Source organism: Dasypus novemcinctus, chromosome 10, assembly GCF_030445035.2.
Source record: "Dasypus novemcinctus isolate mDasNov1 chromosome 10, mDasNov1.1.hap2, whole genome shotgun sequence".
NCBI classification, from domain to species: Eukaryota; Metazoa; Chordata; class Mammalia; order Cingulata; family Dasypodidae; genus Dasypus; species Dasypus novemcinctus.
In genome coordinates, this window is record NC_080682.1 from 88,257,185 (window position 1) to 88,833,900 (window position 576,716).

The 576,716-nt window shown below is 42.3% G+C and overlaps 5 protein-coding genes and 1 non-coding gene across 13 annotated transcripts; 2 read left to right on the top strand and 4 right to left on the bottom strand.

Moving 5' to 3' along the window:
- The first annotated feature begins 4,200 nt into the window (after positions 1-4,200).
- Positions 4,201-47,731, top strand: OVCH2 (ovochymase 2). The gene is made up of 20 exons (XM_004455323.2): positions 4,201-4,288; positions 6,358-6,467; positions 17,531-17,622; positions 19,059-19,231; positions 19,573-19,668; positions 19,907-20,058; positions 20,689-20,878; positions 22,045-22,068; positions 23,800-23,890; positions 24,013-24,137; positions 24,904-25,044; positions 25,337-25,467; positions 29,047-29,140; positions 29,658-29,789; positions 30,332-30,436; positions 33,205-33,391; positions 42,861-42,927; positions 43,486-43,681; positions 46,631-46,782; positions 47,552-47,731. The coding sequence occupies exons 1-20, from the start codon at positions 4,201-4,203 to the stop codon at positions 47,729-47,731; spliced, it is 2,526 nt and encodes an 841-aa protein (XP_004455380.2).
- On the bottom strand, positions 31,309-31,415 carry LOC111763380 (U6 spliceosomal RNA). The gene has a single exon (XR_002796255.1). It is a non-coding gene; the product is annotated as a U6 spliceosomal RNA (small nuclear RNA).
- Positions 47,732-64,513: 16,782 nt separating the features above from the next.
- On the top strand, positions 64,514-87,993 carry CYB5R2 (cytochrome b5 reductase 2). Its single transcript, XM_023587904.3, has 9 exons — positions 64,514-64,571; positions 65,496-65,753; positions 66,034-66,106; positions 68,413-68,519; positions 68,826-68,955; positions 85,060-85,143; positions 85,866-85,951; positions 86,811-86,910; positions 87,738-87,993. Exons 2-9 carry the CDS (start codon positions 65,679-65,681, stop codon positions 87,908-87,910), a joined length of 828 nt encoding a protein of 275 aa, XP_023443672.2. The 5' UTR covers positions 64,514-64,571; positions 65,496-65,678; the 3' UTR covers positions 87,911-87,993.
- A 2,373-nt stretch (positions 87,994-90,366) lies between these two features.
- PPFIBP2 (PPFIA binding protein 2) lies at positions 90,367-243,547 on the bottom strand. Of its 7 annotated transcripts, XM_058305794.2 has the most exons (27): positions 243,245-243,547; positions 210,981-211,079; positions 186,161-186,372; positions 158,148-158,240; positions 153,832-153,945; positions 142,833-142,964; positions 128,766-128,858; positions 123,754-123,862; positions 121,539-121,600; positions 120,338-120,413; positions 119,146-119,249; positions 116,256-116,323; positions 114,639-114,696; positions 113,616-113,675; positions 109,385-109,523; positions 108,178-108,210; positions 107,608-107,749; positions 106,615-106,743; positions 98,414-98,564; positions 98,074-98,185; positions 97,734-97,822; positions 97,298-97,420; positions 95,942-96,067; positions 95,068-95,256; positions 93,704-93,880; positions 91,370-91,435; positions 90,367-90,554 (listed from the first exon to the last, which is right to left on the bottom strand). In XM_058305794.2, exons 2-27 carry the CDS (start codon positions 211,042-211,044, stop codon positions 90,483-90,485), a joined length of 2,793 nt encoding a protein of 930 aa, XP_058161777.1. In that variant the 5' UTR covers positions 211,045-211,079; positions 243,245-243,547; the 3' UTR covers positions 90,367-90,482. The 7 variants fall into 7 exon arrangements, with proteins under 7 accessions (XP_058161777.1, XP_058161778.1, XP_058161781.1 ...); XM_058305795.2 differs by lacking the exon at positions 108,178-108,210; XM_058305798.2 differs by lacking the exons at positions 186,161-186,372; positions 210,981-211,079; positions 243,245-243,547 and adding an exon at positions 171,524-171,686.
- Positions 243,548-246,063: 2,516 nt separating this feature from the next.
- On the bottom strand, positions 246,064-272,866 carry OLFML1 (olfactomedin like 1). The gene is made up of 3 exons (XM_004455317.5): positions 272,232-272,866; positions 269,155-269,443; positions 246,064-247,852 (listed from the first exon to the last, which is right to left on the bottom strand). The coding sequence occupies exons 1-3, from the start codon at positions 272,355-272,357 to the stop codon at positions 247,026-247,028; spliced, it is 1,242 nt and encodes a 413-aa protein (XP_004455374.1). The 5' UTR covers positions 272,358-272,866; the 3' UTR covers positions 246,064-247,025.
- A 15,750-nt stretch (positions 272,867-288,616) lies between these two features.
- On the bottom strand, positions 288,617-485,289 carry SYT9 (synaptotagmin 9). Of its 2 annotated transcripts, none has more exons than XR_011649946.1 (7): positions 484,678-485,144; positions 430,430-430,781; positions 420,687-421,233; positions 348,913-349,033; positions 347,327-347,498; positions 345,121-345,245; positions 288,617-291,111 (listed from the first exon to the last, which is right to left on the bottom strand). XR_011649946.1 is itself a non-coding variant. In XM_058305802.2 (7 exons), exons 1-7 carry the CDS (start codon positions 484,820-484,822, stop codon positions 291,103-291,105), a joined length of 1,476 nt encoding a protein of 491 aa, XP_058161785.1. In that variant the 5' UTR covers positions 484,823-485,289; the 3' UTR covers positions 288,617-291,102. The 2 variants fall into 2 exon arrangements, 1 of the variants encoding a protein (XP_058161785.1); XM_058305802.2 differs by having other exon boundaries at positions 345,121-345,250; positions 484,678-485,289.
- Positions 485,290-576,716: the final 91,427 nt, after the last annotated feature.

Below are 576,716 nucleotides of genomic sequence, written 5' to 3' on the forward strand. Positions count from 1 at the left end.
AACAACTGGGAATCCTCACCTTAGCATTAGCAAGGGGAGGAATAATTAATAGCTTAAAAGGGAACCACACAAGCCAAAGTCTGCTCTCTCTGCCTGGAAAAGCCCGCATCAAATCTCAGTGCATATTTCCATCCTTCCCTCCCATTTCTCAGCAAGCATTGATTTTTTTCCCCCATTTTCCAATAAACTATTCTTACTGGCCTACCTAAACTGGCATGTTCTTAAATTCTTTTATGCAACATAGCCAAGAACCTAGAGGAATCCAACCCTTCCCTAGCTTCAGTGTTATGATTTTTCCTTTGCCTCAGGTTCCAATATGGCTTGGAAGAAAGCTGTTACTGATTCTCAGTGGATTCACTCTAGTTCTGGGCTTCTCTCATGGAGTTAGAAACAGCTGGAAGCTCACTCCCTAGTGCCAGGTGCCTACCCTAGCAAAACTCAAGCAGCTGGGGTCTGGCACATTGGAGGCTCCTCTGTCATCTCTCTCTGTCTCTCTGTGGTTCCTCCACATAGTCTCCAGATGGCAGCTTCAGGATAGCCAGACTTATTAAAGTCTCCAAGGTGAGTACCCCAAAAGAGAGAACCCAATGCAAACTGTCTATCTTTTACAATCCAGCCTTGGAAGTCATATAGCATCACTTCTGCAGCCTACTGCTGTTAGAAGCAAATCACAAAGTCCAGCCCATATTTAAAGGGAGGGGACATAGGCTCCACCTATAGAACTGATACATGTTATAAAGCCACCAGTCTCTTATCCCTTCACTCTTTCTCTCTGTACTGGAGACTGCAGTAAGAAGCTGCTGCCAAGGTTCCATGTCATTTATGTGTCTGCATATGTCTGTGTCAACAATTGTGTCCATCACTGGGAGTTTGCCACACATGTGAACCCCTGGCCCAGAAGATAAAAATCCAAATTTCATAGTGTGGCATTAAAGACCTTTCCAGGCTATCTATACCCCCTGGAAATACCCTGCTCTCTTCCTAGCCACAAGGTCAGTTTAGAAAGTGCCAGCAAATTTTTCCAGTGAATGTTGGTGGAGAAGGGCAGTTGAGAGTGGCTTTGAATTTGTACAAGCCTTGTTGTTCTCTGTCTCTTCCAGAAAGGTGGCCTGGAGCTGACACCAATCTTTTACCTTTCTTCAATATCTTATTTATTCATCTGTCAAATGGGAATAATAAATGCCAATTTCATTTCTTCATGTTGTAAAGATGAAATGAGCCAAGCCTGAAATGAGGTAAAAAGGGGAGTGAGAATATGTAGCAGGTGCTCAATAATTGTTGGGAATTCTCCTCCATCACCTCAAGCTCATTTTTCCCACACCTGCTCTGTCCAAAGCCAATGTGTCAAACACAAGTGCTTCTGCAGTGGGAGTAGCAAGATCTATCAGATGATGGAAATGGCACTGCTGTTTTGAAGGTGCTTCTATCAGTCAGGGCCATTTTCACTTAGTCTACTGGTGGATCCATCTGTGAAAACTACAAATCCTTTCCAAGGCAGAAAGAGGACTAGAGTTTCAAGAACCCTGCAGCTGCACTGGACAGATCCCAAACACTAGAAGGCTTCTACCTCAAGCACCTGTATCTTCTCTATCTTTCTGTTGGAGGTCACTTTCTGGCTGGGAATTAGGCTTGGTCAGTGTGGGGGACAGTCCAGAAACTCAGGCAACACCAGGCAGGTAATGCAACAAGGCACAGCCCTCCACCCATGAGGGTCAGGAACACGTAGTAAATGCCCCAGCCTCCTTGCCCCTGGGCAGGAAGGGGTTCCCCAGCATAACTGAGCCCTGGGTGCCCCCAGCAATAACCTGTCAAGAACACACCCTCTGATGACCCCTTACCCTTCCCTCCTCCCTCACTTAACCATATTTCCTGGGATATCATCCCAAATAAACCACCTGCCCCCAAGCCCTTGTCTCAGTGTCTCAAAGATGAAAGATTTTAATAGCAAAGGGATCACAGTCTATACCCTCAAGAGATGATAGCACCAAACCTTCAATGAACAACTTCAAGCTGTGAATGAGTGTGTTGATATGTGTTGCTAATTGTTTTGTGTTATGTGTTGTCTGTTTTGATACAAGAAACTTGAAGGAAATGTTTTCTGCTGAACTGAAGCAAGATCCCAACACATTTCTATGGGGAAGTCAATAAAAATGTCCCACTCTTGCTTGACAGGGGAAAACATTCCATTTTTCAACTTAAGACTATAATTTCTCTATCCTATGAAAAGAGAAACCAAAAGCTCAAACAATTTTTTTGAAAACCCTCAAAAAAGGTCAAAAGCTCAAATGACTAAATTATATACTTAAAATGGTTAAAATGGGGGGTGGGGACTTTCTATGGCTTTAACAATTATCTTTTAAAATGCCCAGAATGTTCTATGATTTGAACAAGTCTCTCTGCCCATTAGGCTTGTAAACCCTGGCACATTCCAGACTCATGCTGAGTCCTTATGCAATTTTATCAGCACCCAATATTTAGGCAGGATAAAATGAATTTGGAGAGAGGAGAACTATATTTCCAGTCAAGCTAATTTGGAAAGTGATTTATAAAATATAATAGGGGAAGTGGACTTGGCCCAGTGGTTAGGGCATCTGTTTACCACAAGGGAGGTCCGCAGTTCAAACCCCAGGCCTCCTTGACCCATGTGGAGCTGGCCCATGCACAGTGCTGATGCACGCCAGGAGTGCCATGCCACACAGGGGTGTCCCCACATAGGGGAGCCCCACACGCAAGAAGTGCGCCCTGTAAGGAGAGCCACCCAGCGTGAAAGAAAGTTCAGCCTGCCCAGGAATGATGCTGGACACACGGAGAGCTCACGCAACAAGATGATGCAACAAAAAGAAACACAGATTCCCATGCCACTGACAACAACAGAAGCGGACAAAGAAGAACAGGCAGCAAATAGTCACAGAGAACAGACAACTGGGGCAGGAGGAGGGAAGGGGAGAGAAATTTTTTTAAAAACCTAGAAAAAAAATATATAATAGAATCTTCAAGTGTACTTGCTGTCTAGCAGAATGGCATCCTTAGTGTGGTACAAAATTATCTTTCCTCTCCTCTCTTTCTCTGACTCATGGCTGTAATTGCCACCAAGTTACATTTGAAAAATAAGAGAAAGAAAAAGTTGAAAAAGTTTTAGAATATTCTGATGAGTTGTTTTGTTACTGAACAGGTGGGTTCCCTGTACCACCACATACACAAGAACCAATTCTGTGACACCAGGGTTTCAAAGACAGAAAGAAATTTATTACATGGCTGCCAATAAGGAGACAGGAGCAAGCTCAAATCTGTCTCCCAGAATTGGTTTTAAGGTTAATTTGAGGTTAATTGGCTTTAAGGTTAATTTGAGGTTAATTTGAGATGATCTCTAGCCGGGGCATGATTATAGCTAATTGGTTACTTTTTCTGAGGAGTGGGTTGTGATTATTTCAGGAACTTATTTTCACAGGACCTCTCATTCTTTATTAAGGTCTGATGCTCCTCCTTCCTTCTATCCCCATTTACTTTGATTCCACCTTCAGAATACTTTAAGTTCCAGGGTTACTTTTGGTCACTATTGGGGGGAATGTATAAGCGACACCGAGCAAGTCCTTAAGAACAGATGAAAGCTAGCTGGGGCAATCACACACTGACTGGAAAGGAGCAGTAAGGGAAGCATCTAGTCATATCTGTTATAAATCATTCTGTTAATAAAAAATAACAACTACATAAAAAATAAAGGAGATACATTGTTGGCAGTGGCTTCCACAGAAATAGCATGGCTCGTTTCAACCACTGTAGTCAGCAGTTACAGTTTGCAAGCATATAGGAAAGTCTATCCTTGAAAACAAGGACAATTTTAATCCTCTTGTAGAAAGAGGTACATGTACAAAGGAGAAGCAATTTTTGCAAATGGAAATCTCAGACACCAACCTCTTTGCTAACCAGGTATATACTGGCAGTAGCAACTTACTGATGTAGGTGTAACAGGACATATAAATCTGATATTTAAAGACTCTGCTTCTGTAGGTTATTCTCCATATCTTCCAAAGATCTTCACAAGAAGCCACATTCAGAAACATCACATGGACATGGCTGAATGCCTCAAGTCTTGGTTAATGAATAACCTTCTAAATTGACTCACTTTTAGTCTCCCAGTCCTTTCTACTTTTGTTCCTTTTTGCTTCTCTAAAATTTCAGGAGAAAATTCTGAGTCTCAAAATGCTTATAAGCAGGAACAAGCTGATTTTACTACTAGGAATGATCTGTTTGGAACACCGGAAATCTACAACTCTTTCTCTTCCCAAAGGTAAGCTCCAAATTAATTCTATAATTACCTTTGTCTGGCAATGGGCACCACAATTCTACTCCATATTCCTTTGGAAAAATAATAGGAGAAGCGAAGATATTTTGAAGATCTAAATGTTTAACATGTAATTATACTGGGCTTCTTTCCTTCAATCTGCAAATGAAATGGTGTGAAACATTTATGAATGGTAGCTTGGAAATGAGCTGGAGAAAAGCTGCTGGATTGTTCTTTTATTTGGACACAGTACCCAATTCCATCCTTTTTCACTGAGAAAATTATGGAAATAATCATGGATTTGGAAGTATTTGTAATTTTTTTGAAAATTATTTTCCTGAGAAATAAGAAGCATGTTCACTGTAATAATTGGTAAATGATACTTTTTCTTTTATTTTCTTGAAGTAACATCATCTGAAAATAGTTCTTGGCAGGCTTCTCCATGGTCACACTTATGCCAACTCTGGGAATCATTATGTCTTCTGCCTTTGCTCCAGTGAATTCAGGAAACAGTACTTTTTTTAACTGAAAAATGTATGATTCATCCATTTTAAACAGTTAGAAATAAGCTTTTAATTCAAACGTCAAAACTACACAGGACTGAGAATTAAAAGACTTAGTGTTACATATATGATCTGCCAGTAGTAAGCTGGGGATCTCTTTGATTCTTAATTTTCTCATCTATAATATTAGAATAATACTTTTGATTTGCAGGGGTAAAATGAGGACTAAATGAGAAGTTATGTGAAAAAACTTTCTACATTTTAAGATGTTAATCAAAATGACTATGTTCTCAAGGATATGTTCTCAAGAAAACATCATTTTCTTCATCCATCTAATTTATATAAGTGCCTATTATATGAGAGAAATTATACTAAACCTTGGAAATGTACAGGTGAATAAGACATAGGTTTTTTTTCCCATCAAGAGTTCATAGTACAGAGAAGGAGACAGACAAACAATTCACTATCACAAAACGGCATGACAAAAACTATAAAAGAGTCAAGGAAAGGATAACACAGCACAAAGGAGAGATATTTAACACAGTTTGGGGAGATCAAGGAAGACTTATCAGTTGAGGTGATCTCTAAGCGAAGGCATAAGGATTAAAGCATTCAGCTAGGCAAAAAAAGTAGAATAAGAATGAAGTAGGTCTTTCTAGCCTCCCCTACCCATGAGAAAACATGTGGAAAAGAATGACCTGCGGTAGGGACAGAAGATACAAATTGAATTGCCAGACAGTCATAAACACTTTGAGCTAGACTATCTCTTAGCTAGGGAGTCAAAAAACTCATCTAAGGGAAGTAAACAAATGCATTTTTTTTTTCAGGGATAAAGTCTGTTCCACAAAGAGGAAGGAGTTTGATTACCTGACAAGCCTATCCTAACCCACCATGGTGCATGAATCAGTACACTTTTCTCTACTCTTATTCTTGAGCTCTCTGACAATTTCCACCTTCAAACAGAATTAAAAGCAAAAAGATTTATTAATACTGACATGTGCTAGGTACAATAGATCATGCTCTCAGACTGGGTTTCCAGGTGGAACAGGGGAGAAGATGTACATGTAAACAATTATAATCTAAGGTAGACCATGGCATCATCCTCTCAACAAATTAACTGAACAACTTCCATGTGTCAGGAGCTGTGCTAGATATTGTGAATATAAATATTTCTAAGGATCAGTTCTTGTCTTTGGGAGCCCACAGTCTAGTTGGAGAGAAAAACATAGAAATAATCATAATGGCCTGTGATAAATGTCACTGAAGTACAGACTGCTATGAGGACCCTCTAAGGGGCCAGAGAGCTCAGAATCAAAGGAGGCACATTCCTGTAGACAACCATCTCTGGTGTCTTTAATCCTTACACCATAAAAGTAGATCTCGTCATGATATTCCCGTTCCATGTCACAAGAGCTACGAATCCGTCTGTACTGAAAATCATAGCAAAAACGAGGATGAACTTAAAGACGGTAACCCTTCTATGTACCCCATGTCCTACAAGTTTTTCTTGCTCAGAAAAGTTTTCATAGGAGCTATCTAATCATCAATTTTTTTCCTTATCTTTTTTCCCAGCTCCCACTTGTGGGCAGAGTCTGATTAAGCCAGGACCCTGGAATTACTTTAACATTTTCAGTCGCATTGTTGGGGGAAACCAAGTGGAAAGGGGTTCCTACCCCTGGCAGGTGAGTCCTAGGCAACATTCTCTGGTGGATGGGCTGTGAATTGTCTCAGATTTGGATCTCCCAAATAGCATGCTATTCATCAGTGTGCTGCCTCCTGCAAAGCTCTTCATCAGAGACTTCATGAGTATCTACAAAGATCCAAGTCTCTTGTGATGTGCACCAGCTGAGTTCCAGAAAAGGTGTGTCCAAAACAGTTATGTACACTACTGACTTGTTCCACCAATTGGAAATGCTGCTCCAAACCTCCAGTCCATAAGACATAAATATCACTTCAAGGAGCTAGAAAAATTTTGAATTTGTAATTTGAAAAATAATTTTCTGGCTCAATGGGTATATTCAGAATATATTTATTTTGTAATAGTTGAGGACAGGGAAGTCAAAGGTTTGGTATCCGCAAACCTAATCTGTGCTTGAAGTAGACGGTTTGTATCTATACATTCTAGTGCTCCTCAGAGAACAGTCAACAGCTTCCTCAAGAGCTAATGTCCTAGGAATGTTGCCTCAATCTGATCTCCAGATCCATCCATCCCATGGAAATGCATTTATGTTTCTGGCCCCTCCCCCAGTTCATAGTGTTTGTCTTTATTGCTTTGGATAATCTACCATCTTTACCCATGTTGTAGCCATATTATATTCTTTACTCTTATTTTTTAATTAGAGTGATCCCTCTATTTTTATTTTTCCTTAGGTCAGTGAACTCTCAGTATGGTTGACTGTGTGTTCAGGTGGTTGATTGAATGGCTACATCATTATCATTTGACTAGTTGATAAAGTAATTAATTACTTTGTTAAATATTTGATTGATAATTTAGTTGCTTGGTCAATTGGCTGGCTGGTCAATTCAGTAGTCCACATTCTGGTCAATTCAGTAGTCAAGGGTGGCTCACTGACTTATACTTATTTGCTCTTTGCTCTATTCATAGCCTCCTCTCTGTATTATATTCTGTTTTTCTATTTCTTACTAAATAATTTAGATTCAAAAGAGAAACAATTCTAATAAATCACTTTTTTTCCTAATCCAAAAAAATGTTAGTATATTCATTAAAATGATTCACTTATATATTGTAGGTCATTTTAGAGACAAATCAAATATCATGAACAGGATAAACCAAAGATATATGTTGGTGAGGTGGATTAAGGGACAAGCTTGAGGGCGGGGCAAGATGGTGGCTGAGTGAGCTTACCTGATAATATCTCCTGCAAAGAAGCGGATGGGCAGTGTTGGAGGCTCTTCAGGACCAGGCTGTTTCAGGATTTTTTCACAACAGGAGGTATCTGGACATCGATTTGGTGGGAAGGTAACAGAGAAAATACGTCTATAAAATATACATGGAGGTCCCCGCTGGACGCGGAAAGCTCCCTCCTTGGGTGGGCAGCGCCATGGCACCGGGCGCTGCCATGGCACTAGGCGCTGCCGTGGCATTTTTTTTTTTTTTGGAGGCTCTGCAGTACTGGGGAATTCATAAGCCCTGAGCACCCTATTGGGGGGTTAATAGGACAGGAGGTGCTTGCAGACCGATTTGGGGAGACAAACGGGAGTTTTATTGCGAAGCGGGGAAATTTTTGATTGCGGACACAAACAATAGCGCTTCCGCCTAGAGCCCCACGCCCCCCAAACCCAGCTGCCGATCTACAATGGACTTAAATTGATAGCAATAGATGCCACCAGGGTCTGGCAGGGTGGGAGACGTTTGGAAGCTGATTAGGAGAATATTCTGCAAAGCATGGGACTTTTGGGTCTGGACTCTGTTATTAGCGTTTCCGGCTGGAGCCCAACCCCCGGGCCTGGCTATTGATCTGCGTCATTAAATTGGCTGCAGTCTAGAGGCACCCCCAGGTGGCCATTCTGGGGGATCACAGGGTGGGAGGGGTCCTGAAGTCATTTGGTGATACATCCACAGAATAGATCCCAGTGAGTGAGTGAATTGTGGGGTACAGAACACAGGATAGAGCTTGCGGATGTGACCTCACCCATAGGGCTGGCACCCAGCTGCGGGGATCCCTGAAGGCTGTGATGCACTGTGGTGCTCCCAGGCTCCCTGTTAACTGGACTTGAGGTTGCCAGGTCTGAGTCCCCGAAACCCTGGTGACCCACAACCCAGAGACTCACACCTCTTGAGTCTTCAATATCTCAGACTTTCCATCCCTGAATCCATCACACCCGGAGGTCCATCTGAGGTCACTGAATGTCCTAGCCCTCAACGTTTGCATTTTTTCACTTTTGTTTTGTTTTGTTTTGTTTTGATTTTTATCCTATTTTATTTTTTATTTTATTTTTTTAATGTTCTGATTGCTAACATTGCATTATCCTCTAGTCTTTTCTCCCAGCGTATCGCCCAAAGTCTTTTTTCTTCAGTTATTTAGGGTTTTTTTTTAATTGGTATTGTGGCTGTGGTGGTTGCTGTATATCTTTTTTCTCTTTTCCCTATCTGTTCCCTGCCCTTTACCCACCCTCCTTTTCTTTCTTCCTTTCTTCTCTCTTTTTTTTCTCTCTCTCTCTCATCCCTCATCTTCTTCTTATTTTATTTAAACTATACAATAGGTGCTGCAGGGAACACCTCACAATTGCTGGGTTTCCTCATCCTCCACTGCCTCATTTCTATGTGAATATATTTTGGCTATATACACTATCCACTTTCCCCTACATCTTGATAGCCTCCATCATCTACTGTCTCTCCTATATTCCACCTCCCTTTCTTTGATCCACAAAGTGTCTAACTCTTAATTTCTAATACCTTTGTTTTGTTTTCTGTCTGTTATCCACTCTTGAAACTATTGCCTTTCTTTTCTCTTTCCTCTCTCACAAAAACAATAGCTTTTTAATTCATACCATATTCCTCCCATATTCAGTCGATGACTTCATTATAGGTACTCTACCTACTGCTATAACTCTACACAATTTACATGAATCTAACCTCCATCCACCCAGATCTCATATTGTTGCAACAAAAATCTACAAACCAAACCAGTAATCAGGAAAACATGGCTGAATCTAATCAACAAACTAAAAATCAGGAAGGGGAGCAGAACTTTGCACAAGCAATGAAAGATATCAGAACATTTATCACCGACAAATTTAATGAAGTAAAGGAAGAGGTCAACAACATGAAGACAACACTTGGAGGGGAAATTGCAGATATACGCAAAAAGATAACAGATATGATGGGAATGAACACCACAGTTCAAGAAATCAAAAATACACTTGCAGCAAATATCAGCAGACTAGAAGAGGCAGAGCAGAGAATTAGTGATGTGGAAGACAGTACATTGGAAGTCAAACAGATAGTAGAATTGATCGATAAAAAGACAGAAAAAATCCAGCTAGGACTTAGGGACCTGAATGAGAATGCAAAACGCTCAAACATACATATTATAGGCATTCCAGAAGGAGAAGAGAAGGGAAAGGGGTCAGAAGGAGTATTGCAGGAAATAATGGCTGAAAACTTACCAAATCTACTGAAAGAGACAGATGTACATATCCAAGAAGCACAGCACACCCCACTGGTCATAAACCCCAACAGGACCACCCCAAGACATATATTTGTCAAATTATCCAATGCTCAAGACAAAGAGAAAATTCTAAAAGCAGCAAGGGAAAAGAAAACCATCACATACAAGAAAAGCTCCATAACATTAAGTGCTGATTTCTCATCTGAAACCATGGAGGCAAGAAGGCAGTGGTATGATATAGTCAAGGTCCTAAAGGAAAAAATTTTCCAACCAAGACTACTCTATCCAGCTAAACTAGCATTCAAAAATGATGGAGAGTTCAAAATATTCACATATAAGCAGAAACTGAAAGAGTATGCCAACAAGAAACCTCCCCTTCAAGAAATTCTAAAGGGAGTTCTGCAGGAAGAAAGGAAAAAACAGGACAGGCAGAGTGGGAAGAGAGTGTAAGAGCAAAAAAAAAATAGAAGGAAAAAAAGGCAAACAAAATATAAGAAACACAAAAAATATGGCTAACACAAATAATTCCTTGAAAGTAATAACACTGAATGTCAATGGATTAAACTAACCTATCAAAAGATTCAGACTGGGACATTGGATAAGGAAATATGACCCATCTATATGCTGTCTACAAGAGACACATCTTAGACCCAGAGACTCATGGAGGTTGAAAGTGAATGGCTGGAAAACAATCATACAAGCAAACAATAACCAAAAAAAAAGGCAGGAGTAGCTATATTAATATCAGACAAAATAGACTTTAAATGCGAAACAATTGTGAGAGACAAAGAAGGATACTACATTTTAGTAAAAGGGACAATCCATCAAGAAGATCGAACAATCATAAATATTTATGCTCCTAACAAGGGTGCCTTAAATACGTGAGGCAAAAGCTGGAAAAACTAAGTGAAAAAATAGATGCATCTACAATTATAGTGGGGGATTTTAATACACCACTATCAATTCTTGACAGAACATCTCAAAAGAGAATCACTAAAGAAACAAAACATTTGAACAGTATATTAGAGGAGCTGGATCTAATAGACATATATACATCACTACACCCAAACACAGCAGGATATACATTTTTCTCAAGTGCACATGGATCATTCTCCAAGATAGACCATATGCTAGGCCTCAAAGAAAGGCTTAATGAATTCAGAAAGATCGAAATCATACAAAATAATATCTCTGACCACAGGGGAGTGAAGCTGGAAATTTGCAAGGGACAGAGGCCCAGATTTCACACCAAGATTTGGAAATTAAACAGCACACTCTTAGAAAAACAGTGGATCAAAAAGGAAATCTCAAAAGAAATCAATGACTACCTTGAAAGAAATGAAAATGATAATAAAACATACCAAAATTTATGGGATGCAGCAAAAGCAGTACTGAGAGGGAAATTTATAGCCATAAATTCATATATTAAAAAAGAAGAAAGAGAAAAAATTGAAGAACTAACTGCACATTTGAAGGAATTAGAAAAACAACAACAAAGTAACCCAACTGGAAGAAGAAGCAAGGAAATAACAAAGATAAGAGAAGAACTAAATGAAATAGAAAATAAGAAAGCACTTGAAAAGATAAACAAGACCAAGAGCTGGTTTTTTGAGAAGATCAACAAATTTGACAAACCTTTAGTGAGACTAACAAAGAAAAAAAGAGAGAAGATGTAAATACACAAAATAAGAAATGAGAAAGGCAATATCACCACTGACCACACAGAAATAAAGACTATCATAAGAGGATACTTTGAAAAACTATATTCCAACAAAAATGACAATTCAGAGGAAATGGACAAATTCCTAGAAACACATAAGCAGCCCATATTGATGAAAGAAGAAATTGATGATCTTAACAAACCAATCACAAGCAAAGAGATAGAATCAGTCATTAAAAACCTCCCAACTAAGAAGAGCCCAGGGCCAGATGGCTTCACAGGTGAATTCTACAAAACATTCCGGAAAGAACACCAATCCTGCTGAAACTCTTCCAAAAAATTGAAACAGAATGAACATTGCTGAACTCCTTCTATGATGCCAACATTACCCTAGTACCAAAGCCAAACAAAGACACCACAAGAAAGGAAAATTACAGACCAATTTCTCTAATGAACCTAGACGCAAAAATACTTAACAAAATACTTGCTAATCGTATTCAACAACACATTAAATGAATTATGCACCATGATCAAGTGGGATTTATTCCAGGTATGCAAGGATGTTTCAACATAAGAAAATCAATCAATGTAATACACCATGTAAACAGACTGAAGCAAAAAAATCACATGATTTTATCTATAGATGCAGAAAAAGCATTTGACAAAATGCAGCACCCTTTCTTGATAAAAACACTCCAAAAGATCAGAATACAAGGAAATTTTTTGAACATGATAAAGAGTATATATGAAAAACCTACAGCCAACATTGTTTACAATGGAGAAATCCTAAAATCCTTCCCTCTAAATTAGGAACAAGACAAGGATGCCCATTGTCTCCCCTTCTATTTAACATTGTCTTAGAAGTACTTGCTCGAGCACTGAGGCAAGAACCAGATATAAAAGGCATTCCAATTGGAAAGGAAGAGGTCAAAATTTCATTATTTGCAGAAGACATGATCCTATACATAGAAAACACTGAGAGATCTACAACAAAGCTTCTAGAACTCATAAATGAGTTTAGTAAGTCGCAGGTTATAAGATCAATGCGCAAAAATCAGTAGCATTTCTGTACACTAATAATGAGCAAGATCAGGAGGAAATCAAGAAACAAATACCATGCACAATAGTAAATAAAAAAATCAAATACTTAGGAATAAATTTAACTAAAGAGGAAAAAACTTATACACTGAGAACTATACAAGACTGTTCAAGGAAATCAAAGAAGACCTAAATAAATGGAAGACTATTCCTTGTTCATGGATAGGAAGACTGAATATTATTAAGATGTCTATCCTACCAAAACTGATCTACACATTCAATGCAATCCCAATAAAAATCAACACAGCATTCTTTAAGGAACTAGAAAAACTAACTATGAAATTTATTTGGAAAGGAAAGAGGCCCCGAATAGCCAAAGACATATTGAAAAAGAAAAACGAAATTGGAGGAATCACACTTCTTGACTTCAAAACATACTACAAAGCTACAGTAGTGAAAATAGCATGGTATTGGCATAAGGAGAGACACACAGACCAATGGAATCGAATTGAAAGTTCTGATATAGAACCTCAAGTATATAGCCATATAATATTCGATTAAGTCACCAAACCCTCTCAACTGGGAGAGAATGGCCTATTCAACAAATGGTGCCTGGAGAACTGGATAGCCATATGTAGAAGAATGAAAGAGGATTACCATCTCATACCTTATACAAAGATCAACTCAAGATGGATCAAAGACCTAAATATAAGAGCCAAGACCATAAAGATCTTGGAAAGCAGTGTAGGGAAACATCTACAGGACCTTGAAATAGGAAATGGCTTCATGAATATCACACCAAAAGCACGAGCAGCAAAAGAACAAATAGATAAATGGTACTTCCTCAAAATTAAAGCCTTCTGCACCTCAAAGGAGTTTGTCAAGAAAGTAAAAAGGGAACCCACACAATGAGAGAAAATATTTGGCAACCATATATCTGATAAGAGACTTATAACTTGCGTATATAAAGAACTCCTATATCTTGAAAATTAAAAGATAAACAACCCATTTTAAAAATGGGAAAAAGATTTAAACAGACACTTCTCCAAAGAAGAAATACAAATGGCTAAAAAGTACATGAAAAAATGCTCCAAATCTCTAGCTATCAGGGAAATGCAAATCAAAACTACAATGAGATACCATCTTACTCCCATAAGATTGGCAGCTATGAAAAAAACAGAAGAATACAAATACTGGAGAGAATGTGAAGAAAGGGGAACACTCATCCACTGCTGGTGGGAATGCAGAAGGATCCAACCATTCTGGAGGACAGTTTGGCGGTTCCTCAAAAAACTAACCACAGTTTTGCCATATGATCCAGCAATACCACTGCTAGGTATATACCCAGCAGAACTGAAAACAAGGACACAAACTGATACATGTACACCAATGTTCATAGCAGCATTGTTCACTATTGCCAAAAGTTGGAATCAACCCAAATGCCCATCAACAGATGAGTGGATCAATAAAATGTGGTATATACACACAATGGAATACTACTCGGCTGTAAGAACAAATACACTACAAACACATGTGATAACATGGATGAATCTTGAGAACCTTATGTTGAGTGAAGCAACCCAGGCATTGAAGGACAAATACTACATGACCTCAGTGATATGAAATAAGCAAGCTGCCTCAGAGAGCTAGAGACTGGAAAATAGGCTTACAGGAAATTGGGGGGTGGAGGAAGGATGTGAGCTGACGTCTGCAGGGGTGGAATCTATGATGAGCTGGTGGTAAGTATGAGCACAAAGAAGAGATAAAATGGGGGCAAGGGGTTGCCTTTGGGTGGGGCTTTGCGGGTTTGAGGGGGCTGGGGATGGGCAGATGGGTAATATTGCCCACAAAATTGGGGGGAGGGAGAGGCAACATATGAACATAGGAGAGTGTCAGGTGTTGGTTGAGAGTAAAATACTGAGAAAATCGTATCAAAATATAATTTGGAGGGTTACCTGTTTAGGATGCTCGGAGGGGATGGTCTGATGCGGGATGGACTCCTGGGGAATGTCTGAATGCTCATTTTGCCAGGATGGGTTGTACCATTGGGTAGAGACCCAAGTAGTGAGAGTTGGGGTGGACCCACATCCTGGAGAGGACTAATGCCATCAAATAGAGGGAACCGTATCTCTCGAGAGAAAGGGTGGCTCCCAGGGCATTAGGGCAGTTGAGCAAGTCAGGCCCTGAACACTGTTGCAAGTATCTCTGGACATGGCTCCTCGGGAAATGGAGATTGGCTGTCACTGTGGGCCCCAAGGGGAGGGGAAAATGGATGTTGAATGAATGGAACCAAGGTAAATGTGGGGGCAAGAGAGGAGTTTCGTGAGAGTACACGAGGATGAATATAAAACATGTAATATTACACCAAAAGCATATAGGGGACAACAGACTAATAATGTAAACCATAATGTAAAACATAGGACAACTAAAAAATTTAGAAAACTGTATATCCTAAAGTATGGACCACAATGTAAGCACAGATGTCACCTTGTTTGAAAGCTATTGTTTTGGATTCTGTACATCAGTTTCAGTAAATATGATATGAATAAGTTAAAAGATTTTCGCTGTGGAAGGGAAAAGGTTTTATGGTGGATATGTGGGAGTACTGTATATTGTATATATGAATTACTGTGATCTAAGACTCTTGTGAAGAGAAACTCAATAATTAGGAAAAAAGAAAAGAAAAAGATAGGATGTAGAATTTTTCCAAATCAATACGTACTCTAGATCTAACCTTTAAACTCATCGCTATATTCCATTTTACTAGTAAGGGAACCTGACATTATATTGGGCTTTGCTTTACAGGAAGTTTTGGATCACAGAGTGGTTCAACAATGGTGGCGGAGGAATACTGGTATGGGATGTTATTGACAGGCTATATATGGTTGACAGGGAGTTATACAGGGCATATGTCCAGGGTGCATGGTAATGTTTGGATATACTCATAGTGGAAACAATTAAAAACAACAGCTGGGGGGGGTACCCGGTTCCTGGCCAGGGGTGCTCTGTCGTGGTCCCTAGGGGAGCAGCGGCAGTCCCCCAGGTGTAACGGTAAGAACCAGGAAGGAATGAGGGTCCAACAGTGGGCTCCTGATACTAATGACTATGCTTGTGAGCCTATATGCCTGAAATAAGAACAAGGCCTAGAGCAGCATTGTGCCTGGGAGTTTTCTCCTGACAGCCTTCATGTTACTCAAATGTGGCCAGTCTCATAGCCAAACTCAGCATGTAGATGCAGTGCATTCCCCCAGCGTGGGACATGACACCCAGGGATGAGCCTCCCTGGCACCGAGGGATCACTACAAAATACCAGCTGAAGACGCAACTAGAAAATGACCTTGAATTAAAGGTTCAACGCGGACGAGCAGAATATGCCTGTCTACATATAATAACATGACTTTAAAATGCTGTTTGACCTAATGTAAGGGGGAAATGGAAAGGAGAAATGAGTTTATATGGCTATGAGTTTCTAAAAAAGAGTCTGGAGGTTGTCAGAAGGATTGCCCTTATGCACATCTGAGCAGTCCCAGAGACAGATGAAGTAGATACAACCCCAGGTATTGGTTCTTTTGAAGGCTAAATAGACCCACAGGTTCTATGGTCATGGCAGATGGGTTCACTGCCCTGTCAGTTGGCCCTTCTTTGGAGTTGGTGTTTCTGCATGATGGAACTGGACTCAGATGGGATCTCTTTTCACAAGATTTTCATGCTACTTTACTGGAATTGTAGTTGGTGTTGGGGTTTAAGGTATATTTAGGGGATTTGAATCTCTGGACTGACAATATGATAGCCAGGCCCTGAACCTCAACAGAATTCAACTCCTACACTCTGATTTATTGGACTTACCCCACTCAGTTAACATGGAGTTGAAGAATGTCAACCACCACACCATGGAGCCTAGAGAGCCTACAACTGAAAGCAGGAGGATTGCATCCAGTATCCATGTGGAATCTAAGCTCCCTCTTGACATAGATGTGCAATGGACACAACCAATCCAATGTCCACAGAGAAAATGTGGCATTGGTTTGGGAAGGGTGGCCATAGTGGCTGCTGGGTGTGGGAATGGGAGGAAGAGATGAGATGTGGAGGCGTTTTCGGGACTTGGAGTTGTCCTGGGTGGTGCTTCACGGACAATTACGGGACATTGTAGATCCCCCCAGGGCCCACTGGATGGAACGTGGGAGAGTGTGGGCTATGATGTGGACCATTAACTATGAGGTGCAGCGATGCCCAGAGATGTACTCACCAGATGCAATGGATGTGTCAGGGTGATGGGAGAGAGTGTTGCTGTGGTGGGAGTGGGGGGTGGGAGCGGTGGGGTTGAATGGGACTTTATATTTTTTGAATGTAATATTTTTTTAAAAATGAATTTAAAAAAAAAGGGACAAGCTTGAAGAAGTTTTATTAATCTTATAGCTAAAAGTATGAGAATAAGGACAGCAGCTCCAGATTATTTCCCTGAGAGGCTTGGTAGAACTGGAGCATGTGTTGAGAGATCCCTTAATTCTTACCTTACCTTTCTCCCAAATCTCTTCAGCAGTATTGTGCTTTATCTAATACTCCTTTTTCTTCATTCAAAGATATTGCTCATATTGTTAGAACAACAGTCTAACAATATGAGTACTATAAAAATAAATAAATAACAACCGTATTGACTGCCAACTAAACTAAAACCCCAATAACCAATTATCTCATTTAACTCCCTCCCTTCCAGGTCAGTGGGGGAATTGTTCTGGTTCCAGCACTGCTCTTCTTTCAGAGCTAAAGTGAGATGCATTTTGCTCCTTCACAGTCAATGATTCCTGATATTTATGAGGAAGATATCTGGATCTGTGTTTCAGAACGTGCTCAGCCTCCAGGTTTTAAGGGTTCCCAGGGCATTAACTTGCTCCCATTTAAGGTCTTTGTGATTTAGGTGTCTCTGAAACGAAAGCAGAAGCACATCTGTGGTGGAACCATCATCTCTCCACAGTGGGTGATCACAGCTGCTCACTGCGTAGTAAAAAGGTAGGGAAGACCTGTCCCATGAATGAAGGTCAGCTCACTTTTCCCCCTCCCTTGGTATCAGCTGCAATCCTCAAAACATGGTCCTGTGTGAAGAACATCCTAAATGCATAACACAAACAAGACTCAGTGACATTGTCAAAAAGTACTCCACTTAGTAGAAAACATACAATACCTGAAGGAACAGAATACTCTGCTTACTTAAATATGACTGGAAGTTAGTAAAGAATAATAGTTACCCATTATCCAAGTGAGAAAAAAAAATCACTAAAGAAGGATTTTTCAAAGTTCCTCTCCTAGCTTTCTTCAATTTCAGCCAAAAAATAAAAATGAAAATCCAGTTCATTACACATCTTAAGAAGGAGATAAAATAAAACAAGGAGAGGCCAGTGAAACATAGACTCCAATATCTTCCTTCCTATTGATCCTGCCTCTCTGATAGTCTCACCTTAACAACTTCCATCCTTTATACACGTGCATGTATGTTCCAAATATTCTATTGTCGTCAGTATTCTTGGGACACACTAGGTTACAATCAAAATCATGTCCCCATATCTTCCCTCTTTCATTTAAATTCTGCAAAATATTTCCTGGATGCTGACTTGATATCAGACACTAGTAGGACTAGGAGGACTAAGACCTGATTCCTGCCCCCGGATGGTCTAAAGAAGATTCAACTGATAATTTCACTACAACGTGGCAGGTGGCTAGGCTAGAGAGATGCTATGTGTTATGTTAGATATCTAATATAGCCAAGGGTCAGGGAAGACTACTAAGAGAATTTGATGCCCTTTCCAATTTTGTATAAAAGAATAACTTTTGTACAAAATCCAGCAGGATGGCACACCCAAAGTTCTGATTCCATCTCCAATGCATTCTACCAAGCTCCTCTCAAATAGCAATGCCCCAGGAAGAAGGGGAATAGAATGGCCTAAATTATAAAACATAAGGGGAAGGTAAGGAGAAGATCCCCTTCTCCCATTGCTGTAATCAGTCCCAAAGCCCTGAGTGTGCATGCTCTCCAGGACACATAAGATCTCTGACATTGAAACAGTATACTTAGTGGGGTTCACAGATCATTCTGAAATGATCCGACTGATACCGAGGCCAGGCTAACCTCTGGGGTAGCTAAACAAAGTCTCCTGAAGCTTAGGAGCTCTGAATTACTATACACACACACATACATACATATACACACACACACACAAATATTCATACATATAATACATCTTTAGGCCTTTTTCCTGAGTCCTCCATGGAACTGGAAATCTCTGCATTTTTTTCTAGTAGTGTTAGAATCATTCTTGCTTTCTCTGCTTAACAGCCACATATCCCAGATGACCCATCTGTATCATGTTGAAGAAGCCAAGTTGTCAACCACTACAACTGTACTCAAAAGCTCCATGAAACCCACCCACTTTACTGCTTCCTCTTTACAGAAAAAGTGCATCAACTTTGAATGTTACTGCTGGAGAACATGACTTGAAACAAAGAGAGCCAGAAGAGCAAACTCTTACCATTGAAACCATCATCATACATCCATATTTCACCACCAAGAAACCAATGGACTATGATATCGCCCTTTTGAAGATGGCTGGAGCTTTCCATTTTGGTAAACATTTGAAACCCATAGCTCACCCTAAATAATGGCACATTACCTGCAGTATATGTTAAGTAATATATGTCAAACAGTTCTGAGTCATGAGCTCTGATACAAGAATTTGGGGGTAAAGAGTCCCCTATCTAACACTTAATTTGCTTGTAGATCTGGATATAGGATTATGTGGAGTCAGGGGAGGGTCAGGTGTGACAAGTGGCCCATGGAGATGCCAGGCAGAGATGTCACAACTCTGACAAGGCCTTTGGAAGAATATCTGGATGCTGTTTGGTAAGTTGCTTATAATATCTTTTCCTCCATCGATGAAACAAGCCCTGCCTTGTTCTTATCTTCAGGTGAATTTGTGGGACCTGTGTGTCTTCCAGAGTCAGGAGAGCGATTTGAGGCTGGATTTATTTGTACAACAGCAGGCTGGGGCCGCTTGACTGAAGGTAAGAACTTCCATGCCACACCTCCCAATGAGTGATAAGAACTTTTTGGTGCATAAGCAGAAAATAAAAGTTTTAATCTATTTCTAAGAACAATGTGCAAACATTTTTAAAGACAGGGAACATCATATTATACATAGAAATTCAGGTATTTCTAAAAAACACAAACCTGAATAGGGCATCTTCAGCTCAGAAGGATGAAAGAGCACCTGACTAGGGCTCCTGCCTCTGTGTTTTCCAGATGGCCTCCTCCCGCAAGTCTTGCAGGAAGTGAACCTACCCATTTTAACCCAGGAGGAGTGTGCAGCAGCCATGTTAACTCTAAAGAAGCCCATCAGTGGGCAGACCTTTCTCTGCACAGGCTTCCCAGATGGAGGAAGAGATGCATGTCAGGTATGTGGTAGCTGCTGGGCTGCCAGGCCCTAAGCAAGGCTTCTTTAGCTTTATAACACAGTGAGGGGCTGAAAAAAGACTGGAAGGAAGACTGGACTGTAGAAAGAAGGATGACAGGAAAGGTCAAGTCAAAATAAAAGACCAACTTAAACAACCTATATTTACCAGAGAATATGAATTCAGAGAAGGTATTTCACCTTTTCCAAAAGACCACATGACAGAGAACCACTAATTCTTTCCTACTTAGAGACTGCCCAGTTTAAGGATAATGGGAACCTTACTTTCCCTCCGTCCTTCTTGCTGACTGAGAGACCTGAGGTCAGTTTTAATGCTAGGCATAACTTCTCGAGAGTGTAGGATGACACTGGGGAAGGAAGAAAGTCTAATGCTTTGATGAAAGCCTATGATGGGGAAGAAGGAGAAGGAATTGATGGACTGAAATGACATTTAAGGATCATATGGGAATGAACTTTGGCTGTTCTCTCAAGTTCCTAAATCTATTAGAAGCTATAAGAAGGGAAGGAATTTCAATGATCTTCATCTAGCACCCTTGTAGGAGGAAAAGAATAGGCACTCTGGCTTAGCTTAGACACCAAGCAATGATGGTAACAGAGGCTTTTCCCCCTGCAGGGTGATTCAGGAGGTTCCCTTATGTGCCGAAATAAGAAAGGAACCTGGACTCTGGCTGGCGTGACTTCTTGGGGCTTGGGTTGTGGTCGAGGCTGGAGAAACAATACGCAGAACAATGATCAAGGATCCCCTGGGATCTTCACAGACCTTAGTAAAGTGCTTCCTTGGATCCACAGACATGTTCAAACTGGTAATGAAGCCAGCACACAAGGTTAAGAAGCTGTCATTCTGCTAGGGTCATAGAGAATATCAGCAGAGTCTGAGCAAGGCAAAGCCACTGAGGAGAGAGGCTCTGCTTCTGTTCTCAGTGTGGCACATAAGGATTGTAATATTTATTAAGTCTAAAACGAGAGTAAAATATGGTATGTGCTATAGCATGCAAATCCTCAATGAAATATAAATCCTTCCATCCTAGACTTTCTCAAATTTGTTTTTAATTGAAACTTTATCAGTTGGTGGTACGTTTTCACCACTTACTTCTCAATTGTGCTAGCAAGTTTCAGCAAGCTATAGCACAGATCAGTAGCTGTCAATCAGGGCAATTTTGTCCCCCAAAGGAATATATCAGGAGACACATTTGGCTGTCACAACTCAGAGGGTAAGGGGTGCCACTGGCATCTAGTGGGAAGAGGCCAAGGAGGCTGTTAAACATCCTATGTAATACAAAGGATAGCCCTCCACAACAAAGAATGATTGAACCCCAAACATCAACAGAACCCAAACTGAGAGGCCCTGGTATAGACCCAGGTCCCATGAGTCTGAAAAAGCCAGGGTCCATTTATAGCCTTCTACCAGACTGACAAATGAGTTCATTACAATTTGTTTCTGGTTCCAAACCCAACTTAATTGTTTTCTTAATTAGCTGTTGCCTTCCTGACTCAATAAAGCTCCTAGCCTTTCCCAAAAGCATTTATTTAAATTAATTTAGTAAGAACTATTCCTAATTTCAATAATATGATATAGCAGCAGGTATCTTAGTCCTCAGTTCAAGCTGTACCTACCCCAGCAATTCATTTGTGGTTGTGGGAAGCTTATTTCCATCTCCAGTCTCTTGTTTTCATGTAAAATGAGGGGGTAAACCAGATGGCCTCCTCCGATTCTGTGTAATTTTCAAGCCAATAATTGCCTGCTTCTTAATTAGTTTAATAAAGAGAGTAAAAGTATCCCCTCGAAACACTGTGGACCCCTTTCCTGCTTTATTAAGTTAATCCCTTCTGTTCTTTCCACAGACTAAACTTTCATTAGTTGCATGTTAACTTAAAAATATCTGCAGGGATATCAGGGAGATGCTGACTTCTCAAAAGTTTGTTCAGGATACCAACAGACTTGAGTTGCATCTTTTTCTTTTTTTCTCAGGGAAACAGAGAAAGATCTCCAGAGGTAGGTATTCTTCACATCATGAATGAATAACTAACATTTTTTAAATATAAAAGTTTTAAAAATCAAAAGTTTCCCCCTACAAGTACTCTTTATGCTCACCAGGTATAAAACCACCCTTGGTGCATCCACAGCCATTCCCTGCCCATCTCTTCCCTCACTGTACCCAGAAGGAGCCCTTGCTTTCCTCCCATTTCCTTTCTCATCATTCCAGAGCTCTACCTCAATTCAAGCAAACATGTCATATCAAGCCCTAACTTTGGATCAGGGCCTCAAGGGAGGAGGGAGAAGCAGTGGAGACATGGCAAATTAGCCATGTCCCTTGCCCTGAAAGTGCCCTGTTTATAAAGGGGACTCACCCTCGGCGTTAACATTGAATTTACTCCACAATGGACTTCCTCTGTGACTTTGGGCAAGCTCCTAACATCAGGAAGAGTTTGGACAAGATGGTCTCTAAGATACCTTTCTCAAGTGTTCAGTGGTTCTGTAAGTCTGTGGAACTATTAACAAAGAGCAAAGTGGGGGAAAAGTACCTTGATAGTTCAAAAGGAATGACAGACTGCTTCCAGCTGAAGAAACAGAGGAGGCTTTGAAGCACAATTAGCTTTTAAGCTGAACCCTGAAGGATGAGAAGAGTTTTGTCAGATGAAAATGGGATATGGGGAAAGAAAAGTATTCTCGCTCAAGGACTCATCCTTATTAAAGGATGAACAGTAAAGGACAGAGAGAGGAAAATGTAGAGCATAACAGAGACCAGTTAGTCAGCAAGAGCAGCTGAAGGGTAGGATGAATGACAGGGTGTTATAAAGGAGAATATTAGAAAGATAACTTGAAACCAAATTACGAAAATTTTGAATGCAGTCCAAAGAGTTGGACATTATTGAGTAACAGGAGTGGATTAATTAGATAAATAGATTAGAGCTTAACTTTAGTGGTATAACAGCAGCAAGTAGGGGAAGGATTGGAGGGGAAAATAATTCAAGGTGGCCTCACAAGATGATGCCTTAGTTCAAGAGATAAGAAGAGAAGCCTTGAATGAGGGCAATGGCTGGAGAATAGGAAGGATGGAATAGAAACAAGATGAATTAGGATTTACAGCCAATTAGATGAAGGGCACTGAGGGAGAGAGAGGAGTCAAGAATGATACCAAAGTTTTGAGCTTGAGAGACTAGAAGGGCATATAAAAGTATGAAATCAGCGCGAAAGCAGTTTTGCAGACTTAAAGGGAAGACTATATGGGACATGTTAATTTTCAGGGTGGAGATATCTGGTACAGTTGTAACATCAAGTCTAAAGTTCAGAACTGTAGAAAAAATAGTTGAAATTGTGAGTATGAATGAAACTGGCCGGAGGGTTCACATAGAGAGAAAAACCGATAAGTAAAGATAGAACCTGCGGAATACTTATATTTATAGGATGGAGTAATAGGGTCAAAGAAAAAGAGTTAAGAAATTACAGAATATCAAGATTAAGCAGGATCTAAAAGGAAGAAAGGAAAAGAAAAGAAAAGAAAGAAAAAAAAAAAGATAGGAAAAGGCATCACACAAGTCAAGCCAGGAAAAGATTTCAGAAAGAAAAGGAGCATGCATAAAGTGTTCAAAGAGGTAGGAGAAGAATCAGAAGACCACAGTCTTTGTACAGCTTCTAGGTGTGTGTGTGTGTGGGGGGGTGCCCTGTGGATATTGTGGCTAGCCATCACCATTAGCCCTGATTCTCTGTGGTTTTCCCTCCCAGCCTCATGCAGTGAGCAGGATGCTACAGTCAGCAAGTCTGAGGGGGAGCTGCACTTCCCAGAAAGTCCCCACCTGTATTATGAAAGCAACCAGTGAGTAGCCCCACCCTGCCTCCACCCCTTACTCCCACCTCAGGTATGGCTGTGCGCATTATTGGACTGTGATAGTCCCTTTCTGGCTAAAAATAACACCCTCTCAATATATCTACCTGCAGACTATGTGTTTGGACCCTGAGGGTGCCAGAGAAAATGCATGTGTTACTCAACTTTTCCAGCTTAGATATGGAGTCTTGTTACCACAATTACATGTCAATATATTCTTTAGAAGACAGACTTATTGGTGAGTGGATTTTCACATTGTCAAATGGAAACAAGTGCTAAGTAGGTTTCATGGGGCCTGGTTTCAGCCGACTGGCACTGAGACACCGATAAATACCATATATCCTGTCTCTAAGAGACTCAGAACTGGGAGTAAGAAAGAACTGAATCCAAGTATGGGGTAACAGCTTTGTTAATGGCTGCAGGACCACAGAGTATTTTACTTGCTGCATCTGCTTACCATCAAACCAGGCTTACTCAACCCATTTGCCCTGCCTAGAGCATATCAGAAATTTAAAAAAACAGATACATTTTAGGGCTTCCCAGGCAGAATGCTGCTTTCCTAAGCATGGGAATGACCTTTACCTGTCTCATCAAGCTAAGAGGAAAAAATTCTAATAGGCAACCATGAGACGGAGATAAGGGTTACTTATACTAAAAACAGAAATGGAGTAAGATTTCTTTATGGTTCTCAACTGGGGTCAATTTAACCTCCCAGGACACATTTGACAACACCTTGGAAACATTTTTGGTTGTCACAACTGGGGAGGTTTTGCAAGTATCTAGTGTATAGAGGTCAAGGATCCTGCCAAGCATCCTACAACATGCAAGACAATCTGAACACAAAGAATATTCTGGCTCAAAATGTAATAGTGCTGAGAAGTTGAAAAAGCCTGGTTTAGACAATCCAGAAGTATCATGACAAGTTCAGTTCAGTTCTCCTTAAGCTTTTTAATGGGTAGTGTTTCCTGGACCCTGAACAAGGAATCTTCATTCTCCTGTTGCAGGAAAATTCTGTGGAGAAGCCCTCGCCTCATCTGTTCTCATTGGCACCAACTCTATAAGGCTGAAGTTCCTCGCTGATGCCACAGATTATGCCACTGGGTTTAATCTTACCTACAAAGCTCTAAAACCAAACTATCTTCCTGGTAAAACCATTTACTTGTATCACATACTATCTAGGTCTTTTGTAAAACTTTAGGTCCCATCCCATGGTCCATTTGGCTCCACAACAGAGAGGAGCACAAGGTTAGCTGGGGAGTAAGGGGAAGTCTCTCCTTCTCCAGCTACTAATGCAAACCCACTGCACACCCAAGAGGACTCAGGCTCTGCCTGAGGATTCATTTCATATACCATTTGTGGGAGATAGGAAGGAGAATAAAAAGCATTCCTTTTTGCTTGGATGGTACCATTTGTTTTCATGCTTTTCCTATGTTTCAGATTCAGGTTGCAGTTTCTTAACTGTCCTTTTTGAAGAAGGCCTCATACAGAGTCTTCACTATCCTGCGAAGTACAGTGACATGACTGACTGTAACTGGATTTTTCAAGCTCCAAAACATTACCTAATTAAGGTACTGACTTCGGTTACTCTTACTTTGCTATGGTATCTACATATACTAGTCAACATAAGCATCACGAAGGCAGAAGTTTTTATCTGATTTGTTCACAGCTATATCCCGAGTACCTGGAACATAAAATCCCAATAAATATTTCTTGAAAAATGGACCAACCTATTTTCCCCTGCAACTGCCCACATTCACCACTAGATGGCACTTGTGCTCTACATTTTGTTGAAGTGCCGGGTGACTATTTCATCTCTACTCCCTTCTGGAAACAACCTTTACTTCCTCGTCAATTAAATTGCTAGCAATAATACTTTGTTTTGACAATGGCTAACAAAAGTCAATGACAGGCTAAAAATTATCAAACTTTCCAAGCAGAGGGAACAGAATGAGCAAAAAGGAGTTAGTGGGGAAGCAGCTGTGGCTCAATCAGTTGGGCTCCCATCTACCATATGGGAGGCCCTGGGTTCACAAGGAGGGGCCTCCTTGTGAAGGCAGGCTGGCCCACATGCTGCGGAGAGCCTGGGGGCTGCAGGCGCTGTGGAGAGCTGACTCAGCAAGGTGATGAAAAAAAACACAGAAGAGTGTAGAGCAAATGGACAGAGAGCAAACAGCAAGCGAGCTGCAAGGGGGGAGGGGAAATAAAATTAATAAATACAGACACAGAAGAACGCACAGCGAATGGACACAGAGAGCAGACAGCATGCAAAAAGCCACAGGAGGGGGGGAGATACAAAAAAATAATAATAATCAAAAAACTTAAAAAAAAGAGTTAGTGTAGAGCAAACTCGGGGAATGGCTGGTTGAACTAAGTCTTAAGGCAAATAGACTTAGTTTGGCCTCAACCAAACTAAGGTTGAGGCCAAAGTATTTGAATGCCAGGATAAGGAGTTTATTCCGCATTTAATTAGTAGCCTTTATTTCTGTTGCCATTTGTTTGCTCATTAAGCACTAGTGGGACATCTGTAGAGAGGTGTCTCCACACAGTTGAAGGTGAGACTGCAGTTAGGGTGAGATTGGGCTAGATAGTAATTTGTGTCTTTTTCTTATAATAATAATAATCAAAAGCAAGAGAGTATATGAAGGAGAGAAAGATTAGAAAATAAAGTGGAGAGGAGTAAGGGCAGAGACGACCTCAAAGTTCTGAGGAATTTAAGAGGCAGAAAGAAATCTGAGAAGAGGAGAACCCAACTGGTGTGGTACTATGACAGTCCAGAGAAGGGATTCTTTAATTTAAAAAACAAAACAAAGCAAAAACAGTGTGGCAAATTATTTGGATTTACCACATGAAATTAAGAGTTTAAAGAAAATGAGAAGGAAGGATTAATGGGGCAGCCCCTCCCCACTTCCCATTAAAAGGCAGGTTAATTGGATTAACAATTTGGGGAGGAGAAAGGTAAATTGGGGAGTAAAGGGCAGTATCTGAAATACCAAGTTAAGTTGGTTGTTACGGGCAGAAACAAGATCATGCAAGTTTTAGAAATGAGTAGGAGAAGATAATGAGAAAGTAATATAGATCTTCTACTTCTAAAAGTTTCTGAAATACAAAAAGACTGAAAATTCAGGAGGAAGCAGAATTAAGGGAATTTTATTTAGTGGTGGAAGATAAAGATTTAGGCATGGGCATATTTCTGGAAGGAGAAGGAAGAAGAAATTTAGTTGAAAATATGATAATAACAGAGCTAGATGTGATTCAAAAACATCCCTTCAACAAATGTATGCTGAGTGCTGTGCAAGGGTGAAATGAGGCTCTCATACCCTGCCAATGACAGGCTCATCTTGCAGGGCCCATAGGAGATAGTAATTAACCAACAATGTGCCTACTATTTGCCTTGAATAGAAAAGGGTCCTCCAGAAAGTATCCTAGGAAAGGTTTAACAAATATTTGAATGACTCCTGCTTCTGAAATATGTACTCTTCTCCCCATCCCTACAGTCACCATTAATGATCATTTTGCCTCCTATTTTGTTCCATCCATGGTCTTCTACATAGCTCTTGCTGGGGCTCAGGCTCCACTGAATCCCCATTATATCTCCCACCATTCCTCGCTTCAAACTTCTCACTTCAAACTCAGATGGCCAGTGACACCAAACTGCTTGAAGACTGCTAGATGCTGTTCCCTTCCCCTTTTTCACACCGTTTCCTCTGTCCAGTTATTCCCTACCCTTTGCCTAGCACAAAAGCAGTGCCCCATAAAGGAAATAATATGAGAAGGGGGGAAAATACACAAAGAAACTCACCAGCACATTGTTAGGATAACAAAAAAATTGGAGCTATCATAATTGCCCAAGGACAGAGATGAATGGGATATTATGCAGCCATAAAACATTATGATTATAGAAACTATGGAAATGAAGTTTGTCATGATTCATGCTTGGTTAATCAAGGTTGCTCCCAAGTGATCATCTTTTCTTTCTAGGGCATCACACACCATATGTTTGATAGTCTACTCTAAAATTTTGCTGAGGTTTACATTTAAGCCTAGTATATAAAATCAACTCTCACCCATACCAGGGTTTCTGTTTTTAGGCACAGCCACAATTTCTCAAGGTCCACTGCATTAAATTACCTTTGCAAGTACTTTCAGTAGCTTAGATACTACTTTGTTTTATATCAGCATTTAAACTTACTCATATCTGTACCATAACTCAGAATTTTTCAGGGAGGCACAGAAATTTATAGGCAGTATGACAAGGCACATGGGAATTGAAGGCAGATGTGTCCTGCCAGTGGATGCAGCTGGAAAGACACAGTCTCCAAGGGGTACAGCCACCTTCGGTCTTGATCCAGGAGAACTGAAAACTCAAGATGAAGTATAAGGAACCAGTTGCAAAACATGAAAAAGTTCAGGAAAGCAGTTGTGTGACCATGGAGTTCTAGCAAAACTCAAAAGCTAGCTGCCTCTAATGAAAAATTTTTCTAGGGTGGCTCTTCTGGTCTCTCAAGAGTTGTGAACAAGTTTAAATATTTGCACATTTTCCCACCTTGCCAAAGGAATGAAAGATTCACACATCAAAACTCATATGCAGGGAGGGCTTTGTCTGGTTTATTTCTCTTGTTTATATACCATGTATTTTTGGATTCAGCTAAGGGCTGTGGTTAAAGTTAAATTTCTCAAGGATGTTTTGTCTTGGAATAAAAAATCTTGTCTCTAGACTCATATCCTATTTAGCGGCAGAAAAGGCAAGAGGAAGCCATTTTCAAACTTCAAGCAAGAAGAGATAGCTTGTGCAGAGATAAGCAAGGACAGAGCTATTTTTGCTCGGAAGCAAAAACAGATGAGCTTTAATAAATCATTTAACCATGCCCTTGCTGAGGTGGTGGAACTAATCCCCACACCACCATAAACTCAACTTACTTTTGGTAGCTTAGACTATATCGGAACCTATGATATAGTATTTTTTCCTAAGTACTTTACCCTACTCATGGATCAAAGATGTTTGAGGAGGAGCTGGGACACAGATTAACTTTCTCATCTAAGGCCACACTCCAGAGAAAGTTGAGCAATCCAAAATCTCTCTCTACTTTACCGAAATTAGGTAACACATTCATATTTTTTACTCTATGTATAACAGCGAATCTTCTCAGCTTTCATTTCAGAGTCTGGAAATAGAAGAAAGTGGAGACTGCACTTCTGACTATGTAATAGTGTACAAGGATATAGAAAGGAAGAAGGAAATAGGTTTGTGTTCCCTTGGAGACCCAGTTTCTTTTGGTTTGCATCTGTAGCTAGTCTTAAGATGGAAATATAAAGGAATTAGATCAATTTTCTGTCTCTCCTCTGTACTCCCTCCACCCCTCCCTTTTCTTTCACCCTCAATCTTCTCCTACATGAGAGGGCAGGAATAAAAAGAGGGAGGGAGAATTGAAAAACAAATTAAACAGAAAATGAGGAAGGCCCACAAAAATAGGAAAGGGAAAGTGCCACTGAAATAAATCCTGTGGCTAGAACCAATTCCCTCAGCAGTTTTTCCAGTAGGAGTGTTTAAGAAATGAAACAGAATTGTAATGTTGATGAGGCTAAAAATACAATTAAAAGGAGCAAACTGCTCCTTTCTGTTTTGAAAATGCATTGTGATATCTATCAGAAAAGCTTATTTCTCAACAACTACCTAACGGACAAAATTCTTTCTCCTATCCAATGCATGTCCATTTGCCTGGCCCTTGGCAATGTCTTGTCTGGGCTGGGCCTGAACCAGCTAGGTTGTGTGGCTTTGTTGTCCCTGACCCTGTGCTGAGCTCTTCCAGTGTAATGCTCATCGATTTCCAGTCAGATGAAAATGTGACCTTCCGAGGCTTTCAGGCCACAGTATCCTTCATTCCTGAAGCAGGTAAGATGATGGGGACACCACATCCTAGGTTCCCAGGTCTATCCTCATGTGGTTGTAAAGGGTAGGCTTTAGGGTCCAACATGGATAGTCCGAATCTCAGCCTATCCTTACCACGTGTTTGCTCCTAGGAAAGAGACATCTAAAACTCATTTCCCTTGACTTTAAATGGGAAAGTAATATATGCCTTGTAAAAATGTAGTGAGAAATAAGTCAGATAATGCATGCAGAGGCTCAGAATGTTAGATATCTTTACCAACCCTCAGTCCCTGGGCACCTGAATGACCCAGCTTCCTTCCAAGTACTCACACCCATGAAACCTCTGTCCACATCCCACAGAGCCAATCATCTCCTTTGCAAGCTGCCCTTTCTTATAAGGCATTAAGCAGGTACTGATGGCAAAGTCAGGGTATCATTAAAAATAGTCCACATTTTAGTTAAAGTACCCAAAGACTCCAGATGGCTGAGGTGCCCCAGATCTCTAACAAATTCTCCACAAATCATTTTCTGATGTTGCAAACCCTGCCTTCTTCACGAGAGCTGAGCAATTGTACTCTGCTTATACTCAGATTTAAACATTTCCATATCAGCAGATGAGGAAATGTTTATGGAGACATGGAATATACTACCTGAAGAGACCAATGTTCCTGGTAAGCTCCTTTGAACAATGTTGGTGTGGGGTTCAATCCTGGAAGATTTATTACCAGGATTTGGCTTACATGATCATGGGGGCTAAGCAACTCTGAAATCAACAGGGTAGACAATCCAAAAGGGAAGATCATAGGAAGGCTGGAATTCCAAAGACATGGGCTGAAGTTGTTGTTCACAGGCAGAACTGATTTCTTTTGGAGAAGCCTCAGTACAGCTTTAAAGGCCTTCCAACTGATTAAGTCAAACCCAGCCAGATTATCCACAATAACCTTTCTTACCTAAATCCAACTGATTAGAGTCTTTAATTACATTTGCAAAATCTCCTCACAGAAATGCCTAAAGTATAATTCAATTGTAGCTCAGCCAAAATAATGCATTAAAAAAGCCATCAAACAGAGCTGTATGAGATGTAGTCAATTGTCTCCTTTTGCTTAAAGCAACACAAGAATCAAAATCCCCATCTCAACTGGTAATTCACTTGAGGGGAATGGCTAAGTCATGGGCCAATTTGTTGTCTGACTCACAAGATCTCTCCACTGAAAAACAGCAAGTACATCACCATGTTTTTATGCCAATGGGCTTCAAGAAGTGCTAAGCTTTCCCTTTTCCTTGATTTTTCCATAATATTGATTGACCTACAATGCAACATTCTGATCCATGTGGAAAATGTCATGGTGAGGGAAGTGGGCAGAAGATACAAGTGGGGAATAGTTTAAATAGTTTGTCATTTTGTACTTTGTCAAGAGAAAAGTCAAGTGTTTCATTTTCTGGTTGTTTTAGTTTTATAAATTATATGGCACATAGAACCTAGAATAACAGAGGATGTAGAAAGTGAATATTCTTTTTGTTTGTTTTGTTTTTGCTTTTGTTTTTAAATATGGAATGCTTCACGAATTTGCATGTAATTCTTGTGCAGGGGCCATGCTAATCTTCTCTGTATCGTTCCAATTTTAGTATATGTGCTGCTGAAGTGAGCACTGAATATTCTCTCTTTTTTGTTGTGTTTTTTTTTGCTGTCATGTGCAAAGCACATTTTTTTGTCTTTATTTATTTTTTTAATATTACATTCAAAAAATATGAGGTCCCATATACCCCCCACCCCCTCACCCCACTCCTCCCCCATAGCAACAATCTCGTCCATCATCATGAGACATTCATTACATTTGGTGAATACATCTCTGAGCACTGCTGCACCTCGTGGTCAGTGGGCTACTTTGATGAGAAGGGGTGGAAATAGTCTGAAAGTCTAAGTTGGGATTCCCTCACTCCCAGCTTCCTGGATAATAAACTCATGCTGCATAGATACCCCAGGTAGAAAAATCTTTGTAAAATGTGGTTGCATGGATCCTTCTCTTAGTCTCCATGCAGGTACATTCCCCAAAGCTATTTTTCTCAGCCTAAACAAAGTACAATATTACTTTAAAAGGTTTATTACAACACTTGGCAAGACTCATTCACCATTTTATCCCCAGCACCTACAAAATGCTCAGGATCCATTAGGTGCTATACAAATGTTTGGTGAATAAAATTAAATAATTAAAAAAAATCTCTTGAGGTTAAACCTCAATAATAGAAGCTTTCCTGATTCTCTGTCACTGAACTCACCCCTAAGTTAGGGTCTTCTATAACTTGAGAAGGGCAAGAAAAAAGAGTTTACACATGTTCTATTTTAAATAGCACACCTACTCAGATTACAAAAGTGTTTCAACAGCTATTTTGTCCCTAGCGTTTTGAAATTCTGAAAATGTATGAAAGGTAAAAGAATAAAACAATGAATACTTATTTATCCCTCATTTAGATTTACCAACTGTTGGCATCCCACCATGTTGGCTTAATAAGTATTTGGTGTCTTTTCTGAATGAATTTCCATAACAGGACGCAGGGCATGGGGGAAGGTACAAAGAAGAACAAGATATAGTATCTATCTTCAAGGAACTTAAATTCTAGTAATTCAAATTAACAGTGTACAGATAAAGAGTAGATACTGTATGATTTCCATTTATATAAAATTAAAATCATTCAAAACTAATATATGGTGTTAGAAATCAGGATAGCATTATTTGAGGATGGTGACTGGAAGGGCTCATGATGGGTCTTCTGTGACTGTGCTAGTTATTCCATTCCTTGATCTGGGCTCTGGTTACACTTTTTGAAAATTCAGGGGGCTGTATTACTTATGTACTTTTCAACAATTTACAACAAAACAAAAAGTGCACAGAAAAACGTAATACACAAAAAATTAAGATAGCTTTTGAATGACGTGAATGGTAAATTGGTATATAATTTGGACCCACCAGGATAAGTAGGATGTCAGTATTATTCTCTACACTGTGTGAAGCCCTTGGATAGTTTTGATCAGGTGAATAAGCCCTGATCAGGAGCATTTTTTGGTGGTTAATTTAGAAGTGAGAGGAGGATAAGGAGGAATTAACTGCAGAGAGTAATCCAGGTAGGTAATATTAAGGATCCAAAAGCAAAAGTAGGAAATAGATGCAAGGGATCTTGTGGAGATAGTATCTAAAGTGTTTGGAGACTTGATAGCTGGAGCAAAAAAGAGAGAGGAATCAAAGTTGAGACTGATGGTTCACTCCTGGGTAAGGCTTCCACTAATGTCCATCAGCGTAGTTTTCTAGTTCCTTATCTCTCTAAAATACATGTTTCTCATTATTCCCAGATGTGTAATCATGTACCTGGCACAAAGGAGTTGCTCAGAGATTGTTGTTCTGGGCTTGAGGGTGAGGAGATGCATTTCCATGTCCCTTCCTAGGTAGCCTCTATGAAGCCACATCCCGAGCTCCCAGGTTTCACTCCAGCAATACTGCTAGCGAGAAGGAAACCACAGCCAGCTTCTGGCCATGGCAGGTCAGCCTGCAGATTACCACCAAGCATCTCTGTGGAGGAACCATCATCAGGAAGACGTGGGTAATCACTGCTGCTCATTGCTTCATCAATAAGTAAGTAAACCTGGAGAATGGAACGAGGTGGGGGCTGATGGTTTAACTTGATCATTAATCTTTCAGCCACAACTTCTGATCACCCTAAGTGTCTGCTGTGAGTTACCATTCACTTCCCCATCTGTTGCCATCATGGACAACTCATCTCCCCATGTAGACCCTGACCTCCCTGAGTATTCGGTTGAGTTCTGCCCCATCACATTGCTTCATGGCTTGGAGAGCACCAGGCTGAGACTATAGTATTTTTAAAGAGAGACAAACCTTTCTTCATGTGTCCATTGATTGATAAGGTAAAATCCAGAATAAATTTAGACAAGGGTTACTTCCTGAGAGATGATGACATTAGGGCAGACAGAAATTCTGTCGCATAAAAACTTCCTGAAACAACTAATAGAATAAAAAATGAACGGGAAGTCACTTTTGGCTCTAGAAAATAGTAACGGTGCTTTTCAAATACTACAAAAACTAGGGAGTTTTACTAGATGTGCAGTTCGCACCAGACTGAATGCAGCCATTTAGGTGTTGTCCCATAATTCTCTATTCTGAGAAAATGTCAAGGAAAGTACATAGCGAAGAACCTAATGGAATGCCCAGCATTCCCTTACTTAACGGAGAAAGGGCTAAAAAAATTTTAACACTCTGGAACTACTAGGAGATAGCCATAAGAATAATTTTCTTTTTTTCCAACTATGCTTTGCCAAATCTCCTGAATGACCTCTTGGAGATCCCACAGCATGACCCCCAGAGGTAAATTTAACGTGAAATTTCCTGCTCATGGAGTATAAACATAGGCCCATCCAAGGCCTGAACCCAATTTTGTAATAAAAATCTTGTATTCTTTTTCTTAAAGAAAGCCCCTAAAAGTGCATATGCTTAAGGCTGCACAAAACCTCAACCCAATTCTGATGATACCCTGCAAATAAAGTTTATACATATGCAATACTCAAGAATATATTGTCTGATACATAGAGATATGATAAAACTTTAAGGAAAAGCAAAGAATGACAAATACAAAAATCCAGATAACCAAGTAGGGTATGCAATCAAGGAGGGAACAAGAGGCCTTAGTAATGTTCTATTCCTTAATATGATGTAGACACATGGATGTTCTTTTAAATTTACATATATGTCATAAATGATATTTTATATGTATAGTATATCGCATCACTTTAAAAATTCAAAAGCAGCAACCAATATAAAAAAATGTTCTCATTTAAGGTAGAACAAGCAATATACTATCTATCATATTATTTAACATTGCTTTGGCAGTTCCAGGCAACGCAGCAGTTAGAAAATAATATGATCGCATAAAGGGGAAATTAAAAATTAAAAGTGCATGACAATAAAAGAATTGTCATGTCAGTTTCAAAAGAAATAAAATTTATCAGCCATATGCATTTAGAGTGTTAATTGAGCCAATGGTTAAAATCATGGACTCTGGAAGCTGCCTGGGTTTAAGCCCTTTCTGAAACCTCTGTTGAGTTACTTAGTCTCTCTGTCATTCGTTTCCTCATTTGTGAGATGGGTATAACAATGTTGTAAGGATTAGTTAATAAATGTAAAACACTTAAAATAGAGCCTAAGAGTGTACATGTTTTAAGTGTTTTCTATTGCTGTTAAACGTAATGAAACAAAAATCCCATTCAAAACAGAACAAAAAGTAACTAGTAATGTACATCATAAGAAATGATCAAGATCATTATGAGATTATGAAACTTTATTAATAAATAAAGAGAATTTGGAAAAAAATGGGAAGTTCTACACTTTCCTAAATGGAAAAAATTAACTTTGTGACTCTACCAAGTATTCCCAGTAAATTTATAAGTTTAAATCAAAATTCCAAAGGGATTTTTTTTTAAGAACCTTACAAAAATGAATCCAAAGTTATCCTGGAAGTCTAGTTAAATATTTCCAGGAAGTTAATAATAATAATATCAATAATATGTGGGAGGACTGCACTACCAAATACATCATTATACTATAATAATTAGAAATAATATAGTACATCAGAATAGACAGATTAATGTAACAGAATAGAAATCCCAGTAAGACTCGAGTATATTTGACACATATAAATAAGTATAGCAATCAATGATTAATAATGAAAAATCACTCTTATATTTTTTAATGTAACATTTTGTGTGATCTATGTATCTCTTAAAAATAAATAAAAAATATATTTTAAAAATAATAATGAATAATCAATGAATTATAATAATTGACCCCAGAAAACAAAGGAGGACCCTTATCTCTTCTTCATATCTAAATTAATTCTAAAGTAAATAGCTATAATTTTTAAGAAAGTCATAGAGGGAGCAGAAAAAAAAAGGTAGAAAACTTAAAATAAATCTGAGGAATGGAAATTTTCAAAGTCTAATATCAAAATTAGAATTAACCTTTTCCTAACCTCAACTATTTTAAAACCTTGGATTTAAATCATAGCTGATGGACAGAGGTCTCCATGACTGTAGCTAGATTACATTGAGGACAACTGGGAACTACCAGCAGAGTTTGGGAAATATTGCTTCTGGGTTAAGTATATGGCTAGATGTGAAGTCACAATCTGTTAAATTTGATTGGTACATTTCTCTTGGCTTTAATGTGAATTAAGAGAGCTATATCACTAAAAACTGCATCACTCTGAGCCTCAAGCAACCTTGTTGTAGGACCCCCTCTTCCACCCAACTAAATGTAATACAGAAAGAACACTCCAGTTCTCATTTTGCAAAAATACCAATTTGGGGCCACAGGCACCAGCATCAAGGTTTGGTTGAGTTCTAGCTCAACTGGCTTGGAAGAAAGACCTGGCGCTACAGGCATTAAGTCACAGCTCTGGTTTAACTGGAATAGCCTCTCTATCAATAAAAACAAAATTTCAACTTGGAATGGGACTTCAGCAGGGCTGTCAGGGCTGGAGTTTTGAGTCACAAATTAAATTACCTAGAATAAAGAGTATAGAACTGTACTATGTAACATTCTTGAACTTGCTACTGGATACACAAACATAGATATTAGCACTGAGGCTCAGTATAACATGCCAATTAGAATAAATCAGGATTTATTGGGTTTCTAGCCACATCCACACCCAAAGTTGTTCCAGGGGTGAGAAGAGCAAAAGGTTCAGGAACAGAGTTCAAGTTCATGCAGTGTGTCTGTGAAGTGGTGGGGCCTGATGGGGCCAAATCTTTGACCTTCTCATTGTGGCCTCAAAGGTGACCAGGACTGGTTTGGATCACAGGAAAGCACAAAAAAAGACAAGAACGTAAGTCCCCTGCACTCCCAGCAGATGGCTGTTGCTCACAGCTTGGGATAAAGCCTTCCAGGGTTGTTTTGGTAATCCAGTTGTCAGGCTTCACAAGCCAACAAGTACATGGGGGTAAGGTGGGAGGAAAGTGTGTTTATTCAGAAATTGATGCAAGTCGTTTTAATAAATACAAATAAAATGAATAACCCACTGGTAATGTCTTTACATGAGGAATACCCTGAAGTGGGGTGGAGAAAGCCTGGGTCTTGTCCTGGTATGCAGATCTGATTGTGCAACTTTGGAAAAATAACTACATGTGCCTGAGCTCAGATTCCTCAAGTGCAAGTAAGCATAGAAATACCTGCTTTGTCCATTTCATAGGATTGTTGTGATGATCTAGAGCATAAAGGACACAAAAAGGCTTTGTAAATTATAAAGTGCCATACAAATATGATACACTTTGTTGGTAGCAATAAAAATACTGGTCATGATGAGACCAAATAAATACCAGGCAATGTACAAACATTTACACATATTATCTCCTTCAATCTTCAAAACAAATCTATTAGCTAAGTCATAGTAGTTGTATTATTACACATCCATAGAGAGAAAAATAGTTTAGAAAGGTAAAGTTCATAAGCCTCAGCTCAGTGAGTCTCAGGTAGGACCTCACCAGTGATGAAAGCGCTTAAATTTGGAATAGCATGAATGAATACTAAATAAAGGGAAGGGCACCAATTGGGGAAATGGTAGTTGCTGTATTTGTATATACTAATGAAGACTTAAAGAACTGTTCAGGAAGCATATGTGACTCAGGTAACTGAAATTCCGCTTACCATATGGGAAGTCCATGGTTCATCTCCTGGTGCCTCCTAAAGAAGACAGCAAGCTGGTGTGACAGGCAGGAACAGCAAGATGATGCAACAAGATGATGCAACAAGAGATACAAGAAGAAAAACGTAATGAGAAATAGAACAAAGCAGGGAGCAGAAGCACCCAGTGTCTCCTAAAGAAAAACAAGCAAGACCACAGGCTGACATGATGGGCAGGCACATTATGCTAATGCAACAAGACAATGCAACAAGAGACACAAGAAGCGAAAACAGAATGAGAGACACAACAAAGTAGGGAACAGAGGTGGCTCAGGCAATTAGGTGGCTCCCTCCTACATTGGTGGTGCCAGGTTCAGTTCCCAGTGCCTCTGCAAAACACAGCACACAGCAAGTGCAAACAATGAGGGTATGGGGAGAAATAAAAATAAATAAATCTTTATAGAAAAAAGAATTGTTAATTAATATAAAATAAAAGAATGAAAAAATTAGCAATATGGATCAACAAGTACTTCACAGGAGAGGAAACAAAGAGGGCAAATAAACGTATTAAAAGATAAGAAGGGAAGCAGACTTGGCCCAATGATTAGTGCATTCACCTACTACATGGGAGGTCTGCGGTTCAAACCCCAGGGCTCCTTGACCCGTGTGGAGCTGGTCCATGCACAGTGCTGATGCGCGCAAGGAGTGCCCTGCCATGCAGGGGTGTCCCCCGCGTAGGGGAGCCCCACGCACAAGGAATGCGCCCCGTAAGGAGAGCCACCCAGCACAAAAAAAAGGGCAGCCACACACACAGAGAGCTGACACAACAAGATGACGCAACAAAAAGAAACACAGATTCCCGGTGCCTCTGATAAGGATAGAAGAGGTCACAGAAGAATACACAGTGAATAGACACAGAGAGCAAATAACTGGGGTGGGGGGTGTGGGAGAAGGGGAGAGAAATAAATAAAAATAAATATTTAAAAAAAAAGATAAGAAGATGTAATTTTATCCTCACTAAATTAGCAAGAATTTCAAAGTTAGTCAGTTTCAGGCAGCAGCTGTAGCTCAATCGATTGGGCTTCCATCTACCATATGGGAGGCCTGGGTGCACATCCCAGTGCTTCCTTGTGAAGGCAAGCTGGCCCACACCTCCGGAGAGCTGACAGCCCACCCCTGTGGAGAACTGGTGCAGCAAGATGACGCAACAAAGGGAGACAAGCAGACAAGCAGAAGAATGTGCAGCGAATGGACACAGAGAGCAGAGAACAAGCCAGCCACAAGGGGGGAGTAGGGTAAATAAAAATAAAAATAAATCTTTAAAAATAATTTTTTAAAAAGTTAAAGTGTTAGAAATATGTGGACCAAAAGCATTTTTAAACACAGCTGATAAGAGTGTGAACTGTTGTAACCATTTTTGTAAACAATCCAGCATCCTATAGTAAAGATGAAGATACCTTAAGATGTAGCAATTCTATTTCTAGGCATAAATCCTAGAGAAACTCTGGCATATACGCATCAGGCATCTCTAGGGATGAGGGTAGCAATCCTGCTTTAAGAGCAAAACAAACAAACAAACAAAAACTGTAAACAACCCATTCACAGGAGATGGATTTTTTTAATTAGGGTGTTTTCATCCTGTAGAATACTATACATCAATAAATATTAAGGTACCTCATGAAGCTGACATCAACATGGATGCATTTTGCAATCATAATAAGGAGAGGCAAAAAGTAAGGCAACATTGTGCCTGGGAATTTCCTCCTGTCAGCCTTCATGTTACTCAAATGTGGCCAGTCTCGAAGCCAAATTCAGCATGTAATTGCAATGCCTTCCCTCCAGCGTGGGACATGACACCCGGGGATGAGCCTCCCTGGCAACGAGGGACCACTATCAAATACCAACTGATGATGCAACTGGAAAAGGACCTTATACGGAAGGTTCAATGCGGATCAACAGAATATCCATGTCTACATAAAACAACATGACTTTAAAATGCTGTTTGACCTAAAGTAAGGGGGAAATGGAAAGGAGAAATGAGTTTATATGGCTACGAGTTTCTAAAAAAGAGTCTGGAGGCTGGCAGAAGGATTGCCCTCATGCACAACTGAGCAGAGTCAGAGAGACAGATAAAGCAGATACAACCCCCAGATATTGGTTCCTATGAAGGCTAAAGAGACCCATGAGAGTTATGGTCATGGCCGATGGGGTTTACTACCAGGGCAGATGGCCCCTCTCTGGAAATGGTGTTTATGTGTGATGAATCTGGACTCAGATGGGATCTCCCTTCATAAGACTTTCATACTAATCTGCTGGAGGTGCAGTTAACGTTGGGGTTTAAGATATATTTAGGGGATTTGAATCTCTGGACTGATAATGTGATAGCCAGGTCCTGAGCCTCAACAGACTCCAGCACCTACAATCTGATTTATTGGACTTACCACACTCAGCTAAGATGGAGTTAAAGAAGGACAATCACCACACCATGGAGCCTAGAGTGATTACAACTGAAAATGGGAGGATGGCAGCCAACATCCATGTGGAATCTGAGCCTCCTCTCGACATAGAGGTGCAATGGACACAACCAATCCAATGTCCACATAGAAGAGGTGGCATTGGATTGGGAAAAGTGGACATGGTGGACGATGGGTATGGGGAAGGGCAGGAAGAGATGAGAGGTGGGGGCGTATTTGGGACGTGGAGCTGCCCTGGATGGCACCTCGGGGGTGATCACCGGACATCGTGGATCCTCACAGGGCCCACTGGATGGAATGGAGGAGAGTATGGGCCATGATGTGGACCATTGTCTATGAGGTGCAGAGGTGCCCAAAGATGTACTTACCAAATCCAATGGATGTGTCATGATGATGGGAACGAGTGTTGTTGGGGGGGGAGAGGGGGGGTGGGGGGGTGGGGTTGAATGGGACCTCACATATATATTTTTAATGTAATATTATTACAAAGTCAATAAAAAAAAATCAAAAAAAAATCAAAAAAAAAAAAAAAGAATGTATAGTATGTTCCACTTACATAAATCTTAAAAGAATGCTAACCCAATTGAGTTCTTGTTCAGGGTTGCATTCATGTAAAACTGAAAAGAAAAACAAGATGCTCAATTTAGTGGGGAAGAGGATCAAATCAAAGCAGAATATATTATGGCCTTCTAAAAGACTGTCAGTGTTCTCTCTCTTCAGGTGTATGGTGGATCTATGGGTGACCTTTATAGCATGTTAAACATATTTTGTATGTATTCATCATTCAATGAAAATGAGAAAATAATTTTAAGGTATAAACACACATGCATGCACATACATACATGTGTATGTGTGTGTGTGTGTGTGTATATATATATATATATATATATCCTAATAGATGAATAGATTTATTTAGGGAGATGTGGCATCTTTACAAAATTGCATATTCCATGCATGAAGAAGATATACTTCTCCATTTATCAGAACTTCTGTGTTCCCTAGTGGTTTCAGATTTATTCTAATTGGATTTAGTTTGACTTTTTATTGCTATTCTGAATGGTATCTTTTCCCATTATATCTTAAATGGTTATTATTGGTATAGAATCCAAAAATTATTGTTTATGTTTTGTGACTAGCCACTTAATGAACTATCTTTTTAGTTCTAATACTTTTTTTGTTTTGGTTTGTTTTTTTGTTTGTTTGTTTCTCTTGGGTTTTTCAGGTGTGCAGTCATATCACTGCAAATAATAATTTTGCAGCCTCCTTTCTGATGTTTATATCTCTTTATTTTCTCTTCTCTAATATTAGCTTGTTCTTTCATTAGAATAGTGCTAAATAGCATTGGTGGGGAAGCATTCTTGTTTCAGACTTCCATGGGAATGCTTCTGGTATCACTGTTAAGCATGACTGTTGAATAGAGAAATATTTATTTTATCATAACTTCCTTCCTATGATTTTTAAACCATAAATTAATATTGAATTTTATTAAACACTTGTTAGCCTCTATTGAAACAAACGTTTTTCTCCTTTGACTTATTAATATATTAAATCTAGATTAATAGATTTCCTAACAGTCCTACATTCTTGAAATGAATTCCACTTGGACATGGTACATTCATCTCTCAGCATAATGCTGGGTTTTGTTTACTAATACTTCACTTAGATATCTGCTTCAACACTCATAACTGAAACTGACCTATACCAGAGTTTCCCACTGTGTGGTCTGGAGACCTCTGGGAAAATCTCTAAGATACTTTTAGAGTGTCTGCAAGATAAAAATTATGTTCATAGTAGTAGTAAGACATTATTTTCCATTTTTGCCCTCATTCTCTCACAAATGTCTGTGTTTTCCAAAGGTTATGTAACGTGCTATTTCAGCAAATGGAATGTAAAAAGCAGATACAAAAATCCAGCTGTTTGCTATTGAGCCAGACATTAAAGAGATTTGCAAAAATGTAAAACAGTGCTAATATTCTTATTAAAAACATTGTTTTGGAAAGTATAGTTATATGCAAAAATGTTCCTTAATACCTAATAGTTTTATTAGAGTTACCTTACATAAATTAAACAAATTTTTAAAATTTCTACTTTAATTTTTAATATGGTAAATGTGGATAAATGTAACTCAAATAAACAAAAGCTCTTTAGGGTTCACAATAGTTTTTCAAAATGTAAAGGTATCCCAAGACCAAAAAGTATGAGAACCATTAGGCTATGGTTTTCATTTTATCTTCTATTTTCGTCCAACTTTGGTATTAATGTCCATGAAAAGAACTGGAATGCTTTCCTTCTTTTTCTATGATTAATATGCATTTTATAACATGAAAATAATAAATAATGGCATGCAATTACACATAATAAACATATATTCCTTGAAAGTTTGAAGATAAGTTTTTCAATTTCCTTCATAGTTAATGGTTTATTAGGTTTAAAAATATCTTTCTCAATTTTTCCTATTCATTTCTTTGAATTGTGCAAAACATTCCTTTATAATTAATACTTTGTGTGATATTTTCTCCTTCACATTCCTAATTTTGTGTATTTTTTATTTTTTCTTAATTAGACTTGCTAGAATTTTGCCATTTATAGAGATTTTGTTTTTATTTCAGAAAAGAGTTTAAAAATTTTAATGAATCTATTTCCTCTTATTGTACCTTATTAAGTAACTTCAGCTGATAACAGGTTGAACCGAGGCCAGGCACAGCTATCATCCACGCTGCCATTGTCTTCATGTTTCTGAGCCCTGTGTCTTTTATTTATGTAGAAGAAAGAACATCCCCCAATACCTTGCTCAGCTGCTGGAAGGAACAGCAGCTGCTTTCACTACAATGGGAAAGATGACCAGGCTTGCTGTCCCTCAGACCCCAGGCCCCCGGTCACTTTCTAACCCCACATATTTTAATGGGCCAATCTGAGATTCCTTTCCTTTCACTACCTAGGGAACAGCACGCAGCTGCCTGGGTGGTGAATGCTGGCATCCATGATTTGACCACAGGATCCCCTCAGGTAAGAAAGAGGCTTCTGAGCCTCCAGCCTGCCCTGGCCACCTGTGGTCCCTGTGACTCCTGAGCCCCACTAGATGGTACAGCTTCCAATACTGGCCAGGCTATGTCATAGATGTTTCTGTCCTGGAGTGTAGAATTTGGACCAAATTTTCATTCCCTTTATATAAGCAGAGAAATAGGGGAGGCCTCAAGAGCCAACTCTAAGTGTGTCTCTTATGTCCATTCCACCAGAAGACAGCCTTACAATAAGGGCCCTCTTCTTCCACCAGATACCTATCCATGAGGAGGATATGTCTGTAGGCCAGCCTTGCCTTGTTTCCATTTCCAACAAGACTATAAAACTAGCAACAGTCATTTAATAAGCCCACCCTGAGGCCCACTCCCTGCCTGGTGCTATGTTGGGCACTTACAACAAACACAGCGGTGAATTATATACCATCCCACCTGATGACACCAGGCCTGGGAACTTCAAAGTGTCTCCTCTTATAGGGGAACCCTCCAAGTTCCAAATGCCTTCCCTCTCCAATGGGTATGTTTAATGTTCCTTTTGTTATATCAGAGAAAGTCTATCAGACGCATAATAATCCACCCTGCCTTCAACACCACTGCTATGGACTATGACTTGGCGCTGTTGCAGCTGGCAGAACCACTTCAGTTCAATCAGCACGTCCAACCTGCCTATTTGCCTGAGAGAGGTCAAGGGCCACCTGCTTCTACAGTGTGCACAGTCACAGGATGGGGGGCCTGTGATCCAGGTCTGTCATCTCACAACTGTCCTTGGTACCTTACATCTCTGCAGCACTTCACAGACCCCAACATCTTCACATATTTTCTCTCAGTTCCTTATTGAAAGTGGTACATTGAAGTCTCCTACCATTCATGTAGAACTGTCTGTTTCTCCCTTCAAATCTGTCAATATTTGCTTCATATATCGTGGGGATCTTTTGCTAGGTGCATATATTTATAATTGGTTTATCTTCTGATTGAAATGACAGTGATCATATATAATGTCTTTCTTTGTCTCTTGTAGCAATTATTGACTTAAAGTTTATTAACGTGGTATTAGTATAGCTACCCCAGCTCTCTTTTGGCTACTATTTGCATGGGATATTTTTTTTTTTTCATCCTTTCATTTTCAACCTCCTCATGTCTTTGAATTTAAGATGAGTCTCTGGTAAACAACATATAGTTGGGATATGCTTTTTTACCCATTCTACCAAATTCTGCCTTTTTACTGGAAAGTTTAATACATTTACTGATAAAGGACTTTCTTCTGCCATTTTGCAATTTGGTCTTTGTAAGTTTTATAACCACTTTTGGTTCTTCAATTCTTCCATTACTATCTATTTTCATATTTATTTGATTTTTTATAGTGAAACATTCTGAGTCCCTTCTCATTTCCTGCTATGTATATTTTTAGATATTTCCTTTGTGGTTACCCTCAAACTATAATAATCATATTTGATTTGATATCAACTTAACTTCAATTACACAAAGTATGTTCCTATAATCCCTCCATTCCCCTACCTTTTTGCTGTAATTGTTAGTTATATCTATATACATTTTTTGTCCAAAACCATACCTTTATCATTACTTTTTGTGCATTTGAATTTTAGAAACTGTAAGAAGTAAAAAGTAGAGTTACATACCAAAAATGCATAGTACTGGCACTTATATATACCAATATGGTTCCCATTTCCTGAGATCTTTATTTCTTTATGCCATTTCAGCCTACTACCTAGTGTTCTTTCCTATCAATCTAAAGACCTCCCTTTGGCATTGTTAGTAGGGCAGATCTAGTGATGATGAACTCTCTCTCAGCTTTTGTTTATCTGGGAATAAACAAATAATCTCTCCATTTTTCTCAGCCTTAATCATTTCACTTGTCTTATCTTCATGTTCAATTCTTTTTTCCTGCCAGCTCCAATTTGCTGTTAAAACCACCTAAGGAATTTTTAATTTTAGTTATTGTGGTCTCCAACTCTAGTATTTCCATTTGATTTCTTATTATAGTCTCTCTTTATTGAGATTCTCATTGTACTCATTCATCATTCTCCTGATACCTTTTAGTTCTTTCTACATGTTTTCCTTTATTTCTTTGAGTATAATGAAGATCAATTTTAAAAGTCTTTGTCAGGTATGTCCGAAGTCTGGTTTTCTTCATTGATGGTTTCTGGATTCTTACCTTGTTCTTTCAGATGGGTCATCATTTCCTGCTTTTTTTGCTTATAATCTTTTGTTGTATACTGCACATTTTAATATTTTAATGTGTTGACTCTGGAATTTAGTCCCTAAGCTATCTGTTCCTTAAGTTTGTATCCAGCTAGTGAGATGACAGAGATATGTTTGAATGCCAGTAGCTAACCAAAACAACTCAATGCAAAAAATGCCATTCATAGTCTTTGCAGACTGGTTCTGCATCATACGATGCTCTCCTTCAGAGTATAGCCCTCCTACCAAGAAGATCATCCTGAGACAAAAGCACAGGATCCTCTTCGAATTTTATCTGAGCGCGTGTCCTATCCTGGACTTGCATGCCACCTGTGGCCTTAGGAATTCCTCTGGGATTGGAACCCCTCCATTATTCTTTTTGAAATAGGCTTCCCCCTCTCCCAGGTGCTTTATGGTATGTCTTGAAGGCAGTAATACTTTTCCCCAGGCCACTTCGATTATAACTTGCTATACTATACTGCCTTTACTTCTACTCTGGATTAAAGACAATATCATAGGAGTAGTAGCTTTTGTTGAGTTAACATGAGTGAACCTGAATTCAGTTTGTATCTGTTAAATTTAGAGCTGGAATTTCCAGCTATGGATTCCAGAGATTAAAAATGCAGCTTGACATAGGGGCCTTTGGGAGGTAGCAGGATTGCAGCCCAAAGGAAAGCCACTTTTAGAGGTGGAGGAGAGAAGAAACTCAAAAAAGAGGCTTAAAAGAACAAGAAGGGTAGGAGAAGAACCAGGACAGAGCATGGAAGTCAGGAGGGGGAAGTTTAAGTTTCAAGAAGAAGGTGGTAAAAAATGTAAGTTACTGGGCTAAATCAAGTAATATAAGAACTGGAAAAGAGGCTTTTGGATTTGGCAATTGGACATCATAGTAAGTCAAGATTCCAAACCTGATTCGTAAAGATGAAGAATGAATGGGCAGTGAGAGAGACAACAGAGATAGGTTTCATTTTCACAAAGAATGGTACCCACATATAGTTTGGAGCTTACTGGCTCTGCTGCCTGACACGCTTGGGTTTCAAGAGTTACAGAAGCAGGTATTGATATATTAGCATGATCCCAATAACAATTTATTTCTCAGACATAGCCTTTACTACATTTTCTTGAAATAATGCTGCCTGACACTCTTGGGTTTCAAAAGTTACAGAAGCAGGTATTGATATATTAGCATGATCCCAATAACAATTTATTTCTCAGACATAGCCTTTACTACATTTTCTTGAAATAATGTACTAGGTTCATCTTTCTTATTTCCACAATCATCACTTCTTATAAATGTTTTGGGCAATATAATTTTCTTTGGCAGCTTGCATAGAAACATCACATGCCTTTTAAGCCACACAGTAGAAATCCACTTTCCTTACAAAATACTTCTGTCTGTATGAATAACATGCCCAAGATATTCTCTGCTCAGAAAATATATTCTGCTTTGTTTCTGGGTCTCAATTGATCTTAACAAGATATTCATTGCCTTTAAGGTGGAGAGAAGTCTAACAAACTGCAGCAGCTTAAGGTTCCCATCCTTGACTCTGAAGCATGCCAAGAGTATTACACGTTCCTCTCTCCAGGGATGTCCCAGAGAGTGCTGTGTGCTGGCTTCCCTTCTGAAGGAGGAAAGGATTACTGCTTTGTAAGTTCTCCACCCCCATTCCTCTCCTCTCCCACAATGGTCGTGGGGGATAGGGGAGCTGACAGTCTCTGGGAATGAGTCTCGTTGTTACCACTGGTTTGACAAGATGACCTCTAGGTGGAGCTATAAGAATCAATATCCTAAGAGTCCTACTATGGGTAATTTTAAGGACCTTCTTTCGAGCATTGAATAGTTATTTTTCCTATGGATTTCCAGAAATTTTCTACTGATAGGAAGTAAGGGAAAGAGTCTTCCTTTTATATTATCAGGATTTTGGTTTCCTTTCTTCCTGCCTCCAGAACTAGTCACTTTTGGCTGTGATTCTATAAGACACAGCTCATCATATTTCAGGAAGTGGGTTATATTTTTAAAAATCATACATTTTTTACTGCTTCTCAACCCTCACCCTATATTATTATTATATTATTAAAATAAAGTTAAATTAGTCAAAATATATCATAAGATGTAATCTACAGCTTACATATCAATGCTGATGGCCCACAAATCCCTAACACTTATTACAGATTCTTGCCAGTTTAAGGTGAGAGGGCTCTGGAATGATCATCTGCTTCAAGTGGATTCCCATGGAAATACCCTCTTGCCTTTCCCAGCACCTCTTTCTCTGCCTTTTCTGATTCATCAACAACTAGTCCTGTTTTTCTCCCTTCATCCCCAAAGGATTAACCCAAGCATCTGAGGAGTGCTGTGTACTTCACCGTGGTGTGCATTTAGAAATGCTGCTTGACTGAGCCCTTTTATATTCCTCTAGGGTGACTCCGGGAGCCCTTTGGTGTGTCCTCTGCCTGATTCTGCAAGCTATGCCATCTTTGGGATAACAAGCTGGGGCCTGGGCTATGGAAAAGCCCATCAACCAGGCATATACACAAGCATCAGTGCCTTCATTGACTGGATCAGTCTGCACATCCAAGACAATGAAACTTCAAAATAACAAGTTTTCTGAGTTGATAAAACTCCTCCCTTTAAAGTTCTCCTCAAGGCAGCACTACACCATCTCCACAGGTCTCAAAGGAAGCTGTGAAGACTTCCTTCTTCAAAGATGCCACCCAGAACTCATCTCTTTTCATGTTAGTAAGGACGTACAATACTTTGCAGCTAGGGACCTGATCGGTCTATACAAATTCATTTGCAGGGATGAAGGTGTTTCTTTTTCTTTATTTTTTAAATAATTAAAAAATGTATATTAGTATTTGTTTGTTTGTCATGAGGAAATGGAAACTAACATATAGTAAATTTTAATTACTCTCATGTGTACTTTACATTCACTTTTTAAATCAAAACTTCTCTAAGAATAATAATAGCTTTATAACTTATTATGTGTTAGTCTCTGTTCTATACATTTTATATAAATTAAATGATAGAATCATCATACAGCCCTATGAAATAAGCATCATCATCATCATCATCCTGTTTTAAAGATGGAGAAACTGAGGCATGGAAATGTTCAGAAATATCCCCCAGATTAAATCATTTGTAAACTAGTAAAGAAGGGATTTGAATCTAGGCAATCTGTGTCAGAGATCTATCCTGCCTCTCAGGTAGGCAGATTTGGTATAATTATACCCAGTCTACAAAGAACAAATCTGAAAAATACTGTTAGCAAGTAGGTCCTACATTCAGTTCAAATCTTAAACTTATTTTTTTAATTAGGATCTGATTTCTAGTGAATTCCTTTCTCCAAGGATATTGGAATCGAATTAAACATCCAAGAATTTCCTTCTTCATCCACACTGAATATTTTCAGAAAACCAGGTCTGGAAAATAAGAAAATAATCAGCACATATTTATATATACTATATACATATAAATACCAGTTATATTGCCCATCCAAACTGGATAGGTTCAAGAGAAGCCTGAGATACATCCTTACCCTCAAGAACCTCTGGTCTCATTGGGGAGATAAGGTAAATGAATCTTGCAACTAGGGAGTAATTAAGGGGCAGAAACTGGGGCTAGTACATTTGGTGGGAGTTGTTCCAGAGGAGGCAGAACAGAAATTAGAGTTATCTGAGAATGTTGTCTGGGGGGCAACCAGAGGATAATTTTCTAAAAACATGTTTGTTTTATGTACTTGTTAATATTTAAGAAATTCATTATGCAAGGAAAAAACTTTCATAAGTATATAAGTTAACCTGAATTTCCTCAGGCTTCAACAGCCTAAGGGTAGAAACAGAATCACTTTAATAACTTAAATTCCATTTATTTCTGTTCCCACCTGTCAAAAAGGAGCCCAGCCCTTGTGAAATGCACCTAAAGTATCCTCTAGTCCTGAGGGGATGTCTCACTTGTAGTTGGGAACAACTCTGTTCCCCTCAGGCAGCTCAGCTACTTCCAAACTGTAGACCTACCAGGAACTACATTCTCCTGCTCAGCCACCAGCTCTCCTCAGGGTCCCTGCTGCAATACTCCTCTGTGTGCCACCACTCCTCCACCAGCTCCTCCACCAAGTTACTGGAGCACCAGCAGTGTCAAACTGTCATGTTTCTTGGTGAATGACGGAGAATGTCCCTCTGCTTAGTGCGACCCTCCACAAGTATTCCTATTATACAATGTCCCATTGTACAATAGGAACTTCAATGAAACAGTTCTTTCAGTTTTAGTTTAAGGACCATGCAAGGTCTATAGCGGTAGGCAAATGCAAGCAACAGATACCATGATGTTCTCAGAATTGCCACCTTAAGATGACTACGGCTTCGTCGCCTCCTCAGACTCCCTGTGCCTGGATCATTCTTCCCCTGTATGAATTTTTTCTCAGGAAACTACTTAGTCCCCAGCAAATGGATGTTTGCCCATTCTTCCTCACCAGTTCAAACGTCACTGGATACATCTGATACCCACTTAAACTCAAGCCGAGACCCACTACTCAATAAGCAAATTAATTATATTCTAAAAACAGACTATAAACCCTATTTGTTAGGGTTAGTTTCTATGCTATGCTTAAGATTTTAGGCATGAGAACCAAAAGTAAGAAATATTCTCTTAATGCGCTTTGTTGGGACTGGATTTTAAGAGCCAATGATGAATGTTCTGTTTCAGGGAGGGCAGGTAGCTTCTCAGACAGTCCTGGAGGTGCCCTTCAGGAAGCAGCTCTGTAGGCCCAGAAATGTAACTTGCCAAGTGGCTTGCAGTGAGGAGGATCACAGGATGTGAGCCTCTGACTCAACAAGAGGATGTATAAACACAAAGTCTAATGTATTAACATATAACAGGTGCTACTTCTTTCTAGTGACTGGAGTATGTGATCTTGGATACATATATCCACCCACTCCTAACTTCTGCTGCCAGATTTTTTAATGCACAACAAAGGCTAGTGATGATTCTCAAGGGTATCTCATCCAGGTATTGGGGAGGTCTGAGGAAACATTCCACAAGGCAAAATGCTCATGACCCATGGGCAGGATAGCAAACACCAGTATTAGGTCCTGCTTCCTGATTTCACTTCTCTCAGGTTCCATGCAGACTACTCATATATTAACACTACCTTCCTGACAGACTCTAATACAGTGGCTCAGATCATAAGTTTTTTAATTATATAGACACATGGTGGTCAGATCTGCAAAGTACTGCACCCTAAACAAAGTGATTAGACTTGGGTGTTCCCTAAGATTCTCGATCATGTATTTATAAGTCATGGCTTGGGAGTTGGACTTCCATCCTGGGGAGGCCCGATATGTTCTCAAACATAGGGGAGGGTGTCTCTTGAGATCATGGGTGCTTCCTAATAGGGCAGGAAAGATTAGTGTGTCAAGACCTCAGCATTGTTTCAAGTATCTATGAATGCTGTGCTTCAAAGAGTAAAGCCTGGTGGTTGCTGTGGGCCTCAAGGGGAGGGGGAGGGAGGAATAGACTAGATGGAACAGGGGTATTCAGAGGGCAATAGAAGTGTTCTGTATGATCTTACAACGATGGATACAGACCATGTTAAATTTCATAAAAAATTTATAAAAGTGTATGGTCTAAAACATAAACCATAATATAAACCATTACCATGATTAGTAGCTATGTTTCAATATTTGTACATCTGTTATAACAAATGTACTATCCACATGTAAGAAGGTTATTAATAGGAAAGGGGGAAAAGGGGAGAATGTTGGGTATATGGGAATCCCCTACATTCTGAAAGTGACTTTACTGTGACCTAAAACTTCTTTGAAGACAAAATGAAAAAAATTAAGACACTGGAGAAGAAATGAAAGAAAATGCCATGTACACACAGGACAATAGATATTACAGTGATAAAAAGAAAACATCGAAAAAGAATTTTTTTAATATCATTCATTTTTAATACCTCATTTTTTACTTCATTTTAGTTTTAGTTTTTCTAAATTATTACCTATTTTATTTCTAATGCTTAAACCTATCATTATTTCATTTTCCTATTAATCAAATTTGGCAATATTCTTGGCTTCATTTTGTTTACTCTACTTTTTTAAATGTTACGTCATCTCTGATATGAAATAAGTGAACTACACTGTCTCAGAGAGCTAGAGACTGGATAATTGGCTTCATTTTTTAAGAAGTTTTGGGTCACAGAAGGGTTTCAACTATGGCAGGGGAGGATCATTGGTGTGGGGTGTAAGTGATGGGTGATACATGGGAGGAAGTTCACCTCGGCATACATCTAAGGTATATAAATTTGTTCAAATGTTCATGGGGCATTGCCACAGTGGGTAGAGATTCACACAACAACTGAGGGAATATTAAATTCCCATCCTGGGAGCTCTGCCACATTCTCTAATGGAAAGGCAATAATGCCCCAAGGGGCAATGATTAGTGAAGAAGAATGGTCCATTGATGAACCATCAATGGGCATTGATGGGCCCTTGATATTGACGACTATGCTTATGAGACTTTTGCTCTTTAATTTGCAACTCAGCCTAGTATTGTAGGGTGCCAAAGGGTTACCTCCTGAGAGCCTCCATGTTGCTCAAATGTGGCCTCCCCCTAAGCTGAACTCAGCATATTCCCCTCAGCGTGGGACATGACTCCTGGGGATGAGCTTCCCTGGACTAAGGGATTACTACCAAAACCAGCTGGTGATGTGAGTGGAAAAAGACCTTGAATAAAAGGGGGAAAGGTAAAGACAACTGAATTTATATGGCTAAGAGACTTTACAGTGAGTAGGGAGGTCATCAGAGAGTAACACTTATGCATGTCTTAGCAGGATCTCATAGACAGTCAAAGTAGGTACTACCCCAAATAGCAGGGCTTCTGAGGGATCTGAAGACACCCAGGCCCTACAGTCACAGCAGATAGCTCTGGAGTTTGGTGCTTTGCCAGTGGGCCCTACCTTGGAGTTTGTACTCCCAAGTGTGGCAGAGTTGGACTCAGTTGTGACTTCTCTACACATGCCTCTTTTGTTCCTTTTTATTTGAACATATAGTTGGTGCTGGGCTATCCATGTGCCAGCTGGGCCCTGAGCCTCAACAGAGTTGCAACACCTACTCTCCAGTTCATTGGACTTACCCAGGACAACTAACAAGGAGGTAAGGATGGACAACCACCACACCAAGGAACTGAGAGAGTCTACAACTGCAAGCAAGAGAATCCCAACCGTCAGTCATACGGGATTGAAGACCCCTCTCAATTGGAGGTGGAGTGGGCATCACCATCCCAGAATCCTCAGGACTGGGGAATAAAATATGGACAAAAGTAGACTTACTGGTATTCTACTCTAGCCTTATTGTGATTCTAGTATTGGAAGAAATTATATCGTTGATGTGGAGACTGTGGCCACTGGAGGTGCTGAAGGCAGGGAGAAGGAAAAAAAGGTGTAATATGGGGGCATTTTCAGGATGTGGAATTGTCCTGAATGACAACGCAATGACAGATACAGGCCATCATATATCTTGCCATATCCCACAGAATTGAGTGGGAGAGAGTGTAAACTACAGTGTAAACTATAATCCATGCTTAGCAGCAATGCTCCAAAATGTGTTCATCATTACAATGAATATACCACTTTAATGAAAGAAGTTGTTAATGTGGGAAAGAGTGGGATGTGTGGGGAGTGGGGCATATGGGAATCCCTTATTTTTTTAATGTAACATTTGATGTAATCTAGGTATCTTTTAAAAATAAATAAAAAATTTATTTAAAAAATAATAAGTCATGGCTTGACTTGTGATGAGCCTAGGCCAACATATGAAGCACTCAATAAGTTAAAGGCTAGTTTCATTCATTATCCTCTGATATTTGATGACTCCCAGGAACTCTGGGGTTATATGAATTTTCCCCTAGACACCATTAACACAAATAATAGACATTCTAATTTTCTTAGAACAGCGCATTCATTTTGAACAATGCACATTAGCAAAAGTGGCATAGAGAAGAACTTAACTACTAACATACAAATACATTAATCACAGGGGATCTCTTCCTGAAACCCATTCTAACAAGACCATGGGTCCAAATTGATTTTACTGAATCCATTTTGGCTTGAAACCAGATGATGCTTGTAACAATTAAGTTTAAATGATAATTTTAATGAAAAATGAATACCCCCACCATTGCCTTTTCAGATAATGATAATTTTAATACATGTGGGGGTATTTTATATCTCTTTCTGCGTCTTGAAAAAATTTTTGTTCATTTTTCCTAATTGGGGGGAGGGGCTGACTCGCTTTGCTACTCTTTTTTCTCAGCAGCACAGAATATAAATATTCAAAAATTAGGGGCCTGGAAGTATTATTCTAAGGCTCCAAGAAGGATTTTCTTTGGGTTGATGACATATGGGTATTCTTTAGGTCTTTCTTAAGCTTGTTTATTTATTTATTCAACAAATACTTATAAGTACCTTTATCTGTGTCATGCACTGTTCTAGGCATAAAGGATATTATAATGTGAAAAAAAAAGGACAAAAATCTAGTGTGAATGGGGAGATAGGTAATAAGCAAAGAAGTAAAATATATAGTATACCAGTTGGTGATCAATGATAGTATGAAACATAACACAGGCATGTGGAGTAGTGACTGCTGGAGAAGGAGTTATTTGCAATTTAATTAAAAAGTATTATCAGGGAAGAACTGATAAGGTGACACCAGGAAAAGACCTAAAAAGGGGAAAAGCTGCAAATATTTGGGGGTTAGAGGATTCCAGGCACAGAGAACAGTAAGTGCAAAAGACCTGAGGTAGGAATGTGCCTTATATGTTCAAATACAGCAAGATGGCCAGTATATCTGGAGAGGTGTGATCATGGGAGAGATCACAGAAGGTAGATGAGGTGGGCAGTATGTACAGTACCTTACAATTTTATTCCAAGTAAAATGAAAACGGATCCAGTGGACTAACAAAGCCTAAGCACATTTAACAAGAGCACTCTTGCTACTGTTCCAAAATTAGAAAAGAGCAGGACAAGGGAGAAAGCAGGGATATAATATTAATAGGAGGCTATTGCAATAATCAAAGCAAGAAACTGAAAGCTGAATGGCAACAGTGGAATTGGTGACAAGTCAGATTCTGGATATATACTGAAATAAGAGTCAGCAGGATTTCTGGATAGACTGGATATAAGATGTGAAAGAGAGAAATCAGAAATGACCCCCAGTAGGCATCTGAGCCATGAAATATAATACTGCAAGCTGTGTTTATTCAAGAAATAGGGGAGAGATTCAAATCATAGAGATTCCTACTCCAAAATCATCATATCTGACTTTACAGGATATGCATTTTCCTATGTAGACAAGTCTTCTCTCAGTTTCTTCAGTTAAGTCAAAACTTTTTTTTAGTGTTCCTCTTTCTCCATATATTTTTGCTCATTAGTTTATTTCTTGAGCTATTTCATATTATTTCTTTCCTTTCTGTGAAATGATTGTTTTTCAAACTTGGGAACACCAAATTATAAAAATGTATGATTTTACCTGACAGTTTTACCACAGGCAGACTGTCCAGTTAAGTTGAGAAGAGTGAATCAACAGTTGATATTTGTTTTTGAAATTAAATTAATCCTGGATAAGAGTTTGCTTTTTTGGTTTGTTTGGTTTGTTTGTTTGTTTGTTTGTTTGTTTTTTTAGGAGTTAGCCCTTGACTACTAGTTTGATACCAAGTGACCCCCCCTATATTCATGGATTAGAGATGTAACATTGTTAAGATGTCAAGGTGATCTACAGATTCAGTGCAATCCCTACCAAAATTCCAGCAGCCTTTTTGCAAAATGGAAAAGTAGATCCTCAAAGTCACGTGGAATTGCAAGGGGTCCCAAACAGCCAAAAAATTTTGAAAAAGAACAAAGTTAGAGGACTCAAACTCCCCTATTTAAAAACTTATTCATGGAAAAGCTACAATAATCAAAACAGTATGGAACTGGCATACAGATAGACATATAGAACAATAGAACATAATGAAAGTCCAGAAATAAACCTACATATCAGTGGTCAATTGATTTTCAACAAGGGTACCAAGAACATTAAATGGGGAAAGAGAAGGATCATCTCTTTAACAAATGGTGATTGGAAACTGGATAGCCACAAACAAAAGAATGTGTCTATCTTATACCATCTACAAAATTCAACTAAAAATGAATCAAGAACCTAACTATAAGAGCTAAAACCATAAAACTCTCAGAAGATGGCATAGGGGCAAATCATGACCATGGATTTGGCAATGTCTTAGACATGACACCAAAAACACTAGCAATAAAAGAAACAATAAATTTAAAACAGAATTTTAAAATGTTCATACTTTAAAGACATTTCCAAGAAAGTGAAAAAACAATCCACAGAGTGGGAGAAAATAGTTGCAAATCATGTACTGTATCTGATAAGGGATTAATATTCCAAATATACAAAGAACTCTTACAACTCAACAATAAAAAACAAGTACCCAATTTTAAAATGGGCAAAGAACTTGAAAAGACATATTTCCAAAGAGGCTATACAAATGGCCAATATGAACATGAAAAGATGCTCAGCATCATTAGCTGTTAAAGAAATGCAAATCAAAACCACAATGAAATACATTTCACATCCAAAGAAATGGCTGTTATAAAAACAAACGAACAAACAAAACAAAACAGAAAATAACAAGTGCTGACAAGGATGCAGAGAAATAGGAACACTCACATATTGCTGCTAGGAATATAATATGGTACCATCATTGTGGAAAGCAGTATGGCAGTTTATCAAAAAGTTAAACATAAAATTACCAATAATCCAGTAATTTCACTCCTAGGAATATACCCCAAAGAGCTGAAAACAGGAACTCAAATAGATACTTGTACACCAATGTTCACAGCACCATTATTCACAAGAGTCAAAAATTACAAACAACCGAAGTACCCATCAATGAAAGACTGGATAAACAAATTTGGTACATACACACAATTTAATATTATTTGATCATAAGAAGGAATATAATTTTAAGATATGTTGCAACATGAAAACATTATGCTGAGTGAGATAAACAAGGCACATAAAGGTAAATACTATATGATTTCTCTTATATGAAATATTAAGAAATAGCAAATGCATAGAGACAGAAAGCAGATTAGAATGCCTCAGCAGGGTCCCAGAGACAGCCAAAGTAGATACAAGGCCAGGTATTGATTCTTCTGAGGACTACAGAGACCCACAGGTTCTAAGGTCATGGCAGATGGAGTTCAGTGCCATGTCAGTTGGCCCTACTTTGGAGTTTGTGTTCCTGAGTGTGATGGAATTGAACTCAGATGTGATCTTTGTTCACAAGCCTTTCCTGTTACTTTTACTGGACCTGTGGTTGGCACTGGGGTTTGGTGTATGCTAAGGGGACCTGAATCTCTGGACTGTCCATATGATAGCCAGGCCCTGAGCCTCAACAGATCTGAAATTCCTACCCTCTGGTTTATTGTACTTACCCCAGCCGGCTAAAAGGGAGGTGAAGAAGGTCAACCACCACACCAGGGAGCCAAGAGTGCCTACAACTGCAAGCAGGAGAATTGCATCCAGCATCCATGTGATTAGTAATGGAAGAAAATGTAGCACTGATGTAGAGAAAGTGGCCATGGTAGCTGCTGAGGTTAGGGAGAGGGAAGAATGCGGTCACCCCTCAGGCTGAAGTGTGGTTTGCTGGCTTGGCAGGGGAGCGGCCGCGGTAGGCCTAATTCCGCTGCCCCCATAATAGGGTGGTTGGTCGGGCCCACCGCCACCCCTGAAGGAAGCTCGGCATGGGTGCAGAGTGCCCTCGGGTCTCCCCTTCTCGGCAGCCATGCTTCCGCGGCCGCCCCTCCTCCCGGATGGTGCCACACGATGCCTTGTGGGGCGGCACCCTTCTTCTTCTTTCTCCCTGGGCAGGCGCAGGGCAGAAAAATCCAGTCTGCCCTTTTCCCTCCCCCCGACAGCAGCAACAGCCAGGCGTGGGCGGAAAAATCCAGTCTGCCCTTTTCCCCTCCCCCGACAGCAGCAACAGCCAGGCGTGGGCGGAAAACTCCAGTCTGCCCTCTACCCCAGCAACAGCAGCCACCAATCACTAAACCCTGCCACTTCCCCCAGCAACAGCAACAGCCAATCCCTAATCACCACCCCTCCTCCGTCCAGTACTGCCCACTGACCTTTCTCCGGCAACCAATCAGAACAGGGCATGGCTTCGACCAATCAGCCTTCCCCAGCCCCTATAAAACTGTTGCCTCTCCCTCAATAAAGTGGACTTGCGTGTTTACCTTGTCTCCGCAGTAGTTCTTCTGCCGTGCGCCCTCCAGTCCTGAGAGCCCCCGACAAGGGCCTGGCCTCCCTTGTCCCCAGTTCGTCGCCTGCTTCTCCGGGAGACCCCCTCGTCGCCGGCTTCGCCGGGCGACCCCGTCAGCCGAACCGCGCAACCCCTGTGAGACCGACCCCTCGTCTGCTGCCGGACCGACCCCTCGTCCCAAGCGGGACCGACCCCTCGTCCGCAGCCAGACCCCACCTCTACCAACCGAGCAAGCCGCCGCAGAAGAAGACATGTGATGGGGGCATTTTTGGGACTTAGGTTGTCCTGGGTGGTACTGCAGGGACAGTTGCTGGACATTGTGCATCCTGCCATGGCCCACTGAGTGAACTGGGGGAGAGTATAAACTACAATGTAAACCACTATCCATGTGGAGCAGCAGTGCTCCAAAATGTATTCACCAAATACAATGAATGTGCCATGATGATGAAAGTGGTTGTTGATGTGGGAGGAGTAGGGTGAAGGGGTGGGAGCTATATGGAGACCTCATATTTTTTTAATGTAACATTAAAAAAAAAGAAAGAAAGCAGATTAGAGGCTACCAGGAGATAGAGAAAGTAGGGAAGGGGGAGTTGTTGTTGGTGGTTATAGAGTGTATGTAAATTTTGAAAATTTTTAAATAAAATTAAATGGATATAAATCATTATTCACACACCAAAAAAAAAAAAAAAAAGATCCCAAGAGTTTTGGCCTGGGTAAGTGGAAGCATGATATTACCATTTCCTGAAATGAGTAAGACCCAGATAGCTGAAGTCTAGTGGTGGGGGCGGGGAACCATGAGTTTGCATTTGATCATGTTAATTTTCACTTACCTATGGTCGTATCAAGTGGCCAGTTGGATATATGAATGTGGAGTTCAGAAAAAAAATCCAGCCTGGATATGTAAATTTGAGAACCATCAGCATATTGATATTTAAACCTGTAAAACAGAATTAGATCACCAAAGCTGTCCTGAGATTTGAGACATGAGAGGCACTCCAACATTTACAAGGGGTAGAAATGAGGGGAAATTAACTAAGAATTGACCATTACATTTAACAATGTGGAGATTATTGGTGATATTGAACAAATGCAGTTTAAAAGGAGTGGATTCTAAAGAGAATGGGAGGAAAGGAATTCGAGAAAGTAAGGACTTCAAGAATTTCATTGCAACCAGGGAGACAGAAATAGAATAGTAAGTAGAAGGGGATGTGAGTCAAAAGAAAACAAGTTGCCTTTTTTTTAACATGGAAGAAATTACAGCATATATGTGCACTGAATGGAATGATCAAGGACAGAAAAGGAATTGATGATGACACAGTGGGAAGAATTAATGGGATGATGTCCTTGAGCAGATGACAAGGGAAGAGAACCTGCCTACAAGGGAAACATTTACTTAGATGGGAATATAGCAGGTGATACACAGTAATGGGAGGGAAGACAGAGAAGAGGGGCACATTTTCTATACATCTATACCTTCTAAATTCTCTTCCACCAGGGAAGAAATTTATACTTGCTCTTAATCAAACTGTTGGCTGTACAAGGCTAGGACCTTGTTGCAAATGGCCTAAACACAGCCCTTTCTCCAAATGCAGCCTTTAACATTTCTTGACCTCAGTTTTGTCAGTTGAATAATAGGGGACCCTCTTTCAATCTGAAATCAGGGAATGAGTTTAAGTTTGAGTGGTATCAAAGCCAAAATGTTCTTCATGAATTTACTATACCACAGGTTGCCATGGTATAAGAGAAGAAAGTTAGGTTAGATTCAGAAACATAGATTTGATTTCCAGCTTTGCTACTTCCAAGCTGTGTGATCTTGGACAAGGCATGGAATCTGTCTAAGAGTCTCTTTCTAAACTAAAGTGATTGTAAAATGATAGCAATTTCATTGGTATGTGTTTGGTTGTGGGAAAATGCCTTGTAAACTTTATAGCTCTGTGAAACAGAAGGTTTTAAAATTACTCTCAAAATAGAGGCTTTAGCCCAGTTTGCTCTATCTTCACTTTCCTCACTTATCCCTCCTTTCCTAAAATAAAAATAAAAATAAAATAAAAACAGACATTTTTCTCAGTAAAAAAACTTTTCTGGAAAGACCCTGCCTTTATCCCTATAAAAGACAAGGAAGCAGAGCCTGGGGCAATTTTATGAGTAACAAAAGTCCTGGTTGTGTTTAAGTAGGAATTGGGAACACTTCCCTTATTTCTCTTCTTGTGGACATTTTCCCTTCTTGAAGGCCAGCCTTTCTCTTATTGTAGGTCTGAGGCTCACAGCCCAGAATGGCAGCCATACCCTGGCCATGCTGATAGAACTCTCCACCAGAAACTGCATTTACGTCCCCATTTACTTCTTGTTTTCTCCACAGCCCTAGCTGTGAACTCACAATCACTACTTTCTGGAGGCTCTAACCAGCCCCTGACAGAACAGATGCCATTTGGGAAAAGCAGAAGTAAATGCTGTAAACACTGGTACAGGGACTTGATTAGAACCACTGGTATAGCTCTGCAGAGATAGCTACTCAGGAAGGATTCCTCTGGATGTGAGAGAGAAGACAGGAACAGGACTCTGCAAGTTATTCTTTTGATCTGCCCCCATCACACCATTTCTGGAAAACTCTAGTCATTCCCAGTGTCTTAAGACTCTTTATAAGAGTCTGGCCTGATCAAGTCAATATCAGCTCCACATTGCCAGGAAGATGCAACGTTTTCCAAGGCCACGTTTCTGTTGGGGAAGTCAAGGTTGAAAACATTCCAGAATGCAAAGTGCTACAATTGCTTTATGACCATCTGCACTGCTCAGAGGGGTATTTAATTAAGTGCCAGTTTCAACATACCTTAGTTTAAAATCTTTGAAGTGGAAAACCCAGAAAATTCCAACTCAAGAAATATTCTGCTTTGGTTGCTGCATTGGATACTTGGCCACCAATGGGCTGTTGCTCCATCAGGAGTCTCTCTTGAAGCTCACCAGTCAACTATATTTGTCTCCTGAGCTTCCTTCTTTGGTATGACAGTTTTGCAAAATGCAGGAAGGACAGGCAGGGTAAGAGAAATGGACAGAATGGGTAGGCTGCTCCTATGGCCTGGCAGAGGCAACAAGTCAAATATGTGGCCAGACAGCAGGAGAATGCTGAAGAAGGTCATTCACATTAGAAAAAGGACCCACATTTAGAGTAATGAGAACAACAAAACCATAAGAACCTCCTGGCTCCTCTGGTCCAAGTCACATGAAATATTTTTTGGTGGGAACAAATCCAAGTAAAAACAAATAAGCCATAAGATACAAAAAATAATAGTTCATTTTGTGTATTAGTTTCCTTTTGCTGCTATAATAAAACCACCATAAATTTAGTGACTCAAAACAACAAAGATTTATTCTCTTATTGTTCTGGAGGTCAGAAGTCTAAAATCAATTTCAAGGTGTTAGGAAGGCTTTTTCCTTCTGGAGGCACTGAAGGGAGAATCTATTTCCTAGCTGTTTTCATTTTCTAGTAGCCACCTATATTCCTTGGTATATGGTCTCTTCCTCCATCTTCAAAGTGCATTACTCCAGTCTCTGCTTCTATCAGCACATCCCCTTCTCCTCTAACTCCGACTTCTGCATCCTTCTTACAAAGACTCTTGTCATTACATTGGATCCACCCTGATAATCCAGGATAATCTCCCCACCTCAAAAGCCTTAATTTAATCATATCTACAAAATCCCTTTTGCCATATAAGGTAGCATTCACAGATTCTATGGATTAAGATGTTGACATATTTGGGGAGTCATTCAACCTCCCACAATTTCGGCTTAACAATTATGATTTAAGAAAGTAGACGCTAAAATGATGGCTATCAAAAAAAAAAAAAGTAGTCATTTGGAGAGAAAAAAATGGAAAAAAATCATTCTCAAAGTTAAAAATCTAAGGAAAAGTCCACAACAGCTTGGACATCACTGAAAGAGCAAACACTCATTGAGCATCAACTTGGGCAGGGCATCAGTTTCCCCAGAGAAGACTCAGCAGTGGAGGAGGTGTGGTTCCTGAACAACAGAAGCTGTCTGGCAGGGCAGAGTCTCCTGTACGTGCAGTGACAAGAAAGGGTCATTCCATTTTTTTTCAGCAAACACTTGCTGAGGGTCTGCTCTCTGCCAGGCCCTGTTACCAAACTGGGGATTTAGAGATGTGAGACAAGAGCTCGTGGTCTATTTAAGAAGACAGGAAAGAATACTACAGGATGAGCTGAAATCCAGGCAGTTCATGAGCATGTGAGGCAGGTACATAAAATGTGTAGAAGAGCTGAGGGGACGGGGGGAGTTGCTGCCTTCCCAAAATTGGAGGATTTGCTGACTGCCCTCTGGAACCACTCAGGGTCCAGGAAGGTAAAATGAGAAAGGGAAAACAGAAGTTAGAGGCAACCTATTAAGAAAGCCATCAAAGAAAGAAAGAAAACATTTTTAAAATAATTTAAAAAAACAGAAAGTCACGGAGAAAGTGAGGTGCCTCTGGATTCCAAAGCCAAAAATAAAGGCTTTTTAATTAAATCAAAAAGTTTATCTAGGGAAACGGACTTGGCCCAGTGGTTAGGGCGACCGTCTACCACATGGGAAGTCCGCGGTTCAAACCCCGGGCCTCCTTGACCCGTGTGGAGCTGGCCCATGCGCAGTGCTGATGCGCGCAAGGAGTGCCCTGCCACACAGGGGTGTCCCCCGTGTAGGGGAGCCCCACGCGCAAGGAGTGCACCCGTGAGGAGAGCCGCCCAGCGTGAACAGAAAGTGCAGCCTGCCCAGGATTGGCGCCGCCCACACTTCCCATGCCGCTGACAACAACAGAAGCGGACAAAGAAACAAGATGCAGCAAATAGACACCGAGAACAGACAACTGGGGGAGGGGGGGGAAATTAAATAAATAAATCTTAAAAAAAAAAAAAAGTTTATCTATTCATTCATTCTTGCAATAAATATTTATCGAGCATCTACTATATTGCTTAGCACTTTTCCAGGTCTGAGGATACAGAAGGAGTTAGGACAATTCCTGCACTCTTACAGCTTATATTCTAAGGGAGACAGACAATAAACATATAGGCAAAATATGAAGTATGTATGTCATTTGATGATGTGCCTTACGGAGAAAAATGAAGCAAGGAAAGTACTGTCCCTTTTCGGCAGATCAGTTAGTATTTTTGAGTACCTACCTCAGGCCCAGCAGTGTAGAAGATGCTACAGAGCAGAATTTATTATTTTTTTCATTAATTTGTTAAATATTTGTTGATTTTGTCTACGTGAAAGTCACTGTGCTGAACCCTGGAAAAACAAGACTATTGTGAGAATCAGTCATTTAATAATTAAATATTCATAATATATCATTACAAATTGCAGTAAAAGCTATGAATAGAATTAATGGGTATATGCCATTAAAATTGGGGGATTGGAGAAGGCATCTCTAAAGAAGGTATATTTGAACTGAGACCTGAAGAATAAGAGTGAAAGATACAAACACTTGTTATAAACTATTGTAATTAGGATAGTGTGGTATTGGCACAGCACTAGGCAACTAAATCAGTACAAGAGAACAGGGAAGCCAGAACCTTATACATATATAAAAACTGATATATGACAGATTAGTGGCTAGATATAAGCAATTCAATAAATGTTATTGAGACAATACATTATCCATTCTTAAGCCAATATATTATAAAAAATTAAATTGGATCCCTGCCGCACATCATACACAGAAATCAATTCCAGGTAGTTGAGAGACTTAAATGTGAAAAGAAAAACTTTACATTTTTTCAAAGAAAATTTACACTCAAAATCACTAGCCAAAAAGGCAAAAGATGATAAATTTGACTATATTTTACAATGACAAATTTATATTCATTAAGACATCACAAAAAAAAAAAAAAAAAAGACAAGACAGAAAAAGAAAGGATAAGTTACAAACTGGGAGAAAACATTTGTAACCCATATAACTGACAAAGGAGTGGTATCTAAAATATATGTAAAAGACTCCCTAAAAACCAGAAAGAGAAAAACAACTCAAAACAAAAATGGGCAAAAGTCATAAGCAAGCATTTTTTCACAAAACTACATTGGAAATAAACAGAAAAGATGTTCAACCCCCTTAACAATTAGGTCATGCAAATTAGACTCATGAGACATCATTTACACTTAGAAGATTGTCAAAATTTAAGATATCTGACCATATGCGGGCACCTGCAGGTTTTAGGGGAGGTGCCCACCACTCATGTGCCTGTGTGGTGTGTGTCTGCGGGGCTGCTGGGTGAGGTAGGAATCTGCTTCTTGGCTTCAAGGTATGGGAGGACTGTTGGGGAGGGAGGGGATGGTACCTCTCATGGCTGACATTCTGCTTTCCATCCTGTCAAACCCGAGTACTTGTCACCTCTCTCCCCTAGGAGTGAAAGAATAAACTCGGAGTGAATATCTTCCATAACTTGATTACCCACTCTACTCCAGCCCCAAACACCTGGCTCAGGACCCGGCTCAAAGCAGGAGATCACTACGTGTTAAATGACTATATTCCTGTACTCCTTGAATTGGCCCGAGTTCCCGCTTCCTTTACCAGCCTCCGCTTCCTCCCTGTCACTCAGATGCCCTCTCCCCAGCCTTACCAGGCTTCCAACAAGGTGAGGAGCCGATCAGCCATGGCTGCTCGAGGTGTGCAGGGCGAGGACCAGGATGCACATGGGGCATGGGATACGGGGTGCTTCACCAGGATTGAGGAAACCCCCAAGTCTCCACCGGGCCTTCAGGAGGCAGTGGGAAGTCAAGGAAAGGAGCTGGGGGACAGGGCTGGACAGGGCCAGAGGCACAGAACAAAGAACCTTCCGACGCCGCCGCACTCCGGCAGGTGCGTCATCCGCAGAGAAGGTGTGCCGCCGCAGGTCTTGGGGCGGCCGGGAGTCTGCAGGCCGGGGGTGCGGCTGCCCGGTGTCCACCCCGTGCCTCCGCCGGGTCCTTAGCAAGCTTATCCGAGTCTTGACCTGCACGGAAGTCTTCGAGGCTCTCCCGTCCGCCAGGCGGCGCTGCAGAGCGGCGTTCACAAGGCGGCGGGCCCGCGGGCGGAGACGCGCAGCGCCCTCCCGCGCCCCCAGCTCCACAACAGGTTCGGCGTCACAGTCCGGGTAGGTTCCGCAGAAGCCACGTCGGGGCGAGAAGGCCGGGCGGGAAGAGGAGGGGGTGCGCACGCGGGCCGGAGCCGGGGAAAGCTCGACCAGGCCTCCTTTAGCCGAAGAAAGCCAAGCCCGCCGTCGAGAGCCGCAGGGGGTACGGGAGAAGGCTAAGAGCCGCGGCGACGTGAGGGGACGCGCTGGACCCTGAGAGGAATTTGGAGAAGCGAGTGGTGCGGCGCGTGGCGGCGGGGAATCTGGGCCCCCTTGCGTGAGAAGAGAACTGGGGATGTCTTTCCCCAATCTTTGGAGGTCTAGCTTGCGGCGAGAAATAAGGTGGCCCGCCCTAGGGGGTGGTGTGGTGTGGTTTGAGGGCGGATGCGGGGAGGCAGGTTGAAACTCTGGCAGATGCATGCCCAGGCCTCCTTCACGCCTTGGAGAGTGTTGGTGTGTTCCGAGGCGCTGAGGTCATGGAGCGCCCCTTGGTAAGAGCTTCCCTCATCCCTACCCTGACCCTGGGCGGTCATGAATTGGGGCAGAAGAGGGGTGAGCCCGTCTCCAGGCCTGCTTTCAGCCACAACCACCTTGGGAGGAAGTGGCGACCATCTCACAGCCCTCCTCTTTAGTTCTGTTCTTGGGGATTGCAGCGTCCCTTCTAGATTATGTGTATAAAGGAATGTCGACAGAGCAAAAATTGACCTTCATTATATCTGTCCACCTTAAGGTGGGGACGTCCAGGATTTGCTCTCTTTAAAGTAGCCAGGATGAAGGCTGATGGGCAGAAGTGGCCTGGTGACACTAGCCTCCCTGGGTCATCTGCCTTTGGTCCAGGGAGTCTAATATGTCCATCCAGGCTGACCCATAGCTGACCCCTCCCTACCCTCTGATCTACAACACACTCAGCCTGCCTTCTGTTTTCGTATTTTTCTTTCTGCCTAGTTTCTTTCAGACATAGCCCAGTGTCTTCTGTGGTGGGGAGGAGCCACCTGAGAACTAGTTGCCCTGCTAAGGGGCAGGCAAGACCTGAGGTGCTGTGCTCACATTGTGTCTGGCCAGGACCCATCCCTGTTCCTCGCCCTCACTGTCATTGGACTCACGGCGCTCCTGGTGGCCCTGAAGAACATGAGCTCTAGGAGAACTCTTATCACCTTACAGGACCCTGAAACCAAGTACCCACTGCCTTTGATTGAGAAAGAGGTCATTGGCCAACCCACCCCCTTTCCTGTCAGTGGGTGAAAGAGAGGAGAACAATAGCCATGGGGAAGGTGCTGGCTGTTAAGGCAGGGAAGTCAGCTTGGCAGTTCATGGCCTTTGGTTTGCTCCCACTTCGTGTATGTGTGCATGTGTGTGTGCATGCACTGGGGTAGCCTAAATGGAACTCCTTTCACAGATATCTGAATTGTCCAGCATCTGGAGGCTTCTAGATTTTTAGAAACCTGACAGAGCCTGCCTCTGTGATTTTTGTTTTTTTTTTTAGCAAATCAATCACAACACCCGAAGATTCCGCTTTGGACTGCCCTCGCCAGACCATGTCTTGGGTCTCCCTATAGGTGAGTGCAGTTTGGTCTCATCACTAGGTTGGGGGCTTTGCAGGGCTAGGCACTCAGCTCCTATCAGAAACACAGCTGAGATATGGAGGTGGCCCAGAAACCCTTCCTGAGCTCGATGGATATGAGCTCAGGGAATGGGGAGATGGTCTTGGGGGGACCACATTCCCTTTCTTCATCACTGATTTGTGGCCAGCACAAAAGTGATACCTCAGTAAATACTGAAAAGAGTAGAGCCTCCAGTCAGGTCTAAGATCTCCCTGCAGTCTCCTTCTTGGATGACCTTAGGCAAGTTTCTCCACCTCTCTGAGCTTCACTCTATGAAATGAGGTTTCCCAAGTTTGCCTGTCTGCCTCTCTTGAGTAGTTATGAGGATAAGGTGATTTACAGATGTGAAAATTCAGAACCTGCAAAGTCCTGTGCATGTGGGTGGGATGGAGGAACTGATGTTCCCCTTAGTCAGGTAAAGGCCAAGAATGTGTGGGAATGCAGGAGGAAGGCAGGTGCCATGCCACTGCCCCACCCCCAACACACATATCATTTGGCTTTTCTGCAGGGACCTCAGACCCCACAGAAGTTGAAGGACCCTTAGTGGGATACCAACCCAGAAGTCCTACAGCTCAGTTTTCTTATTTCTAGTTTTTAGCGCCACCAGATGTCTGTCAGTCTTAGTGAGGTGGAAAACCTCTACTAGGCCCAATGCCCACTTGGTCCAGGAAGCTTTGTATAAGCTGCTAGTGCAGCTTGCCTGCCTGATGGAGATCATAATCTACAACCTACTTGTCCTGTTTTACAGGATAAAACCTTGACCTCACCTATGTGGGGTGATGAAATTATACACGAGGCAGCCAGCTGGGTCCCTGAGCCTTCTTGCTGCTCCCTCTTGGCTTTTCCACGAGAGCTCATGTCAGGCTGCTGTCCAGCCCTCTGGCCAAGGGGCCAGTGCTGTTGACAAGAAGCCTAAAAGAATGAAAAACTCTAGGAAATCTAATTTTTTAAACCTGACTCAACCCACTCTTTCTTTAGCCCTGCTGTAGGCAGTGCAAAGTTAGTGGGACAGGGTAATTAAGAAATTTCTGAAAGAGTCTGCTATGAGGTCTCAGATTGCTGATGCTTCCCAGTTGGTTGAGGTGAAGCCTGAGAAATCAGCTGGGGCAGCCTCATTTTCACTAGGGAAGCTGCCAGGCTGAACCCAGGTTGGCTACATCTAAAAGAGCATTTCCAGGTTTCAAGTTTCAGATTAATTCTCAGAAGGAAATTACCTCAGGCAGCCATCTCTGGTGCCCAGCCAGAGTCAGAGAACCTGTCCTTTCTTAACCCACAGCATTTGCACCTTAGGCTTCAGGGCCTCTTGAAAGATTTTGACTTATGCCTCTGAAGCAATTTGAAGGATGTATCCTCCTACACCCTCCCCTTCATCCTTCCTTCCCTTCTCTTTTCCTCCTCTCTCTCTCTCTCTCTGTTGCTTCTTTTTTCTGTGTATCTCTTCCATCTTTATATGTCAACTAATTTCCTGTACTTATACAGTTTCTATTCCATCAGAAACTCTAGCACAGGGCTTTTTCTTGCCTCCTGCTCTTATCTCTTGTTTGCAGCCTCTGCCATTGCTACAAACTACTAACTACTTTATCAATTTAAGTCTCCCATTTTTGTTCCAGCAGAAATCTGAGCAGCCCAGCCCATCACTTGACCCTGAGATGTTGTCTTAATTCACAGATCTCTCACCAAACCTGGTCCAGTCAATTCTGACCTGGATGGGGCAGAATTACATGGTTCAGAGATTCCTTGCTGCCCCTTAGCAGAGCCATGGGCCAGGAAGACACAATGCTATTGCTAGAACTCCTGGTACAAGTGTGTCCAAACCCAGTGAGTCCGTGTCTGCTTCTAGGATTCAGATGAGGTATCTGATTCATTCAGACCCCAGTGTCACAGTCAGTTTAGGGAAAAATGAGTTCAAGGCTATATACCTTACTCTAATAAGGAAACCATCCTTTTGGCAATTTTTAATACTTACCTTCTTACTTTAATTAGCTCTTCCTGCTCCACAAAGCAGTTGGACATAGTACATTGCATTGAGAGTATGCTATCTGCATGAGATGCTCACGTCTACACTCTGATCAAAGCAGGGCAGGTACATCATCCCCATTTAAGAACAGGGGAGAGACTTAGACCAAGAGAGCTGAAGTGACTTGCCCAGGGTAGCACACTGAGTGGAAGGGCAGGCCTAGAATCCAGGCAAGCTTGCCTCCCCTTATCATGTACCCACCTTACAGCAATTGAGTGTCTAATGAGATTTCTCTGTCCTGTAGGTAACTATGTCCATCTCTTGGCCAAAATTGACGATGATTTGGTGATTAGGGCTTACACACCTGTCTCCAGTGCTGATGACCGAGGCTTTGTGGACTTAATTATAAAGGTACAGCATGCTCACCATGTCCCAGCTGCCTCAAGCTCACAAAGCCTGTTGAGGATTGAGAGGTGGAGGGGTGGAAAAGCAGTGCCTCTTCTCTGAAGAGACACATGCCCTGGACAGGCTTTCTAGCAATGAAATGTAACAGTGAAGCTACAAATAGCCTTGTGTTGTCTTCAGGGATTTCATATAGAACTGTGAGAGTAAAGGGTTTTCTAGGCATAGTTTCCAATGACAAATGCATTTTTGAATTTTATATGGCTGTGGCCTCAGAGCTGGTTGGTGTGAACACTATGCTGCCTTGTTTTTCAGATCTACTTCAAAAATGTACACCCCAAGCATCCTGAAGGAGGGAAGATGACTCAGTACTTGGAGAACATGGAAATAGGGGAGACCATCCTTTTTCGAGGGCCAACAGGACACTTGTTCTATCAGGGACCAGGTACTGGGGGATTTGCACTGCTCCTCCATCTGTGAGGAAGAAGATTCCTGGGATGATTCCATTGTTCTAGAAAACGCCTCAGAATTGGAGGAGCTTGACTTTAAAGACCTGGGCTTGTCTTTAAAGTCTTCATTCATTCACACATTCATGTACATGTCATCTACAACCACATCTCACTTCCCAGAATTGTAAGCTTCATTAGAACAGGGGAATGATTTAGTGATTCTTCATCACTGTATCTCCAGCACAATGCCTGAAACTTAAGCGGTAATTGATAATACTAAATAAAGATTGGGTGGTATATTAGTCAGCCAAAAGGGTGCTGGTGCAAAGCACCAAAAATCTGTTGGATTTTTTTTATTTCTTTCTTTCCCCTTCCCCCCTCCCCACTCCAGTTGTCTGTTCTCTGTGTCTATTTGCTGCATGTTCTTCTTTGTCCACTTCTGTTGTTGCCAGTGGCACGGGAATCTGTGTTTCTTTTTATTGCGTTATCTTGCTGCGTCAGCTCTCCATGTGTGCGGCGCCATTTCTGGGCAGGCTGCACTTTCTTTCGCGCTGGGCAGCTCCTTATGGGGTGCACTCTTTATGTGTGGGCCTCCCCTACACGGGGGACACCCCAGCGTGGCACGGCACTCCTTGCGCGCATAAGCACTGTGCGTGGGCCAGCTCCACACAGGTCAAGGAGGCCCAGGGTTTGAACCGTAGACTTCCCATGTGGTAGACGGATGCCCTAACCACTGGGCCAAGTCTGCTTCCCTGTTGGATTTTATAAAGGGTGTTTATTTGGGGTAGAAACTTAAATTTACCAGGCCATAAAGTAAGTTACTTCCCTCACCAAAGTGTTTTGCCACATGTTGGAGCACCATGACCGCTGACATCTGCAAGGGTTCAGGCTTTCTCTTCCTCTTAAGGTTCTGTGTTCCCACCTTCTTCCAATTCCAGCTGTAGGGTGGGGTAAGTCTTGTCTCTCTCCTGGGGCTTGTTTCACTTGGGCCTCACCTGAGCTGCTTGCTCCACAAGGCCAGCTGTAGACTATTAGGCTAATGGCTCGTATCTTTTCCCAGGGCCTCTGCTGTGTTAATGGAGTCGTCTTTCCTCTCTCATGTATCTGCTTCTCTGTGTGTTTACTTCCCGGGCTCTAATATGAAAATTCCAACCAACTCCTCTGCTTTGTCATTTTTCTCTGAGAGTCCCTGCCCACTCAATGTCCACCTGACATGGCCCAAACAAAGCCTTAATCATAATTTAATCAAGTAAGAGTGAAACCTCTGAATCCAATAAATCTAAAGTATCCAGAGGAACAGACCAATTAACAAACATAATCCAATATCTATTTTTGGAATTCATAAATAATACCAAACTACTACAGATGTATAGATGTACAACAGAGTACACACTCATTCATTTACTCATATAATTATGCATTTACACACTCATTCACTGCTGTGAGTGATTTGGAGTGTCCTATGAAGTTCCATATTAACTTTTTAAAAATGTGCATGCTAATAACATACATTATTTCTAAAATGTTATATTCTAAAATTTCCCCTTTTAACCACATTCCGATATACAATTCAGTGCTGTTGATTGCATTCACAATGTTGTGCTACCATCATCACCATCCATTAGCAATACTTTATAATCAACCCAAATAGAAACTCTGTAAAATTTAAGCATTAACTCCCCATTCTCTACTCCCAACTAAGCCCCCAGTCACCTATATTCTAGATTGTGACTCTACAAATTCACTTATTCTAATTTATTTCATATCAATGATCTCAAAAAATATTCAACCTCCTCTGTCTGGTTTATTTCACTCAGCATGATGTCTTTAAGGTTCTGTTTCTCCACATCCTCTCCAACACTCGTATTTTTTAATAGTAGCCATTTTAGATGGTGTAAAATGATAATTGTGATTTTAATTTGCATTTCCCTAATAATGATATTGAGCATCTTTTCATGTGTTTTTTAGCCATTTGTATATCCTCTTTGGACAAATGTCTATTCAAGTCTTTTGCCCATATTTTAATTGGGTCTTTTGTCTTCTTGTTGAGTTATAGGGTTTCTTTATATATACTGGATATTAAACTTGTGAGCTATGTGGTTTCCAAATATTTTCTCCCATTGAGTTGGCTGCCTTTTCTCTTTCATTATCAAGTCCCTTAATACCCCAAAAGTTTTTAATTTTGATGAGGTCCCATTTATCTATTTTTTCTTTGTTGTTTGTGCTTTGGGTGTAAAGTCTAAGAAACCATTGTCTAACACAATGATTCCATTGGCCTATATATCTATCCTTAAGCTAGTGCCATGATGATTTTTTTCTTTGTAAATCAATTTTATTGATTCATAAAGTATATAATCCATCCAATGTGAACAATCAGTGGTATCTGGTATAATCACATAGTTGTGCATTCATCACTTCAAACATTATTAGAGCATTTTCATTACTTCACTACTACTACTAATAAAGAATAGACAAACCAAAAAACCTCTACTCATTAATAATTATCTCTCAATTTCTCTATCCTTCCCCTGCCATATATAGCTGCTATTCTGTTTCTAATTTATTTGTATGACTTTCCCTTTCAAACACTGTCATACACATATATTAGCATTACTAGTTACAAACGTGATGATGCACTTTCACCATTTCTATTCATTTCCAAAGATTTACAAACAACCTTTTTACCAGTTCTTCACAAGTTAACCCTCATCTTTCCATTTTCTAACCTCATTCATTTTCTGGTGACCTATATTCTAGTTATTAACTCCATGAGTTCACACAGTATATTTAGTTCATAATAGCAAAATCATACACTCTTTGTCCTTTTGTGTCTGGCCTACTACACTCAAAATAATGTCCTCTATGTTCATCCATGTTGCCATATGCTTCATGGCATCATTTCTTACAGCCATATAGTATTCCATCATATGTATACACCACAATTTGTTTATCCATTTGCTGGTTGATGGACACCTGGGCTGTTTCCATCTTTTGGCAATTGTAAATAATACCACTATGAACATCGGTGTGCAGATGTCTCTTCATGTCACTGCATTCAGTTCTGGGTATTTACTTAGTGGTATTGCCAGGTTACCTGGCAAATCTATGTTCACCTTCCTTAAGAACTGCCAAACAGTCTGCTACAGTGGCTATACCATTCTATAGTCCCACCAACAGTGAATAAGCATTCCTATCTCTCCATGTCCTTTCCAATACTTGTAGTTCTCTCTGTTTTTAATAGTGGCCATACTAATAGGTGTGACATATCTCATTGTAGCTTTGATTTGCATTTCCCTAGTCACTAGTGATGTTGAACATTTTTTTATATGTTTTGGCACCATTTGTATTTTTTCTTTGGACAAATGTCTACTCAAGTCTTTTTCCTACTTTTGAATTGTGTCATTCGTCTTTTTATTTTTGAATTGTAAAATCTCTTTCTATATGTGGATATTAAACACTTACTGGATGTGTGATTTCCAAATATTTTCTTACATTGAGTTGGCTGCCTTTTCACCCTTTTGACAAAGTCCTTTGAGGTAAAAAAGTGTTTGCTTTTGAGGAGATCCCATTTCTCTGTTTTTTCTTTTGTTGCTCATGCTTTAGGTGTAAGGCCCAAAAAACCACCAACTACCACAAGATCTTCAATATGCTTGCCTACATTTTCTTCTATTAGTTTTATAGACCTGCCTTTTATTTTTAGATTTTTGGTACATTTTGAATTTATTTTTTGTATAGAGAATTAGAGAGTCAACCTCTTCCAATCTTTTGTTTATGGATATCCAGTTCTCCTAGCACCATTTGTTGAAGAGATTGCTTTGTCCCAGTAATGTTGACTTAGTAGGTTTGTCAAAAATAGTTGGTCATAGAGGTGGGGGTCTATTTTTAGACTCTCAGTTCTATTCCACTGTTCAATATTCTACCTTTATGGCAGCATCATGCTGTTTTGATCACTGTAGCTTTGTAATATGTTTCAAGATCATTCAATGAGACTCCTCCCACATTGCTCTTCTTTTTTGGATGTTTTTGGCTATTTGGGTGCCCTTTCCCTTCCAAATAAATTTGCTAATTGGCTTTTCTATTTCTGTAAAGTAGGCTATTGGGAATTTTATTGGTATTGCATTGAATCTATAAATCAGTTTGGGTAAGTGTGATACCTTCACAATATTCAGTTTTCCATTCCATGAACACAGAATGTCTTTTCATTGATTTAGGTCTTCTTTTATTTATTTTAGTAGTGTTTTGTAGTTTTCTGAATACAGGTTCTTTATCTCTTTGGTTAAATTGATTCCTAGGTACTTGCATCTCTTTATTGCTATGGTAAATGGATTTTTCCCCCTGATTTTTTCCTCAGATTGTTCAGTACTAGAGTACAGCAACATTACTGATTTTTGCATGTTAATATTATATCCTACCAATTTGCTGAACTCATTTATTAGCTCAAGTAACTTTGTAGTAGACATTTCAAAATGTTCTAAATATAGTATCATGTCATCTACAAATAGAGTTTTACTTCCTCTTTTCCTCTTTGGATGCCTTTTATTTTTTTCTATTGTCTAATTGCTCTAGCCAGAACTTCTCACACAATATTGAATAACAGGGGTGACAGTGGCATCCTCATTTTGTTCCCAGTCTTAGAGAGAAAGTTTTCAACCTTTCCCCATTGAGTACAATGGTATAAGTGGGGTTTTCATATATGCCAAGTATCATGTTGAAGAACTTTCCTTCTATTCCTATCTGTCAGAGTGTTTTTATCAAGAAAAGATGCTGGATTTTGTTGAATTCCTTTTCTGCATTGGTCAAGATGATCATTTGTTTTTTTTCCTTCAAATTGTTGATGTGGTGTATTACATTAGTTGATTTTCTTATGTTGAACCACCCTTGCATACTAGGAATAAGTTCCACTTGGTTGTGGTGTATAATTCTTTTAATATGATGTTGGATTCTATTATAAAGTATTTTGTTTAGAATTTTTTCATATATGTTCTTTGGAGGGATTGGTTTGTAATTTTCTCTTCTTGTAGTATCTTTATCTGCCTTTGGTATTAGGGTGATGTTGACTTCATAAAATATGTTGATTAATTTTCCTTCCTCTTCAACTTTTTGGAAGAGTTTAAAACAGGATTGGGGGAGGTGGACTTGGCTCAATGGATAGAGCATCTGCCTACCAGATGAGAAGTCCACAGTTCAAACCCAGGGCCTCTGTGACCTGTGTGGAGCTGGCCCACACACAGTGCTGATGTACACAAGGAGTGCTGTGAGTGCACCCCATAAGGAGAGCCACCCAGCACAAAAGAAAGTTCAGCCTGCCCAGGAGTGGTGGCCATACACATGAAGAGCTGACGCAGTAAGATGACGCAACAAAAAGAGACACAGATTCCCAGTGCCACTGACAAGAATAGAAGCGGACACAGAAGAACACACAGCGAATGGACACAGAGAACAGACAACTGGGGCGGGAGGAAGGGGAGCGAAATAAATTTTAAAAATTAAAAAAAAAAAAACCAAACAGGATTGGTGTTAATTCTTCTCGAAGTGCTTGGTAAAATTCACCTGTGAAGCCATCTGGTCCTGGACTTTTCTTTGTCAGGAGATTTTTGATGACTGATTCAATCTTTTTTAATGTGATTGATTTGTTAAGTTCCTGTATTTCTTGTAGAGTCAGTGTAAGTTGTGTATTTCTAAGAATTTGTCCATTTCCTCTGGGTTGTCTAGTTTTTGGCCTACAGTTTCTCATAATATATTTTTAGGATCCATTTCATTTATGTGGGTTGTAATGTCCCCCCTTTAATTTTTTATTTTATTTATTTGCAGCTTCCTTTTTTATTACTGTAGGCTAAGGGGTTGTCAACTTTATTGATCTTCTCAAACATCCACCTTTTGGTTTTGTTGATTTTCTCTATTGTTTTCTTTTGTTGTTGTTCTCAATTTCATGTATTTCTACTCTAATCTTTCTTCTTTCCTTCTCCTTGATTTAGGATTGGTTTGTTGTTGTTTTTCTAGTTTCTTCAGATGTCCATTTAGGGCTTTGATTTTAGTTTGTTCTTCTTTTTTAATGTAGGCATTTAGGGCTATAAATTTCCCTCTCAGCATTGCCTTCACTGTATCCCATAAGTTTTGATAAGTTGTGTTCTCATTTTCATTTGTCTCTAGATATTTATTAATTTCTCTTACACTTTCTTCTTTGACCCTCTTTGGGGTCCTCTTTAGGAGTGTTGTTTAGTCTCCACACATTTGTGTATTCTTCCCTTTCCCATCTATTATTGATTTCCAGCTTCATTCCATTATGATCTGAGAAGGTGCTTTGATTAATTGTTATATTTATTGAGACCTTCTTTGTGACCCAACATAGTCTACCCTGGTGAAAGATCCAAGAACACTTGAGGAGAATGTATAACCCACTGATTTGGGATGCAAAGTTCTCTATACGTCTGTTAGGTCTAGCTCATTTATAATATTGTTCAAGTTCTGTTTTCTTTGTTGATCTTCTGTTTAGTTCTATCCAGTGATGTGAGTGGTGTGTTGAAGTCTCAAGCATTGTAGAGATGTCTTTTTCTTCCTTCACTTTTGCCAGCGTTTGCCTTATGTATTTTGGGGCACCCTGGTTAGGTGCATAGATATTTATAACTATTACTTCTTCTTGGTGGACTGTCCCTTTTATTATTAATATAAAATGGCCTTCTACATAACTTTTTTTTTATTGTGTTTTGTCTGATATTAGTATAACTACCCTTGCTCTTTTTTTGGTTACTGTTTGTGTAGAATATTATTTTTGAAACTTTCATTTTCAGCCAATTTGTATCCTTCGAACTAAGTTGAGTCCCTTGAAGGCAGCATATGGATGGCTCATGTTTTTTACCCATTGTGTAAACAAATATCTTTTATTTTTTTTCTTTTTTCTTTTATTTTTAAAGAATAAATGATACATCAAAAATACAGGGGGATACCCATATACCCCACCCCCTCTCCCACCAACACATTTCCCCACGAATAATATCTTTCACCAGTATGGTACATTTTCTACAATTAATGAACATAATTGAAGCATTGCTACAATTGGTCAGTAGTTTACATCATAGTTTCCACTTTGCACTGTACAGCATGTATCTTTTAATTGGGAAATTTAGCCAATTCGTATTCAGTGATTTCATTGTAAATGCATTATTTACTTCTACTATTTTATTCTCTTGCTTTCCTATGTCATATCTTATTTTTCTCTGTCTTCTTACTCTTATCTTTATCCTTTCTTCCCTTCTACACTCTCCCAAGCCTCTCTTTCCTGTCATTTCCTTTTGGGCTGTGGGGCTCCCTTTAGTGCTTCCTGCAAAGCCAGATTCTTTTTTATGAACTCTCTTGTTTCAGTTTGTGAATTATTTAAACTCACCTTCATATTTGAAGGATAGTTTTGATGGATAAAGAATTTTTTACTGGCAGTTTTTCTCTTTCAGTATAGTTGCAGACTGCTTCCAAGGGCCTTGGGGAGGAAGGCTATAAAGGCTGGAAAAGGCTACTCTTATTTACTTTTAGTTACCTCACATGCACTTCCTTGGTCCATGAGTAGATGGCACTCTTCAGCAGACCTCTCAGTTCAAATTCTGGTTGGAATCAATTCACAGCAACAATGTGACAGAGGTTCCTGCTTCAGGGCTATTCAGAGCCTCAGAAATCAAAACTTTCTCGGAAACTGTTCTCCAACCTTTACCAGCAGCCCCCTACCTTTTCCTGGTTAGGAAATAATTACACTCCCTCTGTGTCCTCAACAACCAGTCCTGGTCAGTAGGGAGGGTGCTTGAAAGAGTTAGATCTCTTTATCCTCATGCCAGCTCCCAGGGCAAGCAATGGTGTGGTATAACCTGGTCTGGAAGGGCTCATGGGACACAGATCAAATGTGTTGGCCTTTCTTGGGGAAGTGGACCCCTGAAGCCCCTTTGGTCTGTAGCTGCTAGCCAGAGGCTGGAGGGCTCAGTGCTGTCCACTCTGAGGGTAAGGGTATGGGTACTGGCAGCTGCAGCTACAGCTTTTACCTCACAGAGTTTTCCCAACAAGAATCTTTTCCTTTGCCCCTCTCTTCTGGATGGTATCCAGCCTTCCCCTGGTGTTATAAACCCTAGATCATTTTTTTTCCAGGTAATTTTTGTCTGTCCTCTAGCTGTTTTTTTCTGGGAGAGAAGTGAATCCTGTGTCTCTAATCCTCCATCTTCCCAGATGTCCCCAGTACCATGCTCCTTTGACCACAGCAGCATTGTAATAAGATTTAAAGTCAGGGAATGTGAGTCCTCCAACTTCATTCTTCTTTTTCAAGATGTTTTCAGCTATTCAGAGCCCATTCCCTTCCAAATAAATATGAGGATTGGTTTTTCTATTTCTGCAAAGCAGGCTGTTGGAATTTTTATTGGGATTGCACTGAATCTGTTAATCATTTTGGGTAGAATTGACATTTTAACAGAATTTAATCTTCCAATCCATGAACATGATTGCCCTTCCATTTATTTTGGTTGTCTTTGATTTCTTTTAGCAATATTTTGTAGTTTTCTACATACAATCCTTTACATTCTTGGTTAATTTATTCCTAGATTTTTTATTCTTTTAGTTGCTATTGTAAATGGAATTTTTTTTTTATTTCATCCTCAGATTGCTCATTACTCACTCATATATAGAAACACTACCGGTTTTCCCTGGTTGACCTTGTACCCTACCACTTTGCTGTATTCATGTACTAGGTCTAGTAGCTTTGTTGTGGTTTTTCAGGAGTTTCTCTATATAAGATCATGCCATCTGAAAATAGTGAAAGTTCTAATCTTACTTTCCAATTTGGAAGACTTTTTCTTGCCTGATTGCTCTGGCTAGAACTTCAGTACATTGTTGAATAACTGTGGTGACAGTGTACATCCTTTTCTTGTTCTAGATCTTAGAGGGAAAGTTTTCAGTCTTTCAACATTGACTACGATGTTAGCTGTGGTTTTTCTTATATGGCTTTTATCATGTTAGAAAAATATTCCTATTTCTGTAAGTGCTTTTACCAGTAAGGATGCTGGATTTTGTCAAATGCCTTTTCTGTGTCAATTGAGATGATGTGTTTTTTCCCTTTGTTTTGTTAATGTGATTTATTACATAAAATGATTTTCTTATATCAAACATTCTTCCATACCTGCAAAAAATCCCACATGATCCTGATGTGTAATTCTTTTAATATGCTGTAAGACTTGATTTGCTAGTGTTTTGTTGAGGATTGTTACGTCTATATTAATTAAAGGAATTGGTCTGTAATTTTCTTTTTCCATATCTTTTTCTGGTTTTGGTATTAGGGTGATACTGGCTATATTGAATGAGTTTGATAGTGTTCTTCCCTGTTCAAGTTTTTGGAAAAGCTTGAGCAAGATTGGTATTAGATTGTCTTTGAATCATTGGTAGAATTCACCTGTGAAGCTTTCTGGTCCTGGGCTTTTCATCTTTGGGAGATTTTTGATGACTGTTCCAATCTATTCACTTGTGATTGGTTTGTCGAGATCTTCTATTTCTTCAAGGGTCAGTTTAGATTATTTGTGTATGTAGCAGTTTGATATAGTTATGAATTCCAAAAATAGATATTGGATTATGTTTGTAATCTGGTCTATTCCTTGGCCTGATTGAGTTATGATTAAGGCTTTAATTGGGCCATGTCATTAAGGCATTGAGTCCCTGCCCCCTGGTGGGTGGGAACTCATAGATAAAAGGCATCACAAAGAACAGAGCTGAGGGTTTCTAAAGTTGGAGTTTTCATGTTGGAATTTGATGCTGAAGTCTTAAGCTGGAGCCCCAGGGAAAGAGACAGAGCTGTTCACCTGATAGTCTACAGCTGACCTTGTGGAGAGAGGCAAAGCCTAGAGAGCCTCCTAGTCTACAGCTGACCCTGTGGAGGAAACAGAGGAGCTGAGCCCAGAGGAACCCAGAAAGCCTGAACCCTCACAGACGTCAGCAGCCATCTTGCTCCAACATGTGGAAATAAAGTTTGTTGAGGGAAGTAACTTATGCTTTATGGCCTGGTAACTGTAAGCTCCTACCCCAAATAAATACCCGTTATAACACCCAGCAGATTTCTGGTATTTTGCATCAGCACCCCTTTGGCTTACTAATACAGTGTGTTTCTAGGAATTTGTCCATCTTGTCTATGTTTTCTAGTTTTTTGGTGTACAACTGTTCATAGTATCCTCTTATGATCTTTATTTCTGTGAGGTCAGTGGTCATGTCCCCCCTCTCATTTGTGATTTTATTTATTTGCATCTTCTCTCATTTTTCTTTGTCAGTCTAGCTAAGGGTTTATCAATTTTCTTGATCTTCTCAAAGAACCAGTTTTTGGTTTTGTTGATTCTCCATTGCATTTTGTTCTCAATTTATTTCTGCTCTGATCTTTATTATTTCTTTCCTTTAGCTTGGTTTGGGATTAGTTTGCTTTTTTTGTCTAGTTCCTCCAGATGTGCAGTTAGGTCTTGATTTTAGCTCTTCTTTTTTAATGTAGGCAGTGAGGGCTATAAATTTCCCTCTCATCTTTGCCCATAGGTTTTGATATGCTGTGTTCTCATTTTTATTTCTCTCAAGAACTCAATTCTCTTGCTATTTCATCTTTGACTCACTGATTATTTAAGAGTATGTTGTTTAATCTCCATATATTTGAGTTTTCCCTTTTTCTATCCATTATTGATTTCCAGCTTTATTCCATTATGATCAGAGAAAGTATTTTGTATACTTTCAGTCTTTTCAAATTTATTGAGACTGGTTTTGTGTTCCAACATATGGTCTATCCTGGAGAAGGATTCATGAACTCTTAAAAAGAATGTATATCCTGCTGTTTTGGGGTATAATGCTCTATAAATGACTGTTAGGTCTAGTTCATTTATCATATTATTCAAGCTCTCTGTTCTTTATTTATCTTCTGTCCAGATTTTCTATCCAATACTAAGAGTGGTATATTGAAGTCTCCAGCTATTACTGTGGATACATTTATTTCTCCCTTCAGTTTTGCCAATGTATGCCTCATATATCTTGGGGCACCCAGGTTAGGTACATAAATATTACAGTTTTTTTTTCTTGGTGAATTTCCCCTTTTATTAATATATAATGACCTTCTTCATCCTTTCTTACAGTTGTACATTTAAAATCAATTTTATTCAATATTAGCATCGCTACTCCACATCATTCTTAGTTAGTATTTGCGTGGAATATCTTTTTCCAACCATTCACTTTCAATTTGGTTGTGCCCTTATGTCTGAACTGAGTCTCTTGTAGATTGCATATGCATAGCTCTTTTTTTTTTTTGTCCATTCTTTGTCTTTTGATTGGGAAGTTGAAGCCATTAATATTCAGTGTTATTACTGTGAAGGTATTACTTCATCCATTTTGTCATTTGCCTTTCTGTTGTCATCTCTTACTATTGTTTGTCTTTTTACCCTTTAACTTACCCTCCTAATAATCTTCCATTTCTACATGCTTCTTCAAGTCTCTTGCCCTTGTTTTTTTTCTTTTCAGGCTGCAGTACTCCCTTTAGTATCTCTTGTAATTCTGGTCTTCTGGTAACATGCTCTCTCTGTTTTTGTTTGTCTGTGAAGATGTTAAACTTACCCTCATTTTTGAAGGAGAGTTTTACTGGATACAGAATTCTTGGCAGGCAATTTCTCTTTCAGGACCTTAAATACATCATACCACTTTTCTTTTACCTCTATGGCTTCCAATGAGAGGTCAGCACATAATCTTATTGAGGTTCCCTTGTAGGTGATGCTTTGCTTTTCTCTTGATGCTTTCAGAATCCTCTCTCTATCTCTGGTGTTTATCATTCTGAATAGTAGTTGTCTCTGAATAGGTATGTTCTGATTTATTGTTTGGAGTGTATCGTCCCTCTTGGATACTGATATTTATGTCTTTCGTAAGTTTTGGGAAATTTTTTATCATTATTTCCTCAGATATTGTGTCTGCCCCTTTTCCATTCATTTCTTCTTCTGGGACAATGATAATGTGTATTTTTGTGCATTTTGCGTTGCCATTCAATTCCCTGAGACTCTGTTCCGTTTTTCCCATCTTTTCTCTTTCTGTTCTCCTGTCTTTTCCAGCTTTGATGTTATGGCATTGATATCACCAATTCTGTGTTTGATCAACTCAAATCTGTTATTATGTGCCTCTCATGTATTTTTTATCTCCCCCCCCCCCGCCCCGAGATGGCTCTCTAGTCTTGTTTGCTCACTGTTTTTGCTCATTTTTCATACTTGTTGCCTGCTCATTGTCTTTTGCTCATTGTCTGCTTATTGTTTTTTGCTTATTGTCTGTTTTTTCTTTAGGAGGCACCGGGAACCAAACCCAGGACCTCTCACGTGGGAGATGGGAACTCAGCTGCTTGAGCCACATTTACTCCCTGATCATTTTGTTTCTGTTCAGTGTCTGCTCATTGTTCTTGTTTTTTTGCTCATTGTCTGCTCATTGTTGCTGGTTTTGCTTGTTGTCTGCTCATTTTTTTCTCATTGTCTGCTTATTGTTTTTTGCTTGATATCTGCTCATTGTTTTTGCTCATTGTCTTCTTTAGAAGGCACCAGGGACCGAATCCAGGACCTTCCGCATAGGAGGTGGGCGTGCAACTGCTTGAACCCCATCTCATGTATTTTTTATCTCATCTATTTTGTGTTTGATTCCCATAAGCTCTGTTACTTTTCATTGCAGGTTTTCAAATTGTTCTTTATGTTCACCCAGTGTTTTCCTAATATCCTTTATATCTTTAGTCATATTTTCTTGCAATTCTTTGAATTGATTTAGGAGATTTGTTTGATTATCACTGATTAGTCATCTTTTTTTTTTTTTCCTCAAGAATAATTTTATTGCTTGTTTTCTTAATTATGATTAGTCATCTTAAATCCTTTATCTATCTCATCAGGATATTTGGTTTGTTCCTTTGGCTGGGCCATGTCTTCCTGTATCCTAGTAAGGCTTGTAATTAATTGTTGATATCTAGGCATCTGAATATGTTCATGAATTTACCCTGACAATCAATTTCTCCTGCTTGCCTAGTGTTTTTTTTTTTTAATTTTTCATTGCTCTTCTTTGATTTTTGGTTCAACTTATTATAAGTCTTTAAAATTCCCTGGCTTAAATTACCAAAATTGGGGCAAGGACTCACTAACAGGACTCAGATTTCCTACCAGGAGTGGTCTAAGACCAAAAGCAGCTTTTCTCCTAGCAGTTTCCTGGATGGCCAGCAGATGGTGCCCATCAGGAACTTTTCCACAGAGGTGTTTCTTGCAGTCTCTGCTTACCCCTGTTTGTAGTCTGGCCAGAGCCAAGATTCAAAGCAGACGCTTCTGGCCAAATTCACTGAACAGAAACCACTCTCCACCCTCTGCCACACCCTCTCTCTTCCCAGGAAATAAGACATATGTTCTCCTCTCAGTCAGCTGCAGAGAGTCATTGGCTTTGTCCAGGCTGCATGCCTTGAGGGTAGGGGATGGGTGGCCATCTGACCACCACAGGGGTTTAGTAACTCATGGTTGTCATTTCAGGTTGTCTCTCTGTCCCTAGCTCTCTTGGGTTTTGTGCAGCACTGTCCTGTATGAGGTCCTGGGTTCAAGCCCCAGTACCTCCTAAGGAAAAACAACAACAACAAAAAGTAGAGTTGCATATTGAGGATATAGTACTATTGGGTTTTATTTACCCATTTAGTTACCTTCACTGAAGATCTCCACTTCTTCACACCGCTCCAAGCTACTTTCTCCTGTCTTTTCCTTTCAACCTGAAGAACTCACTTTAGCAATTCTTGTATGGCAGGTCTTTTTTTTTTTTTTTTCATGAACTCTCTCAGAACCTGAGAGAGTGAATTATTTGTGAATTATTAATTCTCCCTCAATTTTGAAGAACAATTTTGCCAGATATCGTATTTTAGATTTGGAGTTTTTCTCTTTCTGTACCTTATATATATCATACCATTGCTTTCTCACCTCCATGGTTTCTGATGAGAAATCAGAGGATCCCTTGTGTGTAATAAATCACTTTGATCTTGCTGCTATCCAAAATCTCTTTATCTTTCATATTTGACATTCTGTTTAGTATGTGTCTCAGAATAGGTCTGTTAAGGTTTATTCTTGTTTGGAGTAAGTTGCACTTCTTGGACATGTACAGTTATATCTTTCATAAGATCTGGGAAATTTGGGGTAATTATTTCCTTAAATACTCTTTCTGTCCCCTTTCCCTTCTCTTCTTCTGGGATACCCATTATGCATGTTTGTACACTTCATTCTGTCACTTAAATCCGAGTCACTGCTCAATTTTTCCTATTCTTTTTTTTATCTGTTCTTCTTATATGAATTTGATTGTCCTGTTTTCTAGTTCACGGATTCCTTCTTCTGCCTGTTCAAATTTGCTGTTGTATGCCTGTTGTGTATTTTCAATCTCCATAAGTCTTCATGCTTGCACATTTTCTTCTTAATATCATTTAGCTCTGCATCCATATTTTTCTTCATTGCCTTGAATTGATTTAGCTTTGTTTTAACTTCTTTGATTGGTTGTCCCAAAATCTTTTGTCTCTTCTGAAGTTTTCATTTTTCCCCTCAACTGAGCTGTATCTTCCTATTTCTCAATAAGGCTTGTAATTTTTTGCTGATGTCTGGGCTTTGATTATTTTGATATGTTAACCCTGAAGTTAGTTTCTCCTTCTTACCTAAGGTTTTATTGTTCATTGGCTTTGCTAAAAGCTCTTCTTTGACTCTTGGTCCAACTTATTCTGGACATTTAGAGTAGCCCATACTTAACATTTCAGATTTTCTCAGCTTTTCTACATGATTCTTGCCCTGGTATACAGTACAATTTTTAAGATTGCCCTTTTTTGTGCAATTGTTTCACCTTCAGGAGAAAGCTTCCTTTCCTGTTCCTTCTTTTGGAATTCTGTTTGTTTCTGTGCAGCAATTTTTCCCCACCTTCTATGATTTGTTTAAATTCTTTCCCTAATGCAGAGCCCCCTTTTAATTACACTTTTCAGTTCTGGGACCTATCCTGTCTTACAGCAGTTCACTGTTGCCTCCTTTTTTTTTCTAGGAGGCTTTTCTGCCTCCAGTTTCTTCCCATTAAGGTATTCCATGCCAGGGAGCCAGATTGGGTCAATCCAGAAATGTCTGTTTTGTGTTTCTTGGTCCAGACAACACTAGATTGTGTTTGGGCAGCTCTTACCCACATTTGTCCCATGGTCTTTTTTTCCCCCTGGGGGGCTCTTTTGTATGTGGTACACTTCAGCCACTTGTGTTCCATCCTGAGTCTCTACAGACTTGGGTCTCTGTGCCTAGATATGTGTAGGATTCTAACTCACTGACATGAGTGGCTCTGTGGTCTGCATCTCTGGCAGGAGGGGCTCAGGCTGAGCTGCCTCTGACTCTTAAGCATGGGACCAGTGAGGGGGAGGTGTGCTGACTGGTGGGACTGGGATGTAAATCTCCTACCTGATTAGTGTTTTTTTCTTCTTCAGTTCAGCATTTGTGGAGTCCTCCTCCAGTCCCTATCATACTCCAAAGTTACAAGCAAGTAGGATTTTTCCCTTTTATTAGTTGATCCTGATGGGGAGACTTTTTAAGCAGATGTCTTATGTCACCATGTTAATGGTATCACCTCCATTAACTTAATCTTGCTTTACTCCTTCTCATGAGAAAAGGTTTAATGATTTCCTGAAGATGCTCAGTTCCTATTTCTACTTGTGTACTAGTGCACTGGAGCTGGCCAAGGAAGCCATCCTGGCCTGTTTCTCTGGCTTAAAATAGGTAGAGCCTATCCCTTTGGTGGACTTGCCTCCTGAGATTGCTGAGTCTCCTGAGTCTCTCTGAGACCACTCTTGGGACTGGAAAGTGGTTGGGTACCTGCTTACCATACAAGAATGAACCAATGTTAACAGCCACTGGCATGTCTGAGAAGCATGTGGTCACTTTCGTGTCTCTCCCTAACCTGAAAACCCCAGGGGGCAGCACCCTCAGGGCCTGACCCCAGGGAAGTATAGAGTGTTTGCTCCTCTGGGTGAATAAAGTTGCCCTCTCTGAAAAACAAAGTCAGTGATCTTTTGCAGGCTGACTGGCAAGGGCTGCAAAAGTCAGAAGCATCCTCTCTGTTTCCAGGGAATCTTGCAGTCAGACCAGACAAAACAAGTGAGCCTGAAAAAAAACTGGTCAGCCACCTGGGGATGATTGCCGGGGGCACAGGTAAGAGGAATCTAGGGAGCTTCATCCACTGGGCGAGCCCTGAGTCCTTTCTGACTTTGAAGTCATTTAATCCTAAAAGGGATGAGATTCTCCCCTGGCTGTTGTGGATGGGAACTCAGGGTCAGTGGAACTGACCCCACATGCCCTGTTCCCCTCAGCCAACATGGTGGCTGCCCAGGGCCAAGTGGAGCCTGTAAGGTCTTGATGGGAAACAGAGCAGTCTGCGGGGCAGCCGGGCAAGCCCACTCCATGTCCCCAAAGGACTCCTGGGCCCACCACATCCTGACTCTCCCCACCCCTGTAAATGCCTGAAAGCAGAGAATAAACATTTAAAGAGCACCTATGATATGCCAGACACTTATAAAATGATCACTCTTAGTCCTCATTAAGTCTGTTCTAGAAATGAGAAGCCTAAGGAGACCAGGCAGGTAACTGACTCTCCCCATGTCAGTTAGAGAGCTGGGAGTGAAACCCAGTTCTGAATCCAAAGCCAACGCTCTTTCGATTTTGCCATGTTAAAATGAGAAAGGGCTTTGATTTATTGTTGCATTAGAAGGGAAAACTAAATGAAAGATTGTTTCCCACTTTGAATTTGGGGGACAGGGGACAAGAATGAGAGACATGTAATTGGAGCCAAGGAAAACAAACTGGTAAGCTGCTACAGGGCAGGGACTGTGGGCAGGGGGAAGGGGGAAGCTGGCCTGCCCCTACCTGTGTTCCAGGGATTACACCCATGCTGCAGCTCATACGCCACATCACCAGCAACCCCAGGGACAAGACCAGGCTGTCCCTCATCTTTGCCAACCAGGTCAGTTCTCCTGAGTCAGCCTTGAGCTTGCTGTGGGAGGATGGAATGTTTGCTGAGCAGGGGCCCCTGCATTGATGGAATGCTCTTTGGCTGTCTGCAGCTGTGGGAGTGCTTAGTGGGCTCTAGAAGAGCTGCTGGTAGCCAAAGAAGCTGAATCCAGGCCTGTTGGAGGCTTGCTTTTCTGTTTTTAACTCTTCTTTCTCTCTCCAGCTAATCCTGAATCCTGAGTCTTCTTTCCTTCCTTTCCTTCACACATATTTTTTATTTTTTCCTGATTATAAAATAATAGACACCCCTCAGTAGAATTTTTGAAAATACAGAAAAACATAAGGAAAATAATTTATAATTCTATTTCTGAAAAGTTACCTATTTTTCGGAGTTTTTTCCACCCAACTTTACCATACACAGGTATTTTCTTATTATGAGAAATTTTCTGTAATTTCATCATAGTCTACATCAATTTGCACTATAATTTACTGAAAATTCTACATTCAGGTTGTTTTCAATTGTCACAATTATAAATAGTAATTTGACGAGTAGTTTTGTGCCTAGGCTTGATCTGTTTTAGAGTATTTTCTTAACTAGAATCCCAGAAATAGAATTAATGGGACAAGAATCATGAAAAGTTTTAAGAACATCTAGGTTTTCTGTGCAGTATCTCTGTGCCTGAAGCATGTTACTCGGGGCTTCGGCTCCTCCTTCATCAAATCCCTGGCTCTCCAGTGCTACTCTACCACATCACCTCCTCTCAAGCTAGAGTTGGGGCAGCTTGGACAGGAATGTGCTGGAAGATTTGCTGGGTCTGGAGAATAAACAGGAAGCCCCTGGAGGGGCTTTTCTAATTCAGCTTCTTTTCTAGACTGAGCAGGATATCCTGGTGAGAAAGGAGCTTGAAGAAACTTCTACAAGTTACCCCAACTGGTTCAACCTGTGGTACACCCTAGACAAGCCTCCCCCTGGTATGATCCACCTTGCCCCCACCGTGGGTCAGCTCCAATGCTTCACTCCTGTGGAGATGCTGGGTTTTTCATTTGTTTGGTTGGTTTGTTAGAACTATGCTTGGTGGCTCAGGACTTGGGGTCTGCCTCCATAAGGAAATGTAGGAATTGGAGGAATGGAGGACTTGGGATAGTGTTGGTATGGGTACTCAAGGGCGGTGGCTGTTATCCCAGTGGCACTCTGCACACTGCCCTGAACCTGCACACCATTCCACACTGTAGCACACAACCACTGACCCCCCTTCACCACTCAGGCTGCTGCTCGTGGCCCTCCTCATTAGACAGCAGTCCTCACATGCTGAGCCTCAGGCAGCCACTGCAGCCCCAGCTAGCACCCAGAAACCAGCATTCACATGGCCCCCACGGCCTCCACACCCCCCAGCTGCACCTCTTCCCTACTGTATTGAGTTGTGCCTGTCTTGTCACACAGCTTACTGCTCAGTAGAGGGCGTCACCGACTTGGGCGAGTCCACCAGCCCCACACCACGCCTTGGCCCATCCCACCTCACTGTCATGTTTCCATCATTGCCAATGCTTTCAGCAGGCAGAGGCCAGCCAGGGGCCTCAGACTCCCAACAGTGAGCCTTGGATCTGGAATAAATGCTGCAGAGAGCTACCTGAAACCCAATATCCTCTACTTCATGAGATTTCAGCAGCGAACAGTAGTGCAGAGACTCTTCAGCCTTTGTAGAGAAGTCTGGCATCACTGCCTGGCTTTAAGGAGGACAGGGGGTTTGGGATCAGGGATTTGACCTGGCAACCTCCAACTCTTTTCTGCTTCCTTTCAGACTGGAAGTACAGCTCAGGCTTCATTACTGCTGACATGATCAAGGAGCACCTGCCTCCCCCCGGGAGGTCCACCCTCATCCTGGTGTGTGGCCCACCACCCCTGATCCAGACAGCTGCTCACCCTAACCTGGAGAAACTGGGCTATACCAAGGACATGATTTTCACCTACTAATACCTCTCATGCTCTTAGCAAATTTGAGTCGTCCCTTTCATCTGTTTCAAAGTAAGTTCATTTTCACCACATTAAATTGGGATGTTTTCAAAAGGTCTTTTAACATACCCTTGGGGATATACCCATGTCCCTGTCTTTTGTGTGAGGCCTAAGAAGGTGGGTTCAAGGGGCTGGAGACAAAATGCCTTCTGAGGACTCCTTGTTTGAGAAGGCTTGAAGGAGCTCCACTTCAGTATCTTTTTGTGATTCAGTGAAATAAACTTAAGTACAAAGCAGAGAGCCCATGATGTATGGTTTTGCAGGGTACCTGGTAAACAGTCAGGAGCCCTTGGCCTGCACTGCTTATGTGGTAGCTTCTGTACATCTACAGGGGTCAGAACTGGTAAAAGTGCCAAACAGAATTCCAGAAAAACCAGGTGAGGATTGCTCTTGAACCCACCCCCTCCAAAGAGTTCTGTTTTTAAAGTCAGACCTACTAGGATTCGGGTACATTTTGTGTACACTCTTCCTTCTCTGTGGGAGAGCCTTGGAATGAGAATGGTATAAAAAACACACACATCAGGGCAGTAATAAATCTGCAGAGTAGGTGGGCACCAGGAATTCCTCCTAGACTCTGTACTGTACACAGCAAATGGAGGCAAGTGCATTTTTTAAAAAGATCCCTCTGAACACCAGGCCTTGTACTAGATTGGAAAGTAGGGGTGGCTGAATACAGAAGCCTCTCAACATATGTCCCAGCAGTTGTTTCTTAAATCCTTTATGATGCTAAACCCAAATGATAGAAGTGACCATAATTGTCATGTGCTATTTATGACTAGGTTGGCACACTTTCCTCTACTATGTTATCTGTGAATGAGTAGAGCTGCTTCTGTACTTTATTTCATCTAAACCTCATAACAAACAAGGATTCTGTCAGAAGTCTGTTCTCTAAGTTTAGATAAGGAAACTGAGGCTCAAAGACTAAGCAATTTCCCCTAAGTCATTCAGCCAGTAGGTGGCAGAGCTGGGCTTCAAATCTGCGTTTGTTTGGTTCCAGGTCAGTCCCTTTTCACAAAAACTGGCATAATGGCAGCAATGCAGAACCTTGATGTAGCTGGATTGGGTACTCAGTGTATGGAGGGGGCGGCAGATATAACTACAGTCCTAGGGATAGATGTGTCTTGTCCACAGGATGGCCAAACACTAGGATGGTCTCTCAGGAAGGAGATTATATTCATCCATCTATCTGTTCAGCATATCCTCAGTGAATACCCTAGTAGTCAAAGAAATATACTCTGCTGAGTGTTGCACAATGAATAAGACCCAGATCCAGTCCTTTGAGATGCTTTTGTGAAACAGAAACCTGGCCATGCTTGTCCCCCTGCTTTAAATTCTTCACTGCTTTCACCCTGGTCCCCACCCAAGCAATCCTCTTTCTCCAGGAGAAAGTCCAGTGACTTGGCTTAAGGCCTTTCTTGGTCTGACCTCTGCTGACCTTACAAGATTTTTTCCTTTCTTGGACCTACTTTAACCTCATTCTCTAATCCTGTGGTTCTCAACCAGGGGTGATTTTGCTTCCCAGGGAACATTTAGCAATGTCTGGAGATAATTGAGAGGAGAGGAGATGCTACTGACATCTAGAGGGTGAAGCCAAGGATGCCTCTGAACATCCTACAATGCAGAGGACAGCCCCCTCCAGCCCAAAATGACAAGAGTGTAGAGATTGAGAATCCCTACTCTAGTCTTACACACTATTGGAAGTTCCCACTATGTGCTACGATATATCAAGCCCATCTGCCTGGAATGTTCTTCCCCTCTGGCATATCACAAGTCATCCTTCAAAATCCAAGTATCTTCATGGAGGCTTTTCAGTCCCAACCTCGAGGCCTCTATTAGAAATGACAACTTGCCCTTTTGGGCTTTTGAGATTTATATTGGAGCACCGCTAACATTTTAGCACACTCCTGTTTTAAACAGGTCTGTACTTCCCACTAGACTATACTGTAAGAACCACTTAGGCATGGACCTTGGCCCCTCCCTAGCCCAGGCATGGAAGGTCCTTAATATGCACATGTGACACCCTCACCAGACCAGACTCCTGTGAATGGAATTGCATGCTTCTGTGAAGCAGCCCAGAAGGGGCCTCCCTCTTATCATTTCACCCAGCTCAGTACTACAGACCATTCAGAACATTTTTTCAGAAATTTTTTTCCCAGCAGTTTTATGAACAAGCCCATCCCCACTGGTCAAAGAGCCTCTCCGCTGTCCCCAGGAACAGTAGGCACCATTGAGTCTGTGCCCTGATACCTCACTGCCGCCCCACAGAAGTGGTCTACAGTCCACGTATAAAAATACAAAAGTTTTAAAGGCTGTGATGAAGAGCACAGCACAGTCAAAAACTCATAGGACGCGGGGACCAGCTCTTAGACATCTGTTCCGCAGTTCTGCTTCGTGCCTGTCAGCGCCCGTGTCGGAGATGTCCTGCCCTTCCCAGTCTGGGCTCTGAGAAGGCAGTGTGCCAGCTCCCCATCGAAGCAAAGACTCAGCCCCCTCCCCAACACGTGCTTCTCTGGGCTCTCAGCCACGAAGTCCATCATCTCCAGTCATCAGAGTCAGGAGTGGCCAGGCAAGAGTCATTCAGCAGCTGGTCCTGGCTCAGCAGAGTCTGAAAGGACACAGTCAGTGGGGCAGTTTACCAATTGTGGTCCAGGCTGCCCTGTGGCAGTTGTGTGCGAGCACTGGACTTTTTGGTTCCTTGTGTAACACCAGTGCCTCTGAGTTCATGGTATCCCAAGAAGCAGAGTTTTGGGTCAGAATAGACAACACTATTAAGAATAAACTGTTCATACTTTAGAGCCCTGGGACTTACCGGCCTTAAAAACATGAATCCATGCTCTGTGGCTGGCCTTTTACCACCAACTCTAGTCTCCATGCAAGGCTTACAAGGCAAATATTATTAGCCTGCTTTACAGATCTCTTTACAGATGCTTTACAGATCTCTTGAGCCAAGGCTCAAAGAGATGATGACTTGCTCAACATCCCAGAGCTAGTAAGAGGTAGTGCAGGTATTTCAATCAGGTCTGCCAAACTCCAGAACTGCTCCTCTTCTGAGACCAACCTGCCTCCCCTGAAAAGGTTTGTCCTCATTGGGTGCTGACATGCCTATGGTATCTGCAAAGTCAGAGGTACGATAGGAAATGCCTGGGCTTTGGGCTGACTCAACAGGTGACCCAGAGCTGCTAAGCATCTTGGAGTCCTTGCCAGCTCCTAGACCAGGCAGAGGAGATGAGAGCTCACACACTTCAGCCAGGACCCCTCCCAGTGCCCAGCGCCATCCCTTGGCTCTCCCTCAGTGTAGGCCCCGATGACACAGGCTCGCTATTAGGGGTGGGGGGCTGCCCCAGGCCTTGGACACCACCACACCACACTCACTGGGGTTCCCCAGCCTGTCCTACCATGGAGCAAGGGTCAGAGTCCTACCGTGAGGCGGTGAATGTCCTGGGAGAGGAGCCCTATCTGTGTCACAGTGCCTTCTGAAGGTGCCATCTGTAAAATGGGCAGCAGTCCTGTCAGCACAGGTGGCCTTGGCTCACGATTCGCAGAGGCGACATGCAAATCCTCTTCTGCTCAGTCCTGGCTTCTCCAGGGCATGCTTCCCCAGGGGAGGGAGCCCAAGAGTGGAGTGACAGATGGGCAGAGCACATGCTGCTTCTGACCCTGGAGATAGGCAGAGCTTCCACTGACAAGCACATGAGCATCCCACACAGACAGGCACTCATTCCCAGGGCCTCACCCAGGCACCAGCACTCAGGGGCCTGGGAGCGCGGCAAGGCAGGGACTTCAAAAGCAGCCTTGCTGCACATGTTCAGGGCCCAGCTATTTCCTGGAGCAGAGCCGAGCAGAGCCCAGCAGGGGTGAAGGCTTTTAGGATGGTGAATTGATGGACAATTCCCAGACACCGACAGGACCCCAGGCACCAATGCCCAGGTATAGGTGAGCATCCTCAGGGAGCTGCTGATAGAGCTGCCTCACTACCCAGGAGCCTCCCTCCTGCCAGTCCTCCTCAGGAAATGCCAGCCTGCCCCTCCTCACCTGTCTCTCCTCACCTAAACCTATGTAGATGTTGTAGACATGGTAGCATCCTCTGAGGTCATCAAGTATAACCCCTACATTTTACAGGTGGGAAATTTGAGCCCCACAAAGGGAACAGGTCTTGTTTGAGGCTGCACAGAGAAATTAGTGGCAAACAGTTCCATGCAGGGTTTGAAAACAGGCGCATGCAGAGACACTCTCACCAGGACATGACAGGAAATAAGGGGCAAAGCCTGCCCTGACTGTGGCTCTACAGCTGCAATGCCCAGGTGTCAGCCTTGCAGAGCACCTGCCATCCAGTGATCCCAGGTACCAGGATCAAATGACAGCCATGCCAGCCCCCTGCCCACATCCTTTGCTGGCAGGACTGCAGGAGAGGCTGTGGCCTCCACTGTACCTAAGGTTGCCAGTGTCTAAGAAGCAAAACTTAGGTAGCCTCCACTTGGGACAGAAGCAGTGTGCCCATAATGGGGTCATTAGGCCCTGGCTTGGCCATCACACAGTTGTAGCCCTGCTCTTATTCTTCTGCAGATGAGACCAATGGGCCAACTAGAGCCAAAAGCTTCCCTGGGGTAGATGAAACCACAGGCAGGAGGCTAGACTGGCAAGGCGTGCCTCTCCCTTAGTTCCTGGCTATGCAAGGTCCATCTGGAGTACCCATCATTAGTCAGTCGGCCTCTCAATCAGGACAGGCCTGCTCCAGCTCTCCCAATGCAGACAGACCAGCCCCCACATGGCTGCAGGCCCAACTAGGTCAGTAACAGAAACACTGGGAGAATACTTGAAAGAACACATCCTTCCAATAAGCCTGCCCTCTTGTCTCCCCACCACTTCCTCACAAGGTAGCTCATGTGGCTGAAACAGAGACCAACTCTGGTGTCCTCACGACAGATGTGATCTACAGTCAGGGTGTGCGTGAGGCCTGAGAGAGGTAGGGCGTGAAACAGCGGGTCTCAGCCTCGCTCTGAAGGATACGGGGGTGGGGGTGTCCCCTTTCTTCATCCCCCTTGTCCATGACTCTTGGCAAATCCCAAGTGAGCACCTGACCGAGGACCAGGCTTGGGACCACCAGCTTGCAAGCTACCCAATAAACAGGACTCCATTTCTAGCTGTGCCCAGCTCTCATCCTCCAACAAGATTAAGGATATGCTGCAGTGTTTGCTGTCTATATAAATATCATTTTTATTACCAGAAAGACAACCACCTCAGAAAGGCACGATACAGTTATACTGCCACTGGCAGAAATCCCTGCTGCTTGTCCCTCCAATTTCAGTAAGACTCTGTGGGCTCCAGGCTGAAAGGCACTTGAGATTTTCCCTTAGCTGATGTACAGGGAAGGCACCTGAGAGCTGAGCCTCTTGGGACTGTCCATGGTCTTTGGACCTGTTTCCAAGTTCATGTGTTTCCACTGGTGGTGAAGATAGACATTAAGAATTACCAAAATTGTAAAAGCATCTCTTTTATGTCTTTCCTCCTGAATCCACCTTTGGCAACAATCCTCAAAGTCTGACCCCTTAGCAAAGGTACAACTCCATAACCTGGCCACCTGAAGGATTCAAAAGGAGAATGGCCCCGGGATACACAATTGCTTGAATGTTCTCGGCGAGCCATGCACATGTGCAGGGTGAGGTGAGGTTACATGGTGGCACACGCAGTGTTACTGTGAGCTCTCAGGATGCAGAGAGAGGGCAGGTGACAAGGGCATCAGCTCATCTGTCCCACCTGGTCCAGTCCATCCAGTTCAGGGCCATCAAGGGTCCTGAGGCCCTGGTAGCCACTGTAGACCCTGTGACTGTCCCTGGCACTGCTACTTGGCTCTGTTGGGCAAATGTAGTCCGTCGATTCATCGAACTTCTTTTTTCTTATGTTTCCAAAATGTGAAAATCCTAGTTTCCTTGGCTACAACACAGCAAGCACAAGATTATGAGAAGATTAGCAAACCCGTGTGCAGATATGGCTGGCAATACATTTAAGAGCGGGCCCACAAGGTAAGGAATAAGGCAATCTGCTTCTGGAGAAACTATTAACAAAATAGAGATCCCTGTCAGCAATTTCTGTGCTGGGGACAAGCCAAGAAATAAATAATCTTGAACAAGAAGAGTTGCTCCTGCAAGCTTCTGTCCTGAAACTCACACCCTCCTGCCTCACCAGTGAGCAGCTTCTTTCCCCAGGCAGACCAGGAGTTCCTAGGTGACGCACGGTCTGCACAGAGGACTTGCCTCACCAGTGTTGGCACCGCATGGGGGCAAGGAGCTCTCTTCCCCTGGCAGTGCCTAGTGCCTGTGGGAAGCCACACTGGACGGCCCTTCCTCCGTGTCTTATCTGTGGCCAGCACTCCTCTACTGTGTCCCCTGACACACTTCCTGTCCTGCTCCCTTGGAGCATGACTTGTAGCTGGGCCTGAGGTATCTAGGGACAGCCAGCCTGGTCTCCAGAGATTCTGCCAAAGGGCTGGTGGCTCTAAAGAGGTCAGAGCAGAGCCCTGAGGGAGACCTGGCCTGGGAGCCTGCAGGCTGGGAAGGACACAGCCTAGGGCTGGTGTGGCTCAAGCATGTCTGATGGGTTTTGTGAAATCCAGAGCCCCACAAGCAGTGCTGCTGCTGGGATGACCTCCAGACTTCTAGACAGCTGCACGCTGACCACCACCTCAGCACAAGACAAACTGGACAGGCTTCCAGGGGAGTGCCCCCTGTGATGGCAGGGCAGCTTTTGACCAAGGCCCCATGCCACTGGGGGATTCATCTGCTTTGCAAAATGAGTCACAGCATCATTGGGATGAAGAGTGACCTCCCAGTCACCTGAGAATAGATGCAGTTTCTCAACTGACAGACATCAGTGGTGCTTCCTGCTTATAGTTTCTGTGTAAAGAAACCGAACTTTCTTCCTTGGACCCAAGACTGGCAGGGAACTTGCCCAACAAAGACTAAGAGACAAGAGGACCGAAGTCCCACAGCAAAAGCTGAGAGTGCCCCCTGGTCCAGGCTGCCCCGAGTGGTTTGGCTCCAGGCACAGGGCCGGCTGCTGTACAGCCAAGGCCCAGAAGGCAGGCCCCTGTGGCCCGGCCCAGGCAGGGTCTGGCAACTCACCCGGACTTTGGCTGTGGTGGTCAGTGGGGTGTAAGCTGGAGATGCCATTTTCTCTCGCTTTTCCTGCTCAGCCTCAGGACCAATGAGGGCACTGAACTTGGTGGTTAGGTGGCGTCTGAGAAGTGTCTTTTGTGGTGGGATATTAAGCAGCATAGCCAGAGTGTCCCCAGTGAAACGTGGCTCCAGGATCTAAGAAAAAAATGGACAATGCAATCAAGTTACAACCGGAAATGGCTCCAGCTGAGTGATGCTGAGAAGCTGGCCCCATGGGCCAGGGGTGCTTCCAGGACAGAGGCTGATGCTCATCCACTGTTCTGTGTCCCATTCCCCTCCCTTTACCTGGTCCAAGGCCTGGCTCTGAGCAGACACCAGCACATTTGTTGAACCACCTCAATTTCATAAACCAGCAGAGAACTATGACCTCTTTGACAAGGCTGACTCCCAGAGCCACCCACCTCCTCATTTCCCTTCTGGCTCTGCCATTAACAGACCTGAATGCTGATAATCATATCATATCAAGAAGGAAGTTACATTTTAAGGTCTCCCCCCTCACTTCCTGAGACTCCATGTTCCCCTAGTAACAGGTGGAGCTGCTCGTTAAGGACTGATCCTTATGCAATCCCATTGGCCTAGAATCTCTGGCTCAACTGCCATGTAAGTCCTTCCAGAAGCCATACAGTTTTCATGTGGTATATTAGTTCTCAATCATAGATTACCAAAATACTTTCTTTGAAACTTCAATTTATATAAGGGTTTCAGATGCTCTATCACTATTTTTCATTAGGATTTATGTGGAGACCTTAAGAAATCAGTCTCTGAATAGCCCAGTTTGCACCGAATGTGAGCAGGTGGGCTAGCCCGGAGCGCCACTCACAATGAGACCTCCATGGACGCCACTCCCGCGGAGGTTGGGTGCATACTCTGCCAGGTCCACAGATCGCAGCCACTCCATCACTCTGTGGTTGGACCATTGCACAACTTCTGAAGGAGAAGGGTTACTCTGTGAAAGGAAGGAAAGTGAAGAAATTAGGCTTAAGAGGTTCTAATATGGTCCTCTGTAGTCAGCCCCTGTCAATAAACCTTCCCCATGAGGGTGGCTCAGGCAGTGTAGACGCCAGATGCCTCAGAAGAGAAGTGACCCTGGGGCCCTCATGCCCAGTGACCCCGGCTAGCCAGGACCTTCTGCCCGAGAGCCTCTCCAGTTTCTAGGAAATAGCACTCTTGTGGAATCTGGCAGGATCTTCTATAGCAATATATCCGATTCCAGAATCCTTTTCACTCCCTAATCCTCAGAAAAATTTGGGATTAACAAATGGAGACATATAATCATCCATTCATTGATTCAACAGAACTTTAAAGATGACCGTCAATTATGAGCTGAGTGTTTTCTGGTCATAAGATCTCTTGGTGCGTGCACCTAAGTGCATTGAGGTGGCATTTTGGTCCTCAAAATGCCCAGCACTGGGCCTGGCAGGCAAAAGCCATTCAAATATATTTGATGAATAGGAAAAAATGGAAGGTGGAAGGCAGAGGTAAGAGTTTGAGACCCTCAGGAAGTTGAATTAACCTTATAACAGGGTTAAACATGGTTTCCAGGAACAGAGGAGATGTAGTTTGACTGAAACCCTTCAGCTTCAAGGCCCATAAAGAATTCCAAGGTTCATGGAACATTTATCAGAGATTTTACCAGGATTTTTGTTGCTGTGTTTAACTACAGTATTTCTTCTCCAACAAAACTAGCTCATAAATCTCTAATGAAACTAGGACTAGAGGTAGGTTAATTTTGTATTTACAAACAGACAAATCTCTTCTGGAATGTCTGGTTTTTTATGGCCTCTTCTTCACTCCTTCCGCCCTGGCATTTCTCTCCTCTGTCCACTTTAACACCATCCTTCTATTTTGACTTTCTCCTCCCTCTCCTTTGCACCATCTCCTCATTTCCTTTAATCATTACAATGGCTTTGAAAGACTTGCTGCCACTGTGCTCTGGCCTATAGCATGTGTACCCCCAAAGAAGGGTAGGAACTTGTGGATCTAGTGGCTATTCCTGTGACAGAAAGTGAAAGTAACAGGAAGATTTGGGACACCATCGGTCACTAGCAAAGAGAATCCCAAGCACCATGGCCCAGAGCGCAGCCATTTCTGTGATGATGCCATTCTTGTTTTCTCACATACAGTATTTTGGGTATCCTGGTTCAGGCTACATGGTTAGGTACTGTCCTGTCCTCACCTCATCAGCCGGCCGCCGGTGTAGGCAGTGGGGGTTGAACTTGTTGACATGTAGCACATGAATGGCACATTTGATACTGAGATGATGTAGTTGGCTGGTAACTTTTAAGAAGAGTAGATCATTCTGGAAGAGGAAGAGTCTAGGTTGATGAACCAGAGCTACCAGAGTGACAAAAGAACCCTAAGGATCCTTCCCACACCAAACAGAGACATGTTTACCACATCCTAAGAAGTTGCACGTTAACAGACCAACAGCTTCTTTTATGACGGTAATTTGTACTCTGCTACTTGGGACTTCTTATATGATAAATGATACTATCTTAAGACGTTAAGAATATGGAGGAGGAAGTGGAATCAGGCTTAAAATGACCACCATAGGTACTCCTGAGCTGAGTGCTCAGAGAGACAACTGAAATATTTAAAGGGAAAATCCTCACCACAGTTAGGTATTGCAGCATTCGTCCGTCAACTCTGGATTCATGAAATTGGTCTTTGTATTGGGGTAAGCCAATATCATCAAGCCACCCTACAGTAACGGGAAGAATAGGTGTGTCAGGATTCATGAGAATGGGAGAATGTAGAGGCCAAAAAAAAAAAAAAAGAAAAGAAGCAAATTACCATTTTAAGGTCCCAGTTTTATTCTCCCAAAAGGTTTAGTAACCCATCTGCCTTTCACATGGAGATAGCTGTCTATGATGCATGCATTCAACAGGGAAACTCACTCTGCCTTACAGGAGCTGCCAGAAAAACCCTTAAGCCATATTTGCCTATACTTACGTGTCACCCAAACGTGGTCTAGCAGGGCAGACTTCTCCTCCTGCTTGGTGTTGATGGCTTTCACTGCTAAAATCAGTTTCTTCCTGTGTAGAGGATGCTTAATTCCTAGCTCCTGAAATTGACAGAAGATGAGATGTGAAATTTCAGCAGTTTGGCCCTCAGAAGATGCCAGGTGTGGGTGGAGAATGACAGAAGAGGGGGAATCTGCCTCCTCTATCCTTCTTTACTCCATCTTTCAGTGTTTTGCGGGACAGGAGCAGGGGGAGGCATGAGGGGCTTATCTCCCATGTACGGGGTTGGGAAGCCATGGGAGCCATCTTGCCTGGAGCTTGGCCCTTACCTTTTCCATATCCTGAGGGGTAGCTGTCAGTAAAGTGTGGCCAGAGGCCACCCACTGCCTGGCAAAGATCACGTACTGACCCAGGCCAAAGTCGTCTAGCCACGTACACACACGCTCGGTGCTCCACTGGGCAAAGGGAGCATTGGAGTCACTAGGGAGCAGGAAAACAGCACATTCCTATTAGCATGAGAGTCTGACTTCCCATCTGAATATAACAAAGCCTCACCAAAATAGAATAATTTTTAAAATCCTGGTTGTGGAATTTAGTTGAACAAAATTCCATTGCAGTATACTCATTTGGGGTAAACACTAGAGTTTCCTATGATAGGTCATGGCCTGAATTTCAAATCTCCAGGTATTTAGAGCATGAGCAGCCTATAGGATCCTCAGGAGGCCTTGTTTACTTGTGTCATAGGGCCATATGCAATGTCCATGTGCCACAAGCCCAGAAGTGTGGCCAGTAGGACAAGATCCAGAATGGAATCATGATTTCAGCAAGGTTCAATACCATTCTTAGGAAAACATTTAGAAAACTAAAAAAGCGGAGTTTTCTGATATTAAAACCTTCAATTAACAGTTAATACCTTATTTATAATGAAATACTAGGGAAAGCCACGTTAATAATTAATGGGAGACAATAACTTTAAAAGTCAGTGCTAATAACAGTGGTGGGAGATTTGCAGCCAATAAAAGAAGATATTTTTAAAAATATATGGAGGGAAGTGGACTTGGCCCAATAGATAGGGTGTCCATCTACCACACAGGAGGTCTGCGGTTCAAACCCCAGGCCTTCTTGACCCGTGTGGAGCTGGCCCACGTGCAGTGCTGATGTGCGCAAGGAGTGCTATGCCACACAGGTGTCCCCACGTAAGGGAGCCCCATGTGCAAGGAGTGCGCCCCGTAAGGAGAGCCGTCCACCGTGAAAGAAAGTTCAGCCTGCCCAGGAATGGTGCCGCACACACGAAGAGCTAACAGCATGAGATGATGCAACCAAAAGAAAACACAGATTCCCATGCCACTGACAACAACAGAAGTGGACAAAGAAGAACATGTGGCAAAATGGACACAGAGCAGGGGGGTTGGGGAGAGAAATAAAAATAAATAAGAAAGTGGATATTCTCAAAACAAATTAACATATTTAAAAATATATATATGGAGAAGCAGATTTGGTTCAGCCAGTTGGGTGCCTGCCTATCACACAGGAGGCCCCAGGTTCAGGTCCCAGTGCCTCTTAAAAAAGACAAGCAGACACCACACCCGCCACAATGAGCAAGACCCCATACCCTGCCACAACAAGCAGATGCCACAAACCAGCAGACGTCACAGCCCGCTGGGAGCGGATGTGGCTCAGGCTGTTGGGCATTCGCCTCCCACGTTGGGGATCCTGGGTTTGGTTCCCAGTGGCTTCTGGAGAAGGTAAGCAAACAATGAACAGACAGACAAGCGAAACATCTAGGGAAAGGGGGGGATAAATGAAAAATAGATAAAATAAATCTTTTATATTATATATGGAGTATAGTTATTTGAAAGGCAGAAATAAAAGAAAGCCATTATTTTCAGATATTATGACTGTCTACCTAGAACCTAGAAGAACAAGAGTGATTAGTAAGATGGGTCATTATGTGTGTGAGCACGCATGGGTACATATGCACATATGATATATAATACATATTTTATATACACACACACAACTCAAATTTCCTAGATGCCATCAATACACAGATACTAACATTTTTATTAAAACCATTGAAAAATCCCATTCATAATAACCAAAAATATAAAATGTCTAGGAGTTGCCTTAACAAGGCATGTGTGGGTCCCATGTGATTGTGTATGTGAGGATGGGATGGTGGGGGCAGTGACTATGACACTCCATTGAGCAGCATAAAAAAAAGACATGAATAAATGAAGAGCCAGGTCATGTTCCCAGGCAGGCTAAGTATTACAAAGCCATCAATTCTTAAAGATGGCAACTTTTCATTTAAAGTGTGAATGTAATGGCACACTAGAACCCTTTTTGGGGTGAGCAGGAGGTTTGACAGAGCAATTCTATATTCATTTTTAAAAATAAGTGGGGATTTATGAAATATAGAAACCTAGAGAAAGAACATTCTACCCAGGAAAGTACCTCTAACACACTAGATAAAAACAATTTTTGAATGTATGACTGAACTGTTCTTAAAGTAAGGGAATCCTTGGAGAACCAAAAATGACAAGAAAAAGCATGAATCTAGAACAAGTGCTGGAGATGACGTGGGCCCTGGGACAGATGCTGATCACTCGTGACCTCAAGTCTGGGTTTTAACAGGCTACGAATGGGTGCAGATCCAGGTTTTTGAGGTCTGAAGCTGATAAAATTTGAACCATTATTTATAATGAAATCACCAAAAAATTAAAGCTGAAAATCACAAAATGCAGAAAATTAATATTTTTTATTAATTCGCCCTGGATATAGCTCTCTAATACTTTATCTTCCCATTTTGGCTTCATTCTCTTTTGATTCCTTCTTCACTTTTCAGCAATTCTATAATATTTTCTATGAGAACAGGATGATTCAGTCTTTTAGCATGATGGACCAAAATTTATTTTTTATTATGTTAGCTAAGTTTCAGATTTAGTAATCAGTATTGTCATGTGCATTTTTAGAACTGTTGTTGAATTTAGGAAATCCTCAATCAAATTTCTATTATATACAAGGAGTTAAAAATGCTTTTTGACCTGAATAAAAGGGGGAAATGGAAAGGACAAATTAGTTTATATGGCTATGAGTCTCCAAAAAGAGCCGGGAGCTTATCAGAGGAGTTGCCCTTATGCACACCTGAGCAGAGTCCCAGAGACAGATAAAAGTAGATGCAACCCCAGGTTTTCGTTCTTCTGACGGCTGCAGAGACCCACAGGTTCTATGGTCATGGCAGATGGAGTTCAGTGCCATGTCAGTTGGCACTACTTTGGAGTTTGTGTTTCTGTGTGATTCAGCTGGACTCAGATGTGATCTTTGTCCACAAGCCTCTCCTGTTACTTTTACCGGAACTGTAGTTGGTGCTGGGGTTTAATGTATACCCAGGGGACCTGAATCTCTGGACTGACCATGTGATAGCCAGGCCCTTGGCCTCAACAGACTTGCAGCTCCTACAGTCTGGTTTATTGGACTTACTCCACTCAGCTAACATGGAGGTGAAGGTCAACCACCATACCAGGGAGCCAAGAGTGCCTACAACTGAAAGCAGGAGAACTGCATCTAGCATCCATGTGGAATCTAAGCCCCCTCTCAATATAGATGTGGAGTGGACACAACCATTCCAAAGTCCACAGGATGAAGGAATAGAGTATATGGATTAGAGTGGACTTACTGATATTCTATTCATGAACTATTGTGATTAGTAATCAAAGAAAATGTGGCATTGGTGTGGAGAAAGTGGCCATGGTGGCTGCTGGGAGTAGGGAGTGGGAGGAAGAGATGTGATGTGGGGGCAATTTTTGGGGATTGGAATTGTCCTGGGTGGTGCTGCAGGGACAGTTACAAGACATTGTATGTCCTTCCATGGCCCACTGGGTGGACTGTGGGAGAGTGTGGGCTATGGTGTGGACCACTGACCATGAGGTGCAGCGGTGCTCAGAGATGTATTCACCAAATGCAATGAATGTCTCATAATGATGGAGGAGGTTGTTGTTATGGGTGGAGGAGTGGGGTGAGAGGGGTGGGGGGTATATGGGGACCTCATATTTTCTAAATGTAACATTAAAAAAAATAGAAAAAAAAATTTCTATTATATGTGAGCTGTACAATTTTAGAGCTTACAAGTTATTTAGTGCTGTGCCGTTAAATATTCTTTGAATCGACAACATTCATTAACTGGCATGTTGTCTATGTCCTTATGGTGGTGACAGAGTATGAGTTTTAGGTAATCTTTGTCAATCATTTCAAAACAGCAAGAAATTTCAATCTTCTAATGATTTGCTTTATGTAAACAACAATCTAGGAGCCTATTATATGCATTTAAAATTTATCTCTTGCTCTTAGTGAATTAATGCTTTTGGTATGAGTTGGATTTTTTTGTTTGTTTATAATGTTTATTAATGTCAAAAAATTCAATTTTAATGCCTCTATCACTTTTGTTTCACATTCTATTAAATTTTTTTTTTATTTCATTCGCTTTTACTGGAAATTAGGAAAAAATATTCTCCATGTCAGAGGGATCTTTTTGTTCTGAAGGGGGATGTTTTTAAGATTATTTGAAACTCTCTGTCCTGTAGACCTTTTAAACAAAATCTCCAGCTTTAGCCCTCATCTATAACAGTCTTCTTATTACACGTTTTGTGAATTCTCTCCATCCTCCACAGTGTAGTGTTGTTCTCACAGCATCAGACCCAGTCTCTGGACCCCCTCAGACTCTCTCAGTGCCAGGGTCTCCTGTACCTTCCACCGGTGCCATGGCTGAACACACTATTAAATAGTTTAGAGACGTCAGAGAAGGTACATTTTATGCGCAGTGAAACCACTTGTTTTACTGACACATTCCAAACCATCTTTCCAAATTTGCAAATAAAATGATGAAACTGAGGCTTCTCAGATACACCACCCCAATGGTAGGGGGAGAACACAGGTACATTTACAATTGTATTTACTTAATTAGTAAGTATATTCCCGACAGGAGGAAACTTTGGTTTTGACTAAGTATCTATGAAAATCAAATCTCCTGTCTATGATTTTGTAAATCTGCTGATTGGGAAGAATTTTCCACAGACTAGTTTCTGATCTTGTACCCTTCAAATGTTGTTTCTCCTCCACTCCCCTATACTTCTGGTCTCAAGAGCTAGAGGACACATTCATGTTACAATATGACTTCTCACAATGCTGCATCTTTGTATCACAGTGCCCAGCGCACTGGCACAATGGGAGGTAGGAGTTACCCTGGAAGCCATTTTTACATAAGGACTGCTGGCACTAACGTATGTACCAATTCACGTACATATAGGCTATTAAACCCAAACTAAAAGGATCCCCAACTCAACTTCCTCTCAGCCAGATCTGAAAAATGGCCATGGCCACTCCAACATCATCCGATATAAGAAGAATAAACAGAGGAGGATTTGGAGTAAAAACAGCCAGCTATCTCAAAACTGGATGTGTTTAAAATATTTTACTTATGTATATTTTTCAAAACACATGGCCCTGTCAACATGCTGACTGGGGCCCTTCTGGACCTTGGAAAGGGCCCATGCAAGTAAGGGGCCTTGAAGCTTAAACCTCGTTACATGCATGATAAATCTGACTGTGGTCCTGAGGATGAGGACGAGGCAATAAAAGGACCCGAAGCAGAAAGGTGGTGTGACCGGGACCCTTTGTGAAGCTGGAGCCCAGAAGGGCCCAACTCAGAAAACCCCTCCACCTGGATGGGACCCAGTCACAGGACTCTAGAGCCCATCCTCGTCAACATTATAGCACGCTGCCTTTTCCTGGAAGATATACCTCAACCCATATAGCAAAATAAATCCCTAAATGGATGAGTTAATCAGTCACTCAGGAAAAGCTGACGAACTTCATCACAGAAAATCATAAAAATCCCATGTAAAGAACATCAAATGAAAAGTGAAATTCTTCACTAAACCCAAAGCTAATATGTCCCAATTATCACAGACAAGGCCTAGAGAACAGATTTCACATTAATAATTATATAGAAAGGGGCAAAACTTGCAGGCAATTAATGAAAGAAGAAATAAAGGGACAAAATATAAAAATTAAATTGACTTTCTAAGTTTAAACAAAGAAAATTGTTAACTGCTTCATGCTGGTAAGGGTGTAGGTGTGACGGGCACTCCCTCAACTGTAAGGCCTACTGGAATGTAAATCATTAAAATCTTACCTGGGGAAAAAGTCAATAAAATTTGTTCTTTCATAAGATGAGAGTGAGTTCCTATCAAATGTTATCAAACATCATGTTTAATTGGAAAAATAGGGATTGAGGCTGGAGAGTTTCAGTAATAAAGTACTATTTCTATAGGGATATTAGTAACAAAACCTTTTTAAAGTTTTACCTAAATATTTATAAATATCAGAGAAAATTAGCATATACCAAACTTCTGCTTATGATTAACAAAGGTATTTCTTTTCCACCAGCAATCTCATTTTTGTTACCACAAGCATTGTTACGATAAACAATTTCTTTAGGACTTCTTCATTCTTATTCCTTTCATCATCCTTTGTTATGTGTAACAAAGCACAAAGCCATTCAATCAAAGCAGCTGTGTGGCTAGAACCGTAGCTTTCTTCCTTTGGCAGAGAAAGCTGCTAACCCCCAAGCCAGTTCCAGATGCAAACAGGCTTCCCTAACATGCAGTCCTACTCAGAGAAATATGCCAAAAGGTCTTAGACAAGTTCTTATACCCTGACACATGACTCTCCTTCCAAGAATCAATCCTAAAGAAATAGTCAGAATTGGGGCAAAAATTAGTCGTTCAAGGACATTTACTACAGCTTTTGTTTGTCATCAGAGAAAAAAATAAAAAACATCCGGAATGTCTAAATTAAGAGAATTGTTAAATTAGAAAACTTTTATTACGGAATATGTGCATCAGCTTTCCTTGGCTCACTTTCTAATGGTTCTAGAATGGTCTCTACCTTTTCAAACCAGATTATCTTACCCCTAAAAGTGAACATGTGCTGAGCATTTACATTGGCAATTAGAAGAGTACCACCCTCTCCTTGATCCCTAGAGGAGCCACACCCAGGAGGTCCCTGCATCCTCACATTTCTTTTCAAGGCTCCTGGAGGGGCTGAGTGTACCATCAAAGCATAAAAGGATCGGAAGGCTCCTTTGTCTCATATACAGGGGATCAACTAGCAAAGCCTAGAAACATGGGGGGGACGACAAGCTGAGGAAAATGAGTATCACATCCTTGTACAAAATAATATAACCTCCCATTTCCACATGGGATGCAGCTTGGTGAATAATATCATGCTCTAAGGGAAATGGCCTTCCCCCTTATTTGGGATTTAGACTATATTAATGCTGATATTTAATATCTGACTTAATATTGAGCGTATGTGTGTGCATCTTATTCAATATCTGGACTTTATGCTGGTGTATAGTGACCTCCACGTAGCCTGAACTTAACAGAGTTATTACATTTTATTTTTGACTGTTTGGCTAGATTTAAAATGTTTAAATCCAGTAAAATGGATTGTCTTACAGAAGGCCTCCAGAAGTACTTATCTCGACTGAATTGATCTTGACTAACTCACACTTGAATACAAAATCTGCTGGAAATGTGTTCTAGGGATTGCGTGGTAGGAAGAACAGAAATGAAAAGCAATTTCCCAAAACACAGGACTAAAGATTCATACTGTGCAGGTTTGAAAGGAGACTCTAAGAAGAGGGGGTAAACTAGTACCTGGAGGGTGTCTACCACACATTCCTCAGGAAAATGTAAATGTTTTTTGTGCTTTTTCATTAAGGCATGATGAGAACAGTCATGTGAAACTTACCATTTTCACTGCAGCTCCACATAACCCTTTACAACCTCCTGTAGTTACTCACCCTTCAGTAAAGTGTGGCACAATGGCATTATGAGGGAGAAAGGCAGGCACAGCCTACTCCACCAACACCCATCCATGGAAGTCTGTGTGGAAGGACGGGGCTGACCCAAAAGCCGGTAAGAGATGACTCTCTCTCTCCAATGTTCTAGAAGAAGCTTACCCTTGAATGGTGGAAGGCTGCTGTCTGAGTTTGTCACGCAGTAGCTCATGTAATCCTCTTAAGAACTTTAATAAAATACTTGTTTTTAAAGACCATTTTACAAATGAGAATATGGAGGCAGAGAAACATATATCTTGGCTTGGGTCTCCCAGCTGGAAAGGGGCTGAGCAGAGATCCCAACCCAGGCCTGGAGTTGTAGAACCTATGCTCTTGATGGCTGCACCAGAGCCTCTCAATCCAGTGTGCAGAGGCACAACCGAGAAGGGTGCACAGACATGCAGAGCTGGTGAGCCAGAGGCCCCTGCTCCCAAACCCAGCCTTTCTGGCTGCCGGGCCTCTTGTACTCACCTCTGTGTACTTATAAACATGAGCAATTTCTACGAGTGCCAGATGGAAAGGCTGGGGAGCAATGCACAATGTGGTCCTGCCTCCCCGCCTGCCCCCACACTCCATTCTGGGCCAGGATTTCAAACAGCTCCTTGCAGCAGACTGAGGGAGCCTTACCTTTTCTGACCCTTGGAGTCTTTGGTTCTGGAGAGCCTTGGCCCTGCTGTCGCCCGGAGACCACCTCGTCGGAATTCTGCCAACCCCGGTGCATCAGTGTTGAAATTTCCTGACTGAGTTCTTCGGATTCTGTGTGGAAGGTAATCCATTGGGACTGTTGGGCGTCAGTCTGAAATTGTGGGGTCAGTGCCTACCCTAACCAAGGTTCCAGGCAGCACCGCCCCCAGTACCTCCCTTCAGGTCAAGGATCACAACCTGTTTCAGCTCCTTGACCAGACCCAAGCCTCAATCCTATTCTGCCTCTGCAATTTGGGCCACTCCCCTTGGGGGTCAAGGAGAAGGGTGATACCAGGTAGGAGGCCCAAGTTCCTGCCTCAATTCACAGACTGGGTTGACTGAGCCAGCAAGTACTCAGCTAACTGTACTAAAAGATTTCTTCTTAACAAGATATGGACTGACCCCCAAGACAGAAGAATCTGGTTTTGTTCACACATCTCCCAGAGCACATGTAAAGTGAGCTGTAGAGCATGTGCTCAGTGTGCAGGATGGATGGGTGCCTAAAAGGAATGACATTTAAGACAGCTGGCTAAAAGTAATAGGTGACTTTCATAGTTCTAGTTCTCTGGACCTTACAAAACAGCTCAAGGAAGCAGATGTACTCAAATGGCTGAGCACCTGCTTCCCATGTATGAAGTCCCAGGTTCGATCACTGGTGCCTCCCAAAAACAAACAAACAAATGAAAAAACCAACTCTCACTGGGGAGCAGATATAGCTCAGTGGTTGAGTACCTGCTTCCCATGTATGAGGTCCTGGGTTCAATCCCTGGTACCTCCTAAAAGAAACAAAACAAAAACCCTCAAATTCATCTCTCTAAACATGACTGCTCTGTTTTCATTGCTGTTCTAACATCTGATGGACCAGAGGCTAAGGTAGACTCTTTGTCCGTTCAAGAAAACCATGTAATACAATTATGATCATCACCACCAACTTACTTTCCCCAGAATTTCTTGATGCCTTTGGGGTTCCGTTTACCCTCTGGCATCAGAGGAGACTGAGGACCTGACTCAGCTCCTGATGACGTGGATGAGAGGTCGTTGGCCATGGCACTGTCATCCCAACTACTTTCTGTTTCTCCTGGGATTGAAAGAATGAAATGATGTGTGAGTGAGTGGAAGTGATGTGACCTTTGGAAACCTTCTCCATCAAGCCTGGGCCTTCTTTTAGTAGGAGCCGGGAAGAATTTTCCCAGTTCTGCCTTTAGCGCAGAACTCAGTACCAAGATCTCAGAGACCTGAAGGGGTTCAAGCAACTATGGGTTTTCTCTCTGAGGAGGTAGTTAGCTTAATGTTTCAAAGTTGGATGAGCTAATAGTCCTCAAATTCTAAGGTGTGGGGTCTAAGTACTTGTGGATTGCTCCAACAATGAGCTTATTCTCTTTTCCCCAAGGGACATGAAGGGATGCAGGCAGAAAGGGGAATGTGGCTGAATGTTTGGGGGTTGGTGTTAGGGTGGGGAAACAAGGGCATTCTCAACCTCCACCTCACCTGGAACAGGTACAGTACCTAATACGGGAGCACTGACACTCCGGCCACGATCTCCAGCCAACCAAGAAGCAGAGAAGCCACAGGAAGAAGCAAGAAAGGCCAAAGTCCAGGCCAAAAGAGTTACAGGGAAGCAAAGAAATAAAAGAGTGTCATCAAGCAAGAGAGAAAAACTCAAACAGAAAGAAATCATACCATGAGGAGGACAGGGTGAACGGTAACTGAACTCAACCCACAGTGTTAGCTCAGTGAGAGGCAGCCTCACATCAGGGGACCAAACACTCCTGGCACCACTTCCTGTCAGGCCAAGGTAACCACGCATGGGGAAAGGGAGGGAGAGCAGCGAGGGCTGACTACTCCAGGCCATACGGCGCTTGTGCAATTGCCAGGGCTCCCTCAGCTTGGACTGGAAAGATCTGAAGCTGCTGCTTCGAGTCCATTCAAGGGCCTATTTAGAGGCTCCTGCGGCCAAGGGCAGAACTGGTCTTTATGATGCCAACACATGGGCTGGCTCGGGGAACAGCCAGGGCTGAGGCAGGGGTGGGGCAAGTTTGGCCAGGATGAGGATATTCCCTCATGGGTGCCACTGAATCTGCTGCTGACACTTTTAGGGAAAGACAGCCCATTATGGATGAAAAACACCAATGACCTCCATGATTTCAGGCCCTAATCATCAAAAGGACACCTGAGGACAGACACCCTGGCCCATTGGCCATGGGCTCCATTTCCCTAAGAAGAATTCCTCCCCTCATTTGGAAGTGCACATAATATAATGGTTATAGGGAGGCTGCAGCAAAGAAGGTAGACAGAGGAGAGAAAAGATTAGGATGACAGAAGAAGGAAGAGTGAGGAATGGGAAGGGTGGAAAGGGGTGACTAAGGGGAGGGGGTAGGAATGCTAGGAAAGAGGACAGGAAGGAGTTGAAGAGAGGAGGAATTAAAAAAAAAGGAAAAACAATGGGGGTGGGGGGGAATCATCAGTGGAAAGAAATATGGGGGTACAGCCTCACGTTTTCTGTGATTCTAAAGGTTTTGCCCAAGGACACAACTTACCCAGACAGCCACTGTCTTAGAAGTGGGACGACCATGAGGTACAACTTGTCCCAGCTACCCACCCCACCATTCTCCAACTGCGGGCTGCAGTGGAAAGTGCAGGGATCTTGCATGGTAAATAGATGTGCCAAGGACACTGCTCCTGAGGCCACCAGCCCTGGGGCCTGGACACTCACTCAGCCCCAGCAGGCTGCTCTCCGTGGCATCAGGCTGGGAGGCAGTGGGAGTAGATTTGGCAGCTTCTCCATTGGGTGTGGCTCCTGAAAGCTTCCCAGGTAATGTGGGATACTTATGTTCCACCCGGAAAGGACTATCCTATTGGAAGGAGAAAAAGATACTGGATTAGCCCTCAATCTCAGACTTAAACCCAATCTTTGTACACAGGAAAAAGTCCCTGTTCCTCCTCCAAGAGCTATTTTTCACTTAGGCCAATCCAAAAGCCTGTCCAAAGATCACTGGGCCTGGCCCAGAAAGGAGGACCAGAGTCAAGACCAAATCCAGGGCTCAGGACACCTGCCTCTAAGCAGGAAGTAGAGTTGCAAATAGAGCCTTTGTCATGTGACCTAGGGCTCAGGAGCTCAATAAATTAAAAGCTGTGAATTACTCTTAGCATTCTTTGAATAGACTGTAAGCCAGAATTCTAATACAAGCTGCATATTGTTTTACCATACATATTTTATAACAATCCTCCAAGGTATTATTAAACCCAATTTAGCAGATGAAGACAATAGTCCAGAACAAAGTAGTTAAATAATTGGGTCATTCCAGGTCACCCAGGTATTAGTGGGGTTGCAACAGTAGGAATCTACATCTTCTCCCTGGCAGGAAAGGAGACTAAGTTCTGTCTAGCTATGGGTTTCCCAGCTCTTCCAAACTCGCTTTCCTGTGGACAGTAGGAAAGTGTTTGCTGAGTGCTCCCCTCACAGACCTCTGCTAGGGCTTGACCAGGTGAACACATTACACAGCTCTGTCTGAGAGAAGCTACGCTGTGGCAGGAAGGACTGGAATTTAAAATTGAAGCAGCAGAAGAAAAACCCTGTAGCATGGTAATAGTTATTCTGAAAAAACATGAGGTTAAGGCAAAGCAAGGTGTCCACATGCTCAGGAGAGATAACTACAAGAGGGCCAGAGGGCTACATGCCAACAGAGAGATCTGTTAGGGACTTGGCGTCACAGCCTGCATGAGATACAGGCTCGGTGCAGTGGGCCTTGGGCTTGGGTCCCAGCAATGGAAAGGCTCCCAAAGAAACAAGTTTACTAAAAGGGGATGAAGGACAACACTTATTTTGGTGAAGAACAAAGGATAAAATGGTCCTCAAAATCCACAAACCTGAGTGAAATACAGTGGAATGCCTCTGAATGAGAATAAAACAGAGAAGTAGAAGCAACATTATTAAGGGAATGAACTGTGGATCACTGGACTGGAGACAAGAAAAGTAATGTGGAAGACAAAACAGATTTTTGAAACTGGCAAGTCAGAACAGTTATGGGGACCGCAATGGCTGAGACATCTTTTAAAGTTTCAGATAACTAAAAACCAAGCACCCAATACATTTCTGAATTCATTTGGCTTATAAATTTATGTCCTGGAAGTTGTTCAGTTCATTCACTGAACTTTTGATACTAGGACCTATAATACTCAGAAAGGAGAGAGATGAGAAGAGTGCACTAAATTCTCAAAGAATTCTGAAAAGAACTGGCTGGTAAGGTGTAAGTATTTAGAACCTCAAGAGATAGAAACGATGAGATTTTTGAGTTCTTGATGACCCATGAGGTAGAGGTTAGATGTGGTCAGACACGTAGCCAGGACCAACAGTTCCAAATGTGAGTCCAGGCGCTAGTTGCTTTGTGATCACTTGGGGCACATGTAGGGCAATGGCAAGTCCTTTAGACTCCACCTGGTCCCACTGAATCAGCCCCTGTGGAAGTGTACCTCAGGGGTCCCTTTTTAACAAGCACCTCAGATATTGATGCACAGTCAGACTTGGGAACCTGTGAGAATCAAGTTTGGAGAACTGAAAGGCATGACTCTAAGGCTCCATATTATATGGGGACTATGAGAAGGGGACGAGCTCTCCTGGGAGCCCACAAAATAAATTGACTCTTCTGGTTTCATCATCATACATGCTCCTCCAAGACAGGGCAGAGACAGCCAAGCACACCAATGCAGGCTTCCCTGAGAGCCCCCTGAAGAGCCTAGATGTAACTGATGTTTGGGGTCCAAGAGGTGGTCCAGACCTGCAGGAAAGACAACAAAGGAGCTGAGAGCAACAGAAAGGGCTCTCTGATCTGTCTTCGGACCAAGAAGAAAAGGAAAGAAGAAATAACTCACTGCTGGGGAATGTAGTACAAGGTTAAGAGATGATATGGAGGAGATGGAAATGCTCAACTGAGTTCTGCTTCTGCTGTCTCCTAGAAGAATAGCCCTGATATGCAGGAGCAGGAACCCCAGCCAGGAAAGCAGCATATAAATGATTACCCAGCTGGTCCAAATTAGAACAGAGATGCAGCACACTGGAGTGAAAGAGCCCAGACTTTGAGTCAGACTGACTCAGGGAAAGCTCTTTAACCTCTTGGAGCCTCTGTTTTATCATTGCTGAATAGGGTATAACAACTCCTACCTCAGGATTGCTGTGAAATAATATATGCTCAGGGCCCAAAACAAAGTGGGCAATAGATAAACAGAAGCACAGAAAGTATCACATGCCTGGATCCTAGAGTGACAGCAACAGCCAGAACAGACTCAGACCGAGGAAGGCAGAGGCCAGACTCTATCTGGACTATGATGCCCTGGCTGGCCCAGGGAACCATTTAAGGATACATAGGGACACGGGTGCTGATCCTAAGGAGAGTGAATAGGACTTTTTGCAATCTGTGCACATGAGAAGAACAGTTTCAGTCCAGAGACCTGAGCACTCAGGGAGGGCATGAGGGATTTAAATTCTGGAGATGTTGGGAGCAGGGAAGGTTGACTTATTGTGGGCTCCAAGGAGAGCCAGACCCCAGATCAATGGATGTGGTTACCAGGGAGGTCCAGAAGACATTTTTAAAAGACAGAGCTGGGAAAGAATACAAGGGATATCTTACAGTCATGAGCTTATTCACAGAAAGCATTTAAGCAAGGGCCAGGCACCAATGTTAGGAGATGTTGCAGAAAGATTCTTTCACCTGTGGCACTAGTGATCCTGGAGAAGGGTATGGGGGGACAGGAGTGGCTTGGTGGACTAAATAAGATTGCACAAGATTGTGACTATGGTCAACATTATATAAGCAGTACTCATATTTCTTGGAAATCAAATCGGTATCTTAAAGCTTGAGCATATACAACCTGGCTGCGCTTCCAAAAGGGCAGGTGGTCACTTATAGATGTGCTTTGGAAACATCTGTGAAAGGCCTAATTGAAGCTGAGGTGGGGAGGGAAGGGGAACCGCTGAGTGAAACAATGTCACAGAGCAGTCACAGTGTTTCAAGGAACACACAAGACGACCACGAAGGGACCACCCACATCCCAGTTTAAGGTACAGTGTCTCCAGAGTCCCTGGACAGGGGAACAGGCTGCAGACTTTTGCTCTACAATTCAAATGGCCCAAAGAATGGCTGCCCATGTGAGGCACCAACTGCTACAAATATGGAAGTGTGGAGAAGCTCTTAATATAGATGTACAGAAAGGATCTTCCTCTTACAGATTTGGAAAAGTAGAGATGCCGCATTCTATCATACTGATGTGAAAATATAAAAAAGGTCATTTTAGGCAGAAGTTGACATGCAGTGATACCCCACATCTCAGAGATGTGGTGGCAGAAGACACTGAGAACGGATGTTTTGTTGACCTCACAATACATGTCCCATATAATATTTCAAATGGTCATTAGCTATGGCTGAAACCATGCTAATTATGCTGATCTTCAATGCATCATGGATTCAATATTTGTATACCAATCTGGAAACGTAATCATCTTGCACAACAGGTTTCCTAGGAGAAAATCAGTTCTAATAGAACTTTTATAACATGACGTATTCATAAATGGGGGGCTAAAGGTACTCATGTGTTGTAACTATGACATGGCACAGGAAGGATGAGAGCTGTCACACTGTCCTAAACATGTGCTGGAATCACAACATCCTCCTCCCAGTGATTATATCTAGATTGTTTAGTTAAAGATTAATTTCTCTGAGCATATAAAATGAAGGTGATAATAATAACCACTCCAGGTAACAAAAGTTAAAGCACATTATACAGCTGGGTGCACACAAAAAGAAAATGGAGAAGGAAGCATTGTTTTTCCCTCACCCGCTTTCCCCTTACTGGTAACATATTTTAAGGTTTACACCTTTAACCTGCTAAATGAAAACACTCTTGAAAATAGTGTAACCACAACAAGTGATAGAAAAATGCAGTTCACATACCTTGGGTTCCATCTCAGGGGAAAGAAGGTTCCCATCAATGCACTGTTCAAATGGCAAGGACTTCAATTTATGTGGAGAAAAAGTAAGAGACCCATGTTAGTCATAAACAATAAAAATGCAGAATCACCTGCCTGCCTCCATCTGCAAAGCATATCCCCTCCCTCTCTACCTTCAAGTCAGGTAATCACTGTCCCTGGCAGGAAACCCAGGTCACTGTCCAACCCCATGAAATCCTGTGTAGCTGCCAGCACTAACAGCTGAGTGAGAGGCGCATGACCAGGGGGGCAAAGCCAATGAATGGGCACATGGCTTCTGCCAGCAACAGCCTTTACTGCTCTTCACCAGGGAGGCTGGCACACTGCTAGAGACCAAGGGCTCTTCTGTAGAGTGGGCTCGCTGAAGGCACTCTAACAGGAGATGATCCCTCAGTCACCAACGACTGAACTCGACAGCCTGGGACCTTCCTCCCTAGCATAGGGGTCACCCACATGGTCAAGGGCTACCCCATGTAAGGGGCCACAAACCCTCCTCATCTCTTCCTAGACTCTCACAACAGTCTCCTCTCCAATCTCAATGATAGAATACCCTCCTCCTGGAACCATCTTCTTCACCCACATACTCATTCAAAAAACCTGCAGTGCACCCAACTGCCTTTTGGTTATAGGATCAGTATTTAAGATCTTCTTTGGCTTGATCCCACTCATGGCTTCAACCTTACCTCTTCCTGCTCCCCATCATTTTCCAAAGTTATCTGTGCTCACCAAACTCTAACCAAGGCTTTCCCCTCCTTAACATCTTTTGTTCCAGGCAGCATTTCCTGGCTTGTCCTGCCTCTGGGGACTTGCCCTGGCCCTGGGCCATACTTGTCTGGTTTCCTCAAAGTGATCATGTAAGTGCTGCCTCCCTGGCACTCTATAGAAACCTCCATGAGGTAGGCACCAGGAGCTCATCTGTATATCCCAGTACTGTGCCGGGCACAAAGAAGTCACTAGGTAATCTTTACAGATTGATTGATCAGCTGACCTTTTTCATGGATTCACTTCTCAAGTCCTCTAGACTACAGGAGAGTTTTTTCTGAGCCCTGGAAAAATGCAAAAGAAAATGAAACAGGAAATTGTTAGTGGAGGAGGTATGTGGTGTCATTTGTGTAGAAGACATCTCAAATGCTTGACCAATAATGTGTCTTGGGCTTAGGGCCAAGGGCAGCAAAAAGTCTTCCTCTAGTAATAACCATTATACCCTGTAGGATAGACTGGTTTGCCAGTGTCTTGGTGGGATATCAGGGTTAAATCCAAATTAAAAAAACACTGGGCATTCCTAAAAAACTAGAATACATTCAATTGTATGTGATGCATCAATGGGAGGTGACTGATATGGCCATAAGAGAAGACTAATATCTCTTGATTCAAAAGAGAGGAAAGATAATGACAATGCCTTGTCTGTGAGTCTCTAGAACAATCCATGGAGGGATGAGCTGGTGCCTTTTTAGAGTTAAGATGAGCACACCAGGCCACCATAGCTCACAGCACCACCTGTGGTTCTCCAAGCTTCTACGCTGTACAGTATGCTCAAAGGAATTTTATTTTCCTTAGGGGCTATTTCACAGAGGACACCAACTGGACAAAGAAGAGGCAACACTATCAGTGGTCACAAGCATTACCTTGTGCCAGGTCTCCTTGGCAGTCATTATTTTTCAGTGTGAATGAATGAATTAGCATCTGTTTACATAATAGTCTCTTTTGAGTCTGGTCAGTGTGAGTTGCTCAGTGTTGCTTTCCTGAGAGAACTCATAAACAAAGTACCTGATTTTGCAAAACTAAGACTGGTCAATCACTCAGTCTGACTTTGCCAGTTTCCTGTAGGGCTAAAGTCTCAGGGGAACAACAGGTCTCTTTGAGCCTCAGAAATGGAATCTATGAACACAGGCAGGGGTGTGCAGCCCCAATCACATAAGCTCTGGAGACTCAGCAACATTCTAGGGAAGCTTCTGCTGAAAGACAGCCTGTCCTTGGCAGAGAAGCAGCCACATCTCCTCTCCATGGAACCCAAAATGGAAATGTGTTCTAAAGAGCTGACATGGGGAAGTAGAAAGAGGTTCCTTTTAGAGGGAACAAGACAGTCAAGTGACCCCACAGGCCAGTTCATCATAAGCTCCTTCTTATGAGAAGCTTCCTCAAAGCAACTGTACCAACTTCCCTGGGAGGGGAAATGATACTCCTTAGAGAGCCTGGATGATAAAAGGGCTAGATTCACTCTGAGACTGTGAAGTTCATTCCAGAGAGACTGATGGAAATGACAGACACACAGCACAGAATGCTGTCTCAGCCCCAAAGAGTCACTGGAAGACATGGATGAGTTGCAGCCACCTCTCCTCTGAAGCTCCAAGCTCTGGCCAGGTCTTTGCTCAGTGACAATGACTCTCACTTGTGGGTAGGAAAGTCACAAGCCAGGAAGGTAGGCCTGGTTCATGACTGCCCCATGGCTTTGGCTCCCCTGTGGCCACTGTTGGGACTTGGAGAGCTGCCCTGCCAATGGGCATGGTGGCCATGGTCCCTGTGCATGGCCAGTCACCACCCATCTGAGGAGTTCCAGGAGGGTCTGAGAGCACAGCAGCTCTGGGAAAATGTTCAGGCATCCTACCTGTTTTCCAGGGATTTCTGCGGGAGTGGAGGTGGCCCCACTACGGGAGAGCTACATCTCGGAGGCATCTGCACCAGAAACAGAAGTCACTGTAGAAAAGAACTGCTGTTTACCCCCCCGTTCCCCTTCTTTGAACTGCTCCTTTCCTCTCCCTTCACTTCCCTCCACCTAGGTACAGCCATGGCGGATACATCAATATGGGTCCCTTCCTTTGCTCTTTTAAGATGCCAAGCAATAGGCATAATGATCAAGCTGGGCCAATTTACCTGTCCTTCCTGGTCCCCAAGTCTTAGCCAAAGCATATATCCCAGGATTGGAATCCTGACAAGAGTCCTGAGACCTGGCTCCCTCAGGGTTTTCTGCCCCTGCTCTTTCTGAGCTTGGTTCTTTAGCTTTTGCTTTCAATGAGTGAGACTCCCTGCACACCCTTTCAAAAACATTCCGTTTTGGCTTAGGTTAGCAAAGGTCCATTTCTGTTGCTTATAATGAGAGAACCCTAATTGATACAGTCACTCAACAAACATTATCAACACCTGCCGTCTGTCAGACCCTCTGTTAGGCAAGGAGCAAGCACTTTACACATCAGGGAGGCTGGTAAGTAAATTAGAATAGGGGTAAAATGTAATTCATCCTTATGGAACCCATGCTTATAAAATGATATGGGAATAGAGGGGACCTTTCCTGGTGGAAAGATCAGAGGAGAGAACTTGAGCTGAGTTTTGAGAAATGGGAAGGGGATAACCAAAACGGGAAGAGATCAAAGAATATCACAGGGGGAGTGAACCACATGAGCTAACGGTGGTATAAAAGAACACAGTTATATGTCCTAATATTGCACTGTCTGCAAGGATCGCTTCTTTTCTCTAGGGCCTGGTATCTCTTTTGTCTACTATAGGAAGAATGCTGGCCACATGGTATAATCATTAAAACCTGGGCGTTTTCGGGACGTGGAGTTGTCCTGGGTGGTGCTTCACGGACAATTACAGGACATTGTAGACCCCCCCAGGGCCCACTGGATGGAATGGGGTAGAGTGTGGGCTATGATGTGGACCATTGACTACGGGGTGCAGTGATGTTCAGAGATGTACTTACTGGGTGCAATGGATGTCTCACGATGATGGGAGAGAGTGTTGCTGTGGGGGGAGTGGGGGGTGGGGGCGGTGGGGTTGATTGGGACCTCGTATTTTTTTAATGTAATTCGTAAAAATAAATAATTTTAATTAAAAAAAAATGAAAAAATGAAAAAAAAAACCTGGGCTTTATGGTCAGATAGCCTTGGGTTCAAGCGTGAGGTCTGCTGTCTGCTTGCCATGTGACCTGGAGCAAATTACCCTTTCTGAGCCTCCTCTGCATCATAATAAAAGAAGGATCCCAAAAGGGGTGTGCAGCATAATAAAATCTTGGCTGGTCTTTGTCCCTAGTTGCTGGCAAGGCAACCTCCACATCTTTGGAATTTGGAAATTAAGTTTGACCATGCAGGTTATACACTGAGTTCAACCATGTGGGCACTGAGTCCACCAATCATACCTATATCATCAGACCCCATATCAGCTTGGGGCACTATGATCTTGAGCGGGCTTCCATGATTGAAAAGATACATCACTGTGCTGGGAGAGTGATGTGGTCTGACTCCAAGAGGAGAGGACAGGAAGCTTGTGTTTGAGACCCTCCTAGACCTCCCCCATGCATATCTTCTTTTAGCTTCTTATTTGTATACTTTTACTAATATAACACTTTCAGTGAGTTCTGTGAGTTGTTCTAGTGAATTTATCCAACCCATGAGGGTGGTAGGAATTCCTGAATTTGTAGCCAGGTGGTCAGAAGTGCGGGTGGCCAGGGACTGGAGCCTCAAGGGCCCTCTTGAGGAGGATGCCTTCCCCTGTGGCATTTGGCTCAACTCTGGGGGGTTAGAGTCAGAACTGAATTGAATTGAATTGAGTTACAGCAGTTTTTGTACCTCACTTCCTCAGAAATGAATTGAATTGAGTTGAGTTACTGCAGTTCTAATAGCCAATGAAGTTTTGTAGTTCACCTCTGGTGTAACAAGGAATAAGGGAGATGAGCTATGCAGTGTCTACCGAGTTAAGAGTTAGTTCCTGTACTGCTATTGCCAGTGATCTGGGGTGCTTGTTCTGACTTGGTAACTTGGTCACTAGGTAACACTTTTTTATCCTACCCTAATTAAAAGGCTGGGACTGGATTGTGAAGGCCCTTTCCAGTTGGATCATTCTGGAGTTTCATGAATCTTTTAGGCCCTCGGCTGAAGCCCTTCCTCCACCCGAGGTCTGTATCTATGGGTTTGTCTGCTTATCTGTATTTAGCCTAAGTTCACAGAGATACATATCATAGGGCCAGATTTTAAACAAACAAAATGAATGTGGTGCTTGGGAAGGAAAGAGAAGAAAATCAGTGTGTGTTTATAGAGGCGGGAGGGGATGTCTGTGAAGCAGGAAGGCATCACTTTGGAAGTTACAGTTATCCCTTTAAACGAACAGGACTCATTCATTCCTTCAGAAAGTATTTGTTAAATTTAACTGGGTATCAAGCATTATTGCAGACCCTGGAAAAACAATGATACATAAAATAAACAATGCTTTTTGGACTCTGCTTACATTTCAGAGAGGGAAGGCAAACATAAACAAGAAACCAAAATATAAAAGGAAATTCCTATCCTCTAGTCCCAGCACCCACCATGCCGTCCCTCCAAACCAGAACACAGGCCTGGGCTGTGGCCCCTTGCTCACCTCCGTGTTCTCCCCAAGGCCTCCGGGGCCACTCCACTGATTTAATTTTTCACCTGTCAAGAGGTATACCTGGCATGCACCTCACTAGATCCTTGCCCGAGCAGAGGGCCTACTGAAAGCCCAAGTCATAGATGGAAACACAGTACCTCTGGTTTAAATAATTCTTCAGGGCCTTTATTTGCAGTGCCCCACTTTCTGGAACTCCCTTCCAGTTCCTCTTCATTGATTGCAAGTGTCCTTTCTGAAGGCCCTGGAAGCATGAAAGCAGAAGGGATTGTGAGCACTTTGTGTGATTTGTTTAGAAATCTTTAATTGAACTACAAAATCCTTACACAGTTTCTCCTTCATTAAAAAAGCCTAATGTAGCAGATAAAGGGACACCAAGTAGATGCAGAAGGTACTTCAGGGCATCTGAGCAGGAGCTTTTAGGAGGTGTCTCAAGGTCAGAACTCATCTGTAGGAACAGAGGGAAGGCACACCGGCCTCTAGCTTTTGCATTCCTTAGCCACAGGCAATCAAGTCCTGAGAGTGCCTTGACCCAGGGCTGCCTCTGCCAAGCTTCCAAAGGATTAGAGAAAACAGGGTTGTGCAATGTACATAGGTTGGCAGAGGTTCTGGGCAACAGCCAGTCAGCCACTACTGGTGCTGGGCTTGGCATCATGCCAAGAAAAGGCAGGCAGTCAGCCAGAATCAAAGGTTCCTGAATACCCTCAAAGCAGCCCTCTCCTCTGGAAAAGGTGCACCTTCAGTATGTGTGATGGGAGCCCACGTCAATGAACAAGGAAGGCAGCCCGCCGTAAGCACCACCATGCCCATAAGAACACCACATTGACTGCATGTTGCATTTATTCTGAACAGGAAATAAGAAAAACAAACAGCTCTCCCTTCCTGTGACTTCTTGAGGGCACCCAGATGTCCAGCAGCTCAAGGAAGGCTCCCAAAGTACCCTCTGAGTCTGCTGGGGGAGCTTTTAGATTCTCCAGGAGGTGGACAAGCTCTAATCCCTAATGAAGGCACTGAATTAATTTTCGTTCCAGGTTAGACTCCACTCACTGCCTCTGTGGGGTATCCTGGGAGAAGCAGAGGAGGCCTTCCAAGGGTGGAGATGCCAAAGCGCTAAAGATTGTAGCCTTATTTCTTTCGGGGTCTGGAATTTTCTAGCAGCTCAGAACTGCCATTTGATAAAATTTCTGGAAATCAACAGCTGCCAATTTCTTACCATTCATGGCAGTCTTAACAGCCCCATTCTCCAGTTGGGGATCTTCTCTAAATGGAGGATTTAACACAGTGGATGGACTCTCTTTTGGAGAATATTGTAGGATGACCACTTGCTCTTACCTTGAGTCGCCATCACGATCTCTTTCACTTTCCGGTACTGGCTTAACAGCCCAGTAAGCTCCTCTATCCGACGGTCCTGCCACAGTGTAAAAGCAGATGTAGAGGTGAACATAACTGGCACTTGAGAAGATTTCATTTAGGGGCTAAGGCTTTGTTCTGGGGCACACTGAGAAGAAACTGCAGGTGGAACCTATAGAGCACTCCAATGGGAAAAACAGTGTCCAGGTCTCTTCCCACAGAACCTGATTGTCAATTGTCTGCCTCAAGTGTCTGCACTTATGGCTCTACACGAAGTCCAATCTCTATCCAAAATGTCCCTCCCTGACATGGCCTTTGTGAGGCTTGAATGTTGCCAGAAACATAAAACTCATTGTCTTCCCACCCTCTTGAGGTAGCCATTGAAATCTGCCTCCTGCTCCAAGTGTTGCCCTCTGGAGCTACACAAAAAAAATGACTAAAGTAAACCGTCATGTATTCCCACAAATCCTCTTCTGTTCCCTAGGAGTCTGAGATTCCTTACACAACTGAGGAAATTTCCAGATGATCTCATTTCTTTCAAGCGAAAGACATAGTAACTTGGGAAGCCACAGAGATTCTGGAGTTAGACAAACCTGGGTTTGAACCCTACATCTGCTATCTACTAGTTACCTGACTATGGGCAAAATTAAACACTTTGAATCTGTTTCTTCATCTGTTAAATGCAGGGTTGGGATCCTCAGGGCTAATGTTTGTGCCAGGTAAGTGCTCTATAAATAGTGTCTAATTTATGGTTGTGCAGGAATCAGATATGGAGGATATAAAAAGACAGGGTAAACTGAGGCATTGCTTGCTGCCTACTGTCTCTGTGTTGTCCTATCACCAGATCGTGCACATGAGAGGTTGGTGGGACTGTTCCTGAGGTTTGCTAAGAGTCTAAGTAGTAGCTATGATACTGGCAGTTACCACACTCATATATTTTTTTCCCACACCAACATGGTCAGGCAGGACGTTAGTCTGTCTTTGAGAAATTTCATTTAGGCAAAGTTCTCAGGCCTCAAAGCCAGTGACAAGTGGCTGAGGTCTAGTCTCTTGGAGGCAGAAGCCATTCTCCTGACACCATTCCTGAATCAATAGCCTGATGTGCATGGCCCTGTCCAGAATACCAGAGACCAGCTAGGAAGTCAGCAGGGAAAGAAGAGGGTCACCTAAATGTCCGTCTCACCTTATCTTCATTGGCAATAAGCAAAGTTTCCATTCCCATTTTCAGACGTTGAATTTCTTGGTCTAAAAGAATTTTGGGAAAAAAAGAATTATTTATGTAAATGCAAACAGCTATCCCCACACCTTAATATGCTTTTCAAGAGCAAGCCTGAATACTTTATATGTAAACAAACTACACATGGGCTTCTTTATTTCTTTAAAGAGCCCAAGATGGTGCATGACATACAGTCAGTCTCATTAAATATTTGTTGAGCTACTAAATGAATAAATTTAGTAGTTGGCTTTCTCTTTGTAGACGTTTGTGGACAAAGCTAAATACCATTTACTCAAAGGTGACCCAGAGAGAACCAAATATCTTTTACAACAAACATCTCATAGGAATGAAAACATCTTTATCCTTGATATGTCAAGTAGGTATGTACCTGGGCTGCTAACAGGTTTTAAAGAAAAATCATACAGTCCCATGGATTGCAGCAGAGGAGAATTAAAAAAAAAAATTCTACAGCTGAATGAAGAACTGGGACAAAGGCCAATGCCTGAAAGGGCTGGAGGTCATCCCTCCAGATACTCAGAGATCTAAGAACTGGCATAAAGTTACAAGGACCTACACCCATCCCCAAAGTGGGTAATTGCAAACAGAACAGCAATGTCTATAAAAGTAGAGAGAGCATAGAACAGAACTATAGACATCCCATTTCCTTTTGGAATGCTTGCTCGCTTCCAACAAGAATAGGGACAGTGAGTCTAAGGACTTTGTGCAAAGAATTGTGGGGATCATTTTCAGAGTCAAGAGAAGGGTTCTTGATCATCGTCTTAGGCTCCTGGCAGCCAATAAACTCTGTACTCCGGGTTATGGGGTAAGCTCCAGATAAGGACTGGCAAACCTTGATCTTTGGGAAGGACCAGCAAAAGGTGAAAAGACCAGCTCTAGGTAGTATGTGAAGTTGGGATGGCATAGAGCCTAGAAGGCTTAGACTGTGAAGCACAGGGTGGAGAGGGGGAGGGCTGCCTGGCCTAGAATTCATGGCAAAGGGAGCTCCCTGTCCAGGCTTGGAATTACAGGTAGTTCAGGGTATCTTAGGAGGACCTAGCCTCTCTATACTAGGCCTTAGTGGGTAGGTGACACACCCAATTGTTTGGGAAGACACTGAGAAAGTCTGGGAAAGGAGTGAGTATGTTGGTCACTAATTCCCTTCTCCAGCCTAAGCTATTGTTCCATGGCTCCATGGCTTCCCCATCCCAGGGATCTAAACTAAGCAATGTCCAGGCTGACATAAGACTCAGAATTGGTGCCAATCCAAAGGACTATATGATCTCTCCCAGCATTGCATAGTCACCTGGGTGATAAATGGAGAAGTTGGGAGGTTCATGATGATTTTGTATACATGACAAATAGCCATAAATATAAAATATGAGCTAAGAAGAGTATTTGAAGATTTACCCTCTCTTTTTTATTCAGCAAGATTGGGACTCCTCAAGAACCATTGACCATCCTTTTGCTCATTCAACAAAGGAATACTATGCTAAGCTCTGCATATATAACTTTGAGCAAGATGGACACAGCCCTGCCCCATAGAGGGGAAAACAAGTCTATACATAAGAGACCTCCCAAAATACAAGACTGATATGTTGTAGTAAGTGCTATGAAGGAAACAAAAAGAATGCTGTGTTAGAGTATAATAGGACTGGGACCACCTACCGATGTAGGGTGCGCAGGAAAGACCTTTCTAAGAGGTAACGGCTGAAATCTAAAGGATAAGAAAGAGCCTTCCCTGGGCCTGGTACAAGTGTCAGGCAGGTATCCACACACAGACATGGGCAGACTGAATGAACGGCTAAAGCCCTCCCTTTGGTGATGACAACCATCAATCAAGTGAAAGAGTATTTCCTACATGCTGAGTAAAAGCTCTGGTGGTAGCTGCACAGAGCTTCAATTAACACTGTACATCTGAGGAAAGTCTTCAGAGCTGAGTCTCCTGGGCAGGAGAGAGGTTCATGGCAATGATTCCACCACTGAGCCATGCCTTTTAGGCATATGCGCGCACACACACATAACTGTTCACTAAGGTATTCTGGTGGACCTATATGCACATACGTACATATTAGCACACCTACTCACACAGCTCTACACATTCATTCATAGGCATGTATGCCTCCATATGAGAGATGGTGCGGAGACCAAGGGCAACTGCATCACCCACAGTCAAGCCAGTTACCTCTCTCTGTATGGTCGCTGTGAGCTGTGGTCCGGGAGAGCTGGCTGTGCAGACGCTCAATTTCTGCATCCTTCAGGGCCACCTGCTCCTGCAGCTGGGCTACCTCAGCCTAGAAGAGCAACAGAAAATCCCCACCAAGTCAGAGGGACAACTGAGCCATGACGATGGGCCTCAAGTCAGAGCTCAGAGCCCATCAGGTTCTAGGACGTGTCAGAAAGTTAGGAGCAAAGGTGCCAGTGACTCCACTGCCAAATGAATCCACTCTCCCTGGCCATTCCAGCCCTGCTCACGGATTGGGTTGTCGATCTGTTCCTTCCCCTGCATCCCTCCTACCCCAACCAGGCTCATTCTCTCTCTTGCCTTCGGAGGTCCAGACACTGTTGGCCCAAGGAGCTGGGATTGTGTGCAACGGAAAGGCTGCTCTTGGTCCAGAGGTGGACATTCTCTTTATGGGTGTGGTCATCCTTCTCTCAAGATATTCATGCAATAGTGTGTATGTACACAAGTATAACAAGCATATGCATCTTTCATCTTTCCACCTCATCTTTCCACAGGAAATGCAGTGGAAATCACACTACGACTGGTAGATAAAGGAAAAGCAAAGAGCTCCCTCCCTCAATACTCTCCCATCTCTGTACACAGCCACTGCCTCTGTCAGCCTCCAGGCATGTGTGCATGCTCACCCACATACACATATGTACAAGCATTTAGGTACATTTACCATACATACTTTTGTATACACACAAAAAGCGAGTGAACATAGCCACCTGAGAACACACATATATTCACACACGCATTCACAAGCACAGCTGCATCCAATGGTTCCCATGTCTCTCCTAAGTATAGCAGCTTAAACTTCACACACCACAATAGGTATGGGTGTCCAGTGCCTTTATACACTCATTAGCAGATCAGAAGTGTGCAGGTTCCATCCCAAGGGGGCCCTTTGGCTTAGGAGTCAAGATAAACCTGGATTCCCTCACTTCCTTAGATGGATGATCTTGGCAAGGGAGTTAAACTTTAGATGAGTCTTAGCTCATCTAAAAAATGGGGCAAATACTTACTTCACAGGATTGCAGTGAGAATTAACAGTTATGAACATCTTAGCCTGATGCTTGGCACATAGCAAGCATGCAAAAATTGCTCCTACTATTACTCTTCTCATCCTATTCTTTTCCTTATGGCTAACCATTCAGTCCTCTGAGCATTAAACCAAACTAAAACAGGGTTTGAGCCCTGACTCCTGAGACAGCCAATGAGAAGACACAGTAAAGGCTTCTCCCCTGACACGTTCTTCTCCATGCTATGGGTCAGTTGCACACTGAGCTTCAGTCCTCAAGGTATGGGTCGCTCTTTCCTGCAGTAGCCCAAGTTACTCTTTGAGCCACCCCAGATAACTGGATGTGCACTGGTCCTACTGCCAAACAGTGCACTGGCTCTTCTGCCAAACACAGGCCTTGTGTTCTATTTCAAGACATATTGACTGAGCTCATACTTAGTGTTGGCCCCTGTGCTCATCACTTTGTTACATCAAACCTCTCTCAAGTCTCACAAGAAACCAAGGCAGGAAGCAGGATCCCTGTACATATAGGGTAGAAAGTAGCACTGTGCTACTGTGTGGTCAGACCAGGATGCAAACCTTATGCAGCCTGCTCCACTTCCTGGGCTGCAGCCACCCCAGGTGAGTTAATAGGAAAGATGAGGATCACTCTTCTCACTCCAACTCAAGGGTTTTCTCTCAGTAAACATTCCCTAATATCCCTAAAATGGGACTGAGAGTACCATACAAGGCATAAGAGGGTAGTAAGGAGTAGGATTTCCTTAGACTAAAGTTCAACTATGGAACACTACCCCTCTTCTCTGGTTTCCACCCACAGAGTCCAGAGAGCCAAGACCGGCTGTGCTGAACTGCCTGAGACTTGTGGCCACAGAGCAGTTCTTCACAACTCCACAGCTTCACAGCCAGGTGCACAAAAATCAACTCAAAATGGATCAGAGACCTCCACGTAACAGCTAGAACCATCAAACTGCCTAGAAGAAAATGTGCAGAATCATCTTCAGGATCTTGTGTAAGGCAATGGTTTCTTAGTTTTACACCCAAAGCACAAGCCACTAAAGAGAAAATAAATAAATGGGACCTCACTAAAATAAAAAACTGTAAGACTGTGTGACCTTAGAGCATCTGAGCCCTGGGACTCTCAATCCAATGCCTCTAATTTCTATGCGGGCCCGACTATTCTTGGAAGGTATTCCCTTAGCCCTTCTTGCACATCTCCATGGTCATCTCCCCCTTTCTTTGTAGAGAAGAATGGGTGCTGGTCTTTGTTAGGAAACTGGATGCTTGCTGCTTGCCCGTAGGTGCCGTAATGGACTTCAGTGACCTGGGCTGCTCAGAGAGAGCACAGCCCCTGCCAGCACGATGCCTCTTCCCTCTGAGTCCTGCCTCTGGGCGAGGTCATTTACTTAAAATCTACAGAGCAATTAACTGGACCCAACCCACTTTGTGTCAGTATCCACAGAACAGGCCAGAAACTATAAGTGCTTGTTACCTTAGATCAGCAGCTGTCTCACAGCTGGGAAAGCCAACAACCCAGATGCCCTCTACCTGACCACGAGGACAAGGTGTGCTGTTGCCTCCAGTGCCACAGCCATCAAGCCTAGGGCCATGTGGCAAGAGGCCTGAGACAAAGACATGCAGCCCGACAGCCAGGCAGACATGAGCGCTCTGGCTTCCTGCAAGTGCCGTGCCTCGTTAAACCCAGGGACCATGCCCTACTGCTGCTGAATTGGAAGATGAATCACCTTTAGAAACTGAGAAGCTTTAAGCAGAAAAATGAAGAACTTCCCAAAATTACTGTGGGTCTTTACTGCAGGAAAGCAGGACAAGATAGGGAAGAGAAATGAGTTTTGGAGCAACAAAGACCCAGATCTGAACCCTATCTCGGGCACTTTGAACCTCACTTTCCTTAACAGTAAAATAAGGATAATATGCCTCACTGGGTTATTTTATGGACTAAATAAGAAAATGTATGCAAAGAGCCTGGTACATTCCAGCTCACAGTAGATACTCAGCAACTGGGGCTTATTAAACAACGCTTAGCATTTCCAAGGTCTACATGCCAAGGCAAAAAGCTTAAATAATTGAAAAAGAAAAAAAAATGATGTTTTTATAACAGAATGTGGAATGTACAACTTTAAAGGTTTCACTAAGACAGGACTCGCTTGAGTGGAGCACTATGGTGGAGCGACTTGAAAAAAATAGCTGTCCAAAAATGAGTGACTGTGAAAGGAGGTATAAACAAGGCTACACTCAGGTAAAAAGACCAGTAGATCCATGGATCTGCTGGAGGGCTGTTACTGACAGCTGTAAGATCTTGGGAGTCACTAGCCTCTCTGTGCCTCAGTTTCCTCATGTGTAAAACATGAATATACTACCTACCCACTTGGATTGTTATAAAGACAAATCAGTTAATACTTGCAAAATACTTAAGATATTACGTGATAATGCTGAATAATGCTTGTCAGTGGGAAGGTAAAATATACATCAATTGAATTATAGTAAGATTATTAACCTGCTAATTGGGGTTAAAATTCAATTTATATCCTCATCTTATATTAAAATAAGTTGTAGATTGACCAAAGAATGTAAATATCAAACTTCAGGGAAAAATGCTAAAAGAAAATTCAGGTCAACATTTATGTGAACTCAGTTGGGAAAGGACTTTGTTAGGTGATAAGAGATAGATTTAATTACATAACAATGTATATCAAAATTACATAAGATGTACTCAAAGACAAAGAAACATTTATAAGAAATTTAACAAAAATTTAATGTTTCTTTGTATTTAATAAAATGCAAGAACACTAAAACCAAAATAGAAAACTAAGCAAAGAATATGAATAAACAATCCAGAGGAAGAATTCTATGGCTAATTAACAGACATAAAGGTCCAACCTAACCAACAGTCAAAAAAATGTAAATTAAAATAATATGGTGATATCATCCTCCTCTAGGCATCAAATAAGCAATTGTTTTTTCTAAAGGATGCTGCAGCTGGTGGCTCAAAGATGATGTGTGTATACTCAGGTACTGCAGATAGTACTATACAGAAATAAAATTCTCTGGGAAACAACTTGGCAGTATGACTCACAGGCCTTAAAATATACATATATTTTGACCAAGTAATTCTACCTCTGAGAATCAATCCTAAGGAAATAGAGGGAATAAAATCTCCAAGCATAAAAATCTTAACTAAAACATTAATTAAACTACTTAAAAATCATGGTGGGGTCTTAGAAGTAACCAATATACTTAACCACAGGGGATGTTTAGCAAATTATTTTATATTTATTCAACAGGATATTAACTTGTTCACAGAGTTTATTTTAATAATATAGGAAATCATAATACAACTTTAAATGAAAAAAAAGCATGATATAAAATTATAGGTAAGTTACCAACACCAGAACTTTAGAGTGAGAGTTACCTAAAAGGAGAAATACCTGGATAGGGATATTAACCATGGTAGTTCCTGGACAGTATGAATGATCTTTATTTCTTTACTTTTTATGATTTGAAAATTCTCTATAAAGAATCCTTTCAATATATACTATAAAGAGTACATACTGTTTTTATAATGGATTAAACAATTATTAAATTGTGGAAAAACTAAAACTACAAACTCAACGTTAAGAGTCATACAGGACTTTGGAAACATTAATAAAAAGTAGAAATTAAAATGTCTATAGGGGTCACCAAGTAACATCAGTGGTGCAGAAATGAAATGGCAGTGCCTCCCCTGCCCCACAGGTATGTGGAGTGGGCTGGAAGCAGGAATACAGCCCCAGGATTGCTAAGACCTTCCTTTTCTCTCTTTTCTTCTTCTTTTTTTTTTTTTTGTTTTGTACGGTCAATTTGCATATTTCAAGTTTAGGCTACAGACAAGTCCAAGTTCACGCACAGGCTCTCCCTCTTCAATGGCCTCTCTTTAACCACCAGAAACACCTTTTACCTTAGTGGTCTTCAACTTCCATTCATACTGATTCCGTTCATTTTCCAACTCTTCCACTTTGATTTTGAGGTGCCTGAGTTCTTGCAGTAATTCCTAGACGAGGAGGGGAGAAAGTCAAAGTTCAGATGATTAAAGAGCAGGAGTGTGTACAAACAAGAGCAGCTGGGTGTGCAAACCTCCTAAAGTTCATGCACAGAAGGCCAGGGGAAGGTGCAACCACGTCAAGCTTAGCGCTGAGATTTTAAACTTCAAACGTGATCCTCATTTCAGTGCGACCATTTAAAAATGAAGGCATTTCTTAGGTCATTGAGTTTCTCAGACATAAGAAAGAAAAGTGGGCTCTTATTTTAAAAAGGGTTTGCCTGCCCCTTTCTCTTTCATGTTCCCTGTGGGCCACATGGGTCTTGGGCTTGTGTGTAGGGGGCCAGACAGGTAGGGCTTAGGAGCAGAAGGAAGAGAAATGCTGAAATGGAACAGCTGCTCTTGTGAAAAGTAGCAGAAAGCAGGCTAAATGAGAGCATCACCCTGGCCAGGAGACGGGGAACTCAGAGTGGGTGACGGGTGATCCCTAAAGGCTTCACTGAATAAATGACCATTGAGTGGGACAGAAATAAAACACCAAGGCAACAATGCAAAGCGCCAAATGTAGAGGCCAGTGTGGTTATTCCAGTTCAGAGAAGGGGACTGGTTTGAAGAAAGAAGGCAGGGAGAGGGCATCCGGGGAGCAGAAGAAAAATGAGGCAGAAAGGGAGATAAGCTGTTGGACTAGAGCAGAGGATGGCTGTAGACAATTAGTGGGAAATGAGTCTGGGAAGATAAAGTGGGACTCTATTGTGAAGGCTTCTGGATGAGGAAATGAATTCTGATACCATATTTCAGACAGTAGGGAGCCACTGAAGGTTGCTGAATGGGGCAATGATAGTTAAACAACTTGCCTGTGTTCCTGTAGTAAGTGGTAGACCTAGAATACAAGCCTGTACCTTCAATCCAGAGGCCCTGCTTTTAGAACTACCATTGAATAAACAGACCAATGATAACTGGTCCTGCTGACTAGTTTCTATCAGAAAAATTAGCATAAAGGCAATTATTTACGTGTACTTTCTGAACTCAGCCTCACACAAAAAACTTCTTCTTAATATGTCCATGTGGATGTACATAGGCTGCTCTTGGTTGTCATGGGAACTCTGAATCCCCCCCTGTTAGTCACCTGGGTCTCACTACATGGTATATCTACCTATCTAGTCCCTTGTGCAGAAACCTGAGACCCACCCTCAGCAGCTCTTTCTCCCTCTTGACCTACATATGCAATCCATTCCCAAACCTTGTTGATCCTATGTCCAAGAAAATAACTAGAAGCTCTCATTTCTCTCCAATGCTATCACCTCCATCCTGCTCTAGCAACTACTGCTGGTGGCTGGGACAGTCTCTTCGTTGGTTGCTCCTCTATTTTCATGCCCTTCTCCAATCCTCTGACCCCACGGCTTCCAGAGGAACAATAAGATTAAAAGACAATTCTCATCATGCCACTCCCCTGCTTCTTGAAGCTCATAAACTGATCAACACAGCCTGGATGACCTCTTGTATACCTCTCTCCCCATGGCCCTATTCTGGACACTTTTTAGTTAATTCTGATTTGGGCCTTCACACATCCTAGTCACTCTGTCTGGAACCGTCCAATGGATTAACCCATCTACGGGCCTTCCTGAGAAAAGCTGTCCCTTACCTGCACACTACAGCAGGCACCCCACTGTACTCTCTTGTGGCACCCTGTGTCTCCTGCATGATTCACAATTAAACATTTACTTATACAACTGCTGATGGTTAGTTCTCCTCCTACACTGTAAACCCCATGAGGAATTTTGCTAACAGCCAAGTCTGTTTTGCTAACCTCTGATTATCCAGCAGTGCTTGGCATGCAACACACACACACACACACACACACACAATAATAATAGGTCTGTATCATGTTGAATGAATAAACACATGAAACTCAAGTCATCATTTAACAAATGCTGCATACCATCAGCAAGGCTACCAGGAAGTTACATGGCTTCCATTTGAGTTGTGTATAGTAGTTTATTAAGATTTCCTAATAGCTGAGGCAAATACTGATGCCCTCTTAAAATAATGTCTGCCAGGCTAAAGTTATTGTGTCCGTGATCTGCATCATCTCATCAAGGCTTGGTCGCCTGTTTTGACATGCAGCAGATTCTGTTCAGGTCTGTATCTCAGTTAAGCTACTCATTTACCCTGAGAGGGCATCAGACCTGCTGCTGGCAGAATTGGAGGCTGCAGGCTGCTATCTGAGGGTCTGCCACTACGAGGACACAGAGCATTATGCTGATCAGACTTTGTGACCTCCTCCTTTTTCTATGCTATTTGTTGCCCACCATACCCTACAACCACTGGTACAAATTTTATCTTCCCTTAGAAGTATTCCTGGAGTGACCCACTCAACATAGGACATGCACCAATGCCCACTAAAGGCTTCTCTAGTCAATCTATACTAACACCTTGACTTTCGTTTTCACCCTTGTCCTTTAGGAGGAATCCTGCCTCACCAAGCCCTCCCCCAATGTCTAAGTCTGGGTAGAGATTTTCAACCCATTTCTTAATTGAGTATGGATCATGGTAACTTTCTACAAAGCCACCGCAGTACCTTCTGCTGGTGTTCGTTGTTACTGTGACCCCAGCCTTTTCCTTGGGCTGCTAAGTCCTTCAGAAGTAGCCTCAGAGGCTCAGGCCCAGCCTGGCTCTGCTGCCTTCAGCAGCCCTCAGCAGCAGCACAGAGCACCAGGTCACACTAGTGCCAGGGCCAAGTCCAGAATCCCAGCCAGACGCATCCCACGTGGCTCAGCAGTTATGAAAGCACTCGGGCGCTATTATGAGGGGGGCTTCTTCCCAGAAATTCAAATGATGACTCATTTGTTCATGGCAAATGGAAAACTGTTCTATTTTCTCACAGGGGGTAAACCTCTTTAACAAATAAAATTGAATGGATTCTTTCATTCTTTCATGATAATTGTTTTCTCTAGGAAAAAGAACTACATGAGATGAAGTCTGATTTAATCTCCCAGCCCAGAAGAAGGGGTCAGTATCTGAATCATATACCTGAGGAAGAGAATCCTGAAGCTCCCATGTGCACAAATGTCTCACTGCTCAGAGCCTCTGGCATACCTTATTCCCAGCCCTAAGGGTGATGCGTGGAGCTGCCTGCTCAGGCCCTGTTCAGTGAGGGTCATAGAGTTCCCCTCATTTCCTGAGTGAGTGAGTCCCAAGTTCTATGCAGAGGCCAACAACAGAACCGTGCTAAGCCACCCACACTCTGCCGTGGTTAGAAAATCCCCAGGCCTTCCACCAGTGAGAGGTGCCCCCCCACACGCATGCTCTGATATACTTAAGCGTGGTTCCTACAGGTGACCCCTCCCAACAGGCACAGTCCTGGCTGTGGGGCTGGGGCTCGGCCGCATCGCCGCTGGCCGCCACCTCCTCAGGGTGGTCCCTACTGAGCAACAGACGCTCTTGAATCTGCCTGTGGATGTCCAGCTGCAGCCTACACATCTGCTCCTGCAGCTCACTGATCACATTCAGAACCGACTGTAGAGAGAAAAAGGAGAGAAAAGCAGGCAGGGTCAGTCAGCTCTCGGTCACAAGACCCCCTAAGAGAGCAGCAGCACAGAAGGAAGGACGTGCAGAGGGTGGGAGCGAGTGGCACCCAGCAGGCACCATCTATGACCATCCCCTTTCTTCACAGGAACCAAAAGACAGGGCACTTTTCCTGAGACTTGCCCCATCCATGGACCTGTGCCACACTACCCTGCAGTTTAAACAAGCCCCAACAGTAAGTGGCTCCTCTGTACCATCTTTGCATGCCAACACTGGAGGCACAGAGCGCAGAAGAAACCCTTCATCAAAGCAGAAACAGCAGGAGAGGCGGGTGCACAAGCAGCAGCAAACACACAGACACGTCCTCTTTTTATATGTGTCCATGCCACACATGCCAGCGCCCCCGCACAAACTCCCACCCATGGTAACACCCCATGCACAGGTGACGTATACCACCTGTGTACAAGCTGATATATCCCCAACCCTGAACTCTAGGCTGCCCATTCCCCAGTGGTGACAGTGTAGTCTAAAAGAAGAGGAACTCCTAACCCATAACTTGGTGGGTTTTTTTTTTTTTAATATATTTTTAAATTTTTTTTAAAGGTATTTAGATTACATAAACATTACATAAAAATTATATGGGATTCCCATATGCCTCACTCCCTACACCTCCCACATTAACAACATCTTCATTAATGTGGTACATTTGTTATAACTGAGGAACGCATTTTGGAGCATTGCCATTAAGCGTGGATTATAGTTTACATTGTAGTTTACACTCTCTCCTGCACAATCTTGTAAGCTATGGCAAGATATATAATGGCTTGTATCTGTCATTGCAATGTCATTCTTGGTGTTTTTTTTTTTTAAATCCCCTTTTTTACTGTAGAAAGGAAACTGAGGATCTGGGTAGCAGCATGGGCTGAAAGGGCACTGACTGAGCTGAGGCCCCTCTACCAGCCTCCTCTCCTCTCCAGTGATGTCGTTTGGATGAGGGGCACTGCAATGCAGACATCACTGTCATAAGCCAGATTCTGGCCTCCCTGTCACTCTCCCCTTGAACTACATCACCTATGGGCTTAGCCTATAGGCAGACCCAGCCTGTCTTCTCCCAGGACTATGTATGTCCAACAAGGCATTTCCCCACTGAGACAAGAGGATTAGGTTGAAAAAACCAGGTGACCTGGGCTTCAGACCTTCTCCCAGATCCACTGCTGCTGTTTCTCTGAACCCCGATAGGACTCTGACCTCCTGCTTTCTTTGGCTGGTACCATTCCAGCCTTCTGAGTTATCATCTGCAACCTCATTCTGTATATCCCTGGATTCTGAACCTCTTGCTCAGATGCCTGATGAGGGTAGAGGATCCCTGCCTGCCTGCTACCAGTCATGTGAGTCACGGTCTAAATCTGCCTCTACCATTCATGGACTTGGCCATTGCTGAAATGCTAAATGGGAAAAAAGACTAAGTTTCAGTCTGTTCATGTTCTTTCTTCTGAGAAGCCTCAAAGACTTTCAGTGCTTTAACTGTTCATCAGGTAGGTCCTGGATGATGAGTGAATGAAGAATGAGAAGATAGATATAGAGGAATTAAAGAGAGATGAGGGTCTGCAATCAGCAGCCCAAGGTGGAAGAATTAACTGAGCTCTGAGGGAAAGTGAATTAGGGACCCACAGAGGCTTCTAGGTAAGAGTCAGGAAGTGGAGGGAATGCCTGCCTAATGGCCTTGATGTTCTCTGTAAAGGAGGGTAGAGGGTCTCCAGCTAAGATAAGAGGAAAAGATTTAGAATAGTCACTGTGATACATAAAACGAGAGGCCAGCTATAAATAGATAAAAACATTACCATGGAGAGGATGCAGCCCCAATTAGCAAAGAATTAAACTTTCTGGCTTCTATTCCTCTAACCAAGAACCCTGGAGCACAAGGAAAGGTGTTAGGGTAATCAAAGATGGAGTCATAAGGTATTCATTAAATGGATATCCAGTTCTCCAGGCACCATTTGTTCAAGAGGCCATTCTCTCCCAGCTGACTGGGTTTGGTGGCCTTGTTAAATATCATATGACTTTACATATGAGGATCTATATCAGAACTCTCAATTCGGTTCCATTGTAAAAGCCAGGCCCTGAGCATCAGGAGACTTACAACTCCTGCCCTCTGGATTATTGGACTTACCCCGGCCAGCTAACAGGGAGGTGAAGAAGGTCAACCACCACACCAGGGAACCAAGAGTACCTACAACTGCAAGCAGGAGAATTGCATCCCTCATCCATGTGGAATCTAAGTCCCCTCTCGATATAGAGATGGAGTGGACATAACCATCCCAGGGTCCACAGGATGGAGGAATAGAGTATGGATTAGAGTGGACTTACTGATATTCTACTATGGAACTATTGTGATTAGTAATGGAAGAAACTGTAGCATCGATGTGGAGACAGTGGCTATGGTAGCTGTTGAGGGTAGAGAGAGGGAAGCAGAGATATGCTGTGGGCATATTTTCAGGACTTGAGTTGTCCTGGGTGGTACTGCAGGGACAGATGCTGAACATCATATGTTCTGCCATAGCCCACTGGGTGGACTGGGGGAGAGTGTAAACTACAATGTAAACTATTATCCATGTGGTGCATCAGTGATCCAAAATATATTCACCAAATACAATGAATGTGTCATGATGATGAAAAAGGTTGTTGACGTGGGAGGAGTGGGGTGAGGTGGGTGGGGGTATATGGGGACCTCTTATATTTTTTAAATGTAACACTTTAAAAAAATAGAGGGAAAAAAAAAAGGTATTCATTAAATTAAGGATCAACCTTCAGCTGTCCAAAGAGAGGGAGCCACCCTCTCACTAGTGTCTGAACTATGATGAGTGACAATTAAAAGCACACAGGCTTCAGACCCACAAAGATCTCAATTTAACCCCAGTTCTATGACTTTCTTCCTGTGTGAACCTAGGCAAATTACAGAACTTTTTTGAACTTAGTTTTCAATTTGTACAATAAGGGTATCGCTACATCATGGGGATGTTGGGAAGACTGAATGAAGTGAGACTTACATAAAATACCTGGCATGATGCCTTCGATAAATGTGAATTCACTTTCTCACACTGCTTCTCCTTTTGTCATCAAAGTTTGATTCATAAGAAATGAAGAACAGAAATTAATAAAGCAATAGAAAACACCTAAAAGTCTTCAGGCATAATTAAAGCCAATGTGGTATCCACTGTTGACAACAGAAGCCCAGCTGCCCTGCACTTCCCTGGCACGATCACATTATTTGATCAGAGTTGTCAGAGTCTTTAGTCTCTCCTAGTCTGCCAGTCCTTCAGGTCTTCAGAACTGCTCTTCTCTCCCTTTCCTTCAAGAATCTTCACTGCCATCTTCTTTTCTTGTTGTTGCCATTATTAAACTTCTCAAATGAGAAGCCTAGACCTGCTGCCCTTGCTTTCCATTATCTCATTCCCTCTAGGCAGATAAGCTTCTGTCTTCACTATATTATAGGTACCACTCTTCATCTGTGACTTCCTCCTGGTCAAATCTATGGGCTTGTTCTTGGTCCTCAAGTAGCTTGGCTCCTTCTTTAAGTGCTTTCTTACGGATTGAATCATGTCCCCCACAAAAAACAACAACAACAACACATGCTCAGGTTCCAACCCCTGATCCTGTGGGTGTGAACTCATTTGTAAGTAGGACTTTTGAAGATGTTATTAGTTAAGGCATGCCAAACTGAATGAAGGTGAGCCAATATGGCTGAAGTCCTCATGAGCAAAGGAACTTGGACATGGAAGGAGAAGCCATAAAGAGAAGACAGAAGGTGGAAGCCAATGGAACATGGAAGAGAAAGGAGAAGACTCTACCAGGTACATCACCATCTGACAAAAAAGCCAAAGAACCCAAGATTGTCAGCCAGCACAAAGATACTGACCTGGGAGGAAGCAAGACTCTAGCAACTGAAATTAATTCTTCCTGTTAAGCCAATTCATTGAATGGTACTAATTTTAGCAGCTGGTAACTAATATATGCCTCATTCCTTACTGTCAACAATATAGGACTATTCAGGTTCTTCTGACCTCTTTATTACTTTTTTTTTTTTTTTTTGCAACGTATCACTCTAGTCTATCTAGGTCTTATGAATCTTAATGTCAACCAATTCACTTTGTTTTTATTTGACTTCCAATCATCACAACTTCAAGGCCTTCTATATCAAATCCAAATTTGGATTAAAATTGTTAAATAGGCAGGAGGGCTTAGGGCAGATTACTGTGACCCTCTACCAAAAAATCTTATAGATAACCTTTGGCTACTATTATTATTCAGGTACCAACATCCTTTTTTTTTTAATTTTTATTTTTTAAAGATTTATTTTTATTTCTCTCCCCTTCCCCCTGCCATTGTCTGCTCTCATGTCCACTCGCTGTGTGCTCCTGTGTGTCTGCCAGCATCCTCGGTGGGAATCTGCATCTCCTTTTGCTGCGTCAGCTCTCCATGTACGTGGCGCCACTCCGGGGCAGGGCTGTGCTTTTTCATGTAGGGTGGCTCTCCTTGCAGGGTGCACTCCTTGCGCGTGGGGCTCCCCTACACGGGGGACACCCCTGCGTGGCATGGCACTCACTGCACACAGTAGCACTGTGCGTGGGCCAGCTCACCACATGGGCCAGGAGGCCTTGGGTTTGAACCCTGGACCTCCTATATGGTAAGCAGATGCTCTATCAGTTGAGCCATATCCACTTCCCAATACACTTATTTTAACATCCACCCTATATTCCTCCAATTATCCAAAAGACTAGCCCCAGCAAAACTTTGGTAATGCCTCACTGAAATGTGGCTTTACCAGGTTTACTAGTCAAACCAATGAGGTCGATCTGTTGTGACTCACTCTTGGTGGATATAGACCCCTACACTTTACCTCCTCACTTCTCACAACCCATGACAGGATTGACACCAAACTCAATAGATTATACTTTAAGGAATTTGTCTTTCTCTCCCATTTTGAAAATCAAGAAGAAGTTCGTTTCCTGCTTTCCTAGCAACTCACTTGGTTTTCCTGACTCCTTAAAATTCACTTACAGCAAGCAGTTTGGGGATTGCTCTTCTAAGTTCTTTGCATCTATCTGACATCAGTGGAATCAAGTCCATTCTTTATTTCATCTTCTTACTGAGAAGATAACTAAAAGAAAAGCTTTCAGTTGTTCTCAGCATTGTCCTTTTGTTTGGAGCTTGCCTGTCCTAATACTGTTTGTGAAGGTATACTTCTATTTTTCTTTATTATATGTCCTTTTTATCTTTTGTATAAGCCCTTTTGAAAACTGGTTTTTGTCATGGTACCTCCAAGCATTTCCTTTTTATTGGTATCATTTATGAGAAGGCATAGTCAGAATCACATTATTTTTAAGCCATTTGATCTCAGGTCATCTGCCCTTCCAGAGCTTTATTTCTACACTTTCCAAGTTATGATGTACTAAAGTCTACAGTGCATGTTTCTCTATGCCTAATTTTTCCCTGGTTCACTTTCAAGAAATCTGAAATAAACAATGATCACTTCCTCTCAAGGTGCCTATCACTTTTACTTCATAAAATAGTTTCTCTTTTTGCTTCAATAGTAGAGCAAGAATGGCAGTCTTCCCAGTTTCTTCTACTCTCTGGGTAGAAATTATAAACCAATGGAGGGGAGGTAGAGGAGGAGGGTAGGACAGGATGAGACTGTCGAATACCTAGGGCTTAACTGGAGATTTTTAGGAGCCATGCAAATAGTTGCTTGATCCCTCCATTACTGCTCCTGGTCTCTGCACTAGTTGTGGGGTTTGTATCAGGAATGCCTCAGTCGTCCCTCCCACTGCTCAGTGTGACTATGTGGCGTGCCCCAACACCTCTGTGCCACTTTCATTTCATTATCCTTACCCATGTTTTGTTTTTGTTTTCCAGTATGTGTCTAACCTCAGGCATGGGAATTCAACTTCAATCTATAATTCTTTATCTTCAGAGCTAGGTCATCTTCTCTCTTAAGGCAGAGTCTTTTGTACTCTTTTCCATTCTTGGGTCCCACATCATAAAGTCTAGGTGAATTTATGGGGTTATAATTGCTGCTCTGCATCATGATATTAGCCCACTTTGTTTACTCCTCCTGCTTCACTACCATCAAAGTTCTTTGTGGTTCTTTCCCATGTACACCTACCTGGGAGCCTGCCATAATCATACATTTGCCCACCCCATCCCTCCTGTTCAACTTGTTCATAGTTGTCTTTAGTTCTTCCTCTCCCTCTTCCTTTATGCTAACTCTAGTATTTTCCTGGAACTCCTATACATTGTTGGAAGGAAAATAACCTCTATATATTATAAAGGGTAATTTGAAAATAGCTGTCAAAATTTCAAGTGCATGTACTCTTTCACCCATCAATTCCACTATAGTATTCTTAACACATGTACAAGGTTATTCACTGCAGCATTATTTGTAATTGCAAAAACTTGGAAACAACCTGATGTACATCAACCTGATGTATATTATGATTTACATAAATGAGTATAGAATCAGTGGAAGAATATGCAGGCATAAATGGAATGAGAAAGTTTTTATTCTTAACTCCAAGACTTAAATTTAAGAAAGAAAGCTCCAGAATAATGTGCATTTGTACTAAAACAAGGGAAAGAAAAAAACATGTCCATATGAATTTGCTTGTCTATGCATACAACTCTGTAAGGATATAAAACAAACTGTTAACACTGGTTCCTGACTGGCTGGAGGACAGGCATGGAAGAAGGCTTTTTGTTGTATACCCTTTTGAACTTCTAATTTTTGAATAGCACAAATCTATTTCCTATAATAATGAAATAAAATAAAGCAAAATAAATAAAATGAAAATAACAATAGAACCTTTTCAGTCAGGCCAGCTCAACCCTGAGCAAACACAATGTTCTCAGCCCTTGCTCTGTAGCACAAGTCCATCAATCTGGTTGCCCTAGTTCAGCAACCAGAATCCCTCCCTTCCAAAGCCCTAACCATAGGAATAAAGATGGGAATGGAACACATGCCAGTGTTGTAAGACATTCCATATTCTGCCAGAAAATCTTAAAGAACCTTTCCAGTTCTGTTTATGCTTGTGTACACTCCTGATCAGCTGGGCTCACTCCACTTCCTTGCATGTCCTAGATCCCTGCTCATCTCCTAACAGGCTGTTCTGGTACAACTAATAGAACTCCTTTGAATCCCACAACAGGATCCAATTGCAGACCTCCCTCCAACCCCAGTGCTCAGGAAAGCCAGACTTCCTTCTCCCAGCAAGAGTCTTCTTTGATCTGGTGTGCCACCCAGAGGTCTTCCGTTGCCTCCAAATCTTTGTCTGTCATGTTCCAGCCTCCTAATTCTGGTATTTACTTCTGTTGACAGTCATTCTTTTCTATTGTGCTTTTGAGAAGTAAATCTAACTCATTCAGTTAATCTTGGGGGTTCCCTAAAATGGTCCATTAACATTGCAAGCAGATGAAAGTAAACAGGAAACTGAGCTTTCACCCCCATCTCACTGGGCCATCACTGACTTACTCCTAAGCAAGGCTGGCCATCAGGATTCTCTCCATCTGATAACAAGCCTGCACCCCAAAGTCCTCGGGTCTTACAGAAAGACCATCAGCATGCACTTCTGCAACTTACTGCAGGCAGCAGGATGCTGGGTGAGTGTGTGATCAGGAGCAGAATAGACGGAACAGTCTGCAATGCTCCCATTAACAGCATCCTCTTTATTTCACTGAAACATAAATGGGAATTGGAGGATAAGGCCTGAGCTACACTAAGGAAGTTTATTTCAGATCGGGCTACCTTAAAAAAAAAAAAAAAAAAAAAAAAAAGTCCTGACTTTTCCAAGCCACAAACCATTAGTCCTTGGATTAAGTACATTCACTGGAAAAAAAAAAAACCCTGCAGAATGGGAGCTGCATGCCCCTTATTCATGGAATCCCCTGTGACCTTATCTAGCTAAATGTCTCACTCAAAATATACATGTCTAGGTGCATGACAGTGGTGCAGCTTAAGCATTCTGATGATTAAGGATGATTTTAAGCCTCCCGGTGCTCCAGACAGCTACAAATAGAGGAAGAGGTTCTAGGCATACCAGCGAGGATTATATTCAGCTGTAAGAATGGGGTATTGGTTTCAGGTCATGAGGTTGCTAGTTGATTATCACAGGTTTGAATAGCCTAAAATATTCCTCCACGTGGAAACCTAATATTTGTGCTAGCAACTGGGAAAGGCTGTTATCTGGTAGGCTGAGGCCAGAAACTCACAGCCTATATTGTCTCATGCATGAAGAGCTTAATGGAAAATTTTTTAAAAACTCAAAGTTTAAAAGCAATCCTTCAAAAAGAAAGAAATACGCATAAAAGCAAACAGTAAAATGACTGCTTTAGTTACACTTGTCCCAGAAGTGGGAGTTCTTCTTTCCCTTCTTCCCCATAAAGGAACCGACTTGGCCCGTTTTGGCACTAACCCTGCATTTTTCCATAGACAGATTGACTTTCACACTCATACATACCTATGCCTGGGTCCAGTGACTGGTTCAGATCCAGGCATGTGACCCAAACTGACAGAATGAGATGCAAACCTGAGGCTTTTGCTGGAAACTCTGAGAAAGAGAATCTCTCTCTTTGTAGGGGCTACCTGGCTGATGGGATGTAAATCTAGACCTGCTGATGCCTCATCTTTGTCACCACTTGAGGAGATCCCTTCTGAGAATGAGGCTAAAATAGGGCCAAGTGACAGAGGAAGGTTGATTTCTAAGGACCCATGAGATAACTGAGATCTAGTTATAGATCTCATATTGGACTTTTTAAGCCCTGGACTTTTCAAGTTGTCTTACCTAAGCCCTCCCCCCTCCTTTTTAATTAAGTGGCTTTAAGTTGAGTTTCTACCACATTAAATCTTTTCACAAACTTCATTGAATTCTGCTCCCAAAGCCCCAAAGCACATCCACATGTAATCCCACACTTTGAAACACTGGTAAAATAACTCTAAACCAGGAAAAATTTCAATGGCTTCTCTGACCATTACAGAAACCATTTAACCAACACTTCACACAACCAAGCAGTATTTAAATAATGCATCAAAGTCACATTTCCATTACTAACATGCTTATCCACACTATTAGTAAATGATTAATAAATGCTTGCCATTATTATGTGTGCAGCACTATGCTAAGGGCTGTTTGTACATTATCTCAAATACTTCTCACAACCATCCAGAAAGTAGGAAGTATTATCATCTCCATGTTACAGAAGAGGAAGCAGAAGTTTGGGGACTTGAGTTACTTCCCCAAGATCACAAAGCTACTAAGTAGCAGAGCTTGGATTAAAGCCAGAGAATCTGATTCAAGAGCCTGTACTTTTAATCACTAGAATATACTGTCCTCTGACTAATGCAGTTATCTTCTTTTGGCAACCATACTTCTTATTAATGAACATATTCTCGAAAGCAATTCAAGGACTATGCCCCATTATTAGAAGTGTTTCAATCACCAGTGTTTTGATCATATAGCAAACACAGAAAGAAGTATGGCAGGGTTTTGTGGACAATAACGTTTGTACTTTTCAGAATTATCTGTCTTTAAATTTTGATAATGCTAAGTGGGAAAAGACATTAACATAAATGAAGTACCTACAAAATGCCAGATACTATGACAGGTACTTAATCTTCATGATTTTATTTAGTCTTCAGAGAGACTAAGTAGCTAACCTGTAGAGCTAGTTCAGTAATTGAGCCAAGGTGTTTGTAAAACTAAACTCTATCTTCTTTCCATGCCTCATACTGCCAGATGTGCATCAGGGACTGGTAGGTAGAGGTATCGAGAAGTTCCTTATCTAAAACAGGCTGTCTTCTCTCAAATAAAGGAGCTCTGAGTCCAAAATTCAATTCCCCAAATGTTTATCCAAAAAGGATGGCGTAAAGCCTGGGGAGAGAAGGGGAGGAGGGGAAGGAAAGCATTCTCCAAGAGAAGGCCTGTGCATGGGCTTACCTGTGTGAGACAGGAGGAGAAAAGAAACACATAATCTAAGGGCTCCACTTGGGTCAGTGAAATGTACATCAAAAAATGTCTGCAGACTTCTTAGATACAGTGATGGTGGCCTGCTGGGAAACTGATACCACTCCAGTACATCACCACTACCTCGGCTCTCACAGATGATATCTTGTGCCCCTCCACGTCTTGTTTGGTCCTCCCCCACTACTGCTTCCCTTTCCATCCTTGTCAGCAGCTTGAGGGGAAATAAAGCCTTAGAGCCAAAACCGGGTGGTTTGGGCATTGCTGAAATTTGCAGCCACAGCAAAACCTGATAACTTGGTATTTACAGATCACTGCTTCCTCTGGTGCATAGCCGTTCCTGGCACCCGAAGACTGGCAGGCTTGGGGTGGATCAGATGGCCTGGGTCCACATTAGCAAAGCCTCCCATGTCAGAGCTTAGATCTCCCGGATTTGGCACATCTCACTCACCTCTGCTTTTCTCTGCTTCTCCTCCTGTTCTCTCTGCTCCTTCTCCATGCTGACCAGCTTGAGCTTCAAGTCAGACACTTCAGTCATCAGATCGAGTTTCTGGGTCTCAAGAGATGTACGACTTAGCAGCTCCTGCAGGCACAAACAGACCCCAGAATCATAAGCCACCATGGCAGGAAGGACATCCAGAGCCCAGAAAGTGCTCTCTAAGTTGTGCGCTGGACAGCACAGAGTTGAGACTTTGCATGTGAGCCACAGGCCTATTCAGGGCAGGGAGAGGCTGACACTGGGTCATTCTGGGATAGCATAGCCCCAGCCACCACCCACTCTGCTCTAAAAGAAGATGAGAACTACATTTCTTAAAAAACATGTTTGCCTGTGGAAACCATTATTCATTTTTTCCACATAGAGAAAACTGAAGTGGTACTCTCAAAGAACCAAATTTCTCAATCCTTATTTTTAAAGCAAAGCAGCAGGTCCTATCCACCAAAACAAACAAAAATCAAGCTTCCATTAATAATATATTTTTCAAAACCAAAGATTCTAGATCACCACTTGGGCTCAATCAACATTTAGCCCAGTCTCCAACAACACCCCCTTGTAAGACATCACCTCTGTGAAACTAGAAGAGAACCAGAACATAAAGTAAATGCCCAATGAGTATTTACTGGATGATTATATTGAAATCTTAATATATGACATGGGTCTTTCCTGGACTTTACCAAAATTACCATTTGGCCATTGTGTGATATAAGCAGGAAGACTGTTGTTCTCTGCTTGTGAGGACAGACTAAGGGAGGTTTTTACTAGTCCTGCCATCACTAGAGCAGTGGCAGAACAAAGCAGGTGCCTCAGGTCCTTGACAACCTGCCATGAATACATACACTTCATAAATATCAACAAAATAAAAAGCAAAGGTGATGGGCAACACGCCTGCTCCGGACTATGAGCAATTATGAAGGGCCTCAAGACAAGAGGAACATTTCCCAAAGTCCCAATCAACACATTTTCTCCTTTGACAAAATGTCTTAAAGTCCAAAATTGGCACATGGTAGACCTGGCTTCACTGGTTTGACAGCTTCTATCAAGGACAGCATAGATGGCAGCTGGGAGAGCAAGAGCCCAAAGGAGCAGCTAGAAAAGATAGTATACTTTGCCATAATCTGAATGTTTTATATCATCTGGGGCAACCCAACCATGTTACAAGACTGGCAATCTCAACATTCTGGCCCAATAGCTCTGTTCCCTTTATGTTCTGAATTGCCCTCAGATCATAAACAGGACAAGAATTCTGACTTGGAATACATGATTCCCCAGGCCAAAGATCCCCAGCACCTCAGAAAGCCAGGCTACAAACTGTCCATATGGTAATCTGAGGGGATGGGTATCTAGCAGCCAGAATGCTCAGCAAAATGAGCTCACTGAGCACGATGTGAAGGAGGCCAGGTCTTTCTGGGCTGGGCAGATGTGAAGCTGCTTACAGAACAGAGATAGCACTGCAGTGCCAGAAGCTGGAGTTACTTGCCACACAGGAGTCATCTGGATGAGTGTGTCTGATGGAATGAGGGGAGAGATTTGCTGAGTGCTTCCTCTGTGACAGACACTATTTGGGTGCTTTGCATACATCCTCTTAAGAAACCCGCCCAGGTGATTTGTCAGTAAAAATTAAAATCCTGATTTTACTGATGAGGAAACAGGTCTAGAAATTGTAAGTAAATTTCTTGGACGTGGACACAAGCCCATCAGCAACAGAGTTAGTTTTCAAACCATGGTCTGTTAGACTCAAAACTCATTTCTGTCTAATACATCACATTGTTTCCCAAACAGGGTAAGAAGTCTAAATTTAAAGGCTATACAAAATATATGCTTAAAAAAACAACAATCAATCAACAGCTATTCAAAGGGCCCAGGGAAAATCCACTCAAATCAATTTCTTTGAGCACATACTGGTGCTAAGGTTTTGCAATTAATAAATGAAGCCCTAAGGGGTCCTTCTCTGGGTGTGAGAGCCCACAGAAATGATGAGCTCCCTGGGTCTTCAGTATTTGAGTATCTTAAGATGTAATCTTCCTACACTCCCTGCTCTTCCCCACCTCTCTCTCTCCCTTCCTCAGTTCCCTCGCTTCCTCCACTACCTTGTTCTGTCTGCCTCTCCAACCATTAATTATCTGCCTTGTTCCAAAAATGATTTGAGGCTGTTTATCTCAGGTTAAAACATGAATCATAAAAATTAAAGTGGGGAGCAAAAGAAGTTGAAGCCATAGTTACAGCTGGCATAAAATCACACCTAAAAAGTTCTTTACATTATAGTCTATTTCTAGCAGTGTATCTGTGAGCTCCCAACCAGCTAATACAAAGAGGAGAAAAGGAGCAATTATACAAATCAAGGTCTGTAAGATAAAAAACAATTTTATCTTGGAGTGCTGGATCTGAGAAAAACTTTTTCCATGAGACCCCATTCATTTATTCAACAAGTTTTGGGGTTTTTTTTCTTTTTCTTTTTTTTCTACACTGTGCAACCCGCTTCAGTGCTGAGGCCTGTGGACAAGGCCAGACAATGGTTTGCAGGGGGGCGGGCCTGCCATAAATCCAAGCCCATGCATTCAACAAATACTTTGTAAAAATAGCTGCCAGATACCAAGGACTAGGTAGTGACAATTGAAGACACAGTCCCTGTTGACTACTTGAATATATTAAGAGGCTACTTATGCACTCTAGTGACCAGTATTTGAGACTCTACTTTGGTGTGGTTCAATAAAAAGTCTCAAAATTCCTGTCTTAAAATCTTAGTGTCTACTATTATTGACCCAAAATCTCACTAGCCAGGGTACAACTGGTCACACCAATGGTCCAGATTATGAGGCTAATATTCGAACTGATCTTATTACATTTCTAATAGCCATTCCAAATGGTCACACTAACATTCAAACTGGACATTCCAGTTGGATGTAACGTTTTCATTGGAAACCTGGGGCTGCTTAGTTACATGCAATATACTAATTACTTTTACTTCCTCTTTTTACTTACTCTCCCCTACTTTATATTTATTAGCATGTGCCTCTACCTTTCATTACCATCTCTTTTGTCCTTGTCATTAATAATTAATGCCTTAATCCCTGAACTCAAAATCTGCCTTCAGTAAACTTATCCCAATCCAGTTCTACTTATACATGTCCAGGAACAGCATGGCTCCCTCTGCTACCAGCCAGTCTTATCCACTATAACTTCTAAGATGCTTGTCCTAACAGAAATAATCTACTCTGCATCCTTACTTGCTTCTTCTATTTCCATCATAACGAAATTGTGGCTTTTGCATGACATGACATACCTGCTAGCCATGTCAAGGGGGACCATCTTGCTTCCACAGACCCAATTTATAGACACTTCTGTTTATTACTTCCAGACCACAGTTCGTCCTGATTGCCCGTGCACCTCTGCCCTCCTCTTCTAAGACAATTCCATTCAGTTATATCACATTCTCCCCAGATATCCAGAACCCAAGGTAGTCTCTCATTTTTCCTGATCAACAGCTTCTCTATCCACTTCTTAATTTCCTTGGACTTTTGTCTTTTGATCAACAGTTTCTCCTTAGTATCTTGAGCATCCTTGTAATGGAACTTCCATTCAGTGTCCACTCTGGTTTCACATTCACAACCGGCTTTGCTTCCACTTCATTTCTGCGTCTCAGCTGCATGACCATACTTGGCTCTTATCTTTACCCGGAATATGTTTACTTGGCTTCTAAAATCTTCAACTCTGAAATTCTCTTCTCTGGCCACAATCTTCTGACCTTTCAACTGCCCATTTGCACACTCAGTCTCTCATCTTTTCATTTAGCCAATACTTACTTAATGACTCCATTTTCCCCAAGGTTATCACTTCCTTTAGGCGGCATTTGCCTCCTTATCCACTCCAAGCCTTGAGGTTAGTCATTTCAATGGTAAACATAACACCAGAAATTCCTTATCCAGCTCATACCTGCTCCAGACCTGATGAGCTCTGATCCGTTTCTCCCTCTAGCTGGTAACTCAGAATGACTCCCTCATCTCTGTGCTGCCTTTGAGGACGCTCCCACCAAGCACTGTGCTACCCTAAGGTAGGAACATCAGTCACCCACACTCACAGACATTTCATCTCTCCCTCATCATCAGCTCCCATTCTTCAGACTATAAACATAATCAAATTTCTGACATTCTAAAGAACATTCCCTGTTGACTCTGCCTTCCCCTCAAGGTTCTGCCCATCAAATCCCCTGTGCTCTCAACAAGGCAAGTACATGCTGTGTGTGTGTACGTGTGTGTAAGTACTGTCTCTGTCTCCTCTCCCCCCCATTTCATAGCTAAACTCGTAAAGAGAATAATCTACCCCTACTTCTCTTCTTCCTCATCTTCCAGTCACTCTTCAACAATAAATCTGCAACCTAACTTTTTGCTTTAACTTATTTTACAGGTAAGGGGACTGTAAACAGAAGTACAGGAACAGTCTGATTCTGGGGTCCAATGTTCAAAATTCCAGAGTTAACTTATACTTCTCAGCCCATCAGAACCCATCAGTGTCAGTTACTCCTTCCCACTCCATCCTTCCCTTTGGTTTTCCTGGCATTTCTTTTTTCTCCTCCATCTCCTTTGCTGGCACCTTCAATCCTGTCTACCTCTTGAGCAAACTATTCTTGGATCCCTAGCTCTCATCCCCAAGAATGGAATCAGCTCTGGATCTAGCCTATTTATGTGGGACACCAAAATCCTTGCCAGGCAAGGCTTGCCCACCTGCTGATGGCATCCTGGATTCTGCTGGAAATCTCTGGGAATCATGCAGTTACTGCAATGTGTGGGGAGGAGACGTGTGGGAGAGGAGGAGGTTAGAAATAAGAGGAGAAAGTTTCATAAGCAGCATTCTGCTTCTGCTCCTAATTGTTTCAAGGTTGCCTGTATAACTAAGAGAGGGCAGGGGATGATGAGGGAGGTGATATGGAAGCTGTGTGGTTTGTTTTTCTTACTGCGAATGACTATAAAACAGGGAAATGAAGCACTAGGAAAAACCAAAGGACAGAATTATCATTGACCCCTCCACTTCACCACTACCACTAACCTCTTAGAGGGACAAATACGTCTCCATTTTGGGGATGAAAGAAAGCTTTTATCTCAAAACAACCCCACATTTCCTTTTTCCAGAGCTTAGTTTCTGATTGGAACTGATAAAAATAATTTGCCTTTCAAGTTATCCTTTTCTTAAAGGGCCACATCTTGAAGCAATTATCTCCCTCTTTAAGTACGGAATATGACCCAGGGAATCATTGACCAATGGCAGAGGAGTGCAGCCAGACTGGCAATCTGAAACCAGGATTAAAGAATGGGCCAGGGAAAGACATGAAAGGAAAAATGTGTCCCTTTGCCCTTTGAAGTAAGAGACTTAGGCCTTGCTGGGAAACCTCTGTCATGAATAACACTGTGCAGAGACAAGGCGCTTGCAGACAAGCTGGGCTTGAGTCCAGACTCAGTCCCACTGACTAAACCCTCTCTCTGAACCTGTCTCTATAGCTGTGAAAAAGGGTTAAAGTACCTACTTCATACTGTGGTCTGGAGCTACAACATTGAATGAAACAAATTTGAGAAAAGCAGCTATTTCTGTCTTATAAATCTCCCAGATGGAGCTTTAGGAATTATCTGGAAAATCTCTATTTTTCTTCACTCATGACTCAGTGTCTCGCCTCCTCATATGGATTTGTGCTCCTAGAGGATCATGTACATAGAGCTCTTTCTAATATTCTTTTCAAGACAGAAATACCTCCTTAAAGAGCTCCTTAAAGGTGCTTCTGGGAAATTCATCAGTCAGGTACTGATGATATTTGTTGAGCTCAGAGCCCTAGGCATATTGTTCCCTCCACTGAGCTTGAGGGAGGAACATGGCCTGCCTTAGACCCTCAGTTCAGTGCCCTGACTAACATTTCCAATTGATGTGACTTCATAGTTTCAACAACACTGTAATAAATTTACGACAGTTCTAAAAGGTGGCCAAGGTAGAATCCATACTGACATCCTCATTTTCTACAAGCAAGGAAACAAGTCTACAGACTTGCTTAGATCACCACCAAGTGCAGGATGAATAGACAGAAACTCAGGTCCACTGATGTCAAATTCCTTAAACCAGTCACCCTCCACTGCTCATCTACGAAGCAGACACAAAGTGAAGCTGCCTTCAACCATGGAGTTCTGAGGCAGGGGGTGTGCTGAAATGCAGGCTGGTCTGGTTCAAGGTTTCCCAAAAGCAGGGCTACATCCTCACAAAGAGGTTTGTATCCTTTCTGCCTCCCCACTCTGCTCCTCTCTCCCATCTTTTGTAACTGAAAATCTTTCCTGCTCTTGATATTGATTGTGTCTCCAAATAGCCAGTCTCCAGAAATGCTCCCTCTGGTTGCCAGCTCTGTGTAAAGCCTCTTACACAGTGAGTGGCACCATCTTCTTCCCGGAAACCATCACCCTCTGGAGAAAGGGCAGGGATTGGAGGCAGAAGAGCAGGAGCCTGTACAGCAGCCGATTGGACTCAGGGAGACCAATGAGCCCACGTTAGAAAAAGCCACCAGGGCCCTCAAATACACATATAGACCATGGTGGACCCCCTGGACACAGAGTTTTAGATACCAGCATGGTCTGAGCCAGCTTCCAAGAGGAGGTTGCTGGTGCATTCCTATAATCTTGGGGTGCTATTCCCAGCCCTGGGCTCTGACAGTCTAGTTTGCAGTCATCAAAGATGAAGCTGGGCAGTAGCCTGACCCAATTAAGGACCAGAGAGGGGCAGTACTCAGCGCTGAGAGCTCTACACCCAAGTTCAGACTATGCCAGAACAATGAACACTGACTCAGTCTGTTCCTCTCCTTAACGACCCATTTAAACTTTTCTTGGAAAATATCTCTCCCTAATGGGAAAGGCTTCCAGGGAAATCCAGACTGCTCTTTGAGTCTGAGACCACAGCTGAGCAGGTGTTTCCACGGTCAGTCCCAAAGATAAGTCTCAGCTGCACTCTTTCCATCCTATCCTACATCCTACAGAGGACTAGACCCAACAGATATTATTTTGTCCTCAGATTTGTTTATAACTCACATGCTGCTCATGAGCTCCCCCCTCCCGCCCCACTCCCACCCCCACCCTGATCCTGTTTGGTGCTGGTTTGCCTATCTAATCCCAATGATCTTCATGCTCTCTCTCTCCAGAAACTGGATGGATTAATGTACAGAAGAAAACAGATGGGAGCTAGGGGCAGGTGAGGTTTAGGGTACATGGCTCATGAGCTGGGCAAGTAACTAATTTTTTCCATCTTGAGCTCCTAGAACAGAGGTTGGCAGTTGCTGAGAGAGACAGCTTGTGGCATTGTAGGAGCCCATGTAAACATGGGTTTGGGCTTTACTGGTTGGATCTGGGGTCACCCAAATCTCCTTAGTGCTATTCCAGCCAGACGGCTGGGAAAGGTAGAAAAGCTTAGTGCAGAGTTGCAGACTAGGTCTATATGTATGTATTATATGTGGGACTTTAAATTAGTTGCCAATATTTTAAAAACAAACTTTAAAAAAAAGTCTGGATTTCTAACTTACTGTAAAAAATGGAAAGATCTAGCAATACAGAGCCTACATGTACAACCAGTCAGAGTTGAATTTAGCAGCTTCCTTAGAGAGGGCATGTGTTCAGCATGCAGGGTGGTCAGGGTGGTCAGGGAGGCCCTGCGTTTACAGGCAGTCAGAAGGCCCCACAGTGAGACAGTGAGAGGACCTTGCTCAGAGCTCCTCAGGCCTTGAGCACTAGCCCAGGCTTGGCCCGGTGCAGGACAAGTCTCTGAGGGCTGGCAGAAAAAGGCAATTGTTTGCCTCAGTTCTCTGCCTCTAGGCCATGAGCCATTCCTGCTCCTGAAGTCTAGGATATCTCAAACAGGACAAGTCTCTGCCTGATCCCAGTTCAAAGAACACCTACTCTGAGCTATACATGGCATTGCATCAGTGCTGGGGTGAAAGAATTGAATGTTCTTTACAAAGAGCATCAAGCGGATTTCTAGAAAGCAATCTCATATGCACCAGAACCTGTAGCTTGGAGTGGGAACCTAAAGTTCCCAAGGTCAGGACCCCTCAAGCCCAGCAAACACATGGGCAGGTACTGAGGCTCAAATGCATCCCATGAAATAAATTCAGAACTTGCCAAGAAAGGAGTATTACACACTCCAGTCATTTCACCTTTTGAAAGACTGAGAGAACACAGTGAAAGCTTAAGGGCATAAAAGTAAATTGGTTAAGTTTAGGAAGATCTTTAAAACCCAGAAGTGGCAAATAAAGAGGTACATACTCCAAAATACACAAGGATACAAAATACGTTTACCTCTATGCCTATGTAAATAACATGCCTGCCACCTCACCCATCACACAGAAGCAAGAGGACTCAGGAGAAAAAGGAGGCAATTGAGCTTAAGACTTTAAAGTATCAAAAATGTAGCCCATATGACGAAGCTTAGAGGAGCAAGATGGTCTCTCCCCAGGTGGTGCTGGGCACCGACATCAGACTCCTTGATACAGACACTCTGACAAGGGGCGGAAACCTTGCTAGAACAGTCCTGGAAGAGAAGCCAGAAGGATGGTCAGAGAACTTGGTAGTAAAATACAGCCATTCTGTAACCTCCTGTTATGTGGATTCTTTGTCTGGCACTGCCTTCCTCAAACACCAGCCTTCTGACATTTTTCTGACGCATGCCCTCCACATTCAAACTTTCTTGGTTTCTTTTCGGATTCTTTAAACACTCCATCATTTCCTCTCTCATCCCCACCCCCAAACCATATCTCGTGTAGACTTGAAAATATAATTTAGCAGGGTGTATTCTGCACTCTTTGTGAAAATGCTTTCCTGCCATTTGAGATTTTTCCCATCAGGTTGTTTTTTCTCCTGATTCTTAAAAATAAAAACTCAACCCCTACTGCTACACTGATTTTCAGGGACTATATAAAGAGCAAGAGAAGCACATAATTTAAATGGAAAATCAAATAAAGCCAAGAATGTGGTACCTTATTAATCAGCAAAGAAAAGATAAACTAGAAAATACTGACTTGTCTTTTTTTTTAAGTTCTTCAAATGCACTCAAGCAAAACTGAGAAACATCTGGGACCAACATGTTCATTCTATGACCAAAGATCAAATTTAAAGCCTGTGTTCATTATTATATTGTCAAGAAACAATTTAAATCTTATGCTGGTCAAGTCAATAAAAAATATTAGAACTTTAGGAAAAAAAAGATTATAAGCAGTCATCTAATTGAAACTACTCATTTTAAAAGACTTTCATTCTTTAATTAGTGAGCATCTTTTATGTGCCAAGTACTATATTAGGAGCTACAAAATACACACATAAACTTCAATAATGGTAGATTTTCAAAATAACCAAGGAAGAGGCAAGAATGACTTGTTAAGGAAACCTATTAAATAGATATATCATATTACTAGATTTTATAAAATTTTTAAAAATTAATTAGGTTCTTAACAGATTCTGAAAAGACTTTTCATAAAAATTCAACAGTCCTTCCTAAAATCAACTTTAAAAACAGAAAGAGGAGAGCCATTTCTTGATTTGGTACATCACATCTATTTTAACCCACAGCAACCATTAGACCTAATGAAGAAACATCAGTGACATCTTATTAAATCATGAAGGAGATAAAATATACAGTATTACCACTGTCATTACTATTGTTCTAGAATATTTGACCAGTGCAACTAGCCATGACACAGAAATAACAGTCATTGACCTATTTCTACTACTTTAAACATAGGCTATTATTTACAGATGACATGACTTTTTTCCTAATAAATACTGCTACTTATCCACTGCTGGCAAAAGTTATTTAGCAACCTGTATCAAGGGCCATAAGCTACTCACACATTTCCATGCCCTGCTGGTAATCTATCATGAAAAAATTATTCTAAAAATAAAGGCCTCTTGCACCTCATTATATATAATAAAATAAAAGTATTCAAGAGTAGAAGAATGGTTAAATTGATTATGATATTTTGACTTACAAAAATATCTTTATAAGTGGTAGTAAAGATTACCAAATAACAAAATTAATAAAATGAGGGAAAAACTCTATGACATTAAGCATATAAAACCTGAGGACTAAATTTTATCACTGGTGTGAACTGAGCTTTGTAAACTATACGTACATATAAGGACTAGGGCCAAAAGAAAACAAGGAACAGACATTTAAGATTTTTTTTTTTTTTTGAGGTACTGGGGGCCAGAGATTGAACCCAGGACCTCATAAATGGGAAGCCGGAACTCAACCTCTGAGCCACATTGGCTCATTTGAGTTGTTTTTTTCATTCGTTCTGCTTGTTGTTTGTTTTGTGTGTGTGTGTGTGTGTGTGTGTGTGTTTAGAAGACATGGGGAACCAAACCCGGGACCTCTCATGTGGGAAGCAATTGTTCAAACTGCTTAAGCCACATCCACTGCCCAGAAATTTATTTTAATAAGCCTGGAAGGATAAGCAGGAAAATCTTCCCACTCACCCCCCATTTCATGTCTATTTAATTATACTAAAATATTTATGCTATAAGTTTTATCAGTGAAAACTATACTGACTGGGAGGGGGCAGAGTGAGACTGGGAAGGGAGAAGCCAAAATAAGCTGACTTTCTAAAACCCTAGATGCCACCCACAGGCAAATGTGTTCATGTGATAGGAGGCTGGAATTGCCAGCAGGGCAAGGAGAGCCTCCTTCCTGCCCCAGGCCTGGAGAAAGTGCCCCCTGGTGAGTCAGTCGAACCAGCTCAACAGGTTACAGTCTCAGGCGGGCCTCGCCCCCACCCCCACTCTCAGCACTCAGGCTGGTTTCACCTTCTGTACACTGTGGCCAATCCCACCTCCAGGTGAATGGGAGAGTAAGCAGCGAAAGCTGTAACCTGGTCACAGAGAGGGACTTGAACACGCGCTGCTTCAGAACCCAGCGGCCTCCCTCCAGCCCCACCCACACTTACCTGTTGAAGCATCTCTTCAGCAGCATTGAGTTTCACCTGGTGCCCTTCCAGACATACTTCCAGGTCCCGAATCTTCTCTCCTTGAGCTTCTACTTGGTCTGTGAGGACACTCACCTGTCCCAGGAGATAAGGCAACAGTGGAGGAGCAGGGACTCTGCATGGGGCAGGAAACCCTCCTCACTGTAGGTGAACCGTGAAGCCACTCTACTGATTCCTATGTACAAAGAATAGCTTTTCTTTTTTTCAGGGTGGGGAAAGTGACCTGGATAAAGGAAGCTCTTCTTGGATCCTTACCTTGCCAGGGAGTCTTGGCCACTGCCTGAAAGATGTTGATTCAGTTTCAAATCCTTGACAGGCTGAAGAGAAAAACACCCAACAGCCACAAGAGCTACCTCTAGGCTGGACTCCTGTTCCTCATTCCTCGTACAAAGTTTTCTCTGCCCAGACCCCAAGGCATAGCTTGGCTGGCTTGCCAGGGCTCTTGCCACCTCATGTGGAAGAGCAATCCAAACTTTTGTGGAAACGAACCAATGGCCTTACCTCTCTCATCAGGGAGTGAGGACTACTCACCTATCAGGCAAGTGTTTTAAAGCAATTAAGGGAAGTGGGACGTAAAGGGCATGTGTTAGCACTGACAAAACTTGGCTCCAGAAAGGTTTTGTGATTCACAGGCCAAAACATGACTCTAAGTCATACCGCATTGCATGTATAGTGGCAAAAAAAAAAAAAAAAAAAGTCATCTTTTTGAAAAATCTCTACTAGAGAATCTTTAGAAACTCTACTGGAATTATTAAACAATAAAACATATTTGTCATTTAAAATACATCTTTCATACATACTGAGGGGGTTTTCACAGCCTTCTCTATTAGAAAAGGCCTCAAGACTTTTTCTGTTTTAAAAAAATGCCACAGGGAAGGAAGATGAAGAGAATAGGTGGCCTCCCAAAAACAATCAACTACTGGTAAATTGACATCCTTTAGACCCTTTTGATTTTTAACCAATGATCAAGTCACCGCCATTTACATATAGATTATTCTTATTTCTCCTGTATTATTTCCTGTAAAGGAATAACACATAAAATAACATAAAATAACTATGTGAATTCATTTATGAGTCTTTAAATCAACTTTATGAATTATAAAACTCCCTGTTTTCAAAGGAACTAAGCTAAATTAATATGGCTACATAAAGCTTTCCATTTTTAAATTCCCAAATGATTAATGAATTTTTGAAATATATTCCTGGAGTTGGCGCAATGCTGGGTGCTAAGATTTTTATTATAATCCAAAATGGGCTTCTTTTGTCAACTAGGCCCATCCTAAATGCAAACTTACGTGTGTGTGTGTGATTGCTTGTTTTTTTTTTTTTACAATAAGAAGCTCAGAATATATTCTAAAAATCAACAGAGAGTTTGTGGTATTTGGGTTATGTGAAGTCTCAGTGAATTTTTTTTTTAATTTTTTAAAAAAGATATTTAGATTACATAAATGTTACACAAAAAATATAGGGGATTCCCATATGCCCTGCTCCCCACACTGCCCACATTTATCCCCATTAACAACATCCTTCATTAATGTGGTAGATTCATTGCAATTGATGAACACATTTTGGATTACGTGTTTTTAATCCTTCTTGCTCAACACTGTCAGCAGCCTTGCCCCTTTCAAGTAGTAGTAACTCCACTTTTCAAGAAGTAGAATTCAAGGCTTTACTCCCTGGGTTCCAGCACATCTGACTGGGAAGGCTGTTTCATGGTTAATCTTCTCATGGGGATTAGCACTTTTATGGTCTGTGCCATACCTTGGGGACATGAGCAGGCAAATACCCAGAGGACACTATGTGGTCTCTGGCATTCTACAGCTCATAGCTCAGCTGCATATAAGACTCAAGATACCCAGGATGGCATGGGCCTTACTGACCTCAATATATTAAATATGGGTGAAGAGGTGTGGAAAATTGGGACAAACTGTATTACCACACCCTAGAACATGAATATTCAATGGAAAAAAAAAAAAAAAAGGACTGAGCCTTACCATGTGCCAGGGATAATTTTAGACACTGGAGGATAGAACAGTGGACCAAACAAACGAACATCCTTGCCTTAAGAAGGAACAGTGTAATGAAGATATTTTAAAACTTTGATTCTGTTTGTTTGTAACTAATCTTGGAATCAAAGTATTTTAGTTATATGTGGCTTGCCTTGTTCTTCTAGTAGACCCAGAAAAACGTTCTGGACCAAGGGTTCCAATTAATTCAGTCTGGGCGAGATGCTGGGAGCATTAAGCAAGAAGCATTACCATGCTGGGCATCTGTCTAACCAGCTCCACAGGGCCACTGGGGAACCGGGGCAACCACGTCACCACGACTCTGAGAGTCCACAAACTCCTGGCAGAAGAGCCACCAGGGTCAGCTTCTGACTTTTCACCTACGTAGTGTCCAAATTGTCATGGATGATTTCAAAGAAGGATTACTCAAGAATTCAGAGTTTAAAAACAAAAACTCACAAATATCAAAGAAAACGCTCATCACACAGGACTTTGTTAAAGTGTAATTCTCTCTAAAGAGGAATGTTATTTCAATCATGAAGGGTCCTGGTTCAACAATTTGCAATTCCATATTGTTGGCTGCAGAATTTTAAAACTGGACACTCTTTCATTAATCACACCATTGGGATGGAGTTTCAAATTACACATCCCTCGAAATGTCTGCACTATAATGGGCTGTAAAATCTGTCCCTGCTACCTCTCTGACCACACAGCTCCTGCCAGCTTCTCCGAGAGCATCAGCTCCAGCCGCGATGGCCATTGCCATTCTCCCCACACAGGAGCACGTGCCTGCCTCAGGGCCTCTTCCCTCACTGCCTCCTCTGCTGTCACCGGCTTCTCCAGATCCCTGCGTGGCTCTCCTCCTCTCCTATGCAAACCCTACCCTGCTTTATTTTTCTCCACAGCACTTATCACTCCCTGAATTATTTTATGTATGTCTTGGTTCACTGTCTCCATCCTCAGTTCGACACGCATACACACACACATATATACATGTGCACACATGTGGAAGAATGAAAGTGCTGTAAAAACAGGGACTTAATCCATTCACTGCTGTATCCTCAGCACCTAAAACGAGTGTCTGGCAAGTCATGGCACTCAAATTAATTTTAGTTGAAAAAAAAAATCAGTGAAATAGGAACAACAATGACAATAAAACACTGGGATGCACAACTGTATTATTTGGTATGAGTCCAATTATTTTAAAAAGGGGCAGGAGTGAAATGCACACACCTACCTGGGAAAAAAGACCAATATGTTAATCTGCTTCTTTAAACTTTTTTACTATTCCCAAAGTTTCTAAAATTATTGTTTACTACTCCTATATTCATAAAATAAAGTGAAAAAAAAATAAAAGGTAAAAGGAAAAAGAAGAAAAAAGGAACAAAAACAAACAGATTTATTATTACAGCTTCAAAAACTTAGTGCTCCAAGCTGAAGTCCAGAGCCTGGGAAGAGTTCCAGGACTATCTGCCCCTTCCTTTATTCTACTAACAATCTTATCCACCATCCTTCAAGCTCTCTTAAGCAGCTGGGATTGGGATATTAATCTTCATATTCTCCAAATTGCCCATTACAGTGTCTGATGCATGCCAGATCTTGAGAAAATGCTTGCTAAATAAATCAAGATATACATGGGAGAGCCTGTGCTTCAGCAATAGGCCTCTCATAAGAATGCTAACTCCATGTCCCACCGGTAAATCTGAGCTTTGAGAAGTGAAAAAAATACCTTCGACTGTACTTCTCCAAGAGAAGCAAGAAAGTCATCAGAAGTTTTAGTCCATGTTAACAGCTCCAGGGGATTTGGCCTCACAGTGATCAGTTTAGATCCAGCGCTAGACAATTTTAGGCCTGATCCCATTAGAATTCACCCTTAGGACCATATCACATGGTTCACTTTTATTAGTGACACGAAGACATATTTCCCTTATAAGATTCCCAGGATCCTGGAAGACAGAGCTCTCATCTTGTTCATTCTCAGCACCCAGTAATCTACCTGGCCACTAATCTTCCAGTTTGAGGAAGCATGTTTTTAGAAGTGCATGACAAATAAATGACTGAATGAATTTGCAGGCCCCAAAGTCAAGTACAGAGTTAAACTGTGCCCCCAATTATTTTCCGCTTTGTTTCAGCGAGAGTCTTTTTAAAACACACATGTTTGGAAGGCAGAATAAATCCAACAAAGAAAAGCCCTTGTGCTTCCCTCCCACTTAGGGGATTTATAGAGCTGGAAGTAACAAGATAAGCTGGTTCCGACCAAAAAGGACGCACCTGTAATATGAGGGACTCCTTATCTCCTTCTAGACGTGCCAAGCGTTCCTGGTAGGTTTCATTGCTAGCAGCACCATGGTGGTTTGCCTGGGACTAAAGAGGGGGGAAAAAAAAAGAATACACTTAAGAGGTTGGAAAAAACCTCTTACCAACTTCCAAATGGAGTATGCAATTTGTGAGGACAGTTTGGCTGATTACATGTGCAAAACCACCCATCAAAACAGGAAAACAACAGGATTTCAAAACTACTACAAGGAGGAACAGACCAGATGCCGAAGAAAGGTGTGCCTTGAAAGTTGGCAAAACCATCCCTCGGATGACCTCACACTTGGCCAGGATGGCTCGACAGAGCTCCAGATACAGGGGTGCTTGACTTGACTTCACGTGTTGGGTCTCGTTTAGCCGGATGCACAGCCAGCAAGAGACACCCATAGGAATAAGGGTCTACTACTTGGGAGAATTGGGAGCTGGTACCATTCACAAAGGAACTGTGTGAGAACCACTCCTTGGTACCTCTGTCAAGTACAGAGTTAAATTGTGCCTTCAGTTCCATAGATAATGGTATCTCTTCAACTCCCACGCTAGGATTCTCCAGAAGCAAGGAACATCCTGCAGCTTGGAGTCCTGTCGTGACACTTCAGTGTGCACAGAAGGTGGGGGACATCAACTGCAAGGCCCTTCACCTACTCTCACATCCCCTCCAGATGTAGCCAGGCCCACCACCCCTGGACAAGATGACTGGCAGCGAGGCTGGCATGCCAAGTTTCCACATTGGGAGAGCTGAGAGAAGCAACCTAAGATGAAATATCTTGAGAAAAACCTAAATAACAGCCAAAGGGATTTCAAAGGGCTGAGCAGAGGGAACACATAGGAACTGGAAAGTAGTCAGAACCTATAAAAACAGAGGACAGGGAGAAGGTTTAAAATGGCAGGCGAGAGGAGACAGGAGCTGCAGTCACTTTTCAGGGCATGTTTGTCCAGGTATGGGCAGAAGGTTTAAAATGGCAGGCGAGAGGAGACAGGAGCTGCAGTCACTTTTCAGGGCATGTTTGTCCACGTATGGGCATCCAGGGAGGAGGGTGGGGACTGCTGATGGCATTGAGCTGGCCCACCTCCTCCACGTCACCATCACTGCCCCCTCTTCTGCACCAAATGAAAGCTGAAAACCAGGGGCCTGCAGTAGGCCATGGTGGTGGGGGGTGGGGGGGTGGGGCTTGGTAGCCTAAAAAAGGTAGATCTTATTGTTAAAAGGGAAAGTGATGATCAAGATAATCTAGGCTGGTCCAGAGGAATGAACAGCCCAATGTTCATGAGGCAGGTGTCCACCACTCCAGAGAAAAGTGATGACTGTGTAAAGAGGGAGGTCAGGGAGAACCCAGGCACAGAGGCCCACCTTCTCCTGAGCCCGTTTCCCCACAGACCAACCTCCAGAATTGGTTCTCCAACCCCCGTCCACAAGAGGGCACCTCCTTCCTCCCCTTGGCCCACCACTCGCCAACACGCCCTGGTGAGAACGGGTGACAGAGCCAGGCCCGAGGACCAAGCATTCAGTATTCAACTGCTGGACTCTCACTAGGAGAACAGTACTGGCCATTTGTTAAAGGCCCAGCAGGAGGGTGAGGCCAGGGGCCACTTCCCAGGGCGGCTGTGCCAGGCACAGTCCAGGGATGGTGTCCAGCGCCTGCCGCCACACCACTGCCTTCTACTCCAGACTCCAGAGCATGCTTCTTGTTCGTGGTTGTGGAAGCTCTTTCATACCATAGACAAAGGGCCTTAACAATCACGAATGACTTCTCTGTGGATGTCAGTTTATTGTTGTTAATTAATATTCCGTTTCTCACATGGTCCGAACAGCATCCAAGGATATAACTACAACCAACATTTTCTCACAGCCCGATAGGAGAAGAGAGGAAAATAATTCCTAAGGGCAGGTCAAATGCTTCTCTCTCAAAGAACTCACATGGTGGTGATTTTCAGGGGACAAGGTGATAAAAAGGACCCAAGTGCAGTGCTACGCCTTGGACCCCAGTGCCAACATCAGCATTTACGTGGGGTCACCTGCTGGGCTGACTGCCGTCTCTCCCGCTGGAGAGATCAAGGAGAAGATTCCTTTCCCAGATTCCAGCAAGCCAGCACATCAGTGTGTGCCTCACTGGGTCACTGGGATCCTGCAGTCACCCACGGAGGCAACTATTTTAATTGGCTGACAAAAAAATAAAGGTAAAAAAGTAAAATGGGGAGCTGATGTGTCTTGGTGGTTGAGTGCCCACCTCCCACACGGGAGGTCCCAGGTTAAGTTTTATCTCCTGAAAAAAAACAAAAACAAACAACAAGCAAAACAAATGAAAAACCAATTCAAGGAAACAGACATAGCTCAGTGTTCGGGTGGAAGCTTCCCACATACTAGAATCTGCTCTAGCAATCAACAGAAAAAAGCACAGCCAGTTAAAAGATGCATAGATCCATATGATAAAACCAAAATGACTGCCTAGGAAAAGTAGAACTATTCCTGAGGCTAAGACCAGGAAGAAATTTCTCTTGTTTTTAAAGCAGGACCGTCTATAATGAGATGAACATCTATGACAATATCCTTACAGTAAACAGTACCCAGTAGAACTCTGCTTTCCTGTGATGCTCTAAAAATAGGTCAAAGGTTAAGGAACAATATGGGCCAAAGGCCAAAGCAACTCTCTGAAGACCAACACAAGGTGGTCCAATCACAACACTGTAAATAAACAGCAAAAACACAGCACTGGTCACGGGCCAGGCACCATTTGGCCCACTTTTCATGTTTTGACTCATTTAATCTTTCCCACAACTCCATGAGATGGGTACTATTTTTATTACTATTTTGTAGATAAAGGAACTGAGGCACAAAGCATATGAACAAGGTACAAATGGATAATTTATCCAAGATACTAAGTAGTAAATTAATAAGCTTTCCATTCTTAGCTTAATAGATAACCAGCTCAGTTCAAATTTTATTTGTTTTACATAGTGGGATTGCATATCAAAATTCCCTTCAATAAGATTTGCTGCTAAAAACAGGTTTGAAAACACCATCTGAACCTAAACATACATAAATAGAGGAGTGGCTAAATAGACTATGGTTCGTCTACACTATGGACAATTTACAGAATTTTAAAACATGACAAGGATATTTATGTACCAGCATAGAAATATAAGATATATGAGGTAGTGAAAAAACAAGATGCAAACGAATCACATAATGTGCTATAAGAAAACAATACAATGCAAAATGAAAATGAATAGAAAAGGTGTCTGGAAGGTTATACAGCAAATCTTCAACAGAGCTCCCTTCTGGGGAAGTGTCCTATGAAAAGTTGGGAGTGGGAGGTTTGGTCAAGGGGGATTTTTACTTCAACCATAACATTTGGGTTTCTTACAAAAGTATGTTCCTTTCCTTGACTAATTAAAACATATTTTACTGTCTGAGTATCTATGGTACCTGGTATTTTTTTTCCTACCTTCTGCAACAGACCTGAGGGACACACTCTTCTCCCAGCAGTCCCTGGCCCATAAAGCTATGATGCTTCTGAGAGAAGGGGTCCCTTCTCCACCCCAAACCTCTCACCTAGAACAACAGGGTACCTCTCTCTCATTCAGTCCTCCAAAATCACTGCTGTTCTCTAACAAGCTTTGGAGAGGTATAAACAGCAGTGAAGTCAAGACAAAAGCCTGCAGTACAGCCGTCTTTTACTTTTGGTGATGTGTAGAGCCATGTGCTTTAACAATCTAGATTAGAAAATTGCAGCCCCTCAGAAAGGCACAGGCCAGAACAAAATGCCATCTCCTCTTGGAGAAGAACCTGGAAAGTGCCTGAGAACAGGGCCAAGAGGATTACTTTAGAATTATCTTGTTGAATGCCAATATTCATCAAAGGTGAGGATTTGAGTTTGGGTGAATGAATGTATACTTATTCCAGTAATTGGGCAACAAGTTCAGTCACTTCCTGAAGCTATTCTTGAATTATAAAGCGGTGCATCATCATGGCTTAGAGGCCCATGTAGTTATCCAATTATTCAGAAAAGAGTTGAGACATGGCTCTTTAAAAATAACTTGCTTTGTTGGAGGATATACCTGCTTCCTAAATTATAATAGTGGAATTGCAATAGAAGGCTATGATCCACACTGAGATCATACAGCTGTGTCCCTGAGTGATTCTAGGTTTATGGAGTCTCTGAAGAGTCTTGTCTATAATCTCTGTTAGATAAATCAGAGAGAGAACAGTTGTCAAGCTCTCCATTCATGAAGTGAGATTAAAAAACCCATACCCATACTCCATTGAGGATAAAAGTAAGTCAAATAGAGTTATGCACAATGCACTTCCATATCCATTTACAGAATCTCTAGAGCATCCTCATCCCCAAAGAACTGCCTTCTCTGCAGACAGAGGACGAGCTAGGAATGATTAGGAGTCCGGGCTATAGCTAACCATGCGTAATCTCAACTAGGTACCTTATCTCAGACTCCTCATCCTTTAGAAATTATACTTTGCAGAGCAACAAAATATGTCAATTAGGCCATATGCATGAAAATGTGTGTGTAGGGGAGTACAGAATGCTCTTTATAATGGGATGCTCTAATAAGTCCTCTGTGTGATATAAATGGTATTGAATGACTGTGGGAAGTAGAAATCATTTAAATGGCTTTGCTGAAGCTAAAAAGATCAAAGTACAATTAGAAGCAGTTCATCCCTTCTCCTGAAAGGTTTAACTCACCCTTTTTGTGCAAGAGAACAAAAGAGACAAAGTTTTTGATCAGCACACCTAAGAAATATCTGTAAAGATTTGTAAATAAACCAAAGGGAGCAATAACCAAATACTCGCAGGCTGGAAAGAAAAAAATGTCTAAGCAACCACAGGGAACCCACTGTTAGCTAATTGCTCTGGTATCATGCCTTTGGCAAAAACAACCAAAGATATGTTCACTTTTCCATTGTCCCTGAAGAGATGCCCACATTTTAAGACAAATCTGCATGGTCACGAAGTTTATCCTTCTTAAAAGCATTTTACTACATACCATACGTACGATGTGCTACATACATGTTCACAATGAGTACACTGTTACACTCAATAGTTAATAATGACCAATAAAAGCATAAAAATTTGAATTTTTACTTCTCTTCCAATCTGGAAGTCAGGTCAAATTTAATTTAAACATCAGCTTTCCGAGTCAACACCATGGCAGCCTCAACAAAGCCATCACCCTCTGGTTCTAGTGGCTGGTCAGATTCCACAACGCTTGCTCACTCTTGGCCTGGTCCCTCCACAGTAGCATGGTCATTGTAGTGGGGCCACGTTGAGCCCTCCTCACAATTCTGGAAGGGGTATGGGTGCCTGTTGACATGGCTGGAAGCCGTGCAGTATTCCAGGAGCATGACGCCTTAACAGCCTGGCTGGCCTCTGCCAGAAGAGCAGGACCCTCACTTATGCTCCAGTACATTCGGGGATGCTGGGTGAGGGCAATTCTGCAGCATTCTCCAAGAGGCATATCCCAGATCTCCTGTCTGCATTGTACTTCCCTGAACATGGGACAGAGCTGGTTCCAGAGCAGTCAAAGGGAGCAGGCAGGAGATCACAATGGGGTGCTTTTTGGTATGCAAGCATGGAGAATGGGAAAATCTTAGGACAGCTCCAATGAGACAAGTCTAACCACTGCATTGTTGTTCTTCAGAGCTGAAAACTGTTCCTCAGAGTTCCTGCCTTGGGGTCCTCAAAATAAATCTGTCCTCCTTTTTCTGATATCAAGGTCTTTAAGTCTTCACTAGGTAAAGGGCCACATTTCCTACAGTGCTTCTAATAAGCTATCAATTCCTCTGCTTCAGGATCCTGGCCACTGTATACAGACCATTCCAAGTGGTCAGAACACGTTAAATTTTATGATGACTACTTGCCTCTGAAGATGCTAAGATTGCCAGCACAATGGCCTGGCTAAGTCTTGGCCCTGGGTAAGTCTTGGGATGGTTCCCTTTTCTTTAGCCACTAAAAACTTAGATGACGTGCTTTTAACTGAGTAAAGAAAACAAGAGAAAATGTATAGTATTTCCAGGCTGTTGCTCAAGGGTACCAAATGCGGGTGAGCAATGGAGGTTTCAGGAGAGATATCAAGCTCAGAAGCACCACTCACATGCCCTCTAAGCTTCAAGCTCAGAAGCTTTAAGCTCAAGTTTCAAATTCAGAAGCACCCTCACATGCCTGTATAAGCCTTTCAGAAATGTGGAAAATGTAGATCTTAAAATTAACAGGACAAAACAAATAAAAAAATAAAAATAAGGGGATCACAGAGGCTACAGTCAAATCCCAGTACGTAGCTCAGGTTAGCATCACCAAGGGAACAGAGCAGTATGAGTATAGGCAAGTGTTAGTAAATAGAAAACCTTCCCTAGCTTTTTTGGCTAAAGGAGTTTTAGAGCTTTCTGGTAGTCATTATAAAACCAACTGACCCCAGGACCAGTTCCATTTTTCCTATGTGAGGAAAAGTTAAGTCAATGTACAATCATTGGCACAAAGCTAAAGAAGTTTCTTCCAAAGGCAGTGTGAATGGAGTGCGATCCTGACTTTGACCTCCTTATGCCCTCTACCTCTTGGGTTCCAATGATACTTAAGGGGAGGTTAAATGTTGGTGGTAGGGCTATCACTAGCAAATGATCTAAATGTCTACCTTTAGGGAAGAACAAAGCAGGGTTCATAAATATCTACTTAAATAGCTTCTCGGTACACCAATGTTCAGTAGTCATGGCTCATTCATTCATCTATTCAATGGTTCATTCCTAAGGACCTATTAGGAGCTACCCTCTATGCTAAGTAAATGATTAAGTCCAAGTCCTCACAAAGCTCTGTTGTATTACAAGGAGGAAAGACAATACAAGGAGGAAGGACAGAGGGAAAATCAACCTTTACAGCAGGATGTGATAAATACTCTTTTAGAGCGCATATGCAAACCAACAGCAGTGAAATAGGGAAGGGACTAATCCATTTTACCTTCAAGAGATAGGTCAGGGAAGCAGATGTGGCTGAAGTGATTGGGCTCCTGTCTACCACATGAGAGGTCCAGGGTTCAATTCCCAGTGCCTCCAAGTGAAAATGAGCTGGCCCAAACAGAGAACTGGCCCATGCAGAGCGCTGACCTGAGTGGAGAGCTGACCCAGGATGAGTGCTGGCCTGAGCAGGAGTGCTGGTCTGCACAGGAGTGCTGGCCTGAGTGGAGAGATGGTGCAGCAAGATGATACAACAAAAAGAGACACAGGAGAGACAATAAGAGATGCAGCAGACCAGGGAACTGAGGTGGCGCAAGAGATTGAGCATCTCTCTCCTACTCTGGAAGGTCCCAGGATTGGTTCCTGGTGTCACCTAAAGAGAAGACAAACAGCAGACACAGAATACACAGCAAATGGACAAGGAGAGCAGACATTGGAGGGAAGGGGGGAGAATAAATAAATAAATCTTAAAAAAAAAAAAAAGATAGGAGACTTTATAGTGGAAGTACAACTTTAATGATTGCATTATGAAGACTTTGAAGGAATTCCCACAGGGAAATGGGAGAACAGCACCTTTGGAAATGGTCTTCCCAATATGAATAGGCTACCCATGAAGCCCTGACAATCACTAACCTTCAGACATTTTGGCCTCCCAGAAGTAACACAGCAAACAAAGGATACCTTGAAGACAGAAGGGGTTGATATAGGGACATGAAGGCTCCTAAATGATCATCCTGGGGGCTAGGTTCAGATTAAGAGAAATGTATTCAATTTACCAACACCTTTTGCCTCAGCTAAGCTTGGTTCACTACTAAACTCTTTTCTTTCATTAGGTGGCTGGACACAGGGGACCTACAGCACTGTGCTGTAGGAGAAGTATTTGCAAGTGTCCTGGAATGCTGTGGAGGGATGATACTAAAGTCAGAAGGAGAATAAAGGAGTAGATTCATTGAGGTCATTTCTCATCTCACCAACTCCAATAGATACACTGACTCATTATTATTGGAAACACCTTCATAGACAGTGAAGCAGCCTGAGGTGCTAGAGTTGGGGGTGTGTGGATACAATGTGACTGTTTTAGCTCATCTGGAGTTAATTTGAAGTAAACTTGCCAGTGCCTCTTGGACTGCCCAAACAACCAAATAGGCATGAGAGAAAGATCCATAGCTGGAGAACAGGGGAGTAAGCAAGGATTAAAGTGAGGAGCTATTTCTTGGTTCACAGGAAAGCTATTGTCCCTAAAAAAATTCCCAAACAGGAATAAATCCAGGGGAAATGGATGGAGAGATTGCTTGGGAATCAAAGGGATTTTAGAGATGACTGTAGGGACAAAGCCAGAGTTAAGATGACATGTTTTAGCCTGCTCTTTCAAGAACCCTGGTGGTGAGAGGAAAATAAATTATAAGGCAGTACAGAGAGGCAAGTGCAGAGTCAAAGACAGATTTGTTCGCACCTCCCTTCTTCCCACTCCAAGAAGTGAGGAGAAGTATTTTCAGTCAAGAGCAAGGAACAGACAGGCAGGGAAGAGTTGAACGAAGGAACAATCAGAGGAGCGAGAGGAGGAAGAACAGGACTGGGTCCAGAGGAGAGGCTACTGAGATAGCCTTGACTAAGGGAGAAGACTCTCAGCCTGAGAAACAGAAGGATGACGATAAATGATAGCAGCGAGCATAATTACATTTGTTGGTGAAGGGAAGGGAGGATAAGAGATTCATCTGAGGTTTGATGACTTCAGTTGAGAGGGGAGTTTAATGTTGGGGAAAATGGGAAGGTGTAAAAGAGCTTCTATGAAGTATGGGAGAGAGAGAGAGAGGAGCACAGCAGAGTCCAAGGGCCTCCCAGCACTGTTGCTGCGAGCACCCACAAGGCTTTCTGCACACGACCCTGGTATGATGCCACTTTAGGAATCCTGCTGGGTAAAAGACATCCAAGGGCCTCTTTTCAAGGAGCTGGCAGACAGCATTGACAGATGCTGGGGGTTAGAGATGTCAGAATTCTAGCTCCTAAAGTATATCAGGAACATGAAGGGTGGACATCTAGGCTGAAAATGGGATGTACCCATTGGAAGCTCCTGACAGCTACTGCCCTTGAGTAGCCATGCCCACTGTCACCCTCGCCATCCTCTTTAAAAACAGATCTGTCCAAAATCAAGATAGGGTACACAGCTCTGGAGTAACCAGAGGTTGTCACTGTAACCAATGCCATCATCCCCATAGTGACACTTACAGAGTGTTTTCTGAGCACTTTACATGTATTAAATCATCTATCTGTATTTCACAGTCAAGGAAACTGAGTCCCAGGAGGTTAAATCAATCGCCCAAGGTCTACAAAGAACTGAACCCAGGATGTGTGAATTCAGGGTCCATGCTCACAACCAGTCGGAGCAGCTCTCACAGAAGATGCTGCCTACTTTTCCAACTTTCACTGCTGTCTGACCTAAGTGCAAGAAAGGCGAATGTCTGGAACTAGGATGCCTGTGCATGTTTGTCTTTGCAGCTCTTCCGGCTCCAGCAGCCAGGTTACTGGATCAACCATTTGAGTACAAGATGACATAGAGTAAAGTGTCACATTTGCATTCTACTATAGACCCCAAGCCAATTGCTTTGGGAGGAGAGGGGGTGGAGAGCCATGGTGATTCCATTTTGTGACGTTGGGTTGGAATTTGGCTGAACATTGAGAGTGCTGGAAGCCAGGGAGCAGTGTGGAGATGCTGACAGTCCTGGGAAAATGAAATCCTCAGAGGGTGATGGGTGGGCTCCACAGACCCTGCTTGGAGCTATTTTAGAGGCCCATTCAGGGACTATAAGCATTGGTGCCACCAATGCAGGACGGGTGTGAGCTGTTTGCGAATTATTCAGGAACTAGCAGCTGAGGGGCAGAGCCCTCAAGATTCTTACGGCAGGAGATTACTCTGTCCCTCAGCCTTGCCAATAAAGAAGGAATTGGAGGATTGGCCCTGGAGGGTCTGGTCAGCCTTGGCCCAGCCAAGGCCAAAGCCAGCAGCCAGCTACCTCTTCTGGCTGTTCAGTATGCTTTGGCTTTGGCTTGAGATGTCAGTCTGGAATCTGGGAAGGGGCTGAGAGCTAAAGGCTGAATGGCTAGGAGAGAACCAGCTGGTCCCGATAGCAGTTAACTTTAATTGAATATTTCCTACATGCATAGTACTACATTAAGCATTTACATGCATTATCTTACTTGATCCTTATTATTTTGGATATGAGGAAATCCAGGGTTTTTTTCCCAGTGGTCCCAGGGTCAGGATTGAACCGGGAACCGCATATGTGGGAAGCCGGCGCTCAACCACTGAGCCACATAGGCTCCCGAGTTGGTTTTTTCATTTGTTTTGCTTGTTTATTTTTGTTGTTGTTGTTGTTGTTGTTGATTTTTAGGTGGCGCCAGGAACTGAGACTGCTTGAGCCACATCTGCCCCCCAAAATCCAGGTTTTTGAAGTAATCTGCCTAAGATCACACAACCAGTGAGTGTGGCAAAGCCAGGTTTCCAATCCAGGTTTGACTCTGATATTACACAGTGTCCCATCAACCAAAGGCCAGGGAGCAACCTTTCTTTTCTGAATACATGTTTCCCCCCGGCTCTGTGCCACCCTGACTATGGGCATCTCCTCACCTGCTCCAAAAATCCAAAGACAGTGCCTTGCTCCTGAGGCATTACCCACTGGGACAGGTCAGAGAGCAAAGGCCCCTAGCCTGTGAGACAGACCACCCCTCACCCAAGCACCCAGCCCTTCTGCATTGGACAATGGAAGACACAAAAACCTGGGTTCAGGGAAACCTGCTCTCTAAACCACCTCAGCACGAGGAAGCCCAAGAAGGGGTGAGTGAGCTGGGCTGCTGAGAAGTGCTGGAGACCTGGGCTGGAGGGAAGTCAGCAAAGGGCTCATGGGAAAACAGGGGCTTGATGGGGCCAGATGAAGTGGGTGGGAATCAGAGAGGAGTTAAAACTCAAGAGAAGGGAGGGAGTATCGTGTGCGTGGGGGTAGATACAAAAGGTGAAACTACAAAGGTAAGTTGAGGCTGAGTTGCAAAGGGTCTCAAAGGCCAACCAAGCTGAAGAGCCTGGGCTTTCTCTTCCAGACAAACCATAAGCCCTGAGGGCTTATGATCAGGGCCACAGGGTGAACGAGAATTATTTTTTTAAAGGGGATTTAAAAATCCACTTAGTAATGTTTAGGGTACAGATGAGGGAAGATGCCCTTATCATACTGCATATGACATGTCCAATACTTGGTGTTTTGCTTTTTTAAGGTTCCTTAAAACCCTAAAAGGAGAAAAATATCTGTTTGGCTATGAGTCATCCCGGGGGTACAGAAGTCTCCTTGCTTAGAGCTTCCCTCAGTAAACTTCCAACTGTGCAGAGGAGCCAGAGCTTGTGCCCTGGTCTCAGGACAGAAAGGCCTTCTAACTTCCTCCAGAGACAAAACTTCCCCTGCGAGAGATACAGTCCACATCTGCCCCAGAGGCTGGGACACGGCACAAAGGAGTCGAGGCACATCGTGCCTAGGGGGACCTCCTAGTAAAAAGCATTATTTTTTAATGTGGGGAAATAAAGACCAAAGAGACTTGTACTCCTTACCTCCCCCAACCCCTAGTATCTCCCCAATAAGGCTTTTAAAAATTCAACATGATGCAAACCTTTGCTAAGATGTCTGTCCATCCTGGCATGTTTTCTGGTAGCTGTAAGGCCCCATAGCTAGACGGTGCCTGAGCAGAGACAGGATTTCTGCTGGGCTCTAAACCAGCAATTTTCTACATATTTGGCAGAAGAGATGAGGAGACAGAACTGGACTGGGAGGGAGAGAACAGGGTTCAAGACCGGGCTCCACCACTAATAGCTCTGGCCCTAATAAGCATGAGGTTCTTAGCCTCTCTCCGGCTTTGTTAAATGAGGGGTTTGTACTAGTTGAGGCCTACAGCCCTCAAGCTCTCCAGTATTGCTCGACTGCCTCACTTTTCCCAACACAGCTAACCCTGAACCACATCACAGTCAGAGTAATTTTCTTAAAATATAGATCATATCCCCCAGTGTATCCCATGTCACTTCCCTGCTACATGTCCCTCATTACACGAACCGCATTGCCCACCAGCGGCCCCCACGGTCCTGTGTGAGCTGGCATCCGCCTGCTTCTCCCCTCCAAGCTGACTACAGCTGCACTGACTTCGCTCTTTCTTGAAACTTGGCCTGGTTCCTATTTGCTTAAAGACCATTGTAAACACTATCTCCTTTGGCTGGAATGTTCTTCACCCCATTTTCACCTGACTAGCTCCTACTTCTCTTTCAGGTTTCAATTAAGTACCACGTCTTCAAGGGGAGACCCCTTGATTTCTCCTTCTCAATCATCAAGCTCCCCCATGGCTTTCTGTTCTTCTGCACTTAGTTTGCAGTTCAGGGGTTACTTACGAGGATTGTGTAAACCTCCTTCCCCCACATTAGATGGAAGGTACACAAGAGCAGAGACTGGCTGTACTTGGCTCACCACCGCATACCCAGTGCCTGAACTCAACAAATATTTGCTGACTGAGTGACTGCAGAGGGCACACGCAAAAGCCTGTCAGCCCAGGGCCCAGGGACTTGCAAGCGCCTTCCAAGTGGGATACTTCCTGCCCCTCCTGTCCTTCCACAGTTACAATGTCGAATCTCTTATCTGTCAGTAGCTTTTGCCCTTCCTGCCTCTGAAAAAAAAAATTAAACCTAAAATTCCTCAGTGTGAAAATAAATGTGCACCCATCTTAGCCAATATAAAGGTAGTCACAAAAGAAGACAGTGAGTCTGAGGTCATTCATTCCTAGCTCACACCAAACATGCACCTTCCTGCCCTAAATAAAGGGCACCGAAAACTTGCAATCCGAGCCCTGGGCTTCAGAGCATTCACAAGAGGACTCCCAAAGAGCCTTCCTCCGGAAACTCAGCAGCTCATTCGGTTGACAGCAGACATACTCTCCACACCGGATAACATCAGAGTGGAGAATAAGTTAAACAACTTCCGAATTCAGTGCATTTAAAAGGCAGCAGCTTCCTCTCTGCATTCTGGAACTGAAAAGCAGAGGACACATTCTCTGGTCATGGTGCTTGGAGCCTCCAACTGTTTCAGTGCCAAAGTTAAAATAACTAACTCCCCCACTCAATTCTTGCCTTTCTGTACAGAGGCTCATTCACCAGAATGTCAGAGGAGAAACAAAGACAGCTGGCTGTTTTCTCCTCTAGGGTCTATAATTAGATTCTCATGAAGAACTTGGCCATGACAGGGCTTTGCCAGACAAATACCTCCCCCTACAACACACACACACACAACTAAAGTGCACCAAAGTGTCTCTCCCCTCACCCATCTCAGAGACCCAGAGAAAGTGGCCAGTCACTTACCCTCTTGAGCCACGCGAAATGCTTGTAAACATCAATGTCCCCATCCATGCTGGGCACCCATGGCAGCAGCTAGATTCCTTGGTTGAAAAAGCCCTTTTTCTGGCAGGAGACCAAGTTCTCTCCCCTCCCTTGCCTCTGCCCCCACCTCCCTAAGGAACGCCAAGCTGTGTTCAAATTTCCCTACTTCCCTGGCCTGCGTCCTTCAGCCTGCCCCTAAACAGTCTCAGATACACAACTACTCGGAGCAGACTGTGCTGCTCCAGTATCCTCCCCCACCGCCCCCGCAGGCACACACAGTGGCAGCCCAAGGCACCAGCGCTGGATTCGGAGCCCTGCGGGGCAGCAAACCTAACAAAACGGGAGGGGGAGCAGGCAGCCTGGACTGGAGCTGTACACACACACACACAAGTACGGGGGCTCTTTTCAGTGATAATACCAGAGCCTGCCAGAGGGAAACAGTCTTGAAGAAAATTCCTTGTCTGGCTTCCCCCTTCTGGAGTGGCTGGAACTCATTAGAGAGAGACCCCGACTTCCTGTCTCTGCTTCACTCTGCATTTACCCACAGGCTCCCAGCTGCTCAGAGTTTATTTGGGACTGGGGAGAAGACTAAAAATAAGTGCTGCTCTCAGAGGAGCTTGCTGGTTCCCACACACAGCCTGACCCCCACCCCAAGCCCACGCCTACCCCTTTTTCAGGCCAGCAATGGAAAGCCTGTCGTTCCCAAAAAAACAGATTCAGAACCAGCTCCGGTCTGGGCTCCTGGCTGCTCTGGACGCCAGGCCCCAAGCGAGATGCTCTCCGTCCTTGGCACTGGCAGCTCTGTCCGTCAGAGCGGCACTGCTGCAGCCGTGGAGACTTGGTAGCTCGGGGGGAGCCTGGCTCCAGCTGAGGTCGGTCCCCACCACGGGGCTCTCTGGGGCCACCTGCTTCCCCTGAGGCAGGGGTGGGGGTGTCGGGACTGCTCCTGTCAAACCCTAGACCTGCCTCACTGGCTCCCCCATCCCCGACAACCTGCTTCCCACACCCAGGAGGTGGAAAGGGTGAGGCTGGCTCACAGGTGTTTCCATGAGACTGAGCGGCAGCCCCGGCTGGGCGGGAGCCCTGGGAAGGCTGTGGCTGGGGGAGCACTAGAGCGGTGCTGCGTGTTCCCACTGGCAGGTCACAGGCTGGCTTTCCAGTGTGGTCCCTCCAGTGCTCCCCAGACGTCACACACCCCCTTCTCACACTCCCATGCCCTTGGAGAGCTCCCCTAAAAACAGCATTTCTCCCTGGCTCAGGCCTTACTGTACAGCCTTTGGCTATGACTGATCATGAAAGTGATCTCTGATGTGGGCGCAGCAGCAACTGTGGTTACGAGCAGAGGCCCTGAGCTTTGCGGACGCGCATCTCGTGACTGTGTGTGGGCCTTCCCGGGGCGGGGGTTGCCAGCGTCTTTCCTGGAACTCGCATGCGGATGAGAAGACTCTACTGCAGATCTGCAGGACCCTCAGCACAGCAGCAGCCTTCACTGTGGCCCAGAGCAGGGCCCAAGGGACAGCACGGAAACTATGACTGGTAGCAGAGCCCTGGCAGGCTGGCCCCGCCCTCAGATTAGGGGCAGGCGGAGGAGAGCTGGCCAGCCGCTGGCACACTGGAGCGAATTCCTGGAGACACACCCAGATCGGAGGTCAGGAAGGAGAAGCGCACTCCTGCCTTGCCCTGGCTCAGTGCCAGAGTGCAGACCAGGCCCTGCCAGGCCCAGGTCCCTGCCGAGGGCCAGGATAGGATGTGCTAATGAAGAACACCTCTAACACTGCGAAGGTGGATAGGCCTTTTCCCCCCTTTTACTTTTTTTATTTTTCAGTCCAAAGGCCTGGGAAAGTCAAATGAAGAAATTCATCTTGTCAACACACATTTGCCTAAGGTGAATGATACGGACTTCCTGCCCTGGGTAAATCAAGAATCACCACATGGAAAGTAATGAAGATGTATCTGAGGCTTCAGGGAGGAAAAGCTGGGGAGCTGATCTTGGGGCTAGATGGGGACAGTTCTGACAGAGTCCAAGCCCCTGTTCCCCACGGAGGGAGGCTCAGTTCCCTTCTTTAGATTACGAAAGAGAAGAGGTGACAAGAAGGCCACACAGCTGCCTCATCAGCCTTGCTGTCTCCCACCTGCCATGGGGATGTGGCTCAGGGGAGAGCTCCTCTAGGAAACTTGCCAACCGCCCCTCCTCTCATTCCTCCTTAAGCACCCCCGCTCCCCTCAAGTCTACCGCTGGTCCCACTGCACCGAACCACAACTGGACTGATTACATGTCTGTCCACTGCACCAGCTGTAGGAAGTGTGTTATTTTTGATTCATTTTTCCAACTTCCATGCCTAGCATACTTCTTGGTACACAGTAGGAACTTAAGCATTCTTTGAATGAAAGAATGACGCTCAACTGGTAAGACTGGCAATATAAGAGGACATTTTTACTTAGAGAAAATAGACTTGAAGGTCTGTTTCCCTGGGATAAAGATGCTCGACTCAAAGAGGAAACAACAGAGCCAGTTTCATGTATTAGCTTAACTTATTTGTGATAGAGGGAGGGATGGAGGGAATCCAGACAAGCTGTAGCTAAATCCTTTACATATGTTTATGGTATCGTCAAGTAGCAATACTCAGCCTTTTTTTTAAAAAAAAGCACCATAATACATTTTACTTATATTGTAATTCAACCCAAAGATTCACAAAATAACTGAAAGGATCTAGCAACTAGGGACATGTGTGTGCCTGGCAGCGGAGCATGGGGTGAGGCTCAGTGGATTCAGCGAGCACATGCAGCTTTCCACTCACTCATCTCCCGGCTGGCAGGTGGGCCTGACATTAGCTCAGCCCTCATCCCGTTGGCAAAGCACACCCTGGGCTGCATCACTATCACCCAAAGGCTCTCCAGGCCAGGGTCGCCTCTTGATAGGCCACAGCTGAGCTTCAGAGAATCAAATAAGCCCCTGAATATGTTCATAAAATGTGTAAAAAGTTACTACGCATATGTATATAGAGTATCACTATTTCTATTTCTCTGAAAATTGAGTTTTCATCAGATTATCACAATGGTCTGTGACCCCCACAAGGTTAAAGACCTGGGTGTCACCTGCCTAAGCTGTTACTCTCAAAGGTTGAGGCTGCCCAGAGTACGGATGAGCCTGGGCTCCCTGCTCCCACTTCACTGCCCCTGGGAGGGTGCAGTCATAGGGTCATAGGAATGCCCTGGGCCCATAGTGGAAGAAGGAAGTACCCCAGAATCAGGGAAGGTACACAAGAGAGGGGTCGTTACAGTGACCTTGACAGTCCTCACTCAGGCACAACCAGACCCACCTCCTTCCTGTCCACAACATGAGGCAGCCAGCTGAGGGCAAAGGGCCGGAGATGGCCAGCCAGAGTCCTGGGAGTAAAATCAGGACCACGAGGCCAGAGTGGTCAGGTCTGAGTAAAAGGAACTCATCACAGCTTATCCCCCTCCTGTCCCAGGATTGTCACCTACCTGGTGGGAATTCCAGTACTTGTGGGAATGGCTGAGTGGGGGGTCCCCAAGGCTGCCCTCCTCCTGCCAGCTACAAGGAGTCAGCATCTTATCCAGCAGCCTTGTGGAATGAAAGAAGTCTCATGGGTCCCATGCCACTCGAACCCATCACCTACATCCTGAGCTCTGGCTCAGCCCTGTGCCCTGGCCTCTGGGGCCATGCGTGACAGATGCCAGGACCCCCTTGTAAGCAGATTCAGGCTGGTATCCTTCACCAGGCAGCCCTGCACAGAGCACCTCCCACCAGAAGAGGTGTGAGAAGAGGAGGCTGGGGGAGGAGAGCACGGTCCTGAGAACACTGTTCCTTCGGGCTGAAGAGCAGTACTGCCCAGGAAGAGAACCCTGCCCAGCACAATCTGAGTGCCCACACTGCACAGCATGGAGGACCCTGTCTCCAAAATGGGCTAGGACAAGGGTCAGCAAACATTTCACATAAAGGGCCAGAGGGTAAGTGTCAGGCTTTGCGGGATTAGTTAACTCTGCCGTTAGCAGAGCAAAAGAAGCCACAGACAATATGTTAATGAGTGAGGGTGGCTGTGTTCTGATAAAACTTCTTTTATGGACACAGAAATATGAATTTCGCATTTTCACATGTCACAAAATATCCTTCTTGGGATTTCCCCCCAAACAATTAGAAACGTAAAAACCATGCTTAGCTCATGGGCTATAAGAAATAGGCGGCAGGCCAGATGGAGGCCGTGGTTTGCATAGTTAGGACGCCACTTCCCCACGCATCATCGACCACCTGGCTGAGGAGATTCTCGTAGAAATGCAGATTCTGATCCAGTAGGACCAGAGTGGGGCCTGAGAGTATAACAAGCTCCCAGTAATGCTGATACGGCGGGTCTGAGGACCATGCTTTGAATAGCAAGAGGCTGAAAAACTCACTTTCACAAGTTCCTTGAGGCGTGGGGCACTGAGCAAGTTTACCTGGGAGCCTGAATTCCCTGGATCCTGTCTGCTGCCAAACTGCTAGCGGGTGCCTGAAGGGCAGAAGGCTCCTGGTGGTGTGGCTCTGGCAAGCCTTCTTTGTAGGTAGAAGGGTCGGTGCCCACATGCTCATACCTCAAGTTAAGCTCACCTGGCAACATCTCCCACCACGTCCCCTAGGCCTAAAGCAGGAAATTTAGTGGAGAAGGAGGTATTTGCTTTTTCACCAATGTTTGCACACTCTTGGTCATTTATAAACATTGGTTCTTAGGGGCTGAAATAGTCTCCTCGGGTCAGGTCTGAAAAGAGCCAGATGTCTAGAATTTAGATTGGTACAATTTACTTTGGGGGGAAAAAATCCAGGAAAATTAAAACTGCTAAATTTTTAGTGCCTGAAGGCTGCCAGCCTGGGATACTGTGCCAGGAAAAATGCATTCAAAATCCCCCAAGGTACAGAAGTCCACTGGTTTCCAAGGAAGAGGCAAAAAGACTCTTTGCCAGCTGATGCAGGTGTACTGTCCAGCAGCTTGAAAAAGAGAGGTGCTTATGTCATTTTTCTGATTTAAAAAAGAAAAAAAAAGCCATTTTACTTGCTTGTTTATAAAATCCTTGGATTTTCTAAATCTAAGCTAAATCTTCTTCCCTGGGATTTAGATATCCAGGGATTTGTCCCTGACTCCCACCTAGTGGCTTCTTCCAGTACTGCACAAGGACAAAAATGTCTCCCCACCCCTTGAAATGAAAAACTTTTAAAATGTAATCACAGTCCTGGATTAGCTGTCTTTGGGTCAGATGTCCACTAGGAAGGATTGTGTGGTAGAAAGTGTGGTCTTCTCTCATTGCCTCTTCTTTGGGAATTGTGGCTCTGCAGGCACAGGTGTTGACACCTGTGGTTCCTAAGGAACACAGGGGCTGCTCAAAGGCAGTGGGGAGCGGGAAGGATTGGTGGTTAGAAGAGGACAAACAGCAGAGTAGTCCTGGGCACCTCCTTTTATGGCTCAAATGGAGAGGGAGCTCCTGGTCTTAGTGCATTGTAGTCAGAAAGACTGCCAGCATCAGTGTTTCTCTGGAGTGGGGTCAGTTCCTCCTCTGGCAGGAGCCCTTGGGAGCCAAGTGCATGACAGGAAGTGCTCACACCCACACTACTTATGAGCGCTCACACAAGTGCACACCTGCCATTGGGGAAGGTAGGAAATTGGCCTTTGGAAATTGGCTCACATAAGCTCTACTTTTTTTACTTGAAAAATAAGCATCACGATTCCCTTTCTCTTTTTTAAGATCCAGAGGGAAAATTTTTCCCACAAAACTTCTGTCTGTAACTTTCCAAAATTAAAATGTTCAACAAGCATATATACCCTGACCCATCTTTTGTTCAAGACTCTGGGTGGAGAATGGAGATACAGTGATGAATCACACAGCATGAGAAATTCAAACTCACATTTTATAATTCATAAAACAGCTTTTTTTTCCTCACCTTTTTTTAACAACTCCTCTGGCTTTTCAATATGATAAACAAATTTACTTCTTTGGCCAGAATAAAAGATTTCACGCTGAATCTGGTAGGAAATCATGGGCTTTGTTTGAGGAGCGAGAAGCCGAAGAAGCCATCTGTGGCAAGGTGGTTTGGAGCTCAAGGAAGATGGCTGTGCCCTCTGCCGGGACTGGGTCCCTCTGTTTTTCCCTCTTTCTTTTTAACTTTATTTTGAAATAATTTAAAATGACAGGGAAGTTGCAAACATAATACAAAAATGATACAGAACTCCAATATACTTCTTACCCAGATACTCAGATTAACCTTCTATCATTTTACCACATTTATTATATCATTCTTTCTATATTCTAAACATTTGAGACTAGGTTGCAAACATCATACTTTTTTTTAAAACTATTTAATACTTTCACATATATTTTCTACAAACAAGGATATTCACTTATATAACCGCATTTACCTGAACTGACCAGTGGGATGTCAGAGGTGGGCACACACCCTGAGTGGGGCCTCCCTTAGCCCAGCTCGGCTGGGCCAGCAGAGGCTGCCCATTCAGGACAGCCCTCCTGAGATGTCAGCCTCAGCCAAGTCCAGACACAGGGGTGGGTGCTTTCAGAGCAGCTCCCTGAACTAACTCCACTTTGGAAACTAAGACACCTGGACTGAGGGTAGCAAAGGTTAGCACTTATCAGGAGGCCACTCGATACAGCTCCTAGACCAAACTGCAAGCTTGGAATACTTGGCCAGTTCTTGCTGACTGTCAAACCCTGCTGTCATTTCCAGAGGGGAAATTCATTACCAGAGTCCCAGAGAAGGGAAGAAGAGGTTTGCCTAAAGCCACATACAAATCAGTGACTGAGCCCTGGCCTTTTGACTCCTCCTCTGGGGCTCTTCTAACCTCCCAAACTGCTTCACCCTGGATCAGTGTGCTTCCATCTGCTCGAGGAGGCTGACCAGAACACCTCCAACCCTGCAGAAACAATAAGTTCCTGCTAAGTGGCCCAGTTACAAAGAGGGGTCCTAAACACAAACTCTCTTTTGGTTTTCTACCAACTACTCCCCTCACCCTGGAAGCAGAGCTCGGCACTGACTTACCTTGTTCTGATGCTTTGGGGTTTCCTGACATTCCTCTGACTTCATCTTGAGCCCCTGAACCCTCAGGCCTCCACCAGGGATCCCACTGGCCCACATCCAACGCCCACTAAATGTCAGGACATAACGACTGCCTGACTTGGGGGCAGGTGTGTTACAGACTACTTGGAAACTCTGCTGGCTCTAGTATCTCTCTCAGGTATAGACCCAGGAACCCTGGGCAATAGTCTACAGTCTGTGCACCAGGCTGGGTCCACTCACCCAGCTACCTGGCTATTCCAGCCCTGAGGGCCCACCTGAATCTGGTGAGCTTGCTCCTCTTTGGGCTCTTCTACGCCTCTTAGCTCTGGATCTACCCAACCAACCTCCACAAGCCAAGCCAATGAAAATACAGTCCAAATCTTGTCTGTGGCACATGCCATTAAAGAGCCGGCAATGCCCAGGGCCAATGATGACCACCTCTCTCCTTTCCTGCCTTCAGGCCCAGTCTGAAGGGGTTCAGTGCCTCTTGCCTGGAAATGGCCATACCCTCCTGGCAGGCATCCTCCTTAATTTCACCACAGTCAAAAGGGAGAAGGCACGTGACTGGGAGGAGGCCACAGGAAGCGGAAAGAGGCTGCTCCTTTCTGGAACTCAGCTCCATTCCAGCTATAACACAGCTCCCTCAGCCTTCTAGCCCGAGCCTCGGCTTCATCCTCTGTGAACTTCTGACCCTGAGCTTGCCCTGTCTGCCAAACATCCAGGAGGCCTTTCTGTCTCCTGAGGGCAACACTGCTCTGCTGTACCCCTGGACAGTCTCACTGTAGCACCTCTGAGAGCTAGGCCCCAGCTTGCCTTGGTCTCCAGGACACTTTCCCTATACCAGATCCTCACCCAAAGCACCCTGATGCTCCACCAGCTTCCCAGGGACTGGATCAGAATACAGATACAGATACTGGTGACAGAACTGCAAACCCAGACCTTTTTCTCCTTGCCTCATTGAAGCCCCAGAGAGTGAGGCCCAGCTCAGAGAGCCCCGCACATATCCTTCCCTGGCCTGGCCGCCCAGAGGCTGGAAGGCTGCTGCTTCTCACTGTAACTGGCTATGGGGTAGGGCAGGGCCCTGTTTTAGGTCCCAGAACCCATTCCCTTTTAAAACTTGTTCAGAACCCATAGCCACTGAATACTGGACACATCTGCTCTCCTTGGCCTTTCAGGGAAGTCTGATCATCCCAGGCCAAGGGGTCTGGCCCAACAGGGTTCCTGCTGTTGCTGAACATGCTGGCCGAGCTGTGCCTCTGCCCTGCCAGGTCCCAGCAGGGGAGGAACTGACCCCCCTCCAAAGAAACACTGCTGCTGGTGGTCTTTCCAACTATGATGCACTAAGACCACGAGCTCCCTCTCCATTTGAGCCATAAAGGGAGGTGCCCGGGACTATTCTGCTGTTTGTCCTCTTCTAACCACCAATCCCTCCCCCTCCCCACTGCCTCTTAGCAGCCACTGTGTTTCCTACAAACCATAGGTGTCAACACCTGTGCCTACAGAGCCACAATTCCTGAAGAAGAGGCAACAAGAGAAGACCACACGATCCGGGTCACCATGGATGGGCTCTTGGGTGGACACCTGACCCAAAGACAGCTAATCCATAACTGTGATCAAATTTTTTACAGTTTTTCATTTCTATTTCTTTTGCACTTAACAGGCCTGGAGGACAAAGCTCAAAAAATAAGAGTTAGGCCAATCAGATTTTCTCCTGCAGGAATTTGAGCTTTAAAAAAAAAAAAAAAAAAAAAAGCAGGGGCAATGAATGGTAAGAATTTCTCAGTTAACAATAAAAATAAACGCAAACACGAGGATGTGGGGCAGTCACTTGGAGCTGTCTTCCTAAGGGCCATTCATCCGCACCCTCTACTCCACCACTGTTCCTTACTAACAGAGGCTATACTGATACTTTCCCAGCTTCCCTTGCAATTAGACCATGTGTGTGTGAACAAATCCAGGCCATTGGGACCAAATGGGAATTCTGCTGGAGGGTTTCAGAGAAAGCTGTTTTTATTGTTGTGGTGGTGCTTGTTTTTTAATCAGGAAGGAAAACAAGACATTCTAAAGAAACTATTCCTTATCTCTAGACATGGCTGTTCCTCTGTACCTATGTGAGGATGTGCTGCCTGGAGCTGCAGCAGTTAGGGGGCAAACATGAGGAAAAACTAACACCCTCAGGATGGTGGATCAAAACGATGCAAAGTAGCAGAGTCCTTGAGGTCATCGCAGAGCCCCACTTAACCCTGGCACCACCCGTCCTCTGGCTATCTTGTTGGTGATATACAAACCCTACTCATGGTTTAACTTATTTTTCCTGAAGAAAGGATCCCAACTGATAGAGATGTCATGAGGCAGGCTAATGATATGACCAATATGCCAGGCTAATGATGCGACAAAGCAGTGACTCTGAGACTATGAGAAAGCCGATTGTGTCTAGAGAGGATTATGGAGCAAATGTGCAAGGAGATGCGGAGCTACCACGCATGGGAGGGCACTAGTCAGTCACGGCCAGTCCCTCCAGCTGCCTTACTAGTTCCAATGCCAATCCACACGTGTTCTGTTTGTCTTTTTAATAATTCAAGTGAGTTTCTGCGGTTTAAAGTAGTGCTTCTCCAACTTTAGTGTACCAATGGGAGCTTAGTAGGTATAGGGTGGGGGGCCCACATTCTGTTTTTTGTTTTTCTTAAAAAGCTACAGAGGATGCCAATGCTGCTGGTCCACAGACAATAATTTGAGTAGCAAGGGCTTCTAACACCCTGTGGGTTTGTTCACTGTTTAAATGCTAGGTACATATAGATAAGACCAAGGATGGAATGTGCATATGGCCAGATTATAAAATGACTTTAGGTCTGTGAGACCTAAAAAACAGACAGGCTATCTCTGTCTAGAATCAAAACCTTAACATCCGCCCTGCTATCTTGGAATGTTTATACGAACTTCTGACCCCCTAAAAGTACACATTCATAGGTTGCTGATGTCCATAATTACTCTAAAAGATTTATGTAAGCAACAACTTTTAGGAGCTTTCTCTGTAACACATTTTGCAAAAACGAACAGCCACGTCAACTGACTTCAGATCAAAAATAGGTTTTTCTTTTAAAAAAAAAATATTTTTAGAAAATTATTAAAGTTAGACCCATGTTTCACATCACACATTAAAAAATATTGCAGATGGGTTAGAGTAAACTATAAGATAAAAATCAAACATAAACATACCAAAGGAAAATTTAAGTGAATAGTTCTTTGATCTGAATTTGGGGAAGGCCTTTCTAAAGATAAGTGCAAAAGAAAAGCCAAAACAGGTGAATTACAATCTTTTTAACTTTTATGCCTCAAAAAGTACTAAAAACATTTAAGAACAAAGTGAAAAAAATATATGCCACAGATAGAGCAAAGGGTTAATAAAAGACTATTTAGTATGAAAGACATGACAATTCTAATATAAAAAGAGCAGACTATGAACAGACCAGCCGACTCCAGAGTGGGATAGGAAGATCAAGGGAGTTCAATGTGAACTCTGGGGTGTGGGAAGAAAATATAAAATTATTTTTTAATTCATCATTTTAAAATTCATGTTTTATTATTTTAAATATATTAGTATAATAATGTGTATGTAAATATGATTATATGGGGAAATAATTTTTTTTCAGATATAGGTATAAAATCAAAATGTTGGAAACCATATAGAAGAATCAATACTAATAAACTAATGAAAAAATATTCAGTTTTCCCACTCATCAAAGAAATATAAAAACAAGAAGAAGAAATCATTTCTCTTTTTGAAACGAGTAAAGCTGTTGTTTTAATCTTAGTGATCTTTTTAAAAATGGATTGACTCATCTCAAGGCCTGCCAATGAAAATAAAAATGTGCAAATCTTTCTGTAAAGGGATTTGGAAAAATGTCAAAAGGCTCAGAGATATTAATACCTCTGGACTAGCATTGCCAGGTTTAGAAAGCTGCAAATTACTTATTGATTATCTAAAATTCAAATCTAACTGGATGTCCTGTACTTTATCTGGCACCCCTTCTTTTTTTTCTTTTTTGATTTTTTTTTTAATTGATTTTGTAAAAATATTACATTAAAAAATATGAGGTCCCATTCGACCCTACCACCCCCACCGCACCCCTCCCCCCCCCCCCCAGCAACACTCACTCCCATCATCATGACACATCCATTGCATTTGGTAAGTACATCTCTGGGTATCTCTGCACCTCATGGTCATTGGTCCACATCATGGCCCACACTCTCCCCCATTCCATCCAGTGAGCCCTGGGAGGATTTACAATGTCCGGTGATTGCCCCTGAAGCACCATCCAGGGCAACTCCAAGTCCCAAAGGCGCCTCCACATCTCATCTCTTCCTGCCATTCCCCATACCCAACAGCCACCATGTCCACTTTTCCCACTCCATTGGCACCCCTTCTTGAACTCTTTAATTCTTCTTTTAGGAATCCGTCTTAAGGAAATACCTAGAGGTAAGGCCAAAAATCTCTGGGCAGAGATAGTCACTGAAGCAATTCCACATATTAGGGAATGATTTTAAATAATCTGAATGTCAGTATTAGAGAAATGGTCACATAAATCAAGGGTACTTCTGTACGAGGTAAAGGTATATAGTCATTGTAAACCATACAGCAAAGGATAAAAGCCAACTCTTCTCTGTCCAATGGGCAGGTGGCACCTTTGTTTGGAGAGTCTCTTGGTTACGTGAGGGTAATGTCCTAAGCATAGGTGAGAGGAAGAGGTTGAACTAAGGAGATGCTAAACTCTCTGTAGCCTAATGAGAGGGCGAAGGAAGAGCAGAGAAGACTGTCTGAGTAACCAAGGGGTCCCAGCCACCAGGGTGACAGGCCATCCCCAACAACAAAGTCAAAAAGTGATTCCTGGAAAGAATTTTGGACCATGGCCCTTGGGAGTGGTGACATCCACTACCCAATATTAGGTAATGAGTTTTCTTTTCTGCATTGGGAAATCCCTTATATAAGTTTGACATCCTTTAGCTGAAATTCTGAAACCTAAGAAGGTTGTTTGTATGTGTGTTTATGTATGTGCTTAATAAAGTTGGTGCCAAAGCTATTTGGCAGTGAAACCTAATCAGAGAATATTTATAGTCTTTCATTATTCTACTTCATGTGGATAGTCATAAACTTCCCTAAAGAAATGTTAAATGTATTTACTGCCCTGTACCCTGCTGGAGATGTTAAATATTATATGACATATGTGTGCTGTGTCACCTTTCTAAAGTCCAGTAAATTCCGAAGAACATCTCAATCCAAGGGTCTCAGATGGAGGGACTATGGATCTGCAAAAGCCTTTAGCCTTTATAAAATTTTCTTAGCACTGCAGCCTGAAGTCAGTAGTGCTAGCAGAAATGGAGGGAGGGACCAGTGGCCATGCCAGGGGTAAACTGGGCCACTGAGAGCAGCAGCTGTATAGAGCTTGGAAAAGATGGTCAGAGACAACTGGAGAAAAGCCAGGATTAGTATTATAGAGCTGGAAGTACAGTAACAGCCAAAGGGTTATGGTGGAGCTCTATTATACCAAGGCAGAACCCTTCTGCTCTGGGGAGGAGAGAGAGAACAGAACCACTGAGGCCAGCCCCCACCCTTGGCTTCCAATTATGGTTAAATGAGTAAGTGGAGGGCAAATGGGGACTTCTGTTATCAGCACTAGCCTGAGAGAACCACCAAGAACTGTCTTCATTTGGCGGTAGAGAGGAATAGATTTTCATACCTGGTTAAATAAGCATAACACTTGAGACTTGCCAATCACCTTTGTTCACCTTCCTCTCTAGTCAGTACCTGGTATAGGTAAATTACACGGAACATCAGGCGGATAGCCTATGTAATGAATACATGGAATAACACGTATAACATAATGAAGTATTCTTCAGTGTTCCAAGGAAGGTATGGGGGACTAGACCGTGTTGACAGAGGCCTCCTCAACAGAGAGTAGGCTAGGATTCTGGGACATAGCCTGCCCACTCACAGATGGCTCAACCTCTCGACAAAGAATGTCTCAGCCTCTTTGTCAGGTCTCCAGCCCCTTCCTCCAGGTTTAATGAACCTATTCCTGGAATCTGCCCTTTTACCTCTAGGTACTCTTTACAATTTTGAATCAACTCTGCAAGACACTAGCTTTAGGAGTCTACATGCCAGCTTTCACCCTTAGACTCAGCTTTGTAACCACATGCTTTCTCTGGCTTCCAGTTTCCTCCTTCCTGCCCTGGAATGGTTGCATCCCAGCTCACCTCATCATTGGGCTAGCTCCCAGACTTCCCCACTACCAGATATTATTGATCTCAAAGCTGACCTGCTGATCTACACAGAGAAGCAAGTGTGGGATAAAGGTGGGATAAAGGACAAACAATTTTAGAAAGGCTTTCCCTAAGGTCTATTAGTATATATTGTAGATGCTGTTGAGCTGTTTACCCACCATTCATTTTATCCTTTTTTCCTTCTGAATGCTATCTGCCTCACCCCAGGCTCCAGAGGAAGGCCTGATTGGTCTAAATATTATCCTATAGCTCCCTTTGTCAGGAATGGGTGGTGGTCCATTTTTGGTCAATGTAATATGAAAAGCCTAATAAGGTGATTTGGGGAAAACAGTCTGTCTCCCAGAAAGCATCAGAAGAAAGTCTTTCCTCTGATTCTAGCCATTGTTGTTTCTGTATATGCTGAGTAGAACTGCAACAGCCACCTGCACCTTGAGGATGAAGTTCAAAAGGGAAGATGGCAGAGTAGAAAATTGGGAAACACATCCTTCATGGCATCACTGAACATCATTGTGCTATTGTCAACCAACCCTGAAGCCTGCCCTACCTCCAGCCTAACTGGTATATGAAATAATACATTTCCTTATAGTTTAAGCCAGTTGTTCTTAGATGACTCTATCTTCCTGATATAATCCATGACTTATTTTTATACCTACATGGTATGGATGAGACAGGTCTGGTTCCATTTCTTCTCCAATTGGAGAGTTATCTTTATCCTGCCCACTTACATCTCTGGTTACCCATATGATTCCTCTTAAAGACTAGCAGGTCCATGGCCTTAATCTAGATCCAGCAGGAGAAAGAGAGTTAGGAAATCTGCTTCCCACTCTAGGGACAGGAAGTAGTTCAAGAGCAAGGAGGTCTGAAAAGTACTGGCAGAAGTAAAATGAAGAAGGCGACCAGGCTCTAGTTTGTGGTAAGAAACAGGGTCAGGAGGAGAGATTCCAACTAAGGGAGAAACCATAGCCAGGGTTAACTGGTAATACATGTCATCTCTGGAAAAAAATCTTCCATGTTTACCCTTCTCAGGACCTAGGGTAGATTCCCCTTCTCAAGAGAGAAGGATTATAGAGGTGAGGCAGGCAGAGTATGTAGCTTAAGATGCTAAACCAAGCTCTACACTTCTGCTGGGAAGGTCTCCTCAATGGGACCTGGCCAAACCTGGATGGGAAGGAAAAGCTGAAAGCTGCACAGATGAAGCAATAGTCCCAATCTGTGGTGACAGCCCATGGACTACCTGTTTCTGCTTTCCAGGGGTTCCCCAAACAGGTCATAGGCCTACTCACCAAACTGTCTTCAAACCACTTCTTTATGTAGGCAGCCGTTGGGCCCGGGATCTGGCTCTGGAGGGCTGCTCTTTCCTGAGGATGCTCCATCTCCAGGGCCAGCTTCAAGTCCTCAACGAGATGGAGAACTGGGAAGGGGTTCTTGTAGGAGGCCGGGGAAGACAGTCCAGGCTCACAGGTACCATCGCTAATATCTGCACCTGATTTAGTGCCTGGAACAAGAAAGAGGTGGGAACCTCAGTATGAAAAGTAGACACCATGGGTAAGGTAGCCAAGAGTAAAGGCAGTAAAAAGAGAGGAGAAAGGGAAGGATAAGAAGCCTGGAAGACCACTCCTGCCTCAGCAGAATCATTTACAATGTAAACTTTCCAGGAATTAGCTTTATATAGTCTTGGGCTGGAAAGAGACATGTCAGATGTAGATAACAGGGCCCATGAGGACTGACATAGGGAAACTCACACACTTAAACAACTGAGGAAAACACAGGCCAGCCCCTGCCAGTAACCAAAGTATACAAGTTAGAACAGTGAGGTACTTCTCTTCATTTATGAGATTAAGAAAGCATTAATACAGATGGCCACCAAAAAAATTCCTCTCATCCCTGTACAGGTATTCTGCTCTCCCTATCAAGAGGTGGACCTTGGGAAGTGGATATGGCTCATGTGATAGAGCTTCTGCCTACCATGTGGGAGGACCCGGGTTCAATCCCTGGGGCCTCCTGGTGAAAAAGAAGAGAAGATGTGCCTCCACGGCAAGCCAGTGCCTGTGTGAGTGCCTACGTGGTGAGCCAGTGCCCGCATGAGTGCCCACATGGTGAACACAAGCACCTGCACGAGTGCCCATGTGATGAGCCAGTGCCCATGCAAGTGAGTCACACAGCAAGATGATGATGCATCAAAAGAGAGACAATGGGAGAGTCAAGGTGAAGTACAGCAGAAACCAGGAACTGAGGTGGCACAATTGACAGGGAACCTCTCCACATCAGAGGTCCCAGGATCGAATCCCAGTGAATCCTAGAGGAGAGAAAATGAGAAGACGACACAGATAGCAAAAAAAAAACCTAGCAGGGTAGGAGGAGGGGAAGGGGGAAAAATAAATAAATCTTTAAAAAAAAAAGAAAAAAATGAGGTGGACCTTGACTTGGGGCTGGCCTAGTGACTTGGTCTCATCAATAGAATGCAGAAGTGATGCTGCACCACTTTGGCACCTGACCTTTGAGAGGTCTGACAGCTTTCTCCTTTGCTCTCTTGATGTCCTAAACCATCACGTAAAAAAGTCCCTGCTAGGGAGATGGCTCTCACTGTTCCACCCATCCCAGCTGTCCTGACAGACATCTAAGAGAAGCCATCTTGTATCCGCCTGCCCCAGATGAACTGCCCCAACTGACACCACATGGAAAAGGGATGAGCCATCCCTGCTGAGGACTGCCCCAATCATGAAATTAAAGCAACCTCCACCACTGACTTGTATTAGAAATAGACAACACTTTTTGGTGAGGATTTAATGAATTGAAATCTTTCTAGGTCTTCCTAAATGAGAGATCTCTACATTCCTTGATGTATGCTTTTAAACTGCATTACCTGTTACACATATCCCTATCTCATCTGCACATTGTGGTTGTGAGGTCTCTGAGGGTAGGGTCCGAGTCACATTTAGCAGAGTTCCCAGCATCCTGCCCTGAACCCAGTAGATGTTGAAGAGGCATCAGACTGAATGCCTGCATGTATGCATGGATGAATAAAGAGGAAGAAACTAGAGTTTACATTTCCTCAGAGACCTGGGCCATTGGATCAACTCTAATTTAGACTTTTTGCCTTTCTAAAACCTACCATTAAAAAAAAAAAAATCTTCTTTGCATAAGTACAGGGATATATTTTTCAAACTAAAACTGGGGTAACATAGTCTAAAGGATTTCTGTGCTTCTTTCAGCAGTAAGAAACACTTTGGAAAATAGAGTTTAGATGGTAGAATTTCTAGGACATTTGGATTGTTTATAAGGCAAGTAGGATAAAATATTTGAAATCAGGACTCTGTTGGAAAATGTGGGCTGTAGGGTCACCACAGACATGGTCACACTGCAGGCCTGACATCTAATGCCAGGTCCCTTTACACTTCCAAGAGCCAACTTCCTATTTGCCATGGCAGCCTTTTGGAATGAAAAATCTACACAGAAGGAAACAATTACTATTTGCTAGCTGGTTTGCTTTCTGAAAGTGCATGAAAGAGGGAATCGTGGGTCACAATCTGTAGGCAAGTTAGTGGCTCTGGGGAGCTAGGAAACTGCCTGATAGGACACACTCTGATGTGTGCTCAGCAGTTTCTGGCTCCCACACATCCAACTTCCTTCTGGGAAGGGTCACAGCCAAACTTCAGAGATGAAAATGGACAGAAGCAGAAGAAGACCCCAAATCTCCAAACATCTGCCAGGTAATCCATCTTCATTCTAGACACACTCTAATTTATAGATATGCATTCAGTTTCATTATATTAATACACTTTTGCATCTGCTGCTTTATAAATATAGGATGAATTAGGATAGAGAGTGAAGGGGAAGACCAAAGTTTTCATTAACTTTTTATTACTGTGCAATATTGAAAAGTCTCTTTCCCCTTCTGGGACCCTCCATGCTACCCTAAAATTTTAGGGTCCTACTATTTCCCTACCATTCACAGAGTAAATGTCTGTGTACATGTATCTGCATATTTTTACATGTGTATAGATAAAATCCTTTAATTTCTATTTCTTTTGTAATTTACATTTTTATTACTTTATCAAAACCAATAACCAATAAATGCTAGATGACAGAAGTGAAAAAATAGCACCAATATGAGTAATGATTTGCCCTAGAGCTAGTTTTCACAGCAGTTACAGCAAAAAGTCATATAGATAATAAATTCTACTTGATTTTAAGTCTAACAATCACATATAGTCATAGCACAGAAAACTAAGGGAAGAAGAAATTTCCAAATGCTACCCTGGGGCTTGGGGATGTAAATGATATTGAATAGAAAGTTATACAAACAAAGGGAGATATGATTCTAAATTTATTCTCCTAGGAGAAGAGTGTGGTGACCAGCCTCCAAATGGCCCCCAGTGATGATTGTCTCTTTGTATTCATGCCCTTATGTGGTTCCCTCTCACAATATATTAAGGTTTTTATCTATGTGACCAGAAGAATATGGCACAAGTGTTGGAATGTCACTTCCAAGGCAAGGTCATAAAAAGCATTGTGACTTTTACCTTGCTCTCTCTTTTCTCTTTTGGAGAAAGCCATCTACTGTGTTGTGAGAACACTCAAGCAACCCAATGGAGAAGCCCATGTAGCAAGGAATTCTTCTGGTCACCTGCCAACAGCCAGGAAGGAACAGAGGCCTCTGGCCAGCAGCCACATGAGTGAACCATCCTGGAAGTGGATCCACCAGCCCCAGTCAAACCTTCAGCTGACTGTACACCCAGCTGACACCTCATGAGAGACCCTGGGCCAGAACCACCCTACAAGACCATTCCTGAATGCTTGGACCACAGAAAGAGGAAGATGATAAATGTTATTTTAAGCTGCTATGCTTTGGGGTAATTTGTTACACAGCAACAGATAAATACAAATAGCTAAGAACATTCTGAGAATGGTAATCAAGGAAACTTGCCCATGAAATATTAAAATATTATTCTTTAGGAAAAAAATAAAATCTTTACTTTACATCATATACAAAATTTAGACAGATAAGGATTATATGTGCAAAATAAAAGCACAAAAACTAAAAGAGCTGAGAGTACAAAATTGGGTAACTGAAGGATTTTACAAACTCAAAAGCAATTGCTGTTAAGAGAACAATAACTCTAACTACATAAAACTTCTTAAACATAAAAAAAAAAAACACAAAAAATTACAGCCTGGAAATCCTACTTGTAATAATTATAACAAAATACCAGTATCTCCTTATATAAAAAGAGATCTTGTATATCTATGACAAAGATGCCCCAATACACTATTCATATACAAAATTGGAATAAGGCATTTATGGACCATTCTCAAAGAAAAAATAAAAATAGACAGTAAAAATATGGAAAGAAAATGTTTTCACTAATAAATAGAATACCTTAAAATGACATTCAGTTTTTTACCAATGAAAATGCTGTAGTTAATACAGTAACCTTCAGTGTTGGCAAGTGTACAGTGAGAAGGGCACCTTCTTATGCTGTTAATGGACACAAAATTTGCCCTAAGGGAGCAAGATGTAGCTCAGTGGTTGAGCGCTTGCTTCCCACGTACAAGGTAACAGTTTAAATTCCCAGTAACTCCTCAAAAAAAAAAAAATTAACCAAACCTTGCAGAGAAGTAATTTGCCAAGATATGGTAAAAAATGTCCAATTTTGACATATCAATACCAATTCTAGAAATCCATCCTAAGGAACTATAATCAAATATGTGGTCAAATATTAATATACAAGGATTATCTCAACAGTGTCTTAATTGTGAAAAATCAGGAAAATGCCTCCGAATTGGTGAATTTTTAAATAACTTCTGGGACTTTCAAAGAATATAATTCATATTGCCATACAAAAAACAACTGTTCAAAAACCCAGTAACATGGGAAAATACTTGCCTTATACTATTAGTAAAAGAAATTTAAAACCATACATGTGCATGCACGTGTTTAGAGAGATAGAGGCAAGAAACACACAGATGTTGATTGACAATGATTAATTATATCTAGGGGTAAATTTGTAGGTAATTTTTATTACTTTTATAACCATTTTTTAAACTAACTAATGAAAAGAAAGGTGAGAGATTCAAGTCTGACATTCTGCTTGCACAGGTGTTTTATTACACTTTCAAAGTCCCTGTATGATGCCACAGAAAATGTAGAATTCAGGTACTCCTTTGGTTAGAGGAAAAAAAAAAAAAAGAACACAGGTTTCCTCTCTGGGCTTTTGATCAGCTTTCCTTCTCCCAGTAATTGCATAAGTGAAGGTGAGAATAAAAAGCACCATAGTATTTTCACAGAACAGTCATTTCAGAAAATCTCACAGCAAACCATCCGACACACAAGGAAAAACATACACTGAGTAAAGGGAAAACTTCTGGCAACAAAGTGGACCCAACTAACAGAAGGCCTCTTCATCAATAATGAACACACAGCAAAGATGAAAAAGAAAACACCTTTGTTTTCGTTGTTGTTTTAAATACCGAAGCAAACTCTAAATGAAACCCTTCAGATGCCAAAAGCAAAGAAGGAACTTTGTCAAAGTGCAATAAGCTCAAGATCACTCAGGAGCTGCCCAAGGGCAAAACCCCTGATACAGGACCTGAGATTAGGGCTGGGATTTTTATGGGGCTGGAATTTTTATGCACTCACAGAGTGGAAAAAAAAATTTTTTAATTAAAAATTAGCTTGTGAAACCAGAAAACTGGAATGAGATCCCTATAGAAAGTGCCTCCAAGGCAGGGATTCTTAACCAGGGGTCCGTGGAAAGATTTCAGGGGGTCTGTGAGCTTGAATTGAAAAACATCAATTTATTATCTTTATTTTCTCTGACCTCTAACTGAAATCAAGAATTTCCTTCACTTAGGAATATATGTAATAAATAAATTACAGTAGTATTCATTGCATCTGACTGGCAAGGGGGGTTCGTGGAACAAAAAAGGTTAAGAAGCCCTGCTCCAAGAGCACCTGGTTCATGAAAAGGGGCCAGAGAATATTCGTTCATTGGCAGAGAAGACTGCAATTTGCTTGGGGCCCCTAACCCTTTATTAAAAAAAAAAACACACACACAAATAGCCCAGAGGATCAATTCCACTCCACACACTAACACTGGATAAACCAAAACATAAGGCCAAATTTCCCCCCAAATTATTTCTCAGAAGACCATTATACTCAAGGCCCAGTAAAGTTTCTTTCTAGGAGCATTCTCTCCATTACTGTATTTTGAACAGAAAGCACTCTTTAGGGAATATACAGTAGCACAAGGGTTTTCAACCTTAGATGTACATTGGAATCACACACCCCTCCCCAGGGGGGGTGTTTTAAAAACCACTGATTCTGGTCATTTCCAGATGGTCTAATTCAGAGGTACTCAACCAGGAGTCTGTGGGCTTGAATTGAAATTCAAAAAAAACATTATTCTGGGGAGGACCTGTTGGTGCAGGTGTGATAATTTTATTAAATAATCACAGTATAGTATGGACTCAGTAAGGGGTCTGTGGTTTTCATGTGACTGGCAAAGGGGTCTGTGGAACAAAAAAGGTTAAGAATCCCTGCAAGTCTAATTTAATTGGTCTGAAGTATGACCAAGGGTAACAAAAGGCTCTCGGGTGAATAGAACGTACAGCCATCTTTGAAACCATGGCATTAGCAACTTGCCTCAATTATTATTTTTTAAGAAGACCAAAGCAAAACAATATAGGATTAGTAATTATTTGCGGGGACAGGACCACATAAAACACAATATGTGATTTTATTGAAAACCCTGTAATAATTTTTTATTTTACATAAATGATTATAAATATGTCATAATTGATAAATTAATATTATGAGTAAATATTTTTCTGGGAATATATTTGGACATATATGATATGTTTTATGTAACTAAAAGGAAAAATGAAGAAATAGAGGCCTTAATGAAAGAATAGAAAAGCATGAGAAAGAATAGGAAAATTTAAAAAAGCATCGAATATGAATCAAAATAAAGAATTCAGCTACTGAAGTTAAAAATTAAGCGGACAAGTTAAATAATAGACCAAAAAATTACTGAAGTGGAAGATGGATCTGAAGAAATCATCTAGAATGCTGCATGGAGAGATATAAGAAATAGAAAATATGAAAGAGGGATCAAGAGACACAAAAGACAGAATGACAGAGTCCAATAAAATTCTTCAGTGGTTCCAGAAGAAGAGCATAGAGAACAAAGTAGCAGCAACCAAACATAGAATTGAAAACACGAGTCCCCTCAGTTGAAGACATGCATGGGGTCTCAAGGAGAATAAATAAAAACTAATATATGCTAGAAACAACAAAGTGAAACTGAAGAATGCTAAAGATAATGAGAAAATTTAAAAGCAACCAGACATGGTAGATATTCTACAACTAGACTGTCAATAGACTTCTCATTAGCAGTAAGTCCAAAAGACTACAAAATAATGTCTACAAATAGCTACTGACCTAAAAATCTATACAAGATAAACTATCATTTAAGATTAAAAATAAAATACGAACATTTTCCAGATGACTAACGTAATTTAGTACTGCAAACTATTACTGAAAAAATTTTAAAGAACGTACTTTAGAAAGAAAGGAAACTGAACCAAGCAAAAAGGAGTGAGCATCAGTTACAGTTGGAGAAGCTGTTAAAATCGTTGTTAAATGAAATAAATATTTTCACTTTTAAAAATATTCACTGATTTGGGGTATAAAAATCTAGATAATACAAAATATCAAACAAAAATAATATAGAGGATGGGGCAGTGATGGGAATCAAAGCATTCTGAGATTCATGTATTATTTAAGAAAACAGATATTGTTAATTTTTAGACTTTATGCTAAAGATGCATGTTAAAAATATAAGACTGACCATTGAAAGATATTGAATTTCCCAACAAGCAGAGTAAGAAAAAACAAAACAAAAACCTTAATGACCATCAGTAAAGCTGAAGCAAAAATAAGAAAAAAAAAAAACCTTAAAAAAAAAATAAGATGGAGAAATAGGCACATACATCAGTATATTAGACTATAATAATTATAAGTGCATTAAATTCAGCTGATTAAACTCAAAAATTTGAATAATAGAGACCGAGCTCTTTGATGTTATCAAGAGAGACATGAGAAAATTATGATACCATATGATTGAAATATGAAGTGCTCAAAAAGAGAAAAACCAAGAATTCCATAAATTGAAGTAGTTACTTTGCTCAAACTGTGAAAAACAGCCACAGACATATCCTCAAAAACCACCACTAGATAAAATTACAAACACAAACAAACAAACAAAAAACCACTTGAATATGCCTTTAAAGAAACTGAATCATAGTTTAAAATTTTTTCCACAAAGAAAACACCTAGTCAAATAGTTTTACAAGTTAGTTCCATCAAACATTCAAGAAATGCATAATTCTCATAAAAACAAACTATTTTGTTTAGTATAGGCAGAGAGGAAATGCCCACTAACTCTTTTCAGAAGGAAAGCCAACCAGTAACAACTTTTAGATCAGTGTCAATGGTGTCCCTGGAAATGGCAACTCCACAGTCCTGAGCATTACACAGGAAAATTACAGGCCATCTCACTGGTGTGTCAGGTATACAAATCCTAACAAATATTAACAAAACCAAATCCCACAATATTTTTAAAATATGACACATCACGACCATCTATCTTGGTAAATGATAGATCAAGAAAACCAATTTCTTTAAAATTTTTTTAAAAAGTGATGATATATCAGAACAACTAAGTTCAAATAGAGAACTATGTCCCAACAACTAGAAAAGGCACATTTTGTTCAACCACACACGGTACATTTTTTTCCAAACTGACTGTAGACGAGACCATACAGGAAGTCTCAACAAAAGTCAAGAATCTATTGATAGAGGGAACTATTCCTGTAATCTTATTTCCCTGAAAGGAGAGGGTGGTTTCCACTGAGGTGACATTTGTGGCAGATCCCTTTATTCCCCTCCCTTGCTTTTCGGAGGAATGCCTTTTTTTTTCCTACTTAAAATTTTTATTCTGGTAATATAAACAACCAAAAATTTCCCATTTTAATCACTGCCTCTTTTAATTATTGTATTAGAAGGAAGAATTCTCTTTCAAATTGTCTGTCCCCTAGATGCAGACATGGCCTACTTTATCCTGGGTAAGCTTTCTGAGATTGACCCTTCCCCAAGAAGGTGAGGTCTATAGTTTGGGGTTGCTAAATTCAATTTGGTAACTGGAGGGCAGGGGTAGAGTTGGAGACAGGAGTTACTCATATCCCAAATATGGCTTCAGGCCAAGCTAACTTTTCTAATCAGTAAAACTAGTAATAAACCTGATATTTTCGTCTTGATCTGTATGACCCCTTTGACTATTGGTACAAAACTAAGGAGAGGAATTAAGAGATGTTATTTATTCCCTTTCCTGATAGGCAGAAGATGTGGAGGTCCTAATTCCTGGAACCTATGAATGTTACCTGACATGGCAAAAAGGGATTTTGCAGAACTGATTAAGGTTACAGCCTTGAGAGGGGGAGATTATCCAGGACGGCTCAAGACAGAGGTAGGGGGGGAAGGGGGACACAGGCCAAGGAAAGTAGGAGCATCTAGAAGCTGCAAATGACCCTCAGCTTATAGCCAGCAAGGAAACGGGGACTTCCATCCCCTGAGAACAATGCAATGAAAAATTAGTAACAATAATAATGTTTCCAGCAATATGACAGGCAGTGGCAGACTGGCTGCACAGAGGAAACCTCTCTACGAATATCCAAAAATGCAGATGTGCACAGACATGTACACAGAGACAAAAAAAAATGATCTGAAGGAAACCTTCAGAGCTCAGAAACTCAGGGTAAGTGAGCAACTGAGTTGGCATTTGCCCTGTGGGACACTGCCAATTGCCCTAGTTTTTTCAGGCTACTCGAAGGGATTAAGAGACAAAACTTCTGCAGAGGTCAGCTGAGAGATGTCCACATAAAAGCAGAAGGTGAAAGGACAATACTCTTAGCATGTCAACTACAAAGACGCACCCCTCAAAAGGAAGCATGCCCGTGTTGGCCTTGGATCTGAAATAAGAACACACACAATTTTTAAAAACAATAAAGGAGGAGGAAAGAAGATGGTAAGAGGAGGATAAATAGAAATTTTAAAAATGGTTGAAATATATTAAAATGAATTGGTAATCAAAATAAATGTAACGGACTTAACTGGCTAGTTAAAGACAGTCAAATTTGTTAAAAAGTAAAAACATATCTCTACTCTATTGGCAAACGATATGCCTAAAACAAAAGGACACAGAAAGCTTGAGAGAAATAGGAGAATAATACCAAGAAAACACTAACCAAAAGAAAGGTGCAGCAGGCTAGATTAACATTAGGTAAAATAATCCTTCAGGCAGAAAAATATTATTAGTGATGAAGAGTGTCACCATATAGGAATAAAAACTTTCATTCACAAGGAAGATATAATTCTAAACTTGTATTCATGTAGTGAAAAGTACAGCTTCAAAATATATAAGGCAAAAATATACAGAATTATGAGGCAAAATTCACCATCTAATAGAATAATTTTGACATGCATTTTTCAGAAACTGCTAAGATCAAGCAGACAAAAAAATATCAGTAATGGAGAAGAGTCAAACCAGTTCACTAGCAATTTGGATGCTATAGACAAAAACAGAATAGTGTACCTAACAAGGAGAAAGATGTACATACCTTTCGAGCACACATGGAACATTCATGTAAACTGCAATGTTCTAGTTTAGGCCATAAAGCAAGTGGCAACAAATTTTAAAGTATAAATATCGCAGACACCACTTTAACCACAATGCAATTAAATTAGAAGTCAATAAAAAGTATGTTTTGTTTGATTTCTTCATTGTGGTAATATTTATATGTTTCCAACTCAGTGGCATTAATTACATCTACAATGTTGTGCGACCAGCATTGCCATCCACTACCAAAACTTTTTCGTTATCCAAATCAGAAACTCTGTACCCAGTAAGCAATAATTCTCCTTCCTTTTCTCTTTCTCCAAGTCCCTGGTAAACTCTAATCTACTTTCTATTTCTATGAATCTGCTTATTCTAGATATTTCACATAAGTAGAATCACACAATATTATCCTTTTGTCTGGCTTTTCACTTAGCATAATGTTTTCAAGGTTCATCCATGTGGTAGCATGTATCAGTTCTTCATTCCCTTTTATGGCTTAATGATATTCCATTGTGTGTTTTATATATATTTATCACTATTGTGAATAATGCACATTGGTGTACAAGTATATGAGCCCCTGCTTTCAAATCTTTTAGGGTATATACCTAAGAGTGGAATTGCCAAGTCATACAATGACTCAGCTTTTTTGAGGAACCACCAAACTATTTTCTGTAGTGGCTGCACCATTCTACATTCCCATCAGCAATACCTGAGAGTTCTAATTTCTCCACATCCTCACCAACACTTACTTTCAATTTTTTTAATAGCCATCCTTGTGGGTGTAAAGTGGTATCTCATTGTGGTTTGGGGGTGTTACCCTGATAATAATATTGGGCATCTTCATGTGGCCTACTGGTCATTTGTATATCATCTTCTTTGGAGAAATAGCTATTCAAGACTTTTTACCTGTTTTTAAATTGGGTTGTTTCTCTTTCTGTTGTTGACTTGTAGGAGTGCTTTATATATTCTATATAGTAAACCCTATTAGATATATGATTTCCAAATACTTTCTCCCATTCTGTGAGTTGTCTTTTAACATTTTTGATAGTCTTTTGATGCACAAAAGTTTTTAATTTTTATAAAGCTCAATTTATGTTTTGTTTTGTTGCTTGCATTTTTGGTGTCATATTTAAGAATTCATTGACAAATACAAGTCCTAAAGATTTCCTCCTCTGTTTTCTTCTAAGAGTTTTTGGCTTCAGCTTTTATATTTAAGTTGTTGATGCATTCTGATGTAAATTTTTGTATATGGTACAAGGTAGCGATTCAATTTCATTCTTTTTCATGTGGCTATTTGGTGTTCACAGTACCATTTATTGAAGAGACTATTATTTCCCCATTGAGTGGACTTGGCACCCTTGATGAAAATTAACCGATTCTATGTGTATTGGTTTATCTCTGGACTGTCAATTCTATTTCAGTGGTCTGTATGTCTATTCTAAGGTCAGCGCCACACTGTTTTTTGAGTACTGCAACTTTGTATAAGCCCTCCAACTTTTTTTTTCAAGATTATTTGGCTATTTCGAACCCCTTGCAACTCCATATGAATTTGAGGGTTGGCCCTTCCATTTCTGCAAAAAAGCTGCTGGAATTTTGATAGGGATGGCATTGAATCTGTAGATCACTTTAGGGTCAATTAACATGTTAAGTTAGTTTTAAAAAAGAAAAAGTACATTCAGGAAAGTACAGAAAACACGATAAATATCGACTATTGAAAAAATGAAATATAAATATACATATATTAGGTATAAATACATAACACTTATCTATAATCTCTCCTTAAATATATATTTATGGAAGAAATAATATACACAAAAATACATACAATGGAGACTGAACAATAATGCTAAATGTCAGTTCTTTGCAAATAGCAATAAAAAAGAATCTCTGAGGGGAGGGGCAAAATGGAAGGAGAAGACTACCCATCTGCAGAGAAGATTTGTGAGAACACTACATACCATGGAGACTGGTGCCCATCCTCCACTGGTGGAGCAAGAAACCTCAGGAGATATTCCCTGGCCAAAGTTAGAAGGTTCCCAAAAATGGTGGAGGAAGAGACTGTCTGGCACTGACTTCAGTTACTGATTAGTAAATTCAACTGACTAAAGTCTAGTCCTAAGTACAGCTAAAGTTTGTATCTATCCAAGTTGTAAACAGGCTTGTAGACTCCACTTTAACTCTGCCCCTGGCATGAAGGGAAGTAGGGCTGATTGAAAATCACAGTGATGGTAGGAACTGGCTTCTTTCCACCCAATTCAGATTGCCACCTTAACCTGGGCTCTAGCCCCACCTCTGGCAGGGAAGAAACTGGAGACACCTGTACCAGCCTCTCCAAGCAACTGTAGTTGCTTTTGGCCCACATGGACTAGACTGTTGGGCACATCAGTGGCTGCATCCCTGCTCCCAATAGAACAGGAGGGGAGGTGTTTCCTCAGTCTCTCCAGGCAACTGCAGGCACTTTCAACCCACATGGACTAGATCAGTGGCTCTATCTCTGCCATCACAGGGCAGGAAAAGGAAGAGGACTCCCTCAGCCTCTCTGAGTAACTGCAGTCACTTTCAGCTTGCATAGACAAGACTGCTGCACAAACCTGTAGCTCCACACCCACCCATGGTAGGGAAGGAGGAGGGCTGGTACTTTGTCAGTCTATCTGGGCAACTGTTGTCAGTTTTGGCCCATATGACTTAGTTTACTGTCTAGACCTGTGGCTCCATGCCCCCCCCAGGCAGTGGAGGAAGGAGCATAGAGAAGAGCTTCAGCAGTCTTTCCAGACAACTACAGATGGTCTTGGCCTGCACAGTTTGGATTATGGCACACAGCTGTGGGTCCATCACTACCCCAGGTAGGGGAGAAAGATGGGAGTAGCTTTACCATTTCCTGGGGCAACACAGGCAGCTTCAGCCTCCACAGTTTATAGTACCAACCTCACCCTCAGCTCCTACTCTGTCATCAGCAAGAGAGAAAGGACAAGAAACAGATGAAAAAGAGCTAAAAAACAAAAACAAACAAGAAAAAAAAAACAAACTCAGATTGACTAACCACAAGCCACTATAAAGTCCCAAAATAAGTTAAACCAAGTACTAAAGAGGGGTTATAACATAAAGCTAATAAAATAGAAAGCCCTAAAGAGAGAAACTGAGCCCAGAATAAACACATCAAGTAAATCAGATGCCAAGATACCAACAAAAATTATAAGCCAAACCAAGAAACAGGAAGATAAGGCCCAAAGGAACATGCTAAACCTTCAGGTGACATAAAGGAGTTGAGGCAAGTAAACACAGAAATACAAACAAATCTCCTTAAAAAATTCAAAGAGATGGCTAAAGAGATTAAGGATATTAAAAAGATACTGGGTGAGCACAAAGAATTTGAAAGCATACATAGAAAAATAGCAGATCTTATGGGAATGAAAGGTACAATAAATGAAATTAAAAATACACAGATTTGAAGGCAAGGAAAGGGAAAAAGAGTTGTACTCAATGATATTGCAGGGACAGATGCAGGACATTATATACCCTGCCATAACCCACTGAATGGACTGGGAGAGAGTGTAAACTACTATGTAAACTATAATCCATGCTGTGTAGCAGTGCCCCAAAATGTACTCATCAAATGCAATTAATGTACCACACTAATGAAAGAAGTTGTCGATGTGGGAGGACTGCAGGGTGTAGGGAGTGGGTTATATGGGAACCTCCTATATTTTTTAATATAACATTTTGTGTGATCTATGTATATTTTTTAAAAAATACACAGATTTGAAGAGGCATGTAACAGCAGATTTGAAGAGGCAGAAGAAAGGAACAGTGAGCTTGAAGACATGGCCTCTGAAAGTGACACACAAAAGAATGGATGGAAAAAATTGAGCAGGGTCTCAGGGAACTAAATGATGGCAAGAAATGTGCAAGCATACATGCCACGGGTGTCCCAGAAGGAGAAGAGAAGTGGTAAGGGCTAGAAGTAATATTTGAAGAAATAATGGTAGAAAATTTCCCAGTTCTATTGAAGGACATAGATATCCATGCCCAAGAAGCATAATGTACTCCCATCTGAATGAAATCTGAATAGACCTACTCTGACATAGGTACTAATCAGAATATCAAATGCCAAGGATAAGAGAGAATCCTGAGAGCAGCAAGAGAAAGCAATCCATCACATACAAAGGATGCCCAATAAGATTAAGTGCTGGTTTCTCATCAGAAACCATGGACACAAGAAGAGGGTAGAATGATATCTTTAAGATACTGCAAGAGAAAAATTGCCATCCAAGAATCTTATCTCCAGCAAGGCCCTCCTTCAAAATGAGGCAAGATTAGAATATTCACAGATAAACAGAAAGACTGAAAGTTTGTAACCAAGAGGCTTGTTTTGCAGGAAATACTAAAGGGAGTGGTCCAGGATGAAAAGAAAAGACAGAAGAGAAAGGCTTGGAAGATAGTCTGGAAATGAAGATTATATCAGCAAAAGTAATTAAGTGTAAAAAGAGTGGTGAAAATAAGATGACAGAAAAAACTCAAAGGTCATAATATGTGGAGTAAGAACTGCCTTTACAGTAAAAACATTGAATGTTAATGGATTAAACTCCCCAATCAGAAGACATAAACTGGCAGAATGGATAAGAAAATTAGAAAATATGAGCCATCTATATGCTATCTATAAGAGACTTGCCTTTGTCCCAAGGATACAAACAGATTGATTGAAAGTAAGAGGCTGGAAAAAGACATTTCATACAGGCAGTAAAAAAAAAAAAAAGCTGGAGTAGCTATACTTACATCAGATGAAATAGACTTTAAAAGCAAAGCAATTATTAAAGACAAGGAAGGACATTATATATTAATAAAAGAGGCAATTCACCAAGAAGAAAAAATAATCATATGCACCTAACCAGGTTGCCCCCAAATTACCCAAGGCAAACATTGGCAAAACTGAAGGGAGAAATAGATGTCTCTACAGTAATAGCTGGAGACTTCAATACTTCAATATACTACTCACATCAATAAAAAGAACAACTACAGAGAACTTGAACAATATGATAAATGAGCTGGACCTGACAGACATATACAGAACAATGCACCCCAAATCAGTAGATTATACAATCTTCAAAAATGCCCATGGATTTTTTTCCAGCATGGACCAAATATTGGGTCATACAACATCTTAATAACTTTAAGATTGAAAGCATACAAAGCACCTTCTCTGATTATAATGTAATGAAGCTGGAAACAAAACAACAGGCAAAAAAAAAGGGAAAATTCACAAATATATGGAGATTAAGCAACACATTCAAATAATCAGTGGGTCAAAGAAGAAACTGCAAGAGAAATGAATAAATATCTTGAGACAAATGAAAACAATAACACAACATATCAAAACCTATGGGAGGCAGTGAAGGCAGTGCTGAGAGGGAAATTTATAGCCCTCAGTGCTTGCATTAAAAAAGAACTAAAGGGCGGCGGACTTGGCCCAGTGGTTAGGGCATCGTCTACTACATGGGAGGTCCGCGGTTCAAACCCTGGGCCTCCTTGACCTGTGTGGAGCTGGCTCATGTGCAGTGCTGATGCACCCAAGCAGTGGCCTGCCACGCAGGGGTGTCCCCGCGTAGGAGAGCCCTATGCGCAAGGAGTGTGTCCAGTAAGGAGAGCCACCCAGCGCAAAAGAAAGTGCAGCCTGCCCAGGAATGGTGCTGCTCACACGGAGAGCTGACACAACAAGATGACTCAACAAAAAAGAAACACAGATTCCTGTGCTGCTGACAACAACAGAGGCAGACAGAGAAGATGCAGCAAATAGACACAGAGAACAGACAACCAGGGGAGGGGGGAGGGGAGAGAAATAAATAAATAAATCTGAAAAAAAAAAAAAGAACTAAAATTGAAGATCTAACTGTACACCTGGAGGACCTAGAAAAAGAACAGCATTTTTCCAAAGATGAAATACAAATAGTGAAAAAAAAACATGAAAAAATGTTCAATATCACAAGCTATTAGGGAAATGCAAATCAAAATGACAATGAGATATCATCTCACACTTCATAGAATGGTCATTAAAAAAAAAAAAAAAACGAAACAGAAAACTACAAGTGCTGGAGAGGATGTGAAGAAATCTGCTGGGGTGGGGACATAGAATGGTGCAGCCTCAATGGCAGACAGTTTGGTGGTTCCTCAGGAATCTAAATATATAACTGCCATGTGATCCAGCAATCCTTCTACAAGGAATATATCCAGAAGAACTGAAAATGAATGTAAACAGATATTTTCACACTAATGTTCACAGTGGCGTTATTCACAATTGCCAAAGATGGAAACAACCCAAGTGTCCATCAGCTGATGAATGGATAAACAAATGTGATATATGCATACTATGAAATAATATGCTACAGTAAAGAGAAGTGAAATTGGGATACGTATGGCAACATGGATGAACCTTGAGGACATTATGCTGAGTGAAATAAGCCAGAGAGTAAAGGACAAATACTGTATGGTCTCTCTAATACAAACTAAATACAAAGAATAAGCACAGGCGGCGGACTTGGCCCAGTGGTTAGGGCCTCCGTCTACCAAATGGGAGGTCTGCGGTTCAAACCCCAGGCCTCCTTGACCCGTGTGGAGCTGGCCCATGCGCAGTGCTGATGCGTGCAAGGAGTGCCATGCCACACAGGGGTGTCCCCCACATAGGGGACCCCCACGCGCAAGGAGTGCGCCCCGTAAGGAGAGCCACCCAGCACGAAGGAAAGAGCAGCCTGCCCAAGAATGGCGCCGCACACACTGAGAACTGACACAACAAGATGATGCAACGAAAAGAAACACAGATCCCCATGCCGCTGACAACAGAAGCGGACAAATAAGACACAGCAAATAGACACAGAGAAGAGACAACCGGGGTGGAGGGGGGGGGAAGATAAATAAATAAATCTTTAAAAAAAAAAGAAGAAGAAGCACAGAGTTAAAATCAAGTGTATACGTTACCAGGAGATAGGATGAGGCTAAGAAGGGGTGCTGATGCTTAATGTATGCAGAATTTTTAATTAGCTTGACTGTAGAAGTATGGAAATGGAGAGACTTGATGGTAACACATTATAGTGAGTATAACTAACATGGCAGGTTTATAAATGAGACTGTGGTTGAACAAAGTAATCTAGGGACATAAATGTCAACTGAAAGAGAGCTAGAGAATAATCTAGGGACTGAATAACGTAGTGAACCTGGAGGTGGAGGAGGATTGTGGTTAAGGGTACAAATACAAGAATGTTCATCTATTAACTAGAACAAATATATGTTACTATTATAAGGTGGTAAGAATATAGTGATGCATGGGAAAAATACAATTAATGTAACTCATGACTATATTTAACAGCAATATTATAATATTCTTGCATCAATGTCAAAGAAGTTACTACTACTATATCAATGCTAAGGTTAATAATAGGGAGCTATGAGATTTTTTCTTTTGGACTAAGGGAAACATTCAAAAATTTACTTAGGCAATGACTACACAACTCTAATGAAAGTGAGAGCCACTGAATGTATACTTTGGATAGAATGTACAAAGCATGGGACTGTATAAATGAACCATGTGGTAGAAGATAGACTGGTTAACAGCACAAACATGAGAGTGTTCTCTCATGAACTGTAAGAAATGTACAATACTAATACATAGGGTTAATAATAGCAAGATGTATGAAAAAAAACAAAAAATGTAAACCATGGACCATAGCTAGTATTAATATTTTGATGATGTTCTTTCATAATCTGTTACAAATGTTCCACAACATGCAAGGTATTGGTGGAGGGATGATGTATGGGAATTCTGCACATTCTGCATGATTGTTTTGTAAGCTCACAACTTCTCTAATAAATAAATAAATAAATAAATATATAAACACATAAAGAATCTCTGGCAAGAGTGATCAAAAAATAGAAAGAAGGCAGGGATAAACAATATTAGGAATAAAAACAGAGCCATAACTACAAACAAAGCACATATTAAAAAGATGGAATATGATGGCCAATTTAATGCAATCAAAATTGAAAACCTCAGGACAAATTTCTAAAAAAATATACCTGCCATGAAGAAGTCAAAACCCATAACCATTAAAATGGGAAAAGTCCAAAAAGAGTCCGTATATGGTTTCGGAGGCAAGTTCCTATACATATAATTATAGGATGAATTTAAGGAAAAAGTAATCATTCCAATCTCACTCCATTCTTTAAAAAATAGGGAACAAAGCTCCACTCCCATAAATGAAAGGGAGATATGGGCTCTCCTAGGGAGGGAGGGAGGAAGGAAAGAAGGAAGGAAGAAAGATGGCTGTTGAACAGTGGTTGCCAAGAGGGTCATTCTGACATCTTTACACAAAGGGCAGACTTTTACATCTCAGACCCTCTAGACATACCCAAACCTCCACTCTGACTTTCTTCTGAATAAAATATTACCTGGGTTCTCTTAGCCTAAATCCTGAATGGGCAACCAACAAGTTTAGATCCCACTGCTCCATAATTGATGACTGCTATATGCTGATCCACCTCAGAGAGAAAGTGGACAAGACCAATTAAGGGCTGTTCAGAGCATGGACACGTCAGTCTTTAACACCACAGCTGAAACCATCTGTGGGTCAAGGCAAACAATCTCAGTTTTGATCAGAAGTTTTTCTTCCCTTGCACAATCTTTATTACAAACCTAGATACTATTCAGGGTTGGCAGAAAGACCCAAATAGAGCAAGCTCTTTTTTAACTGTTATAAAAGAGAATCCTTTTAACAATTCCTCATCAATGGGTAGAGCTTGTAGATAACTGCATGAGTAACCTCCTGCCTCAGCAGAAAGAAGTGGCCCTCTGTGTCCCCACCACATGGTTTTCTGGTTCTCTTCCAGAAATGGCCTCAAAGCAGCCACTGAACCTGCTAGTCTACAAATGAAGGCCTTATGCAAAATGGTGGCAGTTGTTCTGGGCTGGCCAAAGGGATGTAATTAAGCAATATATAGTTCAATCTGAATTGTCAACAGCATAATTCAAAATTACAGGCAGAATCACAATACTAATCAGGAGGAAGAACAAAGGTCAATGTCCTCCTGGAGGTTCCAACAATGGTCTTTTGTGTAAGAAACAAATCATTGTTCACATGGATCCAGGGGTCTTTGAGGAAACAATCACTTCTTCCCACCTGTCTGGTGTAAAACCCGAGGGTTCCCATCAAGTACAGTCATACATGGGATATGCTTATTCGGGTTTCAAGATTCAGCTTTCCAAGAAGGCACATTTATAATTCCTACTTTTGCTAACAAGGTATTTCTTCCTGCTTTACAAGAACCAAATTCTAGTTCTTGAACCAAATTCTAGCTTCTGTGTGCCTTGAAGATGCATATTTGGTACCTGTTATGTTAGGTTTTCCTCCCAGAATACTCCTTACCTGCTTGTTAATAGGAATGTTAATCTCCTACATAGTTTGAAATGTTTGCATTATTTTTTTCTTCACTGGTATTTTATTGCATTAAGATTAATTACATAAACATTGACATCACATGCCATAAGTGCACAATATTGGGCAGCTTTAGGTAACAGTAGCCTACCATATCAGACTAATAAAGGGAAATACCTTGCCATATTGTGCTGTGATTATTAATAATTACTACTGAAATAACTTTGTCCATTTAACTAAGAATTTGTGTTGGTTTCCCACATACAGTTATTTGGGGACAGCAGGAAGTCCATAAAAATTCCTGGTAATTGTGTTTTCACAAGATGAAACATAAGGTGAAACAACTGAATACTTGTTCTAGAACTTTAACAGATGCAAAAGCAGTTGTGTTTTGGTGTTGGTGGCATCACAACTCAATCTCATTCTACTTCAAATTAATAAGAGAATATAAATAAAGATTTAAATGTTCTCATAAAACATCATTTCTGCAGATTATATATCTACTCTCTATGGTTTTGTGATGTGGTGTCACAGTTTTCAAAACTTCCTTTTAGTTCTTTCCTTTGCTTAAAGGGTGGCACCTTACTTGGAAATCTAATGCATAAGCCAGATGAGAGGAAAGCTGCTCTGGATGAGGGGCTGGAAGCAAAAGCAGAACTGTACCCTCCTCCCAGTTAACTTATTTTTGTTTCCTTCTTTATTTTCTTTTAAATGTTACATTAAAAAAAATGAGGTCCCCATATACCCCCCAACCCACCCACCCCAACCCTCCTGCATCAACAACCTCTTCCATCACTGCACCACATCCACTGCACCTGGCAAATACATTCTGGAGCACCGCTGTACCACATGAACAGTGGTCCACATTGTAGTCAACACTCTCCCCCAGTCCACCCAGTAGGCCACGACAAGACACACAACACCTTGCATCCATCCCTGCAGCACCACCTAGAACAACTCCAAATCCTGAAGATGCCCCCACACCATATCTCTTCTTTCATCTCCCTGCCATCAGCAGTCACCGTGGAAACACACTACTACAATTTCTTCCCTTACTAATCACAATAGTTCCCCAGTAGAACACCAGTGAGTCCACTCTAATCTGTACTCTATGCCTCCATCCTGTGGACCAAGGGATGGTTATGTCCAGTCCCCCTCTACATCAAGAGGGGTCTTAGATTCCACATGGATGATGGATGCAATTCTCCTGCTGCAGCTGTAAGCACTCTTGGCTCCCTGGTGTGGTGGTTGACCCTCTTCACCTCCCTGTCAGCTGGTCAGGGTAAGTCCAAGAAACCAGAGGGTAGGAGCTGCAAGTCTGCTGAGGCCAGGGCCTGGCCATCACATGGACAGTCCAGAGATTCAGGTCTCCTGAGTATACACCAACCCAAATGCCAAGCACAGGTCTGGTAAAAGTAACAGAAGAGGCATGTGTGGAAAGGTCATATCTGAGTCCAACTCCATCACTCTCAGGAACAGAAACTCCAAAGTAGGGCCAACTGACATGGCCCTGAACTCCAGAGCCATCTGCCATGACCATAGCACCTGTGGGTCTCTGCAACCCTCAGGAGAACCAGCACTTGGGTTTCCATCTACCTTGGCTGTCTTGACTCCTACAGACTGCCTCATAGAGCACCCAGGGCTCTACTACACACACATCATCAGAAAACCAGGGTTCATGAAAGGAGCCCAAAGGAGAGTTAGGTGCCTCTAGACTCAAATCTTAGTTCTGCCATTTACAAGTATGATGACCTTGAATGATAAAAAATACTACTAATAATACAAATATCAACAAAACAATAACTTACACCTACTGAGCACTCACTAAGTGACAGGAACTGTTCTAAAGGCTTTATTTGCATTAATTTAATCCACCACAATAATATGAGGTAAATACTACTACTATTTTATATATGAGGAAACTGAGGCTCAGAAGGATTAAGCAACTTGCCCCAAAATCCCACAGCCAGTAGTAAGTGGCTGAGTTAGAACTCAAACCCCAATGGTCTAACTCCACAGACCACATTAAAAACCACAAAAGTAACCAAACCTCTTTGACCCAAATTGGCCAGTCTATCTTGAAAATGAGGATGATATTAAGAATCTTGAGGAAAAGCACCCTGTACAAAAGCATTCAATAATTATCATTCACTTCATCAACAGCATAGAATACATGCCCTCCAGAAGCTCCCAAACAACTGTGAGGTCAATTACTATTTAAGAGATGCTTCATAGGGCATGCCAACCACTGAGTGCTCAAAAAAATTAGTGCTTTATTTCAAAAGAATAACCACACAAAAGCACAAATAAAGAATGTAATAAATTAAGTTCAGTATGCAGCCAGATAGAGGGCATGCATGGAAGCCAATAACATTGCCTCCTAACTAATGGACAGGAGATCCTTGTCACAAATAAAATACATATGTGACAAATATTTATCAAGCATCTGGTATGTGCCATGGACCAATCAAGGAACTAGAGCTACAGTGGCAGAGCCCCTGTCCTCACAGAACTTACATTCTGTTGAAGGAGGCAGACAAACAAAGACAAATATGAATGTAAAGGTTCAAGTGGTGGTAAGTGCTATGAGGAAATATTAGCAGCATAGGAGGACACAGAGTGATGGGGGAGTGCTATTTTGGGTAGGGTCAGGGAAGCCTCCTGCTATGGCTGAGTTTCAGCAGAGCCCTGTGTTTATCTGGGGAGGAGTATTCCCACAGAGGGGACCCCACATACGAAGGCCCTGAGATAGCCCAGTGAGTGTGGCTCTAGAGAAATAAGTCAGGAGGGGTGATAGTGATGGAAGACAAGGTCATAAAGGCAGCCAGAGGCCAGATCACACAAGACACCTACTAATATTGCTGAAAAGGACTTCAGATTTCACCCCAATTGAGGTGGGAAACCACTGAAGAATTTTGGAAAGACGGGTGACAGGAATTGACTTACAGTTTAAGAATTTTGAAGGATTACTTTGCTGCTCTGTGGAAGGCAATAAGAAGACTATGTTAATCTTGAAAACCCCAGGAGGCTAGAGTGCCATATGGGAGACTGATGTATACAATGAAAACTACAAAACACAAACAGGGGAAATAAGGACTTGAATAAATGAGAACTCTACTAGGCTTTGTAGAGAAGACTCAGCATGCTTTTATTCATTTCTTTCTTGTATCAAGATCTAACTTTATCAAGTGCTTACTATGTGCCAGTCACTGTTGAAAATGCCTTATATATGTTAACAGAACTCTCTAAGTAGGTACTATTATTATGCCTAGTTTATATACAAGGAAACTAGGCACAGATCATGCAAGTAAGTTGCAGAGCCAGGAGTTGAACTGGGTAGTTTGCTCCAGGCATTCCTCACCACCAATTGGCAAAGGACCAATCCACAAAGAACACCTAGGACTGTCTTAGACTTTCTTGCTGCAAAACTCTCACACCTGTTCTAAGCAGAGAAAAACTCAGACAGATCTTCCAGAAGGAAGCTGCCATTACAGAAAACTGAGGAAATGTAGGGAGGAGCAAGTGTCAAGTGCTTAAAAGGGCAGAAGGATGGGTTTCCCAGGTTCCCTCCAAGGGCCTCTCTCCAAATTCATCCCAGATCCCCACCTGCAGACCCTGGGCCAAGGCAAGGCCTTAAGGAACCAGTCACATAATCTCTCAGAGACAGGGGGGTTTCTGCCAGAGGCTCTGTCATTTTAGGAGTTTAGGTGTGTAGAAATTAGGAGGAAGTGACCTCACAAAGTCTGCCTTCTTTAGAAGGTGTTTCGTTCATCTCTCACAACCATGCCTGAGAGCTCTGTGCTCTTACAGAAGCTCTGTCAGAGACCCCTCCCTGTTCCTTGGCTGGGAATCAGGAGTGCTGATGACCCAAGGTTGTCTGAGCCTCTCTCCTCAAAACATGTGAACACTTTGGAGTTTCCAGATCAGACTCCCTAAAAAGATGGTAGGAAATCTACTCTCTCAACTGTTTCAGCTCAGTAAGGTTTCACAGACCCTAACCTAGAATAGGACATCTTAACCTGTAGAGCCTCTGAAAAGCAGGATGTTAGTCTTTTTGGCTCCTGTGAAATTAAGAACCTAATAGATAAGAGGTTGAGACATTACATGAAGAAGCTTTGAGACACAGACAATCTCCCCTATCCCAGGATCAAATACCTGGAACCACCAGGGAGTCAAATGTATAATTGCAAGATGGAAGGAAAAGCATATGCCTGAAAAAAGGCAGTGTCACATACCCCATATATACTTCCCACTTGGCCCAAGACATTCCTCTTCCATCTCCTCCACTCATAGCCCCATACAATGGGAACCAAAGTCCCAAAGAAGTACACGAAGTCAGCAAACAAGGTCCACTGAACTGTGTCAGCTAAGAAAGCAAAGAAGACGTGGGACTTCACTGAAAGATTTTCAACAAATTTGTTGTAAACAATAGGAGTTTTCAGTTGTCCCCATCAAGGAGTCCAACAGCTCATTGGCAGTCCATCCCAACTAACCAAAGTTTTGCTAGATCCTTTCTAGAGAATGTCCCTAGCTGGCTAATGCAAACATTAAACCCAACAAGTTGAGACAGATAAAAAACAATATGGCATAAACAACATTCTAATCATTAGGTGAATCAATACCAAACTGCCTCCTGATTGCCAAGCACGCTGGAGTCTAGCTGGTGAATTGAGCAGACACTTGCATTAGCCTGCTAGATTTTGAGTTTCAGCTCGACTATAATAAGCTATGATGTGCTCTGAAAAGTTTACAATATCACCCACCTCACTGCATGCAAACTTCCTTGTGGCCAGGATCCAAGCTGTGACACAGTCAAGCAGATGCTAACATATGGTACATGCAAACCATCTCACCAGAGGCCTAAATACAATCATACCCAGATATGAAAGTGTTCTACAAGTCTGTGCTCTTAAATAAGAAACATCTTATTAATGTAAAATGGGAGAAAATAGTTTTTCAAATGTGGAAAACAAGACATCAGTTGCTGGGATTCCAAGTCCTGACCATACCTGCAATGATCCCGTCCATTTGCTCCAGGGCAGCTTCCAGCGCATGACTAGCATCAGAATCCATGACTTCGTTGCCTGCTTAGTCCCCTCCTCCTCTTACTGGAAATCCAAATAAAAAAACAAAGAAAAAATTAGAGAATTCCAGATAGTATATACAAGACCACAAAACCCTGTGATTCTATCATGATACAATACACTTTCTTGAGCATTCTGAGAGCCAGTGTGTGGTTTCTGCAGACTCTATGCCTCTCCCTACTAGCATGAGTGCTCTTTTCCACAATTTAGCACATGATCCCATTCACTTCTGCAACTGCAAGGCCACCAGGGTTCTCCAGAGTCACCTGTAGCAGCAGCAAGACAGCAATTGCCACACCTCACCATGATCACAGTCCTGGCCTCCAAGTACTTCAAGCACCATCTAGGGAAGGTTCTGCTGAGTATCTGGGAAAAGCAGCATGGGTGGCTAGGACTCTTCTACAGCAGCATGGATGAAGATGGCCCCAGAAAGCCTGTAGCTAGCTGCACTTGCTCCACACCTGCAACACTTTGCTTAGGTGGGTGTGATCCAAGCCTGAGGGGCCTCAACTGCCACTTTCACCCCAGGCATACTGTCATGGAGAGAGTACTGTCCAAGAAACCAGGTGCACCATAACTTACCACCTCAGTTTACTCTACCTAGCACGATTCAAGGTGCAGAATTCCATACTCTCAGGGCTGAAGTACATCTCAAAGGATACACAGGCCAGCCCCTATTGCTGAATCTCTCCTCCAAGAGCCCTATCTGTAGTGATGTGGAGCTGCCCCCCAATGTGGGTAACTGGTTTCATCTCTGGACAACTCAGCCTCTTAGAAAGATCTTCAAGCTCACCTGTCTGCAGCTGCTTCTCATTTTCCATATTTCCCATCTTCTCCATGGGGTCAGAGAGGGACTTACAAGGAATCTTTAATTCCTCTCCCACATTAAATTTTACAAGAAGGGGGGACAGCATTTGTAATCCTAAGAAGAGTCTTAGCTCACTTCTCTGAACCAGAGGCCAGAATCATCATTTGTCTGTACATTTGGCAAAACCTTCACATGTGCCTAATGGGCATCAGGACTGTGGAGCACAGAGGCAGTCCCCACACCCAGTGTGCTGGTCAGGAAATGGAAAGGTCATCTAAAGGTCTCTGCTTATTGTCCCTGAGAATCCAGACCTTTGCAGTGAAGCAAAAAATGCAAGCAACATAAACCACAGAAAGTGGCTTTGAAGATAGTAAGGATGACAGAATCACAAAGAACCATAGTGAAGTGTACTGCTTAGTAGGAGTTAAACTCACAGGCTCCAGAGCCAGCTCTGCCATTTACTATGTGATCCCTGAGCCTTGGTTTCCTCATTTGTAAAATGGGGATGAAAACAGCACCTAACTCATAGTTAATATCATGATCAAAAGAGTAATTAATATTTCAGAGAGAGCTTCATACATTGTCCTGCATGGAGTAAGTGCTCAAATAATTGTGCTATTTTCCTTTTTTCCAGGGAGGCAATAATCTCAGCAGTATAGCAAAAAGCACCTTTGTGCAACAGCTCCCTGGATGATGTAGTTTAAACTAAAGCTGGGTGGGTTCAAGGAGGAGATCCTGGCTCATTTGGAGGAGGACTGGCACAGGAAAATAAGCAACTGTGTGCATGGGGTGGGGAGGGGTAGCTCCTTCACAGGTGCAGAGGCCAAGGAAGGTTCAGAAACAGGCATTCAGCCACAGAGAGCCGAGGGCCACTGCATAGACAGCTCAGAGAGTGAGAGTGGCAGCTCGTGGGGCACCCTGGCAGGAGTCAGGCAAGGCCAAAACAAGGAACAGAGCTTCTCAGAGGCGACAAGAGCAGCCCAGACAGCCTCTCTGAATAGACGCAAGCTTGTGTCAGGATAAAAAAGGAAGTAGCAGGAAAAGAGATGGTAGCAGAAGTAGGGCTGATACCAGAAGATTCATACCTCTTCAGGTAAATGGGATATTAAAATTTTGAAATATTTCCCTTCAAAGATTTCCCATTGCTCTTAGGGAAAAAAATTAAAAACAAAAAAAAACAAAAAAAAAACAACTACCCTCCATTGCATTGCTCTCCCCCTTGCTCCTTAGGCTTCAACAGCATTGGTCTCTTGCCCATTCCCCAGACCTGTCAAGGCCTTGTTAGCTTCTGCACATTTACACCTGCTCTCCCCTCTGCCTGGAGCTTACTTTCCCGAGCTTCCTGCAAGGCTCATCTGTCTTCATTCTTTAGGTGTCAGCTCCAAAGTCATCTTCTAGACAGGCCTTCCTGCCTGCCCCATCTTAAGCAGCCACTTCACCTTCGAAGCCTAGCAATTCCAAAGCATCCTGTCCCTATGGTTTCTTCCTTGTTAACTGGCTACCTTTTCCTTATAGGCAGGAGTTCACCGTTGTCCACTCCTATGTTCCCAGCATCTAACAGAGTACCTGGCACAAAGAAGTTTTACAGACTTCTAATAAATGTATTGATCCATGCAGCCAACATTCCCTGAATCCTTGCTGTGTGCGGTCCCTTGCTGCCCACTGAGAGAATACTGATAAATCTGACTCAGTCCCTGTGCCCCACAAGGACCCCACAGTCTAGTAGAGAAGACACAGTGTGTGGTGTATTAGGATAATGGCGGGTATACAGTTTCCTGGAAGACCCAGGTCTTGAAGGAGCAGTATGAACGTTCTGAGAAGGGGGAGGTGGCTATTCCCGGCATAGGGGACAGTGCATAAAAAGCAGGGAAGTATGTAAGGGCCGGACATAGGTTGGCAATGGTCAAAATGGTTGGCAAGATTACACAGGCACATCCAGCTTCTCAAGATGAGTCAAAACCTTCCATGGAATTCACACAAACATGACAATGACAATTAATGTGAGGATCTTGGGAATCACACACACTACTTCAGACATACCAATGCATAACAATATGGCCTCCGATGCAAACACAACGGATTAAAAAAAAAAAAGATTTCATATTTCAATAGACTTTAAACTTTTACTGTACAGGGTGAAAGGCAGAAGGGCAATTAGAGGGTACCAAGCTTGGAGGGCTCGGGCTATGTCCCCCTGGCAAGAGAAGGGCCATGAAAGAGGACCCATGGGCCCTCTGCTCAGTGATGACTTTCTACTTGGCAAATAGTAAATTGGGTGGACCCGTGGGAGCTGGCTTGAAGTGAAACATGAGTCAAAAGGTGTATCATATTTAAAACCCAGGAGCGTGGGCCAGTAAGACTGGGAGGGTTCAAGATCCGGGAACCTGCTTTGGACAGAGCTGATGAACTCAGTTCCAGGCCTCCTGGGTCTGAGGTGATGACATGACATCTGGGTAAGCAGGGGTGGGTGTGAGGTGTCCATGCTGTGGGGTATGGAAGAAATCTCTGAAGGGCTGAATGTGCCACAGGTGTGAGGCCTCCCGCCCCCAACTGTGAAGACAAAAAATCCTGTTGGAACAAGGAAGCCATATTCCCATTCTGGCAGTGGACAGCCATTTTCTCCCCTCAGCAGTCTCAACTAGGGGTCCTCATCAATGATGTGCATTGGGACCACCCCTGCCCTCCAGGAATTTGGGGTCTCTGAGGCAAACACATCACCTGACAACACGCAGTGTGTCTGGCATCTTCAGTGCCTGCGCCTCCCCACAGCAACACCATCTCCCTTCTGGAATCTAGGCTCAGAGACATGGGGCTTAGGCACACAAGGAGAGGTTAAGAAGTCAGACAAAAGTAGAGGCAAAAATCCAAAAGGGCTGTTAAGAGAGCCAGAGTCGAGGTCAAAGTCAAAAGGGAGAAGTGAAAACCAGGATAACCTCCAAAGAGATGGTGGGAGTTGGAACTTAAATCATTTTCCCCACCAATAAGAGGAGAGCAGCCATGAGGAATCTGACAGAAGACCAAGCAGCATGCTGTGGGGACTTTAGGAGGGACATCCAACCAGCTCTGGCAGGAGAGGAGCAGGCACAGACAGAGGTACCACTCTCTACATGCCCCAAGACCGCTGCTAGAATAGCTTTCTTTCTCTCTACCCTTGCAATATTAACATAGTCCTGCATTTGACCCTGATGAGCATGCAGGCTTCTGATACCAAGACGCTGGCTCATTTCTAGCCGCCAAGAGAAGGGAGAGTGTTGTTTAAGAACAGGTGTGGTTCACTCATCATTCATCATTCCCTTCACCCACATGCCTCTCTCTATGCTGCCGTCTGCCTACCTGTAATGGTATCCGGGTCAAGCCTGTGCCATACAGGACTTTTCCACCTCCTCTTTGCCACCAGTGAGAGAAAATGATCCCAGTAGCTCTAAAGTCAGCCAGTGAGGAAGGAATGATAATATCTGGTGAAAGATGTCTTAGTGCCAAGAACTGCACCAAAGAAAAGCCAGTTTGGCACCTCAAGTTTGATTAGGGTACAGAATCTGTATGTGTCCTGAATTTAGAAAGCAGCCCACAACTGACTGCCCTTCACCTGGTGTAGTCTGAGACAAGCTGTGAATTAGATACTATATTAACTACTTTCCTAAGAAAGCTTTCTCCCGCCAAGCTACCATTTCATTTTATAAACCGCTTTTGTCTCAGTAAGAGTGGTTACCATCTGAATTTTTGTTTGGGGCAGGCTTACACGACCTGGGCTGGAGGAAGAAACTAGAACAGATCTAGGGGTTCCCAATCCCTCTGCTCCTCCACAGCCTCCTATGCCTAGAAACAGCAGAGCCGGAGCCAGAGCCTGCCTCCTTAGGAGCTGCATCCGCATCCCTACAGGGGCCAACATGCCTGTGCAGAAGGTAAAGCCTGGGGAAGAAACCATCACTGAACTTGGATTCATCTCACACCTAAATGGCCAACAGGTTATAAAAAGGCCTTTCCCCACAGTTCGCAGACCTCCCATAAACTAGAAGACAGCCTCTTTTCTCTTTAGAATAGTGGGGCAAGAAGCCATTTGTGTTATACACACAAAACAATAATAATAATAATAAAGATGGAGGAAGGCAAGTATGAAGGAAATTTGATGACAGTGCCTAAACTCTCAACCATACCCCACATCATTACCAACTTTCTTTTTAAAGGACAAAGAATGAACACAGGATTTGTAGTCAGATAGTCTTGAGTTAAAAGCTCATAATTTGCTACATAATGGGTGTGGGTCCCTGAGCAAGTTATATAACCTGAGCCTCAGTTATCCCATGTATAAAATCAGCATAAAACCCATCTATTGTTATGGGGAAAGTAAACAAGACAGACCACAGGCAAACATGGCAGATTGACCCCAAACATCTAATTTAAACAATACAGGAATTAATTTTGGAAGACAAACCCACAGAGACATAGAGAACATGAAAGGAGACAAAAGGGAGCTCCTAGGGTGGGTTATGCACAAGCATAAAAGGGCAGCCAGTCCATGGCTGAGTGCATCCTGGGAGAGATTTTTTCCAGTAATCTGAAACTGATAGAACATCTGGAGAGATTTACACAACTGGTGAAAAGTTTGATTGAGTGATAAGAAAATGGAAAACCAAGCAAATAAAAGAACTACAGGGAAATCATGAAGTTATGCAGTAAAGAAAAAGTAATCAGTCTTTACAGTGAAATACCATATACTGATCTAACTGCAATTTCACTGATAGAATAAGGGAATAGAAAGCTGCTGTGAATGGTAGGGGGAGGAATGGAAAGAGGCCTAAATCCTCATGTTCTACAGTGGGAACTCATAAGTCATTAGATAATGAAAAATTGGAAAAAAATAAATGAAGTGGCAGAAAAAGCATGTTCAGCAGTATTTAGAGAGAAAAATACTCAAATCACAGAAAATGGCTGCATCTGAGGAAGGGCAAGGGAATGGATAAGTGGAAACATGGCTATTTTTCTTACACAACATTTAATTATTTGACTCTTTAAATTGTGTGGATATATAATAGTAATAAAATAAAAATAATCAAAAAGTGAAAGATATAATGTGGTACACCTGGCATATAGTTGACATTCAATGTGAGCTCCTTTCTCCTTTTCAGATTCCATTTACTCAGCATGTATCTACAAGCTTCTTGTTAAGGATTTATCTAACATCTCAGTCCTAATACACAAGTGCAGAATTATTCTTTCCCTTTTACAGATGAGCAAACAGATTAGGCAACAAAGCTGATGCACACCCTTCACACTCTTCCACTTTCCCTCTGAGGCAAGAAGCCATTGGTGGATTTTCAGCATAGGGCTAACATGATCTGACTTACTTATTTTTTTTCTCCCCTTCCCCACCCCCAGTTGTCTGCTCTCTATGACCATTTGCTGTGTGTTGTTCTGCGTCCACTTGCGTTCCTGTCAGCGGCACCCAGAATCTGTGTCTCTTTTTGTTGCATCATCTTGCTGTGTCAGCTCTCCATGTGTGCGGTGCCATTCCTGGGCAGGCTGCACTTTCGTGGCGCTAGGCAGCTTTCCTTACGGGGTGCACTCCTTGTGTGTGGGGCTCCCCTACATGGGAGACCCTCCTGCATGGCAGAGCACTCCTTGCGCATATCAGCACTGTCTGTGGGCCAGCTCATCACATGGGTCAGGAGGCCCTGGGTTTGAACCTTGAACCTCCCAAGTGGTAAGCAGACATCCTATCCATTGAGCCAAATCTGCTTCCCTGACTTACTTTTGAAAAGGATTTCTTTGGTTGCTGCTTCAAAACTAATCGGATATGGGAATCCCCTATATTTTTTATGCAACGTTTATGTAAGCTAAATATTTTTTTTAAAGCAAGAAAAAAGAAAACATATTTTACCACTGTGTACAATATATATACAGTATAGTACAAAGACGAATTTTTAAAAAATCTCATGCAAAAAAAAAATTTTTTTTTAACTAGTGGGGGTGGGGTATAGTAAATGCAAGAAAACCGGACAGGAGATAAAGGTTGTTTGGACCAGAAGGAGAATGACAGATGTTTCCATTCTTGATATCCATTGAGGGTAAAGCCAGTAAGATTTACTGATAGATTGACATGAGCACAAGAGAGAAGGGGTCAAGCATGACTGGAAGGGTTTTTCCCTGAGCTACTGGAAGAACAGGGAGAACTGCAGGACCAACAACTTGGGGCATGTGAGAATGAAATCAGAAGATTGGTTTGGGGAGAATTATTTTAGTTTAAGATGCCTAAGGATACCTAGGAAGATATGCTAAGTAGGTACTTGGAAATATGAGCCTGATGTCCAGAGAGATCAGGGCTGGAGAGCTCAATTTGGGAGCAGTCTGCAGCATTTAAAGCAACTGCATGAGGTGACTTAAGAAGTGAGATAAATAAAGAAGAGACCCTAGGACTTTCTGGAACACCCAAGGTGCAAATATCAGGTAAAAGAGGAACTGACTAAGGAGAGTGAAAAGCAGTGCCAGGAGGACTGAGAATGCTGTCCCAGAAGCCAAATGGAGAGTTTCAGGAAGGAAGACCGAGGTCAGATATGCCCATTCCTGCTGAGTAAGCCAAGAGACCATCTTCCCTCCAGACTCACAGAAGTGATCTCACCTGCTCCCACGGCCTCACCTGTCCCCTCATTACCTCATCCTAGATGACTGCAACAGCCTCCTGACTGGTTGCTCTACCTCCAGGCAGCACCTCTCATTTACCAAGAACCCAGCTGGTTCTCAAACTCTGGTGTTCATCAGAATCACCTGAAGAACTGATCAAGTGCCCCAGCCTTTGTTCAAATAAGAGAGGGCCTGGGCCCTGGTATATTGACCTAGCTCCCCAGGTGACTTTGATACTGACCAACGTTTGAAAACCAGTGATGGGATGCAAATGCAGCTCTGAGCCAAGGACTCCTCCCATTAGAAAGCCTCAGGGATGGCCACCAGCCACAAAACGGAATTCCTGGGCTTTTATCATATGGACCCAAACTACTTACTGGGTTGCAACCACAACATTGATCATGCCCCTTGGCAAACCTCTGCCTCATCCCAACCAAATGACTTATCTAATTGATCCCACTTAGTTAGCTTACTCCACCCATTAGATATCTGCTTTTAGGCCCAGGCGTGCAGCTGCCCCTGCTAAGCTCCCACCTGGGCTTCAAGCCAACTCTTCCAGGAAACCATACTATATCCTACCCACCTAGATGTGACCTCCCCATCTTCTTGGTTTTGCATGAAAAGTGAAAGTAACTTGTGCATAACCATCTCCCCTGTGACACGTCCCCTTAGGGATGTGCCTCCCTAAGGCATCACCCATTCTGTGGGCCCTTAAGAAACTTTTACAAATTTACTGACAAAATTAAAACTATTCATTTTCTGTGGGAAACTAAACACCCACCTCTCTCCCCAGTGTCCTCACCCTGGGCAGGCCCCAATAGATCATCTTCCCCAAACTGCTCCCCATGCCACCTAAGTGAGGCTACCACAGTTATCATGGTCACTAAACCAGAAACCTGGGTGTCTTCCTGGGTCTTCCCATTTCTCCTTTCACCTCCAATTGGTCGCACCAGGTCTGGGAAAGTCTCCCACAACCCTTCTCAGATCTGTCCCCTCATCCTCAAGCCCCATGCCACAGCCCTGCTCAGGCTGCATCATCCCAACCAGCATTTTTACCCTCTTCACCAGCTTCCTATCACCCAGGAAACAAAGGGATGCCCAAGGACCTGGAGGGGAAGTGAAGGACCCATGGGACAGTTAAGAGACACATTTGGATCAAGTTCTTCCCTTCACAAGCTGTACCCTTAACATCACTGAGCCTCATTTCCCCTCTTTATCAAATTCAGGTGAAAACGCATACATTGTGGGATTCAAGAACCATGTATGGAGAAGCCATTGTACACAGCTGGGTGGAAGTTCACAACGACTGCGGTCAGGATTCTCCCAGCCACACCCTGCTCTCCTCCCTGAGCACCTACCACTGGACACAACAGCCAAGCTGTTTTCAACCTGCCTGCTTTACTTCTGCACGTGATTCTTTACCCCAAGACTCCCACCTCATAGTCTTAAATCCCCCTCCTACTTCAAGACCCAATTCCAGGATCATATTCCCCAGGGACCCTCTCGCAGGTGGAAGTTACTTCTCCCGTCCATCTGAAGCCCAGCCCTGTACTCCCATGACTGACCCACCTTGGAGCACAGAGGACCCAAACTCCATTAAGTGTTCAGCCTGTAGCTGCTGTAAGTTAAAGGTTAAAAACCCTCCCCAAGGGGAGAGAATGTATAGGCGGGTTATTGTAAACACTAATCTTCCCAAACAGTAAACATCCTGGGTAAGCGTCCCTCCTAATGAAAACACCACCAGGCCCTGTGTGTGCGCTTCATGAGGCCCTATCAGAAACTCTGTTCTCATAGACTATGGAGTGTCCTTGTGCTGAAACCCCTTATACATCACCCCTCATGTTCTCATCTCTTTGTGGAGCACTATCTTCCTCCTCTGAGCCATCGCCATCAGAGATTCTCTCCTGTCCGTAAGTCCCAAAAAAGCTTATGCCTGACTAAAGGTCAGGTATGTTCTTTGACCTCGAGGCCACCAACTTGTGCCCTCCAGGAGTTGGGTTGTAACAGCTGGTCACTCCTTTATTTAAGGAGTAAGCCCCTTGTGAGAAGGGCCTATGTCTTTGATCCCACAGCTATTCCAGGGCCTGGCCCAGAGCAAGTCCCCAGCTTATCAATGCTGAATAAATACACAGAACCAAACTGCTGCCTCCCTCAGACTGAGATGCTGCCATCTCAGACACCCAGGAGGAGTAGGCCAAGTGGTTCCCACCTTCCACGGTGGGGGTGAAGTGCGGGGGTGGCACAGGCGTCTCCTGGGTCCTCAGGACTGAGGTCCTGGACAGTGGTCCTCCCTCAGGGAATAGCCTAGGGGTGAAGAGGAGAACACCTGGCCTGAGGTGGCAGCACCTCACAGCAAGAGCAGAGCCCACAAACCCTGACTTTGTGACAGGACAGAAGGATACGGCATGAGCAATACCTTTCCATCAGTTAAGAGGAGCCAGGCACAGGCATTCAGTATGACAGAGGGGAGTCATATCAGGACAGAGGGGCCAAGATGCTGAGAAAGCTGCTCTCAGAATTGGTGAATGCCTGTAAGGGAATATCTGAGTTTAATACAACTGAAGAGGTAGAGCAGTGATTTCTTTTGCCAATGAATAGAAGGAAGCTTAAGCAGCCTGAGAAAAGTAAATAGGAGAAAATAAAAGAATGCCACTGAAGGTTAATAAGCATGCTTAACTGGGCTCCATCTAATCATGGTATCAGTAACTCATAATAACAAGCCGTTTGTTTAAAGCTACAGGGCTTCACAAATGCTTCTCATGTAAAGGCTTCTCGCTCCCACTAAATATCCCAGATCAACTATTCTGATTCTGATGGGGGCCAAGAACTGTCAGAATTGCTGAAAGGGCCCGAAACAGAGGTATAAGCTCATACATCTGGGTGGAGGCAGGGGACTAATGCAGTATTTCTTGCTTGGCGTCTTTTTCCCGCTGTACCAGGTTAGTGAGCTGTAAGCACTGGGCATTCCCAGCCACTCCCTGCTGGGTGGGTTCCAGTGGATCCCTAAGAACATTTGTGCTGGAGCCCAGCTCTGCCAGTCCTGGTAAATGGAATCCTTTTGCTTTCTGGCCTTGCCATTTAAAACCCAAACCAAGCCCTGCCACATGTCAGTGCTCCTCTACCAGCCTCCCCTGGCACATCCAAACCCAGAAGTTTCCACTTAAGCACTTACCCAAAAAGCACAAGCCCTTCTCACCAAACCACAGTCCTTGAAACGAGGCTCCACGATCCCAAACAGCCCTTCCACCAACATGTCACAATAGCAAAGGGCACGGTCACAGTGCTAAATGGTGCCCTCCTCTAAAGAATACAAGGAGTGGCACAAAGCACCTGCTCTCACCTTCAGGCTCCATGAGGCCAGGCTGCCTCCCAGCCTAGCTGTCCCACAGACTCAGGCGCAGGAGCGGCAACCTCCCTGTACTTGAAATGACAAACTTCTTCGGAGAAACACCAGCCCTGAGACACAAGCATGAGACACCACGAGCCCAGCCCACGAGGAGGAGCGCCGGGTCTGGACAGGAAACGCAGGTGCTGAGTGAGTCTGAGATCGGGATGGCTCACACCGAGACAGTACAGCTGACCTTCTGGGCTGAAAGAACAACTGAAAAGCTGATGTCGAGCTTCCTTCGAAGCCTTCGTTTAATATTTTTAAACACTTGCTTCACCTTCTTCTGTTCCCATCTCCCATTTCCGCTCTTAACATTCCACCCCCAAGTGGGTCCTTTTCACCAATCCAAGGGCTAACTGTAGTAAAGAGGCCACAGCAATCCAAGTGACCAAGGCCACAGGCCTTACCCCGGGCTTGCTGAGGGTTTGGGCAGATCTGAAAGGACCGAAGAATGTAAGTACTCCAGTAAGGAAAGGGACGGGGGTTAGCAAGGCAGGAATCTGTGCTTTTGGAAATAGTGGGATGGGGATCCAGAGCAGACCACCACCGAGTCCACCCATGTAAGTTTCCCCCTTAACAATGTAAGACAAGTACATCTGTGTCCTCACTGGGGTGGGACCCAAGAGAGCCACTTAGAGAACCTGGAATGGAAGGTTCTTTCCCTTCCTCCTGAAAGGCTCAGGGAATGCAATATGAAGGACCTGGCCTGGGCACACAAACAACTCATTCTAAGATATGGGTTATCCACCCTCGGCCACACAGTCATTTAGAATACATCACAATTAAGACGAACTACTTCCTGTCCATGCAATTTCCACCTGTCTGCAAATATGGCTCAAGAAGTTCCTGCAGGAAACACTGTGAACTTCTCGAGCATTTCACGTGAAAAAGACTTTGACCTCATTATCTCATTTAATCTTCAAGGCAACCCTGGAAGGGATATAATTATCAGCGTCATTTCACAAATGAGGCAACTGAGACATAAAGATGGTAAGAAACTGCCCAAGGTCTCACAGCTGCTGAAAATTCTCAAGTGGAGTCCAGGTTCAAGTCTGCCCTTGCCTGCTTTCCCCACTTTACTACCTTGCCTGCAGATTTGCTCAAGGTGAAGAGCTGAAAGAAGGTGAAAATGGTTTCCATGTTCAAACCAAAGAGGGCTCAAAACCCCTAGGGCCAAGAGACATTTTGCTATCTGATCCCCTTCACATTTATTATTATTATTTTTAAAGATTTACTTTTTATTTACTTATCCCCCTCCCCCATACCATTCCCCCTGTTTTCTGCTCTCTGTGTGCATTCACTGTGTGTTCTTCTGTGTCTATTTGTGTTTTCATTAGGCGGCTCTGGGAATGGATCCTGGGACCTTCTGGAGTGAGAGAGAGGCAATTACTCTTCTGTGCCACCACATCTTCCTATTCTTCTATGTCTTTTAATTTTCTCTCCTCTGTGTCTCTTGTTGCATCACCTTGCTGAGCCAGCTCTCCACATTGGCTGGCACTCCTTGCAGGGCAACATTCCCATACAGGGCAACACTCCTGTGCGGGGCTGGCACTCCACGTGGGCCAGCTTGCCCTCACCAGGGCATTGAACCCTGGACCTCCTATATGGTAGAAGGGAGCCCAATTGGTTAAGACACATCTATTTCCTGACATATTATTTTTATGGAGACTTTGCCCCCTGCCCCCACCCCCCTTCAACTGTTTCAAAATATTTTACTTGAAAAAAGATGCACAGAACAGCAGAAAACATGTCATGAAAAATCCATGTCCCACAAAATCAATATTATCTTTTAGATTCATTTATCCATTTAACAACTACTCTTTGCCTCCTATTATCCATAAAGCCCTGTAGGAGACGTTATGAGGGGGAAAAATACAAGTTAAGACTAAGTTATTTACCTATCAAGGGCCAAAAATCTTTCATCCCACATCCAAGTCAATTAGAATGTCAAGGTTTCGGGTAGAATTGGGCCTTTCTCCGGAACCCAGTAGCCAAAGTCAACAAACTCTGGCTTTTGTCAACTTAGACTTCAGAGATTCATAGATTAAGTAATGGTTTCATTTCAAAGCAGTCATGATATTCCTTTGTGAAAAGAAAAACAAGTTCCCTGAAATTCCCATCATTTCTGAAACTAAGGTTTGGCAGAAATTAACTGCTAATGTCAATTCTGCTCAAAAGGAAAAGAATATGAAAAATAAAGGCTCAAATTCTCACCCATTCATTCAAGCTGATTAAAATTCAAGACCTCCTAGGTTCCTGACACTATAGTGGGTCCTGGGGATTCTGAGGGAGATAGCACAGGCACACAATAACACCCCAGAACCATCGGCCCTCCCCCCCCCCGACCCCTGCATGAGAGGGAAGCTCAGCGTGCTCACAGCATTGGGCAGCAGGGGAAGGAGTAACCAGTGCAGTGTGGGCAACTCTAGAAGGCTTCATGGAGCACATCACACTCTCTAGACGGAGAGCAGGCAGACATGCATTCCAAGCAAAGAATGGATCCTAAGGTATGAAAGACTCATGTGCATTTGGGGGAAATGCAGAGCTCTGTGTGGCTAGGAAATGGCGGAAGCAAATAAGACTAGGATTAGCTTGGGAGGGGCCTCACATCTCATCTGATCCCCAGCCTTGATCTTTACCTCAGGCGAAAAGAACCACCAAGGGACAGCACCCCAGGGAAGGATCCTTCTCAGAGACACTCACTGGGCATTCTGGATCCAGCCCTCCCAAGTGTACGAAGTGTAGCCAGCCTAGAGCACCCTGCCCCCTCCACCTGCCCCTACCAGCTCCCGTCCTAGACTGTCCACACTTCTTTGACTCAACTTGACCTTTCACTGTCCCCTTATTCTGGACAACATGGAGGTTGTCGAATGCATGGCAGCAGGAAGCACAGAGGCTCATCACTTGAAACTCTTCCTCTTTCCAACCATTGCCTTGGGTCAATTCAGCTTCTCTTGTCAAAACCTACCCTGATACTTCCTCCACCTGCAGAAGGAAATTCAGGAGCCTCTTCTTTCTGCTTCTGGATGCTGAGCAATGCATATGGCTCCATCAGATACTCTCATCTAGATTCACCCTCAGCAAGCTACCATGAGTCCTCTTTGATAAGAAAATTCCCTCTCTGTCCACTTCAAACTTCTCCTCCAAATGGTGGAAGAGCTGTTCCTCCTCCCTATGATCTCCAATCTCCTGTCATCACCAAGGCCCAACCCCTCCATTACTTCCTTCTCAGCTGAATCTTAGCGTCTCCTGCTTCACAAATGTTAAAGTCCTTGCCATCCTAAAAGACATCCTATGACTCCAAACTCTCTCACTGTTTCATGTTCCTTCTTCACTTCATAGACAAACTACTCACTCCCCATTCTCCTTAACACCCACTGCAATGAAATATTGATTTACATTTCTGCATCTTCACTCCTCTCTCAACTGAGCTATTTCATCTCTTCTTTCCTTGAGAGGCAATACTGGGTGGGAGCTAAAAGTGTAAGCTTGGGAAGCGGACTTGGCCCAGTGGTTAGGGCATCTGTCTACCACATGGGAGGTCCGCGGTTCAAACCCTGGGCCTCCCTGACCCATGTGCAGCTGGCCCACTCGCAGTGCTGATGCGTGCAAGGAGTGCCCTGCCACGCAGGGGTGTCCCCACACAGGGGAACCCTATGTGCAAGGAGTGCGCCCTGTAAGGAGAGCTGCCCAGCATGAAAGAAAGTGCAGCCTGCCCGAGAATGGTGCTGCACACACGGAGAGCTGACACAACAAAATGATGCAACAAAAAGAAACACAGATCCCTGTGCCGCTGACAACAACAGAGGCAGACAAAGAAGAACACGCAGCAGACAGAGAACAGACAACTGGGTGGGGTGGGGGGGGTGGGATAAATAAATCTTTAAAAAAAATAAAAAATAAATAAAAATCAATAAAAAGTATAAGCTTGAGTCAGACTGCCTGTATTAGAATCCCATTTCTGACACTCATCCTATGGCAAGATGCTTAACCTGTGTGCCTCAGTTTCCTCATCCATAAAATGGGAATAATAAAAGTACCTACTTCAAAGGGTGGTGGTGAAGGTTTAATGAGTTAATAAAGCACTTAGACCAGTAATCAGATAGCTGGATGGCTTTCTTTGGCATCTGTGATTGCTAATTTTACCTGTCAACTTGGCTAGTTTACTGTGTCCGGTTGTTTGATTCAAACACTAGCCTAGATATTGCTGGGGAGATACTCAGTAGATGGGATTAACATCTATAACCAGATGACTTTAAGCAAAGGAGATTACCTTTGATAATGTAGGTGAGTCTCATTCAATCAGTTAAATGCAAAGAATTGAGGTTTCTGGGAAGAAGAAAGAATTCTGCCTCAGGTATACCTTGCACACCTTCTTAAGATTCCAGCTTAAGGAATTCAGACTCAAGACTTCAACATCACGTACCAGAATTTCCAGCCTTCTGCTTGCCTGCCTTACAGAATCTCTTCTAATAACCTCTGAACACACACACACACTCACACACACACACCTCACTCATCTTGTCCGTCCTTTCTCTCTGGAGAACCCTGACAAATACAGCATCTCATCAGTGCCTTCAGGTCTGAGGCCATCTCCTCTCTGAGTTCTTCCAGGCTCTCCTCCTTCATTACTAAATGTCCTATCTCAACTTCCACTCACTGTCCCTGAACAGATTCTGTCCTCAGGTCTTTTCTCTCTCTAGTCTCTCCCTGGATAATCCATATTCCATCTCCATGTTCATGACTCACAAACATTACAGACAGGGAAACTGAGGCTTGTAAAGGATAAGCAATTTGGCCAAGTCACACAGCCAAGAAGCCGTAGAGGTGGAATTTGAACCCAGGCAGCCTAAGTCCAGGATTATATTCTTAACCACTGTGTACACTGCCTTCTTGAGTCTTACCACCTCCTAATGCATTGCTCTAAGTACTGCTATTCCAGAGCAGTCTCATGTTCCCATGTCTTTTACATGCTGTTCCCTTTCCTGAAATATCCTTCCCATCTCTTTCCAAACTCATTTCTCAATCATTTCTCAAGGCCCAGAGAATTCTCCTTCCTTTACGTCAACCTGTCCACCCCTACCTGTCCAAAAGAGCCTCTGCTGAGACTCGCAGCACATGCTCACACCTTCATTAGTTTCTGTTTCCTGTTGCCATGGGGATATCCAATGGGAGGACACTGACATCCTCTCTTTCTAGGCTCTCCTCCCTGGTGGGGCAGCTAAGTAACTGATTGGTGGGGCTGAGAGAAGGAACTGAGCATGTGCAGGATGTCTTCATCCTTTCCCTCTTTCCCTAGAACTGCCTTGATCAAGAGAAATGGCTTACCCAGAAGGGAAGGGCTGCAGTTGTCTAGGTCCCCACTAGAGCTGGGTACATTAATTCAGCAAAGAGATGCATTAGGATCCCTATTGGCCACATTTTTCTCTAAACACCTATATTAGCCATAAAGCTGATGTCTTGGTTTCTATCTGTCTGACCTCTGGTCTTATTTTTCAATTGGTGCCTAATTCAGAGGGCATTTAAACAATACAAACAGTTATCAAGCCCCAAACCAACATAGGTCACTCTCGATAAAGGTCAAAGCAACAGTGCCCACTGAAGGGCAGGAGAGGATCAGTTCATGTGGCATAGGTACAACCAAGGGTACAAGCACTGACCACTGGTGAGAAGGCTGCATCTCGGCCTGAACTGATGCCCTTCAATCCACACAGTGCCCTGACTGGGAGCCTGGCTCCCAAGAACCTGCAGGTAACCCTGTAATTCACTTTTCCAGGTGGGGTAATGCCAGGAAGGTGGTCTGGGAGGGCAGGCACTTGTGAAATGGCCACAGGACAATGCCTGCCAAAGTAAATTAGTACAGTGGTGCCTGGTTTCTAGACTAGTCTTGTCAGTCTGATCAGTGTAAATCAGGCCCCAAGCAGCAAGTATCTGCCAGTGAATGGATAAAGCTGGCTGACTCTGCAAGCCTGCCCTCCCAGAAGCCCTTAGATCCATTCTCTCTCCCATCCACACCCCACAGCTGTCCTGATGGCAGATGGAACTTTACCCTACTGAGAGGAACCTGCTGGCAATGTGTCTCCCCCAGAGCACACCCTGCAAAGAAAGCTACCATCGTGCCCCTTCTCACCGCAGAGAACACACACACAAATTTACCTCCAGGGAAGAACAAATGGGTATCAAGTCATTTCGTTGCCTCAGACTGATAATACACAGATTCAGAGAAATGCTCCAAATGCAACATCAAACTGAATACTTCTAAAAAGCTTCATCACAAAAACCATCACCTAAAACATATAACCAGCAAGGTGTTAATGTTGAAACTGAGGGATGGTTTAAGAGATTCATTATACTATTCCTTCTAGTTTTGTATAAGTTTTAAATTTTTATAATAAAACACAAAAACCTCCTAGGGATCCAAAGGGGCACAGGATTTCACCTCCTCCTCCTGGGGACCAGCAAAACTGAGGTGGGGACCCATGTTCCTGACTACTCATTCGACAGTGCCATTTAGACAGGCTCCAATGTCAGACCAGCTCTCAAGCATGCCTCTTGTTCTCATCTCGTCACAGTTTAGACTCTCGTCATCTTTTACCTGAATTGCAAAAACTGCTTCCCCTGGCCTTCGTCTCTCTGACCAACTCTCCTTCAATCCATCTTCCCCTGGGGGGACGGGATAGGTTTCATAGAGCAGATGATGTTAGTCTCCTACTCCAAAACTTCTGCAGCTTCCACATCAGGAGAAAAGTCATATTCTGCAGCTCAGCCATCAAGGTCCTCCAGTACAACCCCATCCCGGCTGCACTTCTTCCCATACACATTGGATCACCTACTACCCCCAATACAGAAGGATTTTCCTGTCTCTGTTCATTCTATTTCTTCTACTTGTGATGCCTTTCTCATCTGTATTTTCCCAAATCCCACCCATTTCAAGGCCTTATCCAAATGTATCACCCTCTGTACAGTCCCAGAAGGTCCCAGATGCCTCTACTCTGCTCCCATCAAAGCTGGACAACCACTTTAATCATCTTACTTACAGCTCTTTTTTATCCTATTTCTCAGTGTTTCTGTGTTCCCTTCTAAATTCAGCTGCTTGAGGGTAAGGAGTGTGCTCTGCTCATATTTTTATCCATAGAGCCCAGCAAAGAACCTGACAAAGGGAGAACCTAGTAGATGTTTGCTGACATACAATGCTAAACGTGTATCTAGCTGAGTGGAGAGAGAAGAGAGAAGGGGCTTGTGAGAGAGACTCTGGACAGCCTTCTCAGATAAGGGTGGGGGGCTGTCCCTGGCAGCCTCCCCTGTCTCACTTTTCTCTATATCTAAGGGCCCTCTCTCTAGAAGCCTGATATTTAGAGGCAAAGACAGCGCTACTTAAGTGGACCTTGGCCATGCGTGGGCCTGGCATGAGCAAGAGACATAAATGATGGATGCAATTATAGTCCCAAAGGTCTGATGGGAGAAGAGGATGTAACTTTCCCCAATGGAGGATAAAAACATCCATTATTTCACAATGCTAAGTGAAAAGAAAAAAAACTGTATCTGAATTAGCAAGTTTTCTCTCCCATCTAGATTGTTCAGGGACCTCAAGCCTAACTAGCCTACAGCCAGCTGCCTCCTACAAGCCTTCCAAGCTGCTTGGGATGGGGGTGGAGAGGGACAGGCCCTAGAATTTGGCAGAGCATTTCTCTGGCAGTAATTAGTTAATCACTAATTGAATTAACCAAAATTTATTCTTTATTTTGAAACTTCATTTCAACATTTGTTCAATAATTTCATTTTGATTTGATAATATGGATTTTCTTCTGTATTAATTTTTTTTAAAAAACAGACAAGATGAAAGAATTTAAAGACCAGCCTTTGTGCACTGGCAACAGCATGGCTCCAGCCTCTGTCAGAGGGGAAGATGAAGGGGACTTCTTGCCTTGGGAGCACTTGGCCTCCCAGTGAGTGGCTGCAGGCCTGGGCTGAAGGGTATTAGCAGAGTATTAGCAGTTCTGTCTTCTCTGGAGGTCTGAAGGCCACATGGGGCCCAGATGAAGACACTGCACAGAACTGAGAACCCACTATTGCCTAAGAACCCAGGCTACAAGTGAACAGCTAGGCCTGGAGCTTTTCAGGGCTCAGCCTGTGGACAAGGTCGATCAAGCTTCCTCCACTGTGGCTGAGCCCACAGCAGAGGCTTAGGCTTATCTTCCTCTCCTGGTCCCTTGGAAGCACCAGCAGAGTGCTTCTCCATCCTTCACCAGGATACAGCCTTGTTCATTGAGGATTTTGGAAATGCTCCCACCTGCTTCTGGACACACAGCTAGGCTAACCTACTGGAAGGAGGAATCCTCCTCTCCAGAGATGTTGGTCTCTATTCTGATCCACTGGTGTTTCCCTACCCTCTCAGACTAAGGGAGACTTTGCTTCATACCCTCAGACATTAAGCATCCAGGTACAGGCAGTTACTAGTACTCCTTTATTGACAATCTTTTCAAGTTGGCTCTGAGTTGAGTCAGGCCTGGAGACCAATACCATTTAGTGATGCCAGACTCTGGGATGCTTCAGGAGGAAATCCTAAAACTCCACAGCCTGACAAGCTGTAATCCTGCATTCAAGAAGCCAAGAGCCCTGGACCCAGCCCTCTTCTCTTCAACCCAATTCGACTCTTCCAGAACGTAAAATGGAGGTAGGGAGGTGGGGGCAGGCCGGGTTCCCTAACCTCAGCTTACAAGCCACAAGACACTCACTACTCAGATCACTTTCCTCCCAGAGCCCTGAGGCCACACAGTGGTTGAGGAGCTCTCCATGGAAAAGTGATCCAGGAATGAGCCACTTGCACATGGGCCCCTATAGAACAAAGACAAGCCAGCTGCAGGGCTGCATGGCACACTATGGCGCCCCCTCCCTCTCCTACTGCTGAAAGTCTGTCAGTCTCACCCCAAGGAGTAGGAATGTTTACAAAACCTCCTGGGGGGGGTCTCTCCATCTTTCCTCGTCTCCTTTTTACAATAAAGCAAGGCCATTATTCTCTCATAGAAGACATCCAAATGGTTCCTCAGACTCTGAGGATGAAAATGTAGAGGACTGCATGACTCAAAAGGGCCACAGAATGGGGACAGCAGAATCCAAGATTTGGAGTCAGACTGACCAGGTTTCCTGTGAACCATGTGTCCACTCTCCCAGCCCCACAGCAGCTTCCCCAGCCACTCCACCAGTCTCACCAGGTAGTCCTGCAAGGGACAAGGAGCAGGCCAAGCTTATGATGCTCATCTGATGGAGACCCCCTGGCAGAGAAGTCAGACAGGGAGATGGATTTGGGAAACCTCAGTCCTGGAGGTTAAAGCTGAAGCTGGGCTCTAGTGGACGAGAGAGGAGAAATGTCCAAATCCTGACCACATTCATGGCTGACTTCAACCTCAGAGAAGGAGGTCCCCATCCCCACACACTGTCATCAGGGGAGCCTGTATTAACTCCAGAGATGGACTTAAGAGAAGGCCAAGATGCCCTGGTATCCCAGAGAAGCCCCACAATTACTCTTAGAGGACAGCACACTCTCGCAGGAAACCTATAGCCCAATAGGCAATCATCCCAGGGAGTTAATTAGGAAAGGTTTCTATGCATGATGCATAACAGTAATGAAATGAGCTGCATTTCTTGTACAGCTTTCATGATCCTCTTCATTAACACCATTCCTCGTTTAATTGTTGCTTGATTTATTTAAAATTCTCTTCTAAATATAAGTAATCATGCCACACAAAGACCAGATTTGTGACACTAGAACAGCAAATAACAGCTTTCAAGGAGCTCACTATTAAAGGCAGGACATGGAGGTCGACCCAACACCCCATATTGGACCCTTTCTCCCACCTAAAGTCTCCGATTAGCATGAGACCCAGAGTCATAACAACATAGACATTATCCTGACCTGGATCCTAGGTGCCCCAGGTGATCTTCTGAGGCGTTCTCCTCTCAGAATGAACGGACGCTTCCCATTAGGAAGCCTGAAAGATCCTGTCCACCCTCAGGTCAGAGGCAGAGGGTGACTGCCTGGGATGGACCTGGGCTCCAGGGGGAAGGCCAAGGTGACAGAGGATCAGACTTGTTCAGTAATAAGGACTAGCTGGCATTTCACTTGGGCTTTCTAGAGGATACACAACAAAAAAGAACAGCAACTTACACAGGTAGGGCCCACTAACACCCACCTGCTCAGAGCCTGAACATGCAACCTGTGGAAACAATGCTCTCCTTTCACACACACAGGTATTCCAGCACCCACTCCACACCCGCGCAGGGGCAGGCTCTCAGCAAATGCTTACTGAACTGTTTCAGCCCTGCCTCTCCCCCACCACAGCCTCATCTGAGTTACTGTGCAGGTTTCTCTGACTCTCAACCCTAACCCCACCCTGCCAGCTCACTCGGGAACACCACTCTTGCTTTCCATCCTTCTGCAGCTGATCCTCAGGGTCCCAAATAAGCAAGGTGAGTTGTACATAATTTGCTACCAATGATAAAATAGCTAAGGTTGAAAATCTTTTTGTATAAATTAGAACAGATGCCAGGTTATCTTGCTCCCATTCTAATAAACTTTTTTCTGAGTGGGAGAGAAAACAGAAGAATTCATCTAGGAATTCAGAAATTGCCTACAGTGCTCAGTGAGTAGCAGTTTCTATGGCACCAGGAAAATAAGTTTGCAACCTACTGTTTTAGAGATATATTTCCCATATGTGTATGTGTGTGTGTGCGCAGTTATCTTTATTGGGGGGAGTTGCTTCATGAAAATTTGGCCATGACCACCTAGTGCCTCTCAAAGGTAAACATCATGACACGTGCCACCTCAATCTGATAAACAGTCTTCACTAGAAATTTAAGACCCTGCATAATTTGGATTCTAAATATGGTAGCAAGAAAGTGGAAAGAACATGAGTTTTGGAGTCAGGTAGAACTCGTCATAAATCTTCTTTCACTCCCTCACCAGTTAAGGGATCTTGGGAAAGTCTCTTATCCTCTCTGAGCCTGAGTTTCCTCCTCAGTTAAAGTCCTGAAAGGCTGCTATTAGATTTAAATGAACAGCTCTGCTCAGTGCCTGATGCATGGTGGGTATTGAATAAATGATAATTTCCAATCCCTAGTTCCCTGTTTAACCTCATTTACTCCTCAGTTCAAGCCAAACAGAACCATTGGCTATTTTCCACACATGGAGTTCATTTACCACTCCCACACTTTTCTTTGTGCATGCCATTTCTATGTCTCCAGTCCCTGGAGTCTGTTCTTCAAGATGCATCTCAAATGCCAGATGCCCACTTCTTTCTGGATTTTCACTGTATTTTCTCTTCAGTTATTACTGTTTTAAGGAAAGGGTATATTCCTGAAGCTCCATGCAGGCTGGGGGCACATCTTATTCATCTCAGGTTCCCACCATCAAAGTTCTCAGCCCAGAGGATGGTCAAAAAATGTTTGGTGAATGAAATAATAAATGAGAATACAAGGCTATTGACCCCTGAATACAACTTAAGGATTATGCTTTATGTCTGCTCCTAAAAGGGTGGCAGATTCCCCAGATCTGGTGAGCCAATTAGCAAGTGAGGAGCCAATTCTGACTTTGGAGCTTCCATGGCCAGACTGCAAAATACCATAGCCCCTCAGGCTTCCACGATGCTTAACCACAGCACTTACCCTCCCATCCACTGAGCCCCACCCTAAACCTCAGCCTACTTGAGTAAGGCCCTGGTGCCCACAGTCCTTCCCTGCCTCCTCTTGGGCTGGTGCCTTGTCCTGTGGTACAGGCTGCAGTCAGACTTCCCAGTGCTGTGGCCATTGCCCTCTTGGGTCCTCCCTTCGACATCCTACCTAGCTTCTTGGATTCTGTGAGGCCAATATCTCAGCCCACAAGGCCACTGTTCTCCAGGTTCCAGGACGCTGTGCTGAAAAGAGCTTCAAGGGGTGACCCAGAAGTCTGCAAGAGCCTTCATGCCTTCATGCCTCTATACAAGTGGTTAGGCCAAAGTAGGCATCAGCAGAGAATACACACCCGACTTTCTTGGAATCACAGCCTCAGAGTTTCAGCCCACAAAGACATTTCCTCAGGGCCCTTCCCCTCTCCCACCCTGAGTGGGACGTTCAGCCTGTGACCTGGGATAGAGGAGCATCTGCACAACTTTGTTAAGGACCCTCCTTTCCCAGCCTTCTGTCCTCATTCTACCCTATATGACTGCAAATCATCTCTACTGAGAAGCCACCAATTATCTCCTACTACCAATAGGATGTAGTCTAACTTCTTAGTTCAGCATTTAAGGTCTTTTGCCCTTATAGTCCCAACTTCTTTGTTAAAAAAATTACTTCCCTATGGGGAAGAGTCTACCTAGGTTGGTTTCCTCACTATTTCTTGATCCCACTTTGCTCACTCCTGCTTCTTGTCCTTTATCACTGTTTCATTGACCAGGGATCCCTGCCTACTCTCCTCTTCTCCCACATAAAGCCCCACCCACCCTGGCAGGCTCCGCTCTAGTTCCAGTCAGGACCCAGACATGATTGGGTTACCCATAAAGCCTTCTCTTCACCAAATTCCTACCCAGTACTTTGAGGCAGACCCATCATCTTTCAGCAAACCCTGCCTCCCCTGTTATTTCATAAACTCTCTCTAGTCAATACCGCTTAGACAACACCTTCTTCCAGTAGAACCCAATCCTTGCTCCAATGCAGCCATCTGGCCCAAGAGCTAGGCCTGAGTTCTTTGGCATTTTTTACATCATGTTGAAATAAAAGCTGTCTCTCTAATTCTCCTTACCATCATCACCATAGATCCTGCTGGACCAATGCAGAGCATGGTGGTTCCTCCACCCATGCAAAAACAGTGATCACAGCCCACATCCTCCTGCCTTCCCCAGGTCCTTCCAGAGCTTGAAGGACAGGGACCCCAGCTTTGTACCATCTGGCATCCCTTCTCCATCTGATCCCTCCATGGGCTTTCCAGTGTACCATATCCAAGTGTGACCAGTCTTGGACAGTGCAGGGAAAAGTGGGATGATCCAAACCTGGATTTCCAGTAAGGCAGCTAGGCTAAACCAATTTCTGTGGGCTTTCCAGGTAGATGGTAGGAAACACACACTATTGATTTTTGGAGCCTAAGGGCAGGAGTTTGCACTCACCCCTGCCATGTCTCATCTAGATAGTTTGGGCTCTGAGTTCTCTCTGTCTGTCTTGCCCTATACAGTGCTGACCAGCCATCTGAAACCAAGCTGTTACTGACCCTGCCATGTACCTTTGCCTCCTGGGTTTCATGCTCACTCCAACCCCAGCTCTCCTTTCTATATCATACCTGCAGGCCCAGAGAATAATACTTCCTCCTGAAACTTTTGGGTAAGCCCTCCAGATGATGTAAATCGCTTCCCCTAACAAATTATTTTTCCTAGGCTTCCTGAGAAGAAGATAATAATACCATTTATTGACAACTTATACTATGCCAAGCACTGCAATCAACATTTTCTGGTATCATCTCATTTAATCTTCATGACAACACTATGAAGTAGGTCTATTGCTGATACCATCAAACAGATGAAGAATTAAAGCTCAGAAAGACAAAGAGACTTGCTCTTTACAGCAAGGATTTAAATGGAGGCCTGACTGATTCAAAGTCCACGCTCTATTGTTTCAAGGGTCCTCAGGGATCGGGGAAGCCAGGTTCTCATGATGGTGAAAACTGCTGCCTGCCAGCAGGATGGAATGAGCTGGGAGGTTGGGGGAACAAGGGGGGAGTCAGTTTCCTCATCTGCAGAAGCAGAATAACAATCCCTGCTGGCTAGGTTGCAGGGCATTGTGCAGCAGCAGTGAGCCGGCACGGTGAAAACCTAGATGGGCATGCAGGATTGTTGTGGTTACAGGGTGAGCCTTTCATCGAAGAACCAGATGTCTTGGCAGGTTGCAGGAAAAGCTTACATAATAAAACTTTTTCATGACATCCAGTCAAGGTTAGGTGTCAAAGCCAAGAATAACTATTCCTTTGCCTTGATCAAATGTTGATTTAGAAGAATCTGCCTCTCCTACCCAAATTCAAGTTCTAACTTCTCCCCTCCTCCCACTCTAACCCATTGTCCCCAATCCCCACCACCACCACCACCACTTATCTCCACTGCTCACAGAATTTGGAGTTTTCACCAGGAAGTTTGGGTCCACACATCCAATATGCCTGGGGCAGTCCTGAATTATGGCTTTTGTCCCAGGGCCGCATTCACTTAAAAATTTGGCTGCCACCTGTCACTCTGAAGTGTCCCAGATTGGACAATTTATTAAATTAAATCTAATACTTTGGGACCTTAAAAAATAATTTCACTTCTCTGGGTCCTGATTCCCTCCCATAAGAAGGTAATAACACTATCCACCTCACCCTACCAAAGCCAGAAGTTCCACTCTAGCCTTCCCACTGGAGGCAGCTTTCAATGGGGCCAGTCTACACTTCCATTGACTCCATGAAGCAGTCCAGCACTGAGCCAGCTGTTCATGCAGCTAGCTTTGATTCAGGGAGAACAAGGTCTTGGTTTGGAGAAAGGAAATGGTTGCCACTGAGGAAAGCAGAGTTGGTTGCCAAGGACAGAGGAAACCCATTTCTGTTCCTTCTAGTCTGTACTGTGATCCCCTCTCCTCTTTTCCTTCTTTCCCTTAATCTTTATCACGGATTTTTTGGTTCCTACACAACCAGTGCCTGTGCCTGTCCACTCACACACACACACAGGCTTGACATCCTGAGGAGCCTATCACCCAAGGGGTTCCTTTTGCCGGGTTTTCTGGGCCTTTCTGCCAAGAGTAAGTTGGAGAAGTTTGCTAAGACCTCTTGGAGACACCCCAGCATGGTCATGGGATTGAACCTCCTGGTCACAGGGAGTCCCTTCTCAGCCTGGGAGGCAGACGCATCTGACTGGGACATCCCAACCATGCACACATGTCACTGTGGAATTAAACTTTCCCTGGAGACTTGAGGCAGGAGTTATGACTATCCCCACTAAATAGTCCCCCAATGGCAACTGACAAGCCCTGGCTACCCATAAAGGCAGAGCAACCCCAAGATTTTGATCACCTCCTTCCCTCTCCCTGCCCTCATCCTCAGCAGGTAACAGATATACCCAAAGCAGATCCACCTGGGAACGGCACAGTAGCCACAGGCAGCATGGTGGGGGGCACACAACATGATAGAATCTATTCCCTAAGGCCTCACCTCCTCATTTGGCCTAACAAAGCAATCCAGAGATTTGTTAGCGGCCCTCTACTCTCTAAAAGTCATTTCTGAAACTCAGACACTCAAATTTCAAGTCTGCAATCTATGGCTTTCCCTGACCCTTTACCATGGTGCAAAGGCTCATGCACATTTTGGTCTCAGAAAAGAAAAGGAAAAACAAACAAACAAAAAATGGTTAGAAAAGCTCAAAATAGGATGAAGTAGAGACTTGCCAGGTAGCTCAAAACAGCCAGAAGTCAAGAAGCTTGATGAATTTTCCCTCAAAGTTGAATCCTAATATTCTTTGTGGCTTTGTTTTTATTCAGCACTTACCATATGCCAAGCAATTACCTAAGTTAACCCAGCCTCGCTTCAGCAAATTGAGCTGACCCCTGTGCCAGGACACATGGCAAAGGCAGGACTTGATCCTGAGAGGCCGGAAGCTGAGCAGCTTGGCCGAAGGGTCAGAGAAGAAGTATGGGGGGGGGGGGGTGGTGGGGAGAGGTAGGGAGGGGAGCAGGCCCTCCAGCCTCAGGGCCACTGAGTCTCTTGGCAGCTGTGCATATTCTACATAAGATCCTCTCTCCTCTTTTGACAGCTATGGCCCTCACCCAGCCAGCTGAATTCCTGACACTGGCCCTACACACAGGCCTCCGCTTGGAGAAGGTCCTCAGGCTTGGGGAAGGTCATCAGGGCTAACTGACTTCCCTAGTTAGCCCTCTTCTCCTGAGCTGGCTGTGTCCCTAAAGCTTGCCAGGGGCAAAAAAAAAAAAAAAAAGATGTTTAGGTTTTGGGTCTTGAAATATCTCTTTCCATGGAATTGATAAATGGTTGGTGGTTGCATTCCCAGGAAAGTCCATTAAAACACAGGTACCTACACTGAACACTAACAAATAGGAGACTGTCAACCCCATAAAAGCACTCCCTTCTCCCTATCAGCCCCAAACATAGCTAGCCATAGGACAAAAAGGAGGACTCATAAACTTCTAATTAGGATCTCCAGACTCCCAGTGGCCTTGACTCCCAGAAAATACTTCCCTTCTGGGTCTGTTCTGCAGACTGAGTTCACTCCAAACCTGGTCTCTTTCTCATGTCTCATTGCCTAATGGAATCTCCATCTGGATCTTTTGTCAGTTCTCTGGGCCAAACTCACTGTGCCATAAAGAATAGAGCCTCAGGCAAGAGGACAAAGAGGCCTGGGTTCTGCCACCAACAACTGACCCCGGGTAGGTTTCTTTGGGTTTGACCATTCTCATAGGTAAAAATGTAAGGGGCAAGCAAGGAACTACTCAAGGCAAGGCTCCCTTCCAAGAACTTCAAAAGAATCAACTATATTTTTCTTCCCTCTTTGAAGAAGCTTCTCTATGCTCTCACGCTACTAACAATTGCCTCATTCTTCTCCCACTAAACCAGCACAAAATGTCAGTGTCCAATTTGACTCTTTCCTCTCCCTCAAATCCAAGCAGTCACCAAATCCTGTTGGATTTCTTGTCGAGCTCGTTCACCTCTGTTCTCTTCCCGCCATCCCTATTTCGATAGCCTTGTTGTAGGTCCTAATCTACGTCTGTGGGTTATTCCAACAGTCTATTCCAATAAGTTCCTCCCTAGCCCTTTAATCTGTGCTGAGTCCTTCTGAAAACACAGCTTTGCTGTTTTGTTTTTTTCCATGCTCAAAAACCTTCAACATCATTGGAATAAAATTTAAATTCTTTAGCTCCAACTTTCAAGGCTTCTATGATCTCTTCCCAGCCTGAGACTCATGCCCCATCCTTCCAGGGTCCCCACCCCACCACAACTCATCATGTGGTCCTACTCCCAATTCGGTCTGTCCTTCCCAGCCTTTCAGGTTCTGCTCATGCTCATGCTCCTTCCTTCATCAAAATAAGCCACCACTTTCCCTCTTTACTGAAGTAAACCTCACGAAGTCAGCCAGATCAAGGCCCATGTCTCACACATCTGCCAAGTATGGAGTCCCACAGAGGGCTATGTGGGATATGGCTAAGACAGGAGAATAAGATCGCCTGGCAGCATAGCAGAGATTTGCATATAATACAGTAGGTATACAATACTGGAAAAGAAGAGTAAAAAGACTGGGGATGAGAGAGTGGGGGAGTGAGGGGGGGAGTTGTTTAAAGACATCATGTTTGATCTGCATCCTGAAGGATTAGTAAGAGTTCATCCAAATCTTGCAGAGTAGAGACAAAAGGGGTTTTTTAGGAAAAGGCAGAGAAATACAAAAGAACAGACACTGTCAAGCTACTCAGTTTGGAGAGCTAAATTAGGGGTAACTTCTGAAGAGTCTTGAATGCTATATAAGGATGTTATACTTATCCTATCATACAGGCAATCCCATTACATCTCCAACTAGGTTTCCCATCTACATATGTGTCACAGAAGCTAAGACTTCTACACAACATGAACAGGGTGATTAAAAGCATTCTGTACAACAAATTCTCAGTTCTCAGTATGAATGAATGTTTATGTATAAATATGGTAGTGATAGACAAAGGAAATGAAGGTAAGAATTACCAAAGACCACCAAACCAATGACATTAAGGCCAACAGTGGGGAAGCAGATATGGCTTCTACAATATACAATATACATATACAATATGTCCAGGGTTTGATTCCCGGAGCCTCCTGGTAAAGGCGAGCTGGCCCATGCAGTGAGCTGGCCCAAGGGGAGAGTTGGCCTGTGCAGGAGTGCTGTCTCACGCAGGAGTGCTGGCCCATACAGAGAGCTGGCCCACCCAGAGAGCAGGTGCAGCAAGGTGACACAACAATAAGAGACAGAGGAGAGACAAAAAGAGACACAGCAGATCAGGGAGCTGAAGTGGCGCAAGAGATTGAGCACCTCTCTCCTACTCCAGAAGGTCCCAGAATTGGTTCCTGCTGGCGCCTAAATAATAAATAAATAATCTTTGAAAAATAAAAATAAATTGCAACAAAGATATAATCCACATACAATAAAGATCACCCTTTGGAAAAAAAAAAGACCAATAGTGGTGGTAGGGTGAGAATTCTGTATGATGTTATATATGTTTGTTTTGTAAGTTCACAACTATTATTTTATTACTATACCCTTATTGTTACCAATCTTTTTTTTTTTTTTTTTTTTTTTTTAATGTACCGGAGCTGGGGATTGAACCCAGGACCTCATATGTGGGAAGCTCGTGCTCAACCACTGCCACTAGCCACACTGGCTCTTTGCTTGTTGTTTATATATTTTTATGTATGAGTGATATACAACAATAAATTTTAAAAAAAACAAAAAACAGAAAGCATAAATATCCTGAAGACAAAGCTGACAGTCAGAGCAAACTTGGCACTCCAAGGTCTTATGATCTGGGTCTAAAGTTAAACTTATTATTCTAGGACAACATCTCTTGGGAGATTATTTACCAGGTGTTTGATAAGAATGGACTACCTATAGATTCATAAGGCTGAAGGAAGAAGACCTGGCTTTGAGAGTCTTTCAGAGACTCAGCTCCTCTTTCTGGATTCTAAGAAAACAGCGCCAAAGAGGTGCCAGCAAGCACTAAAACCAGAGAATGACACTGGGAAACATAAAGGCCAAGGAAAGTGGAGCTTCCCTGAGGAAGGAGGAAGCAGGAAAAATAGTGATTCAGGGAGGAAAAAAAAAAAAAAAGCTTCCAAGAGTTTCAGATTAGTTGTACTCATACCAAGTGATGACTGAGCATTGTCACATCTTGAATGGGGGAGCAAAGACTGTGGAACATAATAAATGTTTAAGTGCCTTGTCAGTTGTATATATATAATCTCTTTCTCCTCACATGTTGCAACAAGGGTTCCACCAAAGGATTTGAGCAGGAGAGTATCATGAACAGATTTGTATTTCAGAATAAAGAGTTCTGATGGTCAAGTGAAAAATGACTTCCAAATTTTACCCCAAACATTGTCTAAAGGACACCATTCTTTAAGTCCAAAGGTGAATTCTCCTAAAATTGTTTCTTCTTCCTTAGTTCTCATCCTGTCCATTCTAAAGACTGACACTGTCCACTCCCTGGCTCTCCTACCTGTCCCATTCTCACCACCCTCTCACCCCCAAACGAATGCCTCATCACTTCTGCCCTTGATTCATCTTCCAGCCTCCTGACCTCCCTGCCCTCATATAAGATCCCAAGGTCTTTTCCCTGGGGCCATTTCTTCACACAGCACTGCCTGAGTCTACTATAGCAATTCCCACTGGGATGGCATTACACCTGTCATCCACCTGCAGGAAACTCTGTAAAAACATCCCAGACCTACTTAATCTCAGTGGTTGACAAAGCTCCCCAGGCAGTCCTGCGGTTTAGCCAAGTTTGGAAACTATTGCTCTAAAACTTTATACGGTTGATAGTGAAATCATCTGCTCCACAGGAAACTTGTTAGAAATGTGGAATGTCATGTCTCACCCCTGATTTAGAGAATCAGAACCTGCATTTTAACAAGATCCCCAGGTGTTCCTTGGACTTGTTAAAAGTTTTAGACTGCTCTAAAGTGTTATCTGACCATTCAGTCTACAAATATTTACCAGATTTTCTCCCTATCAGGCTAGAAGTATGAGGGTCACAGAGCCAAGGTCCCTGGCTTTGAGAAGTTCACGTAAACCATCAATCAATGTTGTCCAGCTGAAAACCTGCTATTGGCTCCCATGCCTTCAAAGTACAGGCTTCCGTACCCAGCCCTCAAGTTTCATCCTTGTCACCAGCATTATTGTCTACTATTCCCAATAAGAGCTAAGCTGGACCACTCGCCACTTCTCAGAGCTAATCTGCACTTCCCTGCCTTCACAGCTCACACAGCTCTATCCACCCTCTGCCTGGAAAAGTCCTTTGAGGTTCATCTCACATGTCATCATGTCTCCTTAAAATTATCCCAGATTTTTACTGCTTGGATGAAAGACAGGAATTCCCACAACACTTTGTTCCTTTCGTGGTATTTCTCTCATTCCACTTGGTTTTAAAATCATACGGCATCTTTCTTCGTTAACCATGTAAAGAAGACGTGATGATGATACTCAGCGTCTCTCTCCAGTGGCAATAAACTAATAACTGGCACATATCATCAAAGCTCAAAACAACATGTTACATGAAATCAAGAATGAATGCAGTAAGTGAAAAACATCAATCTTCACCCCTTCCATTTCAAAGCCACTTAAATATGAATTGAAATACAATGCAAATAGGTTTCCTCTCAATCTCAAAAGAGGAATAATTTCTAAATCATTAACATTTTGTTTTCCATGTACCAAGAATAATGAAAGACTGAACATGCCGAAGATGAATTATGTCTCCAGTCCACTGTAGTTGAGCATATAACTTCACAAAATACAACATAAAATTTGGGCACTCTGATTCGTATAATTAAGGAAAGGGAGGGGAAGCGATGAGAAAGAGGAAGCAGACCCATATAAAGAAAGGGAGACAGATCTATACCAAATTCCCAGCTGCTCTAAAAGTAAAGTAAAATACAATGGATGCTTAAAGAGTATTAAACAATGCTAGAACGTCTGCTCAGTCCTATCCAAACCTCGTAGGTTCTGGTCTTATAACCTTATTTTCACGTGAGAAAAACTCAGGCTCTGGAGTAGGGATTTCATATATGGAGTAGGGATAGACTGGGAGGGGGCGCCTGCTTTCAAACAGGACCATCTCCATCTTATAGTCTACTGGGAGGCAGGGGTTTGAGATTTTTAAAAGCATGTGGCATTTTGGTAATTACGGTATAGAAATGGTTTCGACTGAAATGTTGCATCTGGATACACGCTCGGCCGAAGAGAGGCTGCGTGGGCAAATAAGACTGCAAGCCTCCGGACCACCTTGGGCTACGACATCGCTGCTCCGGCTGGGTGGGCAGAGCTGGCACACCCGCACGGAATTCTGCGAGGACCGCCACCCTCCGCATCTCCACACATCCCGGCAGCCGTAGCAGAGCGGACTGTGAGGGGAACGGCTGGAGATTGGGAGCAAAGCGACAGGAGTTAGACCCTCCTGCCAGTCTCCTCGCCAGAGGAACTCGGGCAGTCCGGAACTCGCGCCTGGCCCAAACTGACACTGCCCTCCACGCCCGGAGAGGTTCTTGGACCTGGGGAATCTCTCCCCCAGGCAATGCTTCTGCTGGGACCCCAGTGCAGAGCGCGCTGCGGCCCGGGGACGTGGAGCGGAGGGGAGCCCACTGACCTGGGTGCTGGGCCGCGGCTCCTCTACGGGCAGCTCAGGTACGCGGCGGCTCCCGCGTCCCTCCCACTTCGGAACCCGAGAGCCGAGAACCGAGCGGCAGGCCACTGACCCACCGACCAACTGACCCACCGACCAGCCGACCGACCGGCCGCGGCCAGGTCCGGCGCCCACGTGACGGGGGCGGGGCCGGGCGAGAGGCTCGTCCCGGAGCGCCCGCTCCCCCACCCCCTGGGGGAAGGGGACTTTCCCCTGGGACCGCCCTTCTACCACCCGGCTCCCTCCAGGGCACGGACAACGCCCTCTGGGACCCGCCCCCCGGGGCCAGCCGGTCAACCCCGCCCCTTCGAACCTTCCACCCGCTCCGCCCGCCCAGCCCTTGCCCCGCCCCCTCGGCTGTGAGCAGAGTCCAGGCCCCAAGCCCCGCCTCTTCGGGCAGGCCACGCCCCTCCCTGGGCCCCGCCCCGCTCGTGCGTCGCCTCCTCCTGCACTTTTCCGGCCCTATGGAGGCTCCCGGGAGGCGTCCCCCTGGTGTGCTCCTATACCTGTGGGCTTCTCCTGCCCCCTTAGCTCCGCTCTCCGGTCTCAGGGAATGAACCTAAGGAACCTGAGAGGAAACTTGTGTGGAGAATTGCGAGGAGAGAAGCAGCAAGAGAAAACCCAGCGCAGCAGTCCTTTGGGCTCTCGGTCTTCCCCGGCCCCCTGCGACGGCGTCTAAAATGAGGTTGGCCTGAGGACATCCTCCTTCCTTCCTCTGAGCCTCACAGTTTGGAAGACTCCCGGTCACCCTAAGGCCCGGCCGCACTCGATCCCCACTATCTTATCTAGGTGGCGGTTCCCTCTAGTGGTCGGCGACAACCAGAGGCGCTGCCACCTGGCCTGGGAGCAGCTAGCTGACAAGCAGCATCTCCCCTACCAGCAGAGATCTCAGAGAAAAGTTCTGGCGATGTCTGACGCAGGATGGATTCAAGAATCGGGGCAGTAGTGGACCCCAGAGATATAGTCCAATGCTTACCCCCGGTCTGTGACCTGAATCCCCTTTGGTTGTAATGTTAAGATTGTTACGCTGCTTGGGCCTCCGGGAACTGGTTGTTCAGTTGAGCCGATTAAAATCCCAATGGGCCACAGATGGCAGCTACACCGGGGACTCTGACATAGCCCTCACCTGTTTTATCTACTTCTCCACAGGCTGCAGCGCTGGCCAACTCCACAGGTCACATCTTTTTTTCCGAACAAAATGGGCCCTCATGATCTGAAATTACCAGTGCACCCAGGAGACTACATATGAACAGAACTTAAGCCACACTTGCAAATAAGGGACTTGTGGTTACTACAGGAACCTGGCCAACAGCAGACCAAGGGCAAAGCCAATGAGGAAGGCTGGGGCCCAGGAGAGATGTGTTACAACAGGACACCCTTCAGTTCTCTTTCACTTCCTTAAAATAGCAGCAAAGAAGCTTTTGTAGACCAAGGTTGCCACAGTTCACACGAGTTCATCAGGGTTTCCAAATCCCACATTGCCCCAGCTAACCCACTGCCTTGATCGCAGCCACTGGAAAATGCTAGCTTATGCTTAGAACTGTAACAATTACTTTTTAAAGAAAATACAAAGGAAAAAAAAAAGTGTAAGTCACTAGTTCTCAGTCTTATGGTCCTGTGGGAGTGGGGGGGTGGGGGGAGAGGCTGCTACTATCTCGGCCCTGCCCCCAGAGGTTTTAATTTAATGGTCTGAGGGCAAGCCCTAGGCAATAGATTTTTAAAGTCTCCCAGGGAGACTCTTCTGTATAGCAAAGTTTAAGAACTGGCGAAGATCACAGGGAATTAAGTCATCACTTAAATTCAAGTGATCTCAGAGCTGAAGTTTAGTTTACCTAAAATAAATCCAAGAAGATCTCCTTAAGGCCTGCATAGTGTACTGCCCTGTTTCACAGGAAACAAGGTGGCACATTAACAGAGGCTTTCTGGAGAAAATGTCTTGACCCTTAACCCAAAAGAGTGAGTCTGGCTTCAGGAATTTAAGGCACCAGAGTGGGTTATTAGGGGCAGGTGTGCCTTGCAATTCTTGCAAATCGAAACACTTTACACGCTACCTCTTTTGTGCCTTTGAAGGAATTACATGTGCAGGACTTGCTCTTTACTGATAATTCCACTTCACCCTCATCTGTGAGACAGGCAACATTCCTTATCCCTGTGAAATTTTACCCATGAGGCAGGTAATATCTCTGAACCCATGGAGTAGGTAATGTCACCAAGTTTATTTATTCATACCTTCCTCATTCCACAAAGCATTTGGGCTCTCTATCATTCTAATAGAACAGTGGGTAATTATGCTATATCCAATGGGTGAGAGGGCATTTAATTCCATTCTGCCCAAAGTTTTTCTCAAATGCTATGGGTAAAAAATTTCCCTTCACTGCCTATGATCTGGCTTGAATTTGGCAGAGATGAATGAACAGCTGCAAGCACACAAAACAAACCCTCTCATGTGACCAACCTGGAAACACAGAGGCCTCAGCACCTGACAGAGACTGGCACACAGCCTGTGCTTGTGACCCAAACGGGCTGAGTGGGGCAAACTCATGGAAAACGTTTGGAAGAAGTCCCTTCTCAGAAGACCTAGCTATGGTCTGCCCTGTGTGCCACAATGGAATGCTTGCTGTAGCAAGAAGCGCAGTCAACTGCTACCTGGCTTTCATCCAGATTCCAGAATGTTTACCAAGGACCTCACTGTGCTGGGGATTGTTCACGTAAACCCAAACACAACCAGCTTGTCCTGAGAGCTTTTATGCTGAGGGTAAGTAGGCAAATATAACCTGAGAAGGTTAATTTGCTTAGTGTCAATTTTATTGTATTTAAGCAAGAAGAAAGAAACCAGAAGGTAGCCTAGATGAGGCTAAAGAGAAGGTCCTTACCCTTAGGCTAGCTAATGTTTTGAAAGTCCTGTAAGGTCTCGTGCAGACGTGAAAACTCGCTAAAGGGGCAGACCATTATTTTTGGGCTGAAATGGTGAATACATTTTTTATAAAAGGTTAGGAAAACCATCATATATATTTAAGGTTTCATTAGCAATGGGAAGACAGGTTTGCAGTATTTTCTAGCTCTTTCACTCTGTACTGTGTTACTTTAAATGACTTGCCTAAATTCTCCTCTAAAATAGCTGTAAGATTTTTTTTGCATAACTCAAAAGAATGAGGTGAGAATTAAATGATGTGACATATAGGCAAATACTTTGTAACTGGAAAATAGTATTCAAATGCTAACGTTATTACTCTATTATCACATCAGCCTGGCTGGTTGGAGAGGCAGAGCTAGGGGAAATCGAGATTAAATATCAGTAAGAAATAATACTTTAGTTGCGCAATGAAAAATGGAAGAATATCAACGGGCATTTGAGAAGGAGAGAGGTCAAAGGAGAGAAAAGCCAGTGAGTGTTAGAGAGGTGGCATACAATTATGATAGCTGGGGCCAGGGCAGCAGTGAATAGTTCAAGTAAATGCTGGAGAGCAGTAAAGGAGTACACTGGAAGTAAACTGGATCAGAATGTGGAAAGCCTTGAACTAGGAGGTTTGTATAAGTAATAGAAGTTGTTGAATTTTTCTGAATGAAAAAGACTGTCATCTAAGCTTCTGGAAGATACCTGTGAGACTGACATCTGGGAAAGGATAATATGCATTTCCACTTCTAGAACCTATTCCTGTATGTGTTTAAAGGGATAATATATGATGTGCTCCTTTCAGAGTGGCTGTGTCCTCAGTGGCTTGGAGAGCAGCTTCCAGGTTCAGGGTCACTGCTGTGTTCTCTCCCTGTTAACTGTAAAACCTTTCTCCAGAGGCAGCTTTCTCTTTGTCTGGAGTTTGTAAATGATCTGGTTTCCATCATTCCAGGCATAGAGCTGCTTATCTCTGGGGTTGTAATGGATCATGGAGTGACTCCTCTGCCGCCTGGGGAAGAACAAGTTGGGCAGATTCTCTTCAGTGATAGTGCCCAGGGGATCATAGACACAGGTGACACGATGAGGGCCATGACCACCAGTACTGTAGACCACATAGAGAACCCCACACAACAGGAAGGAGGCTTCAGCATCCTGGCTTGTACACGGAGTGTCCCACGAGTGCTCCACACTCAGTGTGCCAGGCTCAATCTTCGTGAGGACCAAATGGCCATAGATGCCTGGCCCTGCATGGATAGCCCAGAGTCCATGCTCATCTACTGCCAGGTCAATGTAAGTTGAGGGGGAGTGTTGGTAGACCAGTGCTCTGCCTGCCCCTCCTGGGAGTTGCATTCGATCTTCCACAATCCTCTTCTGCAGATTATATTTGATTATCTCATTGGGAGTCCCTTGATTGTGAAAAAATAGGAAACCTTTGTGGATCACTTGGCCTGTTCCCTGCCAGGAAAGTGTTAGGATTAGTTTCCGGGGGGCTGGCTTGGTGCTGTCTTCCATGAATGTCCGTATGTTTGTAAATTCCCAAACAGTGTTGTTTCTGGATCCAATTAAAAGATATACCTTTGGAGAATCATTGGCAGCATCTTTCATCCAAGAACCATCTGTATCCACAGTTTTCTTTACTATTTTCAGAGACTTTATGCCCACCAGCATGTTGTCACAGCCTGGCCAAGGAGGAGAAAAAGGGGGAGGTTACTTTATAAACATGAGATATCTGCTTTCTGGAAAGGCTCACCATGCTTGATAAATCCTGTTTCCTACCAGCTCTAATACTAGTTAGTAGGCAATATTCTCAATTCTGCTGTGGAATGGTGGCCCTCAAGAAGAGTTTCAGAAAATCCTAGAGCAGAAATGGGACATAGGCATGTACTTCATTTTCTAAAGTGTTTAGAGTTACCACATAGTTAATGATCAATCACAATTTATGGTATTATCAGTGGATCAAATAATAAATGAATAAATGATTCTGTCTCTTTAGAGAGTGGCAGTCCAGGTACAAGAGACAGCATTTTATTCAAATCAAGACATAAACAGTTTTTTGCTATGTCAGAGACTCTGTTCACTCTCTAGAGCACTTAGGATTGACATAGAATGAAACAGGCTAATAAGATAGGGATATAATTGATGGATCTGAAACCTGGCAAGAAGTCCACATGGACATCAGCAACCCCAAGATGGCTGCTGGAAGAACCTCCCCAGGATTCTGCCACTCAGAAGAAGACTTTCTCTGAAAGCCAGGAGAAGCCCTGGATAATCCCTAAGGACTTTATCATTGGGTACTCCTGGGAGATTGATGGGGGAAATAAGGAACAGTAAACAGCTGGAACTCCTCCACTGCCATTAGCAAAGGGGTGGGATAATTAACAGTTCAAAAGCCAGGTACAAGGCCTGAACAAGCTCTCTTGCTCTCTCATGCACTCTTTTGCCTGTGGACCCAGACTCCAGCTGCCTTCTCCCCGGCTTGAATTACCAAGCAAGTAAAGCCTGGGCATTATAACCTATAATGGGACATTGTAGCCTGTAAATCAGCCCTCTTTATCACTTTTCAGCCCCTTCCTCTCTACCTAGAACCCCTGCTGTTATTTTCTCCCATTTCTCTTCCCTCCCTACCTGAATAAATTACTGGCCTAACTCATTCGGCATGCTATTGAAATTCATTTCTGCAGCATAGCCAAGAACCTAAACAAAATCAGGTAACAAGAATGACCTACGTGCAAGACCAACTAATTCAATTCCAATTACCAAGATTTTATTGGGTATCTGCTGTGTACTTAGCTTCTAGTGTTCTTGGAACAGTTCCAAGTATTGAGTATATAAAATGTAATATCAACCCTAAACCTTGAGGGGATCATCTTCTACTGAAAGATTCTGACCCTTAACGCTACTACCAGATTGTAAGAGCTATACACATCCATTCATTTATTTATGAATGCATGTATATGTGCTTAGTCAACAGATGTTGGATACCTACAAAGGGCAAAATACTGAGCTAGGTCCTGTGAGCTAGGGTGTGATGGGCTAAGGTATCATGATAAATTAGGCATGGTTCTTGCTTAAGTAGGTATATGACTAGCTAGTAGGACTTAAGGTCAAATTTTTACCAAAAAAGGGGACAGAGAAGGGAGAGGCCATTTGAGGTAGAGAAATACCTGCATTTGAATTGGCCGTTGAAGGACACATGGAGTGGAAAATTCAGAGATGTGTAGGAAGAATATTCCAGACAGTGTAGCAAACCCACAGATGGGAAAGCCCTCCAAGACTGTAGAGTACTTTAGAATTTATGACAATACAAGTTAAATACGTGAAATTGCCTCAAACTAGATAGATAAAACAAAGTAGTATAGGAAGCAGATTTCACTCAACTGATAGAACATCTGCTTACCACATAGGAGGTCCAGGGTTCAAACGCAGGGCCTCCTGGTCCATGTGGTGAGCTGGCCCACACGCAGTGCTGATGCACGCAAGGAGTGCCATGCCATGCAGGGGTGTCCCCCGTGTAGGGGAGCTCCACACGCAAGGAGTACGCCCCGTAGGAGTGGCGCCACACACACAGGGAGCTGACGCAGCAAGATGATGCAACAAAAAGAGACAGATTCCTGATGCTGCTGACAAGAATACAAGCAGACACAGAAGAACACACAGCAAATGGACACAGAGAGCAGACAACTGGGGGGTAGCTCAATAAGGGGAGAGTAATAAATAAATCTTAATAAAAAAAAAAAAAAAACACAAAGTAGTAGGTTGAGGCCATCTTGAAGGCAGGACCAAAAAATTTGGATTGTGTTCTACAGGCAAGTAAGGAGCTACCAAAACTTTTGAGCAGGAGTGAAATACAGTGAGGACTCTTCTACAAGATTAAGTTGGCAGCAGTGTGTGTGATAGACACATGGAAGAGAGACCAAAATAATGTAGACCAAATAGAATTTGCTTCTATAGTCCAAACAGGATTATAAGGGTCTCAATGAGGTGGAGGAAGATGAAGTGTAAAGTAGGGGTTTACACTTTTCTAACTTGCTCAGAACAACTTCAGACTATTATTCTCCCTCACTCATGCAAAAACTTCCTTTCTTTGTTTTTCACCAGTACCTCATCCCCTAGAGCCCTAGTTATTTCACATTACCCAACTTACAAAACCCCTGGTCCTGGGTCAGTTCAAACATCTGCCTCTGCCCTGGGGACCTGAGTGTTGGTGGTGAAAATCTCACAATGGAGCATATTTCAGCCCCTTCACATAAGGGTCTCCAACCTTAGCTCAGTCCTGAATACTGTACTGCTCTCCATGGTTAGCCCCCATCTTCCTGACAGCAGCAGGCTTAAGTCTTCCTCCCCTCACCAAGTCCCTACCCCACCAGTGCCTTTGCTAACAGATTAACCCTTTTGAGAAAATAAACACCATTAGACATAAATTTCTTCAACTTCCTGTTCCTCACTTATAACCTTTCCTTCAGTTGTCTATACCCTTGCCAACTTCCACACATTTTAGAAGAGACCAGGACATTCCTCCTGTCCAAGACTAATAGATTCACTTATGCTCTGATCTCATCCTTTCCCAGCTTCTTTTAGACTTCCTTGATGAATGATTCCCTTTCTATTATCTTTAATCGCTCCTTCACTATCAGCTCCTTAGCTTTTGATAATAAGCATTTTTACCTATATATGAAAAAACAATTCTCCCTCAATTAGGTACCCCTTTCTAGTTTTTCCAATATCTCTATCATTTTTATAGTCCATTTCTCCTATATACTCTATGTAGCTATGTGTTTATGTCTCATTCTTTCGCTTCACCATAACTACATGGAAACGGCCCTTCATAATGTTGTCAATGACTGCCTAACTAAAAAAACTCATATAGACTTTTTATAATCATATCTTCGTTGATCTTTCTATAGCAGGATAGGATTGATCAGTTCCTTCTTACGGATTTCTTCTCCCTTGACTTCTCTGACATCACTGACTTATGCCTTCTACTTGTTACTCTTCTGACTGCTTGAAGCAGAGACAATGCCATTTCATTTTCCTCTTCCTGAATACACATGAAAATGACATTTCCCAGCCTCATTTGTAATTATACTAAGCCCATTAAACTATGGATATGGACAGAAGTGATGTAAGCCATTTATACTGGCCCTTAAGTATACTATCTTCCAGGCCTCTCCTCCCCTGCTTGGAAGTCACATATTATAGAGAGAGGATATATACCGTGGAAGAGCTTCCACTGGCCTGGGTCTCTGGGTTCCTGTATAGAACCACTGAGCTGTGTTAGACATGTAATGTGAACCAGAAGTAAACCTCTGTTGGATTAAGCCACTGAGATTTCAGAATGTATTTGTTAGCTTCAGTAAAACATAATTGTTTTGTTGAACACACTGTCCTTCACAGTCTTCTTGGTCTCTTTTTCCTCTACTACTAAAATATTTACTAGGGTTCTTTCATAATCCTGTAACTGACACTGAAGTCCCGAAAGTAGATGCGATTGTTCTACAGTGTAGAGTGAGAAGAGGATGATATCAACCGTGCCAGGGCCTTAACTTTCACCTGTATGCTGATGAATCCCAATTCCATTTCTAGGTGAGAATTCTCTCTTGAGATCTAGACCTCTCAAATTCAGATGTTGAAAATGAATTTCTTTCCCTTCAAACTTGCTCCTCTTCTTCCTTCTGCATTTCCTGCCTCAGTGACTAGCACTACCCTCTCCCCTCCCCAAGTCAGATATGAAGAAAGTATAAACTAAATTGCTCCTCTTTCTAATCTCTTTTACTCAATTACCAAGTCTTCATTATTCTACCTGCTAAATAACTCATCTGTCATCTCTCCTTTTGTCACTGCATTAGTTCAGGCCTCATAATTTTTCTCTTCTTAAATTACAGTAGGTAGGTTTATAGTAGGTAAATAAAAATTTTATTGTGCAGGCCCTATGTTAGACTTCTCTCCCTGTACTCCTCATCTGGGTTAATATCACCCTCAACTCAGAAAGAAACCTAGCTCATCCTTCACTTCTCCCTTTCCCTCACCCGCATGCTAAGTACTTTCAACTCTGTCTCCTTAATGTCTCTCAAATCCATCCCCGGTATTACATTCTCACTCTCACTACCCAGTTGCTTTTTGTTTTTTATTTTTGGTGTTTTTTTTTTTTTTAATTGCTATAACTTCTTAACTAGTCTTCCAATTTTGATTTCAAATTTACATGAAGCCAGGATGATTTTCCCAAAATGCAAATCTGATCACGTTACTAGTCTTCATTAGTTTCCCCTGGACCTCAGAATGGCTTGTCCTTGGTGATCCTGAACACCTTTCAGATTTCCCCTCCCCACATTGACCCTATGCTGCAACCATACCAAATATCAAGTCATTGCCAGAAATGGAGGACCTTTCCGTATCTCTATGCTTTGGGAAACAGTGTAACTTTTGTTTAAAATGCCCTTAGTCCACTTGGAAAATGCCTTTCATTCTTCAACACTCACCCCTTCTCCTCCCCTAACACCACCTCTATGCTTTATCATTGCTGATCTGTTAGTCTTCTTTCTAAAACGTCATCTTCCCTGAGGCAAAGACAATTTCTTATGTATATATATTTCTCTAGTAAATTTCTCTAGCACAGGACTTGGTGTAGAGTAAAAGCTTCATGTATATTTGCTGAGGTCTCACTTGTGATATTTAATTATAAATTAAAAGTGATACAGACCAGAACTGTGTCTTTATATACATACATTTATTGCCTGGATGTGAAAAAATAGAATCTGGGTTTGGGAATTTACCAGATGAGCATGACAGAGGAAGAGAGGGAAAAGGAATTGAGGGTACATGCAAAGGATTGCTATGGTTATGGGAGTGAAGACATGAGAAGGCAAATAAACAGTAGAAAGTGCTAGTGTTAAATTGGAGCTCCCAAAGGTCAAAGAAAGGCTAAAGTGGAGATTTTAGGAAAAAAAATCAACTAAAAAGGCAGGAGATGTTTATTAGAGAATGAGATGCATGAAGTAAAAGTTCTACAAGAAATGCAGTTATTTGTAATAAGGTTTAACGTGGGTAGCTAAGGTTATGATGGACAAAACAATAATTGGCCAGAAGAAGAGGAACTAACAGAGGAGCCCATTAGATGGGTCATCTGAGAGGAACAGCGATGCAGCAAAGTGGTAGAGATGGAGCCAGTGAGCCAGAAACTACCATACTCCATGAATGAGCAGTGGGCAGGAGTTGAATAGAGGAGTGAAATAAGAAGAGTAGTGGTTGGTACAGCTTGATGACATGAAGTTCAGGGTTGCTGAGGCTTGTTAGAGAGGAGGGAAGCAAAATGGCTTAGAACTGGTAATAAAGAGCAAAGAGAATACCTACTCCATTTATAGTCTCATAAAAGAAAAAAACTGTACCCTTTAAGAGAGTCTCAGGAAAATATGGGCTCTCAGGGGATGGTCATGTATCTATTATAACAAGAAGTTCACAGAGAGGGAGAGAACACAGAGAATTATGCTGTTGATGCACCATGAGTTCCAGAGGGCACAGAGGAAGAGTTTTGCTAGGATGTGGTAGGGGAGTAGTGGGGGTCATTTTGGGGTAGTCTTGGAGACTGAGCAATAAGAGATGACCTTGTCTTACTTCCAAGACCTTGCTCACTTCAGTGCACTTATCCTCACTTACAAAACACTGTTTAAAGGAAATGTTTTCTTAGAAAGCTGTAGATGACGTATATTTGTTTCAAAAACTACGCAAAACACGTTTCACTCTATTCCATGCATTTGTCTTCACTTACAAAGCACTATTTAAATGAACTTGAACCTAGATACAGTCTACCCCTAATCCTATTCCCTTACCTAAACTGTAACCCAGACCTGACCCTATCCCTAAATGACAGTTTCTCCTAACAAAGAATCTTGGAATTGTCCAGTGACCAAGTTAAAGAGGGATATGGGACAGGGACAGATTAATTCCACTGGTCATTTAGGGGAAAATGGAACATCAGTTCTAATTATGGACTTACTGGGACTCCTCTGTTAGGCAGTTTATTGTCGAGGAGAGTGGTGTCCTGGAGGAAGGGAGTGGTGGCGGTGGCCTTACTAGGAGCTCCAGGAACCCTCCAGGCCTTCCTCTTAACTGCTGGTGGAATGACCACAGGGGATCAGCAGTCCTCCAGGAGAACTGAGCACTCTGAGGGCCTCCCTTAAATTCTCCCAAAGACCTTGGCATAAGCCAGATATACCAAAAGGTTGTCTGTCAGTCGTTTTCTTCTTAAGAAATGCTTGGATTCTCTAGATCAACTGGTGGCCGACTCAACTCAGAGGACAAGAAACAAGGTGAGGAGAGAAAGTATAGACACAAGGAAGAGAGGTGCAGCAAGGGAGAGGTCCCAGCAGTTGTGAGGTAAGGAAGCATTTTAGCAAACACTTCATGTCAGCTGGTTGGACCACAGCCCTACCTTGTTTTCTTTACCAATTCACTAGCCGCTATTATCCACACCTTTTCTTCTCTCCTCAAGCCTCCATCACACCCTCTCATATATTCTTGTCTCATTTCACTGAGAAAATAGAAGGAATCAATGGAGAATAGGTCATCTCCTGCCTGGATTACTGCAGTGGTTTCCTAATGGTGTCCAAATTTCCATCCCTGACTCCCTCAGTTCATTCCCCACAGCAGCCAAAGTCAGTCATGTCATATCACATCTCTGCTCAAAACACACCAGGGGCTTCCGTCTCAGAGTAAAGCTCGAGTCTTGACCTTGGAGGCTGTAAGTGAACTGTTCTCCCACTGCCTCTCTGGGCTTGTCTCCTACAACCTCTCCCCCCCTCCTTTAATTTTGCCTCAGCCACTCCAGCCTCCTTGCTGTTCCTCACATTGTGCCAAGAACACATCTTGGCCCTTTTAGTTCCCTTTGCTTAGAACCGTCGCTCCCCAGATATCTACATGACTCTCACCCTTACTTCTTCTAAGCCTGTTCTCAAATATTATCCTATCATTGAGGCCTTTTCTGACCTTCCCTATATAAAATGGAAATCCCTTCTCCAACTCTCCAAAATTCCCTTAACCTGGTTCATTTTTCTCCATAGTGCTTACTATCTTCTGACATATTATAAATTTTTCTATTAATATATTTATTGTTGGACTCCCCTCAAAAGAATCTAAGCTCCATGAAGGCAGGGGCTTTGTCTAACGTGTTTTTTTTTTTCACCACTGTGTGTCCTGCCCCTAAAATAGCATTTGGTACATAGTAGGCACTTCATAAGTATTTGCTGAATAAATGAATGTATTTTCCAACTACTGCAGCTACCAACCAACTGTACCTGAGCCCAAATGCTCTGCTTTCTCTCCCACTCTGCAGTGGAGCTCATCCTCTCTCACCTACTCAAGGATTTAGTACTGAAATTATCACCCCTTCTCCTATATCATTGGCCTCTTCCTCCCTACTGGATCATTCCTATCAACAAATAGGCTATAATATCACCCATCTTGAAAAAAAAAAACAATTTCTCTGCTCTACTTTATAGTAAAACTCCTTAGAAGAGTTGACTTTATATATTTGCCCTCTCCCCTTCCTCCCCTCCTGTTATCTCTCAGCTGCTCTATTTGGGTTTCAGTTCTCCTCTTTTCTAAACTCCTGTTCCACTCCACTGTAATTGCTCTTGTAAATGTCACCAACAACTTCCAGGTTGCCAAATTGCCAAATCTGACTACTTGATCATTAACCACTCCCCACCCCACCCCCACCCCTACCTTGAAACACTGATTCTGGGCCACCATTCCTCATGTTTGTTCTCCCACTTTCTGGATGTTTTTTTTCCTCAGCATCCATTACTGGTTTGTCCACAACTTCTCCCTGTAAATACCAGAATGCCTCAGGACTCCATCTCTGACCTTTTTTATATATCTTTCTATAATCACTTATTTTTTTTAAAGCTTTATTTTATTTATTTATCTCCTCTTCTCCCCCATTGTCTGCTCTCTGTGCCCATTTGCTGTATGTTCTTCTGCCTCTGCATGTATTATCCAGCAGCACTGGGAAACCACATCTCTTTTTGTTGTTGTTGTATTATGTTGCTGCGTATGTGGTGCCACTCCTGGGCAGGCTGTGCTTTTTTCACCTGGGGTGGCTCTCCTTTCAGGGCTCACTCCTTGTGCATTGGGCACTTCTCGCAGGGGTGGCCCTGCATGGCAGGGCACTCCCTGCGCATCACAGCACTGCAGGTGGGCCAGTTTACCACACGGGTTAGGAGGCCCGGGGGATTGAACCCTGGACCCTCCATATGGTTGAGTCACGTCTGCTTCCCTATAATCACTTTCTAATGATCTCATTCCATCTCCTGACTCTGCATATCTTGTAAATTCTAAATATTAATGACTTAAAATTTGCATATGTAGCTCCAATCCAGGTATCTCCTTAGCCCCAAACTCATTTTTCCAATGGCCTCCCCAGGATATCTGCTGGGATATCTTCAAACTTAACCTGCCCAAAACAGAACTCTTACTTTTATCCCCCAAACTCACTCTATGGTCTTCCCACAGCAAGCAAGAACCATAAATTAAGTTTCTAACAGCCTTTTTTTTTTTAAGTCATTCTTGAGTCCTTTCCTTCTGTCCCCATCATTAGCAAGTACTCATAGTAAAATTTACTTTCATAGTATGTTATACTTCAATTAAAATACTTACATATATAAATGCGTATGTATATTTATCTTACTGCCCATCACCTTCCCTATCCACTACACTCCATAAATCATCTCTTGCCTAGACCACTGCGAAAGTCTAATTTGTCTCCCAGGTTTTACTCTTTCTCACCTATATTTTCCACATAACAATGGGAGTGGTCTGTTTAAAAACATAAATTATTTCACTGCCATGCTAAACCCTCTTTCTTATCACCCTTCACTCCAGCTTACAGGACCTACAGGATATATCCTCTGGCTATTTTTGGGACTTTATTTTCTATTCCTCTTCTGGCTCACTGTATTGCCATTTCATTGGCTTTCTTGGTATTCTGTGAGCATGCCAAGATTGTTTCTGCCTCAGGGCTCTTGCACTTGCTACTCTTTTTGCCTGAAGTACTCTTTCCCTTTATCTCTCCATAGCTGATTTCTACTCATCCTTCAAGTCTCTGTTTAATGTCATCTCCTTAAGAGGCTTCCCTCTGAACACTCAATCTAAGTATATCCACTCTAAAATTATCTGCTATGGGATCTTTCTTATTTCCTTGAGACCACCTTTCATACTTTTTTTTCTGTTTTATTTACTAGCTTATTGTCTATCTTCCCCACTAGACTATAAGCTTCACAAGAGCAGAGACTTTATCTTCGTGTATAGTATTGTGCACTCAGCGCCAAACTCAGTGCCTTGTGGGTTCAGTAAATATTTACGGAATGAATGAAGAATGGAGATTCATTTAAGCAGATGATTTTATAGGTCTAAATAGTGTTGCACAGCCAGAGTTCTGGCTGTAGGTTTATCTTAATTCATTAATGCTTTTTAAAGTACTTTAAAGCTTTTAAGATACTTTCCAATCCATTATTTCATTTAAAAATCGGACACAAGGTTCTCATCAGGGGAATACATAGCAGGAATGGGAGGTGGGAAGAGCCAGGTCTAGGAAAGTCAGTCCATTCGGTGGTCATGTCATCACTGACTGTTCCCAGAGGCACAGAGGCTTTATTTGGTCCACATTTTGGCCAAGGCCAGGCTTAGGGGAGAGCCATAGAAGTCTCTCAGCCAGCAGTTGCCACCATATGCCATTGCTGACATGCTCTACCAGCCTGAGAGATTGCTTCTCTATGGCCTCTGGGTCAACATTGTCCTGGTTGGCCTGGGTTGTAGGAAGCCAACCCCTGGGGAAGGCAGAGGAACTTGAGGCCAGCTGGGACTCTTATGCATTGCAGGAGCAGCTGACAGAAGGTGGGGGCTATAGGTTACGGTGTGGGAGAAGGAGGGGTGAGATGACTTGTTTACTTCTCTAGCGCTGCCTGGGCCCAGGATACCTTTTTCAGTTTCACAAGCTGAATCTGTCTCAGGTAAATGCGTAATCCTCCCAGATGCTGTTGTGATCACAGTGGATGAATGAATGAGGACTTAAGCCTATAAGGAACCACAGATGCCTTTTATGGGAGAGGCGGGCTTTGGGCCAAAAGAGAAATTTAGAAGTTCCTCCCTATTAAGGGAGAAGCATAAGAGCTAGAGAAGTTAAAAATTATCTGACAAATCTTTGGTATTGTGCTAGGTGCTTTATTTACATTAACTCATCTAATTCTTAAAATGAACCTTAGAGGTAGATATTTTAATGCCCAAATGAAAAGAAAGATGTGGAGAATTTATGGCTCTAAAGTGATGAGGATGGGGTTCTCTGAGCTAGTCTCAGAGGGCAGGGCCAGCCAGGACACAGCCAGCCAGCCCAGGGCCATGATGGGTGGGTGTGTACATGTATGATGGGAAGGGATGGAGAGCTGGAGAGCAGGGGAGTCCTGGTGGGCCCTGGTGAGGCAGTGGGCTCTCTGGACCTAAGCACAAGGTGATAATCTTATTTGTCATGAATAGGAAGCCCCCCAGTTACCCCACTGCACTTGCCTGGTATTAAAGCTGTCAGGCTTGCAGCCCAGCTACAGAGTTTTGGGGGGAAGGAGGGATGAAACACAGACTTTTTCTATGTCTTCCATTCTGTTTCTCCTACCCCTTCATTTAGAGGAGTCTAAGACCTGGGTGATCTGACCGCTGTCTCTAACTCTCTATATATCCCCCTAAAAGTCCCTTTGTCAATCCAGCCATAGTTTTCCCAGCTGTAAAATGAGGGGTTTAGGCTGGATGCTCTCTATTGCTTATTCAGAACCAATATTCTGTAATTTTTATACATTTCTCTTCTCACTAAATGATTATGAAATTTAGGAAGAATATACTTCCAGTGTTGGAGTAAAGGAGCAAAATAAAAACTCCCTGCTATGCTTCTCTTGAGAAAAAGTTTGCAGAGTAATAGAAAATAAATGTAAAACCTTTGAGTCCAGCCAAGATGCAAATTATTTAACAGAGACAATGACATGCAAAGTTCCACCTGCAAACCAGAGAAGGAAAAGGTATGGTTTCTTCCCCCAGGCAGAGTTGCAATAAGGATAGAATTTGGCCCAGGGCCTCACAGTGAATTAATACACAAATATCATTTGTTTGAATCTTTTTAATACTTTCTCCCTTATTTAATAGCAACAATCTCCAGACCTGATGAGCTTTTTCTCTATATAGGGAAGTGACTCAATCAGTTATATTTTAGAATATCAGTTTGGCTGCTGGTAGGAAATAAATTGGGAGGTGGGGGTGAGATGGGTTACAGGAAACCAGGTAGAGAGTCTGTAAGAGGAACCCAAATGAGAGAAAGCCTAATAGTGATGGGCATAGAAGTGAAGGGTTTGGATTCAAAAAATAGAAAAAGAAAGGCAAGGACTTTATAACTGATTAGATTGAGTGAGTAGGGTGTTAAAGAAAAAACATTCAAGAATGAGAGGATGGATGAGATTGGAACAGAGGAAGAAGAGCAGGTTTGCCTGGGAAGAATAATGAATTCATTTTTAGAAAAGAGAATTCCAGTAAAACCATGACTATTCTGATTGGTTCTTGAAGTTCTCTGTTACAAAACTTTACGTTTTCAACCACCTATTTCTATTCAAACAAGTGTCAGTTATGATGATAGGCACTGGTATGAAAAAGATGATAGCTCTTGGCCTAGTAGTCGTTTATAAAGCTTCAAGTTATTCCAATAAAATTGTCAAGGTGGGCTTAATTGTTCTAGAAATTAGGGCCATTCAGTGTTTCTCACCCACAAAGGATGTTTTAGATATCTCAGCACAACAGTCAAAGTCTACCACGACTTTCTCTCATCACTCCTCTGCCACAACAATTGGTCACTAGTCACCAACTTTACTATGACCTCCCACAACTTTTAGACTTTGCCCATACTTTTCCTGAGTTTACCTTTGCAAACTTAGAATATATCTACTCAACCTTAAAAACAAAATTCTCCAACTTTAGAGAATTTAGTTGTTACTTATTGTATGCTCAACTCATTCTGTGCAGCCCCTTCCAGGGCAGTTTTTGGGCTGATTTGGAATTGCTAATTCTTTTTTTTTAATTTTTTTTATTTTTCAGTTTTTTAGTTGTTTTTTATCCTCCCTCCCTACCGCCACTTGCATTCGCTTCTATCCTGTGTCCATTTGCTGCACGTTCTTCTGTGTCTGCTTGTCTTCTCTTCTCATCTTCTCTTTAGGAGGCACTGGGAACCAATTCTGGGACCTTCCAACATAGGAGAGAGGCACTGAATCACTTGAGCCACCTCACCTCCTGGTTTGCTGTGTCTCTCATTATCTTTCTTCTGTGTCTCTTTTTTGTTGCATCATCTTGTTACATCAGCTATCTGTGAGGGCCAGCTCTCTAAGAGGGCCAGCTTTCCATGCAGACCAGCTCGCCTTCACCAGGAGGCCTCGGGGACCAAACCCAGAACCTCCCACAAGGTAGATGGGAGCCCAATCAGTTGAATCACACCTGCTTCCCTGCTAATTCACTTTTGCTATTTCCATACAAGTACTATAGACAGGGGTCATCTTAGTATCCCAGAGCTGCTATAACAAACACCACAAACTTGTTGTCTTAACAGGAATTTGTTGGCTGGCAGCTTTAGAGGCTAAAAGGCCAAAAAATCAAGATGTTGGCAAGGTCATACCTTTTTCAAAGTCTGTCGTGTTCTGGCAGTGGCTTGCCCACAATCCTCTATCACATGGTGGTCTATCTCCTTTGTCTCGTCTGGCTTCTATGATTGACTGCATCCAATTTTCCTCTGCTCGTAAGGATTTCAGTCATATTGGATTAAAGTCCACCATGATCTAATTTGACCTTAACCCAATAGGATCTTCAAAGATCCCACTTACAAATGAGGCCACACCCAGGACAAGGGGTCAGGACTTGAACATGTCTTATGGGGGACACGATTTAATCAACCACATGGACCATATCTCATTTGTCTTTTATGAATACTGTCATACACTACATCTCTCTCTCACTATTCAAACACTTGCTGTTCACTACTCAAACTCAGGAACCAATTAGATTCAGATAATGCCATATTCGTGTGTGTCCAAATTTGCTATCCTAACTCACACTATGCCAGCTTATAAGCCAAACAGATTCAAATACCCAGCAGTATGTGTGGTTGTTAGAAGGTGCTATTTCACTGACTGACTCTCTACCTAGATAAACGGATGGCAGGATGTTAGGCAAACTGGCTTGTTAAGAAATAAGACTTAGCATTGAAGAAGGGCTGAGTCCAAGGTTAGACCTTAAACAGGTCCTAGTCTACAATAAGCATTCTATGCACTGGGTTTTGTGAGTTACCCAGTAAATCCTTATCAGGGGTTTTCCTAGGTAGCTAAGACTAAATTCAAACTATTCCATGACACCTAGTAGCAAGCTTCCCTTTATCGGTGATTAGTAACAGATTCTGAAAAAGAAGACAGACGGTGCATAGTTATTCATTTATCTGGCTATGTGTCACTCAGAAACATCAGGTTTAGAGCTCCAGGTGAGTGCTTGGAAGCTGGGAAAATGTGTAAGATAAGTGTGAGTCCAGCCTGCTTCCATCCTGGGGTCCCTGTAGCTGGATCCAAACTAGCAAACCTCCCTCAGATGCCTCCTTTTGAAAAAGGCCAGCTTCCCATCACCCCTTTATACTAGATTATTGTCTCCATAGTATTTATTATCTTCTATCTGACATATTACAAATATACCTGCTAATGTATTTATTCTTTGACTCCTCAATAGAATGTAAGCTCCATGGGATCAGGGACTTTGTCTCTTCTATTTTATGCACTGTTGCATGTCCTTCCCCTAGAACAGCATCTGGCACATATTAAAATGGGTAAATATCAATAGATGTAACTCACATCCACAAAATCTCTTTGGAGTTCTCAATGATTTTTAAGAATGAGAAAGGGTTCTGAGAAAAAAAAGTTTGAGAACTGCTGTCCTAGAGCATCCGTGCAATCAGGATTTATGTGAAGTGAAACACAGAAATGGCCAGTCTTCTGGGAATTTCTGGTGAAATAGCCTCATTTTGCATCAATTATCTGACTGTTGCAACATCTTAATCATTCCAAAGTTGTGATGATGAACTTACTTTTGTTTATTTCTCCTTTAAAAAAAAAGCTAGATGTTTAATTTTTTTTCTTTCTGTAATGCTCTTACCAAAGTAAAGTAAATGGAAATGTATTCAATTTCCAACCAGAGTACTGCCATGCTCCTACTTGTCTAGTTATAAAACACAGCATCATTTTGGGTATTCTACCTGGATTATTCCTGTGAAACAAAATCTCACTTTATCCCATTCTCGTCATCCTTTCTTTTAGTGTCATGATCTAGAGCCTGCTTGTCTGAACGTGGACTAATTTGCAGTGGCCTTCTCAGTAGCTCTTCAACTTTACCTTATCAAAACCAGCACTCACATGAATGCCAGTATCACTGCTTTCACATAAGAATGTGTGAACTTAAAAACTGATCCCGGGAAGCAGATGTAGCTCAAGCAGTTGGGCACCCACCTACCACATGCAAGCTTCCAGCTTCAGGACACAGCAAAAAGACACAAAGAGGAAACACAGTGAGAGATACAACAAGCAGAGAGTAGAGGTAACTCAAGCAATTGGACCCCTCCCTCCCACATGGGAGGTCCAGGTTTGGTTCCCTGTACCTACTAAAAAGAAGATGAGCACACAATGAACAGACACAAAGAGCAGACAATGAATGTGAAAAATGAGGGGGAGGTGAGAAATTAAAAAAAAAAAAAAGATCCTGATCACTGCCTGTTTCATGACTTGCCCTTTTATCAAAGCTATATGGAATAACTTGCTCTACAAACTGAGCCCGAGTATGTCTTTGTGCCTTCATATGTTGTTCCATTTGTTTGCAATGCTCTTTATTTTCCACAATTAAAACTCAGTTCAGGAGTTACCTCCTCTAAGATGTGTTTCTAGATTCCACATGTACCTCATCCCATGGCAAGTTTGACCTTATCTACTTAACTTCCTGCCCTTCATGCTTTCATAACCCTCCGTCAGCACAGCCATCACTCTGGGCTGTCCGCCTGGGTTTTTCTCCACTTGATTGTAAGCTTGCTTAGGACAAGAATGTTATCCTAGTCAACAGTCCATCTCCAAGGCATGCACAATGCCAACATATATCTGGAATTCAGTTAGACTTTCATTGAATAAATAAACAAATGAATGTGTTATTGAGAGAATGAATGGATATACAGATCACCAGGAATCAAAAGCCACCAGCTAATATGATTTGGACCTTCTGTTAGTATCTGTGGTGATGGAACTGGAGATATTCTCATAGACCATGGGCCTTCCAGATGGATAAACAAATGAAGTGCTGGGTCCACAGAGCTTTTTGGACCTAGCACACTGACCCATGGACACAGACTCTCCAAGAGACAGCAGTGGAGAAGGTGTGCACACACCTCTAGTGTTGCTAACCTGGTGAAGACAGCATTTCTGAGTGGAAAGTGTGTGTGTTACACACGTACACAGATGGCCTCCCACAAATGCCTGCACTGACACCTGTGTGTATGCACTCAAGACACACCCTTGTGGTAAATACATCAGTTGCAAATTAAAATCTTTTAATGTGTTGTTCCACACTTCACAACCGAATGGGTCTTGGAACTTGGCTCACAGATGTGTTTTATTTGGCTTGCAGTGTGTTTTATGTGTTTTTTGTGGTTTTCTGTTTGTTTTCAAGGTTTTGAATATGGGATATGCATATTTATAGTTCCTGGGTGGATCCCAGAGGCATTTAAATATGCAGAAGACTTTTTTCTTTGAACCATCATCTTATAAAAGATAAATGTTATTTTATTCAGCAGGGAGAGGGTTTTTTGAGGTAGCATTGCAATAAAATGAGCCAGACTAAATGGGAAATAAAGTAAAATCTGCTTATAACGGCTTGTTTTGACCACTTTGAGAATTTTTCTTCACAAGTTTTAAAGAGGTTAATACTCTTATCAACACAAGAATGTAGTCCATAGAATCTTCCAAAGACAGTCAGTTGGATAAATTCCTAATCTGGGTGTTTGTGGCAATGGTGCTTTGCATAAATTGCCAAGTATGATGCAATTAAAAAAAAATTATAACAGTTATAGTAGAAAAGAATTGGGATGATTTAAAAACAATGAGTATGCTGCAATGATGAAGGAGGTTGTTGGTGTGGGAGGAGTGGGGTGGAGGAGGTGGGAGTATACAGGAACCTCTTATATTTTTTAGTGTAACTTTTTTTGTGTGATGTATATATCTTCAAAAAAATACAATTTACAAAAATGATGTAGTGGGGGGTGGGGAGTGGGATATATGGGAACCTCTTATGTTTTTAGTTTTTTTATGTTTTTTAATGTAACATTCCTTGTGATCTATTAACTTTCATTAAAAAATAAATGCTAGAATGCATTTAAGTTGCTTTCATTCACTTGCATTCTAAATAGTGTATATGTATGAAGATACATATATATATAGAGAGAGAAAGTTGAAGAAGAGAGTTAGAGCTAGGATTCTAAGAATTTTGCCTACCACCAAAACATCTCTGTGAGTGTTGCCTTCATGAACATTATTTGGGGATATCTCTAAATAAAGGCTGAAGACTTGAGAATAGCTCTAAGGGGAATGGCTTAATTATAGTACAATTCTATCTTATTTATTATGCCCAATGCCCGTCTCTTACCTAGGAAAGAGTTCAAGAGTAAGTGAGAACCATTTAGGCTGGTGTTAGAATATCCTGACAGTATCCCAAGAAACAAGCTGAATTTCTAAGGAAGTTGCCTTGTCCTCTAGAGGTTTTCCAAATAAACTGTCTTTCTAAGATGGTGTGTATGTGCAAATGGGACTTTGTGCCCTGACCTCCAGTGACCCCTCCCTAGCCAACCAGGTGTTGACTTGAGTCTTTAGGATTTTAGTGGAGGTTCTGTAACTGGTACAGGCCCTGCAGGCTAAGGTTAGATGATAGGAAAATGTGAGCCCTCAAAGAAGGTGGGCACAGGTAATTGGCAGCACCAGCTGGGTCTAGCAGACCAGGGCATTGTGGTAGGCAGAATTCTTCTAAGATGGGCCCTAAGATTTTCACCTCTTAGTATATACAGCCTATAAAATGCCTTCCCTTTGAGTGTGGCGGGACCAGTGAATATGATGGGATATCAATTTAGTTATGCTATAGGGCAAAGGTGAGGTGATTTTGCAGATGGATTAAGATCCTAAGTCTGTTGATTTTGAGTTAATCAAAGGGAGATTTTTGTGGGTGGGCCTGACTTAATTAGATGAAAGCTCCTAAAAGAAGGACCAGGCCCTCCCTGAAAAGAGGCTCTATCATCTAGCCTTGAAGAAGTAAACGGTAATGCCGTGAACCGCCCATGGAAAGGTTGGCCTCTAGAATCTGAAGACCTCAGTCCTACAGCCATGAGGAACACAGTTCTACCAACAACATTGGTAAGTGTGGATGAGATTGTAGCCTGGCCAGCACCTGGGCTACAGCCTCGTGAGACCCTGAGCAGAGAACCCAGCTAAACTGTGCCAGAACTCCATATCCACAGAAACTCTGAGCCAAGGATGTTTGTTGTTTCGAGCTGGTAAATGTGTGGTATTAATAATTTGTTGTGATGGACCACTAGTATAGGCATAGTCACTAACAGAAATGATAAAATAAAGAAATGGGGGTGCATGGCACATAAAATACAAAACAGCATGTGAGGGGTGTGTGATAAATGTGACATTCCAAAATTTACACTTGGGCAGAAAACTTATGAGTTATAGCAGGTCAGGAAAGCACTAACCATGCAGCTGTGATTGCTTATGGGTTTGTCTCTCCCTGGACTAGCTCCGAGTGGCCTCTGCCATTAGTGTCCCTTCTATAAACAACTTTCACGGTCTCCTCCCCAGGAGACACTGACTTAGACTCTGTGAATGTGGAAATGAAGACATCAGAATGCTCAAGGTCTGGTTGAGGAGTTCAGGAGCAATAGGAGCTGATCTGTCTGACCAGGGAGGTCTGGGGTGACAGAGGAGGTGTCTTCACAGAGGAAACATTTTTGAGTCATAAAGGATGAGAAGAAAATTTCTTTTAATTACAATTGCATGCTGGTATGTTTCAGAGGTAAAGTGGCTGAAGGTCAGTGTAGACTGCTTGGTGAACAGCCTTCCCTACAGAAAAGTCTAAGGCATTTGAAAGGACATTCTTGTTGTTGATAAGTGGTGGTGAATGACAACAACCTCTACACGGAGGAGTAATAATAGTATCTGTTTTGAGTTGTGGGAAGGACTACATGACAGCAGATGGGTAGGAGAAGGCCAAACCAAAGGCAGAAGGATGAATCGGAGAGCTGATACAGGAGGCCACCCTGCAGGCTGCCCTTCTCACTCCTCGGTCCCTACCATGTAGTACCGGGTCCCTCCAACAGCAGGGGTTAACTAATGTGTATTGGCTCATCAATGGGCAAATCATCAAGGGAGAGCTCCATAAGCAACAGGCATGGAAGCAGAAATCTCTGAGAGGTTGAAAAAGAGGTTTTCACTCACCATATTGCTGGGAGAGGAGCTATCTCTAGCCTCCAGGTTCTACAGGAGGAGGCAGAAAGGATGGGAGTTGAAAAACCAGGAAGCCCAGATTCAGGATTTCTTCTGTATTCTTGCTAGAGTGGAAAGGGAAGACCTCAAGGCTGTCCCTGCTGAGGGATTTAGAGTTCAAGGTGATTGAGAAAGGATACCAATGGTATAGGGAGCAAGTGCAGATGCAAAGGGACCAGCCTGAGGATCCACCTGCCTGAGCAACTGAGGGATCCACTCCAGTACCACAGTTCAGGCTTAGGATCCTGCATGACTTCTGGGACAATGTGGCTCAGGCCACATTAGCTCCCTATCCTCCCCATCAGCTTTTTAGGCCACCTCCCCTCATCCTCTGCTCCTCCATCCTTGTCCCTTTTCTTCCCTCACCCCACTCTTATGCTTGCCTGCTCCTTTGCAGATGAGGGTTCATCTTGAGACTCAGTCAGACATTGTCAAGTCTGGAATGGATCACCCGGATTACTTTGGCCAACTGCTTTGTAATATATATAAGGCACCCTTCTCACTTCTAACTCATAGGATAAGATGTCCTCTTTTCTGTCAAAGGGTAAATAACCCCTCTGTCTGTGCTGGCAGTTTATCCATTCATTTATTTGTTTACTTAATTACTCACTGACAAATATTTATTGAAGCAGATACTGTTCTAGGCACTGGGATACTGCATTGAACACAAAAGGCAGAGTCCAAGCTCTCATAGAGCTGACATTCTAGAGGGGAGGTTGAGAATAAGTGTGGACAAATAAATGAATAAGACAGCATCAGAGTAACAAGTGCTCTGAAAAAAAATTTAAAAATCTGCCCTTCCTTGGTTTCCTATCTCAACATATTTCACACCAACAACACAATCACTCAAGCCAAAAACCTGGAAAGCATCCTGCACTCATTCTTTTTTTTTTAAAGATTTATTTATTTATTCCCACACCCCATTGTTTGCACTTGCTGTGTGCTCTCTGTGTCTGTTCATTGTCCTGCACTCATTCTTTTCACTCATCTTTCACATTTATTTAACAGTCACCAAGCCAAATGGATCCCAACTCTAAAATGCTCCTAAGGTGATTTGCTCTTCTCCATTCCACTGGCACTCAATGCAGATACCTTCGCTTGTTGCCTAAACTACTATAGCATTTCCCTGACTGGTCTCTTCTCTTTAGTCTTACCCTCTTTCATCATATCATGCCCCTACTTATAATCCTTCAGTGGTTCTCTATCACTTCTCCAGTGAAGTTCAAGCCCCTTATCTTAGCATTCAAGGGCCTACATTATCTGGTTGCTACTAAACTCTTCACCCTTGCTTCCTTGTACTCCTTGCCCCATGTTTTACTCACCATGTTTGCAGGTCTACAAACACATCAAGATGTTACTTACCCTCATGCCATTAATGTGTTGTACCCTCACTTGAAGTGCCTTCTGCCTCCTCATCTTCAACCTAACTTCTTTGTTCAAAACTCAGATCAAGTGTCACCACTTTCAGGAAGATACTTCTTATATGGCCTTATTGATTATATAAGGATTATAAGGATTACATGAGAACATATGTGAAACTCTTAGGACAACAGTGGTATTCAGTTTATACTTGGTCCTCTGATGGAGTTTCTTGCATTTGGGGCAGAAATAACTAGCATATAAATAAAGTTTTCCTACTTTCAATGAAATTATATCAGAATACAGACTCTGAGGTGGGGGCTTAACACCCTCATTGTTTTAATGAAATGGACTCATGTACAGGTTTATTTGCTGTCTCGTTTATGTTACTAGGTGCTTTTATTATAATTTGAGCTCCTAAACATTATTTTCTATGGTCTGTTCAATGGAACACAAAATTGGAGACAAAACCCCAAGATACCACTATTTCAGATAGCACACGACAATAATAATTCACAACAGTCCCCAGCCCTGAGGGTTGACAGTTGTCATTTTTCAATTTCAGGCTGTGGTTGGCACATTTGCTGCAGCCCCCTACTTCCAGGGCCCCGGGTATAGAACTCACCAAACTGCCACTCTCCCTGGAAGGATCTGGGAGCGCACAACTCCACCAAACAATGGTCCATGAGGAGGTGGCCTCTCTGGGCTGACTTCTGATACTCGTAGCCCTGACTCTCCACGAGGTCTCTGGGAACTCTCCATGAAAGGAAATGTTTCTTTCTGAAAATGGATTTTCCTTCTAACACTTGGTCCCTAATAAGTTTTCTCTCCCAGTACAAGCACACAAGAGCACACATCCAATTCTTATTCCCAGACTCAGTCTGATCACCTAACTGCATGGAGTCTGATCTCTGAGTGTGATAGTCCCTAGCTGAAGTAGTCATAGTTAAAGATTTAGTTTTAATTTTAAAAAGTAGTAAGAAAAGATGCAATATTCTTACTTGCATTTAGCAGAGTCTGGATCCTTATCTCTTCGTCAGCTTCTTGGAGGAGTTTTTCTGCCAGGATCTTGCTCTCTGATTCTACGCACATGTCAGCTTCTCGAAGGTACTCTAGGTAGTCAATCTCCCGTTGGGCACGTTCGACCTTCAGGACCAGGTTATTGACCGCGCTCTTGTACTCTCTTGTGTAGGTCTGACATCTTCCCAGCATACTGGATATGTTTTTTGAGAATTCTCGGAATTCTTGAATGTATGCCCTTGTTGCTTCTGTACATTTTTCCAGCCCTTGCTTTGGTCAGAAAATAAATTCCCAAGTCAATTTTCTCTAGCTATTTAAATTATGCCAGTAATATAAGTAACTATCATTCATAGAAAAAGGTGAAAAAAATACAAATAATCCAAAAGGGGGAAATAAAAAGCACCCATAATTCCTCCATTCAGAGACTCTATCTATATTTGGTATATAAACTTAAAATTTTCCCATGCATTTAGGTCTACATATGTAAATATATATTTTACAAAATGTGACGTTGCTATCTGTATGTTTTAAAATGTTTTTAACTTGCTGATAAATTGCAAAAAAATTTCAATACCACTAACATATACCTATACCATAATTTTAATGACCATGCAGCATTCCATTGAATTAATATCACGTTATTTATTCTACTAAATTCTTTCTATCCATTCATATAGTTCTCAATTGTTTGCTACACACACAATAATGGAAAAAACAACTTTGCATTTACAACTTCATGTACTCATCTCATCTTCATGTATTTAGCTATTCTTTTCTTAGGACAGATTTCTAGAAGTAAGCTCCATTCCTTGCATCTAGCACAAGGTCTAGCACATAGGAGGTACTCGATAAATATTTGTTGGGAAAAATTAATGAAGAATGGAAATGGGATTTCTGGGTCAAAGAGATGTATACCTACAGCTCATTTGACAGTTTACCAAAACGTTCTCCACAAGTTGTAAAAATGTATACACTAAACAGCAGCATGTAAGATTGCTCATTTTCATTGCAATGACAGATACAGTCATTTATATATACTACCATAACGTACAGAATTGCATGGGAGAGAGTATAATCTACAATGTAAACTATAATCCATGCTTAGTGGCAATGCTCCAAGATGTGTTCATCAATTGCAATGAATGTACCACACTAATGAAAGAGGTTGTTAATGGGGGAAAAGTGGGAGGTGTGGGGAGTGGGACATATGGGTATCCCTTATATTTTTTTATGTAACATTTTATGTAATCTTTTTTTTTCTCTCCCCCCCCCCCCCCAGTTGTCTGTCCTCTGTGTCCACTCGCTGCGTGTCCTTCTTTGTCCGCTTATGTTGTTGTCAGCGGCACGGGAATCTGTGTTTCTTTTTTTGGTTGTTGCATCATCTGGTTGTGTCAGCTCTCCATGTGTGCAGTGCCATTCCTGGGCAGGCTGCACTTTCTTTCGTGCTGGATGGCTCTCCCTACGGGGCGCACTCCTTGTGCTTGGGGCTCCCCTGCGTGGGGATATCTCTGCATGGCGCGGCACTCCTTGCGCGCATCAGCACTGCACATGGGCCAGCTCCACAAGGGGGGAGGGGGCCCGGGGTTTGAACCGTGGACCTCACATGTGGTAGACAGATGCCATAACCACTGGGCCAAGTCCGCTTCCCCATTTTATGTAATCTAAGTACCTTCTAAAAATAAATAAAATAAATAAATAAAAATTGCTCAATTTGAAGCCAAATGGAGAAATAGGGAGAGAATAACTCCCTAAGTCTGTTCCCTTTCTCACTCCTCCGACATATACCTTTCAGGGTGGGATTGTTATCACTTGTCTGCAATGGTCAATAGCTAGTGAGGCCTAGGCCTCAGCTTCACCTCCAGGTCAGGGCAGAAAAAAAATCATCTGTCTTTTTCAAATCCACATTCATATCCATGAACATATTAGTCGGCACTTTATACCCTTGTCTGCAGACATCTATGCAGGAAACAGACTCTTAGGGTCTTGAGGAAAACTTGCAGGGATTTGGTTGGCTCTAATCCCAGGGCAAGTCAGTGCTAACGCAGAGGGATCCTGGTCTCCGTTCTGGCACTTTTCTGGAAGTTGGGGAGGGGGTGGGAAGCAGGAGAGAGCAAGGGAAGAGGCAACGGGAGGCCACTGCTCTGGGAACACTTCATCCACTGCCTCCAGACCTCGGTCTGTTGGCTGGACGACATTAGGAAATGCACTTTGCCTGCTCTGTGGAAGTGTTTTTACCCTGACTGTAACAAATGATTAAACATTTTAGAGTTGATGATTTTTTTCAGGAAAACATAGAAAATGAATATTGAAGATAAGAGTGTCTCTGAAAGAAGAGAAATAACTTACTAAAATTTAACACATACGAAAGTAAGGCATTAAGTATGAAATAGTAAAAAGTCAATGCCAGAGGTGTGGCAAAGACTAGGGCGGAAGATTACATTTGTGCCTGGGAGCCTCTCCATCTGCAAAAATGTTGGGTTTTGCAAATGTTTGGGAGAGGGCCCAAATGCTCTCTAACACCACTGAAATTTATTTCTAAATCCAAGACCGGTTTGGCAAAAGAAGACTTAGCTTCTCAGGACACAGATATGATTTTTTTTACACTGACCTAGCAGTTTATTATAAAAAGAAAAAGAAAAAGAAAAACTGAAACCCATTATCATTCTGATATAGTAAAGTATGAAGAAAAGTGACACAGATTTTTAATTTTCCCATTTTTAAAAAAAGAATAACAATATTTTAGACATGCACACCTTGTCAGGCAATGTTTTAAGTATGAATTAACTTAATAAATCTATTATCAGCTCCATTTTACAGATAAGGAAACTGCTGGATTAGCACCCAGAGCGAAGCTGTCTGCTCCAGGTCTGGGGCAGGAGATCTGAATTTGAGTTGGTGCTCTCAACCACTACACTATGAAAGAATATTAAAGGGTCATTTAGCAATGTATTTATCATTTACTATGAGGGAAAGCTGCATCCCACAGGCTAGAGAAGCATGGGTAAAATAAGGCAACCTCCAGAGGCCACGTCCCTTAAGGTGCACGGATGCCACCTACCTCCAAGACTCGAAAGCGCTGGTAGATGTAGTGCACCATGCCTGGGTCTTGGGCACACTGTGGTGGAAGCACAAAAGCCGCGAGGAACAGAACCAGGAAAATAAAGACTCGCCGTAAGGCCACCATTGTCTGCAAACCGCCCAGGAGGGGGATCTGTTTGGCCGTGGTTCTCAAGGAAAGACCCGGGGGTCCTGGTGGTGGTAACTCCTGCTTTCTGTCTGCCGCTGTGGCAAGTCCTTTCAAAACAACGTCTTGCTCAGCTGGAGAGCAATGTCCGCTTGTTATTCCACCAAACACATGACCTCAGTTTGCAAGCTGGGGATTAAGTCCAGCTGTTGGCTGGTCGGTCCCAGAGGCCTAGCAGACAGCCTTGATGCAGGCAGCAACTTGGCCCAGCATCTTTTGCCATCACCCTTGACACATACTGGTCCTCCCCAGGCTGCTGGCTGCAGCCTTAGTCCAGGCCTGTGTGTCCCCGGAGGTAGGGCCTGGGAGGTCCTTCCTGCCTCTTGCCCTACCCCTTCCCCAGCTGCTTCCTCTTTACTTCTGCTTTCCTCCTCTCTAACAGGCTCTGCAGTCCAACCACAGGCCTGGCCCAACACTAACCATCCCCAACTTCTCTCAGTTGGAATCTCAGTTTAGTTTCTGGAAAAATTCCCAGGATCCTTTTCCCAGAAGTCTTGTTGGGAGATGCCACCCCTCCTCCCTTTGCAATCCTGCAGCTCTTAAAGGCATAGCAAGAAAAAATGAAAACTGATACCTTCCTATCTCTGAACAGCCACTGGATAGGGAGAGAGGTAGAGTGTGCCTCAGGCCTGGCTGCCCAGGCTGTCAGGTGAAAATTCTCAGGGAAGTTTTATGAAGAGGAAGATAGCCAGCAATTACAGATACAGTGATTCATCCAGAGCCAACCCATCAGGAAATGAAGTTCTTTATAAGGAAGTTCTTGAGTTTTCTCAATCACTAGTAGTAGAATTCCCTTCACTTACAGCTGAATCAGAAATGCCTAGGACCAACTCCTGTAGCCCATCTTCCACCTCCAACCAAAAAAAAAAAGAAGTTAAATCATATCCTAGAGTAAGGGAGTAAGGTGGTAAAGTCTTCCAATTTTCATTTTGTTGTCGAGGCCTCCACTTATTCCAAACTCCAACCAAAAAAAAAAGAAGTTAAATCATATCCTAGAGTAAGGGAGTAAGGTGGTAAAGTCTTCCAATTTTCATTTTGTTGTCGAGGCCTCCACTTATTCCAAACTCTTCTTTCATGGGTGGGCCAAGAACTACCGAAGTAGGAAAGGTTTGAGGCATCTAAGGGATGTGGAAAGCATTTTGAGCAGGAAGCAGAAGACCTGAGCTTGCATTAGGTCTCTGGAAAAGAGACTAGAAGACTGAGATTTTCCCACTGTGGCCCTTGCATATTCTTATTCTCCACAACTGTCCTCACCCTGCTTCTACGTGGCCTCAGCCCCTAACTCTTCCTTCACCTCCTTTGGCAAAATTCCCAATAGCAATGGCTATTTACCCTTAAGAACAATTCCTCCTACTTCCAAGAACCATCTTTAAACCATTCTCAAACCAGCTGAACTTTAGCTGACTCCTCCTTCTAAAACCTTATAAAAAATTCCACCTGACTTGGCTCTTTCCCCAATTTAAAACATTCTTTCAGAACTGTCTCACACTTGGCATTTTCACATAAAGCCTTATGCTAAAGGTGCGCTGGCTGATTTTCTTCCACAAGCATCTGTGTCCTCACTTTAAGACTATGAACCAAGATGGATAAGGTCCAGTGGAGGAAAACTCTGACTGTATTGAAATTAACTTTTGAGTGTGTTATTGTGACCAATCTTTTCCTCAATTGCCTATAGGCTTACAGTATTTTTACAATGAACAATATATTCAATACTAATGAAGCCTAAAAAATTAGTGGAGAGTTGATCTGGTCAAAAGATAATGTAATGTGAGCTTCGGTTGAAACACAAGTCCTTAGGGTACTTCCTGGGCTGCTGCTGTCCCCATCTCTGTGAAGTGGAGTCCAAAGAGCTTGGCGTCAAAGCCCTTCAGCCCAGCCCTGGCAGGGACGCTCATCCCGCTGGCCCGTGACTCAAGCCCCACAACTCTCTCTCTGAAGACACCAGCTTCACAGGTATAACCTTGGCTGCTCTGCTCCAATTGGCCACACCTGGTCTTAGCTGGAGAGCTTTCCTTTTTGCAGTCCCAAACAGAGCTAGCAAATATCACAGCTGGCACTCTAACCAATTAGGAGAGATGAGTCACAGGGCAGACCCAGAATGGAAATTATCATATTTTTGTGACCAGTGATTTCATAAAGAAAAATCAAACTTGTTTTGAAGATAGTCACAGCTTTGACTACATACAGCGGGCCAGCTGTGGCCATCTTTATTTAGAGCAGGCTTTACTCAATGGATACTATGGTAGTAAAGATGAAAAAGTGGCTTGCTGCACGTTAGCCTGCAGTTGGGAGAAAATTGTCTGCTTTGCTCTGCTTTGCTCTGCTGCTTTCCTTCCATTTAACTTCTGACCCTGACCACTGCTATTAGCTGGTGAGGACAGTGACCAAGTACAATCACCCCTCATTTCTCCTCTACACATATGTGATCCTTCGCTTTGCTGCCCAGCTTCCTGAGAGGGGAACTTAAGCCCTTTGATACCCACTGCTATTTCCTCAGTGTGGCTTGATCCAGGTCACCAGTTCTCGATTCAGAAGTCCATCCCTTGGTTGACTATTTTCCCTAAGTAACCAGTTAGAACCTGGCACATCAACATCCAGCCCAATTGGCCTACTGAGGCTGATTTCATCTGCCTCTTGTAATTCTTTACCACCTTTATCACTGGTAGCTCCTTTTGCTTCTGTGCTTCCATATTAACTGGCCCTCTAATTTCTAGTGCCTTCCCTGGTCCCAGCACATGCCACTCTACTGAGAGCTGGCCAAATCCAGGAAAGTCTGTGAGGTGGGGACATTCTGCCTTCCTGGGGAGGAAGCACCCATCCCACTACAGAATCCCATCTGGGATACTAGAATCCATCATTCTGATCTGAACAGGATGTCTCTTCTTTTTTCTCTCTCTCTTCTCCTCTCTTTTTTCTCCAGCTTTTCCCCTCTATTTTTTACTCTCCATTCCTCCCCCTGCCTAATTGCTATTTGCTGTAATACAATTCTCAAATCTTCCAACCTTTTATTATACAAGTAATTGCATTGTCTCTTGCATGAGTGATTGGTGCAGCCTCTAATTCCCTATCTACATCCCTTTAGATAAAGAATTGGCTGCTTTTATGCCCAAATGAAATTCCTTTACAATGTGACCTCAGTTAACTTTCTTGCTTCCTCTCTTTCCATCTGCCAAACTTAACCTGCACAAGAACCTCATCTAATGGTTTCCAAACTCTCCAAGAAATTTAACATCCTGGTGTCTTTGCTTATACAGGTCCCTCAGGCAAGATTTCTCTTCCTTCTGTAACTAGTGAACTTTTACTCATCTCCCAAGCTGACATACCACCTTCTCAGCCCTGTCCCAGACAGAATATCCCCATGTTTCCATAACACCTTGGAGTCTTCTTGGAAATTTGAGGAGACGGCATACCTGCTCATTGGTACTCAGGTGGAGAGGTGTGGGCTGGCTGCCTCTGGGGCAGTGGCATGATGGGAGGAAGAGAAGAAAGGTAGCATCCACCTGAGTTGCAGACAAAACACAATTCCAATGGGGGTTTCCAGGATGTTATTGGCAAGAAGGAAAATATGAGATTTTCTGGAATTATCAAACTCAGGCCTATGTCCTGAGCTCCAAACTTTATTTCCCCCTACCAACTGCATATTTCCATTTGAATATAGAAAAAGGCATCTCAAAGTTGGCCTGTTTCTATTCTTCTTTCTACTCACACTTCCTTCCATGTCTTTGTCTCAGCAAATAAGAGTATCTTCTACTTATGCAGAAATAAAGGAATCATTTTAGACATCTTCCTCACTTTTATTCCTATATTCAGTCAATTAATCAGTCACCAAGACCTGTTAATTTTATTACCCAAATATAATTTCAAATCTGCCCTCTTCTTTTTTATCCCCCTGCTACTTCCTTCCTTATGGCTTCTTCATTTCCTACTTTTTTTCATTTATTCAACAAAAATCGGGGGGTAACTGTTACGTTCCGGGTATTGGGTTGTGCACTAGTGATTCAATTATACAAGTAGACACGGAAGACATTGTCTAGTAAGGGACACAACCACATGGACACATAATCATAATAAATTACATATATATATATATTTTTTGGAGGTACAGGATGCCATTATTGAACCTGGGACCTCATAGTTAGAAAGCCAGTGCTCAACCGCTGAGCCCCAGCAGTTCCCTGGAGTTGGTTTTTGTTTGTTTGTTTGTTTTGCTTGTTGTTCATTTGTTTTGCTTGTTGTTTGTTTGTTTAGGAGGCACCAGAAACTGAACCCAGGCCCTCCTATGTGGGAAGCAGGTGCTCAACTGCTTGAGTCACATCTACTTCCCATACTTATTTTAATTATGCAGTGATAGGGGTAGTACTGGATATCATCACAACCCAAAGGTGGGGCATTTGTGCTCAGGAAATCAGGGAAGACTGCTTAGAGGAGGTGACATCTAAGCTGAGACATAAAGCATAAATTAGCTCTTAGAATTAGAGGAGAGGAAAGGTGAGACATTCTCTAGGTAGAATAAAGACCCATAAATCAGAGAGAGCATAGTGGAATCAAGGAACTGATAAAAGTTCTGCATGAACTTTCTATGAGTGAGCAATGGGGTTGGGAGGATGTCAGAGGTCAGGCACCATGTGAAGAAGTAAAGGAAGCATGATTGGGTAAAGAAAGGCTAAACTGCAGTGCAATTACAACAGAGGCCTCAGCCGGTCTGCGGGGAGCTTTGGAGGTGGGAGGGCCCTCCAAATACATCCCAAATTGAGGCAGGGGGACAGGGCCTTGACCCTGGATCAGGGCTGCTCCCGAGGAAGGAGGGTATATGATCTTGGGTTAGGCAGCTTCCTGCCTGAGGGCAATGCCTGGAGAGGGACTCAGCTGTGCCGGAGCACTTCCACAGCTAAGAGAATGCATATCCTTGTCCTAGATGGGAGATTTGGGCAGCAAACCACAGCGACTACTACAGTAGGATAAGCAGAGGCCAGACTTGTCAGGTTTGTAGGACACACCAAACAATTTAGGTTGGATGGTAAGAACAATGGGAGAACAATGAAGGAGTTTCAAGTAAGAGAGTAAGAGAAATCAGTTTGTATTTTAGAGAGACTGCTATGCGTGCTATGTAAAGGAGAGCTTGGAGGGCTACAGACTAAATTCAAGGTGGGAGATGGGTTAAGAGGCTCTTCCAGTGATCTGGGGAGAGATGAGGAGGGCCAGAACTAGGGTAGTGCCAGTGGAGAGAGAGCTGGATGGAGGTCTTGGAGAAGTATTTAGGATGTAGACTTGAGAGCACTTTGGTTATTGATTAAATGGGAGACACAGGGAGAAGTCAAGTTTGATAGTGAGATTCCTGCATTGTTGACAGCAGCCTCCATTCTGACTCTTTCTAGCCTCTCCTGCACACTGCAGCCAGCATGATGGAGCCAACCTGCCACCTGTGTAATTCCCCCGCCCAGGAGCCTCGGTGATCTGCCAATCCCTCCCCAATGAAGTCTAGCTTCCTCAGGCTCAGGGAAGTTTTCCAGTAAGCTACATTTACACTAAGCTCTGAAGCACAGGTGAGAGGAGGGCAAAAGGGTAGGGTGCATGCATGAGGTGCATTCCCAGTGGAGGGGGTTGGCACCCAGACAGCCCTTTAAATGTACTTGCAGGGAAGTAGACTTGGCTCAACGAGTGTCCGCCTACCACATGGGAGGTCCACGGTTCAAACCCAGGGCCTCCTGACCCGTGTGGAGCTGGACCATGCACAGCGCTGGTGCGCGCAAGGAGTGCCCTGCCACGCAGGGGTATCCACTGCATAGGGGAGCCCCACACGCAAGGAGTGCGCCCTGTAAGGAGAGCTGCTCAGTGCGAAACAAAGTCTAGCCTGCCCAAGAGTGGTGCCATACACACAGAGAGCTGATGCAAAAAAAAGAGGCACAGATTCCTGGTTACTTGCAGCCAGCAAAACTGCCTGGCAGAGTGAGCATACCTTTTCCAGACCCAGTCTCTGCCACCCTGCTTGCTTTTGCCTTCTTCCATTCAGCTCTTAGTGTCTCCCACTGAACCCTTGGCTAGAATAAGTCCCATTGGGCATCTTTCCTCACGGTCTGGGCTCATATTGGCTTCCAAAACTGGCTCCCTGTCTCCATCACACTCTCTTCCACTTGCACGCAGGGTGTATTGCCTCTCTGAAAGATTCGGGATTTCTTTCGGATGCATGTAAACCTCGCAGCTTCACTGCAGCGCCTTTGGAATGCATTTCAGCATAGAGCACAAATCTTGCATTATTTTTAGGGGCTCAGTGCCTTCTAGACTTTAGCAACCTGGGCAGATCTGAGATGGTTTCACTATGGTTCCAACTACTCTGACATACTTATAAAGACAGAACTCTCAGAAACATCATTTATAAGTCATGCAAAACTGTATACCTGACTCCTCCTTTTTCTATCATTACTGGGGAATGAGGCATTCTTCACAGAACAATATTTAGAAAACACAAATTTTCTCTTCCCCTGGGCGGTGCCAAAAACATTTTTTAAAGCTTAAATATTATTATGGACCTCTTCCCAAATGTATTTACTTTTTAAAGCCAATTTATTCTATTCTCAAGCTGATCATTATGAACATCAGCTATCAAATCATGGATAGGGAACTGTCAGAGATTAAGGAATGTAGAGATGTTTGCCATGGTACTTCTGGGTGTGGAAAGCTAGGGATATTTTAGTTCCTGGGTTTGAATTTTTATTTTCTCTTTCCTCTCCTCTCTTGTCTCTGCCGAACCCTTTAAAAATTAAACCCTTTCTCCTGCTGGTAGCTTCAGGGCTGTAAAATAACCCATTTGGGCTTAGGTTTAGGTACAGCCTTCAGGAATTACTCCAGGCTGCCTCCTATTTCCTTGCTCAGGTGCTTAGTGCCCCCCCCCCCATCTCCTGGCATCATGACCTGTTTGACTAAGTTTCCCCAGCTCTCCTCTGTAACGGGGTCTACGACTGGGTTTGGGCTCACCATCCTGACCCCAGTCATCAGCATTCTTCCAGCCGGTGATCCCTGGCTTTGCCCTCCAGGTCCATGAGCATTGCCAGTGCGTAGGGGATACCCCACCCTGTGTCCCTGGGGGAGCACTGTGGGAGCTGTGCAGACAGGCCAGGAGCAGATGCTGGACGTCCCTCTGCTGGAAGCCTCGCTGCTCCACTGCTCTCTTCAGGTCTGACCTCTGCCCCAAGGCTGTCTCTGCTTCCCACAGGCCTCTGCATCCCTTACGGGGCCCTGTCCTAAGGCAGAGAAGATTGGGAAACATTTTCAGGCTTTGTGTGTTGTCTCATTTCTTCTTAGGTGGTAAAGATTTCCTCTTTCCTGAACATTGAACACATTTTAATCACATGGAATCCCAGAGACCCTTTCCACATTTCATGGAAGAAATCATCACTCTTCCTTTTTCCCCACCCCAGAGAGATAGTGAAAGATAAATCTGGTCCCTCCAACCTCTATGACAGGGAGAACCTGGTAAGGACAATCAAACTTCACAAATTCAGACCACTAGGGGTGAAAGAGAGGGCATTAAGTGAAGAGGGGCCAGCGTGAAATACTGCATTCGCTGTAAGAAGCTTCAGGGTTAGTGCCTTTAAGTACACAGGAAAGCCCGGGCTAGAGTCCTTAGGGAACTGGTTTTAATGCTAGAAGATGATAAAAATGGTTTGTAATAAGTATGCCAAGTTATTGCTGTGTCTTTATGGAAGTGTTGAGCTAATGTGCTGTGAAAATAAGAGGTCACCCTCCACCCTCACCAGCCCCCAATACACACACACACACACACAATTACAGGACAATATAATAGCATCCAGTTGCCAGGGTTGGGATTGTTTGAGAGAGAGAGGTGCTCAGGGGACTTGAGGTGGCCTCCCTTCTGAAATGCTACAATATTCCCCTAGATGTTTCTTATTAATTTGCTTCTTTTGTCTTTTCAAGTCTCTGAATTCTGTGGAAAGGAAGGAGGTAGAAGTGAGGAAATAGGGAATGGTCTATGGGATTTCACAGGGATTATTTGCTGTTTCAGGATTAATGAAAAAGAATAAACACCTGGTAAGAAAGATTTAACTTAGATATTAAGAAGAATTTTCTGACTGAGAATTTTGGGGGAAGAGGTGATTAAAGAGATCGATATTCTTCTTTTCGATAATGAGAATTTTGGGAATGACGTTAAAATCTTCAGAGACTTGTGTAAGGATGTAGGGTATCAGGAACCCTGGAAAGCCCCATAAAACCAAAAATGACAGTCACATGTGAACGCTTGCAATATCACCAATCATTGTCATCTATATCTTTAGTTACCTTCTGTAGCAGTTTGATATAATTGGTGAATTCCAAAAAAGAAATATTGGATTATGTTTGTAATCTGATCTGTACCCAGGCATGATTTAGTTATCATTAGGGCGTGGAGTCCCCACACAGTTCCCACCCCTTGGTGGGTGGAGACTCACAGATAAAAGGCATGACAAAGGACAGAGTTGGAGCTTTTGATGCAAAGGTTTCTGATGTTGAAGTTTGATGCTGAAGACTTAAGCTGGAGCTCCAGGAAGTAAGCTCACAGAGGAAAGAGAAGCCAGCCCCAGGAAGAAAGGAACCTTCAACCCAGAGAAAAGCAAGCCCAGGAACCCAGGAACCCAGGAAGCCTGATCCCTTGAGGATGTTGGCAGCCATCTTGCTCCAAATAGACTTTGGTGAGGGAAGTAACTTAAGTTGTATTGCCTGGTACCTGTAAGCTTCTACCCCGAATAAATACCCTTTATAAAAACCAACCAGTTTCTGGTATTTTGCATCAGTACCCTTTGACTGACTAAAACACTTTGTCGGCTATCCTCTTTGCTGTGTCACCAACATTTCTGTTTTTCAATAACATCATGATGTGACATGACTGAGAAGTTTCCCAGATGCTCCCTTCATCCCCATTCACTTCTTCCCTCCCCCTTCCCTCACTGATTGCCTGAGTCTACTCAGAGCTCAGTCTTCTCAGTTTGCACATTCTTCTCCAACTCCCCTGCCTTTAGTGAAAATGCCTTCTGACTAGAATCCTCTCGAGCTGCCCTGCTGAGGTGGTGGTGTTCCCTGTCTCCTGGCAGCCCCAGGATAGGCAAACCTGCCTTTCCAGCATCTACCTGGCACACTCTGCACAGTCTTGCTCTGCTCTTAGATATAAAAACCATGTGCACCAGCTCCCAGGGGCCCTAGGACACTCCAAACCTCTTATTGTGAGCATTCAGCTTTGCCTTTGGAAACTCACCTGGGCAGTTTCCTATGAACTGGTTCTTCCTGGAAGCCCAGAGCCTGGTCTAACTAGTCATCTGCTGCATGCCAGATGTGGTTGATTGGGCTCCAGTAGCCCATTCTGAGTCTCTGCTCCTTCAGCTCCTGGTAACCATCTCTCCATCAAGGGTTTTTGAACTCTTGACTATGGCCATGCTGTTCATAGAGGGCTTGGGGTGGGCTGAATGTGTGAAAGGGCTGATTAGTGAGAGCTGCTGATGGGAGTGGGATGTTGATCAGTGACTTCCAGCAGAAGGTGTGGCTGCAGCTGGAGTAGGCTTCGTGGCCCAGATGACATCATCAGTTGGGTGGTCCCCTGCACAGGGAGGGCTCTTTCCTAAGTTGGTTCCAGGGCCAGGGCTGGTTGGCACAGGCAGAGAAGCTGGATCTCACACAGGCTCTATGTCTCCCTCAGGCAGAGAAGCTGGATCTCACACAGGCTCTATGTCTCCCTCAGCTTAGACCCTACTCTTGGTCTCTACTGAGCAGGCTCTGGGATCTATGAAAATTTAGCTCACTGGGGACAGAGCCCCAGGACTTAAGGTCAAGGGGTAACCTGCTGTCCCCAGAGATTGCCTCTTTGGGTGTCTCAGTTCAGAGTCCGTGGCCCAAACATTGGGATAATTTTGTGCCAACTATTTGTTTGGAGACTTTAGTTTCAAGAGGGCAGACACATTTCGGTCTGTTATCTTACTATCGCAAAAGTAGTAGTCCTCTTTCTTTTCAGACTGAATGGGAATATATTCTGTTTATAAAGGATACCCACAAATCATCTTCCTTCTCCCCTTTTCCCCCCAATAAATCTGATTAATGTTCTTGGCAGAAAGTAAAGGATGGACTGGGTGGTTTTATTTTCAAAAGCACAGCCTGAAGCACAAGGATGACTGTTCTTGCCATCAAGAGAGCATCTGGGGTGGCAGACTTCGCCCAGTGGTTAGGGCATCCGTCTATCACACGGGAGGTCCGCGGTTCAAACCCCGGGCCTCCTTGACTCGTGTGGAGCTGGCCCATGTGCAGTGCTTATGCGTGCAAGGAGTGCCCTGACATATGGGTGTCCCCCATGTAGGGGAGCCCGATGTGCAAGGAGTGCGCCCTGTAAGGAGAGCAGCCCAGCACGAAAGAAAGTGCAGCCTGCTCAGGAATGGGGCCGCACACACGGACAGCTGACACAGCAAGATGATGCAACAAAAAGAAACACAGATTCCTGTGCCACTGACAACAGAAGTGGACAAAGAAGACGCAGCAAATAAACACAGAGAACAGACAACTGGGGTGGGTGGGGAGGGGAGAGAAATAAATAAATAAATACATCTTTCAAAAAAAAAAAAGAGCGAGCATCTGGCCCTAGATGCATCCCAAACTGCACAGCCAGGCCTGGGGAGGGGGTGGCGCTGCCTTGTGTGAAAGAAGTTGGTGAAAGAAGGTTCTTGCTCTTGGTTCTCCCAGACATCTCTGCCTTGATGTTATCAGGAGCACAGAGCTGAGCGGCATGAACCTTGGAAAAATTCATGAATTTCTGGGATCAAGATTTCTATCACAAACCCCGGCAAGGGATTTCAGGCCATTGTGTGAAGAAGCAGGCCTGGGAAGGAAGCAGCTCTGCATCCTTCCTCTTTCCCACTCCTAACTACGAACCCACAACACAGACTTCCCTCTCTTTCTCCATCTTACACTTTGTAAGAAGCCTTCCTTCCAGGGAACTTTCTTTACCACTGCCCCCTTCCCTTTTTCCAATTCACTCACAGGACTGTGATGAGTTCTTTGGGGCATAAGGTGAGAACCTGTATTTGTGTTTAATTCAAAATGAAATTTTCTCTGCTGGTCATTAAAATGGTTTTCAGGAAATTCTCAAAATCAAATTAATGTCAGATCACTTGAAAAGGGAACTGAGAAACACTGGAGGGTGTGGGGAGAGAGCCAACGATCTCTGGAAATCATAAAAAACAAAACAAAACAAAACAAAACCCTCCTCCAGAGTTAGCCTGCACTTTGTTTGCAGTATACATCCAGGGTTGCCTACCCCAGTTACACAGCCTTCCCAGTGAAGGTACAAACAGTTCCCTAGACTCAGAGACATGCATACACCAGAGGCAGAAGAGCAGAGAACACGTTGGGCCAACCCTCTGTCATGTGAGAAGAAAATGGGGCCAGCAGAGGTGGCCTCAGCATCAGAGGCAGAGCAGATGTCTGGGCTCCAGCTCCACTCCATGGCTCCATCCACTGGTGTTTGCTCAGTGTTGCTCAGGTCACCGATCCAGTTGCAAACACGTGAAGAGCAGCCTCTCAACAGCAGCCTTTCAACAGCAATGGGCAGTCCAGAGAAACCGAACCCATCGATGCTTTGGTCTCTGACGATATCCTTTCTTGAACACACATCTCATGGCCATGGAGAGGCAGTGTCACCCCTAGTGAAATCTTTTCTGGCTGCAGATCAGCATATGGAGGTGTCACGTGGGATCTTGCATAAAATGGTGGAGGCTCATATTATCAAAGGAAAGAGGAGGCTTCTGAGAGAACTAGGCTAACTGTGTCAGGTGGGCTGGTAGACTCGAAGCCTTGCCATCTCTGACATTCACAGCAGCATTGTCTATAAGACCCAGAGAACTCCTCACTGCAAATAGATGTACAAGGTCAAGGCTTTCAGTTCTGAATGGTGCCATGCTCTTTTCAATCATTTTCCTCTGCCTAGGAGGGATATAAATCTCCTGCATAATAATTGCACTCATTCTTTTGTGTGTGCAGAAACACAAAATGGTCTCTGTGGATAATGTACAGTGGCCTGGGGATCCCTAGGACCACAAAGTAAAATCAGTGAGAGGTGGGGTCAGGGCAAGGAGTTCTAGGCAGGGGCTTCCCCTGGCCACCTTGCTGTGTGTATTTGAGTCCCTGGGGAATTGCTGAAGGCCTCTTAAGCCTGGAAGGGTGGGAGCCAAATACAGCCACAGGTACTGTGCTGTTTCTCTCACAGATACACTTGTGATCTGGTGGCACTAAGTACTGGCAAGGGGCTGGGCAGGGACCCCCAATGGCCAGGATTGTAGTAGGAAGGTGAAGCCTGGAGGTCATAATTGGTCAGTGATGGAGAAGGTCCTTAGCCATACCATAGGGCAAGACTCCAACCATCACTCTGCTTGGAGGTAATGGGTTTGAGTTCCTTTGCATTTTCTAGGGGCAAGCTTGTCTCCACCACTACTTAAAATTAAAAAAAAAAAAAAAAGATTTTATGATTAGACCCTAAAGCAGAGAGATCATGGACTAGATTAGTTTTAAGTGGAGTGTAAAAGATTAGTTAATCTTTCCTCTCAGTCTTTAACCCCTATAAAATTACCACTTCAAGCCTGTAATCTGCCTTTCCCAAACTAGTGGTTTACTTTGCCCCCTGGAGTCAAAGAAGGTTATGAGTTGAAGGTAGATGGAGAATCATTCTTCATTTACATAAACACCTTCTTCTCCATGGATATGCCAAAAGACTGAAGTTCCCTGATGGTTTCTAGAATCTGGTCTTTTCTAAGCCAGAAAATGTTGTAATGGGGCTGTGGTCCCACTGAGGCATCACCCATGGGAAGAGTCCTTAGGAGGCCAATTGCTGACAGTTCTGCTATGAGGGTTTGGAAAAAGGACTAATGGAAACATTCAGCGAAATGTCAATATCTGGTCTATCATATATAATAACCATTTGAACAATCTACTCAACTTTTTTGTTTCTTTGGGACTTTCTAAAGTCACACACGTACCCCTTGGGTTTCCTTTGAGTTATTTACATATTTAGAATTTCCATCTTTATTTCCTCTAATATGAAGGAAAAAAATAGGGATGCTGCATTTGATCATACAATAAGTGTCTGTGTTCTTACTCTGGTGACAAGGACATATTCTACTTGGCTCTGATTTCAGTGAAGACATATCAAAACCAAGTGGCAGGGAAGCGGATTTGGACCAGTGGTTAGGGTGTCCGTCTACCACATGGGAGGACCGAGGTTCAAACCCCGGGCCTCCTTGACCCACGTGGAGCTGGCCCACGCGCAGTGCTGATGCGCGCAAGGAGTGCCGTGCCACGCAGGGGTGTCCCCTGCGTAGGGGAGCCCCACACGCAAGGAGTGCGCCCTGTAAGGATGGCCACCCAGCGTGAAAGAAAGTTCAGCCTGCCCAAGAATGGCGCCACACACATGGAGAGCTGACACAAGATGACGCAACAAAAAGAAACACAGATTCCTGTGCCGCTGACAACAATAGAAGCAGACAAAGAACACACAGCAAATAGACACAGAGAAGAGACAACTGGGGTGGGGGGAGAAGGGGAGAGAAATAAAGAAATAAATCTTTAAAAAAAAAAACAAAAAAAAACGAAGTGGCAATTGCTGCCCAAATGGCATTCCCTTGGTCCAGAAGCCCCAGCTGGTTTGCCTCAACTGCCAAGTGGACTGCTGCAGCAAAGACAGCCTCATGGGGCTGGGGAGTCCCTGGGAAGAGGGCCAGCCTGTTAACAGCACTAGTGCCAGCCAAAGGACTCACTGCAGCAAGGTGGACAGGCCGCTTGGTCTTGCAAACCCTCTGGGACCAGCTGCACATCACACAGAAGTGTCATTGGCTCCTCAAGGGGGTATTTCAAGCATGGAAGACACTGGAAAGTTTAAATGTCTAATTTTATGTAAACAAATCCAATTCTTTCAAAACCTATGAACGCTGTTCAAGATAGTATGACAATTTTGCAGAGAATGAGATAAACCAAACTTCAACCCCAGGTGTTCTAATTGAGAAACTAGCTCCTCTTCCTTTTTTTCTGTGGTTGGCAAGACACTTCCTTTCCTCCCTGGGTCGCATTCTCAATAAAACATTTTTTTTTTTTAAATAATGCTTTCCATCTAGAAAATAAAAGTAGAAAATGCTGACCATAATGTTGGGCCATAACTCAGATTTGCTGCTTGGCTAAAGCAAGCCTGTGAGTCTTGCTAGGGCCCACAGGCTCTACAAGTCCTTAGCAGATTTCCATTCTGCATTTGAAAATAAGCAGGCAGGGATACAGCATTTGCTTACCATTAAAAAAAAAATGTACTGTTTGTGGCCATGCCTTTCTTTCTTTCTTTTAAAATTTATCCCTGCCCCCCCCCCCCGCCTTTGCGGCTTGCTTACTGTCTGCTCTCTGTGTCCATTCACTGTGCGCTCTTCTGTGTTTTAATTTTTTATTTTTTATCTTGTCTCCCTTTTTGTTGCATCACTTTGCTGAGTCAGCTCTCTGCAGCACTTGCAGGCTGGTGGCACTCCGTGGCACCCAGGCCAGCGGCTCTCTGCAGCACGCAGGTGAATCTGCCTTCACAAGGAGGCTTCAGGACACGGACCCAGGGCCTCCCATATGGTAGACGGGAGCCCAACTGATTGAGCCACAGCCACTTCCCCACCCTGCTGTTTTTGAGAAATAGATACAGAAGATCACACAGTGAATGGATACAGGCAGCAAAAACAGCAGGGCAGGGGTGGGGAAAAATCTTAAAAACAAACAAACAAAAAACAACAAATGAGACAAAAAGAAAAAGCACATTCAACTCAAGCTTTGGGGCTGTCAGAAAAATAAAAATCATGTTTTTCTCAAGGGTTTCTTGTGGTATTGCAAAGTCTGCCTCAATCATAATCAGTTGCTTTCCTATGCTGTTTAACTGTCCATGGATAGCCCTTCTCCCTTCCTCTCCTCCATATTATGCCTCTTCCCATGTGCATGTTGAGCATATTATGTGATTTTAAAGTCTAGGAAGTTTTGATTGGGTGACCCCTCCAACCGTACTTGTGCCCCCACTGTCTCCAAAGATGGCCCTGGTAAACCACATCTTCTGGTATTCCATTCTTGAGCAATCTCTTCCCCTTGAATCTGGGCTGGTCCTATGACTTGTTCTTGACCAAGAAAATGTGATAGAAATGACTCTGGGTTACTAGAGAGGGCATTTAGAAGAAGGTTTGAAGCATCTACCTGGGCTTCGTACAGTGCTTGCTCTGGGGGAAGCCAGCTGCTATGTGAGAAGTCTGATTGCTTTGAGACCTCCATGTTGTGAGGAAGCTCAAGCTAACCTTGTGGCAAGATATGTGGAGACACCCAGCCAACCTCCCTCCAGCTCGAGCCATCCCAGATAAGGAGCCAGATGTGAGTAAAGAAGCCGTTATTAACATCCAACCCAGTCAGACATAAGATGATGCAAGCCTTAGCTGCCATCTGACTGCAACCACAAGCCTCCAAGAAAGAACATTCACCTAAGTGCAGTCAACCCAAAGAATCATGAGAGATAATACATCACTACTTAAACTACTTAAGCTTTGTTATGCAGCAACAGGCAATTGAAATACCCACCACTGCGGGACAGGATAGCCATGAAGACAGCAAGACATTTTTCATTTCTATCTTTTGTCAGTCTTCTTGGCTTAAGTGTTAGTGTATAACTTTTGTCTCTTCATATGAGACATAGTTCTATTGATGGTCCTGAAGTCTTATTCCATTTTGAGTCATGATGATTAGTGTATTTTTAAAACACCCACATGGTTGGTGGGTGTTTTATTCCCTTTCCCTGGTCCCAAATCCCTTTCCCTGATTTTCCCTCCAGTCATTCCCCAGTGTACTTCCAGGACATCACCTTGCCTGCTAAATTTGCCCAGTTCACTGGCTGGGAAAATACTTTGGCAGCAACACACATCCAGGGTAGACCTCCATGAAGGCAAAGACAGCAAGAGGAAGGGCTGAGAGTCTGGGCAGGTGGGTGGGAAACACACCTGGCCTCTCCTGATCTTTTTGCATCAGCTTTCCCCAAGGTCTTTTTCTAGGATCTCCCTGGAAGTTTCCCTTTCCAATGTCATTTCCATTTTTCCTCCCAAAGTATTTCAATTTCCTTCTCTCTCCAGGAAAAGATGTTTGAGAATCCCCTTTCCCCCAAGTTTAATGAGACAAGGTTGGAATTTTTCAAAAGAACATTTACTAGGAAACTAAAGGGAAACCAAACAATGCAAGAGAACAGAGGCAGATACAGATGGGCTCAAGGAGTTCAAATTTATAACCAGCCTTTGCACATAGCTGGATTGGCTAGGCAAAGCTTTCCAGACATAAAGCTGCCTGTCTGCCATGTGGGGAGGCCTCTTTGCCTGTTGGTCCCTACAAAGCCACTTTCTGTTTCATACCAACAAGCCAGTAGTGCACTCAATTCTTAGTACTCCAGGGCTGCTAGCTATCTGGACAAGAAGATCCTGAGGTGGGGAACAATAGGCACAGCTGGCCCCAGCATCTCCTACACTGGCTCCCTTTGCCAAGGACATGTCAAAGACTAACTATTGGGATGGCTGTCTGATATCTATGGGGCCAGTCTGGTCTCTCTGGGGCCATTTTTCTGGGCTCATATGCCTGGCTCTGGAGCCAATATTTCCACTGACTCTCCTGCTGACACTAGCCCTTCATGCTTTGGTTCTAAACACTGGTGTGGTGGAGAATGTCTTAATGGGAGGGGTGGGTAGAGGAGAACCTTGGGTTAAGAAAGTTGAATTCTTCTCAAGTCATCAGGCTTAGGCAGAATTTTGGGTTCCTTATGGTTCTGGGCGATTGAAAGCCAATCAGAGACGGAAATGGTTAAGAGGGCTAGGGAACAGGTGAAGCTTGAGTGTAATAACACTGCCCTCACACCACTAAAACCTCCCATTCTTTTTAGATCTGACATCAGAGTAGAGCTTCTTGTATCAGGTAGCATATCAGAAGATATGCAATGATTCTGCCTTCAACCAGTTAGTCCCACATTGAAATGTTAATTCCAGTGAAGATGGTGAGGTAAGCGGGTGTGGCTCAAGTGGTTGAGCTCCAGCCTCCCACATGGGAGGTCCTGGGTGCTGTTCGAGTGCCTCCTGAAAAAACAAAAACAAGCAACAAGCAAAACAAGTAAAAAAACAAACTCAATGGAGCTAATGTGGCTCAGTGGTTGAGTGCCAGCTTCCCACACATGAGGTTCAGGGTTCAATCGCTGGCCCCTGGTACCTCAAAAAAAAAAAAAGAAAAAAAAGATGGCAAGTTTCCTAAGAAAGTAAACTATAACCCAACTCTGGGTTCTTTTGCAAAGAGAATGTATGAAGAGGGAAATGGTATCTGGGAGAAGTGGCGCAAATGTGTGGATGAGGGTGCCTTACACCCATAATGGAAAAGTGAGGACTACACTAGGTGGCAGCCCCCAGGCTCCCCCAGGTAGTGCTGAGGCCTTTGGTTTCATCTTTCTGGAGGCAGAAGCAAGGAGGAGGAGGAGACAGCTGGCAGTGAGTTAGTGAACATGGACATGAAGGAAGAATGGATGAGATACCGGGGAGAGCCCTTCACCCTCACTCTTGTAGGCATTTCCATTCCTCAAGTGCTAGGAAAGTGATATATGTGTCTGGAAGTGAAAGGAAACCTTTGCCTGTGGTTGCCCAAGGCTGTGCCTCTGGGCTGTTGCATATGGAAATATCCCAGAAGGCACTCAGGCCAAGAAGGCCCAAAATGCAGTGCCTTCCCTCCGGGGATGGCTGTGTTATCTCTTGGTGACTTCATTTCACACAATACTATACCCATTTCTGAGGTTGCCCCCTTGACAGACAAATGTCCCTGGGAAAGGACAAAACAGATGGGATATAGGCCTCTCTACCAGAGATGAAACTAACCTTCATTCTAATGCCAACACCAGTTGAAAGGAAATGGCTGTTGGCTAGCTAGAATCTTGTGTTGGGGATTCTGACTTCTTAGAACCTGGGTTTGGCAGAAAAGAGGGTCATGTTCAACTGGTACTCTCTGCTGTGTACACTGGGGGGCAGTGAGTTTGCTGTGAACCTGACTTCCTTGTACTAGTTTTTTCCCCCCAGGAGAACAGATTGCTTGTCCTATTACTCTTCTGGGGTCATTCCTTGCAAAGCTGGAGCACTTGTTGGGGTGAAACTATTTTCTGGAGACAGTTATGAGCTCAAAGTTAGTCCAGTGTGAATTGAGATCTGCTGCCTATTTAGCACCTGGATATATTTTTAAATATTCAACCTTCCAGGGCATTCAGGCAAATAACATCATGTCAGAGTAACTGTTGTCAGGACAGTGCTGTGTCTCCAACACCAAGGGCCTTTGCATTAATCACTGAGTCCTGCTACTCCCAATATTCTTGGTAGTCTCACTATATTGGGTGGTTTCTTCCATAGACCATCTCGGTTCTTGACAATGAGATGTGCTTCCCTTGAAGCATACCACCTTGAACCACCTGAAGAATGTGGCTGGACTGTTTGTGTTCACCAAACCCAATCTGGATAGAGGGCCAGTTACTGCTGTGGTGACAGCCAGACATTTGGTCACGGAGTCGTCCAAATATTGTTGGATGGGAAAAGTTACTTAAGATCTTTGTAAGATGGTTGTCCACTGTGTCCTTGGCACAAGCAGTCCTCTTAACCCGTAGTCATCGTTTCTGTAGGAAGAAGGAACAAAAAGAATGCTATGGTTTTCATTCATTTCACAAACTTTACATGTGCACCAAACAAGTGCCAGGCACCGTGACAGATGCTGAAGATGCAGAGACCATGAGTAAGACTCAGGCTTTGCTTTCAAAGGACTCACAGAGGGAGAAAGTACAATGAGAAAAGCTGCTGAATAATAGTCTTATTAGGCTGGCCATTTAGGTTGAAGAGGGATCCATCGGGGAGAGAAAGTCTATTTTTGGCAGAGGAAAGAGCCTGTGCAAAGGCACGAAGGCAGGAAAGTGCATGGTGGACTGGAGGAACCAGTAGAGTCTGGTGTGCCTGGGCTGTAGTGTGAGGAGAGGAGTGGCGGGAAGTGAGGCTGGGGAGGAGGGCGGGCGTCCTGGTTCCCAAGCTGTGACTGATGTATTCTTTTTCCATGGAGTCCCAGGCTTTGAGTGGCAAGAGTGCTCATGTTTCAGACTCAGTCTAGAATAAAACTGAATTTGAACTCAGGGCATCTTTCGGTACAGATTGAGAGTATGAATGCTGCAGCCACAGAGAAAAAGAACACTGGAGTCACGCCATAGATAGATTAATAACAAAAAATATACGTATAAACTATGGGAGAGTGGCAAACATTCTCAAATTGAAATATAGGGGCTGACTTCAGAGATCAAAGGCTCACATGTGAGACTATACTTTGGGGAAAGAAATAAAAGCCAGAGTGTACACCGTAGAGGGCAGCCACTTTGGCTTACTGGCGTCTTACTCTGTTTCTTGGACTTCCCTGTCAGTGGCCGGCATGTCTCATCTGTCCACTCAGTTCTATGCACAGTCTCATTCTTCCCTGTCGTGATCTCAGTTTCAGTCTCCACATCAGCAGTTCCTTCACAGTCTGCTTTGGGTACAGCTCTCCCACAGTATCCAGCCATAGGGACCACCTCTGTACCTAGCTTGTTATGGTCTCATCCGAGGTCTGCTTGGAGGGCTCGGCTATGACCTTGGCCATTATTGCCAGTCCCCATACCCGTGGATACCAACAATCCAGGCCATGCTGCCATGGGATATCATGGTGCAGCTCTGACCTGTGCTCAAGGTAGCAGGGCTTTGCCCACTTGGGTGTATACAATTAGCTAGAATCAAGTCCATCCCCAGGGAATACTGTGGAGGGACTGACCTCCTCCTCCTTCAGGGGAAGCCCCTCAGCTGGGCGAGTTTCTTTGGCTCTGATCCTGCCTGGTTCAATATCTTTTGCTTTCCTCCTCTGAACAGTGATACTAAGTCCTCAGAATACTTCTGATCTGCCAGTCCACAAGGTAAAGCAGTTTTAGTATTGTGTGATGGGGTCATCTCTACCAGGGGTCTTGCAAGGGAAACCTTTTGGAAACAAACTCATTGCGGAGGAAGTCAGGCACAGACGTCAGTTTTGTAACAAGTAGTTTGGTTGACCCAAGAGAAGGCAACCCTGAATACGGCATGGATGAATGTCCTGGGGCCCAGCCCGCTTTGTCTGTCTTTTGTGGGAGGAGACTAGAAAAACTCAGCCAAATAAACCCAAACTCCTTTAATCAACAGAGCTATTTCTCAACTAAGATTTCTATAAAATGACGTGTAATTTTGGTGGGGGATTTTGGTGGGGGGCTGGGATTTTGGTGGGGGGCTGGGATGGAGGACTGTGGCATCAACCCCAGGGACAACGACTGTGTTGCAAGCACTGGCGGTTCTCAGGCTGGCCTAGCTGGTTCCGGTGCCAGTGAGGCCCATTTCAGGGGCAGAAGCAGCCGTCCCATTATCAGACTCAGTGGCTTCCCAGGCAGCACCCGGGGTTTAAAAGGTGCCAGCAATGTCAGCAGCAGCAGGAAGTAGTGGTTACAGTTTTATCTGAGCAAAGGGGATAAGTGAATTCAACTGTCCTGAGACATATGCTTCTGATTTGAATTAAATTGAGTTGAAACCAAAGATGGAACTGTCTCAATGAAAACCAGAATGCAAAGTGACATTTCGATCACGGAAATGACAGCTGATATGAGACAGGCCACTGAAACCGGCCCCAAGTTAAGAACATGAAAAGACTGAGTAGAGCATTGGATGGCATCTTCCTGTGAATTTGAAAATAGGTTTTGATTGCAGGAAGTGTTTAAGGGCTTTGAACCAAGAAACTTGTCAAAAATTGAAGTGATTCATTACATGATTCAATCTTCTACGTACTTGATATTGTTACACTTGTATTTCAAAATTTTATTTAAAAAGCATAAAAATCTCTGGATTTTGCTCATTATTTATTGCTCAGCACACCTTTATAAATATAAAGAAACATCAGGCCCTGCCTGCTTAGAATCTGATTAGCCTTCCTCTTTCCCCAAGAGGGCAGTCTTCTTTCCTCACTCCTCCACTCTCCATTAAGTATCTCTGTGTTAAGGAAATAAAGAACCGTGACGGTAACTACACTTACCAGTCAGGAGACTGGGGAAGTGACATGGGTGATCAAAGAGTCCACCTAGCTAATGATTTGTTTGTTGGGCATTTCAGCACCTAGCTCTATCCTGAGAGCTTTGCATACTTGTTTCTTTTAATCCTTGCACAACCCTCTGTGATATATATTAAATTACATTTTTTACAGATGAAATAACTGAGTCTGCAAAAGGCCAAATAACAAAGGTGATAAATGGCAGAATCTGTCATCATTCCTTTATGGATCCAAATGTATGTATATAAATACTGTTCCTAGAATGGCAAATGATTGCACTTTGAATGCCAACTTCACTCAGTTGTGAGTGGCTGCCTTGAACACCATTCTAAAAAGGACTCTGAGACCAGAAAGGTACTCTGAATAGCCCAGACTTCATAGGAAAGTTTGTTAGGACCCATTATCAAGCTGACGTCCAGGGGGAAAGCAGCAAGTGGGAGCATGTGTGACATGGAGACTGCTGTTGCTGAGAGGGGTTCATTAGAACAAGCAAGGGAAGCAGATTTGGCTCAATGGATAGAGCGTCTGCCTACCACATGGGAGGTCCAGGGTTCAAACCCAGGGCCTCCTGACCCATGTGGTAAGCCAGCCCATGCGCAGTGCTGATGGGTGCAAGGAATGCCATGCCACACAGGGGTATCTCCTGCATAGGGGAACCCCACGTGAAAGGAGTGCACCCCATAAGGAGAGCCACCCAGCACAAAAAAAGTGCAGCCTGCCCAAGGGTGGTGCCACATACATGGAGAGCTGACACAACAAGATGACGCAACAAAAAGATTCCCAGTGCTGCTGGTAAGGATAGAAGTGGCCACAGAAGAACACACAGAGAATGGACACAGAGAACAGACAACGGGGGGGGGGGGGGGGGGGGAGGGGGGCAGGCGGGGAAGGGGGAGGTGGGGAAGAGGAGAGAAATAAATAAAAACTAAATCTTAAAAAAAAAAAAGAAATAAGCAAGAAAGCAAGGGCTGGCGAGAGGACCCCTCTCAGAAGGTAAGAAGAGTACAGTCATTTTTTTCAGAAGATAGGGCAGGTTTGGAAATTACTTCAAGGAAAAACAAAGTAACTGACAAAGTTAAGTGGGGGATTTTGGAATTTGTTACTCCAGGTTTACATTCATTCATTCATGGATTCATTCATTTATTTATTCAACAAACACCCACTGAGCATCAGGCAAATGTTTTGAGTGCTAGGAACATGGTGATGAACAGCACGTGCCTATGCCCTACTTCTGAAGAGCTCACAGTTGCCAGTAAATGATTCTAGAATCAAGGGCGGTGGGAAAGAAAAGAGAGTAAAATGAAGTCTAATTAGGAAGCAATGAGAGTAACAACTACCTGTGAGTGTAAATATGGGAGAATTCTATCTATTCAAATCAGGGGTGAAAAAAGGAAAAAGGTTATGATAAAAAATTGGGTAAAGGGAGAGTGTAAACTACAATGTAAACTATAATCCATGTGCTGCAGCAGTGCTCCAAAACATATTCACCAAATGCAATAAATGTGCCACAAAGATGAAAGAGGTTGATGATGTGGGAGGAGTGGGGGGGTTGGGGTGTGGGGTATAAGGGAGCCTCTTATATTTTTAATGTAACATTTTTTTTAAAGATTTATTTATTTTATTTATTTTTCTCCCCTTCTCCCCCTGCCCCAGTTGTCTGTTCTCTATGTCTATTTGCTGTGTGTTCTTTGTCCGCTTCTGTTGTCAGCAGCACAGGCATTTGTGTTTCTTTTTGTTGCATCATCTTGTTGTGTCAGCTCTCCATGTGTGCGGCTCCATTCCTGGGCAGGCTGAACTTTCTTTTGCATTGGGCGGCTCTCTTTATGGGGTGCACTCCTTGTGCATGAGGTTCCCCTGCACGGGGACACCCCTGCGTGGCACAGCACTCCTTGCGTGCATCAGTACTGTGCGTGGGCCAGCTCCACATGGGTCAAGGAGGCCCTGGGTTTGAACCACAGATCTCCCATGTGGTAGACGGACACCCTAACCCCTGGGCCAAGTCCACTTCCCTAATGTAACATTTTTTGTGATCTATGTATCTTTAAAATAAAACCCGACAACTAAAAAAAAATTGGGTAAGGGTGAGAGTTGAAAGATCCCGAGGATATATGTGATGCATTGGATTGTGAAATGACATTCCTTTAAAAAACAGCATGTGTTGTCTCCCACTAACAACAGTGGAAGAAGCAGCTAACCCTTGGAAGGGATTCGCCTTGTTAATTTTCAACTCTGGTGAAGTTCCTCCAGGAGGCAACCCCATGCCCTGTCTCATGTATGTGCATAATTATCCTTCTTCCACAATTTGGGACTGAAATCTCCGAATAGCCATCTGCAATCTGAGTTGCTATAGAGTGCCTGAGCTGATAATTCTGTTCCTGTTAACTGGGAAAAGTAACTGCAACCACAGAAAATTATAACAAATAAGAATTATAAAAGATGAAGTAATGATGCTTGTGTGTAAGATACACCTACCTCTCAAATGCTATTATTTTGCTATCATGCTTATGCTTTGTTTATGCTTTGTTTTTAAGGCAGATGCTTAAAATCAGATAATAGAAAACTACTAGATTTATGATTTTAATGGATATATTAAAGATAACTAGTAAGCTGCTTAGGAAAATCAAGTTTACTAAATTTATAAATTTAAGTTTTAAGATGTTGAAAGGCTTAATATAATTCAGTATAAATGTATCAGAAGTTATTTCATAGACTTATAAGAGTTGTTAAGTGCCTGAGAAAAATTTAGATTGCTAACATCTACTGTGTTAGTGGTTTGAAGTATTTGACATAATCATTTTAAATTTGTGATTTTAGCTTGAAATGTTTAAGGAATGTAGTTAATCAATTGTTTAAATGGTGTTTTTTCCTTTAATTTGAAATGTTTAAGAGAAAGTGTAAAATTGGTGTTTAGAAGTTTAGGGAAACAATCTGTCAAATTAATGAACTAATTGAAAAGTAACTAAAGAACAAATGAAAATGAGTGTTTTAATTTCAAAACAGGATGATTAGATTTATGATAATGATAATAGTTAGTATATATTAGTATTTAGTATGTACTGTTCTAAAAATATTTCATATACATTAATTCATTTATTCCTTATCGTAACTCTCTGGAGTTATTATCAATATCCCCATTTTACACATAAGAAAACAGAGGCATAGAGATGTTAAATGACTTGTTAAATGTTAAATAATAAATATTCTTGGTTTACTAAGAACATTAGTATCCAGCACTGCCAATTTTCAGTCTTTACCTTATTTGATCCTATTGGCAGCTTTTAACACATCTGACCATTCCTGCCTCCTGGAAACAGTGTCTTCTCTACCTTCCAGGATATCTCACTCTCTTAAATGACTTTCTCCCTTCTCAGTGTCTGCTAGTTTCTCTTCTTTCCATACCTTTAAATGTTAGAATGCCCTACTGCTTAGTCCTTGGATCTCTTCTCTTCTCCATTTACATCTCAGTCATCTCCAGATTGTTCTAACTGCTATTTGATGTTTCTGTGTAGTCAGCCAATAAATGCTTCAAACTTAGTATGTCCAACTCCTGATCACCCCGCATAGCTCACTTGATGGCAATTTCATTCTTCCAGCTGCTCAGGCCCCAAACCTTGGAATCATCTATCACTTCTCTTTCTCAAACCCTACATCTTGTTGCACCTGCCTCCAAAATAAATCCATAGTTTAACCACTTCTTGCCACTTCCCCTGCTTCTACCCTGGTCCAAGTCTCCACCACTTCCATCTGGATCTTCCCACTTTCATAGAGCCTATAGAGTCTATTCTCAACACAGCACAAAGGGATGCCTGTAGATCTAAAAATATGATTGCAGAGTCTAAGAACTCAATGATCATTTTCCAAGATATAAGATAGAAGAAATTGGAATTCTATCCTGCAATAATCTATTTAATGCTGATGCTGACATTGTATAGGCATTTTGCAAGGTAATGGTGATACAGTGATGAATAACAGTCTCAATCCTGAAAGAGCAGCTGAATGTGCTATGGATGACATATCACTGGTCATATCAAGTAGCATCAAATGATATCTTAGGAATTGTAGCAGTTTGATATAATTGATGAATTCCAAAAAGAAATATTGGATTATGTTTGTAAACTGTTTTTTTCTTCTGGGCATATGAGATTATATTGGATTCAGAGGTTTACTTGATTACTTAATCAAGTAAGCCTCTTGTGTCACCAGGGCATTGAGTACCTGCCCCTTGGTGAGTGGGGACTCACAGATAAAAGGCATGGCAAAGGACAGAGTTGAGGGTTTTTGATGATGGAGTTTGATGCTGAAGCCTTAAACTGGAACCCAGAGAGAAGCAAGACCCTGGAAGGGAGGAACCCAGGAAGTCTGAACCCACACAGATGTTGGCAGCCATCTTGCTCCAACACGTGAAAATAGACTTTGGTGAGGGAAGTAACTTACACTTTATGGCCTGGTAGCTGTAAGCTCCTACCCCCAAATAAATACCCTTTATAAAAACCAACCAATTTCTGGTATTTTGCATCAGTACCCCTTTGTCTGACTATTAGAGAATTTGGTACCAGGAGTGGGGTAGTGCTTTTGCAATTACCGAAATGCTGGAACAGTTTTATAAATGGTTAAGGGGTATTTTTTGAAGGAATTGTGAGATATTTGATGGAAAAGGTCTAGATTGCTTTGAAGAGACTGTTGATAGCAATATGGATGCTAAAGAGACTTTTTATGATGCATTAGAAGTAATGATGAAACTATTATTGGAAACTGGAGGAAAGGTGATCTGTGTTATAAAGTTGCAGAGAACTTTGCAAGATTAACTCCTGGTGTTTTATGGAAGGCAGAATTTGAAAATGGCAAGCCTGGGCATTTAGCTGAAGAAATTTCCAAAGTAAATCCAGAGAATGTGGCTTGGCTTCTGCCTGCATTTATATCAAAATGGTAGATCAGAGAGATATGCTGAGGACTGAACTGTTGGGCACAAAGAAAACAGAAACTGATTCTGGAAAGTCCAAGTCTCTGGAAATCAAGCTCCCAGATGAAAGTGCCCCATTGGAGGACTTAACTAATTTTGGCACTTTTAAATCAGGATTAAAGACACAGTTATTTGGGGAAGACTTGTGGAAAGTCTTACAGTCTGATGATTTGGACCCCACTTCATATTAAACCAACAAGGTTTTTGAGAGAGTTGTATAAACAAAACCACTGCCAGCTTGGAATAAAAGGGACATGGAAAGGAGAGATTGAAGGAGAAAGAGATTTAAGAAGAAAATCATGCAAGCTGAGATCTGGAATTAGGACATCACCTTGGGCCAAGAGAGGAACCCTACCCATGTGTACAGAGGAGGTGAGTTTGTCTCAGCAGTTGAAGAATGTAGATGCTCCTGCCAGATGTTCTGGGAGAGTTTTGCTGCCCCAGGGTACAGAGAGGGTGGAGCACATTCCCCAAGGATTAGGGCAGTTAAAATCAGTACCCCACAAGTCTGAGAGAAGTGGACCTGTTCCCCAAAGGTTAGGGAAGGCCAGGTGCTCAACTCATTGCCCTGAGAGGGTTGAGCCTGTATGCCAAAGTTTAGGTGGGATGTTGTCTCCACATCACTGTAATAGGAGGGTTAAGATTCTAACCCAAAGATTGGGTAAGGTGTGGCAATTACCCCAAAACTCTTGGAGGGTGATGTCTGGAGCTTGGTTGACACCCAGATGCTTGATGAGGGTAGCAATCAAGAAAATGGCTGTTGGGCAAGCATGTGGAAAGGGTGGGTTCCTATAAGGCACCAAGGAGAAGAAACCATAATTTTAAGAATGACTCAGGGATGCGGACTTGGCTTAGTGGATAGGGCATTGTCTACCACATGGGAGGTCCGCAGTTCAAATTCTGCGCCTCCTTGACCTGTGTGGAGCTTGCCCACGTGCAGTGCTGATGCACGCAAGGAGTGCAGTGCCATGCAGGGGTTTCCCCGCGTAGGGGAGACCCACGCGCAAGGAGTGCACCCCGTAAGGAAAGCCACCCAGTGTGAAAGAAAGTGCAGCCTGCCCAGGAATGGTGCCACACACATGAAGAGCTGACACATAAGATGACACAACAAAAAGAAACTCAGATTCCCGTGCTGCTGACAACAACAGAAGCAGACGAAGAACACACAGCAAATGGACACAGAGAGCAGACAATGGGGGAGTGGGGGGGAAGGGGAAAGAAATAAAAATAAAAAATAAATCTTAAAGCAAGTTTGTCTTTTAAAAAAAGAAAGAAAGAAAAAAAAAAAGGAATGACTCAGACTGAAATCCAATGGAGGATGCCCTGCAGGTTTACTGAACTGTAGAGGACCCATGACTCATGTTTCCCTCCCAATTTCTCCTTACTGTAATGAAAATGTTTATCCTTTGTCTGTCCAGTTGTGTTTTGGAAACAGAGAAATTGTTTTGTAAGTTTCAGAGGTCTATAGCAGATAGGACTTTGCCCTAGCACAAACTGTATTTCTTTAAACTGATTGTAATATAATTTAGTATGTGCATTGTAACTGATTTAAGGTTTTTTTGAATATTGGAATGTCTTTTTGGAATTCAGAGGGTCGATTATAGCAGTTTGATATTACTGATGAATTCTAAAAAGAATATTGGATTATGTTTGTAAACTGATTTTCTTCCTCTGGGCATATGAGTTTACATTGGATTCAGAGTTTTACTTGATTACTTAATCAAATAATCCTCTTGTGTCACCAGGGTGTTGAGTACCTGCCCCTTGGTGGGTGGGGACTCACAGATAAAAAGCATGGCAAAGGACAGAGTTGAGGGTTTTTGATGTTGGAGTTTGTTTTTTATTAAATTGTCTTTTTTTTTTTAAGATACATATATCATAAAAAAATGTTACATTAAAATATATAAGAGGTTCCCACATACACCCTCCCCCTACTCCTCCCACATCAACAACCTCTTTCATCATTGTGGCACATCCATTGCATTTGGTGAATACATTTTGGAGCACTGCTACCCCACATGGATTATAGTTTACATTGTAGTTTACACTCTCCCCCAGTCTATTCAGTGGATTATGGCAGGATATATAATGTTGGAGTTTGATGCTGAAGCCTTGAGCTGGAGCCCAGAGGAAGTAAGATCCTGGAAGGGAGGAACACAGGAAGCCTGAACCCTGGAAGATGTCTGCAGCCATCTTGCTCCAACACATGAAAATAGACTTTGGTGAGGGAAGTAACTTACGCTTTATGGCCTGGTATCTCTAAGCTCCTATCCCAAATAAATAACTTTTATAAAAACCAACCAATTTCTGGTATTTTGCATCAGTGCCCCGTTGGTTGACTAATACAGGGATATACACAGGGTAGTAGGATAAAAGAGAACAGACAAGAGACCACTAATTTACACTAGGAGGATCCTCAGAATACTTCCTTAAGAGAATGACTCTTAAAAGATGAGCTGGATCTAGGCAAGCAAGGAAGATGTAGAAAGGACAGCACAAGAAGTTAAAACACAGACAAGGGCATGAGGAAGAAATAAAAAGCACGGTGCGAATCACCTGTGATTAGGCATGGCCCAACACAAAGTGCAAGGAGGATGGAGGCAGGAGATAAAGTGCACAGAGAGCCCTGAATGCCAAGGCAGGAAAGCTAATCTTGATCTTGTTCAAGATAAAGGGCAGTTACTGAAGGATTTGAGACAAAGAGGAACATGGACATATTTGTCTTTTAGGACTTGGACTTTGGAAGCAGTGTAGAGATTAAATTGGAGAGCACATAGGTGAGCAGGGAAACCAGAGTTGACAAAGTAAGAACAGTTAAAACTTCCTTTTGCCTTGGAAGACTCCGATTACTCTAGCTATGGAGAAGTATTGGTGAGTGATGATGGGAAGGAGTTGGCTTTGGCTCCTGTGAGCACTACATGGCTGGTCCCACAACACAACCAGAGACGTTTTCATTTCCTGAAAAGTGACAAATGGAGCCCTGAAAAATACCAAACAGCCACAAATAGAGAGGGGAGAGAGAAGCCTTTGAATGTGTTTGTAATTTGAAAAGAGGGTATAAAAGCTTTCTTTTCCCCCAACAGTTTAGAGGCTTATATTGATTCTTTAAAAAAAAAGTCAATAAAAAAAATTTGCCAAAAAAGAAAACTATCAGCATATCATCAGAACAATTAATTTTCTCCTGAGTATCAGCTCTCCTCTAAAAAATATAGCTGATAGTAGGCCACGAAATATGTGTCTCCACAATGCCATTAGCATTGTGCCTTTGTGTGAATTAGAAACAGGAGCCCCCTCCAGGCAAACTTATCACTTGGCGAGTGGAGAGGAAACTGGACTCAGCATCATGCCTGCTACCAGCCTGGTACCCTAGTGAAGGAAATATAAGCACAACAGTTTGCCGCGGCCCTGAGGAAGAAGCTCTTTGCAGGGCTACTGGGGGTTTTGGGTTATGCAAAGATAAAGGCCAGGTCCAGCTTGAAGAGGCTGAGCTCTGAGAGGCTGTTCTGTTTTTCTGCAGAGCAACATAAAATGTGTTTCGTGTAGACAGGGACAATTCTATTAATAGATGTTTCTTTCCCTGGCTACAGAATTTTCAGTTTCACATGACCTGTTTTGTCTTATAACTCACTCATGTTGTCCCTAACTTTGAGGAGAGTTTTATTAAATGCTATAGCCTGGCATTAGCTGTACTTTGGGGAACTGAGAACAGGGCTGTGTCCATGCTTGGGATAAGTAGGATAAGGAGAGGATGGCAGCTTGAAGAAGAGTTCCGAGTCCCCTAAAGATGCTAAAAGAGAAGCTGGGAGTGCAGATGAGTGAGCAGAGTTGTGAGGCACATAAACAAACAATCTTCACAGAATGACAGAGCCATACTGGGGAGAATAAATTGACTTAGGGCTAGCCAGAAAGGGTAGAGGTTCAGATAAGGTATCTGTGCATTAAATGAAGGGCGGTTCTCAGATGCTGGAGAATCCAAGTACCATGAATTCTCATCAAGAAAGCTGGGAGCAAAGGTGGGTGATAAGGGGAAGAGAGAAAAGTGACAGAGGATATAGCAATGACTAGGAAAGGGACAGCTCATCTTGGATTAATTAGAGTTTGGCTTATTACCTGCAGGGAAGCTGAGCTCACTTGCAACAAGGTGAGCCCTCAGCAGGGCCTGGCTGAATTCTCCTTCACCTCCTCTTGCCTGGTGCTCCTGATGAGGGGGGATGCCATCAGAACCTTAGGGACAGTTGAGCTTCTTACCTGGCCCCAACTCTCTGTTCCTCCTTGTCTCCCATGGCTCCCACCCCACCTCACTCGTGCAGCCCAGCAACCCACCTCCTCTCTGCTTCTGGGCATGCCAACTCATTCTCACTTTGCACTAGCCATCTCCTCTGTGATGGAGGCTCCTCCCAGGCCTTTGCTTGGCTGTTTGTCTCTTATTAATGGGGTCCTGCTCAGTGTCCCCTTCTTAAAGAGGCCTTCTCAATCACCCAACACAAAAGTAGCTCCCGGTCATCCCATCACATCTCCCTATTGTGTTTTCATCCTTGAACTTAGCACGACCTGTTTTCCTGCTTCACTGTTAGTGATTTGTCTGGCCCCTTTCAGAAGCAGCAGGGATCTGGCCAGCTGTGCTCAACACTGTCTTCCTAGCATGGGTTCAATAAATGTTTGCTGAATAGATGCATGACTGGTAGAGCTCAGGACAACTGAAGACTATGGTGGGAACTGATGATAAAAATGAAATGCCAACTGCCAGTCCTTGGGGTTAGAAGAACCCATTTTAGAGTGTCTTCCCAGCTCTCACTGACCACACCCCCTAGTAAGGTCCCCCCTCCCAGCAATAAGTCCATAGCTCTGTTCTCTATATTCCACTCCCCCCGCCCCTCACCCCCATATCCCACTGCCTCAGCTGTCTGGAAAAAGGTGGGCACCCAATCCAGGATGGGTGAATGAGAGGACCTTCTCCAAGAACATAGGGCAAGGGGAAGAAAGGGAAAAAAGAGACAGAAAAATGAGAATATCAAGGTGGCACTGGGGTGGGATAGGTGGAGGTTAAGGGAGAAGAGAGCAGAGTCAGGGGACAAGTAAAAATATCTGGCTTCCCAAAAATTTCTAGTTACTAGTCCCAAGTCCTTCCTGGAACCTAGATGCATTTCTGTCCTCATATTCCACCAAAATTTCCTATATCCCTACAAAAAATCCTGAGCTAGTTCCATTTGGTTTTTATTACTTATAATTAAAATAACTTAAGCTAAAAGAGGAGGCAGTGGAATCAATGCCATTCTATGCCTCCTGAGAGCCTGAGGCTTCCTTGGCTCCTCATAGGACTGAATGCTGCACATTCTTAGTCAGAAACTATTGAGTCAAGTTCAGCAGGAGCCTCAGTCTGACAGGCGTGTGGCCTAGCATTATTCTTGCAGCCCCTGGAACCAGAGGAGGCTTGTCACCTGTAGGCCGCACAGGATCGGCCCTGTCCTTACTGGTCTCAGTTTCTAGTTCCAGCCCCATGCTGCAGCTTCTTCAGAACTTGATTTGGTAGAAACCTGTCACTGGGAAAGGCCCCTTGGCCAGTGCCCTGTCAGTCAATTCATCCTGAACAGCTATCCAAGGCTCCCCAGTTGCATCAGTCTGCTCTCTCTTCCTCTCTCTTCAAAGCTTTTTTTGTTCAAATGCTGGCCAGTTCTACCCTGAACTCTCCAAAAGTGACAACCTCAATGCTACAATCTCTAGTTAGTCTATAGTCTCTCCACTTTCTTCTCTCTCTCCTACTGTGTGAATATATCTAGTGAGTCAATTCAAATACTTGAGCAAACCCTAGGTGTCAGGGACTTTGCTAATTGATTCACATACAGTATTTCTGGTAATTTCATCAATAGCCCTGTGGTTAAGTATTATTAAGCCTATCTTGCAAGTGAGAAAAAATAGTTTGAGTAAGGTGAAAGGACTTGGGACAGTCACATAGACTAGAAAGTTGCAAAGCTAGGGTTAGATAGCAGGTTCAGAGCTGTCTCTGATTCTCTCTCTCTCTGTTTGACCCTTACACTGACTCTCTTGTATCTCCCTAGCTCAAGGAGGCCTCAAGTATACTGTGGTTCTGGTTGGCATCAGGTATAGAGATGAGGTATGGATTGGCTCCAGTTATTTATTATAAATTTATAATATAGGGGTTTTCAACATACACATGTACTCATCACTCAAAATTCAACAGTTATCATCATTTCAGCTGCCTCTTCCCCATGCTGGAATATTTTAAATCAAATCTCATTTCATCTGTCAATAGGTAAGTATACATGTCCAATAGAAGACTTCAAAAATATGTAACCATAAAACAAAATTAACAATAATTCCTGAACATCATCTAATACCTGTCTGTGTTCAAATTTTCCCAATTGTTTCAAATAAGCTTTTAACAGGTGGTTTGTTTGAATCAGGATCCATAAAACATTGAATATGGCTGATCTGTCTCATATCTTGCAATCTCTACACACCCCTTTATTATGCTATTTATTCTGTAAAATTCTCTGTATCCTCAGTTTGGCCATCTGTGTTCTGGTTTAATGTATCCTTCTACCCCCGTGTTTTCTGTAAACTGGTAGGTGGATTCAGAGGCTTGATTCAAGTCAAATTAAAACAATTTTCAAAGAATACTTTATAGGTAGGGAAGTGTATTAAAGCAAGTAGCATGTCTGGATGTCCCATTTTTAGTTATTTTATGATGGATCAGAGGGTTTGGATTTGTGCCAGTCTAAACCATCCATTGCAAAGTTCCCCATTATGTTTCCCTAATTATTTTTGCAGCTATTTATGATATTTGCTTAGATGTTGCCCTGAAGAGGGAAGAGTCAAGAGAATCCCAGAGAACTGAAATCTTAATGACACAGTAAATCTGTGGATTAAAATGCAACTCCTGTCTTTGGATTTAGGCAAAATAAATTCCTTTTATTGTTTAAACCAGTTTGAGCTGGATTTTCTATTCCTAGAATCCCAAAGCATCCTACCTGACTCATGTGACTCTTTCTGATAGTTCCAGTACAATTCCATGGCCTAGGTTGGGTCATGGGCTCATCCTGAACCAATCCCTGAATGTGCCAGTTTGACTCAGGTCTGGGACACACAGACACTTCCGGAACTAAGGGTTTGGTAACCTCTACCCCAACCCCCTGGACAAAGAAAGGAGAAGGCATGGGTCCTCTTACTAGAAGAGAGGAGAAGGATCATAGCATAAGCAAAATCCTAACTTCTCACTTCAGGGCTTGTCAAACTAAGATTGCTGGGCAAATCATATTCTGTTCAAAGGAATCAAATCTTTGCAGCTACAAAGTTTATTCTTTTAAAATACAAAATTAAAAAACACATTTGTGGCAAAAACTCACAGACCATAAAATGACTATTCAAATTTTAAAAGTACTCCATTAACTTAGGATTTCAAAAAAATAAGTTCACAGTTAATCAGTTTTACTGCATATTGTTCACTGTGCATCATACTGGTTTTGAAAATTATGGTTATATACTGAAACAGATGATTAGGTGGGGGAGAAAGCAGAAGTAAAACAACTAAAAGTAAATGAGCAAAAACTTTATCACAAATCATTTGGATATGTGGAGTCATAAGGGATAGTGAATTGGTGCCAGCGGGAGGGAAACAAAAGAATTTTCTTGAAAATTCTTAGGCATTGCTTTAGTTTCACACTCTTCAGTGAGCTGGATAATCAACAAACAGAAGGGAAAAATCATTTGGAATCAACATATAGCTGTGTGATCCATAAACTGAATATGAAAGAAACTGGTTGTTCTCTGGCTAATATAGCTATGTCTTTTCAGAGCTGCCTGGCCTTCAGAGAAGCAGTGCTGAGATTTGCTGAAATATGTAATTTTTTCCCTAAGAAGATAGCAGGGGAAGAAAAAGTAAGGTACTATCGGAACACCTAAAGGTTGCCCAATTCACACTGATGATAAAGTGATAGAGAGAGAGTCTTTCCTAAAGGGATGAAGACAGACATACCTGGATCCAAGCTGAATAACCTGGGTATCCATGCCCAAGGGGCACTGTAGCTTTTGGAAGAACACTGTGATGTTTAAAAGAACAATATGGAATCAGAAAGATTTCAGTTCAAGTCTGTATTAGTTAACTTTTTCAGTAATAACAATCAACCCCAATGGATATTTATTATAACAATAAATATTTCTTGTTCATGGCTTCATGGGTTGGTTGCAAGTCTGCTGGGCTCAGCTGGACTTGGGTCCAGCCAGACACAGGTTTACTTCCCTGTCTTCTCATTCCAGGACCCAAGCTGAAGGGGAGCTCTTATCCCGGGTATGTTGTTCCCATGGCAGATGTTAAAAGCTCAAGGGGTGAGTAGAGACACGTAATGCTTCCTAAAGCCCTCATTTAGAACTAGTGGGTAGTCACTCCCAGTCATATTCTATTAGTCAAAGCAAGTCACAGGATGAAGCCCAAAGTCATTGGGGGTGCAAGACCCTAACAAGTGTGTGGAGGTGACAAATAACTATGAACAAATAATACAAGCTACTTCAATATGCTAGCTTTACCACTTACTTGTCTTATGATGCTGGATAAGTTAGTTAAGTCTCAGGTTTTTTCATATGTGAGGTGGAGAAAATATTCACAAGGTAAGGGTTACATTAGATAATGCATGCAAAGCACTTAGCACAATGCCCTGGGATAGAGTAGCTATTTGATGAAGGAAATCTAACATGATATTATTAACCTGAGAAATGGTTTAGAAGGCAATATGTACCAGCCTTCAAAGGACATGGCTGGCACTGTAAAGAAGGTAGGACACATTGACTGACAGTTTAGATGGGCACAGTCAGGGTGACAGAAGAGGAGGTGGTGGCCAAGCATACAAGTAAGGATGTAAAGGTGGTGGGAAGGCCACGGACACATTAGACCCAATGTTCATACTGGGCAATGGATGAATGGATGGATGGATAGGCAAGAGAAGGCTCAAGCCTTAACTCTGAGAGTGCAGTTCATCTGAGGTACCTGTGCCTTTATTGTCCCAACCATAACTTTGCTCTTGGAGCCCAAACCCACCACCAGGCCTCAAGCTCTTGTTTTCCTCATCCTCTGCCTTGTCCAGTCTCCTCTTTCTCCCGTCATCTGCATCCTTCCCTGTGCTTCATCTTCCCTGAACATTCTCCTCCTTTCCACAGTCTCCAACTCCTCTGTGCCACAGATAGGCCATCTACTACCTTCCCTTCCTCCTTAACCCTTTATTAAAACTCCTCACCTTACCTGAATTCTGGTTCTCCTTTGATGTCACAGCTCTCTCTGCAACCCTCTCAAAAGGCTATTTAACCCCTCACACTCGGTGTATCTCAGGGACACTCATGGTAGGGCCTTTGCTCCTCTGCCTTCTAATAAAACCCTCAATCAGCCTTCTACCTTCTTCATTGCTATAGTCAGTAACATCCTGGGCCATCCTTCTTTCATTCTATGAAGGATGAGGTCCCTGGCTGCTCCTGGTTTCCCCTATCACTCCACATTAATAAGCCAGGCTTTGCAACTCTCTCAATCTTGGTGCCAACTCATCAGGCCATGAAATCAGTCAGGCATTATGGGGGAGGATTCAGCTTCTGGGGAAGCTGTGGAGGCACAGCCTCTAACTCAGGGCATCCATCGAAGAATTATTTTGAAGGCCTATGAAAGGTGAGTTTATTTGTAAGGATTCTTTGTGCGCTGTAGTACAGGACATTTTGCCACTCTATCCAACTATTCCACTGATGCTGGCAAACAAAACCATGTGGTACACAACTGGAGACACAGTGGGTAGAGTTGTCACTTTCAGAATAAGTTGAAGTGGAACAATGGTGGCATGAGATTGCAATAAAGGAAGCACAGTCATCATGGCAAAGCCAGCATATTTGCCACAGTGGATGCTTTCTTCTTCAGAGAAGAAGGTATGTGTGTGTGTTACCTGATCTTCCACCTTGGGGCCAGCCGCCTCAGGGATGTGGAGTCCTGAGCTGTGAAAATAAGATCCGCAGGAAGAGTCTGGGTAGGTTCTGCCCATTTAGCAGGAGCCATCAAAGGCAATGAAAATGCGCCCTCATCCCCCCCCTCCCCCAAGCTTCAAGTCAGGTGCCTGGAACCGATGATGACCCTCACGCTGCTAAGGTTGATTTCAGCATCCATCAGAGAAAAAGCAGACAGCTCTGGATCCCTTCTGGAGACCCCAGCCTTCTCTGTCCCTGTCCTCATTTCCTGCTCTCTCTGTCTTTCTATTTCACAAGCTAAGCCACTACATCATCTTGAAATGTGAAATATCCCACAGTCGACATGACCTAGAAATCCAGCAGTATTTCTTTTTTTGTTGACCTTACAGACTTCCTAAAAGCCCCTCTGGTTAGGCAAAGCAAGAAATGTTGTCAGTGAGGTTTTTTTAACATGTTCTGCTTTATAGCGGGCAGAACTTTAAACATGCAAGTCTCCTGAAACTGTACAATGACTGTCAATGAAGAGAGTTTGTAGGTCCCCGAAGAGTTCATTTGTGAATCAGGAAAAGGAGTTGCTTATGCTGAGCACAAGGGAATCTGGGCACTGAGAAGGCAGGTTCTTCCCTCCTTCCCTCTTCCTCTCTTCCTCTCATTCAGCCACTACTGAGCACCTACATGTTCTGCAGCCTGTGCAAATGTCTAGGGATTCAGAGACAGAAGAGATACAATCCTCAGGAAACTCAGTTTATTTAGGAAAAAAAACATAGTCTTACAAAATGGCATTATGGGAGCTATCTCTAAGATATATAGACAGAAAGAGGGTTTGCTTGCATTGAATCCTTAAGAAGCACACATTGGAAAGGCAGCTGTGGGATGGTATCCCAGCAGAGGGAAGAGAATGTATGAAAGCAAAGAGGCATCACAGCACAGTGGGTTCCAGGGTCCCAGGAGTAGCTCGTGTGTGTGGCTGATGCATAAAACGCCAAGACGAAGTGAGGAGCTAGGACTCAAGACAGATGCGAACGGGCAAGGCCATGAAGGGCTCTGTGTGCCACTCCAAGGAATTTGGTTCTACCCTGTGAACTGAAGCCAGGAAGAGTCGGGAGAAAGACAGAATTGGGGTGCCAGAGTAAGACCTCTCACAGGTGTATCTACTGTGGCCCTGGAGACCTGGCAGCGTCTCCTGCTCAGAGGGGCTCTGATACACTGTTCTTTTTTTTTTTAAGATTTATTTTTATTTATTTCTCTCCCCTTCCCCCCACCCCAGTTGTCTGTTCTCTGTGTTCATTCGCTGTGTGTTCTTTTGTCTGCTTCTGCTGTTGTCAGCAGCATGAGAATCTGTGTCTCTTTTTATTGTGTCATCTTGCTGCGTCAGCTCTCCGTGTGTGCAGCGCCATTCCTGGGCAGGCTGCACTTTCTTTTGCACTGGGTAGCTCTCCTTATGGGGCGCACTTCTTGCACGGGGGACATCCCTGCATGGTGCAGCACTCCTTGCACACATCAGCACTGCACATGGGCCAGCTCCACACGGGTCAAGGAGACCCGGGGTTTGAACTGCAGACCTCCCATATGGTAGGCAGACGCCCTATCCATTGGGCCAAGTCAATTTCCCTGATACACTGTTGAGACTTGTCAGACCCCAAACCCTACTGGCCAACAGCCTTGGAAAGCTCTAGCAGTCCCTCAGAGTGACCTCTCCTGCCCTGCGGACTCCCACATTTCTGTGTCACCAAACCCTGTGTGCCCAAACAAAAGGGCACCAGGATGTGTTGGTCCTGGGCCTCAGGAGGGAAAGCCAAGCTGCAGTGAGGCCAGGTTCTGCAGGGACCCAGGGCGGGCACCATAGGTGGTGCTGGAGCCAAGGTGTGCCCTGGGCTTCCCTGCCAAGCACCTCCCAAAGACTGGGTCCTTTCTGCCCACTGGAGGGTCATCATTTGATTATTCAGGAGACACTGCAAGAGGCCTGGGGGCAGTGAGCAGGGCCAAGTCTGGCTCCGAGACAGAAAGACGGGGCAGGAATCTGCCTGCCCACTTTTTCCAGGAGGAGAAGGTGAGGAGCCAGGTGGGGTATGAGGCAGGCCACAGAGGGTAGGGGCAGCAGCCAGAGCTGGGTGTCACATGGCAGTGGCTGCCCCTTGACAATGGGACCCAGCCAAGGACAATGAAAGAGAAAGGCAGCAAGGTCCCTGCTTCTGAGCTGGGAAGCTGGGAGGAACTTAGAGTCTACACACTGGACCAATGTGGGCTGGAGACCTGATGGTGATGAGCTGAGGTGCTGAAGGGCTGCACAGGCACCTGCTGCTTCTCCTGCTGGCACCACGTCCAGATGGGACTGGTAGACAATGGAATGGGGGTTTTTCAGTCAGGTTAGAGAGAGCCCCAGGATCCAGGGCCAAGCGGACGACTTCACTCTGAATTCCATGGAGCAGAGTAAGATGGTTAGGGTTGTAAAGTGGACGGGTAATACAACGGCACAGCATGGCATTGCTGTTGAGGGTTAAATGTGTTAATCCACACAAGGTGTTAAGAACAGCGCTGGTCACATTAAAAACATCAAATAAGTGCTAGCAATTATTATTATTGCCACTATTACTATGATTACTGTCATCACCACCACCATCATCATCAGGCCCATCCATGAGGAGACAGTCAGGTGAGAGGCCTGCGACCAAGGCAGGTGAGAACCTCCTCATTCCTCCGTCTGGCTTGAGAATGGACCCCTCTGCCAACATCACTAACAGGCAGTTTGGAAGGCACAGTGCAAGCAGCTCTAGATTCAGGTATTTCACATTGGGCAGCTCTCCAAGGTAGGCATCTATGTTAACTAACCCCCAGCTGACACCAAGCCCTGTGCAGGCAGGATAGGCTTTCATCAGCTTTGTAATCCAGTGCCTGGTAGAAGACCCAGCACAGAGGAGTCCCCTAAATATTTGCCGAATTAAATTTTTAAAGGAATGTCACCTCCCAGAAATCACCCAGACTAAAGTTTTTGATGGGACTGCATCTCTGCCTCTTTCCCAGGCCTCTCTCCCAGTCCAGCAAAGGTTACTGCCCCCTGGCCTCTATTTGCCTTACAAGTGTACCAGCCTTGTCCCTCTGGAGAGAGCTTGGGAGTATCACCTCCTGCTTCCATGTGGCTGGTGGGTACTGGGGGCAGAGAGGATGGTGGGGAAGACTTTTTCTTTCCTGCTCTGGGCTGTGCCAGGACCCTGTGGCTCCTGTGGCACCAAATACTAAGTTTAGGGGTCAGGAAGTTGTCATGATGCTACAGGACCTGGAGATCACTGCGCAGGAGGAACAGCGCAAGAGCAGGCCCTCCTGGGAGTTCCCAAATCAGGAGAAGGAGCCCTGTGAAACCTGGCTTCTCCTTAATAACAAAAATGATGATAATAATAGCTAATGTTATTGAGTACTATAGCAGGTTGACATAGTTATGAATTCCAAAAATAGATATTGGATTATGTTTGTAGTCTGCTCTGTACCTGGGCCTGACTGAGTTATGATTAGGGCTTTAATTCAGCCTCATCATTATGGCATTGAGTCCCCACCCCTTGGTGGGTAGGGACTCACAGATAAAAGGATGGCAAAGGATGGAGTTGAGGGTTCTCAATTTTGGAGTCTATATGTTGGAGTTTTGATGTTGGAGTTTGCTGCTGAGGCCTTAAGCTGGAGCCCTGGGAAGTAAGCTCACAGAGGAAAGAGAAACAAGCCCCAGGAAGAGAGGAACCCTGAGCCCAGGAAGAAGCAAGCACTGGGAATAAAGGAAGCTTGAACTCAGAGAAAAGCAAGACCCTGGAAGGGAGGAACCCAGGAAGCCTGAACCCTCACAGACGTCAGCAGCCATCTTGCTCCAAATAGACTTTGGTGAGGGAAGTAACTTATGCTTTATAACCTGGTATCTGTAAGCTCCTATCCCAAATAAATACCCTTTATGAAAACCGACCAATTTCTGGTATTTTGCATCAGCACCCCTTTGGCTGACTTATACAAGGACATACTATGTACAATGTGCTATTCTAGGTGATTTACATTTATTCATTTAATTCATACAACTCCATGAAGTAGACAAAAAATAATTTTTACTTTATATGATAACATAATTATTCATGAGTGTAGGGATTAGACATTCCAGATCCATGAACTTCACTGATTGGAAGCATCTTATTTCCTCTGCAGCCCTCTGCTCAGGGTTGGGTACCCTCCGGGCTAGTCTGGCACCTGCACTTGCTGTGCTTGGGGCTCATTCCCATCCTGGGGTTTCAACAAAGTAGCTGCTCACGCTGGGACAAAAGGAGGTCCTGTGGCCTTTTCATGGTGGCTACAAGAAGTGATCTTTTTAGTAACCTCGGCAGGAGCCACTACTGTGGGCAGGGGAGCAGGCTGGAAGAAGGGGACCTCCCCAGGGCTCCACTGGTGGAGACAGTGCCTTTGGGATCCCGGCAACAGGTATAGAGTCTGAAGGGCTGCTCAGCCAAGAGCCTTGCATGTCAGAAGAATTTTCCCTGTGATATCGGGATGTCAGGAAGCAACTGCATCCCTGTGGGCTGCCACTTTCTTTTCCCCAAAAGCTGCTTTGTGTGGTGCAGAAAGAATAGAAAGTGGTTAAAGATAGGAGCTGCCCACAAAAGTCCATGGTAGACTGAAAAGGGCAGTCAGAGGTGCAGGGGGGGAGGCAGGTTGTTCAGGAAGTAGCAGAGCACTGAGCTTCCTGAAGAAGCATCAGGAGCAGGGCAGAGTGAGGGCAAGGTCAGCAAGGAAGGGGTGCAGAGCTGAGGCTGCAGCCAGGGACATGTTTTATGTTTTCTTCTCTTCATTAGAGAATCTGTGGGTTTACAGAACAATTGTGCATGAAATATACAATTCCCACACACCACCCCACGACCAACACTTTGCCTTGGTGTGGAACATTTGTTACAATTAATGATAGCACTTTTTAATAATTGTACTATTAAAGTCTATGGTTTAACATAGGGTTCACTGTTTGTGCAGAGTAATACTATGGCTTTTAAATTTTTTTATTCTATTACCATATATACAATCTATCTTTTTAATCACCTTCAGATAAATATTTCAGTGCCATCAATTGCTTTCACAATGTTGTACTGCCCTAACCTCTGTCCATTAACAAAGCTTTTCCATCATTCCAAATAGAAAACCTGTACCTTTTAAGCTTCTACTTCCCATTTTTATCCCCACCCTTTCTCTGGTAACCTGTACTCTAGATTCTCACTCTTATGAGTTTGCTTATTCTAATTATTTCACATTAGTGAGATTATATATTTGTCCTTCTGTGTCTGGCTTATTTCACTCAACATGATGTCTTCAAGGTATATCCGTGTTGTCACATGTATCAAGACTTCATTCATTTTTACAACTGTATAATATTCCACTGTATGTATATATATTTTATTTATCCATTCATCAGTTGACAAACACTTGGGTTGCTTCCATCTTTTGGCAAATGTGAATAATGCCACTATGAACATTGGTGTGCAAATATCTGTTTGAGTCCCTGGTTTCACTTCTGGATATTTACTTAGTGAGATTGCCAGGTCATATGGTAGTTCTATAGTTAGCTTTCTGAGGAACTTTCAAACCGTTTACTTTGCCACCAGCCTTGAACGAGTGCTCCTACTACTTCACATCCTGTCCAACACTTATTTTCTGTTGTTTTTTTTTTTTAATAGCAGCCATTCTGGTGGGTGTGAAATGGTGTCTTGTGGTTTTGATTTGCATTCCCCTGAGGGCTAATGATGTTGAGCATCTTTCCCTGTGCTTTCTGGCCATTTGTATACCTTCTTTGGAGAGATGCCTATTCAAGGTTTTGCCCACTTTTTCAGTGGGCTGTTCATCTTTTTGTGGGTAAGTAGAAGGATTTATTTATATATTCTGGATATTAAACTTTATTAGATTGTGGTTTCCAATATTTTCTTCCATTGTGCAGGTTGTCATCTTACTTTCATGATAAAATCCTTTGTGGTACAAAAGTTTTTAATTTTGATGAGGTCCCAGTTAGGTTTTTTATTTTGTTGCTTGTGCTTTGGGTGTAAAGTCTAAGAAACCATTGCCTAACACAAGGTCCTGAAGATGCTTCCCTGTGTTTTCTTCTCAAAATTTGGCAACTCTGGATCTTATATTAAAACCTTTGATATTTAGAGTTGATTTTTATGTATGGTGTGAGGCACTGGTCTTCCTTCTTTGTTTTGCAAATGGAGATCCAGGTTTCCCAGCACCATTTCACTGATTCTTTTTTTCTGTCAGCAACAATCTGTTCTTGAAACCCTCCTGGGCATTTCTCATTTCAGTTATTGCAGTTTTCCATCCCAGTAGTTCTGTTTGGTTCCTTTTTAAAATTTCTATCTCTTTACTTAGTCACTTATATTATTCATTCATTGTTTTCCTGATATCCTTTAGTTCTTTCTCTGCACTTTCCTTCATGTCCTTGAGCATTTTTAAGATCATTTTTAAATGCTTTGTTTTGTATGTCCATATTCTCTTCTTTTTTATTGGTGCTTTCGGTATTTTTATCCTCTTCCTTTGGGTGGAGCACCATTTCCTATTTCTTTGTTTGTCTTGTAAACTTTTGTTCCACACTATACATTTGAATATTTTAAAATTTTAACTTTGCAATTTATTCCCTGAGATGTCTTTCTTGGTATTTACCATCTAGTGATGAGACAGAGATTTTCTTGAGCTTCAGCCCTTCTATCAGGAACGTCTGCCCAAGGCACTGTCAGAGTTTTCCCTGTCTTTTTGGGCCTCTATATTCTCCTGGGCTTTTGTTTATTAGTTGTTTTGGAGTTTCCCTGTCTATAGGAGTTTGGTTGCCCCTCTGTTTCCCAGGAGCCAGCCTCCCTCTCCTGGGTGTTTGAAGCTGGTAGGCCTTTGTGTGAGACTGTCCACCTCCACAGTTTCTTACATTTCTTTCATTGGTTTGGCTGCTTCTGGCCTGGAGGGCAGTTCTGGGAGGAGGGTCACCCCAGAGAGGACTCTCCTAAGCCAGTCTTTTCCAGCCAAAACAGGGTCATGGACCCACGAAGGTGCACAGACTGGCTCCAAAGTGCCCGGGGGAGGGGATCAGGAGGGACCAAGAGTTCTCTCACCAGCCAGGAACTTTTGCGGGTCTGAGATAGCCAAGGATGGAGAGTGATGCCTGAGGCATGGTGTCCAGCAGCCATACCAGCCTGTGGTTCCACCTGCTTTCAGAGGCTGCTGGCTCTCGTGGCAGCAGATATTGGACACTCCTATTCTCCCTCCTTTGTACATACTTGCATGTTAACATCAATTATTAAAATAAGCCTAGAAAACATTAAGTGCAGAAATAGTGTTGGACATGTTACATTTGTTTTCTCACCTAAGTCTTGTGTCAGCTCTATTAGGTAGGATCTATTATTGTGCCATTAGAGAGTTGAATAACCTGAGAGGTTTAGAGAGATTAAGAAATCTGCTCAAGGACACACTGCTTGTAAATGGTACAGTCAACATGAACCCAAGCAGCTTGGCTCCATCTCAAGCTTTTAAATGCCACACTCTCTGGGTACCCAAGGTGAAAAGGCCCCTGCATTGGCTTTGAGTTACTGGAGGTGGACCAGGGTCCCTGCAGAATCTCAGCAGAGAGCTCTCCTGGAAGTTGCATGGCAAAAACAAGTCTACCTCCAGGCAGTCCACAGCCACTGACCTTTAAGTCCCGGCATTAATCCTGTTTTGGAAAATCGTGAACTCCATGGAAGATCAAAGGCGAAGACCAGATTCCTGCCTGTCAATCTGTTCTTGCTTGGCCCTTCAGGTGGTGGAGACCTCCAGGGAGGCAGCAGCCACAGACACAAAATGCTCCTTGGCTCTGCCTTGGAGGGGAAAGAACACCTGTGGCTTCCATTTGCTATGGAAATTGGACAATTGTTCACTTAAAACCATCTGAAAACAAACTGCAGTGACTTCAAAATTATGTATTCACAGAACATTTCTAGACTCTGGAATAGGCATAGATGGTAATGATTTAATTGATGGTTAAGTGAGTAGATAAAATGAACGTGCTGAATCCTTCCCGTAATTATCTCTCCAAGGAGCCCCAGCAGCTGTAATTACTGTCTGGGGCCGAAATTACAAACCAGCAATAGTTTTAAGCAAAATGAGTTGCAGTCGCAGCTCAATTTCTGAGGAAAAGTTGGTCACTTTTGTTTTTTTTAGGAGGTACTGGGGATTGAACTTGGGACCTTGTGCATGCAAAGCAGGCATCAACTACTGAACTACACCTGCTCCCCAGGAGCATGGCTCCTGAAGAGGTTCATTGCCCAAACCTCAGGGAATAGGCTTTTGCAGTGTTGTTCTTCATCCCTGGCCCTCACCATCACTGTACACTGCACACTGTTCTGCTCTCTTTCTTGCTTCTGGCTGACCTTCCTCCTGCCCCTTCCTTCCAGGAATTTTTCTCAGACTAGCTAGAACACATGGATCTCTCCCACTGGGGGGCTAGAGAACAAAGGGGCACTTAAATCTCAGTTCAGGGATGATCACAGAGCCTGGAGGTAGACTGGTGGTGTCCCTACAACTCAGTGTCTACACTGTTAGTGGCCAACACACCAAATCAGGTTGTAAATCCATTTCTGGTTACAATTAACCAGAATCACATGATCAAACAAGTTCAATCATGATGATCTAGATCTTCCTCTGGAGGTGACGTGGGTGGGAAGAAGAGACTTTTGGGGATGAAGTAGACATGGTGCAGTGAGGATAGAGTACATGACTGCAGATTCTAGCAGAGCTGGCTGAAGATACTCACCTTGTCTCAGGGCCTTTTGGGCTATAGCCTCTTTTATCCATCAGCACTTCTAAAGATGCCTACTATGTGCATAAGCTGTGTTCCACTATGGATAATTCCTTCTATCCCCAAACATGAATCCTGTGTCCTATCCTTGCTGTGAGTGGTTCTTACTAGGTGTGAATAGATAGAACACAGAACCCGCTATCTTCCTTTGCAATACCTTTCACAATTTATCATGCTGTTATTAAACAATCTATTTATTTTTTTCCTTCTCAGTCAGATTGCAAATTTTCATAGGGAATGGGACCAGCTTCTCTCCACTATATCTCCAGTGCCTGGCAGAGTAGTTGGTAAATTTGGTTTATTCGAATGAAAACAAGTCCTAAAATGTTAGAGAGGAAGAGGGCAGATGTGACTGCCACACTCCACCCTAGAAAGAGGTCAAAAGTCCCCAACTAAACCCCCAAAGGGGAAGGGCTCAATTCCAAGGTGCTAGGTGGTGGAATCTGTAGAATGATGAGCAAATCAAGGCTTCCACATGGGTACAATAGCATTAACTCTCATTCTTGCTCTCTCCATCATTAGTTCTCCTCATTAGGCTGTGCTCCTGAATGGTAAGCATGTCTTTGTATGTATGAATCCTCAGTGTCACTGTGTGGAAGAGACTGGCCCTCAGTAAGTGTTTATTCAATGAACATCAATGAACCCATCAGCAAGCAGATGGGTTATCTGCAGTGACGTCGATGGCCAGTGGAGGGCAGCAAAGGGCAGCAGAGCTGATGGCAGAGGGCTCCAGGAAAAGGCTGTTTGCTTTTCAGGGGATGCCTGGCACTGGGGCAACGGTCCTATTACTTTCAAGTGAGTATTTGGGGATATGAAGAGCACCCAGACTGGAAAAAATGGCTGACAGGAGTTTAGTGAAGCCCAGGGTCATAGAGAAGGGAGAGTAATGTGAGTGGGGAGTACAGCAGTTGGTGGCCAGTGCTGGAGGTGGGGGTGAATATGGAAGAGCAGAAGCCCAGGATCCCGGCGTGTGTAGTCCAGTCACAGTGCTGACCACACAAGCCCTGTGCAGAGCAGCTCTGGGAACCCCCAACTCACCCTTGGAGCTTTGACTATCTCTGGTTTAAAGTGACAAGTGCCCTAAGAATCAGGCCTGACACCACCTTCCAATCTGAACTAGGTTGAGGAATCGGTGGGATGAGAGAGGCAAGGCTAGACGAGGGATGTGGGCAGAGGGATGCTCTCAAGCCCCTTCCTCAGGTTCTACCACAGGGTGGGACTTAGCAGGGTTCTGGGTCTTCTCAGCTACAAAATCTACATCAAACGCTTGTTATGAACATGTCAGGGAAGACTTAAAGAAGGCCTTTCTGGGTTATTAAAAAAACATCGATTTAGGTATAATTGACATATCTTCAAAGAAAAATTTTTTTACCAAGGTTTTAATGGAAATAAATCAGCTGCACGAAGCCCCATATTGTTCCAGTTGTGGGAAACGTGTGGGCCTTTGGTCACGCACATGGTCCTTTGCGCCGACGAGCAGGGGAGGCAAACGTGACAGGCGCTAAGAGTAACACGTTCAGGCTCAGTGCGATTCCAGGGCTGGGCTCTGGCTCCAGTCTGCTGTGTCTCATCCCTGCTTCATTTTCCTGACAGCCCATTTGCTTCTACCTGATCTCCAGCTCTGAAGTCTCTCTGCTCCACTTCTCCAGTCGCAGCTCCCAGCTTCACCTCCCACCACCTGGCCGGTCTTCTCACATGGTGCTGCTTCGTGGTGACTCCCGCGGCCTGGCCTGGGCTCCTCTTAGGTGAGGGCTTCTCCGGGCAGCCTGGGGGCCGTGAGCCGTGCTCTGAGCCCTGGCTGTCTCCTTGGTACCACGTGGACTACTTGAGATTGGACATGCTCCTCCTCCTTCCTGTCAGTCCAGCTTGTGCTCCGACACGGACACTCCTCTTCTCCTGTCCCTTGTTTTCTGGGGCAAGTTTACAGGTTTCCCAAGAGTTCAAATTCACGTTCTCGATGGAGGCCTTATGCCATCACGAGCAGCTGTGAATCGAGCAGCCTCTCCTGCTCCTCTTTGCGTGTGCTGCCACTAACCAGATTGTATAATTCCAGTTTATATAATTTCTTGCATTCCCTCCTGGAACTTTGTCCACTCTGATAAGCTGACTTTTTGGAAACACTTTCCAGGCTGCTTCAGTCCTGTGACTATCTTGAGTTTGTATGACTGAAGTCAAAAAGGCACAGTGAGTGTTTGTAATCTGAGTGGTAAGAGGCGGCTTCTTCTGTCAGCACAGGGCCCTTTAGAGACTTTAGAACAAATGCCCAGGCAAAAACCACCCACAGCTGGACTTGCTGGCATCAATGGGGCAGGAGGGAATGGGGTGCTGCCCATCAGAACTGGGAGGAAAGAATGTCATGGGAAGAAACTTCTGCATCAAAAGATGCTGAGATCAGAGAGGAGGTCTAAGCAGCGGTGTAACGCATCCACTCAAGTGTTCCGGGGCAGGACACGGCAGGGAGCACAGGTGACGGGGAGTGGGGCTGTGAACAGAGGGGTGCAGCTTCAAAGTGCAGGGCAGAGCATAAGGAAGAGGCCGGGGCATTCCTGAGCATTTGCTCAAAGTGAAAGAATAAAAGCACGGTCTGGGCACTGGCAAAAGGCCCAGCGGGTGGGGAAACAGTCTGGCAGAGCCAGTTTGGAAGAGGGTGGGCTTCTTCCAGGACTCCAGAGTGCGGTAAGCACACGGAGAACACCTGGTACCAAGAGACCCTGTGGGAGGAGGCGGGTGCTTTCTGCTGCTTGGGGGAAAGGTGGGGTGGGGCCCCTGCTCAGGAGCCACAGTGTGCCTGTTACGGAGGGGTGGGGCCTGCGTGTGCTGTGGGAAGAGCTGGGCCTGGGTCCAATACCCAAGCCCCTCATCAGCTACCCCCCCTTCTGTCTTCAATCCTTCCTCCCCTTGGGCTCTTTTTCAGCCAATAAAAGCGCCCACCTTTCTGGCTTCGAAGAAAGTAAACTCTTCTCTGGTAGCCCTTCATCCTTTTCTAGCTTCTGGCCTATCCATTTCCTTCCCCATTTCTGCCAAGCACCTAGAACGAAGGCCTCACTTCCAGATTCCTCGCTACTGTCTCCTTCCAAGCAGGGGCCATCAGAATCCACCACTCCACTGAGACCACTGTCCTGGAGAGGAGGGAACGGAGAGGCCACAGACCTCAAGTCCTCGGGCCAACCCACGTGCACGCACAAGAGTGCACTCTCTTTCTTATGAAATTGGTGGGGAAACAGAGGGGTGGAGCACAGTGCTGAGTCGTGATCTTACTAAGTTTAATTTGAAAGAGATGTGAACAGATTTCACTGAGCTGGCTGGCCAGCGCCCTGACAATGATGTCTCCTGCCTCTTCCAGGCCTTGGTCCCTCCCCTGCTCCTTGTAGGAAGGCATCTTCTTTTGTCGCAGCTTCCTTGCTGACTGTTGTTCTAGGATTTGTTTATGTTTTTAGTCTCTCACTCTAGGCCTCTGCAAGCAGAGGGCTGCAATGCAAAGACTCTGCCTGACGCACGCTCCCTTCTCTCCACGCTAGGGTCACAGGTGAGTTTAGGAGTTCTGGGCTAACGCTGATACATTGGCCACTTGGGCAAAACCACAGCTCCCTTAACTGGGAAAAACTTTTGTCAGGAAAGTTCAGAGCTTCCTGGCATGCACTTCCCCCAAGGGATTTAGGGCTTAAAATGCAGGTGAATTAGCTTTTTGTCAGCAGATGACAGGTATAGGCATTTTCACTGCAAAATGGGTGAACCAGTTTTCACAGGTTCACGTGAACAAAGCCCAGAATAGAACCTGACTGGTTGTCAGCTAAAAGGGAAGGAGATAAAGCACAGTGCATGTGTGTGCATCTGTGTATGAGGGTAGTATGGTCAAAATCTAAATAACTTAGTTGTGAACTCATGTATCTTTTAGAAGAGCGTCTCTCAGGTGAATGTGAATGGGTGCATTTTGTCAGATACCACTGTTCTAAGAACATACTACATTTCCTTCACCTCCCCTCTGCCCTCACCAGCTCTCCCTCTTCCTCAGCCCTTCAGCCCAAATGCCCTGTTTCTCCTTTCCCATTCTGTAGCTCAGTAAATGGCACAGCCATCCATCTGGTCAACACAGAGGCCTGGATGTCATCCCAGACTCCTTTTCTCCCTGGCCTCTCACTCGATTTTAGGTGGTCCATTCTTTCGAGTCCACCCCCTCTACTGCTGTGCTCCTCTGGCCTGAGCCCAGCTCATCTTGGCCCCTGCAGTTCTCTCTGTCTCCAGTCTCAACCCCTCTAGTCCATGACCAGGTCTTCAGCGGGATCCTTTTAAAACACAAATTTGAACATGTATCAGCTCTTCTGAGAATCATTCCCAAGCTCCCACATGGCCCCAGCAGAAAGTCCAAACTCCTTAGATGGCTTCGCAAGCCTTTCCCTCCCTCCTAGGCTCATTTCCTTCCTGTGTAGCCTGCGTTTCAGTTTCAGTCACACTGGACTTCCGGGGCCCCAGGCACCTGTCCTTCTCTGTCACATCTTTGTGCCTTCGAACAGGTTGCTCTTTCTTCTCAAAACTTCCCTTTTCTTCTCTGCCCAAGGGGGGAATTCCTACTCATCCTTTACAAGCCTGCTTAAGAGGGGTCACCTTGTCCCTCTTGTTCACTGCTCCCTGTCCTGTGACTGCTTGGGAAGTGTTGCGATTGAATTGTGCTCCCCAAAAGACACGTGCAAGTATTGAACATGTCTGTAAACAGGACCTCTGAGGTTACCGGTTAAGGTGGGCCAGATGGGGCAGGTGGGCTCTTAGCCCAGTATGACTGGTGTCCTTATAAGCAGAGGAAAGAGGGGTGGCCACGTGTTGGGGACAGAGAACGAGTTCCATCAAAAGCCAAGAACAACATGGATTGCAGGCCACGCACCAGAAGCCAGAGGAGAAGCATGGAAGCATGGACTAGACTCTCCTGTTCAGGAGGAACCATGGCCCTGCTGACACCTTCATTTCAGACTTCTAGTTTCCAGAACCATCAGATAATAAATTTCGGTTGTTCCTTCCAACTAGTCTGTGATATTTTGTTACATTAGTCCTGACAAACTACGCCAGTGCACTTTTTAAAAACCACTATACAATGTGTTATATTACACTGCAACAATTTACTTGTCAGATTCCCTCAGAGACCCCCAGACTCCGTGAGGGAGGTACTCTGTCTTCATCTGTGTGTCCTCAGCTCACAGTACCTGGCACCCAGGTGCAGCAGTAACCTCCTGGGGAGAGTGAACGAGTCAGCGGGTGGCCAGTTACCTCTGAGGGCTTTGTCAACGCTGTGACATTGTACATGCACATTAGACAAGAAGTGCCTCTTCCTTCCTTCTGGGGCTTTAGACAATATTTTTCTTCAGTTATAAACACACAGTTGGTGTGTGTGCTGTTCCACATTGCACGGCTAAGCACAGCTCAAAACCAGAAAGCTAAATCATCTATTTGTGCTCATGCAAATGTGACAACACAATTTCAGGCATGTGGCATCCTAGGCAGAAAAGCTAAAGGATGAGGAAATTTACTGGTGAATGTACATGGACTTATGGAGAAAAAGCACTCTGGATGGCCCTAAAAATGTGTGTAGTTTCGTAATTCCCTAATACCTCTTATTACTCCCACTCTGGATCAAGATTACTGGCCCTTTTTGAAAGTGCATCTTGTATGTCAGTGTTTTTCAGAGTGTAGATTGTGACCCATTATTGGGTTTTTGGAAGTAACTTAATGATTGTCGCCATTCTTTTTTTTTAATGAAATAAAAACAACTGAGTGCATCACATGTACGGAGAAGTATTATTTCATGAAATTTTTGTTTTATATCTGTGTGTCAAGATATAAAATGCATGTCTTACTGTGAATCACAGCAACGATCATTGAGGCACACTGTTCTACATACAATTGGGAACTTACTGAAATACTGACACTAAAGTCTGTGAAGCATGGGAAATTCCAACAGCCACAGAATGACAGTCTCAGAATATCCCTGGAAAAGTTATCATTTGAGCACTGCAGTACACCATCAAAAGTCAGCTGCCAAAAACCCTGGATGAGGTCATATTTTACCAAGGTTCTAGCTGGCTGCAACACCTAGGGAGCATCTCTCACTGCCTTTTACTGTATTAGGTACCTTCATATACTTCACATATTTAATCATCACAACAGGTACTTAAAACTAGGTATGGACTTCCCCATTTGATGGAGGAAGAAATGATCTTCATAAGATTAAGTCATTGCTCCAGCTCGGACAGCTCAGCAAGTGTCCGCATCAGGTTCTCCTGGACAACTGTAGCAGCAGAACAAGGGTAGTGTGCCAGGAAGTTTAACTGGGGCAGGCCTTTTTCCTTGATTAAATGATTTTGCTCTTCCTCAATTTTTGTCTGCTTCAACCAAACTAGCTCCTGTCTTTACTTGCTTTGTATCTTCAATTTTATTTGTTTTCAAGAAAAAGTTGATTAAAAAACAAAACCAAATAAAACAAAAAACAAAAACAAAACAACCTGGAAACCATGGGAACTACACAATTGATTTCTTTATAAGCATGCTTAAATTTGCTGAGAACTAATCAAAACTAATACGTATATATGTACATAAGTAACACATTACAAATAATCTAGAATCAGCTGGGGCTGCCACAGACCCTCCAGTCTGGAAGACAGATGCAACAAGTTCTTATATTTAAATGTAAACCCATGTAAATTTTCCTGAAGATTTCCTAGAGCTGTGAAGGTTACCTTGTCTCCTGCTTATTAGCAAAACTCACTCAAAATCTCCTTTAAACTTCTTTTTTTTTAAATTTCCTTTTCCCCACTCCTCTCCATACCTACCTCTGCTCTACCATTTCTCTCTTTCCTAAACCTACCTTTCCTTCAGTGTCTTTAAACTCAGGGCAGGTCCGTCAAAAGCCTCCTACCCTATCCCATTCAGCAGCTCTTCAGGAGGCATGTCCCACCCAGGAACACAAAGTCCCCAACCTAGAGGGTAGCTAAATTCTCTGAGCAAGATGGGAATGGGAGAAGCTCCAGTCCCATCCAGGTCTGCTCCTTCTTTAGTAGGCTTGCTTCTCCATTATTTCCTGGTTCATGGAGTCCCTGGCTGGTGTTTGCAGCTGATTTCCTACCCAAAGAGTTCTATCACCTTCAATCTGCAATTGTTCAAGGACTCTTTTAAAGTTCAGAGACCATCCACCTCAACAACAACTCTGGTCTCAGCCCTGTGTTTCCAGTGCTACTGCTCTTATTATTAATTTTGTTCCTAGTTCCTGCTACTGAGGAAGTCCATATCCAGAAAGACAGTCTCTTAGGCTCCCATGAATTCAAACACAATCTGTAAAGGCAGTGAATGCAGCTACAGCTGCGCTTGGGGGCTTTAGAGAATTAATGGCTTGAAATCGTAAGAGGAACATCTTTTGGGTTGAGTAGTCCTTGAAGACTCCCATGTGATTCAAAAGTCCTTTTCTTCCTATTATTCCCTCTCTTGCTTTCAAGCATCTCTTGCAGCAGCAGCTGAGGCTAAAAGCTATTTCCCTATTACAAAGCACAGCTTTCTCAAAGCTTTTGCTATTAACTCTTTCATGCCCACATACATGGGGGAGCAGCAGAGGCACTGGAGGGGGAGCTTAAGGTGTGGTGCACTGTGTGTGATGCTCCATTCCACCTGGCCTCAAACAGCATGGCTGATGGCGGTATCCCTGACTTCCCCTTATTATTCTGAGTGTGCAGGGTTTCTTTGAGTTACTATTTCTTTCTCTGCAAAATCCCTGGATCCTCCTCCTGATTGAAGATGGGATTCTGGGTGAGCCCATATCCACATGGTATTTTGTTCTATAATTGAAGAGTACGGGAGGACCATATTATTTTTAAGCAGTAGGATAAGAGACACGGACACTCGTTCTGGGAGTGGACATTCTATACCTTTACAGAAAATAAAAGTTTAATTGCAAGTGTAAAATCAGATACTGTCACCTCCAACTACTCCTCCATGAATAGCAATGTTGACTTCCTCACTGCGGTCCAGCAGCTGCCCTGCCCTTGCGTTGGGGTCCTGTGATACAATCTTCTTTAGCCAAGGGGCCTTGGTAGAAAACTCAATCCTGGACCCTTTGTGCTATAAAGAGCCCTGCTACCTTCACCCCTGCACCCCCGGCCTGCCATGAGTAGTCTTCCCACTGCTCTAAAACCAGAAGCCCAGTGAGCAGGTGGTAGCTGCTCCAACTCATCTTGACCCCAGACAAGGAGGAGGGAGAAAGCAGACATGGCCCAGCAAAGGGCACCCTATTTGGATCCCCTTCTTGGTGATCCCTTCCAGGACTTCATTAAGCATTCATAATAGGAAGGAAAAACCCAAAATGTTTACTTTCTTTTATTTGTAGTTTGTTTACTTTCAGGATGGACTTTAAGATCTTTTCTCCAGTAAATGTCTTCAATCTGAACCCTTACTACCTTTATGTACACAGACTATTCAGCTCCTCAGCTATGCAGGGGAAAAAAAATCATGCCTTTGTTTACCTGCCTCCTCATTTATATCTGCTTCTGTTTCTGACAATCTGAGCACCACTCCATATAGAATATCATATACCTAAAAGCTAAGATTGCACTCTGTAACTGCTAAATGAATTGTAAATTACCCCTTGCTTTATTTTCAAACCCATTTCTTTATTTTAAGCACATCAATTTTCAATTTTCAATGTTGTTACATCTCATGTTCTGAATTTTATTTAAATTGCAGAAAATATGCAATTCTACCACTACTGACCACAAAACTTAAACATACAATTGATATAAAATAAATTAAAATAAACATAGCAGTAAAAGATGTTAGGGTTGCTAAAACATTGATATTAAAAGAGTATGGATTTTCATTTTCATTCTAAAGAGATGAATGGCTCTGTATGATTGGAGATGTTGATGCACAAGGGTAATTAGGTGACAGATAATCACCCCTGAGGATCCGTGCCTTCATCAAACCAAGGGGGTGAGCTTAAGGTGGAGAGCTTCCCATCTCACCAGCCCCTTCAAGGCCATGTAGGATTCGAATTACCCTCTGAGTAAAAAAAAAAAACGCAATGAAGAAAACAGTTTTTGTCCCCTCTAATTATATATAGTGTTTACATGTCTTTGGGAAGGAAGTGTCTCTCTTTTGATCATGACTGTTTCAACATGCAAGCTATTTAACCACTTAGAAATTAATTTATTTCATCAGGAAAACTTTTTGAGAGTGTACATATGCCAGGTATACACCTTAGTGAGCATGTCAGCTTTGGGAGTGGTTTTTTGCAGCCTGAGAGAAAATCAACCTGGATGAGGGGCGGGCAGTGTCCCAGATAAGATGTTTTCAGTTCCAAGTAACAGAAATTCTACCTCATACTGCTTATGTAACAAAGGGGATTTAGAGGCTCACATAGCCATAAAGACCAGAGGTAACGCCATGTTCAGGAGAGGCTTGATCCAGCAGCTCAACCCTATGTACAAGGGTCTGATTTCTTCTCCTCTCTCTACTCTGCCTCCATGGGGTTAGCACCACCAGGCCACAGCAGCTCCCATGGTACAAGCATTTTTGTTTACATCCAACAAGAAAGAGAGAACATCCTTGTCCAAGCATTCTAACCAGGAGCTCTTGAACATTCTCTGACGGGATCAGCTTATGTGATGCTCATCTCCATGGACGGCTGACTTGTTTAGCCTGGGATTAAGTCCTATGTTCTGCCTCTGCAGCCGAGGATGGAGTTGGGCTCCCTAGAATCCCCAAGCAGAAATCAGGGCCCATCAGGAAGGTGGGTCTGATACTGTGGAGGCAACTACCAAATGTTCACCCTGCCTATGTGAGGGCCCACAGAACCATGCAGGGTCCTTGGTGAGTGTTCCTTCTTTTTGTTGGGGCATGAAAACTAATGCCATCTACCCCTCTACTGTCTAATAAGGGAGGTGCTACTTTAACTTGACTTTACTAGTGTATTGTCTTCAATAGTACCACTCTACTATTCCAGGAGGCTCTTGCCAAGAAACAGAAAAGTTGCAAATAACATTATTGTTCATAACAGGGACCTCTCCAAAGACTATCAGCTCTTTCTTAGACAGCATCAGTAGTTTACTCCCCGAGACTCTTTAACCGCAACAAGACTTAGTTTGCTGTGCCCACCCAAGCTATAACATCATGTTCCATACCCAATCCTAGCTAGCTCCACATTCCTGTGGTCTTTCCCACACTGAAAGACCCAGCTTAACTGACTTCAAAATGTCCACAAATCCCATCTTGCCCTTTCCCATCTGTAGCAGTTTGATATGGTTATGAATTCCAAAATTAGATATTGGATTATGTTTGTAATCTGTTCTGTACCTGGGCATGACTGAGTTATGATTGGGGCTTTGATTGGGCCACGGCATTAGGGCATTGAGTCCACCACCTTTGGTAGGTGGGGACTCACAGATAAAAGACATGGCAAAGGACAGAGTTGAGGGTTCTTAATTTTGGAGTTTTGAGGTTAGAGTTGGATGCTGGTCTTAAGCTGGAGCCCCGGGGAGAGAGACAGAGCCATTCAGCTAACCTTGTGGAGAGAGGCAAGCTTCATATCTACAGCTGACTTTGTGGAAAAAACAGAGGAGCTAAGCCCAGGAAGCCTGAACCCTCACAGACATTGGCAGCCATCTTGCTCCAACACATGAAAATAGACTTTGGTGAGGGAAGTAACTTACGTCTATGGCCTGGTATCTGTAAGCTCCTACCCAAATAAATACCCTTTAAAAAAACCAACCAATTTCTGATATTTTGCATCAGCACCCCTTTGGATGACTAATATACTATCCACTCCTGGAGAAAGCAATAAACTCAGCTTTGCCTTATCGGTGGGTCATTCTGGTGATATCTGGGAGGTAGCAATCAACAGACACTTCTCTAGAAAGACTCATTTCCAGGAGCAGTGGCCACCCTCGATGCCCTCCACCAGTGCTGCACCCTTGCCCCAGGGCACTTGCTCCAGACTATCAGGTCAGGGTTTGGTCCTTTCAGAGGGTGGCATGAATCATTCTGGTTCATTTCATTAGACCAACACATTAGCAGTTGTCTCTCAATGCCATTCTTGGATATGGAGAGAGGTGAAGGCTCAAGCCCATTGTCATCCAACTTCCTATTTAATCACTAATCAAGTGTGCACATGAACACTGCAGGGCAGTCCTGCTGGGGCAAGGTCAAGGTGGATAAGAGGGAGAGTGAAGATGCAGTTGACTTTCTGTTCAGGCAGAAATGTTGTTTTCTACCACGCAGGTGTTATCTTTTATACTTCTAGTGTTTACCCTAAATGCTCCCATGTATCATATGATTACTACCTCTATAGACCTTTGGAAGAGCCTCTGGTTTTGTATCTAAAGTGAAGCTGAGACAATGGCTAGCATTCTACCCCCCCCCCCCCCCCGCCATATAGACAATGCAATTCAAGAAAGAAGACTTACTTGGGAAATGCTGAATGATCTTAGCTTTGTTTGCTGACCATTTCTCCACCAGCCAGAAACACAGTGGCCCATTAACACTAACCATGCCTGCATTCTAGCCAATACATCAATTGCACAGATTCTAATGAGGCGGACTAGCAAATTAGGGAATCAATAGACAGATCTGGAACATGGCAGGAAGCCCACGTGGCCACGGATACCCCACAAGATGGCTGCTGGAAGACCCTTGCGAGAACTCCCATTTGGAACGAGATTTCCTCCGGAATTAAGGAGAAGCCCTGGATATTCTCCAGGGGGCCTTATCATTGAGCCCTTCCCTCCCGGGGGATTGAGGAGTTGGGAAATCAATCAAAACAGCAAACAACTGGGATTCTTCCCCCTACATTAGCAAAGGGGTGGGATAATTAATGGTTTAAAAGGCAAGTGCAAAGGCCAAATATCCCCTGCTCTTGCCTTCTTCCCCCTGCCTGGATCAGCACACAAGTAAACCTAGGCATTTTGTAAGCTCTAATGGGGAATTGAAGTCTGTAAATCAGCCCTCTTTATCACTTTTCAGCCCTTTCCTCTCTACCTGGGACCCTTAATCTGTTATCTCTCCCATATCTCTTCCCTCCCTACCTTAATAAATTACTGGCCTAACTAATTTGGCTTGCTCTTAAAATTAACTTTTTGTAGTTTAGCCAAGAACCTAGAGAGAATCCAGCAACACTGAGAGATTTGCTGTTTTTCAGATCCCATGCATGTCGCACATTCTTATGCTCTTCGCAATCAGTTTCGCCTCAATGGCTTTGCAAGTGTGAATAGATATTGGCATGTAAATACCACCAATAAAAATACTTTAATTTTGTGAATGAAAAAAAACCCTAAAAAGTAAGTCCTTCATTTTGTCTAAAAACTACTTTCCCGCTACCTTTCTCTTCTCTGTCCTCACAGGCAGCTGGAGCTAATCATTGCCTTGTATAAAACTTCTTCTGAAATGTCTCCTTGGTGAGTGAAGTCAGCCTGTGGACTACTATCCTTGTCACCCCCGACCAGTTCTGATTCAGGGTGCAGCAGTTTGCCAGCCACCACAGGTACCTCCGTGGCACTCCTTCTTCCTCCCCCTCTTATGAAAGAAGATGCTGAGGATCTAGGATGTGGGTACTGCCCCAGCTCAAGGGAGACCGGCACTATTTCTAAGGTGTCTCAGTTTTGAATATTTCTCAACTGTACTCAAAATACAAAGCCACTCCCATCAGAAGGCCATTCATGGGAACCAAGAGAAGAAATGATCTCTTAGCATGTCCTCTTTCTAAATGGAGAAAAGGGAATCAAAGCTTGTGGCCTGAGGGTCACCTCCAGGTGAAGAGCCCATTGCAAATTCACTCTCAAAACCTTCTTCCCCTTGTCCCAAACTGATCTCTAATTTGGACTTCTCTGAATGAATGTGAATTTATGGAACTTTAGAGTTACAGAACGCCAATTTCTTTCATTATATATCACATTCACTCATCAAATATTAATTCAATACCCATGTAACGAATAGGATGGCATTTTCATTCTCTGTATGTTGTCCCACACCCACAGCTCCCCCATGCCCTGTATTCTTGAAGCTGAGGGCAGATGGCACAGAGGCCAATGATCAGCTAGTCCCTAGTGAAACAATACTCTTGCAAGCCAGACCTTGTTGAGAGAAAAAAGACACTCCTAAAGTCCAAATGTTTCCTTTGAAAATTGAGAGGAAATCTTGGCGATCTGAACAAAAGCCACAGGTGTAGAGAAATCATGCTATGATCTAAAGGAAGTTTGGGATGGGAAGAAGAGAGCTGTGGGTAGAAGAGACAGGGAGAGGGGATGAGGAGGGGCTCTGAGGTGAGGGTCCTGGCTTCACACCTCAGGCTTGAAATCTCAAGCTTCTGATGCATTGAGGGGGAAGCTGAAGGCAGATGTGGCCCCTGTGCTGACACGGGGCTACAGGACCAAAGTAGAAAAGGCCACGTAACTCTGTGGGTAGAGAGAGGGCACCTGTCATGGCACTGAGTCTCCCACTGTGCCTAGGTGTCCTGAATGACTAGAGGATGTGGAAAGGGGGTGAAAGTATTTGATGGCAGGTGTCAGGCGGTTCCAGCAAGGAGGGAAGTGACCCTGCACCAAGACCTGCGAAGACCATCTCTCAGGCCAGGACCCAGTGGAGGTACTGCCAAATCTCAGAGATCCAGGGGGTGGCAAGAGCAATGCAGGGCCTCGTCAGCCTGCAAGGTGGCCAGGTTCTCAAGGGGCAATCTTCTTGCCTGGCTGTGTTGAGGGAACAGGCCACAAGTTAGACCAGCTGAGACCTGGCGGCAGCAGAAGCAGTGACAACAGAGTCTGATCCCAATACAAGCGGCACAGCAGCCCCAGGTGGAGGCAAGCCCTAGACCACCCCCTCACAGGAAGGTCTTTGTGCTTTCCCCTCCACCTCAACTCCATCTTGTGAAGGAGGAAAAAACGAGGAACCCCTAGGAAGAAGGGAAAACAGTTCTAGTAGGGAATTTTAACCTTACATTCACTGAATATTTACCCAGAATAAACTGGGATGACCTGGAAAATACTGAGAAGCACTTAATTAGCAAATTCAAGTTTATTTTTTTCCCCTCATGTTTCTTACCAGTATGGTATCAGTTTTAAAAATAAATGTAGCTTTTCTTATATAGGCATAACTCGTTTTATTGTGCTTTGCAGTTACTGCAATTTTTACAAATTGAAGGTTTGTGGCAACTCTGCATTAAGCAAATCTATGGGCACCATTTTCCCAATAGCATGTGCTCACTTTATGTCTGTGTGTCACATTTTGGCAAATCTTGTAATATTTTGGCAAATCTTGTAATATTTCAAGCTTTTTCATTATTACATCTGTTATGGTGATCTATGACCAGTGATCTCTGATGTCACTATTGCAAGGGTTTGGAGCACTGTGAACTGTGCGCATAAAAGATGGCAAACTCAACCAATAAATGCTATGTGTGTCCTGACAGCTCAACCAAGCTGCCATTTCCCCACATCTTTCCCTCTCCTTGGGCCATCCTATTCCTTGAGACATAACAATAGTGAAATTAGGCCAACTAATAACCGTACAATGGTCTCTAAGTATTCAAGTGAAAGGAAGAGCTGCACATCTCTCACTTGAAATCAAAAGCTAGAAATGATTAAGCTTAGTGAGGAAGGCATGTCAGAAGCCGAGATGGGCTGAAAGCCAGGCCTCTTGAGCCAAACAGTTAGCCAAGTTGTGAATGTGAAGGAACAGTTCTTGGAAGAAATTAAAAGCACTACTCCAATAAACATATGAATGATAAGAAAGTGAAACAGCCTTATTGTGCATATGGAGAAAGTTTTAGTGATCTGGATAGAAGATCAAACCAACCATGGCATTCAATTAAGCCAAAAACTAATCCAGAGCAAGGCCCAAACTCTCCTCAATTCTATGAAGGCTGAAAGAGGTGAGAAAGCTGAGGAACAAACGTTTTAAGTTAGCAGAGGTTGGTTCAGAGGCTTAAGGAAAGAAGCCACCTTCATAACATCAAACTGCAAGGTGAAGCAGGAAGTACTAATGTAGATGCTGCAGCAAGCTACCCAGATGATCAGGCTAAGATAATTGATGAAGGTGGCTACGCCAAACAACAGATTCTCAATGCAGATGAAACAGCCTTCTACTGGAAGAAGATGCCATTTAGGATTTTCATACCTAAAGAGAAGTCAATGCCTAGCTTTAAAGCTTCAAAGGACAGGCTGACTCTCTTAATAGAGGGTAATGCAGCTGGTGACTTGAAGTTGAAGCCAATGGTCATTTACCATTCTGGAAATCCTAGAGCCCTTAAGAATTATGCTAAATCTACTCTGCGCTTTATAAATGGAACAACAAAGCCTGGATGATAACATGCCTATTTATAACATGGCTTACTAAATATTTTAAGCCTACAGATCTATTGCTCAGAAAAAAGATTCTTTTCAACATATTACTGTTCATTGATAAAGTACCTGGTCACCCAAGAGCTCTAAAGATGGAGATGAGGGGGAAAGGATAAAGACAAATGATTTATATGGCTAAGAGACTTCAAATGAGTCGGAAGGTCATCAGAAGGGTCATGCTTATGCACATCTCAGCAGGGTCTCAGAGACAAAGTAGATAAAACACCAGGCAGTGGTTCTCCTGAGGGCTACAGAGACACCCAGGCCCTATGGTCATGACAGATGGCTCTGGAGTTCAGTGCCTTGCCAGTGGGTCCTACTTTGGAATTTGTGCTCCTGAGTGTGATGGAGTTGGACTCAGATGTGACTTCTCTACACATGCCTCTTCTGTTACTTTTACTGAACCTGCGGTTGGTGCTGGGGTGGGTGTATGCTCAGGAGACTTGAATCTTTGGACTATTTATATGCCAACTGAGCTCTGAGCCTCAGCAGAGATGCAACACCTACTCTCCGGTTTGTTGGACTTACCCAGGTCAGCTAACAGTGAAGTAAGGATGGTAAACCACCATAACAGGGAATGGGAAGCAAGAGAGTCTACAGCTTCAAGCAGGAGAACTGCATCCATCAGCCATGTGGAATCTAAGCCCCCTCTCGATTTAGAGGTGTAGTGGACATCGCCATCCCAGTGTCTTCAGGATGGAGGAATAAAATATGGATTAGAGTAGACTTACTGGTATTCTACTATAGAAATATTGTGACTCTAGCAATGGAAGAAATTATATCATTCATGTGGAGACAGTGGCCATGGGAGTGGCTGAAAGCAGGGAGAGGGTAAAAGAGGTGTGATATTAGGGCATTTTTGGGACTTGGAGTTGTCCTCAATGATATTGCAGGGACAGATGCAGGACATTATATATCCTGCCATAACCTACTGAATGGACTGGGAGAGAGTGTAAACTACAACATAAGCTATAATCCATGCTGTATAGCAATGCTCCAAAATGTACTGATCAACTGCAATGAATATACCACACTAATGAAATAAATTGTTGATGTGGGAGGAGTGGGGGGTATGGGGAGTGAGGTATATGGGAACCTCTTATATTTTTTAATGTAACATTTTGTGTGATCCATGAATCTTTAAAAAAAAAGATGGAGATGTACCATGAGTTGAATGCTGTTTTCAAGCTTGCTAATGAAATGCAGCACATGGATCAAGGAGTCATTTTGACTTTCAAGTCTTAATATTTAAGAAATACATTTTGTAAAGCTTTAGTTGTCATTGACAGTGATTCCTCTGATGGCTCTTTAACTGAAAACCTTCTGGAGAGTAAGTATTTGTAATCACTGTTCTAGACTATGAACACTTATGATTCATGGGAGGAGGTCAAAATATCAATATTAACAGGAATTTGGAAGAAATTGAATCCAACCATCAGATAGGACCTTGAGGGGTTTAAGACTTCCAGTGAAGGAAGTAACTGAATTGCTGCCAATTCGTGAAAAAACTTTAACAGATGAAGAGTTGCTTCGTACGGATGAGCAAAGAAAGTGGTGTTATTTTTTTGAGATAGAATCTACTTCTGATCAAGATTCTGTGAACATTGTTGAAATGACAATGGATTTAGAATATTCCATAAACTTAGTTGGTAAAGCAGCAGCAGGATTTGAGGGGGTGACTTCAATTTTGAAAGAAATTCTATTGTGGGTAAAATACCATCAAACAGCATTGCATGTTACAGAGAAATCTTTTGTGAAATGAAGTCCATCGATGTGGGAAACTTCACTGTTGCCTTATTTTAAGAAATTGTCACAGCTAACCCAACCTTTAGCAACCACCACTCTGATCAGCATCAAGGCAAGACCCTCTACCAGCAAAAAGATTATGATTCACTCAGATTATGATTAGCATTTTTTAGTAATAAAGCATTTTACGTTAAGGCATGTACACTCTTTTAAAAGACATAATGCTATTGTACACTTAATAGACTATAGGATAGTGTAAACATAACTTTCACATGCAATGGGAAACCAAAAAATTTATGCATCTTGCTTTATTGCGGTATTTGCCTAATTATGGAGGTCTGGAACTGAAACGGAAATATCTCTGAAGTTGGTATGTACCATTTTAATGCACTTTAATGTTTCATGGTCCCTACATTCCCAGTCAGAAAAAAATACTTTGTTTTCTGAGATACTGAGTCATTATGTTGGACCATATATGTGGGGAGCCTGTTAAAACATAGGGGAAGAGGGTGCAGCAACAGCAGGTGGCCCTCCAGGTATCAACTACTCATCTCCTCCATCAGCATCCCCACCCACACACATTAGGCTCATGCTCAGCGTATGTGCCCAGTTTTTGAGCTACTCCTTCAGAGGGAAAAGTATGTGTTCACCAGCCTCAGCTCACCACTGCCTGGGAACTGAATTCACATTGTTTCCAAAGACCTGCTATCTGGGGGGCCTGTGGGCACCTCCAGTCTCTCACTGCTTGATGAGTGGCAGCACCCTCAAGGGACTTTCCAGCCTGTGCCTCAGTCCAAGCCTTGTTTCCATCTTGATGCCTTCCTTGGTGGTCCATTTGTCTCCAGGACCCAAGTTGTGCACCATATCCAAACCCACTGGATGGGAACCCAACCTCCTGTGTGGCTTTTCCAGTCCCCACTGTTTCTCAGAGAATGGGTCCTATGTCCTAAATCTGAATAAATAAATAACAAGTTGCCCAGAATGTTGAAGCCTCTGGCTTTCTCACTTCAAAATATTCTGGATAGCAGCTGTGTTAGTTTTAGTCAATGTCCCCAGTTTTAGAAAATTTCTCAGGGAGTGTACTCCCAAACTCCTGCTGGAGTGGGCACTGGACACACAGGCAACCCAACCTGGGCAGTCAGTTGTCTTCTCCTGGGGATTGTGGAGTTCAGAGACTCCAGGCAGGCTCTGCTGGGCACTTGATGGATAATGTCAAGAGCTGGCTTAAAGGGCTTGTTAGCATAACTGCCAGCCATGTCTGGGTAACTGATGTCTTTTTTTAACTCCATAGCTTTATATTTATATCCAGCTGAGGGTAATAAATGAGGACTCTGTTCTTGCCAGGGCATACTTATCATACCTCACTTCAAAAATCTTCCTGAAAGTAGTTGTGTTATCCAGACAACTAGTTATGTTGGGAATTGTATAATCCTGCATTAAAGAGAGGCAGCAGACTCAATGAGGTGGTCCCAGCAGACAACCAAACTAGCCAGGTGCAGAACTTCAGCCTTATATACATACAAGTATGAAAGGCTGAGTTTGAGAGAAGAAGCTGACTCCTACTCACTGAGACTTGTCCACAACTGAGCACCTTTTGAAGAGGACTTTGGGGTTTACAATCTTGTTCCTTTGTCAATCAGGATAACGTTGCTGATGTTTATTGTCTATTCTGATCAGGCTATCTTTCTTCCATTCTCTTTTAGAAAATTAAAAATTTTTTTCTCTCCCTTTATTTTTTTTTAAATGTTACATTAAAAAAATATATGAGGTCCCCATATACCCACACCCCCCCTCACCCCACTCCTCCCACATCAACAACCTCTTTCATCATCATGGGACATTCATCGCATTTGGTGAATACATTTTGGAGCACTGCTGCACCACATGGATAATGGTTTACATTATAGTTTACACTCTCCCCCAGTCCACCCAGTGGGCCATGGCAGAACATACATTTTTGATTTAACCAAATGGTGCCCGCATCTGGTCTTCCCATCTGTAGCAGTTTGATATAACTGATGAATTCTAAAAAGAAATATTGGATTATGCTTGTAATCTAATCTGTACCTGGGCATGACTGAGTTATGATTAGGGCATTGTGTCCCTACCCTTTGGTGGGTGGGGACTCACAGATAAAAAGCATGGTGAAGAACAGAGTTGGGGATTTCTGTCATTAGAGTTTGATGCTGAAGACCTGGGAAGTCAGCACCCAGAGGACAAAGAAGACAGTCCCAGGAAGGAAGGAACCTTGAACCCAGAGAAAAGCAAGCCCCAGGAACATAAAAACCTAGGAAGCCCAAACCCTCACAGATGTCGTCAGCCATCTTGCTCCAAATAGACTTTGGTGAGGAAAGTAACTTATGCTTTATGGCCTGGTGTCTGTAAACTCCTACCCCAAATAAATAGGCTTTAAAAAAACCAACCAATTTCTGGTATTTTGCATCAGCACTCCTTTAACTAACAAATACAGAATTTGGTACCAGAAGTAGGGTAGTGCTTTTGCAATTACTGAAATGCTGGAATGGCTTTATAAATTGGTAAGTGGTATTTTTTTGGAGGAATTGTGAGATGCTTGATGAAAAAGGCCTAGAAAGTTTTGAAGAGACTGTTGATAGCAATATGGATGCTAAAGTGACTTTTTATGATGTCTTAAACGTAAATGATGAAACTATTATTGGAAACTGGAGGAAAGACGATCTGTGTTATAAAAGTTGCAGAGAACTTTGCAAGATTAACTCCTGGTGTTGTACGGAAGGCAAAATTTGAAAATGGCAAGCCTGGGCATTTAGCTGAAAAACTTTCTAAAGTAAACCCAGAAAATGTGGCTTGGCTTCTGCTTGCAGCTTATAGCAAAATGCTAGACAAGCGAGATAAGCTAAGAACTGAATTGTTGGGCACAAAGAAAACAGAAACTGATTCTGGAAACTCTAAGCCTCTAGAAATTAAGCTCCCAGATGAAAGTGTCCCATTGGAGGATTTGACTAAACTTGGAACTTGTAAATCAGGATTGAAGATGCAGTTATGTTGGAAAGACTTGTGGAACGTCTTACTGTCTGATGTCTTGGACCCCTGCTTCCTGCATGCTAAAACAACAGACTTTTTCAGAGAGCTGTATGAACAGAACCACTGTCAGCCTGGAATAAAAGGGACATGGAAAGGAGAGATTGAAGAAGAAAGAGCTTTAAGAGGAAAACCATGGAAGCTGAGATCTGGAATTAAGACTTCACCTTGGGCCAAGAGAGGAACCCCACCCATGTGTACAGAGAGGGTGAGTTTCCCACACCAATCGAAGAGGGTGGATATTCCTGTCCAATGTTCTGGCAGAGTTCTGCCACCCCAGGGTGCAAAGAGAGTAGAGCACATTCCCCAAAGATTAGGGCAGTTAAGGTCTGCACCCCACAGGTCTGAGAGGGAATGCCAGGTGGTCAAATTGTTGTTCTGAGAGGGCTGAGCCTCTATGCCAAAGGTTAGGGGGAATGTTGTCTTCACAACACTGTCCTGGGGGGGTTAAGACTCTAACCCAAAGATTGGGTAAGATACCTACCACATGGGAGGTTCACAGTTCAAACCCCGGGCCTCCTTAACCCATGTGGAGCTGGCCCATGCGCAGTGCTGATGTGTGCAAGGAGTGCTGTGCCACGTAGGGGTGTCCCCCACATAGGGGAGCCCCACGCACAAGGAGTGCTCCCCGTAAGGAGAGCCGCCCAGCAGAAAAAAAGTGCAGCCTGCCCAAGAATGGTGCTGCACACATGGAGAACTGACATAACAAGATGAAGCAACAAAAAGAAGCACAGATTCCCGGTGCTACTGATAAGGATAGAAACAGTCACAGAAGAACACACAGCGAATGGACACAGAGAGCAGACAACTGGGGGGGGGGCACGGAGGAGAGAGAAATAAACAAAAACAAAAAAAGATTGGGTAAGGTGTGGCAATCACCCCAACACTCTTGGAGGGAGAGGTCTGGAGTTTGGTCAACACCCAGATGCTTGATGAGGGTAGAACCAAGAAAATGGCCATTGGTCAAGCATGTGGAAAGGGTGGGTTCCCATAAGGCCCTAAGGAGAAGAAACCGTCATCTTAAGAATGACTCTCAGACTTTGAAATCGATTAAAGGATGCCCTGCAGCTCTACTGAACTGTAGGGAAACTGTAATTTATGTTTCCCTCCCAATTTCTTCTTATTGTAATGAAAATGTTTATCCTTTTTCTATCCATTTGTGTATTGGAAGCAGATAAATTGTTTTGTAAGTTTCAAAGCAGACTGGGCTTTGCCCCAAGACAAACTGTATTTCTTTAAATTGATTATGATATGATTTAGTACTTGCATTGTAACCAATTTAAGGCTTTTTTGAATATTGTGATGACTTTTTGGAATTCAGAGGGGGAAGTGTAACAGGTTGATATAATTGTTGAATTCCAAGAAGAAATATTGGATTATGCTTATAATCTGATCTGTACTTGGGCATAACTGAGTTGTGATTAGGGTGTTGCATCCCCACCCCTTGGTGGGTGGGGACTAACAGATAAAAGGCATGGTGAAGAACAGAGTTGGGGATTTCTGACATTAGAGTTTGATGCTGAAGACCTGGGAAGTCAGCATCCAGAGGACAAAGAAGCCAGTCCCAGAAAGGAAGGAATCTTGAACCCAGAGAAAAGCAAGCCCCAGGAACATAAAAACCTAGGAAGCCTAAACCCTCACAGACATTGTCAGCCAAATAAACTTTGGTGAGGAAAGTAACTTATGCTTTACGGCCTAGTATCTGTAAACTCCTAGGCCAAATAAATACCCTTTATAAAAATGAACTAATTTCTAGTATTTTGCATCAGCACCCCTTTAACTAACAAATACACCATCCAACCAAGCTCTCTCCTTGTGAACATGGAAGTCACACAGCACCATGCAGGGAAGCAACATAAACCTGGAACTATTTCCTATTATTCTCCTGGAGGCTCATGAAGTAGGTCAGCTCCACATCCACGAGAGGGGGAAAGGTGCTGGGATATGGTCAGGCCCAACAGCATCTTTTGGATACAGGGAGTTCGGCGGTAAGGGAACCCTGGGAGAGCTCTGTTACCCGCTCAGTCCCCATGGACAGGATGCCCCTTGCCCCAGTCACAGGTAGCCTGCTCTGGAGAGTTTACACGGCTTTACATGCTGTTAGAGAGAGCAGTGCTGGCTGACCTTTGAGTGTGCAGTGAAGCCATCCAGAATCCCTGAGAGAGGATGGATATTTGAACTCATTGGCTTCAAAAACCCCATCTGCCACCTGCCCTGGCAAGGTCAGGGTGTATTGGATGCAGCCTTAAGCAGGCTGCCAGATCTCCGTGGGGTTCAGGGCTCAGTCCTAAGCTGGTCCCTTGGTCCCCAGCAGTGAAGAGCTTCTGCAGGGCTTGTCTCTCTTATATGCTAATCCCAGCTCATTAATGCAACCATGTTTATGTGTACACACACATCACCCATACACACCAACTTATGGAGAGGACTGGAATTTGTGTTTTGTTTTTAAATAGAAATGTAAAAGGCTCTTAGAGAGTGTAACACCAACATATCTCAGGCCAAGGAAAAGAACTTAAATATAGACATCTCTCTCCAGCCGAGTCCTGAATGGTCTCTTTCCCCAGTCTAACAGGAGAGAGGGGTTGAGGATCCTCAACTTTTCTTTTATCATCCATGACAAAATGATGGATGATAATCCCTTGTGTGCCACAGTGCCACAAGGACACATGGCAATCCCTCAGAATGTGGGACATATAATGATCAAAACTGAGTACTTAGCAGGGCATTTATTAGGTGCCACCATTGTTTTGTATTTCACAAATGTTCGACTATTTAATCCTCATAAGCACCCTTGTGCTATAGGCATTGTTATGGGCACTTTACAGATGAGGAGGCTGAGGTTCAGAAGGTGATAACAAACAACTAGTAAGAGACAGCATTAAAATTTGAATCTAGGTCCACCCTGCTCCCAAGTGCAAGCTTCTAACCACTCTGCCTGCTGCCTCTACCCTTGTGGCTGGTAGCAAAGCATTCTGACCTCTCTAAAATACTGCTTTTCATCTCATCTGGTGCCACTGCCCCAATTCTTCCAGCTACACGTTTATTTTTAAAAGGGAGAGAACTGCTTCCTCTCCCTCTCAGGGTAGAATGGAGTCCTAGGCTTGTACTTCAAACAGACAGAATGTAACTGGGAAGGAGCAGCCTCCCCGGGTCTGCTCTGCATATAAGGGATGCGGACATTTCATTTCCTTAGGCCTGTTGAGAAAGGACCATTGAAACAGTGGAAGAAATTCTAGCTGCTGTAACAAATGATCTCCCAAATTTCAGTAGTTTAACCCTATAGACATTTCTTACTTGCTTAACTGTCGAACACAGATGTGCAAAAAGCCTGGTGCTCAGGGCTTAAGGGCTATGTCCCAGGTGGCCAAAATCAGACAGGACTTCTTCCTCCCAGTGAAGGAGGCCCCAAGGCCTGCGTGGCACAATTTCCTCCATCTAACATGCATGTACTGCCACTCAGGGCACAGTGCATGGCATGCACCTGTGGCTATTCCCCTGTCAAGGTCACAGAGAAAGAACTACCTGTCCACAGAACCAGGGCTCATTTCTCACTCTCACATGGCACCCCCAGTCCTTGCTCTTTTCCTATTTCCTGAGTGACACAGAGCTTCAACACCACTACTAATAAGAATTAAAGTCAACCATGACTTGTAAGGGTGCAAAAAGCCTATTTTAACTGCTCTAACAGCCACTGCTGGTGACAGGCACAGACAATTTAATGAGCCCACAGAGGGACTCCTTTGAGAATTCCATCAGGCGCCCAAGAAGAGAGGTTCAGTTCAGTAAGCTCAAGGTCCCCAGCTAGTACTCAAATGGTTCACAGGCCCCATGTGTCTCCCATAGGGAGTAAGTTTGAGCCCAGGAAAGAAAGAGTCTTGGCTTCTATGGCCTATGGGCAAAGATGCCCATAGGGAGCTGCAAATTGGAGGGCCCTAGGCTCGCCTTGAATGTACCCAGAGGGCTGGATCTTAAGATCTGTCCATAAACCTTGCCTTGACCTCCTCCCTACTGGACCATCTTTAACAAAAGAAGACTGTCCTTTTGTCCTCGGTCTGGGTCTGGGGCCTCTCTCCCTCTTCACAGCTGCCTTGCATGTTTATTTTAATCAAATATACCTATCGATGGCAGAGGAAGGCACACTGGGGTTGGCCCTGGTCTTGCCTCTCAGGATAGCTTTGCAGGGACCAGAGCTGCTGTACTGGAGAAGAAGAAGGAAGTTCTCCACCTAGAGCCCATGCTCCCGCCATAAACAACAGCTGCCTGCTTCCTGGAGTTCTAGTTCCCAGGAGAGAGAAATGCTTCATGGATAATCTCCCCTAAGCACAGTAAACATGTTCCTCCTTAGTGCTCCTGTAGCACTTCATATGTATGATAATGCTCATGAGCTTCCCGTTAATGATTTGTTTACACATCATCTTCTATCTCACAGTCTCTTAAAGTTCCTCAAGGGATGGGGTGATTTCTTATTCACATCTATATTTTCCATGTGTAATATGGTGTTTGACCCTCAGAAGATGTTACTTAGTGAATGCAATTTATTTTTGATAGAAAGAATTAGTAAATGAATAAAAAAGTAAATCAGTGAATGAATAAGAAATAAATGAAAGAGGGAAGCGGATGTGGCTCAAGCAATTGGGCTCCTGTCTACCATATAGGAAGTCCAGTGTTTGATTCCCAAGGCATCCTGGTGAAGGTAAGCTGGCCCATGCAGGAGTGCTGGCTTGCACAGGAGTGCTGGCCCGTGTAGGAGTGCTGGTACAGCAATATGTTGCCAAAAAAAGACACAGAGGAGAGACAATAAAAGACACAGCAAAGCGGACAAAGAAACAAGACGCAGCAAAAAGACACAGAGAACAGACAACTGGGGGAGGGGAGGGGAATTAAATAAATAAAAATAAATCTTTAAAAAAAAAAAAAAAAGACAGCAGACTACGGAGCTGAGGTGGTGTGAGAAACTGAGCATCTCTCTCCCACACCAGAAAGTCCCAGGATCAGTTCTTGGTGTTGCCTAAAGACAAGACAAGTGGACATGGAAGAGCACACAGCGAATGGACACAGAAAGCAGACAGAGAGCAAAAAACAATGAGGGTAGGGGTAGAAATGAATAAATAAATCTTTTAAATAAACAAATAAATAAATGAATGAAAGAAAGGGGAGTGAGTGAATGAATGAGAATGTGAGTGGCAGAAAAGGGCCAGTTACCTCTACGTATCCACTCTTCCCTTGTTCCTTGGTAGCAGATCTCTGGTTTTAGTTAGGTACATTGCTACTTAACAAAAAGAGTATACTCTCTAGCCCTCCTTGTAATTAGACATGGCCACGGGACTAACTTTTGCCCAGGGAAATGTAAGTAGCAGCATTGCATGAGACTACAAAGAAGAATCCTTAAAAAAGAGGGTGTGCATGCCTCTTCTGTCCCTTTAATTTGAACCTATAGTTGGTGCTGGAGTTGGTAGGTGTATGGAGACTTGAATCTTTGTGCCATCCATGTGCCAGCTGGACCCTGAGCCTCAGCGGAGTTGCAGCACCTACTCTTCAGTTCATTGGATTCACCCAGGACAATTAACAAGGAGGTGAAAATGGACAACCACCACACCAAGGAACTGAGAGAGTCTACAACTGAAAGCAAGAAAGTCCCATCCACAGGCATATGGGATTGAGGGCTCTTCTCAATTAGAGGTGGAGAGGTTATCACCATCCCAGAATCCTCAAGACTGGGGAACAAAATATGAACTAGAGTGGACTTACTGGTATCCTAATATAGACTTATTGTGATTCTTGCAATGAAAGAAATTGTATCCTTGATGTGGAGACAGTAGCCCCCGGAGGTGCTGAAGGCAGGGAAAGGAAAAAAGAGGTGTAATATGGGGGCATTTTCGGGACTTGGAATTGTCCTGAATGACATTACAACAATGGATACAGGACATTATCCTGCCATAACCTACAGAATTAAGTGGAAGAGAGTATAAAATACAATGTAAACTATAATCTATGCTTAATGGTAATGCTCCAAATGCATTCATCAATTGCAATGAATGTGCCACACTAATGAAAGAAGTTGTTAATGTGGGGAAGGGTGGGAGGTATGGGGAGTGGGGCATATGGGAATCCCTTATACTTTTGTGTGTAACATTTTGTGTATTCTAAGTATCTTTTAAAAAAATAAAAAATGTATTAAAAAAAAAAAAAAAGGAGTAGAGTGTGCCCATTTGGTTCTTGCCCTTTTCCTCCTTTCTCTGGCCTGGAAGATATGTGATGGCTGGAGTTAAGCAGCCATATTTTACAAGGTGACTTTAAGGAAGAAACTCATGCTGAGATAGTAAAGCAGAATGACAGAAGAAGCCTAGAACTCTCTGTTGATCATGGAGCCACTCTAATACCCTGATGTTTTCCTCTGGACCTTTTTTATGTGTGAGAGAAATAAATTTCCATTTCATTTGTTGTTATTTTTGTGTTGTTTTGGGTTTGGGGTTTTTACCATCTGTAATTGAACCTGACCCTAATTAACCATAGTAAATGAATGAATGCAGAAATGATGAGGGAGAAAATTAGGAAATAAATAAGCAAGTGTGCAAATGTCACTAAGTGGTACCTGGAGAGATACTTCAATTACATTTTTTCTGGGTCTTCACGAGACAGGCTCTTCCCAGGAGCAAGCTGGAGAATGTAAGCCTCTCTGAACTGTTTTCCATCTTTATCTCAAGGGAGAGGGGAAGCTGCATGGTAGGGCAGGACATTCGTGCACTGCTGGCTTTGCTTACAGGACCCTCCTTCAGGGACTATCTTCCCAGAAAGAGTCACTAACGACCAACTCTGAACTCCAGTACAGCCTCGCTTGGGAACAAAGTGGGAAGGTCCTGCTCAGGGACAATGTACTAGAAAGGGGGCACACCATTTAGGACTGGGAGCAGGCTCAGTCCCATTTCTCCACAGAGATTAAACAGTGGACTGGAGCAATTACAAAGGTCTTGAATTATGAAAGAAGCGCTGCAGTAGACCTTTTAAAATGATGTTTGAAAACAAATTCTGACTTTATCATCACTCTTTTCGATGAGACTAAAAAATAGCAATGGGCACTCCCACGACTTTACTCTATTTAGGACCTACCACATTTCAGGTATGCTATATACTTTATTTCATTCTCACAACAATCCCATGAGGCTGGTTCTATTGTCTTTACTTTACACGGGTGGAAAGTGAGACTCAGGGTAATAAACAACTTGGTTGGAAAGATAGGTTCGTGCCAGAGCCAGTCCTGAATCCAGGCCTCCTCTCTTCCAGCCTGGGTCCTGCCCGATGTCAGCCTGGGTGAATGTCTGAAAGTCCGCACTCGCCCAGGTCCTGAGATGCCCTCCCAAGGTCACCCCAAACCCCGAGCATGGAATTGGAGAATCTTGGCTCATCTTTTTGTTGTTGTTAAGACCGTCACAATGAGGGGTGGCCTCCTGTTCTATGTTCAAAACCTACCAGGCTGGCAGTGCACACACTCAGCCACAGATGGAAGGCAAGTCCTCAGGGCCCCAGGAAACGCAGCCAGGGAAGCCCATCTATGACTGTGGATCTTGGGGCACTCACATTTTGGGTGGCTTCTGGATTTCAACAGTGAAACGTTTACTTTTCTGCAAAGCAGAGCCTGCAGGGGTGGGGTCTTACCTCCACCAAGGAATGCCAGTGTGCAATGGGTTTCCGAGGATACGACAACATTTCACTCCAGTGGTCTCTGCCCAGTCTCTCAGCCTCGTTGCCTACTTGACACACGCCGATGATCTCGTTGTGACCTACACTGTGAAAATGGCCCACAATAGTTTTTTCTTAAAATTTTTATATGTAAGAGCAACAGCAATTCAGTTAAACTGATGAAGGAACTGGGAATTCCCTTAAAACTTTAAGCCAAGCTTAACAGCCTATAGGAGTTGGGGTCCAATATTGTACTCAGTGGCGCAAGAGAGGAAGCGCAGAGTCTGGTCCTTACATGCTCCACTTTTCGTAACGTGGGCATGGGTTAGCTTGCTCTGAAGGACCCCCTACTCCAAGAACCCCCCAACGTAAGCGAATGAGGTCACCTCTATTCTGGAACTACGGTGACCTCCAGGCCTCCCAATCTGGGTAATGTGAAGGTGTTTCTCTCACTAATGGCTGTTCAAGTTCCTGCAGGAGGCAACCAAGGATGTGGTAAGGGAGCAGCTCTGATCAGGAGCCTTAGTGCTGAGCCCACACGGGGCAGAGTGGAGGGAGCTGCGGGGCCCTCTTTCTCCTGTTCTCTTTAGAGAGCATTTGGTGGTCTCATGGTCTCCCCTCTTCCTTTCAAGCTCAGCTTGGCTTCTTTGACCCAACGTGATGTCCCAATTATAGAAAGATACTTAGCTCCTTTACACTTAGGGCCCCTATTTCTGAAACTTGCCTTGCGTGTGTCCCTGCCTTGGGCCATTGTTTTCATTAATAAGTGGTTTTTTGGTTAAATGTCATTGCATAACTGGATGATATGCTAATACTTTGGGATTCAAATTCACACACTTTCTGTTTATTTTTTCTTCCTGCAAAGAAAAGTGTTTTTTTCCTTTCTATCTGTGTGTGGGGCAATGAGGGGGAGGCCAGGGTAGGGAGGTAGTGTGAAAGATATTTGATTCTATGCTCATTAAAATCAGTGGCATGCAGAAGAAGCCCCATGAATTCTGTTATGGATTTTTTCCAGGCCACAGTCATGAGTTTACTGAGAATTAAATTGAAGCACAGCTCCCATCATTAGATATGTCAATGCAGGAAACTTGGCAATAGCTTGAAAAATACTGGCCCAGCCTTCCACAGTTGGTGGGAAACGTCCCCTCCTGTGGCCTGACACTGCTGGTGTTGTGTGCTACCCAGAGGAGACAGGACAAGGTCCTGGACAGCATGGGCTGTCCACCCATGGGCAGTTGAGCCAACCCACGTGCTCCTTGTGTTGTAGACAGTCCTGGTCTACCCAGGCATCTGCTGGAAAGAGTGTTCAGGGCACTAAAGCTGCCTTATGACAACATTGCAGATGCATATGGGCAAATTTTTAGCTACAAATAATATTTGTAAGATTATATTAGAAGTCAGAATGATTTTTTTTATAATTGTGCCCAGACCACGTGGGAGGTTTCCAATTAAAAAGAGACTTTGAATTTCAGTCTAATGACTGGTTTAACATGTATAATTCCCCATTGGTACTTCCTTTGCATATTAAAATGACTGTTTCTCAAATCCATCCTTTAAATACACAATCAGCTACAATGCAAGCTATAAATATCTCCTCTGTGCTGTATTAATTAAAAAGTCGAGCATCTTATACATTTTAATGTACCCTGCCATCCATACTGATTCTAGCATTTCCAAGAGAACATTTCTGTGTTTGCTTTCAGACTTAAGTAGATGGAAATGATCTTTATTAAAAACTTTGGGAGAAGAAAAAAAAGATTGAAGTTATGTATTTTAAAATGGTGATGGTCTGGCTAAAGTAAGCTTCTGCTGTTTTGAGTGGAATCTTTTCAGTGCAGGGCAGGTCTGAGAGAAGATAAGCCCCATGGGGTGACAGTTCTCAAGGCTGAGATTCTAGGGGGTGTGCAGAGATGGAAGGGGGGAAGCCATGAGGGTGCAGGGAAGATGGAGGAGAAAGAATGAAGAAAGAGAAGGAAGAGGATGGGTGAACCAGGCACACTTCGATAATCTGACTCTGCAGCATCGTTCAGAAAATGTGATTTCTTTTGTCCTGCTTTTGGACATGCTGCTGGTTCAACTCCTTTCCAGAGCATGGGACCCTAGCTGAGACCCTGGCTGCGCTCTGCCCTCCCTGCCCCAAGCACAGGACACTTGCACTAAGAAAGAGCCACAGGCATCTCACCGGTCGTAATCCATGACCGCTATGGACAAGTGGATTTGGTCAATGTTCTCGGGAGGGACGTCAAAGACTATGGCTTCGTTATAGACAGGGTTCAGTGTGTTCCTCTTGGTGGACGTTTTCCTCTTCTTCAGGCGTCTGCCATCACACATCAGCGAGACTTTCACATAGGGATCTGCACAGACCACGGGAAGCAGGGGACTGTGAGAATAAGCATAGATTTAGGCTGGCAGCTACGTCGCTGCAGGGTGTGCTTGCAGGACTCCCCTACCAGCCTGTGGACTGGAGTTTGAGAGTTCTAATTAACAAGATGCATGGGCAATGACTAGAGTTGAGATAATTAAGTCATTCATTCAAGGAAAAGCACAGGACACTGTCTCCTCAAAAAGCGTGAAATTTAAAAATAGCGTGAAAACATCTGTTGCCAAATCAGAAAACATTTCAGCTAGCATTCCCGATCTTCCTGGCTGTGATAGGAAGAGATATACACAGGCATTGTCAAGGCATGGGGAAACAGGTTGCAGACCCCTAAAGACCACAGTTCTTTAGGAGAGGGGAAAGCTGAATTTCTAGAGCACAGGGGGAAAGTCTGGGGGTCAATCTTCTTGCAGTACTGGGGCCTAGAGCCCCCAGCGCAGCTGCTGTCGGCTGCAAAGAGGAAGCACACCTAGGGGAGAAAGGACACAGGCTTCTTCACGGGGAAAGGCGGTGCTGGGGGCAGGTGGTAAAGGCTGGCCTCTACTCTGGAAGAGGCTCTCCTGGTCTCTCCGCCTTGTCCTGACTCCTATGCCACTGTCCAGGAAGGACTTAGTGGGCCACAGGAGCCACATCTTTTTTGTTTTGTTTCATTTGGAAAAACACTGGAGTGGAGGAAGCAGAATATATAGCATGTGTTGTGCTTTGATTTCAATGACTGCGGGCCTGTTCCCTGGGCGATTTTGACCACATTTGGGGCACCCCTACAGAGGATGCTTTTGAATTTGTATGGCAGGAACTACATATGGGCCATTTTTATGGAAGGGAAGCAGGCTTTTGTTACGGTTTAGAATTTAAATGTACACGCTCGATTCACTGGAAAAGCCAAACTGCACAATTCATTGATGAGCCTTTTATAAGGAGATAGGATTGCCTTCAGTGTAACCCTGGGATAGCAATTGCTTATATCTGAGGAAAGCCCCAATCTGATAAGCTTTGCCAGCATGTGCAAACTGCAGGTGCAGTTCACAATCATGGTGAGGTAGAAGACCAAGAAAGAATAATAACAAAAACAGCAACAATAATGATAGCTAACATTATGTAGCTTTCAGTATGTGCCATGCACTATTCTTATGGCTTTATATGAATTAACTCAATCTTACTTAACCCAATGAGCCTAATATAAATACTACATCATCTTTACAGATAGGGAATCTGAAGCCCGGAGAAGCTAAGTGACTTGCCCAAGATCACACAGCTAGTAGGTGACAGGACTGGGATTAACACCCAAGCAATCCGGTTCCAGAGTCCACACACTTTATTCCTATACTAGTAACTTCATAAGGTACTATGTTAGAAATGCGGGAGGAAAGCTCAATGGGAGAGTGCCCCACCTGATGCTCCTGTTATGTCCATTGCCTTCAAATTCCGTGCTTTTATAATGGTAATGGTCAGCCTGCCCGCTGTTGGCAGATAGCAGAGGGAAAACATCAGCTCTCCGAGATCCACGTTGTCCTGTGGGGAAAGCACAAGCTGCGCGTTAGAGTGCCTTCAGCCTGGTGCACAAAACCTTCAGAGGCAGAGACCATCCTGCCCCTTTTGCTGATCCCATGAACCCCTGGAGCCTCTTCTTGTCAAGTCAGTCACATGGAAAAGAAGGAGTCTCTGCACTTTGGGAGCTCCTAATCCCAAGGAAGCATGGTCTATCTTTAGCCGGCAAAGCTGTGGAGGCTGTCCACGGCCTCTGCCACCTCCCTCCAGCCCCACGCGGTCCGCACAGCTTTGCATAGATTCTCTTAGCCAGAACCCAGCCCTTGTGCTGAGGCCCCGGCCCTGGCCTTACACAGTCCACGCAGAGCCCCCAGGACAAAGGGACACAGAGAGGTGGTGCCCCACAGCACCGACAGCCCCACATACCCCACACATTTCTGCATACGCCCCCTCCCACTGTGCTTCCCAACCCTGCACTCCCCCGAAGCACACGCACAACTGCTCAGACCCGGGATGGCCCCACCAGCCCTGGAAACAACCAGTCCCTGCCATAGTTCTGTAGGAAGACGCCACAGGAGGCTGAGAGCAGACACCTCGTGACCCCACACTGCCACGGCCCTGAACGCACCAACACGGGCCTGGTCCCTCCCAGCCACCTAGCGGCCATGCACCCTCTCGAGGAGAGCTGAGCAGAGGCCCAGGCCCGACAGGCACCCCTGCTGCCTGCCTCTTGGGGTTCCCACTTTGCTGCATTTCTCGCCTTCCCTTGGTTCTAAGGAGCCCATTTCCTTCTGTAAGAAAAGACATCTCAGGCAGTCTGCAGCCCTTCAAATAGGTCAGAAGACTCTTCTTCTGCCTTTTAGCTCAGGGAGAGTATAACCAGAAAGGAGGAAAAAATTCAGTTCATTTAGTTTCAATTTCTGAGAGCTATGTGAGGTTATCGAGCTGGGTGCCTGCGTCTAATTAATACAGTTTCATACTGACAATGCTCTCGGGAGTCAGGTTTTTGCCCTTAACATCCACAGCCTTGCCTCCCCTCCCCTCCGAGGATGTTTCTATTTTTAGAAGTACGGATTCAGTTCTGGAAGGTCACCTCGCACAACCTTCCTGCCTTGACTGCATCCACAGGAGGATGAGGCACAGGGAATCTATTTGGTCGCTAAGACAGATGGATTGCTCTCTATCTTCATGCATCCCTTGCATTCGGTAAATAAATTACCTCACCTTACAAGCCAGGCTCTCCTGGTTCCTGGAACCTGGCCCACAAGAGACCCAGGTGGCTGGGCCGTTCCCTTCGGGGGCAGGTGGAGGGGTGGCAGGACTGGAGTTCTACTGGCCTGGGGGTCTCAGATGGGGCAGGACTTGGGTTGCCTTGTGGTGCTAGGTTCCCAGTTGGAGGAGGCGTGTCTGCCTTCACTGAAAAGGAAAGATGGTCCAGCTTCCTGCTGGTGGCTGAGGGGAGAGAGAAACAATGGCTGTCCCCACAAAGGGTCTTTTTCTTTTCCTACTCCCGGGCTCATTCCTTTGCCATTTAACTTCTCCTGTCGGCTTTTAAGCAGAAATGCCCAGACACCTTGTGCTTCCCTTAGATGGCTTAGCACCATACTTAGCCCTGTTCTTTTCTTTCCTCTTGCCTCCCGAAAGAGCTTGATTTGACAAAACAAACTTAAGAGTGACCAAAATCATTTCTACATAGCTTTATAAGCATCAGTTCTTTCAACATACTTTTTCTAAGGGCTCCCAACATACAAACATTCTGGAAGCGTTGGATTTAAAAATAGAGTGTAGTCCTTGCCCTCAAGGTTGATGCATGGAATTAAATGTGCTCTGTGAGATTACTTTTGTGCTAAGTATGTCTTCTTTTTCCCCCCATCATAAACCTCAATCACAAATATTTATAATGGGTGGCTGCTTGCTTGTTAAAAGAACAAGCTTTTTTCCAGGTGCTATCCTAGGAGTCGAGTCTGCAGTGGTGAACGAGATGTGGTCCCTTGAGGGGAGATAGGCTTTCTGGGATACAGCACCTGATGCTAATTCTACTTTCCCACCATCAGCTGATGCTGATTTTGGAACAAGAACCTGTAGATCCCTAGGTTTGTAAACATTCCCTTTAAACCAGTGGTTCTCAGGAGAAATTTTCCTCTCCCAGGGGACATTTGGCAATAACTGGGGACATTTTCAATTGTCACAATGGAGCATATGGTACTGACATAAAGTGGATAGAGGTCAGGAATGCTGCCACACAACTTGCAATGTCAGGGAAGCTACTCACGGCAATAAATTAACCAGTCCAAAATGTCAATAGTGTCAAGGTTGAGAAACTCTGCCTTACAAAAAAGTGCTTAGATTGCTAGTAAAAGTTTTTCTGGAATGCTCATCAAAGTCAAATATGAAATGGTAGTCTAGTGTTTGGCCTCTTTTTCAGCTTGACAGGAATCAGTTAAGCAGAAGTGCCACTGGCAGCTGATGCTCTTGACAATACAAGGGAAAGGAAAATGGCATACAAAGAAATTCTTCATTTGTTCCTCCTTTGTGAGGTCAAGTTCAGTAGTGGTGACAGGTTATGAACTACAGCAAACATCTTTATATGCCAACCTGTAATTCTTTCTGTGACATATTTACCAGAAAGTAGCCTACAGTAGCTGCAGTTTTTGTCCTGTCTAGTGTACTTTTACATTCTTCTTGTATTCTTCTGGTGAACACCTTCCCAAATTTCTGCTACAGGAATTCAGGCTGACCAAATCATCCATGGCCCTGTTTACTGTTGTTTGAATAGGCATGGGCATGTAATCCAAGGCAGGCCACTTAGATACCTCCCTGGGATTGGCATGTAGATATCAGAAGAGAAAATTTTGTTCTCACTAGATAGATATGAAAGAATTCTTGTAAAGTTCTTACACTAAATATTAAGTGTTATAATAGGACTTGAAGTTAGATTGTGTAAGCTAAAGATGAATACTATAAATTAGAAAAGATGACTTAAATAAGACAAGAGATATAAACAAAGGAAATAAAATGGATTCTTCTAATATACTCAATCTAAAAGAATGCAGATGAAGAGGAAAAGGAAATAAGATCAGATGAGACAATTATTATTCTACTATAGACTTATTATTCTAGCAATGGAAGAACTCTTATCATTGATGTAAAGGCAGTGGCCATCAGAGGTTCTAAAGGATGGGGAAGGGAAGAATAGGTATAATATGGGGGCATTTTCAGGACATTGCGTTTGTTCTGAATGACATTGCAGTGATGGATACCTGCCATTGTATATTTTGTCATAACTTACAAAATTGTGAGGGACAGAGTGTAAACTATAATGTAAACTATAGTCCACGGTTAGTAGCAATGTTTCAATATGGGTTCATCAATTTTAACAAATGTACCACTCTAATGAAGGATGTTGTTAATGTGGGAAAGTGTGGGAGAGGGAGGGAGTAGGGCACATGGGAATCCCTTATATTTTTTTATGTAGCACTTATGTAATCTAAAGCTTCTTTAAAAAAAATTAAAAAGAAAATCAGATGAGACAAGAATAAAGCAAATAGCAAGATGATAAATTTAAACCCATCTATTTAAATAATTACATTAAATGTAAATTATGTAAATGGTCTAAACATACAAATAGAAGGCAAAGATGGTCCAATTCAAAAAAAGAGTAAGATGGGAAGTGGATGTGGCACAACTGATAGAGCATCCACCTACCATTTAGGAGGTCCAGGGTTTGGTACCCAGGGCCTCCTGGCCCATGCGGTGAGCTGGCCCACATGCAGTGCTGCCGCATGCAAGGAGTGCCCTGAAATGCAGGGGTGTCCGCTGCATAGGGGTGTCCCCTGCATAGGAGTGCCCCCTGCGTAAGGAGTACACTCCGCGCGAAAAAAGTGCAGCCCACCCAGAGTGGTGCCATTCACACAGAAAGCTGACACAGCAAGATGACACAACAAAAAAGAGATTCAGATTCCCTGTGCTGCCTGACAAGAATGAAAGTGGACACAGAAGAACAGCGAATGGACACAGAGAGCAGACAATGGTGGGAGAGGGGGAGGGGAGAGACGTAAATAAATCTTAAACAAAGAGAAAGACCCTATTATATGCTGCCTATAAGAAATATACTTTAAATATATATGAATAGATTAAAAATAAATATATGCTATATTAACCCTAGGAAAAAAGAACTCTGAGGTGGCTAAATTAATGGCAGACAAAAGCAGATGTCAGGGCATGAATACTACCAGGAATAAAGAAGGTCATTTCAAGATAAAGTGATCAATTCACCAAAAAGCACACAACAATTCTAAATGTCTATGTAACAAATAACATACCCTCAAAATACATGAAGCAAAACCTGATAGAACTAAGTGAAAAGACAAATTTCCCATTATATTTAAAAGATTTCAATACCCCTTTCTCCATAGTACATAAAATAAATATGGAGAAAATCATTAAGAATGTTTAATAATTGAAAAACGGCATCAACCAACTTTACCTGTCATGTAAAAAACATTCCATGCCAAAGCAGTAGAATACACATTTTTTCAAGTGCACACAAAATACTGAACAAGATAAATTATATTCTGGACCATAAAAACAAGTCTTGATGAAATTTAAGAAGTTTCAAATAATGCAAAGTATCCTTTCTAACCACAATGAAAATGAATAAAAATCAATAACAAAAAGAAACTTTGAAAATCTCCAAATATTTGGAAACTAATTACAACACTTCTAAATAGTCAGTGGGTCAAAGAAGAAATCAAAAGGAAAATTAGAAGTTATTTTGAGCTGATTGAAAATGAAAACATCACATTAAAATGTGTTGAATGCAACTAAAGCAGGGACATTTATGGCACTAAAATGCTTATATTACATGAGAAGAAAGATCTCAAATCAATGATCTCAGCTTCTACATTAAGAAATCAGAAAAATAAGGGCAAATTAAACCAAAAGTGAGCAGAAGAAAGGAAATAATAAATATTATAGCAGAAATAAATTAAATAGAAAAGAGAAAAACTGAGAATATCAATGAAACAAAAAGCTTATTATTCATGAAGATAATTAAAATTAATAAACTTGAGCCAGACTAATCACAAGAAAAATAGAGAAGACATAAATAACCAAAATAAGGATTTAGAGAAGAAACATCACTACTGATTCTATAGTTATTAAAATGATATTAAAGGGAGCCAAGAGTGCCTACAACCGAAAGCAGGAGAATTGCATCCAGCATCCATGTGGAATCTAAGCACCCTCTTGACATAGATCTGGAGTAGACACAACCATTCTAAGGTCCACAGGATGGAGGAATAGAGTATGGATTAGAGTGGACTTATTGGTATTCTATACACGAACTATTGTCATTAGTAATAGAAGAAAATGTGGCATTGGTGTGGAGAAAGTGGCCATGGTGGCTGCTGAGGGTAGGGAGTGGGAGGAAGAGATGTGATGTGGGGGCATTTTCAGGGGTTGGAGTTGTCCTGGGTGGTGCTGCAAGGACAGTTCCCGGACATTGTATGTCCTCCCATGGCCCACTGGGTGGACTGTGGGAGAGTGTGGCTATGGTGTGGACCACTGACCATGAGGTGCAGCAGTGCTCAGAGATGTATTCACCAAGTGCAATGGATGTCTCATGATGATGAAGGAGATTGTTGTTATGGGGGGAGGAGAAGGGGGTATATGGGGACCTCATATTTTTTTAATGTAACATTAAAAAAATAAAGACAAAAAAATTAAAGATACAAAAAAAATGATATTAAGGAAACATTGTGTAAAACTTTTGCCAACGTGTATGACAACCTAGATGAAATGGAAAAATTCCTTGAAAGGCACAAGCTAGGGAATCTTGCTCATTAAGAAACAAATAAATTGAATATCCCAATATTTATTAAAGAAACAAAATCTATAGATTAAACCTCCCCCTACCTACAGGTCCAAATGACTGCTCTGATTAATTCCAGCAAAAACTGAAGAAAGAAATAAGACTAATACTATACTAAATCTTTTAGAAAACGGAAGGGGAGGGACTACATCCTAATTCTTTCATTGGTTGTCTGGGGATTGGGTGGGGTGAAAGGATGGGAAGGAGGGATTACAAACAACATGCAGAAATTTTGGGGGGTGTTGGATATACTCAATATCTTGATTGTGTGATGGTATCAGGAATTTTTATATAAATCAAAATGTATCAAATAATACACTTTAATTATATGCATTTTATTGTATGTCAATTATAACTCACTGCTGGCTGCAGAAGACATGTTATGTACAGAACAAAGATAAGAAGGTAAACAAACTTCTCATCAGAAAATATAAAAGCCAGAAGACACAGGAGCAACATTTTTAAGTACCATGAAAAAAGTTAAGCTGGGAGAATTCACTCCAGGAAAACCTGTACTACAAGAAATGTTAAAAGAAGTTTTCAGGCAGAAGGGAAATTATACTGGATGGAAATTTTGATCTCCATAAAGAAATGAAGAGTGCTGAAAATAGTAAAAAGTATGAATAATATAAAGACATTTTCTTCATTTTTAATCCCTTTTAACATTAACTTCCAGTTAAAATAAAAATACTATCAAGGTATTATATGCTTTATAACACTTATAGAAGTAAAATATATGACAAAAATAGCACAAGGATGAGGGGAGAAAGTGAGACTTTACTTCTGTAATGTTCTGATGATACACATGAAGCGGTATATTTGATGGTAGAATCCAATAAGATAAAGATGTATATTTTAAACACTGGAACAAACACTAAAAAACTAACCTATATATCTAATAAGTATATCTAATAAGCCACTATTGAAGATAAAATGGAATCTCAAAAAGTATCGATCCAAATGAAGGTAGGAAAAAAGAAGAAAAAGGAACAAAAGTATAGATGGAATAAATAAGGTAGATTTAAACTCAACTATACTGATAATTAATTCTATACAGCTAAACTTCAGTTAAAAGGACAGAAATTGTCAGATTGTATAACAAAGCAAAGCAAGACCCAGCTATATGACAACTATAAGAAATTCACTTAAGATAATAAGAAAAAAATAGGTTAAAAACTAAAGGATGAAAAACTTAAGACCGTGTACACTAATTAAAAGACAGCTAAAACGTCTCATGACAATGCAAGGTGTTGGAAGAGGGTTGATGTATGGGATCCCTGTATGATGTTATGCATGCTTGCTTTATAAGTTCACAACTTTTATGATACACTATTGTTTATGTATGTTCATATATAAATGATATAAAGATAATAATAGGGTAGGTTGGGGGAAAATACTTTGGTTCATAGTACTATTTTGACAATGCTCTTTAATCATTAGTTAGAAGAGAATTAAACTAGAATTCAATAAGAGATATCTAGAAAATCCCCAAATAGTAGATTCTCCTTATTCACTGTAGTATTTTCTACAAAGTCTCTGCAACCACAGAATTATGAATAATGAATTGTTGTTCTCAGGGGAAACACAGGGTTAGGTTACTGTAAGCCTCTGGTTATAACATTTTCATAAGCTGAACAATTCATAATCTTGTTTTTTTCATGTGTTTCTGTTTAAAGACACCTTATTTTATATATATGTCTATTTAAGTCCTTTGCCCTTTTTTTAATTGGGTAATCTGTCTTTTTCATTGTTGAATTATAACATCTGCTTATATATCATGGATATTAAACTCTCACCAGATATATGATTTCCAAACATATTCTCCCATTGAGTCAGCTACCTCTTTGATAAAGTCCTGAGGTGCAAAAAGTGTTTCAGACTGAAGAGGACCCATTTATCTATTTTTTCTTTTGTTGCTTGTACTTTGGATATAAGGTTAATAAACTACTGCTTACCACAAGATATTGAAGATATTTTCCTTCATTTTTCTTCTAGGAGTTTTATGGTTGTCACTTTTATATTTGGGCCCTTGATCCATTTTAAGTTAGTTTTTCTACAATGGGTAAGATAGGGGTCCTCTCTTTTTCTTTTAGATATGGATAGTCAGTTCTCCAAGTACTATTTTTTAAATAGACTGTTCTGGCTTAGAAGGGAGGCCTTGAGAGCCTTGACAAAAGAAAAAAATCACTTCACTGTAAATATGAGGGTCTGTTTCTGAATTCACGATTCAGTTCCATTGGTCAATGTGTCTGTTTTTAGGCCAGTATCATGCTGTTTTTACCACTGTAGCTAAGTAATAAGCTTTACAGTCCAGAAGTGAGAATTCTCCAACTTCATTCTTCTTTTTAAAAAAATTTTTGGCTATTCGGGGCCCCTTACCCTTCCAAATAAATTTGATTATTGGCCTTTCCATTTCTGAAAAAAAAAAAAAAAAACTGTTGGGATTTTTATCAGGATTGCATTGAATCTGTATATCAGTTTGGGTATATTTGACATCTTAGTCTTCCAATCTATGAACATGGAATGTCTTTCCACTTATTTAATTCTTCTTTTAGCAATGTTTTGCTATATTCTGAATACAGGTCATTTATGTCCTTGGTTAAGTTTATTCCTAAATGTATGATGTTTTCGTTATTATAAATGAATTTTTTTTCTGATTTCCTCCTCAATTGCTCATCAGAAGTATATAGAAGCACTACTGATTTTTTGCATATTTTTTGTATCCTGTCACTCTGCTGAACTCATCTATTAGTTCTAGTAGTTTTGAGGATTTTTCAGGATTTTCTAGACATAGGATCATATCATCAGAGTATAGTGAAAGTTTTACTTCTTCCTTTCCTATATGGTGACTTATATTTCTTTATCTACCCTAATTGTTCTGGCTGGAATTTCTAGAACATTATTGAAGAACAGAGATGGCTCTCGGCATCCTTGTCTTGTTCCTGATCTCAGCAGGAAAGCTTTCCGGCTTTCACCATTGAGTACAATGCTAGCTATACATTTTTCATATATGCACATTACCATATTGAGAAAGCTTCCTTCTTTTCCTATCTTTTGGAGTGTTTTTACCAAGAAAGGATGCTGTATTTTGTCAAACACCTTTTCTGCATTGATTGAAAGGATCATGTGATTTTTCTTCTCAAGTTATTAATGTGTTTTTTTACACTAATTGATTTTCTTGTGTTGAACCACACTTGCATACCTGGGATAAAACCCACTTGATCATGGTGTATAATTCTTTTAATGTGCTTTTATATTTGGTTTGCAAGTATTTTGTTGAGGATTTTTTGCTTCTACATTCATAATGATATTGGTTTGTAATTTTCCTTTTTCAAAGTATCTTTATCTGGTTTTGGTATTAGGGTGATGGTGGCTTCATAGAATGAGTTTGGTTGTACTCATTCCTGTTCAATTTTCAGCAACAGCTTCAGCAAGGTTGGTATTAGATCATCTTTGAATGACTGGTAGAATTCATCTGTGAAGCAATCTGGTCCTGGACCTTTCTTCTTTGGGAGGTTTTTGAAGACTATTTCAATCTCTTCACTTATGATTGGTTTGTTGAGGTCTTCTGTTTCTTCTGGGGTCAGTAGAGGTGGTGTGTGTGTTTCTAGGAACTTGTCCATTTCACCTACTTTGTCTAGGTTTTTTGGTGTTTAGTTGTTCATAGTATCTGCTTATGTTCTCCCTTATTTCTGTGGGGTCAGTGGTAATGCCCACCCCTCTCATTTCTGATTGATTTGCATCTTCTTTTTTCTTTAACATTCTAGCTAAGAGTTTGTCAATTTTGTTAATCTTCTCAAAGAACCAACATTTGGTTTCATTGATTCTAATTTTTTGTTGTTTTTCTTGTTTTCATTTGTTTCTGCTTTGATAATTACTGTTTCTTTCCTTCTGCCTGGTTTGGGAATAGCTTGCTGTTCTTTTTCTAGATCCTCCAGGAATGCAGTTAGATGCTCAATTTTAGCTCTCTGTTCTTTCTTTCTTTTTTTTTTTTTTTTTACTGATGCATCTAATATTTATACATTTCCTAACTTTAGTTGTCCAAGAACAAATCATCAGATAAACATTTACACAATAATTTCAAGCAACAGTAAATAATAAACTCCCTCCCTTTAAGGAAAAAACCACATACATAAACCCAACCACCTTTAAACAATGGATTTCCTCATAATAGTTAAGTCTCCTTTTGTTTCCCCACATATATCTGTAGACTCAAAGTTACTTAAGTTACCTAAGAACAGTCTAATTGGTGGCGATAAGCATTGAGAGCTAAAAATTTCCCTTTGTGGTGTCCTATAGGCTTTGATACATTGTGTTCTCGTTTTCATTCATCTCAAGATATATACTGAATTCTCTTGCAATTTCTTTAACCCACTGATTAAGACTGAGTTGATTAATCTCATATATTTATGAAAGTTTCCTGTTTCCATCCACTTTTGAATACCAGCTTCATTCCATTATGATCAGAGAAAGTGTTTTGTATAATTTCAGTCTTTTAAAATTTATTGAGGCTTGTCTTATGATCCAAAACATGGTCTATCCTGGGAGAAGGATCCATGAGTGCTTAAAAAGAATGTATAACCTGCTGTTTTGGGGTGTAATGTTCTATAAATGTTAATTTATCATATTATTCAAACTATTCCTTCATTTATCTTCTGTCAGATGTTCTATCCAAAATAACAGTGGTATACTGAAGTTTCCAACTATTATTGTAGAGATGTCTATTTCTCCCTGCAATTTTGCCAGTGTGTGCCTCTTATGTCTTGGGCAACCCAGGTTAGGAGAGCAAATATTTAGTATATATTTTTTTCATGGTGACTTATCCCTTTTATTAATATATAACGACCTTCTTTGCCTTTCTAACCATTTTGCATTTAAAGCTATTTTGTCTGATATTAGTATCGCTACTCCAGATCTTTTTTGATTATTATTTGCATGGAATATTTTTTTTTACACTTTCAACCTCATTGTCTTTACCTGTGAGGTGAGTGTCATGGAGACAGCATGGCTGTCAATTTTACTTTTTTTCCATTCTATCAGTCTATGTCTTTTATTTGGGGATTTCAGGCACTAACATTCAGTGTTATTACTGTGCAGACATTCTTTGTCCATTTCATCATTTGCTTTTCATTGTCATATCTTACTATTGTCTGTCTTTTTATCCTTTAAGTAATAATCGTCATTTCTACATGCTTCTCCGAGCCTCTTGCCCTTGTTTTTTTTCCTTTCAGGCAGCAGCACTCCCTTTAGTATCTCTTATAATTCTGGTCTTTGGTAACATACTCTTTTTATTTGTCTGTGAAGACTTTAAACTCACTCTCATTTTTGGAGGATGCTTCTGCTGGATACAGAATTCTTGGCTGGCAGTATTTTTTCTTTTAGTACCTTAAATACATCATACCACTTTCTTCTCCCCTACATGGTTTCTGATGAGAGGTTGGCATTTAATCTTATTGAGGTCGCCTTGTAGGTAATGCTGTATTTTTCTCTTGCTGCTTTCAGAATCCTTTCTTTATATCTAATATTTAATTAGGAGAAGCAGATGTCTCTGAGTGGGTCCATTCAGTTTTATTCTGTTTTGGGATGCTGTCCTTAGATATTGATATTTATGTCTTTATTAAGGCTTGGGAAGTTTTCAGTCCTTCTTGGATATTGATGTTTATGTCTTTCTTAAGGGTTGGGAAGTTTCAGTCATTATTTTCTCAAATATTCTTTCTGCCCCTTTTCCATTCTCTTCTCCTTCTGGGGATAAGGCATATATTTGTACATTTCTTGTTGGCATTCAATTCCCTGAGATCCTGTTCCATCTTTTCCCATTCTTTCCTCTTTCTTCTTTTCTGTCTTTTCTGGTTTAAGATGTTCTGTCCTCGATTTCACTAATTCTGTCTTCAAGCAATTCAATCTGTTGTTACGTGCTTCTAATATATTATTCATTTTTAAAAATTTATTGAAATACATCATTCATACATAAACATACATAAACAATAAGTGTATAATAGTTGTGAACTTACAAACCAAACATTTAACATCAAACAAACATATATAACATCTCACCCTACCACCAATAACTTGCATTGTTTTTAAACTTTTTAAACTAATGATTAAAGAGTACCGTTAAAATATTACCACTGAACAAAGTAGTTTTCCCCAACCAGTCCAATTTTCATTATCTTTATTTCATTTATATATGAACATACATAAGCAATTAAGTGTATAGTAAAAGTTGTGAACTTACAAAGCAAACATGCATAACATCATATAGGGGTCCCATACTTCAACCTTCCTACAACACCTTACACTGTCATGAGATGTTTGTTACAAACCATGAAAGAACACTGTCAAAATCTTACTACTAATCATAGTCCTTATCTTACATTTGGTGTGTTTTTCCCCCAATCCACCCTATTATTATTATTTTTTTAAAGATTTTATTTATTTCTCTCCCCTTCCCCCTCCCCCAGGTTGTCTGTTCTCTGTGTCCATTTGCTCCATGTTCTTGTCTGCTTCTGTTGCTGTCAGTGGCATGGGAATATGTGTCTCTTTGTTGTTGCATCATCTGGCTGCATCAGCTCTCTGTACGTGTGTGGCACCATTCCTGGCCAGGCTGTAGTTTTTTCATGCTGGGTGGCTCTCCTTATGGGGTGCACTCCTTGCATGTGGGGCTCCCCTAAATGGGGTACACCCCTGTGTGGCACGGCACTCCTTGTGCGCATCAGCACTGCACGTGGGCCAGCTGCACACAGGTCAAGGAGGCCTGGGCTTTGAACCGCGGACCTCCCATGTGGTAGACGGATGCCCTATCCACTGGGCCAAGTCCACTTCCCCGTATTATTTTTTAAATATATATTTTTATGACAGAAGTTGTAAACTTATAAACAATCATGCACATGTGCAGACTTCCCAAACAACACCCCTCCATCAACACACCACAATGTGTGTGTGTGTGTCATTTGCTACAAATAAAATAATATCATCTGACTGGTACCATGTCCATAGTGTATATTTGGCTCACATTTTCCCTACTGCCTCAGTATCAACACAGTACATCTTTTGCATCTATGCAAAATATTATATTATTATTACTACTATAAATATTATATTATTACTACTAACTGCAGTCCATAGGTCACTCCAGCTGTATTTTTCCCATGCTTCTCCACATTCCCATCACTCTGCAGTAGTGATATATATCTGTTCTAGCTAACAAAGGATACTCTTGCATCTGTACCATCAACCGCAATTCTCATCCACCTCTTGGTTTACTGTGCTATCCAGTTCCTAGATAATTCTCAAGCATTCTGTCAATTGACATTTACATAACTAGACTACCATTTTCAGTCACATCCCCTTTTATAAACTAGCTGTTACTCACTGTGTGTTACCATCCACTCTATACATTTCCACAATTTTACAGTAAAGCTAATTAAAACTTCTACATACATTAAACATCAGTAGTCCACTCAGTCCTTCTCTTATCTCCTTTAAGAATCCACCACCTACCACCAGGTATTGAAGATATTTTCCAATAATTTCTTCTGGAAGTTTTATGGTTCTTGCTTTTATTTTTAGTTTTTTGATCCATTTTGAGTTGATTTTTGGAAAAGGTATGAGATAGGGGTTCTCTTTCCTTCTTTCAGCTATGGATATCCAATTTTTTTAGCACCATTTGTTGAATGGATTATTCTGGTGAACTGTGTGAGTGTGACAGGCTAGTCAAAAATCACTTCACCATACCTATAAGGGTCTGTTTCTGAACCATAAAGTTGGTTCCATTGGTCTATCGTGTCTGTCTTTAGGCCAGTACCATATTGTTTTTACCACTAGAGATAGGTGTTATGATTTAAAGTCTGGAGATGAGGGTTCACTTTTCCTTTTTATGATGTTTTTGGCTATTCAGGACTCCTTACACTTCCAAATAAATTCAATGATCATATTTTCAATTTTTTCTTTAATGCAGGTAGAATTTTTATTGGGATTGCATTAAATCTGTATATCAATTTGAGTAGAATTGACATCTTAATGATATTTAGTCTTCCAATCTGTGAGCATGGAATGTTCTTCCAGTTATTTAGGGTTTTTTTAATTTGTTTTAACATCAAGTTGCAGTTTTCTGAATACAAGTGCTTTACATCATTGGTTAAGTTTATTCCTGACTATTTGAGTTTTATCTGTCATATTTTGTTTCACCACTCTTTTGACACTCTGTTACTTTTATTGATATAATCTTCATTTCTAGACTCTCTTCCAGGCCTCTTTCTCCTGTCTTTTCTTTTCAGATTCTGGCATACCCTTTAGTATTTCCTGAAAATCTGGTCTCTTGCTTAGAAATTCTCTCAGTTTCTGTTTATCTGTAAATATTCTAATTCTCCCCTTATTTTTGAAAGACAGTCTTGCTGGATATAAGTTTTGTGGCTGGAAGTTTTTCTCTTGTAGTATCTTAAATATATCAGACCACTGTCTTCTTGTGTCCATGGTTTCTGGTGAGAAATTAGCACGTAATCTTATTGGATATCCTTTATATGTTATGCATTGCTTTTCTCTTGATGCTCTCAGAATTCTCTCTTTGTCTTTGGCCTTTGACATTCTGACGAGTATGTGTCTTGGAGTTGGTCTATTTGGATTTTTTCGGATGGGAGTACGTTGTGTTTCTTGGACAGGAATATCTATGTCCTTCAATAGGGTTGGGAAATTTTCTACCATTACTTCTTTAAATATTCCTTCTGTCCCTTTTCCCTTCTCTTCTCCTTCTGGGACACCCATGACACGTCTTTTGCTGTCATTGCACACCTTTTGCTGTCATTTAGTTCCCTGAGACCTTGTTCAATTTTTTCCATTCTTCATCTGTTTTTTGTATGTTCACTTTCAGAGGCCATTTCTTCAAGCTCACCAATCCTTTCTTCTGCCTCCTCAAATCTGCTATTATACGATTCCAATGTTTCATTGATTGCATCTTTCATTCCATAAGATCTGCTATTTTTCTATGTATGTTTTCAAATTCTTCTTTGTGCTCATCCAATATCTTCTTAATATCCTTAATCTCTTTAGCCATCTCATTGAATTTATTAAGGATATTTGTTTGAACATCTATAATTAGTTGTCTCAACTCCTCTGTCATCTGGAGGCTTATCTTGTTCCTTTAACTGGGCCATAGCTTCCTGTTACTTGGTGTGGATTGTAATTTTTTGTTGGTGTCTTCGCATCTAGCTTCCTAGAGTATTTATTCTGGGTGCAGTTTTTCTCTTTAGTTTAGGGCTTCCTATCCTTTCTCCCTTGCTGGTTGTGCAGTAGGAGCCAAGCATGTAGTTGGTGCTGTAAACTGTGGAGGCTCAAGCTGCCATCATTGTACAAGAGGCCAATGAAGTTTCTTCCAACTTTCTACTTTGCCAGGGGTAGGGACAGGGTCACAGCTACGTGGAATAATCCACATGCAGGACTAGACTGTAGTTGCCCAGAGAGACTGATGAAGCTTCACATCCCTTTCTCCTCTGCCTAGGGCAGGAATGGAGCTGCAGGTGTGGACAGAAATCTATGCAGTGCAGGTCCAAGATGACTGCAATTGCCCTAGTAGATTTTTGCTGATTTTCACTCTATTCCTGAAGTTACCTATATAGGCTGGTGCAGGGCTCCTCAGCCTCCTCCCCGCCAGGTTGAAGCCTAGGCAGGCTGCAGGCTGATCTGCATGAAAGAAACTGGTTCCTGCCAGAGACTAAGAGTTTCAGTCAGCCTGGCTTCACCTCAGGCTGGGGGTGGAGTCAGAATGGCAGCTACTGGCCAGCTTCTGACTTGGGCTGGTTCTCAAACCCTGTGCCTAGGGTGATCTCTTAGCCAATAAAGCATTTTAGTCAGTAGTCAAAATTGGCAGCCAACCATCTCCTCCTCCCGTTTCTGGGAAAAGGAGCTTCCAATTCCCATCACAAAACAGCTCCTGGGGCGACTCAGGCCACCAGAGTAGGACAATCACTGTGGCTTGGCAGGAAATTTCCCGGAGAGGCTGGCGCAGGTCCCCGCAGCTTCCTCCCTGCTGGAGGTGGCCCTGGGGCCTAGGCTACAGCTGCAATCTGACCTGGATGGGAAGAAGCTGGCCCCACCAGCATTGGGATTTTCAGTCCGCCCTGCTTCCCCTCGTGCCAGGCATGGAGTTAAGATGACAGCTCCTGGTCTCTTTCTGACTTGGGCAGGCTTGAGCTTTAGCTGTTTTCAGGATTATACTGTAGCCCACTAAGTTTCCTCATCATTAGCTGAAATTGGTATCCAACTGTCTTTTCTTCCCCTATTTTGGGGAAGTGGAACTTTTGATTCCAGCAGCGGAACAGATCCTGAGGCAGCTTGGAGGATGAGCACCAGCCTCCATGGTGTGGAGCCTCTAATTACGAGTCTTCTCTGCAGATGGGCAGTCTCCTCCTTCCGCTCATTCAAAGACATTGTAGGATGCTCTTCTGGCCTCCTGGAGCCCCCAAATAGGTACTTCAGCTAGCTCCAGAGAGCTGTGGGTGTTTGCTAACTGCCCTGTAGCAGGAGCTGACTCTAGCAGCAACTTACTCTGCCACCATCTTGTTGGCTGTTGCCTCTAATATATTTTTAATCTCATCTATTTTCTTTCATTCCCATAAGCTCTGTCACTTTTCTTTGCAGGCTTTCAAATTGTTCTTTATGCTTACCCAGTGTCTTCTTAATATCCCTTTTCTCTTTAGTCATATTTTCCTTAAATTCTCTGAACTGATTAGGAGATCTGTGTGATTATTATTGATTAGTTGCCTTAATTCCCATCTCATCAGGATATTTGGTTTGGTCCTTTGGCTAAGCCATCTCTTTCTGTTTCCTAGTATGGTTTGTAATTTTTTGCTGATTTCTAGGCATCTGAATATGTTGGTGAATTTACTCTGATGACCAATTTTTGTCTCTTGCCTAGTGGGTTTTTCCCCCATAGGTTTTATTTGGTTTTTGATCTAACTCATTTTAAGTCTTTAAAATTGCCTAGCTTAAGTTATGAAAATCAGGCAAGAGACTCACTAATGGGGTGCAGATTTTCTGGCAGAACTCGCTGAAGAGAAACCACTCTTTACCCTCTTACACATCCTCCCTCTTCCCCTGTAATAGCTGACAGGGAGGAAGACACCTATTCCTCTCTCAGTAGGCTGCAGTGAGCCAGGAGTTTTGCTCAGGTTTTCTATCTTGAGGGTGGGGATATGGGGGCCTTTCTTGTTCACCATAGGTGCTTCATAACTCATGGTTGTCATTTCAGGTTTTTTGTCTCTCTGTCACTCACCCTCTTGGGGTTTGTATAGAATTGTCCTGGTCTGCTAACCACAATGACAGCCTTTGGCTGTTTCTCTGTTGGTTTTGTGAGAGAGTTGAGCCTTGCCTGCCTACTATTAACCACAACAACAGCTTTTGGCTGTTTCTCTGTTGGTTTTGTGAGAGAGTTGAGCCTTGCCTGCCTACTGCTAGCCACAACAGCTTTTGGCTGTTTCTCTGTTGGATTTGTGAGAGAGTTGAGCCTTGCCTCCCTACTCCAATGCCATCTTCCTGGAACTCCAGAGAAGACTATATTTTGAAGCAGCCACACAAACCCTCATTTATGATTGCTATTTCATATATATCTTCCTGTGCTGAAGTGGACAGAGGTGGTTGTGGTCCATATGTTCTTGTACCCAACATCACACATCCTTACCCAGAGACCAATAGTTGATGTCATGGAAGACACTCTGGAAAGAGGTTAGTTAACAGGGGGGCCTGGTAGAGATGTCAGGGAGGATTGGGGATAAACAGATTATTATTTTTTACATTTAGCTAAAAATCTATGACAAAACGATGACTAGAATATTTACATATGTTTGGAAACTAAGAAATATACTTCCAAATAACTTTTCGAAGTGAAAATCACAAGAAACTAGAAAAACACTGAACTAGATTAAAATACTACATTTCAAAAGATGTAGAATGCTGATAAATCCATATTGGGGGAAATTGTTAACTTTAAATTTATCTAATATGACAAAATGAGACTGACAATGGCTGAAGCATCTATCTCAAGAACTTGGAAGAAGACAAACAAATTAATACAGAAGGAAGAAACAATGAAGAGTAGAAATGAATGAAACAGAAAACAAATGTATTTAAAAGTAAAAAACTGGCCTTTTGAAAGACTAATAAAAATGCTAACTCTCTTGCAAGATAAAAAAGATATAAAGGATAAAAAAGAAAGGGATCGGGGAGAAAAAAGGAACAACCATATTAGGGCTGATAATGTAACACACTTTGGACCCTAAAGGCATTAAAAATCAGTATGTTATAAAAATAACTTTATACCTATAGATTACTAGATTTAGATAAATGGAAATATTCCCAGAAACACAAGACTTATAAAAATAGATACAAGAATAGAGACTCAATTTCTATGACTCATTAAAGAAATTGAACCCTTAATTTAAAAACTTACCAGAAAGAAAATTTCAGGCCCAGTAGGGTTTGTTGGTGAATTCTATTAAGCAGTTAGGAATGAAATAAAGCCAATATTACACAAATACTTTCAGAATAGCAAAAAGGGGAATACTCCCCAATTTGTTGCTTTGAAGTCATATTTTGGATACCAAAACCTGACAAGGCCATTACAAGGTAAAATTGCACTCTGTGTTCGGGCTACAGCAATTGGTTCTCTATTGAACTATCATAATATACCCACTGGGGCTTTCTTTCTGGAACAAGCCTGAAAATAAACTGCTGGGAATAGGATAAAAATTAAGCAATAAAGGAACAAAGAGACAAAAGAAAAAGAGGGTCTAGATGAAAGTGGGGGAGTGAAAGAGAGTCAGGAAATCTTAAAAAGCCAGCTGCCATCTATTTAAACATGATAAAAAAAAAAAAAAGATGGGATCTGTGAAGGTAGAGTAGCTACCCTATATTATGTCTCCTTCTGAAAGTTGAGGAAAACAAATTTCATGTGAAGGGGGACAACAAGGTCAAATTCTTTACAAAGTCTTTATAAGAAAAAAGATAAGAAAGAGAATATCCTCTCTAAAGACAATGAAAGCATGCCAGAAAGACATCCTCCCAGAATATATCAGGACTTTTACGTTCTATTTCAAAATGAGCTGAAAGACATTAAGAAAATATGAAATGAACACAATAATGTGACATAGCTCAGGAAAGAATAGAAATAAAATATCATTCCAGAAGTGAAGACCAAACTAGAAGGAAAGCTTAGAATGAATAAATCGAAGATTACACCTTATGAGAAAGAGAAGATGAAATGGAGGAAAATGTTTAAAAAAAATTTTTAAAGGAAAATGAGCTAAAAATGGAATTAAGAGAAAGTGACAAATAATAGATAAGTGACAAAGATAGGCAATTAAGATCCAACCTCTGGACATAACCTATAATGGTATCAATCAGCCATTATCCTAAGGTCTTGAGTCTCATGAAACAGACAGCAAAATCAGTTTTTAAGTATGCAAATTTCTATATGAAAGCAGTGAATCAGGTATTTATGTGAACGATGGTTTTAAGGATATGAAGAACCAATCAGAAAGCTGCTATAAAGTCTAGGCTCAGGTAAGCAGCCAACAGATCATCACATCAAGAGAATGGATAGAGGGAACATGATGAAGTGAGATTTATTTCATAGAAAGAATCCATGGGAAATGGCCAAAATGACTGTGTTTTCTAACCAAACAGGAGAATGGCAGTAATAGGCACTATAGGCAGACAGAAGAATGGAAATAGCACTGCCTAAAAACTGAATACATTTTTTACCCTTTTTAATATGATAAAAATATTAGAGGGAAAAAAAAACACTGTGTAAAAAGAAAATCCAGGTAGGTGTTGAAATGTGAAATAAACAAAGGTAAGACTTTTATAATTATAACCTTTGAAGGTTTATGATGTTGCAGCGGTCAGAACTGATGCAAAATGGAGGCTATCTTATCAGAAATTTCCAGAGAGCTGTTCATTTCAATGCTTTACTTCATAAGAACGCTAACCAGGCTGGATGCTCTAGGAGAGCAGTTTGCAAACTTTTGACTCTCAGAAACTTTTTGTATTTCTTAAATATTATTGAGGGCCCTAAAGATCTTTTGATGATGAACACTGTATCTAATCATATTTACTAATTGAAAATTAAAATGGAGATCATTTACAAATATTTATACTTATTAATTTTAATCCCTTACATGTTAACATATTTTTATAAAAATACATTTGCAAAAGAAAATTAGTGAGAAGAGTGACATTGTTTCACATTTTGCAGATTTAATGTCTGGTTTAATAGAAAACAGGATTTTCCTATGTCCTTCTTCCATTTGTAGTAATAAGTTGTTTTTTGATGAAGTATAAGAAGAAAATACAGCTTCACACAGATATGAAGTTGATGGTAGGGATATTCTCCTTTGATATTGTACTCAAAGTGGGTAAGCAGGAGTTTCGTAAAGTTTTGTTGCAATGTGAAATCTGTAACTACATGAAGGAATTTTTCATATTCCATTGGTCTGCCTGGCATTTTAAATGCATCTATTACCTAAGCAGGATTTTATAACAGCAAGTATTAATCATTTTGAAAATAGTTTACTGAGTTATGTAGATCTCCCCTAAGTGCTGGTACATTTCATAATTCGAATAAAAATCACAACCATCGATATCATCAATCTCATCAGAAAAATCTTTAATTACTGGGAAGCTGGGAAGCTCACTATGGCAGATACAAGCTTTCCAAAATTCAAAATTTTGTTTGAAAGCTCAACTTTCATCTTTGGCAACACTACTGTCCATTGTTTTTCTTGATATGACAGATAAATTTCATTCATTTTTGAGAAAACATCTTCCAAATGCCCAAATCTGTATAACCATAATTTGTTGCTCAGTCATTTTTTTTCCAAATAAAATGGTATTCCAGGAAAGACATGGTTAGTTTATTTGGTAACTCAATCACATGCTTACTTTCCTTCAAGACAATCACTCTACAGCAGAAGGGCTATACACATTCTTTTCATTTGTTCACACAAACTATTCAACAGACATATTCAATGGTCAAGTTTTAAAGGTGCTTTTGCACAATTAGTGCAAATGTTACATAGTAAAAAAGACAAAAGTTGTTTTAGTATTATTGTGGAAGTAACTTGGACTGAACGACCCCCTGTAAGGGTCTTGGGGACCCCCAGTGGTCTGTGGACCAAACTTTGAAAACTGTTTCCTTATACTGAAGCACATCAATTGTGAAGCCCACCATCCCCACACAGTGTTTCTAAGCAGCTTTTAATGCCTCACACTTAAATGAGAGCAGATGGCAAAAGAAGAGAAGACATCTGAAGAAAATCTCTAACATGAAAACAGAGTCCAAAACAAATGGAAAAGAGCAACTCAAAGAAAACAGAGAAAATACAGACAGCAAAAGAAAACCAATCAAGAACACTACAATTAGAGTTTATCCGAGCTATAGAAGACAGTACCCTAACTAACAAGAACAAGAGGTCATATAAATAGGATATTTGGAAAACAGAAGTTTTCAGAAATGAAAAATTCAAAAAAGTGTTGGAAGTTCGAGTTGAGGAAATCTTCCAGAAAGTAGAATAAAAATTATAGCTCATATAAAATATATAATAAAAAGTAGTTACCCAATAAAATGTATAAAGTAATACATACAATGAAGACATTTCACTGGGAAATTTCAGAGCACTCAGTACAAAGAAGAAAGAGAGTTTCCAGAAAAGAAACAAACAATAGGTCCATAAAATGATCAGAAGCCCAAATTGTATGGGTGTCTCAAGGACAACACTTGAATTAAGAAGACAGTGAAGCAATACCTTCAAAATTCCCAGGTAAAAATACTATTCAAACCAGAATTCTATACCCAGCACACTAGTATTTAAACATGAGGACAGAAAATATTTTCATAGGTACAAATTTTTTCACATGCAGTACCCTTACCTCACAAAGTTACTGGACAATTTAATACATCAAAATGTGAGGATGGGCCAAGAAAAAAGGAATACATGGGATCTAGGAATGAGGCAATTCAAAATAGGAGACAGGAAAAGGAAATTTCCAGGATGATGATGAAGGGAGTTCCTACGAAATAGGGGACATACAGCCCAGATAACCTTCAGTCCCTACTGAAATAAGAACACGGAGGGTTCTAGAAAGGAGCCTGTCTCCAGGAAGGAAAAGAAATATGATACATTTGTTAATATTAAAAGAGACAGACATCTGCCAGAGTTTGGGATGAATTCGCAATCAATGTGCACACACATGTGACAAATGGAACCAAGATAAATCCACTCATATGTTATACATTAAAAAACATTTATGGAATGCCAATTATTTGCCAGTTACTCTTCTGGGTGCTAGGGAGCCATGAATGAACAAAACAGGCAAAACTTCTACTCTCTTGGAGTTTATATTTCTTGTGTGTTGTATGTAAAGAGAAATAACGAACAATACACATACATATGCACATGCATACATGATGCAAAGGCGAGAACTAAAGAAGAGATGGGATTAAGGAGTGCTGAGGTTAAATATTAAATAGGGTGGTCGGGAAAGCATTCAGGACAGCGTGACCCTTGAGCACGGATCTGAAGAAGAGAGGTGAGGGAACCAATCATGCAGCTACCTAGAGAATATTTCATGCAGCCAAAGTAGACACCCTGAGTAGAGACACCTGTTGTGTCTGAGAAAGCACAAGATTAGAGTGGATGGAATGATGTGAAAAAGGAAGAGAGTAAAAATGATAAGGTCAGAGAGGTTGTGAGGGGTCAGATCATGTATATTACCAAAACAATGGCTTTTTCTCAAGTGGGAAGGATCAAAAGCAGAGAAGTAGCACAATGTGACTTTCATTTTAGTAGGATTACCCTGGCCACTATATTGAGAAGAGTGTGAGGGGACAAAGGCAGAAGCAGGGCCATCAGTTAGAAGTTATTGCAGTAAACCTGATGAGAAGTGACATAGCTTGGTCCAGGAAAAGCAGTGGAGATAGAGAGAAGTTGTCAAATTTTGATGAACAACAGGATTTTCTGATAGATTAAATGAGAGAGAGGAGCCAAGGATGACTCCATTATTTTTTATCTGAGCAAATGGAAAGATGAGATTGCCAATAATCTTTATTTTTAAATGGAGGGGGAGTGTAATGGACAACAGGGGAGAACAGGAGCTCAGTTTGGCACATGTTAAATGTGAGATGCCTATTAGACAACCAAATGGGGATGTCGAATAGCCAATTTATAAATGAATATACAGAGCAGAGGAACCAACTCTTGGTGGAGGGAGAAAAGTAGTTGTACATGAAAGGAAATGTAATCACAGCACACTATATGATTCAGCTGTAAATGAAGTTCACATAATGATATAAACACAAATAATTATCTCCACAAATTTGTAACTATTTTGAGAAGATGGGTGAAGGAGGTATTGTGAGTATATGTGTTTATTTTATTTATTTATTTATTTTGTTAAGATTATTTATTTATTCCTCTCCCCTTCCCACTCCTCCACCCCCCAGTTATCTGCTTTCACTGCCCATTCACTGTGTGTTCTTCTTTGTCTGCTTGTATTCTTGTCAGCGGCACCTGGAATCTGTGTTTTCTTTTTGTTGCGTCATCTTGCTGCATCAGCTATCTGTGTGTGCAGTGCCACTCCTGGGCAGGCTGCACTTTTTTCACACTGAGTGGCTCTCCTTATGGGGTGCACTCCTTGTGTGTGGGGCTCCCCTACACGGGGGACACCCCTGCGTGGCAGGGCACTCCTTGTGCACATCAGTACTGTGTGTGGGACAGCTCATCACACGGGTCCGGAGGCCCTGGGTTTGAACCTGGGACCTCCCATGTGGTAGGCGGACGTCCTATCTGTTGAGCCAAATCTGCTTCCCTGTGTGTTTATTTTATGAGCTAATCCTCATTTTCCATAATAAAATTCAAAAGAAATACAAAACTGAAAATAAAATCAAGCATTTTATTTAAAAATGGACATGTATTTCAAAAGAAACAGCCAATGTAGTTGAAAGTGTTTGCTTCTGAACAATGAAAATTCAGGGTAGGATATGAACATAAAGATGAATTCATTTGTATTTAAAAGCTCCGGAAGCCTAGACATACAGTACAATTGATTGAAGCTGAGTTCAAGGCTGGACTCTCACCTACTTACTATGCAACCTTACATAATTTCTGTGTTTTTCAGTTCTCTGCTCTGTTTTCTCATTTGGAAAATGGAATTATATCTAAATTATAGAGTTGATAAAAAGATTAAATGAGAAAATATATATATGCAGTACATAAATTTGAGATGGATATTTTTACTATCACATTTGATTATGTATTGTCACTCTTCCCAGTCTGTGTGTAATCTTCAAGAGGAAAGCCTGCTTATCCATGTCTCCCAGTCACTGATGCTCATGGGCAGCTCAGTCAACGTTTCTTGAATTTAAAAAAATCGATGCAAAAATGAAGGGAGGATGCAAGGTCCTTCAATTTCTATTTAGTTGGGCATGTGCTGCAGCCTCAGTGGTCTAACTTCCTGGGGTCTTTGAGTCATCTGCCCAGTGAGCCACTAGGCTAAGGGACATCTGGTCTCCATACTCCCCAGCACTTTTGGCTCACTGAGAAATCCTGTTTTCTTAGCCTCTTTCAAGAAAAAAAACTCTTGCAAGATAAAGGAGCAAGAAATCTGTTACTTAGCAAGAGCAGAGGAGATCCTAGTTGTGACACTGCTCTCCACGGTCCTTTATCCTCACCTGTAATAATCACAGTGATTGCCCAAACCTGGCCCACCTATAATGGGGAAGCTGTTAATTATTTGTTTTATTTTCTCAAAAACTCCAACTGTATTCCTGATGCTTGCTCCAGACATGACAAAATTGGCAAAAATGCTCTCAGTGACAGATCCTACCAATAATTAGCATGCACTGTTAAAGTAACTGTTTATTACACTTTATTTATAGATATTAACATGATTAATTGCATTGGAAGTGTGCCTGGAGGATGATAATTTCTGAGCTGCTGCTGGGCCACGAATGAAACAGGGTGTTGGGAAAGGGTTGGGATGAGTCTACTCCTCTTGTCTCTCTGACTTGCTCCGTCATAGCTTCTAGGTCTAATTCCACTGGATTAATCCCATTTTAGAAAGGATTTGCTTTAACCTAAAAGTTGTTCAGCTAGGACTGGACAGTTTATAACATCATATATGTGTAAAACACTATATTATGACCTATAAAAAAGTTCACATGCACTATCTGATCTGAATTTATCCAGTTCCTGCATTTTAAATGCCTCTAGATATCATGAGTTTAATATTTAAATCTCCATCCCAGTCTCTTTCCTGAGTTATAGACTCATACATTCAAATGCTTACTTTAGATCTCTATCTAATTATTGAATACGCAACTCAATCTTAATATTTTAAAAAATTGGAGCTGATTTCCATCCCACTCCCCCCCACGCTACCCCCCACTTCAACCCCCCACCTCCTGTCTAAGCTTTCTTCATCCAGTTTGATAATAACTTCCTCCCAGCAGCTGGAGCTAAAATCTGGTAGACATCCCATATTCCTCCTCTTTTCTCACCCTCCTACATCTGCAAGTCATGTTATTTCTAACTCCAAAAATATCTAGATTCTGTCCAGTTTTCTCCTTCTCTATAGTGCTTCCCTATTCCAAGATCCCATGATCGCTCTTGCATGAACTATTGCAGAACAGTGAAGGCAAAAGGAAAGCAGTGTGGCAGGAAGGCTGCTGTGATAATCTCATATCAGATGATTCTATGTTAGGCTCACAGTTGGTCAAGGCAGGAGGAAACCTCAGCTGCCTGCTTACATACCGCCATAGCAACCCTGTAATATGCTGCTGAGCCTGGGATTGCCAGCCAGGTCGGGCCCACTGGTGATTACTCAGAAAGGACACATACTGGTTTCTTTCCCTCAAATGGTTCTGGTACAACCCAGTGGCTGGGGAGCTCCCATCACATCTCCACCATACAGGAAGCTGGGTACATCCCAGAGTCACAGTGGCAGATGAGACTGATTGTAACAATATAAAAATAATGAGAAGAATTTAATGGTAATAATAATAACATTCTGAGCAGCCTCTTCATTTTCTGTAAAATAAGGTAGTTTCAGTCTTTTTTTTTTTTTGAATGGCATGATGCCTGGGTTTTTGCTCAGCTGGGATTTGAGTCTTCCATATTTCAAAACACTACCCAAAATAGTTAGGGAAGATGTGATGAAATTGGCTGACACTCTTTTCTGTGATACAATATCTCACTGAGTGCTTACTAGGTACTCAGTTTTTTTTTTCAGCACTAGAGGATAAGAGAAAAGCTACTAGGCTACTGTCCCATACAAACTAACCATTAGAGAGAAGGTACAGGTCTTACACCACTGGGCAGAGAGGAAAACCATACATCCAGGTGCAAAGAACTTAACCCTTTCCCTAGAAAGGTAAGCTTAGTGTTCATTTCAGCATGATAGCTGGATTGATTAATAAAGGCATGGCTGCTGAGATCCTAACAAATATTGAGTCCTTATGGGTTCATTAAAAACAGGTGATACTAAGCCAACCTTTCTTTGACTTGGTAAATTTAACTCAAGATATCAAGAAAATATTGTAGGCACAATCTGGAAATCTCTCCCATGATATCCCTGTAGATACAATTAGGATGGTTGACAATAAAGTAAGGTGATTTCATATCTAGTTGAACCACTATACCTAAAAGGTGCTGATTAAAGATTCAACAACCTGGGCATTATCCTATTTCAAAATATTATCAATACTTGAGAAGGAGAAATAGAATTTAGTTTACAACAGTCATAATAAGTTTACTGGAGTCCAGAATCAAGATCCATAAAGATCCTGACAGGTAGGTAGGATGGGAAAAAAATCTAACAATATACATTTATTAAGATAAATTATTTGAGGGCCTAAAAACTTAATGGTGTAATCTATGAAATAAATGTGACATAACACATGAAAAAAGAGGCTTATGGCTTAATCTTATTTTGAACCAAAAGGTGATCTAGCTGCCATAAACTAATACTGCTTTAGTCTACATCAATAGATGTATGGTCTAGGAAGAAGGGAGATAAAATTCTCTCTATACTGTACTCCAGTCACACTGTTCCTGAAACGTTACTTCTGTTCTGGACATTTAGAGATCTGTAATCATCTGGAGAATGGTGAGAAGAGCAATCATCATGGGCAAGAATCAGGATTACATGAGGGCCAGTGAGGCAAAGGAGACAATTAGTATCTTAAGGAAAAGCTTCAAGAAAGATAAGATTCCTGTAGCACATAATGAAATGGTGTTTTGCAGAAAAGAGCTAAACTTGTTCTTAACTATTCTAAGGATTAGTATTAGGACCAACAAGTGGAAGCCACAAGGAGATTTAGAATAAATAGTCTTCTCTATCACATCTAAAACTATAGTTTCTTCCTGACTTTGTGAGTCTCCTTCTTGGGCAGGTGTGCTTTAGAGAAGAATTGAATATCAAGTAAGTAATTGGACAAATTTAAAGCCTTTTCCAGCCGTGGTGGCTTGTGATACCCTGATCTCAGGTATTACCTGGTAGACAAAGGGAGACAATAAAGGTTTAGGGACATGGCATTTGCATTATCAGAACTGTGATTAAGAAGACACAGTTTGGGAAAGATGTGGCTCAAGCAATTGGGCTCCTATCTACCATATAGGAGATCCAGGGTTTGATTCCCAGTGCCTCCTAGTGAAGGTGAGCTGCTGTGAGCAGCGAGCTGGCCCACACAGGAGTGCTGGCCCAGGAAGATGGTGTAACAAAAACAGACACAGAGGACAGATAATAGGAGATGCAGCAGACCAGAGAGCTGAGGTGGTGCAAGAAACTGAGTGCCTCTGTCCCACTCCAGAAGGTCCCAAGGTCGGTTCCCAGTGCCACCTAAAGAGAAGACAAGCAGACACAGAAGAACACTACCTAAAGAGAAGACAAGCAGACACCGAAGAACACTCAGAGAATGGCCACAGAAAGCAGATGGTGAATGCAAAAACAATGGGGAAGAGGGAGAATAAAATAAATAACTCTAAAAAGAAAAGGTATAGTTTGGTGGTATATGTATTGGAGGATAATATCTGGAGACTAGGAGGGTAGAAATGGTGAGGGCTCTTGACTAATAGTGCTTAATCCAACATCATAGGAGCGTGTATAATTTAAAGGGAAACATGGGAAAGAGGAGGTGAATTCCAAGCATTTATGCAACTCGTCCAGGAATTCTGGGTATTGTAATCATCCTAATCTTGTTTTTTCTCAATATGCATCTCTAAAGTTGCAATTCACACATGAGTTTTTAATAGTCTGTCTCTCATGAAAATTAAATGAACTAATATGTGTAAAGCATTTAGCACAGTGCCTGAAATAGATGTGTTAACTCATTATCTGTGTCACTTCTACAGTTCCTAGGGCAGTGCCTGGAATTATTAAACACAAATGCATAAATGAATTAACTGCAGTAAGGAAAGGGAAAGATAGATTGCTCTGGGACAAGACAGAGCAGGAGCTCCTCTCCACCAGCTTGCCCCACATCTGGAGACATTCTCACACCTTGATTTACAAGCAGGATAAAGAAAATATACAGCTGCTGGAAGAATTTCTGAGGCTTATGTACAGAATTATAGAAGAAAGAAAACAAATGGATAGGCTTTTAAAGTGGTATGGCCCTAGGAGCTGCAGAGGATTATCAGACACCATCAGAGAGCTTGAACAACTTGCCCAAGATCACAAAGTTCCTCAGTGCAAAGAATTAGTCTAGAAGACACTTTGTATCCCTATGTGTTCCCTCTGACTGTAAATCTTCATCTGACAATTCGCAATTTTTAGCATGCATCAAACAATCCTATTAGAATTCAAGAACAAGCCTCCCACTCCAGCTCCAGACAGCAGAAGGTCTGGGTTTTCTCCACTCAATGTTACATTTCAGACTTGCAGGTATTTCTAGGAAGAGTGAGACAACTACTGAAGAGCTATTCTTGGTAATAGCGCAAAGACATACCAAATGTTGGGATGGTATGTGACAAATCTGGGTACCAGTTTGCCTGGATGACCTCAGGAATGCTCTAGAGTCACAACTAAGTCCATGGGGTGCATAACTTCTCTCTTCCACAAAGGCTTAGCTCTTATTCACCCAGGAGAAGAGATCAAAGGGAGCTATGTGGGAGGCAGGGAGGAAATCTGGATACTAAAAAAAAAGGAGAGGTTTTCACTTAAAATTTATTTAAATTTACTTTTACATGTTTTTCATAAGTAAATTAATTTATTCAACAACTATAATTGAGAACCCATCATATGCCAGGCACTTTACTAGTTTCTGGGAATACAAAGGGGTAAAAAAGATAATCCTTACTTGGAGTTGCCATTCTGGTTGGCATTCTACAACTCAGACAACAAACAAATTAAGTAAGTAAATTATATTGTATGTCAGATGGTGAAAAGTGTTACTGAAAAATTAAAGTGAGATAGATAGGAAGTGGTGGAAGGAAATACAATTTTAGATAGGATGGTCAGGGAAGAACTCAGCAATCATGATATTTGAGAGCTGGCCTATAAAGAAGGGAACAAGCAGGGCAGAGAAAACGGCCCTGAGGCAGGAGTATGTCTGGGCAACAACGAGGACGCTAGTGTAGGTGCAGTGGAGAAAAAGTGTGGGAAAGTAGTGGGGGATGAGGTCAGAGATACTGGTGTGGGGGTGAGGACAGTGAGGCTGCCCTAATCCTGTGGGCCACTGTAAGAACTTAGAGTTTTACTCTGATGGAATGGGGAGCCACTGAGGATTTTGAGCAGAGAAGTGACAAGAATCAACCAGTGCTTTACATGGATCACTCTAACTTCTGTGTAAAGAACAGCTTGAAGGAGATCAAAGGCTGGAGCAGGGAGGCCAATTCAGAGGCCACTGCAATAAACCTGTAGCTATATATGCCCATTATTTTTGACAATTTCTTGAGATTGTTTTGGGTTTTATAAGGTCTCCTTAATCATTAGTATTTTTTTTAATTTCTCTCCCCTCTACCCCCCAGTTGTCCGCTCTCTGTGTCCATTCACTGTGTGTTCTTCTCTGACTGCTTCTATCCTTATCAGCGGTACTGGGAATCTGTGTTTCTTTTTGTTGTGTCATCTTCTTGTGTCAGCTCTCCATGTGTGCAGCGCCATTCTTGGGCAGGCTGTACTTTCTTTCACGCTGTGCGGCTCTCCTTATGGGGCACACTCCTTGTGCGTGGGGCTCCCCTCTACACGGGGATACCCATGCGTGGCAGGGCACTCCTTGCACGCATCAGCACTGCACATGGGCCAGCTCCACATGGGGCAGGGAGGCCCGGGGTTTGAACTGCGGACTTCCCATGTGGTAGGCGGATGACCTATCCATTGGGCCAAGTCTGCTTTCCATCATTAAGTATTTTAATTGCTATTTATTTATCTACCTCCGTCTCATAGTCTGCTCTGTGTCCATTTGCTGTGCGTTCTTCTGTGTCTGCTTGTCTACTCTTTAGGTGGCACTGGCTATTGATTCTGAGACCTTCTGGAGTGGGAGACAGGTGCTCAATCTCTTGCACCACCTCAGATCCCTGGTCTGTTGTGTCTCTTATTGTCTGCCCTCTGTGTCTCTAATTGTTGTGTCATCTTGCTGTGCCAACTCTCTGCTTGGGCCAGTTTGCCACTCAGGCCAGCACTCCTGCACAGGCCAGCTTGCTTTCACCAGGAGGCCCCGGGAATCGAACCCAGGACCTCCCATATGGTAGATGGGAGGCCAATTGCTTGAGCAAACATCCACATCCCTTAATTGATTTTTAAAGTAGCCATTGCTTCCAATCTAGACATGTTTTTGCTACTGTCAAAGAAAGAAAAATTGTACCAGAAAATACTAAACAGTCAAGGATGACTTCATTCGGGGGTTGCTAAACCAGAGAAAGATAGAACAGAAACAAGTTTGAACTCAATTCTGTTGAAACAAGGAACAGCAAGTTTTTTAAAGGACTAGAGTGGGCTGGTTAAAGGTTTGAGCTATTTTACTTTGGGGCAAATTAGGCCACTGGGGTCTCTAAGAGCCTGGAGAGAGAAGGGAGATAAAGGACTAAGTTAGGATCTTTTCAGATGCCTGGATGATGTAAGGGCTGGGGTGAAAGGGAGGTCCAAAGGCCTGGAGTCAGGCAGAAGTCTGTCTAAAGGGAGCTGGAGGGAGTCTTGGTCATGACTCATCTAGTCAGTTGCTGTGGTACATGGTAAGGCCTAACTGATTAACTTCCCCAGCAACTCTAGGATATCAAAGCAAGGACAATTGATTAAGACATATAAAAGCACATCAGAAATGCTGATCAGGAAGCTTCTTTCTTACATCAGAGGACATCTCCCTCCAGAGTCAAAGGCATCCTTGACCTACAAATAATTACAGATATGTGGGTGGAGTGAGCCTAAGTACTAGGGTGAGTTATGTGAAACTGCCATTTTTGTAGGTTAAAAATAGTTGAATAACAATAGTTTCATATGGTTTAACCTATTATATGAGTCAGGGTCAGTGAGAACTGACCTAGATGCTGTTATTAAATGTCCTCTAGTTCAGCTTATTACAAAGCTAAAGGAAGTAAAACCATGTGATACTAGCATAAGGACAGACATATAGACCAATGGAATCAAACTGGGAGTTTAGAAGTAAGCCCTCATATCTATGGCCAAATGATTTTTGACAATGGTGCCAAGTCCATTCAATGGGAAAAGAATAGTCTCTAAAACAACTGGTGCCAGGAGAACAAGAAATATATATGCAAAACAATGAAAGAAGGCCCTATCTCACACCATATACAAAAATTAACTCAAAATGGATCAAAGACCAAAATATCAAAACCAGGACTACAAAATGAGAAAAAAGAGGGAACCATCTTCAAGACATTTTGTTAGGTAATAGCTTCTTAGCCTCCACACCAAAAATTTAAGCAACAAAAGAAAAAGTAGATAAATGGAAAATTAAATATTTCTGTGTATCAAAGGACCTAGCCAAGGAAGTAAAGAGACAACCTTTGGAATCAGAGAAAACATATAGAAACTATATATCTGATAAGGCTTTAGTATCCAGAATATATTAAATGACTCCTATAATTCAACAACAAAAGAAGACAACCCAGTTAATAAATGGGCAAAAGACTTGAATAGACATTTATTTAAAGAAGATATAAAAATGACCAGTGGGCATATGAAAAGATGTTCAACGTTATTGGCTATCAGGGAAATGAAAATAAAAAACATAATGAGATACCGCTTCACATCAACTAGTATGGCTACTGTTAAAAATGGGAAAAAAGTGTTGGAAAGAAAGTAGAGAAATAGAGACCCTCATTCACTGTTGGTGGGAGTGTAAAATCATGCAACTGTTAAGGAAAACAATTTGGCAGTTTCTCAGAGAGTTCAATATAGAATTACCATATGATCTGCCAACCCTGTGTCCCCTGCCAATAACATTCCACACCAGTATTCCTCCCCTGCCATTGTTGAACCTCTCTGTGATCCAAAACTTCTTAAAAAATGAAGCCCAATATATTGCCAGGTTCCATTAATAGTAAAATGGAATATACTGATGAGTTTAAAGGTTAGATATAGAATACATATTAATTTAGAAAAATTAAGGTAAAAATAAATTGGGGTATCAAAAAATAAAAAAATGCAAAAGCGTTTTGTCTTCCATCACTGCAATAAGTGTTGCCCTGTATGCAAATTGGCAAGGCAACTTCTTTTCCTGTGTCTACGTCCTTTCTCTTTCTTTTTTTCCCCTAAATATTAAGTTTATCTTCACAAAAGTTTTAGATCACAGTAATTCATATATACAATATATAGTACTCCCACATATCCAACATAAACCCTTTTCCCTTCCACAGCAATAATCTTTTTACATGTTCATACTATATTTACTGAAACTGATGTACAGATATTGAGACAATAGTTTTCAAATAAGGTAACATTTGTATTTACATTGTGGTTTATATTTTAGACTATACAATTTTCTAAATTTTTAGTTATCTTATGTTTTACATTATGATTTACATTTTAGCCTATCAGCCCCTATATATTTTTGGTGTAAATTAACATGTCTTATATCCATCCTTGCGTAATCTTGTGGAACACTTCTATTGCCCACACAGTTACATTGATTCCATCTATTCAATACCTTTCTCCCCCTCCCCTTAGGGCCCACAGTGACAGTCAATCTTCATTGCTTGAAAGGCCATGTTCAGAGATACTTGCAACAGTGTTGAGGGCTTGACAGGCTCAACTGCCCTAATGCACTGGGAGCCACCATTTCTCGAGAGATACAATTCCCTCTATTTGAGAACATCAGTCCTCCCCAGGATGTGGATATACCTTCACTCTCATTATATGGGTCTCTATCCAATGATATAACCCACTATGGCAAAATGAGCACTCACACACTCCCTAGGAGCCTATCCTGCATCAGATTATCCCCTCTAAGCATCTTAGACAGGTAACCTTCCTTATTATATTTTTGAAAAAAGTTTTCTCAGCATTACACTCTCAATCAAATACCTAACAATCTCCTATGTTCGTATGTTCCCCCATCCTCCCCCCAATTTCTTGGGCATTATTACCCATCCTCCCATCCCTAGCCCCCCTCAAGCCCACAAAGCCCCACCCAAAGGTAATCCTATTCCCCCATTTTATCCCTTCCTTGTACAAATACTTACCTCCAGCTTATCATAGATTTCACCCATGTAGGTGTCAGCTTGCATCCTTCCTCTACCCTCCAATTTCCTGTAAGCCTATCATCCAGTCTCTAGCTCTCTGAGGCAGCTTAGTTTACTTATTTTATATCAGTGAGGTCATGTAGTATTTGTCCTTCAATGCCTGGGTTGCTTCACTCAACATAATAACCTACTTTAAATCTCTATAGATTTGCCTTATCTGAATATTTTATATAAATTGAATCATACAATATTTATTCCTCTATATCTTGCTTCAAAATAAGGAAGTATGGGATTCAATATTATTATTATTAATAATATATTATTTTTGAATAATAATATAGATATCACTAATCAGATGAAGATACTTCTGAAACTGACAATTTCAGCATTGCCATTCTGAAATAGTTTTAAAGCTTTATCAGATGATAGATCAAATGTTAAATTTTGGTTACAAAAAGTGGTTTAGTGATGTCAATGTACAAGATTCAAATGTGCAGACTGCACAAAAGTTAAAAATATAAGATTTTGTTATATGACAATTTGTTAGCTTATTTAGAAAACGTTGGCTCATTCATCTGAGGTGTAGAAAACTGACTAGTTGGGAAAAATTAAGATGACTAGCTTATCGGTACACCAAATAAATTCCAAATGGATTGAGCAACTCAGTTAATCTTTTTCTGTCTTGATTTCATTATTTGTGAAATAAGTATAATAATTTAATATAGGTTCTTATGATGAATAAAGGAGATAATAACTAAAAAAATACTTAGAACAAGGCCAAGCAAATGATTATGTACTCAGTAAATATTAGTTCTTGTAGTTGCTATCGTTGATATAGTGAGTTTTATAACCTTGGCTGTGGGGATGGGGCTTCCTAAGAATAACTACAAAGGCAGAAACTCCAGTGGAAGAATATGATACACGTGAATACTCCAAAGGGTCATATGGTACTGAACCTGCAGACTACAAGATAGAGATGGGAAGGAAGGGTGAGGAAGCCCCATATTTACCAACAGTTAATATGATATCTGATAAAATCTTGAAATATGTGAGCAGGATTAGAAATTAAGTCATTTTGGTATCTAAAACAATAATGACAACCACCAATAAAAGCAAAAATCGAAACAGCTAAGTAAACCCCTGAAAATTTCAGTAAGAGAAAGCAATGAGAATCAGAGGCCAGTGAAAACTGTTGGTAAGAATACTCTGAAAGCTTAATTAGCTCATTCACTCACTATGTAAAAGAAAAATTCATCTATAAGGTGTTCAGCTATGGCACACAATGCCAGAGTTTGGGGTGTACAAAGGTATACAGCATACAATTCTCTGACCCTGAGGAGTTCCAATCTAATTTGCACAGAAGTATAAATAAAATATAACCTACAGTAGCACAAGCATAATGCAAACATTTTCTGAACATGATATCCTCTAAGCTCTTAAAAATCCTTTTGGGATTGCAAATACAGAAAATGAGAAATTTGAATTTTTTTTCATTTTCAATTGAGAAATTTTAAAAAGTGCTCTCCTCTGAAATTTGGAGAAGAATGAAAAGTGAATTTTTTTAGACAGGGATGTCTATTATCCTGAAGAATCATCTGTCCCCGCTCCATCCCCACTCCTATCTTATGAATTACAGCTGTTTTAGGTTTTTCTTCACAGTCATGAAGACAAAGATACTTATTTTCATAGCTTTCTGTCTCATAAATCTTCTGGTTATTGAAGGGTTTCACTACACAAGGCAATCAAAGGTGGGATTAGTGCAGGGTGGGTCTGGGAGGGAGTCTGGAAGTCTGAGGAGCAGGCTCACGCAGACACCGGGACAAAAACAAGGGAGCCCTAGAACTCATGAAACCTGTTCTGAGAAGCAAAGCTTCACTGCCTGCATGGAAAGTTCAGTTTAGGACAGATTCTCTTTTCTTTCCTTTCTCCCTCTAGTATTTGCTCCCTCATCCATCTGTCACAGCTGCAGAGTTCTCCAGCCATGAAGGAATCTGACCCCAAATTCTATTTTAGTCCTAGTGATGCCTTGAATTTATCAGAAAAAATATTCAACCAGTGAAGACGACTAACTATGCTCATGCATTTAAGTGTTTTCATCTGGGTCACAAAAGGATCTTAAATAGCCACATGAACTATAGAAAGGCCAGTGGAGGGGTAGCAGAGAATTTCCAACAAGCCAGAGAAAAACTGGAGAAGATAATTTCTGTCTTTGCCACACTCTTCTAATTGTTCTTATTGAAGAGTCAGTTTTAAAGTCAAAGAGAACTGGAGATCAATCCCAGTTTTGCCATCCCCCCAATTTTTTCCCTCCAAATTCAGGGAAATTATTTAACATTTATTTCCACATATATAGAGTTGGAGTAATAGCATTTACTGGTTTTTGTGAGCATTAAATAATGTATGCCCTAATACTAAAAACTCAACAAAGATACCTTTCATTTATCAATTGATCAGGCCTTCTTTTCCTTCTCAATCCTCAGACTTTCATCCTTCACTTCACTATCAGTAAATGACTTTGCTTCCTACTTCAAGGAGAAAAGAGAAGTCATTAGACAAGAACTCCCTCAACTTGCTGCCAAGCTAGCTTCAAAGAGGTCTCCAGCTTTATCCTTCTTGCTTCCCAGGTTGGAAGATGAGCTCCGTATTCTATTAAGTGGGATTGATGTCCCATCCCATTAAACTCTCTCAGAAACTCAATAGATTATCTCTGTTCTCCATTTTTAGCCTTTTGTTTTCCATTGGATAGTGTTATCTGTATTTAATCATATTGTCCAGGTGTTTAAATAAAACTCTCCCTTTAAATTGTGCCATGCCCCTAACCTAGCTACTACCCTGTCACTTTCTTATCTGGCCAAACTTATCTAAGAGTTGTTTAGGCAAAATTTCTCCAATTCCTTATCACCAACTCACTCCTCAACCCATGTCAATCTCGCTTATACACCTAGTGCCTATTCAAATTGCCCTCACCAAGGTGTCCTCCGTGTTGTTAAATACTCTTTTGTGTTCATTTGACCTCTCAGAGCATTTGTCTTAAATGATCACTCTCTTCTTATGAAAATATTCACCTCCCTGGCTTCAATGACATTAGATTCTCCTGCATTTCCTTCTTTTTTTCTGACTTTACTCTTTCAGTTTCCTTTGGGGAAGATTCTACTCCAACTGACCTTTATTTTTTTTTTTTTTTTTTTTTTTTTTTTAATTTTTTTATTTTTTATTGACTTTGTAATAATATTACATTAAAAATATATATGTGAGGTCCCATTCAACCCCACCCCCCCACCCCCCCTCTCCCCCCCCCCCCTCTCCCCCCCCCCCCCCAACAACACTCGTTCCCATCATCATGACACATCCATTGGATTTGGTAAGTACATCTTTGGGCACCTCTGCACCTCATATACATTGGTTCACATCATGGCCCATACTCTCCTCTATTCCATCATGTAGGCCCTGTGAGGATTTACAATGTCCGGTGATTACCTCTGAAGCACCATCCAGGGCAGCTCCATGTCCCGAAGACGCCTCCACCTCTCATCTCTTCCTGCCTTTCCCCATACCCTTTGTCCATTATGTCCACTTTTCCCAATCCAATGCCACCTCTTCTATGTGGACACTGGATTGGTTGTGTCCATTGCACCTTTATGTCAAGAGGAGGCTCAGATTCCACCTGGATGCTGGATGCAATCCTCCCATTTTCAGTTGTAATCACTCTAGGCTCCATGGTGTGGTGGTTGTCCTTCTTCACCTCCATCTTAGCTGAGTGTGGTAAGTCCAATAAATCAGATTGTAGGTGCTGGAGTCTTCCAACTGACCTTTAAATGTAAGAAGTGTCCATAATGTGGCCCTAGAGATTGCTTTCTTTTCACTCTAGATCATCTTAAGATGATCTACTCAATGCCATTAACATGTCCAGGCTAGTCCTGTCTTAAAGTTTCAGACCCCTATATCTAACAGCCCAACCAACATTTTCATTTAGATAGCCCACAGACATTTCACGTTCACTCTGTACAAAAGTGATTCATGATCTACCAACAAGCCTTTTTCATGTCTAGTATTCTCCATTCCAGTAAATGGCATCGTCATTTTTTTTTCAACTTGCTAACAGAAGCAACCTAAGCATCATCATGTTCCTTTTATGAGTTTCTGGTCTTAAGAGAGATAATTTTGTTTGGATATATGAGTGACTCCAGGAAGAATTTACGTTAGCTGTTTTTCTTCTAACTTCTCTACCGAATTCAAGGAAATTACTCAGAAACAGCAGCAAGAGTTTGGATTCTGGGAGGCCAAATAGGAGGCTATGGAAAAAGTCCAGCAGAGAAATGATAGCAGATTGCACTAAGGTAGTAACAATGGAGATTCAAACTAAATATGGAAAATGAGATTTACAGGAATTGGTGGCTAATGAAACATTAGAGGAGAACAAGAGAAAGGTATAGGGAGCCTTTCTGAGAGTGGACAGCAAAAAAAAAAGTAATCAGGTTAGTAATTGACAAGAAAAAAGACAAAAGAGGCAAAAAAATTACCTATGTTAACTAGAAAGCAAAAAATAAGATGATAGAAATAAATGCATATGTGCTAATAATGACAATATATGTAAGTGAATTAAAATTTCAATTAAAAGATGAAAGCTGATTAGATTTAAAATTCCACTTCTACAGTATAGTATTTATAAGAGACATCTCTGAAAGGTAACCACACATTAATGTTGAAAGTAAAGATCAGTGAATATTTCTGGGCAGTAATATGTAGATGAAAATCTACTGGATGGTACTTCTGGGAAGGTTATTATTATATTTTCCTGATGTAAAGGAATAGTCTTAGCTGGCATATGACTTTTGTCCTTCAACCTTCTACTCATCTTCTTGTACGTAATGCAGAGTTAATGCCAGAGGTAGAGCAGCCATTCAGTCACTACGAAATTGAAAGTAAATTATAAGACCAGTGAAGTAGGAAGTTAGAAGAATCTAGGTCCTTGAAAATTTCCTTCAAGAGCATGACCAGCCCTGAGATGACTATTATCAGATTTTTTATTTCTTGAGGAAACCAAATTCTATTTCACTAAGCCACTCTAGTTGTTTTTCCACAACATGCAGCTGATCTCATTTCCTGCAGACATAATGATATAAGGAACAATTCCTCAGAAAGATAAAATGATCCTGAACCAGCATATATGTATCAACATCTCAGGGGAAAAAAAATCAAGGAATTCATTGTGGGCAGTTATAATACAGCTCTTTCTGTCAATGATAACTGAAGCAGACAAAATAGGTAAGAATATAGATTATTTGAAACAATTAACAAGCTTGATCTAATGGAGCCATATGGAACCTTAACTTCAACAATAAGAGAATAGATATTCTTTTTAAGGAGTCATGAACAGTTATAAAAAATGATCACATACAAGACCACAAAGCAATTCTAAGTAAATCCAAAGAACTGATATTCTTTAGACTATGTTCTCTGACCAAATTGCAAAATGATTATAAATCAATGATAAAAATCAAACAAGTCCAAAATTTTTGAAATTCAAAGCTATAATTTTAATAACCAAAGAAGAGATTTTAATAGGAAGTCAACATTATCTAGAACTGAATGACTTGTGGAATGTAAAAGTTAGAAAAAGAATAGCAGATTAAACAATAAAAAACAGAAGAAAAGGGAGCAATATTAAAAATAAAGAAAGAATGAGCCAAATCAAAAGTTGGTCCTTTGATAAGCTGTAGCAAATTAGTTAAAGCCTCAACAAAACTGATTAAAAAAAAAGAGATAAGGGACAAATAAGCAATATTAGAAGTCACAACTATACTTACATATGTTAGAGAATATTATGACCAACTTTATTCCGATAAATTTGAAAACTTAATGAAATGGAAATTTGCCTAGAAAAATACAATTACCAATGTTAGAGTCAATAATAGATAACTTAAAAAAATTGTAACCATTAGATCAATCAAATCAGTTGTTTAAAATCTACCTCAAAAATTCACTAAGGCAGATTGTTTTACAGGTAAGTTTTACCAAATCTTCAAGGAACAATATTCTCTCTGTTTTACAAATTGCTTTAGAGTATAGATTTTAAAGAGGAACTTTTTCTAATTCATTTTATGATGCTAGTATAGCATTGGCGTAACCAAACATAAGCAGTATAAGAGAGGAAAATTATAAAACAATTTCCTTTATAAACATAGTTGCCAAAATTCTAAATAAATTATAAACAAGCAAAATGAAATGTATTAAACAACTCATCATAGCAAACTAAGGTTTATCCCCAGAATTAGATGATCTAACATTAGTCTATCTAATGTAGTCTACCACACAACAAATTAAAATTGGAAAATAGTATTGTCATTTCAATAGATTCAGAAAAAAAAACACTAAAATTTAATACTTATTCATGAAAATTTTATCTAGCAAACTATGAATCTTTAATTTGACCAAAGGTGTCTACCACTCATTGAAAAAGACTAGAAACTTCCTCTTCAAGAAGACAAGAATACATACTTTCACCATTTCTGTAAAATATTGAACTGATACATCAGATAAGAAAAAGAAAAAAGGGAAGGATTGAAGAGAAAGAAATACAACTGTAATCTGTTAAAAATAACAATCTAAAGAGAATCTACAAGTTAATTCAATGAATTAAAAAAGACATTTGCTGACTATATGTAGCATCAAAAACTATATTGTACTTAAAATTAAATTTACAAATGGTTGAATGTTTTTAGGGAGAACGTTATTGTCATTATTGAGGAACATAAAAGATTACCCTATAGAAAATGGTACTCACCTAAGTGTTATTCTTTATCCTTCTCCGTAACATTTTCTTCTTCACAGTACTTATCGCCTTCTGACATATATATATTTTTTATAGTATATAGTCTTTATTTATTTATTTATTTTTAATTTCTCTCTCCTCCCCTCCCCCCGTTGTCTGCTTTCTGTGTCCATTCGCTGTGTGTTCTTCTGTGATCGCTTCTATCCTTATCAGCGGCACTGGAAATCTGTGTTTCTTTTTATTGTGTCATCCTGTTGTGTCAGCTCTCCATGTGTGCGGTGCCATTCCTGGGCAGGCTGCATTTTCTTTCACACTGGGCGGCTCTCCTTACAGGGCGCACTTCTTGCGCGTGGGGCTTCCCTACGCGGGGGACATCCCTGTGTGGCACGGCACTCCTTGTGCACATCAACACTGCGCATGGGCCAGCTCCACACAGGTCAAGGAGGCCCGGGATTTGAACCACAGACCTCCCATGTGTTAGGCGGATGCCCTATCCATTGCGCCAAGTCTGCTTCCTATGACATATTTTTATGTTTATCTGCTTTCCTCCACTGAACTATAATCTCAAGAGCAGGCACTTTTTTATTTTTTATTCTCTGCTGTGTAAAGGATCTAGAGTAGTGCCTGGTACTACTTGAGTTAAGATTTTTTGAAGGAATTAATGAATATATAAATCAATGGAGAAATAACTTATGTTCATGGATAGAAATAAATCAATATTACAAAGCTGGTGATTCTTCTCAAATTAAGGTATCAATTCAATGAAATTCATTAATAAATGAAATAATATATATTGTTTCTCATGGAGATGGATAAACTGATCTGAAAATTGTTAAGGAATAATGAACAACTAAAAATATTCACTAATAATGAACAACTAAAAATATCCACAACTAAAAATATGTGTAACAAATGTATCACACTAATGAAGGATGTTGTTAATGTGAGAAAGTGTGGGAGGGGTGGGGAGTGGGGCATACGGGAATCCCCTACATTTTTAATGTAACATTTATGTAATCTAAGTATCTTTTAAAAAATTAAAAAACAAAAACCCTCTCAAAGAAGCAGGGTTCAATTACTACTGGCTCATCGGCATTGCCTTGCTTAAAGAGACTTGAAATTTAAAACATTTTAAAATTCAGGTCTAGATGATCAGTGTAAAATGATCATCCTTGTCTTATACTGGTATTTAAAACCAGACACTGGCTCTCTTCCTCATCTGCCAAGACAGAACAATATACCAATAATAAAGAGTTCTTAACAATTTTCCCAGACACCACTTGACAATCTCTTCTCTACACAACAGCCATAGTGTTGCTTCTCAAATGCAAATAAGATAGGTCATTCTCCCCCCAAAAATCCTTCAATAGGTTTGAAGGGCTATTGCTGGGGCGGGGGAGGCAGGGAAATATCCCAATACTTAACAACATGGCTTATCTTTTCACCTGGAATGCTCTTACTACAACTTCTTAATCCGTTCTCATTAACTTTTATTCACATGTGGGCCTCAGCACAAACACCACTTCTTTAGGGAAACTTTCTTTGAACCCTCAGCCCAGGTTTTGCCCTCTTGTCACAGGCTCTTGGAGCATCTTGTATTTTTTCTTGTTCCATTTTTGACGATTTTAACAAAGTAACGATCTGGGTAATTATTTCTTTAACCTTCCCTGCCCTCCTAGTTGAAACACCATAAAAGGAAAGACCCTAGAACAGAGCACAGGGCCTGGCGTGCAGGAGCTGCTCAGCACAGAAAGGCACAATGCATGACTTGGCATGTTTTAATATTGTAGCTAGAGAAAAGTGAAAACAATTTTTCCCGAATAACAGAACCTGCAAGTATTACTTCAATCACTGATGATCACAATTACATTTAATTACATCTGCTGTAAAATGTGACAGTTGTCTCCTAAAAGGACCTATTCTATAAAGATTGAAGAGTGTATTTATTACTGCCCCAAATGCTCTCAGTTTGGAGGTTTAAGTGATTAAATCACAAGGGGAAAGGGCATCAGTGAAGTTGCAGTCAGGGTAAAACCATCAGGGTGCCCTGTGCTCCGGCTTCCCTTTCTCGGGGGCTGGCACCACATGGATTCAGTCAAGTTGGGAGGAGGAGGAGGGTCAGAGAAGGGTTGCTAAGGCCACACCCTTGATGTTAGCTTGTACTTGAGAACTGAATAAACACAAAAAGGTGAAATACAGAAGTACCATTTCTCCCAGAGTGGGTTCTGGATGCAGAATGTCAGGGCTTTAAAGAAGGTACTGAAATTAAATTTCAGTAACTAAAAAGATGACTCAAGCTTGAAAGTGCAAATGGTAGACTCCTCAAACATTTCAGCTTTTCTTTCTGTGCTAGAACTTTAAGTGGGATCCAGACAATTAGCCTCTCTGAACTGCCTCTTCATTTCTTTGACAGGCTTATTACCATTTGTTGATTTTAACCGCAGTGACCAATCCCAGTTCCCAGATAGGCTAAAACATATCAGTTATCTCAGCCTAGAAACTATCATCCTACTAGAATGATTTAGGTTTGATTACCAAATCAAAATAAAGGGAAAGGCTTGAGTGTGACCAATCAGGCTCAAATAAGGAGCTTATTTGAGCTCCTACTTTGTGCAGGGCCCCGGACCAGGTTCACTGTGAAAGACACAAGTCAATCAGCCAAGGGCTCAGTCTCCAAGGAGGTCCTGACGTAACTGGTAAGAGAAGACGCAAGCATGAGAAATGCAAATGGGACAACGGTGGCTGTAAAGCAGGTAGAGTCCCTGGCCTGCCAAAAGACTATGCCCATTGTAACGCAGGCAGTCAAGACTGACCAACTAATCTGATATTCCAGAGAAACCACACGGGAGCCCAGTGATGACTACCATGCCTTAATTACTGACTTGCTCACAGAACCCGGTGGCGGCAGGCCAGGGGCGTGCAGTCTACTTACAGGACCCAGTGGCGGCAGGCCGGGTGAAGCTCCGTGCTGTGCTCAGCACCCTGCTCCCCACTGCCTAACAGACACGGTCAGCTTTTATAAAGTTACAAACAGTAGGACACAAGGATTACTAGTTAACAATAATCAGACCTCCTGATTTTTATAGCAGGGGTTTCTTTGATGCTTATATCCAAACCCCCTGTTTATGAGGGGTCAGGCGGCTGGCCAGACCAACCCATCCTTATTCTAGGGCCTCAGGTTCATGAAAAGAGCATTCTGTCCTCATTTACCCCACAGAGGCCTAGTTATGAGAATCCTGGAGCTCCAATTTCAGCTCTGGGTGGCACTGGACAAGTCCCACTTAACCTTGATAAGGTTTCTTTCCTCTGTCTATATATTTGACCAGATGATCTCAAAGGTCAATCCCACTACAACCCTTCCCTCAGTAAGAGTGAATAAGAATGCCCCAAGGCAGTACATTCTGTTCAACTGCCTCATGCTCAATTGTCTAATTGATGGGCCAGACAATAATTAGTAAAATCATAGAGGAAGGTGGGGTGACTTGCGTGAGATGGATGCTTCTCTTCCTTCTGACTGAGGAAGTCAGGGAATAAGGTGGCATTTGGGTAGGAGTCAGAGAGATGAACCAAAGAGAAAGGAGTAAGAGGGTATCTCTAACACAGGGGCTTCACAAATATTTCATGTTGTGGCAAACACTGAAAGCCATGCCTGTAATATATACCAGGGTAAACAGCCAGGCTGTTTGAGGAAGTGAGGCTGGAGGTAAGGACTACCTGGCCTCCCAGAAAGCTGTTGGGAAATCAGAATCTCTCCATACCTGCAATCATCTGTGGCATATCTGTGTTCTGCAGCACGCCAGCTGGGACGCTCAGATCCAGGAGTCTGATGGCAGGAAAGAGCAAACTATCTCTTTCAGATTTCAAGTAGGGTCAAGTGTGCAAATATATGTGTGGTATGCCAGTGAGGGAACCTATGGCAATGGCATAGATCTTGATAATAGTAATAGTTCATACCTAGTGACCCCCTACTCCAGGCACTGTTCAAAAAACTGTAACTCATTTTTTTTTTCTTTCTAATTCCATGGATAGATACAAGTATTACCTCTTTTTCCATATGAGGAAACTGAGGCATAGAGTATTAACTTGCCCAAGATCTTAACAAATGGTAATTGGTGAAGCTGGGATTACAAGTCAAGGCACAGAGAACTGGTGAACACAGTATTTAAGAAGGAGCAGAGTGTTCCCAGGCAGCAATGCTGTAATGGTGGGAGAGGAGGTGATAGTGCCAGGTAAGGCAATAGATCTATTTCCACTGTCTCTGACCCCTCAAAGCCTGGCTGGCATCTCTCCCTCTGAGAACAAACTGCAAAGCATCATGACAGGCCCAGCACCTGAGAAGATTCTTTTTAAAAATATTTATTTTAGGAATATATATACAACCCAAAGTTTCCCCCTTTATCCACATTCAGATATATATGTGTGTGTAGCAGTGTTAATTACTGTATTCACATGAGCAGGTTCTTGCCAAGAAGAGGCAGAGCGTTATGCTGAAGAACAGGTAAAAACACCAAGCAGCTGAGCGTATGGGGAAGCAGGACATTCAATCACTCAACTTACTCAAGAGCTTCTCAGAAAGGAGGAAAGGGTTATGTGTCTGATGAAAGGAAGGAAGTCCAAGCCTCAGGATCTGGGATTCAAGAGCAAAGGCTCTGCTGCAGTGTCCCTGGGTTTTTGTTCCCCACCTCAGGCATCTTTGTGGGGTGAGTGGAGGTAGGTGACAAGATAGGTGACAAGACAGGGGAAGAAAATATGCTGGTCCTGCCAGGATTGGGACCAGCAGATTCTCCAAAACCTGAAGGCAAACAAGTTGGGAAAAGTGCCCTGATCAAAATGGCCGGTAGATACGGTCTAGAATTTATCGTAACAGCAATGCAGAGCCCTTGGAGTGTTTTAAGCAAGAGAGTGGGATATTTTTTATGTAGACCACTACAGCTGCAGTACAGGTAATGAACTATAAAGGAGATCAGGGGTGTCAAAAGAGGGGGTTCATATGCCCCAGAGATGTGCAATATGGTGCTCTGGAGTAGGATGAGAGAATCAAATAACTTCTATTTATCTTTATTTCTCTTAAGAATAAAAGTGGGTCTAGCAACACTTAATATAAAGGCAATAAATTGGTAACTGGTATATGTATAATCAAAAAAAGTTTTGAGCATGCATCCTCAGCATCTTTACTTATAAATTATACTTACTTATAAGTTATATATAGTATATCATAAACACATACAAGAAAGGAACTAACAAAGATGAGATAATGTAAATTATCTAATTTGTGAATATGTTTTCCAGGATAGAAACCTACAGGATTTGTCAGCACAGGAGGGACCTGGGTAGCAGAGGGACTCCACCCCCTCTCTTTTCTTTGTAGGCCCAGGTCTGCTCTCAGCCTGAGGATGGCCTAGACCATAAGCAGTTGTGTTGCTATTTGGTCAAACCCCAATTAGATCTAAATTATCTAAAATTCTAATATTTTATTCTTGAACTCCACTGTATCCCCATCCCCAACACCAACTTTGGAGATCACTCTAACCTCTGTCAACCTGCATGCTCCATGATGCTTTTCTTGATATTCTATCTCACAGTTTGTATGCATCTTACTCTGTTACTGCAGTGTTCCACAGTTGTGCCTCAACTTCTCTAACAACTGCAGGGAGCACATGTCACATTACACTATTTCCCACAGGACTTGGCAAAAATTATACAGTCATCACAGACTTGATAATAGTAGATTCATTGGTTATTCTTAAATAACATGGGTTTCTATCTTAACAGTGTTGTTCTTTATTATTCAGATCATACAACAGCCAGAGGCATTGTGCTTTTCCAGACTTTAAACTATAGATGTCTGAGTCTTATTGTTTTACTCACTTTATCCAGGGATCCAAGGCAAGTGATTGCTTAATCAAGTGTACTCACTGAGGTTGTGATTGCATGGATGTTGTACAACTTTTCTGACCTGCCTACATAAACCCTCTGTCAATCCCAGTGCAAATGTCCAGGACAGCTCTGCAAACCCAGCTGCCTTGCTGGAACGACATTTATCTCTTCTCCATTTCTGAAATGCCAAGATGGCAATTGTATGTAAACTCCAGACATTCTCTGTTTGTATGTGTCTTCAGGATGAAAAAGGTTTACTTCCTATAAGATTATTTATGTCATAAGTCTGCCTGAGGTAGAGACTGCTCTACTCTAGGTAAAATCTCACAATACTTCACAAACACACACATTTTCCAAATCCCTCAGGGATGGCCACTGGCCTGTTGATCTACTTGGCGTTTGGCCAAATAGAAACACAACTGCTCACAGTCCAGGCCCTCCTCAGGCTGAGAGCAGACCTGGACCTACAAAGAAAAGAGAGGGGTTGGAGTCCCTCTGCTACCCGGGTCCCTTCTGTGCTGACAAATCCTATAGGTTTCTATCCTAGAAAACAGATTCACAAGCCAATCACCATCAGCTCATCCATCCAGCAGACTCTGGAGTAAGGTGGTTGATTGGTCATTTTTTTCTGCCTTTCTCCTCAACTCTCAGGCCTGAGTATCACATACTTCTCACAATGTATGCAACACAGTGTCCTCCTGGCACTGGGTGTTCAAATAGCAGTAAGAGTAAGCACACTGTCTGAGGATATTTTGCTTAACAGAGCAGCTAAATGTTGGAAAAATAGAGCTTAGCTGCATCTCAAGTTTCGACTTTCATCTTCAGAATCGATGAGAATTCTGGAAAGTGCATCATTAATCCCATTATATCATTTTATTGAAGACACTGGTGGTGTGTTTACAAGAGGAAATGCATTCTTTCCTCAGAAAATCAATGAGGACAGCATAAGGCTCTAGGCAGGGAATAAGCAGTCTGAAGATCTGAGTTCAACACACAACTCCCAAATGGGAAGCCTGTAAACTCTCAAAACTAGGCCAGCTTCACCACTGTATCTGTGCACTGTGGAAGATCACATCATTATGAAACAAAGCCTCAGGGCCCCCTTGCACTAACTGCCAAAGCTCGACCCTGGCAAACTACATCCCTGGTAAACAAATGCAGATAGCAGACTCTTAAAAATGCAATCATGGCCTAAATGACATACTGAAAACACTTTACGTGCACTAAAAATCTTAAGAGAACTTCCAGTCGACCGAGAGGGCAGCCTAAGATACTCCAGGGTGCTGTTCCCCCACAGAATCTTAGAACAACTAGCAAAAACTGGCAGAGCAATCTACCTCAAACCTCTGGAAAACAGTTAAAGGGTTTTAGTAACTGGGCTTGTGCCAAAACAAGAAAACACAACTTTAAAACAGTGGAAGCAGCTCGTGACACCTCTGCTGGCCCTTCCTCAGCATGATGTAGAGCCAGTGTGGGCGCCCACTGTGCATCCCTGATCCTGTTTGCAGGGAGCAAAGTACCCCTATCTTCATACTGAGGTGCCTGTATTGGTGCCAGTCTATCAGTGGCACATGGAAATCTGAACCAGGAAACTTGTCTCTGGCTCACCCATGAAGAACTTGCCCTGCAGGCAGAAGAAGCTTGCTGACAGCTTAAGAAGTATAGGAAACAATTGAGCCAATGTAGCTTGGGGCATAAGATTGCAGTCTTTAAGACATATAATAAAGAACCTGTGAGGAGGGATTAGTCTTTTTCATAGGGAGTGGAGGACGACTCTGGATTCCTATAAATGGAGGGATTCCTAAGGTCACAAGCCAGCATGAGTCCAGGACAAGACAAAGTCTCAGGAAAGACAGAAAGGATCCTGCACTTGACTTTTGCTTCAGGTTGATGTTCTTGATAGGAGGGCTAATCTCTGAAGGAGAGCACCAGCGAACACAGAGACAATTTGCAGAGTTTGTGAAAGGTGTTTCTTTGTGTTGGTTTGATTATATTTTTTAGCTTCTGGCACTTAAAAGTAAATATCTGTCATATCACTAGCTGGACAAAAATGTAAGGAACAGACAGCTCAGGCACTAAATCAAAGAGTTAATGCTTTAAAATATTAACATTTCCAGTGTGCAAGTAAAGATTATAAGACAAAGAAATAAGAAATTATCTTATCCAAAGGGACAGGATTAAAGTTCAGAAACCATAAATGAAGAAGAGCAGACTTTGCACATACAGGACAAAGACTTTTTTTTTTTAAAGGACATTCCATGTTCATGGATTGGAAGACTAAATATTATTAAGAGGTAAATTTTACCCAAAGTGGTTTACAGATTCCTTGTAATCCAAATCAAAATTCCAACAGCCTTCTTTGCAGAAATAGAAAAGTCAATCATTGAATTTATATAGAAGTGTATTGGTCTTCAAAGATCCAGAAACCTTTTTTTAAAAAGAGGAAAGTTGGAGGACTCACACTTCCTGATTTTAAAACTATGGTAATTAAATCAGCTTGCGTAAGGACAGACACATGCACCAATGGAATTAAACTTAGAGTACAGAAATAAACCCTCACATCTATGGCCAACTGATTTTTGCCAGTGATGCCAAATCCACTCAAAGGAGAAAGAGCTGCTTTATCAAATAGTGCTAAGAGAACTGGATACCCTATGTGAAAGAATGAGTGGACCCCCTACCTCATTCTATATACAAAAATTAACTCAAAATGAATCAAAGACTTATATATAAGAACCAAAACAGAGGAAAGCACCTTCAAAATTTTGTATTAGGCAATGATTTCTGAGACTTTATACCCAAAGCATGAGCAACCAAAGAAAAACTAGAGTAATCAGATTTCATCAAAATTAAAAACTTTTCTGCATCAAAGAACTGTGCCAGGAAAGTAAAAAGACAACCTATAGAATGGGAGAAAATATTTAGAATATATATATGCATTAAGGTTGTAATATCCAGAATTTATAAAAAATCCTCCAACTCAAAACGGGCAAAAGCCTTGAAAAGATGTTTCTCCAAAGGAGGTATACAAATGTCTAAAAAGCACATGAAAAGATGATCAACATCATTAACTATTAGGGAAATACAAATCAAAACCACAACTGAGATACCATTTCACACCCACTAGAAAAGCTACTACTAAAGGAACACAAAATAACAAATGTTAGAGAGGATGTGAAGAAATTGAAGCCCCTTATCATTGTTGGAGGGATTGTAAAATGGTGCTCCTCTGTGGACAATAGTTTGTCTTTTCCTCAGAAAGTTAAATGTAGAATTACCATATGATCCAGCAATTCTACAATGAGATAGATACCCAAAAGCATTGAAAGCAGGGACTCGAACAGATAATTGCACCCTGATGTTAATAGCCACATTATTCAAAATTGTCAAAAGATGGAAACAACGTAAATGTCTACCAAAAGATGAATGGATAAACATAACGTGGTACATATATATAATGGAATATTATTTGGTCATAAAAAGGAGTAAAGTTCTGATACATACAACAACATGGATGAACCCTGAAGACTCATACTGAAATAAGCTGGAGACACAATGACAAATCTTGTACGATCTCATTGATATTAAATAATTAGAATAAGCAAATTCATAGAGTCAGAAACTAGAATGCAGATTACCAGGGGGCAGAGGTGGGGAACTGGGAGTTAATATTTAATTGTTATAGAGTTTGTGTTTGGAGTGATGGAGTTTTGGTAATAAATGGTGGCAAGGGAAGTATAACATCGTAAATGTAACTAATACCAGTGAAGTATATATTTTAATGTGGTAAAAAAAAAAAGGGGGAAATTTTTGGTTGAATATGTATTACTAGAATAAACATTTAAAAAAAGAAAACATAGGACTATACAACATAAACTGTGAACTCTACTGTAAACTATGGACCGTAGTTAATAGTATAATTAGCATAATACTGTTTCATCAACTCTATCACACTAATGCAAAATGTTAGTAATAGGGAGAACTGTGTGTGTGTGGGGGGGTGATATTTGGGAATGTATTTTCTACACAATTTTTCTGTAACTACAACTTTCTAATAAAATTAAATTCGTTTTTAAAATTCTTAGGAACTTGGGTGGTGCTTCACAGACAATTACGGGACATTGTAGATCCCCCCAGGGCCCACTGTATGGAACGTGGGAGAGTGTGGGCTATGATGTGGACCATTGACCATGGGGTGCAGCGATGCCCAGAGATGTACTTACCAAATGCAATGGATGTGTCATGATGATGGGAGAGGGTGTTGCTATGGGGGGAGTGGTGGGGTGGGGGTGGTGGGGTTGAATGGGACCTCATATTTTTTGAATGTAATATTTTTAAAAAATGAATAATAATAATAAAAAAATTCTTAGGAACTGTTGAGTTTTTAGTTCCTTTCCCTACCAAAGCTCATGATAGTCAACCCTTTAGAAATAGGTAATGCAATATTTTTCAATGTGGCCAAGAAATTATAAAAAATTACTTTAAAACTCTTGCTATTTATATGGAAACCTAAAGTGGCCACCTCAATCTGGATGTTTTTTTTTTAAGACAAGAGCATTACCTCATAAAATGACTGGTTTTCTTCCAAGCTGATGCCTAACTTTATCCCTGACCCCACTCCATTAGTGACTGTCACTCATAAATAGGGTGTGGTCAGGGAGCCACTAAAAACAGATTTGTCATACATTACTTAGAAATATTTTTAAAAGCTGGAAGTTTTATTTTTAGGCAGTGTCAAAATGCACACAGCATATATTTCTTTTTCTTGCCTTCTGGGTTAAAAAAAACCAACATGCTCTCAGGTTGAAAGTTGGTAGTAGCAATAAGAGCAATGCCAACTGGGAAAGGAGGAGCCTTGGGAGTGGGCACTGAGGGAAGAGAGGACTGGACTGAAAGAAAACAGAGTGAGGCCTTGGCAATAAACTAGAAAGAAGGAAAATGAAGGGCACATGCTGTAGAACTGCATTTTGGTTGTATCTATGAGGTAGACATAGGCTGAGAACCATGAAAGGAGGATGAAGGCATGTGGCCTGCAGGAAAGACCACTGTCTATGGTCAATTCAGCAGGAGACTCCTTTGGATGCTCTTCAAACTATTAGTTAGATACCTGCTCAGTATTTAGAAGAGAAGTTGAGAGCTCTGATGTGTAGGGAAAGAAGGCAGTGCTGGCCTCCCTTCTATCAGCTCGAGAGTCAGGTCTGGTCCTAAACTTGCAGTTAACTGACCTCCATCTTCAGGAGATGGGCTCATGAGACACATAGCAACCTGAGCTCTTTGGGAATGTCATTGCTCTCCCTAACTGGCTTATCAAGATATTTATTCCCAAATATATGCCATATTCTCCTGGGGAGAAATGCTGATAAATATAATTTCCTCCATTTCACTGCTTTGGCACTCTTTATGATTAGTTCTCTGGAAATCTGTCTGGGCAGTCTGGCCTTTATTCAGTCTCTGTTGTATCATCTGTTCAGTCAAACTATATCAGGGAACAAGGGGTTGTGGGTGGGACCTACTAGCAGGAGCAACTCACAGGGTACAGGGTCTCTACGATGGAGAAAAAACACAAAACAATTATTAATGACTCTTGTAAGTGTGCTGGATGGATTCAAATCACGATACTAACTCATTTTTATTCCAGATCTGATGAAGGCAAAGTTCAAAGTATATTTTTCAATCACAAGAGATATTTTGAAGTGTGGTATAAGGGAAAGAACATGGTTTTGGGATCACAGGCTTTTAAACAAAATTCAAATTCTCTTTTGTCTCTTTTTGCTTCTGTGGCCATAGGCAAGTAATTAGCTTTAATCCTCGATTTCCTCTTCTGTGACATGGGGATAATACCCTGTTTCACTTCTGTGAAAGTTAATGGGGAAACATAGAAAAGCCCTGACACCACTGTCTGGCATACAGGAAGTATGCATTAAACTTAAGTTCCTTTCTTCTTGCAGAAACTGGCTGGGAAACCAGCCCCAAGTAGGCATTCAGAGTCTGAAGGGTTAAAACATGGAGCAGCTGTTCCTTGGTGACTTTCAAGATCTATAGGAAAGGAAACCTTTCTTTTTAATTAAGATGTTTTGCTTTGTTTTATCAGTTGGTGTACTCAGTACTGAGGAGGCAACTTTTCATAGGGATGGTGAGGAAGGTGAGAATTAGGGGAAAGAGTGAAATAGGATGGATGGATTTCGTTAGGACAGATGGTGGTAGGGTGACTGGCCAGGACTCCTGGGAGCTGAGGGAAGCCAGCGCCTGCTGCCTGAGCCTCTTCTAAGCTGAGGAGGAGCCACCCCCAGGAACATTGTTTCCTGTGCCCAGCCCAAGGCAGGGGCAGCTCTGTGCACTCTGATTTGGGCTCTCCTCTGCTGACTCCAGCTCTCTCACATCCTAGTAGAGGTTTTTAACTCCCAGGAAGGAGAGTAGAGGGGCTGAGAGCGGGCCGCTGCTCACACAAGCAGCACAGCGTCACCTCAAGACACCAGTTCTGCTGGGAAATCTATTCCAAGCCCACTTCTGGATTTTCTGACTCCTTTGGAAGCCACTCCCCAAAAGTTGTGGGGAGTTCAAAATCACCTCAGGGCCTGTGGCATCTCTGCCCAAGAGCCCAGCAGCACCTGTTCCTTCCCCCCTTATCATGCTCCCCCAAGCACCACCGCTAGCTGTGGCCGTTCACCTTTCTCAGCTTGTGAAGTGCAGCATCTTTTTCCTTCTCTTGGATCAGCCAAACTGACCTCAGCTACTTATATAACTGCTAGAATTGAAAAATACAATGCAGAGGTGGGATGAGGGTCTGATTGCCATGCCTGGGTATGAAATCTTAGAGATATAAGAAAAATCTATTTCTTAAAGTGACCACTCAATTCCTAAAATCCACCCATTCACAATGTGAAAATATAGGATTCTTTTCCATAAAAAGGGAAGCCTGATGGCTCTGATACTTTAAGGGATTAAATGCTAAAAATAGATCAAGGTATTGCAAATGCTAAGGGAACATGCAGTTTATGAAGGCAAGGTCAGTATAATCCAGTATTAAATGCTAACAGGAGAGGAATTCTTTAAAAACGTTCAGGATCTGTGAGTCACTGGGACCCTCCCCGGTTAAATGTAAAAACAATACTCTTTAATAGCAGAACTACTACGAACCTTATTGTTAAACCCAGTGTACTAAGAAAGCACTAAATGCCCAGGAAAGGATTTGAAACTGATCTGAAATGAAGGGAATGAACTATAGATTAGATTCTCTAATGCCTCCCTGTTTGGAGCGAAGTCATGCTGATGGCCAGGTGACATTTGCAGTGTCATTTGCAGGGCCATCTGGTGACATTTCTTTTTGGGAATAGATTAAGAGAGACCAGTAAAAGCAATGGGGTTGGTGCAGGGGCCAATTTAAGATTCTCAAGTCATTTCCTGGGGCCAGTGTTTCTTCTTTGAACAGAGGGAGCCCCTATTTTTTCTGGAAGAATGTGATCAAACTACAGTTATTAAAATTGCATGATCTGATGAGGAGTCCTATGCAGAACACCGAATACATCTATTAATATGGAACCAGGTATTAGGAAAGTACCTTGTTAGGAAATTGGGTCTCCTCCTTCTCCACCCTCTTCCAGGGTGAAAGGGGAATAAATGCATTTTGAGCTGAGCTGTTGCTTCTTGGACTTGTTTCCTGCTCTGATGCTACCTCCTGCCAGCCTGTGGTGTCCTCCTTCAGCTTCCACAGACACATCAGTGCCTAGCATTGAACCTGACTCAGAATGACTATTGAAAGAACAATTGCTTCACTGGGCCTTTCCCACATGCTCTGCTGTCACTGATTTCTTGATCTCTATCTCAATATGGCAAGATTCCAAATTTCCTCTCTTCTGCTTCCCATTCCCTCAATAAGCTGCTGCCCATATTCAGTGGTAAATAAAAACTGAGGCCTTTCCTTCCAGGCCTGAGTGGAAGTCCCAACTACCTGCAAACTCTTTACTCCCTAGAACCAGTGGCATCTTTTTTTACATAGATGCTGGGCCCAAGATCCTGGAAGCTGCATCCCAGGCTTCCCCAACACCTGGCCCAGCAGTCATTGCCCTGCTTTTATTGGAATTTTTTGACAAAAACCATTTGAAAGCAGTGGTGCTTAATTAATCAGTATCAGCTTCTCCTTCAGACATATTGACTACGACCCATCAGACTCTAAAGAGAAAGAATCCAGCCAAGCTTCCTTAAAGGCTGCAGCCTGCACTTGTGCTGACCCTCCGCTGCCTTGCTGGCAGGGAAGCGCTGATCTCAGGAAACATCGGTAAAGGAGAAACGATCCCTGTCCAGCTGCTTGGGCCAGGGGCCCCATGCACTTGCAGAGGGGTCCTCTGAGATACACAGCTTGTATTTTGCTTCTCTCCTTAAACAAATTAAAGGGAAGAAGTGGGATACGAAATCATGTTACAACCATGAAAATTTTGTAAATAAAGAACCACGGACAATATTATACAGAAAAGGCATATTAAAACTTTAATAACGGGCTATCTTTGGGTGGAGGGATTATGGGTGACTTTGCACTCTATAATTTCCACTCTTTTTTTTCCCAAGTTTTCTCTCTTGAGCACAGAAAACCAGCAAATTATGTAGGAAAAGTAAAAGACTTCTAAAGTTTAAAATATAAGCAAAGTTAAAGGGAGACTGAATTAAACAGACTATAGTTTCTAGTTACCATAAAAGAAATAATCAGACCAGTACATACCAAGGGACCACAAGCTCCCTGAACACATTTACTCTCAGCACACGGCTCTATCTCAGACTTTACAGAGAAGACAGAGCAATCAGAGGAGGGTACACTTAACTTCGCACCTTTGGATCAATAAATCTATCTACACTTGTCTCCTGCCTCTCTCTTTCTCCTGCTTAGGACACAGATGAAATGTCTCATCAAAAGCTGATCCTCCAGCTCTGTTCTGCATCCCGTCACCTCTCACCTTCCAATGGGCTCTCAGCCTCAGGCTTCCTTCCACGGCGCATCCTCTCTTGCATAAGCAGGCTCCTCCACTGTATTGGTTCCACTTGCCAGCATTAAAAATGTATAACAACCCCTCTCGTTTCGACAAAACCCATCCTAATTCCAGCCCCTCTCCTCTTCTTCAAAGCTAAAATGTGTCAGAGAACTACTTAAGTATGCCGCTTCCCCAGTTCCCTCCCATTCTTTTTAGTTTGCCCCATTCTTCTGAAACTCCTCTTACTAAAGCCACCAATGACTTTCATGTCACCCAGTCAAGAGATTCTTTTCTGTCCTTTCTTAATTGACATCAGAGCAACTTTTAACCCACCTGACATTCCTTCAACATTCTTCTAGTAGTTTCTGTGACACCGCAATCAACCAGTCTTCCTTCTACCTCTCTGGCTATCTCATTTCAAGTTATTTTAAGGTCTCCTTCCCACCTAAACTCTAAATATCAGTATTCTTCAGAGATTTGTTGCATGCCCTCTTCTTTCCCCACTCTATATTCCATTATTAAGTAACTTTATCAGCTTCTATAAGTCAAATACCATAAACTCTCTATGTTGCCAAGCTGAAAAATTCGTATCTCCAACTCAGATCCCACTTCTAAGCTATAGCCTAGTTTATCCAACTGCTTCTTTTTAAACACTTGAATGTTTCACAGAAACACAAACTGAATATGTTAAAAAAAAAAGGAATCTATGTTTCCACTCATTAAAAATATGCCTGTTCTTCACTCAGTCTTCCTGTCTCAGTATAGCTACCACTTTCCTTGAGATTGCTCATGCTAGAAACCAGAAATTCATCATTGATCACTCACTCTCTTCAAGTCTCACAGAAAATCAATCACTTCTGACAATAATGGGGAGATAGGTCATGGATTTACCTTCACATTTTAACCAAAAGTCTGGACAAAATATTTGAAACATTTGGACATCAGGCAAAATGAGGTGAGTCCTAAGATTGCCCCAGCTCTCTACTTGTGAGTTTCCAAGCCACAGCACAGGAAGGGGGAATCCAGGCAGAGCCTAGTTGGTCTCCTTGAGTTGAAGAAACAGAGTTGGGAGACTGGAGAGGCCAAAGCAGCTAGAGTATGAAGGCAGGGTACCAGAGAGGCAAAATCTGCACAATGGAAGAACTCCAGAGATCTGTAGAGGGTTCCCTCATCCTCCAGGCTGAGCCTTCAGCTAAGTATTAGTGTAAAAGTGCCTGAGACTAGGAAAGATTCATCCAAAATGAGCACAGAGAGCAGTACCCAGTGCTCAAATAGGGGTGGGAATAGTATCTGCCTTTACCAGCTAGGGAGGTGAAGTTTGTCATCCAGGGTTATGAGATAGAGAACTCAGAAGGGTTTTTATCTCAGCTGGGGTACTGAAGTAAAGATAGACAGGCAGGCAATGGATAAGAATAGAGCTTACAGAAATAGACCTACATATATACAATCAATAGATTTTCAACTAAAGTGAAAATTATATGGATAGAGTATAGTCTTTTCAACAAAGGGTGCTAGAATAACTAGATATCCATATACAAAAAAATTAACTTCAATATATACCTCATACTATATATAAAAAATAACTCAAAGTGGATCATAGTCATAATATGGCTAAAACTATAAAATATGTAGAAAAGGAGAAAATCATATCATGTGAACTGGGAATAGGCAAAGATTTCTTAGACATGGCACCAAGAGCACAATCTATAATAGATTAAATTGTTAACATGGACTTGAGCAAAATTAAAAATTTCTCTTCTTCAAAAGACACTGTTAGGAGAATGAAAATACAAGTCATAGTCTGGAAAATACATGTACATCATAAGTTTGATAAAGGACTTGTATCCAGAATTTATAAAGAATTCTCAGAATTCAATAATAAGAAAGCAAAGCAATTTTTAAAAAATGGACAAACATTTGAAGAGAAATTTCATCAAAGAAAATAAACAGATGATAAGCATATGAAAAAATGCTCAACATCATAAAGCCATTAAGGAAATGAAGATTAAAGCCCACGGGATTCTACTTAGCTGTTAGAATTTCTAAAACTAAAGCATACCAAGTGCTGGTGAGGATGTAGAGCAACTAGAATTTTCATATATGCTGATGTGAATGTAAAATGGTACAATTACTTGGTAAACAGTTTCTTAAAATGTTAAACATAATGCCTACTATTTGATCCAGTCATTTCATTCCTAGGTAATTACAGAAGGAAAATTAAAGCATATATCCATACAGAGACTTGTATATGGATGTTCGCAGCAGCTTATCTGTAATAGCCTAAACCAGAAAACGACCCAAATGTCCATCAACAGGTAACAAAATAAACAGCTCATGATCTATTCATGCAGTAGAAGAGTACTCAACAATAAAAAGGATTGACCTAAAATTAATACACACAACAACATGGATGAATTTCAAATTAATTATGCTGAGCAAAGAAAGCCAAACAAAACAGAGTTTATACTGTATGATTCCATTATTTAAAATTCTAGAAAATGCAAACTAATTCAGAAAACAGACTGACGATTGCCTGGGGATTGGTGGGTGGCAGGGAGAGTAGGTAGGGAGTGATTACAAAGGGGCACAGGACAGTTTTTGGAGTGACAAATATGTTCATTATTTTGATTTTGGTGATGCTTTCACAAGTGCATGCAAATGTCAAATACTGTCAGTTGTATTCTTTAACATATGCAGTTTATTGTACACCAGTTATTTTTAAATAAAGCTGTTTAAAAAAAATTTATCTGGAATCTGCTACTTTTTTTCCATGTCTACTACATCCACCCTAGTGAGAAAAATCATTGTCTTCTTTCTGGCCTTCTACAATAGCCTGACCCTTCCCTTGCTGCCCCCTCATGCTCGCCATTACTACATTCTTTGCACTAAAGCCAGAATGATCTTTAAAGAACATAAATCTAGGCATGTCACTTCAGTGCTTAAAATCTTCAAAAATTATTTTAAAAAAAGACCCAAGGACTTATTGTTGCTTTCAAGGCCCTACTTATTTTTGTTCTTGACTGAGTTCTAGTCTCTTTTCCATTTTGTTTTTCCCTATCTGACCACCCTACATTTCTGCTTCTGGAACTTGCTGAAACTGAAACTTGCCTTCGGGCTTTTGCACATGCCAGTTGCTTTTGCCTGGGACTTTACTCTTCTCTAGGCCAGTTCCTAATAAACCTTTAGTCTCAGCCTCAATGTGATTTCTTCCAAGCAGACTTCTTTGACAGCCCAGGAGAGTTTAGGTCCCACACATAGCACCTACTTATGTTTTCCCACTCAGCATCAATCACACATGCATGTAATTTTCTGTGTAATCTTTGTTAACTACTGGTCCTCCTTCCCACATTCCCATCTCCCAAGGACATAAACTCCAAGAGAACAGAGATTATTGTGTTCTCAATGTCCTTACACTGCCTGGAACATAGTAGGTGTTCAAAAACATTTGTTAAAGAAATGATTTAGATAGGACTAGAACCCACTCCTTGATTTCCAATTAGATGGTTCTCAACCCATTCATGTGAAATCCCTCCTTCTGATCTGACAGTCAAGTGTACTTTTTCCTGAAGTTACTTAGGAAACTGGTAGGACTTAAGAGATGCAATAGGGGGATATCTTCAAGTACGAAATATTTCAAAACCTAAGCATTAGACGTATAAAAGAAAGGTTAGCAATACTTAACACAGCTGAATTTATAGATTAGTGCAGTTTTTTAAAAAAATCAGAGGTTTATTTTAATAATAAATTTATTCTGAAGTTTCACCTCTAAACAAACAGTTAATAACTAACAAACAAGGAAACCAGATGGAGATGAGACTAGAGAGCCAGGGCCTCTGTGAAATGAAGTCACAGTACCTCACTGAAGGCTGACCTTGGATCGAGCACTACCACGTTGTCAGTAAAGCAGCACCCCAGATTCTCTGTCGCTGAACGTGAGGGGCTGGGATGATATAGAGTGCAAAAGTGATGGACACTTTCCAAAACAGCTTCCTAAGAAACAGGCTATCACCCCTCCTTTCCCCCACTATGTTTATTTAGATTCCCTTTAATTAGAGCATTTCAGCATGGAAGCATAATCCAATCTGAAAAAAATTTCCCTTGAGAGCCATCTGTCAGAATTAGACTACACTTAGCCACTGGACAGTAAGGTTGTATTATAAATACCACAGACTGCTTCGATTCTCTAAAGGCTCAAAACTCATTTTCCAGGCAAGCAAATACCAATCCATGGGACCAGGCTTTCTGTTAGGAATCTGGCTGGCTCTTTTGGACAGCAATGCTTCCACAGGTAGGGGATCATTAAAAGTAGTCCCAGGAGGGCATTCCACCTGACTAGTCTCACCTTTCTTCAGAGATGAAATTGCTGTCCTTGACAACTCTATTATGTTCTCCTTCAGTTGTTCCAGGCTTGCAGAAGACTTTTTCATTTAGCTCAGTTGTCCCATGTACTCAGTTGTGATGTAATCTGAGTCAGGGGGTACCTAAATAGAGTTCACTTCAGCTCCCTGCAAAGCCTGCCTCCCTTTCAGGAGCACGCAGCTCACCACACAGATGCCTGCCTTTATGCACGTGCCAAGGCACAAGCAGAGTCTTGCCTCAGGAAGGAGGTGGGGGGTCAGGCGAAGGTCCCTTCCCTCCATCCATTTTTTTTACATCGCAGGGGTCACAGAAGTGAGGGTGCCTCCTATATCCCATAATGCCTTTGCCACTGTTTTGTTCTTTCCATCACACCGTACTAGACCCTACTGTGTCCTCTCTAACCCCCTTCACTAGAGCTATGCGCTCATTCCAGCTGCTGCGAGTGTCAGTTGCTAACAACCCACAGCTACATCCTTCTCAGCGGAACTCCCATAAGCTGGTGGCAGCCACTTTAAAAATGCCTGGCAAGTTACACCCTCTCATTAGGGGTTGCCTACAGCCAAAGACTGACTAGTACAGGTAAAATGGCCAGCACCCTTGCCTTAGGGTGGGATCCCTCTGCTGTGACTTTCCAGCTCCACAGATACCTGGTTCAGGGTAGGCTTTAGCTGAACCTGTATCTTTGCTTAGCTCTTTCCCCTAACCCATCTTGCTTCCCTTATTTCCTTACAGGTTTCACTTTGGAGCCATCCGCTAATAAATGCTTACGCAAAAATCCCCTGGGCCTTTAATTCTTGGGAATCTGAATTAAGATACAAACACTACATTGGAGCTATTTTCATTTTGTTCATTCATTCACTTGAGAAGCAATTACTGTCCACCTCTTAGGTTAAGTACTGAAGATACAGCTACAGGTCTTATCCTCAAGGATCAACTATAGTGGGGTAGGAAGGGATAAATAGATACTTACAATCTAATGTGATAACTGCTGTGAAGAGGTACATATATGATGCTTTAAAAGCACAAAAGGGGCACTTAATCTGTTCTGGGAGCATACAGAGAGGGCTTGCTTAATGAGGTGATGGTTAAAGTTAGGACCCCTAAGATGACTAACATGTACTTAAACAGAAAAGAGGGTGGAATAAAAGAACATTGCAGACAAACAATAGAGTATGTACAGAACAAATCATAAGTGAACACTACAGAAATTAATTGGAATTGCTTATGCAAAACTTATGCCAGACAGTGCTATTGGATTCTGGAATTCTCATTTGCTGTTTTGTTATTGCTTCTAAATTCTTAATGAGCCCACTCGTCAGCTACCACCAGTTGATTGGAATTGGGCCTCAAGATGAAAGCTCTGCCATCCACTTTGCACACACATTTTTGCATCTTCACAAACATATACATTTTTCTACAAAAATGGGATAAAACTCTACACACTGAAAGCCTATCTACCTCAACATAATTCATCTTAGGTTGGGCACTCAGATTATGTCAGCATTTCAATTTATTAGCAACTTGGAGAAGAAATAATTGACTGCAATGACCCAGAAACAAAAAAAGTAGAAAACAGTAGAAATAGTCTGAAGATACACAAGACTCACTAAAACCAAGACTGCAAAACCACAACCAAAATTAATAATAATGAAAATAATAAATGATTTAAGATATCGAATTTTAGCTAAATCATTTCTTCAATTAAATTGTCTTATTCGCCAACATACTTTCCTTCAAATTGATTTTAGTTAGATCACATGCTACCCTAATTATCAGTTATTATGGACTGGGAGATAGCCTCTTTTCTTCCTCTTTGTTTATTCTCATTATTCAAGAAAGATGAAGTCATTCTCCCGGTGGTATTCCAAGGGGTAGGGAGACAGTAGGAAAACTCCTCTGGGTGCAGGCAATAAGGGGATACATTGTGGAGTATTTAAAACAACAATAAAACTGACTATCAGTCTGCTTTTTATTATCATCATGCATCAGCAATTATAAATGTCAGTGATAAATTCTCCTCTCTGTGGGGTAGAGCACTCCCTGATATGCCTCTGACTTTAATTCAAAGAAATGCTCAGATTTTCACTAACAAAAAGCTTATCCAGAGAACTTGCCTCTAAACTCCCTGATGAAAGGAAATCTTTACATTCCGCACACACAAAAAGATATGTAACATCAACAGTTCTTTACAGCCTTTGCCAAGAATTCCACCTATTGGCAAAAACCTTAGCATTCTACCTGGCCAGTGGTTGCTTTTCCTCTTATTTTTGCTTGTTTGCTTTGTTTCCCATTTGTAGTTAGTCTTCCTAAGCCCATCCACTCCCCATGGCCCACGCTGTGAGCCTCCCTTCCTGGGTAAGAGCTAAAAGCCTACCAGTTAGACACTGGAGCTCATGCTACAGAACGCCTGCCAGTTAGACATGAGAGTGATTTGTGCTCAGAAAACATCACTGTAATGAACTGGAGCTGGAGTTTCCAAAACTCCACCACGTATCAGTGTGTTTCCAAGCCATGGTCATGGCTGTGCTGCCACGAAGATTTTTAGGACACGGAGGCCTGTGATACTTGAGAATCCAGAATGGGAGGAGTTTCTGTCTTCCCTCAACTGGCCTCAGTTTCTCAGACTGAACTGGCTCTAATATGTTGGTCTCCTACTTCAGAATAAAAAGGGCAAAAGAAGAAGAACTTCTATATCTTCCCAGCTCCAGATCTATTACCTACTTGCATCTGTTCCCATCTTTTTCCCATTAACTCATGTAGCAAAGAAATCTTTGTCCCTTTGTTTATCGCAAGCCAAATTCTTCTACCTATATTTTAGATACTGCCTCCTACCTTTTCAAGTGATCTTGCTCTACTGATTATCTCTACCCTCTATATCTATATTTTCACTCTACCTCTACTGATTTTTTTCCATTAAACTTTTTGTTCTTGTTTAAGTATTTTCCCCCTCAAGAGTTTTTTTTTTAATTTTCATTAATTTATTTTCAAATTTGCATACAGTAAGATTCACTGTTTTGATACACAGTACTAGAGTTTTGACAAATGCAGAGTCATGTACCCACCACCACAGTTAAGATACAGAGTAGTTTCATCATCCTCCATCTTCTCTCATGTGGCTGCTTTGTGGTCAATCCATTCTCCGCCCCTATCTCCTGGCAACCAATGACACATTCTCTGTCCCTATAATTTTGCCTTTTTCAAAATATCACATAAATGAAATCATACAGTATGTAACCTTTGAGTCTGGCTTCTTTCACTTAGCACAATGCATATGAGATTGATCTATGTTGTTGTATGCACATTACACATATATTGTATGCTCCTTTCATTGCTGAATAAAAATGGTATTCCACTGTAGGGATGTACCAGTTTGTTTCTCCATTCACCCACTGAAGGACATTTTGGTTATTTCCCTGTTTTGGGTGACTATGAATAAAGGTGGCTATGTGCATTCACAGAACAGGTTTCTGCAGGATTTTAGGTTTTTATTTCTCTTGTAAATTTACTTTTTCAAATTCCATAAAAAATAACCAAAACAGGGGTAGATTTAAAATATATATAAGGTTCCTCTATTACCTTCCTTAAGTCAAGGTATCACTTCCACATATGCACACAGGAATACCAACAGTGCCTATCTGCCTTCTCAGTTTTAACCCCCTGTCCTCTCGTTTGTGATCTTAGTGTACCTAGATGTGATTCTGTGGTTTGGACTCAAATTCAGTTAAAGGTTCCCAACCATCTTCTTCTGTGCTGCTATGGCAGAAACTATAGACTAGCTAACTTAACATACATTTCCAGCCTTTTCATCTGTGCCACATTTCAGCCTATAGGCAAAAAAAAGCAAAATAAATATTTTTGCACCTTTCTTGAACCTCAGGATGGTTACTTGACACAGCTTTGGCCAATAAGAAAAAAAGCAGAAGACATCAGTGTGACTTTTAAGAAAGCTTTTACTGCTTTAAGACCGCTAGGAATGAAACTCAGTGAGTTTGTTAAATAGACAATTAGAAACTGCTGAAAAAAGACTTACCAACTGAAAAACAGAGCTAGAGAAATGACCCAAGATATGACACCAACAGAAAAAGAGTGTAAACTAACAAACAAACCTGAAAAAACCATAGAGAACAGAATAAGCAGGTCTGAAAATATATGAAGCTCCAGAAGGGAAAAATGGAAAACGTCAGGGAGAGACAATATTCAAAGGGATTATGGCTGGGAATTTTCAGTATTGATAAGACATCCACCCTCAAATTCAGGATAACCTATGAATCCTAATCAGGGTAAACTAAAGTAAAAAACTCTATACCATTATTATCATCATAAACTGTAGACCAAGAGAAGTCCTAAAATTATAAATGAGAAAAGGAGAAGATATTACAATTAGATTGCAGCTGATTTCTCAAAATCAGGAGTTTGGAGGTAAGAAGCCAATGGAATATCTTCAAAGTGCTAAGAAAAAAATTAACATGAGAACTGTATATCCATATTTTTTCATTTATAAGTATGAAAAATGATATTTTCAGACAAACAAACTAAGGAAGTTTAACATTGATATATCTTTTACTACAGTTATGTTAAAGGATATACTGAATATGGAAAATAGTCTAGAAGGAAAGTCTGAAGAAATGGTTAACCAAGAAAAGTGGTAAATATATGGTAAATTTAAGTAACCATTGACTATATAAAATATTAATTATAATATATAATTGAGGGTATAAAAAGCATGAAATGGGATTTAAATTCATAAACTTCTCCAGTCACAGAGCCTATATTTGTATTGTGCCATTTACAGTCAACTGTGAGAAGCAAGCATCCAGGGCCTCCCTAAATGTGTGCTTATATCCTCCCCTCTGTGGTTACAGCTGTCCATCTCTTATCAGGTCTGGGAATGGTGCCAGGGCCATAGGCAATGAAACAGGGAAATTCTCAAATTGATCATGGCAAAATACTGGACCTCTCAATGATTTACAAAGTCAAATTTTGGTAGAAGACTAAGGTTTGAAATTTCCCAAACATTGAAAGAAAGCCTTTGCTGTTATAAGCTGTACCCTTTTCTTTTCTGAACTGGGATCATAAAGGGATCCTCATGACTTGTATCTGTGATCACAGGAGAACTCTAATCTCTTCTAAATCAAGACTAGCTGAAATGATCACAAGTCCTAGAGACACCACCTAGACATCTGAACCAGTTTTTAAGAGGGTCCCTGAGAAAAGGGTTCATAAAGTGCTTAATGACCATTTTCCAGGGACCCAGTGATGAGTGGGGTATATTAGAAATGTCAAGAGCACAGGCCCGGGAGTCAGCATTCTCCTAGCCCACTAAATTCATGCTCTCACAAATGCTGACCTTTTCTCAGATGCTGTCTTCTTTTCTTTTGACTCATAGACTCTTCATGAAGATGTATTACACTTTAAATAACTGATCTGTCTTCAGTAGTTGAGCGGTTTAATTAAACTATCATTTTTACAATCAATAATTGCCATTTTCTTCCTTCACAGGAAGATTTGATGATTAATTTTTATTTGCGCTAACCTTTATAAAACTCTTCTCTTCAGAGAAATAAGGAAGTAAAAAAATAAGAAAAAAAGATTACTTTATGGGTTCAGTTCTGCTACCACTCCCTGCCCCAACCCAGTTGGTCCCTAGAGCTTTACCAAAGTAGCCCCTCATAATGAGCTTCATTTGGCAAGTGCTAATGAAGTATGTCATTATCAGACACCATACTGGTCACACAATGGTGAACAAGTCATATATGGTCTTTGCATTCACATAAATGTCTAATGGAGAAGAAAGAAAATTGAACAAGTACGTAAATTAAGATGCCATAAGTGATGATAGGAGAAGTACAGTGTCATGGAAGCAAATATCAGAAAAACCTATCCTAACTTATAGAACTCAGAAAAGAGTTCTCAAAGGAAATGGCATTTAAACTGGGATCTAAGAAATTAGCAGGAATTAGCCAGGTAAGGAGGGGAAGGAGAAGTAAACCAGCATATAGGATAATTTAGAGGCACCTTGTCATGAAGAGACTGAATTGCCTATTGATAAATAGGATTCTAATTCCTATTTGGCCATTATCCAGCTATGCAACCTTGGTCAAATCTTTCAACGGCTCTCCATTTCAGTTTTATCTGCCAAATGAGGATTTTAGATTACAAGATAAGCTCTTTCTGGCTATTCTATTGCAAGTCAAATTTATAATATATAGATTACTATTCAGTTATGAAAAGGAGAAACAGGCTTTGAGCAATAATAGTGCAGGATTGTTCTAGCAATAGGGTGGACTAACTGTTCAAAGAAAACTTCTCCAGGTAAAAATACTGGATTACAAAATCCTTTTTAATGCATAGGTGAGGTGATGGGACAGAAATGCAAGTTTTCAGTGGCCAGAAAAAATAAGTAGGCATGAATCCCCAGAGGTAAGGAGGCTCTATAGCTGGAGTTTGACTGGAGGTAAATGCACATTTCTGGTGGGTCAGCATCTAGGTTTTAGAAGACTGCAGTGGAATGCAGCAAAAAGCTAGAGTTTGAAAGCCTGAGGGCCACACACTTAAAGGATAAACAAAACAGAACTTCTGTTCTGTGTAAATAGACACTGGTGATACAGGGCCATCTTGGACTTGCTCACATTTGGAGCCTACATTCATTTTACCTCTGTTATCCAAAAACTCTCTGCTCTAAATTTAGTTTAAAGTGGTTCCAGGTTGGTAGTTCTCCTAGGTACCCAAAAGAAGCAAACACAAATCTTCTCTGAAAGAAAGTACTTGAAACCCGGGCCTCAACATTTTCTACTGACAAAATCACAAACTACTAACAAGAGGCAATAATGCATGATGAGTTAAGAGTCAATGGAAAGGCCAAACAAAATAATCAGAGCTGCAGCAATTACAGCAATTGGTGTTATGAAAACAATGTAAAAATAACTATGTATGGGATATTAGAAAAAATAAAAGGGAATTGAAAGTATGCCAGGGAAAAAAAGAAACTACTAACAAATATGTTAGGTAAATGTGAAATTGCATCTAACAGGATATCTAGAAATGGAAAGGAGAAAATGGTTGAGAATTTTGCTGGAAATGATAAAAGGCAACAATCTCAGATTCACGAAGCCCAATGAATCTCAAAATGGATATATGAAAAGAGATGACTATTTAGCAATATTATTGTTACAGAATATATATAGAACACTAGAAACTGCACACTCTTGAAACAAATAAGAAAATAAAAATTACAAAGGAATAACTATTAGACTAAACAATGACTTCTCAAAAGCAACAATAGAGGCTATATGACAGTGGAATGACAACTTCAAAATGCTAAAATCCAAGTCACTGAGAGTTAAATGACTCCAAATTTTTATACCCAGAAAAACAATCCTCTCAGGACAAAAGCAAAATAAACACATATTCAGGAACTATAGTTTTCAGATGAAGGCTATTGCCAGCCTAGAGATACCCCAAGGAAGTTAATTAGGGGAATAAATATGCTTACTCCACATTCCTCCCTCCATTGTCTGAACCTAACCAAAGTCAGAGGCTAAAGGAAATCTTTGCCTTTAGAAGAAAACCAAAAATCCCCAAAACCTCCAGGGTCACTGGGCAGGAATAAATATAAGAAATCCAAAATAATCTTCCAACTAAATTTTACAAAGCAAGAATTACCTTGATTCCAAAACAGACAAGAACAACACAGGAAAGCATCAATCATGAGCACAGATACAAAAAAAATGCTAAACTGAACTTAGCAATGTATAAAAAAGATAGTACATCAAGGCTAGTTTGGCTCATTATAGGAATATAATGCTGGCTCAAAATTAGAAAGCTGATTGACCATAATAGTAAATTAAAGAGAAAAAACACACAAGGTCAGAGCATTTGATAAAACTCAATGACTGATTATGATAAAAAGTCTTAGTCAATAGGAATAAAGGGATATTTCCTTAACCCGATAGGTATCCACAAAATGTCTATAGAAAAATCATACTCAACGGAATGTTAAAGATATTCCATCTAAAATAAGGAACAAATCAAGGATGCCTACTACCATAATAATTATCCAGCACTGTACTGGAGAACCTAGTCTGTGTACTAAATATTTTTTAAAATGAATAAAAGATGTTAAAAGGTATACAGATTAGAAAGAAACAAACTAACATAATTTAGAGAAAATATAGAAGAGTCTACAATCAAATTATAAGAATTAATAAGAGTTCTACAAGATCTAACAAAAGCTTAGTGTGATCCTCATGTGAAAAGGTATAAACCCTGAATGAAAGACTAAAGAAGACCTAAATAAAAGGATATATACACTATGGTCATAAATAGGAAGATTCTATTTTACAAAAGATGTAAAACTTCCCTAAATTACTCTATAGATTCATACAAGTCCAGAATGTTTTTTTTGTTTAATTTGACAATTTGATTCTGAAATTTTTGTAGAAAAGTCAAGTATCAGACAAGACAACTGAAAAAGTAGTAGGTTGGATGAGTTGCTGTTCAAAATGTTAAGGTTTATCATAGAAAGGTAGTAATATACAAAGTGTGCTCCAGGTGGAGATAGTCAAGTAGAATAATGGATAGAAAAGAGAATCTAGAAACAAACTCTTCATATATGTAAATCTATACAGCATAGAGCATGCACTGCAGATCACTGGGAAAAGACATTAGGAAAATTGGTTATCCATATGGCAAAATGCATATGGATTCCTATATTACACTAGAAACAATCTCATTCTGGGTGGATTAAAATCATATATGGGAAAGTAAAAACTTTAAAACTTCTACTAGAAAATACAGGAGAAATGTCTTTATAATGTAGAGTAAGGAAGGATTTCTTAAACAAGATACAGAAGTGTTAACTTACAAGGAAAATATTGACACATTTTCACTACATTAAACTTAGGAACCTCTTTTTGTCAAAAGGCACCATAAAGTGAATTCAAAGACAGCCATAAACTGAGATAAAATGTTTAGTAGACCATTGACCATGAGATACAGCGGTGCTCAGAGATGTATTCACCAAATGCAATGAATGTCTCATGATGATTGAGGAGGTTGTTGTTATGGGGGGAGGAGTGGAGTGAGGGGGGTGGGGGGTATATGGGGACCTCATATTTTTTGAATGTAACATTAAAAAAACAAATAAAGGCAAAAAAAGTAAAAAAAAACATTTAATCAACAAAGGATTTGCAAACAGACTATATACAGACTATATAAAGAATATACATGAATCCATAAGGAAAAGAAACCAGTTGAAAAAAGTGCTGAACAAGCATTTCACAGGACAGGAAATACATAAAAAGGATGGCCAACTTTGGCAATCGAGGAAATACCAATTATATACCATTTCACCCCAGGCACATAAGCAGTAAGTAATGTGGCAATGCAAGCATTGGTGGGAATGTGGAGCATCAGGAACTGCCCCACCTCACTGGTGGGAGGATCAGTGTACAGCCACTGTAGAAAAGAACTTGGCATTACCTGGAAAACTGAACACATGTATACCTTCCCTTTATCAGGGATATACCCTAGAGACATTACTGCACATGAGAACCAGGAGAGGTTTTCAAAAATATTCCCAGAATCACAAAAAACTAGTAATAGTCCCCAAATTTACCAATATCAAGAATGCAATTTGTTGAATATTGATACAATGGACTATTATAGAGCAATGGCAGTACATGGACCACAGCTGCATTCATCTCTATTATTAAATGTCAGTGTGTGTGGGGGGGAGGCAAGTAGAAGAAGAGCTAAGGAAAGCAGATACAGGCAAAATGAAACAATATATTCTCTTACATATTTGCCATTATATAAATAAAACTCAGGATAGTGGTGACCTCTTGGCAGGAGTGGGCTGAGAAAGGAATGTGAGGACAGAGGGCACCCCAGGCTCATCAACAGTACTGTTAATGTTCTATTTTTAAGGCGAGTGGTGGGTCAGACCTGTTCATTTTACTATTCTTTCATTAATATGTACATTGACCATTAATTGCAAGCTATATTACAAAAATGGAGCTTGGTGAATCTCAGACCCTCATGTCCAGTCTCTGCACAAAGTCATGTTCAAAGATTGTGACAATCAAAACAGCCTCAAACAAAACTTTTAAAAATGGAATTAAAAATATATGGCAGGTTATTGCATAATTTGTAATTCCATTCACAGCATCTGCCCTCTGCTGCTGGCCATCCAAATTCTAGATCAACATTCAGAATACTTAGAGTTGGTCTGAGGAAGCAAGGAAGAATCTCAAGGCTCTAACCGTATTAAGTTTTCCACATTCTCTTCAACTCTATTGACATCTATGATTGTCCAACAGTGGATGGGAAACACTTAGTCCCTGGAAAGTGCTGAATTTGAAATGGTCTCAGGATCCAAAGGTCCCCACAGCTGCCAATCTTGTTGTTGTCCCAGGGGAAACTGCTCTGGGAGAAGTTCCCACCAGGTATCATCAGCTTTATCCAGATTCTTATCAGCCACTGTGCACTCAGTGTTGCTTTCTCCACAAAGCCTCTAGAGACCATGTAATAGCAGGATCGCTGGTAAGCTTTCTGATAACCCCTCCAGCTATTTAATGGAATTCATTCGTCAATACATAAGTTGATGTCACACTAGACAGTATGACCAAACCCTTCCTACCATATCCTGAGATCAGCACAGTCCATGGCTCATCGCTGCCTGCTGGCAGTGTCCCAGCTTCAATATCCAAGGGAACTTGGCAAATACCCCAAGAGGATTAATTCCTAAGTCATTCACATTAGTATAAGAAGGCTGTCTGTTTTGCTTCTTTAAAGTTTCTATGCTATCTCCTGATTTTGGCCATTGGTATATGAAAAATAATCCTTGCTTCCCCTTTTTGGGGTTTATAGATGTTTCAGCCTTTTAGGATTAGAGAGATCTATTCCCTTCCCAAATCACCTTAATTTGATTAACTGCTATTCTCTGCATCTTCTCCAGCTCCTTTTTTTCTTTCCTCATCATTACAAGAAAGGCCAGCAGAACCCCATGCTCCACTTTGCTGATATGAATGGTAGGACAAGCTCACACTGATTCCATGTGGTCTGTGAAGAGCAGGCATCTCTTAGAACAGATGAAGTACGGGTGAGTCCCTGGTTGGTGGGAGATTATTAGTTTGGGTATTTGGTCACCGGGCAGAGACTGTGTGTCCTTTTCCTGAACAGAGTGTTAGCCTTTCTTTAAATGGGTTCCCACACTGAAGCTGGATCACTGTCTGAGCTAAGGACTGTAGTATGTGGTGTTTTGGGTGCCAAGGCAGAGAGAGCTATGCTGGCCTTGGAAGGGCTGGTAATCACGAAGACACAAAGCTGTCTCAGGGAATCTGAGCAGGTAAAAGAAACAAGTGACTTAAAAATACCAGAGTTACCCGAGAAAGTCATCAATTTTCCTTTCTATTTCAGGAGTGCAAATGAATCTACACAAGATAGTGAAAAAATAAAAAATGTAACTTGGATAATATCACTTCTGCAATCTTGTGTTTAAAATGTAAATATGGAATACAGCAACACTACATAGCACCTCTGACCTCCCTCCTGAACTCTAAATTAGAGTCAACCTATAGATTAGTTTTGCCAATAGCATCTTTTCAGACTGACTTCCTTGTAGCTTTGACTCTGGAAACTCCACATTTTAAAAATGCGGTGCCAATTCCTCTCAACCACTCTTACTTTGGGCTGAAGGTTGAGGATTTGATCATGAGAATGCTATGGACCTGACCTGAGAACTTGGATCAGAACTGAACGCCCTCAGAGTCAGACATTAGTCTCTTACCTACAGACTACAGGATCCACTTAGCACAACCAACCTCAGAAAGCTCTAAACAATATGTGGTAAGGAGGGCAGATAATATCGATTATCTATCGGGGAAGAGCTAAGAATCAGAAAGTGTAAAGATAGACTGTTGTTCTTTAATATTGTTTTCATAATAATTCTTGGAAATTTTCAAAGAATATAGTTAAAGACCTATTTCTGGAAAGGTGCAAGGATGCTTTGAAACAATATACAGATTGATGTGAACTTTATACTTTGCCCTCCTCCCCCCCCTTAAATAAGGTGTCAGTACTGTTTCCATGCTGAAGTCAACCTGTTTCCATATTGACCAAGAAGCCCCCCAAAATGAAGAAATGCTGGACTCACATTGGTGACATATTCGATATCCTTCCAAAGGACGCACTCTCTGGGGAAGTCAGCCAAGTCTAAGAAGTGATCCACCACCACCTGGCCGATGAGGTCATGGCGGGAGAACCTGTCAAAGTCGTACACAGAGAAGTGAAGCTTCCGTGCTGCGAGGTCATTGTAGGGAACCGGGAATAAAAATACTTCATCAAACACAGGGTTCAGGGTCTTTCTGTGGACCTTAGTCTGGTGTTTTGTTTTCCGATCGGGAAGCAAATAGATTTTGACATAAGGATCTGAAGTCCCAGAGAAGTCTTTGGCCGGCAGATTGACAGCTTTGTGAATCTTCACGATGAGCTGCTCTAAGTCGCAGTCATATTTTAAGATGAAGTTCAGTTTTCCACAGGCTTTGCTGTTACTCCTTCTCCCATCATCATTATCCACTGACCTCTGCTTATACAACTCTGGTTTAATTCGACCAATTCCAGTCAACTGTTCCTGTTTTTGAAGCTGCTGGATATTGAAGTCTGGATTTGACAGGTTGAGTTGTCTTCGGATTGAATTATGCCTTGAGTGAAGAGCAAGAGAGAACAAAGTTATAAACTCATTAGCTATGAGTCTTTCAGAAACTTGTGACTGGGCTGTAGGTAGAATGTTATGCTCCCTTAAGAGTTTAGATCTGTGGGATTTTATTTGGCCTAAATTCAAAATGCTCATCAATTGAATAAGCTGTTCCCTAAGGCTTGAAGCTCAAAATTGAGGCTTGGTATCAGGAAATGAACTTACTAATATGCGACCTTGGAGCTTTAAAGATTTAATGCACTTTCTAAATTGTCTTATATGCCATTAAAAAGCATATTTGGCTGGTGGAAAGGACAGTTGCACACAAATTAGTTTAAAAGTAAGATTATTTACCTTTATATATAATATTATCCTGAAATTGTTATAAGTAGCTAAGTGTAACCTTAAGAAGAATGAGTCTTTCTCTCAATTACATGGGATTTCCTGTCACTAGCATATAGCTTTATAAGGATAAAAATTCTTACTGTTAAAATCAAATCATTTCATTGCAAGAACACAGTTTTTGGTCATGTGGGAATGTATGCAACTGGGGCATATCAGCTTGCAGTGGATTGTGATGGCTGTAGCAGGTAAAAGTGGCAGCTCTGTGACTGCACTTTGGGAGATTAGTGAATGGAGGGAGGTATTTTAGTACAAAGAGAAATGTTCAGCATGAAAACATCTGTGATGAAAAGAAAGAGTAATTTCAAATATGTCGGGTCTATTAATTCCATTTTTACTTCTTTATTTCATAAAGTAGTCTTAAGAATGGAAAAACAAACAAATTCAGATGTCTGTTCTGCCTCTCCAACTAAATCCCTCAGAGACAGCCCAGCTGTTCCCTTGCACCTTCCAGTGGAGAGGCTTTTTTAATTAAGGTTATTCAGTGGCTGCAGAAAATACAATGTAATGACTCTGAACTCTGAGATAAAAACAACAAAAATAATCCTAAAGACAACTTTGTATGTAATGACAAGTTCTCTCAACGTGTAAGGACCCACAAGGATTGGGTAATTTTTAAAGAGAACTTCAGGGAGACTTCTATCCCAAACCAACAAGCCTTACTGCCCGAAAAGTAGACTTTATTAGCAAATATTTAATTTGCAAATATCAGTATCCAACCTTCTCTTACCGAATCCCCATATGTATTAATAGTAGCTCACCTTTAGTTTTCATGGACTTACTGTTTATTTCAGAAATAAAGCTCCCTCTTAATCATTAACCATTCACGTACAACAAAGGCACAATCCAATAGCTGTCACTTGTACCTGTCACAGCAAACAGACTCACCTGCATTCAGACACACCCCAGCCACATACATTCTCACATGAGTAAAAATTATGTGGTATGAAAGTTGCTGTATGATTCGTGGAAGAGGAGGGTTGGTAGGGAAAGGCAGCAGATCCTGTTGAAGCACTTAAGATTGGGTCTCTGTGCTAGTCCAGCCAGGTCAGTACCTTGTCCAGAAATTGAACCTTTGTAGTGCTAGAAGAGAGCTTTAATCTCAGCAGAGGTCTGTGCAATGATGCTGGGCTTCTCCACTCTTCTCCAGAGGTGGTCACTGAGCAGACTCTCTCTGCACAATCTACCTGTGTCCTAGGTACTGGCTTTAAATTCTTAACAGCCATATTTTGTCTTAGACCTTGTCTGCAGAACTAAACCTGCCCATGTAATTTTAAAATTTATTTAAAATACATGGATTTGGGTGCTTAGTCATGAAACATATTCTATTTTACATGCACATTTTCTTAGACATGAAATCTAAAAAGAAACATATTCCTACGTGCTCTGCTCTTCCTAACCTCGAAGGACTGCCAGAGGTTAAAGGGCCCGGTATGGGGAAGGCATTAAGGAGAGAGAGATTTGTATTTCAAAGCCCCAAACGAGATCCCATTCCCTCAGAGACCAACTATACAGGAAGCTCCCACTCAAAATTTCATTATAGCCCAAAGATTCTTTTTAAAAATAAAGCACAAATATGAATATCTACCCAAACATTTTACATGGTTAGTTTAATTCCCAACACTTTCCTCCCCATTCAGAACCACATTTACTACTGGGAAAACACAGATGAACCTATCTGCAAGGTAGTGGTTTAAAGCAGTCTCATTCCCTGGGGCTCCCTTTGAATTGCTTTCCATTTCCTTTCAGGAGACAGTAGAGAGTGCTGGAGTTCTGGGTTAGAATAGAGAAGCTCAGAGCAGCCAGAAACCCTGGCTAACTCATAACCTCCTTGCATAACCTCTGGAGTTCTCTAGGCTAAGAAAAGAGAAAGTAGAGCAGGGCTGCCTCCCCAGGACCTGAAGAGAAGATAAGGTAGAGGAAGTAGAAAATCAGTATCCCATACCTCATAAAGGCTACTCAAATGGAGAGGGGAAGAAAGAGCAAGTCAAAAGGGAGAGGAGAGACACAGACTCTTCTGGGTAGGTCTGAGGAGTCCTGTATTTGGAGTTTCCAGGATTTGATGTGCACAATGAATGGGCATAGATGAGGTACACCCCAAGGACTGGAGGTGAGAAGGAAAGCCAAGAGATGGATGTCATTTGTAAACAAGTCACTTTCTACATACTGTCTCAGAGAATCTGAGTTGGGATACTGGTGATTAAACCTGGAGAAAGTCTGAGTTCTGAGATGGCTAATGAAATTTTTAAAGCAGATTTCCCATAGGTTCACTTTCATGACTGAAGAAATCTGAACCTTGAGCTGAGTTCCAGTCATGGATCTGGAGAGGCAGGTGCCCAGAGGCAAAGGTTGTTTTCTGCTCCCCTTTCCTCAGATTTAAACTAACCAGTCCCAGTTTGAGTCTCCAAACAGTCTCTGTCCCTGAGGCACCATCCAAAAAGTCAACCTCCATTGGATGCAAGGCATCAGGTTGAGCAGAAGGCATGGAGTGGCAAAGCCTAGTGATTGCTTCAAGGAAATGCTGTCTAAGAGAGTGATGGAACCACAAAGCAGGGCAGAGGGGTTAAATACCAACCTGAGTTTAGAGAGCTTAGGAAACAGAGATAGAAAGAAAGGCTTTTGGCTGGGGAAATTTTCATGGAGGAGATGGTACTTGGGCTGGGTCTCCTTACTTAACTTGGCCTCATCCTAATTAGCCTGATGCTGTAAATTTAAAAGGGACATAAACTGAATTTTCATCTTGGCACCTAGCTTTCTACCAGGGTGGGATCTTCAGCTCTTCTGTCCCAGCATTTTTCTCCAGAGTTCCCACAAACATCCACAGCATCTTCCATTCCAGGCTTGTATAAAAGCCAGTGCTCAGAATTCCGAACAGCTTCTATCTCCATGTTTTCTGTGTAGCCACAGACCAGTCTGTGATCACCTATCATCCTTTACCTCAGGGACCCCATCGCAGAGGTGAAAACTGCCCTATCCCTTCCCTGGTTCTGGGAAACCAGTGTTAACAGGGCTTTGTTCAGGGTTCAAGGAGAGGAAAAAGAGAAGCAAATTGTGGTTTTTGAGCCATCATTGGTTTCTTTCCTAGGATCCAGTCAAGACAGGGAAGTTAGGCAACAGTGGAGACAGGACCTTGTTTCCTTTCTTGGAAATCCCTGGTGATGGAGAAAAGAGTTAGGCCAGCCTGAACCACAGGCAGACAGAGAAGAAAGGGAAGTCTTGGACAGGGATAGGTCCAGTTAATGCCTACAAAGTCTGGAGGAAATGGGAATCTTAGCCTTTCTTGGCTTGGGATTCAGGTGCTTCTAGAGTAAGTGAGATAATGATGATGTAGGCATAAGGCCTTGGGGACAGTAGTGAAGCACAGCTGGATACAAGGAAACATGACCTGACTCCTCCTGCCCCCTCTCAAGTTCAAGTTCAACAGGTTGGAAAACCCTAATGCTACCTTCCAAACTTTTATTCCCTATAACCAAGATGACCCTATGACAGGAGATCACACTCACGTCTCTTTCCCCGTTGCTTTTAACCAAGGTCAGGCATTCATTATTATAGGTCTGAACCATAATAGCTCATGCATCTTTTAAACCCTTGCCGGATTAATTTTCTAAAGTACAATCTGAACAATCCAATGTGTGTAACTGGTGCTCTTCATGTATATTTTCCCAACTATACTGTGGGCCTTCTGAAGATAGGGCTATATATTTTTTCTCTCTTTATTACCAGCACCTGATAGAGAACTTAGACTGTAGAAGATGCTTAAATATCTGTGTCTATGATAAATATATGAATGTCATTGACAAAAGAGTTTCCAATAACCTAATAGTAGTAGAGAAAATGTGCCGTTAGGACAGGTTTTAGGGTCTTCTGGAAGTTGAGAGAAGTCTAGGCAACTTCCATTTCTGAAGTTGTCAGTTTATTAAAATCTGATGAAATACCTAAAAAAGTAATTTAAAAATTGTTTAACTTATGCTCTCAACATGCAAAAAATATACAGCATAACATGACTGTGCTACTCATAGAGTAATTACAAGATTTTTAACTAATATACTATTGGAGCTGAGGCCGGTAATGGGACCCAAATTTAAAGTGTAATGATTGTTGTCTTTCAATCTTGTCAGTGTAATTCTGTGACTCTGTAGATTGCCTAATTCAGAGATAAGGTCAAAAGTCTAAATATGAGGCTCTTGATGAAAGAGGCCTGGGACAAATGGTCTTCCTCCAACTTCATGCCATTATAGGCCCTACTCAGTTTATTCTTCTGACCGTTTGCCATTCTTGTCAGAAGAACATATCAAAGTGGCCAGATATTGACCAGTTTATTTATTCTTTCATTCACAGGAAAAGTCTGCTATGTGCTAGGGGCTGAATACAGTGAGAAACAAAACCACAGAGATGTGGTCTCTGACCTCTCAGAGCCAATGATCTAGAAGGGGGCATAGGCAATAAACAAGCTAGTAATCATTTAATTAGAAGTAGAGTTCACTCCTGTGAGGGAGTAAAAACAGGGCAGCGTGAGAGAATGGAAAGTGTGAGGGCATGGAGGAAAGAACACATTCTTCAGTTTGGGTGGTCAGAAGGCTTTCCTGAGGAGGTGACATTTTAGCTGGGACATTAAGGCTGTGGAGGAAGTAGGCATGGCAGAGAAAAAGGAAAAGCATTCCGGCCTGAGGGGACAGCATGTGTGAAGGTCTCAAGGCAGGAAAGGGCCTGATACTGAAGGAACTAAACTAAAGGGAAGGCCAGTGTGGCTGGAGTAAGGGAGTTTTGCAGGGAAGGCCTCCCATCGAGTCCAAGAGAATGGTGTCTCTGGGTCATGCAACATGATGGCCCTGGCCAAAAAGTGTGGCTGATGGAAGCAGAATGTGACAAGAACATGCAGGGCCTTACAAGACTTGATAAGGAGTTTTTGTTGTGACAGATGTAATTTTTATAAATGCCAAAGTTACATAGGAAGATTGAGAATGTTGTTTTGTTTTGTTTTGTTTATAATGAGCTTCCATCTTGGGACATGAAACAGGGAATGGTTTAGATGCCTTTCAAATTCTTTCTATTTGGGGGATCCAGGGATATTCATATATTTGGAGTAGAGATGAAAATGCTATGGTATTGAAATTTTTTGATAAAATTAAACCATTCACATCCCCAGGATATGAGGTCATTATACAAAAGGGATTTCATCCAAATCAAAAAGAATTAAAAGGCATTTTGCATGATTCTAATAGTAACTGAGCTAACTTGGAAGAACAACAAAAAGTCATTGTGACCAGAAACATTCTTAGAAGACAAAACAAAGCTTATCTTTAGGACATTCAGAAAAATGCACTAGTGTGAGTCCAACACATCTAAGCTGAAAAGGCCAGGTGAGGTTGAGATTTTGAAGGCAACTGCTGTTACAGAAGTTATGTCAATCACAATGATAAGTAAGAAAACTTTTAAATAGGAATCTAGGTCTCCATGCCCTGGAACAAGTGCTAACCACTGCGGAATGGAAACAGTAAAGCACCCTGGATGTTATACTGAAAGAAAGTGACAGCACTGAAAAGGTGAGAACATAATGAGATAGAAAACAGAAGAAATAACTGGAAGAGTAGATCATCTAGAACCATCTCAGCAAAATCTACTTTGTAGTGAAGAATTAACTTTACCCAAAGAGAGATTGGGCCTTTACCCTCAGCTATGGGGAGGTAATCTCTAGGCCCTTGGAATGCCATGCCTGATAGGGGTATCTCTGTGTGCTTCTGCCTTGAATATAAGGCAGTGCATCAATGTGATTTATGATGAGGGCTTCAGGTCATGCTGTGCCAAATCTTCCACTGGAAGAACTGGAAACTAAAGGCAGCCATGTGGTATCAGTCCTACCTCCAGAAGGACTGGGGACTAAAGGTCAGCCACACAGGCAGTATGTGATCAAGCCTCAATAAAAACTCTGGACACCAAGGCTTGGGATACCAGGAAAGTGACTGTGGGAGAGGGCAATAGAAGCTCCATGTTTGGTATGTTCCTGGAAAAGACCCTATTCTCTTCCCTTGGCTGATTTTAATCCATATCCTTTCCCTGTAATAAACCATAACAGTGAGCATAACAGCCTTCAGTGAATTCTGAGTCCTAGTGAATTATCAAAGGTGAGGGTGGTTTGGGGAACCCTCTGAACCTACAATTGGTGCCATGAGAGTGATCTTGCGGGAACTGCTCCTCTTTCTCAAGTACCTTTTTCCCTACCAAACATGGTATCAAAAATGTTACTTTGAGGGAAGTGAATTTGGCCCAATGGATAGGGCGTTTGCCTACCACATGGGAGGTCCAAGGTTCAAACCCAGGGCCTACTGACCCATGTGATGAGCTGGCCCACGTGCAGTACTGATGTGCGCAAGGAGTGCTGTGCCACAAAGGGGTGTCCCCCACGTAGGTGAGCCCCACATTCAAGGAGTGCGCCCCATAAGGAGAGCTGCCCAGCACAAAAAAAGTGCAGCCTGCCCAGGAATGGCGCCGCACACATGGAGAGCTGACGCAGCAAGATGATGCAAGAAAATGAGACACAGATTCCGGGTGCTGTTGGCAAGGATACAAGCAGACACAGATGAACACACAGTGAATGGACACAGAAAGCAGGCAACTGGTGGGGGAGGTGAGCAGGGAAAGAGAGAGGGGAAAAAAAGTTACTTTGAAAAGAATGCTAAAAATGTTTTGAAGCATGAAGGAAATTTCCTTCATTCTTCCCATTAAATTTTTTATAATATAACACAATTCCTAAAGAATTGCAAGACAAGTATACTACTCTTATTTTTATAGTGAGACCATGACAAAACCATAAAACTAAGTTAGCAGTAAGTTAGGTATGAATGTTTTAAATGCATAATGATGTGATGTAATTGTTAAGTATTAGATCAGATGTGCTAGAAAGAGTTTAGTTTCCCTATGGTAGTTTGGATATTAGAACACTTGAGTTTGGGCATCAGAAAAGATAATTTAATTGCATGCCTTCCAAACTAAAATAAAAATGAATGTAAAATGCATTTTATGGTGATAATTCCTTTACTCACCTCATTTGTTTTTGTGCCTTCTACCTATTTTCCACAAATCAGTGTTGAAGATATCTATAAATCATATTTTGACACAGAGAGTAAAATATTTATACAATTTTCTAGTTTAAATATTGGGTAGTAATATTATTGCTATCAATTCATTAAAGTATGACAAAGTCCTCAGATCAATAATCTAATAAAGAAGTGTGTCATCACCCTGTTTTAACAAACCCAGATCAGAATAAAAATTATAGGCACAGTAGAACTGAAGAGGAGTCAATGACAACACAGACTCCATCTGAAAGGCCCTAGTGATTGAAGTAATGGAAGGTTTTTATTACAAGTCTGTACCATTGCATGCACTCCATGGTAACATCAAATACAGCTCTTGTTATCTTTAAGTCGTAAATCTGAAAAGAAATCTTGGTGATAAAAACTAAGGATTTCTTTTAAATCAAATGGCAAACAACCATCCATTTCCTCACAGAGGAATATTTTAGGTTTAGCTCTTTAATTCAGAACTGAAAATGATGCTAAAAGAGGTTTCAGAAAAAATTAAATTATAAACTGTCATATTCCATCCCACTTAATGTGAATGAGCAGAGCCTCTAGGATAAACTTTATCAACATAAAAAGGATAAAATCTTATTTCTGTTTCTAGAGAACAAATAAAAAAAGATTTTTAAAAAATACCCTCAAACTGTACTCAAACATTCCAAATAACTGCACATGCTACTCCTCTGGTTTTTCCTCAAGCCAATGTTTCCATTTTAAAGAAGGCTGCTTCTTGAGTTTCTTTTCCTGAAATTTCCTATTAAAAATAGGTTCTTACATCCAGTGATTTGGAACTGGCTATTTAGCCTCAAACCTGCCACTGTGCAGCCCCTGGACCTTGGGAAGAGGCTGTCTCAGTCACAATGATGATGATAAGAGCAATACTAAAACTAAATGGTAGCTCACATTTGGGAGCACTTACTATGTGCAGGCCTGTGCAAAGGACAAGACACATAGGTTTTCAGTTCATTCATAAAATCACCTTATTAGTAGGTACTATTATTATTCCTCTATTACAGGAGAGGAAATGGAAACATGGATATTGAGTAATCTGTCCAAGCTAAGTAAAGCCAGTTCATTTGACCCCAGGGTCCAAGCTTTGAACCACTGTACTACATTCTCTCTCTACTGCTCAAGAGCACAAAGCATCCAGACAACGGGGAGAGGATGACCTCTCCTGGGTACTCTATAGGCCACACAAAGGCCAAAGATGGGCTAGGACCTCCAGCCGCTGTGGAGTCTGAAAAGCCTGTGGGTTACCACATGGCCAGGTCAGGGGCACAGTGAACCAACTCTATAGCACCAGGAGGAAAGCATGGCATAGTGCTTCAGAGCTCAGGTTCTAGTGTCATTTGAACCAGGTTACTAACACACGACTTTGTTACTTAATAATGACTTAAATTCCTTGTTCTGTACAATGAAAATAATACTAGCCATCATTCAAAGTTGTGAGCATACTTAAATAATGCTTATAAAGTTCTTAGCATAGTTCTTGACACATGGTAAGTCTTAACCATTATTGTCATGGACTAGGTAGAGACTAAACAGAGCTCAAGAACCTAACTTCAGCACAGGCGACACTGAGTTTGCCCATAGCATGTTTCTGATATCAGGCAGAGAGCCAGAAGGTCTCAGGCTCCTTGGCTAATAAGCAGAGCCACTGCTGCCAAGGGAGAGGAAGGGGGTGGTCCCTGCGCTGTGTAAAAGGAAGGTGGCATTACTGACCGAGCTGATGCAGTTGGCTCTGTGACTTGGCGCTGGACGCGGATGCCATGGGCACAGTTCTCCTGCACCCCCACCTGGGTGGAGAGGGGGATGTCGGGAGAGGTGTGGCTGATCTTCATGGAGGCGTCGGGGCAGGGGGTGGGAGGGTCTAGGAAGTCCTCACTGTTCTCCTGTTCATTGGTCTCTGTGTCCGTGTAGTTCAGAGGCTCCTGGTTGTTGTCTTTGCTACCAGAGAGCAGGCCTCGTTCTCGCCAGGGAACCCAGCAGAGTTTCCAAGACACGAAGAGAGACACGCCAAAGAGAGCAAGACCACAGGCAGTGACCACGAGCGTCAGCAGGCTCACTGAGATATCTGCAAAGAAGCAAAGATCAGAGGTCAGTGTGACCAGTGCCCCCATGTCCACCCAGGGCATGCTGCGAGCAGAACGGCCCTCTCATCCAGCCATCCCTCCAGAGCAGATGAGAAGGCCAGGCGGGAAGATGCTGCCAGGGCCCCTGACTCTGGAGCAGTGACAACGAAGTTTCAGACACAAATCAGGTAACCAGTGAGCAAAAGCACAGCGGCAGTAACATGCAGACCATGTTTAGAAACAGTAAACAGTCTGCCATGGCAAGAGACAGGATACAGTTAGGGGAACTAGGTGTTCTCTGCAAATCAGATAAGGCCCTTTCCTACAGACAACGTGAATCACTGACGTTTATGTGAGCAGGGCAGTGCCAATGGTCATAAAATTACTCTGTCCTCTCACAGAGCTGTACAAGCATAATTTAGGAATCAAATAATGACTTCTAAAAACAAAGACACTAGAGTGAGTCCCTTTTCCTTTTTTTTTTTTTTTTTTTTGCTATTATCTCTTAAGAGTCTAAGCAGAAGGACGCTCAAGTCCTCTGTAGATGCTGTGACCTTAGCAATACCCACCACTCAGTGGTCAGGTCTCCAGCTGTCATAGCTTGGATTTCCCCAATAGCAGAGCCTGAGGCAAGCCTTCAAAGACAAGTAGTTTATTTAGGAGGCAAAGGAAACCCTGGTAAGGAAGTGGGAAAGTGAGCCAAGGAAGGCAGCCAGTAAAGGGTGGATTATTAAGCTAGTTACCACAGTAGGGGCCTGGAGATTAAGCCTGCTGGAGACGCTCCATACACCTCAGAGTTACCTCACCCAGGGGCAAGGGACCTGGGCTATTTATACATCAACTTGCTTCAGTCATTGATTTGAGGAGGCATTAAATCCCTGGCACCTCCAACCTACAGCACAGATGAGCAAAGTGGGTTTCAGCGGAAAGAAAAAGCCCACATTCAAACACAAGGGCTGTCAGCTGGAAATTAGCAAACGTGCCTGAGGTAAGGGCTTGGAGGTATGGCTGGGAACGACAGTACCTGCTACATGGACCGCGGTCCCACGGCTTCAGCCTGGACCCCTGGTAGTGCAGCATTCAGTGGTTCTGCTCCTGATTTCAGAACAGAGCTCAGCCTCCTCCAGGTGTCCAGCCCACCCTGCAGAGCCAGGGAGACTGAGGCATCAAGTTGAACTCAGTTCTTGTAGCCGTGAACTCCCTATTTACAGGACAGCTCTACCTGCCTTTACTGTGCTCAACTACACTGAAGAGCCTCGAGGATTCTCCTGGGTTTTGCCTTTACTGTCCACCGTTCATATTTACATTACTTCAACCAAAGTTTTTCTGAATGTGCACTACGTGTCAGGCAATTTGCTAGGCTTTGGAGACATAACGGTGAACATCAGAGACACACTCCATATCTTTTCAGGACTCACGTTCAACTGTCTCCCCACGGTACCAACAATCTATGATGCATAGCAATGTGTATTTTTGTTGAGGCATGCATTTGGACCCTTCCTGCAAGTCACTCTCCTACTAAGCCAAGCTGACCACCTACCATCCATGTGCTTTTCAACATGACTCTGAATTACTTCATTCTTAAGAAATGATAACACAGTTTCTTTATGGAAAAGCTGCTCATGAAGGAAAGCCAGCTGCCAGTGCTGGTGATGGATCTAACGTACCTCTTCTATTCCACCCAGTCAATCTTTGCACTTACGGGGAAACACTATTATATCTCTGTTTGAAAACACTGGGGTTCTAGCTGCAATATCTTTGTCACTTTTCCCTCCTCAGATCTCACTGAAAGTTGACAAACAAACTACACAGCAATGGAAAACAAGGAAGGGTACCATTAATCTATTACTGAATCAATAACTGAGGAATTTCTGAAATTGTTTTAATGGAAAAGCCAAACAGTGCTGAACACTTCACACAGGTGAGTGAAAGGACACTGAGGGGATATAAACCAGACACAGAGCCAGTGCTGGGATTAGGGGTAGAAAGTAGAGTCAGTGAGGGAAAAGAAAAGGCACTGGAAACCACACCTACACACAGCAGGTAGGGGAGGCTTCACTTAACTCCGCCAGTTCACACAGAGCGGAACTCTTAAGAGAGGTAGGGTGCAGGGAAGGAGATCCTGTCCCAGTTAACCAGGCTGCCACAACAGATATCCAACCCCACTGACTCCAATAAAACCTAAAAACAAAACAAAGTAGGTCCCACACAGCAGCAAAATCCCTTGACATACTCTGCAATCTAGACTACCTTTCATTAAAACTCCTTTACTGTGTTTGTTAATAGCTATGGCAGTGCCTAACACAGTGAAAGCTGAAAGGTGGGCACACTGGGAGGCAGCAGGTTTTAGGGCTGTGATGTGATAATTACATTACTGTTCACTGAATAGAATTTCACTCTTTCCTCCACATCGTCACCTTCTGAGGAGGAGTAAACTTTCCCTGACATTCGTCTTGGCCACGTGACTTGCCCAAGCCAATGAAATATGAGTAGATATGGCCCACACTGCCCCAAACTGGAGGCCTCTTGCGCTCCCAACCTCTGCCATGAAAAGATCTCAAGTAAGAACGGATCTTTCAGTCTAGATAACTCATTGAGGAGACTTGTGGAGCAGGTTCAAAGCCCAAAATGAGAAGTAAACTTAAACTTGACCCATGGCCTGGGACAGAACTGCAGTTGAGCCACAGATCTGTGGGCAAAAGATAAATATCTGATGTTTTAAGTTCCTAAGATTTTGAAGGTATTTGGTCCAGGGCAAAAGTTGACTAATTCAGGTGATCATATAACTTATTGACCAAAACTGGGATGCCTTTAAGAGTGAAAGGGGGTGATATCAACAATTCATGGGGATAAGAGAGTTAGCCCAGGATGTTCCAGGGTAAACTAAGACATATAGTCATCCTGGGCTTTAAGAATCTCATCCTAGCTGTGAACTCATTGGCTTCATACAACACAATCTCTCAGGATTTACTTAGGACAGAAAACACACTAAATAAATTGAAGCCAGGGGTCACCAGTAATCACAGGGCAGCTGTCCCAGCTCAAGAAAACCTCCAGTTTGTTAGTTAACTTCTGGCTCATGCACTCAAAAAACAGTTCACTCACAATCATGGGGCTCCATGAGTCCAGGAATCTTCCCTGTCTATCTCAACCCTGAATCCAAAGCACCTAAAAGACCATCTGGAATGTAGCAGGCACTCAACAGATGTCTGATGATGCCCACCTGAAGAGCCTGTTTGGGGAGTTCCAGGACCTTGAATATGTTTATGTAGGTTATGGCCTGGAAACTCTAGGGTATGCCAGTCACAATCATAGTCATCATAGATCTGAGCTTATAGTTATCATGAAAAATTTCTGGCAAATGACAAGAGTGACTTTTTTCTTATTCACATAAAGGTGCCATGAGGGCTAGCAGTGGGCCAGGGGACACCTGCCAAGGGGAAACCAACTGGTAACATACACAGCCACGGCAGCCACTGAGAGTAATCACCTAGACTTCTGTTTACAAGTAACTCAGGATGCCCTCTAGACACTACACTTGTACTTGTCTCTTTTTTTTTTCAGACAGAAGCACTAGAAAACTAGAAAACCTTGGGGTGTCTAAAGGCCATACTACCCACTTCAGACCCACAACCTCAGAAAGAGGAGAGGGACACTCATCCTAGCATCCTAAAATAGCTTTATTTAGAAAGAAAAAAAGTTATTCCTTAAGCTAGGAGTAGATATACAGCCATTATAAAAATTTGGAAACAGTGACATAAAAAAATAATTGCGTGAGAAAATATTTTTTAAAGAACAATAACAGGAATTGATCCTTTTGCACAAGAGTCAAGGAAATCACCAGATGGTGAGTCAGGGATGAAAGGAAGCAAATGGCAAACAAATTCGCATCCAGATCGCTGGAGCTATTGCTGCATTGGAGTGACTGGGCGTGTAAACTGTACCCAGAGCACAGTAGAGGACATACTTTCTGGATAATATGTAGAATAAAATGCTGCAATCGGACCTGATCTTCAGAACTGTCTTCCATGGCTATCATCCCTAGCCATAGGGCATGATGCACTGCAGCAAACGCCTTGGACACCAGATACAGCACACTAAGACACCACTGTACACGGCAGACAGCCCAGCAGGACTCCTGTCATTACAGGGGATCCATGGAAACCTAAAAGGAGTTGACTTGTTTAGGAATGACAAAATTCCTGGCCACTGAGTGAATAGCTTGCACATCCATATATGCCATATGCCATATGGACTGAGGAACAGTAGTTGTCTCCCAAATTGTGGAGGGCTAGGGAGAACACGTGCACTGATAACAAAAGACTAGTTATGAGACAAATAGGGCAAATCAGCAGCTCCAAAGAGGCTAACCAAGCTAAGCAATCAGAATAAATGGCTCTGACATGAAACAAATTAATAGAAGATACAAATTAATTTGTATCCTCAGTGAGATTCAATTGGCGCTGGGGTTGGTGTATACTCAGGAGACCAGAATCTCTGGACTTTCCATGTGACAGCCAGGTCCTGAGCCTCAGCAGACTTGCAACTCCTACCCTCTGGTTTACTGGACTTACCCCAGTTAGTGAACAGGGAGGTGAAGAAAGTCAACCACCACACCAGGGAGCCAAGAGTGCCTACAACTGCAAGTAGGAGAATTACATCCATCATCCATGTGGAATCTAACCCCCTCTTGATAACAGAGGTAGAGTGGACATAACCATCCCAGCGTCCACAGGACGGAGGAATAGAGTGGACTTACTGATATTCTACTATGGAACTATTGTGATTAGTAGTGGAAGAAGTTGTAGCATTGATGTGGAGAAAGTGACCACGGTAGCTGCTGAGGGTAGGGAGAGGGAAGAAGAGATATGATGTGGGGGTATTTTCAGGACTTGGAGTTGTCCTGGGTGGCACTGCAGGGACAGATGCTGGACAACGTATGTCTTGCCATGGCCCACTGGGTGGATCGGGGGAGAGTGTAAAGTATAATGCAAACCATTATCCATGTGGTGCTCCAAAATGTATTCACCAAATGCAGTGAATGTCCCATGATGATGAAAGAGGTTGTTGATTTGGGAGGAGTAGGCTGAGGGGGGTGGAGGATATGTGGGGACCTCTTATATTTTTTGAATGTAACATTAAAAAAAAATAAAGAGAGAGAAAAAATAATAATTAAAAAAAGTGAGAAGTATAGTTACAGCAGTAATAAAAAACAGATACCCTTCAGATCCCACCTGATCTAAGGGAAGGAGATGGTGGCCCTAGAATTTCATAGCCAGTCACATCACCACAAAGGGAAAGGAAAGGCATTTTTAGGAGTCAATACACAGTAAATACACCACTGAGAAACCCTTTCCGACATAAAACAAATTAAGGAAATTCTCCAAACAAATAGAAAATAATGTCAGAATAGAGAGCCAAAGAAGGAAAGTGCATAGTATATAAGAAATAGTGATCAGCAGATAAAAAAGTGCATTAAATCTAAATAATTGATAGTTATGATATCATGAAGCTTAATGTTACCTGTTAAGGAAAAAAAATTCTTAGAAGAGAAAAGGAATCACAAGTATAGATACACTTAAATTCCAAAGATTTCAGCAAAACATGGAAGATGGGGGTAAAGAAGGAAGTACACACAAAGTAAATGTCCTATATTGTTAGCAGGGGAGACTGCAGATACTTTAATTTGATGTTGATAAGGAGATGCAGGTGCAAATGTGTTTATAAAATATTCGAGGGGGACTCTGATTCAAAACGCTACATGTGCATACATATTTATCGCTTCTCCCTCCTTAGATTCCTATTAAAGTTACAGGAAATAAATTTAAAAGTATAAACCCACATTCATAAAACGAATGGCAAAGGATCATCAACAAACAAGATTTTCAGAAAATTTTCTGAAGACATTATGTGGATGGAGTTGTGGTAGAGGATGCCAGGGGTCAAGAAAAACAACAACAAAATATATATGCAAAGGGGACTGCATGTGAGCCCAACCTACCTACTGAACTCCAGAGAGGATCAGGAATGGCATTCCTGGTGTGATGGTGGGTAAGAAAGAGATGTGAGGCTCCAAACATGGATATGAACTTAAAGATTTTATCAAAAGCATATTTTATTTTTTTAATGTAACATTAAAAAAAAGAAAAGAAAAAAATATTAAAACTGTTTTGGAAGAATCAAGGTAACTAGTGTGAGAATTGGTGCCCAAGAACACAGTCCTCCATGTTCTTGCAAAAAATGGAACCCCCCACAATTCCCTTAAAACAAACCTTACCTGTTAAAAGGTCATCCACAGATGCATAGCCTCATAGTCAGCTTTCTTACTGCCTCATTCTTAAATGTAAAGAAACCTACAACAATAAAGATCAATGTATTGAAGCAGAAAAAAAATATGTTCCCAGAGAAAACATAGATCCCTCAGGGAAGAGACAAGAACTTTAAAAACAGCTAATTTGCAGGAAGTTTCCAGAAGGTACTCCACCCATAAATGGATGTAAATGGAATGCAGAACAAGAAAATGTTCTCATAAGTAAAATGACAGGATTTCTGAAATAAAATAAAAATTCAATAGAAGGCAAAGTCAAGGAAATTCTACCTGAATGTTACCCAAAAAAACACAGACTTGGGAAATCCAATCAAAAGATAAGAGATATAGAGTATTAATCCAAGAGGTCTAATGTATAAGTTTCTTAGAAGGTGAAGACAGAGCTAATGAAAAGAAAAATCATCAAAGAAAAAATTTAAAAAGTCTCCAGAACTGAACAACAAGTTGAAAGGAATCTACTGAGTACCTATAATAAAATGACCCACCATAGAATCATTATTGTGAAATTTCAGAATGTAAAGAGTAGAAAGCATCACAGGAATTTAAGAGACAAAAACAAGAACACTAAGAAATTAGAGCCATACTGGCATGGAAATTTCTTATCAGAAATGGTAGATAATGGAATACTGTCTGTAAATTTCTGATGAAATATGTTCAACTTAGAATTCTATACCCAACCAAATTATCAATGAAGTGTGAGGGTGGAAAAAAGCCATTTTCATACCTGCAAGGAGTCAGAAAGATTACTTTCCATGCTTCTATCATAGGAACTTACTTGTAGATGATTGTAGGAGAAAAAAGAGACAAAGGAAGACATCATGTACAGGAAATATTGCATTTGACCCAGATGAGTGAAGGGATGACCCAGCATAAAAATTTAATGGCAGGCCTAGAGAAAAACCAGTCTAGCCTGAGCATGAAGACAGGGATCTAGGAGGGATATCTTCCCCCAAGATAATGAAGTTTCAAAAAGAAAGAAATGACATAATGGAGAGTTTATTTTTTATCATATTATCAATTTTTTTTCAAATAGAGCAAAAAAAAAAGCAATCAGGTATTCCAGGATGAAAAGTTTTGGAGAAAAAAAATTAATTTCAGCATACTTCTTGGCTCTGTACCTAATACAATTTATTATGCAAAATAACATAAACACCACTTACTGATTTTTAACTTTTAGAATACAGCAATAGGCAAAGCATGGAAAACTTAAGTATGGTATAGAAGAGAATGCGAATGTTTTCAACTATAATTTAAATTTTTTTTAAAAAGTATGTCAGAAATTGAGAGGTAGACAGAGGAAAAGAGCTAAAGAAAAACAGTTTTCCTTCCAAAATAAGTTAGAGATACTTTCTGCCTGTAGTTGAAGAACAGTCCATATTGATGCTTTTATCCTTCTACATGTGGGTAGGATATACCAAATCATCTCTAGAGGTATGAAATTAGAGGGACTTTCACTTCTATGTAAGTTTCTACAAAGAGCAAGTATTGAAAAAATAAAACAATGAAACATAGTTTTTAAAGCTACTGTGATGTAAAGTACATTTGCTTTAGTACAATCTGGTAAATTTGGATTTATAATCCCAAACATCTGTGAAAACAGCCTTTATTTATTCCTGCTCTTTGGTTTATAAGTAAAAATTAATGAAAATCATGACAATCACATTTTCCCAGCATGGTTCTCCTTCCAAATCAAACCTATAAAGGACAATCATCCTTGTCTATTCATCTTTATTTAGTGGAATCCAAACTTTTAGATTTCATGAGCAAAATGTAGGGGGACTGACATAGGGTGTCTACTGTTTATTTTGCTAATACTGGTGATAAATTTTACAATTCATCTATGATCACACTCATTTCATAAAAGAAAGGATGTTTTTACACCCCCCAAAAAACTCTAGTCCCTTGAAATACTATATTGAGCTTTATGGGGAAAAAATCACTACATAATCCTTATTTTTGTCAATTTCTTCAGACTTGTAAAAATCTTGTAATGGACAAAAAAGGGAATCACTGTCTTTGTCTCTCCCATGTCAGACCTGTCCCATCTCTGCCTCTCATAGCACCAATCATAGCTCAAGGCAAAACAGTAACATAGATGACATTTTGATACCTAGCCCAGCCTCCCTATTCTGGCACTGTCCTCTCAACTGCCCTCCCAACATTGCATTGTCTCAGAAAACTGGGATTTTCAAAGGGATTATGCTGGAACCTAAAGACTTGGCATCTGTGCCTAGGCCTCTCATGACCACAGGGACCTGATGATGAGGACACAGAGTAGCCAGTGTGAACTCTTAGGGTGAATTCAATGTGATGTTTCCTCAGGACAGGCAGTAGACACTTGGAATCACAATTGGATAGGGAAGAAATGAAGATCAGAGCTGGAAAAGTATTGCTGAGCATGGAGACTGAGGTGGGAGGCATAAAAAGAAAGAGGAAATTCATAGGCAGAAACTGGAGGGATATGCTTTTTTTGCAAAAGGAAATCAGGGCCAAAGAGAAATAAAAGTGAAATGAAGGTGAAGTAAAGTATATACTCCAAATATAGGCTATAAGATGGCTACAGAATTGGCTCCAAGCATCCAACTTGCCATAGCAAAGAAGGAAACATAGCTAAACAATTCAGGACCTGAAACAGCACACTGTTAAGAAACATGTTTCTCCAAAAAACAAAGCAAAACATGAACTGGAAATGCAATGATTTAAGAAAAGTATTCTTAATTACTTTAGGTATGATAATTGTATAATGGCTATATTTTATAGCTACATATGAAATAGTCAAGCAATATGTCTGGAATCTGCTTCAAATCATAGATAAAACAAGATCGACTATGAGTTTATAATTGTTGAAAGTGGGTGATGAGTATGTGCGTTCATTATAATATTCTCTCTACCTTTGAATATGTTTGAAAATTTCCTAATGAAAAGTTTAAAAAAACAATGGGGGCATTTTCAGGACTTGGAGTTGTCCTAGGTGGTGCTGCAGGGATGGACACTGGACATTGTGTGTTCTGTCGTGGCTCACTGGGTGGCCTGGGGGAGAGTGTGGACTACAATGTGGACCACTGTCCATGTGCTTCAGCCATTCTCCAGAATGTATTCGCCAGGTGCAGTGGATGTGCCACAATGATGGAAGGGTTTGTTGATGTGGGAGGGGTGGAGTGGGTGGGGTGGGGGTTATATGGGGACCTCATATTTTTTTGAATGTAACATTTAAAAGAAAATAAAGAAAAAATGAAAACAAAAACAAAAACAAACAAATAAACAAAAATACCATGTTTGAAAGGGGTAAAATGATGAACTCAGATTTCAACCTTAAACATTCTTATTAATAGGCATTATGTGATGCTCGAGAATCTCCATTTTAATAAGCATCTCAGGTCTCAGATGAATCTGATGCAGAAGGTCTGAAGTTAACACCAAGCAATCCTGATCAAAGAGATTAAATACATGTTCAGCGGTTCAGAACACAAAATGCTTTTCCTCATCCCAAGACAATTATGCCTTGGGGGCCTCATAAAGATAACACGGGAAAATGTAGTTTAAAACCAAGCAAAGGAGAATGACGATGTCAGTGGTGCCTTGTGGGGAAAGCTATAATGTAACAGTAGAGAAGACAGGTAGGAGGACCAGGTAGCTCTGACGAGGCACCAAGTATTCGTGAACAAAACTGATGAGGAGACACCGGGTTAGAAGACTTAGGGGTCAACCAGCACAGTCTCTGTTGGAATTCTGCCATCGACATCCCTTCCACGTGGTCACAAGGCCTTCATCTGAATACATAAGTCTATAGTCTTTCAACTTTATACAATGACCAGGTATTTACTTTTGTAATTTAAAAATATAAAAAAATAATAATAAAGAGAAAACTGCTGAGTTAAAAAAAAAAATCACAGCAGTCTGGAGTCAGCCAGTGAGGGGGAAATTGGCTCCATATACACCTCAATAATACAGAAGGCATCTTCCAAATGGAGACCTTAAAACGTCTTGGACGAGATGCATGTAATAGATTTTAGGTTAAAATGAGATGTTTTGATGTTTAAATGATTGACCTTAAGTGGTCTGGGAAATGCAATCTTACAGAGACCTTGTTCTTTAATTACACTGTAGGCACCAAAGCACAGTAGTTACAAACACAGGTTCTGGAATCACACAGCCAAGGTCTGCAACTTGACATTATATGTATAATCACAGATAAACTTCTCTGCACCTTACTTTCTCATAGTAAAATTGGGATAATAATCATATCTACCTCAGGGTTGTAATGAGTGCTTACAAAGGTACCAGCACTTAATATTTTTTTGTTTTTGAATGAAGGTATTTCAGGATTCAGCTATTCCATGTTCAGATTTATTCTTGCTGCCAGGAAGTGATCATGTTGGTAGCTAAATAGTGATTCCAGGGTCCTGCAGCTTTGTAAAATGGGCTGGGAATAAGCAAATATCAAGTGTGCAGTGGTGCATATTGAATTGAATTACTGAAACAAGAGAAGGCACTGCTATTGAGCACCTAACATTTGCTAAGGACTACACCAGGGGTACAAAATATAGTTCCTGCCCTCAAGGAATTCCTGGTCAAGAGAATTCCAATAGCATTACTCACAATTCACAGGAGACCAGAAGTGAGCATGTGGGGTTACATAACCCAATCTAGGGGTTGAAAGAAAGCATCCCAAAGAAAAAGTACCAGGGATTTAATACCCCAAGAGCTGTCCTCAAATTAATGGCTGAAGGAAGTCATGTATAAATAGCCCAGTCCCTTACCACTTGGGGGGGATAACTCTAAGGTATATATTAATAACCACTTCTCACATGCAAAGACCAAACAGAGGTCACTTGGCCATGTGGTTGAATCACTTCACCAGGAGAATGGGAATGCCAGGGCTGCTGTCTTTGGCCACACCTGCTGCACAGGGCATAGCCTTCTTAACCGCACACAGCAACCCTGGGGAAAAACACACACATTCCAAGGACTCTAGGACCAGCTTTGACACAATTTATATTTTGTAACCTTTGGGTAAGTCCCTGCTTCTCTATCATCTGGTTTCCTCATCTGTCACATAGGGCTGAGACCTATAGCTGTGGTTTTTGTGAAACTGCCAAGGGATCTTGGGTTCACAGCTATGTCTGTATCTAGGATTGAAGCCATTATAATTAATTCCTATTCGTGACCACCAGTCAATGAGCACTACCCAATGGAGGCCTCAATTTACTTTAGGGTCATTTCTGCTTTTTTTATTCTTGAAGCAGACATGAGGTTCTCCTAGCAGTGGCTCATGGTGCAAATTGCAAGGATTAAGGAGCATTAACTTGGGCCTACAGGGGCCATACTGTTACTAAGGAACTGAGCCTGGTAAACAGAGTTCTCTGCCACCTTAACTCTAAGAAGCCTGTGGACCAGTAAAACAGATTAGAACATGGAAACTGCAAAATGGCATCAATTGCATTTTGCTGTGACTGTTAAAAAAGGGAGAGAATTTGTAGTATGAAGGTATCTCTGGCCCTCATAGCCTTTCTTCAAGATGCCCAGAGGTTTCTGCCTGTGTCAACTAAGCAGCTGGCCTAAAATTAGCATTGAGAGAACACTTTCTGTGGCACCTTCTATTTGCAAAGCGCTGCCTCATCAGTGTGACCAGCTCCTCCTCACACTGCCATCATCACCTCTGCCTTGGCCACATGGGGCAGAGACTGCTGAGGCTATACAGCGGCTGCAGCACTAAGCACTGGACTGGGTTTAGTCCTTATGTCCATAATCCCTAACCTGCTACTCTGCTTGTCTGTGTAACAAGGAGGTTCAGGAATTACCATCAGGTTTGCTATTAGGTTTCCACTCTTTTTTTATTCCCTCTCTCCAGAAATTATTTAATTGGGGAAAAAAAAATCCACTTAAAAAATATTTTAACCACCTACTGTAGCTTAATTGGAAGTACTTGCGAAATGTAGTGTTTTCTGTATCGTGGGATTTTGGCCTGTGCAGTCAATTTAAATGCTGGGATTCTTGGCCAATAATTGGAAATCTGGTGTGCAGAGTTTTAGCCAAAGGGAACACTTTGCCTGAAAAGGACAGCAGGAAACAAAAATCAAGACCATGTGGGTATGGCCTAGAAGTCAGAGAGGTCAACAGCCTCCTTGGCTAGTCTGCAGAAAAAGAGTGCCCTGCCTGCCCCACCATGACCCCCCTGCCAGCCCCACAGTGCTGACCAGCTGGACAGGAACAGAAGCTGGCAGCTGGAGACCCCGTGTCCAGCCGCACTCCTCTGCTACTCGCAGTGAGACTCTGTGCTGCCTGCTGCCTCCCATGAGCCATTTTCTCAGTTCTAAAATGGGACGAAATTCCTCCTCGCCTGGCTCTTTTGAAAATTAGACACACTTACATATTTTACAACAGTCATAGGGTCATAGCAATCCCTGGAATTGTTTTCTTTTTTTTTTTTTTTTAAGATTGATTTATTTATTTCTCTCCCCTTCTCCCCCCCACCCCAGTTGTCTGTTCTATGTTTCTATTTGTTGTGTGTTCTTTGTCTGCTTCTGTTGTTGCCAGTGGCAGGGGAATCTGTGTTTCTTTTTGTTGCGTCATCTTGTGTCAGCTCTCCGTATCGCGGTGCCATTCCTGGGCAGGCTGCACTTTCTTTTGTGCTGGGTGGTTCTCCTTACGGGGCGCACTCCTTGCCTGTGGGGCTCCCCTGCGCAAGGATACCCCTGCGTGGGGCACCCCTGCGTGGCACGGCACTCCTTGCATGCATCAGCACTGCACATGGGCCAGCTCCACATGGGTCAAGCAGGCCCGGGGTTTGAACCACGGACCTCCCATGTGGTAGACGGGCGCCCTAACCACTGGGCCAAGTCCGCTTCCCTGGAATTGTTTTCTTTCGTGTTTTTTTAAAATGACTTATTTATTTATTTTTCTCCCCTCACACCCACCCCGCATTGTCTGCTCTCTCTGTCCATTCGCTGTGTGTTCTGTGTCTGCTTGTATTCTCATCAGGTGGCACTGGGGATTTGTGTCTCTTTTTGTTGTGTCATCTTGCTGCATTAGCTCTCCATGTGTGTGGCACCACTCCTGGGCAGGCTGTGGTTTTGCATGGGATGGCTCTCCTTGCACAGGGGCCACTCCTTACATGGGGGCATCCCTGTATGGGCTGGCACTCCTTGCATGCAGCAGCACTGCATGTGGGCCAGCTCACCACACAAGCCAGGAGGCCCTGGGTATCGAACCCTTGGACCTCCTATATGGAAGACGGATGCTCCATTGAACCACATCCACTTCCCCCTGGAATTGTTTTTAAGACTGGCACTGTGCATTGGCTCAGTAATCCACTTCTCCCACAGGACTTCTTTCCAAAGCTTTTGAATTAGAGCCATCTCCTAGGTGGGATCTAGTTTTGCTTTGATCTACTTAGTGTTTAAATTTCCCAACTACCCAGTGGAATAATATTTAAAGGTAGCAGAAAACCACTTTTGTGAACCAGTATTTAGAAAACTCTCATACAGCAATGTACAAAGTAGAGAGGGAATGCTTCTTCCCATTCTTGTCTTCCACTAGTAGTGATTTTCCCCTAAACCCTCCTGGCCACTTCTCTCATCCCTTCTCCATTCAGAGGTAGAGCACACTACCAGATTAGAAAGCTCAGGGCTCAGCCCTTACTTTCCAGGTGTTTGACATCTGCCCACCTGCCTAGGGAATGGTCCAATATTGGGAAACCAGTTATTGCCCTGGATCCCAGAATTAGGCAGGTTTTCCCCCATGATAACAGGTGTAACTCCACGGCCACAGGACAGGACCTTGACCCTTAACAGATTGCCTGGCTGAGAGTAGACCTGCACCAGTGCTCTCTACTAGCTGTGCCAATACTGACAAAGACACAGGATGCCCAGGCTTCTGTTGACATGAAGGGAGGAGCAAAGGGTGATATTTTTTTCAGAGCACAGCAGTTGGGTGAGAGACAGGATACAGGAGGAAATGACCCAGAGACGGGGAGCAGACTTGTTTTTAAACACACACAAGACACTCTCTAGAGCTTCCCAAAAATTTTGGGAAGAAGGAACTGGGGTCCTGGTGAGTCCCTGGTGAGCTGTTGGAGGCAAGGAGCCAATGAATTTTGTGTATGAGTATTTGCAGGCTGTTGAGGTTCTAGGCATTTTAGTTTACAATTCTATGACTAGACAATATTTTCTCTTTCGAATTAGAAACTTTAAAAATCCTATACTCAAATAATTTAGTGTTGGTGTATGAAACACTTTAAAATCAAAACACTTTTCTGACATATGATTAATCTTGAAAATATGTCCTAACATCTGGGTAAGTGATGGAGGAATATTAGTGAATGCCTTCTCATTTTATGTCTTCTAATAGGAAACTGTGCTATTCAACTTCCATTTACCACTCCAAGTCTACTCTCCTCTTCTCTCCACTTTCTTTGGGCCCATGTAGACTGTATGAAAGGGCTCCTTTGCCTTAGGCTTCCATTAAGTTCAGTCAATAGGAGGTCCAAGGTTCTCCAGAAGCAGAACTGACAGGATATGTATATGTATATGTGTATGTGTAAGTGCATGTGTATGTGTATGTGTACGTATTCATATATGTATATGTGTGTGTGTGTCTTTGTAGATACACAAAGAGATGGAGACGTAGTATAAGAATTGGCTCACACAACTGTGGGGACTGGCAAGTCCAAATTCGTAGGGCAGGGCAGGCTACAAGTGAGAACTCTGATAAAAGTTTTTAATGGACTCCCCAGGAGAAGCTGGCTGGCTGAAGTCAAGATAGAAATTCTCCCTTCTGACTGCTGAAATCATCACTTCTCTTTTAAAGCCTTCAACTGACCTACCCAGGTTGACACATGAACTTAACCATCACAAGGCCCTAGCAGGAAACTAGAGGGTGGGAAAAGAGTAAATTATGCTATTTATTCTCCAGGGTTTTTTTCCTGCATGTCACATGTTGACTGCACCCCTTTACTGAAAGCCATAGCTCCTTTCCTGGGTTCTTTCAGGCTTATGGGTAGTAAAGCTCCCTACTATTACTAGCCCTGGGGTACTGCACTATCTCTTGCTGCTTTCCCTAGTTTGATCATGCAGTCTGTTTCCCGTGGGACTCAGAGTGATACACTGTACACTGAGTTATTTTCTACTCTGGGCCCCACCTTTAGTCAGCTGGGTGACCTCAGGAAACCTATACTTAAACCTTGACCTGAGTTTCCTAATATACAAAATAAGATAAGATGGAAGGACTTTTTCAGATCTTATATTCTTGAATTGAGTGAGAAATTTTATCTCTAAAGTATCATCTACAAAATTAATGTTTGATGAATGATAAAATTCTAAGGTGTTTCATTTCCATTTTATATCCATTCCTTACTCCACTAAAACAATGTAATTCAGAAAACAGAACTTCCAAAGAAGCTGTGTGCTTAGTATATAAGGAGAGCATTAAGATTGCCTTCTCATCATTACTGAAAATGATACAAAACTTCACGCTTCTCTGACCACTTAAGATTCCACAGCAGTTGTGCAGTATTGTGGAAGGCACAGGGACTCTAGAGACAGGCATCATTTATTAAATTAACTTCACAACTCATTGTATTAAGTTGCCTCTCATGAAGATTTTAAGTTCTCTTGAGAGCAACGCACTGGAGAAGTGAAATAACATAGACATCCCCTAGAGACAGTGACAGTGAGAAGCACATGTTCTCTGCAGCTCTTTCCCATGGCAAAGAGCTGAGACCTGGGAGTAGAGTGGCCCAACCAGGGTATCCTAAGAACTAAGACAGAAGCTCAAAGCTGTGCCACAGAAATGAAGGCAAAGCTATTAGAGCCAGACAATGTCTTCTCATTGTCCTGCTTCAAAGGCCAATACTAACTCCAGCAAATCCTCTCCTGAGGAACAGTTCTAAGCCACAAGGCTGGATAAAGTCAGAACAGAGTGGACCTATGGTTCAAACTCTTTCCTAATGTTTTTTCTTTCGTACAGCTTAAACCCTGACCCATGGCTAAAATCAGTCTCTGTTCTAAATATAACCCCTTACCAGGTCATGGACCAGCCTTTGCTAAAAGCATCAGTAGGTTTAGACTACTGGCAATTGGTTAAAAGCATGGGCTCTTGTGTTTTTGTATTTAACTGTCACTTTTCTGTAAATTATATGTTTTGAGGTTAATTTCCTTGCAGTAAATATTTCATGCTGCTGAAATGAAGATAGTTTCTTTGAAATTGCTAATTTTCATCAGTAGTTGTGCATAGAAATTGGCATTTATTCATCATGAGAATGATTAATTATCCTGGTATAAGACCAAGAAATGTAGCAATTGTTCTAAAAAAATTAGTCAAATGAGGAAAAAAACTACTGAATATTTTTTAACACAATTTACTGTTCACTCTAACTGGAAGATACAGGGAATACCAACTCTTCTTGAAAGTGTCCCAGGTCTGTCCTCTCCCGAGTTCCAAAAATTCTGCATAATGGGCAGTGGACAGAGCCATAGCTGTGAGTAGGCACTGATCTTTTTCCATAAGCTACTTCCACAGTCCTCACTTCTCCTTAACCCAAGTTTAGACTTTAATGAAAGTTGCTCACTAGTCAGGATTTTCACCACTCAAAAGTACATAGAGCAGAACTGGAGCATTTCAGAGCTAGATGGCACAGGCAGTGTGCTACAGGAACACTAAATAAAGAAAAGGTCTGGAGCATACCCCAAATGGAACTTTGGAGACTGAGGCAGGAAAAGGGGCTTCAAATTGGGGTTTTGTTATCATTCTCCAGATGCTCTAGTCCTGAATGGAAAAGTGCTCTCCTGAGGAGGCAGAGAACTTCTCCCACCCTTTGCCACTCATCACTTCCCTGTACCACTAGGGGTCCAAGCAGCATTGCCATGAGACAATACCTACACATGCTAGACTTGAGGTAGGAAAGTTTCCCTAAAGACTAGAAATGTGAGCACCCAACAAAGGAGTAATGAGGGACTGGAATTAGCAGTAGAGAGGGCAGGATTCTCACACCTAAAAGGGGTGGAAGAACTTGAGGCTAGATCACTATTAGTAGATGCGACAGTACCCTATGGACAGAGATTAGCAGGCAGCCAAGGCAAGGAAAAGAGGAGCAGCATAGGAGGAGGAGAATGGCAAGAAGAGGAAGGGTGGATTTGAGGGCCTGGCTTGCTGAAAGACTGCTAAGTCAAAGGGAGCAGTTCATTCCATGTGAGGCATTATTCCCACCATATCCTCCATGGGGGAACTATTAGAAAGACACAAGAAGTGGTAGGACAGGGGTCTTTCCTAAGCCTTGGCAAGTAAAGCCTAATGGTCCAGCAGGACTAGATAAAATGCTAAAGGAGTCTCACCTAAGCCCACAAGTAACCCGTATTCTAATTTCTGACTCTATGAATTTGTTTGTTCTAATTATTTCATTTCAGTCAGACAATTTGTCCTTTTGTGTCCTGATTAGTTGACTCAAAATGATGTGTTCAAGGTTCATCCATTGTAGCATGTAACAGCACATTTTATGGCTAATAATATTCCACTGTATGCATTTAACACATTTTGTTTATCCATTCACCTGTTGATGGAATTTACCAGTCTCTTGCTATAGAGTAAACTTCTTTTCTTTGAATATGGGTTCTCTGATTGAATTTTGTGAGTGGTCTTTCTTACATCAATCCTACCCATAATACAACTTTTTGTGTTCAAGTTGGCTTCCTTTAAAGTAGAATTATAAGTTAAAGATATTGTGGAGCAATCTAAATGGAGAATCCTCCTAGATTTTTACCACTGTTTTCAATCTTTCACAATTGCTCCTCCACTTATAATTAAAAAACATTTCCAAAATAACTTGGTTTTACTGAGTTTTACAAAGCATTATATTCAATTTTCATAAAAACAACAATTTTCTTTTAGTACTCATATTTCATCATTACATGTAATAATTAAATTACATAATTGCAATAACAAGTACAACAAAAATAAGCAAGTTTGGGAACAAAAATAACTGCTTTCTAGTAAGAAGTTAGCTTAAATTGTGGGAGCAAAAATAAATGGGCTATCTGTGAGCACTCAGTGTGTCATGGTATCGATTAGAATGTTTTCTAGAATAAATGGAAACCCCATATAATTCTGGCCCATCAGACTACTAGATGTTAGTTAAGAAAGCTTCAAATGTATCATAAACACAGATTGCTGGTATGGGATGCTTAGAATTAACATAGACAAAACATGGATGATTTAACTATAGTTATAACGTAGAATTCAATATTTTACATCACAGTTTAATAACAATGTAATAGCTGACCAATATCCTCAGTGGAAGTCCAGAATTAATGTGTAAAGTTGGATACAATAGAAACTTAATTTTTAAAAAAAGTTTAAAGTGTAACTAATAAAAGAACCCAAAATAACATAAAAATTGGAAAGGGGAAAATTCCTCATCTTGTTACTATATATTATCTTAAGTTCATAAATTTAAAAACTGAAATATGAGTATATTATTTAGCATTATGGAAATAACTACCAAAAACCTAAAACTAGAAAAGGCAAGTAAAAATGGTTAAGGGAGCAGAAGTGGCTCAAGCAATTAGACACCTCCCTCCCACATCGGAGGTCCCAGGTTCGGCTCCCAGTGCTTCCACAGAAACAAGGAGGACGAACAGACTCAGCAAATGAAAAACAACAAGGGGGTGGGGAGAGTCATTGTTTTTCCTCCCCGTGTCTCTTGTTGCATTACTTTGTTGCATCAGCTCATCACACCTGCCTTTCATGTCAGCTCACTGCCTTCTTTAGGAGGCACCAGGAACCTCTGCTCCCCACTTTGTTGTATCTCTCATTATGTTCCCTCTTCTTGTGTCTCTTGTTGTGTCACCTTGCCTCATGGGAAAAGTGCGAGGCGTGGGGAGTGGATCACATGGGAATATCCTATTTTTTTAATGTAACATTTTATGTAATCTATGTATCTCTAAAAACTAAATAATATATATATATAAACCAAAACAATGAGAGACACAACAAAGCAGGGAGTAGATGCGGCTCAAGCGATTAGGCACCTCCCTCCCACATTGGAAGTCCCAGGTTTGGCTTCTGATGCCTCCTAAAAAGAAACAAGGAAGAGGAACAGATGCAGCAAGTGCAAACAAAAGAGGGGAGGGGAGAAATAAACAAATAAAATAAATCTTTAAAAAATTTTTTTTAAAAAAAGGTTGACTTTGGGAGTGAACCCTGGGGTAAAAAGAAAAGGCTTTTCTTTCTGTTTGTTTTTTTCCAGCAGTGTGATTTTTTTTTAAACATGTGCATATATTACTTTGATCATTATGATTAAAAACTGCAAATAAAATGTAGAGAATTTAAATGTACTATTAAGAAAACATGCTTTAAAGTACACAGGGAAAACATTTAAAATTTTGACTAGAGAGCATCATTAAGAGCCCAAAAAGCACAACAAAGCACCTGAGGAGGTTCTGCTCAGAAACTTCCCACAGTGCTGCCTACTGTCTACATGAGGTGGAGGCCCCAGATGGCTGCCAAAGACGTCCCTGGGCCAGGGCCTATGCTCGGGGAGGGATTGTATTTAGGCACTGCCTGTTGTTAGGCTCTCTGAAGCCAGGGCTGCCTAGCCAGCCCTCTGTCTACCTGCCTGCCTCTAGGAACTCACACCTCAATACCTACCTGGCCAAAGGGTATTCACAGGAGTGTTTTCACTTCTTGTCCTGAATCAGAGTAACAGAATCAGCTGTACCTACAATGAGAGAATTCCTCAATGCTATGGCTTTGACATGAAGAGAAAAAGGGAAAGTTGGCATCCATCAATGCCTAAAACTGGTTTGTGGTCACCCTCCAGCCAAAAGATTCTATTGGGTTTTATTTTATGCTTTTTTAATACCCCAAAAAAGTTTTTCATTTCATAAATGTAAGATTTTATTATAATATTTAGATAGAAGCTCTGGTACCTCAATGAAGAATCAGTGGACTCCATAAGTATTAAGAATTTTCACTTGAGGAAGTATTTCAGGGCCTGTAGTTGATCTCTCATGACTCAAAAGCCAAGTTGCTGGGTCACAGCTAAGGTCCATAGCAGGAAAGAACAATTAGCAACTTCAAGCAATTTTGTGTTTATATTTGTTCCGCTGGCAAAGTTCTGTTTAAGTGGGCCCCTGGGCCATAATTACAAGGGTCAGTACAGGAAATACTGATAGAGTCCAGGTCCCTACAGTGGGACATTCAAACACATGTCAGTAAATGCTCTTGGGCAGCAGAATGAAATTATTTAACAATTTCCTTGCAAGCATAGCAGTGAGAAAACAGGAAGAAAGGCTGTGATTATGCACAGAGGCATATTGCTTACTCCCTGACTATCGAAAACTATATTTTTAAAAATGCACAGCACTGTCTGTCTTTAGTAAGAATTTTCATAAAGATTGTGGTTCAAATCCCAATTTTTTTTTGCATGTGGCAGAAAGCCACAGACTCCCAGTTCCAAAAACCCACTCTAGTGGCCACAGTCAGGTTGCCATCAGATTTCATTTATAAAAGGATTGCTCTTTTACAGACTAGGTATAGAAGAAAAAGAAGAAAAGTAAGATGTAATAATATCACAACCTAACTATATTCAGAAGGGCTTGTTGATTGGAAAGTGTCAGTGTCAAAAACAGTTTTGCTGAAATCAGCCCAATGCAAAACAATGGTGGTATCCTTACAAGTCAGAATATCTACTGATGCAAAAGGCAAAGCTGGCGAAGAGCATGAGTCATAAATAGTTTCCCAGGCCTGACCAGGGAAACCTGTTCTATTGGATAAGACCTCATCTCTTAAGGAATTCATTTCCACAGTGATGCTCGGGGGCAAGGACACATTTGTCAGGCAAGGCATTGTCCTACTCTGGTTCAGAAATGCCCCATTTCTATGTAAATCTCAAAACGTGTTTAAGTATCTTATTTGTGCTCCTGCCTAAAAGCAAAGACAAACCTTGTCACAGATCTGTGAGTTCAGAAAACTTGCCCCTACTCAACAATGGGCTAGAGCCAGCTCATAGAAGCTCTTAAGAGCCAATCGTCAAATTTTCAGGTATTTGCGAGTCATTTATTAAACAGAGCCATTATTAAAATTAAAATGGTATAAACTTACAATTAATTTTATTGAGAAAGGTAATAAATACTCAAAACACATCATTTCCTAATTATTTCACTGCATTTTACTATTATTTAAGCTTTTGCTATTATTTACATCTATGGGATCTGAATGGTGGAAATACTGGATAATGATGTCCTACTGCTCATCTCTTCCCAACACCACATTCAATGATATCATGTCAGTAACGTGAAATGGGTCATGGTGGGAGCATATGCATCATAGAAATCGAAAACACTACAAAGCAAGGCTCAATTTATTATTGTGTGATTGTCTAGTCTTAAAGTGGTGGAGAAAATGTTAATGCAGATTAAAAGTGTGTCATGTCTGTAGCTGTTACATTGTGACTAGTACAAAAATTAAGGTAATAGTCTTCTAATATTCAAAAGCTATTTTGATTCAACAAAGAAGTTGCTCACACCATTGACAAATGAAGTTCTGATACACGTTCTTATTGCTTCACTTTCATCTTTCTTGTTAACATAAATGAAACCAACAACCAACATGTATGTTGGACCTACACTCATTTATTGATCTCAATCAAAGTTTGGCTATGATATGAGGTGCAGAGGTGCCCAAAGATGTACTTACCAAATCCAATGGATGTGTCATGATGATGGGAACGAGTGTTGTTGGGGGGGGGGGAGAGAGGGGGGGTGGGGGGGTGGGGTTGAATGGGACCTCACATATATATTTTTAATGTAATATTATTACAAAGTCAATAAAAAATAAAAAAATTTAAAAAAAAAAAAAAAAGTTTGGCTATGGATACAGAAGTTTGACACAAATCAAGGAAAGTATTCTGCAGATTCAAATGCAATGAATCAATAAAGTATAATGTATATTTTATTAGGAGTTGTAAACTATGTGCTGTACATTCTTTATATCAGAACAATTTGGAAGCAGACTTGGCCCAATGGATAGGGCATCCATCTACCACATGGGAGGTCTGCGGTTCAAATCCCGGGCCTCCTTGACCCGTGTGGAGCTGGCCCATGCACAGTGCTGATGCGTGCAAGGAGTGCCCTGACATGCAGGGGTGTCCCCCATGTAGGGGAGCCCGAAGTGCAAGGAGTACACCCCTCAAGGAGAGCCACCTAGCCCGAAAGAAAGTGCAGCCTGCCTAGGAATGGTGCTGTACACACGGAGAGCTGACACAACAAGATGATGCAACAAAAAGGGACACAGATTCCCAGTGCTGCTGATAAGGATAGAAGTGGTCACAGAAGAACACACAGTGAATGGACACAGAGAGCAGACAACTAGGGCAGGGGGGAAGGATAGAGAAATAAATAAAAAATAAACCTTAAAAAAAAAAAGAACAATTTATAATAAACTAATGTGCCTATATTTAAGTGTCTTTTAAACATGTACCAGCACACCACTGTCCCCAGTCCAGGCAGTGTGCTAACTGACTTTCTAAAGGAATTCTACAGAGCCTCATTTCTTCCCCTGCTCTTTAACTAAGGTCTTTATCCAATGCAGAATTCCAATTGTAGTACTCAAAATATTTCCCTTGTCAGTCTGGTTTTTTCAGCATATGTGACTGTCACCTGATGGTAATCGGGTTGGGTTTGACCTTGGGCAATCAGATGTAGAGGAATTTCCAGGTCACACTCATATATACAAAAAATGAATCTGTTTATAAACCAAAGAATTCCTATACTTCCCTAACCAGGTAACATTCTTCACAACAGATGATCGTATCTTTAAAGCAGTAGTTCTGAAACTTACGTGTGCCTGATAATTGCCTGGGAAGTTTGCTAAAAGTACAGACTCCTGGACTGTACCTTCAGGGATCCTGACTCTGGGGGAGGTCCAGGCAGGTGGCTTATGGTTCCCAGTTTAAGAAACGCAGTATTATGGGACACTCTGACCATAAACACAGGAGCTTACCCTAAACTCCCCATTCCCTCATAAGCATTCTCGGGCTCCACCAAGCTAGTCACATAGAGGTATCTTTCTGTCAATCAGGCTCTTCTCTTCAGTTGGCAAGGGTCTCACCCCATCCACTCTTTCCCCAGCTCAGTTTCTTTGCTCCCAGAGAAAAAAGAAAATGTGCTGGTTATAGTAAACAACATAATAAAAAACTTTAGTAAAGTCCAGAGTAGTTACTCTACCAATAAAGGAAGCACAGGAAGTTTAGCATGACTTCGTACTAATAAGACAACCTGGGAGCACCTTTTCTTTTCTAAGTACTCATAAACCATCTGTTAAATTGGCTTAGGACCTTGCCAGAGATGGACATCAAGTTCTCAGGCCTTGAGTTTCTAGATTCCACATGTCCTCCACTGTGAGGACTGGGCCACTTGCCCAACTCCCCCTGCTGGCGTGGCTCCTGCCTCCACTGGACGTCTCCTGGCATCTGTTGTCATCACTCCCTCTCTCTTCCTTCCTAGTCTGAACATAAATTAAAATAATACATTTCTGACTATTCTTCGGATGTTTCCAAAACACTAACTCATTCTGGCCATCAGCATTCCTTGAAAATATCACTGGGGCATGTATGTCCCTGAAAGTTCCTAGATATATATTTGCCTGACCCCCTCATTTGTGTGCCCCTAACCCTTTCATCAGAAAACCCTAGTTTCTGAGTTAGGGGAATGTGCTTCTTCTTTGCTTTTAAGAGTTAGAACACAAGAATCTAAAAGATTGTTTATGTCTTCCATTCCTCTTGAGCTATTTGGAATCTGACCACTTGGAATTATAGTTTTATTCACCTAATTTTTTCCTATATTATAGGACACAAGCCCAGCTCTATGCAGCCAAATCAAGTCAAATATAATATCAAGTGGAATATGATAAAGAACCACTTTCTAAGACCAGGTATCAGTGCAGTTGCTCTAGGAATAAGGTACAGCTTCAGGTTTATCTCAGAGGTCCACCTGTAGGTGGCCCCAAGACAGTGTTGCAGAATCTCAGGGCTCAGTAAAATAGAGTGGGAAAACCACCATGCAGATTCACTTACTTCAGTTCAGGACTGGCTTTTCTCTGCCATTTAGAGGACATGCAGCATTCCCAGCTTTTAACAAATTAACAGCATCGCTGGCACAGTGCCTTTCCTAGCAAATCTTTACATGCCACTGTGGCAGAGTGGTTTGACTCAAAGTATTCTGGGCATGAATTCCAACAAGTTGATGATAAGGTTCTGCAATAGAAACTTTTTTTTTTTCACTATAAAAACTTAAATCCAGTATGTACTCCAGGGGAAGGAGCATTCACTTTCAACTAAGTATATGCCAAGTCCTTAAGAAATTCTCACTAAGCCATATTGTTCACATGCCTAACACAGTACATATTATAAAAACAATATAATTACTTTACATAAGAAGTCAATGGATATAATCTTCCAACAGCCTTTTTTGTTTTAGCTATTGTTATGTTGACTTTTTTTCTTAATAGGACAACAGGGAAGGAAGATATGGGCATTTACTGACAAGCATAAACAGACTGTTCTCTACCACAGAGCACACAAAGAGCTCCCCTATTTTGCAGGTAATACTAACATCTTTCAGGTTTTGGAAGAACAATTTTGTGCAAGAACTTAGTGACAATAACCAGAATGCAGCCCCAAACACCCACCACTTAGGCCATTCATTCATTCTTTCATCTGTTTAAACATTTATCAAGTATCTACTAAGGTTCAGTCATTGGGTTACATGAGATGAATAGAAAGATTAATAATACACAGTCCTTCTCCTCAGAGTTCACAGTCTAAGGAAGAAGACAGATAATGGAAGGTAATGTTGTAAGTGTAGGTACAGGGACAGGGAAATTGCTCAGGAGCACAGAGAATAAACACAGAGGCTAGGTGAAAGGGAACCCAAAGCTAAGGCTTAAAAGAATCCAGAAGAAAGGGAGATGCAGGGGAGAAGAGTCACTTTAAGCAGTGGGGAAGCTTGAAAAAGGCATTGAGGCAAGAAGTTGCAGGCACCCTCTACTGTTAGTATAAAGCAAGGATGGCATGCTGTATAACTCAGTTTAGTCTCTTATAACTCAGTTTAGTCTCTTACAGGTCACGCTAAGGAGCTTGGACTAGATTCTGCGGCTGAATGGAATGGCTAAAAAGCTTCACAAAGGAACGCAGCGGGGTTGGATCTGCCTTTTACAAAGATGCCTCTGGCTTCCGTGGAGACTGGATTTGGCTGGTTAAGAACCGGCAGAATCACCCTATGAGCTGTGATAATTCTGGGGAGGGGTCTGAGGGGCTGATCTAAGGCGGTGGTAGTAGGAAAGGAAATGGGAAACAGACCTGAGAAATAATGAGGTTACACTGGGTGAACAGAGTGAGGTATGGCAGGGTGAATGATGATGAGGGAAGTTTCTGGAATGACCTCCAAGTTCCAGATCTGAGTGACTAGGGGTGGTGGTGGTGTCACCACTTAGATAAAAATACAGAAATGAGTCTGGGGTTAGAGGCGGCTGATTTATTCATTCACTTAATATTTAGGCACCTACTATGTTCCAGAAATTGACTCAGGTGCTAGAAATATAATAGTGAACAAGACATAGAAATAGAGCTTACATTCTAGTAGGAGAAAGTGAAAAATAAACAAGTAAATAATAATTATATCATAATTCAGATGGTGATATCCACTCTGAAGAAAAATGAACTCAAGGAAAAGGAAGAAAGGTGGCTATTCTGAGAAGGTGATAGTTGAGCAGACAGACTGAATGAAGTGAGGGGATGAGCCACGTGAAACCTGTGGGAAGAACATTTCAGGTAAACAAAGGGAATGGCAAGTGTAAAGGGGGGAACCAAAGTGTAAAGATCAAAATGATGACTTCAGTTTTGGACATATTGAATTTGAGGTGACATCTGGGTATCTAGATGGAGGCGTCCAGGAAGTAGTTAAATGAACAAGACTGAAATGAACCTCAGCAAAGGCTGAGCTGTAATACGGATTTGGACCTATCAGCACATAGTAGGCTGGTAAGTCTTGAGAGTGGAGGGGACAACCTGAGAAAAGTACTTAAAGTGAGGAAAACAGTGGGCTGAGCCCAGGAATAACAAACATCAACACTTAAAGGGCAGGTGGAAGAAAATGCAACTATGGACTAAAGCAGACTTACGATTATTGATATAGAGGCAGTGGTCACCAGAGGTTCTGAGGGGAGGTAGAGGAAAGAACATATGTAACATGGGGTACTATGGGGACATTGGAATTATCCTTCATGACATTGCAGTGATAGATACAGGTCATTACACATTTTATGCAGTGTAAAGCATAAACTATAATGTAAACTACTGGCTATGGTTAGTAGCAATGCTCTAATACATGTTCATCAATTGAAACAAATGTACCATACTAATGAAAGATGTTGTTAATGGGGGAAAGTATGGGAGTGGGAAGGGATGAGTATATGGGAATCCCCTATATTTTTGATATAACATTTATGTAATCTAAAGCTTCTTTAAAAATAAAAAATTAAAAAAAAAATTTTAAAGAAAGAAAGAAACCCATAAAGGGGAAAAAGCAGAATGAGATTTGTGCCTCTTAAGAGAGAAGGAAGCAGTAATCACCATTTCAAATGTAGCAGCATTCTAATAACTGAAACATGGCCTCTGGGTTTAGCAATTAGCAGTAATTAAAGCAGCCTTAGGGAAGTGATGGGTGTGGGAAATGGACCACAGTGGAAGAAGATGAGGAAGATATCCAGCAAGCACAAGATGTCTTATCAGAAGTGTGGCTATGAAGACAAGAGATCATTTAGACAGGGAATGGACAGTAGTGAGAACATCTACAGTGGCGAAGCCCAGAGTTGGCAAGTCAGGTAGAATCTGCTGGAGCAGAGCTGGCAGGCAAGGGGCAGGTCCTGGACTGGAGCCAAGACCACAAGCACTCTGCCAGCTGCTTTGTGCAGCCCTGACTCGCAAGAACTCATTCCAATCAATGGTCTTGACATTACAGAACCAGGATACAAACGCTAGATCTCTTTGTATTCCTCATGCCAATGGATTGTGAGAACCTCCAAGCTCTCCCAAATCTGTGTGAGGGAGACATGTCGTAAAACAAAACAAATTAAGCTTGTCCATTGAAGGGTCTGGTCATCAAGAAGCAGTTGACCAGGTGGCTACAGCGGCGGTGGGGGCGGGGGGAGGAGCTGTTGACCCAAGTAGTGGTGCTCCTGAGGGCTTCAGAGACAACCAGGTCCTGGAGTTCAGTGCCTTGCCAGTGGGTCCTACCTTGGAATTTGTGCTGCTGAGTGTGATGGAGTTGGACTCAGATGTGACCTCTCTGAACTCAGATGTGACCTCTCTACACCTGCCTGTTCTGTCACTTTTACTGAATCTGTGGTTGGCACTGGGGTTGGTGTATGCTCAGGAGACTTGAATCTCTGGACGGACTGTGTACCAGCTGGGTCCCGAGCCTCAGTGGAGTTGCAGCACCTACTCTCCAGTTCGTTGGACTTACCCAGGTCAGCTAACAGGGAGGTAAAGATAGTCAACCACCACACGAGGGAACCAAGAAAGTCTGTGCCACATTGATGAAAGAACTTGGTGATGTGGGAAAAGTGGGGAGGAGGTGGGGAGTGGGGGTATATGGGATCCTCTTATATTTTTAAGGTAACATTTTATATGATATGTATCTTTAGAAATTTTTTAAACATCTATTAAAAAAAAAAAAAAGCTGTTGAGAAGCCCCAGCTGGACTTCCTGAGAATGTGGCCTTATGTGTGGCTACTGCATCCTGAAAGGCAAAACGACGCATTTCTCTTCCAAAGAAAGTTGCAAGCAGGAGAATTCCATCCATCAGCCATGTGGGATCTAAGCCCCCTCTCGAGTTAGAGGTGGAGTGGGCATTGCCATCCCAAGGTCCTCAAGATGGTGGAATAAAATATAATTAAATGGACCTACTGGTATTCTACTACAGAATTATTGTGACTCTAGCAATGGAAGAAACTTTATCAATGATGTGGCCACAGTGGCCACAGGAGTTACTGAGGGCAGGGAGAGGGAAGAAGAGATGTGATGTGGGGGCATTTTGGGACTTGGAGTTGTCCTCAATGATATCACAAGGACAGATGCAGGATATCATATATCCTGCCATAACCCACTGAATGTACTGGGGGAGGGTGTAAACTACAACGTAAACTATAATCCATGCTGTGTAGCACTGCTCCAAAATGTATTCATCAAATGCAATGACTCTGCCACATTGATGAAAGAACTTGGTGATGTGGGAAAAGTGGGGAGGAGGTGGGGAGTGGGGGTATATGGGATCCTCTTATATTTTTAAGGTAACATTTTATATGATATGTATCTTTAAAAATTTTTTAAACATCTATTAAAAAAAAAAAAAAAGCTGTTGAGAAGTCCCAGCTGGACTTCCTGAGAATGTGGCCTTATGTGTGGCTACTGCATCCTGAAAGGCAAAACGACGCATTTCTCTTCCATATTATAGGGCATCAGCCCCAGAAGTTCAAGGTCAGATCCAGTTCCAAGCATCAGATAGGGGCATGAGAGCTGAAGACAGGGAAAATCTCAGTACCAAGGTCACAGCTGGATGAGGAGAAAGTAACCAAACAAACTAGTAATAGGAAAAGATGAACTTAACAGAGGCATGATCAAAAACTATATAGTCATGACATATGTGAAATACAGAAACACAAATTTGGTTAACAAATCTTAAAATATAAGAATGAGGGCCTTCCACTGGAAGCAAAAGGACATCAACTTCTGACTAATCAAAGGTAGTTCTACGTACTCGGCAGGTAATAAACTTATTGAACTTTATCTCAAAGGGCATGCAAGTCAGAAATAAAAATAGATCCCAAGCTTTTTCAGATCAATTCAGGAATAACAAAACCATGATCATTTCTGTAACAAGAGTAGGGGAACTGGAGACACCTCTCTAATCTTAGAAATTAAAAGTTTAGGTAAGATGAAACCTTATGTATTACTCATCTCAAACCCTCATTCATACACTTCTCTGAGACCACCATCAGTCCATGCTCTGGTCATGGCACTTATGCTTCTTGGAAAGAAGTCAACATACTAGTTCCTATAAGCAACTCCTATGACGTCAGAGGCTGAACATTTTTCATTTTATTCTAATCACCTTTCACAGGGTACACCTCCCTATCCAAGAAGTTTTTTCTTTCATTTTGATCCCTCTTGGAAACAAATATGATTGGGCCACCATCACAACCACACACACCAAAAATTGCGAGGACAGGTAAAAGAACCAGAATCATGTAAAAATACAATCTACCGTAATTTCAAAAAAATACATGCAATTGCTTTTTCATTTCAGACAGCTATGTACCTCAAACACATGACCCAGATCAGTCTCTCTCTCACATTCCCTGACCTGCTTGCTCCCACATCTGAATTCTGTACAACTCCATTGCTTAAATCAGAAACCTCAGACTTCCATTATACCTCTCTCCTGTTGCACCCCATGTTCTATGGATTCGATCATAAAATATATCAATATTACCATTAGGATAAGATTCAGTTTCTTAACATGCCCTTCAAAGTCCCTACTGATCTCTCTGGCTTTATCTTTCATCACTTAAAAACTCCTTATCCTACTTCCCAAGTTCAACTCCACCAACCCTAAACCTTCAAATGTTGGCACATGATTTTTTTTTTTTTTTTGCTAGAAACTCTTCCTTCTAAAGCTTTGCCTGAACTTTTACTTCCGTAACATTCCAGAGTTTCCAAAATTCTTCTCTGGGGAAGCCTGCCTTGACAGCACTCCCGACAAGTATAGGTGAGGTGCTCCTCCAAAGTAGGACACTGCATTTTCTATTATTGCACTGAACTGTACTTGCCTGTTTACTTGTCCATATCCTCCCATAGAAGGAAAGCCCCTTGAGGACAGCGGTCATGTCTCCCCTGTTCCCAGTATCTCCAATACCAAAGACAGTGCCCAGCGCATGGTAGGTTCATAAATGTGATGAATGAACAGTTAGACTACATTACATTCTCACTTATGAAGAGCAGCAGAAATGAGCCAAGAGTGAGTTTGGAGGTTAGGATGAAGGAAGAGGAGGGAAAACAGTAATGCAGGAGGGCACCAGAAGAAGAGCAAAAAACAAGAAGAGATTAATAGAAGAAGTAAAAGAAAACAAAAATAAAGGATGGGATGGAAGTCACTTGTACAGATTTTGTGAAACTTGGAAAAGTGTCTGCCGATGGGGAGTAATAAGGGAACTAGCATTTACTGAATCCTAAGTTCCAGGCCTGCCAAATACACGACCTCATATACCACATATCTAGTTCCCCCATATCCAAAATAACTCTCATTTTGCAGGTAAGAAAATTGATACAACAAGAAGTTTGGTAACTATCCCCAATATTTATAAAAGTATCAAGTGGTGACACAGTCTTGAATCTGAATTTATGAGGACTTCCCAGCATATATGCTCTTTCCTGGAAATGTTCATTCAGGAAGTATTTTAACTGTAGAACAAAGGCAGATTTCATGATAAAAATTTCTAAGCAATCTTGAAAATGAAGTCACGATTTACCCCCATATAGTTCAGCTCCTGCTTTTTTTCCCTTTAATTTTCCACCTTGCGGCCACCCCTCGGGCTGAAGTGTGGTTTGCTGGCTTGGCGGGGGAGCAGCCGCGGCAGGCCAAGCCGCTGCCCCCATAATAGGGTGGCTGGTCGGACTCACCGCCACCCCTGAAGGGAGCTCGGCATGGGCGCAGAGTGCCCTCGGGTCTCCCCTTCTCGGCAGCCATGCTTCCGCGGCCGCCCCTCCTCCCCAATAGCGCCACACGATGCCCTCTTTCTCCCTGAGCAGGCGCAGGGCGGAAAAATCCAGTCTGCCCTTTTCCCTCCCCCCAACAGCAGCAACAGCCAGGCCTGGGCGGGAAACTCCAGTATGCCCTCTACCCCAGCAACAGCAGCCACCAATCCCTAAACCCTGCCCCTTCCCCCAGCAACAGCGACAGCCAATCCCTAACCACCACCCCTCCCCCGTCCAGCACCTCCCACTGACCTTTCTCCAGCAACCAATCAGAACAGGGCATGGCTTCGACCAATCAGCCTTCCCCAGCCCCTATAAAACTGTTGCCTCTCCCTCAATAAAGTGGACTTGCCTGTTTACCTTGTCTCCGCGGTAGTTTTTCTGCCGTGCGCCCTCCAGTCCTGAGAGCCCCCGACAAGGGCCTGGCCTCCCTTGTCCCCAGTTCGTCGCCTGCTTCTCCGGGCGACCCCTTCGTCACCGGCTTTGCCGGGCGACCCCGTCAGCCGAACCACGCAACCCCTGTGAGACCGACCCCTCGTCTGCTGCCGGACCGACCCCTCATCCCAAGTGGGACCGACCCCTCGTCCCAAGCGGGACCGACCCCTCGTCCAAAGCTGGACCGACCCCTCGTCCACAGCCAGACCCCACCTCTACCAACCGAGCAAGCCGCCGCAGCCTTCTAGTTTTTCTGAGAGCAAGCAGAATATCCTGAAGCTGGCAGCAGCCACAATTCTATGTGGAACTGAAATCGGGGCCATTCATTGCTCCCCACCACCTCCAGGAAAGTGAGCGGCCTGCAGGCCTGTGCCAGGGTCCTAGGGCATGTTTCTCTACAATGGGCCTGCTCCAGCTCACCCTTTGTAACAAGCTCCAAATGGTGATGAGAGCGCTGCTATGCTTGGAATAAGCCATCCCAGAACATACCACACAGTCCGGCACTGGCTTTCCACGTTCAAGCAGTACCCCCAAAATGTTAACTTATGGGAGTGCGGGTTTGTAAGCAAAAATGGGCTTCAGAGAAGGCACCTCTCAGGGTCAAAGGAACATGTTTCCTAAATTGACCTTGAAAGTGGGCTTGGAGCTAAAATACATACTGTGTTATTTTATATTGTGAAAAATGATTATCTTTTGCCAAACTTCTATAACAATAAAATAGCTTTGTCATGGCAGTTAGCATTCACAGATGCAAGAGAAGGAAAGCTACTCCTGTAGCTGAACAAAAGCTCACAGAGTGGCTATTATGCTTCTACTTCCTTCATTTATATGTCTTCTCTCTCCAAGAAGACAGCACAGTCCTTAAAGGCAGAGCCCTTGCAGTCCTCCCTTCTCTTCCCCACATTTTGGATTTATTAGGCAGATTTTTCTCTACAATATTATCTAAACTGATACTAGTATGTGTGTGTGTGTATACATATATAAACTGATACTATTATACATATTATACATATGACTATTTCTTGTGCATCTAAACATCAAACCAGTACCCTCTCCTGGAAGCAGATATTCACAAGAAATTAATTTTAACTGAATTCAGTTCATCATATAACAGTGGTTACCAAGGATACCAAATAGCCAAAATCACTTCCCTCCAGCTTGATGTTAAATCAGAGATGTTAACAGAAAGCTGTGAAGTATTGCTCTCTAAGTGACACGGTCAGGTACAGTGCCCTCCTGATGTCCCCTAGTCCTGAACTTGGTTAAAAACATTCCAGTCTATAATAACCACTAAAAACATGCAAAGCATTTTCTGAGATTTGAAATTCAATGGTTAATATTTAGAAAAATGACCACTAATAGTTTCACTTTAATTCATTTCCTAATGAAGCATTCAACTGAGAATGGCTACTGATTTGATCTTCTTATCAATCAGAAAGCAAACTATTCTCACCATGGTAGTTAACTAAGCATTCAGGTAATCTATCTGAATCTACCCTAAATCATAGTCTCTCTCTGCACATTTACTAATAGAGGATAGCATTTAATAGACAAGCCTAAAATGTGCCCTTGAGGGGCAGATAATCTGAACAAAGACACCCAAAACAAAAAATGCCCCACTCTACTAAAAGGTCAACATGATTTATTTATTTAATTAATTTTTAATTTTTTTTAAGATTTATTTTTTATTTTATTTCTCTCCCCCGCCCACCCACACCTGTTGTCTGCTCTCCATGTTCATTCACTGTGTGTTCTTCTGTGTCCACTTACACTCTTGTTAGCGGCGCCGGGAATCTGTTTCTTTTGGTTGCTTCATCTTGCTGCATCAGCTCTCCCTGTATGCGGCGCCACTCCTGGGCAGGCTGCACTTTTTTCGCACAGGGCGGCTGTCCTCGAGGAGTGCACTCCCTGCGCGTGGAGTTCCCCTAAGCGGAGGACACCCCTGGTGGCACGGCACTCCTTGTGCACATCAGCACTGCGCATGGCCAGTTCACCACACAGGTCAGGAGGCCCTGGGTTTGAACCCTGGACCTCCCATGTGGTAGGCGGATGCCCTATCAGTTGAGCCAAATCTGCTTCCCAACATGATTTTTTTTTTAAGTATTCTTAAGACTGAGCACTGTCTATAATTTATTACTATACATTTATTTTTTCTTCTTCTTTATTTTCTTTTAAATGTTACATTAAAAAAAAATGAGGTCCTCATATATCCCCCATCCCCCTACCCCACTCCTCCCGCATCAACAACCTCTTCCATCATCGTGGCACATTCACTGCACAGTCTATTACTATACATCAAAGAATTGATACTCTTTTCCCAAGAACCAGCAGTCAAGTTTCTTACTAATTTATATATTGCTTTATTCTTAAAGAAACTTCATTCTCTGTCATTCATTGCAATTATTTCTGGTTTGCCTTAATTTTGTTTATAATGTCTTTTGCAAAAGGAAAAAAGTTTTTGTTGCTATTGTGTTTGTCAAAATCTATCAAACATGTCTTTTACAGTTGATAGTTTGGGGTCATGCTAAGGAAGGCCTCACCTACCTTAAGATTGGAAGAAGCTTTTAGTTGCCATCCAATGTCCATTTTTCCCTTTTCCCAAAATAATAGAACTTCAATTTTATTTGGGATGACAATATACCAAGTTCAAAAACTACATTTTCCAACCTTCCTTAAGGCTAGACATAGCCATGTGATTAAATTCTGATCGATGAGATGAAAGCACAGGTGTTGAGTGGACTTCCAGCAAGTTTACTTTAAAAGAGTAAACTCAAGTTAGAGTTGGGCCCTTTAGTCTTTCCCATCATCTTCTTTCCCGCTCAGGAATGCAAATATGAGGCTGAACTTCCAGACGTCATGCCCTAAAGAAGGCAAAATAAAGACAAAAAAGGAATCTGGATCTTTATGACTACCTGGGCAGTCCATCTCGAGATTTCTTTACATGAGATAATTTTTAAAATTTGCCTTCTGTGTATAAGCGCCTCGTATTTTTGGTTTTCTGGTATATGTTGAGAATCCTGATTTTGAAATGATTCTCTTAGAACTTCCTTTCTAATTTTAATGGTTTTATTTTTGTGAAGTTTAAACCACATGAAAATGTGGGGGCGTGGAGCAGGAATATAACTTTTTCCCAAATAGCTAGCCAATTATTTCAACACTATTTACTGAATAATCCATTTTCTCCCCATGGATTTGCCATGCCACATTTACCACTGTGTGGATTTGAGTCTCTTGTGGACCCCAGAAAATCCTGTTCTTAAAGTGAACCCATTCCTGTGCCTGTGAACCCATTGTCGATGGGACCTTTTGATTAGATAGCTTTAGTTAAGGGTCTCTGATGAGATTGCAGGACCCGGGGTGAGTTTTAACCCACTTACTGAAGTCCTTTATAAATGGAGGACTAAAAAGTCACACACACAGAGAAAAGGGCTGCAGAGACACAGAAATCCCAAGTGGCAGAGAGAGAAGGGTTCTGGAAGCCAGAAGCTAGAATTAGCAGAGCACAGAGGCATAGAAAGAGGCTGAAAGAGACAAGGCCCAGAAGACAGGAGAGAGATGAGCCATACCCCTGGTACAGCTGAGCTCAGGGAGAAAGTAAACCTGGAGAAGAAGGCAGAGACCCAGACCAGCAAAGCTGCCACTGTGTATCTCCAGGTGGCAGGAGTCCAGGATCTCCAGCAGCCGACCTTCGGTGAGACAGCATCTCTGATGTTGCCTTGATTTGGTCATTTTCACAGCCTCAGAACTGTAAGCTTCTATCATATTAAATTCCCATTGTAAAAGCCAACCCATTTCTGGTATACAGCTCCCAGCAGTCTTTAGCAAATTAAAACAAACACATATAAATTTTCATTTTCTTTTGTTTTAGTTTTTTTTAATAGCCTTTTTTTTCCCCGAGAGGTGGTAAATATAGTTATACGCAGTTTAGAGTAAAGGTGGGCTTCAGATGAATGAGAAAGGACAAAGAAGAGGTCAAATGACAAGGAAAAAAATCGAGTAGCACTGAGGGCCCAGCGAGATTAAAGTCTCCATATTATTGTATAAAGGTTGGCAGGGTGGACCCTGAATCCCAAGGCCTGCGTTCGAGTTCCAGTTCTAGGACTTACTGGTTGTATAGAGTAAGACAAATCTCTTAACTTGTCTGGGCTTTGGATTCCTCATCTCTAAGAGGCGGATAACACTAGAACCTACCTTGTAAGATTGCTGAGTGTTAAATGAATTATATAAAACGCTTATAACAGTGCCTTGCAATATGTTCTATTTAAATATGATTATTATAAATAGCTATAATATTGTAATTGGTACTGTAGTCATCATTGTCATCCTTATCACGTTAAGATAATGCCTTTTTGTTTGGTTTCAAAGGTATTATCAAGAAAAATGATGAATTTTATCGGATGTTGTTATGGCATCTCCTGTGATGATTATATGTCTGTTTGTTTATCCAAAATCTTCTGTCACTGAAATACCATTTCACATCCTCTAGAACAGCCATAATAAAAAAGACAGATGATGACAAATGTTGGTGAGAATGTGGAAAAATGGGAACCTTCATGTACTACTGGTGGGAATGTAAAATAGTGCAGCCACTTTGGGAAACTTTAGCAGTCCCTCAAAATGTGACACATAGAGTTATCAAACGGACCTGCAATTCCAATCCTAGGTATATATCCAAGAGAAATAAAAACACACATACAAACAAAAACTTGCACACAAATGGTATCAGCTTCCTAACAGCATTCATAATAGTAGAAAATTGAAAACCACCCAAATGTCCATCAACTGGTGAATGGATAAATAAAATGTAGGACATCCATATCATGGAATACTATTCAGTAATAAAAAGGGAAATACTACTGGTAAATGCTACAACATGGCTGAATCACAAAAACATTATGCTAAGTAGAAGAAGCCAGTCACAAAAGAGACCATGTAGCGTATAATTGATTTTATTTATATGAACAGTCCAGAAAAGGCAATTCTATAGAGACAGAAATTAGATTAGTGGTTGCCTGGGGCAGGTGGGTATTAACAGCTAATGGATATGAAGGATCTTACTTGGTGATGGAAATATTCTAAAACTGATTCAAAGTGATTGTTGCACAACTTTTGTAAATTTACTTAAAAATCATTGAATTGCTCACTTTAAATGAATGCATTATGTAAAATATGCCTAAATAAAGTTATTTTTTAAAATGAGCGGATGAGTGGAAATAAAATTGAGGGAAAATTTGTGCACTATGTTACCTATTTTGTATAAACATGGTAAAAAATTAGAAGTAATTATATATACTTAAAAACAATTGACATAGACTTTTTTCCTATTGTCTTTATCAGATTTGGTATCAGTGTGATACTAGCCTCATAAAGTGAATTGGAATGCTTTTTATACTTTTTTTTTCTATGCTCTGGAATAGCTTTAAAAGTATATGAATTGTAAACTCTTTCTAGGGGACAATTTTATAATATAAGTAAAATATTTAATGTACATAAACCTTGAGCAGTTACACTTCTAGTAAACGTATCAACAGCGATTCTTTCTGGATAGCAGAAGTGCTGGTGACCTCCACTTAATTCTTGCGCTCCTTAAAATATATTTTTGCAATGAGAATCAAAAAGAAAATTTATAATGATATTATGATTCTAACAAATAAAAAGGATGATATGTTTTTAATTGGTATTTTGATAGACTTGACCTTTTAAAGATGCATGGGGAATAAATTCTTCGACATCTTTCAATTTCTTTTAAGTATTTCTATACCCATTCTGAGATAATTTAAGTATTTATACCTTCCACTCAATTTGTATTTCCATGTTTTTAGCAAATGTCATTTTCTTTTGTTTTCTCAAATCTCTTCTACATCTTTTTAATTTTTAAAAATTTTTTATTAAATTGTCTATTTCTTTTATTCCACCCCCCCAGCAGCTTGCTTGTTTTGCTGTGTCCATTTGCGGCACAGTCTTCTGTGTTTTCACTTGTCTCCCCTTTTTTTTTGTTGCATCACCTTGCTGAGTCGGCTCTCTGTTATACTGGCAGGCCGGCGGCTCTTGCGGGCCGGGTAGCGCTCTGCAGAGTGTGGGTGAGCCTGCCTTCACAAGGAGGCCCCGGGACACGAACCTAGGGCCTCCCATATGGTAGATGGGAGCCCAACTGATTGAGCCACAGCCACTTTCCTCTTCTATGTCTTTTATTACATCAACTTTCTCATTTCTTTTGCTTTATATTCTTTTTCATAATTTTTCTTGGACAAAATAGCAACATATTTACTAAATATCTATATTTAAATATATCTTGGCTTTGTTTAGCAGTATCACTTTGTTTTTGTTTTACTTCCTAATTTATTAATTTTTTTTAGTTTTACAAATGCTATACACCTACTTTTTTGGTTTGTTTTATTTTTCCATTTATAGGCTCTTAAAGTTAATGCTTGGTTTATTTTCTATTGTTCTACTTAATTATAATAAATTAGAATTATGAGTTTTCATCAAAATTTAGCTTTGGCTGGACACTATAGTTTTGATAAATAATGTTTTCATTTCCATTGCATTCTCAATGTCTATAATTTTAGTTTCCATTTCTTTCTCTTTTTATTTTATTTTATTTTATTTCTCTTCCCTTCCTCCCCCAACCCCCCCCCCCCCCCCCCTTGTCTGCTATGTCCATTAGCTGTGTGCTCTTCTGCATCCGCTTACATTATTAGGTGGCACTGGGAAACAGCATCTCTTTTTTGTTGTGTCATCTTCTGCATCAGCTCTCCATGTGTGTGATGCCACTCCTGGGCAGGCTGTGCTTTTTTCATGTGGGGCGGCTCTCTTTGCAGGGTGCACTTCTTACACATGAAGGCACCCCTACACGGGGAACACCCCAGTGTGGCATGGCACTCTGTGCACATGGCAGCACTGTGCATGGGCCAGCTCACCACACGGGTCAGGCATCCCTGGGGATTGAACCCTGGACCCTCCACATGGTAGATGGATGCTCTATCAGTTGAGCCACATCTGCTTCCCTCCATTTCTTTCTTTTTCCTCAAAAGATCACTACAAGAGTTTAATTTTCAAAAGTTTAGTTTTGTTGTTTCATTCTTGCCTGTTGTTCAGGGATTAATAATTTTATTGCAATTTGCTTATCAGATGTGGCCCACACAATTCCTCTCTTTTAGAATTAAGGTTTCCATTTCATGATCTATCACATGATCGACTTTTTAAAATGTTTCAGAACATTATTTTTCTCTTGGTAGAGTGAAAAAATTCCATGAGATATTTCATGTAAGTCAAACTTTTTAACTATATTATTTCTACTCTCTATATATTTATTTTTGTCTTGATCTGTCAGATTCTTAGTGGAGTAGGTTAGTCTCCCACTTATAATCCTGATTTTCTAACTTCTCTTTGTAGTTTTAACAATTTGGTTCTACATATTTAAATACTGCTTCATTCATTCATTAAAAGTAAAATTTCATGATTGCTGACTCTTCATAGTTCATTTTGTTCAATTTATTAACCTAAAATTAGTGTTATTTAATAACTTCTCTGTCATATTCAGTATCTTGATTATAAAATTGTTAGTTTAATTAGCATGAAGGTTTAGAAAAGGAGCAAAGAAAATATAAAATACACAGACAGGTATTTTTCACTTGCTATTTTAAATAAATTTAATGCAATTATTTCCTGAACATTTAACACATCAGGTATCCTCTGACATTTCTCCATGTCCTAAAATGCCTTATATTTAATGTCACTACTTACTACTCACTTCACTCTTGAGTTTCCCTGGATCGTACTTGTTGACTGTCCATAGCACATTTGGGATATAACCACAAGCCCTATCACATCACCTTTTACTATAAAGGCACATGCGGCAGAGCTCTTGTTTGTGAGCCTATCCAACTGAACTTCCCAATTTCCACCTACTGAGGCACTGGAAAGACAGTTGTTATTGAATTACTGACATGTAAGACAACATAAACATGAAAAGATCAAAAAAACAAAACAATGGAAAGGGAAAGGAGCTACAATTTTAATCTTTATCAGCCTGCAGAATTTCAAACTGAACCTTTTGGGATTAGATTTCCCCCCAGAGAAGCCTACAGTAATCCACACATAAATAAAGCACTATGGAGTTGGAATCAATGGATGTTTATACCGACAACATACGGAGGGAAAAAAGAAACACTTTGGGGGATTTTCTAGTGTTCTTTGTAGACTCTCTCTGAAATAGCTTCCATAACAGATGATGAATTTTAGCTCTCTGAAAATTAAAGTAATACTCACAAAGCACTTAAAAAACCCCAGAAGAAAGATGACCTATAAATTCAGGATATTACAGTGACATTAAATCTGATGTAGCAGTCACAGTAGAACGGATTGAAGAAGAGCAAACAGCACTGTTTACTTTCTCTGAAATAATTTGAGAATTCTTTAAAGCCTACTCAGCTATGATATCAATTGACATCATATTATTTGAAAAAAATCAGAACTGAAAATGTGTTTGACTTGGAATTTTATGAGAAAAAGGTGTTAAAAATAGATCTAATGTGTCCACCTCACTCATGTTCAGTCTCTTTCTTTGTTTCACAGTATTTTCTGACAAGAAGTGAACGTACTATCAAGCATGACTTATGGCCTATAGGAATCACCAGCCATGTTCTTCTTTGACATTCCAGCCTTCTTAGAATTTTACAGAATTTTATATACAGTGCTGTTATCATAAATTGAGAATAAATAATAACCATATTACACACCTAACCATAAAGACCATAATTTTAGTTTAATCCTACAGTTACATGCTACAGCTAAATTTCAGCAGGATTTATTAGTTCCACCAACAGCAGCTGTACCTCAATAATCTGAGTAATTCCAACAGTGGTAACAAAAGAATCAATGACAGATAGTAAACAAATTTTTGTGCAGGGGTTTCCTTGCTTAATATTTTATAAGAGTTTTGTACAGATGGTTTGAGCATTTATTTTGACATTGGAGCTGCAAAAAGTAATTTCAATCCATTAAGGTCATAAGTGCATGTCACTTGCAACCCTGGGTGCATATAAGACTCATATGCAGATATTTCAGGTGTCACCTCAGAAGAGTCTGACTTAGTCTGGGTCCAGGGCGCTTGTGTCTTCAAAAGTTCTCAAGTGCTATATAGCTGGAATTGAGAACCATTTCCAAAATCCTTCGAGTTGGAAAGGGACTTAAAATTAACTATTTCTCCTCTCCTTGATTGTCAGTAACTTTTTCCCATTGGTCCACCAGTCACCTGCCATTGGACAGCTCTGCCAGGATCTATATATCCTCAAACTCAAAGCATTTAAAATTTATCTCATTATTTTTCTCTCTAAACATGCCCAACTCCGTATAGGAAACCTTTAAACCATATGACCATCCTCCCAGGAACTTACGCTAGAAACTTTAGAATCAGGATCTCTCTACTCCATATCGCTGTCTTGACCATTTGACCTCTTTTAAGTGTTTTTTTACAGTTATCCCCTCTTTTCCATCTCCTTTGTCAAGAGAATGCCTAGATAAATACTAAGCCTGCTACCTGCTGATTTATACCTGAAAATCTTCCAGCTTTGCATCTTATATTGCCAGGCTCCATCTCCACACTCTTACTCTGAGCTGATAACCTTGCTGCTTTCTATATCACTGAGAATTCAGAAGCCAAAAGAAGACACACTTTTAGAGGATCCCCGAACCACATCTACCCACCTGGGCCCATATAGTCTGCTTTGACTCCTTCCAAATCGATGAACTCTCCTACTCAAGCACATCACTCCAGCAGTTCAAACCTCTGCCTCATTTCTCCCTTGGTCTCCATTATACAAATACAATTATTTTCTTCTTTCCTTAAAAACAATTTTTGAATCATTTTCTCCCCTCTTTTACTTCAGAAGAACACTAAAGACAGGTTTACATTCTTTCTTCAAATTCTCTCCTCATTATCTCTTGAAGAGACTCCAAATCAGACTTTCATCAACCCCTCTCGTCTACCACTTGTCCAAAATGACTCATTTTGAGGTCACCAAATGAACCTCCAAGTTACTAAATGCAATGGTCAGTTCTCAGTCCTCATCTCACTTGACCTATCAGCTGCATTTTCACCCAAGTGATTACTTCCACTCCTAAGGAGTACTTTCTATTCACTTCCAGCCCATCACACTCCTGATTTTTCTCCCACATGACACGTTCCTCCTTCTCAGTCTTCTTTGTTGGCGCCTCCTCAACTCCCTAACTTCTAACCAGTTTTTTTATCTTTGGTCTTTCCTTTTCAATCCTCATTTGCCCATTGCTGAACTCATTTAGTTTCTTAGCTTTAAATATCATCTATATACTGATGGCTCCTAAATTTATATCTGCAGCCCAGACTTCTTCCATGATCTCTACGAAGTATATTCAACTGCCTATTGAGGGATATTTCAGCAATCATCCCTTCTTTATCTCACACCATGAATTTTCCTCCCTCATCTTAATGCTGTTATTTCTTCCATCTTTAAAAAACAAATGAAAACACTTTTGATCCCCACCTCCCTCCCCAGCTACTGTCCCATTTCTCTGCTCTTATCTGCAGAAAACTCCTTGAAATAATAGTTCATTCTCACTATTCCCAATTCCTCTCTCTTAATTCCAATTCCAATTTCTCTTAAGGCCATTCAAATCAGGTTCTTGTTGCCTCCTCTCCACCAAAACTGCTTGTCAACATCACCTCAAATAACTTCTACATTATTAAATACAATAGTCAATATTCAGCCCTCAATCTATTTGACCTAACAGTATCTCCATTTGACACAGCTGTCTATTCCCTTCATTTTGGTTTCCATAGCACCCCTCTTGCTTGGATTTCTTCCTTCATTTCTTCACTTAATTAGTTTTCCTTTGCTGGTTTCTCCATTTCTTTCCAACCTCTTACTGTTGGAGAGATTCAGAGCTCAGTCATGGTCTTCTCTTCTCTATTCACACTGCCTTAAGTAATCTCAACTAGAATCATTTTAACTATCATGTGTATACCATCAAATCCCACATTTATACCTCCAGTCAAGCATCTTATCCAAAATCCAGGCTCATACATCCAACTTCCTAGTCTATAGCTCCATTTGCCTCACTAATAATTAGCACTTGCAAATTAACACATGTAAAATTGAGCACCTCATTGTTCCCCTCATACTGACTTCTCCCACAACTCCATTCTCCTGGCTACTCAGACCAGAATCTTGGAGGCATTCTCAATTCCTTCCACAAACTTACATACATATATCCTTCAGTAAATCCTGTCAGTTCCACCTTCGAGATATCCAGAATCTGACTACTTCTCGCTATCTTCACTGCAATCATTCTGGTCCAAGCCACCAATACCTCTCACCTAGATTATCAAAACAGCCTCAAAACTGCTCTCCCTGATTCAACCCTTACCCACCTGCAGCCTATTTTCTATATGCCAGTCAGAGTGATCTCTTCCGTGCCTTAAGTCAGATAATATCGCTCCTCTGCTTAAAACATTCTAATGGCTTCCCATCTTACTCAGAGTAAAAGCCACATTTTTTACAATGGTTTATGGGGCCCTATGAGCAGTCTGACTTCACCGACTACTTTTCTATTCTTTGCCAACACTACTAGTGTACCACTAGCTCCTGAACGATACTTGAACATGCCAGACATGCTCCTCCCTCAGGACCTTTATACGGGCTGTTGCCTTGCCTGGCATGCTCGTCCCCCTGAGATCTGCATATCTTGCTTAACTTTACTCAAAGTTCAACATCTCGCTCTAGTCCCCACTCCTTATTCTCCTCCCCTTATTTTCTCCTTAGCACTTATTGCCATCTAAGACACTTTATAGTTAATTAATTTCATGTAGTGTCATTTTCCCCTCACGAACATGTAAGTTCCATGAGGACAAGTTTTTTATTTTCTGTTTGGCTCCCTACTGTATTAAAAACACTGTATCTGCAATATCTAGACTTTGTAGAATAGAGTTTGGCATCTAAGAGATGCCCAATAAATATGTGAGGAGTAAATGAATGACAATCTCTCCAATTCAATGTTCAAGTCTCCAGAATGATCTAATAAGAGATAAATCTGTTCAACTCAATTTATAGGTTAAAACCTTTCACTGGGTCCACAGTACTGTACCTGATATAAACTGAAATGTCTTCAGTAGCCAGGCATGTCCCATAAATGCAATAAACAGAGTATATGGGTGGGGGCATGAAAAGTGTACAGTGTGTGACCCACCTAACATTTTCAATTCAATTGTTTTGAAGTATTGCGTATGCTACTGGGCAGTGCCTGTATGCAGAATAAAAACCATCTCTACATAATGGATTGGTAGGTACTAGCCCAGCCCTCCTGAGCCCTGTAATATCAGAGAAAAAGAACTATGCATATACACACAATGAGTGGCTGTGATGCAAATGAACACATTGCTTTTTCATTATTAAATAACTACATAAAGAAGTAAGGTGTCACTGTTGGCATGGTCAGAAATTATACCTGGAATCCAGATGTTTGAACCAGATGACTAAACTTTCTAATGGCTTCCCATCTAACTCAGAGTAAAAGTCACATTCTTTACATTGGCTTATAGGGTCCTATGAGCAGTCATGATTACAACTACACAAGGTAATTATGGGTGAGTTTCAGGGTGACTGATTAGGGATATTAAAGCTTGGTAATCTCCCAGTCAGGGAGTTCAATCTTTCAGGACTCATTTTGGATGGGAAGAGCATCATCACTACCAACTCGAGCATATTTCCAATGAAGAGCCTGGGAGCCTGAGAGGCTGCACTCACAGAAACTCCCCCAGCTTGAAATTTCCTCCTGTTCTTTGCTGAGAATGGCAGTAATTTATTCCTCTTTCAAGATTTCTGCATCAGAGTGCTCCACCCCAGACCTCAATAGGGCCTTGACAATGGTATACAAGGCTTCCATATTCTGACCAAGTTGACTGGAGCAGACTCAAGGTTCAATATCACCTGTCCCCATCCCACTTACTTTTCCCAAGGATCCATTCTCTCTCCTGTCTTGAATGCCCTCCCACCCACATCTGCTAGGCAAACTGCTCCACCCAAGCATCAACTTCTCTAAGAAGCTTCTGCAGATCCACTCTTTTCCTGCACTGTATCCAGTACATACATCCTTTCCTGCATTATTTTATTAATTGCAATTACTGTTTTATCTCAATTCCATGGAGGCAAAAACCATGTCTAATGGATCTTTGAATCACTGATGCCTAGCTTAGTACCTGGCACTTAAGAGGCAATCTAATGATTTTTGAATTTAACTTAATTACAATTGGAAAAGAGTGGTCAGATTAGTGTGCTTAGAGTAAAGGCTACTTACAAGTCAGTGAGGGGTAGGAAAGAGGGAAAGAAACCATAAAGAAAAAGAGATCCAAGTTGCATAACCATTTTTCCCTCATACTTCATATAAATAAAGGCAGCATTTTGCATTGGAAAGAAAGTTACAACAAATTCCTATTTGTTGACAGGCCCCTAAAGTTTTAAAAGGCAGTGAAAAAAAAAAAGACAATAAAAAATATATACTTAAAAAATAGGAAAAAAAATATACACACAAAGAGAATTATTTTAAGGAATTTGCTTATGAAGTTGTGGGAGTTGGCAAGTCCAAATTTGTGGGGCATGCCAGGAGCCTGGAAACGTAGGCAAGAGTTGATGTAGTATTGAGGCAGAATTTCTTCTTCTCCAGGAAACCTTAATTTTTGTTCTTAATGCCTTCAACTAACTTAATGAGGCCTACCCACATTATCCAGATAATCTCCTTTACTTAAAGGTCACTGATTGCAGATGTTAATCACATCTACAAAATATCTTCACAGTAACATGTAGTTCAGTGTTTGACCAAATAAGTGGGCGCCATAGCCTAACCAAGACATAAAGAATTAATCATCGCAATGAGCTTCTGTTTTAATGCATTAAAGAACAAGATTTATTAGCAGGCCCAATAAATTCCATAATTTCAAAGTAGCACTGAGTATAAAAATATTTCAAGATATCTGCAACAACTGTAATGTAATATAAATATACCTGTGATTTCTGTTAGTGACAGAACCCTATGTCCTGTTAATGCTACTGTGGTTTGTTGTCTATGTTTGTTTTTCAAGGAAATGATAACTTTCAGTTAAAGGCTGGTGACAATAAAGAAGCATTTTTTAACCACCAAAAAAGGGTAGTCTAGTAAAATCAAAAGATTATAGTCAGACAACTTCAGTTCATTCACAATACAGAGCTCCTTCTCTGAGTCAATTCAACAGAAAACTTATATTCCAATGCAAACTGGTAAGAAAGAATTAAGATTCTCAAATAATAAATTGGCACATGGTAGATAAAAACACAGAAATTCCACATAAGAGGAAATACAAGCAGTATTAAATATCCAATTCTAACACCAATAACAAGAAATTGAAACAACCAGATAGTCACTTAAAGTAGTCAGTTAAAATCTCTTAAGTCAGCAAAAGTTTTGTTCAAATTATAACACCTACTGCTAGTGAATTGCACATAGATATGTAGCAGAGCTAAGTGGTATAGGTCTATTGGAAAGCAATTTGAGTCCATTTTTGATAATTTATCATCAAGAAATTTTCCCAAAGGGCTAGGAAGATATTATTTAGAATAATGAAAAATTAGAAACTAGAAATGCTCCCAAAGAATAGTTATGTAAAAAAGTATACCCACGCTAATAAGGTGTAGTTTTCACATCATCACAATTGCACAGTAATGATTATTCAACAGGAAAAATTATAATAATAATAGTAATAATGGCTAACAGTCATTCAGCTTTTACCATGTGCCAGATACTTGGGTAAGTATTTCACATGCTCTATGAGATAGGTACTGCTACAGGGCTGCCAGATTGAGGAAATAAAAATACAGGATGTCCAGTTCAATCTGAATTTGCGGGTGAACAACAGATAATTATTTAGTATATGTCCTTTGCAACATTATCCGTTGTTTATCTGGAATTCAGATTGAACTGGGCATCCTATATTTTATTTTACAACCCTATGCTTGTAACCCTATTTTACTGCTGAGGAAGCTAGGACACAAAGATCAAATAATTTCCCCATGGACATAACAGGTGATAAAATGCAAAGTTTACAAAAAGAGTAGAATAGGCATTTAGTTCACAAATGATTACAAACAGGTGAAACATATACATGCCAGGCTGAAACCTTGGGTAGGTCATCCTACTACCAACAATATCCATTGATTGAGCACTCTGCGTACTGTGCCGCAACAACCTTTACAGCCTTGCACTCCAATATTACAGGTGAATAAAGTGAGTCATCAAAGAGCTTGCTCAAGATCACAAAGCCAGTAAGTGCAGGCTCAGATTCTGATTCCGAAGCTCTTATTTACTCCACTTTGCCATGATGATTTCCTGGGTGAGCCTTTTTTTTATTATTCTTCTTTCAGGTGGAAGTCTATCAATGTTGATATAAAAGATTTTGTGTGATAGAATGAGCACATAAGCACACACAAATATATCAAGGAAATCAGCAAAACCTAGACCTTGGAGTTTGCTTTGGACAAAAGCCATTTCTAGCACCAAAATTCGTGGTGAAAGAAAAATGTGTGATATTCATTTATGGCTGCAAGGAAGATCAATTATCATAGTGAAAACTTCTCTGCAACTCAAATTGTGATTTCATTCAGAAAGCAGAAATACATACTGGATATTCATCCTTTTAAAAATGAGGCTGTTCTCTCACTTGGATGCATCTTGCTAAGCCCCTCCTCTATACATACACTTTGGCATATGAACTTGTTAGTTCTTTCACATAAGTTAGTTTAAAAAAGGGATTATGAATTTTTTGAAGCCAACCATATGGAAGAGCGCACGGGCACACGCAAACACAGACGTGCCAGAATGCGTTCTCAGCCAAAGCAATGTCTGTGCTCTATACATCATAGGAAATTTTGGTGTGATTTCCCTTACGTGTCAACTTAATTTTTCCTTGGTAGCTAGCCCACATCAAAAAGTAAGTGCTTTTGATAGTTTATTCTGAAAGAGGCAGCTGGCCACAGGGCTGCCTGTGATGCCTTTGCCACAGTTTGCTTTTGTTTTCCCCTCTTGATAATTACCTCATGACTAAACCACTCACTGGCCCATGTAGAAGAATCCCACAGAGATGAAAACACACTTGTTTAAATAAAATATTTATGAAGAAGCCCTTAAATGTCACTGAAGAAAATGCAAATTAGATCTTCACATATTGTGCCTCCACTATGCCACTCATTCCTTAGAAGACTCTCTACTTCCTGATTGCAATTAACATTAATTTTTAAAAATTAATCCCATTGTACATAATCATGCCCAATGTCTATTCATAAAAGCCCAGTACTCAGACGATTCTTTTTTTTAATTCATTTTAAAAATGTATTCTTTTAAAAAATAATATTAATGAATCCATTATGTATTGACACCAATTGTATAGATTTACAAAAAAAGACCCTGTACTTTCAAAAAAATTAGTGAGAAGAGTACATCATTTTACATTTTACAAAACTCCTGAACTTCTGGCTCCATAGGAGATGACTGGATTCCGATATCTGATTCTGTGTTCAGTCCATTGCAAAGTCTTGGTTGAAGTATTCTAAAAATCTCAGGCCTCACACATGTATGGAGTTGGAATAGGGAAGAGTATTTTAATAGCCTTTTCGGATAACTGTGCATATTCTTCTCTGATACCATACCAAAACTCCACAGTGGTCTTTTCTTAAACATTGGTTACATCTGGAATCTGAAACCATACCCATGAACGTTTCGTACTACGTACACATGAAAGCATGAGCGTAAAAACGGTAAATAATATCTTTACAATAACCATGAATACGTTTTGACCTTGCGGCCCCTTGAGAAGGTGTCCAGGATTTCCAGGGCTCCCCAGCCCACACTTGCAGAGCCACTGGAGTGGACCAGTGAGTCAGTATCCTCTACCCGCTGCCTCCCAGCTTTCTGCCCCATGGTCCAGCCCAAAGCTTGGACCACTTCTCAAGAGTGTCTGCACTCAGAGGCAGGCAGCAGGAGGAGGAGGCTGAGCTGGAAACAGGACTGGCTTTCTGCCAGAGGCAGGAAAGAGAGGAGGCTGGGTTACTGCTTCAGGGGGCACCGTGTTCAGGGTCCCAAGTGCCCGGCATCCCACTGGCTAGCTTGATGCTGATTTGGGATTTTTCTAACTCTTGGGTGGTCCAATTGCCCTCATATCACATGCAAGAGAACTGAGGCTCAGAGCAGGGAGGTGGGTTGTTCAAGAAAGATTGATTCCCTTTTACTATCTTTGAAAATTTGAATTATGGCTCATATTAACTCAACAATTATTTTAGAGATTTTTCCTTAGAAACTATATTTAATTATTATTTTACATTAGAAGGTGTTCAAATAAGTGATTTTGCTATAATTCAACACAAAGTGGCATTAGTGAAGGTCCCACATTCTAGCCTTTGTTTGAAATACTGTTTGGACAAGATTTTCTCAATTATTTTTCCCAAAATGAGTGAACAAAATAGATTCTTCTAGTATTTGGGGGCAAATAATGAAAGTTAAGAACTAGTTGATTTGGGTACTACCTGTACAAAGGTAACATTGTTAAGTTTCCTGACTTTTGATACTACCTCTCCTTTGTTAAAAAAAAAAAAAAAAACAGGAACTGAGCTGCAAAGAGGTAGGTGAATTCATTATTCCCATGATTGTCTCAACAGTCGCACTCTACCTAGATGGACATTAGAGTCAACTGAGGAGTTTTTTAAAAAAAATACTAATACCAAGCCCTAATCCCAGAGATTGTGATTTAATTGGTCTAGGGGACAGCCCGGGCATTGGTAGTTTTATATTTGTTTGTTTTTTAGAGATCCCTAAGTGTTTCTACTGTGAAGCCAAGGTTGAAAACTATTGGCCAAGGCAAAGGATATGCATGACTCTTGCATAGAGTACTGTCCACCTGGAGAAAGGCCTCATTAATCATGCATCGTCAGGCTCTGACCAGGTGAACACTACGAATCTTGGGTACAGACGTTGAAGGCCTGCAGCAAAAGCCTCCAGAAACTCAAAGTTGGAATGTCAGAGGAAAGCTACTATGCTGGATAACAAAACCCATATTCAAAATACTGAGTTGATTCTTTATAACTACATAGAATTCAACCTATACTGAGGGATTAAATCTATTACCCAAGTACAGAATAGAGAAAGTAGGTCTAAAGGTGGCTTTTATGAAAAAAAGATATAGAGAATTTTCATCGATAATTACTCATAAGTTGTTAGTATACATGATATGGCTACCTAAGAAGCTGCTTCAACTTAGACCCAAGTCTTTTTTTTTTTTTTAAAGAGGAACCCATGGCCTTGGACTAGTTTTCCTATCCACATTCCATTTTACTCATACATACCAATCTCTTTTGGCAGTGCTTCTCAAACCTCAATGTGCCACAGATCACCTGAATCTATAGATTCAGATTCAGTACGTCTTGGGTGGAGCTGGAGGTTCTGCATTTCTCACAAGCTCCCAGATGCCACTTTGAGGAGCGGAGTCATAGAAGAGGATCAAATGAAATGACCTACATAGAGTGTTTTGCACAGACAAGGGTGGCACCCTGTATAAGAAAAGACTTATGAGGGAAATGACAAAATACCTTTAAAACCTAGAGAGCCCATGAGTCGCTCCTCTTTTCTTTCCCAGATGTGCAAGCAAAGTATCTAGAGAAGTAAGACAGCTGTCTCCTAATGGAGAGAAGGGATGAAATGATTTCTTTTTGACTGCAAAAAGCACAATCAAGACCAATGAGTGGAAGTTAAAGAGGGCTTTAATTCCATGCAAAGAAAAACTTCCTAACAATAAATGCAGTTCTACAACCAAATGAGTCTCTGGAGGGGAACAGTGGAACCCCCAGTGAGAAAATATGAGCACAGAAAAGTTGGTGATGTTAGAGAAGGCATATTCGGGTCACTGTTGAATAGCACAGCTCTCTAAGAGGCATCACATACTTTGTATGCACACAAAAAATAACAATAAAAAACAGGAACCTCCTCATTTCCCATCCCACTCCAACCCTGTTCCTCCTAACACCTTCTGCTACTTGGTAAATGGGTCGCTTGGGTCCAAAAGACTTGGAGTTCTCCTAAACTCCTCTCACCCCTCACATCCACTTCATCAATAAATCCTATCTTCAAACTGTGCCTAGAAGCTGATTACTTCTCACCACTGTAATTACAACCACCTTGGTCCAAGGCAATATCCTCTCTATCTGGATTACTGCAATAGCCTCCTGACAGGTGTCTGTCTTCACCCTTTCTTTTCTCAACACAGCAGCCATAGTGCCATCACGATTCTGTTCAATACCTTCTAATGGCTTTGCCTCTCATTCAGAATTTTTTTTAAAGTCCTTATAATGGCTTATGGGACCCTACATGATTTCCACCCCCCAAAACCTTGCCCATAGTTTTTACCACTGTCCATCACTCTCTCTCTGCTCCAGCTACCCATGAAGTCACTGTACCTTGAATCACATCAAGGATGCAACTACCTCAGGACCGTTGTACTTGCTTTTACCTCTGCCTTGAAGGCTATTCTGAGATCTGCAAGTTTACGTCCTGCATTGATAATACACAAAACAACAGGAAGACACCCAATAGTAGTCTAATTGCTTTCTATGGACAGAAGTACTCATATTCAGCTTAAGGATTAGTGCGTCACTTTCCACAAGTTCATAGACAGAGTAAGGCATTCCAATTCCAACTGTGACTTAATCTCATTTTTAAAACCACACTTTCTTTGAGTGCTCTGTTAACACCAAGTAAGGAAGCCTCAGTGTTGTATCCCCAATCAGGGTGCTACAATGACCTTGGCAAAGAATGGCCTTTCTGGTGGCTCCGGCCCACTGGTCTGTGGCCCAGCCTTACCACACCTCTGAACAGTTGAGCAAATATCCTAGATGCAGTGTCACTGTGCTGTCCATAGGGAATTCAACCATTTCACAGAGATGACCCTCTCTAGGGACTCATGGTCCAGGGCTGCTGTGCCTGGTTACTGCATCAGTAGCAGAGGCACCATTCCCATAGAGGTGAACAGCGCAGCTGCTCCAGCCACTCAGGTTTCAGGGCTCGGAGAGCAGAGCCACTCCTGGTGTGGACGATATAATGCTTCAGAGAGATGGGGATAAATGCATCTGAACTAAAAATTAATATGGACAAAGAAAGGAAAGAGGGAAATGAGGAAAGAGTTTGGCCTGAGAGCTGAAGTGCCCTAGGAGAGAGAGAGCACTTTTGGATGCTGTCTTTGGTCTCATTTGCTCTCACCTTGTACTTGCAGCCCCCAACCACTGCCTCCTGAGCAGACTACATTCCGGCACAAATCAAAGAGCCTGAGAGCATAGGGCTACCTGGAAACCCCTGTCCCCTACTCGAAGAAAGCAGAGCAGTGCTTTCAGGAACTCAAAGAGCAGCAAAGCCGACTCTTATTTATAGCTTTTTCTCAGCCAAGGAATCAGGTTTTGTTTCTTGTAAGGAATCTCCTCTGTAACTCCTCCCCAAGGCTGCCCAGTGCATGGTATGAGGAGAACCTGAGAACATGGATTTAGCCCCTGGATTAAATGAACATAGGCAGAGAATTGTCCAAACAGATGTGCAGTGTTAAACGTGCCATTCAGAGATAGGCTTCATCCATCTTCTCTTGAAAAGCCAAAGACTACTGCTTATGTGGGATAACCATGTGACATTCACAGGCAAGGGAGTGGAACATTTCAACACTAATATTGGCTTTAGGTGAAGCACATTAAATATTTTCTTGTCCTGCTGCTTAAGGACAGAACTTTCTCCACTTAGGACCTCATCCTGGGACTCCAGTTCATGAGATGAGGCACTGTCATTCATGTTTGCTGTCTAGGCAGCACATGGCTTCCAGCAATAAGCCACACACAGGCAGGAGATTGAACCTCTGGTAAATCATTGGGGAGGAACTGTGTGTCTTGACTTAATTCTACACTTTGAAGTAACACATTAGTGATTAGCTGATAAGTTTACATAATTAGCCACAGGCAATGGAAAACAATAATCTTTTTTTTTTTCCAGTAAAAAAAAAAGCACCTGAGTAGGGAAAATGTGACATAAACATTTAACAGATGACTTCCCTTCACCTTAAAGACACATTTTGAATATACTATCAAGGGCATGCTACTTAAGCCAGGTCCACTGTAAGCCCCTTTTAAAATCAAGTAATTCTCTAACTTATCCTTTGGGTAAATCGGTTTTTATATAATGGATTTGCTTAGAATTAGGTAAATTCGAACTGGATAATGTGCACAGCAATAGCTCTTTTCCAATATTTATGCACAGGACTATCAGGGAAAGGCCATTTTCTCATCCCATCTTTAACAAGCCAACCAAAATTTTTTTTTTTTTAAGTACTTAAGTACTGAGGAAGTGTTTGAGAACATTATTTCTCCAGGTGAGAAGCATCTCAAGCAAACATTTGGGAGGAATGTGTCTTCCAATAACCAGTACTGAGTGGGAAGGCGGTGGGAGACCGAGGACCTGTGGCGAAGGTAAATGGCTCCACAAACCCGCTCCTCCAACCTTAACTGGTCAAATGCCAAAATAATTTAACTTTCTAAAGTTAGGAGACTCGCAACTTTCACCAGGGATAAGTGCAGGTGCACGAGTTATGGCCCGCGAACCCACCGACCCGGTGTGCTCGGCGGCGGCTGCTGGCCAAGCTGCGCGCCCAGGCCCAGGCCGCCTACGCGCCGGGCGACCCGCGGGGAAAGGGTTCAGGCCCGATTGCCCAGGACCCGGAGCTCCCAGTCTCCCTCCCAACACCGTATCCCACCCCGCCCTTCTTCCCCCCAGATCAAGGAAAGGAACGGAACTCTCGGGGGCAAAAGCAGCGCCCAGTGAGATCCAGCCGCCGCCCGGGGCCGCCCCCAACTCCCAACTTCCCAGAGTTTCCTACGGCCTCGATCCCTTTGCCACCATTCGGGAGGCCGCCGCGGCCTCTCCTTGCCAGGAGCGCTGAGCCGCGGAAGTAGAGCGCAGAACTCGGGAGCCGCCCCCTGGAGCCTGGGGGATAGGAGCGCAGGTGGCGGGCGTGGTCCCTCCAACGCTACCTCAGCCCACCCTGACTCGGCCCCCGCGCAGCAGACTCCGCTGGGTTCCCCGCCTGTTCTAGCATCAGGCCACAGTGCGCTGGATTCCGATCCCCGCCCCTGGCTCGGCGGCCGGCGCCCCATTCGCAGCCCGCTTCGCTCCTCTCCCTCAGGCCCCGGCGCGGCTCTCACTCCCAGACCAGGGCCCTCTCCTTGCACCCGGCGGCGGTGTCGGCACTCACCTGGATCGCGGAGCCTGGGTCTGGTGCGGTCCCGCAGGTGGTAGATGAAATCCTGGCAGCTGTCGTGCTCCAGGGCCCCACGGGCACAGAGCTCGGCCAGCAGCTGCAGCGCCTGGTGACAGAGCGCGTCCCTGGCCCCGGGCATCGCCCCCCCGCATCCTCGGACCGCGTCGGGCAGGCGGGCGCGGGAGACAGCCCTCCGCCTGCCAGCTCAGAGCAGCCGCCTCCGGGCCGTCCACGCTCGCAGCCAGGGACTTGCTGGGAAACGGTCCGAACTCGAGCCCCAGCCCCAGCCGGCCGGGCCTCCCACCGGTTGCATGCAGCTCTCCGCCAGGCGGTCGGTCGGGCTTTCTCTCCCTCCCGCCTAGCCCCTCAGTCCCTCCCCTGGCACCGAGCAGAGGCGGCGCCGCACGCCCCGCGCGCCTCTCGGCTCGCGCTCCGCCCGCCACTAGCGGCCGCCGGGGGGCGGGGCTGGGTCCGGGGTGCGCGGTGGGGCAGGAACCGCGCAGCCCCTTCTGGGACGCCAGCGGGGCGCGGGGGGCGCTCGCAGACTCCTGGCGGAGTAGAGGACTCGGTTCCGGACTCTCGCTCCGAGCGGCCGCGCCCAGGTTTGGAGAGTGAGAGCGGGTGCGCGCTCCGGTCGCTCCCCGCCCCCCACCCTGATGCAAACCAAACACCCCCTTCCACCGCCACCCCGCCGCGTGTGTCCAGAGCACGTTCTTGGGCTGGTAGCGCGAAGGGCGCAGTCTGGACCACACCCGCCAGACGCGGAGAACCGAGTGTAAGCTTCGAACTTAGAACGTGTGGCCTGGGCATACGCCATGGGCCTAAGGGTGCCAGACGCGGGATTTGGGGCCAATATTCGCCAACAAAGCGAAGGATCACCCAAGATCAGGAGCTTGACGACCACCATGATTTGGAGAAGGTGGGGACTTTCAGATTAGAACTAAAATCAATCGAGGTTCGTAGGTCCTCGCTGGTTTTCGAAGCAACTGATTGGAAATCTTAGGATTGCCAGTTTGTCTCCAGCACCAACCAAGGAAGAGTGTCACAGAATCCTGGATGTTTGGAAGGGGCCTCAGGCCATCTCTCATCCATCCACCTCAGCAGCCTTTCAGGCAATAAAGTCCGGAAATAACCACCGAGTCTTTGGCTCTTTTTCTTTTGTGCTGGGCACTGTGCCACAGTCTTTCAGAGACTTACTCTCATTTAATTCCCTGGATAGTCCAACAAGGCCTGTAAAACAATTATCTGCATTTTACCAAGGAGAGACTGGGACTCAGAAAGGTGTCACCTGCCCAAGTTCATACAAAGGGGAGGGGGTAGCCTTGTTTTGTTTGTTTTTGCTTTACTTTTATGTAATGCTATGCCCAGACCTCACTCTAGAGCAGAATCCCTATAGCTAGAACTCAACATAAGGTTCTGGTGTCACTAGGAGCATAGAGCAAATCATATTGTGCCGAAAGGTGGCAAATCAGGACGCCATAGAGTGTTTATCCATCTGGCAAGCTTTGAAATCCTGTTGTGAATGGTGCAATGGCACCATTCAAGAAGCTTATAGTAGAATAGCAGAGAAAATGCAAAATTATAAAGACAAAGATAAATCCAGAGTTGTGAAAAAGCAGGTAGACTGTCCTTAGAGAAGCAGGAAAAATAAATGAGCTGGGAGGGTGCCTGTGGAGGAGGTGGAGCAGAAGCTGGTTCTTAAAAGTAAGAAACACTTAGAAAAGTAGGGAAAACCCATGTGACAGTGTACTTGACACCAAAGAGAGCATGATGTTAGGACAGGCTTAATGATGGTGGGAAGAGTGTGTGCTATAGAAATATAATTCTGATACCACCATGGATATCAGAGAGGAATTTACAGCAATGGGTTCAGGTAAGAAATTACTTGTATAAACGAGGCAAGATAAGATGGGGGCCTGGACGAGGCCAAAGGTGTTAGTTGATGGACACGAGATCCAGATTTGAAAACAATTCAAGGAATAATTGACAAGATTGTGACCGACAGAATGAGGAAGAATGAAAGAGATGAAAGTTTAAAAAACTTAACTGGGTCACGTGTGGTGAGAGGCCCAGATGACATTTAGAAAAGTAAACCTAGAGATTAGGAGAGAGAGAAGTTGGCAATCATCTGGAAAGGTGGAAATTGAGTTGCCACATTGGATGGGTTCCCCCAAGAGAAAAAGAACTGGAGAAATGAGAGAAAACTTGGCATTTAAAATGTGACTTATCAAGAAGGAGCTGACAAAAGAGACTAACAAGCAGCAATCAGAGGAGGAAAACCTGAACAGGAGAGTCATGAGGGTTAGATGGAAGGAGGAGTGTTTGATGGAGGAGTGATCAACAGCATCAACTGCCAACAGAGTTCAGGGGGAAAACTCATTAGTAAGCAGTAAGACATTCACGACTTAAAGAGTTGCTATGCAGCCTCATAGAAATTAACATTTCTGTACCTCATCAGATAATACAAATATGTACTTTAGTGGGTTGTTATAAAAAGAATACTGAGGCAATATAGATAAAATACTTAGAATAGTGTTGCCACCTAGTAAGGACTCAATCAATATGTTTTTAATGTTGCTGACGTTGTGTGTCTATTGCAATGTGTTAGGTGTTAAACATACTTTCTTACTCTATTGCTTACAGCATCTCCAAGTGGCAGGTATCATTAGTCTTCATTTTACAGGTGAAGAAAGTAAAATCAATGGCTTAAAAATTTGCTCAAGGACAAATTCATAGATTGTTTCTAAAGACAGCCATAACCATCTCTGTCATCCCACATGTTCTTTTGCAGTGTGACTTTACCACTCCTCCCATTAAGAACTGGAGTCCATTTTCTTTCTACTTGAACCTGAACTTGCCCTGGGATTTACTTTAACAACAGATGTGACAGAAGTGATATTCTGAGACAGAGGTCTTGAAGTTTCTGCAGGAAATTCTAACATACCCCATCCTCACAGATACCCAGATCAACTAATTTTAACATTTTGCCACATTTGCTGTATTATCCTTTCTATCCATCAATCCATCAATCCATCTATCCATCTATCTATCTGCCTGTCTATTTATATATTTATCAATCCATTTCCTCAATACTTGAATGTAGGTTGTATATATTATGCTTCTTAAACACCTAGTATTGCCATATATGTCTCCTAAGGACAAGGATTATGTAACTACTTAAGTGCAATTATCAAATTCAAAAACTTCAATAATTGATGTAAAGCTAATGGTCACTATTCCAATTTTATCATATGTCCCAATAATGTCTTTTTGAGCTGTTTCTCCTCTTTCTTAGATCCCATCCAGGACCCCATGTTGCATTTAATTATCATTGTCTCTTTGGGTGCCCTTTTTTTCTTTTTTAACTCGCGGAACATATATTCAACATAAACTTTCCCATATTAACCGCTCCCCATTCAGTGGGCATAAATCACATTCACTGTGATACTGTACATTCTCCACCTTCCATTACTAAAACTTTCCCATCTCCCCAAAAAGAAATCCTATACCCATTATACATTAAATCCCCATTACCCCTTCCCCCCACACCTGGCAACCTGTACTCTACTTTCTGTCTCTATAAGCTTGCATATTCCCCAATATTTTATTGATAGTTACCATGGGGCTTAAATTTAACAAACAAAATCTATGAAATTCTCATTTGCTTTTATACCAACTTAGTGAGTATATATATATATACACATATATGTGTGTGTGTGTGTGTATATATATATATATATATATATATATATATATATATCATATACTAGTATATACTCTTCTGACCCCCCTACCTTTTTGTAGTTCCTGTCACAAATTACATGTCTCTATATTAATGAATCCAAAACTACTGATCCGTCATATTTTATGCATTTGCCTTTTAGGTCCTATAGGACGTAAAAATACAATAGCACGAGCATTTATATTTACCCATATCATTATCCTTACCAGAGATTTTTATTTCTTCCTGCAGCTTCAGTCTATTCCCTATTGTCCTTTCCTTTCAATCTGAAGAACTCTCTTTAGTATCTATTTTAGGACTGGACTAGTGGTGACAAAATCCCTCAGTTTTTGTTTATCTGGGAATGTCTTACTCTTTCCCTCATTATTGAAAGAGAATTGGACTGGGTATAGAAATCTTGGTTGGCAATTTTTGGGCTTTCAGCACTTTAATATATCATCCCACTATCTTCTTGCCTCCATAGTTTCCAATGAAAATTCTGTCCAGAAAATGTTTAATTTTGGTTACTGTGATCTTCAGCTCTGGTTCCTTTTCATAATTTCCTCTTCTCTGTTGATATTCCCTTTGAGTTCATCTGCTGTTTTTGTGATTTTGTTTAGTTCTTTGTCCATATTTTCCTTTAGCTCTTTGAGCATAATTAGAATGATTTTTAAAAGTCTTTGTCTGGCATGTCTTGGGTCTGATTCGTCTTCATTGATGCTATTGTTTTAATCTTCTCCTTTGCCTGGGCCATTGCCTCCTGTTTCTTTATATATTTTATAACCTTTTGTTGAAACCTGAACATTTTGATAATTTAACGTATTATTGCTCAAATTTAGACTCTAAGGTTTCTATTCCTTAAGCTTATAACTAGTTAGTGTTGTGAAAAGTTTTCTATTCCTTAAGCTTATAACTAGTTAGTGTTGTGACAGAGCTTTCTTTGAATGCCAGGAGCTAAGAAAAGAAAAAAAAAAAAGAAAGAAAAAAAAACACCTTTCCCAGTCTTTGCAGGATTGACCTGTGCAAGTACTCTTCTTCAGAGCTAATCCATATTAGCCATACAATGAGTTTAGAAAACAGCTTGAAGCCAGAGCACTGGGAACTCCCTAACATGTTCTGCACAAGCATCTTGTCTTAAGCATGTATGTGTGGCCCAGGAGTTCCCTGGTTTACATTAATATGAATATACCCTCTTCTTAGGAGTTTCTTCACAGTCTTAGGCTCTGTACTGCAAATTCTAAAACCAGGAATCCCTTTCTCCCAGCATGATTTGACATATCTCCACAGTATTCTGTAGGAGAGCTCTGTGAGCTGCCTTGTACATGCAGGACAATTTCTGGGATGGTGAGTCTGAGATAAGTGTGCTGGTTCAATCCCTCAGGCCTCCACCATATAAATCAGGCCAGACATACATGCTCCCCGTATGTGCATAAGCATTCCTCTGCTCCTTTCAGAACCAGGGCCAGGGACCTGCAATGACAGCATGTCCCAGTTTGATGCAGAGCCAGTGAAGGGCAAGGGAGAGGCCATTCAGGGTGCCAGAGATTTTACAGCTTTTATAGTCTCATGTTTCTCTTGATTTGATCCTTGCCCTGTTTCTACAATCCTTTAACTGTTTTCTGAAGTTTTGAGAAGGATGTTCTTGCTCACTGTTCCAAACTTCTGTGGAGGATTAGAACACGAAGCTTTTTACTCTGCCATCTTGATTGGAGTGGGCAGCAATAGATATTTATGATAGACAAAGAGCTAATAAGTGATAGACACAGATTGGAATCCAGATAGATGTGACCATAAAGCCCCTGCTTTTTTGCAATTATAGTATAGAAATGAGGGTAGGACAAGATGAACTGAGGATTAAAAGGTAAATGGAAGTTGAGGAAATAGAATTAGCTAATATATGCTACATTCCACAAATATTTATGATTTCATTTGTTGGAAAAATATATAAGTCTCCCCTATAATTAAGGATATGTTCTAGTTCCTGCATATATATATATATATATAAAGAAATAGGCAATGATCCTGAGTCTCAGCCTTGTACTTGTCATGGCATAGACAAAAGATGAACTATTTACAGCTCTTGGGCATAACAAGTAAAACCACTCATGACAGAAAGGCCTAAGGCTGAGGAGATCAAAATCCCAGAAAAATGACTGTGGGAAGATAGAGGATAAGGGAGCTCCAGGACTCAGTCCTTCTATGAAAACAACCATTAAGCCGACAGGAACTGTCTGAAACAACTATTTTGAATCTCCAGAGGCCAGAAGAACACAGTACAGCATCTAGAGAAGAGCAGGAGGAAAAGGCTAATGAATTATGGTAAAGAATAGAAAATTGCTCTCTTTACAAAGCAGCTATTGGTGCCCATCCACCACTCTCACGGTAGGCCAAGAGGTCCAGCCTCTGGCTAGCATGCTGGTGACAGAAAGGGACTTAAATATCCTCTTCCCTAAAATAGCTGATCATTGATTATGGCTTTTGATTAGTGAATTCAGGTTGTTAGGGGCCTGACTCTGAAGGCAGTCGTTGCTTTTACCCTCCCTGGACAGAGCTGTGATCAGCAATGGAGACTTAAAGATGCTGTGCTTTCACAAGGAGCAGGGCTGCAGGCAGCAGGGCAAGACAGGAAAGTACAGCATTAGGAGCCATTGGAGAAGATCATGGAGATGTCCTGATCCACATCCCATCAGGAAGTTCTGCCCAAGGCAAATGCACTGTGCAGGGTTTTGCCAGCGCTGTGTCTTCTAGCTTTTACTTGTTTGTTGTTTTGGAGTTCCCATGTTTACAGCAGTTTTTGGTTGTTGTTGTTTTTTTTTTGTTTTGTTTTGTTTTTGTCCTCTTTGATTCCCAGGAAACAGACTTCTCTCTCTTCTGAATTTGAAGTTGACAGTTCTTTGCCCCAAACTGCCTGCCTCTATTTTATTTTATTAATTTAATTTTGTTTTATTTTATTTATCTCCGCCCCCCCCCAACTTGCTGCCTATGCTGTCTGCTTTCTGTGTCCATTTGTTGCATGTTCTTCTCTATCTGCTTCTCTTCTCTTCCTGTCTTCTCTTTAGGAAGCACTGGAAACTGTTCCTGGGACCTCTGATGTGTGAGACAGGCACTCAATTGCTTAAGCCATCTCAGCTCCCTGGTCTGCTGTGTCTCGCACTGTTTCTCCTCTGCATCTCCATTTGTTGCATCAACTATATGTGGTGTGGGCCATCAGCTCTCTGCAGTGAAGGTCAGCTTGCCTAAACCAGGAGGTGCCAGGAGTCAAACCCAGGGCCTCCCAGATAGTAGATGGGAGCCCAATCACTTTAGCCATATCTGCTTCCCTGCCTCTATATTTTTTAATTTTTATTTTTTAATTTTTAAAGAAGCTTTAGCTTACATAAATGTTACATCAAAAATATAGGGGATTACCATATACCCCATACACTCCCCCTCCCACAATTTCCCACATGAACAACATCTTTCATTAGTATGGTACATTTGTTACAACTGATGAAAACATATTGAAGCATTGCTACTAACCATCAACTATAGTGTACATTATAGCTTATACTTTACCCTGCACAATTTTATAGGTTTTGACAAAATGTATAATGGCCTGTATCTATCATTTCAATGTCATGCAGGACAATTCCAATGTCCCCAAAATGCCCCCATGTTATGCTTATTCCTCCCTCTCCCTCTGCTCAGAACCTCTGGTGGCCACTGCCTTTTTATCACTGATAAAAGTTCTTCCATTGCTAGAATAATAATGTCTACTTCAGTCCATAGTTGGATTCCCCCCTTTTGTTCATCATTCCTCAATCTTGAGGATTTAGAGAAGGTGATGCCCACTCTGTTTCTTACTGACAGGGGGCTTAGATCCCATAGGACAGATGGATTCAACCTTCTTGCTTTGAAGTTGTAGATACTCTGTTTCTGTGTGTGTGTTTGTGTGATGGATGTTGTCCATCATTATCCTTTCGTTAGTAGTCCTGGATAAGTCTAATCAACTGGAGAGTAGGTGTTGCAACTCTACTGAAATTCAAGTCTCAACTGGCATATAAACAAAGATTTAAGTCACTGTGACATGTAATTAACAAGTAGAGTGCTAATTATAGGTTCAAATAAAAGGGGCAGAGGAGCCATGTGTAGGGAAATTATAAGTGAATCTAACTTTGATACATTAGGAAGCATATATTCCAAAGGCACACTGACAGGGTCCTGAATTCCTGAGCTTGTCTGCCATGCTTATAATGTCTAGATGTCTCTAGAGCTTTCAGGAGTTGAGTTGAAGTTTAAGATATCTCTATCTTATCACTAGCTGGTTTCAAAATTATATATATATATATATATATCGGAATAAATCTCAGAGCTTACATATTAACATATAAAAATGTATAATCTGCAACAAAAAAGTACAAGACAAAGAGTAGAAAATGATGGTCAATCCAAAAGAAGAGGATAAAAATCCAGAAAACATCAGTGAAGAAGACAAGAATTTGGACTACCAAACACAGTCCTTTAAAAAATGATCATAAATATGCTCAAGGAGATGAAGGAAAATATAGATAAAGAACTAACAGGTATCAGGAAAACAATGATTGAGCAAAATGAAAGCTTAATTAAAGAGAAAGAGATTTTAAAAAGAAACCAAGCGTACTACTGGAGTTGAACACCGCAATAACTGAGAAGAAAAATTTGAAGGAGGCTTTCAAGACCAAATTGGAGCTGACAGAAGAAAGAATATGTGAACTCAAAGAAAGACATTTGAAATGAGACAGAGTGAGGGGCAGAAAGAAAAAATAATTAAAAGCAAAACAGCCTAAGACAGCTATGGGACACTATCAAGTACAACAATATATGCATTTTGGGAGTCCCAGAAGGAGAAGAAAGAAAGGGGCAGAAGGAATAGTCAAATAAATAGTGACAAAGAACTTCCCAAAAGAAGAAAAAGTTGTGAATATGAACATGCAAGAAGCCCAGAGAATAGATACTGAATACAGTATCAAATGCAAAGGACAAGGAGACAGTTCTGAAAGCTGAAAAAGAAAAGAAATGTGTTACATACAGATTGAATGCTGGTTTCTCATTAGAAACCATGGAGGGAAGAGAGCAGTGGGTTGAAATACTGAAGAGCTGAAGGAAAACTACCACCAGCCAAGAATTTTATATCCAGCAAGACTTTCTTTCAAAATGGAGAGTTTAAGATATTCTCAGATAAATAAAAGCTGAAGGAGTTCATCACCACTAGATTAGCCCTATATGCAATGCTCAGATTGAGAGGAAAAGACCCTAGACAGTGGGTCAAAGCTGCGTAAAGAAATAAAATCCAGTAGTAACGATTTGTGTAACTATAAATGCCAGTATTATTGTAATGTATTGTTTGGTATGTAACTTCACTTTACTTCTTACAGGTGCTAAAATTCAAATGTGTAAAACGTAATGATGGGGGGAAGAGACTGTGGCCCAATCAATTGGGCTCCTGTCTACCATATGGGAGGTCCTGGGTTTGTGTCCCGGGGCCTCCTTGTGAAGGCAGGCTCACCTGCATGCTGTGGAGAGCTGCCAGCCCAGGTGCCATGGAGTGTTCCACCAGCCCATGAGTGCCACAGAGTGCCACTGACCTGCAAGTGCCATGGAGAACTGACTCAGCAATGTGAAACAACAAAAATGGGAGACAAGCAAAAACACAGAAGTTTTTGTGCAGTGAATGGACACAGAGAGCAGACAGCAATCAAGCCACAAGGAGGAGTAGTAAATAAATAAAAATTAAAAATATAGACACAGAAGAAAACACAGTGAATGGACACAGAAAGCAGACAGGAAGCAAAAAGCCTTGATAGGGGGGAAATAATGATAGGAAGTGGATGTGGCTCAAATGGTTGAGGGCCTGTCTCTCACAAGGGAGGTCCAGGTTCAGTTCCTGGAGCCTCCTAAAAATAAAAATAAAAAAAAAAACAAGAAACAAGCAAACAAATGAAAAAAACAACTCAGGGGAGCTAATGTGACTCAGTGGCTGAGTGCCCATTTCCCACATACAAGGTCCTAGGTTCAATCCCCAGTCTCAGTACCTTGGGGAAAAAAAATAATGATAAATCTAACTTTTTGAACATACAATATACAAAGATATAAGTGGTAACAGGTATAAAAAAAGTGGGGAAAAAGGGGGATAGGAAAAGTTTGTGTGTATGCTTTGAAAGTTAGCTTGGTATCAAATCAAGTAGGATTTTTATTTGTTTAGGATATTAACTTTTTTTTGTTTTTGGCCTTTAACACCCTAGGGAGGGAACTTTATTGCATTTTTTTTAATTCATTTTTTAAAAATATTACATTAAAAAAATAGGAGGTTCCCATTCACCCCCACTGCCCCCACCCCCCCACTCACCCCACTGCAACACTCTCCCCCATCATCATGACACATACATTGCATTTGGTGAGTACATCTCCGGGCATCACTGGACCTCATGGTCAGTGGTCCACATCATAGCCCATACTCTCCCACGTTCCATCCAGTGGGCCATGGGAGGAACTACAATGTCCAGTAATTGTCCCTGAAGCACCACCCAGGACAACTCCAAGTCCCGAAAATGCCTCCACATCTCATCTCTTCCTCCCATTCCCTGCACCCAGCAGCCACCATGGCCACTTTTTCCACACCAATGCCACATTTTCTCGATTACTAACCACAATAGTTCACGAATAGAATATCAGTAAGTCCACTCTAATCCTTACTGTATTCCTCCTTCCTGTGGACCTTGGATTGGTTGTGTCCATTCCACATCTATGTCAAGAGGGGGCTTAGATTCCACATGGATACTGGATGCAATCCTCCTGCTTTCAGTTGTAGGCACTCTTGGCTTCATGGTGTGGTGGCTGACATTCTTCAACTCCATGTTAGCTGAGTGGGGTAAGTCCAATAAACCAGAGTGTAGGAGCTGAAGTCTGTTGAGGCTCAGGGCCTGACTATCATATTGTCAGTCCAGAGATTCAGATCCCCTAGATATATCTTAAACCCCAGCACCAACTACAATTCCAGTAAAGTAACAGGAAAGGCTTGTGAAAAGAGATCACATCTGAGTCCAGCTCCATCATGCAGAAACACCAACTCCAAAGAAGGGCCAACTGACATGGTAGTGAACTCCATATGTCATGACCATAAAACTTGTGGGTCTCTCTAGCCCTCAGAAGAACCAATACCTGGGGTTGTATCTACTTTTATCTGTCTCTGAGACTCTGCTCAGGTGTGCATAATCACAGTCCTTCTGACAACCTGCAGACTCTTTTTTAGAGACTCATAGCCATATAAACTCATTTGTCCTTTCCATTTCCCCCTTAATTTAGGTCAAAAAGCATTTTTAACTCCTGTTATTATATGTAGACATGGATATTCTGCTGGTCCACGTTGAACCTTTAATTCAAGGTCATTTTCTAGATATGTCATCAGCTGGTACTTGGTAGTGATCCCTCAGCACCAGGGAGGCTCATCCCCGGGTGTCATGTCCCACGCTGGGGGGAAGGCAGTGCATTTACATGCTGAGTTTGACTTTGAGACTGGCTACATTTGAGTAACACAGAGGCTGTCAGGAGGGAACTCTTAGGCACAGTGCTGCTCTAGGCCTTGTTCTTATTTCAGGTGTATAGGCTCACAAGCATAGTCATTAGTATCAGGGGGTCATTGTTGGACCCTCATTCCTTCCTGGTCCTTGCCGTTGCACCTGGGGGACTGCCGCTGCTCCCCTAGGGACCATGACAGAGCCCCCCTGGCCAGGAACCCAGCACCCCCCCAGCTGTTGTTTTTAATTGTTTCCACTATGAGTATATCCAAACATTTCCATGCACCCTGGACACATAGCCTGTACAACTCCCTGCCAACCATATGACCCCTGTCAATAACATCCCATACCAGTATTCCTCCGCTGCCATTGTTGAACCCTCTGTGGTCCAAAACTTCCTGAAAAGTGAAGCCCAATATAATGCCAGGTTCCCTTAATAGTAAAATGGAATATAGCAATGAGTTTAAAGGTTAGATATAAAATACATATTGATTTGGGAAAATTCTACATCCTATCTTTTTCTTTTCTTTTTTCCTAATTATTGAGCTTCTCTTCACAAGAGCTATAGATCACAGTAATTCATATATACAATATACAGTACTCCCACATATCCAATATAAAACCTTTTCCCTTCCACAGCAATAATCTTTTAACATATTCATACCATATTTACTGAAACTGATGTACAGATATTGAGACAATAGCTTTCAAACAAGGTAACATTTGTATTTACATTGTGGTTTATACTTTAGGCTATAAAGTTTTCTAAATTTTCAGTTATCCTATGTTTTACATTATGATTTACATTATTAGTCTGTCAGCCCCTACATGTTTTTGGTGTAATATTACATGTTTTATATCCATCCTTGCATACTCTTGTGAAACACTTCTATTGCCCTCACAGTTACCTTGGTTCCATCTATTCAATATCTATTTCCCCCTCCCCTTGGGGTCAACAGTGACAGTCTTCATTTCTTGAGGAGCCATGTTCAGAGATACTTGCAGCAGTGTTGAGGGCTTGACTTGCTCAACTGCCCTAATTCCCGGGGAGCCACCATTTCTCTTGAGAGAAACAGTTCCCTCTATTTGATGGCATTAGTCCTCCCCAGGATGTGGGTATACCTTCGCTCTCATTATATGGGTCTCTACCCAATGGTATAAACCACTCTGGCAAAATGAGCATTCACATATTCCCTAGGAGTCTGTCCAACATCAGATTATCCACTTTAAGTATCTTAAACAAGTAACTTTCCTAATTATATTTTGAAAAGGTTTTCTCAGCATTATACTCTCAACCAACACCTGACAATCTTCTATGTTTGTATGTTGCCCCACACTTCCCCCAATTTCTTGGGCAATATTACCCATCTGCCCATGCCTAGCCCCCCTCAAGCCCGCAAAGCCCCACCCAAAGTTAACCATATGCCCTCATTTTATCCCTTCCTTGTACACATACTTACCTCCAGCTTATCATAGATTTCACCCATGTAGATGTCAGCTTACATCCTTCCTCTACCCCCCGATTTCCTGTAAGCCTATCTTCCAGTCACTAGCTCTCTGAGGCAGCTTGGTTTACTTATTTCATATCATTGAGGTCATGTAGTATCTGTCCTTCAATGCCTGGGTTGCTTCACTTAACATAAGGTTCTCGAGATTCATCCATGTTATCACGTGTATTTGTAGTATATTTGTTCTCAAAGCCGAGTAGTATTCCATTGTATGTATATACCACATTTTATTGATCCACTCATTTGTTGATGGGCATTTGGGGTGATTTCAACTTTTGGCGATAGTGAACAATGCTGCTATGTACATTGGTGTGCATATATTGGTTTGTGTCCTTGTTTTCAGTTCTGCTGGGTATATACCCAGCAGTGGAATTGCTGGGTTGTATGGCAAATCTATGGTTAGTTTTTTGAGAAACCGCCAAGCTGTCCTCCAGAATGGTTGGATGCTTCTGCATTCCCACCAGCAGTGGATGAGTGTTCCCATTTCTTCACATCCTCTCTAGCATATGGATTCTTCTGTTTTTTTTCATAGCTGCCAATCTTATGGGAGTAAGATGGTATCTCATTGTAGTTTTGATTTGCATTTCCCTGATAGCTAAAGATTTGGAGCATTTTTTCATGTGCTTTTGAGCCATTTGTATTTCTTCTTTGGAGAAGTGCCTGTTTAAATCTTTTCCCTATTTTTTAAATGGGTTGTTTATCTTTTATTTTCAAGATATAGGAGTTCTTTATATATGCAAGTTATAAGTCTGTTATCGGATATATGGTTGCCAAATATTTTCTCCCATTGTTTAGGCTTCCTTTTTACTTTCTTGACAAACTCCTTTGAGGTGCAGAAGGCTTTAATTTTGAGGAAGTCTCATTTGTTCTTTCGCTGCTCGTGCTTTCGGTATGATGTTCATGAAGCCATTTCCTAATACAAGGTCTTGTAGATGTTTCCCTACACTGCTTTCCAAGGTCTTTATGGTCTTGGCTCTTATATTTAGGTCTTTGATCCATCTTGAGTTGATCTTTGTATACGGTGTGAGATGGTAATCCTCTTTCATTCTTCTGCATATGGATATCCAGTCCTCCAGGCACCATTTGTTGAACAGGCCATTTTCTCCCAGTTGAGAGGGTTTGGTGGCTTTATTGAATATTATATGGCTATATATATTAGGTTCTATATCAGGACTTTCAATTCAATTCCATTGGTCTGTTTGTCTCTCCTTATGCCATTACCATGCTGTTTTCACTACTGTAGTTTTGTAGTATGTTTTGAAGTCAGGTAGTGTGATTCCTCCAATTTTGTTTTTCTTTTTCAATATGTCTTTGGCTATTTGGGGCCTCTTTCCTTTCCAAATAAATTTCATAGTTATTTTTTCTAGTTCCTTAAAGAAGGCTGTGTTGATTTTTATTGGGATTGCATTGAATGTGTAGATCAGTTTTGGTAGGATAGACATCTTAATAATATTTAGTCTTCCTATCCATGAACAGGGAATATTCTTCCATTTATTTAGGTCTTCTTTGATTTCCTTGAACAGTCTTGTGTAGTTCTCGGTGTATAAGTTTTTTACATCTTTAGTTAAATTTATTCCTAAATATTTGTTTTTTTAATTTTCTATTGTAAATGGTGTTTGTTTCTTGATTTCCTCCTGATCTTGCTCATTATTGGTGGACAGAAATGCTACTGATTTTTGCACATTGATCTGTCCACCTGTGACTTTACTAAACTCATTTATGAGTTCTAGAAGCTTTGTTGTAGACCTCTCAGGGTTTTCTATGTATAGGATCATATCATCTGCAAATAATGAAATTTTGACTTCTTCCTTTCCAATTTGAATGATTTTTATATCTGGTTCTTGCCTCAGTGCTCAAGCAAGTACTTCTAAGACAATGTTACATAGAGGGGAGACAGTGGGCACCCTTGTCTTGTTCCTGAATTTAGAGGGAAGGATTTTAGGATTTCTCCATTGTAAACAATTTTGGCTGTGGGTTTTTCATATATACTCTTTATCATGTTCAAAAAATTTCCTTGTATTCCAATCTTTTGGAGTGTTTTCATCAAGAAAGGGTGCTGTATTTTGTCAAATGCTTTTTCTGCATCTATAGATATATTCATGTGATTTTTTTCCTTCAATCTGTTTATATGGTGTATTACATTGATTGATTTTCTTATGTTGAACCATCCTTGCGTACCTGGAATGAATCCCACTCGGTCGTGGTGTATAATTCGTTTAATGTGTTGTTGAATATGATTAGCAAGCATTTTGTTAAGTATTTTTGCATCTAGGTTCATTAGAGAAATTGGTCTGTAATTTTCCTTTCTTGTGGTGTCTTCGTTTGGCTTTGGTACTAGGGTAATGTTGACATCATAGAATGAGTTAGGCAATGTTCCTTTTGTTTTGATTTTTTGGAAGAGTTTCAGCAGGATTGGTGTTAGTTCTTTCCAGAATATTTTGTAGAATTCATCTGTGAAGTCATCTGGCCCTGGGCTCTTCTTAGTTGGGAGGTTTTTAATGACGGATTCTATCTCTTTACTTGTGATTGGTTTGTTGAGATCATCAATTTCTTCTTTCATCAATGTAGGCTGCTTATGTGTTTCTAGGAATTTGTCCATTTCCTCTGAATTGTCATTATTGTTGGAATATAGTTTTTCAAAGTATCCTCTCATGATAGTCTTTATTTCTGTGGGGTCAGTGGTGATATTTTCTTTCTCATTTCTTATTTTGTGCATTTGCATCTTCTCTCTTTTTTTCTTTGTTAGTCTCGCTATGGGTTTGTCAATTTTATTGATCTTCTCAAAAAACCAGCTCTTGATCTTGTTTATCTTTTCAAGTGCTTTCTTATTTTCTATTTCATTTATTTCTGCTCTTATCTTTGTTATTTCTTTCTTTCTTCTTCCTGTGGGGTTACTTTGTTGTTTTTTTTACTAATTCCTCCAAATGTGCAGTTAGTTCTTCAATTTTTGCTCTTTCTTCTTTTTTGATGTATGAATTTATGGCTATAAATTTCCCTCTCAGTACTACTTTTGCTGCATCCCATATGTTTTGGTATGTTGTGTTATCATTATCATTTGTTTCAAGGTAGTTATTGATTTCATTTGAGATTTCCTCTTTGACCCACTGTTTTTCTAAGAATGTGCTGTTTAATTTCCATATTTTGGTGTGAAATCTGGGCCTCTGGCCCTTGCAGATTTCCAGCTTCATTCCACTGTGGTCAGATATATTATTTTGTATGATTTCGATCTTTCTGAATTCATTAAGCCTTTCTTTGTGGCCTAGCATACGGTCTATCTTGGAGAATCATCCATGTGTACTTGAGAAAAATGTATATCCTACAGTATTTGGCTGTAATGATCTGTATATGTCTATTAGATCCAGCTCCTCTAATATACTGTTCAAATATTTTGTTTCTTTGGTGATTCTCTTTTGAGATGTTCTGTCCAGAGTTGACAGTGGTGTATTAAAATCTCCCACTGTAATTGTTGATGCATCTATTCTTTCACTTAGTATTTCCAGTGTTTGCCTCACATATTTAGAGGCGCCCTTGTTAGGAGCATAAATATTTATGATTGTTCATTCTTCTTGAGAGATTGTCCCTTTCACTAATATGTAGTATCCTTCTTTGTCTCTCACAATTTTTTCACATTTAAAGTCTATTTTGTCTGATATTAATATAGCTACTCCTGCCTTTTCTTGGTTATTGTTTGCTTGTAAGATTGTTTTCCAACCATTCACTTTCAGCCTCCATGAATCTCTGGGTCTAAGACGTGTCTCTTGTAGACAGCATATAGATGGGTCATATTTCCTTATCCAATGTCCCAGTCTGAATCTTTTGATAGGTGAGTTTAATCCATTGACATTCAGTGTTATTACTTTCAAGGAATTATTTGTGTTAGCCATATTTGATTGGACTTGTGTTTGTCATATTTTGTTTATTTTTTCTTCTCTTTTTGTCTTTTTTTTTTTGTTGTTCTTACACTTTCCTCCAACTCTGCCTGTCCTGTTTTTTCCTTTCTTCCTGCAGAACTCCCTTTAGAATTTCTTGAAGGGGAGGTTTCTTGTTGGCATACTCTTTCAATTTCTGTTTATCTGTGAATATTTTGAACTCTCCATCACTTTTGAATGCTAGTTTAGCTGGATAGAGTATTCTTGGTTGGAAATTTTTTTCTTTTAGTACCTTGACTATATCATACCACTGGCTTCTTGCCCCCATGGTTTCAGATGAGAAATCAGCACTTCATCTTGTGGAACCTCCCTTGTATGTGATTGTTTTCTTTTCTCTTGCTGCTTTTAGAATTTTCTCTTTGTCTCGAGCATTGGATAATTTGACAAGTATATGTCTTGGGGTGGGCCTGTTGGGGTTTATGATGTTTGGGGTGTACTGTGCTTCTTGGATATGTACATCTGTCTCTCTCAGTAGATTTGGGAAGTTTTCAGCCATTATTTCCTGCAACACTCCTTCTGACCCCTTTCCCTTCTCTTCTCCTTCTGGGATGCCTATAATACATATGTTTGTGCATTTTGCATTGTCATTCAGGTCCCAAAGTCCTAGCTGGATTTTTTCTATCTTTTTATCAATCAATTCTCCTATCTGTTTGATTTCTGATGTACTGTCTTCCACATTGCTAGTTCTCTCCTCTGCCTCATCTAATCTGCTGCTATTTGCTGCGAGTGTATTTTTGATTTCTTGAACTGTGGTGTTCATTCCCATCATATGTGCTATCTTTTTGCTTATGTCTGCAATTTCCTCTCCAAGTGTTTTCTTCATATTGTTAATCTTTTCCTTTACTTCATTAAGTTTGTCTCTGATATATGTTCTGAGATCTTTAATTACTTGTCTGAAGTTCTGCTCCTCTTCCTGGTTTTTAGTTTGTTCATTGGATTCAGCCATGTTTTCCTGATTACTGGTTTGGTTTGTAGTTTTTTGTTGCTGTCTGGTCATCATTTTATCTTGAAATGTTTAATCAGTTCCTTAGCTTCTTTGTCTAGTCTTGGAGATTAATTAGATGTTGTTCTTGCGTAAGTGTTGTATCTTCTCTTTGTGACTTTGTTCTTCTTATTCTAATTTCTTGTTGCTGGCTGAGTTCACTTTGAAGGAAAATATTAGGGCCAGGGAAAGGCAATTGTGTAAAAAAGGAAAATGTGTAAAGTAGTATTGGTAATAAATGTTAACAGAGCAACAATATGAGATCTGGGAGGATGGATATTAGATTCAAGTAAGTTGTGTAGAGTTATAGCAGTAAGTAGAGTACCTATAATGAGGAAGTCAACTGAATATGGGAGGAATATAGTATGAATTAAAAAGTCAGTGTTTTCATGAGAGAGGGAAAGAGAAAAGAAAGACAATAGTATCAAGAATGGATAAAAGGCAGAAAACAAAACAAAGGTATTAGAAATTAAAAGTTAGACAATTTGGGGACCAAAGAAAGGGAGGTGGAATATAGGACAGACAGTAGATGATGGAGGATATCAAGATGTGGGGGAAAAGGGATAGTGTAGGTAGCCAAAATCAGTTCACACAGAAATGAGACAAGGGAGGATGAGGAAACCCAGCAAATGTAGGTGTTCCCTGCAGCACCTATTGTATAATTAAGATAAAATAAATTAAGAAGAAAAAGAGGGAAAAGAAAAAAAAAGAGAAGAAAAAAAAGGGAGGTGGGCAAAGAAAAGGGAGGGAAACAAGCAAGAAAAAGGAAGAAAGAGAAAGAAAAAAATACCCTAAATAAATGAAAAAATACCTTGGGGGATACAATGGGGTAAAAGACTAGGAGATAATGCAATATTAGCAACCAGGACAATAAAAAATTAAAAAAAGAAAAAGAAAAAAGAGAAAAAGGAAAGAGAGAAAAAAATGCAAACATCGAGGGCTAGGACAATCAAGGACCTCAGATAGACCTCACGGCATGGTGGATTTGGGGATGGGAAGTCTGTGATATTGTAGACTCAAGAGGTGTGAGTCTCTGGGGTGTGCGCCACTAGGGTTCAGGGGACACAGACCTGGCAACCTCAAATCCAGTTAACAGGGAGCCTGGGAGCACTGCAGTGCAACACAGCCTTCAGGGATCCCCGCAGCTGGGTGCCAGCCCTATGGGGGGGGGGGGGGGTCACATCCACAAACTCTGACCTCTGTGTCAGAAACCCAAAATTCCCCCTCTCACAAGAGTCTCTTCTGTCACTGTGTCACCAATTCGACTTCAGGACACCTCCTGCCCTGCAAGCCTCGGAAAGAGCATGCTGGGGGCACCTCTATATTGCAACCAATTTAAGGGCACTGCAGATCGGCTGCCAGCCCTAGGGGGCGGGGCTCTAGTGGAAGCACTGACCTCCGTGTCAGAAACCCAAAATTTCACGCCTCACAAAATCTCGGTCTCTGCCTCATCAAATCGGTTTCCAAAGACCTCCTGCCCTGCAAATCCCCGAATAGCCCGCTCAGGGCTTATGAATTCCCCAGCCCTGCAAACCCTCCAGGAATCACCACTGCCATGCCGCCCGCCCCAGGGGGGAGCGTCCTGTGCGCAGCCCCTATCTCCGTGTAAGAGAGCCTCAATTCTACCTTTCACATGAATCTTCTCTATCACTGTCTCACCAAATCGATGTCCAGAAACCTCCTGCCCTGCAAAATCTGGAAACAGCCTGGTCCTGAAGACTTTCCAATGCTGCCCAGCCACTTCTTTGCAGGAGAGACTATAAGGTGCACTCACTCAGACACCATCTTGTCCTGCTCAGGATATTAAATTTTAACTCCATGGTAACCACAAGGAAAATGGGTGAAAAAGATATCCATACAGAAGTTAGAAGTCAGCCAATATGGCACAACACAAAAAACAAATATAAAAATAGGTATTAACAGAAGAGAAGGATTTAAAAAAGGTATAAGAATTTCAAAGGCTACATACATAACAAAATGGCAGAAGAAAGTCCTCTATTTTCAATAGTGACTTTAAATGTAAATTGATTGAACTCTCTAGTCATAAGGTAGAGAGTGGCAGAATGGATGAAAAAGCATGACCCAGAGAAGCAGATGTGGCTCAATTAGCTGGGCTCCCATCTACCATATGGGAGACTCTGGGTTTGCATCCCAGTGCTTCCTTGTGTAGGCAGGCTTGTCTGCACACTGTGGAGAGCCACTGGCCTGCAGGTGCCACGGAGTGCCACCAGCCCACAAGTGCCATGGAGTGCCACTGGCCCACAAATGCCGTGGAGAGCCGACTCAGCAAGGTAATGCAACAAAAAAGGAAACAAGTAAAATATACAGAAAAGCATGCAGCAAATGGACACAGAAAGCAAAAAACAACAAGCAAGCTGCAAGGGAGGGGGGGTAAATAAAAATAAATACGGGGAAGTGGACTTGGCCCAATGGATAGGGCATCCACCTACCACATAGGAGGTCCAAGGTTCAAACCCCAGGCCTCCTTGACCCGTGTGGAGCTGACCCATGGGCAGTGCTGATGTGTGCAAGGAGTGCCTTGCCATGCAGGGGTGTCCCCCACATAGGGGAACCCCGGACGCAAGGAGTGCACCCCATAAGGAGAGCCACCTAGCATGAAAGAAAAGTACAGCCTGCCCAAGAATGGCACCACACACATGGAGAGCTGATACTACAAGATGACGCAACAAAAAGAAACATATATTCTTGGTGCCACTGATAAGGATAGAAGCGGTCACAGAAGAACACACAGCAAATGGACACAGAGAGCAAACAACTCGGGGGGGGGGGAAGAGGAGAGAAATAAATTTAAAAAAATAAATCTTAAAAATAGATAAATAAATACAGACACAGAAGAATGCACAGTAAATGGACACAGAGAACAGACAGCAAGCAAGCCATGGGTGGGGGGAGCAGAATTTTTAAAAAGCATGACCCAATTATATGCTGTCTGCAAAAAGACTATCCTTAAAGTCAAAGATGCATGTAAGTTGAGGGTGAAAAGATGGAAAAAATATAGCATGCAGTAGTAACATAAAGAAACCTGGGAGGGCAGGGGACTTGGCCCAGTGGTTAGGGCATCCATCTACCACATGGGAGGTCTGTAGTTCAAACCCCAGGCCTCCTTGACCAGTGTGGAGCTGGCCTATGTGCAGTGCTGATGAGTGCAAGGAGTGCAGTGCCACGCAGGGGTGTCCCTGCATAGGGGAGCCCCACACACAAGGACTGCATCCTGTAAGGAGAGCCACCCAGTGCAAAAGAAAGTGCAGCCTGCCCAGGAATAGTGCCGCACACACGGAGAGTTGACACAACAAGATGATGCAACAAAAAGAAACACAGATTCCCGTGCTGCTGACAGCAACAGAAGCAGACAAAGAAGAAGACACAGCAAATAGACACAGAGAACAGACAACTGGGAGAGTGGGAGGGAAGGGGAGAGATACAAATAAATAAATCTTAAAAAAAAAAAAAGAAATCTGGGAGTGGATATACCAATATCAGATAAAATAGATTTTAGGTAAATAACAATGAAGAGGGGACAAACATGGCATTATATAGTTATGAAGGAGACAATTCAACAAGAAGATGAAACGATTATAAATATATATGGATGAAACAATAAATATATATGGACCTAACAACAAAGCCCCAAAATATATGAAGCAAACACTGAGAGATCTGAAGGGAGAAATTTACAGTTCCATATTAATAGTAGGAGACTTTCATATGCCACTCTTAATAATAGATAGAAGATCAATAAGGAAGTACAAGACTTGAATGGTACTCTAAAACAAATAGAGCAAATATATATATATAAGCTCTTCCCCTAACAAAAACAGAATACCCATTCTTCTCAAGTGCACATGGATCATCCTGTAGGAAAGACCATGTTAGGTCACAAATAAGTCTCAATATATTAATAAATATTAAAATCATGCACTATATATTCTCCAATGACAAATGAATATCAATAATAGAAGAAGAAATGTGAAATTCACAAATATATTGAAATTGAACAACATAATCTTACATAATCTTAAACAACAAATGAGTTAAAGAAGAAATAAAAAGCAAAAGTAGGAAATACCTTGAGGCAAAAAAAAAAAAAAAAAGAAAATACAACATACCAAAACTTATGAGACTGACATTGATAACTCTTAACACTTGCATTAAAAAAATAAAAAAAGATTTCATGTCAGAAACATAACCTCAAAACTGGAAGAACTAGAAAAAGAATAGCAAATTAAACAAGCAAAAGAAAGGAAATAACAAAGATTAGAGCAAGGATACATGAAATAGAAAACATAAAAACAATAATCAACAAAAACAAATTTTATTTGTCAATAAAATTGACAAATCCTTAGCTAAAAAAGAGAGGATACAAATAACTAAAATCAGGAAAGAAAAGGAAAACATTACTACTGATCCCTCTGAAATAAAAAGGCCTACAAGAAGATACTAAGAACAACTGTACTCCAATAAATTAGATTACCTACATGGACACGCACAAATTCTTAGAAGCACATGAACTACTTACACTGACTCAAGAAGAAATAGAGGATCTCAACAAATCAAGTACTAAAAGAGACATTGAGTCAGTAAACAAAAACCTCCCAACAAAGAAAAGTGCAGTATCAGATGGCTTTAAAGGAGAATTCTACTAAACATCCCAGTAAGAATTAACTCCAATTCAGCTAAACTCTTCCAAAAAATTAAAGAGGAAGGAGCATTCTTTAATTCATTTTATGAGGCCAACATCACCCTCATACCAAAGCCAGATAAGATACCTGGAGAAAACAAAATTACAGACCATTGTCTTTCATGAATTTAGATTTTAAAAAATCAATGAAATGTTAGCAAACTGAATCCAATAGCATATTAAATAATTATACACTTAGATCAAATAGGATTTATTCCTAGCATGCAATGTTGGCTCAACATATGAAAATCAATTAATGTAATGCATGGCATTAACAAAATAAAGGACAAAAACGACATGATCATCTTAACTGATGTAGAAAAGGCATTTGACAAAATTCTGTACCCATTCTTGATTTAAAGAAAACAAAACAATCAAAACATCTTAGAACACTGGGAATAGAAGGAAACTTCCTCAACATTATAAAGAGAGAGCACATATGAAAAGCCCACAGCTAACACAGCTAACATCCTTCTTAATGGTAAAAGACTGAAACATTTCCCTCTAAAACCAGTGATAAGACAAGGAAGCCTACTGTTACCATTGTCATTCAACAATGTACAAAGTTCTTGCCAGATCAATTAGACAATAAAAAGAAATAAAAGTCATCCAAATTGGAAAGGAAGAAGTAAAACTTCCTCTATTTGTAGATGATATGATTCTATAGACTGAAAATCCTGAAAAATCCACAACAAAGGTCCTACAACTAATAAATGAATTCAACAAAATGTCTGGCTGCAAGACCAACCCTCCAAAATTAGTAGTGTTTCCATACACAAGCAATGAACAATTGGAGGAAGAAATCAAGAAAAAAAAATTACATTCACAAGAACAACTAAAAGAATCAAATATCTAGGAATAAATCTCCCCAAGGATGTAAAGGACTTCTACACAGGAAACTTTAAAATATTGCTGAAAGAAATTAAGGAAGACCTAAATAAATGGAAGGGTATTCCACATTCATGGACTGGAAGACAAAGTATTGTTAAGATATCAATACTACCCAAAAGAATTTATAGATTCAATGCAACCCAGTCAAAATTCCAACAATGTTTTTTTTTTTTTGCAGAAATGGAAAAGCCAATTATCAAATTTATATGGAAGGATATGATCCACAAAAAGGTAATGTGTTGGTGGAGGGGTGTTTTATGGGAATTCTGCACATTGTGCATGATTGTTTTGTAAGTTCACAACTTCTCTAATTATATATATATATATTTAAAATTTTATATGGAAATTAATAAGGGGCCCCAAATAGCTAAGGTAATCTTGAGAAAGAAGAAAGAATGAGGTTGGAGGACTCATACTTTCTGATCTTAAAACTTATTACAAAGCAAGAGTGATCAAAACAGCATGGTATCAGCACTAGGACAGACATACAGACTAAAGGAAAAAAGTTGAGACCTCAGAAATCAACACTCACATTTATGGCCAACTGATTTTTGACAAAGTGGCAAAGAACACTCAACTGGAAAAGTAGAGTCTCTTTAACAAATGGTGCTGGGAAAACTGGATCTCAGCAAAAAGGAGGACCCCTACCTCATACCATATGCAAAAATCAAACTCAAATGGATCAAAGACCTTAATATAGGAGCTAAAGCTAACAAATTCATGAAAGAAATTGTAGAGAACCATCTTCAGGACCTTGTGTGAGGCAATCATTTCTTAGACTTTACACCCAAAGCACAACAACAAAAGAAAAAATAGATAAACAGCACCTCATCAAAAGTCAAAAACTTTTGTTCTTCAAAGGACTTTGTCATGAAAATAAAACAATAGTCTATGCAATGGGAGAAAATATTTGGAAACCACATATCCGATAAAGGATTAATATTCAGAATACATTAAAAAGTTCCTTCGACTTAACAACAAAAAGAACTCAGTTAATAACTGTGCAAAATTTTGAACAGACTCTAAAAGAGATAGACAAATAGCCAGAAAGCACATGAAAAGATGCTCAACATCATTAACCATGAGGGAAATGCAAATCAAAATAGCAATGAGATACAATTTCATTGTATCTGTATTCTGTATTGGACAGAATGCAGAGAAAGAGGAACACTCATTCATTGCCGGTAGCAATGTAAAATGGTGTAGTCACTGTGCAAGACAATTTGGCAGTTCCTCAGAAAGCTAAGTATAGAATTACCATTTGACCAAGCAATTCCACTACTATGTATATATCCAAAAGAATTGAAAATAGGTACTTGAATGGATTTTTGCACACCAATGTCCATAGTGGCATTATTCACAATTGTCAATAGATGGAAGCCAATCAAGTGTCCATCAATCAATGAATAAAATGTTGTATATATATTTATAGTGGAATATTATTCAGCTGTAAAAGGAATGAAGTTTTTTTTGTTTTTCTTTTTAAAGATTTATTTATTTCTCTCCCCTCCCCCCCACCCCGGTTGTCTGTTCTCTGTGTCTATTTGCTACGTCTTCTTCTTTGTCCGCTTCTGTTGTCAGTGGCACAGGAATCTGTGTTTCTTTTTGTTGCATCATCTTGTTGTGTCAGCTCTCCATGTGTGCAGTACCATTCCTGGGCAGGCTGCACTTTCTTTTTCACTGGGTGGCTCTCCTTACGGGGTGCACTCCTTGCGTGTGAGCCTCCCCTATGCAGGGGACACCCCTGCGTGGCACTGCACTCCTTGCGCGCATCAGCACTGGGCATGGGTCAGCCCCATATGGGTCAAGGAAGCCTGGGGTTTGAAGCATGGACCCCCCATGTGTTAGACGGACACCCTAACCACTGGGCCAAGTCGGCCACCAGGAATGAAGTTTTGATACAAGCAACAGCATGAATGAATCCTGAAGACACTGAGTGAAATAAACTAGACACAAAAATGTAAATATTGTACAGTCTCTCTGTTTTGAAACAATTAGAATAATCAAACTAATAGATTCAGAATCTAGACTATAGGTTACCAAGGGAAAGGGTGGGGATAGGGAATGGGGAGGAAGTAAAGGCTTAAAATGTGCAGGGTTCCTATTTGGAATGATGGAAATATTTTGGTAATGGATAGTGGTGATGGTTACATAACATTGTGAACACAATTAACAGCATTGAAATATATCTCTGAATGTGATTAAAAGGGGGGAAACATTAAATTATATGTATGGTAACAGAATAAAATTTTTAAAAAATTCATGTAACTACACTACACAAATAGTGAACCCTAAGTTAAACCATGAAATTTAGTCAATAGTATAATTATAATAATGTGCTATCATCTATTGTAACAAATGTTCCACACTAATGCAAGGCTTTGGTGGTGAAGTATATGGGAATCATGTCTTTTCTGCATGATTGTTCTGTAAACCCACAACTTCTCTAATAAAGAAAAAAAATGTGAAAGAAAAAAAGAACACTTAATGATCCCTTTGTATGATTTTCATGTTTTGGGTAATTGTTCTTAACAATGCTCACACCTTAGATCAGTGGTTCTCATCTCAGGGCTAGGGGTGGTCTGTACACCCAGGAGTCAGTTTTGGTTGTCAGAACTAGAGCTTGCTACTGGCATCTGGTAGGTAGAGGCCAGAATGCTGTTAAACATCCTACAATGCACAGGCAGCTTCCCATAACAAAGAAGAATCCAGCCCCAAATCTCAATAGTGCCAAGGCTGTGAAACCCTGTATTAAACTAATCATGGGTGGTCAAAGAATTGAGATTTTATGATCATTCCAACTTGTGAGAAGAGGTTAGAAGGACATATAATGCCTCCTCCATAGCTGGTCATTGAGGAGTGAGATCTGAACTGTGTCTAGTTCCATAAGTAGGATTGTTAAATGATAAAAAATAAAGGACTGTGAAAGGAATTATAGAAATAGACCTCTGAATCTGGAATCAAAAGTTTATGGATTTAGTCATTTTGCTACATTATAAGAAGTTCTATGATGCTGGAAAATATAAACTTTTATATTTTAGTTGAGTGACTTATGAAACAGAGGCTAAAACATTCTACTTATGTCTCAGTAACACCCTGATTCTTAGACTGAAAGAGAATGTACTTTAGGGTGTATAATTCTTTTTATGTGCTGTTGGATTTGGATTCCTCATATTTTATTGACGATTTTTGTATATTGGTCTGTTTTGATATTGGTCTATAATTTTCTTTTCTTGTGGCATCTTTAACTGGCATTAGTATGAGGATGATGTTTGTCTCACAGAATGAATTAAGAAGTGTTCCTTCCATTTAAATTTTTCCAGAGTTTGAGCAGAATTTAAGAACTCTTCTTGAAATGTTTGGTAAAATTCCTTTCAAGACTCTGGTCCTGGGCTTTTCTTTTTGGGGAGATTTTGATTACTGGTTTAATCTCTTTAGTAGTTATTGCTTTGTGGAGATCTATTTCTTCTTAAGTCAATGTAGGTAGTTTGTGTTTTTCTAGGAATACACCCATTTCATCTAGAATACCTAGTTTTTTGGCATATAGTTATTTGTAGTAGCAATCTAATTGTCCTTTTTATTTCATTGGGGTGGGTAGTTATGTCTCTCTCTGAGTTACTCATTTGTGTTCTTTCTCTTTTTCTTCATCATTCAATCTAAAAGTTTGTCAGTTTCATTGGTCTTTTCAAAGAACCAACTTTTAATATTGTTGGTTCTCTCTATTGTTGTTGTTCTTAATGTCAGTTATCTTCATTCTAATCTTTGTTATTTACTTCCTTCTCCTTGCTTTGTTTGTTTTTTTTTTTTTTGCTTCACTTTTTTCTTGTTCTTTTGGTTTTGTGGTTAGGTGTCTGATTAGAATTTTTTCTTCTCTTTTTTTAATGTAAGCAGTTAGAGCTATAAATTTCCCTCTCAGCACTGCCTTTGCTGCATCCCATAAGTTTAGTGTGTTTTATTTTCATTCTCATTCTCCTTGATATATTTCCTAATTTCCCTTGTGATTTCCTCTTCAACTCATTGATTAAGAGTACGCTATTTAATTTCCACCCAATTTGCTAATTTTCCTATTCTCCCTCTGTTATTAATTTTTAGCTTCATTCCATTGTGGTTGGAGAGGCTACATTGCATGATTTCCATATGTTTTAATTTAGTGAGACATTTTTTGTGACCTCAGATATAGGCTATCTTAGAGAATGATCAATATGCACTTGAGAAGAATATGTATTCTCTTGTTGTTGGGTGAAGTATTCTATGTATGTCTCTTTGGTCTAGTTGGTTTAGAGTCTTGGTCAAGTCTTGTATTTCCTTACAGATTGTCTGTCTAGATGTTCTATCCATTATTGAAAGTTGTATATTAAAGTCTCCTACTATTAATTTAGAACTATCAATTTCTCCCTTCAATTCTGTCAGTACTTGCCATTTATATTTTGGGGTTCTGCTCTTACATGTATATATATTTATAACTGTTGCATCTTCTAATTGAATTGACTTCTTTATCTGTAGATAACAACTGTCTTTGTATCTTGTAACTGTTTTGACTTAAACTCTATTTTATCTGATAGCAGTATATAACTACCCCAGATCGCCTTTGGTTACTACTTTCATGGTATATATGTTTTTCCATCCTTTCACTTTCAACCTACTTATATCTTTGAATTTAAGGTGAGTCTCTTACAGACAGCATATAGTTGGGCTATGCTTTTTTAAAAGAGCCATTCTGCTAATATCTGCCTTTTGACTGGGAAGTTTAATCCATTTATATTTAAAGTCCCTACTGATATATATACAGGAATTTTTCCTGTAATTTTCCTATTTATTCTTTGTAAATCTTATACCTTCTTTGTCCCTCAATTCTTCCATTAATGCCTACTTTTATATTTATTTGATATGTTCTATTGTACCATATTAAGTCCCTTCTCATTTCTATATAGATATATTTTTCATAAATTTTCCTGTGGTTACCATGGGGTTAAAATTTAACATCTTAAATATGTAACAACCATAAACCCATCTGTCTTTTGCATGTTTTTTTGAGTTGCTAAAATTACATCTGTGTACCTTATATGTCCAAAACCATAGACTCCTATTATTTTTTATGCATTTACATTTTATCACCTGCAGGAAGAAGTGGAATTACATACCAAAGAACACAGTACAAGAGTAATGACATTTATAACTACCCAAATGGTTATCTTTACTAAAGTATTTTTCTTTATGCCTCTTTGATCTACTGTCTTGTGTCCTTTCCTTTCAGTCCGAAGAAGTCCCTTTAGCATTCCTTGTAAGGCATGTCTAGTGGTAATGAACTCTCTTAGCTTCTGTTTATCTGAATATGTCTTAATCTCTTCCTTATTTTTGAAATACAGTCTCACTGGATATAAAATTCTTGGTTGGCAATTGTTTTCTTTCAGCATTTTAAGTATTTCAACACATTGTGTCCCCCTGTCTCCCTGGTTTTTTGATGAGAGATTGGCACTTAATCTTACGGGAACTCCCTTGTACATAATAAGTTGCTTTTTTCTTGCAGCTTTCTCTTTTTTTTTAAGATTTATTTTTTATTTATTTCTCTCCCCTTCCCCACCCCCACCCCAGTTGTCTGTTCTCTATGTCCATTCACTATGTGTTCTTTTGTGACCACTTCTATCCTTATCAGCAGCATCAGGAATCTGTGTTTCTTTTTGTTGCATTATCTTGTTGTGTCAACTCTCTGTGTGTGCAGCATCATTCTTGGGCAGGATGCACTTTCTTTCACGCTGGGTGGCTCTCCTTACGGGGTGCACTCCTTGCATGTGGGGCTCCCCTACATGGGGGACACCCCTGCCTGGCAGGTTACTCGTTGCGTGCATCATCGCTGCACATGGGCCAGCTCCACACGGGTCAAGGAGGTCCAGGGCTTGAACCGTGGACCTCTCATGTGGTAGGTGGATGCCCTATCCATTGGGCCAAGTCTGCTTCCCTCTTGCAGCTTTCTGAACTCTCTCCTTGCCCTTTGCTTTCAACAGTTTGATCAGTATGTGATGGAGCATATTTCCCTTCAAGTTTATCGTGTTTTATGTTCTCTGGGTTTCTTGGGTATGCATAGTCACACATTTTGCTAAGTTTAGGAAGATTTCTGCCATTATTTCTTTGAATATTCCTTCTGCCCCTTTCTTTCTTCTCCTCTTGGGCCTACATAATGCATGTATTGGTATACTTGGTGTCCTGGAGGTCTCTTAGGCTATTTTACTTTTTATAATTATCTTTTCTTTTGTTCCTCAGCCTGACTCATTTCAATTGTCTTCCCTCTGAGTTCACTGATCCTTATGCCACCTCCAATCTGATCTTGAAACCATCCTGGGAATTTTTCATTTGAGTTATTGTTGTCTTCAACTTCAGGAGGTCTGCTTGCTTCCTTTTTAAAATTTTCTTTCTTGAGATTCTTATATTGTTCATTCACTTTTTTTTCTAGTATCCTTTAGCTCTTTCTCTGTATTCTCATTCATCTCACTGAGCAAATTAATGATCACTTTTTAAAAGTCTTTGTACAATATGTCCACAGTCTGGTCTCCATTGATGTTTTCTGGATTTCTGTCCTCTTCTTTGGATGGGTAATCATTTACTGTTTCTTTTTTCTGTAATATTTTATTGTACACTGTACTTTTAGTATGTCAGAATGCTAATTCTGGGATTTATTCTCTGGGTTGTCTATTTCTTGAGTTTGTAACCAGCTGGTGATACGATAGAGATTTTCAGCCCCCCTATCAGGAAGGTCCACCCAAGGCGAATGCAAAGTTCAGGGTTCTCCCTGTCTCTTCTGGGCGTGTGTCTTGTCCTGTTCTGGGCTTGTGCTTGCTAGTGGCCTTAGGAGATCCCCTGTTTACAGGAGTTTGAATTCCCCTCTACCACCCCGGTGACAGATTTCCCTCTCTGAGTATTCCATTGCTAGACTTATAAAAGCAGGTAAGTCTTTGCCCCAGGCCATCTGCTTCAGTTGTTTCTTACACTGCCTTCATTGTCTTAAGCTACTTTCACTGGAGGGCAAATTCTGGGAAGGGGGGCACTAGAGAGGATTTTTCCAAATAAATCTTTCCCAGCTGGAACAAGATCAGGACCCACAAAGGGACAGCCAGGTGGCTGCGAACTGCCTTGGAGAAGGGTTGAGAGAGAGACCAGGAAGGGTGCCAGGGGCTTTACCATGGCTTCACCAAGTTGCACTTTCTTGACTTGGCCCTTGTCCAGCAAAAGCACCCCTTCAACTGTGCTCTGCAACTCTGAGCAATCATACCATCTTTATGCTTAAGTTCCTCATCTACTTTTGTCAAGTGCAGGTTGGAACAGTGACCGCCCTCAGAGTCAGCCCCCAGGATCCAAAGGAGCTAATCAAAAGCCATGATCATTGATCACCTATGCCCACCCTACATCTAGGGAGTGTAGATTTTTATGTTGCTCTCTGTCATCAGCAAACTACATCAGGGACCAGACCCCACTGCTGAGAGAGTGCCCATAACCACTGTGTAGAGAGAGCAATTTACTGGTATTTACCATAATTTACCAGTCTCTTCCTCTGTTCTTCCCTGGATGCTGAACAGGGACTCTGTTCTACTGGACTCTGGAGTTTTGAAATAATTACTTCAGATAGTTCCTACCTGTTTAATAGTTGTTCTGGTGGAGGGAATGATTCCTGGGACTTCCTACTCCACCATCTTCCCACAAGTGTTCAGAAGCATTCCAGGTGATGCTAATATAGCCGATGCATAAATTCAAACTTATTTTATATCTAAATATGCCTAGAAAGTCAATTGAGAAGCATAAACTCTATAGGCTTACCTGGAATGTGGGGGATATGTGTTAAACCAAGCTTACCTGGAGGAAATAACCTATCTAATACTCAGATAAAACACTTGAAGAAACTAACAAAAAGTCCTTTTGCATGCAAGCATCATTTGACTCCCCACTCTTGTATCCTCTGTATAAAAGGGACCCAAAAATTCTATTCAGGGCTCAGTTTTTATAAGGACAAGAGTCCGCTGAGTCTGGCCAGTCAAAATAAATCATCTTCCTTCTCAGAATTCTCATGTCCTGGCCTTCTATACCACATACACCCGACTTCTCTGTGCTACTACATTTCTAGGGGCTCATCCAGGATTACGCTGAGAAGGTCAGAGGTGGCAACAGTTGTTTGCTCCTTCTGGACATCTCCAAGGTGCTGGAAGGACCTGGGTGAAACCCAGCCCTGTGCACCCCTGGACTCCCCTTTTAGTCCAGAAGGAGGTTGTGAACTTTGTCAGAGCCCTCCCGGAGGAACTGGGGGCACCAGAAGGTTTAAGAGACCCTGAGAACAAAGCAAGGAGCACTGCACACCAGACGGATAAGACCCCAGGGGGCATAGTGCAGGCAAAGCCTAATTTTAAAATTAGGAGGAGAACCTGATCAGCTCTTGAAGGAGAAGTCCACAGTACTCCTGAGAATATGGGAGGAAGCCACCTTCTCTCTAGGTCTGAGAAAAGGAAAAGGGGATGGTTGTGTGCATATGATTGTGAAGACTGAGTAAGATGCAGAAAATCATTTCTGTGGGGCAAGTGTGGAGTCCTGCTCTGCAGTTCTGTGGTGACCTCATTTGGTCAAGGGTGTTTGGGAGGGTCTCCCTCCTAAGGGACCCTCTTCTGATTCGGGGTTTGTACTGACCTGCTACGGCTAAGAGGTGTCTTAAGCTCCCGTGAGGGACGTGACCAGAAACGGATGAAGTGTAAGGCTTAAGTGAGTGTTGTGCAGTGTCAGCACAGGGTGGAAACATGGGAAACACACAAACTAGGACCCGTTAAGTTGTACACTGAAAACCTTCCCCTGTGCATTCCATGGAGAAGTATATGGGATAAAGTTCCAGCCAGGAAAGCTTTGAATGCTTTGTGAATTAGAAGGCTGACTTGTGGTGTGGGCTGGCCTCAGAAGGGCACTTTAGATCCCTGGATCATCCATAAAGTCCATGATATAGTAACTGGAAAACTAGGGCACTGAGACCAGTTGCCCTACATGGATACCTGGCAAAATGCTATGAATCATAATCCTCCCTGGTTAGGGATGTGCACGACTAAGGAAGCCAGGATTTGCCTAATACAAAAACTGAGGAGTGCTGTCCCAGGGACCAGACCAAACAAATACTGTGCAAACAGTCCAAAGAAAGTGTGCCCCAAATCCAGTGCCAACCCGCCCATTTTAGAAGGGCCAAATGAAAATGACCTCCTGATTGATGCCTTATGCAATTGCTCCTACTGTGGCAGTGCTGAGGAATGAGAATGAGCAAGTTTCCCTAAGCAGCACTCCCTCACCATCCAGGCTGGGACGTGAGAGTGTCTGAGCCAACCATTCGACCCCATCACTGCAGCCAAAACAGGAAAGCTAGTGGAGCATCACAAACCAAACCCTGGGTTTGTAAAAATTCAAGAAAAACCCCTGCAAATCACATCATTGGGCTGGCAGAAATAGAGGACTCTGATAGAGATTATTAGGACAGACTGGGCTGCTATTCTCTCAGCCCTGCAGAGCCTATGGTTGAAGTCCAAATTGGGGGTGGCACCATACATATGATGGTTAACGCTGGGGCTCAACATTCTGTAATGACCAAGCCAGTTGGGCCTCTATCAAAAAGACAAGCCACTATCGTAGGGGCAACTGGCAAAAGTACCCAGTGGCCCTTCCTTCAAGCCAGGACCTGTACCACTGGGGGTAAGGAGGTCACTCACGAATTCCTTTACTTCCTGGAGTGTCCAGTCCCCCTCCCAGGTTGAGACCTGCTGTCTAAATTGCAGGCTCAAATTATGGGAACTCCATGGGGCAATCCACATTGATAGTGGGGCCACAAAACCCTCCAAAAATAGCACTAACCCTTCCTCTGCAGGAGGAATGGAGACTGTTTTGCCTCAGTAAAACTGGCCAATCCACAGCCACCCAGCTCCCCTTTGAAGATGTGCCCAAAGTATGGGCAGAGGGTAACCCAAAAGGGATGGCATATGACATTCCTCCAATTATCATTGAAATAAAGTCCACAGCCAGTCCAGTATGCATAAAGCAATATCCAGTTCCACGCGAAGCACAAGAAAAAGTCCAGCTACATATTCAATGATTGCAGAATGATGGCATATTAAGGCCATTCCAGTCTCCATGGAATACCCAGCACTTCCCAGTTAAAAAGGCTGATGGGGATTACTGCTCGGTCCAGGACTTATGAGCAGTTAATTCAGTAGTTATAACTCTCCATTCTGCATTTCTGATCCCCATACTCTCCTCAGCCTGATACCCTCATAGGCAATCTACTTTTCATGCCTAAACCTTAAAGATGCTTTTTTTTGCATTCAGGTAGCACCCTGGAGCCAGCCAATTTCTGCCTTTACGTGGGGCAGCAGCGAACATGGATGCGACTGCCTCAGGGATCTAAAAATGCACCCACTATTTTTGGACAAGCCCTGGCCAGTTATCTCAAATCTTTTAAACCAGAAAGACATAACTGTTTCCTTCTCCAATACGTAGATGACCTCATCCTCAGAAGTCCTACCTACCAAGACTACGCTGATGGAACCCATGTCCTTTTAAAGCATCTACAGCAAAAAGGCTATTGGGCATCTAAGAAAAAAGCCCAAATCTGCCTCTCTCAGGTCAAATATCTAGGTTATAAAATCATGCAGGGCGCTGTGAATTGGGACAAGAAAGAAGAAAGAGAGAGAGAGAGAGAGAGAGAGAGAGAGAGAGAGAGAGAGAGAGAGAGAGAGAGAGAGAAATGTGTAGTCTCCCTGGGCCCAACACCCACTGGAAGCTGCAAGAGTTCCTCAGAGCAGCTGGATTCTGTTGCAATTGGATCCCCAATTTTGGGGTCCTCATGTGCCCTTTATATGAAGCCACAAAGTGGAGAGATTGTGATCCCCTGCTCTGAGAAAGCACACAGAAAAACACTTTCACTGCTCTCAAACAAGCTCTAATGGAATCACCAAGCCTCGGGCTCCCAGAGCTTAGTAAACTGTTCTACTTCTATGTTCATAACCACCAAAACTTCACAGTAGGAGTACTCACTCAATACCTCAGTTCCTGGCAAAGACCTGTAGCTTATCTCACCAAACACCTGGACATGGTAGCCCAGGGAAGGCACTCATGCCTGCAAGCTGTAGTAGCTGCAGCAACGCTAACACTAGAAGTCATAAAATTAATTCTTGGGCAGCCTGTAATTGTCCAAGTTCTGCTTGCAGTAATCACAATCTTAGAAGCCAAAGGAACACACTGTCTAACTAACAACCACCTGGTTAAATATCAAACCCTATTATGTGAAAATTATCCATCCAACTGGAACTTGTAAAAACCCTGAATCCTGCCACCCTGCTACCTGTGCAGTTGGGGGTTCCAGCCCATAACCACCTGGAAACATTGCAGGAAGTATATTCCTGCTGGCTAGACCTCCACGACCAGCCACTGGCAAATCCTGACATGGAGCTCCTCATGGATGGGAGTAACTTTATGCAGGGCAGCAATCGGCAAGTGGGATATGCTGTAGTAACATCTGAGACCACAGAAGAGGACCAGTGCCTCCCAGATAACACATCAGCACAGAAAACCAAACTCATTGCCCTTACCCAAACCCTACATCTTGTGGCTGGGGCCAAGATCAACATCTATACAGACTCCAAATATACCTTCCTTTCCCTGCACGTGCATGGAGCTTTATACAAACAAAAAGAACTCACTAACTCAGGAGGAAAGGACGTTAAATATGGCACACAGATTCTGGAACTACTAGAAGCAGTTTGGGAGCCTATCAAAGTGGCTGTGATGCACAGCAAGGGACACACCAGACAAGCCACAGCCCCATTACCTGGGGAAATCAGAGGGCAGATGCTGAAGCAAAAAGAGTGTTATGGAAAGGATCCCTATCTGAAAACCTGGCCACTGCTCTCATTCCTCAACCTCTTAATTTTCAGAAACTCCAGTATACACTGCCTGCTGTCATCCCACAACCTCTGAATCACTGGGAACTGCATTATACTCAAGCCGAAAGAGAGTGGATACTCTCTGAGAGCAGGACACAAGGAGCAAATGGATGGTGGACATTGCCCGATCACAGAATAGTTGTGCCACAAATATTAACCACAACTGTAGTTCAAGACTACCACGAGTACCCACACTTGGGAAAAACCCATCTTAAAGAAGTGTTAGAAAGATTCTTCTACATCCCAAGACAAGCCACTATCACCCATGCCATATGCCAGTGATGCATGACATGTGCAAAAAATAACCCTCACCAGGGGCCCATGGGAGCCTCAGGAGTCCAAAGAATTGGTAGTATGCTTCTCGAAGATCTAGTAGTTGGTTTCACTGAAATGCCATCATCTGGAAGCTATAAATATCTCTTAGTCCTCAGCTCCACCTTTTCTGGCTGGTTGGAAGCCTTTCCCATTTGAACAGAAAAAGCTAAAGAAGTAGCCAAAGTTCTCCTCAGGGAAATCATTCCTCAATATGGGCTACCCCTCTTAACTGGATCTGACAACAGATTTGCCCTCACCTCAAAAATCATTCAAAAGATCGCCAAAGCACTGCACATCTGGTGAAAACTGCACACTGCTTACCATCCTGAAAGCTCAGGGAAAGTAGAGTAAATGAACCATACAATAAAAACTTCTATTGTCAAGATTTGCCAAGAAACTGGGTTAACATGGGTGCAAGTACTTCTGAGTGCTTTCCTCCAAGTTTGGGTCAGCCCAAGCTGAAAGCTAAGCCTAACCCCTTATGAAATCCTCTTTGGGAGAACCCCCCCAATCTAAAATATAGAATGGGATCTCAGAGAAAAAGGAAACTTATCAATAGCTCAGCAAATGATCAGCTTAGGAAAAACCCTACAAAACTTTCATCACTGGGTCCAAGAAAGGGCCTCCATTAGCTTAAGCAGCTCTATGCATCCATACAAGCTGGGAGGTGCAGTCTGGGTCAAAGACTGGAAATCAGCTCCTCTAACCCTCCATGGCGAGGACACTATCTTGTCATTTTATCATCCCCCAGTGCAGTTAAAGTAGCTGAAATCACCCCATGAATACACCATAGCTGGGTCAAGCAAGCTGCCCAGAGTCCTGGACCTGTATTCCAGATACCCATAACTCAACTAAACTCATCTTGCAAAATAACAAAATGCCGAGCCCTGCTCCAGTCATACCCTGGAAGCCAACTGGTCCACGCATGTCTGAAGATTGAGGACGGAACACGGAGCTCTTCTCCAATCACACCCCGAAAGCTAATTGGTCTATGCACAGCCGAAGAATAGGAATTCAGTTTAATCCCAGTTACAATGCCCCTTTGGTTATTTTCCCTACTCCTAGCCCTGACCCTCCCCTAGTCCCAGGTTGACACCACAGAGTGTAAGTCATGTATCTGAGAAGTGCAAATGGGGGCCCTTGTCAATACCACATTAATATATCACAGCCATTACACCTGCAAGGGCCATATAATCACCTGCCAGCTTCAGGGAATCTCCTATAGTGTCTGTAGTGTATCTGGCCAAATAACTCGCTATGATCCCAAACCCCCTACAGTCTCCCATAAATGAGAAATAAGAGTGCGTAATCAAAATGGGGAGCTACTTAAGTACTCCAGTGACTAGCCAGAACCAATGAGTGTCCCTCCTATTTGACACATGTCAAGTTATAGACTCTGGGATACCTTGGAACACCAATTGTGGAGGGTTCAGCTGGGAGCAGAAATATACTCATAACTATAAGTATATGTGTGCCACAGAAATGAAAAATGCAGCCCAAGTGCTGCAAATACATAGGTACATACTACTGCCCCTACTGGTCTTGTGTCTCCTGGGCCACCTGGAACACAGATACCACTGAACAAACAGCCATCCTCACCAAGGGTATGGCCCCGGCTAACTGTCCACGTGATCAATGTAACCCCTTAAACCTCACCACCCTTAAACCTGAATCCTTGCAGACTCAGGGAGTCCAAGTGGGCCTCTGCATTGATGGTAGAGGAATAGACCCAGGAGCCTACACCTGGGTTGAGTATTGGGAACATCCACTCTCAAGTAAAGCCCACTCTGTGTTCCACTCCTTCTATGAAGAAATGGAAAAGCCCTTTTCCATTCCACGAGCAGCAAAAAACCACCTCATAAACTTAGTTGAAGTAGTAGTGGCAGCCTTAAATGTCTTCTTATGCTATGTATGTGAAGGTACTAATATGGGAGACCAATGGCCCTAGAAAACTAGAGAATACAATTATAGTCAACCATATAATGAAACTGGCCTCTTGGCCATCCCCTGAGATAGTATGTGGCCCTTTAAACTTCTGTCATAGGAAAATATTGTGCTTCAAGGGCCTGCCTAAACACCTATATATCTGTTGGAAACCTAACATATACAGGGGCAAAATTCCAAAATTATACCAGCAATATAACAGAACCTTGGGGAACATGGAAGGAATCTGACCTCATTCTCATAAGTTGTACTTTCCCCAAATTAATCACAGTGTGGAACTCCACTGAGAAAGGCCCCTTTAATGCACCAAATGATCTGTACTGGATTTGTGGAAAGGTTGCATTCCAAGAACTTCCCCAAAACTGATGTGGTACTTGTATGCTCCATACAATAAAACCCTCCTTTTTCCTCATTCCCTTAACAGAAGAGAAAGAGCTAAGCCAGCCAGTGTATCAAAACATTAGAGGAAAAAGGACTATCATTGCCTGGGGAGGTGAAGAATGGCCCCCTGAACATATAATCCAATACTATGGGCCAGCAACTTGGGCAAAGGATGGCATGTGGGATTATTGAATCCCTATCTATATGCTAAACCTAATCATCTGCTTACCAGCTGTGGTAGAAATAATAGCTAATGAAACTGCCCATGCTCTAAAATTACTAGCCCAACAGCAAACTAAGTTCAGAAATGCTCTCTATCAAAACTGTCTCACCCTAAACTATCTCCTAGTAGCTGAAGGGGGAGTTTGTGGAAAATTCAATCTCTCTAACTGCTGCCTTGAACTAGACAGCACTGGAAAGGTTACTGATGAAATTACAAGCAAAACGGTAAAAATTCCTCATGTTCCAGTGTAGACCTGGAATGGTTGGAATTTAAGTAATCCCTTCGGAAGCTGGCAGTCAATAGTAAACAATTTCAAGTTTCTACTGGGAATAATTGCCTTCCTCATAGGAGGATGCACCATACTTCTTTGCCTCCTCCCTTTCATTATAAACAGAATAAGCACCCTAATAAATGGTATAGCAAAAACACAGACAGCCACCCATCACATGGCTCTATATACATACCAGTCAGTCCAGAGAGACTCTGACAATAGTGATGCCAAACCTTAATAACCTTAAGCATGCATCAAAGGGGGGAAGTAATATAGCCTCTGCATAAATTCAAACTTATTTTATATCCAAATATGCCTAGAAAGCCAATTGAGAAGTATAAACTCTACAGGCTTTGGATATTCAGGGAGGATGCAAGCCAAATGTGTCAAGCTTACCTGGAATGTGGGGAGTTCATGCTAAAAGCTTAACTGGAATGTGGGAGATATGTGTTAACTCAAGCTTACCTGGAATGTGGAGGGATATGTGTTAATTCAGGCTTACCTGGAGGAAATAGCCTAACTAATACCAAGATAAAACACTTGAAGAAACTAACAAAAAGTCATTTGCATACAAGCACCGTTTGACTCCCCTCTCTTATATCCTCTGTATAAAAGGGACCCAAAAATTCTATTTGGGGCTTGGTTTTTATCAGGACAAGAGTCTGCTGAGTCTGGGTGGTTGAAATAAATCATCTTCCTTCTCAAAATTCTCGTGTCTTGGTCTTTGATACCGGGTATACCCAACTTCTCTCTGCCACTACAATGCTTCTGAACAATAACATTTGGGAATCTCCAATTTAGTTGCTGAAGAAAAGAACCACTGGGTAAAAAAAGACATTTGAAATTAGCAATGATGTCCTCTGAGTAACAATATTAATGATTGTAACTATATTCACTGAGCATTTTTATATAAGAAACACTTATATTTTATCACATTTAACCCTGACTACCCTACAAGGTACACATAATATCTCCATTTTACAAATGAGGAAGTTGAAGTACAGAGAGATTTAACAACTTCCCCAAGATCACACAGCTTATCCGAGAAAGTTGTGTACAAGTTCAAATTCATATATGTCTGACTCCAGAGCCTATGTTTTCTATGCCACTCTGAGTCATGTCCAGGTTAAAAACACCCAGTTTCTTTATGTATTCCTTCTTTGACACTGTTCATTTTCTCTCACCCTGTTCAATGACTTCTGCATGTGCTTCAGTTGGTCAAGATTGCTTCTGAAACGTGGTATCTCCCAATATAGTCATATGACATTTTGCATCAGTATTGTATTAGTCGGTGTTCTCCAGGGAAACTGAACCAGCAGGATATAAACAAATTTTTGTAAGTATTATGAGATTTATTATCAGAATTAAGTCAGTCAACCATGGGGATCAGTAAGCCCAAATTCCCTAGGGCAGAAAGCAAGTAGCAAACTCTGAAGAAAGTTTCCATGAATTCCCCAGTAGAAGCTCACTATCTAAAGTGGAGATATCGATTCTTCTGATAGTTGAAATCATCACTTGTCCCTTTAAGGCCTTCACCTGACTGGATGAGACCCCTCTCATTGCTAAAGGCAATCTCCTTTGTTAATTGTATATGTAATCTGCCACAGATACAATCAACTGACTCAATGATTTAAATACCGTCACAGAAACAATCAGGCCAGGGCTTGTTTGACCAAACAATTGGACTCCATAACCAAGCCAAGCTGGTACATGAATTTAATCATCACAAGTACGTCCTGCCCCATCTGCATTAGGCTTCTGGCATTGCCTCTTGTATTACAGCATCTCAACACACCATGGATGAAAGCTCATGAATATTTTGCTACTGCTCTTAGACTACATCCTCACCTCTTCTCTCCAGACCCAGACTCTGTACTTAGGAAATAGTTTGGGATTATTAATAGAAGTTCATATTTATTCCTATCAATTGTCATTTTGTGGGATTTGGTTCCTTGCTAGATAGGTGCCTTCACAAAAGAAAACAAGATTTGTCTAGTACGACTTCTTCTAGTGAACCCATGCTATCTCCTAGTAATAAGCACTCCTATGACAGTCTCACAAATTTCCTGCTTAATTACCCAAAATAGGTGTTTATTTTCACACTTGCTCCACAGGCCCACAGAATAATTCACCTAGGTCAGAAGACTAGAACTAGAACTAACCTATAGCTCACATTCTGTTAAAACCACTCTCTCATCTTGGGCATCAATTCCCTTTTAAATCCTTAAGTAGCAGCCTTTCTGGTTTGGAGTGAATTTTTCTTGAGAGATCAAATGAAAGCAAATTGGGACAAGACTATCTCTACTTTTCCCACATGTCAGTTATCATGATGCCATTACCCCAAGTAGCAAGTTGTTCTTGTATGTTCAAAATACAATTTACTACTTTCTGGGATGTTTGGTTTCATTCCTGGTTTTATGATTGTCAATCACAAAGTTATAACTCCAGTTTCTTTCACTTCAAGGAAAGTAGAGATGTTTCAGTTTTAACATTTAAAAGATACACCATGAAGGGAATATACCAAAGGGAACAGAAGGTGATATTCCGGGTCAGAGAGCCTGGCCTTCCCCCGGGCACGCCTCTGCTGTCGCTTCTTCAGAGACGTTCGAGGTTCTACTTTTGTTCTTTTCAGAATGAGGCCAGAGGAGAGAGAGCAGAGGTCAGGTATCTGCTGGCTGAGGAAAAACCTGGACTTTAGCATCTTCCACCAAGGTCCAGGCTTAAAAAAATTTTTTAAATAATATTTAAAAAAATAGTGTTTGCATCCCTGAGAGCTGCTGTTATTCAGGGAAGAGAGCAATGTGCATACTTATGAATGAAAATATGGGTTGGATCATAAATTTCCATATTTATGCTCTTTCCTCTTCTTATATCTTACATTCATTAGTCTAAACTTTATCCTCTTGGGATTGTTTATACTTTTGAGTTATCCCACTTGCAAATTTTCTTGACTTGCCTTTCCCACCTCTAACTTACCTGCCCCTAATTTTCTTAGTTTCTTTCCATAAATTCTTTCTGCAAAGCATTTGTTGGGAAGCCACGTAGAATTTGGAATCTCAGAAATCTGTTTCAATGTTATTATAATTGTTATATTAAAATCCTTTTCACTATAATTTTTTGGATTGTCCATCCAAAATGTACAATCAATGGCTCTCAGTATAATCACAGAGTTATGCATTCATCACACCAATCAATTTCATAGCTCCAAAAAAGAAAACTTGCATAATCCTTATACCCCCTATTATTGCCACTTAGCATTGGTGAGGTACTTTGCTACAAGTGATGAAAGAATATTAAAATATTACTGTTAATTATATTTCTTAGTTTTAGGTATATTTTTCCCATATACCACCACCCTATTAATACCTTGAAATAGTGACATTCTGAGTTCTGCTCTTAACCACTGCCCTCCCCTGCAGGTGGACATGGTGAGGCCCAGGTGAGTGCACAGAGCCCATCCCCTGAGGCTCTTCAGGCCCAAATGTCCACTAAGGGCAGCTCTGGCATTCAACTCCAGTGCATGTGGTCTCATCTATACCTTGATTTTGTTGTTTGCATGTGAGAATGGGCAGAGTCTGGCCAAAGTACATTTGTGTCCCGGGAGACCTTTCCAGATAGGCTTGAGCATTCATTTATGGCCGGCGTTTACTGAGCTATTGCTCTGTACCACACGCTGTCTTTTACCACCCAAATATTTGTTTCTCTTCTTCCAGCTGGGCAACACTTTTCTAAGTTTTTCTGTTATCTTTTTTCTTTCTCATTCTTAAGGGTCTCTAAAATATGTGCTCTGTATATGTGTATCTTCTTTTTGGCAAAACAACAACACTTCTCTGGGTTTGACTATGAACTCTGCTGCATTATGAAACATCTTCCTTTAATGCATTGCAAATAAACATTTTCCCCTTTACAATACTTTTATTTCCTGTGGGAGAATATTTGCTCCTAAGGAGGGTTAGAATCCTTCAGGTTCATCAGGGCACTGCAGTGAGCAGGATAAGGGTTTATTGTGCATTTCTAGAAGGCTCTTTTGAGTTTGGACTTCTGATGATGGAGTGCCATGTATTCAAAGGAAGGGAATCTCATCAAGTCCAGGTAATGAAAGCTTAATGCAAATTCTGGATAATGAACTCCAGATGACTACCTAACTTTGAGGGTTTAATTAGAGAAAAGGTATACCTTTTAAATGTAACTTTAAACATTCCTCATTAAAACAAAAACACATGACTTTTATAGCTTTAAAAAATCATGTCTTATTTGAAATAGTTCTATTTAAAGCAACCTAATATTATTTGTGAACTTCTTTAAGGATACCACCTAAATAAAATAGTATAAGCTGGTCTCATTCACTTTTTGTTTTAAAATGTTTGAGGTATTAAAAGATATACTCAAAGCTTGTTTTGTGGAATTTTTAAAGGTTCTTATCATGACATATATGATGAAATGTCTTGCATATATAAATTCAAGAAAGAAAAAGTAGACAGAATTTCCAAAGCATTTTTTTCCTCAATTACCTTTCTTTGTTTTCCAGATACTGTGGATTTTAAGCTCAATTAGGAGTGAAACTCAAAGAAATATGGTCTATGAAATTTTAAACACAGATACAAGTTAAAATGCAGAAGATGGTAATTACCATCATACATAAACCTTCTTGGGACAAAGAGGAGTTAGAACTGGGGAGGCTGGAGACCAACTTCTTGGAACTGCCTCTCAGACTGAGAGCTCTCTTGGTTCTCTTCTTATCTTATAAGTTACTTGTTCTCTTTCACGCTCTTTGTTTCTCCTCTTTTACCTGCCCTCTTACTGTTGGAGTATCCCAGAGTTTGGCTCTTGGACTTCTGCTCCTCTCTTGTTATATTTTTCCCAAAGGGATTTCATTCAGTCTCAAGATTTTGAATTTCCTTTGTGTAATGACAACTCTCGAGTTTACTTCCAGTCATGATTTCCCTTTTAGCTCCAAACTGTCTATTTGGTAATTACTTGAATGTATAACCTCACCCTCATCTCAACCTGTCACTTCCCCAACCTTCCTCCTTTCAGTAAACGCTCAGATCTCAGTCAATGATGCTTTCTTTTTTCCCTTTCCCTTTCTGTTTCCTCCCAGTCCAATCCAGAATAAATCCGTAAGCTTCTAGAGGTGTAATATATTCCAAGTATGTTTCCTTTTGTCTTCATGGCCATTTTATCCTAATACAAACCACTATCAACCTGTGCCTGGACCCTGTAAAACTTCCTACGGCAGGCAGTATTGGTGGCTTGCTCAGCATTCATTAATCTCCCAGAAAAGGGCCAATATTTTTCATGCAGCTACCTTCTTTCACATGTGAGTTTAAGTGCATGACCATGTGTTTTATGGGAGTCTGGATCTATCCCAGGCTCCAGAAGATGGACTCTAATTAGTTCCATGGAGCTGTGTTAGTACCATTCCCCATGCCAGTTATTGGTTTAGGAAGGAGCATTTGAGCAAATTATGACTGAGGAGACATGAAGGAAAGTCTATGGAGGGGTCCTGAGTAAGGTTCCTCACTGTAAAAAAGAATACAGAGCCTCCCTCTACCTCTGAACATTTTCATGTTTAAATCTGATATCTGGAACTGCCACAGCCAAACTGCAACCAGCCAGAGCAGATGAAATAAACACAGAGAGAAGGACAGAGCCTTGACATCTCTAGTGAAGTGGAGCCAGAGCCTTGATGCCACCTCTCTAGAGCCTCTGTCCTCTAGACTTCTTGTTCTAGGAGGGAAATCATTTCCATATTACTTAAGTCACATTGAAATTGTATTTTATGTTACTTGCTTTCAAAGACTTCTGTGTCAGTCTGTGTTCCTAGTTGCCAACAATAGAAACCGCTAGAGAGTTCAAGCAAAATATATGAAAGAATATGAAAGAATCTTCTATAGAATCGGGCTAGCCAGAAACAATATCCATATTATACCAACAGACTGTTCCAGGGGAGACTTGACCACTTTTAGCACTGCTGGGTATAGGTACAGCAATTCACACTGATAGAGGCTGGGTATGGGATTTACCCTAGAAAGTTTACCTCTGCCTCCTCTGAAAGTGGAATCTCTCTCCACCAGCTTTACCAGAATCAGTTTCTGCAACTCCCCTTTCTTCATGTCATTCTTTTCTGAATTAAAGTTTCAGTCAGATGTATTGGAATGGCAAAGCTCAGGTCACTTGCTTTTGCACTAGCTGCAAGAAAGACTAATAAAGAGAGCTTCCGGCTTCCACCTTGTGGTGGAAAGGCCCAAAAGGGGGGGGGGGGGGGGACACATGTGTTATAAGTTATTTATTGCTGTGTATCAAATTATCCCAAAATGTATCAATTTACAAGAACAGACATTTACTATTTCACAGTTTCTGAGGGTCAGGAATCTGGGAACAGGTTAGCTAGGTGGTTCTGCTCATGTTTTCTCATGAGATTGCAAACTGTCAGTCAGTGCTGTATCATCTGAAGGCTTGACTGGGGGTAGAGTGCCAGCTTGTAAGAAGGCTCATTGCTGGCTTTTGGCTAGAAGTCTCAGTTCCTCCCAACATGCTCCTCTCTACAGGGCTACCCGGATATTCTCAAGATCTGGAACCTGACTTCCCCCAGAGTGAGTGATCCAAGAGAGAGATAGAGCCCAACACATAAGCTGCAGTATTTTATAATCTAATCTTAGAAGATCTATATCATCACTTTTGTCAGGTTCTATTGGTTATACAAACTAAACCTGGGCACAATGAGGGAGGATATGAATGCCAAAAAGTGGGAATCATTGGGGGCCAACTTGGAAGAAGGTTGGGAAAGTCTCCAAACAGGAAGTGTTTAAAAGGAGCTGGATGACCAGAAAGCATGGAAGGGGTTTATTAGTGCTACCTAATCTTTATCGTGTCATGTCACACATGTAAATTGATGCCATTTATTTGACACCAGTTACAGATGAGTCTGTTAGTACCAGACCAGCCTTGCAGCCTTGGCCACCCCAGGCATCAAAGACTGAAGAGATAAATATCTTAATACCTATAACCTGTTTAGGTGCTGAAACATCCTAACCAATGTACTTCTTAAGGACATCTTGATATTGGAGGCTTCCAGTATTGCTTCCTACAATCCTTTCTCCCCAGGGCAATCACAAAAATCTTTTAATTCATGAGTCTCTGATTAAACCTCAAAAGGCTTCCAATTGCACTGGGAATTAAATCCAAACTCCCTTGTTTGCTCTATAGTACCTAGTGTACCTGAGCTCCCATCTGACTTTTTGACACCATCTTGTACTGCTCTACCCCTTGCTCAGTGTCAGTTACATTGCTCTTTTTCTTCCCCCAAAACAATCAGCTTATTCTCAACTCAGTGATGTTTTACTTCATCTTTCCTCTACCTTAATATACCTCTGTAGCTCTTCATATAGCTGTCTCCTTCTGTTTCTTCACATTTCAGTTTAAATATCACCTTCTCAGAGGCCTTCCATGATGACCCTATCTAAACACTAGTTCAGATCAATCTATTTCCTTCATATCACTTAGCACCATCAGAAACTCTCTTGTTCATTCATTCAAGTCAAACATACTTATTGAGCATTTATATGTGCCTGAAACACCTCAGGGCAAAGTATCTGTTTTCTTTTTTTTTTTTTTTTTTTTGCTTTGGTACCATGCCCACTTCCCTCCACCAACTGGGATGTTGACCCCAGGAGGAGAGGGACCTTATCTGTCCTGGTCATCACTGAGAATCTTACACTCAAGCTAGTGTCTGCCACATAGGAGATATCCAGAGAATGTTTGTTAAAGAAAAGAAGCAGATAACAAAGGCACACTCAGATCTAGGTGGGTGGGTATGTTCATAAGGACATGGCTCAGGAGCTTGGCAAACACATAAGGCAATGAATCATGTGAAGCAAGGGATCAGAATTCAAGTGAGCAGTCTGGAACTGGATTTATTAAGGACATGGGGCAAGACTGTGGAAAGCCAGAGCAAGATGGAAGGAAGAGGTTCATGGAGAAAATATTCAGGTTCCCCCCATTGTCATTCCTTTTACTGTCAAACTTATCTACACAGATCCAAGGTAGCAAAGTGCAATGACAGCTATGCTGTATTTTTTTGGAGGGGTGGGGTCGGGGGAGTACATAAAGTAAGTATTCAATAATTTAGTCAGGCAAGTTTGTAGGCAACAACTTGCCCAATATTTCGCAAAAAGCAGATGATATAAAAATATTCTTGTTTGAAATAAACGTTTGATGATTGAGTGACCTGGTATAATTTTTAAAGCCCTTAGGAGAAATATATCAAAACATTTCAATGATTTTGCCTGTGAATAATAGAGTCAAATGCACCTGAGGAACCTGACATTTTCCTGCTGGTTGAAAGGAAAATGCATTATCCTTGCCTGTAAAATTATATGAGAACTGAGGTAAAAAAGATAAGAAAACAGGAGAGCTTGAAAACAGGTTTGTAATTTATATGCCATGTTTGAAATATCTTACCTTGAATTCACATCCAAGACTTAGTACATTACTGGCTATATCTATATCTGTGCTATTACCTGGTGTAATGAACGGAGCCCCAAACCAAGAGCAAAGTTATCTGAACTATAGTCTCTGCTCCTTTTCTGATCACTTTAGATAAATTGAGCATCTCCTGGATAATTAAGATGGTGTCAGGCACTGTAGGCTTTGTAAATGTATAAGATCAGGTTCCTACATTGTGAAGCCTCACAATCCTAGGGACGGACAGATGTCTGGATACCTACTTATAACATGGCCATATTAAAGCTTTTGATAGAATTACCAAAAAACCCCACAAAACAATACAGAGAGATGGAGATAGCAAGTCTATCTAGGAAAATTGGTCTATCATTTGGTTGTGTCACCACCAGGAAGTTACTTAATACCTCGGGATATCAGCATTCTCGTTGGCAAAATGAAAGTGTTTGCCAAGACGAGGTCCTTTGGGTATTGACAACATAGCACTGAACCTGGGTTAGTCTGTTTCATGTGTATCAGTCTCATCTCCCCTATCAGACTTCATAGGGGCAGGAATTAAGTCTCCATCATCTCTTATCCCAGTGCTCAGGCCCCTGCCTGGCCCACAGTAGGCATCAGGTAAGTGTATGCTGATAGGCTGATCACTGAAATTCATCCTCCTTTCCTAGTCTGGTCTCTCAGAATCAGGTAGAACACAGGTTCCCAAATCGACAGACTTCAAACAACTCAACTCAAAAATACCTATTAAATACCTGCAGGGACCAAGCCTAGGGCTTTACATCCATGAATCCTAAGAACTTGAGAAGGGTTCTGGGCCTCCATTTTACTTTGATAGATTGATAAAACTCTCTTTTTCTGAATCGTGTAAGCCCCTCTCCTCTCCATCAGCTTTCTGGCTCTGACCACCTTGGACCTGTGACCATGGTGAATCAGGTAGTATGTGTCTTGAAGATGTATTTATATAGGAAATCATGTGTAGTTTGTATACCTGTGTGAACATGCAAAGAATGCAAGAGAATATATATGAATTTTATGAGTGTGTGAAGGCAAAATGTATGAGCATGTGCTTGTGTGTGTTGATTAGTCCAGTGGGAGGAAGGGATCTCCTTATGTTGTGTAGAATTTCCTGTTCAACTTCTGAAACCACAAGACTTCCTCTAAATTACGTAGTGTGTATCCCAGAGAAGGAAACTGGGTGGACCTCATGCCTCTTGCTTGTTAGTCCCTGAGCCTCCATTCTCTGTTCCTGGGGGGAGGATTCTATTCATTGTGAAGCTTCAAGTCAAGATAACAACGGAAAAGCTACCCATCTCAGGTTTTCACTTTAGAGTGTTAAAACCAAGCAAGCTTGATCTTTTTCTACAAAACAGATGATGTTCTGTCAGAGGGACTGTTCTCTAGGAAGATTTTTCCACAGACAGTTGTTTTCAGGTTGTGACCCACTCTGCTCCCAGAGGAGCAGGCAATAAACCATTTGTTTTTTCAAAAGAAAAGAGAACCAGAAAATAAAAAAATCCAAAGGCATGATAAACTGAGCTTTCTGCAGTTTAAGCCATACTTAAGCAAGTGAATATGTATGAGTTAAGGTCCAACAGGGCTAAGCCATCAGCAGGTCCAAGTCTGGGTCTCCAGGGACCACCCCGTGAGTATTAATATTAATCTGGGGTTTCTGAGCAATGCAAAATTGCCTTTTGTCATACCACGAACACTGTTTCTGGGACAAAATGACTCCTGAGGCAAAAGGAATTTGTCTGGACTGGGGAAGTTTAAAGTTTCTTTTCTTGTCCACCACTGCCCTCACCCTTACCATTTGCTGTTCTATTCCAGAACTAATAGCTAGCTTAGAGCAGCCCTGTCTGTGGAGTGCTGCCATTCTAAGCACTTTACAGGCATTAACTCATTGAATTCTCTATGCTGTAGGTAAATGCTATTATCTCCCTCATTTACATGTGAAAAACTGAGATCTGGGGAGATTAAGTAGCTTGCAGTCAAATGGCCAGTAAGTGGCAGACCCAGGATTCAAGCCATCTGGCTCGTAAGCATGCTTTATTAACTGCTACACCACACGATTGGACTAACCAAGCCCCTGTTGCAGACAGGTTCTAGAAAGGACTATAATGTCAATTTTAATAAAATCATAGTTTAAACTAGAACAGAACATTGGCAATTATGTATTTGGAGATTAATTAATTTTATGGATTACAACAAGGCAAATATTGTTGTGGCAAGACAGAGATTCAATGATCGTGTATGGAAGGCCAGGACTCAATAATATATTTTGGGAAGGAAAAATTTGTTAATGACTGGCCAGGCTCAGGAACTCCTGTTTAAAAACCTGAGTCCCGACTAGGATTTTTGGGTTTCTTTTATACAGAAGATAATAGGAGTGGGGAGTCAAATAGTGGTGCTTATTTGCAAAAGGACTATTTGTTAGTTTCTTAGTGTTTCAAGTGTCTTATCTGCATATCATACTCTCTAGGTAAGCTTGAATTAACACATACCCCCTACACATATCTTACACATTCCAGGTAAGCTTGAATTAACATATTTAATTTGCATCCTCTCTGAATATTCAAGGTCTGTAGAGCCTGTATCAGGACTGGAGTGGATGGCATGGTTACAAAAGGAGGGAGGCTGGGGCTGCAGTTCTTATTGTTTGACACACATTGCCCAGGTTATTTTTGAAGAAACATACAGCCCATTCCCTACACAGCTCATATGAATATAAGGATGGAAAACATCGAGGATTTGTTGTAACAGTCCATAATTATGATAAAAAATGTACTAAGAATTTGAGAGTGCAGAGATTTCAGTGCCCTCTCTGCCTCTACTCTCTTTTACTATCTGTTGGAGAGAGAAAAAACAGTGCTCACTGGGACATGGAGACTGATATGACCATAAGCAAAGAATTTATTGACAAGCTTTCCCAATGGAGGGGGTCTGAAGAACAGAACTTAGAACAGACTTCAGCCAACTCCTGGAAAGGGGGAATTTGAATTTATACGGTACATTCTTTGGTGGGGGAATGATAGTGGGAGGGGGTTGAGGGTCTGAGTGAGGTATAGGAAACAATAGGAAGCTTTAAAGGTGAAAATTTTCCTGATAATGATTAGGGAGTTTATGGTCTCTTGAAATGCTGCAGGAGCAAATGTTTCTTTTGCTCTGTAAGGTTTTAAAGTGTTTCTTTATTTCCCTCTGATATGTAAATAGTGAAATTTTCTGTCTCCCTCTGATATGCAGGTAGAGGTAGTAAAGATCTCTATCTCCCTCTGTTGTGCAGATGGTGAAGATCTCCTTCACCCTTATCTCCTTTTATGGGGTTCCTTTGTTTAATCTGTGGGAAAGTGCCACGCCCTCAGACAAGGGAGAAGAGGTTTATCTTTTTCCCAGTGCATATCAGGGGAAACTGAGATACAGCTTGTTAATTATTGCAAACCTCTAACACTATCTACTTGGTACCTCTAGATGCAATGCTTCACCATTGGTCCATACATGTCCTCAGCTATGTTGAATGTTGGGAATTGAATTCCCTAAAAGCATACAGAAAGAGACTTACTAATGAGTAGATTGAATGTGTAGAGGGAGGTGGGGTGTAAGAAGAGTGGATCCTTTACAGCCTTTGGAAGGTGAAAGCCCTGGACCTCTTAGTATCCTCTTCACCTAAGGCCCTAGTGACTTTACTTACTTGGGATCTACCAGACTTTTGACCAATATTCCTACATACCTTTCTGTGCTTTCTTGATATGTCATTGGGAAGTGAAGGAAGACAAGTCAGGGTCATCTAGTTAAGCCCCACCTAAGCCTTGGTGCTGTGTCTTCTAAAAGATTTACATATTTGTCTTAAGAAGCAAATGGAATCATAAAAATGGATGTTCTGGTTTAATATTCTGTGGAATCTTTGAAATCCAATTTTATTCCCTTCACTTTAAGTATTAGATTTCATTGAGAACTCCAAACTGGAGTCCCTAGGCAAAATTCTCAGCTAACCATCTGTAACATACATTTGATTATTTTTTCCATTGAATTAACTATCTATAGTTGCATAACAAATTGCCCCAAACTTAGCAACTTAAAACAACAAACACTTATTTTCTTATAGTCTCTGTGAGTCAGGAATCCAGGTGTGTCTGGGTTGGTTTCCTCTGGCTTAAAGTTTGTCATGAGGTTGTAGTCAAGCTGTCAGCCTATGTCAGGGCTATGTCAGCCTATGTCAGGGCTATGGTCTCATCTAAGGCTCAGCTGTGGGAGAAACCCCTCCAAGTTCTTTCATGGTTGTTTGCAGGCTTCAGTTCCTTGCAAACTGTTGGACTGAGGGCCTCAGTTTCTTGCTGGCTATTGACTGGAACCCTCCCTCAATTCCTTGCCATATGGAACTCTCCATTGGAAGAGGAAACATGGAATTTGGTTTACCTCAGAGCAAGTGAATGAGAGAATGAAAAAGAATGCCCAAGATGGAAGCCGCAGTCTTTTTGTAAGCTAAACTTGGAAATGAATCCCATAACCTCTTCTGTATTCTATTTTCCAGAAACAAGGCACTTAATCTATTCCACACTCAGGAAAGGGATTTACATAAAGGCACCAATAGCAGGAGGCGGGCTTTTTGGGGGGCCATCTCAGAAGCTGCCTACCAACCATTTAGGACAAGGTCATTCCAATTGTGGAAATTATTGATATCCAAGCATTTGTAATCCAATAGTCCCCTAATTTTCCAGGTTTCAAATTTTACCTTTTACATTAATATCCAAATAAAATGGTTCAACCAGTCATACCAGACACTCTGCAAAATATACCCATATACCTCAGCCTCCCACTGGCATTTCCTTAGATTTCTAGGGGAGCTCTATGTTCAAGTCTACCCTGCATCATACACCATTGTTGCTGGCTCCCGATAGATTTCCTTTGCTCTTGTCTGTTCTTGTTACCTCTTACAGTGGACTATTGTCCTCTTGTTACCCACAAAATGCCACTAATATTACGTTATCTTAGATGGAGACTTCTACTGAACAGTTAGAGATGATGAAAAGTAGTCACAGTCAAGAAAGAAAACATCTTAGAATTTAATAGAAGATACAAATATTCCAAGAAATGTATTGGCAATTCTCTACCATTGGTTATTTCTTAGTGGTTGGGACCCTCTGTACTAGCCTAACCTCCTGACATGTTGTCGGGGTTCTTTTCCCTCACCAGGTCTGTCATACATCTCCTATTTCTCCCTATTTTTCAGGAACTTTAAACTTTATTCTCAGTTCCCTTTGGGACCTTTTGGGTTTTTCTTCCAGTTGTGCTAAATTAGGACAATCTAAATCCATCTGAGAAATTCTAATAATGTTGACTCTTGAATGGGAAAAAGTTGGAGCGTCCAAAGGACAAAGGTTCCAACATATTTAGGGATACTGAAAGAAGGCAGCATTGGTAAAGACTCAAAAGTTTCTATACGTCTTTCCCACAGGGTAACAGGTGCCTACTTGTTAATATTTACACAATTCACGTGGCAGGTCAAAGAAATTTGTTTCAATGTGAGTTTATACGTCCATCTAGACAAAGAAGGGTTTGGCTGCTTCTCTTTTTAAAACATGTTTAAAGTTCTGCTGTTCCAGGCGCCCTGTTACAAGAATATGATCTTATTTTAAAAAGAAGAAAATGTATACATATATAGATTTAGACCTAGATGAAAAACACAACCAACTGTTATGTGTAGTTACATCTGAGGAATGAGATTATTTTTAAAGGGGCTCTTTGAGAGGGGGAATAGAAGGACTAAGTAGTGAGGCGACTTTACATAGTTCACACACCTATATATTTTAAAATAATCAAATGTGTTGTTTTTGTCATATATAAAATTTAAGAATAAAGCATCCTTTTAGAAAATGTTGGGTGTTTTTTTAAAGATTTATTGATTTTATTTCATTTCTTTATTCCCAGCTCCCCACCCCCCTCATTGTCAGCTCTCCACAGTGGCACAGGCCAGCTTGCCTTCACCAGGAGGCCTTGGGAATCAAACCCGGGGCCTCCCATATGGCAGACGGGAGCTCAATCACCTGAGCCACTTCCACATCCCAAGAATAAAGCATCTTGGGTTATCTTGCTGAAAACAAAAGGTTAACAGCAAAGAAACAAAGGGCTGCTGTCGCAGTGTGGGCTCGCCCGGAGGGCCGCTGCAGGGGCGGTGTGGGCTCGGGCGGAGGGCTGCAACACACGGAGGGGCCTTCCGAGAAGGCGCTCCGGGGCCGGCAAGGTGCGGAGGACGCGCGGTAGGAAGAAGACTACCGAGGAGACCAGGATCTGTGCGCAAGTCTGATTTATTCAGGAAGTACAGCGGTTAATATAGGGCAAAGACGGGGGAGGGGCAGGGGGCGTGGCCGGGGGGCGGCAGACGGCTGATAGGTTCGTGCAGGGGTGCATCACTGGTTGCGGGCAGAAGACGGGGTAGCCAGGGTTCTCAGCGGCAGTGAGGCGGGGCTGTCATGCACGGCGGTGGCCCTGGGGGGAGAGGCGGGGTTAGGCCACGGAGGGGGAAGCGGGTGCAGCTGGGCAGAGGGGTGGGCAGTACGCCCGAACCCCAAGCGGAGGGCCTTAACGCCCGTTCCCGCCACCCGGGTCCGACTCGCACCGGCACCTGGAGACGAGCCAACCCTTGCTGTCGCCGCGCTCCCACACGGTGCCACCCTACATTTCCCCCTTTTCTTTTATTAAGCACCAAAGAAGGTGGAAGAGGAAGGGCCAGCGCTCATTTTGTTGGGGGGGGCCTCGCCAGGCAGCGCGTTCGAGAAGCCTGTCTTGGGGGGGGGTGAAGGTGGGTGGCGGCGGCAGCCGGGCCCTTTCAGCTTGGGCTAGGTGGAGTAGCCGCAGAACTTGTTGGCGGAGAGGGTCAGGCTCGGCATTCAGGGTCATCATGGCCATCCGAGGGGCGAGGTGTCGCTGGCGGCGTTTCTCTCTCCGGGTCAGGCGGTTCGGCGGTGGCGGGCCGGATGAGGCGTCCTGGGATCCAGATGGGCTGGGCGGCGTCATCTGGAAAGACACAAGCAAAACCCCTTCCCTGGGCAAGGAGGGGGGCAGGCCCTGACCAGATGTTAGTCTTGGGGTCTTTCCACTGAACAAGGGGGGCCTGTGTGGGCCGGTAGGATGGGCCCCAATGAGCATGTACTGGGGAAAGGCCATCCTCATCAAAGCAGAGGAGGTTGTGGTGGATTAAGGCAGAGGTGACAATTTCTCCAGGTGTGTGGCGGGGATGGTTGCTCCTTTCCTTTTGAATAAGATGCTTGAGGAAGAGATGAGTGCGTTCAACCATGCCTTGACCTTGGGGGTTGAACGGAATTCCAAAGTGATGAGTGATGTTGTATAGCCTCAGCAACGCGGCGAAGGAAGCACTGCGATATGCCGTTCCATTGTCGGTTTTCAGGTCCCATGGGACTCCCATGAAGAGGATGGCTTGTCTGAGGGCCTGAATGCAGTGCTTGGCTGTTTCTCCTGGGAGGGGAACGGCATAGCACAGGTGGGAGAAGGTGTCGATGGCCACATGGAGATACTTGAGCCTGCCGAACTGGGGCACGTGGGTGACGTCCATTTGCCATCGGGCATTGGGGCGTAGCCCGCGCGGATTAACTCCTTGCGTCTGTAGTGGCCCAAGGGGCAGAAGGGGTGCACAGGTTTGGCAGCATCTGACCATGTGCTTGCAGGCCTGGATGGAAAGTTCCGGGAACAACTTGTGAAGGCTCCTGGCAGAGAAGTGAAATCGAGAGTGGAGTAGCTTGGCTTGGTTGAGGAGTCGCCAGATGGAGGGGTGGGCGGTCGGCCTCCCGAGCGCTCTACTGAGGCTGGGAGGGCTTGGACGGCTTGATTGGCGAGGTTATTGCCGGCGGCGATAGGTCCTGGAAGGCCAGAATGGCTCCGCACATGGGTGATGTACCAGGGCGCCGTGCGGTTTTCCAAGAGACTCTGGAGAGTTAGGAGTGCTTGGTCAATAGGCCTTTGGGCAGGAAAAAATGTGGCGAAAGCCAAGACTTGGCAGACTTGCAAGGTGTACAGGCTGTCGGTGAAGATGTTGAGGGGTCTGTCGGGACAGGCGCGGAGAGCTAGGACGACGGCTTGGAGCTCTCCTACCTGGACAGAGTTCACGTTGATGTGGATGAGTATTTGAGGCTCTGACGTACCAGGCGAGTAGATGACAGCTGTGAACTTGTGCTTGGAGGCGTCAGTGAAGGCGGTGGTGGCATGTGGGTAGGGGCGGCGAGACAGGAAGGGGTGGTGCGGCGGAGGGATGAAGGATAACTGGGAGATGCCCTGAAGCAGACGATGGCTGGGGTAGTGGTTTTCAAATTCGCAAGGACTTGCATGTCTGGACTGGACAGAAGCAGCACGGTGGTTTTCTTGGCATCAAGCGGCCACACAATGGTGTCAGGGAGAGTACCATATGTGTGGGTGCATTGCCGGATGAGGTCAATGGCCAAGGAGATCCAGAGGGTGACTTGCGGGCCGATTTTTCTGAGCTTGCTTTTGGCGGTATGGAGCCAGAGAAGGGGCCCCTTCTGCCAGAGGAGCCCGGTGGGCGTACCCGTGGTAGGCAGGATCAGCGCCAAGATGGCTCGGTTGGGGTCGTGACGCTGCAGTTGGCATTCTTGCAGGGCATCATTGACAGCTCGGATGGCCTCCTGCACAGCTGAGGTAATAGCGATTTTCTTTGTTACGGCCTGCGGAGGGTCTTGGTCGGTTTGCAGGAGGGCGAAGAGGGGTTGTAGTTGAGCGGTGGTGATCGGGAGAGCCGAACGGAGCCAATTGATGTGCCCACAGATTTGCTGTAGCTCTGTCAGAGATAGCTTCTGCGGAATGGCCAGTTGGGGGACCGCAGGCGTGATGGTGTTGTGGATGTTGAAGCCTAGAAAGGTGAAGGGGAGCTCCATGCGTACCTTATCTTGTTGGACTTGTAGGCCAAGGTCGTTGAGATGGCGCAGTAATGCCGTGACGATGGCTTGGAGGCCTCCGGGGGTTTCATGCGCCAAGAGAAGGTCGTCCATGTAATGAACAATGTATGCAAAGTTCTTTAATGGCTGAATTGCCTTATTGACATAAAGCTGGCAGATGGCCGGGCTGTTTCGCATCCCTTGCGGGAGGACTCGCCATTGGTAACGCTTAGCTACTTCTTGGTGATTGGTGCACGGGGAAGCGTGAAGGCGAATTTTGGACGGTCTTTTGGGTGCAGTGGAATGGAAAAGAAACAGTCCTTGATGTCGATGGTGGCGGCGCACCAGTGTCTAGGTATAGCTGTGGGGTGGGGGCACCCCGTTTGGGGGGAGCCCATTGGGCGGATGTGCTTGTTGATCTCACGCAGGTCGTGGAGGAGCCGGTACTTGCCTGACTTCTTCTGAATGATGAAGACGGGTGAGTTGTACGGACTGGTGGATGGCTCAATGTGTCCTGCGTCGAGCTGGTCATAGACAAGAGCTCGGAGAACTAACAGTTTCTGGGATGAGATGGGCCACTGCTCCACCCAAATGGGCTCCTCGGTATCCCATTCAAGAGGAATGGGTGCTGGAGGTGTAATGCGAGCAGTGGCGTATATCATTGGGGGGGAGCCGTGGATAGAATGGCTCCGCAGTTCGAGAGGACATCCCGGCCCCAGAGGATATTGTCGATGCCAGGCAGGACAAGGGGGCGGAAGGTGCCTTGGCGGCCTTCCTTGTCCTTCCAAATAAGATCTCGGCTGGTTTGGAATGAGGGAGCTGTTCCGGTGGCTCCAATGATGCGGGGGCCGGAGAGCACACCCCAGTTGTGTGCGGCTGTTTCTGGGAAGCAGGATATTTCTGCCCCGGTGTCAAGGATTCCCTCGAACCATTGGCCTTCAACCTCTAACTCCATTATTGGTTTCCCAGTGGAACGGTCCACATTACGGCAGGGGGTGGTGGCGTGGGTGAGCGGCCTCTTGCTGGTGGGGCTGAGGCCTGCCCCCTCTTGCGTTTAAAGGCTGCCGTTGGCTGTTGGCGGTGCGGCAGTCACGGGCCCAATGGTATCCTTTGCCGCAGCGGGGACATGGGGTGGGAGGCGTGCGTGGTCTGGCTCCTCCGTTGTCTTGAGGCGTGTTCGTGGATGGTGGTGGTCGGGCGGCATGAGGGCATTCGCGGGCAAAATGTCCGGTTTCTCCGCATCTGAAGCAGTCGGAGGAGAGGGACATGGCCGTGGCTATGGCCTGAGCCAGTGCGGTGGCCTGCGGGTCTATGTGGGAGCAGGCCAGGATCCAGTCGTGTACTCCCCTTTCCTTCATTGGTAGGATGGCTTGTCGGCAGGCATTGGTGGCCCCTTCCAGAATGAGTTCCCGGGCAAGGGCTTGTTGCGCACGCTCGCCAGGGACCTTGCGCTTGCAGGCCTCCTGAACCCGGGATACGAAGTCGGCAAAGTCTTCATCTTTTCACTGGACTAGCTTGTCAAGTGGCTCAGGTCTGGTGGTGGAGCAGCTGCGGAAAGCGCGGAAAGCCAGCTCGCGAAGTTGGAGCCAGAACTCGGGGGGGGGGGGCATTGTGATATTGGGCCGGATTGGCGAATTGGCCCGTGCCTGTGTAAGCGTCCGGGGGATGGCGAGCCCCGACACGGGCGTTGTGTGCCACTTGCTTTTCTGCCTCTGATGTAAAGTGAGCATGCCAGTCGATGAATTGGCGGGGAGTTAGAATGGCTCGAGCGAAGGAAACCCAGTCATACAGAACCGCGAGCTGAGTGCTAAGCTCCTCAAGCAAATGTTGGGCGTACAGGCTACCGAGGCAGTCCTCTTTAACAGCCTTGCGGAGGTTTTTTATTTCGTCGGCTGTAAAGGGGTACCAATCCTGCGGACGGTGCCACGAGGGGGCGGCATTCAGCGGGTATAAGAGCGGCGTCTGATGCGCGGGGGCCTCTGCCCACGGGGGCCAAGTACCCATGGGCCCTCTGGCGGATGAGGGATCCGCGGCGGGGGGTGCCCAGGGGGTGGGGTGAGAAAGTGGCTCGTTCCAAGATGGCGGCGCCTCACAAGATGGCGGACTGCCCCAGGGGGTAGGCGGCTTGTAAGATGGCGGCCGCTCCTCTTCCGGCGGGGGCCAAGATGGTGCCGTGGCCGGAGGGGGCGGGTATAGGGGGAGGGACTTCCCTTTATCCTCCCAAGAAGAAGGCGGAAGTTCGCCATCTTGGGGCGAGGTAGGCGCGTCCGGTTTGGGTGGGCAAGAGTCCAGGGCATTGTTGAGGCAGCTGGACAAGGACTCGGTGTCGGAATCACTGTCTGACTGAGACCCCTCTCCCTTGCTCTTACCGCAGGTGCAGTGGAAAGCGTCCCGATTGATGGGGGTGCCCTGGAGGCACGAGCGAATGGCGATGAGCGCGGGGAGAAGGCTGGGGGGAAAACGCTTGTTCTCATACTCCATAGCCGCCGTGACGCGGTCAATGAGGTTAGTGTACGTGTCCGGGTCCCACAGCTGGCAAGTGGAGAGCCAGTGGTTGAAAGGCAGCAAAAGGTCCCAGTACATTTGGAGCTGCTTTACTGAGACATTCATATGATTGGTGTCTAAAAGGCTGGCAAGGGCCCTAACCTGAGGTGCCTGGCGGGAGGAAAGACGGCCGCCCATGGCGCCGACGGTGGGGCCTAGCGAAGACAGGGGTCCTTACCTTGCGGGCGAGGCGGGTGGGGGTCCGGCCAGGAAGTTGTTGCCCCCACGTTGGACGCTAAATGTCGCAGTGTGGGCTCGCCCAGAGGGCCGCTGCAGGGGCAGTGTGGGCTCGGGCGGAGGGCTGCAACACACGGAGGGGCCTTCCAAGAAGGCGCTCCGGGGCCGGCAAGGTGCGGAGGACGCGCGGTAGGAAGAAGACTACCGAGGAGACCAGGATCTGTGCGCAAGTCTGATTTATTCTGGAAGTACAGCGGTTAATATAGGGTGAAGACAGGGGAGGGGCAGGGGGCGTGGCCGGGGGACGGCAGACGGCTGATAGGTTCGTGCAGGGGTGCATCACTGGTTGCGGGCAGAAGACGGGGTAGCCAGGGTTCTCGGCGGCAGCGAGGCAGGGCTGTCATGGCGTGGCGGTGGCCCTCGGGGGAGAGGTGGGGTTAGGCCACTGAGGGGGAAGCGGGTGCAGCTGGGCAGAGGGGCGGGCAGTACGCCCGAACCCCAAGCGGAGGCCTTAACGCCCGTTCCTGGCACCTGGGTCCGACTTGCACCGGCGCCTGGAGACGAGCCGACCCTTGCTGTTGCCGCGCTCCCACACGGTGCCACCCTACAGGCTGCTTCATAATACTCCTCAGTAATACTAAGCAGTTGCTCTAGAAAATATGGAAGAAACAGTGTAAGTAATGTATTCATTTCTATGTCTTACTCCAGAAAATCAGTTAGTGACTTCACCAGAGTCAAAGAATGCAAAGTTTCAATGGTTGAAAAAGGATTAAAATCAATAGAAGAGAGAATTCATTAATCCAGTCACCCAACACCAACAAATACTGAATACCAACTACATGCCAGGCTTCTAGGACTTTAGAATGCTTAAATAAATAATAAAATAAAGACCTCTACCCGAATGGAGCTTGTATTCTAGTTATGTAGTATGTTAAAAGTTCCCATTAATAAAATATAAGCGGGGTGCCTAGGAAGGGGGTACTAAAGTACAGGGGAATTGAATAACCAGGTTACAATTTCCATATTGACATTTTAAAGATGCATGTAAAAACCTTAAATAAACCAATGAAAATAATATAGCAGCATATTAGAAAAATAATATGCCCAGGATGTGCAGATTTTATTCTCAGAATATGACTCATTTATAATTAATAAGCTTGTTAATATTGTCCATCAATAATATGTTAGAGGAGAAAAGCTACATAATCACTCCCAAATGATGGCCTGAAAGCATCTGATAACATTTCCTGTGAAAAAATTCTTGGAAAATTAGCATGGGAGGGAACTTTCTTAACATTAGAATGAATACCAAACTTTAGAGGCTACCTTCTGAAGGATGAACTACAAGAAATAGTTTCTTTAAAATTCATGGACATGGAGAAGTGGCTGTGGCTCAAGCAATTGAGCTCCTGTTTACCATATAGACAATCTGATTTTGATCCCTGGGACCTCCTGGTAAAAGAAAAAAAAAAGAAAAAAGGCATCCTAGATCTGTGCAGAGAGGTCCTCTGCACAGTGCATAGAGGCACCAAAAAGACAATGACATAACACACAAATTCAGGGACATAAAATTATTCTTAGTGTCTTCCTTATTATTTATGTCATTTTGTAAATTCACAATGCAATAAAAGAGCTAAAGGAAAATAAGCTGCAGATAAGTTAAGTAAGGAAAAATCATTTGGAAATTATTGATTTGGTGACCTAGAAGACCCAAGAAATTTTAATCAAAATTATTTGAACTAACAAGAGAAGTTAGGAAAATGTCCCAAGGCAAAAATAAATATAAAAATTAATAGGTGCTTATTTTGACAAGTAATAATCTAGTAAAAATATGACAGTGAAACTATTTTATTCTTATGTCATCAAAAATAAGCAAATTTACAAATAACTCTAATAAGAAATCTGTGAAAAACTATTTGAAGAATTGTGCATGATGTTTATGAAGAGAATTAGAAAACCTGTGGAGAGATAAAATTGGAGAATAAATGGAGAGGCAGAACTTCTGGGGAAGATAGCAGAGTAGAGAGCTCCAGAATTCAGTCTTTTCACCAACACAACTATTAGACAAGCAGGAACTGTCTGAAACAACAACTTTGTAACTCCATAGACTAGAAGAACACTGTACAGCATCCATGGATGAGTGGGATGAAGGGGCTGAAAAATTATGGCAAAGAACTGTAAATTGCTCACTCTGTGAGGTGGGCAGCAGCTCCTGGTGCCCACACCCTTCTTTCAGCAGACTACTGTGGGGCCCAGTCCCTGGCTAGCTGCTGGTGACAAAAAGGGACATAGGTATCTTCTTCCACAAGAATAGGGGTGGCCACAGCCAATCACTGATCATGGCTTTTAATTAGTGAATTCAGATTGCTGGGTCCTGGGTCTGAGGACAGCTAGTGTTTCAACCCAACCTGGACAAGAGCGGAGACAGTGAAGATTTCAAGATGCAGTGCCTCCTCAGGGCTGCAAGCGAAGGTTAGCTAAAGGGCTTTATTTGCTTGGCAGGCCAGAAGAGATTAGCTTTAGGGAATTGTTGGAAAATGTTTTGGTGCTCTTCCTGACCCCTCCAGAGGGCACTTTGGAGTTGGTCTTTTCGCCCTTCATGGGTCCTGGCCCTGTTTTAGCTGGAAGACACCAACTTGAGAAAGCCCCCCTGGGGTGACTCTCCTCCCAGAATTTGCCCTTAAGGCAAAAGACTCATGAGACAACAAAAGGAGTATAAAAATCTGTAGAGATGGGTGGTCCAGGACAAAGGACTATTGGCTTCAAATACCCATGAAAGAGGTGTTTGTCCCTAGGGAAACAGAGGTGACAATCAAATTCCTGTACCCAGGGGAACTCCAAAACAATAAACAAAATTAGAACAAGACAGAGGCCCAGAGAGACAGGGAAAACCCTGGACACTGGATTTGCCTTGGGCAGACCTTCCTGACAGGAGGGCTGAAGCTCGAGAAAATCTCTATCTTCTCATCAGATAATTACAAAACAAAGAAACAAACAAAACAGGGAGTACATTGCAGAGTTAAAATTTTAAAATATTAAAATATACAGTGCACAACAAGACTATAAGACAAACAAAGAAACAGGAAATTACAGCCCATCCAAAGGAACAGGATAAAAATAGAGAAAATACCAAAGAAGAAGATGAGAATATGGACATACTGAAGAAAATCTTTTAAAAAAACGATCCTGAAAATGCTTAAGGAAATGAAGGGAAGTTCAGAGAAAGAACTAAAGGATATCAGGAAAATATAAATGAACAATATGAGAGTCTAAGTAAAGAAATAGAAGTTTTAAAAAGGAACCAAGCTGAACTATGGGAGTTGAGGAACATAATAACTGAAATAAAGATGCCCAAGAATCAATGAACTTAAAGACAAGACACTTGAAAGGAGTCAGGCTGAGTAGCAGAAAGAAAAAGAATTATTAAAAGTGAACATAGCCTAAGACATCTCTAGACACCATCAAGCACATGATTGGAGTCCCAAGGAGAGAAGAAAGAGAGAAAGGGTAGAAGGAATATTCAAAGAAAAAATGACAGAACTACTCAAACTTAACAAAAGATATGAATATGCACATCCAAGAAGCTTAGAGACACCAAACAGGGAAAACATGAAGAAAACTACAATCCATCATATATTGATTGCACTACTGAATGCAAAAGACAAGGGGAGAGTTCTAAAAGCTGCAAGAGAAAAGCAATCTGTTATATAAATGGGAGTGAAATTAGACAGAGTGCCAATTTCTCAACAGAAACCAAGGAGGAAATGGGTTGAAATACTTAAAGTATTGAAAGGAAAACAACTCCCAACCAAGAATTTTATATCCGGTCAGATTCTCTTTCATAAATGAGGGAGAGATTAAGACATTCTTGGATAAACAAAACCTGAGGGAGTTCATCACCACTAGACCTATCCTACAAGCAATGCTAAAGGTAATTCTTCATACTGAAATGAAAGGACACTAGACAGTGGTTTAAAGCAGCACGAAGGGGTAGCGGACTTGGCCCAGTGGTTAGGGCATCCATCTACCACATGGAGGTCCGCAGTTCAAACCCCGGGCCTCCTTGACCCATGTGCAGCTGGCCCATGCACAGTGCTGATACGCACGAAGAGTGCCGAGCCACGCAGGAGTGTCCCCAGCATAGGGGAGCCCCACGCGCAAGGAGTGCGCCCCGTAAGGAGAGCAGCCCAGCACAAAAGAAAGTGCAGCCTGCCCAGGAATGGCGCCGCACACACGGAGAGCTGACACAACAAAATGATGCAACGAAAAGAAACACAGATTCCCATGCTGCTGACAACAACAGAAGCAGACAAAGAACACGCAGCAAATAGACACAGAGAACAGACAACTGGGGTGGAGGGGAGGGGAGAGAAATAAATAAATAAATAAATCTTAAAGGAAAAAAAGAGAGCAAATAAATATAAAAGAAGGCATTAATGTAAATGAGGGACAAAAAAGGTATAAGATTTTCAAAGGCTAAATAAACAGCAAAATGGCAAAAGAAAGTCCCTCAGTAGTGACTTTAAATTAAATGGATTATACACTGCAGTCAAAAGGCAGAGATTGGTAGAATAGTTATAAAAGTATGACCCAACTATATGCTGTCTGCAAGAGATTCAACTTAAAGTCAAAGATACAAGTAAGTTGAGGGTGAAAGAATGGGAAAAAATATACCATGTAAGTACTAACCACAGGGCCCACAGGCAAGGCATTGAACTCCAGAGCCATCTGCCATGACCATAGGACCTGGGTGTCCCCATAGCCCTCAGGAGCACCACTACCTGGGGTTGTATCAACTTTTGCTGTTTCTGAGAACCTGCTGAGATTTGTATAAGCACAACCCCTCTGATGATCTCCTGACTCATTTTGAAGTCTCTTAGCTATGTAAACTCATTTGTCTTTTCCATTTCCCCCTTTTATTTAAGGTCTTTTTCTAGTTGCATCACCAGCTGGAGCTTGATAGTAATCCCTCAGCACCAGAGAGGCTCATCCCCAGGAGTCATGGTCCCATGCTGGGGGGGAAGGTAATGCATTTATAGGCTGAGTTTGGCTTAGAGAGTGGTCACATTTGAGCAACATGGAGGCTCTCAGGAGGTAACTCTTAGGCACCCTGCAGCTCTAGGCCAAGTTGAAATTTCAAGCACACAGGCTCATAAGTATAGTCATCAGTATCAAGGTCCCATCCTTCTTCACTGGTCTTTGCCCTTGCACTTGGGGATTTGTTGCTGACCACACTAAGGAACTGAGAGAGTCAACAACCGCAAGCAGGAGAATCCGACCCATCAGCCATGTGCTCCAAAATGTATACATCAAATACGATGAATATACATACTAATGAAAGAAGTTGTTGATGTGGGAGGAGGGCGGAGGTATGGGGAATGGGGTATATGGGAACCTCTTATATTTTTTAATGTAACATTTTGTGTGATACATGTATCTTTAAAAAATAAGAAAGATAAAAAAAGAAAAAAAAGAAAAAAATATTTAGTTTTGAACAGTGAGTATTTTCCAAAAAAAAAAGAGAAAGTTAATGAAAAGGGATAATAAAACATAGCATAAACTTTCAGTTATCAAAATGATGTGTTTCGGGAAGTGGACTTGGCCTAGTGGATAGGGCGTCCGTCTACCACATGGGAGGTCCGTGGTTCAAACCCCGGGCCTCCTTGACCCGCATGGAGCTGGCCCATGCGCAGTGCTGATGTGCGCAAGGAGTGCCATGCCACGCAGGGGTGTCCCCTGCATAGGGGAGCCCCATGTGCAAGGAGTGTGCCCCGTAAGGAGAGCCACCCAGCGTGAAAGAAAGTGCAGCCTACCAAGGAATGGCACATATGGAGAGCTGACGTGTCAAGATGACACAGCAAAAAAGAAACACAGATTCCCAAGCCGCTGACAACAACAGAAGTGGACAAAGAAGAACACACAGCAAATGGACACAGAGAGCAGACAATGGGGGTGTTGGGGCAGGGGGAAGGGGAGAAAAAAAAAAGATGATGTGTATCTAGTACAAGAAATAACAGCTTGATCAATGGAGCAAAATAAATATTTAAGAAAGCAATGCTTATATATGTGAGAATTTAATATATGGTTAAATTTCCACCATAAATTAATATGTAAAGGGAGCATTCAAAAAATGATGCTGGAACAACTGGTTAGGTATTTAGGGGGAAATAAAGTTAGCTCGATATGGCTTAGGGGTGTACTTAACTAAAATTATACCAAACGAAACTAAACTAAACTGACCTATGAGTGAACATTTTGTTGACACCAGGATGAGGAAAATTTTTCCAAGCATGAAAGATATGGAAGAAAACACCAAGAAAATAACAGTGTAGATTTAATTACATCAGAATCTAAAATCTGTTTCTCGTGAGGTACCATAAAATTAGTTAAAAGAAATATGACAAACTGGGAACTTACTTGTAGACAAAGGGTTAATCTTCAAATATTTTAATTGTTTTTAAATCAAGAAGAAACACACTATCACTGCAATAAAAAATAATGAATAAATGACATCAGATAACTTACCAAAGAAGAAGCCTAAGGGGTTAAAAAGAAAACATTTGATCCTTTTAGTCATGAAGGAAATATGCATTAAAATAACAGATAAACAATGTTTTCTTCATTCCAAATTTGCAAAAAAACTTAGAAAGCTAAGTTTGGTGTTAGTGAGAGTTATACTAGCACTAGGTGCAATCTTGTCTGTAAACAATTTGGAAAAAATATGCCAAAAGAAGTGAAATATTCATGTACTTTGACTTAACCTTATTTATTGGAATTTATGTCTTTAAAATAGTATCTATTTGGAAACAGTTCGGTTATCTAATTAGAATTAAAATATACTTTTACAGTAATTATGTCATATTCTTAAAGTCATTTAAAAACATTGGAAAAATGTTTGCAATGTAATATTAAGTGAAAAAATTAGAATGCAAAATTGTTTACATAACATGATCATAACTTTGTGTACATGTATAATACATATACATACATACAAGCAACAACACGTGTTCATAAAAATATCTAGAGGGAAATTGTTAAAATCTAATTTTGTTTTTATGGGTGGATTATGAATGAGTTTTCTTTTATTCACTTTCTTTTTTATGTGTAATTTTGATATTTCAAGAATCTGATATATTTATAATAATTTAAAATTGTTGAGAAGAAGTATAAAGGGATTCTTCTAGCATATAGTAGACACTCATTCTTGTACTTATTCAACAAATATTTACCAACAGCCTACTGGTACCAGGCACTGTTAGGTATTTAAAATACAAAGGTGAACAGAACAGGTGTGATTCCTGCCCACAGGGATGTTAAATCCTTGTGCCCTCAAGATATGTATTTCTGGTTTTTAGCCTCTCCTTTTCTAGTATTATCTAAGTCAGAATAAAAATGGTTGCATTTTTCTTATACTCAGCAAAAATATAGCTTGCTTTCCCACAAAGAAAACCTAGCAAACGATTCTCTTAAATTCCTATCCCTTTGCTCTCCAGCCTTCCCTGGAGCTAACATATTTTGTGAAAGATGACTGTGACATCAGCAGCAGCTAAGTTGCCAAATGACACTTTCCTTTCTCTCTGATATGTTACAAGCTCAGCAACTGAGTTTAGCAGAATTCTGTGCTGAGGCCCCCAAAAGAATGGACTGTTTCTTTTAAATAAGCTCTAAGATGAGCTATAGGACAAGCTACAGTAAGCTATTTTTCCCTTGATATTTTCCTGTTATTTCTATAATAACATTTATTTGTGTGCATGTCTGTGTGAACAAATTACTGTATAGGTGTGTATACACATATGTGTGTTACATTTGCCAAATGAAACTTCATAATTTCCAAAAATTGAGTTTGGTAAGTGGTTCCTAAATTTACGTTCACTATTGCTAAGACCCCTTCAATTAAGGATTACTTGGGCAAGAATTTTAAGACTTTTATTTTCCTATAGTGGGAAATTCAGCATTTAGTCAGTCTTTCCTAAGATCCAGTAATGATCCTAGCCACTGGGAATATTGAGATGAATGAAGCACAGTCTGTACTTCATTAATTTGGTATAGAATGAATATATGAGGTATAGAATATATGACAATCCTGTCAGCTAAGGGTTATGTTCAAGGCAGGTGCAAATTGCTTTGAGAACCAAAGGAGAGAGCATCTAAAGAAGCCTCTTCAACATACGTTGTTCATTCTAAGTTTGCAAAGATGTGTAGAAGCTTGAAAGCCAGACAAAATGGGAACAGGAATTCCAAGCAAAGAAGGGGCATGTGAAGAGTTAAGGAATCCTGAAAAAAAAAACAACAACTATAATGTGTATATAGGGATAATTCAATTTCTTCTGTGGTAGAAAAACTGGAAAGAACGTGAGCTATTGTTTTTCTCATTGTATTTTTCTATCCCTAGCATTCTGACAAGTTACCAGGCAATATTCTAAATCCTTTTCAAAGCTATTAATTCAATAAATCTTCATGATAACACTATGAGAGAAGAACTATTATCATCCCTATTTTGCAGATAAGAAAACTGAAGCAAAGAGAAAGTAACTAACTTGCTGGTTCGTGACAAACCAGAATTCAAATATGGATTTGGGTCAGATTGGGTCAATGTCTATACACTACAAGTGTCACCCAAACAACATTCATATATTGACTATATATAGAACAACCACAAATCAATAAGAAGAACAGAAAAATGGTGACGGATTATACAATTCATAGAAGGAATCTCAATGAATGATAAGCACGGAAGATACTCAACCTCATTTGAATTCTGGGAAATACAAAGTAAAGCAACAATGCAGTACAATTTTCCTTTCATCAGATATTTGAATATTTGCAAGAATTAAGAAAATAGGATACTTATACATTGCTGACAGGAGTATGAATTGGTATAATAATTTCAGAGAGCACCTAGCAAAAGTGAAACTATGCAAACCAATGATCTAGTAGTCCATTTATAAACCAGAAAAGAATTTCCACATATATGTACCACAGCACACATACAATAAAAGTAATTACTCTATTGTTTGTGATACTATAAATTTTATGACAACCTAAATGTCTATTATAAAGAGAATAGATAAATGAAAGTTGATATGTTTACAGCCATGCAATGAAAACTTTGAACTAAATCTATAAAGTTTGCCTAGGTCTATAAGCAATTAACTACCATGACTTCTGGATTGTGGAAGAATAGGTATTTGTCATATTATTTTTTGTGTTTCTCCATATCTTTAATTTTTTTGGGGAAAAAAGCAATAAAAAGGACTCCTCCTCCTCCTATCTTTATTAATAGCATAAATCCTACAAAACTCACTAAGTGTCTCAGATCCCAATCGTATTTCCCACACTTTCCCCTTCCCTGCCTTTGTAGGGCAGATAACTAAACCGTTGCATTTTCAAAAGAATTTTTATTATTTGACCACCCCCAATCCCCAGGGTCTTAGGTAGTTACCAGGGCTAAAGGACATCTCTTTACAAAGCTGCTATTTTGATTGTGCTGTTTTACAATTTTCATTTGGAGCAGCTTGAATGAAAGCTTATCTTTTTACAGCAGGACCTGTATGAAGAGCACCAGAAGTAACAAATATGCTTCACCACCCTTATATTTTTCCACCAAATCTCCGGAAATCCCAGTCTTGTAGTAGGCATAATCTGACTCAAAGACCCAGTAGACAGCAGTTTAATCACCTGCTTTACAACCACTCAACCATTTATGCCATTTCCTCAGCATGGGGACCGCACTATCCCCCACCCCAGCTCTTTGCTAGTTCTACAGTTACAAATCATTCAGTTGTAACACTCCAGTCCCAGAACCATTGTTGGTTATTAGTTAGGATTCTTGAGATTGCAAAGAACAGAACCCCAATTCAAACTATCTTGAAGCAGATTGGCTCATATACCTGGAAATTTCAGGGATAGTTGGATTCAAGAACTTAAATAATTTAGTCAGATCTCAATCAGTCTCTCCTTCTTCACTCCCTTCCTCTTCCCCCTCTCCTCTCCATGCATTTTGAATATCTGAATGAGGAATGGAGGGTGTCTTGAATAGTTAGTCCAACTGTTTTCAACAAGGAAGAGGACATTGAAGGTCTTGGTATATATTCTGTGCCCAGCTGGCTAATAACTCACTTGTCCTGGAAGTTTTATTTTAACCTCAGCCATACCCATCATCAACCCACATGTTCTGGGTGCAGGTTAGCTCCAGTATCCACCATAAGAAAAACCAACTCACAGCTTTCCTCCTACTTTCAACTAGGACAGCATGCTTTAGCCTTATCCAAACTTTACAGATCTCTATTCAAATGCAAGTGTGAGTGCCTTTTTATTCTCCCAGGGGAAACATCTGCCTTCCCTGAGTGTGGACATGCTGTGAAAAGAAAGATTATAGAGTATTGCTCTACAGGCTGCTTCTTCAGTAGCTGATCACCAGGCAAAATGTCAGAGCAGCTGGTGCTCATCAGTTCACCCTCTGTGATTTCAAATACCAATTAGAATTGTGATCTACTAATTGCCTCATTTCTAGCCACATTTTAAAGTAATTAATAAATAATTGAGTAATGTGTTAATAATTCCCTTGATCATTTTTCTAAGGATCAGCTTGTGCATCTAGTCATCTTTATGACCTATGGGAATCTTTGCATCTGAGGTCAGATCTTGTTAATAGTCCCCGAGCTGGTCTGTAAAGCAATTATTTTTCACCTGGTAAATTTACTTTCCTCCCTCCAAAGCAGTTAAAAAAAAAAAATCAACCTGCAAACTGCTGTTTGTCAGACTTCTTTTTACACTCCCCACCTCCACCCCCCTTTTGCATGTTCTATCCCTTCTTCTCATTCAATTTATTCTCCCACTATAACTCAGAGCAGGTGTTAACATCCAGGGGTGATTTCTAATTGCAGTGAAGTCTTGTCACATGATCAGAGTGCACCTTTCCGTATAGTAAGGACATTTACCTGGACTGCCAGTTAATTATAGCTTATATCTAGCTTTCGATTTTGATTCAAGGGGATGGATGGCCACTGCAAAACTACCCAGACCATTAGGAAAGCCATAGGTAAGAGGTACAGAGGGATCTAAATGGATTTGCCAAAGGGTTGAAAGTTTGCTGGTCTTATGATGACCACATCAGTTGAGAGCAGGGCAACCAAGTCATTTAGAAAGGGATCAGAAGAACATTGGAAACTGCTATGAAATTCTCACCAACCTTTAATATTAGGGATTTGGGGGGTTGGAGACTTGCATCTAAACAGGCAGGGTAAGAGTCCACCTCTGAATGTAGAGGCAAGACCATCAGGAAATAATTTACAGGGCTTGGTTTGTATAGGGTCACTCCAGGTGAATTGGTATTTCTATTAGTTACTTCCTCTTTCTCCATGATGGACAACTTCTCTCTCTCTCCATTGGCCTTTTTCATCCAGAATTTAAATATACTAAAGTATCTCCTTTTAAAAGAAAAACAGCTCTCCTATATTACCTGTATGCCTTTGATAACTGCACTGACCCATCAGGAAAAGGGTCATCCCAATGTGCAGACAGTTCAATAGGATTTAGAACAGGGTCTCTCACAGGGGTGGTGGGGTGGGGATGGAGTATCAGAATTTGGGGAAAGAAGATACCAAGTGTGGACATGGGTAGGCAAAGCCATAGAATACACCCTCCTGTCTCTAATGATTGCTCCAGGTTGAAAACTACAGCTTTAAAACTACATCTATGTTAACTTCTCATATTGTGGTCTTTTGATCAGTTCCCCAAATGATGACATTGATAATGTGTTCCTGCTAGTTAGACCCAAAGCAGGGAGATATAACACACACACATATATATATATATACACACACACACACATATATACATACACATGTATGTGCAGGTGTGCGTACCATGTTTGATTTGCTCCTGATAACTTAAATTTGGAATTTTACCTGAGAAATTGGACAATAATGCAACTTATTAAAATATATTTAAGTCTTTATAGATATTATAGTAACATAAATACTAGCTCTCTAGATTAGGTTCCCCAGAAACACTCTGTGACCAAGCTTTGAGTGTTGGAGGTTTATTGGAGAATGCCCATGGATATAATACCTATAAGATATAAGAGATTCCGCCAGGGGAGAGGTTAACATGTGATACGACTGCAACTGAGGTTTAAGCCATTCCCATGGGGGCTCTGAAGAAGTTGGGGTTGCCCTTTGGAGATATCTCAAATAAAGGTCAGGAACCAGGTTTTGATAATCCCATGTCAATCACTCATAGCATGCAGATTGTCTCTGCAGATGGAGTATAACTTTCAGGGAGGACAATTTCTGGGCAGGCATTCAGCCATGAGCCACTAGTGGCTGGAAGAATGAGAGCTGCAGTTGTGGAAGGGGGATCTAAACAGTACAAGACAGCATCCAGTACACTCACCCTTCACCCCTCTGAGTCACACAACTCTACTCTATTTGGGTACCTTAGCCTTGCCACCCCTTCCTAGGCACAGCTATGGTGGGGTCCTTGCAACAATGTGGTGTCTGTTCATTTGCCTCAACTGTTCTGCAAAGTAATCTTTCCTTCTTGTGGGGAAAGGATTTGTTTCATTCCTCCATCACCTTTCCAGGAATTTATCTCTACTCACTTCCAGCAATAACCAGCCATGGTTTTTCTTCTCAGAGATTTCTTTCTTATCTCAGATACTTTTTGTGGAACTTGTTCAAAAGCTGAAAAACCAAAGTCGAATTCAATTCTAAGGAAAGAGATTGGAACTCTTCCAATCATTCCTTTTATCTTTCCCTTTAATTAGAATTTCAATAACTTCCCAATTGTTAAAGTCAAAGATTGCTTTTAGTCTCAACTTACTTGACATCTCTAGAATATGTTTTTTCTACTTTCTGAAGCTCCCCTTTCTTCCTCCCAAACATTCCCCACCTCCACCCCCACCCCCACATTCTCTTCATATTCTCTTTCTCTCTTTGGATCTTATTCCTGAGAGTCTAGACTCCTCCCTTTTGTCTATCCCTAAAGTACCACTATCGAGTCTAAACCATACTAATAACTCAAAAACTTTAGTTAGTATTATTCTTTCTTTACACATTAACAAAATCATGTTGATTTTCATATGTATAGATCTGGTTCATACATCTTTGTTGACTAATTCTGCTATGTAGATATGATGTGTGGGTGTATATATTGGACACATTTGGACATTAACACTCAAATGTCTTAGATAAATTATACACAATATTTTCTCTTCTTCCATAAACTTGACTCTATGTTCCCTGTCTTAGGTAATGGCACTGCCAGATACACCCATCACCAAGTCATTTTAGGCCTGCCTTCTCATCCCACATATAATCAATCACCAAGTCTACTCATCCTACTTGCTAAGTAGCTATCAAATCTCCCCAGTGTTTTCCACATTGCCACTGGCCCCAGTAGAAGCCTCATAAACTCTCACCCAGACTTTTTTAATAGCTTGCTAATGGGTTTCCTCACTCTATTCTTCCCTTCTCCAAGTCATTTCCACATTGCCACCAGAATGAGCTGTTTAAAACACACATCCAATCTTATTGCTCCTGTCCTTAAAAGCCTTCAGCTTCCGATTGCCTCCTGGATAATGTTCAAACTCTTTGTCATGGCATTAAAAAACCTCATGATCTGGCCGTTGCCCAAGTCTCTAGCCTTATCTCTTGTCACACTCCACTATAGATGTGCCAGCTGTTTTGTAATTTCCAGGCTCTATACCGCCATGTCCTGCTCCTGCTGATCTACTTGGAACATCTTTTCCCACACATGGAGACTGATTTTCAGAAATGACTTATGCTTTCATAGTATTTCTCATCTGACTGTGCTGTCCTAGTTAGTATGCTTTACATTAGCACTCTATAGCTCATATGATTGGAGGAATGGATATGAATGGAGATTATGGTCAATTCCTAGAGAGAAAGAAATGTACTTCCATAAATTCAAAATTGTGGTAAGGAAAAATAAAGTATAAAGGACATTTAAAATTCTAGTAGAAAGATAGAGACTTAAGCTCAATTTGCTACTGAGGTAATTCAACAAATGATGAAGGGAAAACATTTCTATATTATCAATGGAAAACAGAAAGGGACTGAGCCAATGTGCCTGCAACTTTAGGTACATGAAAAGATTTTCATAGAATAATGGACTAAGGGACTACACATACTCATAGTTTGCAATTAGTTGCTGAGTGCAGGTAGAAGTTGGTCAGCTGGCAGCTCTCTTGTCTTCCTCAGATCCATGCCACCTGACTGCAACCACCCTGCTTTCCTGGAATAGACAAAGCTATAAGCCACAAACTACCAAGAGCTGCCTGCCAAAATTGAAGAGGCCTGCTTGGCTGCAATATATCTGGCCCTTCCTCCTTTATAGGCCTTCAAATAATTAACATGCCCACTGGATGAGAGTCCCATAGCCATTTGTTGCACCTGAGAGGGTCATTTATTCCTTAGAAGACATCCACCTGAAGTGAATACCTATGCATCTATTCACTTTGCATGAGAGAGCCTACCCACCTTTCATCCATTATCTTACCCTTCCAGATGGCTCACTTATCTGTTTGTTCATTGTCTCCTCATTGTGGCACCAGGAACCAAACCTGGGACCTCCCGTGTAGGAGGCAGGCACCCAACTGCTCAAGACACATCTGCTCCCTGCTCATTTTTTGTTGTTGTTTTTGCTTGCCATCTGCTCATTTTGTCTTGCTCGTTTTCTGCTTGTCATTGTCTGCTCATTGTTTTTGCTTGATGTCTGCTCTTTTGTCTTCTTTAGGAGGCACCAGAAACTGACCCTGGGACCTCCCGTGTGGGAGGTGGGTGCCCAACTGCCTGAGCCACATCCACTCCCCATTTTTAGGAAATAAATCTATCAACTGATTTTCTAGGCCTACAGTTGTCAGAATTACATAAAATCAAAGGAACCCACCCCAGTGAAAAATACTATGTAGCCCTTCCCAGGAAAACAATCATGGGACAAATAAAACATTAGCACTTCAAAATAAAGCATTAAACTGAGAAATTAGTGTGAACAGGTCAACACAAAAAAGAGTGAATGTAGAAATTAGGAGAGGGCTTTTTAAAATTCTAAATCTTGTTCTCTGTTAATAGGATATTGCACTGATAAAACTCTGCAGGCTGCCATAATGAAGAGCAATTTGAGAATGAGAAAGTATTTTTCAATATAAAAATTGTATTTGGTGAAATAAAAAAAATCAATAGAAGCAATGAACAGAAGGATGTATGATACCAAAAAGTGAATTAAAGGGCTTAATTACCGAAACAAATGGTCTTCCCAGAATGCAGAGTGAAAAGACAAAGTGTGAGACATTATGAGAAAAATCTTGGAGGGTAAAAGTTGGAGCTCCAATATATGAATAATGGAGGATTGAAGGAAGAGGATAGAGTGGTGGAGGGGAAATGGCAATAACAATTGAAATAGGAGAAAGTTTCCATGAGCTGAAAAATCAAATACTGGGAAAAATTATTGACAAAATGTATATATACCCTGAGATGTATCCTGTTGACATTTTGGAATAAGAAGATAAAGTCAAGGTCCTCAAAGCTTTCATATAGAAAAAGAGCAGTTACATAAAAAGAAAAAAAAGTCAAATTGGCTGTCACCAGCATCCTCATTTATGATACTTAAGTCACAGTGACAATGGAGCACTAACTATGGATTTTTGAGTAAAACAGACTTTGATTCAATATTAGCATATTCAACCAAATTATGTTCATTTGTGAGGGCAAAGGATTCATATTTTTGAACACACACTCAAAGTATTGCATCCATATTTCCTTTCTGAAAAAAAAAAAAAACCCCTCTCATTAAAGTACTCCAGCCAAATGAAAATTGCATTAGCATAAAGATCTCAAGATGATAAAATTTTAATACTCAAGAAACAGTAGCAATCAATGAAACTAGTGATAATTCAATCTAAATAACAGTTGATGATATGGTCCTGAAATATTTGGGAATTAAGAAAGAATTCTTGAAATAGAAAGGACATAGTGTAAGAAAAAATGAATAACAATTTACTACTATAATGTGGTGGCTAAGAATGCAGGTTCTGAAGCTTAGCTACTACTTCTATCACTTTCTAGCTATTATAATTAAGGGAAAATTACTTAATATTTTATGCCTTGGTTTTCTCCTTAGTATAATGAGATTAATAACAGCAACTACTTCATAGGATTGTTGTGAAGGATAAAAAAAGTAGTACATGAAGGGGATTAGAAGAATGCTTAGTATATAGTAAGTGTTCAATAAACTTTGCCAATTATCATCATCATCATCATTATTGTTATTATATGTCATTGGAGAGGGCAGACACATAATTACTATTTAATTCTTGACACTGCCAGAAAAACAAAGGTTCAAATGTTTATTAAAATTAAAGAGGGAAGTGGACATGGCTCAACTGATAGAGCATCTGTCTACCATATGGATGGTCCAGGGTTCGATCCCCAGGACCTCCTGACCCATGTGGTGAGCTGGCCCACGTGCAGTGCTGCTGCATGCAAGGAATGCCATGCCACACAGGGGCACCCCTGCGTAGAGGTGTCCCACATGCAAGGAGCGCACCCTGTAAGGAGAGCCACCCCATGTGAAAAAAGCGCAGCCCGCCCGGAAGTAGCGCCGCACACATGCAGAGATGACGCAGGAAGATGACACAACAAAAAAGAGACACACTTTCCTAGTGCTGCCGGATAATGCAAGCAGAGGCAGAAGAACACACAGCGAATGGACACAGAAAGCAGACAATGGGGGGGAAAGGGAGAGAAATAAATAAAATAAATCTTAAAAAAAATTGAAGATACTACTTGAAAATGTGAAATATGTTGTAGAACTTCTAAATCAATTGAGAAAAATGGGGAAAAAGACAACTTGATTAATCCAGCTAATTAACCAAGATGACAAACACAAGACAAAGGTCTTATTTGGAGGACTATGAGCCCAGTTTTGGACACTCTGAACTTGAGGTCCTTCTTGGAAAGTTAATTGGTTTATGAAGAATTCAACGTAAGAGAGAGAGGTCTGGGTTAGGGACATCTATTCTGGAAAATTAAATTTACAGGTGTAGTTAAAGCATGGGAGGATTTCAAGATGGAGGATTAGGATAATGTGTGGCCGAAAGGCCTGAGAAAATAGCCTGTTTGGACCTTGAAGAGATCATTGGTAACCTAGGAAGAAATTCGCTGATCACAAGTAGACTGACGGCATGACGGGGGTAACTTGGTGCCTAGTAGCATGGGTAATCTGATGGCTAAATTTAATCTATCTGTCTGGGAAATACTATACTCAGGAAAGAAGAGGCCTTTGCTGTGCTGAGGTAGAAACCTCACAAACAAAATGGCAGCTGGGGATAGGACAAAGTCTGTGGCACAAAGAGGCAGTCATTATTCTGTTCATTCAACAAATATTTACTGAATACTTTTGTTCCAGATGCTCTGGGGATGCAGTGGTGAATAGAACACATTTTCCTTCCCTCATGGGGTATTAAGACCTGTAGCCATGAAAAAATGAAGTCTTTCCTGCACTGAACCCGCACAGAGAGAGGTATCCTTCCAGTTGTTGAATCTGCAGGATAAATGCTAGCATATAAGAAGGCTCTAACTTCGTTCTCTATCTACCCAGAGGGGTTTTTTCTTCTCCCGCATTTCAGTATGTCCTGGGATATACGATGGTCAACCATATTACACTGTATGGCCCCGGGTCCTGTGTGTCACAGTAATGGGGGCTTCCTTGGCTGGGGCATGTGGACTACCCATTTCTACTAATTCTCCTTGGGTAAGCGGACAGAAAACAGGACTCTCTTTCAGACAGCCCTATAAATGGTAGGCTGCTTGTGCAGGAGAAAGTCTGGATATTTCTAATGGACATCCCTTTCTCCCTCCCCACTCCATCTACCTTAAATCAATCTGAGAAAGGAGACTGGGCCTGAGAATATCTCTCCTTACGTCTCTCTGAATACTTTACCACAAAATCAAACTTCATAGTCGTCAACTGTGCAGTGTGAGCAGTGTCCTGCATTCACTATTGCAAGGATAGCACCAGTGACCATTTCTTATCCATTGACTCAAGTGAGTGATGGAGCCTGGGAATTCAGAATTCCAGGTATAAATTCTGAAAAGATGGTCTACTATAGGACTAGGGACTGCAGCAAACGAAATCTTTACCCAAAATGTTGGGGCAGGAGATACCAAAACCAAAGGCATGTACAAAGCTGGAAACTGCCCAGGTGAGAACATGAGCTCTGAAGAAGGACTGAAGGAGTTGCCCTAAATTGTCTACATTTCAATGGGTCCAGAACTGGACATTCAATTTGCCACCAGGAGACAAAAATCAGGGACAATATAAACAAAGACAAAAGGATTCAGGTTGCAATTTGCCTTTATGAGACTGCTTACAGTGTAATTGGGATAAGATTTACAGAGTTTCTGAAATCTATGGAAGTTGCATGTGACCTCCATGAGCATGAGGCAGTTTTCTAGGAGTATTAAGTCAGGAAAAGTCTGTGTGGGTTGTAAAGAAAATTGCAACATAAATTTGGTCCAGTAGGCATCCCATAGGATCAGTCTGCTCTAGTTTCCTGGAAAATTATTACTGTTGGTTGCAGAATATTTCACTGACTACATTATAGTTAACCATTCTCTTATTACTGGAAATTTATGCCATTTCCATTCATAATAGCATACTGTGATGAACATCTTTGTGTGTGTACTTGTGTTTCTATTAAGGACTATGGTATATCCTTAAGACAGACAGAGTTGCAAAATTTTAAGAAGGAATGTAAACTGATCATATTTGTATCATAGAAAGATAGTTCTGATGAAAGAATCAGAAACAGGGAGACAAAATAGGAGACTATTAGGAATAATTCAGATAAAAATAGCAATAACAAATAAGGAGTTGGCAGGGTCAATGAATATCGAAGGAAGAACTGATAGAACTAAATGTTTGATCAGAGGTAGTAGGGAGGGAGAGGAGGAACTGGGGTTATTTCTTGGTTTCTAGGTGGTTAATGGGTTGAAGTTAAGGTAATTATGAGACATCTTGAGGAAGAGATAAGAGGTGGCTAGTTGGGATGAGCATATCTAGAGCACAGGAGGTTTATGATGTGGATGACTCAGCTTTTGTTTGTCTGCATGTAGTTGGTACTTGAAACTGTAATTGCATAGATATGATGTCCCAAGTATAAAGCATAGAATGAGAAAAGAGGTTGAATAAGTCCAGATTCCTAGAAAACCCCAAGATAATATGGGAGGGCAGAGGACGAGGGGTCTCTGTTCCTTTAAAGTAGAGGTCAGTGGTATGGAAGAACCAAAAGAGAATGCAATAAATTAAAAAGTGGTGGGAGAGCTTGAAAAATGGAATAACAATATTTCCTAATGCTAAGGACAAGACCAATATGATAAGAATTAGAAAACAAGTGGTATCAAACTTTCTTTTGGCCCCTAGATTTCTTCAGTAAGTTCCTGTTCCCAAATTGAATTAGATTCCCAGTGAATTATTGGAAAATACTATGTGAGGCTTATCCTATGCCTAAAATTCACAAATTTGTATATAACAGATGTAGCTTTGCTATAATCATTTTGACTTGATTTATTTTCCTGTTTACACTATCTAACTCATACTCATTTCAGAAGTTATGCATAAATATAATCTGTATACTGGGATTCATTTTTGTTCCTTTAGAGTGCCCCATGAATTATTTTGCTTATTGCCATTTCTTATTAAATATTTGTTGGATTTATTTAATTGAATTTAAGACATAATTTGAAATACCTGGTGGATACGCAGTAAAAGCAAATGTTTGTTGAATGACGTTGACTGAAAATAAAACCTTCCTCTTTTTGAAGACATTTTAATACCATGCTACATAGACTTGTAACTTTGCTATGGCTAGAGGAAATGTGGTATGATTGAATGATATGATAAATATAATTAACCACTTACTATATGTCAGTTGTTAGGTCAAGCATGTTACATGCATCTTTCTATTTTCCAAAATCTACAACTTTATCCATTCTCTTCTTTTTCTCCTACAGATAAATAATACTTCCTGTGCCAATCTAAAGTTAGCTGGACTTGGTGTTACACTGATAAATGTTTAACACCCAACTCGCCTTGGGAAAGTTGGATTAGTAGCATTTGCCTGTTTCCTGTGTAAATAGTACCACTCTGGTAGATTTCAAGCTACTAACATGACATCACCGAACAGTTAGTTGAACAGATGCTGATAATCAGCTCTTGTGGAACTATATATGTGGTGGTCTAGCACTGGGACATGCTATACATCCCTTCACATCACTCAAGGAAATGTTCCAGCAATTTTTCTCTCACTCCTGAAATAATAATAATCCACTTTATTTTCTTTATCAGACTGTGAATGTGCCATTATTTCTATCATTAAGAAAACAAAAATGAAAGTCTCTTAACCCTCTTTCAGTCTCCAGCTTCTGTCCCATTTTTCTGCTGCCCTACAGCAAAACTTTTTGAAAGAGTTGGATATACTTGAAATATATATATATATATATATATATATATATATATATATATATATATATATATATATATATATGTTGGCCTCCGCTGCGGCACTGCAGGCGGGTCACTGCAGGTGAGTAGCTGCCGGGGACCGGGCCTACGCCACGGCCTGACCGGGGCGGCAGCGGGCGGCTCAAGGCTTGGGGGACGCGCGGTTCGATGGAGGAAAAACCACGGAGACGAGGTCTATGCGCAGGTCTGATTTTATTCGGGAAGTACATGGGGTTTTATAGTGTCATGGAGGTGGGGAGGTTGTGGGAGGGGCATGTCCACGGGGCAGCTGAGGATTGGCTGCAGAGGCAAGGGCGGACCTGCAGTTTATGACGTAAGCCATTGATGGCAGAGGGGGTTGTTTCCGAGGTTGTGCCGGGGCAGATACGGGATGAGGGCGGTTGAAATGAGGCGGGGAGAACAGCGATCAGCTGGGAGGGGGAAGATAACAGTGGCTGGGAGGAAGGGCGGAGGGAGGCAGCAGCACAAACTGCTGCTGAGAAGGGCCATAATACAGGGAGGTTACGAGGAACAGGCGGGCAAAGTATAAGGAAGCGAAAGGCAGGGTGGGAGCAGGGGACAATTGCTCCCTCTTTCAAAAATAAGAACCATTGGCGGCTTTGAAGAAAGCGCAGATTTTGCAGGATTGACATTTTGTAGGGAGGAAAGATGAGGGGGGTGAGAGGAGGGGAAATAGGAGAGAAAGGAACGAGGAGGGGTTACCGGCAGGGGGCGTGGGGGCACGAGGGGGGCGTGAGCAGAGGGGAGGGCGGCTGAAATGCCCGATTCCCCATGCGGAGGGCAGAGAACCCGTACCCGCAGCTCGAGGCGACCACGATGGGCCCTATCGATGGCCGCCTCCTGCCACCTCCGTGAGCCACACCTGGGCGTGCCGGGCTTCCTCGGGAAGGGGATGGCTTTGGGAGAGGACTAGGACAGCTGTGCGAGGGGAATAGGGATGGAGACATTTGGCAACGACGAGGAGACAGGAAGGGCGAGGGGGTCGCAGCTTTCTGGGAGGAAGTCGCAGTTGGGGGAGTACATGGTGGGGAAGGTGGGGGAGTGAGGGGAGAGAAAGAGGAAACCAGGCGGTTGAAGAAGGGCGGCCCAAAGGGGCGTGGCCTGGGCTGAGGAGGCTAAGGAGAGCATAATGATGAGAAGGTGTAGGAGGGGGGGGTGGTAGGAGGGCGCGGGGCAGGGGAGGCGCGAGCACGACGGAGAAGCTGGAGAATTTGCTGCTCGATGGAGGCATCTTCGAGGGAGAGATGGCTCAAGCGGCGGACAAGAAGACGACGTCGACGTCGCTCGCGGCGGGAGAGAGCTGGCGTGGTCCCTGCGGGTGATGGTGCAGGAGGGGCAGACTCAGGCGGGCTCGACTGGGCGACTGGAGGCGTCATCTGCAATGACAAGAGGAGAAGAACCTCACGGGGGGGGTGAGGTGCGGAGAGGGGCCATCATTATGGCAGGGGGGAATCATCAGGGGGAAGGGGGTCGGGAGGTGGAAGGTCAGCAGGGCCGTGTGGAGTGAAGGGCTTAACAAGACGAGCAGGGATCCAGACAGGCTGGGGTGCAGATTCCGGGAAGATGCAGGCAAATCCTCGCCCTTGGGTGAGAAGGGGCGCTGGTCCGGTCCACTTGCTAGTGAGCGGGTCGCGCCAGAGGACGAGAGGGGCCGGAGTGGGCCGGTAAGAGGGCCCCCAGTGCTTGTGGACGGGCGAAAGCCCCTCAGAGTCAAAGGTCATCAGGTTGTGCTGGATGAGCACCTGCGTGACTGTTTCACGTGGGGTGAGGCGGGGTTGAGTCTCTCTAGTCTTCTGGACGAGGATCTTGAGGGTTTGGTGAATTCTTTCAACAAGTCCTTGGCCTTGCGGGTTGTATGCGATGCCGAAGTGGTGGGTGATGTTGTAGAGCTTCACAAACTCGGCAAAGGCGGCGCTGCAGTAGGCGGGGCCATTATCTGTCTTTATGTCCCAAGGGACTCCCATGAAGAGGATGGCTTCCCGGAGCGCTTGAGTGGCATACTTGGCAGACTCTCCCGGGAGGGCGACGGCGTAGCAGAGGTGTGAAAACGTATCGATGGCAACATGAAGGAACTTCCATCGGCCAAAGGAAGCGACATGTGTGACATCTAATTGCCATCTAGAGTTGGGCCGCAATCTGCGCGGGTTGACACCCTGGGGCTGGAGTGGCCCCAGGGGCAGCAAAGGTGCGCAGGAGCGGCACGCACGCACCAGATGTTTGCATGTCTCGATGGGAAGTTCTGGGAGGAGTCGATGGAGGGCGGGCGCACCAAAATGGAAGCGCGCATGCAAGGTCTTTGCCTGGTTGATAATGTCTCCTACGGCAGCTGCGGGGCTGAGGGCATTGATGGAAGCACCTTGGGCGGCCTGGTCAGCGAGATGGTTGCCGTGAGCCAAGGGGCCTGGGAGGCCTGAGTGGCTCCTAACATGGGCAATGAACCAGGGTTGTCACCGCCTCTCTAAGAGGAGTTGAAGGTCAGCTAAGGCCAGGTTGATGTCCCGGTTGCCGATGCTAGCAGGCGGCAGGAAGGCCGCAAAGGCAAGGATACGAGAGACCTGCAGGCAGTAGAGACTGTCCGTGAAGATATTTACTGGCTGGTCCTGGAGGTATTGGAGAGCCAGAGTGACGGCTTTCAATTCGGCCACTTGGACAGAGCTGCTATGTCGGCGGGTGTGGCAGAGGGGTTGTGTGGAGTTTGGCTTGTAGAGGACTATAGCAAGGCAGTGCTTGGAGGCATCAGTGAAGGCGATGGCGGTGTTGGGGAGTGGCTTGGAGGACGGGAACGGGAAATGGTCAGGAGCTGCGACGGGGAGCGTGCTGAGGCCTTGTATGAGGCGGTGCTGGGGGAAGTGATTATCGAATGGGCCGGAGAATAGGAGGAACAGTGCCTGCATATCTATGGAGTCCTTTAGCAAGTGAGTGACCTGCTGAGTTGTAAGGGGCCAAATGATGACATCTGGATGACGCCTGTAATGGTGGGTGGAGCGCTCAACAAGGGCGATGGCGAGCTGCGCGAACAGGACGGATTGGGGGGTGATTTTGCGAAGCTTGCTTTTGGCTAAATGGACCCACAGGAGTGGACCGTCCTGCCAGATGAGGCCAGTGGGGGTCCCACGGGTGGGAAGGACAAGTCCTGCAAATGGCTTGTCTGGGTCTATTCGCTGGAGCAAGCAGTCCATTAGGGCAGAGTTGACACAGCTCAGGGCGCACTCTGCTTCATACGACAGGGTGACCCTCTTTGTGGGTGCCTGTGATGGTGGGCCAGTGGTCTGAAGGAGCCGGAACAGAGGCTTCAGCTGATGTGTGGTGACTGGCAGCGACGGGCGCAGCCAGTTGAGCTGGCCACAAAGCTGTTGGAGATCATGGAGCGTCATGGTTTTGGGGACGTTTATAAGCGGCGCCATGGGCGTGACCGTTTCCGAGATTTCAAAGCCCAAGAATTGAAACGGTGGGTGGAAAACGGCTTTCTCTATGTTGATCTGAAGACCGATATCTTTCAGATTGGAGAGAAGACTGGCAACTATAGCTTGCAGTTTTGGCTCGCTCGGATGGGCTACAAGGATGTCATCCATGTAATGCACGATAGTGGCCTCGGAGGTTAAGGGCTCAATAGCAGTAGCCACAAACAGCTGGCAGATGGCAGGGCTGTTCTTCATGCCTTGGGGGAGGACTTTCCACTGATACCGTTTGGCAGGCCGGTGGTGGTTGGGCTGGGGAACAGTAAAGGCGAACCGTGGGCGGTCATCCGGATGCAGGGGGATAGAGAAGAAGCAGTCCTTGATGTCGAGGACTGCCACATACCAATCTTGCGGAAAGGCTGACGGGTGAGGCATGCCGGGCTGAGGAGAGCCCATGGGTTTGATGTGCTTGTTAACCTCTCGCAGGTCGTGGAGGAGGCGTGGCTTGCCAGATTTTTTGATGATGAAAAAAATGGGAGTATTGTATGGACTGGTGGAGGGCTCAACATGGCCAGCACGGAGCTGCTCTTCCACGAGGTCCTGAAGAATAGGTAGTTTCGGGGCAGTCATAGGCCATTGCTCCACCCAAATGGGTTCCTCTGTGTCCCATTGCAGAGGAACGGGTGCTGGAGGTCGAACGCGAGCAACGGCCAAAACTATTGGGGGGGCAGCGATGGCTGCGAAGTAAAAAGAACGGCGCCTGACTGGTGAAGAATGTTGCGCCCCCAAAGGACTTGCTTGATATCCCTGAGAACCAGGGGACGGAAGAACCCTGACCGTCCATCGGTGTCATGCCAGGCAAGATCTTCAGCCGCCTGTTGCGAGGAGGACTGGCCTGTGGCGCCTACGATGACGGGTCCGGCTGTGAGTGGGAAGTCACGAGCTTGGGAGAGTGGGATGCAGGAGATTTCGGCGCCGGTGTCAAGAAGGCCGTCCATCCACTTTCCATTGACCTTGATCGTGAGGCGCGGCTGCGAAGCGGGCGACATGGGAACGGACCATTGGATGCCTACGGGTGGGGCTGGCGCGGGGCGATTGGAGCCTCTTGATGGCGGGGCTGAGGCTTGCCCTGCTGCCCGTTTAAAGGCTGTCTCGGAACACGGCAATCCCGAGCCCAATGATACCCTTTTCCACAGCGCGGGCAGGGGGTGGAGGGCAGCCGGGCGGCAGGAACAGGGCGCGGTGGTGGCACCATAGGCTGGACTACGGGTTGCGGCGGAGCCGGAAGGTTGGGGCACTCCCGAGTGAAGTGGCCCAATTCGCCGCAGCGGAAGCAGGTGTTGGTTGTTTGGACTGCCGCGACAATAGCCGCTGCAAGCGCAGATGCTTGCCCAGAAACTCCGGAGCATGCGAGGACCCAGTCTTGGAGCGGCTTGTCACGAAGGGGACGAATGATGGCTTTGCAAGCTGGGTTAGCCCCCTCCTGCAGGATGTCCTTAACGAAGGACTCGCGGGCTGCATTGCCGACGACTCGCCTCTCTGCAGCGGCCTGCACACGAGCTACGAACTCATTAAACGGCTCCTCGGGTTTTTGGAAAAGCTTCACGAGGGGCTCTGGGGCGGCCGCGGCGCACGAACGGAAGGCTCAAAAAACACAGTCACGGAGCTGGATGAAAAACCCAGGCGGGGTGGCAGTGTAGGCGCTGGGATCGCCGTAAGGGCCGAACCCGAGAAATGCGTTTGCAGGGTAATGCACACCCTGACGAGCATTGTCGGCAATCTGATTGTCGATCAGGACACCGAGATGGGCTCGCCAGTCAGTGAATTGCCCAGGGGAGAGAACCGCTCGGGCTAGAGAGATCCAATCGTAAGGGATGCAGCGAGGGATGGTCATACGCTCGAGAAGGTCTTGGGCATGAGGGCTGGCAAGGCCATCCTCTTTTATCGCGTTGCGGAGCATTTGGATGTCTTTGGGGGAAAAGGGGACCCACGCTTGTGGGCTCTGCGGAGTGCAAGCGGGATTGAGGGGGAACATCTGAAGCAGAGGCGGAGTGGGGGAGGTGAGAAAGGCGGTGTCGTACGCTGGTGGAGGAGGATTCCCGATGCTCCCGCTATTGCTGGGGCAGGCGGGAGGTGAAGCGGGCCATGGAGGTGAGGCATGGGCGGTGCCACCGGGCGCCGGCCAGGAGGGCGCGGCGGCAACGGTGTTCCTGATTGGCCAAGATGGCGGCACGGTGACGTCACGCCTGACATCACTTCTGGCCTTGGGCCAAGATGGAGGAGTGGCCACGTCATTTCCAGGTACAGGCCAAGATGGCACCGGAGGCTCTGCCGGTTTAGCCGAAAATGGCAATCGGCAGGCATCCGGGACGGGACCGGATGGCGACGAGACAGGAAGAGGTGGGTAAAGGCAGGAAGAGGGCACCGAGGAAGAAGAAGGAGGAGGTGCGCCATGTTGGCATTGTTTGCAGGACGCGGTGGGGGGGGGGAAAGGCGGGGGGTTGCCATGTTGGTTGGGGTCCGGATCGGAGGCTGTGGGGGGATCCAGTTCGAGCGGGGCCTCTAGCTGGGCGGACAGAGAACGAGCATCGTCGTCTCCATCAGGATCGCAGGTGAGAGGGTGGCTAGGCTCACAGGCGAGAGCGGAGGCAGGGGAGGGCACACCTTGGAGACAGGCGCGGATAGCGACGAGGGTCGGGATAAGGCCGGGGGGAAACTGCTTGCGATCGTGCTCCATAGCGGACGTCACCCGCTGAATTAAACGTTCGTAGGTCTCTGGGCTCCAGAGAGCACAGGTGACGAGCCAAGGGTTAAAGGGTAGGAGAAGGTCCCAATACCGCTGTAGCTGACGGAGAGAGACCTTCACGTGGTGAGTCTCTAAGAGGGCAGCGAGCAGGCGGACTTGAGGAACCTGACGGGATGAGAGGGAGGCCCCCATTGCGGCAGAGGGCTCAGGAGAGGGGTGAAGGGAGCAACGCCGGAGAGTCCCTACCTTGAGCGGCGGCACGGGAGGACGGCGATGGGTCCCGTGCGAGGGGTCAGCAGCGGGCTGGCCAGACAAGGGGCCGTAGCTGGGGTCCCTGTTCGGGCGCCACCTGTTGGCCTCCGCTGCGGCACTGCAGGCGGGTCACTGCAGGCGAGTCGCTGCCGGGGATCGGGCCTACGCCACGGCCTGACCGGGGCGGCAGCGGGCGGCTCAAGGCTTGGGGGACGCGTGGTTTGATGGAGGAAAAACCACGGAGACGAGGTCTATGCGCAGGTCTGATTTTATTCGGGAAGTACATGGGGTTTTATAGTGTCATGGAGGCGGGGAGGTTGTGGGAGGGGCATGTCCGCGGGGCAGCTGAGGATTGGCTGCAGAGGCAAGGGCGGACCTGCAGTTTATGACGTAAGCCATTGATGGCAGAGGGGATTGTTTCCGAGGTTGTGCCGGGGCGGATACGGGATGAGGGTGGTTGAAATGAGGCGGGGAGAACAGCGATCGGCTGGGAGGGGGAAGATAACAGTGGCTGGGAGGAGGGGCGGAGGGAGGCAGCAGCACAAACTGCTGCTGAGAAGGGCCATAATACAGGGAGGTTACGAGGAACAGGCGGGCTAAGTATAAGGAAGCGAAAGGCAGGGTGGGAGCAGGGGACATATATATATATGTATGTATGTATTTCCTATCCTTCCAATCTCTCTTAAACTCAGTCAGGTTTTGCTTCTACCACTCCACCAAAACTACCCTTTTCAAGATCAGTAATGAGTTCAATGTTGCTTAATCCAATGTTTAATTTCATAGTTAAATTCAATTGGATTCAATATTTATTTCTATGTCTTCATGTTGCTCTACTGATCAGCATTACCAGACACTTGGGCTCTGTGAACCCTCCCTGCCCCCTTCCCCAGCCCTACTCCCTCCTTCTGCCTGTGTTGGTTCCTCCTCCTCTCCTGACCTCTTAATGCTGGAGTGTCTCAGAGCGCAGTCCATGGTCTTCTTTATTCTACTTGTACTCCCTTCCTTGAAGACTTAGGAAGTCTTGTGGCTTTTAAATATCATCTACAGTGGAACACTACTAAATTTATGTCACTAGCTCAGACATCTCCCCTGAACTCCAGACTCATATATCCAACTGCTTTTTCAACGTCTTCACTTGAATGCCAAATAGGCATCTCAAATTCATCATGTCCAAAGCAGAATTTCAGCTCTTCCCCTGCCTCCATCCTGCTTCACCTGTGCCCTAGACCATCTCAGTTAATGGTGTCCTTTCTGCTGCTCGAGCCAGCAACTTTGCAGTAGTCACTGACTCCTCTCTCTCTCTCTCATTTCACATCTGTCCATCAGTAAATCCTTTCAGCTCTGCCTCCAGTTTATATCTAGAATCTGATCGCTGTTCTTCACATTCACTCTTTTTTTTTAATTGATTTTGTAAAAATATTACATTAAAAAAATATGAGGTCCCATTCAACCCTACCACCCCCACCCCACCACTCCCCCCCCAGCAACCCTCACTCCCATCATCATGACACATCCATTACACCTGGTAAGTACATCTCTGGGAATCTCTGCACCCCATGGTCAATGGTCCACATCATGGCCCATACTCTCCCACATTCCATCTAGTGGGCCCTGGGAGGATTTACAATGTCCAGTAATTGCCCCTGAAGCACCATCCAGGGCAACTCTAAGTCCCAAAGGCACCTCCACCTCTCATCTCTTCCTGCCATTCCCCATACCCATCAGCCACCATGTCCACTTTTCCCACTCCAATGCCACCTTTTCTCTGTGGACCTTGGATTGGTTGTGTCCATTGCACCTCTATGTCAAGAGGAGGCTCAGATTCCACATGGATACTGGATGCAATCCTCTTGCTTTCAGTTGTAGGCCCTCTAGACTCCATGGTGTGGTGGTTGTCCTTCTTCAACTCCATCTTAGCTGAGTGAGGTGAGTCCAATAAATCAGATTGTAGGAGCTGAAGTCTGTTGGGGCTCAGGGCCTGGCTATCATATTGTCAGTCCAGAGATTCAAATCCCCTAAATATATCTTAAACCCCAACACCAACTACAATTCCAGTAAAGTAGCATTAAAGTCTTGTGCAAAGAGATCCCATCTGAGTCCAGCTCCATCACACAGAAACACCAGCTCCAAAGAAGGGCCATCTGATATGGCAGTAAACCCCATCTGCCATGACCATAGAACCCGTGGGTCTCTTTAGCCCTCAAAGGAACGAATACCTGGGGTAGTATCTACTTTATCTGTCTCTTGGACTCTGCTCAGTTGTGCTTAAGGGCAATCCTTCTGAAAGCCTCCAGACTGTTTTTTAGAGACTCGTAGCCATATAAACTCATTTCTCCTTTCCATTTCCCCCTTACATTAGGTCAAACAGCATTTTAAAGTCATGTTATTATATGTAGACAGGGATATTCTGCTGATCCGCATTGAACCTTCAATTCAAGGTCATTTTCCAGTTGCATCATCAGTTGGTACTTGGTAGTGATCCCTTGGTGCCAGGGAGGCTCATCTCTGGGTGTCATGTCCCACGCTGGGGGGAAGGCATTGCATTTACATGCTGAGTTTGGCTTTGAGACTGGCCACATTTGAGTAACATGAAGGCTGTCAGGAGGAAATTCCCAGGCACAGTGCTGCTCTAGGCCTTGTTCTTATTTCAGGCATATAGGCTCACAAGCATAGTCATTAGTATCATGCTCTCACTGTTGGACCCTCATTCCTTCCTGGTCCTTACCGTTGCACCTGGGGGACTGCCGCTGCTCCCCTAGGGGCCACGACAGAGCACCCCCGGCCAGGAACCCAGTACCCCCCCAGCTTTAGTTTTTAATTGTTGCCACTATGAGTATATCCAAACATTACCATGCACCCTGGACATATGCCCTGTATAGCTCCCTGTCAGCCCTATATCACCTGTCAATAGTGTCCTATACCAGTATTCCTTCGCCACCACTGCCAAACCACTCTGTGATCCAAAACCTCCTGAAAATTGAAGCCCAATATAATGTCAGGTTCCCTTACTAGCAAAATGGGATAAGGCAATGGGTTTAAAGGTCAGATACAGAATACGTGTTGACTTGGAAAAATTCTACATCTTATCTTTTTCTTTTTTTTTTTCCTAATTATTGAACTTCTCTTCACAAGACCCCTAGACCACAGCAATTCATATATACAATATACAGTACTCCCACACATCCACCATAGAACCTTTTCCCTTCCACAGTGATATTCTTATACCTTATTCATATCATATTTACTTAAAGTGATGTACAGACTCTGAGACAATAGCTTTCAAACAAGGCAACGTCCGTGCTTACATTGTGGTCCATACTTTAGGATATACAGTTTTCTAAATTTTTAGTTATCCTGTATTTTACATTATGGTTTACATTATTAGTCTGTCGTCCCCTATATGTTTACGGTGTAATATTACATGTTTTATATCCATCCCTGTGCACTCTCGCGAAACTCCTCTCTTACCCCACATTTACTTTGCTTCCACACATTTAACATCCATTTTCCCATCACATTCACTCTTACCATCATCTTTCCCCTGGATTAGCCCTTTCACTGGTTTTCCTGCTTCCACATTTGTTTCTCTACTCTTCATTCTCAACACAGTAACCAAAGTAAATCTTTTAAAATTAAATAAGATCATGTTACCCCTCTGCTTAAAACTCTCCAGTGGTCTTCATTTCGAGTAAAGTCATGATTCTCACAATGACCAGTAACCCCTCCTGTGATCTGGGCCTCTGTCACCACTCTGGTCTCATCTCCCACCTTGCTACTCACTCCCTCTGCTCCCCCTGCCCTGGTCTCCTTGTGGCTCCTTGTACACGTTAAGGCTGTTCCCTCTACCTGGAATACTGCTCCCCAAGCATTTTGTCTTGCCTAGTCCAGCACCTTTTTCAAGACTTTCCTGAAATGTCACCTTCTTAGTGACAGCTCCCCACTCCCATCCCAGAACTCACAACCTTCCTAACCTGCTCTAATGTGTCTTCACAGAGCTTCTAATGTACCATAAACAATGCTGTTTACTAGATATGTCAATTTTTTGGGGGCAGGTAATTTTTTTCTTATTTTGTTCATTGATATATCCCTAACATTTAGAATAGTTCCTGCCCTGAAGTAAGTATTAAATAAATATTTGTTGAGTGAATAAATTATCTCATTTAACTCACACATGCTTTGAGGTAGTAACCTCCTCAATTTACAGATAGAGAAACTTAGGCTCAGAGTATTAAGTATCCTGCCCACATTTAAAGAGCTGTTAAGTGTTTGAGCTAAAATTTAAATTTAATATGTTAAACAGAACACTAAAATCTACAAATAAATTCTGAACTTTATTAAAATATGAGCCTGTAATTCCAATTTTCCAATTTTTTTATAACCTAAGTAAAATATTGGTTACACACTATACTTGTGAGTAATAATTCTTGAAAGAGGTAGGGAAGTTGTAAAAAACTAATCTTAGTGATTTGGAGTAGGTGTGACCACTTAGTTTACTTTTGTTACAAGTTAGTTAAAATGATCTTAGTAAATCATGCATGTCTATTATGCTATTGCTTGGATAATAGGTACTTTGCAAAAGAGAAACCTTCCTTTTTGAAACTGAAGTTGAGATGGGGAGCACCATATAAAGAAATTGTGTTAGACTACTATACCTCTAAAGTCCCTCCCAATTAAGACCAAATGCTATATATCTCCACTTTAACCTGTCAGTGAAATACGCTTTTCCTGGATGTCAGATATCCAAATATTGTAGGCAATGGCAGAGGAAATTTGAGAGAAAGAGCGAGGGATCTCTAACTTTTCAGGAAAACAGAGACATAGGTTGTACCAATAGATCATAGGGCAAACTAAGGACAGCAGTAGGAAAACGCAGGACTTTGTTCATGAAATTAGGCAAAAATGTAATGCAAAGTTAGTTGAATGAAAGTTGGGGAAAAACAAGAAAATGGATGGCTGTGAGACTGAGCTGTTTCTTTAGCAACAGGAAAACTTGAAACCTTGAGGGTGTGATTGTGTGTGTATGTCTGTGTGTGTGTGTGTGTGTGTGTGAGAGAGAGAGAGAGAGAGAGAGAGAGAGAGAGAGAGAGAGAGAGAGAGAGAGAGAGAGAGAGAGAGAAATTGTAGATGTAGACAACCAAAGGAGAAGAAAGGAAGTTAAACTGCATAATTTGTCAGCTCCCAAATGACCAAAAAAGGTTTTAAGAGAATGCTGGACAAGAAGCGGTTTGGATTTCTGGAGCAAGGAATATAAATGCTGAGGGATGTTATAAGAAAATAAAACACAACCACTTGAAGGAAATGGGGGGCAGGGAAGAAGTAACCTGAAACATAAGCCAATGCAATGGAGATAAATGCAGCTGGAAACTGTCTAGATAAATTAAGCACACACATCTATGTATACACAGACACCACACAAATCTGCACAGCTAGAATGAAGGGTTTGACACATCATAAGCTGTCATAGTATATTAATTGTCCTGGTACATGTGGACTTCCGGACTCTGGGTGGTCACAGGCTGTATTTGGCAACGCACATGCAAAATGGTTTGTGCTGGGCTGTTACAGTATGCACAGACTGTGATGAGCATGCAGGCTGATAAACCCTGGGCTGTCACAGAGCATACAGGCTATTAGAATACAGACAGGCTGACACAGGCTGGGCTGTCACGTTGCATACTGGTCTGCTAAGATATTATAGTATCTACTGTGCTGCCATGATATATGAAGACTGACAAACACTGCCCCCATCCAAAGGAAAATGGCTACTGTGGTTCATGCAAGTATATACTGTCACAGTATACACTGAATTGTCAAGGCTTGCAGAGGGCTGTCTTATTGCATGCAGGCTGATAGAACCTAGACATTTGTGGTTTATTTTGGCTGTCATTACATATACAGTCTGACATACTCTGGGCTGCTGTAGCAAATATGAATCTGTCATGGTGTGAGAGGCTCAGACACACAGGTCCTCCTAGTGTAAAATGGCTCTCAAGGTGCACAAAGGCTGGCATATACTGCACTGTCATATGTATGTTTGGTTGTCATGGTGCACACAATGTGACATAGTCTGGGCTGTTATGGCATATATGGGGCAGTTACAGTGCGTGTAGACTAACATATTGGGCTGCTTTATGTCAACTGATTTTCATGGCCTAAGCAGGCTGACATCTGTTGGACTGCCATAGCATTTAGGGGCTACCAGCATGTAAGCAGATGACAAATAACCTGGCCGAACTGTGTCCTCTTTTATGGTCCATTGATGTGTGCCTCTAGTTCCTTTATTAAATAGCCATAGACGTGGTAATAGCATTGCATTTAGTTCAAGTTGAGTTACATTATGTATAATTAAATTAGTAATTCCCTCCTTTCCAAAGGAAGATCCTAAACAGTTGAGCTATCATATCCCTTTCCCCAATGTATATGGAGGTTATCTTTGGTTTTCATTTTCCCTTCAGTTACTTGATTTATATATTTTCACTTATCTAGGCAGATGGCAATAAACATATTGTGTTTTCCCTCGCAGATACTTTGGTTTCCTACACACAGAGTATACTGTGTTTATACCAATATGTTGCAATATTTATCTTTCACTTCTCAAAGCTAAATACATTTGTAAGAATTAAAGAAATGATTGATAATGTTTAGAAGTTTTAACTGTCAACATA

Coding starts and splice junctions, on each gene's coding strand:
- OVCH2 (XM_004455323.2), top strand. CDS start 4,201: ATGCTTATAAGCAGGAACAAGCTGATTTTACTACTAGGAATGATCTGT. Junction 22,069..23,799: donor ACAGAGAAAGATCTCCAGAG/GTAGGTATTCTT, acceptor TTTCCCTCCCAG/CCTCATGCAGTGAGCAGGAT. Junction 46,783..47,551: donor GAGGAAAGGATTACTGCTTT/GTAAGTTCTCCA, acceptor ATATTCCTCTAG/GGTGACTCCGGGAGCCCTTT.
- CYB5R2 (XM_023587904.3), top strand. CDS start 65,679: ATGAGCTCTAGGAGAACTCTTATCACCTTACAGGACCCTGAAACCAAG. Junction 66,107..68,412: donor TGTCTTGGGTCTCCCTATAG/GTGAGTGCAGTT, acceptor TCTGTCCTGTAG/GTAACTATGTCCATCTCTTG. Junction 85,144..85,865: donor GATGATTGCCGGGGGCACAG/GTAAGAGGAATC, acceptor CCTGTGTTCCAG/GGATTACACCCATGCTGCAG.
- PPFIBP2 (XM_058305794.2), bottom strand. CDS start 211,044: ATGGATTCTGATGCTAGTCATGCGCTGGAAGCTGCCCTGGAGCAAATG. Junction 121,601..123,753: donor CAGCGACCATACAGAGAGAG/GTAACTGGCTTG, acceptor AAATTCTTTTAG/ACCAAGAAATTCAACGTCTG. Junction 109,524..113,615: donor CCCCTGAGATGGAACCCAAG/GTATGTGAACTG, acceptor TCCTTCCAATAG/GATAGTCCTTTCCGGGTGGA.
- OLFML1 (XM_004455317.5), bottom strand. CDS start 272,357: ATGGTGGCCTTACGGCGAGTCTTTATTTTCCTGGTTCTGTTCCTCGCG. Junction 269,444..272,231: donor AGCGCTTTCGAGTCTTGGAG/GTAGGTGGCATC, acceptor TTCTGACCAAAG/CAAGGGCTGGAAAAATGTAC. Junction 247,853..269,154: donor CCAGACTCTGCTAAATGCAA/GTAAGAATATTG, acceptor CTCCTTGGCCAG/GCTGTGACAACATGCTGGTG.
- SYT9 (XM_058305802.2), bottom strand. CDS start 484,822: ATGCCCGGGGCCAGGGACGCGCTCTGTCACCAGGCGCTGCAGCTGCTG. Junction 421,234..430,429: donor GAGCCAACTGCATCAGCTCG/GTCAGTAATGCC, acceptor TCTTCACTCAAG/GCATAATTCAATCCGAAGAC. Junction 349,034..420,686: donor ATATCGAATATGTCACCAAT/GTGAGTCCAGCA, acceptor CTTTCCCCACAG/GACAACGTGGATCTCGGAGA.